The sequence below is a fragment of the Dasypus novemcinctus genome, chromosome 6, assembly GCF_030445035.2.
Source record: "Dasypus novemcinctus isolate mDasNov1 chromosome 6, mDasNov1.1.hap2, whole genome shotgun sequence".
Taxonomy (NCBI): domain Eukaryota; kingdom Metazoa; phylum Chordata; class Mammalia; order Cingulata; family Dasypodidae; genus Dasypus; species Dasypus novemcinctus.
In genome coordinates, this window is record NC_080678.1 from 37,549,364 (window position 1) to 38,007,387 (window position 458,024).

General features: G+C 46.8%; 13 protein-coding genes, 1 long non-coding RNA gene and 3 pseudogenes across 30 annotated transcripts; 8 read left to right on the forward strand and 9 right to left on the reverse strand.

The window, feature by feature from the left end:
- The first annotated feature begins 7,697 nt into the window (after positions 1–7,697).
- On the forward strand, positions 7,698–15,532 carry NFKB2 (nuclear factor kappa B subunit 2). 3 transcript variants are annotated; one of them, XM_058298594.2, is made up of 23 exons: positions 7,698–7,797; positions 8,887–9,152; positions 9,529–9,610; positions 9,720–9,760; positions 10,004–10,102; positions 10,181–10,332; positions 10,591–10,697; positions 10,795–10,953; positions 11,259–11,363; positions 11,508–11,593; positions 11,676–11,814; positions 12,020–12,148; positions 12,275–12,484; positions 12,559–12,700; positions 13,095–13,209; positions 13,304–13,517; positions 13,682–13,851; positions 13,965–14,067; positions 14,197–14,348; positions 14,483–14,597; positions 14,778–14,950; positions 15,083–15,194; positions 15,284–15,532. In XM_058298594.2, the coding sequence occupies exons 2-23, from the start codon at positions 9,132–9,134 to the stop codon at positions 15,406–15,408; spliced, it is 2,751 nt and encodes a 916-aa protein (XP_058154577.1). In that variant the 5' UTR covers positions 7,698–7,797; positions 8,887–9,131; the 3' UTR covers positions 15,409–15,532. The 3 variants fall into 3 exon arrangements, with proteins under 3 accessions (XP_058154577.1, XP_058154579.1, XP_071071819.1); XM_058298596.2 differs by having other exon boundaries at positions 15,287–15,532; XM_071215718.1 differs by lacking the exons at positions 7,698–7,797; positions 8,887–9,152; positions 9,529–9,610; positions 9,720–9,760; positions 10,004–10,102 and having other exon boundaries at positions 10,204–10,222.
- Positions 15,533–15,646: 114 nt separating this feature from the next.
- Positions 15,647–31,382, reverse strand: PSD (pleckstrin and Sec7 domain containing). 2 transcript variants are annotated; one of them, XM_058298593.2, is made up of 17 exons: positions 31,158–31,382; positions 28,209–28,945; positions 27,858–27,960; positions 27,024–27,384; positions 25,742–26,179; positions 24,430–24,624; positions 24,190–24,270; positions 23,881–23,993; positions 23,377–23,435; positions 23,166–23,255; positions 19,559–19,602; positions 17,997–18,187; positions 17,843–17,913; positions 17,575–17,732; positions 17,319–17,463; positions 16,904–17,047; positions 15,647–16,451 (listed from the first exon to the last, which is right to left on the reverse strand). In XM_058298593.2, exons 2-17 carry the CDS (start codon positions 28,860–28,862, stop codon positions 16,221–16,223), a joined length of 3,078 nt encoding a protein of 1,025 aa, XP_058154576.1. In that variant the 5' UTR covers positions 28,863–28,945; positions 31,158–31,382; the 3' UTR covers positions 15,647–16,220. The 2 variants fall into 2 exon arrangements, with proteins under 2 accessions (XP_058154576.1, XP_058154575.1); XM_058298592.2 differs by lacking the exon at positions 31,158–31,382 and adding an exon at positions 30,197–30,650.
- Positions 31,383–32,583: 1,201 nt separating this feature from the next.
- FBXL15 (F-box and leucine rich repeat protein 15) lies at positions 32,584–34,569 on the forward strand. The gene is made up of 4 exons (XM_004478861.4): positions 32,584–32,671; positions 32,839–32,992; positions 33,246–33,751; positions 34,233–34,569. Exons 1-4 carry the CDS (start codon positions 32,619–32,621, stop codon positions 34,420–34,422), a joined length of 903 nt encoding a protein of 300 aa, XP_004478918.1. The 5' UTR covers positions 32,584–32,618; the 3' UTR covers positions 34,423–34,569.
- A 105-nt stretch (positions 34,570–34,674) lies between these two features.
- On the reverse strand, positions 34,675–41,628 carry CUEDC2 (CUE domain containing 2). 2 transcript variants are annotated; one of them, XM_004478859.5, is made up of 9 exons: positions 41,504–41,628; positions 36,567–36,653; positions 36,070–36,213; positions 35,914–35,975; positions 35,710–35,840; positions 35,442–35,624; positions 35,203–35,264; positions 35,057–35,117; positions 34,675–34,972 (listed from the first exon to the last, which is right to left on the reverse strand). In XM_004478859.5, the coding sequence occupies exons 2-9, from the start codon at positions 36,638–36,640 to the stop codon at positions 34,826–34,828; spliced, it is 864 nt and encodes a 287-aa protein (XP_004478916.1). In that variant the 5' UTR covers positions 36,641–36,653; positions 41,504–41,628; the 3' UTR covers positions 34,675–34,825. The 2 variants fall into 2 exon arrangements, with proteins under 2 accessions (XP_004478916.1, XP_004478917.1); XM_004478860.5 differs by having other exon boundaries at positions 36,567–36,650; positions 41,504–41,582.
- Positions 41,629–43,743: 2,115 nt separating this feature from the next.
- LOC101411783 (uncharacterized) lies at positions 43,744–47,210 on the forward strand. The gene is made up of 3 exons (XR_189004.4): positions 43,744–43,824; positions 45,405–45,534; positions 45,784–47,210. It is a non-coding gene; the product is annotated as an uncharacterized lncRNA (long non-coding RNA).
- A 6,106-nt stretch (positions 47,211–53,316) lies between these two features.
- On the reverse strand, positions 53,317–56,903 carry C6H10orf95 (chromosome 6 C10orf95 homolog). Of its 3 annotated transcripts, XR_009186107.2 has the most exons (3): positions 56,769–56,903; positions 55,662–56,438; positions 53,317–54,425 (listed from the first exon to the last, which is right to left on the reverse strand). XR_009186107.2 is itself a non-coding variant. In XM_058298597.2 (2 exons), the coding sequence occupies exons 1-2, from the start codon at positions 56,873–56,875 to the stop codon at positions 55,766–55,768; spliced, it is 780 nt and encodes a 259-aa protein (XP_058154580.1). In that variant the 5' UTR covers positions 56,876–56,903; the 3' UTR covers positions 55,331–55,765. The 3 variants fall into 3 exon arrangements, 2 of the variants coding, with proteins under 2 accessions (XP_058154580.1, XP_058154581.1); XM_058298597.2 differs by lacking the exon at positions 53,317–54,425 and having other exon boundaries at positions 55,331–56,438; XM_058298598.2 differs by lacking the exon at positions 53,317–54,425 and having other exon boundaries at positions 55,331–56,506; positions 56,769–56,879.
- Positions 56,904–58,717: 1,814 nt separating this feature from the next.
- On the reverse strand, positions 58,718–70,552 carry LOC101421261 (queuine tRNA-ribosyltransferase catalytic subunit 1-like; annotated as a pseudogene).
- MFSD13A (major facilitator superfamily domain containing 13A) lies at positions 59,559–79,095 on the forward strand. Of its 5 annotated transcripts, none has more exons than XM_058298599.2 (10): positions 59,559–59,578; positions 72,288–72,332; positions 72,672–72,915; positions 74,176–74,258; positions 74,814–75,266; positions 75,427–75,550; positions 76,186–76,282; positions 76,821–76,992; positions 77,067–77,260; positions 78,320–79,095. In XM_058298599.2, exons 2-10 carry the CDS (start codon positions 72,328–72,330, stop codon positions 78,580–78,582), a joined length of 1,635 nt encoding a protein of 544 aa, XP_058154582.1. In that variant the 5' UTR covers positions 59,559–59,578; positions 72,288–72,327; the 3' UTR covers positions 78,583–79,095. The 5 variants fall into 5 exon arrangements, with proteins under 5 accessions (XP_058154582.1, XP_004478909.1, XP_023440529.1 ...); XM_023584761.2 differs by lacking the exon at positions 59,559–59,578 and adding an exon at positions 64,825–64,877; XM_012519786.4 differs by lacking the exon at positions 59,559–59,578 and adding an exon at positions 64,839–64,912.
- A 1,221-nt stretch (positions 79,096–80,316) lies between these two features.
- ACTR1A (actin related protein 1A) lies at positions 80,317–99,290 on the reverse strand. The gene is made up of 11 exons (XM_004478858.5): positions 99,157–99,290; positions 89,901–89,965; positions 88,933–89,008; positions 88,019–88,144; positions 87,027–87,151; positions 84,808–85,024; positions 83,955–84,047; positions 83,230–83,404; positions 83,066–83,127; positions 82,274–82,314; positions 80,317–82,100 (listed from the first exon to the last, which is right to left on the reverse strand). Exons 1-11 carry the CDS (start codon positions 99,202–99,204, stop codon positions 81,998–82,000), a joined length of 1,131 nt encoding a protein of 376 aa, XP_004478915.1. The 5' UTR covers positions 99,205–99,290; the 3' UTR covers positions 80,317–81,997.
- SUFU (SUFU negative regulator of hedgehog signaling) lies at positions 98,900–256,227 on the forward strand. 5 transcript variants are annotated; one of them, XM_058298603.2, is made up of 13 exons: positions 99,314–99,526; positions 106,517–106,651; positions 159,219–159,355; positions 217,738–217,880; positions 218,685–218,770; positions 219,035–219,107; positions 222,095–222,251; positions 224,028–224,139; positions 238,698–238,832; positions 240,656–240,794; positions 250,348–250,416; positions 252,044–252,124; positions 252,942–253,142. In XM_058298603.2, exons 1-13 carry the CDS (start codon positions 99,519–99,521, stop codon positions 253,029–253,031), a joined length of 1,365 nt encoding a protein of 454 aa, XP_058154586.1. In that variant the 5' UTR covers positions 99,314–99,518; the 3' UTR covers positions 253,032–253,142. The 5 variants fall into 5 exon arrangements, with proteins under 5 accessions (XP_058154587.1, XP_058154586.1, XP_004478906.1 ...); XM_058298601.2 differs by lacking the exon at positions 99,314–99,526 and adding an exon at positions 102,161–102,559 and having other exon boundaries at positions 222,098–222,251; XM_058298604.1 differs by lacking the exon at positions 252,044–252,124 and having other exon boundaries at positions 98,900–99,526; positions 222,098–222,251; positions 252,942–256,227.
- Positions 134,688–136,480, reverse strand: LOC139439149 (heterogeneous nuclear ribonucleoprotein R pseudogene; annotated as a pseudogene).
- Positions 256,228–264,255: 8,028 nt separating the features above from the next.
- TRIM8 (tripartite motif containing 8) lies at positions 264,256–277,567 on the forward strand. Its single transcript, XM_004478847.5, has 6 exons — positions 264,256–265,621; positions 273,946–274,041; positions 274,391–274,624; positions 275,388–275,419; positions 275,548–275,663; positions 276,013–277,567. Exons 1-6 carry the CDS (start codon positions 265,052–265,054, stop codon positions 276,618–276,620), a joined length of 1,656 nt encoding a protein of 551 aa, XP_004478904.1. The 5' UTR covers positions 264,256–265,051; the 3' UTR covers positions 276,621–277,567.
- A 9,233-nt stretch (positions 277,568–286,800) lies between these two features.
- On the reverse strand, positions 286,801–324,838 carry ARL3 (ARF like GTPase 3). The gene is made up of 6 exons (XM_004478846.4): positions 324,695–324,838; positions 317,670–317,813; positions 312,605–312,721; positions 300,063–300,113; positions 298,350–298,535; positions 286,801–289,981 (listed from the first exon to the last, which is right to left on the reverse strand). The coding sequence occupies exons 1-6, from the start codon at positions 324,695–324,697 to the stop codon at positions 289,934–289,936; spliced, it is 549 nt and encodes a 182-aa protein (XP_004478903.1). The 5' UTR covers positions 324,698–324,838; the 3' UTR covers positions 286,801–289,933.
- A 68-nt stretch (positions 324,839–324,906) lies between these two features.
- On the forward strand, positions 324,907–349,748 carry SFXN2 (sideroflexin 2). Of its 2 annotated transcripts, none has more exons than XM_004478844.5 (12): positions 324,907–325,129; positions 340,887–341,069; positions 341,288–341,458; positions 342,800–342,898; positions 343,627–343,702; positions 344,043–344,128; positions 345,400–345,460; positions 345,762–345,828; positions 346,475–346,524; positions 346,839–346,888; positions 347,351–347,398; positions 348,216–349,748. In XM_004478844.5, exons 2-12 carry the CDS (start codon positions 340,909–340,911, stop codon positions 348,313–348,315), a joined length of 969 nt encoding a protein of 322 aa, XP_004478901.2. In that variant the 5' UTR covers positions 324,907–325,129; positions 340,887–340,908; the 3' UTR covers positions 348,316–349,748. The 2 variants fall into 2 exon arrangements, 1 of the variants encoding a protein (XP_004478901.2); XR_011649012.1 differs by having other exon boundaries at positions 325,004–325,129; positions 346,633–346,888.
- Positions 338,127–339,469, reverse strand: LOC101420829 (pleckstrin homology domain-containing family A member 3 pseudogene; annotated as a pseudogene).
- A 2,795-nt stretch (positions 349,749–352,543) lies between the features above and the next one.
- Positions 352,544–424,776, forward strand: WBP1L (WW domain binding protein 1 like). 2 transcript variants are annotated; one of them, XM_004478840.5, is made up of 4 exons: positions 352,544–352,755; positions 404,071–404,173; positions 419,632–419,793; positions 421,205–424,776. In XM_004478840.5, exons 1-4 carry the CDS (start codon positions 352,666–352,668, stop codon positions 421,948–421,950), a joined length of 1,101 nt encoding a protein of 366 aa, XP_004478897.1. In that variant the 5' UTR covers positions 352,544–352,665; the 3' UTR covers positions 421,951–424,776. The 2 variants fall into 2 exon arrangements, with proteins under 2 accessions (XP_004478897.1, XP_004478898.1); XM_004478841.5 differs by lacking the exon at positions 352,544–352,755 and adding an exon at positions 381,028–381,263.
- Positions 424,777–431,817: 7,041 nt separating this feature from the next.
- On the reverse strand, positions 431,818–437,669 carry CYP17A1 (cytochrome P450 family 17 subfamily A member 1). Its single transcript, XM_004478839.4, has 8 exons — positions 437,275–437,669; positions 435,760–435,895; positions 435,293–435,522; positions 434,551–434,637; positions 433,957–434,172; positions 433,460–433,629; positions 432,811–432,914; positions 431,818–432,292 (listed from the first exon to the last, which is right to left on the reverse strand). The coding sequence occupies exons 1-8, from the start codon at positions 437,569–437,571 to the stop codon at positions 432,009–432,011; spliced, it is 1,524 nt and encodes a 507-aa protein (XP_004478896.1). The 5' UTR covers positions 437,572–437,669; the 3' UTR covers positions 431,818–432,008.
- Positions 437,670–458,024: the final 20,355 nt, after the last annotated feature.

A 458,024-nucleotide genomic window follows, 5' to 3' on the forward strand; every position in this document is an offset into this window, starting at 1 on the left:
GGGTCAAAGGGAAGATGAGTCAGAATGGAGCTGTATTTATTCAGAAGCCTTCCCTAGAATGTTCACCATGGCCCACAAGGACAAAGGACTTAATAATGGACCATCTTGCCTATAGCTGTGATCATATTTCTGGGCAGAGGGCATTTATATAAGCCCCACACTGAAGGGCAGTTTTTCCCTGCCCCATAGCCTCCACCCTTCCCAGTCACTGCAACATGAACTGGAGGACCCCTCCCCTTCTTTCCTTGTGGGTCTGGATAAGATAGATGGGGAGTATCCAAGAGCCAGGAAGTATGGCCCCTTCCAGGAGTGGACAGGCCTGAGATGCTGTGGGTGTGATACAGAGTGTGTGTATTAAACTTTCCCAAGTAAAGTATCCACAGCAACTTGGCTTGCTACTCCACAGTCGTCCTCCCAGGAGGATGGTTCCCTCGTCTTCTACCAACTGTCCTCCCTCTTAAAGAGTTAGGGGCACTCACTCTCCCCATAGGGGCCCAGCTGGCTGGATGATGGCACATCACCTTGGACTTCCCTTTTCTCATCACTTTCACTTGCATGAATGTTGCTGGGAGGTTGGATCTCTGTAAGCATCTCCCTCAGGTGTGGAAAGGGGCACCTCAGAAATGGGAACAGCTCAATGTGGAAAAGAGAGATGAGACTGGGAGCTCTTAGACTAGTTTCTTTCTTTTCCCTCTTCCCCAAGTAGCCCAGATCATGCCCAGTTTCCACACTAACCAGAGGCCTTGTCCAACCCTGAACCTGGGAAAAATTAGGAGGGTCAGGGAGCAGAGCTAGGGGCTCTGTATGTGGTGCAGAAAAATCTATCTACAGCAAGTAGACACTAGGGCTCTTGACCTCAGCTGTGGTGTCTCCGTTCTCCCATCTAAGCCCCACTAGTGTTCTGCCTTGAGAAGCTTCCATGTGTTTTCCTTTGGGAGAAAATAGTGTGGTTGCTGCAAAGAGTCTGAAGTCCAATGTACAAACAAAGGAATATGACAAGTCTGTGTCCTTCAGTTGGTCTACAAAAATTAGGAAAGAAGCTGGAGAGACTGCAAACTGACTTGTCTCCCCACTGCATAGCAAAGAAAAACATTTGCTGGAAGTCTTACTCTGTTATAAAAAGGGCAGCTGACACATGCATGACTTGTATTATTGACAGTGTTGTCTCTTAGAAGGCAGAGGAAGCTATAAGAGGAACTAATACTCAGGCCTTAATTCTTACCAACAAGGAAGAATGGTTTGGTGATGTGGAAGTGACAAACCTTGGGGGGAAAGTGATAGTATAATCCAAGGGAAATGCTGGTCTTAATCATAGCTCCTGCCAGAACTCTAGGAGAGCAGATTCCAAAAAGTCCAGAAAAGGATAGAGATGGTTCCATGATGTAAAACCATAATATAGCGAACTGCCATTTCTAGAGCACCTGTTACACGTATCAGTCTGAAGTGCATTGATCAAACAACCGTTAGGGTATTTACTCCTCTTCCAGAAGAAGAAACAGGTTCAGAGAGGTCAAGGCCCTGGGAAGTGAGGAAGTTGGGACTCAAACCCAGATCTGTCTTACTCCAAACCTCATGTTCTTCCCTATGACATTAATTTAATTCAGAAGTGGCAGTGGTGATGGTACAGAAATCCTCCCATTTTCTGTAGCTTCTAATAGAAATAAAAGGTTTAGGTTCTGCATAAGCCATTAGCTTGCACTGGCTATTTAACCTAATGAGCTCAGAGTTTAGAAGTGAACTAAAACTGGAAGGAGATGCACATAGCCAAGAATAAATGTGAATTCTCTGAGCCCATAAGATTGATATCAGGAAGGATGAATTATAGAATGAGCTTCTACAAGCACACACACACCCTCTCAAAAAAAAAAAAAAATGCTAGGAAAAGAATTAAAAGTTATTAGAACCTGTGGATTATTTACCTTTTTTTCAGGGCTCACTGCTTGGGAGACTAGTAGCCATGAGAAAGCAAAACCACTAAGACCCTGGGCTTCAGATGTGGAGGAGTTTTAGTTCAAGTAAACAATCACCTCCCTCCTTGAAATAGTCTTGTTGAGACTTTTTTTTCACTTGTTGTTTATTTTTTGTGGGGTTTTTTAGGAGGTACCAGGGACTGAACCTGGGACCTCGTATGTGGGAGGCAGGTGCTCAACCACTGAGCTGACCACATCTACTCCCCAGAAATGTTTTTAAGCGGTTTTATTGAGATATATTCACATACCATACAATCTATCTAAAGTGTACAGTCAGTGGCCTTTAGTATAATCACAATGTTGTGCATTCATCACCATAAAAAATTGTCCAACAATTTCATTACTCCAAAAAGAAAAACTCCACACCCCTAAGCAGTCACCACTCAATCCCTCTATCCTTCCCCAGTGCTACCTAGCCACTAATCTAATCTCATCTTTATAAATTGCTTTATAGTTACATTTTATATAAATGGAGTCATACAATATATAGTACCTTTGTGTCTGGTTTCTTTCACTTAGCATAATGTTTTGTTTTGTTTTCTGATATTAGCATTTGTTCAGTTTCAAAGAAAAATAGTCGTATACGCAGATTACCCATATCATATTTCACATGAGGTATTACTATGCTATATAGTCTCATATTCATTTTTTTAGCTTTCCTTCCAGTAATATACATGACCTTAGACTTTCCCTTTTTTTTTTAAAGATTTATTTATTTATTTAATTTCCCCCCCTCCCCTGGTTGTCTGTTCTCTGTGTCTATTTGCTGCGTCTTGTTTCTTTGTCCGCCTCTGTTGTCGTCAGCGGCACGGGAAGTGTGGGCGGCGCCATTCCTGGGCAGGCTGCACTTTCTTTTGCCCTGGGCGGCTCTCCTTATGGGGCTCTCCTTATGGGTCTCCTTATGGGGGATACCCTTGCGTGGCACGGCACTCCTTGCGCGCATCAGCACTGCGCATGGCCAGCTCCACACGGGTCAAGGAGGCCCGGGGTTTGAACCGCGGACCTCCCATGTGGTAGACGGACGCCCTAACCACTGGGCCAAAGTCCGTTTCCCAGACTTTCCCTTTTGACAACTATCATACCCATGTAATAGCAACTAATTAGAAGCACAATGATGTGCTTTCACCTTTTCTAGTCATTCCCAAAGATTAGCAAACAACCTTTTTACCATTTCTGCACAGGTTTACCCTCAGCTTTCCATTCCCTAACCACATTCTATTTTCTGGTGACCCATATACCCGTTATTTTTTTTAAATCCCCTATTCTGCTTTTATTGAATTTTTTTTTTAATCTTTTTTAACATATTTTTATTTATTTCTCTCCCCTTCTCCCCTTCCCCAGTTGTCTGCTCTCTGTGTCCATTCGCTGTGTGTTCTTTTGTGTCCGTTTCTATTCTTGTCAGCGGCACCTGGAATCTGTGTCTCTTTTTGTTGCATCATCTTGCTGCGTCAGCTCTCTGTGTGTGCAGCGCCACTCCTGGCCAGGCTGAACTTTCTTTCGTGCTGGGCAGCTCTCCTTATGGGGCACACTCCTTGCACACATGGGTCTTCCCTATGCGGGGGACACCCCTGTGTGGCAGGGCACTCCTTGCACACATTAGCACTACGCATGGGCCAGCTCCACACAGGTCAAGGAGGCCCAGGGTTTGAACTGTGGACCTCCTATGTGGTAGGCAGATGCCCTATCCATTGAGCCAAGTCCACTTTCCAATTCCTGTTGCTAACTCCATGAATTTACACAATGTATTTATAATAGTGCAATCATATAGTATTTGTCCTTTTGCGTCTGACTTGCTTCACTTAACATAATGTCCTCCAGGTTCATCCATGATGTCGTATGCTTCACAACTTCATTTCTTCTTACAGCTGCATAATATTTCATCATGTGTATACACCACAGTTTGTTTATCCATTCTCTGGTTGGTGGACACCTGGGTTGTTTCCATCTTTTGGCAATGGTGAATAATGCTGCTATGAACATTGGTGTGCAGATGTCTGTTCATGTCACTGCTCTCAGTTCTTCTGGGTATATATGAATACCTAGCAATGGTATTGCCAGGTCACGTGGCAGATCTATATTCAACTTATTTAGGAACTGCCAAACAGTCTGCCACAGTGGCTGTACTATTCTACATTCCCACCAACAGTAAATAAGTGTTCCTAGCCTTGAAATATTCAGTTGGCTTCTAAGACTCTTGTTTTGTTTTGTTTTGTTCTCTTCCATTTCACTAGGCATGCCTTTTCAATTTCCCTTGTTGGCTCCTCCTCATCTCCACAACCTCAGAATTAGAATGCCCCAGGGGTCATTCTTCAAATCTATTCTCTAAAATTGGCTTTAAACATCATCCATTACACTATTGTTATACTAAGTTTACATCTCTTTCCTGACCCTTCTTCTCAACTCCAGATTCATACAGCCACCTGCCCCACAATATCTCCACTTGCATGCCTGAGGCATCTTATATATAAAGAACTTAAAAGGAAAAATTCTTATAGATAGTGGTGATGGTTAGCAGAACATTGTGAAATAACACCAATAAATAGTGTTCTTGAAAATGGTTAAAGTGGGAAATGTTATGTTGTATATATGTACCACAATAAAAATTTAAATAAATATAAAAAGGGAAAAACATGTGACTTGCCATGGCTCCAGAGCAGTGGTCATACCTCTGAGCCGGGGGTGGGGGTGGGGGTGGTGTAGAAAAAAAATTCTGACTGCCCCTTACAAATCTGCTCCTCCCTAGTCTGGCTCCTATCAGTAAAGGACAACTCCCTTCTTTCAGGTTCTTATGCATCCCCTCTTTTCTCAAATCCTAAATCCAATCCCTCAACAAGTCTCATTGTGTCTATCTTTCAAATCTGTCTAGAGTCTGATCACTCCTCACCACTATCACCCAAGTCCAGGCTGCCGTCTGTTAGACTACTGGGTTCCATCCTTCATCCTATTCCCCACACCCTGCTGGCCACACGGCAGCCAAACAGGTTCTTTTAAATATGTGCCATATAACTTTCACTCCACTGCCCAGAATCCTCCAGTGGCTTTCCCTCTCATTCAGAATAAAATCCAAATTCTGATTTCATTCCATCTAAGCTTGCTATTCCTCAAATATGCCAAACACATTCACAACAGACCTTTGCATTCACTGGTCCTTCCACCTGGAATGCTCTGCCTTCAGATATCCACATTACTCACTCCCTCATTTTTTTCAAATCCTTGTTCAAATGTTACCAAAGAGGCCTTCCCTGACTGCTATATAGAAAACCTTTGTCACTCTGTTTCCATACCTGCTTGTTTTTCTCTGTAGCACTTGTCACTAACAGATATATTATACATCTCTTTGATTTTTGCCTGTCTCATCCCACTAGAACAGGGGTTCTTAACCTTTTTTGTTCCACACATCCTTTTGCCAGTCAGGTGAAAACTACGGACTCCTCAGAATGTAACAGCAGATAGTTTTATGACACTCAACGTCAGAGATCAGAGAAAATAAAGAAATTAAGTTGATTTTTTTTTTCAGTTTAAGCTCACAGAACCCCTGAAATCTTTCCACAGACTTCTTGGAGGTCCATGGACCCCTGGTTAAGAACCCCTGCACTAGAATGTAAGCTCTCAGCAAGCAGGGATGTTTTGTAGAATACGCCTTCACTGTTTATTAGTGAATGAATAGAGTGAATTTATGGTGCATATGTTCTGAACCTGGTGGTGTGCTAGGGCTGAGTGCAGAAACACAATCATTAGGTTGAAAATTTAGTGGAACAAACATAATGAATCATTTCTTAAACCCAGTTAAATGAAGCTACAGCAACAGACAATAAACTACTCTACTTTGAGTTAGTTAAAAATCTCTAGGCCCACATGAGTTGAGACTTGTTGGAGATGATTAATGGATATATGAGAGTTCATTATACTATCTTGTCTACTTTTTCTATGCTTGAAATTTTCCATAATAAAGTTTGCATTTTTTGTTTGTTTTTTTTTATCTCCAGATAAAATAGAGCTCAGAATCTTACAACAAAAGTAGGTCAACCCCTAGGGATACTTTTAGGGACATTGTGAAGACTGAAAGAAATCATGCCAATTTCAGCCAGTGATTTCTTTGAAAAGACAGTCATGATCAATGGTAACCAGCACAGTGTTCATTCAGTATACCAAGCTAAACTCATTGCATTTTTCTAAAAGCTATGAACTCACTCTTTTTTTTTTTTTAATTTTTGTTATTTTGTAGGAGGTATCCGCATTTAAACCCAGGACCTCATACATGGGGAGCAAGCAATCAACCACAGAGCCACATCAGCTCCCCAAAGAGAGGTGGTTTTTTCATTTATTTGTAGGAGGTATGGAGGCTGGGAACCCCCGCCTCCTACATGGGAAGCAGGCACTCAATCCCTTGAATTCCATCTGCTTCCCCTCATTGCAGTTTAAGGGTTAAGAATCTGTTTTACCAAGGGGATGTGATAGAGGTGGATTAAATTAGGAAAGAGCTTCTGCCTGAAATCACCTTTCTGAGCCTTAATTTTTTCATTAGTAGAGTGAAGATAATTTTGACCTCCTGGGGTTGTTAAGAGGAAGAATAAGATGTATACTAAAGTACTTAACACAGTACCTGGCACATTCCATGTGTGGGCAAGGTAAAAAGGACAGGGAAGTAACAGGAAAATAAGATCCCAAATCAAAAACCATGATAGTCTTCCTTTACTCAGTGTTAGTGTTAGTGTTAGTGCAGGCCTGCAATTCCAAGGTCAGGCAAATTACAGAAGAGATCTGAAACAGCCTGTGTTCCACTGCGAGCCTAGGGAGGATGACTCCAAAATCAGAGATTACTCATGGAGCCTCTGAATAATAAACGCTACCAACCAGAGACGTCCAGCCATGCAGTCAGTGCTTTGTGGTCCTGGCCTCGCTACCACTAGAAGGGTTCAGGAAGCTGGGAATACGTCAAAAGGCGATCTCCTGCGTCAGAAGACATTTGAACTAGACTTTGGACGCCTTTTTAATTCCAATATTTCAGATCTCTGTGATGGAGGAGGCCTGAGTCTTCCTGATAAACACCCCATCCACCTTCCCCCGCGCAGAGCTCCCGGCCTGCTGTGAATGTGCCACTTAAAGAATAAGTTATAGGGCCGGTCTGTCTCTGCCAGCGGCCATGAGGGCTAGAGACTGAAGAGACTGGGCAAGAGAGGACGAGGGTCCGGGGGATCCGTACAGTTTGCGGCTTCAGCTGCCCAAGGAGGCCGCCAGATGGCGCCGTGGGGCAGACCGCAAGATCAACTTCCTTCCTCTTCCCCTAACTTTTCCCGGCAGCCGGGCCTAGCTCAGGGAGGGGGACTTGAGGGCTAGGGCTGGCCAGCTTCCCCCGGGGGTTCCCGGCTTCAGATGTGGCCAAGCGTCAGGCGCAGTAAAAGCCTGAAGGCAGCGGGTCTCTCAGCTGTCTGGAGCAGGCCCGCGCAGGCGAGAGGACAGGGGCCTGCCCTGGCCGGGGCTAGGCCTGGTGCACGGCCAGCAAGCCTCGTCGCGGGGTAGTCGGGGAGTCAGATCTCCGGGCCCTGCGACTATCATTCCGACTCCCAGCTCCTGGCCCTGAGCGAATCTCTCGGCTCTAAGAGGCGCTCCTGAGTCGCTTCCGATTGGCTGAGTGAGTCCGGGCGTTAAACTTCCAGCCAATGAAAAAGGGCGTGGGGAGTGACGCGCATAAACGTCACGGGAATTCCCCCTCCCGGGGGCGGAAAAGGGGCTTTCCCGCCTGGAGCCCTGGTGGCTGGAGAGGTGTCGCGATCCGTCCGAGGCGGGTCGGGCCGGGAGAGAAGCCGGAACCGGAGCTGCTGCTGCGGTGAGTGGGCTTTAGACCTTTGGGTGGCCGGGACGTGGGGCAGGGCAGGAGGACGGCCTTTCACTGACCTAGCCCCTGGGCTGGAGAGCGGCAGATGCACACACCTAGAGCACGCACACACTCAAGAAGGACGGGGTCACATCGACACCCCTGAATGTACGCCGACCTGTACATACACCTGCACGTATACCGGCCTGCGCACTACGTCTTCCTTGCACTCAGACTCGCACACACATGCACCTGCAGACGTGCTCACCCGTGAACCGGTGACCCACATCCTTTCCGCACGAACTCAAATATATGCTCACCTGTGCCCTTAACATACCAGACATGCTCGGACATATGCCCACACTGAGAAGTTTACGGACTTTCACCTGTACACAGATATGCCCACTTACACACGCATGTTGACGCCATGCACACACAATATGCACCCAAGCACATGGGACGAGACACACGTGCATACCTGTCATGGAAACACACACAGGTATTACACACGGCTGTGGGAATGGGGTGCGGGTATGCAGAGATCTGGCCTCGTGGGCACCCAGAGCCAGTGCGGTGTGGAGAGGAAAGGGGAGCCTGGCCCGAGGAGGAGACACTCCCTCCCCACCCCGCGGTCCCCAGAGTCCCGTTTTCGGGGCAGAACCCCGGGGCCCCCCACTGGAAAGAGCCCCCGCCTACAGGCCATTCGGAGAGGAGGCCCCCTTACAGCAGGAATGTCCCCTCAAAAGCCCCCGGGGTGAATCAGCCGTGGCTTCCCTCTCGGCAGAAAATCCCAAGGTTGCTCCACGCCAGGCTCCGGCCTGGGAGCCTCCCCTAGCTGTGAAAGACCCTCCGGTCCCCGGCGCTGCCCTGGAGGGTGGAGGGGAGGCCCCAACCCGCATGGGGGCTTCCCTGGTTCTTGACCCCCTCTGTGTGCTAACAGGCGCCGGGGCCCACAGGCGGACGCAGGTCTCGCACCCCTCCCGCGGCGGGGGCGGGGCCAAAGCGTCATTTCCAGGCCCGCCCCCTCCGGCCCCGCCTCCCCCTGGTATTTTCGGGACTTTCCTAAGCTGCTCTAACTTTCCTGCCCCTTCCCCTGCCCAGCCCAGCCCAGCCCAGCTTCGGATCTCGCCCTCCACCGGATCTCGCCCGCCACACCCGGACGCGCGGCTGGAGGAGATCGGACCCTCCCCCAAATTTGGTGCTCCCCTCTCCTGCCCACCCCCGGCCTGATCCGCACCCGCCCCCCGGCACCCCCCCCCTCCCCGCCCCGCAAGGCGGGCACCTGAAACCCTGGGAAACAGAACTGGGCCGGAGCCACCAGCCAGAGCCGGGCTTAGTCCAGAGACATGGACAGTTGCTACGACCCAGTGAGTCACGGCGCCTGGCCCCGAAGCCAGTCAGCTGCCCCCCTCTCTGTCTGCCTGCTTGTCTGCCTACCAGGGGTCCCTCCGCTGCCTTACACCTGTCTACCGTCCTCTTATCTCAGCCTGCCAGACATCTGTCTACTGCCTCCCCAATCGGTCAGACTTCCAGATCTCAGAGTGTCTACTCTAAGACCCCTCCACACGGTGCTCTGCCTGCCTGTCTGTCAGTCTGCCTGTCTGCAAACTCTGCTTCCAAAGGAGCTTTCTCATGGGCCTGGGGAGGACGGGGAGTGTTACTGAGGGCTCGGAGCTAGGAGGTGGGAGGGCTCTGGAGGTGACCTCAGAATCGGCTCCCACCCCCAATAAATCTCCTAACCAGGGTCTGGATGGCATCATTGAATATGATGATTTCAAATTCAACCCCTCCATTGTGGAGCCCAAGGAGCCAGCCCCAGAGACGGGTCAGTAAGCCCCCTAACGTCTTTTCTTAGGGGGGTGGGGGGAGCATGTGCCCTCAGCCTGGAAGATGGGCTTGGGGATCCTGGCTCAGCAAGGTCCCTCTGTCCCCAGCTGATGGCCCCTATCTGGTGATTGTGGAGCAGCCTAAGCAGGTGAGCAGAAGGGATGGCGTGGGACTTCAGCTTTGGGGGTGAGTGGGGTCGTTGTAACTGGGTGGCCCTGGGGAGGCCCCCTGTGAGGGGAGGGGAGGGAGGGCTGGCTGCGGCTGAGCACAGTGGTGTGGTGGTGATTTAGGGCAAACGCTACCAGACATTGGTGGTCAGTGCTGGCCAGGGGTGTGGCTACTTGGAGTGGTCTCTCCTGACCACAATGTCACTCTGCCCCGGGACTTTCAGCGAGGCTTCCGATTTCGATATGGCTGTGAAGGCCCCTCCCACGGAGGACTGCCAGGTGCCTCCAGTGAGAAGGGCCGGAAGACCTACCCCACTGTCAAGGTGAGCCAGCCTGATGCTGAGGGGGGGATGGTGGACAGTATGTCCAGGGGCATTACTGATGGCCCCTGCCCCTCCCAGATCTGTAACTACGAGGGACCAGCCAAGATCGAGGTGGACCTGGTAACGCACAGCGATCCGCCTCGCGCTCATGCCCACAGCCTGGTGGGCAAGCAGTGCTCGGAACTGGGGGTCTGCGCTGTGTCTGTGGGGCCCAAGGACATGACTGCCCAGTAGGTGCCCCTACCCCTGGCCCCCACTGGTGTGCCCCCTCACTTCCTGCCCAATCTAGGCCCAAGAAGACCTCTGGGAGCTTAGCATCTGACCAAGGGGAGAGACTTAATTGGCCCAGATCCCGAGGCACAAAGTAAAAATCAGGAAAACTTCCTCAAGGAAGCAGGGCTTTGCTGACCTGAGCCCTGGCAGCGGGGAGTGTGCTTCAGGAGGAAAGAAATGCTTGCGCAAAGGCCTCTGACACCATCCTTCCCCAGATTCAACAACCTGGGTGTCCTGCATGTGACTAAGAAGAACATGATGGAGATTATGATACAAAAACTTCAGAGGCAGCGGCTCCGCTCTAGACCCCAGGGCCTTACAGGTATGGGGTGGGAGCAGGGCAAGTCATGGGAGGTAGTCATGGAAGAAGCAGGGAAGGAGGAGCAGCCCCGGGGTCACACATGTGCCTGCTTGCCCAGAAACTGAGCGGAGGGAGCTGGAACAGGAGGCCAAGGAGCTGAAGAAGGTGATGGATCTGAGTATCGTGCGGCTGCGCTTCTCTGCCTTCCTTCGAGCCAGTGATGGCTCCTTCTCTCTGCCCCTGAAGCCAGTTATCTCCCAGCCCATCCATGACAGCAGTAAGTATCCTGATGGCCAGGAGTGCCCAGGCCTGGGTGGCAGAGGGAGCATGGAGGTGGGGGCAACTTCAGGCTGTAGAGTTAGATAGACCTGGGTTTGAACCCGCCCCTACCACATTTAGCTGAATGATCTTGAGCAAAAGTCATTTTTCCCCCGTGATCATCACATCCATCTTTGGTAAATGGGGATACTCGCAGTTCCTGGCCTCTTGGGGTTGTTGAGATAATGAATACAAAGCACCTGGCTCCATAAATGGGGCATGTCTATTAGATCATTGCAATGAATCTATATCCCAACTCCATAGAGTCTCCTGGGGCCTCAAACCTGAAGATATCGCGAATGGACAAGACAGCCGGCTCTGTGCGGGGTGGAGACGAAGTTTATCTGCTATGTGACAAGGTGCAGAAAGGTGAGGCTGGAGCTCAGGCTGGGAGCTAGGGACCCTGGGCTTCAAGACTGGGGGCCAGAGCTGGGCAGGCAGGGTAGCTCAAGGACATTCCTATATCTGGAGATTCCACCAGGAGCTGTAGCCAACCTTCAGTTTTCCTTGTAGATGACATTGAAGTTCGGTTCTACGAGGATGATGAGAATGGATGGCAGGCCTTTGGGGACTTCTCTCCCACAGATGTTCATAAACAGGTACCCAGGGCCTTGGCCAGGGCTGGGGGCTGAATCTAACAAAGGCCTCACTGACACGCTGTGTGCACCCCTCCCCTGCCAGTATGCCATTGTGTTCCGGACACCCCCCTATCACAAGATGAAGATTGAGCGTCCTGTCACAGTGTTCCTGCAACTGAAACGCAAGCGCGGGGGAGATGTCTCTGACTCCAAACAGTTCACCTATTATCCGCTGGTGGAAGGTGGAGCAGGGCTGAAGATCCCAGGGGGTTGAGTGGGCCTGGGGGACTGGACCGCAGGGTCCCAAGACTTAGATCAGGGGGGCCATAAGCCAAGTCAGCAGTCAGGAGGGTTCCAGAAGGTGGTCCTAGGAGCCAGCCTGAGGGCTCTAGCTGCGCTGCAGCCCAGGGGGTGGGATTTTAACATTCTATTTCCCTCTGCCCCCAGACAAGGAGGAGGTGCAGCGGAAGCGGAGGAAGGCCTTGCCCGCCTTTTCCCAGCCCTTCGGAGGTGGTTCCCACATGGGTGGAGGCTCTGGGGGCTCAGCTGGGGGTTATGGAGGAGCTGGAGGAGGAGGTGAGGGGTTGCTGGTGGCCGGCAGGGGGCTGGGGGAAGGAGGGACGCAGGGGAGAGAAGTTAGGGGAATGAAGTGTGGGAGCCCTGGCTAGTACCCCTTCCCCACAGCCCTGCCTGTACCCACAGGTGGCAGCCTCGGCTTTTTCCCCTCCTCCTTGGCCTACAGCCCCTACCAGTCCGGCGCGGCCCCAATGGGCTGCTACCCGGGAGGCGGGGGCGGGGCGCAGATGGCCACCTCGGCGCCTGGCGGGGATGCCGGGGAGGAAGCCGTCGAGCCCAGCGCGAACCCCGAGGCCCCCGAGCGCGAACCGCAGGCCCCGGAGATGCTGCAGCGAGGTAGGGCCTCTCGAGTCGGGGAGGGGACCCTCCCGGCGCCGGTGTCCCGCGCCCACGCTCCCTGTCGCCCGCAGCCCGCGAGTACAACGCGCGCCTGTTCGGTCTGGCGCAGCGCAGCGCCCGTGCCTTGCTCGACTACGGCGTCACGGCGGACGCGCGCGCGCTGCTGGCGGGACAGCGCCACCTGCTGACGGCGCAGGACGAGAACGGAGACACGTAGGCCGACGGGAAGACTGGAAGGGGACCGGGGTGGGGGGTGCTCGGGAAGGCGGCGCCGCGTGGAAGGACGGGGGGAGGGGAGGGGCCTGCGCAGAGCCCGGGCTCTGGAGGTGGGCAGACAGGGTTTCCAGGCCGGCCTTGCTGGTGCCGTTCGAGGCACTTAATCTCTGCAAACTTCAGTTTAGTCCGCTGTGAAAGGGGAACAATAATAGTACTTACCCACCTCAAAAGGTGCTCGGAAGGGTTAAGTTCAGGTACAGCGATACTTTTGGGGACGTCCTGAATTCAACAGGCCCCAGCCAGAAAGATTATGGAGGTGTCAGGGTTTGAGGGCAGAGGACACTACCAGTGACTGGGCTAGCTAGGCGAGTCTCTCTCACCCCCTGCCCAGGCCCCTGCACCTGGCTATCATCCACGCGCAGACAAGTGTCATTGAGCAGATAGCACACGTCATCTACCACGCCCCGCACCTCGGCATCGTCAACCTCACCAACCACCTACACCAGGTGATTGGGAACCTGCTCGTGAGGGGCTAGGGGTTGAGGGGCACAGTGGATCTAGGCTGAAGTGGGCCTGGCTCACTCCTGACTTTGCCCCCAGACCCCCCTGCACCTAGCAGTGATCACTGGGCAGACGAGGGTGGTAAGCTTCCTGCTGCAGGTGGGTGCAGACCCTGCTCTGCTGGATCGGCATGGAGACTCAGTGGTGCACCTGGCACTGCGGGCGGGGGCCGGTGCCCCAGACCTGCTGCGCGTGCTGCTGCAGAGTGGGACTCCTTCCATGGCCCAGCTTCTGCACATGCCTGACTTCGAGGGTGAGTTCCCTGCCTGGTCATGGCCTGGCAGACAGGGGCGGGGGACCAGGGAGGGTATTTGATGAATACCAAGAGTGGACGTGGAAGTGTTGAGGATGGCTGGTTGGGGACAAGCTGGGGGCCATCTTGGGGTCACAGCTGCAGGCTGAGTATCATGTCCCTAGGGCTGTACCCGGTACACCTGGCAGTCCATGCTCGCAGCCCAGAGTGCCTGGATCTGCTGGTGGGGGATGGGGCTGAGGTGGAGGCTGCAGAGCGGCAGGGGGGCCGAACTGCCCTACATCTAGCCACAGAAATGGAAGAGCTGGGATTGGTCACCCATCTGGTCACCAAGGTGAGACGAGCTGGTGGGACCTGAGACTGTGGAAGGGGTGGGGCCAAGGGTGGTGAAGGCGGGCACGGAGAGGACTGACCACTTTGGACCAACCACACCCTTGCACCCCACAGCTCGGTGCCAATGTGAACGCCCGCACCTTTGCGGGAAACACACCCCTACACCTGGCAGCTGGACTGGGATCCCCAACCCTCACCCGCCTCCTTCTAAAGGCTGGTCAGTCTCACCCTCAAGGGCACATGAGCAAGGCTGGGGGGAGGAAAGGAGGGATCTTCCAGTCCCCCCACTTGGCAGTCCCTCAAGTGGGCCCCCATTGTGCCTCCCATGACTGCCTCGCTCCCACAGGTGCCGACATCCATGCAGAAAATGAAGAGCCCCTGTGCCCACTGCCCTCACCCCCCACTTCTGATAGTGACTCAGATTCTGAGGGGTCCGAGAGGGACACCCGAAGCAGCTTCCGGGGCCACACACCTCTTGACCTCACACGCAGCACCAAGGTGAGGGCATCCTGGACCAGAAGTACCAAGAACAATACACCTGGGCTTAGGGATGGGATCCAGAGTATCTGAATTTAAGGGTAGGGCTTAGGGACTGGAATAGGAGGAAGTCAAAGCTGAAGCTGCCTCCCCAGGTGAAGACCTTGCTGCTAAATGCTCAGGACACCCTGGAGCCCCCCCTGACCCCACCCAGCCCAGCAGATGAAACGTCTCCACCCGGTGCCAAACCCCAGGCCCGCCCACACAGAGGTGAGGATCTCCTCTTTCAGGAGGCAGCGCTCTCCCTCTCTGCCCCCCATCTCCATCCATTACCCCCAGGGCCCTGCCTGGCTCCTCTGTCAGAGCACCATGAGAAAGCTGGTGTCCAGATGCTGTGCCTCTGCCCATCTCTGGAGGTAGCTGATGTATCTATGTGTGTGTTCCCCTCAGGGCCAGGGCTGTCACTTGGGGATGTGGCCCTGAAGAATCTAGAGCAGCTGCTTGACGGGCCAGGGGCCCAGGGCAGCTGGGCAGAGCTGGCCGAGCGGCTGGGGCTGCGCAGTCTGGTGGACACATACCGAAAGACAGCTTCGCCCAGCGGCAGCCTCCTGCGCAGTTACGAGGTAAGCCGGGTCCCCTGCCCAAGCCCCAGAGTCCTTCCCCAATCCCAGATCCCAGGTGCTTCCTTGGCCCCGGAGCTCCTGACTCACACCCTACAGTAGTTCAGACTTCCCGCCTCTTCCCTCTCCCTTCAGCTGGCTGGCGGGGACTTGTCGGGTCTGCTGGATGCACTGTCCGACATGGGCCTGGAGGAGGGAGTGAGGCTGCTGAGGGGTCCTGAGACCCGAGACAAGCTGCCCAGCACAGGTGAAGGAGTCCGACCTGGGAGGGGGGTCTGGACCTGGCGGTGGGAAGCCACAGGCCCTAACTACCTCCTTTTGCCCTCCCTCCCCCAGCAGAGGTAAAGGAGGACAGTGCATACGGGAGCCAGTCAGTGGAACAGGAAGCAGAGAAGCTGGGCCCGCCCCCTGAGCCACCAGGAGGGCTCTGCCACGGGCACCCCCAGCCGCAGGTGCACTGAACCGCCACCCACTCCCAGCCCCCTCCCTGGGTATCTTTTGTACAGCATCCCCACCTATTTCAACTCTTATTTAACACCCCACTCCCACCCCTCAGTTGGGGCAAATAAAGGATTCTCATGGAAAGGGCCTGGCCCCTCCCCAACTTATTGCAGCCCCCAATGTGACTCGGTCCCCGGAACCAGCTGCCTACCTGGCCCCAAGCCGGGCACTGGAGGGCAGAAGGAGGCGGCTCAGCCAGCAAGTCCAGAGCAGTTTTAATGGGTGGAGGCTGTACAAGGGGCAGGGCCCCTTGAGAAGGGAAAGCAAGGCTGGGCCACCCCGGCCTGTGCCCAGGGGCCTCCGCACAGATGCCCTTCCCCCACCCCTGGGAAGAGGGAGTGGGCCTTTGGGGAGGAAGAGGGGGAAACCAGCTCAGCCCCAACTCCTGGCCTCTGTCTGAGCCAAGCCCCAGGACGGAGGGGGATTGCTGGTGTCAGGGTGGGGGTGGTCTTGGCAGAAAGCAGTAATGTCATCAGGCCGCCCCCACAAAAAAAAAGCATCAAAAGTCCAGGGACCCTGGCCTCCCCCATCCCCGCCCACCCTGTACGAAAAAGTGCAAAACATTATCACAAAATGGGGGTCTCGGAGGGGTCCTTAGCCCAGGTTTCCGAGGTCCGTGCCCCAGCCCCACCCTGCTCCGGACACCGCGTCCGGCGCGGTTGGGCTCTGGGCCGGGGGCCCTGGCGGGTGGCCCGAGGCCGGCCCGGGCTCGGGCAGGGCCACATCATGCAGGTGCCCAGCGGGCACTGCCCCCCAAACGCCCACCCCCAACTCAGGGCTTCCGCGGCCCACTGCCTGCCCCTGCCCGAGGCTCCGAGCTGTGACGCTGGGCCCGGGGACGGCTGGCGGTGTTGGGCTGCAGGGAGGGACTGGAGTGGGAAGGGGGGATTCCATCTTCCAAGTCCCCAGCCTGGGCCAGTGCTGCCTCTACTGCATCCAGCTCCTCACTGCCCGCCTTCAGCTTGACCCGAAGCAGCGCTGCGTATGTACCATAACGGGATTTCTGGGGCAGAGGGGTAGGGGCTGTGAGAGCCCGCTCTCTACCCTCTGCCCCTCCCACCGCCATCTGAGCCAGGGCGGGACCGTAGAGGAGGCTAGGAAATGGAAGGTTCTTGCCCACCTCTGAAGCCCCCAAACCCCCAACACTGTGAGATGATGCCCTAGCTGGTTGGTGGCTCTGTGGGTGCTCTCAGGGCCACCAGTTTTAACAGTTAATCTTTCTCGAGCCTTTACCACACAGTTAGGAAACGCAAGCTCATCTCACTGCATCACCCTAGTGGGGGTGGAATGTTATCCCTGTTCCACAGAAGAGGAAACTGAGGCTCAGAGAGAGTAAGCAGCCTGCCCGAGGTCACCCAGCTGGTCTTACTGCACTAGTCTGTGCCTCCCTGGGGGGACACAGAGGCACTGCTGATTGAGAAAGAAGCCACAGAGGTGCCAGGCAGGGAGGCTCACCTCGAACTCCAGGTAGGCCTCCTTCTGCCGCTGCTCTTCAGCCTCCTTGCCCCGGGTCTTCTTGCCCAAATGGGCAGCCCGATGTTCCCGCAACTCACTTGCCATGGCCTTTAGCTTGGCTTCGTGGGTCCGCACCTGCTCCTCCTGGTGGCCAGGGGGAGCAGTCAGGGTCACTCTAGTCCATAGAGTGCCCTTGAGTGAATTTTAAAAAAAGAGAGAGAGAGATGCCCCTTCCTTTGGAAAAGCAGCACTTTGTATAAGATTCACAGCCTGGCAAATGGAGTTGGGCGGAATCCCCTCCACCCCATGGCCCATGGCCTGCAGCAGTGGAATTCCCATGAGCATATCCCTTGAATGCAGCTGGCCTGCTCTGCCCCACTCCATCCCATTTGCACTTGGACGAAGCTAGGGGTACCTGGGAGAGGCGGGTGGCAGCACTGGGCAGTAGAGGGCGGCTGAACTTCTTCTGGGAGCTAACAGCAGCTGGGAAGGGGGGTGCAGAGAACATGGCGGCCACCACATTGATGCGAGTGATCCAGGACTGCATCTGCTCCAGGGTCCTGGTGGGACAACACAGCGACATGGGACCTGTGCCCAGAGTTCCTGCCTAAGGGCCAGTGAGTTGGGAGGTGGGGGAAGGGGCCTGAGGTGGGCAGGATGAGGGCACTCACGGGGCCTCGAACAGGAAGACCCGCCAGTCAGCCGTGCGCAGGTAGAAGACGTGGGGCCTCTTGCTGTAGTCGCTGGCACGAGTGGCCAGTGCGTGGTGGATGCTGATGGCATTCTTGAGCTCTGCCTCTGACAGGGCCTTCCCAGGCTGGTACTCCTCCTACGGAGGTGCCCATCTTGTCCTGGCCCCAGTCCCAGCCTGGCCCGGCCCAGCCCAGCCCACCCCGACCTGAGCCAGCTCAGCCCCAGCCCCTCAGCCTGGCCCCGCACCTTCTGCAGGTAGAGGATTGTGCCCTTGAGGATCCCGTGGAAGCTCTTCCAGCCCCGCTTGCCCCGAGGTGCTGGTGGGGAGGGAGACAGGTCAAGGGGGCCGGAGACAGGCCCTCTCCCATCCACCCCCCAGACCCCCCACCTAGCCACGTACTCTTGCGGCAGTCAGGGTCTGCGTGCACCTTTCGCACCAGGGCCCCGTGTTTGTAGACGGCGGCCCCGGGCTCAGGAGTCAGGTCCAGGAAAGGGCTGGAGCCGCTGCCGCTGCCCCCGCTGACCCTCTTGATGACCTTGGGGTTGGGGTCGGCCAACTCAGACAGAGAGCGTCTCAACTCCTCCTCGTCTCTGCAGGTGCGATCACCTCAGAGGGGGCTGGCGGTGGAGCCACAACCCCCCCAGCCCTGGCCTCTGCACACCCAGGAATGGGGAGCGGCTGCTGCTCCCAGGGGTGTGGCTCCCCTCAGCCTGAGGCTTCTGGGGTCTGTCTCCAGCCTGAGACCAGACCTCTCCAGGGGGTAGCTGTGTCTCCCACCTCTGATGTGGGCTCCTTGAGACAGCGTCTCCTCCCTCAGATTAGTGCTCTCAAGCGTAAGGCCAGGGTAAGCCCACATCTCTCTCTTCCTCCCCTCATTGGTAACCAGCCCCATCCTTTCCATTTCTGTAGACACACCCCAGCCCTCACACCCTTCTTCATTCTACTCTGACTCAGCTCCGCCAACCATACCCAGCCTTGGGCTTTGCTCGTATCTTGTTGGCTAAATGGTGGCAGAAGGAAAAAGTAGCTTCCTAATGCCCCCCACCCAGTTTGGCCTGCAGGTGCTGTCTGATACCATCGAAATTGCACCCTCTCGCCTCTCACATGGCACCTATGCTTCATCTTGTTGTCTGGCCCCCATCCCTACCAACATTGTCTCTCTCTCCCACCCTCCCTTCCAGCCGCTGCCTCCTCATGGTTTCCCCACCCCTCACTCACTTAGATGCCCCATCTCTGCCTCTCGAATACTCACTTCCCTTTTTCTCTCCCCAAATATTTCCCTCCTTCAAGACTTGTCTCAAGGCCCAGTCTTGCAAGAACATACCCTGATCTCTGTGCACCACAGTCCTGGGCCCTACCTCCTGAGGTTTCCTCTCCTGCTGAGAGCCCCCAGCTAAACTGAGCAGTGACTTGGGTCTCAACAGATGGCAGCAAATATGAGTGATCTACTGACTATTTAGATGAGGGCTCCTGCTCAGAATGGGGGCCCCAAAACTAAAACTGGACCTCCTCCCTCAGGCTGGACTCTCCCAAGACTTACTCTGGGTCTCCGTTTCTACTGGGGGCTACCAAGGGTAGACATCATGGCTCCTTGTTCTGTGACACTCTGGGCTCCCTTGGACCTAAGAGGGGGCTCTCCCTGACTGGTCAGGGCCCTATCTCCAGAGGCTTCTGCTCTCCCACTAGGGTTGCCAGGGGACCTCCCCTTTTTGTTTCAGCACCCCTCCTCCCAGGCCAGCTGACAGCGGCCACCCACCCCAACCCAGTTTGTCATAACAACCCAGCTAGAGACAAGATGCAGAACCCAAACCAGGCAGACATCTCCAAAGAAGGAAGCAATGCAGCCTCACTGCCTCTCCCAGCCTCCCTTCCCCCCCCCCCCGACCCCACAGCTCCAGGACTCACATGGCCCACCCCAGGCAGCCCCTTCCCCATCCCCACCACACAGCCCCAGGACTCACATGGCCCACTGCAACTTCTCATTCTTGATGGAGCTGTACAGGGCCTGGGGAGGGAGGAACAAATCAGGGGAGTGCGGATCAATCCCAAGGGGAAGGCCACCATGTACCCCAATGCCAGAGCTCAGAGCCTGCCCTTCCAACTTGAGAGAGGAGATAAAACTAAGGGGGAGAGCAGGGCGTAATGACAAAGAATACCGCCTCTGGAACAGAGTTCCAGGACCCAGGCCCAGCTCCACCACTTCAGCTGCATGGCTTCCGGCAAGTATCCATGGCAGGAACAAGCATCATGACATGTTTAACCAAGGTCAAACATTTAGCACAGGGCATCCTGGCACATGGTTGATGCACAGTAAGTGGCAGCTGCTATGATTATTTTTATTGTTATTAATGATAAGCTGTCCAGCCTACTCAGATCCTGGGCAGAAGCAAAGCCCTGGAGGGAATGGAAAAGAGCGGCCCAAGAAGCTCTCCTTTTCCTACCCATGTGCTTTGGCCTGTTTCCACAAGATCAACCCACACATAGCATATGGGGAAACTGAGGCGCAGGAAAGGGTACTCACCCTGTCAGCTCCTTCCTTGGCTGGAAGGACTCACTGACCTGGCTTCCAATCCGAGGATGAACTGGGACTCTTCCCCAACCCAGGGGGCTTCACCAAGCCCCCTGCCCACTCACACCCTGCAAACACTAGTCTAGAAGGCAACAGTTTTAGCTTCCAATCCCCATTCACCCCAAATTCCCTGTGAGCTCTAGAATCAGCCACTTCCCCTCTGTATAGTTTGCCTGGGGGATAAGTTGGGGACCTTGAATGTGGTCACAGGAAAGGCTGGGCTCCAGCAGTGATGTGGGGGACCCCCGTTCTTGGGAGTGGCCTAGAACAGGGGGTCCATGCCAGCACCCCGGAATGTGGGGGCGCTTCCGCCAGCCTGTCTGTGAGTGGGTGTGTCTCCAACATGTGCTTGTCAGGCTGAGTATGTGGCATGTGATGCTGTCTGCGTGTGAGCTGGGTGCAGCAGTGACGTAGGTGCCTTCACCGTGATGGACACAGCTCGTACCCCCCAGCACACCATGGTCTCTGACTCTGTCACTGCCCAACAGCCACAAGCCCAGCCAGACGCCCTGTCAGGGGTGGAGGCAGCCCCACAGCACCCCACAAACACACATACACACACACCAGCACAACCCAGGCTCGTGCACACATAGCCCTCCCAGGATCCCAGACTCTAAGCCCTCACCCCACACACATTCTGGCCAGGAGGCTGAAGTGGCCAGCAAGACTAACTAACCTACAAGCCTTGTCTCCAACCTTCCAGTTCATTTCCTGCCGCCTCTGGAGACCTACTCTGGCCCACCGCCACACCTTGGTGCATCCTGAACCCCATCAGTGAGTCCCATGTCATGCTCCCACCTAAAAGACCCTTTTGGTCCCCAAACTCGTTCGTTCGAGAGGCCCACCTTGGTCCCGAGGTACGAGCCTCTCAGTCTGTGCCGCCCACCAACCCCCCAGTCCATGCCTACTCCTGGCTGCACAGGAGCTCTGTCCCTGCTGGGATCCCCGCCCCCCACCCCCAGGCCCTGGCCCCACTGATGCCTCCCTCAGACTGCCCCTCGGTCGCCGCGCCCTCGCCAGTCCCCTCGAGCGCTCCCCCAGGCTGGCGCGGGCCGCGGCCCTAACGCCCTCACCGCCTTTTTCTTCTTGCGGCTCTGCAGGCGGCTGACCACAAGGTCGGTGTAGAGCACGGGCTTGAGGCTGCGCGAGCGCTGCGGCCAGCCGTAGCACAGGGTCTCGGCGCCGCGGTGGGTGCGCCCGTAGCGCACGGAGCACAGCGAGCGCGAGCGCAGCCGCCCGGCGCTGCTGTGGATGCTGTTGACGCCGATCATGCTGGTCCGGCCGGCGCGCTGCGGCCCCCGGCCATGCCCCCGCCCGCCCGCGGCCCCCGGACGGCCAGGATGGCCGGACGGCCCGCGGACTACTCCCCCGACAGCCGGCGGAGCCGCCCGGCCTGAGCCCGGCCCGGCTCCCACCGACGCACTGAGCGCGCAGCGGCGGCGGCGGCGCTGTCGGCTCTGCAGCTTGGCGAGAACGGGCGGTGGGCGGGGGGTGGGGGGGCGCCGACGGGGAGGGCGGGAACGGCGCAAAATGGAGGCGCCCGAAAGAAAGAGGGACCCTCGGCGCGCCGCTACGGAAAAGGGGCCTGGGGAGGACAGCGGGGGACCTTTGCGTGGGGGGTGGGCTACTCTGGGAATATTGGGGGATCGGGCGCCGGGAGTTCCGAGGCGGGGGGCTGTGGGGGTGGGCTGACCCGGTAGGGTCTGGAGCTTGCTGCCGGCTCGTCCCGGTTCGGGGTGGGGGAGTGGGGGAAAGGCTGGACCGCCTTCTCGCCGCCCTTCTCCCAGTCTGCGGCGCAGGCTGGATGCAGCCAGGGAATTGTCCCGGCCTCACCCAACTCACCGGCCCGCAGATACGCCAACACCCATATATACCCGAACTCACCCAGTTCAGAGGCATACACCCCAGCCAACCAGACGCACCACTCACAGTCACTCACAGACACTTACAAATTCAGATGTACATTTCAAAGTACACACGCTTTAACTCACATACACGCCCCTACTCACGGACATGTCATAAATCAGACACAGCCAATGGGTAGACTACACCCCAGCACCCATCCTACACCCCAACTTCGACACACACCCTAAATCATAAGTCCTAAAGCACAAACACAGCCCACCTCAAACCCCTTGATTCAGACACCCTAAATCATACACATACAACTCAAGCATCACACCCCCAACTCGCAACAGGCACGCTCGCTCACTTTCCCAAACCCACAGTCCCCACACACGCCAGCTCACAGAACGCCCGAGGACGCCCTGTGCTCCATGGTGCTTGTGGAGGCTCAGGGACCCCTTTTGTCCAACCCGCGGCGTTTCTTCAACCGAACCCAGGCCTCCCGGCTAAAACACCACTGGACCAGGGAGGCGAGTGACTCCGGGGACGCGGAGCGCCCTTTCCCCCACCCGCACTAGTCCCTGCATAGCTGACCCTTCCCACGCCGGCGCCTCGCCGCGGGGCCCGCCCGAAGGCGCCGGGAGCACGCTAGCAGTCCTAGGTCCGTGCTAATTTGCTGAAAGAACTTGGGAAAGCCTTTGGCCCCCTCGGGCCCTGCTCCCCGCTCGGCCCCTCCAGCACAGCGGTACGCACCAGGAAGGTTTCTGTGGCGGCGGAGGGGGGGGAGCTTCGCCCCCCGCACCCGCGCCACGCAGGCAGCCCCCCTCCCACGCCCGGGGAACACTGGGGGAGGGGCAATGAAGACCGCAAACGTAGTGTCCGGGGCCGCCTGGTCACGTGGTTTCGACAGCCGGTTTCCCCTCCCCCGCTGCGCGCGGCCGCGACGGCACGTGTGTGCGCAGGTTCCCAGCGAGCCTGCGCGTGAGGGCTGGGGGAGGGGGCGGCCCCGGGCTGAGTCACGCGAGCCCGGGCACCCGCGGCAGGCGGTGGGGGCCAGCCGGCTCCTCCCCTTCCCCCTCTCCTTTCTCCGACTCAGCCACCATCTGGGTCCCCCCATTCTCCGAACCAGCTCCCTACCCTGCACCCCCCCACACCTTGAGCAGCTCCCTGGGGAAGTCGCCGCCATCGTTGAGGCCTTCCAGGTTCCCGATGAAGTCCCCGCAGGTCATGCGCTTCCCGATGTTCTAAAAGAGGGCGCAGAGGCCTGTGAGCTTGGGAGACCCTGGGCTATCCCAGGCCGGGAGATCGGAGATCGTGGGCCAGGGGGATGGTCTCCGGGCTTCATCCATCCCCCCCTCCACTCACGTGGCCATGGAGATCGGTGTTGAGTAGCATGAGGGCGCAGGTCAGCGTGTGGGCGCCGTCTGGGGAAGAGTTGACACGCAACCTCAGTAACCTTCCAGGGACTCTTTCCACGCAGCCAATCTCCCCAGACTCCCCAGCCCAAGCAGATCCCTCAGCAAGGCCCTCTCCATCTTCTCCCCTCTCCCTCCCCTGCTCCCTAAGGTGCTGGTGGTAGCCCGGCAGTCAAGCGCCTCCGTATCTGTGCATTAAACGCCACTGTGAGCAAGAGCATCCCACTCAAGCCAACCACTGCCCTGCACATATATGTAATAACTGCATGGAAACACACCTGCCACATGCCTCTTCACAACACACGCTTGACCCTAGCACACGCATGGAAATAAGAGTGGTGTGCATGCATGCTCACATTCACTCCTGCACACGCTCATGCCACTATGCACTCAGGGTGCCCAGCCATCTCCCTCAGTGGACAGCAGGAACAACCCTGGGCGCCAGACCCCTCACCCTCTGAGGACAGGGAGCCAGGATTGCACTGGAAGTATCGCTGGGAAAAGTGGGCCAGCACACGCTCCCTTTCCTGGGTCTCACCCATTAAGGCCAGCTCCTTCAGAAACACCCTGAGAAGGGGAGAGAGAGAGGACGTCACTCCCTCCCCAGGTCCTCTTTGCAGGCAGCCTGGCCCTGCCCAGCCAGCTTGAGAAGGGTGGCATCAAGGCAGCTGGGGGAGACACTGGGCCTCAGAGGAGGTACAGCTGAGGCCCTGCACTCCAAGCCTAGAGAGTGGGAGCTGCCCCCAAAGGGCTCAGAACCCACCTGAGGGCTTGGTCCAGAGTCATGCCTGTGAAGACAAAGAACTTGAGGTACTCGCCAGCCACCAGTTTGCTGAAGTCATTGCTGTGGACACAGCAGAGAGACATGTGGGGTTACTAGCGGGAGTGTCATGGGGTCCGGAAGGGGTTACCCAGAGTCCTGGGAGCAGTGGATGGAGGGGGTAGGAGGTGCTGCCCCCCCCGACCCCGATGCATCCCACTCCGCCCAGTCCAGTAGAGTTACTTTTTGCCCAGGTGCCGGGCCACGTCAGCCTTCCTGAAGCCATCGAGTCGGTACAGCCTCTTGGCTAAGCGTTGCGCAGCCTCCAGGTCCGCTTTCTGCCCATTGGACAAGGTGTCCGTGCTTCCCAAAGCCAGCCGCTCCGTGCTGTCCAGCTCTGAGTCCGAGTCAGACACGAGCTGGCTCAAGGGTGGCTCGCTGCCAGGGTAGGACACCAGCTCAGGGGAGGCCAGGGCCCTGAGAGGCCAGCCAACCCTCCCTCTGCCTCCAGACCAAAATAGTGGAGAAGGGGAGAGAGGGACATGGGGAAGGCATTTTTCTTTTCTCCACAGAAGAGATTTTGCAGGTTCTCTCCGTCAGCCTACTCCATCCTTTCTACCTTCTCTGTGGAAGTCCTGCCTCAAATCTAACCCACATCCATGGTGCCTTCGTGGGTGTTCTGGCTGCATCCCCAAAGTTCCCATGAGCCTTCATTTGCTATTGGACACAGATTCTCCATCCCCTCACTGCCCCTAACTCGGAACACAATCCTCTCTTTCCGAGAATCTGGGCCAAGGTGGGAAGGATGGGCTTCGAGGGAGGAATAGTGGAGGGTCAGGCGAAGATTGGAGGGCAGTGGGGATGCCCCTAGGCTCTCCTCCTATGGCTGTCCTCCTCCCCCTTAGGAAGAAAAGCCACCTTCTCTCTGCTTCCCTTCCACCCTCCAAGAAGCATGCCCTGGGGTAGGGGGGGTTAAGGGTCACGGTGCACACCCCACCCCTTTTTCTCCCCCCTCTTCCCTTCCCACCCCAGCTGCTCTACTCTCAAAGCCACCTGTCACCCCAGAGACAGAGGCCGGAAACTCCTGGTTGCTAGGCAACCCTGTCTCCCTGGCCACCCCCTCCTGTTGCCATGGCTTCCATGACTGAGAGGGTAGCTGGTGGAGGGGGGAGCAGAAAGGTTAGACTGTGAAAGGACTTCCTGGAGAAGCGGGAGATGCCTGATGGAGGAGTCACAGGAATCCTAAACAGATTAGAGAGGTTCTGCCTGGGAAGTAAGAGCCCTCCTGGAGAGAAAGGAACGTGTTCTCTGGGGACTCTTCAACCCTAAATCATGGTTTCTCAAGTCACTGGATCTGAGACCAGAGCGAGTGCCCTTGCCTCCCAGCCAAAGGAAGTAGTCCTCCAAATGGGAAGAGCAGCATCTGCAGCCCCTACCCACCCCACTCGGGGGTAAGGGATACAAACTGCATCCCCACGTTCAGGCTCTGTCCCTTGGGGCAGCTGCTCTAGGGTCCTGAGGGCCTCAGGTCTGAGGGACCAAAGAAATCACTCACCTGCCCAGGGGTGCTGTGCCTAGCCCAAAGCTGTCCTCCGAGTGGCACGGACTAGGGGGCTCCCTCCCTGGGGCCAGCTTGGCTCTGGCCTCCGCCTCCTCCTCCCCTCTCTGTGTCCAAGGCCCATCAGCAGCAGAACTGGTACCAGAATCCGGCTCAAGAGGGGCAAGGGGGGCAGGAGCAGATGGGTCAGGCCGGGGGGCAGGAGGTTGGGGGGGCAACTCGAAGGTGAAGAAGGGGCTCTGGGTTGGGCCAGGTGAGGCCAGGGCCTCCAGTGAAGCGAGGCTGGTATAGGAGGTGCCCTTGGCCCGGTGTGACTCCAGGATGGCTTCAAACACGCAACTGAAAGAGTCAGGCCCATCAGCTGAGGGGCTGGTCCCAGGTAGAAAGGGCACAGGCGACTTGAGAGGCCCAGGGTAAGGCGTCCGGATCCCTGGCCTGCAAGGGCAGGGAGAATCTCTGATGAGGGGCACCAGCCATGGCCAGAGGGCAGATCTTGGGCATTTCATTGAATTCTCACACTAACTCTGTGAAAAGGATTATCATCCCCATTTCATCGCAAAAAGAATGAGGTTCAAAGATAGGAGACCACTTACTTGAGACTGTACAACCAGGATTCAGAACTCTGACCCTGTCTGACCCTGATGCTCAAGACTCCCTGATGCCTAACCCACCGCCCCCTTCAAAAACAGAGCTACCTTGTGCCCCCCAAGCTACTCAGTGCCCCTGGAGCACCCCAGCCTTGCCCCCAGCACCCAATCCCCTTCCCCTCCCTCCCTGCTAATCTCCCATTCTCCTCCTTCTCCCTGATCCGCTCCCCTCCTGCCATCCCATTTCTATTTCTGGCAACATCTTAGGAGAAGATGAAGCTCCAAGCTGCAATGGGGTGTGAGACGGGAGAGGAAAGCCCCCACGCTCTCCACTCTCCCACCAGCATGCAAAATCCAGACGGATGCTTCCATGTGCCCAGGCTTGAGTCTGTCCCCTGGCCTCTTGCTCTGCCCCCTTTTCTTCTACTAGAACCCCTCCTGCTTCCTCTATCCTGGCTGACCCCCAGCCTCCTGGGTTCTTACCTGGTGCCCCACCCTCTCCCCTAGTGTTCTGCTGGGCCTCAGACCTCTGTCCTGAATCTCTGCTACCCACACTGCACTGTCAGCACCGCCAGCTTAGTCCTGGCCCTCCCAGTCCCACCCTCATCTCTATTCCAGACTCTGTGTCCCCAGCTCTGCCACTGGGCCAGGGTAAAGGAGCAAGCCACCTTCCTCTCCCACTCCCCACTCACCGGGCCCCCTCTGAGGCCTCAAACACCTCGTCGTCCACATCCTCTTCCCCGCCTGCCTCATCCTCGTCCTCATTGCCACTGCCCAGGCTGGAACGAGGGCCAGGGCATGGGCTGGGATGAGGGGCTGGTGGGAGGGCAGTGCCAGGCGGGCCCTCAGAGCTGGGCTGACTCTCGATGGCCGAGTCAGCCTCCTCCCGCTCAGCCAGCACCTCATCGATGTCCGTCTCGCGGTAGCACCTCAGGGGCACCGTGTCCAGGTCCGTCTCGGAGTACTTGGCTGCTCGCCCCACAGCCACCCCAGAGCCCTGCCCTGAGCCCACCCCGGGTGGAGCTGGAGGGGCCTGCTCTGGGGGCTTAGCACCTGCAGTATGCATAGGCATCCAGGTCAGGAGGTTATCCAGGTTGACCCCCTGTCCTGATCCTGTTTTGGGGTCACCCCCGCTGCCTCATACTGGCAGGAAGTTCTTTCATTGTCTAACCACAATTCTTCCTGCTACAAACTCAGCTTGTTCTTGATGCTAGCAGAGCTCATTTCAAACCAAGTTCTCGTCAAAAAGCTTGGAGGGACCTGAAGGAGACCAGCCTCTTTTCTCCTCTGAGGGATGACCCTTGAGATCCTGCCATCCCCTCCCTCTACTCTCCGACTTCCTCTGGGTGCCCAAGCCAACCCTTCTCCCAGTCCTCCCCGTCATAACACAGGTGTGGCCTGGAGAGGCATTAGCCAACTCAGAACCCAGGCCGGGGTGGGGGAGGTCTGAAGGAAGTCTCCTACCAAGCCCAGCTGCTGTGGGGTGGGCCTTGCTGTGATCCCTTCGCCTCAATCCCGTGCCTTACCTGAGCTGGGGGGGTCCAAGGAGCCATAGAAGAATTCCCATTTGGCTCGAGCAATTCTCTGGGCATGAGAGGAGACTTCCCGGGGGGAGGACAAGTTGTCCCCCTAAGCCAAGGAAGGAGAGAGAAACCAGACATACAAATCCACAGAAACGTGGAATAGAAACAAATAGACACACAGAAACAGAGACGGAGGTGCAGAGACACAGAGACATGCACAGAAGGCAACAGAGAAACTGATTCAGCACCCATGGAAGGATTCAGAGCAAACAGCAGACAACCCAAGTGCACAGAGCTAGGCCTTGTCCCTTGTCCCTTCACTGGGGCTCTGGGGCCCAACAGGGGGTCACATACCTGGTTCAGGAGTCCAGTGTCAGTGGGTCCTTGGAACAGTGTGGCCAGGTGCTCAGGGGGACCCCCTAACCCATTGGGGAGAGAGGAGTAAAGGCCATCTGTCCCAACCTGGGATGGGACTGGAGGCCCAAGTGAGGGGCCTCGGCTGCCGGGCAGGACTGAGCCCCCTCTGGCTGGGAGCGGATCTGATGTGGACGCTTCCAGCCGCAGCTTCCGGTTAGAGCCAGGCCCAAGGGCTGGGGTGGGCCTGGGAGGAGAGACCCCACCCAGGTCCCAGCTCCGGCTCAAGCCTCCGGGAGCAGGTAGCCCATTCAGCGGCTTCACGCTGGCCTTCTCCACGAAACGGAAGATGACCACAGAGCTCTGGGCTCCTGGTGGGGGCTGCCCAGTGGGTGAGGAGGGTGCCCAGGGTGAGGGAGCAGCATGGGGTGAAGGGGGGCCACGCAGGGGTGTACAGGGTGCTGTCACACGTCCCAGTTCCCGGCTCCGGGGGCCTGGACCTGCCGCCCGCCGTAGCAGGGAGCCTGTGCTGCCATACATGCTGGCTGGGGGGCTCTGGGGCACAGGGCCTTCGGGGAGCCAGCGGCGTGGGCATCGTGGTGGGGAGATGGCACAGTCGCCTTCCGAGCAGAAGCGCATGGCACCTTGGGCCATGCTGGGGCCGGGGGTCAGGCTGGGGGGGCAGGGATGGCGAGGCCAGGCGGGAAGTGAGGGGGCAGCATGCTCTTCAGACAGGCCTGTAAGAGAGTAAGGGGAATAGGGGTGAACTGTGGGGGAGGTGGACAGGCAGGAGAGCTAGGAGAGGGCGGGGGAAGCTGGCTGGGGCCGCTGAGCACCGAGAGTCTGGTCCACACTGGGAATATGGGATCACTGACCCCACCCCAGGGTATGATCTGACCTCCTGCATGGGCTACTTCCATGGAGGCCTGAGGAGAAAAATGTCCCCCCAAGGGACCCCTGGCATCTCTCATTCTGTGCAGGACCCTGAGCATCAGGGAGAAGAGGAAGCTATTTCAGAAGTGGGGTGATCCCAGATTTTCTGTAGCATTTTGTAACTGCTTCTGGTGGGAGAGAGGTTGGTACCCCACCCGCTGGACCACAGGTGCCAGACAGTCATCACTATCATACAGCCCTGGGACCTCACAGTCCCTCTTAGGGAGGCCCTTCCCTTGGGGAGGGAGAACTCAGGCTCCCTGGAAGGAGAGGGAGGAAGAAGAAAGGGTTATGTAGGGACAATGAGGGCCTGAGAGGCACAGGGCAGAGGGGAGGGAAAAGGCCTGAACAGAGGCCCCTACCCCATGCAGCTGAATGGGAAAGGGTCTTTCTTGTCCTCCACACAGGTACAGACCTACACACTGACAATACATAGAGGCATGCGTGCACACACACACAAGCATACATAAGGACAAATACTTCTGTGTACAGTTATTCACAGGCAATACCCTCTGGCACACACAGACACAGGAATACACATATACTGCTCAAAGACACACCCTCACACACTATCATGGTCACAACAAGTATGTGTGTAATGGAAAGGCACACGCTTCTTTTACACACACAGTCATACAGATGGGAACATACAAAGAGATTCAAATATACACACAGGCCCTCACTCTGCTGCACACAGAGACACGGATATATCAGACACTTAGAGACCTGCTAGTGTACAGTCACATGCAAATACTGTTGCACACTTACATACATACTCAAGCAGGGACACACGCCCTTCCCCTCCACACCACCAGTCACAGGTGAGAGTTAAGGGGGTGCATCCTCCTCCTCTCTGCCCCCAACCCCAGTCAATGTGCATGACAGATTTTGTCCAGCCTGGGAGGGAGCCCAAAGAGGTAATGGGGCCTCTGGTGGCAATGCAGGGTAGGAGCAGAGGTCAGGAGCAGCAACCCTGCCAGGCAGGTTCCAGAAGCTCAACCGCGGCCCAGCGCGTCCCCTGGGCAGCTCGGTCTGGGAGCCACCTCAATACTCACCGCTGCTCGCAGGCAGCTGGGGCCGCGGAAAGGCAGGGGAGAGGCTGGGCCCAGCTCAGCGGTGCCGGCAGAACGGCTCCCTCTCGCTCCGGGCCCGCCCGCGTCTCAGTCCCTCCTCCTCCCCCCTACGCGCCACTCAGGCGGCGCTAATCCACCCCCCCCTCCGCTCCCCCGGGGCCCGGAGCCCCAGGGGCTGCCCCCCGCTCACAGTGGCTCTCGGCTGGACTCTCCCGCCAACCCGAGACCCGCCCCTGAAGAGTCGGGGCGGGGAGGGGGGAGGGAGCTGGAATCCCTCACGTGCCCTACCCCTCTTGTGTCCACGTTGCGCTCACCCACCGCCCCTGAACCGCACGCAGGGCCCAGCTGCACACGCGTGTCCTGCTCTAGACCCCACGCGTGTCCCTAGGCGGCTGCCACATGACCTGTTACATGCCACACGCGCTCCCGCCTCCACGAGCACGCGGCCGCGCTAAGCGCAAGGTATAGGAGTAGACGGGACCCGCCTCCCCCGCCCCCAACCCAGAGACCGTCAACTTGCTGGAGGGGAGTTCTGGGGAATACTACTTCGACCCTTCCGGCATTCTGAGTTTCGGATCCAAGAGACCCAACCCTGACCACCCACCCAGGGTGCAGTAGGAAGGATGTTAGTCAGACTTAAGGAAGAACTTCCTTGCTGCCTGAGTTAGGTGTCCCACCAGCCTGGGGGTAATAGGTTGGACGAGATGACTCCGGGACTGGAGGAAGTAAGGGGAAACAACCCTTTTCTCGCTCGTGCCCTTGGTCAGGGTAGAAGGGTGCCCTTGGCCCGGCTATTTTAAGAAAGCGCCTCTTGAGTTTCTATGGCAACTGCTCTCCTAGGAAAGGCCAGAGCAGGCAGGTAGTGACTTCAGAAGGAAGAAAGCGTCTGTTGGGGCGGTCAGGGGGCGCGGGGACGTGCGAGGCGGGGACGCGCGGGGCTCACCGCGGGGAGGGGCGGCGCGGGTTCTGCGTGGTGCTGAAGGGGACAGCGCCAGATTTGTCGCACTGCGCAAGCGCAGAAGCGCGAACAAAGCAGGGTTGGGGAGGCGCCGCTCTGCAGGAGATGGTGCGCGCCCACGTGGCTCTATCCTGGCGAGGTCAGTCCTCCCATCTTCCCCCTCCCCAGGCAGCTGAGGAAGAAGAGGAAGCAAGTCCCTCACCCATCCTGATCCTCTTCTGGTCCTTTCTTTTGCTGGCCTCTCCCTTCTCGCCAGGGTGGGGGAGCGTGGAAGGGATTCTGGGAAAACCAGCTTGCCTGGGTTTTCTATCCCCGACTCTCTTGACCCCGCACAAGGCACTTCCTCTCCAGGGCCTCGGTTTCCCTATCATTAAAATGGAGTGACAGCACATTCCTGTCCACCTTGCTAAATGTCAGAAATCCTGATGAGTTAATGAACAAGAAGCAATTTACGTTATGAAGAGTCAGGTAAAGCGGTTGCACTGAGGGATCGTGCAACTCTGATGAAGGGTAGCTCCTAGAAACGACTGTGTCGTGCCACCATAGCCCTCGGCGTTCTCCTCTCCTCTTTCCTCCCACCCCATATCAAGGAGGACGAGAAAGCACTCTGCAAGAGGTTCCCGGGAAAGGACCCTGGAAGTAGGGTCTGGGACTCAGTGGGATGACTGCCTAGAGGCTGAATCTATAGCTCTGGGACGTAACTGACACAAGGAGAGCTCAGCTCCAGGCCTCACAACTAAACCCCCAAGCCTGTAGACAAGAAGGAAAACGCCAGCGGGCTGAACTGAGCACTCATTCTCAGATCTCTGGATCTTCTTGGGGAAGGAAAGGGACCCAGTTGGGATATAGTCCTTCTTAGCCACCCTCTTCCCCCGCCTCCCTTTGTCTCTCTCCTCAGGTGTAAACTTGGGTGAAAGGGGCTGGATAGCACTATACTTCGCAATTAAACAGGAATGGGCAAGTTTGCTTGATTAAAAAAAAAATTCTAGCTTCGTCTCTTCATTCATTCATTCAACAATTAGTTCTTGAGCACCCACTGCGTGCCAGGTAGCAAGGACCTGGATAGTTTCTCCCCAGTTTTCAAAGTCGCTAAAAGCAACTAGGGGGCGGAGGAGGGACCTGGCTCCACCTCTTCTGCGTTTGGCCTTGTGTATTCCTCCATCACCACTTCACTCTGAGGTGGCCACTGGCCCAAGACGAAGTCAGAAGTCAGTCTCTTGTGTCCCTCGCGTTCCCCAGCTCAGGGCCTCAAGCCCTGTAGCCGAGAAGGCTAAGAACTATGTTTCACCTCCCGCCTGTTCCCCCTCAGACTTTCGGAAAGGGTTCTTCAGTGATACGGCACTCGATTGAATCGGTCTGTCTCTACAGCCCACGGAGGCGGGCTTTCTGCGGCCACTCCGAGGCCGGTGTGTGGAGACCTTGCTGCGCACGCGCAGTAGGCAGCCGATGGAGCCACCGATGGAGCCGTCCGGAGGGGAGCAAGAGCCCGGAGCCGTCAGGTACCGAGGAGCGGAGGGGCCGAGGGTGGGAGAGAAATTTGGGGGAGGGGAGCTAAACGGGTCTGGGGGCTGCTCCTGGGAGCAGGAACACAAGAGCAGAATGGAGGCGGACTCTCAGGTAACAGATCGACCCCGGGGCGCTGCCGCCAACGCCTCTTTACCCGCAGGCTTCTGGACCTGCCCTGGGAAGACGTGCTGCTCCCACACGTCCTAAGCCGGGTTCCCCTGCGCCAGCTGCTCCGGCTGCAGCGCGTCAGCAGGGCCTTCCGGGAGTTGGTGCAACTGCACCTGGCGGGGCTGCGCCGCTTCGACGCCGCTCAGGTGAGCTGGGGACCGGAGCCCCGCCTCCAGCCCAGCCCCCGAGTCCGCTGTCCACCCTTCCGGTTCGCTAGGGCCGTCCCGCGAGCGATTTGCGGAGCGGGACGTCCCAAGGACGGGCCCCTGGTTCAGAGGGCGGGGGGTCCTCTCCCGGGAGGGCGGGCGGCCGCCAGGGAAGAGCTCCTCAGGGGCGGACGGGAAGTACCCGTCCCGCCCCCGCGGCGGGCTGAGAGTCGGGGTGCCTCCCCGCCCACAGGTGGGTTCGCAGATCCCGCGGGCCGCCCTGGCCGGGCTGCTGCGGGACGCCGAGGGGCTGCAGGACCTGGCGCTGGCGCCGTGTCACGAGTGGCTGTCGGACGAGGACCTGGTGCCGGTGCTGGCGCGGAATCCGCAGCTGCGGAGCGTGGCGCTGGCCGGCTGCGGGCAACTGAGCCGCCGCACGCTGGCGGCGCTGGCCGAGGGCTGCCCCCGCCTGCAGCGTCTGTCGCTCGCGCACTGTGACTGGGTGGACGGGCTGGCGCTCCGCGGCCTCGCCGACCGCTGCCCGGCCCTGGAGGAGCTCGACCTCACCGCCTGCCGCCAGCTCAAGGACGAGGCCATCGTGTACCTGGCGCAGAGGCGTGGCGCCGGCCTCCGCAGCCTCTCGCTGGCCGTCAACGCCAATGTCGGGGACGCCGCCGTCCAGGAGTTGGCTCGCAACTGCCCGCAACTCGAGCACCTCGACCTCACCGGCTGCCTCCGCGTGGGAAGTGACGGCGTCAGGTGCCTGGGCACGGGGGGTACGCGGTTGGGGAAAGGGGCTGTAGTTGTCAAAAGGCAGAACTGGGGGGTTCTGGACCTTCCTGTTACCAAGGCACCCCTATTCTGAACAGAAAGGACCTCTATCTAGGATTGCCTAAGCCAGAGAGCCCACATACTTTAGAAACTTTTTTTAACCAATATTTACACATGGGTAGATTTCAGGCAGTCAGATTTCTGGCTTCTCTTTAACGGAGAAAACCTTGCAACCCTTAGCAGGGCCAACAAGCAGGTTCCCGCAAGAAATTCCCCTGTTCACTAGAGGCATTGATTGTATGACCCTAAGCCAGGCCCCCTCCTTTGTGTACGGTGGGAAAAAGTATGCCCAGCCTGGAGAGAAACGGACTATGCTGGAGCAGGTCGGAGGCAGAGTGGGCCTGGGGCCCCGCCCCCTCCGCGGGCGTGGTGGCCTCGCACCCCTAGCCTCTCCCCACTCCCTCCCCAGGACATTGGCCGAGTACTGCCCGGCGCTGCGTTCACTGAGGGTGCGGCACTGCCACCATGTGGCCGAGCCCAGCCTGAGCCGCTTGCGGAAGCGCGGCGTGGACATCGACGTGGAGCCGCCCCTGCACCAGGCCCTAGTGCTGTTGCAGGACATGGCCGGCTTTGCACCCTTTGTCAACTTGCAGGTCTGACCTGTCTCCGCCGGTTGGGACGCAGCTGGACTGTGTGGCGGGGGCCTGACTGTGAGCTGTAGGGAAACTGGACTGTGGGGGCCTCTAGTGAGGGGCCGGTGCCCTGCCTCACTCTGGAGCTTCAAATAAAGAGCTTTTTACCCCCTCTTGCCTGGCAGCTGCTGCCCTGTTGAAGACGTGGATGTTGGGGCGGGGCGGGAAGCTCAGACAGAGTACCCCACCTCCAAGGCAGAAATGACCAGAATGCACTCACACCTTCCCCGGGCCACCTTTACTGTGCCCATGAACAACTCCAAGAAATAACACTGTGGTGCAGAAGTAGAGAAGGGGCACAGAAGTCAGGGAAGCCTCTGTGTGGGGGTATAGGGCTCCGGCATCCCTCTAGCAGAGTCTGGCACATGCCTCAATGGAAGCGGTACTTTCTGGCTGGCTTGAGGTTGATGTACGTGGCCTTCATCTCCTCAGCCTCAGGGTTGCGGACGTCTTTGAATCGTTCCCCTTTGGTGCTCACTACCTGGTTGTCAATGTAGCGGATCAGCTTCTTGGGGGCCTGTCAGGTAGTCAGGCAGTGAGTGGCAGAAACCAGGAGACTGTCCCACTCACTCCATACCCCTAGCAGCCCCAGCCCTCTCACCTCTCTGGGAGCCATGGGCCGGTGAATCTTCTGATCATCTGCGCTATCCACCATCATGTACCTGTCAAAAACTGGCTGGGTGAAGCTCTCGACTCCCTGAGAACACTCTCTGGGCCCCAGCCCAACCCAGCCCAGCCTCAACTCACTTCTGCAGGATGAAGGACTTCAGCTCATCCTTTTGTGGGCCTCTGAGGCGCCTGGGCAGGTCCTGTAAAGAGGGGAGGCCTGGTCTAGGCCCTAAGGCACAGGCAAGGGAAGCAGGTGAGGGCAAGCTAGAGGGTGGGGGCTTAGCACCAAGGTGGAATACAGCTGAGGCCAAATGGTGGGGGAAGGAGGGAGCCAGGCCTGAGTCCTGGCACTGATGGGGAGGGATGGGGTTGGATACCTGGTTGGGGCTATCCCAGGCTTGGGGCCCCTCTTCCTTCCCCTCTACCAGCATCTGTACAGCTTCTTCCAAGTCCCCCCGAGCTTTAGCCAGCACCCACTCGGCCTGTCCCACTGAGCAGGTGGGAAACATCTCCAGGAGCACATCTACCCCTGGCAGCAGCTCCTCCTCAGCACTGGTTGCCTGTGAGCACAAATGTTGACAGAAAGCAGAACTTCCTCCTGTCCCACCCACTCACTTCCACATCCGTACCTTCTTCTACCAGTACCTTGTCTTGGGTTTCCCCGGCAACAGTGGGAGAAGACCTGATCTCTTCTTTGACCTTTTCAGGTCGCTGCAGGGGTTCTGAAGAGATGGGCACCTGTTCTTGGACCCCAGAGCTCTGCGGCTGCAGGTTCTCTTAAAGGGGTAGAGACAACAGCAGGTTTGCCAGAATTATGAATTACCCAAGTGCCCAGATTCCCAAACTCACCTTTGTTCCTGGCATCACTCAGCTGCCCTGAGAGCTTCTGCATCATGTCCCCTATTGTGCCCCTGAGAGGACAAGGAGGGTAGTGAGGGGATAGCTGTGCCCACCCCACACAGCCAGCCAGCCCCCCTGCTCCTCTTGGTCCCAGCCAGGCCCCACCTGGGAATGTGGGCGAAGCCAGGCACATAGGCCTCCATCATCTCAGTGAAGGCCTCCATGTCAAAGTTCTCCTCCGACAGGCCTGAGGGGCCCAGGTCCTCCAGGACCCCAAGAACATAGGAGAAGATGACCTCATCCAAGCCGCTGCAGGGAGGGGACAGGATAAGACCTGGGTAGGACACTGGATCCTCTAGCACCCCTACCTAAGACTCTTGCCCCCGGCTTCAGGGGAACCATGAGCCAGACCTCAACCCTTGAGGCCAGAGATTATCCTACCCTCTCTCAGAGCTTTTGTTTCCCACCTGTCCAACAAGGATGACAGGGACAGGATGAAGGGTAAGGCCTCCCCAGCAAATCATGATCAGCCCTCCCCCACCTCAGAAACAGGGATGAGTCCTTTCCACCCGTCTTTCCAATGGCCAGGGCCTAGAAGACTGGCTGGCAGCTCCAGCCCTGGCCTTGGCATGACCCTTCTCGGGGGAGAGCTGCCTCTCTACCTGAGGTCGGCCTCTGGGAGATGTGTCTGGACAAAGGCAAGGAGGGCTGCACTGACAATCCTCTCCAGCTCCATGCTCTCGCCTCTTCTGAAGGGAAACAAGAGAGAGGATTGCCAGGCCCTCTTCTCCCTGTCCCCACCCTTTTCACTCGGCCTGGAGGCGGCCAGCTCCTCCCTCGTAGACTGTTGTGGAACCATCTGTCGATGTTGCCCTTAGCTTCCAGCTCCCCAGCCCTCCCTCACTCCCCCAGCAGGGCCATGTCCCCCTCCCTGCCCCACTCTTTACCTCCTCCAGTCTGAGGACAGGACAGAGAACTGTCTCTCCAGAGAAGGGCTGAGTTGAGTCTGTCATTCCCCACTCTCACCCCTCCACCCTCCTCACTCCCACCTCTCACAGCAGGCCCAGACCCTTTGGCAAGAAGCCGAGGTCTTGGGGTCACATGCCTCCTGGCTGTGGAATCCCACCATCGAGGGGGCCACCTGGCCCACAAGTCTGATCACAAGGGGCCCCATTGTCCAGCCCCCCAAGGAGCAGGCCTCAGGACTGAACCTAGCTTTTCCCCCATCCAGAACGGGCCACCCACCCTCTGCACAAAGGGGCTTTTCTGGCTTTGGGGCCCAGATGGAAGGGCAAGTCTTTAATGAATTCTCTCCTCCTGACCAATCCCTGCCCTTCCAACAGCATAGGACTCTACAAAGGACTTTCACAACTTCTTCCTAAGACCAACTGAGCCCTTGCCTACCTCTCCATCCATACCACTCCCCCCCCTTGCTCACTCCATTCCTGCCCTACCAGCCTCCTTGCTGTTCCTCAGACTTGCAAGCTGCTTCCTGCCCATATCCCCCGGATACCTACATTGCTTATTCCCTTATTTCCTCCAGGGCTCTGCCCAAATATCACCTCTGCGGAGAAACCTTCCATGATTAACTTATCCAAAATAGATATTCCCTCTAGTCCTAAAGCCTTATCCTGCTTCATTTTCTACATAGCACTTTCTACAACCTAATGTTATTTTATGTTGCTCAGTAAATATTTATTGACTACCTGCTTTTGACTCACGAAAGCCTGTGTTTGGGAGGCAGGAGCATGTAGGTGGTAATAAATGGCTCCAGATCCAGAGGCCTAAATACCTGTTTGTCATCTCACTCAAGAAGCTCAGAGGCACCTTAAATACCACGTGCCCCAAACTCATGATATGTCCTCTGATCAGTGCCCACCCCCCAAATATGTACCTCCTCCTATTTCATCAACTGACACAACCATTCATTCACTCAGCTGCCAAACCTGAAACTTGGTGATTACCTGTGATTTCTCCCTCTCTCACCTCTACCTGCTATATCCAATTACCAAATCCTGTCAAGATCTATTCCCTTATTTATTTCCAATCTAGCCACTTCTCCCCATCTCCAGTCTGGCTTCTGCTTCAACATCTCCACCAAAACGTCTCATGCTAAAGTCACCAGTTGCTTTTTCAGGTTTTGGTCTATTAGGTTGAACCATATGAACTCACTGATTTTGCTTGTTTCTTATTAAAAGAAAAAAAAAATCTTATGGTTTTGCCTTCTATTTGCCGTCAGCATCATGAGGCTTGGTTTCTGAACATCACACTCTCCTGTTTCCCTTCTTCTCTGGCCATTTCTTCCCAGGTTCCTTCTCTGTTCCTCTCTCCTCTGATCTCTAAAAGTGGCAGTTTCTCTGGCTCAGAGCTGGTCCTCCCTGCTTCTCACGCTGCCTCTCCCTCTCTGGAAGATCTCATCTAGGCCCATCACTTTATGTGCCAACTCTATGTTGCCAATTCTTAGATTGTCCTCTTGTCCAGTCCCTTTCCCTAAGCTACAGGCTTGTCCATCTACCACCATGACATCTCCATGTGGGCATCATACCAGGCATCTTACATGTCCCAAACTGACATTCTCTCAAGTTCTTTACTCATCCAGTCCTCAGTAAATGCATAAATGCATGTCCATGCACCCAGCTATTTATGCCAGGAGTCTGCGAGTTATCCTCGACACCACTCTGTCCTCCCCACATCCAATCAGTTGCCAAGCTCTGTCCATTAGTTCTCAATCACACCCATTTTTCTTCATCTCAACTTCCACTGGTCCATCTCTTGCCTTAACTACTGTGAAGCACTTCTGAATGCATCTCCCCTCTACCATCTTTCCCCCCAACAACCTCTTCACACCATAGCCATGTGAATTTTATTGAAAAATCATGTCATCCTCCTGCTTACAATCCATTAGTGGCTTTTCACTACACTTAAGGCCTTACCCCTGCCTCTATTTCTCATTATGCACCGCACCCTCCCTGGGTCACTCCTCTTCATTCTGGCTTTCTTTTAGTTTGCTAGCATTCAAGCTATTTCCTGGCAAGGGGCCTTTGCAAAAACTGTTTCCTCTGCCTAGACACCCTTTCACCTCCACCCTTTCACTACCTAACTCCTTCTCACATTTCAGGTCTCAGTTCAGAATTTTCTTCAAGGGTTGCTGTTCCTGACCCTCTAAAACTTGTTTGGTGCCCCCTTACCCCTACCCACCCCAAATTACACTCTCATTGCAGACTGCACTTTCCCTTATTTAGCAGCACCTTACACAGCTATAATTAAATTATTATTTGAGCAATGTTTAAAGTTTCTTCCATTAACACCTAGTTTATTCACCAGTGTACACTCAGTGTCTACCATGATGTAGGCGTTCAGTAAACAGTTACTGCCCAGATGAAGAAACTGAAGCTCAGAGGGTTTAATGACTTGCTGTAGTCTCAAATCTTGACTGTGATGGTCAAGATTTGAATGCAGGTGTCCTAGTTCAGTGTATATTCTAGGGGCTACTTTGAGATGGGAGGTGGGGTGATATCAAGACTCTGTGTGGGTTGGGACAGGGCTACTATCTACGATTACAGTTCCCTGCCACCCTGTGTGAAAATAAGTTGCTGTGACAGCACCGGGGTCATTTACAAAAGCAGGACCGAAAAGCCCTAGCCTATCAGGGAGATGCCTGGTTTTGAGCTTGCCTCTTGCTCCAATCCCCCAGCCATGCGCCCTGGGGAGAAGCAAAACTGCTCAGCCCAGGCATACCAGACCTCATCATGCATCTCCCCCAGGAGGCCAGGTCCCTCCAGAGGCCTACATGGACCCTTAGTTATATCACTCTCAAATCCTAGGTGCTGTTAGTTACCTGGCAACATTTGCAAAGACCTATGGCTACTGCCTGACAGCCCAGTTTCCAGGGAAGAAGCCTCTCAGGAATGTGTTTGATGCCTCTGGGTTTCTAACCAAGGTCTGAGAGCCAGAGTTGTTTTGGGGAAGCCCCTTACAGTACCCAAACACAATGTCTCCCCCCTCCCCCAAGCTTTTGCTCTTTTTCCTAGAGAACACACCCCCACCTTGTTCCTGGGCAGTGTAAACTTTTACCCAGCCTTCACAGCTTGCCACATCTCTCCTTTACCCTTCCACATTCCCCCAGCCTTCCTTAGCATTTCTTTCCAGCCAAGGGGCTCCCCCTAACAGCTTTTTCCCTGTCTGGGGGAGATTTGGTCTACCCAACTGACTTCCTAAGCTGTAGCACGTCTGAGCAATCTGCCTTCTCTAGGGTAAAAGCATGAATTCCTTAGGGAGTTTCAAATTTTGGATGTAGCCCATATATACCCCATTACTTCCTGGGAACCCCAAATCAGGGACCATTGGCTGGTGGCACCCATGAAATATGGCTGTCATCCTGTTGTGAGCCCTACTTAAATGTCTCTGATGATGATAATAATAGTACTTACTGCTTATAATGCACCATTGTTCTAAGCATTTTACATATATTAACTAGTTAAACCTCAAAATAACCCTAAAATACAGATATTAATATTACCCACATCTTACCCAGGAAGAAATGAAGGTACTGAGAGGTTAAGTGACTTGCAATTAAATGGCAGATTTACATCCAGGCAGTTTGGCTGCAAAGTGCTCACTCTGTACCACCTCTCATGATACAAACGGTGCAGTCCTGGCCTATATTCTGATCTTATCTCCCTAGCGGGCCCTCCTGTCTACCTCAGAATCCTTGCTCACACCATTCTCTCTCTCAGAATGTCTTTCCCTCTGTCTCTCCAAACCTTTTCATTCTGCGTAGCTCACTGCTTGCTTGCAGCCAACCCTGCTTGCCCCATCCTCACTGCACCCACCCTTAATGCCTGTTTCCCCAACTCCCGTCCCCCTCCCACACTCCCCCCACTGGTCTGAGAGCTCGGGGAGGGCCACAGGCTTGGACCCTCCAAATGCTGGATACAGACCCACTGGACAAAGTCAGATTAGAGGAAGCAGTACCATACTGTTTCCTGAGGGTGGGGATTGTGCTCAGAGGTGGAGGGAGAGCAGAATATGGTCATGTGGGAGGAGTAAGAGTCCTGGGAACCAGTGTGGGAAGTATCCTGGGTTGCTCGGGGAAGCAGCAAGGGGTCTAGCACGGAGGTCTTGGCTGCTTCTCCCAGCCCCTATGGAGCCCTACTCCTGGGTCCCTAGGCCCGTGACGCTTGTCCCAGAGGACACTAATCTCCCTCGACTCCCAAAGTCAGGTCCTAGTGGCGCCAAGGGCATTGAGGTATCCGGCATCCAGTCAGGAGAGAGCACAAACGTACGGGGCGGGGGGCAGGAAGTGGGGCCGCCATAATGGCCGACCCCTGAAGCAGGAGCTCTCTAAACCAGCCAGCGGGGTACCCACAAAGGTCTAGAATAGTGGGCCCGAGGGTAAAGGGATGCAGTTGCGCCCTGAGGCACACATGACGAGGCAGGACAGCAAGCTGGGACGTGCACTGATGCAGGCCATGGCGAAAATCAGGGGGTCAGGCGGGTCTCAGGGGAGTACCATGGGGGAACACACGGGACGGGTACCCTGGGTCAACGCTTTCCGCGACTCTCCTAGCCCTGGGCCAGGAGCTGGAGGGGAAATCACCTGCTCCGTCGGGCGCCGCGGGCGACTTGTCCCGCGCGGTGCAGCTCTCATCCCCCAGTCCCACCAACGAGATCAAAGGCGGGGCCCAGAGCGGTTCCTTCCACAGGCGCCGCAGCGGCCATTTTTGAGAAGGGCAGTTTGCCCTAAATCGGGCGGGTCTTCCTTCCCTATTACCAGCAGTCCCTGGGCTTTGGACTGGCTCCCGCGGTAGCCATTTTTGTTGAGGGCAGAGAGAAGTTAGGCGTTGAGGCCCGGCTTGTGGGCGGAGTCGGAAAGGCTTGGGCTGTATTCCCGCCCTGTTGCTTCTCTTCTCCCAGAGGCTGAGAACATTTCGACCCCACCTGTTATCTTACTGCCCCGCCCCCAGGATCTCCGCTCTTAATGGGCTCTTTCCCTTATTGTTCTCGTGTCTCCCCCGCCATTCTACAGACCCTGTGACACCTCGTTTGGAACTGGGGGCCTCCACCCCCAAACCTGATGTTTCCCCCCAAATCCCTGTGTCTTTCACCTCAGTGGCTGTCTTTCAATCAACTTCTAGGCGCTGACTTCCTCCACCCCCGACTGCCCCCTTTGCCGGACTGCGTTACAGGGTTTGGGTTTTGGGGCCATAGAGCCTGGTTTGGGGATGTGGGCAGCTGGTACCCAGGGTGAGGATCGACCTGAGCCCGGGTCCAAAACAGCCTGCAGCCTATGGCCACCCGTGGCGCTTCCTTGCCCAAGTAAGCAGAGCTGCTCAACTAGAACAGAACAGCTCAACTCCAGGGAAGCCCAGCTTCCTCTTTCTGTTCCTGCTGTCTCAGCTTCCCGGCTCTGCCCAGTGGGGAAGCCCACAGTCACCCCTTCCCGGGAACCCTACAGTGGGTTATGAGGGAAAGAGTCCCCTTCGCGGCTGAGCTAGACCATCAACGTCAGTGATCCTTTTCTGAGTCTCTGTTGGTCTGTGCTAGTCCCCTTGTAGGGTGCTGGGGATCCACAGGCTGTCACTGCCCTCGGGGAGTTCACAGTCCAGGGGAGAAAGTTCCATCCTTCCCTCTCTCCTAGGGACTGAGGCGGTGCCAAGATGGGGAGAAAAAAGATCATTGCTTCCTCTCTTTCCAGTGCTGTTCTTTGTGGCAGGCTTCTTCCTCCCCAGCAGGGTCCTCTGGCCTCAGACAGAGCAAAAGGTTGGCTGCTCCCGGAGGGGTGGAGAGAGACTTGGCGTCATGTCCTCCATAAAAACCACTGCAGCAGACAGCCTGGAGCTTCTAGGGTTAACGAGGGGTGGGGTGACAGCACTTTGAACTCTTGCCAGGCAGGCTTCTAGGAGGGGGTTGGTGGGCAGCCTCAGCAGCCCCAGACCTCTGCCAGTTCTCCAGACTAGCCCCCCCCATCCCCCACCATTGCACAATACTGATGACTCTTCGCTCCTCATCACCCCCCACCCCCACCCCCATTCCGGGAACTTTCAGGTTTCCTCAGTTGAGCTGCCCCCAGTTCTGGCTCAAGACCCTTGCAGCCACCCCTGATGCTGTACCTTCCTCCCTCCCCTATTCCTTGGGTGGCAGCCAGATGAAGCTAGATATCAGAAAGAACCTCCTGAACTTGCAAGGAAAGAGGATGGGAAGGACCTCTTATGGGGAGCCCCTCAATTCCCTGCTTATATTCCAGAAGGCCCCAACTCTGTGCAGTAGGGGTCAGGTTCTGGGGCCAGAATACCAAGTGTGGGCTGAGGAAAAGACCACAGGCACAAGGACACTCGCACAAATCCCTGTGCTGCCTGAGTCACCTCAGCTGGCTGGACCATAAGTGCTTGGGTTTGACCCCTCAGGCCTCAGTCTCTCCCGTCCCAAGATGGGAACAGACTCCAGCTGTTTGGGCGCTGCTTGAAGCCATACAGGGTGAACAAAGGTGGAGCGAGGCCTCCTCTCCCCCCATTCCCTCAAAGAAACTTGGAGCTTCCCCTCAAAGGACGCTCCCCCTGATCCATCAGTTCCCTACTGTCCTGCCTTAGAATGAGGAACTTGTCTTGAATTAGGATAAAGGGCAGATATTTCAGACAGTAAGAGCAGAGAAAGAACCCAGAGGTGGGAGGGGCACAGTCAGAGACTGAGGTGAGGAAGGGGGGAAGGGGTCCCCATTCTGGCTTGAGGTCAGAAAGGACTCTCTGGGCAGGGTGCCCGGCCCTCCCACACCTTCCTTCTTTCTCAGAAGAGCTGGGATGGGGCGGGGGCGGGAGTTGGCTGGGGCGGGGTAGGGGCCCTATTTAAAGAGCACTCTCTGAGGGTATCATTGCAGATCCAGCCCCAGGAGCACGAGAGGGAAGACGGCGTGGGTCTGCGTGGGTAAGTGCGGACCCCTTTTTTTCTGGACTTAGGCGGGGTGGGGGTGGGGTAGGGTGGCTCCTGAGCCTGCCAGCTTCCCCTCTCCAGGGACACGGAGCTGCAGCTCTGTCTTGTGAATGCAAAGAACACCCCAGTCCTCAACTTAACGCTCCAGAAAATAAAAGTGTGTTCCAGGGAACTCTTTCTCCTCTACTTCCCTTCCCCCAGATACATCAGGCCTTCCCTTCCAGTGGATCTTGGGAATCTCCATTGGCTCAGGAAGCCCCCCAGCCCACAGAGAAATGCCCTTCTTTGTGAGTGTCCAGCTGACCCCCAGTGTCTGGCCGCTCCAGCTCAGCATCTGGTCTCCCCCCGTGGGCCTATCTGGACAGGAGATGACTCGGGACTGACACCCAGCACCCAGGGCCAGAGAGATGGAATCCCCACTACAGCCCTAGAGGAGCTCCCTATTGAAATTTAAGGAATTTCAAATTTCCTATTGAAATTAAGGAATCCCTCAGCCTTTCCCCAGTTCTGGGTCCCTCTTTTTAGCTCCAAACACAGACTCTCCCTCGGATAGGAGGAATCTTGAGATCCCAGGTTCCTTGTTTGGCCAGTCCTGAGTCTCAATTTGTTCATCCTGGGAGTGGGGGGGAAATTCATGGAAAACAAGACGGAAAGGAAGCATCAAGGCTCAGAGAACTTTGGCCTCCTGGCTCTGAGAACTGAATTCCATAGGCTGTGAGCTCTAGCGAATGCCCTAGGAACTCAGTTCTGGTGCCCGGCTGCAGACAGCATCAAAGCTGCAGGTCAGACTCTGCTTCTTCCAGACGACGGCCCGGGCAGGCTCTCCTGCTCACTGGCCAGACCTTTTAATAGCTTTGTCTTGGGCCACTCTGCTGCTCAAAGACTTTCAGTGGCCCCTCAACACTTCTTCCCCTGCCATTAAAACTTTCCATAGTATGACCTCCAGGTAGCTTTCAAGCCTGGTCTTCCTTGCTTCCTAGTCATAACCTGCCCTCCAGTGAAGCCCTACTGCTTCCTGCTCCTGCCTCCACGCTTTTACTCATGCCCCCCACCCCATCATCCTCTTGGGACACCTCCTTGCCATCGGTCTGTTGGAATCCTATACGTCCTTTAAATTCCCTCTCAGATGCCTGTTCCAAGAAGCCCTCTCAACTTCCCAACGATGTACACAATCTCCCACAAATCAGCCACACTCCTCTCCTGCGGGGCTGGGCCCCAGAGTGTCTGCGACAGTGTTCTGCACAGAGTAGCTGTTCAGTAAATGTTCCTTGCATTTTGTTGATTGTGTCTTATCTGTGAAAAGGCAATTTGGCCTAGAGGCTAAGACGGAGTCAGATTTCTCAGGTGGGTTCTCCGTGTGTGATCTTGGGCCTTGGTTTCCTCATCTGTAAATGGGAATAATAACTATACCTATGGACCTCAAGGTTTTGAGAAGACTAAAATAAAAATGAGGCTCTTCTAACCCACGTGGACACTTCTGCCTCCTGTGCACACTCGCCATTGAGTCTGCCTTTCTCCTAACGGCTCACCCTGGAGACTCTGCACCAACCGCGGTCAATCTGCCCCCTGCACAGGACCCAGAGCCCTCGGGTGGACGCCCTGGGGCTTCGGGAGGCAGAAATGGATGCTGGCATTGAGGGGGACAGACAAATGATACCTGTGCTCTGGGTTCTCTCAGACAGCGAAGGGAGAAAAACCAAGACGGTAAGGTGGTAACTTCCTGCAAAGCAGCAAATGCACCTCACTCCCAGCAGCGGGCACCAGTGGTGTAGGTTCAGCGGGTCAGGGGGCGGTTCTCTGAGCAGGTGGAGGACGGTGCCCCCGCAGTGGGATGAGCCCAGTGGAGAGGTCTGGGTTCCAGCTCAGCATGTTAACCCTAGGTTTGTCATCTTGGAAAGAGTTAACGCTGAATGAGCCTCCGTTTACTAATTGTCAAATATATTTAATTAACAGAGCTTAGAAGATAAGATCAAATGTTTCCCAAGAAGCAAGAAAGAGGTGAATATCAGAAAAAAAAAATTCCAATCTACATTCCATTTGTCAAAAATTCTTTGCCTTCAAAAATGGAAATAAAATAAAATAAAAATGAGTTGATAATCCCTGTCAAGGGCTTTAGCGCAGGACTTGGCAATGGTAAGTGCTCAGTAATTGTGTGTGGTTGTTATGATTCTTATTATATTCCCCTAAGTAGAATGTGAGCTACACAAAGGTAAGGTAAGGTCGGTTTGAGGGTGGGATGGGGCTTGGTCAGTCAGGGCTTGGTGAGACCAGATGCCAGGCTTGGATAACTGGGGTATAACTGGGGTAAAGGCCAGGAGATCTGTCAGGATCAGAGTTTGGGAGCCTAAGACCTGCCGGGAGCTGGGAGGCCTGGACTCTTACCTGCTGTGTGACCTCAGGTAAGCCTTGATTTCCAGACAGAATGTAATTTGAGCAGGTTGGACCAGATGAACAGCAAGCTCCCTGGCAGTCCAGGTGTTTTATGAGTTCTGAGCTTCTAAGGGTTAAGTTCAACGAAAAGATCAAAGAAGGCTATATCTAGGATGCAGGACTCACATCCACAGGGCCTGGAGCAGGGAGTGCCTGGGATGCTAGACTGAGCTAAGCAGTGGCACCTCCCTCCAAGAGCCGGCAATCAGCAGCACTCCTCCCTTGCTGGGACTGGGGAATAGGGGTAAATTTGCCTGGAGGCCATAGGCGTTTCCAGGACATAAGTGCCATACAGCTTGTGTCTATGAATAATGCAGATCCTCAGAGATGGGAGAAGTTGAGAGTCTTCAAGGGAATAGACCCAAGAGGAGCGAGAGCCCTGCCCCCCATGTTGGTGTGGGACTCATGATTTATTTGAAACCTGCCCTGTTTCAAAAAATGATTTGAGGGAAGTGGACTTGGCCCAGCGGTTAGGGCGTCTGCCTACCACATGGGAGGTCCGCGGTTCAAACCCCGGGCCTCCTTGACCCGTGTGGAGCTGGCCCTTGCGCAGTGCTGATGTGCGCAAGGAGTGCCCTGCCATGCAGGGGTGTCCCCCATATAGGGGAGCCCCACACGCAAGGAGTGTGCCCCATAGGGAGGGCCACCCAGCACGAAAGAAAGTGCAGCCTGCCAAGGAATGGTGCTGCACACACGGAGAGCTGACACAACAAGATGATGCAACAAAGGGAGACACAGATTCCCGGTGCCGCTGATAAGGATAGAAGCGGTCACAGAAGAACACGCAGCAAATGAACACAGAGAGCAGACAAATGCGGGGGGTGGGGGAGAAATAAATTTTAAAAAATAAATCTTTAAAAAAAATGATTTGACGGGGGTGGGGGGTATATGGGGACCTCATTTTTTTTAATGTAACATTAAGAATTAATTAATTAAAAATAAAAAAGAATTGAGAGAAAAAAATGATTTGAGTGGGAAGCAGATTTGGCTCAACTGATAGAGCATCCGCCTACCACATAGGAGGTCGAGGGTTCAAACCCAAGGCCTCCTGATCCATGTGATGAGCTAGCCCATGCTCAGTGCTGATGTGCACAAGGAGTGCCGTGCCACGCAGGGGTGTCCCCTGTGTAGGGGAACCCGACGCACAAGGAGTGCACCCCTCAAGGAGAACGACCCCACGTGAAAGAAGCGCAGCCTGCCCAGGAGTGGCACCACATACACAGAGAGCTGACACAGCAAGATGATGCAACAAAAAGAGACGCAGATTCCCGGTGCCACTGACGAGAATACAAGCGGACAAAGAACACACAGGGCATGGACACAGAGAGCAGACAACAGTGGAGGGGGGGAGAGAGGGAAGGCTAGAGAAATAAATTAAAAAATAAATCTTGGAAAAAAAAAGAGATTTGAGGAGTCTTACCAGCATGCTGACAATACTCCCAGATCAAAAAATAATAAAACCAGTGACTAGATATTGTTTATATTTGTTTAGCTGCTAAACAAATACTGTACAATATGTTGACCTAATGGCAGGAATTTACTGGCTCATGGTTACAGAGGCTGGCCAGCAATCTTTGGGGTTCCTTGGCTCTTTCATCACATGGAAATGCACATGGTGGTATCTTCCTTCTCTTCCTGTATCTGTTAACTTCCAGTTTCTGGCTGCTGCTCTATGTGACTTCTTTCTCTGTTTCACTTTCACTTTGTTCATAAAGGATTCCGGTAATCCAAATTAAAGCCCAGTCTGATTCAGTTGGCCACACTGTAACTGAAGTAACATCCTTTTTTTCCTTAATAGAACCATCTCCTCTGTCCCCCATTGTTTGCGCTCGCTGTCTGCTCTCTTTGTCCATTCACTGTGTGTTCTTCCATGTCTGCTTGTCTTTTTTCTTCTCGTCTTTCTCTTTAGGAGGCACTGGGAACCAATCCTGGGACCTCTGGTGTGCAAGAGAGGCACTTAATTGCTTGAGCCACCTCACCTCCCTGATCTGCTGTGTCTTTCACGGTCTCTGCTTTGCATCTCCCTTTGTTGTGTCATCTTGCTGCACCAGCTGTCTGCGGCATGGGCTGCCAGCTCTATGCTGCACGGGACAGCTTGCCTTCACCAGGAGGCCCAGGGAATCAAACCTGGGGCCTCCCATATGGTAGACAGGAGCCCAGTTGCTTGAGCCACATCCACTTCCCTGAAGTAACATCTTGACCTACCAAAATGCAGAGCAAGAACAAGAGCATGTCCAACTGGGGTATGTGGTTCAGCCACCACAGATAGCTAATACATTTTAAAAGTTCTTATAATAGCTTTATTGAGATCTAATTCACACACCATATAATTCACCCATTTAAAGTGTAAATTCCAGTCATTTTTTATATTCACAGATATGTGTAACCATCACCAAGTCAATTTTAGAACACTTTTTTTCACTTCCAAAAGAAACCCTGTACCCTTTAGCTAACACTCCTACCCCTCAGCCCTAAGCAACCACTAACTGACTCTCTGTCTATAGATTTCCCTCATAGTACATTTTTAGCGTGCATTCTTTTAACCCAGGGGTTCAATTTACCTTTTACTATTGTTTTTATTTTCAGTTGGAAATTATTTCAAATGCAGAGAAAAGTTGCCATCATAGTGCAAAAAAGCTCATACTTATCATTCATAAGAGTCACCAATTGTTAATCTTATAACACATTTGCTTTTTTGATCTCTTTTTTTCATTCTCTCTATACGCACATACATATATATGTGATACTTTTCTTCTGAATCATTTGAGAGTAAGCTGCAGATTTGATGCCCCTTTACCCCTAAACTTTTCAGTGTGTATTTCCTGTGAACAAGGACTTTCTTTTATATAACCGCAGCACAATTACCAAAATTGGGAAATTTAACATAGATGCACTACTATTAGCTAATCTATAACCTTTATTCAAATCTTGCTAATTATCCTAGTAATGTTTTTCGTAGCAATTTTTTTTTTTTTCAGTTACTGGGATTGGGGATTGAACCTGGGACCTTATATGCGGGAAGCCAATGCTCAACCACTGAGCCACATCGGCTGCCCCGAGTTGTTTTTTTGTTTGTTTGTTTGCTTCTTGTTTGTTTTTTTGTTTCTAGGAGGCACTGGGAACCAAAGTTGGGACCTCTCATGTTGGAAGCAGGCGCTCAACTGCTTGAGCTGCCTCCATTCCCCCGCAATGTTTACTTTGGCCCAGGATCATGCATTGCATTTAGCTTCCATGTCTTCAGTCTCCTGTGACCTTAAGTTGTTTCTCAGCCTTTCTTTCATGATACTGACATTTTTGAACAATACATGGCAGTGGAGTTGTTCCTCATTTTAGGGTTACCTGATGTTTCCTCATAATTATGCATTACCACTGAATCGATGTTGTGTTTTCTCAGTTTAACATGTCAGAAAGCACATGATGTCAATTTGTCCCATTATTGATAAGGTCACTTAGTTAAGGTGGTGTCCTCCAGTTTTTTCTCCTTTACAATTAGGTTACTATTTTTCCTTTGTAATTAATAAATATATTATTGGAACACACTTTGAAACCATATAAATGCCCTGTTTCTCATCACACTTTTATACTAGTTTTAGTATCCATTAATGATTCTCACCTGAATCAATTATTACTATGCTGGTTAGGAATGAGGATTTTCTAATTTCATTATTCCTTCTACTGTAAGGAAGAAATTTCCCTTCATGTTTATTTATTTATTTAGTTATCAGTATGGATTTATGGATTCTTAGTCAATGGGTTATAATCTGTTACTATCATTTTTTTTTTAGGAGGTACCAGGGATTAAACAAGACCTCGTACATGGGAAGCAGGTGCTCAACCCTTGAGCTACATCTGCTTCCCTATCATTTGTTTTGATGCTTAAATTATCCTTGATTTGGCCAGTAGAAGTCGCTTCAAGCTCACTCCTTTATCCTTTTGATATTTTTGAGCACTTCTTTATTTTCTGGCACAAGCTGTTCCAGGTTCATCTTGTACTTTCCCTTCAGCAGCTCTGGAATCAGCCATATTTCTACAAGGGGCCTGGTTCCTTTTGGTGGACAATGGGTATTTAGAACCAAAGTTCTGGAAACTACCTAGGCTTGTTGTTATTGGGGTGTCACTGCTCAATGGTTCAATTTTTTATTCTAAGAATTTAGATTCTAAAATTGAACACATGTATAAATGGCCAAAGATGCATATACAAGGGTATTTATCTTTTCATCACCCTCACCAATTCCAAATAAGACCCAGCCTTTGTCTCCCTTGCCCGGATTATTTCAACAGCCTCCTAACTGGTCCTCCTACTTCCAGGATGGTCTCTCTACAGTCTCTTCTCCGTACAGCAGCCAGAATTAAAACAAAACAAACAAAAAACTGATCATATTACTCTTCTGCTCATAACCCTCCACCCACTGAAACTAAAACAGCAAATTCTCAACCTGGCTTTAAGGCCCCAAAGGATTTGGCTTTATCTCTAACATCACTTGCTACAACGTCCCCCCTCGCTCACAGGACAGGGACACCCCAGCCAAAAGCAGGTCTTGGTACCTGCTTTTCTCCCCCAGGTATTCAAATGGCTTGCAGTGGTCTTCATACGGGCCTCTACTTGAGTCACCTCTTCAGGGAGCCTTCCCTAACTATCGTAATTTAAAAACAGCACCCCATCACTTTAGATTCTCTGTCATAATATTGAATATTCATCTACTTGCTTGTTGTCAGTCTACTATTCTGAAACGTAAGCTCCATGAGGGCAGGGACTTATTTGTTTTCTCCTGTAGCCCAGTGCCTAGAATACTTCCCAGGACATTGTAAGCTCTCAAATGCCTGTTGAGTGAATGAAGATAATGTTCAATCCTTGCCATCTGCCTAGATTCCTCCTCGCCCTTCTCTTGGCATGGCTAGGTTATTCTCTTTCTTTAGATTTCAGCATAAATGTCACCTCCTTAGAGAAGCCTTCCCAGACTACCCACTTCCATTTTCTGTCTCAGCCTTTGATTTCTGCTGGAGTAACTATAACAACTTCCTTTTACCTATTTGCTTGTGGGTCCATCCCCAGGGCTCCTCACTAAAATATAAACTCCGTGAGGGCAGGACTGCCATGCTCTCTCCTTCATCACTGTATCCCCAGAGCCCAAACAGTTCCTGGCAAACAATAGGCACTCAAGAAATTTGTTGGACTTTTTAAATTTAATTTTTGACATGCATAGGATTTTTAGTTCTCAGATTAGGGCATAATCAGAAAGCAGAAAATTTCCAGCCTTTATGAATCAAATCTCTTTTTCCCAGAAAACTACTGTTTTGATGTGGATGTTACTAAAAAACAGTCTGATCCCACTGATTGATAAATTATAAAATAAGGTGAATTCACAGCTTTGCCAAAAAATGTGAAATGAATAAAAAGAAAGGAAAAAATATAAGTTATCAGTGGACAGACTGGGGTTGGATGGACTTTTTAAAAAAATTTCTCTCCCCTTCCTCTCCCCCCCACTGTTGTCTGCTCTCTGTGTCCATTCACTGTGTGTTCTTTGGTGTCCACTTGCATTCTTGTCAGCGGTACTGGGAATCTGTATTTCTTTTTGTTTTGTCATTTTGCTGCGTCAGCTCTCTGTGTATGTAGCGCCACTCTTGGGCAGGCTGTGCTTTTTTCAGGTAGGTTGGCTCTCCTTGCGGGGTGCATTTCTTGTGCGTGGGGCACCCCTACACGGGGGACACCCCTGCATAGCACAGCACTCCTTTCCTGCATCAGCACTACGAGTGGGCCAGCGCAACCTACAGGCCAGGAGGCCCTGGGTTTGAACCCCGGACCTCCTATATGGTAGGTGGACGCTCTATCAGTTGAGCCAAATCTGCTTGCTTGGGTGGACTTTTTTTTTTTTTTAAGGTTTATTTTTTATTTCTTTCTCTCCCCTCCACCCCCCCAGTTGTCTGCTCTCTGTGTCCATTCGCTGTGTGTTTTTCTGTGACCGCGTCTATCCTTATTAGTGGCACTGGGAATCTGTGTTTCTTTTTGTTGTGTCATCTTGTTGTGTCACCTCTCCATTTGTGCAGCGCCATTCCTGGGCAGGCTGAACTTTCTTTCGTGCTGGGCAGCTCTCCTTACGGGGCGCACTCCTTGCATGTGGGGCTCCCCTACACGGGGGACACCCCTGTGTGGCACAGCACTCCTTGCGTGCATCAGTACTGCACATGGGCCAGCTCCACACAGGTCAAGGAGGTCTGGGGTTTGAACGCGGACCTCCCATGTGATAGGCGGTCGCCTTATCCATTGGGCCAAGTCCGCTTCCCCCTGGATGGACTTTTAGTAGCTAAAATTTTCCAAAAGCCAAAGAATATAGGGCAGCTGTTAAAGCATGAGGTTGCTCTAAGTACATTGACATGAAATTATGCCCAAGGTATAATTAGTAGAAACTGCAACAGGCACAATAGTGCAATCCCTGTACGTAATTAATACTATGTGCATGGAAAAAAATACTGGAAAAAGAATGGATTGGATCCCAGTGATCATCTGGCAGGGAAGGTTTAGAAGACTTTTAACTTCCTACATTATATAGGTCTGTACTGAAAACTTTATCATTATTTTTTTAAAGATTTATTTATTTCTCTCCCCTTCTCCCCCCACCCCCTGCCCCAGTTGTCTGTTCTCTGTGTCTATTTGCTGCGTGTTATTTGTCCACTTCTGTTGTCAGCAGCACGGGAATCTGTGTTTCTTTTTGTTGTGTCATCTTGTTGTGTCAGCTCTCCGTGTGTGCGGCACCATTCCTGGGCATGCTGAACTTTCTTTCGCGCTGGGCGGCTCTCCTTACGGGGCGCAGTCCTTGCGCGTGGGGCTCCCCTGCATGGCAGGGCACTCCTTGCGCGCATCAGCACTGTGCATGGGCCAGCTCCACACCGCTCAAGGAAGCCTGGGGTTTTAACCGCGGACCTCCCATGTGGCAGACGGATGCCCTAACCACTGGGTCAAGTCCGTTTCCCATATACTGAAAACTTTAAAAACAAAACACTAACATTTGAGCACAAGTACATGTCAGGCACTGTGCAAAACACTTTCATATGCAGGCTTTCATGGTATCTTCTCAATAACCTTTTAAGATGCATCCTAATATCATTCCCATTTGTAGATGGACAAAAATGTTCACGGGCATTAAGTAATTCACCCATGGTCACACAGCAGACCCTTCATAATATGCCACCTTTCTCTATTTATTTTTAAAGCGTTTATTGAGAAATAAGAGAAAAGGAAAGAAGTACATAGCCAAGATATGGATAGGGGTTCCTCCAGGCAAAGAGAGGGCCTGTATTTTTTATAATTAAAAACAAACAAACAAACAGGAAAGTCAGGTGAAACTAGGAGTAACAGTTCAGAATCTGGGTTTTATGTAAAAGATGCTAAGGAAATTAGGCTCTGAGCCCCCTGGAAACCAGGACAAAGAGGAAAACGTGATCAGTTATGAGACCCCTGTACTTAAAAGATAAAAGCAAACCACTGATCAGGAGAAACACCTTTCCTAAAGGCTCAGATTTGAGAGAGCTTTCCACGAAGCTCATGAACACAACAGTGTGTACTCAGGTGGCCCACTGCTTTGGTAACACCTGTATATCCAGGCAGCTGTTGACCAGCTGCAAAGGGAAATTCAGTAAAAGCGGTTTCACAGGGGGCCAACTTTCTACAACAGGGGCATCAGATCTGGTGGTCTGGTTTGACCCCATAGTTACAACTGGATGTGTTGGACACTCCTAATCAAGATGGCAGAACGAGAGACTCCAGGACACCTCCAACACACACAGAAGTTTTGAACAAGCTAGAACTTGCAGAAATATCTTTCAAAAAACTCCAAAAACATTCAAAGGGTTTCAGAAACAGGGCGACTGTGGAATCAAGAAAAAAGCCACTTGGAAATGGTAGGATCTCGTGGTGCCCCAGACCCTCACCATCTTGGTTCAGAGCCAGCCTGCACTCCCAGTGTGGATGCCTCTGTCCAGTTCAGGAGGAAGCAAAGTGCACATGTATGTCAGGAGCATGTGTGTCTGGAACACTTTATCTGGTGGTGGCCTGTGGGAGTCACCATCCCAGAACTTGCCTGTGTGTAGAAGACAGTTCACTGAGCTCTTCTTACAGAATGCTGTGGGAGAGCAGTCAAGTCATGCTGCCTGGGGCAGGGGACCGCTGGCTGTTAAGATATGAAGTGCACAGAATTCAAATATCAGAGAAGAACAAAATTTGTGGTAACCTAACAATGCTACCTTCCAGGACCTGTATTTACAATGTCCTGCAGACTTTGTTGACAACATGTGACAACAAATTATTGTCGTTTCAACCATTGTGCAAACACAAAGGCTCAAATTGTCAATCAGATTCTGGGGCTATGAGGAAACGGTTTCCTAGGCAAGAAAGGACATTTGGAACAGTGCAAACCGGGGAATTCCTAGGGCTACATAGTACAATGAAAACAAATTATATTGAAATAAAAATATCCAAATTTTTAAAAAATGGATGTGTGGCCTTACCCTCCAGCAAACCCCTAGAATATCACAAACCTTAGCCTATTAAGAATTAAAGACCGTTTGAGAGAATAGAGAGACAAGAAGTGACATTCATGCTAAATTTCAGCCCTAATCAATCTTCCAGGTATGCTAAGTTGGTTTTATGGCCCTTTTATTGATGAACAAACTGAGGTTTTAGAGAGTCTAAAATTGCATGATTAGAAAATGTCCAAGCCAGTCCGAGACCGGGTCTCAGGCCTCTCTCCCAGCCATGCCTACCACACTTCAACAATACACCTTTCGTCCTCAGAACCTGTCTCTGGGTGGGTTCTGTAGGCCAAAGAATGCTGGGGGGGGGGGGGGGGGGAGAGACAGGGACATGGACGGGGCCAGGGACAGGGACGGGGCCAGCGCGCACAATGACGGAGAGCTGGGGAAGGGGGGGGGCACACTTTCTCCAGAGGCCCATCTAACGTCACCGTCACCTCCCTTCCTCCCATTTCCTTGGACCCCAAGCAGGGAGGCAACGCTCCCCATTACACAAATGGGGGGACGCTCCACCACCAAGCATAAAAATCTCACGGCGTACAACTGACTTCATTCTTTTATTTACTTTTCATTAGTCTGGAGATCATGGGCCCTTAGCTCGGGGAGGGGATGTGGGGGAATTTCCGCTGAGGGGAAGAGAGGAAAAAAGGGAGAGCTGGGGCTTACCGCAGCTCAGGCTTCTTGAGGGAAGAAGAGGAGGAGGAAGAGGGAGTGAGGAAAGAAACCGCCCAGCCCTCCCTCCAAGCCGGTCTGAAGGGAAGGGGAACAGAACACCCAGAGCGGTATTTGAGCTCTTCTTGCCCTTCCCCCACCGTACGGCGGGGGATCCCGGAAGGAGGAGCAATGTCGGGGTCTTCGTTAAAAAGCAAAATTACCGGTGCCCTGGGCCCCGGCGCACAGGTGGAAAGGCCTCTCCGTGCCTCTCCGGCTGGCGGCGGGAGGCGCAGGGAAGGAGCCGCGGGCATGTAATTTGGCGCCCTCAGCCCAGGTCTTTCTTTCTCTTCCCGCGGCCGCGCTGCGCGGCTTCCCGGAATGGGTTACTGTCGCCGTCGCCGGAGTCACGGCCGCCCGAGTCGCCGCCGCTGCTGGCGGGCCGGCGCGCCACGCGCCTTTCCACGCGGGACTCGGGCTCGCGCACGCGCGGCGCGGCCTGCAGCAGGAACTCGCCGCGGCGGTAGGTGATGCGCACGTCGGTGTGCGGGAACGTGCCGTACACGCGCCGCAGCTCCCGGCGCACGTAGTCGGGCAGCGGGAAGCGCGGGCCCAGCGCGCGCTCCACGTGGCCCCAGCGCAGCTCCGCCTGCAGGCTGCCGCCTTCCGGCCACCGCGCCCCGCTCTCGCCGTCGGCGGGTCCCTCCGCCGAGGGGGGCTGCGGCGCCGGCCTCCTGTAGCCGACCGCGGGGAACGGCGGGCGCAGGGCCGCGGCGTAGGCCTGGGGGAAGGCCCACCAGGGCCCCGCGGCCGCCAGGGGCGTGCGGGGGCCGTAGAAGAGGTGGTATTCCCGCGGGGCCGCCCACTCACCCACGTTCAGGCTAGGGGGCGGGCTGCAGAAGTTGTAGCTCTGGATGGGAGGCAGCAGCAGAGGGGTGGGCAGGTAGGTGTAGGTGAGGGGCTGCAGCGGAGGCCAGAGGCCCTCCCCGGGCGGCAGGCAGCTGTATGAGTACATGGTCTGAACTTCAGGCGGTGGGCATTTTTACTGGGGCCACTTCCTTCTCCAGAGCTGTGGGGGCGAGTGGGGGGTGGGGATAGAGGACACATTTTTTCTTCACCACCACCACCACCAGTCCCTGGGGCTGATAACCAGGCCTCTGGTTCCTGGCAGAAGTACCTCAAGGCTTTTGGAAACTCAAAATCAGGTGTTCAGCTAGCCCCCCATACCTTTTGTTCCAGGGCTGGGCCTAAACTCCACACTCCCAGGGGGCAATAAGGATCCAAAGCCTTTTCAGCCCTGGCATGCGCTTCCCAGCTAGCTCCCAACTTACTTGTCCCCTTTAGCCCGGGGAAGCTGGTCTCCAGAGTTTGTGGGAGCCAGAAGGTTGCGGAAGGGAGCTCCTCTCCACCACTTTCTAGTAGAGCTGCTCCCCTCCATGCCCGGACAGGGCCACACCTCCCCGTTACTAGGCAAAGGGAAACACCTTGAGCTGGCCAGGATCCAGACAGCTTATGTCCACATCCCTGTGAGTTTCCGGTTCACTCTGGCCCCAACCTAGAGGCTGAGGCCTGTGTCTGTTCAGGAACTCTCCCCACAACATACACGGATGACTTCCCAACTCCCTTTCTAGTCAGCTTAGCTCCTTGTTCCCCACATCTCAGCCTCCGACCCCTTGCTGCTGGGTTGGATTATGCTAAGGTTTGAGTGAAGCTCCTACACGCTAGGCACTGAATCTAATTGCTTATGAGCATCTAACTGGTTTACGTCAGCCTGAAGGTGGAGGTACTAACATTCTCCCCACTTGACACAGGAGGAAGCTGCTTGCTTCAGAGTTGGTACAAATGTATTCAGTGACTGGGACTCATGTAGGTTAAGTAACTCACAGCTATTTATGATAAGAGCAAAATTCAACCTTGTTATCTCAAAGACTCGTATTCACAATATTTGTGTTACTGCCAATCCATCTAGGGCTTCTTTCGGACCATCACAGTCCTTGCTCTATATTGTTATATAAGCTCTTCTAATTTTTTTTTTTTTGTAAAGGACACTAACTTTTATGAAACCAAAATATGTACACATGGAAAATTTGGGGAAGAATACACAAACTGATAAAAGTAGTAGCACTTTTTGGCTGTTGAACATACACCATTACTTTTTCAACTAAAAGTTTTTCAGAGTACCAGCTTTGTAAATGCTCATGGGCCTGTTTGTTTGCTGGGTGATAATGACCAAGTGCCTTCATTGCTGTGAGCCTCAGTTTCCTCATCTATAAAATGGGAAATGCAACTATACATGCATCATAAAGTTCCAAGAATTAAATACACTTGACAAGCACTTAGACTGGTGCCAGGCACAGTGTAAGCATCCACTAATTCATCCATCTTGCGTCACTGCGTTTAGTGAGGGTGACACTAAGCCATGTGCCTGCAGAGTCAAGGTGAAGAGCATAAACTCTGGGGCCAGGCTGCCTGAGTTCATGTCTTGCATTTGCCATTTCCTCGATGGGTGACCTGAGACAAGGTACTAGGCCTCGATTTCCTCACTTGTGAAAAGGGGGAAGCCAAGAGTGTACACCTCCAGGGTGGCTGGGGGCCTTGACGCACAGTTACAAGGAATGGGCTCCCATTCCTGAGGGCACTTCCTGTGTGCCGGGCTGTGCCAGCTGGTATGCAGTGGCAGGCTGTGGCTGTGGTTACTTTTGTTATCATCCATGGGGGCGGGTTGGTATATCCACTGAAGGGGCACGCAACAGGGAGGACGAAGGAAAACAGACCACCTCTCCAAGAAGACACAGACAGTTTGGGGTGATGGACAGATTTTGGTTATAGATGAACCAGTGCTGGTAGCACAACTTTGTGAATGTAATTAACATCACTGAATTAATTGTATATTTGAACATGGGAAATCGTATGTTGTATATATGTTACCACAATAAAAGTTATTTTTTAAAAAATCATAGAACCATACAAAGAGTGAACCCTAATGTCAACTATGGACTTTAATTGATAAGGTAATTCTTGTAATCTTGCAACCAATGTACAGTCCAATGCAAAATGTTCATAATAGGGAAAATTGGAGGTGGGGGTGGGAGATATGGGAACTCGGTACTTTCTGTATAATTTTCCTGTAAACTACAACTGCTTTAAAAACTAAAGTCTGTTAAGAAGAGAGACACAGTTACTCTTACATTAGAATAAAAACAAAAAACAAAACAAAACAAAAACTTTCAATAGCTTCCCTTCCTTCCTCTCCTCCTTCCCCCGCCCCCCCACGCCAGGGTCAGGCCAGTGCGGTGCCCGCAGAGGTCAGGGCTTCCGCGGCCAGGCGGGGGAGAGGGTTCCCGGAAGATGATGTCCTTGAAGTCCAGCTCGGCTCGTACTCCCGGAAGCGCTTCCCCGCACTGCTGGCGCGCCCTGCGCAGATCAGCAGCAGCTGGTAGGCGGCGTTGCGCACGGTGAGGCGGTGCAGGGCGGCGGTGGTGCGAGAACGCCCGGCTGTGCTTCTGGCATGTGGGACAGTGCCCTCGTGGTCGATGGGGCCAAAGTCCCTCTCATGCGGCTTCTTCAGTATGCCCCGTGGGCAGCAGGGCGGAGCCAAAGCGCGCTGCCCGCGTGGGAAAGACACAGTAGAACGTGTCAACCGAGGGCCGCGCGGAGCACCAGAAGGGTGACAGCTGATGCCCATCAGGTATCGGGGCGTGTCCTTGGGCAGCTGCGAGGTACTCAATGCCACCCTCCTTCAGAACTGGCCCTGGCTCTCGCCCCCGGAGGGCTTCAAAGCAGGTGGCCCGGAGGTCCGCCTCCAGCCCACCCTGGATGATGGCGGAGAGGTTTTGCTTTGGCCGCCGATGGGCTGCAGTGCACCCGTGCAGCCAGCGGCCTGACCTGCTCCCCCTGCAACCCCGTCACAGTGCTGCTGACCACGTCGTCCAGCCTGCATGATGATGGCCGAGCCCAGCGCGTTCTGGATCTCTACCGACTTCTCCCAGCGGACGCCCTGCTCCGTCTCCTCTGCCAGGGACACTAGGGCCACCATCTGGAAGCCGCCGCTGTCCGTCAGCAGGTTGTGGGGACAGTTCATGAAGCCGTGGAGACCGCGGGCTTTCTGGATCAGCTCGGGGCCCGGCCTCAGGCCCAGATGGTAGGTGTTGCCCAGGCAGATGCCGCAGCCCAGCGCATCCAGCCGCTCCGCCGCGGTGCCTTTCCTGGCGGCCTACGTGCCCAACGGCATGAACACCGGAGGGGTCGCCGGCCCGTGCAGCAGCCGTAGCGCACCCATTCCGGCCCAGGCAGCTGCACTGGGCCACCAGCCTTAGAATCCACAGGGCTGTCTCCAGGGAAGCACAGCTCTCCTCCAAGTCTTAATAGCTATGTAAAGTACATGGTGATGTCATTCTCATTTAAAAGATAAGGAATGAGGGGCTCAGAGAGGTTAAGCTACTTTCCCAGATCACACAGCCTGTAAGTGGCACAGTGAGATTTGAACCCAGTCCAACTGATGCCAAAGCCCAGAAGCCCCTTGGGTGAAGCCAGAAAGATTGCTTCATCCAGACTGGATGAGCCCCAACAAGTGTCCCCTGCCTGAACTCTAGTCCTCACTGGCTCTCCCCCTTCCCCAGTAGGGTGGGTGGTAGTTGATGGATGATTGAACCTGATGCCCTTCCCCAAATGCTGGGCTGCTAGGTGGTCACATTTTCTCTCTCCCTTCCCTACTGACTCCAGCAGCATCACCAGCAACCCTGTCCTGTAAGTTCTTCTGGGTTCTTAGCATCCCTCAACACTTAGCCACGCCCACACTTATGCTGGTAATATCACATTTTTTTTCTTTGTTCTGGACTGAGCTGCTCTCCCAAGTATAACTCAGGCCAGTGGCCCAGTGAGAGCAGCTGCTGGGCTGGGCTCTGGATGGAAAATGGACTTAGCTAGGCTTCATCTGGTAAATACCTAACACCCCTCCCCCAGCTCCGAGAAAGGAGCCTCAACCCTCTGCCCACTCTAAGAGCTGGTCCTAGGACACAGGGCCCTCTGCTGGGGGAGGCCTTCTGTGGGAGGCAGAAGACTTGCCGTCCCCCCCATAAGTCCATGTCTTAATCCCCAGAATCTGTGAATGTGTTACATTGCAGGAGGGAATTAAGTTTGCTAATTAACTGACCTTAAAATAAGGGGGTTATCCTGGATTATCTGGGTGAGTTCAGTGTAATCACAAGGATCCTTCAATGTGGAATGTCAGAGTCATGTGATGTGAGCAAGACTCCGCATGCTGTTGCTGACCTGGAGGATGGAAGGGACCAGGAGCCAGGGAGTGCAGGCAGCCTCTAGAAGCCAGAAAAGGCAAGACAATGAGTTCTTCTTTAGAGCCTCCAGAAAGGAGGCTGACACCTTGATTTTAGCCAGTGAGACCCATTCTGAACTTCTGACCTGCAAAATTTAAGACACTAAATTTGTGGTAACTTGTAGCAGCAATAGGAATTGCATACACCTCCCTACTCCTGTTTTGAACCTTGCTTCTCCCCTAAAATCCCAGGATGTGAGGAATGTCTGAAGGCTACCCATGGATTGACCTCACCCCAAATTAGGGCTCAATGATGGACCCCATGGGACCAGCTGGCTGCTGCACCTGCTCGTGCTCCCTCCGGGGGATCCAGTCACACCTGGTGGGGGGGTGGGAAACCAAGCTCAAGTCTGAGCCTGGAAGAAAGAGCAACCTGCACTTTAGTTTTTCAGGTCTTTGGCCCCTACATGCTTGTTGAGGACTTTGCTGGTCTGGGGAAGACGTTTTCAGTGCAAAATTAGGGAGTTTTCAGGCAAAACATGAAAAATAAGGGCTTCTTGGCATTTGTTATAGGGTCCCACACCTTACCTATTCTCAGCAAGGTGGTTCAGGGGGAGTTGACTCTATTGTATCCTTTAAATTTGCACAGTGATTTAGGTCTAAACCAATTAGCACTGCCATCCATCTAGCTATAGTGATTGGTTTGGGATAGCCATGTGATTCAATTTGGGCCAAAGGGAGCCAAGCACAGGACTTAGTTTTTGTGCTGGGCAGAGGGAAGTGCTCTTTTTCTGTAGGACAGAAACCTGAAGGGATGCAGCTTGCATCGTGCAGGGAAGGGCTACTTTGAGCATGCCGACGCAGAAGAAGTGGAGCTGAGGGGCGGGAGATAACTTGGGTCCTAATGACATCATTTGAATGCTTAGACTTTAAAGTTCCAGGAGCCAATGAAATCCCTTTTTTGCTTAAGTAATTTGAATGAGAAGCCCTGCTTCTGTTTGGTTGACAGTTTTCCCAGAAGCAGGGGATAGAAAAGAGAGATGGGAAGGGAGTGGGAATCACCTGGACTTGATCCCATAGGACTGCCTGGCCAGAGGGGTTAGGATGGAGGGTGGATGCACGTGTCTCTGGCTTGGCTGACTGAGGGGGTAGGAGGGTTGGTCAAGGCTGTCCTAAAAGGAGATTGGAAGTTGGAGGAATGGTGAGTTTGGGTGGGACATTCAGGGGAACTGTTCTGCAGGCAATTTTATATTCAGGCTGGAGATGGGAGGTATTGCGGATAGTTGTGGAGGGAAAGGTATCAGGTGAATTTACCAGAGTAGCTGCTACCCTGTGCCTGTCTCTGGCCCATATCACACTGTGTCATCACAGCTGTCAACTTGTTAGGTTCCCACTTATGCCCCTTGAGGGCAACAATCTTGTTCTTTTTTTTTTCTTTTAAGATTTATTTATTTCTCTCCCCTCCCCCCCCACCCTGGTTGTCTGTTCTCTGTGTCTATTTGCTGCGTTTTCTTCTTTGTCCACTTCTGTTGTTGTCAGCGGCACGGGAGTCTGTGTTTCTTTTTGTTGCATCATCTTGTTGTGTCAGCTCTCCGTGTGTGCGGCACCATTCCTGGGCAGGCTGAACTTTGTTTCATGCTGGGCAGCTCTCCTTATGGGGTGCACTCCTTGCACGTGGGGCTCCCCTACGCGGGGGACACCCCTGCGTGGCAGGGCACTCCTTGCACGCATCAGCACTGCGCATGGGCCAGCTCCACACGGTCAAGGAGGCCCAGGGTTTGAACCGTGGACCTCCCATGTGGTCGATGGATGCCCTAACCACTGGGCCAAGTCCGCCACCCAATCTTGTTCTTGAAGCCCTTTTTATCTCATTTAGTCTATGGCCTGACATGGACTAAAAGTCTGAGTGAATAAATTAGAGGTATTGAAGATGGGAATTTAGGAGACTTTCCCTCAACTTTCCTTCTGGTTTTGAGGGCTTCCTGGAGCAGGAGGGGTTTCAGTAATTACTTGAAGTCTAGAAGAGAGTTAGTATGTGTGTATGGCTTGGTGGGGGGATAGGAGGTGAGAAGAGGGTCTGAGGGAGTGAGGTTGGGAAGAAGGAAGGAAGAGAGATGGACTGATGGAGAGCTGCATGCTGGGGGAAAGTTTCACGGGTTCACTGAGAAGTCCCCAGGAACTGGTGGAATGAGCCCTAGTCCCTGAACACTGGGGCTCATATCTTGGCCATTTGCTGTGGGTGGTTGTGGCAGTTTGAGATTATTTATGAATTCCAAAGAGAGATTATGTTTGTAAACTGGTCTGTTCCTCTGGGCGTGATCCCTTTGATTGTATTAGATTCAGCTGAAATGGCTTTGATTAAATTATGTTAAAATTAGGGCTTTGATTCAACCATGTCAGTAGGGTGTAACTCAGGTTAAGTCCCTGCCCCCTTGGTGGGCTATATAAACAGGTGCTCACTTAAGAAGATGCTCAGAAGAAGGCGCAGGAAGAAACAGAGCTCCATAGACATGGCAGAGGGAGAACTTTGATCCTGCGGCCCTGGGAATGATGAGCCATTGCCTGATAGTTTGCAGCTGAAGAGAACAGAGCAGCTGAGCTGAGGAAGCTTGGAAAGAAACAAACCCTATGCCAGCCTACAGCTGAGATCAGAAGAAGGTGGGTCCATGGAGCCTTAAGAGGAAGAAGGAAAGAGAGACCAGGCCCGCCATCTACTTCAACACATGGCAACTGACTTGGGAGAGAAAGTACCTCTTATAGTTCCTTAAGTTAGTCTCTTTAAGTCCCTGTAATTGTAAGCTGTTACCTCAAATAAATACCCTTTATAAAAACCAACAGATTTCTGGTACTTTGCATCAGCACTTCTTTGGCTGACTAATAAAGTGGTCTTTTGCCAGGTACAGTGAGGATTGTTGGGAAGGATAAAGAGGACAATGTTGGTACTGCAGGAGCTTGATGATAACCATCAACAAAGGCCTCTAAGGGACAACACTCTTATACCCATTTCTCATTTAATGTCCATGAAAGCTCTGTGAGGTATAAAAATAGAGGCTCACAAAGGATTTCCATAGCAAAGAAGTGGTGGAGCTAGAAGCCTGAGTCCCAAGTCCCCCAGAAGCCAAAGGCCATGTTCCTTGTCCTATTACCCAGTGTAGGGAAACTCAGCAGGTCTGGAGTGTATGCCCTAGAAAGCCTGTCCATGGTGGCGGGCTTACAGGCCAACTGGGGACAGCCATGGAACAGCCTTCACAGACTAGGCTGAGTGAAACAACGTGACTTGGAGGGCCTGTGCAGGGGTAGGCAAGGCAGCTGGGGAAGAGGAATGATCCCTGTTCTGGGAGTCAGGAGACCTGGGCTCCAGCTTGACTGGGCCTCCTGCTTGTTGTGTGAAGTCAGTGCATGTCTCTGTAACCTCAGTTTCCTCATCTATAAAATGGGAACAAAAGCACCTATCTCCCAGAGATGATATGAGGACTCAACAAGATAATGCCCGTAGAGCTTACCACAGTACCAGGCACAAAGTAAGAGCTCAGCACTCCTTATACTTTAATTTTACTATCATTAATATCAGCTGGTTTGGTTGAAGGGCTGCTCCTTCAGGGCCTGCTCCTGCCCTCCCTCTCCCCCTCCGTTGTCCTGTGCCCTGGTGCCCACAGCTCAAGCTGGGCCTTTCCACTCCTGAGAAGCTCACAATCTAGCATCAAGTCCCAGGTTGTGCCACATGCCACCTCCCTATCTGCCTCAACTGTGCATTCAGTCAGACCATGAGGCTTGAAGATGCTGAGTTTCCTTCATTCTCCAAATTATTAATGAGCAAGAACCGGGGAGGGAAGCGCTTAGGAAAGAGTTGATTTGAATTGAAATGACATTGTCTTCACAGAAATGAAAGAGAGGGTGAGGGGCCAGGAATCCAGGCAACCTGTCCTCTTTCTGCTAGCGTGGACAAGCTCTTTTTGGTCACTAAGGGCACACGCCCATGGCAAATATGGCGGCGGCGGCCTCAAAAGCGGTCACCTGTCCCGGCTGGGGTCCTGGAAGCAGCGCAGAGCCAATCGCCGAGCGGGGGCGGAGAAAGCGGGTAGGGAAGGGGCCGGCGGCGTGCGCGCAGGCGCACTGGCTCGCACCTGGCTCTCGGCTGCCGGAGGATTCTACAGCCTCGAAGATTTCGGTGAGAGGCTGGAGCGTCGCGGGGGGTAGAAGCAGGTGCGAGTTAAGGGGCCTGTGGGACCCCAAACGACAGGCCCGAGGGAGACGGGAGTGCAGTAAGCTCGGGGAGTTATGGGGGCTGTCTGCGGGGGATCCTGAGGTGATCCCGTTGTGGCTTGGGAGATTCCTAGGGTCAGAGTGGGAGAAGCTTGAGCTCGAGGGATGAGGGTGAAATCCTTGTGGAACCCTTGTGGGGGGGTGTGGGGTCACAGGATGCAGTGAATCAGGCTGGGATCAATTCCATACACGTAATTAAACTATACCTTGGTGGCGTAGTAGGACGTCTTGAGGAGCTTTAAAAAAAAAACAAAACGCTTAGGCTGGCCCTACCCGGAGAAGGACTGGTTTAATTTGTCTGAGGTGGTCCTCAGTGTTATTGAACAGCTCCTCAGGTGGTTTTAATGTGTAGCCAGGAGGGACACTACCTCTGTTTCAGAGCCTGCTGCTGTGTAGAAAGCTCCTGGGTTGATCCCAAAGGCCTCTGCGTTTTGGGCGGGGCGGGTGGCCCTGGGGTGGAGCTGCTGACCCTTCTGTGCTGCTGTCGTAACGGTGGGGGAGAGAGGGGGAGAAAATGGAGGGGCCCATTAGCGTTGGGGATAGAAGGTGGGTCCCCAGCAGCCCCGTGTGAGGACCTGACCCTGCTGTGGGGAGGCTGGGCTGGGAGACAAGGGGCTCTGGAGTGTGAAACAGGAAACTCAGCAAACCAGAAGTCAGCTGCTTGTTGAGGAAAGGATATGCCTACATTTACATAGAGTATTTTTTTTCTTTAAAAATTTTTTTTTCATTTTATTGCATAGAGAGTATATTACACCTTTCAAATTCATTGGGTGATGTGATATCCCTGAGGAGAGGCAGACAATGGAATTGCTTTCTCTGCTTCGTGGATGTAGGGATAAAGTCACTAGTTAGTGATAACCTTCTAACCTGACCCACAGTGCCCAACTTCAAATCACATGCATATTTGCAACTTTTCCTCGCTGCACTGTTTTACATGCAGTCTTTAGACCTGCAGGCAAACACTTGCCCTCCTTCTGATGCCCCTCATTCCTGGGGCCCAGTCTGGCTTTCTCAATTTCTTCCACCAAATCTGTCAGCCTCCCCACAATCCCTCACCATAGGTTGGCTCGGAAATCAAGGAGACGCTGCTGTTTCTATCCCTTTCTAGTTCATTCTCTTCCAGGAGCCTACACGATGCCAGAGAGTTCCCTCCAAACCTATATCTGATTCTGTCACCTTCCCACCCCCAGTGAATCCCCCTCCTCCCTCCCTACTGCCCTCAGGATAGAACCCTTTGTGTAGTTTACAAAACCCTGATCTGGCTCCTTTTTTTTTTTTTTAAAGATTTATTTATTTCTCTTACCCCAACCTCACTGTTTGTGCTCACTGTCTGCTCTCTGTGTCTGTTCCTCTTCTTTTTAGGAGGCTTTGGAAACTGAACCCAGGACCTCCCATGTGGGAGTGAGGCATCCAATGCCTTGAACTACCTCCGCTCCCTTGTTGTGTCTCCTCAGTGTGTCTCCTTGTTGTGTCAGCTCACTCGTATCAGCTCTCTGTCTTACTCATCTTCTTTAGGAAGCAGTGGAAACTGAACCTCGGACCTGCTGTGTGGTAGGCGGGCACCCAATGCTTGAGCCATGTCCACTTCCCTTTGCCTTTCTACTCTGATTTTCTTCCCATATTGTCCTGTTTGTTTGTTTGTTTTTTAGCACAGTCCTGAGCACATGCTAAAAGTTTAATAAATGTTACTTTTTGTTATCAGTATTCTGTGTACTTGTTGCCTTGCTTTACATGTATTACTCAGTGGTACACATCAAGGCTCCTCAGGTTGCCTCTTTCTTTCTGACCCCCACAGCCAAGTAGAACACAGAGGTAGGAACACAGTGGGATCTGGGGATGACGATTCTCCCACAGCAGTTGCTGCTCTTCTCTTGGGCTGGGCATGCCCATCTTGGCCTTTTAGGGGCAAACCATCAGGCAGATATTAATTGGGCATGTGGGGAGTAGGCAGAAGTTGGAGGTGGGTCTGGCCTGGCCCTACTCTGAAGGAGGGGCCAGGAAGGTATTTGGATGCCTGGTACAGGGTCCAAGGGAGGTGGAGAGGGGAGAGAACACCTGTCTAGGTGTAGTTGGGAAGACTTGTGACACTGAACTGGGCCTTGAATGGACAGGATTTGATGAGGTGGTGGTAAGCGGCATGCTAGGATGCTGAGATTTTTTTTTAGTCATTTGTTTTGAACCTTGGCTCCAGCACCTGCTAGCTATGTGACTCTCGGCTGGTTATTTAACCTTCGGAGCCTTGGTTTCTTCATCAATAAAATGGGGATAGAAATAGTAACAAAATTGTAAGGATTCATGATGATGAATATAAAAGACAGGCATACCTATATGCCAAAGAAATGGTGTCTAGTTACATCTAGGGTATTTTAAATGGATGGAACAGAATGAGCAAAGGTGTGAGGTGTCATTTAAAAAAATAATTTGCCAGATGAGAGGGGCTATGATATCCCAGGCAGTGAGAGGTATCAGTGTTGGGTGCTGGCAAGACAGTTTCAATCATGGATTTGGTGGAGGAGGACACTGACTGAAACCCTTTAACGATCATGAAACCAAGACACATGAAAAATAATGATAAGAACTACTGTGTACTGAGGGTCTTCTTTGTGCCAGGCACTATGTTCAGTGCTTTATGTGCCTTTTGCATTTCAGTCCCATAGCATCTAAAGTTGAGAAGACAGCCTCAGGGAGAGGGAGGGATTTGCTCGATGCCACACAGCTAGGACACGGGGGAAAGTGGGGGAGACAGGCTGTAGGGACTGGCAGATAGGCTCTTCCACAAAGTGCACAAGGTATCAAGGGGTAGGTGGAGTTGGTTGCAGGTTATCTTTCCCAGGTTATTCAGCTAGGCTGGGAGAGGTAGGGCTGTTGTTCTCTGCTGGGGCAGATTGGGGATGGGGAGGTTTTGGGGATTGAACCTGGGACCTCGTACATGTGAGACAGGCGCTCAACCACTGAGCTGCTCTGCTTTGTTTTCTTTCTTTTTTATATTTATTTTATTTATTCCCCCCTCCCCTCGTTTACACTTGCTGTCTGTTCTCTGTGTCCATTTGCTGTGTGCTCTCTGTGTCTGTCTTCTCTTTAGTAGACACCTGGAACTGAACCTGGGACCTCCCATGTGGGAGAGAGGCACTCAGTTGCTTGAGCCACCTCAGCTCCCTGCTTTTGTTGTGTCTCTCAGCGTCTTTTCTCTATACATCTTCTTTTTTTGCATCAGCTCGCCATGCCTGCCCATTGCACCAGCTCGCTGTCTTGCCCGTCTTCTCCAGGAGACACTGGGAACTGAACTGGGGACCTCCCATGTGGTAGGTGGGAGCCCAATCACTTGAGCCACATCCGCTTCCCTGCTCTGTTTCTTGTTAGAGAAGAATCTGGAAGAGAAACTGGTGCAGAGTGACTCCATCCCTCCTTCCTCCCCTTATCCAGGGCAGCAGTTTACCTGGACATGCTGCTTTGCTGTAGTCCAGGTTTGTGTTGGGGGTCTCTGGCCTTTCCAAACATCACACACGGTTGGTTCCTGCTCCGTGCAGGGCCTCCTCTTCTGACCTTCCTCCCATGACCCTTCTCTTCTCTTGATGTCCCTTACCTGGGGGTGGAGCTTGATTCCTATATTTCCCTGTTCCAGTTATCAATCTGTTATAACTGATTGCAAGAAAAAGCCAGTTTCTGAGCATCGCCCAGATGCTGGAGACTGTGCTCTGTCTTCCTGGACATTAGTTTAATCTCCCTGCCTGCCTGTAAATATAGACATTATTACCCTCATTTTACTGGTGGGGAAACCAGGGCTCAGACAGTGACTTGTCTGAGATTACAAGTTTAGAGGAAAATGCGGTTGGGGTTTGAACCCAGGTCCTTCTGATGGCATCTCACTGCCCTTCAGGTTTTCTTCTACTTCTGTCCCAGTGTGGGTGTAGGGAGTGACCTAGTGGAGGCTGGGGATCTTGTGTGTACTTTCTCCAACTCAGGGCAGGTCACTGGGCATTTGGGTAGGGGTTGGGGAGGCAAAGGCTTTGGACTTGAGGCAGGGGGAGTTCTTGAAAGGGGCTGGGGGTGGGGCAAAGAAAGTGACCTGAGTGAAGGATAGTAACAGAGGTGTACATTATGCTTCCCAGCCCCAAACCACCCTCAGATGATCTCTTATCTTCTCTTCACCCTGCCCTTGTGTGGTAGGTAGCAGGGCCCTCTTCATCTTAGGAAGGTCTGCGAGGTTCAGTGCTAAGCTAGTAAGGTTTATTGAGTGCTTACCACACTTTCTGTGCTAAGTGCTCTAGAATATTTTCTCATTGGCCGTTAACAACAATTTTATGAAGTAGGTAGGGTTATCGTTCCCATATTGCAGATAAAGAAGCCGAGGCACAGAACGTCTGAGACTTCCTGTTGTGTTTTCTTTCCTCTAAGGTATTTAGGAAAGCAGTGTGAGAAAACTTAGGATGATGGATGTGTTCATTATCTCAGTTGTGATTGTTGCCCAGGTGCCATCATAGGTTAAAACTTACTTGACTCTACACTTAATATGTGTAGTTTATTGTATGTCAGTTGTACCTCAATAAAACTGTAGGGAGAAAAAAAGCATTTCACACTGAACATCTTTTCAGGGGTTCAAGAGCCCCAGGGAGAGGCCACCTGGGAGATTCTTGCAGACGTAAAGGTCTGGTTTCAGGTGGTTCTAGCCAGCTTCTTCCCTTGTTTCCTCACCCTTTAGGCTTAGACGGGCAGGGTTGGCCTGGGGTGGGAGCCTATGGATCTCTTGCATGAATTGCTACCCAGCTCCCAGGGAGCCTGACTCCAGCGAGATTCCTCCTGTTCTTCTCTAAGGGCCGTTTTCTCTCTCAGTCACTCCCATAGCAGCGTAGTTAGTCCAGCTCATTCTCTCTCAGAGAAGGTGAAGGTGAAGGTGAAGACACAGGCCCTGCCCTTGGAAATCCCATGGTCAGGGTGGGGTGGGGTGGGGAGAGGCTGGTGTGTTTCATGCAGAGTGAATGGTGTGCAAGGGCAGGAGGGATCCATGAAGGCCCAAGGAATTGGAGAACTTTTCCTGGACATGGTGCTGGCTCCTGACGGATGGGTGAGATTGAAATGAGGAGATGGGGAGGGTGCTTCTCAGGGAGGTACCAGCAAGGACAAAGGCCTGGCCGGAGAAGAGGGTGCCTGGAAGACCTGAGGGAGGCCAGACTGGTCTGTCTGGGAGAGGCCAGATTGCAAAGGCCCTTGAAGACTAGGGCTGGTGGGGATGGCAAGGCCTTGGCATATTAGGCAGTGGGTGCCGTGGTGGGTCCTGGGGAGATGCTGCTGCTGCTGTGGGACTGGGATGGAAGTTGGCCCTCCAGGGCCTGATCTTGCTGGGAAACAAGTTTCAGTTCTACGTGTGGGCATGGGTGCAGGGCTTGTGCTTGTAGGTGAAGCCCACGGGCAGGCTTGGGACAGGGGTCATGGGCTCTCCAAGGACCAGCCCCTGATGGCGTGTGTTCATTTCCCAGGGCTATGTAACCAAGTTCCACAAACTAGGGGGCATAAAACAACAGACGTTTATTTTCTCACAGTTCTGGAGGCCAGAAGTCCGAAATCCAGGTGCTGGCAGGCCATGCTCCCCCTGAAAGCCCCAGGGGAGACTCCTTACTTTCCTCTTCCTTGCTTCCAGTGGCAATCTTTGACGTTCCTTGCTTGTAGTTGCATCACTCCAGTCTCTGCCTATCTTCAAATGGCTGTCTTCCCTCTGTGTCTGTCTCTGTAGCCACATTTCTTTCTTTTTTTTTTTTAAAGATTTATTTATTTATTTAATTTCCCCCCCTCCCCTGGTTGTCTGTTCTTGGTGTCTATTTGCTGCGTCTTGTTTCTTTGTCCGCTTCTGTTGTCGTCAGCGGCACGGGAAGTGTGGGCGGCGCCATTCCTGGGCAGGCTGCTTCTTTCTTTTCACGCTGGGCGGCTTTCCTCACGGGTGCACTCCTTGCACGTGGGGCTCCCCCACGCGGGGGACACCCTTGCGTGGCACGGCACTCCTTGCGCGCATCAGCACTGCGCACACTCCTTGCACGTGGGGCTCCCCCACGCGGGGGACACCCCTGCGTGGCAGGGCACTCCTTGCGCGCATCAGCACTGCGCATGGGCCAGCTCCACACGGGTCAAGGAGGCCCGGGGTTTGAACCGCGGACCTCCCATGTGGTAGACGGACGCCCTAACCACTGGGCCAAAGTCCGTTTCCCCACATTTCTTTCTTATAACGACACCACCCTAATCCAGTGTGACCTCAATTTGGTTATAACTGCAAAGACCCTATTTCCAAGCAAGGTTTCATTCACAGATTCTGGGGGTTAGGACTTGAACATTTCTTTTTGGGGGGACACGGTTCAACTTGCAACAGGGTATGTGAGAGGGGGAAGCCCCCAAAGCTTCCCTCTGGGGAAATAGACAAGCCCACGTGGGAATTATTTTTCTGAAAAGAGAACAACAGTTTTGAGTTTAAAAAAAAAAAGAGAGAGAGAGTCTTAATGCTTCCTGCTTAAGGTATGGTCATGGCCCACCGGTGGCAGTACCACCTGGAAGCCTGTTAGAGATACAGAATCCCAGATTACCTCCCCCAGAACTACTGAGCCAGAACCTGAAGCGTAATACAGTGTGAGAAATGCTGCTCTGGTAAGAATCCTGTTTTTATTTCCTTTCCCACCCATGGCTATTCTAGCCTGTTTATGTGTGGAGCTGCCTGGTTGGGAGCCAGGCACCCATGCTATCCTTTGTTCTTCTCCTTATGTACCACGTTCTCGTTTCTCTGCCCATGGGCAAGCCCTTTCTCAGCTTTTCTGGAGAGCACTAGGCTTTCTGAGCTGGTCCCTTTGTTGCACTCTTGGGCTGTGTCCAGTTTTTTGCTGTTTATAAATGTTGCTGTCACGAGCATCTCTGTATACATTCCTTTGGGGTTAGTTCCTTGAGGTGGAATTTCTGGAATCAGAGGGCACAGACAAGCAGTCATGGACTCTTACCACATTTTGCCAGATTATGGAGCAGACATTACATTCATTCCCATTCCCTCAAGTAGTGCAAAGGAACACGATTTGGTAGGCCAAAGAGTAGGACAGGTTTTGGACCCAGACAGGTTTGGGTTCAAATCTGCTACTTTATTGCTGTGTGACATTGGTCAAGTTGCTTACCATCTCTGAGTTTCTCTTATAAAATCACCATAGTGCTGCAGACTTTGTAGGGTTTTTGGGAGGATGATAATGCAGCACCATCATCCATTTGCTGAGGACTTACTGTGAATTCCCTCATTTAATCCTTATGGTTTCTCAGCAGACTACGTATGATCATCCCCTTTTGCCTTTTACAGAAGCAGAAACAGGCTTGGGTTAACTAGCTTGCTTAAGGTTATGCGGTAAGTACATTGTATGCTCAAACCTGGGTTTATCACATTCATAATGTTAAGGGCCTGCAGTGTGGGTGAAATAAGCTATCGAGTGTACAGTCCTCAGCCTGACTCCGCAGCGGTGGGGTCCCTGCCTTCTCCCCCCATGGCCTTTACTGGTTTTGGTGAGTTAACTCCCCGGGTAGTGGTGTCTAGGGCAGTATTGTTTCAGCTGTACTTCAGTGATGATTCCCAGGTTTGTTTTGTGTACACACTCTCTTAGAGGAAGTGAGTTTTAAAAGACTTGGTCTGGGGTTAGAAGCAGAGCTGGCTCTGATTCCTGCTGCTAACTGGCTCCTTCTTCCCCAGAGACAAGAATGGCGAGACTGCCTGTGGCCATGAGCCCTCCTCAGTGCTCCTGCGGCTGAGGCTGGGGCCGGCGGCCATGGGGCTGGGCCGGCTCCAGGCCTGGTTGTTGGGCCTGCCGACGGCCGTGGTCTACGGCTCCCTGGCCCTCTTCATCTCTGTCCTGCACAATGTGTTCCTGCTCTACTACGTGGACACCTTTGTCTCCGTGTACAAGATCAACAAGGCAGCCTTCTGGTTTGGAGAGGTAGGGCCAGGCTGAGGTGGCCAGCTCAGTTGGGAGCCTAGAGGACACATGGGCTGCTGGGTCCTGCCCAGGCAGGGCACAGGGCAGGCCAGCTGCCCACCCGAGACTCGGCAAGGGCAGCTGGAGGTGGAGGCCTTGATGACCCCTCCTCAGCTCTCCTGACCACTGTTCTGGGAGCCAGGCTCTGCTCCATGTAGTCACACATATAACGTATATGTGTGTGTATATGTGTATAACATGTTTATTTATTTATTTATTTTTTCTTTTAAGGTCTTTATTTTTATTTTTTTGTTTTTTTTTTAAATTATTTATTTATTTTTTAAATTACATTATGAAAAATATGAGGTCCCATTCAACCCCACCGCCCCCGCCCCCCACTCCCCCCACAGCAACACTCTCTCCCATCATCATGACACATCCATTGCACCTGGTAAGTTCATCTCTGAGCATCACTGCACCCCATAGTCAATGGTCGACATCATAGCCCAGACTCTCTCACGTTCCATCCAGTGGGCCCTGGGGGGATCTATAATGTCCCGTAATTGTCCGTGAAGCACTATCCAGGACAACTCCACGTCCCGAAAACGCCTCCACATCTCATCTCTTCCTCCCGTTCCCCACACCCAGCAGCCCCCATGGCTACCGTTCCCACACCCATTCCACATTTTCTCTGTGGACATTGGATTGGTTGTGTCCATTGCACACCTATGTCAAGTGAGGGCTTAGATTCCACATGGATACTGGATGCAATCCTCCCGCTTCCAGTTGTAGACACTCTAGGCTCCATGTTGTGGTGGTTGACCTTCTTCAACTCCATGTTAGCTGAGTGGAGTAAGTCCAATAAGTCAAAGTGTAGGAGCTGAAGTATAACATGTTTATGTATCATTAGTCATACCTGTGTTTATAGGTATAGATGCAAATGGTATGTGTATATTATAAAAAAAAAGTATGTATATATATATATAGCAGGTGTATAATATGTGTACAGTGTATAATATGATATAACGACATAATGTAACATTACACAACATAACATATATTCACATATACTAATTTATCAGCTGGGCCCTGGGTGGGTGGAGGTGGATGGGAGCAGCAGCTAGTAGAACGGGTTTTAGCAGAGGGACTGACAGGAGCAGAGGTTTGTAGGCAGGAAAGCGGGGGTTGTCTTTGAGGGGTCACGAGCAGACTAGGGTGGGGGCAAGCCCTGGAGAGGAGGCTGCCTGGAGCCCACCTGTTCTCTCTCTTCTCTGCCCGCAGACGGTGTTTCTCCTCTGGAACAGCCTCAATGACCCCCTCTTCGGCTGGCTCAGTGACCGCCAGTTCCTCAGCTCCCAGCCCCGGTCTGTGCCTTGGGGATGGCTCGTAGAGCTATGCTGGGGGTGGGAAAAGAAAAGCAAACTATCTTTAGCCATCTGTACCCCCTGTCTTGCTGGGCCCAGGCCAGGCTTTGTCCAGGTTGGAGTAGTCTTGCCTAACCCTTGCCTAACCCTTGCCTTGCTTGCCCAATGGAAGAGATCTACCCCACCTTGGCATGTGTGGCCCCTCAGGACTAGGCTCAGTACCCAAGCACCTCTGCTGTTTCCGTATGTCCCTTTACCCCATGTCTGCTTGGGTCCCATTACTGAGAAGTGGGTATCCTACCACCCTTTGGCTGTCAGGCTTGGCAGGCTAGTAGGGGAGGAGAATGAGACAGGAGAGTGTACCTGGTGGTCAGTTGTGCTCCCTAAATTAGATTGCTGGGGACTCAGGTCGCAGTGAGGCCACTGACTGGTGGGACCATCCTGGTGTGAGTCCTGCACTCTGGGTATCCATTCCCCTCTGGGGCCTGATGAGGGGTAACTGGGGCCTGCCGGGGTGGCAAGGGCACCCTCTAACCGCCCTCCTCTCTCTGGCAGGTCAGGCACCGGGCTGTCCTCGAAGGCTGTGGTGTTAGCACGGGTGCGGGCACTGGGCTGGCACGGGCCGCTGCTGGCACTGGCATTCCTGGCGTTCTGGGTACCCTGGGCTCCAGCTGGCCTGCAGTTCTTGCTGTGCCTGTGCCTCTATGATGGCTTCCTGACACTCGTGGACCTGCACCATCATGCCTTGCTGGCTGACCTGGCCCTCTCAGCCCACGACCGCACCCACCTCAACTTCTACTGCTCCCTCTTCAGTGCGGCTGGCTCCCTCTCTGTCTTTGCCTCCTATGCCTTCTGGAACAAGGAGGACTTCTCCTCCTTCCGCGCCTTTTGCGTGGCACTGGCTGCCGGCTCTGGGCTGGGTTTTGTGGGGGCCACGCAGCTACTGAGGCGGCAGATTGAGGCGGCTGGCAGGGAGCCAGGATGCCTGGCTCTGGCTGTAGATGGTGGGTGAGTGGCCAGCCCTGGTTCTCCGGGTTCCTGCTAGCACTGTTCCAAGTCTGATTTCAACGCTGGGTCCCCTCGCTGATGGGTGGCTGCTCTGGGGTAAGGGGATGGCTCTGGCCTAGCCCCAGCTCCCGGCAGCTCTCAACTCTCTTCTGCTCCATAGCCTGTGTGGAGAGGAGCCGCTTATGGGTGGTGAGGAAGCAGGCAGCATCACCTTGGGCCAGTATCTCCGGCAGCTGGCACGCCACCGGAACTTTCTGTGGTTCGTGGGCATGGACCTGGTGCAGGTATGGGAAAAAGTGTCCTCTACACCCTTCCCTGCCCCAGGCTGCCTGGGATATACCTCATGCAAGGGGGAAGGTTCCTCAAGAGCTGGGGTCTCAGTTGTGAGTCTTGTGTGAGGACTCATGGGTGATTTGACAGCAGGAACACAGGGAGGCTAGTTGGGAAACCTGGATTCCAGCACCATCTGAGCTCCTAACTCTCTGAGTGATCTGAGGCAGGTTTGTCCTTATCTGTAATGTGAGGATATGAGAGATGTCCCTTTTGGGGACTCTGACAATCTTGTAAAAAATCCAAGTGCCATCCCTAAAACACTTGCAGTATTTAAGACGCCAAGTTCAGAAATAGATTGTTTTATGTCATTAAAATTTTGTTGAGGTGTTTTCAATTAAAAAGAAAAGCTTTTGATTGTTCCAATTACTTATCCCTCCTTTTAACTTTTACAAAGCTAGGTAAGTATAGGAAATTGGTGTTAGGTTTGGTCCTAGCATGTCCCAGGTGTAGGGACATGGGCATAAAGCCCTGCTCTCCCTTCTGCTGTGAGGACAAGGGACATGTTCTCCCCTTTTAGCCTTTGGCACTGGTTCCAGGATCCCCTCATCCCCATGGCAACCTCCTCACTGCCCCTGTTGGGTTGCAGGTCTTTCACTGCCATTTCAACAGCAACTTCTTCCCCCTCTTCTTGGAGCATCTGTTGTCAGACCACATCTCTCTCTCCACGGGCTCCTTCCTGTTGGGTGAGTGGGTGCCTCGGGCAGGCTGGAAGGACAAAGGCTTGCACGCCAGAACCCTCGCCCAGTGGCAGGAATGGCCACCTCACCAGCTGGAGCCCCAACTGGCAGAGGGCAGGGATGGATCTGCTGTGGGGTCTGTACCTCCAGCCCCCAGCTCTGTTTTCCCAAGGAAGGGGTGGGAGCCTATTTGGGCCTGGGTGCGGCCAGGACTGCTCTCCTGTTGGTCCGGAAGCCACGTGGAGCTGATGCTGATTAACAGCGAGGCCCGCAGACTGGGCCTGGGTGTGAGTCTTGACTCTGCTCATTCACTGTGTGGCTTTGGGCATTTATTTGATCTCCTGGGACTTCCATTTCTCACTGTAAAGTAGGGATAATGGTACTCACCTTAAAGCAGTGTGAGGATTAAATTAGGTTATGAGGCTCTTAGAGCCTGGCACAATGTTAACCGTCAATAAATGCAAACTGGTTCTGCTTGTTAAATGCTGATCATTGTTGAAGCGGTGGCAGTGCCCCCTGACAAGGCTGGGCCCCTTCTCTCCAGGCATCTCCTATGTTGCTCCCCATCTCAACAACCTCTACTTCCTGTCCCTTTGCCGGCGCTGGGGCGTCTACGCCGTGGTCCGAGGGCTCTTCCTGCTCAAGCTGGGCCTCAGCCTGCTAATGCTGTTAGCTGGCCCAGACTGCCCTAGCCTGCTCTGCCTCTTCATTGCCAGGTATGCCCCTGCCCTCCCTTACCCTACACATCTGCGCATGCCCCCTCTACTGCCTTCTCTCTTTCTGATGGCAGTAACCGCGTCTTCACTGAGGGCACCTGTAAGCTGCTGACCCTGGTGGTCACGGACCTGGTGGACGAGGACCTGGTGCTAAACCACCGCAAGCAGGCAGCCTCAGCACTCCTCTTCGGCATGGTTGCCCTGGTGACCAAACCAGGCCAGACTTTTGCCCCGCTGCTGGGCACCTGGCTGCTCTGCTTCTACACAGGTGAGGACCAGTGGCTGGCAAGGGGCTCTTGAGGCTCCAGGGGGTACAGCTTACCTAGGGCACCAGCTAGTGAGCCGGTGCTCTTGTCCTAGGCCATGATCTCTTCCAGCAGACCCCACTGACCCCTGTGGGAGAGAATGGCAACCAGTCTAACAGAGGCTGGGCCTGGGCTAACACCCTTCCTCTGCCCCTTCCCACACAGGGAAAGGGGACCAGGTCTGAGTTCTTTTCATAGTTCATTTATTCATTCAACGAATATGTATAGAATACTTGCTTTATGCCAGGCACTGCTCTAAGTGCTAAGGAAATAATGTATGACAATGTTTTTGCTCTCCTGGAGCTAATGTTTTGTCAGAGGGAGTGGTTTGGTAAAAAAAAAAAAAAAAAAAAAGGAAGCTGTGACAGTATGTCTGAGGAAGCTACTTAAGTGCGCACAGGGAAGTCTTCTCCGAGGAGACGATGCTTAAGACGAGCCGAATGGTAAGGAGTTGCTCTAGAAAAGATCTCAGGGCATCCCAGATGGAGGGAACAACAGGTGCAAAGGCCCCAAGTATCAGAGGTGGTTAGGAAATGAGGCTGGACAAGTAAAGAGGGCTTCGTAGATCAAGGCAGAGTTTGGGTATTATTCTTGGTGCAAAAAGAAGCTATAGGGAAGGTTTTAAACAGGTGAGTGACACGGCTTGATTTGTGTATTAAAAGTTCACTCTGCTGTGTGGGAAAAGGCTTGTAGGGAGGCCAGTGGGAACAGCAGGGAGAGCATTGGGAGGCTGGGACAGAGGCGATGGAGGCTTAGACCAGGGTTGTGGCAGGGGAGCTGGAAAGGAGTGGATGGGTTTGGGCTTTGTGATAGAGTTGGGGAATGATGAAGGAACTTGAGGAATTGAGGAAGGCTTTGAGGTTTTTGACCTGAGTTGTTGGGTTGACAGTGGTGCAGTTCAGAAGTTTGGGGGATGAAATTGAGTTGTGATTTGGATATGTACATGTGGTGTTTGAGGTGTCACACGGTGGACTTTGGAGGGGAACTGGGCTAACCATATTCTCTGTGTTCTCTTGTCCTAGGCCATGATCTCTTCCAGCAGCCCCCACTGGCCCCTGTGGGGAGTGTCCAGCCCTGGCCGGAGCCCCCCGCCCCACCCCTGGTGCAGGCCCCAACGCTCCGCCAGGGCTGTTTCTACCTGCTGGTGCTGGTGCCCATCACTTGTGCTCTGCTGCAGCTGTTCACCTGGTCCCAGTTCACGCTGCAGGGCAAACGCCTGCATGTGGTCAAAGCCCAGCGCCAGAACCTGTCACAGGCCCAAACTCTGAATGTTAAGACAGTGTGAGAGGTGGGGCAAGGCCACCGTGGTGGACACTGCCCACAGCCCTGGGCAGGAGCTACTTTTGCCAGCCTGGTGTCTTGCTCCTCCACCTTCCTCCAGTGAGCCTGGAGGACAGATGCAGCATGGGAATGTTCTGGCGGAGCCAGGAGCATCACCGAGGCCCACGTTCTTGCTTGGCTGGCTAGCCTAGTTCAGGCAAGGACTGGGCTGGATGTGCTCAGGGACCTGTTTTCCCTCTATGGGGCTGGAGGAAAAAAGAGGACCAAGAAGGGACGGGCCTGTCCTGTGATCCCTACTGGGTTGCTGTGGCGGTCAGGAACCACTGTTCCCTCTTGCCCAGTCAGGGAAGCTGACTCTAAGTCCCAAAAGCACCTGCCCTGCCCCGCCCCTCCCAGCAGTGGTTTTTCTCTTGAGGGTTTGCTGCTTCAGCAGTGCTGCAGGGTTCCCCCACCCCTACGCACACTGGCCTCTAAGAGGTCCATTTCACAGACTGATTAAAGCCAGCCATTTCTATTCCTCAGGGCTTTGCTGTGCACATGAGAAGTGGCATGGTGGGGCTGGGATACTAGTAGGAAAAGCACCCTGAGAATATTTCCCCAAATGGTGGGCTACTTGCATCAGCTTGCTGAGGTACCAGTCAGAAAACAGACTGGTAACTGCGTGGGGACTTGGGAGCAAAATAACTTTCAGGCTTGGAGCCAGTCCCCTCAGGGCAATTCCCATGTATAATACCATCCCGGGATATGGTAGTTAAGGAAGAGGAGCCAGAGATTTTATGTCAGAGGTTTTCAACCTTGTAATCACCTAGAGAGCTTAAAAAAATACTGATGTCTGAGTTCCATTCCTAAAGATCAGGATTTAATAGGTCTGGGCATTGGGGTTTTTAAAAGCTCTGTAGGTGATTTTACATGCAGCTGGGATTGGGAACCATTGCTCTATGCCATTGTTTCTCGGCCTTGGCACTGGAGACATTTTGAACTGGATAATTCTTTGTTGAGGATATTAGCAGCATCTCTGGCCTCTACTCATTAGATGCCAGTAGCATTCCCCGCCCCCCAGGTATGACAGACAAACTTGACAAGTGTGTCCTGGGGGGCAAAATTGGCCCCATTTGAGAACTGCTGTAGGCCAGTGGTGTTTTGAGGATCTGCACAGCAGTTGAGAAGGTAGGTTCTGAGGCTTATTGGCTGAGTTCATATCCTAGCTAATGAAGGGCAGAACCGTGGGAAGTTCCTTAATCTTTCTGTGGCTCTATTTCCACACCTATAAAAGGAATAATAGAAATACCTACACTACTTTGTAGGGTTAGTGGGAGGATTAAATGGATTAACAAATGTAAAATCCCTGGCATTCCCCTCCCCACCAGTCCAAGTTTATAATGGAGAACTGATTAATCATCTTTGAAAGTGGGCCCCAGAAACAGCATCTCAAGCTCCCGAGATTCTTCTACACAAAGTTGTGAGACTCTTGACTTCACAGGTATCAAGAGCTGCTCCCGTCACTTGGTGCAGTGTCACCCACGGTCCTGAGTGTGTACGCTGAGGGTGGGGCCCCTCACTTCCTGACCTGGGTTTTGGCATGAACACTATGAACACCATTTTCTCTAGATCTACCTGCCAGGCTGGGGCTTAGCCAAGGTCTGGTACAACAGTGCCCTCTGGGGGACAAACAAGATTTGGGCCTCAGTTCCTCCCTCTTCCCGCCCAGCACTGGCTAGTCAGAGGTCTAGCTGACATGTCTGTCGGAACAACTTTATTTAAGTACACTGGGCCCCACCAGGTAACATGGTTTGTGCGAGGCTGCACAAGGGACAGGCTAGGGCCAAGAGAAGGAAGGTGAGCTGGTTAAGCACACTGAAGTCCGCGGGTCGCCACATTGCTTTCATACACACCTGCTGCTGCGGCCCACATCTGGCAGGGGCCTTTGGTCATAGGATGGCATGGGGGTGAATACTGCCTGGAATTTTTAATTGAGGTGGATCTTGGTGTCACAGGTAGGAGTGCCAGTAAAGACATGCTAGCCCCAGCTTTGTACCCTCTGGGCTTGAAGGCCTTTGGACCCTCCTAGCAGGCCAGTCTAGTCCCTTGGCCCACTAGATCAGAGAAGATGGGTCTGAGCCCATCAGCTTCTGGTACTCTGGTCTGGGTCCCTCCCTTTCTAGACAAGCAGGTCCAAAGTCAAGAATGGCACAAGATCAGCCCAGAGGGAGACTTCCCACCTCTACAACTTGGCCGCCCAGGTCTGTTAGAGTGGGAAAAGGCAACTTGGTTAATGCTGTTCTGGTGCTTTCTCTCTAGTCCTAAGGGGGCTGGATTTCCAACACTCCTCCTTCGTTAGGGGCCTCTGCCAAAGAAAGTGATTCTAAGTTCAGTTTCAGAAAATTTGACCAGCAACCAGCCTGCTGATTCCAGGGCAGTAAGCAAGTGGAAAAGGGAGAAAGAAAGAGGCTGGTGGGAGTGCTCTTGAGTGTAGTCTCAGAGCCAAACTGGTCCTGAGGCCTATGGATACTGTCAGTTCACCATTAGCAGGGAATGGCAGGGCCTTGTGTGCTGTGCTAAGCTTAGGTGCTGTAAACATTAGTGTGAATAGGGTAACGGGGGAGGGGGGCAGGAGACCATAAGCTACCTCTCTCCAGTCCCGTTACTGAACAAACACTTCAATAAATAAAACTGAAGATGGCATTGCAAAAAGGATGGATGAAAAGCAAGAACAGGACCTGGAGCCAATAGGCTCCTTAACTCCACTAGGGGCTGGAACATTAACTCTGCAGCCAATCAGAAGTAGCACTACTCTCCTGGTCCCCAGGTGAACTTGAGGACATCCTGCCCTCTTCCTGACCCCGGAATCTCTGTAACAGCTCCTGGAGTGTGTTTCCAGCTTCCCAAACCAAAACTGCAACAAAATCAACTCAGCCCTGGCCCCAGCCCTCAGTTCAGTCCATGATCAAGAGGCATGGAGAGCAGAATGATGAGCAAGGGGAGGCGGCAGTTGCCTTGGGCCTCAGGCCACCCTGGGGAGGTTGAGGGGGTGGGTAGCCCAGCCTGGGATGGGCAGCAGCAAGGTCTCACAGGGTTTGGGTTTACCTCCCTTTAGGTCTCCCTACGGTAGTAAACATAAGTCCCACACAGCCAGACAAAGGCCCGGCGACAAAGGAGTGGGCCCTCTGCCAGAGCTCTTTACTGTCAGGAGCCAGTTAGTGGTCAACCCCAGGCTTCAGGCCATCACCATCGTGGGCAGTTCATTGTCCTTTCTGGGCTGTGGGATCCCCCACAGCACTCGCATATGTGCGCACACTCGTACCCACGCACCCACACACGCACTTGCATACACAGGCAGCTCCTCGCAAACACTCCAACTTAAGAAAGCGAGTTTTAAAGTGGAGTTAACTTCAGAGAGAGGTGAAGATGATGTCCCAACATTAGAAGGTTTTTCTGTGGATGGATCGGGCACCGTCTTCCTCGTATTCCTTCTTGGAGACCCACATCTTCTTGAAGGTGTCCAGAGAAGCGAGGATAGAGCCCCTGAATTGGAGGGAATCCAGAGGAAGAGGGTGTGTTAGAGAGAGAGAGAGAGAGGGTATCCATGGAGCTAGCCAGTCCCCCTAGGGCTTTTCTTGGAAAAGGGGGGTAGGGTCAAGGGGTAATCACTGCCTTCACTTCCCCATTCTGTTCTTACTCCAAAAAAAGCTGCTTACCCAATCCATGTTGAGTACAGTCTCTCTTGAGGTGCTGATATCTGCAAGAACAGGTGGAAAGAGGAATGTGAACTTCCATTCCTTCTCCTTCCTCTCCCTGTCCCTCCTAATGCATGTCCTCCTCCATGCCAGTGGCTGCATTTCACACAGTGGGCCTTCAGCTCTGGCCCTGCTGCACCCTGAGGCCTCTCTCATGGGTACTGTAGCCAGCCTGACACTCATTTGGGAAGGCAGTTTTCCAACAGCCCTAAGTAGCTATAGCTCCCAGGGAAGCTGAGCCCACTGGGGACAAGATTCTGCTCTGTTGGGAGGACGGAGGGTGGAGCAGACTCCATGGCAGGAACCTCCCTCCTCCATTTAGGATCTCTCCTTTTTTCAGGCTGGTCACCTCCCTCCAGCAGCCGCAAAGAGGTTAAACTGTTCAGGGGAGCCACCTGATCAGGGGGTGCCGGGGGGCACTGGTACGGCAAAAGTCAGTCTTCTACCATTTTTACAGTTTCCATGGAAGACTAACATGCGGCCCCCAGTATTTTAATACTCATCTGGGTATTAGAACTGCCTTTCTTTTGAGTGCAAAGGGAGAATGAGAACGGGTCCTCCCTTCTGAAAGACCTAGACCTCAGGGTTAGTGTGTAGGCTGAGAAGCTGCTCCTGGGAGCCATTTGGCAGTGCCTCTGTGTGGACTGTGGCTGCCTGAAGCACTTGGGCAGAGCTGGAGGAGGACCATACTGTGGGCACTCCAGATCCCTAGAAGCCCAGGTCCACCCAGGCCAAATCCCACCATGCTCCTACCCTAATCTTCACGTCTTTCGGAGCCAATTTCTTCACTTCGCTCAGTAGTCTGTCCCCAAAACCTGCATGGGCACAAAAGGAGAACCTCAAGTTAATTCTCTGGGTGTTTGGGCCCAGAAGGTCTGGAAGCTTCCTGGAGCAGGGCACCAAGAGCGAAGACCAACCTTTAAACAGGGTGGAGCCTCCTGAGAGGACAATGTTGGAGAACAGTGTGCGCCGCAGGTCCATGTCAGACTTCTGGATGGCAAACACCAGGACCTCATGGATGCCCTCACTCTCCTCACCAATCAGATCTGGCCTAAACAGCAGCTCAGGTGCCCGGAATCGGGAAGGACCAATCTGCAGGATGGAAGGCCAGCTTCAGAGGCTGGGGCTGGGTCAAGTTCCTTTGGCAGGGTAGGAAACAGAAGAGGCTCCTCTGCCCATCTCTTAATAACCAGGTGGCTATGAAGGTGAGGTTCAGTAAAGTCCCTATGAGTCAAGGGCCTCTTGGAACAAAAGGATACAGGTAAGGACGCTGGGAAACTGGAGGGGAAGCACCTATGTTTAATCCTAGCTCTGGCATTTTCCAGCTAGGAGAACTTTGGCATTAATATCTGGATCCTCTCATTCATGGAAATTTCTTCGTATTGTGGGGGGTTTCAGGAAGAGGCAATTGCCAGAATATCACCCTGTGTGCTGTCCAGGAGCAGTTAGGAACTGCATCAAACATCCCACTTCCCAGTCCCATCCTGACCATTGAAAATACCTTGAGTAGAAGAAGCCTTGCTACTCAAGAGCTACACTGCTCCAGGCAGAGGTTTAAAAGGACTGGGACATCTGACTCCAGCCTCCTCATGGGTAGTTCTGTGAGCATAAGGGAACTGAGGGGAGAGGTCCAGCCACCTACCTCAATGGTGCTGCCATCGGGCAGGTAGTACTGTGCCTTCTCTGTCTCTAATGTCTCATCCTTCTGAGGGTTTATGGATAGGTAGCAGGCTCTCTGCAGAATCAGTCACAACAGTCAGGTTGTCAGGAAACCTGGCAAGTACTTGGTCAAAGTTCTGGGGGCATGATACACTGCTGCAGAAATCTGCCCTTCCATGGTAATTGCCCTAAAGGCCATGAGAGCTGTGGCCCAGAAGCAGGAGCAGGGAACCTCTGTCAGACTTCACTGGATGGTGTGTCAGGTGTATGTTCTTTCCAGGTCTACCTTCCTGGTGGGCACAGTCTTAAGAATCTGGCTCTCAGGATCCTGGATCTGAGGCCACAACTCAATTTTAGATATCAACTCAGGCATTTTTCTCTTCTACTCATGGAAGGACTATGGTTCTGGGTCCATAGGGTAGGTTCCCCCTACCCAGCTCAGAGATTTCCCTAGAGCCATAGTTAGCAAGAATTCATCTACTTAAAGAGAAAAAAATGTATTATGACCTCTTCAAGGATATAAAGTAACATGTAGTTTATATAAAGGTATAAAAAACAGAATGAACACCTGTGAACCCATCGCCCACCCAGTTTAAGAAATAGAAGCTGCTGTATTTCCCGCCACCAGATGGCAGCACTTCAGGAGGTGAGTAGGTCAGTGTGAAGAGCCCAAGGTGGAGCTCGCACATCTGGCAGGAGGCCTGACTGGGGGAAGGCAGTCTGACCCGTGCCCTCAGACAGGAGCTTCACTCCTCTTCACTCTCAGGTCCCCAAGGTCCTGGCTACCCTAATCCCATTCCCCATCCCATCCCTGAGGCCCATGGGTTAGCACTCACTTCTTTTATGGCCTTGACAATCTCAAATTCGGAGGATGAGTGGAAGTCATAACCCTCCTTACGTAGGTAGAGGCGAAGGAAGCGAGAGACGTCCCGGCCAGCGATGTCGATGCGCATGATAGAGTGAGGCATGGCGAAGCCCTCATAAATGGGCACAGCATGGGTGACGCCATCCCCAGAATCTAGCACCACACCCGTGGTCCTGCCTGTGGCATAACTGAAGCAAAGGGGGCAAACTATCACATACCCTTGCCTCCTCACACTGAGAAGAAACTTCTTTTTATTTATTTATTTATTTATTTTATTTTTTAAAGATTTATTTATTTATTTAATCCCCCCCTCCCCTGGTTGTCTGTTCTTGGTGTCTATTTGCTGCGTCTTGTTTCTTTGTCCGCTTCTGTTGTCGTCAGCGGCACGGGAAGTGTGGGCGGCGCCATTCCTGGGCAGGCTGCTCTTTCTTTTCACGCTGGGCGGCTTTCCTCACGGGCGCACTCCTTGCGCGTGGGGCTCCCCCACGCGGGGGACACCCTTGCGTGGCACGGCACTCCTTGCGCGCATCAGCACTGCGCATGCCCAGCTCCACACGGGCCAAGGAGGCCCGGGGTTTGAACCGCGGACCTCCCATATGGTAGACGGATGCCCTAACCACTGGGCCAAAGTCCGTTTCCCGAAACTTCTTTTTAGAGTTCAATGTCACTAAACCAAAGCACAGGTCTACCTTTTTCCAAAGGTTGCCTTAGAATGGGAAGCCTGAGCATGGCAGCAAGCCCTGGAATAACTGAATGAAAGGAGCTGAACTCCAGGCTCCCTTCCCTGCCCCTGGAACAGCAGGCTTTCTAAAATGAGGAGATTGACTGGCCTTCAACTGTATCAAGGGAGCCAGCCTAGGGGGTAGTTTTTACTTTCTAGACAAGAGGAAAATTCAAAAGCCTATAGGGGCCAGGCTGGTGAAATAAAAGAGTAAAGGAAGGGAAGTGGACTTGGTCCAGTGGATAGGGCATCCGTCTACCACATGCGAGGTCCACGGTTAACCCCGGGCCTCCTTGACCTGTGTGGAGCTGGCCCATGGGCAGTGCTGATACGCGCAAGGAGTGCGCCCCGTAAGGAGAGCCGCCCAGGGCGAAAGAAAGTGCAGCCTGCCCAGGAATGGCGCCGCACACACGGAGAGCTGCTGCAGCAAGATGACGCAAAAACAACAAAAAAGAAACACAGATTCCCATGCCGCTGACAACAACAGAAGTGGACAAAAAGAAGAACATGCAGCAAATGGACACAGAACAGGCAACTGGGATGGGGGGGAAGGGAAGGGGAGAGAAATAAGTAAATCTTAAAAAAAAAGTGAAGGAAAATAAATATTTTTTTTACTTCATAGAAAACTTGATTTTTTTCACCCATATGGAATTCTAGGTCTGTCTTTAGTTTTCTCTCTTTTGATAGAGAAAGGGGGAAAATAACCAATGTTTGATAAATAGCAACTGGTTGGCTGCTTCAGTGTTGGGAAGACAACACAGAATGGAGTGGACGGTGGTGAAGTCAAGCTCACAAACCATATCTGAAATAGCAGCTGCTTCTCAGCTCCAGCTGGTTTTTGCTCTATAGGAAAACAGGCCTGTTATGACCAGATTATCCCATTTTTAAAGAGAAGCCAGAAATTTGGGTTTTAATATGAAATATGCTCATTTTTAAATGCAGGTTCACACTTCTTTAATGGGGTCAGACAAATCCCATCTGCAGGTCACCAGGGTACAATCTCCACAGCGAACCTAACCCTGGTGTAGAGGCAGGGTGGGAGCATGACAGGAGTGACAGTGGCCTGAGAACAGGGACCATGGTGGTGTTTTGATCATGACTATGTCACCAGCCTAGCATAGCACCTAGCACACAGTAAGTATTTTAACACATGACAGGGACCTGCAGGAAGCGCCACAGCAGCATATGGCCTTCCCAAAGGGTCCAGGGAAGAACCTTCTGAGAGGACTGAGATTGGGATACAGTCTCAATGCCAGCCATATGTTCTCTTTTGGTTTTAACTTGGAAGCCTCAGTGCTCAGTTTCAGCCGCAGCCTCTCCCCCTTTCCCACCATCTTTAAACCTTCCCGAGCAGGGGGTGCTCAAGCTGCTCTGAACCAGACTAACCCAAAGAAGAGGCAGCCTGTATTCTGCCAAAGGGCTCTTTTCCTCCCCAAGTGGCCAAGCTAGCCAGCCAGTCTGCTACTCACAGGCTGAGCACAGCTTGCATGGAGATGAAAAGGGCTGGCACATTGAAGGTCTCGAAGAAAACTTCAGCAGCGCGTTCCCGGTTTTTCCGAGGGTTTAAAGGCGCCTCCGTCAGGAGCACAGGATGCTGGTGAAAGATGCCCAGACAGCAATCAGGGAAGGCCAGATTTCTAGCCCTCTTCAGTAATGGGGGAGAAGACCCTGCATAACTGGCTAGAGAACCCAGGGGCCTTTGTCAGTTTCCCTCTAAAAAAGGCAAGCTGGGCCTGCCATCTATCCCTTGCCCAAATCAATTTCTCAACTTTCCAAATTCATGCCCCTTTTAAGTCTCATTCTTTCCTCACCTCCACACCCATTCCCCTCCTTGTCCTCCAAGATTCTTATATAGGCCCCCACATATACTGGAAATCTCTGAATGCCAAGAAGGTTTAGTTAAAATTCTATATTCTGAATTACTATGATAAAAATGCTTAGTGGGTACAGAGTTTCTATTTGGGATGATGGAAAAGTTTTAGTAATGAATGGTGGTGAAGGTAGCATAACATTGTGAATGTCAATTAATACCACTGAATTGTATACTTGAACGTGGTTAAAATAGGAAGTTTTGTGTAGCAAATATGTTACTACAATAAAAATTTTAAAAAGTTAAAAAATTTCAAAATAAAAAAATTAAATTTCAATGAATATGCTTCCAAAAAAATAAAACAGAATTCCAGCTCTAATGTTTTATTCACTCTGTGATCTTGGAAATATTACTTGGCTTCTCTGTACTTCTCTTGTTTGTAAAATGGAGATAATACTACCTATAGCTCATAGAAATGGTATGAAGACTAAATTCGAATATGTCTGAAAAACACATGGCCTGGTGCCTGGCACAGAGTGAGAACTCAAATGCTCTTGGCAGTTACTGTTATCATCATCATCATCCCTGGGATAGTGGCACTGACCAACTCTGCACACCTCTGCCAGGGTGCCCTGCACATGGGAACCTCACCTCCTCCGAGAAGGTCTGCAGCTGATCCTTAGAATACACATATTGCCAGATGCGCTCCATGTCGTTCCAGTCCTTGACAATGCCATGCTCCATAGGGTAGCGGATCGAGAGCAGCCCTCGGTGCTCCTGGGGGCACAGAGCAGGAATTGGCAGCTGTAGTCAGCCTGTTAGCCAGGCCACCTGGGACCCTGATGGCCCAGGACTGTGTCGTGGCTGGATTGCCAGGAAGTACTTCAAAAGAGCTTCAGCTCTCTGAGGTCTCCCCCGTAATCCACACTCTCAGAACTAAATGTGGGTACCCATTCTTTATGTCTGTAGGCTGCTAGCCACCCTCACTACTCAAGCAGCTGGCAAAGCAGAGGGCTTCTATGTTTCCATGGGCCCTCTGGTGGCCGTAGGGCAAGAAACAGGAAGCACCCACCTCAATGCCTGGTCCCACCTGGCCCTTTAACAACTTGGCTCCCACCTCTGGGGCTCAGCACTTTGACCCAAGGTTGGCAACAGGGATTCCAAGTTGTTGTTCTGATTACTAGAGGCTGCCTGAAGGCTCTGCCAAAACTGTGCTAATTAACTCATCTCCAGGGTATCCAAGCCAGGATCTTCCCACTGAATCCCTTTTGCCAAAAAGATAACCAAGCCAGTGAATTTGATCACTGGCCAGGAATTGACAGAAGACAAAAGACAAAAGCCCCATTTTCTAGAATGGTTTCAGTGTTTCCCAAAGTAAGACTCCAGGTACTTTCTCTCCAAGACCAGAAGCTGCTATGGGGGAATAAATGGCCTAAGCCTAGGGTGAAGGAACCAAAGGGGAGATTTTACTCATGGCTATGTCCAACTGCTGGGACACTCCCCATGTGGTGAATACTGAAGATCCTCTGTTGGCTTGAGGCTTCTTTTGTAGGGTTGGGAGTTACCTCGGCTTTGGGGCCAATGAAGATATCACCTTCGAGGGCTCCTGCCATGACACGGACGTGCTTTGGTCTGCCCACACTGCAGAAGAGAATGAGGAGGACCGTCACTTTTCATTTCACAACAGAACACAGGAAAGACGTATAGATGCACATCCTTAGACTAGAAGAAAATATATTCAATTTTACTGTTATAATCTTTGAGGAGTGAGATTATAGTTGATTTTTATTTTCTTCTTTATACTCTTACGCATTTTCCAAAATTTCTACAATGAACATGTATTATTTTAAGTTATTTGTATATTATTTCATATTTTTATTATATTTATATTATTTTATAAGTTGATAAAACAAATTTTAGAGGATTCAATACCTCTAATTCTTCTTTTCCCTGAATGTATATGCAGACAAGGAGAGAGAAGGAAACAAGAATTTCTAAACAGATGGTTAACTCAAAAAATTTTAGTCTCCCTGGCCCCTCCCCCAGGACCACTACTTCTATTAGCAGAACTGTGAGATGGTAACTGTGACAGAGAATTTTCTTCGTCCTTCTCCCCTTTAAGCTCCTTCCCCAGGCACCAGTGCTGCTCTTCTCCTGCCTGCAATCTCTCTACCTTAGGAGGAGAGCTCTGAGAGACCCTTTCTCACTAAGATGGTGGGGTATGGTTTAATGTTAAACCCTGTCCTGGGTTATTGAAGAACTTTAAAGAGAGAGTTCCTTGAAGAGGCAGTTATTCAAAGGAATGATCACTAGTGGTAAACATTTTTGGTATCAGATCAAATTTGATTTAAAAATGAGGCTCCTTGCCACTGTTTCCTTTGCTTACTTTAAAAGCTAGCTCCTATCTTGCTGCTTGTTTTGAGTACCAAGGCCCATCGAAGTACAAATTCCTTCCTCTTAATAAAGGGAGGGTGATCCCAAAACAAAGCTGATAACTCTCCCAAATTTCTGATTAAGCCACAGAATAACTTACTAGTTTGGAAAGCAGTATTTGGGGATCTGATCGCCAGCAAAACCAGCTTTAATCACACCGGATCCCTGAGGAGAGAGTAGAGAGAAAGAAGTCAGAAGTCTCACAAAAACAAAAGAAGATTCTAGAACATGTACTCTTTCTATATATATATTTTTAAAAGACCTTAAATTTGTGTGTAATGTATACATTTGTATGAGCACTGAAAAATGTGACTGCACACTAAAGAGAAGGAAGTGGGACTGGAGAGGTAGTGAGGAAAACTTGCACTGTATATTCAAAGTATGGTTTGATTTTTTGGTGTTGACTTTTCTACACTGAACATGTTTTACTTTTGGAAAGAAATATAATATTAATAAAAGAAAAAGAGAAAACCTGGGGAAGAGAAGAGGGAAGTACCTAGAAATATCAAAGCAGTCAACTTTAGAAACACAATCAAGGAAGGAAAAGCATGTGCTGATTCTTGTAACACTGCGATGGGAGGTTTTTAACTTATTTTCCCAGCTCAGGCCTCAATGCTCCCTACCCTCCAGAAGCTTTATGCCAGACACCACCATGAGTGTTATCATGTTTGATGTTGACTCCCATGGAACACATGTTATCTGGTTCTTACAGCAAGGGCAGAACACCATGCTGTGTTTTACTAGTCTGTCTCCAAATGATAAAGAGCAGGGAAGCCTTAAAGCCTTGCCTAAGAATAGAAAAGATCCATGGTTATAATCCTGCATCCCCTATACTTGGTATATTGTGGAGTGCCCAGAAAAGAATCTGGCTTATCACACCAGCATCTCTAGGCCCAACAATGTAAATAGAGACTCTAGACACAGATACTAAACCGTATAGGACAGACCTTGGGGCTTGATAGTGCTTGCAGATATACCCTTCCCTTCCTTCTTAACTCCTCTACTACACCTGATCCCCTGGCCCTTCTGCCCCAAGGCCCTTCTGAGACAAGCCTTTTCCTGCTGCTTGTTGACCATTGCTGGGGTAGTGTGTGGTATTTCCAGAACCCACACAGGAAGCAGTAAACACATTAGGGGTCGCTTAAATAACCAAGGCTTCCCAGCAACACCCCTGGTTCCCTCCCTTTCTCTCTTATTCCTGCTCTACTAAAGAAGAGGAAGCGACACTGGCCATTAGGGCCTAAACCTGGCAAGACAGAGATGGGGGGGGGGGTGTGGGTAGGAAGGGGTATGGGAAAAGCAGGGTAAGCCAGTTCTCTAAGGGAGCAGGATTTTCTGCCTACAGAAGCCAGAGAAACAGAAGACAATGTGCAAACTCATAGGCCTGGTTGGTTCAGCACAGAGCTGGAAAAGGTGCAGCTGTAAATTGAGGTGGAAGCCAGGGAGGAGAACTAACCCGAGGGCTCTGGGGCAGCAGAATGGCTAGATGAGAATAGCACTGTACATGAGAATTCTGGGAACTTGCTAAATCAAGCTTCCAGGATTGCTCACTAGCTTCATCTGGGCGTGGTAGTACAGACAGAAAAACTGGATCTCCTGACACAGGTTGAAAGCAAGAAAAATAAATATGTCCTGTGTTTCTGACTCTGGATATTGTTAAGTGATGATTTTTCTGGATATTTGATATTCAGTTTACTAGCAAAAGGACTAGAGTCTAGGTAACAAAGCAGATTAAGATGTCAGATTTATTTATTCATTTCTCTGTCCTTCTCAGCAAGAATATAACAGGCTCCATTCAAATATCACCACTAAAAATAGTGTGATGGGTCCTCAAAAAGTTAAACATAGAACTACCATATGACCTGGAAATTCCACTTCAAGGTATATACTTAAAATAATTGAAAACAGGCCTTGAACAGATACTTATAAACCAATGTACACAGAAGCATTATTCACAACAGCCAAAAGATGGAAACAATCCAAGTGTCTCTCAACAGATGAATGGATAAACAAAATGCAATATGCAGTATATATATACAATGGAATGTTATTCACCCATAGACAGAATGAAGTTTGGATACATGCTACAACGTGGATGAACCTTGAAAACATTATGCTAAGTGTAATAAGCCAGGCACAAAAGAACAAATATTGTATGATTTCACTTATGTGAGATATCCAGAATAAGCAAGTTCATAGAGATAGAAAGTAGATTATAGGGTACCAGGGGCCAGAGGGAGGGGAAATAGGAAGTTATTGCTTATGGGTACAGTTTCTGTTTGGGGTAATATATATGTTACCACAATAAAAATTAAAATAAACAAAGGTGCTTTATGCCTTAAAAGTTCTACTGAAGCTTGTGTCAGTTGGCCACCCAAAGGGCCATCTAGTTCTTTGAAAGAAAATATCATTCTTGTATTCAGTGAATTCTCTCATGTCTAATTACTTCCTGGAATGGGTTTCCCTTATATTCAGTCTGAGTCAGTATTAATCCTTGCTTTGGAAAATCATATCTTCTGTAGTTAAGTGGAGTATAAGGACCACATACCAAAGAGCAAAGGTGAGCGATTAGTAGAAAACTATCTTTATTTCTCCGAATATGATTAGATAAAGCATTTAAAGCCTTAAACCTGAAATTTGGAAGCACTAACACTTAAAGGCAACAACTTCCAGTACAGTTTAAGGACTTTAATTACTGTGTAATTTACTGGGCAGTTTCAAAAATGTGACATATGGGAAGAGGACTGTTTGGCTTTGCTGCCATTAAACTTAGTCATGAGTTGACCTTGCCTTGGACTTCAATGAAAATGGACTCATTCCCTTCATACGGAACTAACATCAAATAAACCTGCTCACTACAGCATATTTATGAAGTCATTGAGTGGTATAACATTCAAGTTTAACTTTTAATAATTCAAGTTGCACTCAAAGACAAAAATAACCTGTATGCATAATTTAAGGAAAATTGGATTTTTCTTTCTCCCAGCTGATTTTATCTGTAACAGTTATTTCCTTTTGTTATAGAATTTAAACTAAGAATATAATGCATATTGTGGTGTGATATTTGTTCTAAACGTTATTTGCAGACTACTTAAATTATACCACTATGTTTTTAAATTTTAAAAATTTGAAAGAACTTTTTGAAGACCTCATGTATAGTAAAATATCCATTCAGAAATGTCATCATTTCTGACATAAAACAACCCAAAAAGCACCACCTTCCTCATGAAGAATCATCCCCAGTTGGAATTATCCTTTTCCTATGATGTCATAGCAAGTTTGTGAGATAACTATACCACAAGTAGCATGCATTTTTAAAAAAATATTTATTTATTTATTTTTTAAAGATACATAGATCACACAAAAAGCATGCATTTCATTCTGCTTTCTATTAGAATTTATGATTTACATTTTTTGTCTCTTGTGGCCCAAATTTCTTGCGGTCAGAGAGTTTTATGTATCAGCAGCATCTGGCATTTGCTGTATACTCAATGCTGGCTGATGAAAATTAGTCATCTGCAGATGACTGGCAGGTAAAACCTAAAGTATGGAACTTGAATGAGCAGCTGGAATGGCAGCAGCCCAGGGCAGAGGCGGTGCAGGAAAGGCCAAGGCAGCACTGGGGATGAGGCACAAGGTGGAACCAGACCCAGCTTGTCCCAGCAGCCCCTGAGCTGGCCTGTCAGGCTAGCAGTTGGCAGAGGAGCGGGTAGGGAGGGGAAGGCGGCTGAGCAGTCTCTCTAGCTAAACCAGGAGAGCATACACAGGGTCATGCTAACTTCTTTAATAGTATTTACAACTAGGAACTGTGTGCTGGCAAATGAGATGCCATTTGTTATTCACTATGTCAAAGCCAAGTAAACAAATGCCTGTAGTAGGTTTCTTAAAAAAGTAGGTCTCACTCAACATTTCACTTTTGAAGACTTCAAGTCTGCTTCCAGCTACCAGTGACCATTCTCCTTTTGATGGAGGCAAAAAATAGCAAACTCCTCAATAAGGTGCGTGCAGTAGATTTGGGTAATCTTTATCCCAGGGACTCCTGATTATTCTTGACTTGCTAGGAAGGAACCTAGTTGTCTACCATTTCACAATTGTGAAAAAGACACTGAGAGTGGTGGAGCCACAGATTCTAGGACATGGGCTATTAACTGGTGGCCAGTTTTGGCCCAAAGGTATATTTGGTTTGGCCCACAAAGTACTTTTTAAAAAACAGCTTTATTGAGATATGGTTGGTTCACGTACCATACAATTTACTCATTTAAAGTGTACAATTCAGGGAAATGGATGTGGCTCAACCAATTGGGCTCACAACTATCATATAGGAGTCCCAGGGTTCAATGCCTTAAAACAACAAAAAATTGTACAATTCAATGGTTTTTAGTATATTCACATAGTTGTGCAATCATTACCACAATCTAATTAAAAAAATATCCCCCCCCCCACTTTGTGGCTTTTTGTGTGCTGTCTGCTCTCTGTGTCCATTTGCTGTACGTTCTTCTGTGTCTTTATTTATTTATTTCCCCTCTCCCCCTTACGGCTTGCTTGCTGTCTACTCTCTGTGTCCATTCGCTGCGGGCTCTTCTGTGTTCTTGCTTGTCTCCCTTCTTTTTGTTGCATCACCTTGCTGAATCAGCTCTCTCTAGCGTTTGCGGGCCAGGCAGTGCTCCACAGCAGACGGGCAAGCCTACCTTCACAAGGAGGCCTCGGGACGCAAACTGAGGTCCTCCCATATGGACGGGAGCTCATCTGATTGAGCCATAGCCGCTTCCCACCATCATCTAATTTTAAAACTTTCCCATTGCCCCCCCACCAAAAAAAACCATATCCATTAGAAGTCACTCCCCAATTCCTCCCACTCTCCCAGACCTGGACAACCACTAATCTAGTCTCTGTCTCTATAGGTCACAAAGTGCTTTTAAGTTAATGGTCAACAGTTAAACATTGGAGACTGCATATGAAATTTAATATCTCTTGACTTCTCTTAAAAAAATCTGAACACTGGACCTGCCTTCCTGCAAGGAGACAACTGGCTGGAAATGAGAAGCAGTTGGCCCTTTTGTCGGACTTGCTCAAGTACACCTTCCAAATTGCCCACAGAGTCTTTGAGGCCATCCCCTCCCTTTGCTTTTTTAGTGCATTTCTGTTCTTGCTTGGCCTCTGCAGGAACCAAATTTGAGACCCCTAGTCTAGGCATTTCCAGTAATTAACTAATGATGTTTCTCTCTCTGCACAGTATCTGGTTTCTTCTTTCTTACCCTTAGAGCACCTCGTTTGGTATGAAGCACATCCATGGCTCTCAAAATATACACAACTGAGCAGTGAAGCCATCTCTAAAAATTCACCTCCTCTTCACACTTTCCATCAAATTAGGGATGGATTCTTACTGAAGTTTCCCAACCAACAGTCTGAATGTCACGTAAGTTACAGTATTAAATATATAGATTGGCAGTGGTCTTGGCCCGGTTGTTAGGGCATCTGTCTACCACATGGGAGGTCCATGGTTCAAACCTCGGGTCTCCTTGACTAGTGTGGAGCTGGCCCACGCGTAGTGTTGATGCGTGCAAGGAGTGCAGTGCCACGCAGGGGTATCCCCCGTGTAGGGGAGCCCCACGTGCAAGGAGTGCACCCCGTAAGGAGAGCCGCCCAGTGCGAAAGAAAGTGCAGCCTGCCCAGGAATGGCGCCGCACACACGGAGAGCTGACACAACAAGATGATGCAACAAAAAGAAACACAGATTCCCGTGCTGGTGACAACAACAGAAGCAGTTGGGCACCCATCTACCACATGGGAGGTACTGGGTTTGGTTCCGGTGGCTCCTAAAGAAGATGAGCAAGACAGCAAGCTGACGTGACACGCTGGTGCAGAGAGCTGACACAATGAAGAAACACAATGAGAGACACAAAAAGCAGGGAGCAGAGGTGGATCAAGTGATTAGGCATCTCCCTCCCATATGGGAGGTCCTGGATTCAGTTCCGATGCTTCCTAACAAACACACACAGAGAGCAGACAGCACAAACAACAAAGGGAATGAGAAATAGGAAAAAAAAATCAAACAGACGCAGAGAGCAGACAGCACAAACAATGGGGGGGGGGGGGGGTGAGAAATGAAAAAAAACAAAAAAACAAAAAACCACACACAACTCCATAGTCCTCATAAATTTTAATGAATAGATTTGGTGCCAGCAAAGAATGAAAGGAGTAGTCATAATTGTCTTTAAGACTGAGAAAGGCTGCAAACCTACTTTCTTTTTCCTCCTTTCACTAATCACTCTCCTTAGCCCAGAAAGAAAATTGTAGCAACATGTTAAGCAATGGAGCTGCTAAATTTGCCACACTATTCTCATAATATAAAAGTTTGCTCAAATATTTCAAAAGATTTTTCCTAACCATCTTTAATTTTGAGAAATCGGGAAGCGGATTTGGCCCAATGGATAGGGTGTCCACCTACCACATGGGCGGTCCAAGGTTCAAACCCAGGGCCTCCTGACCCGTGTGATGAGCTGGCCCACGTGCAGTGCTGATGCCTGCAAGGAGTGCTGTGCCACACAGGGGTGTCGCCTGAGTAGGAGAGCCCCATGCTCAAGGCGTGTGCCCTGTAAGGAGAGCTGCTCAGTGCGAAAAAAGTACAGCCTGCCCAGGAATGGTGCTGCACACATGGAGAGCTGATACAGCAAGATGATGCAACAAAATGAAACACAGATTCCTGGTGCCACTGACAAGAATACAAGCAGACATAGAAGAACACACAGTGAATGGACACAGAAAGCAGACAACCTTGGGGAGAGGAGGGGAAGAGAAATTTTAAAAAATCTTGAGAATTAAAAACACAAACAAAACAAACAAAAACTGAAAATGTACCACTGCTTTGATGCATTTCATATAATTACCAGAAAAGACAAAGGAAAAACTAAGAATCATCAGCTTAAGCTACTTTATTTATTTTTTAAATGAGCTCTTTTCCTTTTTTTTTTTTTTTTCAACTTTTATTTCAGGTTCTAGGGATTTTTTTTTTCTCTCCTTCTCCCTCACACCCCCCCGCCCCGAGTTGTCTGCTCTCTGTGTCTATTCACAGTGTGTTCTTCTGTGACTGCTTCTATCCTTATCAGCGGCACCGGGAATCTGTGTTTCTTTTTGTTGCATCATCTTGCTGTGTCAGCTCTCTGTGTGTGCAGCACCATTCTTGGGCAGGCTGCACTTTCTTTCACGCTGGGCGGCTCTCCTTATGGGGCACACTCCTTGCGCGTGGGGCTCCCCTAAGCGGGGGGAAACCCCTGTGTGGCAGGGCACTCCTTGAGCACATCAGCACTGCACATGGGCCAGCTCCACACAGGTCAAGGAGGACCAGGGTTTGAACCACGGACCTCCCATGTGGTAGGCAGATGCCCTATCCATTGGGCCAAGTCTGCTTCCCAGCTTAAACTACTTTAAGGAGAATGCCTGGAGATAGAACTTCTGCCCTACCATTCAAAAAGCAAAGGATCTAGTCAGATGTATGGACTGATCCTTCTGAAAATAGGAGATTGCTGCCAATTGCTAATTAATTATAACTAAGAAAAGGGCAGATGAGTACACAGAGACTGGCTGAAGATAGAAATGGTAGTGTTCTCTGGAAATCAAAATCAAAAACAAGAAGTTCAATCAACTCTGCAAAAACTAACTGGGGGTTCCCCCCATCCTTTATTTAGGGACAGCTTTGTTACTATGATAGAAATATTCAGTCATTCATCCACCTACCCACCAAACCAATGAAAAAGCATTTATTGGGTACACTGTGTGCACCAGGCACTGCCCCAAGTACTGTGGGTGTGTGTGTGGAGTGTGATGGTGAATTTTAATAAAAAATAAAAGAATGCCATTTTCCCCACAAGGATTTAATGGTCTAGTAAGGGAGACAAAGTTTTTTTAAAAAAATCCTCTCAAAAAGGGTGTCTCATTGAGCTCAACCTTATCCTTCAAGCAGAAGCCACAACTATGGAGAGAAAGAAAGTGAACAACAAAAAAACACTTTTCCTTGGAAAGAGTGAAGAACTTGGGACTGGATTTCAAACTCAGTTTGGGTTCCTCAGATCATAAACTAGGTGGTTTAAAATCATTTACTTTCTCCAAGACTGTTTCACATAGAAACTGAAGATAGTAATTCTTATCTAGAGACCAGGGTTGAAGCTTAAAGAGATGATGCAATGAAAGTACCTTGTAACATGGTCAAGGGCTGGCTCAACAGAGTCAGTTTAGGGTAGAGGGGATTGGTAGCTTTGCCTCAATGGAGGGACCTGGAAGGGGCACGGAAAGGTTATCCTGGGGGGACCATCACCTTTCAGTGGAAGACAGAAATGCAGTTGTTTTACAACTGCCCGCCCCACCCCAGTAAAAGTAGTATTCTGATTCTTTCCCATTTGTCACTACTAATGCATTTGCGTGGGATGCTAGCAAAATGAATAACGAATAAAACTATATTTAGGGCACATCTACTGTGTGACCTTGGGCTCACTTTACCTCTACACGCTTCAGTTTTCTCATCTGTAAAATAACAAACTTCCTTTCTTAACTATCCGCCCAGTTTTTGTGAAGACCCAACTCGAAAGTATGTGAAAGCTCCTTGTAAGCATTAGAACGTCTTGCAAATATGTTCATAAATAGTTTCTTCACCCAACAAATAGCGTTCCGAAGAGGAAAGCACCTCCTGATTGCTTTGTCATTTTCCTTTCTTCTCAACCTTTATTAACTTTATATTTTATAATCGCAGAAATGAATGAAACCCTATGGCCATTTCTGGTACCAGATTTTCGGGTCCCACTCAGATATACCGCGCTCGTACCGGACCGAAAGGAACTTGGCCCTTCTGGACCCGCTGGCCAGCCGCGCCTTTCTCGCCCCACCCGAAGCCAATCCCTTCAGCCCTGGTGCAGCGCCCCGCCCCTTAGAGAGGGGCAACACTATGGCGGCCAGGAAGAAAAGCAGAGGTGCGGGCCAATCACTGCATACGGTTGCCCTCATCCGGCAAGGCCCAGAGGCGGGGTCATTGGTCAAGATGGACAGCCAAAATAGCCAATAGAATTATCGGAAGCTGGGGAGAGGGCGGGCGCTGGGGGCTCACAGAGCGGTTAAGGCCCCTCGAGCCGAGGACCCAAGGACCTGGTTCGGACTACAGCTCTTCCCTTTATCCACCCCAAAGTTCTCCATCCTAAACCGCCTTGCCTGCGGACTGTGGGTGGGGGAGAACAGAGGTGGCGGCTATGAACCCCCCTGACAGGCCGGGCCAGTGACAAAGAGCCGGCGGCCCTGCCTGCAACCTAGGAAGCGGTCCGTTCTGGGAGGAAACCACAAATCCTTTTAGAGAAAGGAAAGACGCAACTCACGTTGTCGATCACGACAGGCTGGTTGGCGATCACATCGTAGGACTCCATAGCAGAGTAATCTCTCCTTCAGAGGAAAGAACTGCCTGCCGGGGTTCGCTGCTAACGCCGGTGACACGCATGCGCAGTCTAGCCGCCGGTACAGTGTGGCCAGGGAGGGGCCCTACCTCGACTGCGAAGAACTACAACCCCCAGCATGCCTTGCTCCTCGTTTGTTGGACCAACTTGCTTCGTAGACCCGCCTAGTTTAAATGACTGGGCGTTAGCGTTCCCGTCGCGCAGTGTCCTGGAGTTTGTAGTGTACATAAAGAGACGAGGACACAAATTGATGCTTTGTGTTGCAGGTTCGAAGTGGTTCGCGGTGCATGCTGAAGTATGTAGTTTTTTTAATACTTGCCTGTCTTTTGGTTTGGATTGGTCAGTAATTCGTGGATGTTTGGATTTTATAGATAAGTCATGCCTGAGCAATATAAGGTTGCCATGTTTTTACTTGGGTCTTTAAGATATTAAAAATAAAATCCTATTACCATTATTCTCTAACAGAAAGGACATATTAAAACACACACACACGGAAGAATAGTAGCTTTAAAGGAGAAAGCAGGATATTGCAGCTTTTCACTTTTGGGGGCGGGGTTGGAATAGGTGTAAACTTTGTAACAGGCTGACAATAGTCTGAAGACACATTTGGAAATACTGGTGAAAGTGATTTGCTTTTATTATTGTTATCATGGAAACGTAATACAACGCAAAGGTTCCCATTTTAACCACTTTCATGTGTACAATTCAGTGATAATAATTACATTCACGGCATTGAGCTAACATCACCCCCATCCATTCCGACACTTTTTCATCACCTCAAACAGAAACACTGTACCCATTAAACAATAATGCCTCACACACCCTCCCCCCAAAAACCGGTAATATACTTTGTCTCTATGAATCTAGGAATTTGTTTATTCTTGGTGTATCATGTAAGTGAAATCACACAATTTTATCCTTTTGTGTATGGCTCATTTCATTCAACATGATGTCTTCAAGGTTCATCTGTGTTGTAGTATGTATCAGAACGTCATTCCTTTTTATGGCTGAGTAATATGTGTATACCACATTTTGTTTATTCATTCACCTGATGATGGGCATTTAGGTTGCTTCCAGTTTTTTACTATTGTGAATAATACTGCTATGAATATTGGTGTACGAATATCCGTTTGAGACCCTGTGTTAAATTCTTTTAGATATTAAGTATAGGCGATTTTTTATTTTCCCCATTCAAGTTGGAGGGACCCTTTATTCAATAGCACTGGTAGCCAACTCCTGTCCCTTTCTCTGCACTTCTTCACAATCAACAGGAAGTTAATTCCTAATTTAAAGCCTTAGAAATTAAAGAAAAATTATCCTTGTTAATTTTAGAATCAAGGTAATGGGGGAAGAGGATTTGGCCCAATGGATAGGGCATCCGCCTACCATATGGGAAGTCCGCGGTTTAAACCCCGGGCCTCCTTGACCCGTGTGGAGCTGGCCCATGCACAGTGCTTATGCGTGCAAGGAGTGCCCTGCCATGCAGGGGTGTCCCCTGCGTAGGGGAGCCCCACGCGCAAGGAGTGCCCCTGTAAGGAGAGCCGCCCAGCGCGAAAGAAAGTGCAGCCTGTCCAGGAATGGCGCCGCACACACGGAGAGCTGATACAAGATGACCCAACAAGGGGAAACACAGATTCCCAGTCCACTGATAAGGATGGAAGTAGTCACAGAACACACAGCCGAATGGACACAGAGAGCAGACAACTGGGGGAAGGGGGAAGGGGAGAGAAATAAATAAAAAATAAATCTTTAAAAAATTAAAAAAAAAAAGGTAATGGGGAAGGGCAAGCCTATCGCAGATAAAGAATATTGTAGTGTCTCAAGGCAATCTGCCTCCCTTTACCTAAAACAAGAAAAAAAATAGCATTTATTAAATAATTTCCACATTATTTAAATTAATCCTGGCTTACCCAACACTTGTTACTTTCTGACAGAACTCTGAAATAGGAATTTATTACTTATCGACTTGATTTATTTCGGCATAGGACCCATGAATTTGGCGGTGTTAAGTGTCAGTCAAAGCACCCTCTTGGTATAAAGGTGGAGCGGACATCACCAACCCAGGGTCCACAGGATGGAGGAATAAAATATGGATTAGAGTGAATTTACTGGGATTCTACTATAGAACTATTGTGACTAATAATGGAAGAAACTGTAGCATCGATGTGGAGAAAGTGGCCACGGTAGTTACTGAGGGCAAGGAGAGAAAAGAAGAGATGAAATGTGGGGGCATTTTCGGGACTTGGAGTTGTCCTAAATGATATTGCAGGGACAGATGCTGGACATTATATATTCTGCCATAACCCACTGAATGTACTGGGGGATAGTGTAAACTACAATGTAAACTACAATCCATGTGGTGCAGCAGTGCTCCAAATGTATTCACCAAGTACAGTGAATGTGCCACAATGATGAAAGAGGTTGTTGATATGGGAGGAGTGGGGGTGTGTGGGGGTTGGGGTATGTGGGAACCTCATATTTTTTAATGTGACATTTTTTTGTGATCTGTGTATCTTTTAAAAAACAGACTAATTTTAAAAAGTGTCAGTCTTTAGATATTCAAAGACAGCAGGAAGCTTTGGATTAATAACTTGTTAAAACTAATGCCATGCTGAAGAATAAATCAATCCAGTGTCAGAATTATGGTTAAATTAAATCCTTGTTAAATAGTGTGTCAGCAGGACAGTAGCAACCCTTTTTGTCAGTGCTCTTCCCAGTGCTTTTCGTGGGACCCTAGTACTTCAGAGCGTGCTCAACATCTCTGTTTGAACCTGGGGTCTTTCTAACACTAGGGGGAGTTCAAGAGCCTTGGGACAATCTCAGCACAAGGAGGCAGAGGCGGAGCCTATTGTCAGGTCACACCTTCCCTATCTGTGACTGGCACAGACGCTAACCAATTGGTGCCTGGATAGGGCGCGCCTGCGCCCCGCCCCCTTGAGCGCCCTGAGGCATCGAGGCTCCCGCTGGCAGACTCCGCGGCGGCGGCGGCCTGGGCGGACGGTCCTCCTTGCGCAGGCGCGGAGCGTAGACCTCGCTGCAACCCGAATCGCTTCGGGGAGTCGCACCCACGGAGACTGTCCGCTGGTCCGTCAGTGCTTTCCCCCTCACCCACCCTCCCCGGTTCCCCCAGCGCCCTACGCGCCCCGATGGCGGAGCTGCGGCCTAGTGGCGCCCCCGGCCCCGCCGCGCCCCCGGCCCCTGCCCCTACTGCCCCCCCGGCCTTCCCTTCTCTCTTCCCCCCGGGACTGCACGCCATCTACGGAGAGTGCCGCCGCCTTTACCCAGACCAGCCGAATCCGCTTCAGGTTACAGCTATCGTCAAGTACTGGTATGCCCTGGGCCTTGGGGAGACGGACGGGGGTGGCAGGCGCCCGGGGCAAAGAAATTTGCGGGAGTAAGGGTAAAGCACTTGGAAGGAGGGCTTCCTGCTGCGAGGTTAGGAGTTAGGGCTCAAGTTGGGAATGGGGACAAAGCGGTTAACGGAGCCTGTGGTCAGTGAAGAGTTAACAGGGATTTGGGGAGGGTGTGAGAACTGGGGGTGTGTGACGGAGCTGCGTGGGGAACGAAATGAGAGGGGGAACTGTAAACGCGGGGAAAGGAGGGGGCGCCAGCAGGGGGTCATTAGTAGGCGAGGGGAAGCCCAGCGGGGGCTGAAGTGGAATGGGGAGGCGAGGCGGGTCCTGGGTTGCAAAAGAGAGGACTTTGGAGGAGCGAGGCTGGGGAAGATGAGGGCTCGAGACTGCCTAGGTTAGGGACGCATCTGGGGGCACAGGACTTTCCTGTGAATTAGAAGGGGAACGAGTTGAGAAAGTTGTCCTTGTGACGGGATGAGGAGGAGGTCTCCTTTGGTACTTTCTGAATGAGTTCAGACATAATATCAGTGCACAGCTGTTGCTGTTGAAGTTTGTGGGAGCAACTCTTCCTGATGAACTTTTCTTACTTACACAGTTCTTCTCTATGCTGAGTTTCCATCTGGCTCTGCAGCTGCTTTGCTTTGGGACATTGACTAGAAGAGGGTGCAGGGTCAAGGAGATCCATTGGCTCGGGACTTATGGGGACCACAGCTTCCATTTTACTGGGAAGTAAATGGTGGGAACCTGGGACCCTGGGCAGGGAGGACGGGAGATGTGCAGTAAGATGTTAAGAGGAGCTTTCTGGCTATGGGTTTCAGGATTCAGGCAGCATTTAGGCAGGATTTTCTCAGGGAAGCTGAAGAGCGTAACCATCAAGTAGCTCCTTAACAGTCAGCCTGGCTTCTATATAGATGGGCTGCCCTTGGTGTTGGAACGGGTCTTTTCCAGTATCCCATTCCTGTTTGCAAACTTTCTGCAGCCTCTGGCCGAAAATGGGGCTCTGGAAAAGAGCTTGTCCTTGTGGTCTTTCTAGATCAAATGTTGACTAAGGATTTGGTTGAATCTGGCCAGGACTATACTCACACAGGCACTGAACTAGGTGCTCCCCTTCAGCAGCTCCCTTCAAGTTCAGCAGGCCTGGAAAGACAGTTCAGGCGGCTGCTTAGGGTGTGGGCAAAGGGATACATAGACCTGAAGGAGAAAGGTAGACTAGAGTGGATGTCTTGGCTGGTTACCTCTTCCTTTGGGACTGAGTCTCTTCAGTGACTGCCTTTTGCTTCTAGAGATAGCTTTGCCAGGCTTTGCGGGTTTGAGGCCTGTTCCCTGTGTCGGTGGAAGGATGCAGGCCCTAGAGCAGTCTGCGTGATGGGCCTTGGGATCAGTTACCTGCTCGTTGGGAGGACCATGGGGAGCAGTCTGTCTGTCTGGGCAACCAGGAGGAGGTGTAGCTGGTAGTGAAGTTCCTTCTGTCAGGCGAAGTGATCTTTGGTTGCTAGTTTTTGCAGAGAGCCTGAGTGGAAAGCAATTCTTGCTTAGTCACCCATTCTCACTGTACTTCTGTATTTAAATATGTTGTGAGAAAGTGGGCCTAGCTCTGCCTGCTGTTAGTTCAGGCCTCATTTAAGTGTGAGGAGTAATCCCTGTATAGACTTGGGCAGCTGTTTTTATCTGTCACCCAGTGATCATAAAGGATGGAACTGTGTGAAAAAGGTATTGAAGAACATGCAAAGGGCTAAGACTGGTTTGGGCAACTTTTTTCCCCCCTTCCTGCTGCAAGTTTGTTAACCAGGCCAGGACTTATCTTCAGAGATGGGCTGAAGAGGGTTGTACAGCACTTTGTGAAATTAGAAATGCTGCCTAGATGCAGAAATAGAAGAAGGAAGGGCTCAGCAGCTGGTACTCCAAGAGGCCTCTTCATTTCTCATAGCAGAATGACTGACCAAGGCTGTGTGGATCTGGCAGTGGCCCAGGATACCTTGGGATTCCTCTTTCTACAGTGGAAGGATGGCTCTTTGACTAGCAGTGCTGGCCAAGAAATCCTGGTTGAAAGCTGAGACTGGTGAGAGGGAACAGAGGCAGAGAGGTGCCTGTGCCCTGGACCCACTTCAGTCCTATACCTGGCCTGCCATTTGAAGTCAGGTTCCTCTCTTCTGGAGAAAGTTGAGGGGTGCTCTGGGTCCTTGGAGAACATTTTCTATGTGCAAAATAGATTGTTTTCCCCATACTCCTCTGCCTCCAGTCAGGTCTCTGTGTAATAGAACAGAACACACTGTGCTTGGGGCCAAGGTTAATTTTGTCTGACTCTTGATCACTCCTTGCAGTTGGAATTTTGAGAAAAACCTTTCCCTTTGATGTGACACCTGGGAGATGTGGAAATGCAACGTGAGCTACAGTGGTATGGCAGAAGCTGCAAGCCTGGTGTAAACCATTTGGCCACTTGTTGCTGAATGGGAAGGACTGGGAATTTGCAGCAGGAAACTGGAGCAAATATAGGGCTTATAGTCATTCTCTTCTGTTTAGGGGTTCTATAATAGGGCCCTTCCAGGGTTCTTTGCCCTTTTCTTTCCTCCACCAAACTTTTCTAAATCCAATCAGTTGAGGGATAAGTCATATGATATGGTGAAATCAGAGCTAAGAGCAGACATGGAGATTTAGCCATTTTCCTAACCCATTTAGTTAAATTTCTAAGTTATTTGCAGCAGCTTCCCTTTAAGTTCTATAAATAACAACATTTCCTAGCAGAGAATAAGGATTTCTACAAAGGCAAATAATATTCTGGTGAAAGAGAATGAAAGCAGACCTAATGGCTTTAAATAGTGCTTCAATTGCCTGGTACTTGCTGGGATCACAAGTAATAGATCTCTTATTTGGTCATCAGCTTTCCTTCAGCATACTATCCTGGTTGCAAAGTGCTCTCCCCCAATGTCCTAGGGGCAGACAAAATTTTGCAGTCTGTGGAATGGTCAGATGCCCAAGGCAGCTCAAATGTAGAGTGTTTGTGGGCTAAGTGCAGAGTTTCTTCCGCTGGTGGTTTCCGTTTAGTCTGTTTCTCAGATCTCTGGAGGTTCCAGACCCATTCTGAAGAAAAGCAGGATTTTTTTTTTAAGCACTAATTACTCTACTAAATGGAACCCTTATTGAATTAAATCCTTAGAGTGAGATAATGACTGACTCTCTTCCACAACTGCCTAGCTGTTGGAATTGTGGGGAAAATTTAACGTGGTCCTCAGAGGCCCCAAATCATTTAATGTTGCAGTTTTACCTCTGAGCCAGCAGTCTCCAGGGATCATTTTCCAAATGTAGGCAATCACAGTTCTCTCTGCAGAGCTGAGCCAGCCTAAGTTTGGCCTTTGTCACTTGCAATGATAAAGGACCAGCTTTGGTCTGCAGGGTCTGTAGGCTTTGGGTTTGTTTAGAACAAACTGTAATTAACATAGGGCACAATATAGTCTTTCAGGAATTAGCTAGCTAAGAGGCAGGAGTGGAGCACAGCCTCTGCTTCCTGGAACAATGCCTATTGGGGATGTTCCGAATAGGCTTTCAACAGAGGCCAGTTGATTGACTGATGCACCTCTTGCCTTGAAGCTTGATGTGTTTACCAGGCACCATGGAAGAGAGATAATCCCTGGCAATCCCATTTGTGCTCAGTAATTTGAAACAGCAGGAAGCCCAAAGCAAGCAAGCATCTAGTCTATTTTATCTCTAAAAGAGGTCCTGCCTGTTTGGAGGTAGAAGGGAGCTTTTTGTGCATGTGGAGATGGGCCGCTTCCAATCCCTTGATCTCATGCCAGAGAGATGTGGCCTTCCTTTAGTCTTCTTTCACCCTAGGTTCTTCCAGGATGGGGACTTTAGGTTTGCAAGGCAGAGCCCCTTAGCTTGACATTGTCTGGTATCCAGGCTCACCTGACATACCTCTGTTTTGTCTTTTGCAGGTTGGGTGGTCCAGACCCATTGGACTATGTTAGCATGTACAGGAACGTGGGGAGTCCTTCTGCTAACATCCCTGAGCACTGGCACTACATCAGCTTTGGCCTGAGTGATCTCTATGGTGACAGCAGAGTCCATGAGTAAGTGTGTGCCGCCTGCCCACCCTCCACCTGCCCCTTCCTTAGCCTTGAACCTCGTTTCTGAGGTTCTCCTGAGCAGGGGTACTGATGTCATTATAATGTCACAATGTTCTTGTTTTCTGCCTTCTCTCTGCTCTGTCTCCACTCATGCCTCGATGGTCAAGGTCAGCATTCAAACACTGATCTTCTGGTATAGGAAAATGTTGATGATGAGCAGTTCTATCACCATTAGATCTTTCCTTTGGAGATTAGGCTTAGAGGATAGGCAGCATAGTCAAAAACTAGAACTGGGATTGATGCCCACCCCCTCCCCCGGAATTTTATCAGGAAATTTTTTTTTTTTTTTAAAGATTTATTTATTTCTTTAATTCCCCCCCTCCCCTGGTTGTCTGTTCTTGGTGTCTATTTGCTGCGTCTTGTTTCTTTGTCCGCTTCTGTTGTCGTCAGCGGCTCGGGAAGTGTGGGCGGCGCCATTCCTGGGCAGGCTGCACTTTCTTTTCACGCTGGGCGGCTTTCCTCACGGGCGCACTCCTTGCACGTGGGGCTCCCCTACGCGGGGGACACCCTTGCGTGGCAAGGCACTCCTTGCGCGCATCAGCACTGCGCATGGCCAGCTCCACATGGGTCAAGGAGGCCCGGGGTTTGAACTGCGGACCTCCCGTATGGTATGCGGACCTCCCGTATGGTAGACGGACGCCCTAACCAAAGTCCGTTTCCCTAGGAAAATTTTAAACATAGAGTAAAGTTGAATTTTCAGTGAATGTTCATTTATCCACTATTTAGACTTCTAAAAAAATTTTTTTTAAAGATTTATTTTTATTTATTTCTCTCCCCTTCCTCCCCCCCCCAGTTGTCTGTTCTCTGTGTCCATTCGCTGTGTGTTCTTCTGTGTTCGCTTGTATTCTTGTCAGCGGCACTGGGAATCTGTGTCTCTTTTTGTTGTGTCATCTTGTTGCGTCAGTTCTCCGTGTGTGCTGTGCCACTCCTGGACAAACTGGACTTTCTTTTGCACTGGGTGACTCTCCTTATGGGGCACATTCCTTGCAAGTGGGGCTCCCCTACACAGGGGACACCCCTGTGTGGTAGGGCACTCCTTGTGCGCATCAGCACTGCGCGTGGGCCAGCTCCACATGGGTCAAGGAGGCCCTGGGTTTGAACCGTGGTAGGCAGTCACTCTGTCTGTTGAGCCAAGTCCGCTTCCCTACTTAGATTTTTTTTTTCCTTGTCCCCCCCACCCTGGTTGTCTGTTTTCTGTGTCTATTTGCTGTGTCTTCTTTGTCCGCTTCTGTTGTTGTCAGTGGCATGGGAATCTGTCTTTCTTTTTGTTGCGTCATCTTGTTGTGTCAGCTCTCCGTGTGTGCGGCACCATTCCCGGGCAGGCTGCACTTTCTTTCGTGCTGGGCAGCTCTCCTCATGGGGCACACTCCTTGCGCGTGGGGCTCCCCTATGCAGGGGACACCCCTGGGTGGCATGGCACTCCTTGCGTGCATCAGCACTGCGCATAGGCCAACTCCACACGGGTCAAGGAGTCCCGGGGTTTGAACTGCAGACCTCCCATGTGGTAGATGGACGCCCTAACCACTGGGTCAAGCCGCTGCCCCCTACTTAGATTTTATCACTATCTTTTACTTGTTTTGCTTTATCACAAATCTGTCTATCCATCTCTCTATCTTACCAACTTTTAAAAAATCTGTTCTTGGACTATCCACAGACATTTTTCATCCTAATGTATCTTCTGTTGCTATGCTTTACACTTCTATTTTTTTTTAATTTTTAGGAGGTACTAGGGATTGAATCTGGGTCCTCGTACATGGGAAGCAGGCACTCAACCACTGAGCTATGCCCACTTCCCCGCTGTGTTAGTCAGCCAAAGGGATGCTGATGCAAAATATCAGAAATTAGTTGGTTTTTATAAAGGGTAATTATTTGGGGTAGGAGCTTACAGATACCAGAACATAAAGCATAAGTTACTTCCCTTACCAAAGTTTATTTTCATGTGTTGGAGCAAGATGGCTGCTGATGTCTGCGAGGGTTCATGCTTCCTGGATTCCTCCCTTCCAGGGTCTTGCCTCTCTCTGGGTTCAAGGTTTCTTTCTTCCTGGTGCTGGCTTCTCTTTCCTCTGTGAGCTCTAGCTTAAGTTTTCAGCATCAAATTCCAACATCAAAACTCCAACACCAGAAACCCTCTAACTCTGTCCTTTGCCATGCCTTTTATCTGTGAGTTCCCACCCACCAAGGGTGGGGGCTCAATGCCCTAATGGCACAAGAAGTGTACCTGATTACTTAATTAAGTAGCCTCTGAATCCAATATAATCTTATATGTGCGGAGGAAAAGATCAGTTTACAAACATAATCCAATATTTCTTTTTGGAATTCATTAATAATATCAAACTGCTATGCCCCCATATACTTTTTTTAAAAAAGATTTTTATTTATTTATTTCTTTCTTCCTGTTCCCTTATTGTTTGCAATTGCTGTCTGTTCGTCTTCGTTATTTCTTTGGGAGGCACTGGGAATTGAATCCAGGACCTCCAATATGGGAGGGGGGTACCTAATTGCTTGAGCCACCTCTGTTCCCTGTTTTGTTGTCTCTCATTATGTTTTTCTTCTTTGTGTCTCTTGTTGTGTCATCTTGCTATGTCAGCTTGCCATGCCTGCCCGTTGCTCCAGCTTGCTGTCTTGTTTTCTTCTTTAGGATGCACCAGGAACCTCTGCTCCCTGCCTTGTTGTGTCTCTCATTATGTTTTTCTTCTTGTGTCTCTTGTTGCATCATCTTTTTCTGCCAGCTTGCTGCCCAAGCACTTCTAAATCCTACCTATCACCTCTGCTTCCCTCTATAATCACTTAATTTGTGTTTAAGGACAGCAAATAAATTTTAATAGTATGAGAAGCGGATTTGGCCCAATGTATAGGGCATCCGCCTACCACATGGGAGGTCCAAGGTTCAAACCCAGGGCCTCCTGACCTGTGTGATGAGCTGGCCCACATGCAGTGCTGATGTGCTCAAGGAGTGCCGTGCCACACAGGGGCGTCCCTCGCATAGGGGAGCCCCATGCCCAAGGAGTGCACCCCATAAGGAGAGCCACCTAGTGCGAAAAAAGTGCAGCCTGCCCAGGAATGGCGCCGCACACATGGAGAGCTGATGCAGCAAGATGACGCAACGAAATGAAACATAGATTCCAGGTGCCACTGACAAGAATATAAGCAGACACAGAAGATGACACAGTGAATGGACACAGCAGACAACTGGGGGGGGCGGCGGTGGAAGGGAAGAGAAATAGATAAAAATAAATCTTTAAAAAAAATTTTAATAGTAAGTTAAACATAATCAACTTAGTATTAAATCAGCTTAAATAACAATAGAAGCAATAGGAATATTAATAAAAGCTAACCCTTATTGAGCGCTATTAACCAGGTGCTCTTCTTATTGCTTTATTTATTTTTTGTTAATTATGATTTTTTACTTTATATATTTATTTTTTGTCTTTATTTTTTTAATATTACATTAAAAAAATGAGGTCCCCATATACCCCCCACTCCCTTCACCCCACTCCTCCCCTGATAACAACAATCTCCTCCATCATCATGAGACGTTCATTGCATTTGGTGAATACATCTCTGAGTTCTTATTGCTTTATATGTGCATATATTAACTAATTTAATTTTCACAACAACCCTTTAACACTGATAGGTATAATATTAGCCCCCTTTTACAGATGAGGAAATTGAGACACAAGGAATTTCTGTAGCTAGCTTAAGGTCACACAACTTGGAAATGGTAGAGCTAGGATTCAAACGCAGGCATTCTGGGTGGAGAGTCCACTCTTAACCATTGTGCTTTGTTCCCTCTTAAATAATTATGTACTCCAAGAAGCTGCAATGTCTAATTTTTTAAAAAAATTGTTTTTCGACCTGTAATCTTTTCTTTTTTTTAAGATTTATTTATTTCCCCCCTTCCCCTCCTCCCGCCCTGCTGTTTTTGCTGTCTGTGTTCTTTTCTTCTCATTTTCTCTCCTCTAAAATTCATCAGGATTTGATCCTGGAGACCTCTGATAGGGAGAGAGGTTCCCTGTCAATTGTGCCACCTCAGTTCCTGGTTTCTGCTGCACTTTGCCTTGACTCTGCCCTTGTCTCTCTTTTGTTGCGTCATCATCTTGCTACGTGACTCACTTGCGCGGGCACTGGCTCACTGTGTTGGCACTCACACTAGCACTGGGTTGCTGCGCAGGCATGCTTTCTTTTCTTCTTTTTCACCAGAAGGCCCCAGGGATTGAACCCAGGTCATTCCCATATGATAGGCAGAAACTCTATCGCTTGAGCCATGTCCACTCCCCTCAACCTGTAATATTTTGAGGAAGAGATTTTTTCCTTCAATTTAAATACAGTCTTCCCTCTCCTCCTAAGTATGGTTAATCAAGAATTGATTTTATATCTATTGTGATATCTCTTCTGTTTTTTGCTTGTTGTGTCATCCTTTTTTTTGTCTCTTATATGGTCTCTTTTGAGTCTTGCTGTTGTCTGCTTAGCCTGGGCAGACTAAAAGAATAGCAGGGCTTTTCCTGCCCTGCCTCAGCATATGAGGCAGATTGTAGAAATGAGGATGACGATATGATGAAGATGATAAGAGCCTTTTTTTTTTTTGGCTTTGTTTTAGTTTTACTATTTTTCATGTCATTGTGGTTTTTTTGAAGATTGATTTATTTATTCCCCCACCCCACCTCACCCCACCCCAGTTGTTTGCTCTCTGTGTCCATTCGCTGTGCATTCTTCTGTGTCTGCTTGTCTTCTCTTTATTTTTTAAATTTTTTGAATTTATATATTTTTTAAAGATTTATTTTATTTATTTCTCTCCCTTTCCCTATCCCCAGTTGTCTGCTGTGTGTTCTCCTTTTTGTCCACTTCTGTTGTTGTCAGCGGCAAAGGAATCTGTGTTTCTTTTGGTTGCGTCATCTTGCCGCGTCAACTGTCTGTGTGTGTGGGCACCATTCCTGGGCAGGCTGCACTTTCTTTCGCGCTGGGTGGCTCTCCTTACAGGGCACACTCCTTGTGCGTGGGGCTCCCCTACGCAGGGGGCCACCCCTGCGTGGCATGGCACTCTGTGTACGCATCACCACTGTGCGTTGGCCAACTCCACACGGGTCAAGGAGGCCCAGGGTTTGAACCGTGGACTTCCCATGTGGTAGATGGACACCCTATCCACTGGGCAAGTCCGCTTCCCTGTCTTCTTTTTAGGCAGCACCGGGAACCAATCCTGGGACCTTCTGGAGTGGGAGAGAGGTACTCATTCTCTTGCACCACCTCAACTCTCTGGGCTGCTACGTCTCTTATTGTCTCTCCTCTGTGTCTCTTTTTGTTGTGTCATCTTGCTGCACCAGCTTTCTGCGTGGGCCAGCTTGCTGTGCGGGCCAGCACTCCTGTGCAGACCAGCTCTCCACTTGGGCAAGTTCACCGCATAGGCCAGCCTCCACATGGGCCAGCTCTCTGCTTGGGCCAACTTGTCACATGGGCCAGCTTTCCTTCACTAGGAGGCCCTGGGCCTCCCATATGGTAGATGGGAGCCCAATTGCTCGAGTCATATCCGCTTCCCATGTCATTGTGTTAAATGGTTTATAATCTAATAAGGTTCTCCTTACCTCCATTCATTTTAAAGTTGATAAAACTGAAACTCTTAAGGGGTTAAATGAATTGGGTTAAATCACTTGCCTGAGGTCACACATCTAGGTTATAAAAGAGATGGGAAAGAAGGAGCCCAAACTCTTAACTACTGGACTATATCATCTCTCTGATCACAGGCTGGACCTAACTTCCTCTTCTTTTAAACTAAGGCCCAGGCCTCATCTCCTCATTGGTCATGTGCCTGAGAGTAGTGCCTGGGCCTGCCTTTACAGTCTCCCAAACTGATCCATTGCAATGTCAGCAGAAGGTGTTCGAAACAGGGAATTAATCTTGCCTGAATGGGGACCCTGCTTTACAGTATTAATAATGGAGATAGAATAGCAAACAGATGTGGGGAGTAAAGGGACTATGCTTGACTTTAATTTATATTTTTAATAAGAACCTGCAGAGGATATTTAGAGCAGCCAGCCTGTACCTTTCTGTTGACAGATTTATTCCATTTAAAAGAATACCATTTCCTATGAGGCTTAAGATTTTTACAGTTTACCTGCCTATCAGATACTGGGTCCAAGGCTCAAAATAACAGGAGGAATATAATTGAGAAAACCCCTTTCAGGAGGGGCAACCTCTGAATTTGCAAGAGGGCCTTCATTATTGCTTTTCCTAGTGTAACAGGACCCCCTTACATGCATATCATTTTTAGAAGATAAAGCACTTTGAAATTCATGTCATTTTGACAGTAGGGAGCCCTCCATTTGGGCTTTCACCTCACCACTGAAGCCTGTTTTTTTCTGGCATTATGCCCTGCCATTAGATGGACATAGAGAGCAGACAACTGGCAGGAGGGGAAGGGGAGAGAAATAAATAAAAAAAATAAATCTTTAAAAAAAAAAGGACACGGAAAGACTATTCTTGGATATTTACGTAGCTCTGGTCTACACTGCAGAAGTTAATCGTGCCTTTGTAATTGGCCTTGTGCTGGTGTGACTGGTCACTTTTCAATCCTGGTAAGTTTCTTGAAGAAAGATTGACTTTTCCAAATGTTTCATATAGTGTGGATTCTCATTTAACTTAGGATTTGAAGCTAAGGTCAGAAAGGTGAGTGTTCTACCATCCAACTTAAGTGCTAAGAGGTGCTGAATTGGAATGATGGCAAATGTGTTTTTGGCAATGCTCTTCTACTGTCTTTTGTCTTCTCATTCATTGAAAACAGGGCAGAAGTATTGGTGCATTTATTCTGTGTATATCCATCAGGCGCCTACTTGTACCAGACACAACTTTATGGCAGATGTCTTGGGGATAAAATACCCAGACATAATTCCTGTATCAGTGAGCTCATGTTCTAGAAGGGAGATAAACATAGATGGTTAGAGTACTGAGTAATAAATGCTACAGTGCGTGATGTAGAACATGATCTGGGTGCAGAGTGGAGGGAGTGACTTTTTAGCCAGGCTGCTGGATTGGAGACTCCAGGGAAGAGGTGAAGTTGCAAGGAACCTTGTAGGTATGGGAGGGTTTGGTGGGAGATCTGCAGCCCGACAGTCCAGGGTTCCAGCATTCACTTTTAGGACTGGGAGGGACTGTAACATTTTTCTCGCACAGTGTTTCGAAAACTTCTAGTGCCACCTTCATAATTTTTGCCACCTGTAGTAGTATTTACTGTATATTTCTCTTGAAATTCTCTCTCTTTTTACTGTCATAAGTATATTAAAAAGAATCGTGAAGTCACTACCATTTGTGCAAACCAGTGCTGCTTACCATAATTTAAAGGTACTTCTGTAGAAATAAACACAATGAAAAACAAAGAGGTGTTATTAAATTCTAGCTTAATACTGTGGCCTGTAATGGAAGGTTCTGAGTCTGAGGCCAGCTCTCTGTTTAAGAGAGGTTAGCAAATATGAGAGAAGTATTCTAATACCAAATGGAAGACATGCTAACATCTTTCATGATCATGAAATTTTCAAGAGAAATGAAAAGGCAACTTCTAAAAAAAATGATGTAACTCAATATTGTCACGTGCAAGTTCCACACTAGGAAACACTGACCTAGTCCATCTCCCTTAATTGTGCAGGTGAGGAAAATACTGTAGTCTGCCTAAGGCCATACAGCAAACTAATGAAAGCTGTAGGTAGAAGTACAGTCTCCTAACATCCCACTGTTCTGTATTATATCTTTTTTTTTTTTCTTCTTGTGTTTCTTGTTGCTTCATTTTGTTGGATCAGCGTGCTGCATCTGCCTGTTGCGACAGTTTGCTGTTTTGCTCATCTTCTTTAGGAGGCAATATCTGCTCCCTGCTTTGTTGTGTCTCTTGTGTTTTTCTTCTTCTGTGTCTTGTTGTGTCATCTTGTTGTGTCAGCTCATTGCTCCTGCCTGTCACTTCAGCTCACTGTCTTCTTTAGGAGGCACCGGGAACCAAACCAGGGACCTCCCATGTGGTAAAGAGCTCAATCACTTCAGCCATGTCTGCTTCCCTGCTATATCTTTTGATTTTGACTGTGGTGGGAAGAATGCATGGGACATTGTTTCTCTTTAAAATAATAATGTAAGCAAAGTGGTTTTTTTTGTTTTGTTTTTTAGTTTTTAGTTTTTACTATATTCCAGGTTCATACTAAACTCTTTTATTTCATTTTATTTTTTTTATTCTTTATTTTCTTTTAAATGTTACATTAAAAAAATATGATGTCCCCATAGACCCCCCCACCCACCCCACTTCTCCCACATCAACAACCTCTTTCATCATTGCGGTACATCAACTGTACCTGGAGAATACATTCTGGAGCACTGCTGCACCACCTGGACAGTGGTCCACATTGTAGTCCACACTGTCCCTCAGTCCACCCAGTGGGCCACGACAGGACACACAAGGTCCAACATCTGTCCCTGCAGCATCACCTAGGACATCTCCAAATCCTGAAGATGCCCCCACACCATATCTCTTCTGTCTCCTTACCATTAGCAGCCACCGTGGCCACCCTCTCCACATCACTACTACAATTTCTTCCCTTACTAATCACGATAGTTCCCCAGCAGAACACCAGTAAGTCCACTCTAATCCATACTCTATTCCTCCATCCTGTGGACCCTGGGAGGTTATGACCAATCACCCTCTACATCAAGAGGGAGCTTAGATTCCACATGGATGATGGTTGCAATTCTCCTGCTTGCAGCTGTAGGCACTCTTGGCTCCCTGGTGTGGTGATATGAAACTCTATATAAAATTGTCATTTTGTATTATCCTCACAGTAACTCTAGGACATAGGAATTCTTTTTACTCTGTACATGTAGATATAGTAACTCAGCTTAGAGAAGTTGAGTAACTTGCCCAAGGTCACGTAGCTGGTAAATTAGAAGCCAGGTCTGGTGACCTTAAAGCCTGTTTTCTTAGCCAATATGCTGTATTCCTTTTCCATTTTAATTAGTCAACAGCATTTATTAAGTGCTTCCTGTGTACCTCTTCCTATTAGGCACTTTCCTTCTTCTCTTAGTTTGTTAAGGGTAAAGACAGGCAGAAGCCCAGGGGTCTCCTGCATTTATTCCTTTTTTTAAACACTATTATTTTTTAAATGAATATATACATCACATACAATAAATCCATATTTTAAAGTGTACAGTTCAGTTATTTTTAGTATATTCACAACATTGTACAACCATTGCTACTATCTAATTCTAGAATATTTCAGTCATCCTAAAAAGAACCCAGTATCCATCATCAGTCACTCCATATTACCCCTACCCCAAACCTGGCAATCACTAATCTATATTGCCTATTCTAGACTTTCATATAAATGGAATTATACAATGTTTGCCATTTATGATTGGCTTCTTTCACTTAGCATATTTTCAATTTTCATCCATGTTATAGCAGTATTAGTACTTTTTATTGTACTGATTCCTTTTATGGCTGAATAATATTCTCTTGTATGGATATACCAGATTTTGTTTTCCAAGTATCTTTTGATGGACACTTGGGTGGTTTCCACTTTTGGGCTAATAAGAGAGTTTCTATGTGCACATTTGTTGGCAATTCTCTTGAGTATAAATGTAGGATGGGATTTCCAGTTAATATAACTTTATGTTTAACTTTTTGAGGAGTTACCAAACTCTATTCCCAAGTGACTATATCATTTCACTTTCCCACCAGCAATTTATGAGGGTTCCAGTTTGTCCACGTTCTTGCCAAACACTTATTCTTTATCTTTTTTATTATTGCCATCCTAGTGGGTATAAAGTGGTATCTCACTGTAGTTTGGTTTTTTTTTTTTTTACTTTTTAAAATTAAAGTTAGTAGATAACAAAGAAGGTTACATTAAAAAACATAAGAGGTTCCCATATAACCCACTCCCCATCCCCATAATTTTTGTTGTATATTTTTGAAGATATATACATTACAAAAAATGCATTTATTCTTGTTCCTGGCAAGCATGCTTCAGGGGCAGGAGGGGAGCCCTACCCTGGTAGCCCTAAAAGGGGGAAAGAGCAAATTGATTGGATGAGTGCAGGGATGGCCAGTTCCACTCAAGTTCTTTCCCTGTTTGTATTCACTAAAGGGACAAGAGAGCTCTTGTTTGGATCAAAAGATTCTTAAGAGGCTGTTTCTGGAGGAGGGGAGAGATGGAACAAATTCCAGCTTAGGCAGCCACAGAAGAGAACTGAGTGCCTTTCTAGGAACCCTAAGGCAATCTCCAGTTGATTTCAGCAGAAGAGATTGTCCTGGAAGAGACTGTCCTATTGCTCTTATCGTGGAATTGGGAGGTGTGGGACAGTTGGGAGTCAGCTGCCCTGTGCTTGTTGGAAACTCTGGCCCTTCCCTTTGTGGCCAGGCAGCTGTGGACTGTAATGCGGAGCTATGTGGGTCTATGGAAGAGGTGACTTGAGCACTACTCTGGGTGAGGACTTCTCTGTTGCCCCTGATACTGCCAAGCCCCCAACTGTGCAGTCTGGTTGGAGAATGTGTTTGTGAACTTAGGCAGACTTCTCTAGTGAGATTCCACTGAGGTGGGTCATTGCTTTTTGTGTTTGACTCTTTCCAAAGACAGCCTTTTTGTGGGCTTGGCCAGAAGGCTGGCAGCCCTGCATGGCAGAACCCATCCTTCACCTCTGCTGCCATGATCAGGCTAGGCTCTACCCTGCAGATGCTGGCTTCTTGGTGGGTATGTCCAATGGGTTTGGAGTTTTCTTGCCCCCCTTGTAGGCTGCAATTGCTGACAGGCTTTCAGTGGCTGTGCTGGGTTTGTAGAGATACCAACCCCCTTTTTTTCATGTTCCTCTTAACTGGGCTGTGCACCCAAATTCGTTATTTATTAAAACACTGGATACAGATTAACTTTTCCACTTGTTGTTTAGTGTGGCCTCCAGTCCTCTGCCTGGGAAATGCAAAATTTCCCCCCTCAAAGCTTCTGGTTTGCAGGAACGCTTTAACATGCCATTTCATCCCCTCGGGTTTGCCTTTGCCCTGACATACCTGGCTTGGGAGCTTGGGCCCTCCTCAGGCTGGTCTTTTCCTTTCCTCCCAAAGCTCTTTTGAGGGTGGAAACTGGAAGTTCTCACTGAGCCATTCTCAGGTTGTGGGTCACGGATCGCAGCCCACCCTAGCTGGGCTCAACAGGGCAAAGGACACACTCTGTCAGCTCACTGAAGGACAGCCTCCCTGAAGCTGTGGCCCCTCTACCTTTCTTCTCCGAGGTGTTTGGTTTAGAATGCCTATCTGTGTGAAATGATGGAGCTTTCGGCAAGGATCTGAGCCCCCTAGGAAGAGTGTGGCGCACTTGGTCTTGGCCCTGGGTTGGGGTAGGGGTCAGCAGGAACTCTTCCTGAAGCTGAAACCACCACTCATGGTTGGGATCTAATTTTGATCTAATTTTGAAAGGTTGAGGCAAATGTCTTTTCTTTTGTAATCACAGAAAGACCTAAGGCCTTGTAGAGTTTCCCAGCAGATCTGTGTGGTGTGTGGCCTTATCCTTTATAAAGCAATTCCTTTACAGCATGGATTGTCTCTTTCTTCATGGGGTAAGCTTTAAAACTTGCCAATTCAGAGTCCCTCGGCAGTAAGGAGACAGCTGGGTAGAGCTGGCCCAGCTATGCTCACTTAAGTCCAAAAGGCCTGATTCTGGGGAGTGGCTGCCAGGCCAGAGAGTGGCTCCAGGCTGGTCAGCACTGGAGGAGTTCCTTCTCTTCCTATATAGAAAGAGGCAGAAACTTGGAAGCCTTTGCAAGTTTGGCAGCAATTTGATCCCTCAGACCCAGGATTCTACCCTGTCCAGCCTTCCTCCTGGGTGCCCACCTTCCAGACTGTGGCTTTTTCCATATTGAATGCTGGCCCCCATACCTTCCATATTCTGAGTCTGGGTTTGCCTGCATCTACTTTACCCATCATTCTGATTCAGAGGTCCTGACTCTAGACTTTGGTCATTGACTCTGGAATTTCTACATCCTGCCTCTGAGATAACCAATTCAGGTAGCTACGTTTCCTGTTGCCGTAGCTCAGGTCTAATGCCTGTATCTGAGATATATCTTGGGTGATCTTATCCTCTCTGACTTGAACCCTGAGAAATGGTCTCCTCACTTTTCCAAGGTATCTTTCCAGATTCTGATCTCCCCCCTTGAGCTCTCTGTAGCTGAAACACAAAGGTCTGGGTTGTGCAGCATACCCCATCAACAAAGTTGTGTTAAGTTCCCACTGCAGGCAGAACAATGGGTAAGAGGGGATGGGCAATGAGAAATCAACTTAACCCTGTCTTTAAGAAAAATTCACATCTGTTTGGGAAGAGATGGTGAAGTATCTGGGAAAGAAGACAACTGTTTTAGTTTGGCAAAGGGCAGCCGATGCAAAGTACCAGAGATGGATTGGCTTTTATAAAGGGGATTTATTGGGGTAGAAGCTTTAAGTTCTAAGGCTGTGAAAAATCCAAACTGAGGCACCATCAGAGATGCTTTCTTACCAAAGTCAGGTGCCTTGTGGCAAAGATGGTCACTGATCTCTGCCAAGGTCTCTGTCCTCCCCTCCAGAATCTACAGTCTCTCAGAGTCTAGCTCCCAGAGCTCAGCTGTTAACTCTCAGGCATAGGACATGTCTCTTCTTGAGCTACTTCGTGAGCCCAGCCTTTGGGAGCTTTGTGCTTAAGCGGTCCTCTAGTCCTCTCTCACATGGCAGGATCAAATACAGCCGTTTCCCTTTTCTCTGTGTCTGTTTCTCTCTCTGTTTTCATCAGACCCAGCAAGAGGGTGAAGACAACGTGAATCATGCCCCACTGACGTAGTCCAATCAAAAGCCCCAAATTGTTCTTATCAAGTAATCTAATCAAAGGCCCCTCAACCAAATTTTGTGCAATCAAATGTTATTACATCCACAGGAACAGATTAGTTTAAAAACATAATCTTTCTTTTTTGGCATTCATAAAACAGTCTCGTACTGCCACAATGACCACGAGGAATGGGGCTGGGGACAGTTTTTGACTTTGCCTCGCTTTGGGATTGTCTCCTCTCATTCCCATGATCCTAAGTGCTTTGGAAAACTTAAAATATGTAATAATAATTGCAAACACTTAGAACCTTTACTGTGTACAGAGCATTATTCCCAGTGTTTTATGTAAACTCATTTAATCTTCACAACCCTATACTTATTTTACAGAGAAGTAAACTTGAAGCACAGAGAGGTTAAAGGGCTCATTTACCCAGCCATTGAGTTTGAAGCTGGGATATAAACCCAGGCAGTCTGGCTCCAGTAGTCCTTCCCCTTTCCTTCCCCTCACTCCCTGCTCCCTACAAAAAAACATGAGAGAGAGAGAGAAAGAGAGAGATCTCCATTAAAATTAGGCAGGTAAATTCAAAGGTATCTTGGATTAACAGCATGATCATAGCTGAATAGAGTTCATCAGGCATGCGTTGTGGGGGAAATGTTGAGCTAGATGTTGAAGGCAACAAGGTAGAGAAGAAAGAATCCTGCTGAGTAATGGCAGAAGGGTGAAATTAGAGAGTAGGTGACAGAGTCCTGTGGCATCTCTCAAGTGAAGGCCTTTGTAACATTGGAGTAATTTTCAGCAAGTTGCCAGGAAAGCCTGCAACTCTTTTTTAAAAAATTTCTCTCTCCCCCCACTGCCCCCGCAGTTGTCTGCTCTCTGTTTCCATTCACTGTGTGTTCTTCTGTGACCACTTCTATCCTTATCAGCGGCACGGGGAAACTGTTTCTTTTTTTTGCGTCATCTTGTTGTGTCAGCTCTTCAAGTGTGTGATGTCATTCTTGGGCAGGCTGCACTTTCTTTTGTGCTGGGTGGCTCTCCTTACGGGGTGTACTCCCTGCGCATGGGGCTCCCCTAAGCGGGGACACCCCTGTGTGGCAGGGCACTCCTTGTGCGCATCAGCACTGCACGTGGGCCAGCTCCACACGGGTCAAGGAGGCCCAGGGTTTGAACCGCGGACCTCCCATGTGGTAGACGGACGCCCTATCCATTGGGCCAAGTCCGCTTCACCACCCTCCCCCCCACGCTTTGGATAGCATCACTCACTATGAATTGTTTACAGAAATCATCATGAGAACAGATACAGGATCACAAAAGATGTCAGAGTATGAGTGATTTTTTTTCTTCTTTCTCTGCTTTCCAACATTTTTGGTAAATGAGTTCTTAATAATTGAAAAAGCAAATTTATACCTAAAAAGTGACAATACTGGATATAACAGGAAAAGTCCAGTCCCAAATGTATGAACCCATGATATGAGAAAAAGGTATGTGCAGTCGGGTGGAGTGGGGAGGATGGGGGGAAGGAGGTTAGGAACAGAGACCAAGATATGAGTATCTGCACTGATATAAAGTCAGAGGAAAAAATATCCTCTCTGAAGGACAAATACAGCGAACAAAAATTCCTCCCATACTGGCACTCTGGCACCTCAGGTGGTTGTGAGATACTCCAGCTTGGAAGTGTTCCTCATGCCTATACCCCCCTCACCAGAGAAAATCAGACACTCCACAAATAATGGCCAAGACATGCTCTGGCTTTTGGAATGCTGGGCATATCCCTAACCACGTAAGAAGCACAATCTGGGAAGTCCATGTGAACTTTCATCCAAGACAGGAACATCATCTTTGTGCTTTTAAGAGTTACAGGTGGGAAGCAGACTTGGCTCAGTGGATAGGGCGTCTGCCTACCACATGGGAGGTCCGTGGTTCAAACCCGGGGCCTCCTGACCCATGTGGAGCTGGCCCATGTGCAGTGCTGATGCGCGCAAGGAGTGCTGTGCCACGCAGGGGTGTCAGGGGTGTCCCCCATGTAGGGGAGCCCCATGCGCAAGGAGTGCGCCCCGTAAGGAGAGCCGCCCAGCATGAAAGAAAGTGCAGCCTGCCCAGGAATGGTGCCCACACACGGAGAGCTGACACAACAAGATAATGCAACAAAAAGAAACACAGATTCCAGGTGCCGCTGATAAGGATAGAAGCAGTCACAGAAGAACACACAGCAAATGGACACCAAGAGCTGACAACTGGGGGAGGGGGGAAATAAATCAAAATCTTAAAAAAAAAAAAGTGTGTGTGTGTGTGTGTGTGTGTGTGTGTTTTTAGGAGGTACTGGGGATTGAACCCAGTACCTCATACATGGGAAGCAGGCACTCAACCCCTTAAGAGTATTTAAGTCTTCTGCTTTGTGTGAGTCTCCTCTTGATTTGGGACTTAACAGCTAGTATGGTTTTTAAATTTAGCTTGTCTGCTGCTGCTTGGCCTTCTAGATCCTGAAAACAGAGCATTTGCTTGGGAACATGGCTCCTATGCTTTATCATGTTGCATTAACTACATCCATTTTTTCCCTGCTGGACTTCTCATACATAAAAAAAGACTGTTTTAAAAGAGCAGTTTGGGTAGTAGCATATGTAATGACTGTGCTGGTTGCCTACCTCTCAGTTAATATCTACATCCTCTAAATAAAAATCACAATTTTACTGTCACGCATGATGGTGGTGGTCCTGAGAGTGGTGGTGATTTCCCCGTAGAAGAGTCAAGGTTTGGTGATCAGGGTCACCTGAAAATGAACACCAGGCACCTCCTTATTTCTTCCTTTCCTGGGTGTGTGGATACAGAAGACAGGGACTTGGCCTGCAGGTTGCCTGGCTCCTTGTGTATAAGGAACACTGGTGGTTCACAGGTGTAAGCATGAATGCCAGGAGATGAGTGAGATTCTTTTCAGATAATTGCCTGAAATAAATGGGCCATTATTTAGGACTTGTGAGGCTTTCTGTCATACATAGGAAATCAAATAATGTGATAACACTGTGTGCATTGCAGCAGAATCTGATCTGTGAATCCAGGAGAAAGGGTGGCTGGCCTGCTGTCCTCTCCTGGTACTGGGTCCACCAGGTGATGGGTTCCCATACAGCATTAATCACTGGCATCTCTTCATTTGGACTGCTATTTAGTTATTGCAGATAGTTATTGATGGGACAGAGTTCTGGGCATGAGGTACACAGGAAGGAACAGCATAAGCCAGGCCCTGGCCTTCATGGAGCCTTCAGTCTTGTGGGAGGTGGACATGATAGAACTTTGGAGCCTTAGGTCATCACTCAGGAGCGCCTCCCTGCCTCTTCTGCCATCCAGCCCTTGAGGTCTAGTGGAGGGCTCTTTACAAGCAGGAATCCTGAGGCTCAGTGATGTGGCCAGGCTTCTGTTTGGGGCTAGGCCGGTTGTGCATTTGTCAGTGAGAATGTGGCTTTTTAGCAGCTTTTCAGAGAGGTGTGGTTTGCTGTCCTGTAATCCTGGCTGGATCCCAGGCCCTCTTCTAGCACGTTAGTAACAAAGAGTAAAAGATTCTTCTCTCCCCCACCATGCTATTCAAAGCTCCTTGAATAATCCAGGACCAGTGTTGCCACAGGAAGGCCAATAAAGGAGGTGTTTTTATTTTTCCAGCCCTGACCCCCACCCTATGCAATGTCCAGGGTCCTTGGAACCTTGCCTCTGACCACCTGTGCCCCTTACTTTGGCCTCAGGCCTGTCAATAGGAGGTCAGGAGCTCAGGAGGCATGGCTATTGGGAAGGGGTAACTGCTGGAGAATGGGGCCTGGCCTAGGCTCCTGGACCAGAGGGTCAAGCTGACTGGCTGTGCTTTTTGCCTGTGATGAAAAACTCCTAAATGCTTTTGAAAAGACTTGGTTGGTTTGAGGGAAAAAATGTAGTGAAAACTGACAGGTGATACTGTGACTTGCCTTCATCCTCTCTCCTTCTTGCTTCAACTTTTCCAATGTATCGGGTTATGGACATGCTGGATTCCCACCTTCTTGGAGCCAGATTGGCAATTTTTCGTTTCCATAACTGGGGTTTTTTATATGAGAAATGGCCCAGAAGCAAGTCAGTAGCTGGTCAGGAAGGCTTTGGGGGTTAGTCCTTCACAAGACCATTGCTGCTTTGGATCCCTTAGTTTTTGTTTTTGTTTTTGTTTTTAGGAGGTACTGGGGATTGAACCCAAGACCTCATACATAGGAAGCAGGTGCTCAACCACTGAATACATCTGCTCCCCAACGAGAGTTTTTTCATTTTTTTGTTTGTCTTTAGGAGATTCTGGGGATCAAACCTGGGACCTTGTACATGGGAAGCAGACACTCAACCACTTGAGCTACATCTGCTTCCCTGGATCCCTTAGTTTTGTGCTAGCTCTGTGGCCAGGAGCATTGTCCACAGCATGAGACATGTGTCATCAGACTCTCATGAATGTCATTCCTCTGCTCAGAACCATCTAGTGACTTCCCTTCTCACTTGAATAAAAGGTCATAGCCTCCAAGGCCTCTACACTCTATTTCAGCCTACCTTTTCTGCCGCTCTCCCCCTTCCTCAGCTCTGCTCTCCCCACTCTGGCCTCTTTGTTGTTCCTCTGACATGTCAGGATCTCTTCTACCTCAGGACTTTTGCACTTGTTCTGTCTTATGCCTGGAAAATTCTTCCTTCAGATAGTCTTAATTCCTCACCAACTAGTGCTTTCCTCAGATGTCACCACTCAGGGAGACCTTCCCTGACATTTTTCTTTAAAATGGTAACACTGCAACCTCACTGTGAAGCACTTCCCTATCTCCCTTTCCTCCCTAGTTCTTCAAAACACTATCACCATTTAACTTCTTTTGCTTCTTTAGCTTATCATCTGTCTCCCTCCCACTCACTACATTGTAAGCTTCCTGAGGGCAGGGATTTCTATCTTGTTTTATCCATTGATGTTTCCCCAGTGTAGCAATAAATATTTGTAGCAATAAATAAATAAATACAAATGCAGAAGTTGGAGGCAGCCCTCATTTTTGGGGGGTTTTCTGGCTGTTGGGAAAGCATTCCACCACCCTAGCGGCAAAGAATTCTTCAAGCCCAGTACCAATTCTGAGCATTTTGCTCCCTCAGGAGGGTTGTTCAGTTTGGACCCTTATTCCCTTAAAAGGGAAGGCACTTCAGTTCATTTTCATAGAACTCAGAGCCTCCCTCTGGGAGGAGGCGTGAGCTTTTGGAAAAATGTCTCAGCCTTGCTTTTTGGGGGGATGGAGGAATATCCTCATCACCAGCCACAGTGCTTGGGGTATGGTAGGCACTTAATGCATTTCCATACGCTTTTAGTGTACATTACCTATGTGTCTGGTGTTCTGCTCAGTGCTGGGGTAAACTTGCAAGGCTTGCTTTCATAGATCTTACATTCTTATGGGGGAAACAAGTTTATATATATATATAATATATAACTTGTTTATATATATACACGTATATGTGTGTGTGTATATATATATATATGGAATTTTAGATAGTGGTGACAAGTGCTGTGGAGAAAATAAAGCAGGATTATGTGTTGGAGAGTACCTGGGTGGAGTTAGGGGTTGAGTGGAGAGGGTACATTTAGCCCATAATCAGGGATGGGTTCCTTGAGGATATTTGAGCTAAGACCTAAATGACCAGGAGGCTGTCACAATGCCCAATTCTGGGGGCATGTTTCCTATTAGTCTATGCAGTTGGTGTTCCCTGTAGCTGTGTAATGCTGGGAGCACTGGTCAGTCACATGCAAAAATCCTAGGCAGAGAGAATAGCTGGTGCAAAGGCCGGGGGCAAAACTGACCTTGAGATGTTCGGTGTTTAAGGAACAGAAAGGAGTACAATGTAGTGAATTGAAGTTATAGCCTTTGAAGGCAAGGTAAGGAGTGTGATATTCAACAAATTGTTGTTGACCAAATGAGAGGGAAACAAAGGGATGATGTGATAGGGCACAGATAGGATTTAAAGAAAGCTTTCCAGGACTGTGTGACCTCAGCACTAGTATGAAGGCAAGAGAAGAGAGTTGAATGATGATTTTATTTCCCTAAAAAGGAAACAGCAGCAAAAGTGGCTCAAAGGAAATGCCATTTAGATATTTGAATCTGGCTTTGAAAGTGACTGTGAGGGGAAGGCTCATTGCTTTTATTTTTTTTAATTTTTAAAATTTTGAAATACTTTCAATTTGCAGGACAGTTACAAAAATAATACAAACCATAGACAGAGGACTCCAGCATACTTCTAACCGCCACCCCCAGATACTCAGATCCACCAATTTTAGCATTTTGGCACATTTTCCGTATCTACCTATTTCTTTATCCATCTCTCTGTCCATCTATCAGTCGGCTTTCTGAACACTTTAGTGCAAGTTGTATATATCGTGCTCCTTGAACATTAAGTCCAGCCATGTACATTTCCTAAGAACAAGGGTATTCACTTATATAGCCTCTTGAAGTGTAGTAATCAAGTTAAAGAAATTTACTGATTTAAAGCTTATAGTCTGTACTCCAGTTTTTTCATATATGTCCGAATTATGAGCCTTTTGCCCCCCCTTGTTAGATCCCATCAGGATCATGTATAGCATTTAATTGTCATTGTCTCTTTAGTTGTTCTTTCTTTTAATTGTGGGAACATACATACAACATTAACTTTCCCATCTCGCAAGCATACTATTCAATGGAATTAATCACATTCATGATATTGTGGTATCCTCAGCACCTTCCACTACTTAAACTTTCCTGTCACCCCGCACAGAAACCCTACACCCATTATTTGTTAACTCCCCATCCTTCCTGTTCCCTGCCCCTGGCAAACTGTACTCTAATTTCTGTCTCTATGAGCTTGGATAATATTTTCTTTGTAGTTACCATGGGACTTAAATTTAGCAATCTTAGAAAGCTGACTTGGCCCAATGGATAGGGCGTCCGCCTACCACATGGGAGGTCCGCGGTTCAAACCCTGGGCTTCCTTGACCCATGTGGAACTGGCCCATGTGCAGTGCTGATGCACGCAAGGAGTGCCGGGCCACGCAGGGGTGTCCCCCGCGTAGGGGAGCCCCACGTGCAAGGAGTGCGCCCTGTAAGGAGAGCCGCCCAGCGTGAAAGAAAGTGCAGCCTGCCCAAGAATGGCACCGCACACACGGAGAGCTGACACAACAAGATGATGCAAGAAGAAATAAAATGGGGGTAAGGGGTTGCCTTTGGGTGGGGCTTTGCGGGTTTGAGGGGGCCTGGGAATGGGCAGAGGGGTAATATTGCCCAAAAAATTGGGGGGAGGGAGGGGCAACATACGAACATAGGAGAGTGTCAAGTGTTGGTTGAGAGTAAAATGCTGAGAAAACTGTATCAAAATATAATTAGGAGGGTTACCTGTTTAGGATGCTCGGAGGGGATGGTCTGACGTGGGACGGACTCCTAGGGAATGTCTGAATGCTCATTTTGCCAGGGTGGGTTGTACCATTGGGTAGAGACTCAAGTAGTGAGAGTGGGGGGGAACCACATCCTGGGGAGGACTAATGCCATCAAATAGAGGGAACTGTATCTCTCGAGAGAAAGGGTGGCTCCCAGGGCATTAGGGTAGTTGAGCAAGTCAGGCCCTGAACACTGTTGCAAGTATCTCTGGACGTGGCTCCTTGGGAAATGGAGATTGGCTGTCGCTGTGGGCCCCAAGGGGAGGGGAAAATGGATGTTGAATGGATGGAACCTAGGTAAATGTGGGAGCAAGAGAGGAGTTTCGCGAGAGTACACAAGGATGAATATAAAACATGTAATATTACACCAAAAACATATAGGGGATGACAGACTAATAATGTAAACCATAATGTAAAACTTAGGATAACTAAAACGTTTAGAAAACTGTATAGCCTAAAGTATGGACCACAATGTAAGCACAGATGTCACCTTGTTTGAAAGCTATTGTTTCGGAGTCTGTACATCAGTTTCAGTAAATATGATATGAATAAGTTAAAAGATTATCGCTGTGGAAGGGAAAAGGTTTTATGGTGGATGTGTGGGAGTACTGTATATTGTATATATGAATTACTGTGATCTAGGGCTCCTGTGAAGAGAAGCTCAATAATTAGGAAAAAAGAAAAGAAAAAGATAGAATTTTTCCAGATCAATATGTATTCTATATCTAACCTTTAAACTCATCGCTATATTCCATTTTACTAGTGAGGGAACCTAACATTATATTGGGCTTCACTTTTCAGGAAGTTTTGGATCACAGAGTGGTTCAACAATGGCAGTGGAGGAATACTGGGATGGGATGTTATGGACAGGCGATATATGGTTGACAGGGAGTTATACAGGGCATATGTCCAGGGGGCATGGAAATGTTTGGATATACTCATAGTGGAAACAATTAAAAACAACAGCTGGGGGGGTACTGGATTACTGGCCGGGGGGGGGGGGGGGGCTCTGTCGTGGTCCCTAGGAGAGCAGTGGCAGTCCCCCAGGTGCAACGGTAAGGATCAGGAAGGAATGAGGGTCCAACAGTGAGCCCCTGATACTAATGACTATGCTTGTGAGCCTATACACCTGAAAAAAGAACAAGGCCTAGAGCAGCACTGTGCCTAAGAGTTCCCTCCTGACAGCCTCTGTGTTACTCAAATGTGGCCAGTCTCAAAGCCAAACTCAGCATGTAAATGCAATGCCTCCCCCCCAGCGTGGGACATGACACCCAGGGATGAGCCTCCCTGGCACCAATGGATCACTACCAAGTACCAGCTGATGATGCAACTAGAAAAAGACCTTGAATTAAAGGTTCAACGTGGACCAGCAGAATATCCCAGTCTACGTATAATAACAGGAGTTAAAAATGCTAAATGGAAAGGACAAATGAGTTTATATGGCTATGAGTCCCTAAAAAAGAGTCTGGAGGTTGTCAGAAGGATTGCCCTTATGCACACCAGAGCAGAGTCTCAGAGACAGAGAAAGTAGATACAACCCCAGGTATTGGTCCTTTTGAGGGCTAAAGAGACCCACAGGTTCTATGGTCATGGCAGATGGGGTTCACTGCCATGTCAGTTGGCCCTTCTTTGGAACTGGTGTTTCTGCGTGATGGAGCTGGACTCAGATGGGATCTCTTTTCACAAGGCTTTCATGCTACTTTACTGGAATTGTAGTTGGTGCTGGGGCTTAAGATATATCTAGGGGATTTGAATCTCTGGACTGACAATATGATAGCCAGGCCCAGACCTCAACAGACTACAGCTCCTACACTCTGATTTATTGGACTTACTCCACTCAGCTAACATGGAGTTGAAGAATGTCAACCACCACACCATGGGAGCCTAGAGTGCCTACAACTGAAAGCAGGAGGATTGCATCCAATATCCATGTGGAATGTAAACCCCTCTTGACATAGATGTGGAATGGACACAACCAAGCTAAGGTCCACAGGAAGGAGGAATACAGTAAGGAGTAGAGTGGACTTAATGATATTCTATTCATGAACTATTGTGGTTAATAATCGAGAAAATGTGGCATTGATGTGGAAAAAGTGGCCATGGTGGCTGCTGGGTGCGGGTAAGAGGAGGAAGAGTAGAGATGTGGAGTCATTCTCGGGACTTGGAGTTGTCCTGGGTGGTGCCCCAGGGACAATTGCCGGATGTTGTATGTCCTCCCATGGCCCTCTGGATGGAACGTGGGAAAGTGTGGACTATGGTGTGGAACACGGGACATGGGGTGCAGCAATGCCTGGAGATGTACTCACCAGATGCAATGGATGTGACATGATGATGGGGGAGAGTGTTCTTGGGGGGGGGGAGTGGTGGGGTGGGGGCAGTGGGAGCGAATGGGGACCTCATTTTTTTAATGTAATATCTTTTTTAAAAAATGAATAAATTGAGTAGAATTTGAAAAAAAACAAAAAACAAAAAACAAGATGATGCAACAACAACAAAAAAAAACAGTTTCCCTGTGCTGCTGATAAGGATAGAAGTGGTCACAGAAGAACACATAGCGAATGGACACAGAGAGCAGACAACTGAGGGTGGGGAGGAAGGGGAGAGAAAAAAAAATTTAGCAACCTAAATCTATAACAATCTCATATGCTTTGGTACCAACTTAACTTCAGCAGTATGTGCAAGCTATGTTCCTATACCCCTCCATCCTACCACCTTTATGTAGTTCTCGTTACAAATTACGTGTTTGTTTATTGAGTCCAAACCACTGATTTATTATTACAATTTATGCATCTGCCTTTTGCATCATGTAATAAATAAAAAGTAGAGTTACAAACTAAAAACACGATAGTACTGGCATTTATGTTTACCCGTGTCCTTACGCTTGCCAGAGATCTTTTTTCTTCGTATGACTTCTGTCCGTTGTCTATTGTCATTTCCTTTCTACTGCAGACCACTCTTGTCAGGACGATCTAGTGGTGATGAACTCTGTTTTTGTTTATCTGGGAATGCCTTAATCTCTGCCTCATGTTTTTTTTTAATCCCCACCTACTCATCCTTGGCTCCCTCTGCTTGTTAGATTTGTTTTTGCTTGTTTGTGCTCATTTGTGTTCATTGTCTGTTCAAGGTTGTTTTGTTTTGTTTTTCTCCCTGCCCCGCTTTGTTTTGTTTTTTGCTCATTGTCTGTTTTTTCCTTTAGGAGACATTGGGAACCGAGCCCGGGACCTCCCATGTGGGAGGCAGCTGCTCAGCTGCCTCAGCCACATCCACTCCCTGCTCATTTGTCTTTTTTTAAAAACAGTCTGTGTTTTATTTTATTTCTTTGAAAGATTTATTTATTTATTCCCCCCACCTCGTTGTCTGCTGTCTGTGTCCATTCACACTGTGTTCTTCTGTGTCTGCTTGTCTTTTCTTTAGGTGGCACTGGGAACTGATCCTGGTACCTTTGGAGTGGGAGAGAGGCACTTAATCTCTTGAGCCACCTCAGCTCCTGCTCTGCTGCATTTCTTATTGTCTTTCCTCTGTGTCTCTTTTGTTGCATCATCTTGCTGTGCCCGATCTCTGCACATGTCAGCACTTTTGCATGGACAGCACTCCTGCATGGGCCAGCACTCTGTGTGGGCCAGCCCTCTGCTTGGGCCAGCTTGCCATGTGGGCCAGCTTGCCTTCACCAGGAGGCCCTGGGAACCAAGCCGTGGACCTCCTGTATAGTAGACAGGAGTCCAATCACTTGAGCCACATCTGCTTCACTTTGTTTTTGCTTGTTGTTTTTGCTCATTGTCTGCTCATTATTTTTATGTTTTTTTTTTAATTTTTAATTTTATGTATTTATCTTCCCTCCCGCTGATAGCTCCTTTGTCTGTTTGGTTGCTGTTTTTACTCTGTATCTGCTCATTGTCTGCTCATTGTTTGTCTTCTTTAGGAGGCACAGGGAACCGAACCTGGGACTTCCCATGTGGGAGGTGGGTGCTTAGCTGCTTGAGCCACATCTGCTCCCCCTCCCTCATTTTTTGAAAGAGAGTTTATCCCAATATAGAATTCTTTTGTTTGTTTTTTTTTTTTAAAGATTTATTTTTATTTATTTAATTCCCCTCCCCTCCCCCGGTTGTCTGTTTTCTGTGTCTTTTTGCTGCGTCTTGTTTCTTTGTCCGCTTCTGTTGTCGTCAGCGGCACGGGAAGTGTGGGCGGCGCCATTCCTCGGCAGGCTGCTCCCTTCTTCGCGCTGGGCGGCTCTCCTTATGGGTGCACTCCTTGCGCGTGGGGCTCCCCTACGCGGGGGACACCCCTGTGTGGCACGGCACTCCTTGCGCGCATCAGCACTGCACATGGGCCAGCTCCACACGGGTCAAGGAGGCCCGGGGCTTGAACTGCGGGCCTCCCATGTGGTAGACGGACGCCCTAACCACTGGGCCAAAGTCCGTTTCCCTCCAATATAGAATTCTTGGTTGGCAGTTTTTTGCTTTTAGCACTTTAAATATGTCATCCCACTGCTTTCTTACATCCATGGTTCCCAATAGGAAATCAGCATTTAATCTCACTGAGGTTCCCTTGTATATGATCTATTGCTTCTTATAACTTTCAGAATTCTCTTCATCTTTCACATTCAACAATTTGATTATAATATGCTGCGTCATGGGTCTATCTGGGTTAACCCTGTTTGGAGTTCATTGAGCACCCTGGGTATGTGTATTTTTAATTTCTGTTATTGTGGCCTTCAGCTCTGTTTGGCTCCTTTTCATAATACCCATCTCTGTATTGCAGGAGTTCTTAACAAGGGGTCTATGAGCTTGAATTACAATTAAAAAAACATTATTCTTGTGGGGACATGTTGGTGCGGGTGTGATATATTTATTAAATAATACACAGTGTAGTGTGGACTTAGTAAGCGGTTGGTGGAACAAAAGTTAAGAACCCCTGCTCTATTGGTATTCTCTTTGTATTCATCTAGCTTCCTGACTTCCTTTTCTTCTGTCCGTGTTTTCCTTTAGCTCATTGAGCATACTTATGGCCATTTTTAAAAAGTCTTTGTCTGGTATATTCCAGGTCTAGTACCCCTCATTGACGGTTTCTAATTCTTTAATCTTCTCCTTTGCCTGGGCCATCACTTCTTGTTTCTTTGTATGTTTTGTAACTTTTGGTTGAAACCTGGACATTTTTATATTTTACTATTTTAATGCTGGAATTTAGACTCTGAGGCATCTGTTCCTTAAGCTTGTATCTAGCTAGTGTTATGACAGAGCTTCTCTTGAATGAGGAGGAGGTAAAAAAGAAAACCCCTTTCCCAGTCTTTGCTGATTGACCTGTGGAAGTGCTCTCCTTCAGAGCTTATCCATACAGTGAATTTAAAAAATAGCTCCAGGCCAAAGTGTGGGGGCTTCCCTGATCCTTTCCGCCCTACATGCATGTACTGTTTATACTGTTCCAAGTGTCCCTTCATCCTCACCATCGCAGGCACTGCACTGTATGTCCTTCAGCCAGCAATCCCTTGCCCCAGGCAGCACAACTTGACTGCTCTCCCCCAACCTTCTACACCAGGGCAAGGTTCTGCAATGGCAAGTCCCTCAGGCCACCACCAGACAGATTGGGCCAGACATACATGCTCCCAGGATGTGTTACTCTGCTTCCTCTGGAGCAAGGTCCAGGGATCCACACTGGGAGCATGGGCCAGCTTTGTGCAGAGTAGGTGAGGGATGGGGGAGGGAGGCTACAAGGTCCTACCACTTCAAGTACCTTTTAATTGGTTTGGCATGTGCCCTGTTTCTTTAATCCTTTAACTGTTTTCTGGAGCTTTGAGAAAGATGTTTTTGCCAGTTCTTGCTGGTTGTTCCAAGTTTCTGTGGAGAAATGGAGCCCTGAAGTGCTTCACTCTGTCATCTTGAGCAGTACTTGAGGCTCATTGCTTTTTTTTTTTCAAGTACCAGGGGCTGGGAATTGAACCTGGGACCTCATATGTGGGAAGCCAGCGCTCAACCACTGAGCCACATTGGCTTCCTTGTGTTGTTTTTGTTTGTTTTGCTTGTTGTTTGTTTGTTTTTTCAGGAGGCACTGGGAACTGAACTTGGGACCTCCCATGTGGGAGGTGAGTGTTCATCTGCTTGAGCCACATCCGCTCCCTCATTGCTTCCCCCACCAGATGGCTACCTAGTCTACTTGCTAGTTGTTTTTGCTAGTTTTCTGCACTTGTTGTTTTTGCTCATTGTCTGTTCATTGCTTCTTTGTTTTTGTTTCTTCAGGAGGCACCAGGAACTGAACCTGGGACCTCCACATCCATTGCTTTATTTCTTTTTTTATTTATTAAGATTTATTTTATTTATTTCTCCTTTCCCTCACGTGTGCTCAGTGTTTGCTCCGTGTCCATTCCTTGTATGCTCATCTTTTTTTTCAGGAGGCACTGGGACCGAACCTGGGACCTCCCATGTGGAGGGAGGCATCCAAACGATTGAGCCACTACACTTCCCACCTGTTGTGTCTCTTCATTGTGTGTGTCTCTTCATTACATCATCTCATTGCATCATCTTATTCTGTCAGCTCACTGTGCCAGCCCATCACATCAGCTTGCTGTCTTGCTCGTCTTCTTTAGGAGGCACTAGGAACTGAACCTGGGACCTCCCATGTGGTAGGCCTCATCAGACCAACTGCTTGAGCCACATTTGCTTCCCACCCTTCATTGCTTTTTTTTTTTTTAATTTTTAAAATATTTATTTATTCCCCCCACTCCCATTGTTTTTTGCACTTGTCAGCTTTCTGTCCATTCGCTGTTTTCTTCTCTGTCCACTAGTCTTCTCTTTAGGCAGCACTGGGAACTGATACTGGGACCTTCTGGAGTGGGAGAGAGGCACTCAGTCTCTTGTACCACCTCAGCTACCTGGTCTGCTGTGTCTCTTATTGTCTCTCTTCTGTGTCTCTTTTTGTTGTGTCACCTTGCTGCACCAGCTTTCCAAGCCAGCACCCTGCACAGGCCAGCACTCTGCGCAGGTCAGCACTTCACATGGGCCAGCTCGCCTTCACCAGGAGGCGCTGGTAATCGAATCCTTGGCCTCCTATATGGTTCCTATATGGTAGACAGGAGCCTAATTGCTTGAGCCACATCTGTTTCCCCTTCATTGCTTTTTTTTTCATCATTCTTCATTGCTTTTGTTTTTGTTTTGCATAGATTTTTGAGTTTTATTGAAATCTTACATGAACAAGAAATTGGAAATACAGCCACATCAAAGAGCAAATTGTCACAGCTTTGACGTTTAAGCCAAACAAATTTTGTAGGGCAGATTTCAAAAAGGTGTGAAGTTATAACAATTTAAAAACACAGTCAACCTACTCGGAATGCAAAACATACAATCATAGGTTATTTTCAATACAAGAAAACATAAATTTGTTTGCTTTAATTCTTTAAAACTACTAAGACAAACATTAGAGCTTGTACTTTTATTTACAGCATATTCCATACTCCTATGTAATCTATCCCAAATCCGAAAAAATGAAATTGTCCAAAACCAAAGGTTCTCCAAAATCATGATTTAACAGTGTGCGCAGCTTGTTTTGAAGCTAAAATGAAGCCTGAAACGATAAAAGCATTGTAACTTCCAGAATAAGGGAACTCTGCAAGCCCAATAATGTCCAAGAGCATTTATGAAAAGAGGTAAAATAAAAAGACTTGAGCATATACACAATAGTGATTCTTCAGCTCAGTATAAATGGCGGCAAATTGCTACTTAAAAGATGAAACAGTTAAACTATTTTTTTTTCAAGAATGTAGATCTAGAGCCAGTCTTTATCTTGCCAATATCATTTTCAGGCCCTCACTTGTCTGTTTCCACTGTTGCCCATAAGTACCCTGATAAAATTCTTGGTTGTCCTTATTGTAACCATAGTTACCAGAATAGTCACCACTTGCTGAAGTGGCTGCTGAGCAATGGGTTGGGAACCCCAGTTCTGTTGGTTGTTGGTCTAATGATGCTTGGAATCAGTCTCGTTGTACCCATCTGCCTTTCTCTTGCCTTCTCCATTTCCCACACGATTGCCCCAACTCCATGGGAACCATGGCCTCTCTGCTCTTGTGGAGGACCCCCTCTGCCACCCCTAGAGCCTCTTGGTGGTCCCAAAGGTGTGCCCCCCTTTGAGAATAGCTAGCTCTACCTCTTGAAATTCATGCTGCCCACCCCTTTGGTGGAGGGGGAGCACCGCACCCTCCTTTTTCTCCTCCTCTTCCTCATACTAAATAGCCATCATCATATCCGTAGTAGGGATCTTCATAGCTTCCACAGTAGTCATGATAATCATAACCATAGTAATCATCATAATAATCTTCATAGCCATAGTAATCTGGAAAGTAGCCATATCCACCTCAACCCCCACCACAACCCTGACTTCTAATTGGAGGTGGCATGCAAAGAGGAGGGTGATAGTAATAATCTTCATATGGGGGGGCTTCTGGAGGCCTGTCTAGCAACTCGGCGCTCTGTCCTTTTCTTGTCTGGTGGCTTGGCTAAGACTATTTCAATTTCCTCCCCTTCTATTTCTTTCCCATTCATTTCTTCCATGGCCTTAACAGATGCTCCTCTGTCTTCAAAATGAACAAATGCATAATCTTTCAACTTCACTCTTTCAAGTTTTCCAAATTCAGAAAATGACTTCTCCAGTAGTTCTTCTGTCATTGTAGTAGACAAATTTCTCACAAATAAAACTTTCACCTTAGCCATGACCTCTGGATCTTGATCTTCCACAGGGTCAGCCCGTTCAAATAACTACATTTCCCCATACTTTTACTTTTCCACTCATCAACCAGCATCTGGCTTGTGCTGCTGACTTGTGATCCTCATATTCAAGGAAGCAGAACCCCCGATTCTTTTTTTTGTCATTGGGTTGATGATAGAGAATAACATCCACCAAACCCTCTGTTAAACCTGTGACTTTACATTCTTCCAGAATGTTTTCTTTAGTCTTATTCTCCAGAACTGATCCAACAAAAAACCTGTTGTTTGCCACAGAAATGCACACTCCAAGGTGTTTACCAGGACGAATTTCATTAGCTGTCACACAGTTTAACAATTTCCTTTGCAGCTTCCTTTCCACAGAAGGTAACAAATGCATACCCTCTGTTCTGACCAGACAGTGAAGCCATCATAAGACGTAGATCCCAAATGGGACTGGCCTTCTCAAAAAGGGGCACCAACTCATCTTCATATAAATCTCTTGGTGTCTTACCTACAAAGACCTCTGTTCCAATTCCAGGTTGCACACCAGAGCACACACTGTCTGGTGGAGGACCACCATACTTCCTCTGTCCTGTGCTTACATCCAGAATATAACCAGTCCTCTCAAGCAAGGCCTTGATCTTTGCTTCATCAGGTCCCTTTGTGGTCTCTTGCACCTTGCTTCCCTGTTTCTCCCTTTGCCTGTAGGTCTTCATAACTCTACATAAAAATGCACTTTTGTTTTGGATATGTGATAAATCACTTTCCTTGAACTGCTGTAGTACAGACAGAGCTCCTTCTTCATTAAATTCCCTGAGAGCATCAATTGCTCTTTCATCAAGATCCACATAAGCTACCAATCCAGGGCAGAGAAGGGACTGGCAGCTGGGCCCTTGAGAATCAGTGCGAGGTTCTTTGAAACGACTAGAAATGGCACGTACACCACTCCTTCCTTCCCTCATGGACCGAGACATGATCCCTCTTCATTGCTTTTTAATATTGTCTTATCTTGCTTGTTGGTGTCTCAGCCTTATTATCTCTTTGGTTGGCAATAGGAATATTATTACCATTTAGCATTTTCTCAGCTGTGACATGATGTGCCTATGTACAGAACATACAAAAGGTACAATCCTTGCCCTTGGGGATTTGATATCCTGCAAAGGTGTGTTTTGTCCCATATCCTCTTTCAGTTTTCTTGATCTTCTGGTGTGGCTGAGTTCCCAAAGTCCTGGAGGATAGTGGGTGGACAAAAGGCCCCTGGGCAGAATGCCCTGGCCTTTGGCTCAGCAAGATGCCCCCAAGCTGCACACCTGTACAGAACTCACCTTGCTTCCTAAATCAGGCTATGATCTTGACTCTACTGGTGTCTCCTCCCCTTTTTTTTTTAATTGTAAAAATTCTTTTGTATAGATGTTGCTTTAAGCCAAAGCCAAGAGTGGGAACTACCATGATAGTAAGCACCCGACTCCAGGCTTCTGCCTTGGCCCAAGTTCCTGTAGGCTGGCTTGGAATCCTGCAGGGGCTGACCTTTGGGGGTGTTTGGAAGTAGAGGGAAGAAAGTACATCAGATCTCCTTAGAGGGAGGATTGACTGCATCCTCTCACCATTCTGAAGAGAAAGGATCTGATGCTCCTGGCTTGGTGCTATGCTTAGATTTGACATCTCCCTCTGGGAAGGTCCTTGCTCTTAAAAGCCCAGGACTGAGGCAAGCCACCCAAAGTGTGGGGAGCCAGGCAAGTTTGTTTGGTTGGATTCTGAGCTGAATCAGTCCTGGGAGCTACTGTTTTTAAACTTTAGGAATGCTGTGGGAAAGCATTCCTTGGCTCTCCGCAAGGGATCTTGAGAAACATCTACTTGAGTGAGGCAAACACATTCCATGAATCTGGTTGAATGGGGTGTAGAGGAAAGAGAGCATCTATAACTCAGTTAAAACTCAAAGGCGCTGCCCTGTACTATAGCATCATCAGACTCCCAGCTCGGTGTGAGTGTGTGAGGTCTTGGACTCGTGTTTTTCTTCCTCCCTTCCTCTCTTCCTCTCTCTTCCCCTCCCCTTCCCTTCCTTTCCCTTTCCTTCCTTCTTTGAAGATAAACAAAATTGCTTTACTAAAACTGGAGGTTTTTTAAAAAAGCTTAGCTATTTCAGAATATTATCATATAAACAAATTTCAAAGATATTTTACAAAGTTTTACCACCTAGCTAATTGTGTAGTCATCAAATACCATTTCAGAATGGCTAATGAAGTATCATGGATAGTGAATTGTTCAAAATAAAAAGTGTTTGATTCATCTGGGCAAGTATTTATTTTGTAATTGTTTACTGAATTCTGTTGTAAGGGCTGTCACCCACAGCATGGTAGTTGTCAGGAAGAATCTCAGGAATGATTGAAGGACTCTGGGAGGGATCCAAGTTCAGGAAATTGGGCAAAGATGGAAAACTTGGGCAGCTCTTGAAGGGCTGAGCTGATTAAACTCCAGTGTCCTAGGATTTAGGGAAGCTGGAGGCATCTGCTGATGTTTTAAGGGAGAAGTGATAAACAGAGACTGCTTCTAGAGAGCACTAAGAAAAGGAAGGATGAATAGTAGCTAATGTGTTTGGGCACTTGCCAGGTGCTAGGCACTGTGACATCCACTGAATGCCTCCCAACTGCCTTATGAGCTAAGTATTCTTATCCCAGTTTTAGAGATGAGGAAACTGGGGCACATGGAAGTTAACTTGCCCGCAGGTCAGCTAGAAAGTGGTGGAGCTGGGCTTTGCATAAGGTCCGTCTGCCTCCACAGTCTGTAGCCTGCCGTGTTCCCTGGACTCCTCTCTAGCATCTTATTGGGATCCCGGAGTGGTATAATTTTATATAATAGCCACCCCTAAGTCCACCCTGGAAACTTCCAAGGGTCCAGGGACTCCAAGCCTAAGAATCTCTGACTTAAACCTTCCTCAGTGCCCAGCTTTCCTCTCACTGCTAGCTGGTTCATCATGCTGCCTACACCCTGCAGCCCGTAACCCTGGACTGGCAGTACCTCCTTAATCCTTACTTGCACTTCCAAATCTTGTAAAACTTTGCCTTTTGTCTCAGAGTCAGTCTAATTAGTAAACATTTATTTAGTCTCAGCATGTGCAAGTCACCAATAGTCAATTGATATGTATTGAGCACCTAGTAAGTGCCCAACAATCTGTGTTCAGTGCTTGCTACTTTGGGAGAATACAAACAAGTTAGAGGAAAGGCAGGAGTCCACAGTATAATGTGAGTGATCTCTGCTTAAAATGTTAAGGAGACCACATGAAGTACTACATTAGAGGTAACACAGAGTTCTTAGAGAGAACTGGTGTGGGAAAGTATGTAATTTCACTTAAAGACAGCAATATGATTTGAGAAGGGCTTTGACAAGAGGACTTGTGAAGATAAGGCTTGACTAGAAGGGCCTTCCAGGCTGAGCGGTCAGCAACAGTCATGGCATGAGGTGGCCATGCCGGCTGGTGGTCACAGCACAGGGATGGTGGGGTACCTGACACCCACCCTGGTGTGGGCACAACGGGCCCTAAGGAGAGAAAGGCAGGTCAGAGGCAGAAATGCTGTCTGACACCTGTGGCCAGCCTCATTTCTCTGACCTACTGTTTGGTGACCCTGCCCCCAAAAGGGAGTGAGCTTAGTCAGATATCATACATCCTTGGCTTTACACTCGGGTGTGTGTGCATGCACACAAACACACACAGCTGAATTCTAGCGATAACTCCTTTCTTTTTTTTTTTTTTTCAAGTTTGTATTTTATTTTATTTTTTTAAAAATATTTACTTATTATTATTATTTTTTAATTACATTAAAAAAAATATATGAGGTCCCATTCAACCCCACCGCCCCCGCCCCCCACTCCCCCCACAGCAACACTCTCTCCCATCATCGTGATACATCCATTGCACCTGGTAAGTTCATCTCTGAGCATCACTGCACCCCATAGTCAATGGTCCACATCATAGCCCAGACTCTCTCACGTTCCATCCAGTGGGCCCTGGGGGGATCTACAGTGTCCCGTAATTGTCCGTGAAGCGCTATCCAGGACAACTCCACGTCCCGAAAACGCCTCCACATCTCATCTCTTCCTCCCGTTCCCCACACCCAGCAGCCCCCATGGCTACCGTTCCCACACCCATTCCACATTTTCTCTGTGGACATTGGATTGGTTGTGTCCATTGCACACCTATGTCAAGTGAGGGCTTAGATTCCACATGGGTACTGGATGCACTCTTCCCGCTTCTAGTTGTAGACACTCTAGGCTCCATGTTGTGGTGGTTGACCTTCTTCAACTCCATGTTAGCTGAGTGGAGTAAGTCCAATAAGTCAAAGTGTCGGAGCTGAAGTCTGTTGAGGCTCTGGGCCTGGGTGTCATATTATCAGTCCAGAGATTCAAATCCCCTACATATATCTTAAACCCAGCACCAACTACAATTCCAATAAAGTAGCATGCAAGTCTTGTGAAAAGAGATCCCCTCTGAGTCCATTTCCATCACGCAGAAACACCAGCTCCAAAGAAGGGCCATCTGTCATGGCAGTGAACCCCTTCTGCCATGACCATAGAACCCGTGGGTCTCTTTATCCCTCAAAAGAACCAATACCTGGGGTTGTATCTACCTTATCTGTCTCTTAGACTCTGTTCAGTTGTACATAGGGGTATTCCTTCTGACAACCTCCAGACTCTTTTAGAGACTCACAGCCTTATAATCTCATTTCTCCTTTCCATTTCCCCCTTACATTAGGTCAAACCGCTTCCCAAAGTCATGTTATTATATGTAGACAGGTATATTCTGCTGTTCCGCATTGAATCTTTAATTCAAGGTCATTTTCTAGTTGCTTCTTCAGCTGGTATGTGGTAGTGATCCCTCGGTGCCAGGGAGGCTCATCCCCGGGTGTCGTGTCCCACGCTGGGGGGAATGCATCACATCTACACGCTGAGTTTGGCTGTGAGAGTGGCCACATTTGAGTAACATGAAGGCTGTCAGGAGGAAACCCCCAGGCACAATGCTACTCTAGGCCTTGTTCTTATTGCAGGTGCATAGGCTCAAAAGTGTAGCCATTAGTATCAAGAGCCCACTGTTGGGCCCTCCTTCCTTCCTGGTTCTTGCCGTTGCACCTGGAGGATTGCCGCTGCTCTCCCAGGGCCCACAACAGTGACCCCCCGGCCAGGAGCCCAGTACCCCCCCAGCTGTTGTTTTTAATTGTTTCCACTATGAGTATATATAGACATTACCATATACCCTGGGCATATGCCCTGTATAACTCCCTGTCAACCATATATATCCTGTTAATAACATCCCATATCAGTATTCCTCCGCTGCCATTGTTGAACCACTCTGTGATCCAAAACTTCCCGTAAAGTGAATCCCAACATAATGTCAGCTTCAGAAGAGTCTTAGATCACCCGATAACTCCTTTCTAAGTGGTCATGAACCAACAATTTTTTTCCCCAACAAATCAACTCTTAAAATCTCTTATACTGGGGAGTGGATGTGGCTCAAGTGGTTGGGCATCTGCTTCCCATATTGGAGGTCCTGGGTTCAATCCCTGGTACCTCCTAAAACAAACAAACGAAAAACCCAACTCTTATTGGGGAGCGGATGTAGCTCAGTGGTTGAGTGCCTGCTTCCCATATACAAGGTCCTGAGTTCAATCCCTGGCACCTCTTAAAAAAAAAATCTCTTATTCTGGGAACTCCCCCCTCCCCATTTAATAATTTATTTAACAAATAATCCACCTTGAAATCCAGTAGTATCACCGATTAGTGATAACCTTACATCTCCCAGGAAATTCTCATATTTTCATTGTCACTTAGGAGGTAACAGAACAATATGAACATATCCAGTTCCTAAAGTTCCTGCCATGACCTGATATTCTTGAATATTCAGTGTTGCTAAACAAGTTTTTTGAAATAGCATGTTAAGAAATTAGAGCTGTGCCTCATTTTGTCTGCTTCATTTTGATTTCCAAAACCCATACAATATGGTGCTACTCCTGAAAGAAACTGTTCCTATTTGGGAATATATTCTTCTACTGATGCCCAGTAATGAGGCTCGAGAGAACCATCTCAGTCTCTGGAAGTGGATGAATCCTGGTCTGCAGAGACTTTTCTGCTGCTTCTATATTGTTTAAAAGACTTAAGTTTACTTTTATAAGCAATCTTACCTGCTTGCATCTGAGATACCTTTTCTGTGTTTTGATCTCCAAATTGATTGTCTACTTGTTGAAGTAACGTTACTCTTTGTAATACTATTTCTTCATGTCTTTTAGAAAGATGAATTTCTTGTGTGAACAAGGAAGTCATTTTTTAAATTTTTAAAAATTTCTTCCCCCCCCAGTTGTCTGCTTTCTGTGTCCATTTGCTGTTTGTTCTTCTGTGACTGCTTCTATCCTTATCAGCGGCACAGGGAATCTGTGTTTCTTTTTGTTGTGTCAGCTCTCTGTGTGTGCGGTGCCGTTCTTGGGCAGGCTGAACTTTCTTTCACCTGGGCGGCTCTCCTTATGGGGCGCATTCCTTGTGCGCAGGGCTCCCCTATGCGGGGGACACTCCTGTGTGGCAGGCACTCCTTGCGGATATCAGCCCTGCGTGTGGGCCAGCTCCACACGGGTCAAGGAGGCCCAGGGTTTGAACCACGGACCTCCCATGTGGTAGGTGGACGCCTATGCGTTGGGCCAAGTCTGCTTCCCAGGACGTCATTTTTAATCAAAGCAGAGTTAAGCCTTCTTGGCTAAAAACCCTGGGCCAATACAGATGAAGGTCTAGAGAAATGCTTTGAAGGTCCTGAGGCTTAAGGTGAGTCATCTGCTTGATTGACTTTGTGTAAAAGCTGAAGGTGCCTGCTCAGCCTCGTCCCTGGGATCTCCCAGGATGGTTGGTGAGGTACCAGGCCCTCTTGGCAGACTTATTCTGGGACTCTTAAACCCAAGGAAATAACCCAAATATTGTGGGAGCTGCAGGATAAGCATACTGTATACAAAAATGTTTGCCAAACAGCAAAGAGTACAGCTTTGGGAGCAAACTATGTCTAACAAGAAGCAGTAGTCAAGTAAAGGACCATATATGATTTTTCTGTTTGGGCAATAAATGATAGTTTTACTACTTTCATAATGAGGAAAACAGATTCCAATATGAAACTTTTACTCGTATTTGTGAACCAAGAGTATAGAATTTCTTCAATGTGTAAACTTACAGATCTATACATTTTATTTTATTTCTTTAAAGATTTATTTATTTATTCTCCCCTACCCTACCCTGCTTGTTGTTTGAGGTCACTGTGTGCTCTCTGTGTCTGCCCCTCTTTTTAGGAGGCACTGGGAACGGAACCTGGGACCTCCCATGTGGGAAAGAGGCACTCAAACGCTTGAGCCACCTCAGCTCCCTAGTCTGTTGTGTCTTTCATTGTCTTTCCTTTTTGTGTCTCTTTGTTTTGTCATCCTGTTGTGTCAGCTTGTCATGCCTGCCCATCATGCCAGCTCGCCTTCTCCAGGAGACACCGGGAACTGAACCCCAGACCTCCCATCTGGTAGGCGGAAACCCATCACTTGAGCCACATCTACTTCCTGATATATTTTAGCTGTTTGAGAACTTTGACCAACGTGTCAGGTACCCCACTAATGAGTGTGGAAGCTCTAAACTATGGGACTGGTTCAGATCCTGTTACTCCCCGCAACTGTCCCCTGCCTGTGGTGCTCCAGCGGGCTGTGCTGAGCAGGTCACCCTGCTCGCCCATTGCCTCGTCAGTAAGTCTTTACTGTGCCTTCCTGTGCCAGTCATTGTCCTGGGCACCAGGGGTGCAAAGAAGGGTGAATCCGAGCCTAGTAGGGGAGACAAAGGCAGTTACAATACAGCGTGGAGGGTCCTATGGTTGTGATGTACACAGAACTAAGGAAGAGGAGATAGGTGCCCTGTTTTGGTCAGAGTCCCACCAGGAAACAGATTGGCACCGTCAAAACAGGATGACTGGAGGAGGGTTTGTTTCTGAAGGCACAGCACCATTCGGTGTCTTGTAGTAACCCCTGGCTGGTGATGGCCTGGCTGCTACACCCCTAGGGCTGCAGAAGTCAGAGGAGGGAGTGGGATTTTAGAACCTAGAAGGAGAGAGTCGTGTTAGAGTGTCCCTCTTCAGGATGACCTTTAGCAGTGACCTACCACAGAGGGACATGGTTAGCCCCAGGCAAGCTCTCAAAAGGAGGGAGCCCTGGCCTCCCCCTCTGTTGGAGTGACGGACCCGAAGGGTATTGGGAATGAAAGACAAAGAGAGATTGGGATCAGGGGTTCTGAGAGCATTGATTTCTCATGCTCATCAGACAAGTTTATTAATATCAGGGGCTTCTTTATATACCCCAAGCAACTGTGAGAACCAGCAACTATTCTAGCTAACTATTCCCATAACTTCATTAATGAAAACACAGTGCACAGTGGATAAGAGAGTAACTAAAGCCTAAGATGTTCTATTATGTTATTGAAACAAGTACACTCATAAATCTTGTTGCCCAGGTTACTTGAGATATCAAGTCTGGGTACTGCTGGAATGTTGTGTTTCACAGAGAGATTAGCCACCTGCACGTACATCTCCAGGGACAGCATGACCCAGCGGTCAGAAAGTAACTTGCTACCATGGAAACAACATGCCTTTGTTTCCCACATTTCCCCCTTTTTGTTTTAGTCAGGGTGACTGTGCCTGTCTTAGGTTGCCCTCCTCTGAGAGTCTTACCCGTCATCGACTACCAGCCAAGCGCTCTGACCATGGGGAATTATATCAGGGTTTTAGCAAGTACCAAATTATTAGCTTGTCCCATCGCATTGACATGGTGCAGTCTTTGGCATATTTCTCGTCCCAGACAAGCAACCACAATAAGCAACAAGATTAATACACAAAGTCCTATTCCTAATGCTGATAAAAAATGCTGAGACTTCCACCAATCTACTGGATTAAACTTATTAATATGAGAAATTAAATCATTAAAGATATCCTTATCTTCAGCTACATAAATCTGATTATGAGACATTTCTAATATCTTTTTCTGTAATTCTTCTATTTCTAATGACATATTACCTTTATGACCTATTAAATGATTTTTAATCTTTTCCTAATCAAATATAGAATTATTATAAGCAAGTGGAGTAATACAAAAGTTACTTTCATTCCAATCACATTTCAATCCCCTTAAGTTTAAATTATACAATTGATCTCCAATATGCAAAACAGCTGATTCTAAATTATTAACTCTACTGCTTAATTCTCCATCAATATATTCTTGACTATGCCATAAGTCACTATCATTCTTATGCCATTCATGCACGTATTGTTGAATCTGCACCATCTCATGCAAGGCCATGATAGCTATAGTGGCAGCTGCAATGACACCAATCAGTCCTAAGATGCCAACTATTATAGTCCCACAAATCGCTTCAAGCGCTTCAGGATTTCTCGAGCCATATGGAACAGCAGTTGACTCTCAGGTGACGATTGCCAAATTCGGTTCAATCGCACTGGGATCCACACTCCCCACTGCCTTCAAGCCATTGTAATGAAATCTCCATTCTGTAAAATGTTCTCAGACAAATAAGTATGCAAGGCCCCACTTTTATAAAATAGAGCATTCTCAGTTATAGTTAATTTTCCAACCACAAACACATAAGCATCTTTCACACACGCCTGAAGATGATGAATTTGATTTAAATGCAGATATTGACCATACTTACTATTATTCCCAATCCATTCTATAGTAGGAGCTATTTCTAGAAAAACTTTCCATAAGTTCTTTTGAATATGTATAGATGTAACATCACACCATGGAGTAGGTATCCATTTTCCTATATATTTCTAATCACTATTATTTTTAGTAAAGATTATTTTTGCATCATGATTTAAGGATTCATGAAATGGATATTGCATATTACTAATTTGCTGTCCTTTACTATTTAGACCATACCAAATAAATCTGTCATTATATGGAGAGGGACTCCCCATTGGGGCACTCTCCCACACTATTCCATAGGAATCATTAAAAATGACAGATCCTCTTCCTATATGGCACTCTTGCCATCCTTCTTTATCCCTCCTGTCTTTTTGTGGACAATCATAAGTAGGATTTTTAGTCATGATTAAATTGTAAGAGGGAAATAAAGTCACAATAAACTGAGTATATTCTTTTTAAAGATAATTATGGCCCAATTTTTAACATACATACAGGAAGGATGGTTACCAATGCATAAGGGTCGATAATCAAATGGTAATATGAGATTATAGATTCTTTGTCCTTCCTCATAGGGTTTAATTGACAATCAATCATCAATTGGTCCAGGGAATATATGGGTTTTATTCAGATATATATGAAAGAATGGGTCTTTCCAGATTAACACTTTAAGTAATGGGGGGTTAGGTATATAGGCCCAATAAGTGTAATTCCCAGCAGCTTCTTCATTACTTACAATCACCATCATCAGAAGTTGCAGGAGACCCCATCTCTTCATTCCAGGGTTTAATCCTCTTCGCAGGTAACCAAATTTGTTCTCCATTTTCTGAAATGACAAGAGCATAGCCTCCCCCCCATACTTTAATCCTGCCCTTTTTCCATTCATTACTTAAAATATCTTTCCAGAATATTGGTTGGTCTTTATTTCTAATGTCCACTTAGATGTTTGACATTTTCCAAAGTGACATTCCACAGGTGTCAATGAATTATAAACATTAAGAAAATTTAAAGTAAATAAAGCTTTTGCCAATTGATCTTTTGGTGTTATAATACCATCATCTCCCCCTTTTTGTTTTAAAAGCATAGTTTTTAGAGTATGATGGCTGTGTTCAACTATGGCTTGACCTGTAGGATTATAAGGAATGCTGGTAACATGTTCAATACCATATTTTAAACAGAAAGATTCAAAGGATTTACTAATGTAAGAAGGTCCATTATCAGTTTTAATTTTCAGAGGGCATCCCATTACAGCAAAAGCAGACTGGAGTTGTGAGTGAACATGATGAAAACGTTCACCACTTTGTGCAGTAGCCCACAAAAAATGAGAGCAAGTATTAATGCAAACATGGACATATTGTAGTTTACCAAATGATGGTATATGAGTAACATCCATCTGCCACAGCTGATTAGGAGCCAGGCCTCTGGGATTAGTCCCAGCCTGAAAAGGCACTGTAGTTAAGGGTCCACAGGTGGGACAGGTACAACTAATTTCTTGAGCTTGATGTTTTGTTAATTGAGGAAATTTATGTTTAAGTCCCTTGATAATATGAGTTAATATATGATATTTATTGGCATCCTGCAAACATCCTACTAATAATAAATCAGCCCTTGCATTTTGTGTAGCCAAAGGACCAGGAAGGGAAGAATGAGACCGGCTGTGAGTAATATATATGGGCTGACTTCTTTGCCAAATGAGAGCTTGAAGGCCGGCAAAAAGTTGAGATAATTCATTAGTAATAAAAATATGAGCGGTTTCAATATGAGCTACAGTTAAACACACATATTCAGAATCAGAGACAAAATTCAAGAGTTTTTGAAACGTTTGTAAAACCTTAATGACTGCTGAAAGCTCTGTGCATTGATGGTTGGGCTATGCACATAGCCCTGAAAAGCACTGCAAAAGTCTACTGTTTTGTTTTTTACAGATAGAGGAATGCAGCTGGCTTGAGTTGTTTAAGAAGACACTAAAGAAAGTTTTAGCAAGTTTTAAAACAAAGTGATAGCAACACAGCTGGACATTAACTTCTTGCAATAAACTAGCAGTGTCTGGGATAGCTGCATACTACAGTGTTGTTACTTTAATCTATGATAAGAGGTTGTTTTTGTGACACATACTCTTTTATAATAATTAAAACCATAATTAACCATATTGTACTTCTCTTTAATATTTTGCTGAAATATTGGTAACTTTATATACTCTTAAGCAATCATAGGAACATTTTACTCATACAACTTTAATTAACAGAGGGTTAAAGGAAAGAAAAAACTTGTTCATTTTATAACACTTTTAAACACCTTCTATTCGACTTATAACATGTTAAATGAACTTAACTATTTAATTTTTCTTTCAAGGTAAAAAAACAAATCGCTTATAATAAGTTTGGAATAAAAGGCTACTTTTCAGGATTTAGTTTTGAGAAAGCAGGTTTGAATGTTATGTTCTTTTAATAGAGATAAAACTTTTCCTTCTTGGAACACCGAGGAAATGATGAGGTTAAAGCACAAGAATTTATTTTGATAAAACAGACTTTCTTTATATATAGATTATTCAGGATAAAAGCTTTTACCAAAACAGATTAATGACTTGAGAGGTTTTGAGAAAGAACAAAATTTTAACTTTGCGTTAGTATACTACTTGATAGTAAACCTTTTAAAATTTTTTAGATAGACCCATCAAATTTTATTTAACTTTAATCATAAAAATTTCTTTTCTACGAACTTTCTACATTTCTAGTATTCATTTAGGTTTTGGTCCATATTTTACTCTTTCTTAATAACCAATTATTTTATCTTAGGACAAAATTATTTCCTGTTTCTTTAATAATAAAAACACATTCTATATATCTTACATACTAAGTTACCAGGCAAACTTCTTACAACGTATAATACCATCAACACTAAAGAAGCTTGTCAAAATAATAAACTTTGCTTCACTTTAAAGACTTAGTAGCATGCAATATTAGAAACAGTCCCCTAGAAGCAAGTTGTCGGGGGAGGCTGGCTGCCGATGAATTTTCCCATTATAAAGTTACCTTTTATTATTATTATTATTATTAATTCAGGTTTGTTTAATAATGACTTTTTGGAATTAGCCATTTAAACACTTTAATTTAAACAATGCTTCATAAGACCTTTTATAATTATTTATAACCATATAGACTATAATTATATTATTTTAAGACAAATTTTCCTTCACAGAACACATTTCCTTACTTAAAGTTACCACAATACATTTTACAACTTGCTACATGCATTTAAGTTCCAAGAGTTCATGAAAATTAGCCATCCTACTTTAGGACAAAACACACCTTTTAGGAAAAACTTACTAAATTTCAGTCAGCATTTTCACGAACTTTTAATCTTTAATATTCATTTAAGTTTTACATCCTTCATATTATCCTGTGAAGAAAAATAAGTTATTCATTTCAATCTAGGCAAGAACAACTTTTTATAAAAAGACTTATAGTAATTTTGTTAATCAAGACTTACAATTTTTATCATTGTAGAGATCTTATTAACATTTAAACTTAAGTATTAATATAAGCGCTTATTTAATTTTTGGCCATTTGAATAGAGCTCTTTTTAAAAAAAATTTTATTAATTTATTTTACCATCCGGAGGTATCAAAATATACACTGACATTGAACGAACAGACAGACACAAAACAATTACAACACATTAACAGAAACATACAGTTTGCAATTAACTCATAATTCTTACTTTCTTGGTATAGCTGTTTTTAAGTTCTTATTAAGATTTCTTCTGGAATCCATGTTGCCTGTAACATGCAAGCTTGTACTTGGAAACATTTTTATTAGTTATCAGCAATCAGTTAAGATAACTTGAGCAGCATAAATGTAGTTAAGCGCTAATTTAGCAGTTTAGACAGACCGTTAACACACACTTTTAGATTATTATTCTGTAAGACTATACTGAGACTTGAAGTTCAGGAGTAAACTATTGATTTAAAACTGAAAATTCCTTTTTAAACCTTGATAAAAATTTTGTACTAATTTTATTATCTTGGTTAAATAAGCCCAATCAGAATTAGCATGGAAACATGGCTTAACTCTATTAACCCCCACTAGCCCACAGCTACGTTGTCATGTAGACAGCAGGGGGTTTGCTGAGTTGCTGCCAGAAAAGTTTCCTTATCTTAGTTAACACTTTAACAGAGAGTTTTCTTACAAGCCTGATTTCACTAACAAGGACTTTGTTTAGTATCTTTGCTGGTTTTAAATCTTTCAATAGTTTAAAAGGTATTGGTTCAGGATGAAACTAGACACCCCCTTGCAAATTATTTGTATCTAGTGGTATCGCATGTAATGTTACAGGGAAAGCAGATACTAATTGTTTAACATAAGGCAAAGCATCGGCAACATCTGAAAACATTTCTAATTTAGTCTTAGTAACAGAAAGCAATTCAGTAGGTGCAGAGGATTGTACTGGATACACAGAAGATATTTCATTAGGACACTTCACTGAGCTTTTATTGATGAAAGGGTTAATATTAGGATGAGGGGAAAAACCTGATGGTTCCCCATTTTCCTCAAGCTCCTGTTTTTGTTCCAATTTACGTTCTTTCATTTCAAATTTACTTATGGGCTTAGAAAATATAGTAATTTCATCTTTCTCTCCTTTAGACTGTAAAGGATCTAAGGCTGCAGCAATTTGCTGGCACAAAGCCCACACAGATAAAGGAATGGATTCCCCTCTTTGATATACTCTTCCTAAAGCTTTCATTACACATTTCCACTATTTCAAATTTAAAACATTACGCCCCTGAGGCTGAAACCAGTAACAACGTTTCTGAACTAAGGCAAAAAGCTCAAGTAAATCAGCCTTTTTTACTGAAACTCCCGACAGTATTTAAAAGAGATTTTAGTACCTGTGAATATTCTTCCATCCATCCTGGTTGATTACCCATACCCTGATGCTAGCGGAAAACAGGATTAATTAAAATTCTTACCACTGTGTGGTCAGACTCGAGTCACCTTTTGATGGACGCCTCAACCTTTCTGGAAGGTTTTCAGTTCCGCGTTCCCGATACTGTTGTGGAAGAATCTCTGCTGCAGTCACTACTTCGGGCCCCACGGTGGGCGCCAAATGTCGGAGTGACGGACCCGAAGGGTATCGGGAATGAAAGACAAAGAGAGATTGGGATCAGGGGTTCTGAGAGCATTGATTTCTCATGCTCATCAGACAAGTTTATTAATATCAGGGGCTTCTTTATATACCCCAAGCAACTGTGAGAACCAGCAACTATTCTAGCTAACTATTCCCATAACTTCATTAATGAAAACACAGTGCACAGTGGATAAGAGAGTAACTAAAGCCTAAGATGTTCTATTATGTTATTGAAACAAGTACACTCATAAATCTTGTTGCCCAGGTTACTTGAGATATCAAGTCTGGGTACTGCTGGAATGTTGTGTTTCACAGAGATTAGCCACCTGCACGTACATCTCCAGGGACAGCATGACCCAGCAGTCAGAAAGTAACTTGCTACCATGGAAACAACATGCCTTTGTTTCCCACACCCCTCCTCCCTACCTCTGATTTTCTGTCAGGGTCCCTCTGGGCTGAATGAATCCTAGTGGAATCCAGAGGGCTTGGGACCCCTATCAATGTAGTCCACACAGGTTAGCCTTACAGGTAGCAGAGAGCAGGGTGGGTGTATTTTTCTATTGCTTCATAACAAAATTACTGCAAATTTAGCAACTTAAGACATTTATTATCTCATATTTCTGTGGGTCAGGAATCTGGGCATAGCTTAGCTGAGTCCTCTCTTTAGGGATTCACAAGGCTATGTGCTCATTCAGTCTTGACTCGGGAAGGAGTCTCTTCCAAGCTCCCTCAAGCTGGCAGAACTCCTTTCCTGTGGCTGTAGGATTCTTGGCAGCTTTTTTAGAACCAACAATGGAGAGAGGGAGACTGTAGCAAGACATGGTCTTATATAATGTAACTTAGTCTTGGGAGTGATAACCCATCACCTACCTATATTCTGTTGTTAGAAGCAGGTCAGTCCTGCCCACATTCAAGAGGAGGGGATTCCACAAACACATGAACACCAGGAGGAAGGAGTGTGGGAACCACTTAGGTCTGTCCAGCACAGTGAGGCATGGATCCCTAGGGGCAAGCAGAGGACACACAGCATAGAGAAGGTGACACCTGAGCCTTCCTGAAGATTAGCAGGTGACAAAGATGTTCTAGAAGAAGGAAACAACCTGTGCCTTGATTGTGTATTTCCTAAAAAATAAGGACATTCTTTTATATAACTACAATGCCATTATAAAGTCACAAAGCTAACACATAATATTATTATCTAATCTACTGACTTGCTTCAAATTTTACTATTGCACTAAATGATTTCCTTGGTACTGGTCCAGGATCCAGTCTGGGATTACACATTGCATTTAATTGTCGTGTCTCTTTAGACTCCTGCAAATGGTTCCTCAGTCTGTCTTTATCTTTCATGACTTTTGAAGAGTACAAGCCAGTTATTTTATAGAATGTTCTTCAAGTTGAATTTGTCTGATGTTTCTTGTGATTAGAAACAGGAAATGCATTTTTATATCAGAGAGTATTGTACCCTTCTCAGTGCATCTTACAGGAAGCACTTGATGTTAATTTGTCTCATTACAGCTGATATTAAATTTGATCACTGGGGTAAGGCAATGCCTGCCAGGTTTCTCTACTGTAAGGTTAGGACTTTTCCATTTTATTTCCCTTTTTAAAAATATTTTTAAATGAAGCTTGGATTACATAAATGTTATGTAGTAAACATAGGGGATCCCCATATGCCCCATCCTCTCCCCCTCCCACACTTTCCCCCATTAACAACATCTTTCATTAGTGTGATACATTTGTTACAATTGAACACATTGAAGTATTGCTACTAACCATGGTCTGTAGCTTACATTATGGTTTATGCTTTGCACAACACCATTTTATAGGTTTTTACAAAATGTATAATGGCCTGTATCTGTCCCTGCAATGTCATGCAGAACAATTCCAGTATCCCCAAAATGCGCCATGTTACACCTATTCTTCCCTCTCCCTCCCCTCAGAAACTCTGGTGACCAGTGCCTTTATATCAATGTTACAGATTCTCCCATTACTAGAATAATAAGTCTACTTTAGGTCCTAGTTGCACTCCCCCTTATGTTTGTTCATTCCTCAATCTTGAGGATTTGGGGATGGTGATACCCACTCTGCTTCTGAGTGAGAGGGGGCTTAGATCCCATGGGGCAGATGGATGGAACTGTCTTGCTTGCAGTTGGTAGAAACTCCATTTGTTTTTGGTAAGTATCTTATAGAAAAACATTTTGAAGCTATACTACTATTTTGTTCCTTATCAGATATTTTACCCACTAGTTTTAGCATCCATTGATATTCTTGTCAGAATCAGTTATTATATGATTGCCAAATGGTGATTTCTAATTCTACAATTCCTTCTGCATTTATTAGTTGAGATTCCACTGTAAGGAGGAGCCTTTTATTTTCTACATTTATTTATTTATTCATTTATTTATATCAATAATGGATAATGGACTCAGATAGTTACTTTAATTAGTGGGTTATAATTTGTTAACATAATTTATTTTGATGGTCAGATTGTCCTAGATTTGTCTACTCCTGCTGACATGTTCTCTTCATTCTCTGAACACTTCCTTACTTTCTGGTACAATAAGAAGTTTCAGTTCATTTTGTATTCTCCAACCCTAGAACCACCTATTTCTTCTTTAAATGGAGTATGGTATTTAAGAACAAAGATTGGGAGCTAGTTATTTTTCCTACTGGGGGGCAGGGTGTCACTGCTGTCAATGGAGACAGCTAGGAAATGTATGTATATGTATATTTATCTATAGGTGTATCTAATCTACCTCTCTATTAAATATGAGTTCATATTGATACCTCCAATTTAAAAACCATACCTATGAGGTTCATTCTAGTTTGTTTGGTTTTTTAACATATTTTTAACTCTGACATATATTTACCAATTTTTAATTTCTCTGACAATGAGAAACCTAGCTCACATTATCATGAATACATTTACACAGAAGGTAGTTTCGTAATTACTAATCATACCATTGTGAAAACAAACCTACTAATTAGAGTTCAATGTTTGTTCATTCTTCTTATTTTTGTTAGCTCTAAGGATATATGGTCAAATAACTGTGTTCCAAAGTTATTTGGGTTTTTACTTTTTTTTCCCTTCCCTTTTCAGTATGGTTTTGTTTTTCATTCAAAATACAGTTAAGTTCATTTATTTCTGTTTAATAGTCTAGCATTCCCCCTTCTCCCATTGATGTCAGACAGACTTCCATTCTGAGCCCCATCACTTGTTTGCTTCATGATTTATAGAATATTTCTTGAACTCTTTCAAGTATCTTTTCTTCATATGTTAGTAAATGATGATAACAGTTGCTGGGCTATAGGGTTGTTGGAAGCATTAAATGATTTAGCACAGGAAAAGTGCTTAGTTCAAGGCCTCAAATTTAGTAAGAGTTTGGTTAATCATTGTGGTTATTAATAGGTGGACCCCAGGAAAGCAGAGACCAGGCTCACTTGGCTTGATAGGTCCTGCTTTCCCTAACATTTAGGTCTACCTGGATGCTGGCTTTTATTTATTTTATTTATTTTTTAGATAGAAGTCACATATGAAATACATTTCATATAATTGGAATCATACAATATGTGGCCTTGTGTGTCAGTTTTTTTAACTTAGCATAATGATTTCAAGGTTCATCCATGTTGTGGCATGGAAATAAAAAAAGACCTTTTTATTGCCAAATAATACTCCCCTGTATGGATAGATCACATCTTGTTTATCCTTTCATCAATTGATGAACCTTTGGGGTGTTTCCACTTTTTGGTTACTATGAATAATGCTACTCTGAATGTTTGTATACAAGTTTTTATGGAACACAGATTTTCAGTTCCCTTGGGTATATACATAGCAATGGAATTGCTGGGTCATATGGTAGTTCTATATTTAACATTTTGAATAACAGCCAAATTGTGTTCCAAAGCAACTCCACCATTTTACATTCCCACCAGTGTTGTAGTAGCATCCTTGCTAATATTTGTCACTGTCTGTGTTTTTAGTTTTAGCCATCCTAGTTTGCATGAAATGGTATCTCATTGTGATTTTAATTTGTGTTTCTCTAATGGCTAATGGTGTTGAACATGAGATGCCAAACTTTTTGTTCAGTTCTTTCTGCTCTCCCAGCTTTGTGTTTCTTCCAGAAAGTCTCTGCTGGGTTCGTGTTCATCTCTTGCTTGGTGGTCCTTGCTTAGTGGTCCTTTTGGCTTCTTGGAGACTGGTACCATCTTAGTCAGATGCTTTGGTAGAGACCTTTGGGCAGCTGCTAATGGTTGGGCAGCTGTGTGTCTAGGATTCAAGACACATGTTCTTCCTGTTGACAGGTTTGATGTTGCTGATGAGGCTGGCACAGCCATTACGTAGGCTCACCAACCTGCCCAGACAAAGCCAGCTGCTCCCCTGGATACCTCAGTGAGCACAATTAGGGCTCTTGAACTGGAAACAATCTTGAGAGGCTATCTCATCCATCCCACTGCAACAAGTCTGGAACACAGGGCCCACCCCCACCCTGCCAGATTGTGGAGAATCTGTCATTTATCTCTTTAAAAGTTTCTATAGGGGAAAGCAGATGTGGCTCAAGTGATACTATTTCTGCCTACCATATGGGAGGACCTGGGTTCGATCCCTGGGGCCTCCTGGTGCAAAAGAAGAGAAAACATGCCTGCGCAGTGAGCCAATGCCCATGTGGTGAGCCAAGTGCCTGTGCAAGTGAGTCACACAGCAAGATGATGATGCAACAAAAGAGAGATGGAGGGGAGAGCCAAGGTGAAGCAGAACTGAGGTGGCACAGCTGACAGGGAAACTCTCTCCACATCAGAGGTCCCCAGGATTGAATCCTGGTGGATCCTAGAGGACAAAAAATGGGAAGAGAAGACAAAAAGAGAAATAGATACAAAAGATCACACAGCAAATGGACACAGACAGCAAAAACAGCAGGGCAGGGGGAAGGGGGTAGGGGGGAATAAATAAATCATTGGGGGAAAAAAAGTTTCTGTAGGAAGAAATTCCACTGGCCTCCTTTACCACCACGTAGTATTTCAGCACCTTCTCTGTTAGAAAAGTCTTTGTCTGACCTAGATCCCACCTTCTCTAGAACATGCCAATTTCCTCTCATGCTTTTTTCTCAGAAAATGTGAAAGAAGCTGTTCTGTAGGAAAGGCTCCATTCTCTGGTCAGATAAAACCACTTTGGCTGGAGAACATCTCATATGAGGAAGTCCAAATCCAGCCAGGCCCCCCAGGAGACTTTAAAGATAGAACGACCTTGTCATTTGGCTAGTGCCTGGATAGCCTATTTTGAAAAAGAAATCTTCCTACAGGCTCCAGATTGTGTGTTTGTGACTGAGGCTGTGGGTCATTCCAAACTCATGTTTCAGACTTTGGAGGTTGCGTCCAGCCAGCCTGGTGGGTGGTAATCAAACACAGGTGGAAACCGTCTGGCTGGGCCTGTACATGCCTCCCAGCCAAGGCAAGACTGGCTTGCCCACAGAGCTGCCCCAGAAAGCACCCCGTGTGGAGGCAGATGGTGTACCCATGCATGTGGATACATGGACACCCAACATGTGTATATACTAGCCCTCCTTAGAGAGTTGGTGCTGCTTAGTGCATATGATTTCTCTGTCCAGGCAAGGGTTCTCCCCATTGTGCAGTCCAAAAGGAACATGTTTCATTTCGGCTGTTTCTCAAGATTTTGTGGTTAGAAATCATGTATTTTTCTTGGCCCAAGATGAAAGCCCTGGAGAAATGGTCTAATACATTTTACAAAGCTGCCTCTAATTGGTGACTACTTGAAATCTTCCCTTTGCCCTGGTGACCCATCTTTTGTATTACCCCCACCCAGGTTTTCACACCCCTCCCAGGCGTAGCCCTACGAAGGTAGCTGTTCCAGCTTCAGTTTGCATAGCTATTCCCTTAGCCTCTCTACCCTGAATTGCCCCCTGAACAGAGCAGTTCAGGAAGGAAATAGAATAGCTCCTTACCTCCTCCAAGCATCCTCTAGCCTGGTCTCCAAAATTTCAAGTGTGGGGAAGCAGATAGAGCTCAACTGATAGAGCATCCGTTTACCATATGGAGGGTCCAGGGTTCAATCCCCAGGGCCTCCTGACCTGTGTGGTAAGCTGGCCCACACGCAGTGCTGCGGTGCGCAAGGTGTGCCCTGCCACGCAGGGGCGTCTGCGCGTAGGGGAGCCCCACTTGCAAGGAGTGTGCCCTGCGAGGAGAGCCACTCCGCATGAAAAAAGCGCAGCCTGCCCAGTAGTGGTGCCGCACACAGAGCTGATGCAGCAAGATGACACAACAAAAAAGAGACAGTTTCCCAGTGCCGCTGGATAATGCAAGCAGACGCAGAAGAGCACACAGTGAATGGATATAGAGCAGACAACGGGGGGGGGGGGGGGGGGAAGGGGAGAGAAATAAAAAATAAACTTTTAAAAACAAAACAGAGACAAAACAAAATTCCAAGTGTGAGCCCTCAGAATGGATTCCACTTCCTCGCTGCTTTCCACTTCCTTGCTGCTAGATTGGAGAAAATACAAACCTTGGAAATCACTTTTATTTATTTTTATTTTTATTTATTTATTTATTTTTTAATTTAATCCCCCCCCCCTACTTGTCTGTTCGCTGTGTCTATTTGCTGCATCTTGTTTCTTTGTCCGCTTCTGTTGTCATCAGCGGCACGGGAAGTGTGGGTGGCGCCATTCCTGGGCAGGCTGCACTTTCTTTCACGCTGGGCTGCTCTCCTTACAGGGCGCACTCCTTGCGCGTGGGGCTCCCTTACGCGGGGGACACCCCTGCGTGGCAGGGCACTCCTTGCTCGCATCAGCGCTGCGCATGGGCCAGCTCCACATGGGTCAAGGAGGCCCGGGGTTTGAACCGCGGACCTTCCGTGTGGTAGACGGACGCCCTAACCACTGGGCCAAGTCCGTTTTCCCTTTTTTTAATTTTTTTAAAGATTTATTTATTTATTTATTTCTCTCCCCTCTCCCCTACCCCGGTTGTCTGTGTCCATTTGCTGAATCTTGTTTCTTTGCTTCTGTTGTTGTCAGCGGCATGGGAATCTGTGTCTCTTTGTTGAGTCATCTTGCTGTGTCAGCTCTCCATGTGGGTGGCGCCATTCTTAGGCAGGCTGCACTTTCTTTCGCGCTGGGTGGCTCTTCATACAGGGCGCACTCCTTGCGCATGGGGCACCTACGCGGGGGACACCCCTGCGTGGCACGGCACTCCTTGCATGCATCAGCACTGCGCATGGGCCAGCTCCACACGGGTCAAGGGGCCCAGGGTTTGAACCACGGGCCTCCCATGTGGTAGACGGACGCCCAATCCACTGGGCCAAGTCCGTTTCCCGGAAATCACTTTTAAATATAATTGGGTATGACAATGATAATTTATAAAGAATGCCTTTTCTGGCCTTTAAGGAACTTAGCTTATCAGAGATGTTCTCCACCCTTTGGCAAGTATAGAAGGGCTGCACTCGTCCATTTAACAGATGGGCCTGCCAAGGCACACAAAACCAGAGCTTCTAAGACTTTGGAATCCCTTTCCATCCAGTCTCTCAGCCTAGTGTCTTCAGGTTGATGATGAGGAAGGAAAGATGCCACATGGAAACCAGGGTTGGGTATTGTGTCATCATGCCTTCATGTAGCTGGGATTGCCTGTTTCAGTAGTTTGGCTAGCAAGGAGATGTTGGCCGTTATCTTAGTTTGTATGCTGAGGAATTTACATGTGTACAGTCATTATGGATCATGTTTGTACAAGATATAATTACTAAAATTATGTCATGAACCTATTTTAACCCTCCCCGTGCTGGCAAGCCTTGTGTCTCTGGAATGCCTCCCTGGAAGCTTGCCTCATTTGAGGAGGTGGGGCACCCTACCTACTAGGCCCTGCTCAGTAATCTACATCATTTAATCCTTTCTGGCAGAAGTCCATTTTAGGGAATTCCTTGGAGACTTGGGGCTCCTGAACATTTCCTAATAGACAGAGAGGCATGTATTCCCATGTTGCCTACTGATCACAGTGATGAGTTGTGGCCAAAGAACCAGTAGTCCTTGTTACTCTGGACAACCTGGGGATGGGAAGGGAGGGAAAATTGTGCTTCCCCAAGATCTCAGTGACTGAAGGGTCCTCTAGGGGGGCCAGGTTTCAGAAAGAATGCATGCCAACTGATGAATGCATGCAGCGTGCAGGGTTTCAGGGAGAATATGGGCCTACCCAGTACCTTTGCAATCTGCCTTGGGACCCATCCGCAATGCTGAGGTTGGAGGCCAACAGCCAGCCCAGCCCAAGGCTTTGCATTCTTATGGGGCAGGTCCAGGGCTGACTGCTGGTGGGGTGAAGTGGGGTGGAGAAAGAGTCTCATCCTCATAGAAGGACATGGGGCATATAGCTTTGCAAACTAAGTAGGTGCTTATTAACAGCTTGAAGAAATATAAGCATTAATAAGGCAGGTTTTTAGTAATGAATCCTCAGTTATCCAGGAAGGAATGTTCCAGAGTTATAGTCTGGAACTTGTAATTCAGAGTGCCAGGCGGGGGGATTTGATTGACCAGGCTGATGTCATACACATGACCTGCAGCAGGCAGGAGGATGAGGCAAGAGATCTGGTTCCTTTTGGGCTTTCAGGGTACATCCACACCCCCAACCCCAGGCTCATACCCAGGGAGAGTCCTCTGATTAGGGGGTTGGGGTGCTGAGGCCACTAAAGAAAGGGAGAGAACTTTACTCCAATTACATCTCCAAAACTGGGTGCTTTTTCCTAAGGTAGTTGAACTAAAAACATTAATTTTTTATTACTTTCAGGTTTACAGGAACAGACGGACCCAGTGGTTTTGGCTTTGAGTTGACATTTCGTCTGAAGAGAGAAACAGGGGAGTCTGCCCCACCAACGTGGCCAGCAGAGCTGATGCAGGGCTTGGCCAGATATGTGTTCCAGTCAGGTAAGAGCCCCAGGAGCCAACTCTTTGGTGGTTCTTTTGCCATAAGTCTGCTTGGCTTTGGAAACTCGTAGATATATTTTGATGTCTTTGGAGTGAACTTTCCAGCGAGTACTATACCCTACCATACCATGAGAGTGGTTTGTTTTGCCTGGTATTTCCTGGCTGGAAAGTTACCTAGGCCTTGGAGGCAAAGGAGGTGTCATTGTGACCTCTGCCACTATTCTGATGCCTTGCACTCATGTTGCAGTCTGCCAGCCATACTTCTGATTCCCATGAGAAGTATGGAATCATACTTCCAGCATGGAGCTGACTGGCTCTTTCTGTGTCCGCCTCGTTTCATCTGATTGGCATGGTCCTTGTTCCCTGCCATCAGTGGTGGGACTATTTTTGTTTCTGGGGCCATAAGAACACATCACATGTCAATTGTGGCTAAGGCTTGGGTTAGGAAAGGGTGGGCAGAGAAGGAAAGAAAGGAATTTCCAGGAACTTGCTCCCACACAGTATGATGGGTAAAAGGGAAAGCTGGAACCAGGCAGGGCCTTAACAGGCAGAAATACTGTTTGGTTCATATGGTTCATATGCCCTCCAGGGTTTAGTTCTACGCTCCTGGTACCCTAATACTGTTTGGTTCATATGGTTCATATGCCCTCCAGGGTTTAGTTCTATGCTCCTGGTACCCTTCTGGAAAGAACCAATATGGAACTTGAAGTGGGGGATTTATGCTGGAAACCTTGGTCTCACAGTCTCAGCTCAGCCTGCCTGTAATTCTCTAGTGGAATGGAATGTTGGGGTGAATTTAGTGTGTTTTATGGAGAGTTTTTATATTATTTGAATGTTTCTGGATGGCTAATTAATTGCTCAGAAGCATCTCCCATATGATCTGTTTTTATTTCTTTTGTTTGGTAAGTAGCCTTAAAATGAAGGCTGAATACTGCAAGGACAGATGCAGGACATTATATATCCTGCCAAAACCCACTAAATAGACTGGGAGAGAGTGTAAACTACAATGTAAACTATAATCCATGCTGTGTAGCAGTGCTCCCAAATAAACTCATCAAATGCAATGAATGTACCACACTAATGACAGAAGTTGTTGATGTGGGAGGAGTGGGGGGGTGTAGGGTATATGGGAACCTCTTATATATATATATATATATTTTTTTTTTTTCTCTCCCCTTCCCCGCCCCCCCACCAGTTGTCTGCTCTCTGTGTCCACTCACTGTGTGTTCTTCTGTGACCGCGTCTATCCTTTCAGCGGCACTGGGAATCTGTGTTTCTTTTTGTTGTGTCATCTTGTTGTGTCAGCTCTCTGTGCGTGTGGCGCCATTCTTGGGCAGGCTGCACTTTCTTTCATGCTGGGCGGCTCTCCTTACGGGGAGCACTCCTCGCACGTGGGGCTCCCCTACGCGGGGGACACCCCTGTGTGGCAGGGCACTCCTTACGCACATTAGCACTGCACATGGGCCAACTCCACACGGGTCAAGGAGGCCCAGGGTTTGAACCTCGGACTTCCCATGTGGTAGGTGGATGCCCTATCCATTGGGCCAATTCTGCATCCCTCTTGTATTTTTTAATGTAACATTTTGTGTGATCTATGTATCTTTAAAATATATATATAATAAAAAAAAATAAAAACCATTATCATTGTAAAAAAAGTGAAGGCTGAAAAAAGAGTTTTCTAACTAAAAAAAAAGGTGAAATCTAAAACAAAACAAAAAATGAAAAATGAAGGCTGAGACACTTTTTTCCAACTCATGCTCTTCAACTGCCATAGGTAAGGGTGGAGCAGCATCTAGGTCAGAGTCTCTTAAAATGTGGTCCTCAGACCATCTGCATCAGAAGCACCTGAAGAGTTTGTTGCAAACTCATATTCTGGGCCCTCCTAGAGACCTACTGACTCAGAAGCTTTGTGATGATGTTCTTGTAGAGATTGAATTTGGGCAACCATTGATCTGATAGCTTCTCTAGGAACAGCTATTTATTTATTTTAGCCTTGAGTAGGTTATAAATCAGGGGCACAGTAGACTGTTCTAGGTGGAACCAGTTTGCTCTTGTTCCAGACCCCTGGGAGTTAATGGCTGTCCGGGCAGCTGCCACCTACCAGTATGTATCCTATGGGATAGTTCTCCTGGAGGCTATAGTGGGTGCTCTCTAAGCAGGGGTTCCCAAACCTGTCTGATAATCAGAATTCCCTGGGGATTGCCAACACACTGATTTCCAAGCCTCTTCAGCAGGATAATGGTTCAGTTGTCCAAAGGTAGGACTGGGGCTTCTGTTTCTTAACCAGCTTCCCAGGGGATTCTGATGTAGCCGAAGTGAAAAACAAGTGTTAAGAACCACTGTCAGGTAGGAATCAAACAGATGGACTTCTCAAATTAGTTCAGAAATTATAATGCAAGTCAGTTGGAAAATAGCATTTGATTTGCCAAGGGCTCATTTCACCTACACAGTAAACATCAGTTTTGCAATTCCTAATGCAATTATTGATTCAGGTGAGGATTATCAACTGATGCTAAAAACCATTGGCTGAAAGACTGTTGGGGAGCAAGATAAACACAGTATTGCAAAGAACCCTCCATAGATCACTTATTTATTACAAAGAGAAAAAGAATACCTGTGCTGGGAAGTAGATGTGGCTCACGCAGTTGGAGGCCCGCCTACCACATGGGAAGTCCTGGGTTCAGTTCCTGGTACCTCCTAAAGAAGACTAACAAGACAGGGAACTGATGCGACAGACTGGCACAATGACCTGATTCAACAGGAAGACACAATGAGAAAACACAAGGAGAGACACGACAGGAAGCGGTTGTATGTGGCCTGAGCAATTAGGTGCCTCTTTCCCATATGGGAGGTCCTAGGTTTGGTTCCCAGTGCCTCCTAAAAAGAAGAGGAGCAGACACAGAGGAGACACAAGCTCAAACAACAAGGAGGGTGGAAAGAAAGAAATAAAATAAATCTTAAAAAAAAAAGAATACCTTTGCAGTGGAGAGGTTTGGGTGGACATCACCTTAACCAAATGATCGAGTGTAGCAACACTAATAATGGAACAAATTATCATAACATACCTCCTGATGTGTTACAATGTGAAGTATAAAACATCAATTCTATAGCACCTTTCCCAAAGTGTTTTAACTTTTGAATTGAGTCATGAGTAGCTAGTCAGACAAATTCTGATTGGGGAACATTTTACAAGATAATTTTTTTTAAAGACTTATTATTTATTTGCCCCCCCCCACCTCCATTGTTTGAGCTTGCTGTCTGCTCTCTGTGTCCATTTGCTGTGTGCTCTCTGTTCTGTTTGTCTTCTCTTTAGGAGGCACCAGAAACTGAACCTGGGACCTCCCATGTGGGAGAGAGATGCTCAGTCACTTGAGCTACCTCAGCTCCCTGGTTTGTTTTGTCTCTCATTGTCTTTTCTCTTTGTGTCTCTTTGTTGCATCAGCTCACCGCACTTGCCTGTTGTTCCAGCTTGCTGTCTTGCTCCTCTTCTCCAGGAGGCACCGGAAACTGAACCCAGGACCCCCCATGTGGTAGGTGGGAGCTCAATCCTTTGAGCCACATCTGCTTCCCCCTACAAGATAATTGCTGAACCCTTTAAAAATGTCAATGCTATGAAACACATAAAAAGACAAGGGACAGGGAGTGGATGTGGCTCACACAGTTGAACACCTGCTTCCCACGTGAGTGGTCCCGGGTTTGGTTCCTGGTACCTCCTATAAACAAAAAAACGAACAACAAGCAAAACAAATGAAAAAAACAACTCAGGGGAGCCAATGTGGCTCAGTGGTTAAGCGCCAGCTTCCCACATAAGAGGTTCTGGGTTCAGTTCCTGGCCTTGGTACCTAAAAAAAACAAAGTAAAACAAAAGTCAAGGGGCAGGGATGTCTTAAAGAAAACATGACAGTTTAAATGTACTATGTGGTCCTTGATTGGACCCCTGATTTGAAAAAAGCTATAAAGATAATTTTTAGGACAATTGGAGAAATTTGAATATGGACTATATATTCAAAATGAATATTGGGAGTGATGATGGCTTTATGATTATATGGGATAATAGCCTTGTTCTTAGGAGATACAGGCTGAAATATTTATGAATAAAAACGATGATACCTACAAGTTAATTTTCAAATGTTTCAGAAAAAAACGAAAATATATGTGTCTGTGTGAAGAGAGAGAGAGAGAAAGCAACTGTGGCAAAATATTAACTGGTGAATCTAGGTGAAGGGTATATGGATATTCACTGTACTGTTCTTTTAGCTTTTCTATAGGATTGAAAATTTTCAAAATAAAAAATATGGCTGTTTCTTGAGCCATATTGACTGGTATGTGCTCTGCAGTCCGTTCGGCACTGATGGCTCCTCATACAGGATCTATAAATGACCACTACAGTTTGCGTCTGCAGGTTACTTTAGGCATTTCAGACCTGGAGCAGAAGGGCTACACTCCTGAGAGTATACATGATTTTCTGTAATATGATTATATTACTTGAATACTAGGGAAAAGTGTAGTATACCTTAAATTATTTTTGGAAAATAGCATGGAATAGTAGTTAAATTATTTACATAATGGGAAAATGATAAAGGATATGGTGCCTGATTTAAGACAGGAGATTATGGCCATGGGCCTAAATGGTGATGAGGATAAAAGCTTACATTTAGTGAGTGTGTTCCATGTGCCAGGCACTGTTCTTTATAATTGTTCGTTTTATCTGCAGAAAAGCCCTCTAAGTTAGGCACTGTTGTTAAAACAGCTTTACAATGGCAGAAAGCAAGACAACACAGAGAGGTTAAGCAGCATATCCAAGGTCACACAGCTAGTTGGTACAGAAGTGGGATTTGAACCCAGGCAGTGTAATTCTTAACACCACACTCTTAACCATGATGCCATGTTGCCATGTCTGGTCTGCTGGTTATCTCAGGCTGGACAGTGGGATTTTAGAATCATCGACATGGATAATTCTGCTGTCTTTAATGGCCTCTCTGTCCCATGATACTTCACACAATGTTAGGCAAGTAGTGGTCAAAATAATGACAATGCAGAACACTTGGAAAAGTACACACGACTATATAGCTTGAGTTTTCACAAACTGAACACACCCATGTAAACCGGGACCCAAATCCAGAAACAGACTAAGTTCTTCAGAAGCTTCCTTTCTACCTTTTGCTAGTCACTACCCTTCCCCTATCCTGTTGTTTTTATTTTTTTTAAGGTTTATTTTATTTATTTCTCCCCACCCACCTGTTGTTTTTCACTTGCTGTGTCTGTTCATCTTCCTTCTTTCTTTAGGAGGTACTGGAAGCCAAACCTGGGACCTCTGATGTGGGAGGGAAGCGCCCAATCACTTGAGCCACCTCTACTCCATGCTTTTTTGTGTATCTCATCATGTTTTTCCTCCCATGTCTCTTGTTGCATCGTCTTGTTGTGTCATCTTGTGTCAGCTCTCTGCGCCTGCCTGTTGTGCCAGCTCGCTGTCTTCTTTAGGAGGCACTGGGATCAGAACCAGCAACCTTCCATGTGGTAGGTGAGAGCCCAGTTGCCTGAGCCACAACCACTTCCCCTCTCCTGACTTTTAACAGCATCATCCTTTAATTTTTGTTCCTGTTCTTCTTCATAGCACATGTCCTCAGTACCATGAAGCATTGGTGAAAATATGCTAAGCAGGGTTCCCATTTCCACTCCTCTCCCCTGTACCATCCTCCATCCTGCACATGACTGCCTGATCAAGGGGGCAGCCTAGTACAGTGGTTAAGAGCATGGCCCCTGGACCCAGAATGCCTTCATCCAGGGCTCAGCTCTGCCAGTTGTTGCTTCTTGACCGTGGGTAATGTAACCACTCTGTGCATCCATTTGCTCATCTAGACACCAGGGATAATAATACACTCCACACTATGCGTAGAGTTACTGAGAGGATGGAATGAGTTTAGACCAGTTCCCAGGCAGTAGCCGAAGCTTATATATCTCCACTTTCCAGAGAAAGAGGTTGAGGTGTATTTGCCAGCCAAAGCAGTGCTGATGCAAAATACCAGAAATTGATTGGTTTTAATGAAAGGTATTTATTTGGGATAGAAGCTTACAGTTACCAGGCCATGAAGCATAAGTTACTTCCCTCAGTGAAGTCTTTTGCCACATGTTGGAGCAAGATGACTGCTGATGTCTGCCAGGCTTCCTGGGTTCCTCTCTTCCTGGGGCTTGCTTTTTCTTTCCTTACAACCAAGATCCTTTGTGTGCCTACTTCCTAGGGCTTCATTTCAAAATTCCAGCATCAAAACTTCAACATCAAATTTCCAACTCTCTTCTTTTGCCATGTCTTTTATCTGTGAGTCCCCACCCCCCAAGGAGTAGGGACTCAAATGCCCTACTGATGTGGCCCAGTCAACGTCCTAATCATTATTTAATCAAGTAAAAGTAAAACCTCTGAATCTAATACAATCTAATATGCCCAAAGGAAAAGACCAGTTTACAAACATAATCCAGTATTTCTTTTTTGGAATTCATAACTATATCAAACTGCTACACCTGTAAAACACTTAGAACATTGCCGGATACATAGTCACTGCTTTGTGGGTGTTACCTGCTATTATTATTATTTTTGTGGATGGTTTGAGAAGGTGGCTACTTTGATCTTTTCTTGCATGCCAGTCAAGACTCCATTTAATAGCAAACTTTGTTAAGAAATGCCTTGTTTGTCCCTGAATAAGATGTCTGTCTCAGTTGACATGATATTGTTTGATGCCATTCTCTTGTTCCCACACAGAAAATCAATAATAATGTACAAGTAAAATCACCTCGTTTTGTACATAACATTAAACAACTAAAAAACATTCAGTTCATATATGGCTCTTTAATTTCTGGAGGTGGCAGTCCCTGTAAAGTCTTATGAAAATCCAATCCTATTCTAAATTCAATAGGGCAACATGCAGTTTAGCAGGACCTTGTAGTAAATCCTTTAAAAAAATGGAGCTTTTTTTTTTTTTTAGATTTTTAAAAATTACTGTTTTGTTAGGTTAGGTTTAAGCCTTTCAGGTTTCCTCAGAGCAAGGCACACTCAACTGATGCCATAGAGAAACACCCTGTGACTTTCCAGTATCACTCTACTGTCTGAGTATTTACACACTGCAAGGGTTGCACTTATACATACCCAGAATGTGTATTTTATGTTTGGTGTGTACATAGATAGAGCGTACATGTATAGATGGCCTCATAATTGTTTGATGGTCTTGTCTGACTCATGCTGCCATTGACTTTACGTGGAGCCCTTTACACACCTGTTTTCACGTGACAGCATACTGAGCTGTATAGTCAAGTAAGTGGAATTCTTAGACCTGCTTCTCTGGATTTAAAGAGTATCCACAGTTTTACCATGCAGGCTTGGAAATAGCATCAGGGCACTGGGAAAGAGGAAGGATGAGACCTTGGTGGGTAGTGGTGATGCCCCTGCTTAGCCCCTACCTGCTGGACGGCAGTTGCCTTTTGGTAGGTTTGCACAGAGGTGGGAAGCTGAACTACAGAGAAAAAGGAGTTGAAATGAGAGGTCTGTAAAGAAGAATATCCAGAGAAAGTAAAGGCTTCAAGATGTGGGTGTGGGATAGGTTAGTGTTTAATTTAGTTGGGGTTCTTCCAGTTGCAAAAATGACAGAAACCCCGACTTAAACTGCTTTACATATATCAAGCATTGTCCTTTAATATATAAATCAAGACATGCCTGGAACCCTGGGCAGCCCAGATACTTGAGCTAATAAAGTTTCATATGGTCTACGACTCTCTGAGTGTTGGGTTTGCCCTGCAAATGGTTCTCTCCACATACCAGGAAAGATGAGCACTACCGTTCCTAATTTAAGGTACAGAAAGGTTTTTTTTTTTCCCTCCTAGCCTCCATATGGCAATCTTGGGAGAGGACCCAGATTAGTTCTTTTTTTTTTTTTGATTTATTTATCTCCCGCCCCTTCTCCCCCCCATTGTTTGCGTTTGCTGTCTGTATCTGCTCGTCTTCTCTTTAGGAGGTGCCAAGAACCACATGCCTTCCATGTGGGAGAGAGGTGCTCAATCACCTGAGCCACCTCAGCTCCCTGGTTTGTTGTATCTCTCATTGCCTTTCCTCTTTGTCTCTTTGTTGAGTCTTCTTGTGTCAGCTTGCCATGCCTGCTGGTCATGCCAGCTTACCTTCTCCAGGAGGCACCGGGAACTGAACTGGGGACCTTCCATGTAGTAGATGGGAGCCCAATTGCTTGAGCCACATCCGCTTCCCTCAGATTAGTTCTTGGGTTGTGTGACCACCTTAGTTGGTGTTGGTGGACTGGATGGAGCACCAGGATTTATGTTTACATCCTCCTCCCTCCTTATCTCCAACCCCGTGAAGCAGGTGAGCTGGCCTCTAAAGAGAAGGGTAACTATCAACAGAAAAAGAATAAGAATGCTCTGGGTAGGCAAAGGCAGTTGCTCCCACAGAGCTAGAGAGGCATCCCTTTCCTCAGTAATTGTGATATCCAGTTATAGCTTGAAAGTGAAATCATTAGAGAAGGCATGGATTGAGTGGCACCTTTTGTTCTATTGTATTGTTTCTGTTGGGATGGTTTTGGCTTAAACATTAGGGTACTTATTTTACCTTGCAAGATACCTGGAGGTAGGGTGGTTCCAGGGTTGGTTGTCACTTGTTCACCAAGGTTGTCAAGGACCTTAGTAAGTGCTTTCTAACTTTCTGCTCTGCCTTACAGCACTTTGGCTTGTAAACTGGTCCCTTCATATTCCATAAATGGCTGCCATAATCCCTAACATTCTGGAATTGCACTTGACAGCTTTTACAAGCAGTAAAAGAGACACTTCTGTCTTGTGTCTTCTTTAAAGACCAATCAAAACCTCCACAGAACTCTCATTGATTTCCCATGGCATCTCATTGATGAGTTATATCCAGGCAAGTTAGATGGCCATGTTGGTTTACCAATCAGTATTCACCTCCTGGAAATGGGCATGGACCCTGCCTCCCTGAAGGTCATGACTGAGAAAAGGCAGAGAAATAAAATTGGGGTTCCGTTAGTAAGGAGAGAAATGGTCATTATGTGGGCAAAACAGTGTCTGCCACTTGTTGCCAAGCAGCCCCAGCCTGCCTGGGATCAGAGGAACCTTGCCTATTGATCCAGATGCTAGCCCAGTACAAAAGTATTGTGTGGGAATAGAATGCTCCACTCATGAGGACAGGGCTGCTGTCACTGTTTCACCTGCTGCTATAGATTTAGTATCAATCTCAATCTCTAGCATGAATTGCTTGGAAAGTTCAGCAGTGAAATATATCAGTAACTTCACCAGTGCACTCTTGCAACTTCTTTCTTTCCTACTTTGCAGTCAGTTTCCAAGAGAGAAATACAGAAGTCTCTTACTTCCCCATCCCCTTTTAATTTTATGATCAGTTTATTCTTTCTTCTCAGATTGCACCCCTCTGCCCTAACCTCTGGGTTTCATTAGAAGGAAACCATTCCCCAGTTCAGCAGGGTTTAGTTTCTGAGCTGTACTTGAGAATTCTGCTGGAGTGTCTGTCTGCTCTCAGCTTTGCCATTGGTAGGCCTTAACCACAAATTCCAAGGCAATTTCACTTGAGTTTTTAGGAGAAACATGGCCCCCCAACCTTGTAACTGACACTGTGGAAATTCAAGTGCCTTCACTTGCTGCTGTTTAATAGCAACCTCAAGACGTGCTGAGTCGGCTGGGTTTGTGAGTCAGGCCCAAGCAGGGAGACCGGCTGGCACCATGTGAGCAGGGACCTCTCAGGAGCTTGTGGCTAGTTGAACTCTGTGGTACTGATGACTCATGCCCACAGATCTATTTATTTATTTATTTATTTACATCTTCTTTTCCCTGTTTAGGTAAGAAATACTTGCTCATTATGAAAACTGAAACATTATTGCAATACACAACAAAGAAAGTGAAAATCCTCCTTAATTTATTCCCTCCTGAGAAAACTTGGGTGTTCCTATTTCCAGGTTTTCTTTCCAATCCAAGTATGTATATGAAAATATTCTTATTTTATAAAAATGGATGATGGTTTTCATACTGTTTTTCAATTTATGTTTTTCACTTAATATCTTTTGGACATCTTTCCTTGCCAGTATGTCTGTATTGTTGGGCACTTGGGTTATTTCCACCTTTTTTTCCTACCACATGCCTACTGCAGTGAGCATCCTTGTATACATTTGTCTTTGCCTAAGTATTTCTATGGGATAAAGCCTTAGAAGTGGAATTTCAAGGGAAATTAACATTTTACATGTTGTTAATAGTCATTACTAAGAGTTTTTTTTTTTTTTTTTAAGTGTAGGAGAGTTAGATGAATGATACATTATGTTACTGTTAGGACAGTCTGAAAAAAAAAAAAAAAGACAGCCCAGTAAATGTTATAATAATTTTCAGCAAACAATAGAGCAATTGTTATCTAGGCTTATTTTTATAGCAACAGAGTACTTCTATTGAGACTTTGAGAATTGGTCACCTTTCCAGGTTACTTGGCCTGAGGGAAACCAGTTAGTACATGCTAAATAACATACATTTGGGATTAGGAACTATCAACCAGCCCTTAAACAGTGTATTATACAGTTTAGGGTTAGCACAGGAGTGCATCCATCTTGCTTTCTGTCTCTGAAGATGAAAGTGAGGGAGACAGCCTACCTCTTAAAAATCAGGAAGATTTGTCCAGATATTAACAGCAGATCAGGTTTTACATATGGAAACTCAATAAATTGTGGAGATTTCTTGAGTTTTGTCACCTCCTGCCTTTCCTAAACGTTAAAATTACATGTGTGGCTGAGTCTTTTCCTGTTGAGGCCATTTTTTAAACTTGTTTTTCGGTGTTAAAAATAAGTATATAAAACAGTAGCTCTTGAGCACCAAGCTACCCTAGGCACTCACATTCTCTTATTTAACCTCTGCAGTAGCCAGCCTGGTGAGGATGATATTGTTATAGCAATTTTATAGATATGGAAATAGGCTCCGAGAGGTGATGGGCCTGGCAGAGTGCCATGCAGTTCATGAGTGGCAGGAGAGAGCCTCTAGGGACAACATAACCAGCATTGGTTTGCATGCTGTATTAAATGGAGAGAGATGACTTGGAGAAAAGGAGATCTTATTAGTTTCATTTATTTTATTTTTTGTGTCTGCTGCATGCCATGGACTGTCAGATGCCCGGGAAGCCATGTTGAACAGACAGGATCCCTTCCTTTAGGTAGTGGATGCAGACACTGAAAAAACCAGAGAGGCCAAGAATTATTTGCTTCTGTAAGATTGCTGAAAGGGAAAGGTCATGGTGCTATAAAAGAACAAGGTGGTGGACTCATTTTAGATTGAAGAGTCAAAAAGGACAGACCTGAAGGCAACAAGTGAAGAAAAGACCTCTTTTGGCAGATGGGAATACCGTATGCAGACCCACGAGGAAGAGAAAGAGCTGCAGGATGGTTCGTGTGGCTGGAGGGAGGTGAGGGAGAGGACAGGGCCCTGGAAGAGCTGGAGGCTTAGTCCTGGTTTGGAATGTTCTGAGCCTTGTGGGCATTTTGTTCATAAGAGTCTGGATTTGATTCTAAGGGCAATCAATGGAAAGCTAAAAAGCATTTTGAAGAGGAAGGTGAAATGACAGATTTTGGGAATGAAAAGCCATCTTTAAAAATAAATTAAGATGTGCTGGGATTTGAAGTGTTTAAGGTTTTTTGCCTGTTTTTTTGAGTGGCCCTTCCCCAGAAGGGGCTGGGACTGTGGCAGCAGCTGGAGCACAGCTGGCACATTGTCATGAACTTCTCTCAGGTCTGCCAATCTACTGCTCTGGACCTCGTGCTCAGTATTTTCCTCTCTCCAGCCTGGAAAGGGAAATATTCTGCTCTTTGTGGGTGTCAGCAGCTTCAGCTGCTGTGCTCAACAGCAGACTCTGCCGTGAGGCCTTAGGGCCTTTCCTCATCCCTGCTCTGCAGGTGAGTGAAGGACATCAGGAAGATTGAGTGAGGAGCTCAGGCCATATCCCCAGGTGAGGCTTTGCTTGGCTGTAGTTCAGCTTCTCATCATTAACAGCTTACCTGTCTTTCTTCTCTCTAGATGTCCCCAGTGTGCGTGATTTTAATATCTTGGCCTCAAGTAGATTTTTCTGAAAGGAGATGCTCCATCATTACCAATGAGAGCTGTCGAGTTCTCTCAATTTCCTGGTTGGAATAAGCTGCCCATTGCCCCAGTTAGCTAACTGAAGCCAAATGGAGGGTGCCTGGTTATATTAATATCATTTTTCTTCTGCTTACGCTTTTTTATTTTCCTGACATTTTCTTTCCCTCAACCTGATTTATCCTCTTTTCTGTTTGGTATGGATCTGTAAAATATTTTCACTTTCATCTGTTAGTAATACTGACCAGCTATAAGGCAAAACAATCCCTGGTTTCTCTGCACTTTTCCAAGACTTTAGATTAATAGTTGAAAGATAAATTGTGGTCCTACTTTGCTAAAAGAAAACTAGTAAATCCCTCAGAAATGAGCTTGTGCCTGTAAATTTAAGTGGATTGCATGTAAATTGTGATCTAGCCAATATCTAAATATGGAAGGTCCACCCAAAATGGGTATTTTTAAGGAAGACTTACACCCCAAGAGCAGGGGTCATCAAACTACAGGCCAAATCTTGATGGCTGCCTGTTTTTGTAAATAAACTTTAATTAACCACAACCACACCCATTTGTTTGCATATAGTCTATGGCTTCTTTCGTGCCTGCTACAACAGCAGAGTTGAGAGGTTGGGACAGACTATATGACCCTCAAAAACCTAAATATTTAATACCTAGACTGTTACAGAAAAAGTTTGCTGACTCTTAGAGAGTATTTTCTACTTCTGAATAATGACCTAAGTGGAATGACCATCTTTAAGTCTATGTAAGATTCCTCACAGGGACCCTGTGAGATGAGTTGCCATAGCTGAGTCCTGTGCCCCAGCCCATGATGGAGGGATCACGGTACCTAGAAAGGGGAGTGAATGCATCTCCTGCTGAACTGCTACGTGATTTGAGGCAAATTCCTTTAGCTTTCCTGGGTCTGTATCTTAATTGGAGTACTGCATGTAGTTTCTTTGAGCTTCTTATTAGAAAAGGGCTATTTGATACAGGTATTATGCTAGACAATTCACCCTCAGCCTAGTTCTCTCATCTCTAGCTCCCTGTGGAGTCTTAATTGGTTGACTTTTTCAGCAGAATGTGGCCCTCTCGTTTCTAGCACCTGCATTTAAGGAATGTTCCCTTCAGGAGGCAGTGAGGGCCACTGGCCAGGCAGAGCAGAGTAGCTGGAGAGTTAGAATGGGAGGCCCAGCATCTCTGTAGAAAGTAAAGCCCTTTGGTAACCTGAAGTCAGTTGTGATAGAATGTTCAGAGAAGAGGACTGGAGAATATTGTAGAGATGAGGACCAAGAGTCCAAAGTGGAGAGTGGATGTGGCTCAAGCAGTTGAGGACCTGCCTCCACATGGGAGTTTCTGGGTTTGGTTCCTGGTACCTCCTAAAGGAAAAACAAGCAGACAGTGAGGGAAAAAAACCCACAATGAGCAGACAACAAGCTCAAACAACGAACAAACAGATGAGGGAGCCATCTAGGGTAGGGGTTAATAAAAAAAGAGTCCAAAAGACAGGTTGCCTGGGTTCAAATTCCAGCTCAGCCATTTGAGTCCTTTGGGACCTTCTCCAAGGTTTGGTTAATTCATCTATAAAATGGGGGTAATAGTAATATCTTTTAAAATATATAATATATATTTGTGTGTGTGTACAGATATATATATATATAAACTCCTAGTGCAGTGCCTGACATAATAAATGGAAGAAATTTATATTATTTATGTTGTCATTTTAAAAGCATATTGTGCAGACCCCTGCCTCACACCATATATGAAAATGAACTCAGAATAGATCATTGAACTCAAATATAAGAGCTAAGGCCAGGGAAGTGGATTTGGCTCAATTGATAGAGCGTCCACCTACCACATGTTCAGGGTAGCGTCCACCTACCATATGTTCAGGGTTCAAACCCAGGGCCTCCTAACCCATGTTGTGAACTGGCCCATGTGCGTGCTGATGTGTGCAAGGTGTGCCGTGCCACGCATGGGTGTCCCCTGCATAGGGGAGCCCCACACGCAAGGAATGCGCCCCGTGCAAAAAAAGTGCAGCTTGCCCAGGAGTGGCGCCGCACACACAGAAAGCTGATGCAGCAAGATGATGCAACAAAAAAGACACAAATTCCTGGTGCCACTGAGAATGCAAGCAGACACAGAAGAACACACACAGTGAATGGACATAGAGGGCAGGCAACGGGGAGGGGGGAGATAAATAAATAAATAATCTTAAAAAAAAAAAAGCGCTAAGGCCATAAAACTCTTACCTGAGATATAGGGGGAAATCTTCAGGACCTTGTATTTAACAATGGATTCTTAGCAATGACATCTAAAGCACAAGCAGCAAAAGAAAAAATGGATAAGTTGGACTTAATAAAAATTTAAAATGGTATATTCATCAAAGGACATCATCAAGAAAGTAAAAAGACAGCCTACAGAATGGGATAAATATTTGGAAGTCATATATCTACTAAGACTTTAAATCCAGAATATTTAAAGAACTCCAACTCAACAAAAAGACAACCCAATTAAGAAAAATATTCGAATAGACATTTCTCCAAAGAAGATGCAGCATAAGCACATGAAAAGGTAGTTGATATCATAGTCATTAGGGAAATGCAAATCAAAGTCACAGTGAAATACCACTTCACATCCTCTAGGATGGCTATTATTGAACAAATAGAAAATAACAAGTGTTGGCCAGGATGTGGAGAAAATGGAACGTTGTTGGTGGGAATGTAAAGTGCAGCCACTGTGGAAAACAGTTTGGTGGTTCCTCATAGTTAAACATAGAATTACCGTATGAGCTGGCAATAAATAGAATGTAATTGTATTTTTACTTTTTTTAAAAAAGAGAGAAAAATAAAAATTTGATTATATATGCTAAGAAGAAAATCTTGAAGAATGCGTATCAAATGTTATCAGTGCATACATCCAGGAAATGACACTGATGGAAAAGAGATTTTCATTTTTTACTTTATATACTTTATAGTTTGAATTTCTTTTAATAAGTCTGTATTCCTTGATAATTTAAATAACTATATAGGAGCGGGTGTAGCTCAGTGGTTGAACACCTGCTTCGCATGTAAGTGGTCCCAGGTTCAATCCCTGGTACCTCAAAATAAATAAATAAATAATTGAAAAAAGAAAAATTTATCTAAAATCTCAGCTACTTAGTAGAAAGTAGAGTCAGCTACTCTTTTTTTTTTTTTTTTTAATTTTTAAAATTTACTCCTCCCCCCAGTCATTTGTGCTCACTGTCTGCTCTGTGTCTATTTGCTATATGCTGTGTCTGATCATCTTCTCTTTAGGAGGCACTGGGAACTGAACCTTGGACCTCCCATGTGGGAGAGAGGTGCTCAGTTGCTTGAGCCACCTCAGCTCCCTGCTTTCTTGTGTCTCTCATTGTCTTTTTGTGTCTTCTTGTTATGTCATCTTGTTGCATCAGCTCACCATGCCTGCCTGTTGTGCCTGCTCACTGTCTTGCTCATCTTCTCCAGGAGGTACTGGGAACTGAACCTGGGACTTCCCATGTGGTAGGTGGGAGCTCAATCGCTTGAGCCACATCTGCTTCCTGAGATAGCTACTCTTAACATTTGGTTACCATCCTTCTACCTATATCTCTATGCATATAATATTTATACAATTTTACTAACTTAATATTGTGTATATTAGCATGCTTTCTTCACCCAGCATTATTTGATGGAAGTCTTTCCAGTTAAGTAAATATAGATCAATAGTGATATTTACAATGGTTGTATGGTGTTCCATGGTATGATGGTAACATAACAGGCCTCTCTAGTACAAACAGACTCCTCTTGAACTTTCAGAGAGTTTCCAGTTTTCCCCATTTTGAATAACACTATAAAGAACATCCATGAACATCTTGGCAACCATGTCCAGTTATCTCAGGATAAATTCCTGGAAGTGGGATTGCTAGATCATAAGGTCTGCACATTTTGCAGGTTGGTACATATGCTCACCTATTCTCTGTGTAGGTCATTTCTTAGGCAGCCACAGCTGCCACTGTGCGTCACCTGTCATCACAGCCACTTGGCAGCCCAGGCACCAAGGAACTACCATGTAGTCTTTCAAGTCCCCAAAATGAGTCTTCCAGCTTTTGGTATCTCCAAAGCTGGCTTTACTCTGATGTTAGGGAAGCTCTTTTAGTCTGGAGGCCTATAGGTTCTCAGCAGGCACAGAAAGCCTCCTAAATGCATTTCTGAGCTTGCTTTCACAACTCAATCTTCATTCCTCTGAGCAAGAAAATGTCCATGCAAGGAGTCTGGCCTAAGCACCAAAATGTTCTCAATGATTTATTATTTCCTCTTCCTGTATCAGATCACCCAGCCTCCATCCCTTATGTGATTGGTAGGGGAACTTTGGAAGTCCACAGGGCAGATTCATAGACAGCTGGGGATCTGGTCTTTACACATATGTTCAGAAATGAGTTCCAGCTTCATGTCATCTCTGTCCCAGTTACCCCTCCGGGTGCCACACACTATGCGTGACATGGACCAATCAGAGCATACCCAAAGAAGGGTGCCTTTCAGGATGGCAAAACCTCTCTAAAGTGTGATCTGTGAGGAATGGTGAAAAAGTGAGGAAAATGGAAATATTTTAGTATGAAGAAAATATTTTGGATGGGTTAGGGGGTGAACTATAACCCATTATAGATGTTTAAAAATATCTGAAGTTTTGCCAGATGGAAGAGGAATTTGACATTTTCTTTTTACCCAGAATAGAGAACTAGAGAGCTGTTAACTATTCCTTGGGATGTAGGGACATTTCTTAACATGAATAGGCTTTGGGAGGCAATAAGCTTGCCATCTGAAGTTGTCCTAGCAAAGTCTGGGCAGCTGCTAGCCCAGCCTTTAAAGTAGGGATTTAAGTGCCGAGAGTGGGGTTTGTGAGCTCAGTGCTTTGACTGCTGAGCCCAGAGGCCACTTGATACATCCGTGTTCTTCTAATCCAGCATTCTTCTACTATGTGCCAATCTGGCTTCCTGCAAACAGCCCTGCCTCCTTGTTCTTTGTGCTTTCTGTCACAGGCCCCTCCAGGTCTGACCCAGCTGGGACATCTCTTAAGAATATCCATAAATACCATAGCTGAGATTCTTGATGTAAACTAAGGGAGGAAGAGGCAGGTTAGTTTCATGAGCTGAAAGTTAGACTCCTGGCCCCTGGAGGAGATGAAGTATCTGCTTTGCCACTGTGGATGGATTCTGTTGCTCTGTTCCTACTGGATACTTCATGTTGTTTTTTTGTTTTGGTAAATAGTGGCTATGTTTTAGAGTGATAGAATCTTTTAAATTAATAACATCTGCTTAATTTGTATGTTACTCTCAGTATACGAAACATTATTTTTATATCTTTTATTTCGCTTGACTCTAAAAACCATCCTTCAACTAGACATTATTATCATCATATCACCATGTTTTGATACATGAAGAAACAAATGTAGAGATGTTAAGTGACTTGTCCAAGGTTACACAACAAGGGAAAATGTATCAGAGAATAAAACAAATAGAAAGGCCTTGGACTATTTTTTTTTTTTTTTAGATTTATTTATTTACTTACTTACTTGTCCCCCCTCCCTTGTTTTTGTGCTCACTGTCTGCTCTTTGTGTCCATTCGCTATGTATTTTTCTGTGTCTGCTTATCTTCTAGGCAGCACTAGAAACCGATCCCGGGACCTTCCAGAGTGGGAGAGAGGTGCTCAATCTCTGGAATCACCTCAGCTCCCTGGTCTGCTGCATCACTTATTGTCTTTCCTCTGTGTCTCTTTGTTTTGTCATCTTGCCACACCAGCACTCCGTGGGAGCCAGCACTCCGTGGGGGCCAGCTTGCTACGTGGGCTAGCTTACCTTCACCAGGAAGTCCCGGGACTCAAACCCTGGGTAGACGGGAACCTAATTGCTTGAGCCACATCTGCTTCCCTGCCTTGGACTTTAGGGTAAACATAGGATTTCACCCTGCAACATGGTGAGTGACAGAACTAAAAGAAGTCAGTGTTTTATTAATTTACCTTTTTTTTGACTGCTGGAATGAGTCCAGTCAAATACTCACTGAGTTAAAAGTTGATGAAGCAAATGGCCCATAAACATGAAAAGAAAGATGTTCAATCTCATAATAAGAGAAATGTAAGTTAAACTACCCTGATATACCACTTCTCATTTATCAGATTGACAAAAGTCCAAGTTTGATAACATTCCCTCTTGTTAGGCTATTGAAAAACAGGTGCTTCATACATTCATGGTGTTATGCAAAATGATGCTGTCTCTCTGGAAAGGGAATGTATCAATATCTATCAAAATGCAAATGAGGGAGCAGGTGTGGCTCAAGCAGTTGAGTGTCTGTCTCCTGCATGGGACATCCTGGGTTCTGGTCTCAGTGTCTTCTAAAGAAAAAAAGACCAAGCAAACAATGAGCAAAAAACAACAACTAGCACATGAGCTCAAACAATAAGCAAAAACAACGAATGAACAGAGCGAACATGAGGGAGCGGTATGGGCAGGGGGGTGAGGGGGTGGGGGGTGCAGAATGCAAATGAATTTACCCTTTGATTGAGCAATCCCAGCAATTCCACTTCTAGAAATCCCAAGTTACCAATTAAAGTATGAAGAGACACAAATAACTATTAATTGTAACAATATTTGTAGTAACTAGCTCAGTCGTCTTCTCATGGCATGTTGGTCCCATGGGAAGAAGTGGAAATGTACACATGCTTTTTCAAGCTTCTTCTTGTAACTGCTACTGTCCCATTCACCAAAGCAAGGCTGATGGTGAAGCCTAGAGTCAGAGAGGAAGGAAAATAAAGTTATAGGCAAAAGGCATGAATTCAGGGGTAGTATTTTTGTGGCTACTAATGCAATCAGTTTACCACAGGAAACTTACAGAATGGGATTCAAACAGCAAAGTTTATAGATTTTTCAAAAAATCATCGTGGTTATCAAGGATGTAAAGGATATAAGCAACAGAAAACTACAAAATATTGATAAAAGAAATCAAGAGAGAACTAAATAAATGGAAGGACATTCTGTGTTCATGGATTGGAAGACTAAATATCATTAAGATGTCAATCCTACTTAAAGCAATTTATAAATTCAATGCAATCCCAATCAAAATTCTAACAACCTTCCCTGAAGAAATGGAAAAGTCAATCAAATTTATATGGAAAGGTAAGGCACCTTGACTAGCTAAAGCCATCTCGAAAAAGAAGGAAGTTGGAAGATTCCCATTTCCAGGTCTTAAAACTTGTTACATAGCTGTAGTAATCAAAGCAGCATGGTACTGGTACAAGGATAGACATAGACAATGAAATTGAATTGAGTTCTCAGAAATCAATCCCCACTTTTATGGCCAACTGATTTTTGACAAGAGGGCAAAGACAACTCAATTGTGATAGAATAATCTCTTCAACAAATGGTGCTGGGAATACTGCATCTCCATTTGCAAAAGAACAAAGGGGGACCCCTATCTCATACCATATACAAAAACCAACTCAAAATAGATCATACACCTAAATATAAGAGCGAGGCAGAACTATGAAACTCCTAGAATAAAACATAGGGAAGCATCTTCAGGATCTTGTGTTAGGCAGTGGTTTCTTTGACTTTACACTCAAAGCACAAAGCAACAAAAGAAAAAAAATAGATATATGGACCTCATCAAAATTAGAAATTTCTCTACCTTTAAGGATTTTATCATGAAAGTAAATGACAAACTACATAATAGGAGAAAATATTTAGAAACGATATATCTAATACAGGTTTAATATCCAGAATATATGAAGAAATCCTCCAACTTAACAACAAAAAGACAGACAACCCAATTTAAAAATGGTTAAGACTTGAATAAACATCTATCCAAAGAAGATAAACAAATGGCCAAAATCCCAGTGAAAAGATGCTCAACCATTTAAGGGAATTAACCATCAGGGAAATGTAAATCAAAACCTCAATGAGAGGGAAGCGAATGTGGCTCAGGTGATAGGGCTTCTGCCTACCAAATGGGAGGACCCCCTGGATTTGATCCCTGGGGCCTCCTGGTGAAAAAGAAGAAGAGAAAGCATGACTGCATGCCAAGCCAGTGCCCACATGAGTGCCCGTATGACAAGCCAGTGCCCGTGCCAGTGCCCGCATAGTGAGCCAGTACCCATGCAGGAAGCCAAGTGCCCATGCAAGTGAGTCACACAGCAAGATGATGATGCAACAAGAGAGACAAGGGGAGAGTCAAGTGCAGCAGACTGGGAACTGAGGTGGTGCAATTACACGGAACCTTTCTCCGTATCATCGGTTCCCAGGATCAAATCCCAGTGAATCCTAGAGGAGAAAAATAAGAAGAGAAGACAAAAAGAAAAATACAGAAGATCACACAGCGAATGGACACAAACAGCAAGAACAGCAGGGTGGGAGGAGGGAAAGGAGAAAAAATAACTAATTTTTTTAAAAAACCACAATGAGAGGGAACAGATGTGGCTTAAGCAGTTGAGCACCTGCCTCCTACATGAGAGGTCCTGGGTTTGGTTTCCAGTGCCTCCTGACAAAAACAAAAACAAACAAGCAAAATAAATGAAAAAACCAACTCAGGAAAGCTGATGTAGCTCAGTGGTTGAGCACTGGCTTCCCACATACAAGGTCTGGAGTTTAATCCCTGGCCTCTGGTACGTAAACACACACACACACACACACACTCTCTCATAATGAGATACTGTTTCATAACCGTTATAAGGACTGCTGTTAATGAAAACAGAAAATAAATGTTAGAGAGGATGTGGAGAAATAGGAACGTTCATTCATTGCTGGTGGTAATGTAAAATGGTGCAACCACTGTGGAAGACAATTTGGCAGTTCCTCAGAAAGCTGTTAATAAATATAGAACTACCACTACTAGGTATAAACCCAAAAGAATTAAAAGCAGGGACCCAAACATGTATTTGCACACTGACATTCATAGCAGCATTATTCACAGTTGCCAAAAGATGGCAGCAATCCAAGTGTCTAACAACTGATGAATGGATAAATAAAATGTGGTATATACATAGGACAATGGAATATTATTCAGCCATAAAAAGGAATGAAGTCCTGATACATGTGACACATGGATGAATCTTCACGACATAATGTTGAATGAAATAAGCCAACAACAATAAGCAATCAGATGAGAGAACCCATCTCGGGGAGGTGGGGAGTACAAATTAGTTGTATATATTGTATTTCATCTCACTGATTTGAAATAAGTAAGCAAACTCAGAGTCAGAATCTAAAATATAAGTTACCAGGGGACAAGGTAGAGATAGGGATTAGGAAGTTAAGGCTTTAAATATACAAGGTTCCTCTTTGGAATAATGGAAATGTTTTGATAATAAATAGTGATGATGGTAGCCCAACATTGTGAATGTAATTAACAGAATTGAAATATATATCTGAATGTGATTAAAAGAGGAAGTGTTAGATTATATATATATGGTAACAATGAAATTTTTTTAAAAAAATCTCTATGGAGCTACACTACACAGGAAACCCTAAATTAAACCATTGACTATAGTTAATAGTACAGTTATAAAAAATGTGCTATCATCAGTTGTAATAAATGTTCCATACCAATGCAAGGGGTTAGTAATAAGATGGTATATGGGAATCCTGTACTTTATGCATGATTGTTCTTTAAACCCACAACTTCTCAAATAAAGAAAAAAATCATCCTAGTTTTCCAAATAGAATACATAGTAGGTTAGTAAGATATCTCTTAAAATATAGAAATCCAACCACTATATTGCAGATATTTCAATATACATTAGACAGTTGGGTTTGGGAATATGATTACTCTCATCATTCTATCTGTGACATAAAAGATTTGATGGTAATAATGATAATGTCAATGAGGCTAACTAGTAGAACTGTCTCATCAGATGTATCTATGCCATGTCCTCAGAGTTGTTATTTAAAATGACAGGCAGATGGGGAAACGGACTTGGCCCAGTGGTTAGGGCGTCCGTCTACCACATAGGAGGTTCGCGATTCAAACCCCGGGCCTCCTTGACCCGTGTGGAGCTGGCCTATGAGCAGTGCTGATGCACGCAAGGAGTGCCCTGCCACGCAGGGTGTCCCCCGCGTAGGGGAGCCCCCTGCGCAAGGAGTGTGCCCTTAAGGAGAGCCGCCCAGCATGAAAGAAAGTGCAGCCTGCTCAGGAATGGCGCTGCCCACACTTCCCATGCCGTTGACGACAACAGAAGCGGACTGCTATTCAGCAAATAGACAAGAGAGAACAGACAACTGGGGGGGGCGGGGGGGGAGAATTAAATAAATAAATAAATAAATAATAAAGATAAAATGGCAGGCAGATGAACCAAAGCAAAAATATTCTGGTGTTTTTTTTTTTCTTATAAACCTTTTATTTTGAAATACTTTCAAACTTACAAGACAGTTACAAAAATAATATAAACCCTATACAAAGACTCTGATATGCCCCTAAGTCCCCAGATACCCATTTCTACTGATTTTATCACATTTACTGTACACATTTGCTGAAGCATTCTTTGTATCCATCCTTCTGTCTGTCTTACTATCTATCAATACACTTTTGAATACTTGAGTGTAGGTTGTTTACATCGTGTTCCTTGAACGCTTACTACTTACTACTTCCATGTACATTTCCTAAGAACAAGGATATTCACATATGTAACCACTTTAAGTGCAGTTATCAAGTTCAAGAAATTTAATATTGATAACAAGTTTACAGTCTATATTGCTATTTTTTCATATGTCCATATAATGTCCCTTTGAGCCTTTTCTCCTCCCTTGTTAGATCCATCCAGGATCACATACTACATTTAATTGTCATTTTCTCTTTGTCATGTTTTCTTTCTTTTTTAAAAAAAATTGTGGTATCATATATATATACAACATAAACTTTCCCATCTCAACTACTCCTAAGCATATCATTCAGTGGGATTAATCAGATTCATGATATTGCAGTACCCTTACCACCTTACATTATGAGAACTTTCCCACCTCCTCTGAAAGAAATCCTGTACTCATTATGCATTAACTTCCCATTCTCCCTGCTCCATGCCCATGGCAAAACTATACTCTAATTTCTGTCTCTGTGAGCGTGCATATTCTGCAGTATTTTCTTTGTAGGTACTATGGGGCTTAAATTTAACATTTGTAAATTCTCATTTGCTTTGATACCAACTTAATAGTATATATAAACAATGTTTCTATGTCCCTCTATACCCCACCTTTATATAGTTCTTGTCATAAATTACATGTTTATTCATTGAGTCCAAAATACTGACATCATTACATTATATGTACCTGCTTTTTAGATCCTGTAAATAAAATAAGTAGTACTGGTATTTTTATTAACCCATGTTGTTACCCTCACTGGACATCAGCTTTGATCTCTTGTCTCGTTCTTTCCTTTCAACCTGCAGAAATCTTCATCATCTCTTTTTGAGCCAGTCTGGTGGTGATGAACTCCCTCAGCTTTTGTTTTCTGGTAATGTCTTAATTGCTCGCACATTTTTGAGAGACAGTTTTTAGCAGATATAGAATTCTTGGTTGACAGTTTTTGTTTTTAGCACTTTAAAAATATGTCATCATACTGCCTTCTTACCTCCATGGTTTCTGTTGAGAAATTGGCACTTTCTTATTGAGACTCTCATATTGACATGTTACTTCTCTCTTGTGGTTTTCAGAATTCTCTTTATATTTGGCATTCAACAGTCTGATTATAATATGCCATAGTGTGAGTCTATTTGGGTTTATCCTGTTTGGAGTTTGTTGAGCATCTTGGATGTGTATATTCATGTCTTTTGTTAAATTTGGGGAGTTTCTGCAGTTATTTCTTTGAACATTATCTCTGCCCCTTTCTCTCTTCTCCTTCTGGGACTCCCACAATGCATATATTGGTACACTTGATGGTTCTGCTCGGTTTTCTTCTTTCTTTCTTCTTTTTTGCTCCTCAGACTGGATTTCAAGGGTCTTACCTCCAAGCTCACTGATTCTTCCTCCAGCTCCCAATCTGCTGTAGAACCCCTCTAGGGAATTTTCAATTTCTGTTACTGTGGTCTTCAGCTCTGTTTGGTTCCTTTTCATAATTTCTCTCTCTCTATCGAGAGTCTCTTTGTGTTCATCTTTTGTTTTTTGGACGTCTTTTAGTTCTTTGTCCATGTTTTCCTTTAGCTCATTGAGCATATTTAGGACAATTTTATAAAGTCTTTGCTGTATCTTAGGTCTGGTCCTTCTCATTGATGGTTTTCATTTCTTTAATCTTCTCCTTTGCTTGGACCATTGCTTCCTATTTCATTGTATGTTTTGTGACCTTTGGTTGAAATCTGAACATTTTGATATTATACTGTTTTATTGCTGGGATTTAGAATCTAAGTCATCTGTTCCTTAAACTTATATATAGCTAGTATTGTAACAGAGCTCCTGTGAATGCGAGGAGCTAAAAAGAAAGAAAGAGAGAGAGAGAGAGAGAGAGAGGGAGGGAGGGAGGAGGAAAGGGGGGGAAGGAGGGAGAGGGGAGGGAAATATACCTTTCCCAATCTTTGCAGATTGACTTTTACAAATGCTCTCCTTCCGGGCTTATCCATACAGTGAGTTTAGAGAATAACTCAAGGCCAAAGCAGCCCCTAATCCTTTCTGCACATGTGTCTTGTCTTGGGCATGCTATGTGGCCCTAGGAATTCCCCCATTTATAGGGTTCTAAATGTCCCTTCTTCCCTAGGAAACAGTTTTCTCAGATGTCGAGCATTGCACTATTTATCCTGCAGCCAGCAATTCCTTGCCCCAGGCAGCACAACTTGACCTCTCTCCCACAGCATTCTGTGGGAGAGCTCAGTGAAATGCCTTCTACATGCAGGGCAAGTTCTGGGAGATGATGAGACCCTCAGGTCACTGCCAGACAAATTGAGTACAGATATACATGTTCCCTGTTGTGCACGAGGTTACTATGCTCCCTCTGAAAAGGAACCAGGGATGTGCACTGGGGGCATGGGCTGACTCCACACGAAGGGGTAAGGGATATGGGAAAGGCCAACCAGGGGACCATGAGATCTTACTACTTTTTAAGCATCTTTTTTTAATTTGATGCTCTCCCTGTTACTGCAGTCCTTTAATTCTTTGCTGGAACTTTTAGAAAGATGTTTCTGCCAGTTCTTGCTGGTTGTTCAAAGCTTCTGTAGAGGGACAGAACCCTGAAGCGTCTCACCCTGCCATATTGATCCCTGGTGATGTTTTCTTACCTGCATTTTTGTTTTTTATGTAGGCTAGAAAGTCATTGAGTATTCAGTAATATAAAATCACTTGTACGGGGGATCAAGTGTAGCTCAGTTTTTGAACGCCTGCTTTGTAAGTATGAGTGTTAAAGAAAAATGGCACTCACTGGGACATGGAGATTGACAATTGCTGGCAGGAAGTTTATTGGAGCTCTCCCAATGGAGGGAGTCTGAAGGAGAGACTTCAGCTACCCTGCCAGCATGGCGGGAGTCTAAAGAGAGACTTCATCCTGCCCTTGATGGTGGTGCGTATTACTTTATACAGTACATCAGTAGGCAGGGATACAGAGTACAGCCTAGGGCCAAATGGCCAGGGAGAAATGGGCCAAATTCTGCGTCCCCTAAGAAGTGCCTCTTTTCCATTCCCTCAGTTGCTGAGGCTGACGTGAAAAGAATCAATATTAGGTATTTGTTCAGAGGAGGCCATATCTTAGGGTTTTAGGATGGTGGCATTAGGAATAATAGATACTATAGTACAAGTACCCATCCATATGGTAGGAAGTTTTAGGTATGCAGTATTACCACACAGAAAATAGAAAACTGTGCCAGCAAGTGTTAGTGCCTGAGAGGCCTGAGGGAATAATATAAGAATGCAGGTGATTGGAAATGTTGAATATTTGGGTCCCACCATATACATACCACATTAATGCATAAAGGGAGAGTAATGGGGTTCAGAAGGGTTGTATGTTAGTTTAGTCTGACAGAGATTTTGGAAAAGAAAAGTGAAGAAATTCTTCGGAGTTTTTCTAGGTTTTAACCTGGTTAAATTGTATATAGGTCCCCGACAGATTCACAGGGTTTGAATCTCCTGAGCTTCAGAGTCTCATAGTTTGCTGTTCACAGAAGGTGGTAGAGCTGGCTTCAATCTGGATGAATAGGCAGCAAGGGGGCAGAAGGTTCCGGTGCCGGAAGAGTAGAGTCAGCTGATGCAGGAATGAAATGCATTTGTGTAAGGCCAACTACATTGCTTTCAAAATCTGATGACTGAGAGGGTATATTGGTAAGAGAAAAGGGCATCCATTCGTGATTTCAAAGGGGCTTAGGAAGTGTGTATTTCAAGGAAAGGTTCGAATTCTCATGAGAGGTAAGGGCAGTTCAGTCCTGCATTGTTAATTTGGTTAAGTGTTGTTTTAGGATCCTGTTCATAGGCTTAACTTTTCCGGAGGACTGAGGCCTGTAAGGAATATATAACTCCCAGGTAATTCCTAAGGCACTACAAACCCCTTTTGTGATCTGTGGGGTGAAGGTTGTCCTGTTATCTGACTGCAGAGAAGAGGGAAGGCCAAATCTGGGAATTATTTCTATTTACAGGATGTTAGTTACAACATCAGCCTGCTCTGAGGTGACTGGAAATGCTTCAACCCATCCGGAAATGTTGTTTACAAATACATTAGGAACTAAAGGAACGATGGGTTGTGTGATTTTATTAATAGTTTTAAGATCTCGTATAAGGTGATAGCTTGCATTTGGCTTTTTACTGCCAGGATGGGGGTGTTAAAGGGTGAATTAGTCGGGCACAAAAGACCAGCAGCACAGAGTTTGTCAATAGTGGGTTTAAGGCCTTATCGAGCACTGAGGGACTGGGGATACTGAGGAGTATTTGTGAAGGAGGAGGGATTTTTTAAGATTATTCTAATGGGGATGATGAGTTGCAACCGAAGAATATGTGTTCCAGACCTAGGGGCTTGCTTCTGCCTGCAGTATAGAAGGAATACCATTGGAATCAGGGAGGGGGTGGGTGAGGTGGACAAGAGGAGAAGGAAGTTGATTTGAGAGGATGGAAGAGTAGTTTGGACAATATGTCTTGACCTAAGAGAGGGGAGGGACAGGTAGGGATTTTAAGAAATTGATAGGAGAGCAAATAATTGGTTTGATAATTAAAGGAGAAGAAGGGATGCTGTCAACCCCTGCAACAGAGATTGAGGAAATGGATAAAGGTCCTGAATGTCCTAAGGGGACTGAATATGTGGCCTCTGTGTTAATTAAAAAGGAGATCAGCTTACCTCAAACCTTGATGATAACCCTTAGTTCTTACTCACTGATGGAAATGTTGGGCTATCTCAAACCAGGGACCTGTCAGTCATCCTGATTTAATCTTAGGAGGTGTGGAAAGGAGAATCCTGGCTCCTGGTTTTTAGGGTGTGCTGGAGGACCTTTCCTGGAAATGGGATTTTCAGGACAATCTGACTTCCAATGACCCTTGCGATGACATACCAGGCAAGGTCCCTGTGGGGGCCTGGGATCTGGGCAGGAAGGTGACCAATGCCCATCATTTCCATAGTTAAAAGAGGGTTCAGGGTGGCAGACTTGGCCCAGTGGTTAGGGCGTCCGCCTACCATATGGGAGGTCCACGGTTCAAACCCCGGGCCTCCTTGACCAGTGTGGGGCTGGCCATGCGCAGTGCTGATGCGCGCAAGGAGTGCCGTGCCACACAGGGGTGTCCTCTGCGTAGGGGAACCCCACATACAAGGAGTGCGCCCTTTAAGGAGAGCCGCCCAGTGTGAAAGAAAGTGCAGTCTGCCCAGGAATGGTGCCACACACATGGAGAACTGACACAGCAAGATGACGCAACAAAAAGAAACACAGTGCCACTGACAACAACAGAAGGGGACAAAGAAGATGCAGCAAATAGACACAGAGAACAGACAACCGGGGTGGGGGGGGGAAGGGAGATAAATAAATAAATAAATAAATATTTTTTTTAAAAAAAAAGGGCTCAGGAGGCGGCCACAAAGAGGGAGAGAGATTAGGTTTTTGAGACTCGAATCTGAGGGCAGCAGCTAGGAGGGAGGCTTTAGCCTGATGTCCTTTAAATTTGGCTTCCTCTTCTCTGTTGTTAAAGACCTTTAATGCCACTTTAATCAGGTCCTTCTGAGGGGCTTCAGGGCCATCCTCTAACTTTTGTAACTTCTTTCTAATGTCTGGATAAGATTGTATGATAAAGTGGGTGTAGGTACAATTGACCAGAGTTTGACTCTGGATCTAAATTGGTGTATTTAAGGAGAGACTCGGTTGATCTATTCATGAAAGCAGCTGGATTTTTATCAGGTTTCTGTGAAATTTCTTTAATTTTATGGTAATTAACTGCTTTGAGTGTGGGCAGCCAGAATTTTTGTTACCTGGTCAGGACAGATGGTTGGGGCACACAGCTTTGGGGAAGCACTGCAAAATCACCTTTGGCTTTTTCACATGAAGGGAATGCAGGCTGGCTTGATTTGCCTAAAGAGATACTAAAGAAAGCCTTAGCAAGTTTTGAAACACAGTGGTAGTAACATAACTGGATGTTATTTTTTCCAACCAACTTGCAATATTTGGGACTGCTGCAGACAGCAGTGATGTTATTTTAATTCATGATAATCTACTGTCATGTACCACCCCTGGCAGCCCTCAATGGCTACTCTTTTTCTGCAGCCATAGAACTGCTTTTTTAGGGGAAGTGGGGCAAATCAAATGAATATGAGCTAAAGCATCTACCTCTTGATTTCTAAGTGGAAAGGTTGTTTCTGTGACACATTCTGTTTTAAGAGAATAAAGCCATGATTAACAACACTATACTTTATCTAATATTATGCCAAAACATTTTTAGGTTTTCAGGAATTTTGTGTGCTCTTTAAGTATTCATATGAACATTTTACTGATAAAACTTTGATTAACAGAGGATTAAAGAATCTTTTATTTCATAACACTTTTAAGCACTTTCCATTAAACTTATATCAGATGAACTCAACTTTCTGGTATTTCACTTTTTCCTGAGGTGAAAGATATTTTTCAGGATTTGACACTGAGAAGACAGGTTTGAACATTATGTTCTTTTAAAAGTAAATAGGAGGGAAGTGTACTTGGCCCAGTGGTAGGGTGTCCATCTACCACATGGGAGGCCCGCGGTTCAAACCCCGGGCCTCCTTGACCCGTGTGGAGCTGGCCCATGCGCAGTGCTGATGCGTGCAAGGAGTGCCGTGCCATGCAGGGGTGCCCCCCATGTAGGGGAGCCCCACGCACAAGGAGTGCGCCCCGTAAGGAGAGCCGCCCAGCATGAAAGAAAGTGCAGCCTGCCCAAGAATGGTGCCACGCACACAGAGAGCTGACACAAGATGATGCAACAAAAAGAAACACAGATTCCCATGCCGCTGACAACAACAGAAGGGGACAAAGAAGACTACACAGCAAATAGACACAGAGAACAGACAACTGGGGTGGGGGGAAGGGGAGAGAAATAAATAAATAAATCTTGAAAAAATAAAAGTAATAGGATTTATTTCTTAAACTATCAAAGAAATGATAAGGTTAAAGTATAAGAATCTATTTTGATAAAAGATTCTTTTTTTGGGAAACGGACTTTGGCCCAGTGGTTAGGGCGTCCGTCTACCATATGGGAGGTCCACGGTTCAAACCCCGGGCCCCCTTGACCCGTGTGGAGCTGGCCATGCGCAGTGCTGATGCGCGCAAGGAGTGCCGTGCCACGCAAGGGTGTCCCCGCGTGGGGGGGCCCCACGCGCAAGGAGTGCACCCGTAAGGAGAGCCGCCCAGCGTGAAAAGAAAGAGCAGCCTGCCCAGGAATGGCGCCTCCCACACCTCCCGTGCCGCTGATGACAACAGAAGCGGACAAAGAAACAAGACGCAGCAAATAGACACCAAGAACAGACAACCAGGGGAGGGGGGGGGAATTAAATAAATAAATCTTTAAAAAAAAAAAAAGATTCTTTTTCTTTTGTATACTGATTAGTCAAGAGAAAAACTTTTTGCAAACTTGCTGAAACAGACCATTGATTTAGGAAATTTTGTTATTTTAACAGAAAGAACAAAGTTTTAACTTTGCATCAGTATACTATTTGATATTACACCTTTTATTTTTTTTAAGATTTATTTATTTATTTGCCCCACACCCCACCACCCCCCCAACCACCCAGTTGTCTGCTCTCTGTGTCCATTCGCTGTGTTTTCTTCTGTGGTAATCTGCGTCTCTTTTTGTTGCATCATCTTGCTGTGTCAGCTTTCCATGTGTGCACGGTGTCATTCCTGGGCAGGCCGCACTTTTTTCATGCTGGGCGGCTCTCCTTATGGGGCGCACTCCTTGCGTGTGGGGCTCCCCTACGCAGGGACACCCCAGCGTAGCACGGCACTCCTTGTGTGCATCAGCACTGTGTGTGGGCCAGCTCAAAAAAGTGGTCACAGAATAACATGCAGCGAATGGACACAGAGACCAGACAACTGGGGGGGGGGGCAGAGGGGAGAAAATAAATAAAAATAAATCTTTAAAAAAATAAAATAAAACACATTCTATAGGGAAGTGGATGTGGCTCAAGTGATAGAACTTCTGCCTACCATATAGGAGGACCCAGGTTGGATCCCTGGGGCCTCCTGGTGAAAAAGAAGAAGAGAAAGAATGCCCGCACAGCAAGCCAGTGCCCACACAAGTGCCTGCATGGTCAACCAGTGCCTGCGTGAGTGCCCATGTGGTGAGCCAGTGCCTGTGCAAGTGAGTCATGCAGCAAGATGATGACGCATCAAAAGAGAGACAAGGGGAAAGTCAAGGTGAAGCACAGCAGAAACCAGGAGGTGGCACAATTGGCAGGGAACCTCTCTCCACATCAGAGGTCTCCAGGATTGAATCCTGGTGAATCCTACAGGAGAGAAAATGAGAAGAGAAGACAACACAGACAGCAAAAACAGGGTGGGAGGAGGGGAAAGGGGGAAAAATCCTTTAAAAAAAAAAAAAACACATTCTATACACCCTACATACATAAGTTATACTAAAATGATTTTGGGAACTGTCTCAAAGCAAATTTCTTACAACATCATTAATTAACATGTATTTTATTTTAGCAGTGCAGGAAAAACCATTATTTTATGAAAACCTAAGATTCCCAATGGAATCAAAATTATCTTCTCCCTTTGCCTTGCCACACTGTACATGCAGGGCAACACCTATTGTAATGAAAGGCAAACATCAAAAACAAAGTTTTATGATATTTTCATTTTTAAATACCCCAATTTATTTTTTACTTTGGTTTTTCTAAATTATTATGTATTCTATTTCTAATCTTTAAATATGTCAATACTATTTCATTTTCCTACTAATTGAATTTGGCAGTATATTAGGCTTCATTTCTAAAGAAGTTTTGGATCACAGAGGGGTTCAACTGTGGCAGGGGAGGAGCGCTGGTGTGGGGTATCATTAATGGGGGATGCATGGGCAGGAGGGAGTTCTCCAGGGCATGTATATAGGGTATATAGATATGTTTTGATGTTCGTTGGTTTTGTCATAGTGGATAGAGTTACACATGACAACTGAGGGAGTGGTGAGTTCCCATCCTGGGGAGCTCTGTCACATTCCCCAAGGGAACAGCAACAGTCCCCCAAGTACAAGGACAAAGACCAGTGAAGAAGGATGGCTATGCTTATGAGCCTGTGTGCTTGAAATTTCAACTAGGCCTGGAGCTGCAGAGTGCCTAAGAGTTACCTCCTGAGAGCCTCCATGTTGCTCAAATGTGGCCATTCTCCAAGCCAAACTCAGCATATAAATGTATTACCTTCCCCCCAGCGTGGGACATGACTCCTGGGAATGAGCCTCCCTGGTACCAAGGGATTACTACCATCACCAGCTGTGATGCAACTAGAAAACAACCTTGAATAAAAGGAGGGAAATGGTAAAGACAAATGAGTTTATATGGCTAAGAGACTTCAAAATGAGTCATCAGCCGGGTTGTGCTTATGCACATCTCAGCAGGACCCCAGAGATAGCCAAAGTAGATACAACCCCAGGTACTGGTGCTCTGAGGACTACAGAGACACACAGGTTCTGCGGTCATGACATATGGCTCTGGAGTTCAGTGCCTTGCCAGTGGGCCCTACATTGGAATTTGTGCTCCTAAATGTGATGAAGTTGGACTCAGATATGACCTCTCTACACATGCCTCTTCTGTCACTTTTAGTGAACCTGTGGTTGGCACTGGGGTTTGTGTATGCTCAGGAGATTTGAATCTCTGGACTGTCCATATGCCAAAGCTGGGCCCAGAGCCTCAGCAGAGTTGCAGCATCTACTCTCCAGTTCATAGGACCACACCAGGGGATGAAGAGTGTCTACATCTGCAAGTGGGAGAATCACATCCATCAGCCATGTGGGAACTAAGCCTCCTCTTATAGAGATAGAGTGGACATCTCCATCCCAGAGTCCACAGGACGGAGGAATATAATATGGATTGGAGTGGACTTGCTGGTACTCTACTATACAAATGTTGTGACTCTAGCAATGGAAATAATTGTGTCATTGATGTGGAGATGGTGGCCACGGGAGTTGCTGAGGGCAGGGAGAGGGAGGAAAAGGTGTGATATGGGGCATTTTCGGGACTTGGAGTTGTCCTGAATGATATTGCAGGGACAGATACAGGGCTGGGGAGAGTGTGAACTACAATATAAACAATGGTCCATGCAGTGTGGCAGTGCTCCAGGGTGTATTCACCAAATGCAATGAATGTGCTGTACTGATGAAAGGGGATGTCGATGTGGGAGGAGCAGGGAGTGGGAGTGGGGAGTGGAGTATATGGGAACCTCTTACGTTTTTTAATGTAACATTTTGTGTAATCTGTTTATCTTTAAAAAAGACAATAATAAAAATATTAAAAAATTATCTTCTCCCTATCACCACTTTAATATGCAGATTGAGGTGGCCTCTGACAGGTTTTCCTGTAATTAGCCATTTGAATGTTTCAGTTTAAGCAATGCTTCTACAAAAGTCTTCTTTTTTTTTAAACATACTCACAGAGTATTGCATTTTTATTTTTTTGTTTACTTTTTTATCTTTTATTTTTTTAAGAGTTATTTTTCTCCCCTCCCCCCTCCCCGCCCCAGTTGTCTGTTCCCTGTGTCCATTTGCTGCGTGTTCTTCTTTTTTGTCCACTTCTGTTGTTGTCAGCAACACGGGAATCTGTGTTTCTTTTTGTTGCTTCATCTTGCTGCGTCAGCTCTCTGTGTGTTTGGCACCATTCCTGGGCAGGTTGCACTTTCTTTTGCACAGGATGGCTCTCCTTATGGGGCTCACTCCTTGCGCATGGGGCTCCCTACACAGGGGCACCCCTGCATGGCACAGCACTCCTTGCGTGCATCAGCATTATCCGTGGGCTAGCTCCACACAGGTCAAGGAGGCCTGGGGTTTGAACCGCGGACCTCCCGTGTGGTAGACGGATGCCCTATCCACTGGGCCAAGTCCACTTCCTCTACAAACTTCTTATAACTATTCATAACCACATAGAGTATAGTTACTTAAAGACAAATTCCGCCTTCACAGAACACATTCCCTTACTTAATGCTACCTTAATACCTTCTATAACTTGCCACGTGCATTCAAGTTTTGTCCTACATACTTTCATTCTGATTTTATGAAAATCAGCCATCTTATCTTAGGACAAAACAGACTTTCTTGAATAAACTAATCAAATTCAGTCAGCACTCCTACAGACTTTTCCTCCTTTCAATCATATCCTTCATTTCATTCTGTAAAGAAAAATTAAACTATTCATTTCACTTTAGGCAAGAACTATTTTTTATGAAGGGATTTGTAGTAATTTCCCTGGTCAAGACTTAAAATTTTCATCACTTTAAAGATTTAATATACATAATACAAATTTATCTTATTAGCATTCAACTTATTTATTAATATAAGCGCTTATTTAATTTTTGACCTTTTGAATAGAGCTCTTTTGGGAATTTCATTTATCAATTTAATATTACCATCTGGAGGTATTAAAATATACACTGGCACTGAACAAAGAGTTACAACACACTGAGAGAAACATAAAGCTCATTGACTTGACTCATAATTCTTACTCCTTTGGTTTGGCTATTTTCATGCTTTTCATTATTTTCTATTTTGATTTTATTGCTTTTAAGATTTTTTTTTTCTGGAATCAGTGCAAGCTTGTTTTTGTAAACACTTTCACTAATAATCAGCAACAGTAGTATTTGAGCACCATAAATGCAGTTGAGCTTTAATTTAGCAGTTTAGACAGACAGGTATTTAACAGATATATTTTGGATTATTGCTTTTCAGGAGTGCACTTAGACATAGGAGTCAGCTAAAAGCTTACTTGTAAGAGGTGAGCAGTTGTAGGTTTGTTAAGATTATTAGGGACAGCTGGGTATTGAAATTTCTGATAAAAATGAGAAGGATCAGAAGAATAGGACTGGGGAAACGGACTTTGGCCCAGTGGTTAGGGCGTCCGTCTACCACATGGGAGGTCCGCGGTTCAAGCCCCGGGCCTCCTTGACCCGTGTGGAGCTGGCCCAAGCGCAGTGCTGATGCGCGCAAGGAGTGCCGTGCTACACAGGGGTGTCCCCCGCGTAGGGGAGCCCCACGCGCAAGGAGTGCACCCATAAGGAGAGCCGCCCAGCGCAAAGGAGGGAGCAGCCTGCCGAGGAATGGCGCCGCCCACACTTCCCATGCCGCTGACGACAACAGAAGCGGACAAAAGAAAACAAGACGCAGCAAAAAGACACAGAAAACAGACAACCAGGGGAGGGGAAGGGAATTAAATAAATAAAAATAAATCTTAAAAAAAAAAAAAAAGAAAGAAGAAGAATAGGACTGGAGATGGTGCTTGATTTGGGAGAGATCAGAGAGGGAGAAGGGGATGTGAATGTGCATAATGCTTTCTACCTGGGCCACTTTCTGGAGAGGGAGGACAGGAGCTGGGGAAGGAGGCTGGAGAGCAGAGACTTGGGCTCAAGAGTGGGTGGTGGGTGGGGAGAAAGGAGCAGGTTCAAGGGGAGGTGTGGGGAATGTGGAGAGGATGGAGTAAGTCGGGGTACTGGGGAGGCATACAGTGGTGGAGGAGGGGTGTGACCAGAGGGAGCAGAGTTGGAAGAAGGGTTTTCTGTCTGTGGAAGGTGGGGAGGGTCAGGGAGGGGAGGCGAGCACTGGTGCCTGTATGAGGAGGGGAGAAAGTTGGCGCAGAGGCAGTGATGACAAGAAGGGGAGGAAGGGGAGTCAGAGGATGAGAGAGGTGGGGGTGGAGGTAATGTCTGAGGTATATATGAAGGAGGTATAGGGGGAGCCTTATTGGCTGGATCAGTGTTGAGGTTTTTGGGGGAATTGGGGAGCAGAAGGGAAGAAGAAGAAAGCTTTTGAGTAGGTTTTTTGGTGTAAAAGAAGAGCAGGATTGACAGAGGGATGGGACAGTTACAAAGATAAAGAAGGCCTGAATGCAAGGAACATCAGGCCCCTTGCCACTGCCCTGGATAAAGTTCTTTAAATCTGGGAGAACTTGGAAATCAAAAGTGCTGTTTTGGGAAGTGGACTTGGCCCAATGGATAGAGCGTCAGCCTACAATATGGTAGGTCCGCGGTTCAAACCCCAGGCCTCCTTGACCCAAGCGGAGCTGGCCCATGTGCAGTGCTGATGCACACAAGGAGTGCCCTGCTATACAGGGGTGTCCCCTGTGTAGGTGAGCCCCACGCGCAAGGAGTGCGCCCCATAAGGAGAGCCGCCCAGCGCAAAAGAAAGTGCAGCCTGCCCAGGAATGGCGCCGCGCACACAGAGGGCTGATACGACAAGATGACACAACAAAAAGAAACAGATTCCCAGTGCCGCTGATAAGGATAGAAGCGTGGTCACAGAGGAATACACAGCGAATGGACACAGAGAGCAGACAACTGGGGGAGCAGGAAGGGGAAGGGGAGAGAGATAAATGAAAAATAAATCTTTAAAAAAAAAGTGCCGTTTTCTGGCCGTTGACTTCCATTGTCCAATTCATATTGCAGCCACACAGAGGTCGGTTGAAAAGAAAATGTCTTTCCGTGTTCAGAGATTTAAGTGTTAAAGGAGACATCCCAGAGGCATGGTTTTTTGGGGGGTAAAAATTGAATTCCCCATTTTAGGTGACTTAGGCAAGATTGTGCCTTAGGCAAGACTCACTAGGACAGGGAGATTTTGAGTGAGACAGTCATCCCCAAATCAGTCAGAAATCACCCGAGGAAACAGGAAACTGCACTTGGAAGCCTGACGTCTCCCAAGCCAGACGTCTCCAGAGCCACGGGGTTTCTTCCCACGAGGATGTAGGCCTTCCATCTGCCATGGCCCCTGGGGACAGCAGTTAGGATCGCTTAGGATTTTTGGCAGGTTGTCCTAGACAGTGGAAAAAGGAGAGAGAGAGCAGGACCCTCCAGTGGAGAAATCCTTAACTCACCCAGCTATGATTTGGTGTTCAGTTTAGGCTGGGCTTTCTCGGCAGTAACACGGCAGAAATTCCTCATCAATCGATCAGTCTCAGTGTGATCCCAGACCTGGGTTTTTGGCGCCAAATATTAGAGAAAAAGGGCACTCACTGGGACATGGAGACTGACAATTGTAGGCAGGAAGTTTATTGGGAAGCTCTCCCAAAGGAGGGGGTCTGAAGAATAGACTTCAGCCACCCGGCTAGCATGGCAGGGGTCTGAGGAGAGACTTCAGCCCAGCTGGGGAGGGAGCGGGTATGACTTTATACAGTTCATCAGTAAGTGTAGAAACAGATTCAGCCTGGGGCCAAATGGCCAGGGGGTATGAGCTGGGAGGCCTTGGAATGTGGAAGGGGTTGGTGGCCCTGGGCAAGAGTGGATGAAGGCCCTTATCTGGTCCACTTTGTTATTCTTGGGAGGGATGAGCTGCCTCCTAGCCTGTAGGCAGTGGCTTGGTGGGTATGGCTGGAGGCTTTTCTTCAATTTATGTCACAAGGGTATTGATTCACTGTCTTATGACCTTTTAATCCTTGCAAACCTTGTAAGGGGGAACCTCTAACAACGTGGTACAGGGTTCAGTCCCTGGTACCTCCTTGAAAAAATGTGTTTGTGTGTATCATATGTATGGCTATATTGTGACCAAAGTGAAAGAAGGCAATTGCAATCTTTAGGGAAAAAAAAGAAAAGAAAAACAGTGAGGTTGAGAAAAGTGTGTATAGTAAACTATTACTTTATATAAGAAAACATGCTTTTTTTAATGGTTTTTAAATGGAAAGATAAACCATAACATCTTTAAAATGACAACCTGTCTGGGAAGAGAGTAGAAGAAAGATGAATAGAGGCCAGGCTTCTCTGAATATACCTTCTTTTATAGATTTGTAGATTTGGAACTGTGTAAAATATTATATAATTATCAAACAAACCTAAATTAAAATGAAAAAATTCCCAGTATTACTTTTCTGTGCTGTGTAACAAATGTAGTGGTTTAAAATAGCACACATTTAGAACCTCACAGTTTCTCTAGTTCAGTAGTCTAGGTCCAGCTTGGCTAGGTCCTCTGCTCAGCATCGCACCAGGCTGAAATCAAGGTATTGCCCGGGCTGCATTCTCATTTGGAGGCTCAGTTAGGAAAGGATCTACTTCCAGGTTCCTTCAGTTGTTGGCAGAATTCCTTTTCTTAGCACTGTAGGATTTGTGGCAGCTTCTTCAAAGCCAGCAATGGAGAAAGAGTCGCAGGTTGGGGAGAGAGGGTCCCTTTTTTAAGGACTTTCACCTGATTCAGTCAGGTCCACCCAAGATACTCTCCCTTTTAAATAACTCAAAATCAGTTATTGGGAAGTGCAGTGGACTTGGCCCAATGGATAGGTCATCCGCCTACCACATGGTAGGTCCACGGTTCAAACCCCAGGCCTCCTTGACCCGTGTGGAGCTGGCCCATGCCCAGTGCTGATGCACGCAAGGAGTGCTCTGCCACACAGGGATGTCCCCTGCGTAGTGAAGCCCCACTCACAAGGAGTGCGCCCCGTAAGGAGAGCCGCCCAGCGTGAAAGAAAGTGCAGCCTGCCCAAGAATGGCACTGCACACATGGAGAGCTGACACAACAAGATGATGCAACAAAAAGAAACACAGATTCCCAGTGCCGCTGATAAGGATAGAAGTGGTCACACAAGAACACACAGCAAATGGACACAGAGAGCAGACAACTGGGGGGGCGGGGAGGGGAAGGGGAGAGAAAAAAAATTCAATTATCAATCTATAAAATCTTTTCCCTTTTGCCATATTCTTTTGACAAGAATCAAGTCACAGTTTCTGCCCACACTCAAAGGAAGAGAATGTGAATACTGGGGTGCTAAATGCAATGCATGGGGAAGCGGACTTGGCTCAGCTGATAAGAGTGTCCGCCTACCGTATAGGAGATCCAGGGTTCACACCCAGGTTCCTTCCGACCCATGTGGTGAGCTGGTCCACACGCAGTGCTGATGCACGCAAGGAGTCCCCTGCCATGCAGGGGTGTCCCCCGCGCAATTTTGCCCACACACAAGGCCTGCACCCCACAAGGAAAGCGGCCCTGTGTGAAAAAAGCGCAGCCCACCCAGGAGTGGTGCCGCACACACGGAGAGCTGACGCAGCAAGATGACACAACAAAAAAGAGACACAGATTCCCAGGGCCGCTGGATAATGCAAGCGGACACAGAAGAACATACAGCAAATGGACACAGAGAGCAGACAAGGGGGGAAGGGGAGAGAAATAAATAAAATAAATCTTAAAAAAAAATAAAATAAAAAATAAATGCAATGCATGGGCTTTGTTTGGATAGTAATTTGAATAAACCAACTGTGAAAAGACATTTATGGAAAATCGTGTTTGAACATTAACTTGGATGTTTGATAATATTTAAAAAACTACTGTTAAATTTTTGGGTGTAATGCTGGTAATTGTGATTATGTTTTTGAAAAAAAGTCCTATCATTTAGAGATCCATGCTGAAATATTTATGGGTGAAATGATATGATATCTGGAATTTGCTTCAAAATAATCCTGTGGGAATAGGTGAGAAAGTAGTTGGGGTTACAAATGAATCAACTATGAGTTGATAGTTATTCAAGCCAAGTGGTGAGTATAATGGGGGTTCCTTATATTATTTTACTCTACTTTGGTATATGTTTCAAATTCAATTTTTTTTTTTAATAAAGCCTAACTTTTGGACCATGAGCAAATTTTTATTTTATTTTTTTAGTGTGCTTTGAAGGGTTTTGAAATACAAAGCTGTATGGTGAAATGATGGACTGGCAAACCCCACTGGTTACAGTGGAAAATAATTCCTTGGAAACCAGGTTCTCCAGTACTCAGGTCACCTCTCCACTAGGTGCTTTCCTTTCTTCTCAGGCTGTTTTGATGTGGTTGGTGGATGGGAGAAGGGTTGAGCCCTGTTGGTTTAGCTTGGTTGATTCATCAAGTTTTCTCTGCCACCAGACAGAATCTAGAATCTAGTGACTCACTCGGCAGTGACTTCTTCCTGAGAACGCTGGTGTGAAAAGCCTGAGCTAACAATCCATGCCTTCCATTGAATGCTTCCACTCTTGGTCTCGTTTGCACTTATAGTTTGGATACGGGTAGACTTTTTTTGGGGGGGTGTGGGGGGGTGGGGGAGTAATAAAGACAGCACTTGGGATAAGGATTTCTTTTTTGATCTACTCAACTCTACCTGACTCCAGAAGGCTTCTCACCTCATATTAATCAGAAATCAAATACTTTATGTACTTAGAGGCAGGGCAGACCCAGATTCTTCTCTTGAAAGGTACTAGACCACTTCTGTCCTCACTGTCCTCTCCCCTGAAGGAAAAACAAAGATGCTTATTTTGTGTGCACCTCCTTAATTATAAGTGCCAAGAACACAACTCTCCTCACTCACAAAACAAAACAAATAAAAGTATCCTGCAAAGGGACACTTTGGAATTTAGGCAAAATTAAGACTATGCTAAAGCTCCTCTACTTAGGAACATCCATAGAAATGCAGCTTTACTGCAGAGCAAAGTGTACATCAGTTCTGCCCACTCCTCACAGATGAGAATGACAGGTACGTGCAGTCATCCTGAACCTGGACTTCCTGTTGTTAGTCTATAGACCTGTTACCATTTGTCAAATGCTAGATTTTAGGTGTTTTAAGCACAGTGTTAATCCTGAGCCACAAAGCAGTAAGAATGCTGAAAGTGCTAATATGATAAAGAAGTGGGAAAAGTTTGAAATCTGTGGCAAGAAAGATGAGCATCATTACCCTGTGATTAACTTAGGCAAAGGCAAGGTGTGTGTTCAAGAACTTAAAAAGCTAAGCTGGAGAAAGTGCCACGGATGACATTTTAGTTGGGAGCCAAGGATGTTTCCCTAGATTCCCTGCTCATTCAAACCTGTACCATTGCACTCTCAGAGTGAGCGGCCAGGTGGGAGCATGATGGCTGCTAGAGCTGCAAAAGGAGATCCTGCCGCATATTAGAGGTTGTCAAGGAGGGAGGTTTTCTTTCTATTATTATTTTTTAAAAATATAGTAATACATGCATACATTTAGGAGGTTAAAAATTAATACATAAATACATTTTGGAGGCTAAAAATTCAGTCTATTTTAGCTATTTACATCAAAGTCCTCCTTGACTGTACCATCTGATCTCAGGATTCTCCCTAGAGGTAACCATTTTATCAATTTGGTGTGGGTCCTTGCATCCTTCCAGACTTTTTGCTATGTACTCTCCTTTTAGGTGCCTATAGAAATGGTTTTGTCTTACATTTTTTTTTCTCCTTCTTTAATGTAAGTGAAACTATACTACCCTTCACAATTGGAATTTTTGATTAACAGTAGACTTGGAGGTCTTTCCATGTCAATATATAAAGATTTCTCTAATTACTTTTTTTTTTAACTTCTGCCTATGATTATATAGTAAGGATAGGCCATGATTTAATAATTTCCTAGTGATGTGATGTGCATTTAGGTTGTTTCCAGTTTTTCAGTATTACACACAGTGCGTGGTTCAGTGAACATCCTTTTCCATTCCTCCTTGTGAACATGTTTTTCTCTGGGTAGACACTGAGAAGTAGGAAGATTAGTCCAAAGTGACTATACTAGTTACATGTCCCTGACAACTAAATGGATTTTCATTGTAGATTTAATTAGCAGTCTCTTCAGGAAAAAGACGGAAGGAATAGAGGCATATGCTTGATTTTAAAACTTTGAAAGACCTCTTGGAATTCTTTGGGTAAAATGTATATAAGGACTGCAAGTTTAAAACCTCCTTAATCCCTTTGATATTGTATGTCCTGCCATGGCCCACTGGGTGGACTGGGGGAGAGTGTAAACTACAATGTAAACCATTATCCATGTGGTGCAGCAGTGCTCCAAAGTGTATTCACCAAATGCTATGAATGTCCCAGGATGATGAAAGAGGTTGTTGATGTGGGAGGAGTGGGGTGATGGGGGTGGGGGTTTTATGGGGACCTCTTATATATTTTGAATGTAACATTTAAAAAAAAAATAGAGGAAAGAAAAGCAAAAGGACTTGGAACCTGACCTTTGTGTAGGTGTGGGCTCCTCTGTGCTGGTGAGGTAGGGCTTGGGTAAGAGGAGCAAGGCAGGTTTTGTCCAGGTAGAAGCCTCTGGGCAGAAGGTTCTTTCTTCCCACACAGATGGAGCTGCTTAAAGAAAAAAGAGAAAGCAGTTGCTAGAATCAGACTCAAGGCTCTCTTAAAATGGTGAGCAAGCACCATATTTTTTAGAGGTGGGTGTGACACGTAGGAGGTGAATGAAAGACTTTGACAAGTGACCGGGCCCTGCCAAAGATTATGGCAAGGTCAACCCCAGCTGAGCTCCTTCCGTAGCCTAGGTGCTCACCCTCACCTGGAGGAAAAGGAACATGGTCAGCCTTGACTTTTTTTACCAGAACTGTCCTGCCATGGGCCCCGTGTGCTGTATGGACACAAAGGGAGTTTCAGGGCTCCACAGTCTGCCTCTGGGGGACCTGCACCATTGTGGGGTAGCAAGCCTGCCCTAAAGGGTCTGTAGCCCCCAGGTATTCACTTTGGCACTCCAGCAGCCTCCTCCTGCCCCTGCTATAATCTGTGTTCTAGTTTGCTGAGCCCCTCTGCTTAAAAAAAGAATTTTCCTTACCCTTCACTATTTACCTTTATAATTGTGGCCTTGGGGGGTAGAGGAAGGACTCCGGGTAGCCAGAGGTTTTGGGGAAAATACATTGGGAAACAATTTTGAGTTTCCTTTGACTAGCCTTCTAATCCTGTGTGATTCATTTAATCAAGTGGTATAGCACATTCATTGCCCCTCATGGTGTCTTATAACCACATTTAGCCAAATTAATATTAGACAGAACTAGTTGAAGGAAGCTCCCTTTTCAAAAATGAACTTTTTTTTTTTTAAATGGGGTCCTGTGCGCCGCGGCCGAGTGGCCTGAGCCCCAGCAGCCGGGGCCTCAAAAATGAACTTTTCAAGTCATGAAACTGCCTTCAGGACCAAGGAGGAGAGGGGCTTATTCTTCTTTTTTTTTTTTTTTTAAGATTTATTTATTTATTTCTCTCCCCTTCTCCCCCTTCCCCCCATCCATCCCATCCACCCAGGTATGAAGAACTTAAAATCATTAATGACACTGAAGAGAATCTCTTGTTTGTTTATTATTATTGTATATGTTCATTTTTAAGGAAAGCCTTGTATTTTGGCCTTTGGAGGAGTCTGATATGCAACCAGCCCTCCAGGGGGGCTTTTGTGCCATCATGCCCCTAGGATTTCCTTCACTACAGAGCGTCTAGTCTGCTGTGCTTGAGTGTGGAGAAGGGCAGGGGTGCCAAGCTCTGTCTTGTACTAGGCGAGGACTCTGAGCCTCCAGAGTAGCCCAGTTTTCTTCTTGCAGGGGTTGAAATGTTAAAGGGCAGTCTCCCATGATCTGGCTCTCTTTTGCTCCCATGGGATGTGCATGCATCATTGCTTTCAACTGTTATCCACAGTTGCTAGTGTGGGTCTTGCCGCAGGACTATGCTGCAGGGCTCTGGTCTGACCTCTTAGCTTTGGCTTGGGGGTGGGGAGTAGGGTCAGACAGCCGGGAAGTAAAGACTTATACTGAGGTTCTCACAGCTTTGTTTGGCTCACATCAATCCCTGGAAGAAGGAGAGTTGCTCTTATCAAAAACAAGGTATCACAGGGCTTCCTGTTGACCAAGATGGTGATATAAGAAACATGAGGGTATCGTTTCCCCACAGAATCTTTGAACAACTAGCAAAACTTGGTAGAGCCATCTTCCTCAAAACTAAAGAAAACAGCTAAAGGATTGCAGTAACAGGGCAAGTGCCAAATTTTTAAAAAATTGCACCTTTAAAAATAGTAGTATGGCATCCTTGCTGGCCTCTCCCTGGCCCACTGTGGCGCCAACCTGTGCTCCCATTGTGGGTCTCTGTCCCTGTGCTGGAGGCAGCAGAGTAACCCCTGTGCACATACGGGAGTGCCTATATCTCATTGCCCAACCGTAGGGTGGCAGCTTGAAAGACTGAATGAGACTCCCCTTCCTAGAACTTCCTGGACTGCCCTGTTGGCAGAGGCAACTTGTGGACAATAAAGCAGTAGAAGAAAAAATTTAGTCGGAGTGGCTTGGGGTAAAAGATTACCTGCTTTAAGTCATTCAATGGAGCACCCAGGAGGGGAAGAAAGTCTTATTTCATAGATAGTAAAGGGACCATAAGCATAGGACAAGACTCAGAAGTAGGACCTTGCACTTCACATTTCCCTCAGTCTGATCTTCTTGATAGGAGGGCTAAACTCTGCACAAGAGCAACAGCCAACACTGAACTGATTTGTGAAGGCTGTGAGAGGTGTTTTTTTTCCCATGGTTTGTTTGTTTTTGCTAGCTCATGGAATTCAAGGATATCTCTGTCATTTCACTGTCTGGATACAATCTTAATAAACAGACAGCTCAGGGACTAAGTCCCAGGGTTAACATTTTAAAATATTAAAATGTACAGTGGGAGTAGATATGGTTCAAGTGGTTGAGTGCCAGCTTCCCACATGGGAAGTCCCGGGTTCAGTTTCTGGGACCTCCTAAAAACAACAACAAGCAAACAAACAAACAAAAAACAACTCAGGGGAGCCAATGCATCTCAGTGGTTGAGCTCTAGCTTCCCACTTATAAGGTCCTGGGTTCAATCCCCAGCAGCCCTGGTACCTAAAAAGAAAAAAAAAGTTTCAAGACAGAGTAAAGGAAATGATGGTTCATCCAAAGGAAAAGGATCAAAATCCAGAAACAATCAGTGAAGATCAGACTTTGGACATACTAAAGACTTTTTTAAAAAATCATCTTCAATTATAAATATATATGCAGCTAATGGCAGAGCTCCAAAATATGTGAAGCAAATATTGATGGCTTTGAAGGGAGAAATAGATGGTTCTACATTAATAGTAGAAGACTACAATGTACCACTTTCAATAATGGATAGAACATCTATCTAAACAATAGATCAACAGGAAATAGAAGACTTGAACAATACTGTGGCAGTTTGAGATGTATTTATGAATCCCAAAAAAGAGAAAGATTATGTTTGTAAACTAATCTATTCCTCTGGGTATGATACCCTTGATTGTATTAAATTCAAAAGTTTTAAGTTTACTTGATAAAATCAATTTAAGGCTTTTGATTCAACCACTTCAATAAGGTTGTGGCTCAGGTTGAGTTCCTGCCCCCTTGGTGGAAGTTATAAATGGGTACTCACTCAAGAAGAAGCTCTGTCATGTTTGATCCTGGGGTCCCAGAGAGAGATGAGCCATTCGCCTGGTAATTTGCAGCTGAAGAGAACAGAGCAGCTGAGCAGGTAAGAAGGCCCAAAAAGAAATGAGCTCCATACCAGACTGATATAGGAAGCCCTGAGAGACCAGGGAGAGATCCCTCACCATCTTGCTTCAACAAATGGCAGCTGACTTCAATGAGGTGAGAAAGTGCCTCTTAAGGTAACTTGAGTTGAAATTTCCACAGCCTTGGGACTGTAAGCTTTTATCCCAAATAAATACCCTTTATAAAAGCCAATAGATTTCTGGTACTTTGCATCAGCACCCATTTGGCAGACTAATAAAAATACCAAATACTAAGTAGATCTCACAGAAATCTAGAATATTTCACCGAAGTGCAACAGAATATACATTCTTCTCTAGCACACATAGGTCATTCTGAAAGATAGACCATATGTTAGGTAAAAAAACAAGTCTCAAATTAAAAAATGTTGGAATCATATAGTGTATCTTCTCTGACTACAATGGGATAAAGCTAGAAATCAATGACAGAGAACTGGAAAATTAACAAATATGTGAAAATTAAACAGCATATCCTTAAACAACCACGGATCAAACAAAAAATCACAAGGGAATTTAGAAAATATCTTGAGGAAAATGAAAATACAACCTACCATATCTTATGGGATGCAGCAAAGGCAGTGTTGAGGGGGAAATTTGTTCCTCTAAATGCTTACATTAAAAAAGAAGAAAGATATCAAATCAGTGGCTTAATCTCACAACTGGAGCATCTACAAGAGGAGCAAGCTAAACTCAGTGCAAGCAAAAGGAAGGAAACAACAAAGATTAAAGGAGATAAATTAAATAGAGAAAGAAAGAAAACTACAATAGAGGGAATCAGTGGAATCAGAAGTTGCTTCTTTGAAAAGATCAATAAAATCTATAAACCCTTTTAGCTAGACTGAGAAAGAAAGAGCAAGGATACAAATAACTAAAATCAGAACTGAAAGGGGGCTAAAGAAAAAAAGAGAGAGGACACAAAATCAGAAATGAAAAGGGGGACATTACTATTGACCCCATTAAAATAAAAATGATTATAAGAGGATACCTTGAACAACTGTATGCCAACAAATTAGATAGCCTAGATGAAATGGACAAATTGCTAGAGAAATACAAACTGTTAATACTTACACTGACTCAAGATGAAATAGAAGATATCAGCAAACCAAATAACTAGTAAAGAGATCGAATCAGTCATCAAAACCTCCCAACAACAAATATTGTATGGTCTCACCAATATAAACTAAATAAGAAGAATAAACATATAGAGTTAAACCCTAGAGTATAGGTTACTAGGAGATAAGATGAGGGTTGAGAAGGGGTACTGATACTTAATGTACGTAGAATTTTTAATTACTTTGACTACTGTAAAAGTGTGAAAATGGGTAGAGTTGATGGTAACACATTATAGTAAGTGTAACTAACACAACTGGTTTATAAATGAGATTGTGGCTGAAATGGGTAGCATCAGGATGTAAATGTCAGTTGAAAGAAAGCTAGAGAATAACAGTGAAACTGGAGGTAGATGCGGATTGTGGTTAATGGTACAAATACAAGAATGTTCTTCTATGAACTAGAGCAAATGTACATCACTATCACAAGGTGAAAGAATATGGTAACTTATGGACTATAGAAAGAATAATGTAACTTATGGACTATAGTTAACAGCAATATTGTAATATCCTTGGATCAATGTCAAAGAAGATACTATATCAATGCTAAAGGTCAATAATAGAGGGGTATGAAATTTTTTTCTTTTGGATTGGGGAAAATGTTCATAAATTTACTGAGGCAATGACTGTACAATTCTGTGATGAAACTGAAAGCCACTGAGTATACACTTTGGTTGGATTATACAAGACATGGGACTGTGTAACAGTGAACTGTGTGGTGGAAGATGGACTATGGATAACAGTAAAAATATTATTCTCTCATGAACTATAACAAACGTACAATACTAATACATGGTGTTAATAATATGGGGAATATGGAAAAATTATGCCAAATGTATGCTGTAGACCATAGTTAGTGGTAATAGTCTTATGACTATTATTTCATAATCTGTAAGAAATGTTCCACAACATTGTAAGATATTGGTGGAGGGGTGATGTATGGGAATTCTGCACTTTATGCATGATTGTTTCATAAGTTCACAACTTCTCTAATAAAAATATATATATTAAGAACTAAACAAAACAAAAAATACCTCCCAACAAAGGAAAGCCCAAGACCAGATGGTTTCACTGGCATTTTAACAACATTCCAAGAAGAATTAATACCAATCCTGCTCAAACTCTTCCAAAAAATTGAAAATGAAGGAACATTCTCTAATTCATTCTGTGAGATCAACATCACTTTCACATCAAAGCCAGATAAAGATACCTTCAGAAAAGAAAATTACGGACCAAAAACTCTTATGAATTTAGATGCAAAAATCCTCACCAAACCACTAGCAAGCCAAATCCAACAGTGTATTAAAAGAATTATACACCATGATCAAGTGAGTGGTTCAACATAAGAAAATTAAAGTAACACACCACATTAATAGAATGAAGGAGAAAACACCTATGATTACCTCAATTGATGCAGAAAAGGTATTTGTCAAAATCCAGCATCCTTTGTGATAAAAACGCTTAGAACACTAGGAATAGAAGGAAACTTCGTTAACCAGATCAGGCATATATAAGAAATCCACAGCTAACATTATACTTAATGGTGAAAGATTGAAAGCTTTCCCTCTCAGATTAGGAACAAGACAAGGAGGTCCACTGTCACCACTGTTATTCATCATTGTACTGGAAGTTCTAGCTAGAACAGTTTAGCAAGAAAAAGAAGTAAAAGGCATCCAGATTGGAAAGAAAGAAGTAAAACTTTCCCTATTTGCAGATGATATGATCCTATACACAGACAATCCAGAAAAGTCCACAACACAGTTCTTAGAGCTAATAAATGAATTCAGCAAAGTGGTGGGGTACAAGATCAATGCCCAAAAATCAGTTTTTTTTCTGTACACTAGAATGCACAGTCAGATGAAGAAATTTTTAAAAATCCGTTTATAATAGCAACTAAAAGAACTAAATATCTAGGATTAAATCTAACCAAGGATATAAAGGACTTGTACACAGAAAACTACTAAATATTGCTAAAAGAAATCAAAGAAGACCTAAGTAAATGAAAGGACATTCTATGTTCATGAATTTGAAGACTAAATTTTTTTAAAGATTTATTTATTTGTTTGTTTATTTATTTATTACCTCCCTGCCATGTGGCTTGCTTGCTGTCTGCTCTCTGTGCCCATTTGCTGCGTGTTCTTCTGTGTCTGCTTGTCTCCCTTTGTTGCGTCATCTTGCTGCGCCAGCTCTCTGCAGGTGTGGGCCGTCAGCTCTCTTTGGGCATGGCCCATCAGCTCTCCATGGGTGCAGGCCATCAGCTGTCTGCAGGCGTGGGGCAGCTTGCCTCCCATATTGTAGACAGGAGCCCAATTGATTGAGCCACAGCCGTTTACCTGAAGACTAAATATTTTTAAGATGTCAGTTCTACCCAAAGCAATTTACACATTCAAAGATCCCAGTCAAAATTCAAAACAACCTTGTTTACAGAAATGGAAAAGGCAATTATCAAATTTATATGGAAGGGAAAGGAGCCCCAAGTAGCCAAAACTGTTTTGAAAAGAACTAAGTTGAAGGACTCACACTTTCTGATCTTAAAACTTATTACAAAGTCACAATAATCAAAACAGCACGGCACAAGGGAAGACATATAGACCAGTGGAATCTAAGTGAGAGCTCAGAAATCAGCCCTTACATTTATGGCCAACTGGTTTTTTACAAAGGGGCAGAGACCATTCAATTATGAAATAACAGTCTCTTCAACAAATAGTGCTGGGAATACTGCATCTCCATTTGCAAAAGAACAAATGTGGATCTCTGTCTCACACCGTTATAAAAAAAATCAACTCAAAATGGACCAAAGACCCAAACAGAAGAGCAAGCCAGAACTATGAAACTTCTAGAATAAAACATAGGGGAGTGTCATTAGGACCTTGAGTCATGCAATGGTTTCTTTGACTTTATACTCAAACCACAAGCAACAAAAGGAAAAATAATTAAATGGACCTCATGAAAATTAAAAACTTCTCTACCTCAAAGGACTTTATCATGAAAGTAAAATGACAGCCTACACAGTGGGAGAAAACATTTGGAAACCATATATCCAATATAAGTTCAATATCCAGAATATATAAAGAAATCTTTCAACTTGACAACAAAAAGACAAAACAACCCAATTAAATAATGGGCAAAAGATTTGAATAGACATCTCTCCAAAGAAGATATACAAATGGCCAGAAAGTGCATGAAAAGATGCTCAACATCATTAGCCGTCAGGGAAATGCAAATCAAAACCACAGTGAGATACCATTTCACTCCTACTATGATGGCTATTATTTTTAAAAATGGAGAAACAGATGTGACTCAAGTGGTTGAGCTCTTCCTTCCTACATGGGAGGGCCAAGTTTCATTTCCTGGTGCCACCTTAAAAAAACAACAACAAGCAAACAATTGAAAAAAACTACCTCAGGGGAGCCAGTGTGGTTCAGTGGTTGAGTGCCACCCTCCCACATGCAAGGTCCAGGGTTCAATCCCTGGCCCTGGTACTAAAAAAAAAAAAAAAAGGGAAAATAGCAGCTATAGCAGCTGTTGAAGAGGATGTGGAGGTATAGAACACTTGTTCATTGTTGGAGACGATGTAAAATGGTGCAGCTGTGTGGAAAATAATTTGGTAATTCCTCAGAAAGTTAAGGATAGAATTATCATGACCCGGCAATTACTCTTGTAGGTCTATAACCAAAAGAATTGAAAGCAGAGACTCGAACAGATATTTGCATGCCGATGTTCATAGTGGCATTATTCACAGTTGCCAAAAGATAGAAGCAATCCAAGTATCCATCAACAGATGAATGGATAAACAAAGTGTAATATTCTGACAATGGATTATTATTTAACTGTAAAAAGGAATGATCTTCTCATACATGCGACAATATGGATGACCCTTGAAGACATCATAAGTAAAATGAGTCAAACACAAAAGGGCAAATATATGATCTTACTGATATGAAATAATTAGAATGATTATGGTAGCACATTGTGAATATCATTAATATCACTGAATTATACATTTGAATGTGCTTAAAAGGGAGTATTTTCAGTTGTATATATGTTACTAGAATAAAAATAAAAAACCAATGCAAACAGTGAACCCTACTGTAAACTATGAACTATAGTTAATAGTACAGTTATAATACACTCTAACAAAGGTACCACACTAATACAGAATGTTAATAGTAGGGAAAACTATGCATGAGAAGGGGCTATATGGGAAACTACTTTCTGCATGATTTTCCTGTAAATCTTCACCTTCTCTAATAAAAAATTATTTTAAATAAATTTAAAATAATTTTTTTAATTAAAAAAAAAAAAGAGGTACCAAAGGTACCAGCCTCAGTGCTGATCTTTCCCAGGGAAAGAGGGTCTCCTGCCCTTCCTTTGGTGGCTGTTAGGTAGAGGTGCAGGAGGCTCTGCATCTTAGGGTGCTGGGACAGCGAGTGCGTGCAGTGCCCTCTGTGCAATGCCTCAGGTGATCCCCTCCCCACAGTGAGGGTAGCATCTCTTGAATGTGTTCAGGCCTACAAAAATGTGATCTGTGGCAGTTACTTCAGACTTGCCTATACTCTATGACCTCTATAGGTCTTCATTTCTGAAAGTACAGTAAGAAACTAATAGATTGGGCACATATACTTCCAGCCTGGCTTAGAGCAGGAAGGAAGCCCTTGGGTTTTAGAAGTTAGGGTGAGCTTAACTGAGAGATCCAGTAGGGGCAGTGAGCAGGCTGGGCTGAGCAGAGATCAACAGGACTGATTTTGAACTTCACCTCCACCCCTAAAACCACCAGGTTGCTTCCTCTCCTTGTGGCGCCTGGACATGTGCAGACCTGTGTTTTTGCCCCCATAGAAACATTTCTGTTCAGTGGGCCTTCAGTTGACCTTAAGGGGCTCTCTTCTAATCTCAGAGGAAGACTTTTCTGGGCCCAGCTCCACTAAGAGCCCACATGGCTCAAGTGGCAGCTTGTGCCTTCTCTGAAGGAAGTTTAGGTAAGGCAGTTGCTAGATTCTCCCCGTGTGAGTTGGCTTCATCCTCAGACTTCCCAGAGATAGGAGGACTGGCTAACTGACCTTCCTGCTCAATGCCTGTGCCCCTAGGGACAGTTCTGGTACATCTGGTGCTTTGGAGATCTGCTAAGCACCCCTAGAGACCAGTTGTGTGTCTTCTGTAGGATTGTTTAGCTGTGGTTTTCAAAGTGATTTGTGAACACCAAGAAGGCAAGATGGATGGAGACTTTGAGAGACCATGACGGCTATGCCATTCAGAAGTTTGGCGCTCAAAATTAACAGACCTGAGTCTGCCAGGCTGCAGTGGGCCACCTCCCCTTTTACTGTTTTGTCTGAAACATCTCTTGCATTCCAGCAACTCATTTCTCATCTGCAAAATTCAACTGCCCCTGAAAAGTATGTAATCACCTCAGAGAGTCACAAGGGCACCTGGGAATCAAAGGGGCTCTGGATGTTGACCTCAGGGCTCCAGGCTTTAAGAAACCCACTTTCCTGAAAGGAGATCAATCCCCACGGACCAAGCATATTCATTCTGACTGCTGGAGTGGGAATGGGGCATTGCTCTCTTAGCTATTGTTTAAAACTTCCCTGGAACTGTACTTTTACAGAGTAGAAACAGTCATTCTCCAGGGTTGGCAGATGTGGCTCAACTGATAGAGCGTTCGCCTACAGTATAGGAGCTCCAGGGTTCAAACTCAGGGCCTCCTCACCCATTTGGTGAGCTGGCCCACGCACAGTGCTGCAGCATACAAGGAGTGCCATGCCACACAGGGGTGTCCCCTTTGTAGGGGTGCCCTGCAAGGAGAGTCACCCCACGCGAGAAAAACGCAGCCCACCCAGGAGTGGCGCCGCACACACAGAGAGCTGACACAGCAAGATGACACAACAAAAAGAGACACAGATTCCCGGTGCCACCGAGAATGCAAGCAGACACAGAAGAACACGCAGCGAATGGACAGAGAGAGCAGACAATGGGTTGGAGGGGGAAGGGGAGAGAAAGAAATTAAATTTTAAATAAATAAATAAAAAGAACTCTTGCAGAATGTATTTGTTTCTTAGTGTTTCAAAGGTAGCTCTAATTATTTTGAAATGATAGCTATTTTCTTCTGTAACCCATTTCCCTAGATTTTGCTAACTTGTTCTATCTGGGACAGTCTGACTTCAAACCACCACAACTAAAGCTAAATGTTTGGGAGGTAGAGATAGGGTGAGGGCCAGTTGGAGGGGCATTTAGAATCTGCACCCCAAAATCCTCTCTCCCCAGTTTTTAAACGTTATTTCCAGGGAGTTTGCTCACGGGAAACTAGGACATAGAGTAATGAAACCTTTCTTGCAAGTAAGCAAATAAGGTTAGAACTGTAACTAGCATTTTTCGGGCTACTTTTGCCACCCTGGAGTGTTATTTCCCCTCCGGTGAATTTACCAAACTGGCACCTTTCCCCTTCATTTCAGCCAAGGGAGGTTTCTCATGGTACTTGACAGCAAAGCTCAGAGGAGGGAAGGGAAGCGACTGCACAGGCCTCTCTTGGAATGGCCTCTTTCAGTCATGCAGGCAGCCCCTTGAGTGTCTGGTTTTGGTGAGAGTCCCATAGATTCCCCTCCTTTCTTGGAAAGGGAAACATCAGGAGGGAGAGCGAGGAAGGGAGAGTGAGTGTTAGGGCAGCAGAGAGGAGAGTGCCTCTAACCACAGGACTGAGCTGCTGGGCCCCTGACTATGCATTATTAGCATTTGAAAACCCCTCTGTAGGGGCCGAGAGCTTCACCTTGAAGGCACCAGGGCTGGAGGGCCCAGACCCAAGGTGGCTGCACACAGAGTGGGGCCAAGCATCCAAGGTGTAAAGACAGACCAGACTCACGAATGAGCCCTTTGTGACTTTGTCCCAGGCTTGAAAACTGTGACCAAGGCTCGCTCTTTGTTAGGAAAGGCTATTTCTTGGTCACATAAGAGCTAATAAGTCTATTGCCCTGACCAGGCAGGGCCGAGGAAGACTCTGTCCCCCACTGGAAGGTTCTGGTAGCCTCGTGCTCTCTAAACCTTTTTTTATAGGTAGTTACCCCATCTCTTCTCCCTCCTTCTTTAACTCAGTAGTGCTTTTTGTCAAATCTTGATCATGGTGCTCAGGATAGAGTATGTTGGTCCTAGAACAACAACTTGGTCTGAATTCCTTTTTTTGCCTGAGGGGTCTCCCTCTCGCAGCTGCCCTTTAAGCTCTTTCCCAAGTTAGATGTGCACTGAGTGCCCTTTATTCTTATTTCATTTAAGCAGTTTGTGTTTGCCCAATATTTATTTTTAAACAATTCTTGATCAGTAAAAGGTCCTGCCTTCCAACCTTTCCAGCCTTTTCTGTTTCCAGCCTAAGTCCCTGTCAGGTTTGGGATTCTCTGTGTACATTTCTACAGAGCAGATATCAGATAGGCTCTTTGCTCCTGGGATCCCACCTATGGTCTCTTAAAACCAGGAGCGATAGTGCCATCTACTGGGCATTTGCTGCTAGCTGCAGGTTGTGTAGTCAGTCCTGTTCTCTTCGACCTTAGAAGTATCTCCGTGGTATTCCAGTACAGGAATAATAGCATGCAGCAATGGAAAGCGCACTGAATTAGGCTCACTATTGCCTGCTTACAGACAAGGAATTGTGATTAGAAATCGTAGTTACGTTGTCCAGGGTCACAACTAGTATGGGGCCAAAACAAATTGGAATTGGGTTTTCTGGACTCCAAAACTGGTCTTACTCTCCCAGGGTTTGCCAAAGCCAGCAGGACATTTTAGGTGGTAACTGGACAAGGCATTCAATAATGTTATCTTGGGTTCTGCTGATTTTATCAGTTTTATGACTCTTTAAACCTTCACCAGCTCTTTAACTCTTGTTCATTTCAGTTTGAACAATATTAGACAAGCAACAGTATCAGCTAGACATTAACAACATTTTGTTTTCATTGTATTGATTTGAAGTCAGATTATCTTTATGGTAAGCAACTCTGGTTTTCCATTTATTTTCCTTATATAGTGTAATGATAGGACATTTCCTTTTCGCATGAGTTTATTTAGATTAAAAAAGTGAATCAATTTTAAGGAAAAAAATAAAGGGAGAAAATGGTACAATTTGTGACTCTTCCAAATTGTTTTTGCTCTCAAACAGGGAATGGAAGGAGAAAAGAGATTAAAACACACACACACACACACACACACACACACACACACACACACACACACAACAAGTACTACCTCTTTGAGATTCCTCTGCTACTTTTGCCTGAAGAGTCCAGAAGGCCTGATTCCAGCCTTCAGAACTGGCCCCTCAGCAATCTGAAGTAGCTGATCAAAAGCAGTGATCTGCTATCAGATCACACAACCCTGGACTTTGGAGGACTAGGTCCTTATAGAGCCTACCCTGGCACCAGCAAGCTGGAGCCTGTGCTGCAGTCTCCCTGCTGCCTGCCATGCCCCTGGAGGGTAGGGGTAGCCTCTGCACAAAGGGTGATATTGGCCAATGTTTACCATAATTTATCAGCCTCTTTCTCCAGCTCTTCCGTGGATGTTCTACTAGACTCCAGAGTTTCAGCATAGTTATGACGATAGCTGTGGTTTTTCATAAATGTCTTTTATCAGATTGAGGAAGTTCCTGTCTATTCCTAGTTTGCTGAGTGGTTTTAGGTTTTTTTAGTTTTTCTTTATTGAAGGTTATCATTCCTGTATAAACATGCATAAACAAAAAGTGTATAGTAAAAGTTGTAAACTTAAAAAATAAACATGCATAACACCATACAGGGGTCCCATACATAACCCCTCCACCAAACCTTGCATTGTTGTGATACATTTCTTACAAACTATGTAAGAGCATCATCAAAATATTACTATTTATGATAGTCCATATCTTATATTTGGTGTTTTTTCCCCCAGATGCTTTGCATTTCTCTTGCTGCTTTCAGAATCCTCTCTTTATCTCTGATATTTGTCATTCTGAATAATAGGTGTCTCGGGCAGGTCTTTTCAGATTTCTTCTGTTTGGGGTATGTTGTCCTTCTTGGATATTGATATTTATGTCATTTGGTCATTATTTCCTCAAATATTCTTTCTGCCCCTTTTCCATTCTCTTCTACTTCTGGGACACCAAATAATGCAATATGCATTTCACATTGTCATTCAATTTTCTGAGACTCTATTCCATTTTTTCCCATTCTCTTCTCTTTCTTTTCTCCTGTCTTTTCCAGTTCAATGTTCTGCCTTTGAAGTCATTAATTCTGTCTTTATGCAATTAAAATCTGCTTCTGTGTGCCTATAATGTATTTTTAATCTCATCCATCATGTCTTTCATTCCCATAAGGTCTGTTACTTTTCTTTGCAGGCTTTCAAATTGTTCTTTTTGTTGTCCTAGTGTCTTCTTAATATCTTTTACTTCTTTTTTTAATCTCTTATCTTTTTTTAAAAAGATACATAGATCACACAAAATCCTTTACTTCTTTAGTCATATTTTCTATAAATTCTTTGAAGTGATTTAGGAGAGTTGTGTGATTATCAGTGATTGATTGTCTTAAATCCTGTATCTCTTCAGGGTATTTGGTTTGTTTTTTGGCTGGGCCATTTCTTACTGTTACCTGGTATAGCTTGTAATTTTTTGCTCATTTCTAGCCATCTGAATATGTTGGTGAATTTACGCTGGTGGTCAATTTCTCTCTTGCCTATTGTTTTTTTGTTTGTTTTTCCCCACAGCTTTTCTTTAATATTTGGTTCAACTTATTTGCAGTCTTTAAAATTGCCCAACTTAAGTTTTCAAAATCGGGCCAGGGATTCACTAGTGGAATGCAGATTTTCTCCCAGGTGTTGGATACAGAGAGTGTGAACAGTTTTTGTCTATGCAATTTCCAGACCGGCCAGCAGATGGCGCTAGTCAATGCACTTTTCCACTTGAGGTGTTTCAGCTTCAGCTTTCCTGTGTTCCTGTGTTGAGTGTCTAGAGCTGAGATTCAAAGTGGGCTCTTCTGGCCAAATTCACAGAAGGAAAGCACCCCAGCTTCTCCCTTATCCCTTGAAACAACTGAAAGGAAGGAAGATTTCTGTTCTCCTCAGTTGGCTTTAGTGAGCCAGGGGTTTACCCCAGCTTTAATATCTTGTTACTGGGGGAGGGGAGCCCTTCCCAGCTGCCACAAGGGTTTGGTAATTCACATTTGTTGTTTTAGCTTCTTTGTCTCTCTGTCCCTCACCCTCCTGGGAGTTGTGTAGCACTGTCCTGGTCTGCTGATCCCCAAAGCAGGTCCCTTGGACAGCTTATACCTCTTTCTCTGTTGTGTTTGTGAGAACATTCAGCTCTGCCTATTAGTCTTGTCACCATCTTCCCACAATCCTTCTGAGTGTTTTTATCATGAAAAGGTGTTGAGTTTTGTCATGTGCTTTTTCTGTATTTGTTGATATGATCGTGTGGTTTTTTATCTTTATTCTGTTGACTTTTTATGTTACATTGATTGATTTCTATCTGTTAAACCAAGCTTGCATTCCTGGGATAAGTCCCATTTGGCCATGGTGTATAACTTTTTATATATTGCAGGATTTGGTTTGCTAGTATTTTGTTGAGGATTTTTGTCTCTATATACATAAGGAATATTGGTCTATGTTTTTCTTGTGATATCTTGCCTGGCTTTGATATCAAGATAATACTGGCCTCATGGAATGAGTTGGGAAGTGTTCCTTCCTCTTGTATTTTTTGGAAGTTTGTGAAGAATTGGTATTAATTCTTCTCTAAATTTTTGGTAAAATTCACCAGTGAAACTATCTTGACCTGGGCTTTTCTTTTTAGAAACTTAAAAGCTACTAACTCAATCTTTTTATTTGTTGCATGGTTTCTTATTTGTAGGGCATGCAGGTTGCTTGCAGACACACATTTCTGTAGAAGGAAAAGGAATCTGGAGAGAGTAGGTCAAGCAAGAATTGGGAAATTTGCCAGTTTCTAGTTGACTCTGCCTGGAACTTGCCTTTTTCTCTCCCCTTTATTATCCCTTGCCCCTTAGAGGAAGCAGCTAGTCTTCCTCCTTCTTAAATGATTGCTTTTGAGTTTGAGGACCAATAGCTTGAACCTGTCTCTTGGATAGAAAACATGGTTGTTTAATGTAACCTTGAACAGAAGGGAGTTAGCATTCATATCAAGGCAAGTGAGAGCAGAAGCTTTCTTAGGCCTCCCAGTGAGCCTTTGGGCTGTGTTTTTGTTTGGTTGGTTTGTTTTTGTTTTTCCTGCCTTGCCTTGTATGTTGCTAAAAAGTGAAGGGCCCTCAATTGTTAAGATTCCCAGATCATATCTGATAGACCACAAGGAGCTACCATATAGTCATTTTTAAAATAAGATAGCCTTCTAAATGCTGATATGAAATAATCTCCAGAATTTATAATTATGTAAAATGTACAAATTGATTTGCTGCCATTTGTGTTAGGGGAAAAAATGGAAGGGAACCTATGGATTTGTATAGGCTGGTCAATACAGAGTACCTGTGGTACCCTAAACAAGAATCAGGGGTGGTGGGAGACTTATTACCAATTGGTTTTGTTTTCTTCTTGTGATTATACTACCTTAAACATCAACAATAACAAAATTTAAGTAATGGGCCTGTATGAGGTGCACTAGTGGGACTATGAGGTGGTCATATGTGCACATTTCTCTCGGGCAGCCTGGGCCCAGTGTCTCTGTCCTCTTGGAAATAGCCACCCTTCCTGGCTGTAACATCTTTGCTGAAGAGGGTGAGGTGCTATCCATACCTCCATTTATTTGAAGCCTCCGGTGTTCCTCAGAATCCCTTAATCTGTCTACCTGTGGGAAACTGGTGTCAGATCTCAAAGGCCCTCCAAAGTTGGGTGTTCCCTTTGGAGCACTGTTTCAGGAGCACAAAATCCTTGTCTGTACCACCAATATGAAGGGCTTTCACTGCCTTCCAGTCTCCCTGTGGACTTCTGGCCAGGTGGCCTTACAGTAAAGTACTTTATTCTTTCTTGGCCAGCCTGGCCATGGCTGCCCCCTTCCTTGCATGAGAGAGGGCAGTGGGGAAGTGAAGCAGATGCTGGACGTCTTTGGACTTCCCAGGCCAAGTAGCATCTATAATAGTTGCCTGTCCCTTTCCCCTGGAGGCTGATGGAATTGGCAAAAAGGAGCACATTTAAGCTGTCAGCAGTATCCACAACCTCTTTGCTCTCTTCCCGTGTGAATGCTTCCCCTCCTTCATGGGGCCACCCTGGAATGCTGGGGAGCTACCCAGCCAGGGCTTCTCATTTTCCACATTGGGCTCCAGGGCCTCAAGCACTGAGGATCTCATGTCTCTCCCACAGAGAACACCTTCTGCAGTGGGGACCATGTGTCTTGGCACAGCCCTTTGGATAACAGTGAGTCAAGAATTCAGCATATGCTGCTGACAGAGGACCCACAGATGCAACCTGTGCAGACACCCTTTGGGATAGTTACCTTCCTCCAGGTGAGGCAAGGGTTGGGTGTTGGCTTGGCCTTCCATATAGGAAAAATCCTTGCAAAACAGGAAAATTTGGGTAATGGGAGTAAAGGGAGCAGGAGGTTTCCTTTGCTTTTCTCCCATTTTCTCTTCCCTCTGAGAGTTTGTCAGGTAGATTCAAATAGTCTGATTTACCTGCTGAATTGGGAGAAGAGGGAAGGGACAGGTACATATGGGTGGGAGAGAATGGCTATAGCTGAAAGAGGATTAACAGGAAGCTAGCTCTGAGCTGAACTTGCCCTTACACAGACAGGGTGTGCATCCACCCTAGCTACAGCCAAAGTCTTGCTTTTGTTCAGGATGGGATCTGGGGATCTGTATTATGGTTCCAATGGTTCCCATGAGATTTACACAAAGACTTAGCTCTGGATAAGGAAGGGAGCTTCTCTGCAGGCTGCTGGGGCCCTTTGGTCATGGTTCTAAGCTCAAAGGATCTCAAAATCTCCTCTGTTTATATTCAATGCTAGATTGGGTAGGAATGTCTCACAGGACCTTGTCTGCTTCCAGAGACATGGTCTAGGGACCCATCCTGGGATGCTCCCTGCAGCTTAGGGCTAAACTTGGTGTCTGCAGCAAGGGTGAGGGTTGGCCTTCAGTGCCCTGAGTGCCATCTCCTAGCCAGGCAGCCTCTCTCTCCTAAGAGAACCATCCGATTTGGACACACCAGCCCCTGAGCACAGATCTGCCTGTGGTTGCCCCACTTGAGTTGACCTTCTGGGAGGGTGAGGGGTGGCCATTAATGTGTGGCAGCATCTTGTCCCTGGGTCTCAGATTGTTGGTGTCTGCACTGAGGAGCTGCACGCAGCCCAGCAGTGGAACGGGCAGGGCATCCTGGAGCTGCTACGGACAGTGCCTGTGTGAGTACAACCCTGCCCTGTGTGCTGGGGCCTGGATTCCTGGGCCTGGGGTGGGAATCCCTTCCCCTGACCATGTTTGGGGCTCCCCCTTCCATTGCTCTCTTTCAGACACTCGTTTGTCACACCAGGGCTTCTTGACAGTCCCCAGCTACTAACCGTTCCCCTGTGTTTCTGGGCCTTGGGCAGCAAATCGGGCAGGCTGTAGGCCCAGCCCATCAGATGTAGCCCCTCAGTTACCATTGTGTCACCTTTCCTTGTCCACAGTGCTGGTGGCCCCTGGCTGATAACTGACATGCGGAGGGGAGAGACCATATTTGAGATCGATCCACACCTGCAAGTATGTCTTGAGTGAGGAAAACCTTTCTAGCATTTATTTGTGAGTGAGTAGAAATATAGCGTGATTTGAAACTTGTCCCCCGAATTCTGCAGCATGCATAAGGGAGCAGGGATTTCATTTCATGCCAGGAAAGTTTGTCTTAGACACATTTATTTTTACATTTAAAAAGAATGAATTTTGTTGTATGTAAATTATACATCAATAAACCTGACTTTTAAAAAATTAGATCACCAGGAACTAAAGAAAATCAGTGTAATAGATATTGTTTGACCTATATTCATTTCCTCACTTCTTTTTTCTTAAAAGAATATAGATTTTCTTTCACAGAGCTCCCCTCCCCCACCCTGTAACAGACATAGGTGATATTGACCCCACCACCCAGCTCCAGGGGTGAGTGCAAATTAGAGTAATGATCAATGATCCCATCCCCCCCTTTGAACATGTTTTCCATTGTGGGCAGTCAGACTCCGAACTCCCCTGGATAGACTGGTGCTCCTTGATATGTAAAAGGAGTATGTATACACAAGCCTGCAGTTGCACACTTGCTGTGGCCTGCCTGCACAGAGTTTCAGGGTCATCTTTGCTTTTTAGTAGAAGCATCCTTTTTGCATGCAGATGATTTTTTTTTATTCCCCCCACCCCCACCCCCACCCCCTTGCAGCTTGCTTGCTGTCTGCTCTCTGTGTCCATTTGCTGTGCATTCTTCTGTGTCTGTTTGTCTCCCTTTGTTGGGTCATCTTGATGCGCCAGCTCTCCACGGGTACGCAGGCCAGCCTGCCTTCACAAGGAGGCCCTGGGATGTGAACCCAGGGCCTCCCATATGGAAGACAGGAGCCCAATGGATTGAGCCACAGCCGCTTCCCCAAGTAGATGAATTTTGAAAGCTATATAGAGCACAACTGGCTTTCCTCTGGGCTGTTTGTGAATCAGGAACAACAGACAGCTAATAAAGTGCCTGACATGTGTCTGCCTTCTACTTCCTGCTCCCACCGCCACCACCACCAATTGCAGGCCTTTTCTCCGAACTTTCATTCTTGAAAAATCTGTAGGCTGCAGGCAGCTGCCAGGGGTCATGTGTCCCTAGAGCAGGGGAGAGGTAGCAAACAGACATGTAGCCAGCAGTTCCTGGGATCTGCATTACAGATCTATGAGTTCTTGGGTGTAAATGCTACTCATTCACAGATGATGCTCCTCCATTTTCCTAGTGCCTTTAACACTGAAGTTCTCAAATTGCTGCTAGCACCGCCTGTTATCTCTGCTTTCAACTTGGTTTCCTTGTGGCTTCTGCTTATGTGAGAACCAGGAACCATGAAGCCTATGTTTCCCTAAGCCCTTGTTTGCAGCCACACTGGGATCCAGCATGGGGCACTGTGGACTGTTGTTTGGCCCCTTGTTGTAAGTGCCAAGTATTAAGAAAGAACCTGATCATTTGCGCTAATAAAGGATAAGCAGACTGTCCTTTCTCTTCATGCCAAGAAAAATTCTCCCTAAGACCAGCCAACAGGACCCAGAGCACCTACTGATCTTTAAAAGCAAGCAGGGGAACTGTGGGGAGAAAACCCAGCTTTCTTTCCTGATGGCTCTGTGCACCAAGGATGAACTCCTCTGTTCTCATTTGTGACTTTCTGGGGCCTCTTCACAACCAGTTCATTTTAGAGCTGACTCACATTCCTGTGATCTAAGCTCTGCCACCAACCAGCTGTATGCCTCAAGCAACTCCCTTAACTTCTCTGGGTCTTAACGATTTTCTCTTTACTTACAAAGTACAGAGGCTGGCCTAGTTGAGCTGAAAGGTATCCTCAGCTCTTTACTTGGTGAGGGACCCCAGAGCAGCCAGTGGAAAGGGAAAAGTGCAGGGTATATCCAAGCAAACTGGAGCTGCTTCCCTGCAGGCAGCTTCTCAGACCCTGTCAGTCCCCAGCTGAGCCTAGGCTCATGGTAGTACTGGAAAGGAAGGGATTGTGGTTGAAGGAGAGGAGGCACCTGAGGTGGGGCCACCTGCTGACTGGTCTTAAGTGACTTTGCACTTCTCCCAGGTAGGCTTCCTGGCTGACCAACAGGCCAGTTTGGTGCCTGTGGAGTGTCTGGCAGGGAAGTGCAGGCACTGACTGAGGTGTTCCCTCACAAGCAGCTGTCTTTGGCCCACATGGCTGTTTATGAGCAAGGTTGCTAGAGCCTTCCAAATGATCTTTAGTCCAAAGCCCAGCATCACAAAACTGTGTTTCACCAGAGAATCCCAGGGATGTTTTGGGTACAACTCTACCTTGAGGCAATTTGGAGAGCCATGTTTGGACTCAGGCAGTGCCAAAGCCAGCATAAAGGTTGAGTCTCCAGTGGGATCCGCAGATGATCACTGCCCTCTAGCACCCATTTCAGTCTGAGAAATGGAAAAGAAACTCCATCCAGAGTCCTTTGCCAAATAGGCTAGCTTATATGGCTTAGGGAAGGCCGGCCTGCTCTCTGGGGGTGCTGTACTATGTGACCCCACTCTCTGGCTATTAGAAGAGGAAATTAAGGTGTGGAGTCAAAGAGAAGTTTGTGTGAATCATGGCCCTCCAGCAAGTGGCAGGCTTTCCCTCTGTCCTCTATAGCAGTGGTCAGGGAGGTAGGGCACTCTTTCCAGAGCATCAGGGAGGGGAGGAAGGATTGTGCCTTTCCTCAGGGAAGTAGTTCCTGTCTCTCCTTCATCAGCTCCACAGGCCAGCATAGAGGGGGCAGAGTTGGGGCTCTGCCACTGGTGTGAAGTGCGTTGCACTGGAAGATTGATAGGAGGGCATACTTCCCTTGGGATTTTCATTCTTTCTGGCTCCCCCTAAGCCCTCATTCTCCTGGAGAAGTCCAGTGGCCAGCAGAGAGTGCCATTCATTGGTTACCAGGGTAGGGCAAGGTCAGAGACCCTGCTCTCCCAGCACCTGTCCCAAGATCAGCACCTACTCCTTTGGCCACCAGTTCGCTGAAGGAACTCTGGCTCTTTGGTTCTTTTCAAGCAGGAGAGAGTTGACAAAGGCATTGAGACAGACGGCTCCAACCTGAGCGGTGTCAGTGCCAAGTGTGCCTGGGACGACCTGAGCCGGCCTCCCGAGGACGACGAGGACAGTAGGAGCATCTGCCTAGGCACACAGCCCCGGCGGCTCTCTGGCAAAGGTGGGAGCCCTCACCGAACCTTCCCCCATCCTTTTCCCCAGGCCTGGTTTTCAGGCTCACTAGGATAGGTCTCTTAAAAAAACAACCCTGTCAATAGTTTATTTCCTGATCAATTTAAACAGCAAGTGAAATCTTCCAGCAGGGTGGGATTAAGGGACCTCCAGTGGTCCATTTCTGGTTGTGTTTCCTTTGTGTATTCCAAAAGTACCACCAGCAGTGACCACTGTGTTTTAGACTTGCCCCTTGCAAGCTGAAGTTAGGGAGGTGAATGGAAGCTATAGAACAGTTACAGGAAGGGGCCATAGTCTACCCAAGTGCAAGAGAACAAGCATTGGCTACCCACAGAATTGACACAGGGCCTAGCTCTGTCCTGAAAGCCATGTCAGATCCAAGGATCACTCTGGCCTCTGGCCTCAGCCCCCTCAGGCCTTGGATGAGAGAAACCTGAGTTATGAGGCCAACTTGCAAATGACCCCCACCCCACTGTCCTGCAGATACAGCGTAAGGTGCTGTGGGCAGGGCACCCTGTGCCCTCTGCATTCCTGGTGGGGCCTTGGGGAAGGAGGCTGTAGTTCTCCTGTTAGAAGCTCACCATGCTAGCATCCCTGGCTAACTCCAAAGGGAATCAGCCATTTATATATAAATATGTGTACTGATTTTTTTCCTACTCCCTTTCCCTATTCCTTGACCTTTTCTTTTTCTTTTTTCAAGAATAAGGTACTTACAGCCCTTAATAAAATACCTACATTTTTTTTTTATAACACTGGTAAAGTTTTTCTCTTTCTTAAAGAAAACTTAAACTGCTAGTGCAAATTTTTGATCCCTTTCTTCTTCTTGTTTGTTCGAGTGGTGTGCTGAGCCCAATGGGAAGGTCAAAGAGTCACTTTTTGTAAAAGAAGGGACTTTAATCTTGTTAAAATTTCAACTATAATTGGCTATTTTTTTAATAGCCAATAAAATAATTGTATAATTTTTTTAAATTATGAAAGGCCACTGTAATAAGTCAAACAGCTAGAAAAGTTAATAAGCATCTCCTTCCCCCTCTAAACCCTCCCTTTGAGTAACCAATGTTAATTTGCATGTGTGTGTATGTGTGCGCGTGTGATGGGCTGTTTGCTGAGGTGGATCTTAGATGAAAATCTCTCTACATGGGACCAGGTTAGTAAACATCACCACTAACGACCAACAAAAGCAACTTGCAAAGAAATAATTCCACCAAGGGATTCCTCTCTTGCCTTCTTACCCTAGCCAGGTCCATGGAGAGGCACTGACCCACTCATGCCAGGGCTCTTCAGCAACTACCAGCACCCATCTCAGTGTGTAGAATTCCTCTAGGGCCTGGGGCAGTGGCAGAGGCCTTGTCAGTCAGGCACTGTCTGGAGGTATTTTGTTTTTAGTTTTTTTTGTCGTTGTTTTTGTTTCTTTCTTTATCTGGTGTTATTTAAAGGGTAAGCCTAGGGTCTGTGACATAGGATGGACAGGACTGCAGAGGAGAGGCCTGTCTTGGAGGACTTTTCCAAAATCCAGAGGCCACCCCTTATCTTTTGTAAGAATGGCATTTTTCAGTCCGAATGTCTCTTGAGAGCGCGGCGCCCTGTCTGCCCCTCTCACAAGGTCTGCACTCACTCGGATCTGATATCGGGGTTCCTAGAACAGGCTCAGGATTGGCCAGCCTAGGGCTTTCCCTTGCATGTCTGCAGAGCCAGGTTTCAAGGGCAGGGTTGGGGAATGCTGGGAGCCCAAAGGGCCAATAACAACCTAGTGGTGTCATTGCAGACACGGAGCAGATCCGAGAGACCCTGAGGAGAGGACTCGAGATCAACAGCAAACCTGTCCTTCCTCCAATCAACTCTCAGCGGCAGAACGGCTTCACCCATGACCGGGCCCCGTAAGTTTCCCACCCACAGAGGGACTTAGTACAGCTGCCTGGCAGCAGTGGTCAGGGATTCTGTGGAGGGGCTTGTCAACCCCAGGGCTGGGACAAGGGGGCAGTTTTGTCTTCAAGGGCCTGTCCCTATGGCTTACATGAGAGAGAACAGTGCCCACAGCCAAGGCCTAGGAGCTCTGGGCTTGAATGCAGGCCTGGTCTGGGACACACAAATCTGTGGGTCATAGAAAAGGGCCTCAGAGGGGACCCAGCGGACTTGGGATTGTAAACATCAGTAAATATTTACATGGGCTTTGTGAACAGACGAGAGGCCAGGTTGGAGCAAAATCTGACTTGGGGCCTCTCAGCCTTGTGGGAGCCCATTGTGCTGAGCACGGTTCCCCTCCTTATCTCGGCCTCAGCCAGAGTTGCCCTTCCTTCCTTCCTGGAGCCTGGTCTCCGGCTGATAGCTGCAACCCCAGGGGCCTCCCTGTCTGGCCAGCCCCATGTTGGTTGCCTGCTGCTGAGGCCCCTCTTCCTGCCTCTCTTCCCTGGGGCCCAGAGGAGGGAAGGGAAGTCCTTTGCAGGCCTCTGCTGCCTGCCCTGGGGCCCCTGTAGCTCTTGCAAGGGACTGTGGCCATCCAGCCATCAGATCCTCTTCCTGCCGACCTTCCCTCCTCTGATAGGGGACAAGTGGTGGGCAGGGCTGGAGCTGCATGACTCCCTCTGCCCTTAGTCCCAGGGAAGCTCTAGGGAAGAGCTGCTGGCAGGCAGTGCCTGGGAGCTGGCAGCCCAGAGCAGGAACCCTGTCTGCCAGGGAGGAAATTATTGTGCCCTGGGCAAAAGGGGAGGCAGACTAATCCCACAAGGCCAGCGTAATCGGTCCCTCTTCTAAGAAGTCTTTATTATACACTTGCTGTGTGGCAAGCCCAGGACCCGAGGTGGGGAGTGCATCTGGGGTGCAGGCCTTTCCTTTGGAGGAACATGAGCTGAAACAATGAACTTGAGTGATGTGAGTCTGGCTGTGGATGCGTTTATTTGTTCGAAATGGCTTCTTTTTTGGATTCTAAGCTCTAGTTGCTCATTCATGATCCCCAGAAGTGGTAGTGGTTTGGTGCATTACAAAAAAGAGAAGTCAGCATGATTGGAGTAGTTAAGAAGGGCTTCTTGGAGGAGAAAGAAAATGGTCTGGACCTCAAAGTCACCCTAGAATTTTAACCAGCAAGGGAAAGAACTGGAAGGGATAGAACAAGAGACCTGGCTGGGTAAAGTTAAGGCTACAACCTGCGAGTAGATTGTGAAATAGGGCAGCATGTGAAGGCTTATTTGGTGACTCTGCCATCCAGAAATCATGAAAATTGGGCTCTTTGGCAAGAGCCTTAAGAAGTCTCTACCCCCACCTCAGTGACTTTCAATTGTAGCCAGTAGGTTTCTGTGGCCAGCTGCCATGATGTAACTGGCTCAAGGCACCATGGTCCTCCCCTGGCCACAGAAGATGGCCAGGTTGGGGCAGGGGGCGTTTGACAGCCATATTCCTTCCCTTGCCCTGTGCTTGGCTTCTCACTTGGGGCCCCTTTGGCACTGGCAGGAAGCCAAAAGGTTCTGATAGGCTTTATGGCTTGAGCAGATGCCTGTAACTCATAGACAGTGTCAGTCCAGGTAGCCCTTCCTCCTCTGGAAAGCCAGGGTCTCTGGGTAATAGGACAGGAGCTCCTGCAGAGATGCATTCCTCCTGCCCTGTCATGTATCTGGGACAGGCCTAAGGTCTCACTGCTTGTCTTGGGTGTACTTCTGGCTGCTGAGTCCCCAGGTATTGAGCAAGGGCATAAGGCTCTGAGTTCCTGTTTACATATACACAGCCTACCCCCTGACCGGGTAGGGGGCAGCAGATTTGGTCAGTGGGCTATCTGTAGTCACAAGGCAGAGAAGCTGCTGCCTCCACCCTTTGGCCTGAGTTGCTGAGACACAGAGGGAAGGCTGGAGAATAAACCAAAGGTGCCAGCCTTCTGGGGTCTCCCTTCCCTGCAGCTCATGTGTACCCAGTCAGGTCTCTAAAGTGCCGGAATCTATGGTTCGAGGGTATCAGAATGTCTCCTCTGAAGTTCTTGGTGCTGGTTACAGATTTTGTAGCAATTGGTTGAGAAAGGATTCCTCTTCCTTTGCCAAGAATATTTTCCAACACACTCAAGTCGCTTAAGACTCCAGCTCCCTGTTATCTCAGGATCGATGATAATGGACTCAGCTCAGATTAGCAAGCACAATCGTAATATCTGTGCTGCCCACTCTGGGACCTGACCCCGTTTCAGATAAACCACATGGATTGCAACTGAAAACACCGACCCCAAATGGGCTGGCACCAGCATTTGCTCCTTTCCCTGTGGAGGAGCAGCTGGCGTGCGCCTTATTTTGTCTATGTGCCTGATTTTCCTTTCATCAGGATTTCTGGGCTGGAGAGCTCAGATGCCTGCGTCCTCACAGCTCTACAGGGTATGAGGAGGCTACAGAGGGTCAGAACAGTCCATCCAAACTGGGCGTTAGCGTCTGGGTTCTGACCTGTTTGGGGGAGTCAAGCACTCTTGTCATAACTCAGTAGTGACCAACACTTACATAGTGCCTACTGTGTGCCTAGTAATGTTCTGCATGTTTTATACATATATTAATTTAATTCATTAGCCATTCTATGAAGCAGATAATCTTATTATCCCCCTTTTATAGGTGATGAAACTGAGGTATAGGTAGGCTAATAAGTAGCTTATCCAGGTTGGTAGGGGAGCTTGGGCTTTCTTAATTAGCCATTAAAATGGGTGTGATCTTCCTTACTACTTTCACTGGGACCTCTGGAACAAGACCATGTCTCTGAGTTAGTGACCCTCATTGGTGGGCCTCATCCAACTGTCGCATGGCACTGAGGACAAGGCTAAAGCCCCAAGTTGGGAGCTTCCTGTGCTTATTTAACTCTTAGTCACAGCATGCCATCACTTCAGTGATTCCAAATCCCAGAAATAACAAGCTGTGTCATAATTGGCTCATTTATACCAGAATTACTTTTTGACACAAGGCCCATTTTCTTCATGTTTAGAAACAAAAGCAGTCTTATCTCTAGCCCCTCTACCACCTTGAGGCCAGGGATTGATTTCGTTCTTTATTGAGGCCTTACTTCCTGCTTTCCAGAAAGACAGGCCCCTCTGGGTAACCTGCTTCTCTCCCACTCTCCCTCACCAATCCTCCTCCCACTGCCTTCCCGGAGAGTCCATGGCCCTCTTTGGGACTTCTTCCAGCATTTCACAACCCTCGCATTCCAGCTGTGAAATTTGTATCTGGCTTTTCCCAAGATAATCAGTTGAGAAAAGCCTCCTTGGGCTTGCTGGCACCTCTGTTCCCACTGCCTGCTTGGGTGAGTTTGGAAAGCACGGGGAGCAACTGCTCTGTGCCCCTGAGGACAGCATTGCTTCAAGACTGCCACCTTTCAACTTTTGTAGGGACCTGGGGAAAAAGTGACTGGGCATCCTCTCTGTCTGAGGTCACCTGGTTAAAAATGGGCTGTTCTTTGGGCCCTGGTCTTAGCTCCCATTTCTCCGCCGTGATTTGGGGGTTGCACGTGGCCAGGTACTTTGCATGGGGATGTTTCCATTTCTAAAAACTGCTGTTCACAGAGCCAACAATCCACATCAGTATTCCAGGGCCTCCTCATCGCTCTGCCACAGACTCACTGACTGACTTGAGGGGGCTCTCTGGGTTGGGTGCCCTCCCAGAGTGGGCAGGGGCTCACGTGTGTTTGCACACATGTGTTAAAAGGGGAAGGTTCCTGACTGAGAGAGAAGCACTTTGTGGTTGAAGGCATCATTAAAAAGCAAACTAGCCTCATTACTGAGCCAAGTTTTTTAGTCTTCTGGAACTGCACCAGCAACCTTTAAGGCATTTTCTTTGCCTTGATTTCCTGGAGAATTGATTTTGTAGCATGAATTCTCATGTTCTGATATTCTTATCTGCCCCCTCTCCCCCTCCTCCCCCCACAGTGTGCCACATATATTTCTCTCCACTGCATACTCTTCTGAAGGTCTCGGCTCCATCTCTTTAGCCATTTGTGGTGGTGGTGGGGGGTGCGCTTTGCTGCTTCTCTTCCCATCTTGCATAGTTTGTGACCTAGCCAGAGAATCGTCCTTTAAAGAAAAGTTGTTTTGTTTTCCTCAGCTTATGAGTTGCATGAGTTAGAAGAAAATACCTAGTTTACATATAACCTACTAGTGAATTTGAGTAAGGAAGGTGATTTTCCCTCTGGGAAAAGAGCTGGGCTGTTGGCTCCGCTCTCATGCAGCGCAGTCTCTGGTAGCCTGGCCCTTGTGGGTCTGTCAGTGTAGCCCAAGTATGTCTCATTGGCGTCCCCACTCCAACACTGGGGAAGTACAGTTGTTTTCACCAGAGGGAATGCCCAGAGAGAAATAGTCCTCCTCTTAGGCTCTACAAGGTTGATGGGAGGAAGGGCCCAGGCTGAGAGGCCTACTTTGCTGGGATCCACATTTGTTGGGCTAAGTACCTGTGCGGGCCTTCTCAGAAATACACATTTGAAAGTGAAGAACCAGGGACTTTATGTGCTTTCCCATAAGTACACATTGGAAAGGGCAGATCAAGGGGTTCCTCAGCACATCTGGCACAGGTAAATTTCTGTTTTAACCCTATTCTCTGTTCTAGTTTCCCAAAAAGATTAACCCATGACCTCTGTTAACACCCCAACTTCAAAGTTCTTGACTGGAGCTTTGAATTCTCAGTCCAAACACTACATCCCCCTTCCCTGGTTGCACAATCGGGAATATTTTTATCATCCATCCTTGATCCTCAATGTCACCAACACTTCAGCAGTGAGTCACTTCTCCAGGGAAGAGAAAAGGAAAGCTCAAAGGTGAGAGCTGCAGAGGGGAAATGACTCAGTATCTCAAAAAAGAGAAAACCAAGGGCTCCAGCAAATACACTCATTTAGGAAAGTAGGGGTCCTAATCTCCCCCACAACCCCCAAGTCAGACAGTGAGTCCAGAGGATGGAGGACCCTGGTGCCTGGAGGAGTTATTAAGGAATCCTTTAACCTTAATGCAAGCTTTACTTGCCCTGTCTTCTTCAGCCATATGCTGTCCCATCATTCCTTCATCATATTCCATTCTGGGGAATTTCATAGTGAAAATACTGCATTGTATCATTTGGTTATTGGTGTTTGCCAATACCCTTTTGTGACCTTTTACTCCTGGTATTGTCCCTATTAGGAAATTTGTTAGAATGACCAGGTGATACAACTTTGCCCAATACTAGGAAACTTGATGACTCCAAGGACCTGGTCCCAGAAGATTCAGTCTGGTACTGGGTAATTAACTGCTTGGTCCCTGGCCGACTGCATTTATGGTGTGCTTTACAGTAATTGTAGAGATGAGCTGGTCCCCCTCTTTCCCTACCCACACCCAGAAAGAGGACCTGTAAGTGGCTCTTTCTCTGAAAGTTCTGAGCTTTTGCCAGCAATCAGAAAGCAAAGAGAATAATCTCCCAGACTAGAGGCAGAAGCCGGAGGTGGGGCTGGGCTCAGCAGACCAGATGCACTTCACCTCCAAGTTGTCGCCAACCCTGATGTCTCCAAGTGTCCCCAAGGAGAAGGCCCTGAGTTTTTGGCCACTGCAGACCTCATGACTCTCACAGGACTGGGGTTGTAGCAAAAAGGAGTTTTGATGATTCTGCTCCTCCCCTTTGCATTCCTGCTGTGGATAACAGAATATAAGCAGGACTTTTAGGCTAAAATGGAAAGATTAACACTTTTCAGTCTGAAGAGACCAGGGTGGGGTGTGGGGTATATGGGAACCTCTTATATATATATACATATATATATATATATTTTTTTAAAGATTATTTATTTCTCTCCCCTTACCCCACCCCCACCCCAGTTGTCTGCTCTCTGTGTCTATTTGCTGCATCGTCTTTGTCCGCTTCTGTTGTTGTCAGCGGCATGGGAATCTGTGTTATTTTTTTGTTGCATCATCTTGCTGTGTCAGCTCTCTGTGTGTGCAGCACCATTCCTGGACAGGCTGCACTTTCTTTCGTGCTGGGCGGCTCTCCTTACCGGGCGCACTCCTTGCACGTGGGGCTCCCCTACGCGGGGACAACCCTGCGTGGCAGGGCACTTCTTGTGCGCATCAGCACTGCGCATGGGCCAGCTCCACACAGGTCAAGGAGGCCTGGGGTTTGAACCGCGGACCTCCCATGTGGTAGACGGACGCCCTAACCACTGGGCCAAGTCCGCTTCCCTATATATATATGTTTTTTATCCCCCCTTGTGACTTTTCGCATGCTGTCTGCTCTCTATGTCCATTTGCTGTGCGTTCTTCTGTCTGTATTTATTTATGTAATTTCCCCTCCCCCCTTGCTCGTTGCTTGCTGTCTGCTTCATGTCCATTCGCTGTGCGCTCTTCTGTGTTTGTTTTTTTTGGCTTGTCTCCCTTTTTCTTTGTTGCTGAGTTGCACCAAGCTCCATGGAGCTTGCGGGCCGGGCGGTGCTCCACAGTGTGCGGGCAAGCCTGCCTTCATAAGGAGGCCCCAGGATGCGAACCCAGGGCCTCCCATATGGTAGACGGGAGCCCAACTGATTGTGCCACAGCCATTTCCCCCTCTTATATTTTTTAATGGAACAGTTTTTGTCATCTATGTATCTTTAAAAAAAGACAATAAAAAAATTATAAACAACAACAACAAAAAAATCAGCGTAGGGAAGAAACATGGATAAGTTTCTGCCAGGCCATTAAGCACAGGTAGGGTGAACAGGGCCATGCATGTAAACTATAGTGTACTAGACATCAGGAATCTACTAAATCCTGAAAAAGGAGAGGGTGTTTTAGGCTAAGTAAAAAGTCACCTTACCCTATGAAGAAGGAAGTATAAATATAGAATGTGTTATGTAAAGAAGTGTTAACAAAGAAATAAATGGAAAGATTTAGATCAGTTTCTGAATTACATAGAGACTTCAGTTGATGTGCCTCTAAGCCATCTTGTAAACCATCCCTTACTGCTGTCAATACAGGAAGAATCCTGGGCCAGATGGGTTCTTGTGGCTGAGCATTATTTATTGAGCATCACCATGTGCCTTGACCCTGTGCTGTGGGCTGCTATTGTCCCCATTTTACACATGAGAAAACAGAGGCTTAGTAGGTTATATAACCTATCCATGTTCAAACTGCTAGGAATAAGTGTCAGAACAGGGATTGAAACTCTGGATGTTTAATTCCAGGTTGTTTGCCTTTTCACCCCTGTACACTGTCTATGAAAGAGAACTAAAAGTGGAGGAGGTGTCTGCCAAGTCACAGGGGTAACTGGAAGGAGGGCTTTGGAAGTGTACGTATCAGTACACAGAGTAAAGCTGGCATTTTAGTCTGCCTAGGAACAAAGGAGGGTGGCAGGTCAAAGGAGACCATTTGGGTAAGAGAAGCATATTAAACAATAAAGTGAAATCTGATGGAGGATATGCTCTATCAGAATGAATGAGGAAGACATATGAGTAACAGGAAACAGGCACCAATGTGAAAAAGATGGCAGGGAAGCAGCAAGCATGGAGGACACTAGACCAGACTGGAGTGGGTTGGAAGAATATGCTGGAGAGGTGTCTTTAAGAAGATAACCTTGATAAATACTTGATGTATTTATCAAGTTTGGGGAGAATTTGTAGATGATTGATATTTAATTTATGATTGAATTGGTGATAAACACATTGAAAATTAAATATTAATAACTGTAAATAAAAATAACTGTGAAGTAAATAATAACTGTAAACTATACTGTTATTAAATCCAAGGAAAATAGAAAATTACTCCAGAAAGGAAAAGTAATCATTGTATACTACATGGCTCAGCTGTATTTTTTTTTAAAGATTTATATTTTTTTTATTTCTCTCCCCTTCCCCACACCGCCCTCAGTTGTCTGCTGTCTGTGTCCATTTGCTGTGTATTCTTCTGTGCCTGCTTGTATTCTTGTCAGCAGCACCCAGAATCTGTGTCTCGTTTTGTTGTGTCATCTTGTTGCATCAGCTCTCCATGTGTGCCACACCATTCCTGGGCAGGCTGCGCTTTTTTCACGCTGGGCGGCTCTCCTTACAGGGCGCATTCCTTCCGCGTGAGGCTCCCCTACACAGGGGACACCCCTGCATGGCACGGCACTCCTTGTACACATCAGCACTGCGCACGGGCCAGCTTATCACAAGGCCTTGGGTTTGAACCCTGGACCACCCATGTGGTAGTTAGACACCCTATCCATTGGACCAAATCAGCTTCCCTGGCTCAGCTGTAAATAGCATTGACATAGTCATGATAATGAAAACCCACTTAATACTGACCCAAATTTATGATACAATTATCTTGGAAGGACAGAGAGGCAGAAGGTGGGATGGGAGAGAGCTAAAAGCTCATATTTCCTAATGAGAAGTCAATAGATAAAACCTAAAACTGAAATACTGAGATGTAACAATAAAATATATTAGAAATATCAATGAAAGTACCAAAAGAATCAGCTGAAAAAGGTGAAAGTAGCTATCTCTGAAGAAGGGGGCATAGGAACACTACTGGCTATTGTAATGAGCCTTGTAGAACTATTTGACTCTTTAAAGTTTAAAAAATGTCAAAGCTCTTACCCTGGCAATTTTCCCTGCCTGGTGAAAAGAAAGGATGATGCACTCCAGGTTAAAAAAAAAAAGTAATGGCACCAAGGCAAGCACTGGGTCATAAAGAGGAACTTTAACTTCTACAGCATCAGGGTAAGAGTTGACGGTGAGTAGTGGATAATTGTCTGGCAGACCTCAGGGAAAGCGTCTGTCAGAGTAAAGGAAATGATGAGAGGAGCACTGCTGTGGACCTAATTCTCCCTAGCCCTTGGTTGATGAAGTAGAAATGACAGGACCTCTTAAGAAAGCCTCTTAGGCAGGGCAGACAGAGTTCACATGGGAAAACCCTAGGCTCTGTCAGAGCAGCATCTGGTCAAGCAGTCCCCAGAGGGGGTACCCACAGCCTTTTAGGGGTTTTTGTTAGGTGTTACATGAAAGGGGGCTTCTTTGGCTAAGGCTGGAAAATGCTGGTTTACACAAAACGAAAGCAGTTTTTTTTCTCTATATAGTCCTTCTATATAGTAACATTCTGTAACTCAGTAATCTGAGATGTGGCACATTGCATTCCACAGCCCTTGCCATACCTGCTTTGGTAGAAGCTTCTTTTAGATTAAAATTCTCATTAAATACCCTTTCAGAAGCCCTGCCCTGTCTTCTAAGAAGGCAGTTCTTTTAAGAGTTCAGGGGAAAAGAAAGATGTGTCTTCATGGCCTGGAACCCAGAAGAAAAGACCACTCAAACAGGATGGGAGGTTCTTAAGGAGAAATACTGTGGTTACATTTTAACTGGCATAAAGAAGACCTGAGTTTTTGTCTCTGCTCTTTATTTGCTCATTGTTTGATCTTGAACTAGTTATTTAAGTCTTCACATTTCAATTTCCTCATTATATAATGGGAAATATAGTGCCTGTTTATAGGGTTGTGGTGAAAATGAAAGGAAGCAAAATATATAAAAGGTGTAGCAGAGGACCTGACACCATGGACTCTCTTCCATAAAAGGCATCTCAATATTATTGTGAAGGCCCCCTGAAAACAATAAGGAGGTATAATACCTCCAGGGTCCAGGTATATAGAGAATCCTTCATACAACTCAGATATTTAGAAAAATTTGAACAAAAGCTGGAAAGGGACATATGTTTTACCAATGCAGTCTTTAAGTAGAGGAACATGGTCAAGAAAAGTTGAAACTCAAGATCAACAACTGAGTCTTGTAAAAAAAAAAAGAAGTGCTATGGCCAGCAAAAAGGATTTTTATTTTTTGTATTTCTCTTTGGAATAAGAAGGAGACCTGGGCTTCATTGTTTGCACAAGTAGAGTGACATTGATTTAATCAGTGACAGGGAAAGCAGAATTTACTCAATATCTGTTGAATGATCACCGGGCTAGGAAAGTTCAAACAGGCATTGATAAGAGCAATTGAAGCAATGATTGCAAATCTCCTAGTCCACAGACATTTTACCTCCACAGTACCGAAATTGGCAGATGAGATTCCTGAAGCTGCTGTCAGTGATCTTTGAGGGAAAGGGAAAGAAGTGTTAGCTGACTGGAAGTACTCAGAAGTTTCAAGATGCAAAAAACAACTTGCACTCTCCAGACTAATGAACTCAGTGTTACTCTCAGGGAAAATTCTGGACAAGATTATTTAGTAAGTAGGCTGTGAACTCTCTTAAAGAGAAACAGTGAACTTGAGAGTCAGCATGGATTCACAGAGAGTCAGACATGCCATGATCCTCATTGGTGTTTTAAAAAAAGTTACTTGGCCTGGTAGGCAGAGGAGGTATGCTGTAGACCTGGTGTAGGTGGGGGGGTGGAACAAGATGTTTTGAGAGTAGCATCTGACATTGTTGTGGACAGGTAAGACAGAGAAATGTCCACAGAGTATCCAGAAAGGAGAAGGACTTGGTGATAGGGTGTTTGGGTTGATTTATAATTGGTTAAATGATCATACCTAAAGAGTAATGATGTCACTCTCTCACAACGTCTGCTTCACCCTGTCCTGCTCACTGTTTAAGCAAACCCTGGGATGAGAACATAGATGGTAAGTTTATCTGTATTGTTAGTGATACAAAGTCAGAAGGGAATGCCAAAATGATGGATGCCAGAATCAGGTTTCAGAAATACCCGGACTGCCTGGAACATTAGCCAGATAATGCAGAGTTGTACTTTTAATTCCAAATAGTCAACAGTACAAATACAAGATGGCAGAGAAGAGGTCTAAGCACAGCTCATGGGAGAGAGCCTGAGAGGGAGATTTCATTGCCAGAGTACAGTATAAGTTGGTAGTGTGATAAGGTTACAAAGAAAAAGCAATTTGATGACAGTTTTAATAGAAATAAAGTGTCCCAAAGAAGAAAGGCCATAGTCCTTCTGATCCGTGCTGGTTAGACTACATACTGTATTTACTTCTGCACATGGCTCTTCACTTCCAGAGCATAACACTCGAGTGAATCCAACCGAGAGGGGCTTGGCTGGATGAAAGATTTCAGAACCCTACTTAATCTGTTGAAAGTTGGAACTACAGATACTGGAAAAGAGAAACTGTTGATGGAAAGTGAGAGCAGCTCAGGGACTGGAAAGGCTGTCATGGGAAGATGGTTTAAAGTACTCTGGGCGACTTCAGGACCCGTGGGTGAGAATGATGCAGGAAGGCAGATTGTGCACTGCAGAGGAGGGCCCTGCCAGCACCTCCCTCAGTGAAACAAAGGCCACAAGGATTTTTGTTGGCCTGTAGTTAGGTCTTTCCAGAGCCACAGTGGTTGACCAAAGCTTGCAGTGACTTCTCAAGGAGTCCAGAGCCTGTCCAAGCACCATCTCAGAGGTCCCCTTTCTCAAGCTCGGTAAGGACATTTGCTCAGCAGAGGGAACTGATCTGGTTAGAGGCAGTTGGATTCTCTGCCCAGAGTAAAGGCAAACAAGTTTCTATTAAGCTATTGGTGTTCTTGCAGAAGGACAGGTAGACTTCTAGAGGTAGTGGGCATCAACTCATTAGTTCATTCCTCAGAAATACTTTTGAACATCTCCTACATCCCCGGCACTATTAGATGCCTCACATGGATAATCTTATTTACTCCTGATAATGACGTTATTAGGAGGGTATTGTTATTAACCCCCATCAAGAGGATACTGAAGGTTAAAAAGGTGGTCACTTGCCCAAGGTCACACAGGACTCAAACCCAGGTCTCTCTGACCCCAGAACCCATGTTCTTAGCCACACTGCCTCCCGCAGCAATAGCTCATCCTTCTTCCCCAGGCCCCATCCCTCTAGTCGACCCCAGTGGGTGTGGGCCACAGGAGCCCCTCTCCCTCCCAGTCCCTAACGCTCTGTCTTCCCCTCCACTGGGAACTCAGGGAGAAAACAGTCCAGCTGAAAAATTAGGCCACGCTGGTGAGCACACCACTTATTTTTTTATAACTAAGATTAAGCTGACAACCATGCAAAACATTGCAAACCTGTGTCAGCTGCAGATTTAATACCTCACCCAGCCCACACAAATAATTCATGCTTCTGCATCGATGTCCAGAAAAAACAAATCAGCAAAAAGCTGGGCTCCTGCGTGTGTGGAGCAGCCGCGTTTCCATTGAAGCAGCATGCTGGAAATACCCAAACTCCAGGACTGCAGATCTAGCATTTTGCGATTTTTTTTTTTTTCTCTTAAAAGATTAAAGTATGTTTTCAAATGATTGAAAGTTGGTGGGAGGTGTAAAATGTGGGTACTTGTCACATTAATTCTTCAGATGATTAAGTTCTATTCCATTTCTTTAAAGCTGTTTGCAGTTGGGTTTGATGTCCTCGTTCTGGGTGAGTGTGTTGTAGCAGTTACCAAGGTGACTTTAGCTGACTTTCAACAATTTATTTTTCCCTCCAGCTTGAGACGCCTCTAGCCCTGTGTGCTGTTGATTCTTCTCTGCCAGCCCCTCCATCCCACCCCCAGTTCCTGTTCATCAGCATTTTTGTCTGTGTCGGAGAGGCTGTGTCGGAGAGGCCTCTAGCAGGCTTCCTGGGCTCAGAGACCCCGCCTGGGCAGGCCAGGTCCCAGCTCCTTTCGGGAGCTCAGGGGTACCGGAACCCAGTGTCAGATGGAGTGGGGAAGTAAGTGATTGTGAGAGTCACGTTCTGGCTCTCCCAGTTAGTCTCTCTGTGACCTCAGGCTTGTCACCTCACCTCTCTGAGTTTCCATTTCCTCACTGTAAAAGGGGAATTCATAATAGAACCTACCCCCAATGTTTACTGTGAGTGAATCTATGGACTTAGCACAGGGCCTGGCACAGAGTAAGGGCCCAACCAATGAGGGCTGCTGTTATTTTGGGAGTTCCGCTCTTGTTTGGGCTCTGAGGGCCCCCCCCAGGTCACATGATCAGGTGGTGCCTGGCCTAGGTACAGTGCAATGTTGCCCTCCTCAGGGGAGGGGTAGCAGCTAGGATGTGAGGGAGAGAGCACTCGGCACAAGCCCTGGGCCCCTCTGTTGGCCTGCCACAAACCTGCTCTGTGGCCTTGTAAAGATGGCAGTTAAACAGCCTCCCTCAGGAACTGAAATTCCATGGCCCTCTGGGCCATGGCATGTGTCTCTTTCACAAGTCTTATGAGAGGATTTGTCAGAGGCGAAGCTTGGAGAAAGGAGGGCAGTTTCAGAGTTGGCTTTGGGAAGCCAGAGGAGGGACGGCTTTGGGAAAGAGCAGTCCAGTCTGAGTGTGGGTCCTCCCTCCGGGGTAGAATGCCAGCTGGCAGGAGTGGTCCTCGTTACCTCGGGTGCGTTTTTAAACCTCTGCCCCTGCAGGCCCTGTGCGGTCCCCTGGCTCCCTCCATCCTCTTGCTTGCTGACCTCACCCTTCCCCTGGAGAGGTGCTTTCTTTGCCTGTTGGGGTGCCTCATCAACATTAGGCCCCAGCACTCAGCCTCCAGCATGTGTGGAGGTTGGGCCTGCCCCCCAGCGGCTGTTGTGCCCAGACATCCTGGGTGGCTCCAGCCGCTTGAATGATGAATAACTAGAGCTTCTCACCCAGCCTTTTGAAGGACACTTGGGGAATTGTTCTGAAATTGACAAGCCAAAGCCAGGATCCGGCTTTTTCAATGTGATCAGTGGGTATCCCTCACTTCTGGCCCAGGCGTATTTGAGAGGTTGTCAGTGGGGGCAGCGGAATTTGAAAGAGCAGATCTTAGTTTGCAAAGGGACCCTGTGGCCCATCTGTGGGACAAGCTGTTGGTGGGAAGCAGGGCAGGAGGACAGTGCGAGGCAGCAGGGACAGCGCACTGCGGCCGAGGCCACAGGCAGGAGGAATCTGGTGCAGGGCTCCTGGGGCCTTGCAGCCCAGCAGGGTGGGGGCCCAGCTCTGCAGCTCAGCCCAGCCCTGATCCTGGCTCGGAAAAGCCCAGTTTCCACCCCCTCAATGAGGATTGTATCATTTCCTGGCTAGATGAAGGGTGTGTATGTCGCTACAGCGCCAGCCATTAGCACGCTGGAATATGTGTGCTCAGAGCCTGCTCTTGATGTCCCAGCCTTTTCAGGGTCAGCTGGAAGGAAGCTCTTGGCACTGATTCTCATGTGCTCTGTCACCCCAGCCTTTGGAGAACTAGGGCTGTCACGGGCTCCCAGAAACTCCTTCCGATGTCATAGAGTAAAACAAGCCATTGCAACCTAAGCTACAATATAATGTGTTGGCCGAAGATGCAGGCTATAGAGCCTGACTTACCTGGGACCAAATCCCAGCTCCTTCCACTCACTGGCTGTGCGATTTTGAGTTATTTAGCCTCCCTGATTCCTTGTTCATTATCTGTAACATGGAGATGACAGTAGCCTTGTGAGCAGTAGCCAGTCTGTGTGAGTGGTGGCTGTTGTGATTGTCATCATTATCACAGTCACCACTATTGCCATTACTATTCAGGAGCCCAGCCTAAGGGACTCCTATCTTGCTACTCCCTATAGGTTTTACCTTGTGCTGAACTTGTTCCTGTGCTTGCTTGGCAGGAGCCGCAAAGACAGCCTGGAAAGCGACAGCTCCACGGCCATTATTCCCCACGAGCTGATCCGCACGCGGCAGCTGGAGAGTGTACATCTGAAATTCAACCAGGAGTCTGGAGCCCTCATTCCGCTCTGCCTAAGGTGAGCTGAGACCACCCCATTACTCAGCTCAGCCCAGCAGCACCCGTCTTGGCCTCCAGGGGGCACATGAAAGTCCCCTCCTCCCCAAACACTCCCTCCCCCAGCATCATCCAGAGTCCTTCAAGAGCCACCAGGCCTATTCTTGCCATCTCGCCACATGCCTAGGCAGTGTCTGGGCTTGGAGGCAGGAAGGAGGAGAATTTTCCTATACAAGCTTCTGGCCAACTTAGGTGGTGAGAATTCTGCCAGCAGTGGGGGCCAGCCAGCCCTGTGTCTTCTCTGCCTTTCCTGTGCAGCCCAGAGCACTACAGCCCCAGTGGGCCCAGGACTGTGGCCAAGAAGCCCCATTGGTCTCTAGTCTGATTCCTTGGTTGACAGACCTTTCTCATTTGTAAGCTTTTGAAGCCTGGGAATCCACAGGGAATAAGTGCTAAAGAGCTCTCCTTTGTCCAGAGGATTGTCCCTCAGCCCTGCTCCCCTTAGGGAGGTTCAGTGCCCAAGGGAGTCTCCAATATCCCTAGCCATCCACAAGCCCAGTGTCCAGGGATGGCAGGGTCACTAGCAGCACTGGGTTTTGGGGGCAGGGGTTCTGGTGGGTTGGCTCAATTTTGTCCTGCTTGCGGCTTTTCTCATACAAAACACTGAGTTCTCCATACCCAGTGGCCAGCACAGCAGACTCCTTGAGGGACCTGAAAGCCCTTCTGCCGCTGACAACAGTGCCAGAAACCCAGCTCTGTGGCCAGCATTCTGCTCTGCACTCCTGGGATGCTGCATGGGCTGAATCTGTTGTAGCTGGCTCCCTCACAGCCCTGCGGGGTTCCACCCTCACTTTTGTATCAGGGGAGGCAATAAGAAGAACTTTAAACTTAGAGAACCAGAACAAGGAAGAAGGGGGTTGTAGTGTTTTTTACCCTCTCCACTGTCCCTAGAGTCTGAAAGGAGTTTGGATAGAAACCAGCCTTGGTCAGCCACCCTGGGCAGCAGGGCAAAGGTAGCAAATCGTCAGAGTGAGCAAGCCCTGGCAGGGCCTACCACCAGGACCCCAGCCATTTCTTCCCAGGCTACTCTCTTGCCCAGCTCCAGGTCTTTAGGCTGGTGAAGGGTTAATCTGAGGCAGCCTGAGAAAGCAAAGAGCCTGTTTTGATTCCTTTGCCCACGGCTTTCTCTGCCCTACTGGTTGCCCCTGCCTGCCCTTCCCCTAGGGGTATTTCCAGATTGGATATTAACAGTAACTTCTTGTCACTTCCTCAGAGTGACCCCACTTGGCTTCGCTTTTTATTTTTAAACATAAGGGTGGCTTTGGGGCTAGCCACTTAGATCTGTGGGAAGGCCCAGGTGCAGGTGGAAGAGTCTGCCCCGGACACAGGCATCATGCAGTCGAGGGCACTATGCCATTATCCCAGGGGCTCAGGAAATCTGCGTAGGCACCCCTTCCTCCAACCCCCACCAAGGGGTATCCATGCAGCTCAGTTCTGGACTGCTCCTTCCCTCTCCGGCCTTGGTTTACTTACCAGAATGTGAGGGAAGTGAGCTCTGCTACCTCTGCAGTCCCTTGGAACTCTGATGGAGTGTGGTCTCTGCTAGCTTTGAGTATGTCGGAAGCATGTTCGGAACACATTAAAGAATTTGTGAGAGAGGCTTCTCCTTGAAGGCATAGAAATAAATCTGTTTGGTTATGTCCCCTGTTAGTGGGCACATGGGCAGTCAGGGGCCTTTGACAAGCACCAACATAGCCCCCACACCCCCAGAGCCTTAGCCTGGCCTGCTGCTCTTGGGGCTCTTTCCAGACCCAGCACCTCACTGTCTCCCTGTTTCCACCCCAGGGGCAGGCTCCTGCATGGACGGCACTTTACATATAAAAGTATCACCGGTGACATGGCCATCACGTTTGTCTCCACGGGGGTGGAAGGCGCCTTTGCCACTGAGGAGCACCCTTACGCAGCTCACGGACCCTGGTTACAAGTGAGAAGGCTTTTTCTTCCCTACCTTCTTTGCACTGGCTCTTGTCTTGCTAGTCCCCTCCCTCTCCTCCCTTGGCAGCTCTTGGTGGCTCCCCTTCCTGCGGGCCTGGCTGCAAGAAGCCTCTTGGAGTCAAGGCTTTTTTTTTCCTTCACAGACACATTTAGGACATTCACACACACACAAATGGTCTTTAACCTCAGAATTCTTCTGTAAAGGTATTAGTAATCATTTACCTATATTAATTTGTTGATAAAACTCTTTCCTTTTCCTCAATATATTTATTTCAAAATCATGTGTATTTAAATTGGCACGACCTTTTTGGAGAGTAATTTGAGAATTCCTTGCTCGAACAGATTGATGGGTATACCTGTAGGCTCATTTCTCTGCCTTTTTATTCCCTCTTTAAACCTTAAACTTGAACTGTAGCTATTTTTTCATGTATTCATTTAAAAAACATATGCGAAGGGGTCTACTATCTAATAGAGGAAAAGAGCCATTTAAGCAGTTCCAGTGCAATCTACCACCACAGACAGTAAGGCAGACATCTACACATGGCACACTGCAACAAAAAGAAGCAAACGGCCAGTTCTTTTGACAGAAAAGCTTCAAAGAAGTGAAACTCAAGCTGAGTCTTGAAAGAATAAGTGCTCCCCATGTAAAGGAGGGGAGAAGGGCATCCCACCCAGAGGTGGCAGAAGCACCGTGGCTACAGCACACAATACAGGAGGGGAGAGTACAGCAGAAGCAGCATGAGACGAGGCTGGAGAGGTAGAAGGTGGATCCTGCTGTCTGTCCCAGCAGCTCCAAGAACACTTCGTGACCAGCTTCCCCTGTCACCTAAGAACACTAGTCATATCTCTCCAGGCCCTGTCCATGGGGAAGTTCTGTTTGCCATTGAAATCCAAGTTTGAGTGATACAGGGTTTTCTGTACCCTGGGTAAACCAAGGCAAGGAAACTAAGAGTGAAGCAGACCAGAGGATGTGTGGAAGCCACTCTTACGTGGCCACATATGGCAATCCTGCCAGAATTCTTAGAAAGCAGGCATGCAGACCTGGACCTGGGGCTGGGATAGGCAGCTCTCAGCAGCCAGAGTGTGCCCCCTGCCTCCTCCCCACCCCCGCCACTCCATCCTGCACCTAATGGCTCATCCATTCCTCTTGATGGAAACCCAGCTTGCCTGAGCAGAAACCTGCTGGTTTGTCCAGAACACTTTGTCTCTCCTTTGCTTTTCTGGCTGGAGCACAGCTTCAGAGCAACTGCCAAGGGGGGTGCTGGGGCCTGAGAGCCACAGTCCTCCTTCCAGCCCCCACCTTTTCCCAGGTCCCTAATGGGTACTTGGCGTGGTCCAGCACACTCCTAGATACACTGGAGGAGCAGTATCCTTTTTCACTTCCATCCATTTGTTGGGAGTGAGGGAAGGAAACATTTTATCTCAACTCTCACAGAATTATCAAGAAAGGGAATCTTGACCCTAATCCGAAAGGTGACCACATCTTGTTTGTGGTGTGGTTGAGAGAGGGGTGAGATACAATAGGGAGGGGAGGGGAATCATGCTGTTTTTGGAGTTTAACCCAGTCTGGGCGGATGGTCTGTGAAGTATTTATACCCTTAATATGGCATTCTTCTTGTCTGTGTAAGTGTATGTGTGTTTGCAAAATTTTCTCCCCCATCAGACCAGCCCCCTCCTACCACCACCAAAATACTAACTCTTAATTAAAACAAAGAGTAAAAAGGGCCACCAACCACATTCCCCAGACTAAGTGGACTAGAAGTAGAAGCTAGTGCTTTAGGGATATTGTGTTCTATAAATTATCTTGCCTTTTTCCACTATTGTTATTACATTGTTTCATAACAAAATTACTTTGAACCATAAAGTTATAAATACATTTTAAAAGTCCCACTTGGTAACATTAGATTTCTGCCCATGTGGTGTTGGTAGTTACTGTAGCAAAAGCTCTGAAGTGTAACATTTGAAATTAGCCCAGCACAAGTAGAGAGGGCCTCCCGCCCCCCCCCCCCCCCCAGCTAGGCCCCAGCCTGCCTCTGCTGCCTTTTCTGAGAGCAGGAGGGGAGCAGACCTCCCTCCTGGGCAGAACTGGTGATGAGGAGGGAGGTGGGGACCGCGAAGAAGTTGAGAGTTGTCATTCCCAGGCAGTGACAGCATGCTGACCGGTCCCCTGACAGGTCCTGGCAGAAGGGTCCTCAGCACTGATGTGTAACGAAGGTTTAAGCACATTTTCTTGGGCAAGAAGGGGCAGGGTTTTTTCCAAACTCCAGCAGTTCCGCCATCTCCCTTTTGGACCTTCTTCCCTCCCCAGGAGCAAGGGAGCCAGGGAAGTTTAGGGCGGGGCACTTCCCTGCCCTGGGGAGGGAGGGTGGTCAGCATCTCCAGTTTTCGCAGACCAGGAACCTGGACCCCCACCTACCAGGCCCTGCTGCAGACTCGGCAGATTTCACCTTGCCCCTTAATTCCCCCCAAAGTCTGCTGCTGGGTCCAACCACATACTGAAGGGAGAAGGGGAAAGCCCTTGCTCCCCCCCACCCCGCCCCAGGCTGCCAGCATCCCTGTTCCCAGGTCCACAACCCCCTCACTTCCTTGGCAGCCCCTCAGTGAGCTTGCGCACTCAGCACTCCCTGACTCCCCAGCACATGGCCCCCTCCCTGGGCTGTTGCCTGGGGAACCGGGCGCAGCGGTGGGAACGAGCCGCTGGCCTCGGCGTGTTTCAATAAAGTTGCTGTGCTGGGAGCTGCTTAATCAAAGGCCTGTGTTATGGGCTCATTAGTGTGGCCCACAAGAGGGGCTAGCTCCCAGGGAGTCCTGGGAAGGCTGGCTGAGGCCCCACTTCCCCAGGCGCGCACCCTCACTCACTGAGGGGTTTCTCAGGCCCTTTCCATGGAGCCCTGGGAAATCCTCCGACCCTGCCCAGCCACATTCTCAGCTGCTCAGTCAACACCCACACCAATCTTCCCTCCCCCCAAAGCAGTCAGCATTTCCTCCGTCTGACTGCTAGCCTGCCTTTCCTTTCAGGGTCTTGCCGCTGTGGTCACAGGCAGCTCCCTAGCTTGTGGGAATCTGGGCTTGTAATTACTTGTGGCTCTCTAGGTCTCCCTGTGAGGTTGCCTGTCTCCTCAGGAATGACAGGACCTCCTGGAGGCCTGGGGTTAGGCTGGTAGCTACCAGTGAGGGCCCACTCCTGAAGCAGGGAGACCCCAACACAGAGAGCCCTGCCCTCTCCTCTGCAGGTCTGTCTTGCTCACCTTCCCCAGGTTCATGGGTATCTCCCTGATCCTCATGTGCCTGACCTGCCGGGGGCCAAAAATAGGAAGGAGCTGAACATAGCAGACCCAGGACGTGAAGAGGCCTAGGTTTCTCTTTCCTTGGCTGCGGCCTGAACTCTCCCTGGTGGTCGCAGCTGCATCGGGAGGGGCTGGGATGACTTCCTTCATCAGCCTTCAGCAGCTTTGGAAGCCCTCACTCTCAGCCTTGGCACGTTGTTCCGGCCATCCGCCCAGGCCTGTTACCTCTTGGGGAGAAGGCTCAGCAAAGATAACCCTCATGAGGGAAGAGTGACAAAGGAGAGGCTTGAGAGAGAAGGTGACAAGTTATGGAATCTGGGCACCATTCTGGAGTTTGTGGAATAGCCCCAGCCAGGCCTCAGACCCACCTGTCCTGGGCCTGCCTCACTCCCCAGCCTCTCCAGGCCCACAAAAGTTAAGGTTGCAGCACCCAGAAAGGCAGGGCTGTCCTCAGCACTGGGTTGAGCACAGTGGGATGTTCCCTGCTTTATGGAGGAGCTGGAGCAGCAGGAATCCAGCTCCAGTTCCACAGGCTTTTCAGTTTTCTGAGGTCAACACCTTGACTCCATCTGTACTACAATTTGCTGTTTTCATCCAACTCTGGAGCCTTGCAGTAGGGTCTTCATACCCTGGGTGGGAGGCCTGCCAAGGGCCTCTTCTGCACCACCCTCCCCCAGCTGTCCCTCATTCCCTCATCCGGTGACTCTAACAAGCCTCCCTCCCTGGAGTCTGTCAACACGGGCTGTTAGTCCTCTGAGCGGGAGCCCAGCCCAGCGCTGAGTCGTTCATCTGTCCCCAGCCAAGGGTGATTTGAAGGGGGAGAGGGCTTGGCCCCAGAGGTCACACAAGGGTCACATCACCAAATATGAGAATATTTTTTTTAATCCTGCTCTGCTTTCTCAGCTGCATGGTGTCTGACAGCTCACCCAGGTGGTGCCGCCATTCCCAGCCATTCCCTACTGCCCTGGTGGGGAGCCCCAGGCTCGGGAGAAGACGCCGAGCAGCTGTTCCTAGTGGGCTCTGCTGCTCTGGGCTAGGCCCAGGGCATCACTGCAGGCTCTCGTCCTAGCCTGGGCGCTGACTCGCCACTCCTCCAGACAAGGCCCCCACTTTCTCCTGTCCCCAGCCACCCAGCTGGATGTTGTGAGGAAGATGCCTTGAGAATCCCTGGCCCAGGCCCTGGGCACCTCCTCTTTAGTGGCTCTACTATATTTTTTCTTCCACTGGTGAACCTGTCCACAAGCTGTTCTCCCTGGAGACCACCCTGGCCTAGGGCACTCCCATGAAGGCTTAAACCCCAGCAGTGTGCCTGGGGAAGTACAGCACCCTTCCTGTCAGGAGAAGACCCTGATGCCCTGCTGTGTCCTCACCTGCCAACGCAAAGCACAAGGCATCTAAGCCTGTTTCCACCTACCCAAGCCAACTTCTCACCACCCAGTGAGACTAGGACATGGGTGAGGACTCACTGTGCCACCACCGCAGCCTGGCACCCGCGACACATGCCTCTGCCTCTGAGCCTGGGGTGTCTCCCAGGCTTTTTCTGGCTTTTGTCTGGCCTGTTGGGGGAAGGGACGCAAACTGAACTGCTTCCTCATCCCTGCCTTCTCCACTGCATCTTGGGTGCCAGAGCAGCTCCTTGGCAGTCCCCACCACCCAAACAAAACATTTCCTATCCTGAGAGAAGGAAAGGGAGGGAAAAAGAAAGCCAAACTTGTTGGGAAGCAAGAACAACGTGTCAACACGAAGAGCAAACAAGGCCCCAGACAAAGTGAGGCTTGTCATACCCAAGGGAAGGAGTGGCATTATCAGCCGCTGTTTGCAGACTAGAAATATCACTGACCACAGACATTTGAATCAGCGTCAGATCAGCAGCAGCTGGGCCCCTGCCGGCAGCACAGCCAGGCCTGCCCAGGGCAGGCACTGACGAAAGATCACTTTTCAGGTTCCTTTCTGGAACTTGCTGGGACCTGGGGAATGGGAGGTTGTTGACCATCCTTCCTCACAACCAAGCAGCCAGGCTGTCATAAAGCCCTAGTGTGAGCAGCCTACTGAAGTAAGCTGTAAGCTGCTGGCCTAGATTCTGAGCCCCCTCCCTGCCAAAAGAGGGCTGGACAGGGAACTATTGCTCCCATCCCACAACTCAGCCAATTAGATGGTGGTGGAGCTCTAGCCACCAACTTGCCTCTGTTGGTTACGCCTGGGCCCAAAACCCCTTCCCCTGTGCCTGAGTTTTTCCCAGCATTCCCCATGTCATGAACTCCTGGGGTACCTTTTCAATATCCAGATGCCTTGGCCAACTATATTCTGATTCCCATGGTCTATGTGGAGCTTAGCATCTCCATATTTTAAAAAGCTTTCCAGGTGATTTTGCTACTGGTTGAGGGGTCTTCCCTCTCTCCCTAGAAGGTCTCCTCTTTCCAAGGACTATTTGTATACAATAAATGGGAAAAACATAAGTGTTTTAGGCCTGGCTCTTGGTGAGTGCTTTTATCAATGAGTGCTGCTATCAGCAGCAGCATTTCTACTGCTGTTTTCTGGGCTAAAGTAAGTATTGCCTTCACCAACTATGCATTCCCCAAGCTGGCCTGGAACTTTGTCTCACTGTCCCCATTTGGAAAACATCCATGGGCATGGTTTCCCTTCCTTTCCGGCTGGTGAACCTGGATTTTGAGCAGCTGCATGTCTCTAAGGCTCAGGGTTCAAGCTGTGCAAAGACCCTCTTGAGCTGCACAGGTGGCCAGGAGACCTGTGGCTGATTGGGGTTGATACTGCTGCTTTTCCAGGTAGAAGCCAAGGTCACTTCCACTTGCCCCATCAGAGAAGAGGGGTCAGCTCCAAATATGCAGACTTCTAGACTTGGAGTACCTTCCCCACATAGGAAGAGTATACACTGCCAAGAAGTCAGACTACTGTTTTAAAGTCCAGCAGACTTGTCTCCTCTCGGCACCTCCTCATCTGCGAAGTGAAGATGATAGTTACCCTCTTGCAGGACCTCCATGAAGATCCAATGAGATGGTATAGGTCAAGCACATCTCAGTGACTGGCACGTGGGGAGGCACTGCTCCTGCTTTTGGTGGTGTTATCATAGCTGTTATCACTATCATAACTGTTCACATTAATATCTGTGGCAGAGACAGGCAGCTCCACGGGGGCCCAGTGAGTTCCAAGAGCTCCAAGCCCAGCATTGCACAGGCTTTTCCCACAGTTTCATCACAACAGCCAGTCTGTTACCCGTGAGAGAGCCCAGGAGCTGCTCCATCATAGCTATCTCCAGTGTCCTGTTGATAAGATCTATTAACATTCTCAGCTCCAGGTCTGAAATACACAAAGAACAGGGCCTGTTTGTTCAATCCAAGCTTCTAAGGTTTAACTCCCGAAGGAAATTAAATTAGGTGCCCGGAGCTATGATAGTCTGATAGTCTGCCCTGTTTCTTTGTAGGGGATGTCACCCTTAATATCATGCAGATCTCATGTATAGTTTTTCCCCTTTAATTCTTTTTAAATTAATGTGAGGTTTCCAGTAGGAACCAGCAAGTCACCCCAAGTGAAAATTGAGAAGGCAAAGAGGTGTAAAAAGTAGGAGCAACTGTGGTCTGTCCCCATTTTTGGTCTTGCCATCCCCTCCCCCAACTGATTACAGAATAAGTCCATACATAGATGGTCCTGAGCTTGGTTGCTCTACTAAAAGTGACCATTGCTCACCCTCTCCCCAGCACCAAGTCCAGACGCTTGTCAGGGGGGCCGACTTAGGACTGAACTCAGTATTGGTGGAGTTACCAACTCTCTTTGGAGTCTCACTGGGTGGCCACACTCCCTGTAAACTCTTTCCTCCTCTGCCCTCTCACTCCCCACCCCATATCACCCCCAGCACTAGTTCCAGTCCTAGACCTATTTACCTTCTCTAGCAGAAAGCCCCTCCCTCCAAATTATTTGTGGGTTAGAAATCAGCCCAGCCTGGCCCGTACTGAACCCATTGTAATATAATTGGGTTTTGGTATGCTTATTTTCATGCTAGCATTTGCAGAGGTGGCAACAAGCCCTGGAAATGCCAAAAATATGAATGTGACTTTTGTGCTACTCAAGCAGACTGGTGATAACTGGCAGAGAAACTTGGGACTTCTGGGGAGGGGGGGGAAGGCGGGCGGGTGGGAGGGGAGAGCCTGGAATGAGAGAGCAAGAAGAGCAAAGGCTCGGGCTGTGGGGTGGGGTCAGGATGTTGGGAAGGCTCAGTGTAGTCTGAGGTTGCAGGGGCTGGCCAGGCCCAGTGTGGGGAAGTTGGAGATTGAACAAAGGCAGGGTGGGGCAACAGCAGGCGTCACTTACTTGGGCTGACCTTGCCTCTTTCCTTCTGTCTCGGCACATCCCTTTCTCCGTCCTCGCTTGAGGCCTGTACTCCTGGAACAGAAACCTTGATGAGATGTGGGCCAGTGGTCAGAGCTGTTTTGGTTCCTGCTTGTGGCCTTTGAGCCTAAAAGGAGAGGTCTTTTGGCTCTGCTTGTCCAGATGGGCAATGTGCTATCTTCATGCCTGTGTCTGCTGGGCTCCACCTGGGCCCTGCCTAGCAGAAGCACCCAGAAAATGCTTAGGAAATGAATGGATGGATGGGCAGATAGATGGAAGAATGAATAAATAAATAAATAACTGTTCTGGGAGTAAGCAGTCAGGAATCGGAAGCAGTACTTTAGGTTCGAACTTTGGAGTCCAGGCACAGGCTGTGTGATAGTGGGCAAAGTGCATAAGCTAGCTGTGTGTCAGTTGTCTCATTTGTTAGGAGATAAAAATATATGAGCAACTGGCACAGTTCCTGGGATGGTGGTGGTTTTTCTGCTTACTTGGATATAGTGTTCTTGTTCCTTGCTCCCACCCCACCCCACCCCACCCCATCGCCTCCTTCCTTTGGAGTCCTCCATCCTGTGAAGTTGCTGGCAATCCTGCTTCCTTTCTCTGCCATTTCACTACCTCACAAGCTTGACAATGTTCCCACTGTTGAAGTTTTCATTGTTTCCCATACAGCTTTTCAGAGTGGATGCCTCCAGGGGAAACCCAGTGGGTATTTTCTCAAGTTCATGATTCCCATCCTTCTGCCAGGGATGGTTTCACCCTGTTCTTTGCCCTGTCCTGGTTGTTGGCATTTCACACCAGATATGCTGCCTTGAGTATGAGGGCCTTCCATCCTCTGTGCCCCACCCAGGGTGTAAGGGCCTGCTGGAGGAGGCAAAGTCAAGACAAGTAGAGGCAGCCAGGGCAGTGCAGGAGGGTCTGCTGTGCAGGCTATGGACAAGCACAGGGAGAAAAGGGGGCAGAAGAAGAGGTCAGATTGGAAGAGGAAAGATCCTCAGCCAGGACCCAGGAGAGTGCCGGTATGGTGTGAGCTTGGCTTGACCTCCTCTCTCTGGCAGAAGAACACATTGGAAAAATGGCCCATCAGATTGAGGAAGGCCTGATTTTAGAGGTTCTAAGAGTCCAGAAGAACTTGGACATTTCCACTGGCTGAGGAAACTGTAAAGGCTGAGGATGGTGGTTGTACCAGCTGAATAGTGGGGCCTGACTGTCCTAGACATCAAAGCACGAGGTGACAAGGCATCAGACTCCAGCAGCAAAGTGGGAGAGCTGGAGGTAACCTAGAAAAGAGGTATCCCAGAGGAAATCTTAAAGAACTCCATGGCTCAATGGGACAGGCAGGCAGGGACTTGGGGGTTTCCAACCTGAGAGAATATGGACACTGTGGAGGAAAATGGAGTTAAGAGTTTCTTTTCCATCTGTAAAATGAGGGAGGTTGGCCCACAGGCTTCAGATTCTCCAGCTCAGACATTCTTGGATGTACCTTTCAGGGCATTTCCAGATTCCAGACAGGGCTTATATTCTAAATCCAAACAGATTCCTTTTGTCCTACCAGGGGGTGGGGGTGGGGGTACTTGTGACATGTGAGCCTGTTTGGTCAAGGAGGTGACAGCTCTTTTCTGCCCCTCGGCTTCTCTGTTTTTTCCCCACCCATTTCTGTATCCCCCATGTCCTCTGGCCCCCTTTCTTCTCTGCTCCAGTCACTCTGATATTACAGACAGGTTGTGGTGGGACATATTGAGGGTGGGGTGGGGAGAGGAATGTTTCAGGGCAGGACCTCAAACACTCTAGCCCTAGAACAGATCTCAGCAGGCTCATACCTCTTCTCTGGCCAGAAGAAAGGTCCATAGCTTGGCAGTTGATGAAAAGACCATATATGAAAAAATAAAAGATTGCCTTGTGCCTTCTTCCCAGATTCTGTTGACTGAAGAGTTTGTAGAGAAAATGTTGGAGGACTTAGAAGATTTGACTTCTCCAGAGGAAGTAAGCCGGTTTGATTCCCTCTAACAGCAGGTTCCAGTCTCCAGGAACATGCGCGTGTCTGTGTGTGTGCGCGCGTATGCACGTGCTTGCTTGTGTCTGTGTGCTTGCACCTGTGGGCTCCTCTCAGAGGTATGTGGGGCTGGAAAGGAGACCGGAGTCCTGAATGGTTCATTGCTTTTCTGTTTCCCTGAACCACCACCCCACCCCCAGCCCTTGTAAGGACAGACACCCAGCAAATTGTCTGAATTGCCAGCTCCTGAGTACCTCATTGGAGAGGCAGCCAGGACCTTCAGGCTAGTACGAGTTCTTCCCTAGCCCCTGCTATTTCCTGGCAGATTCTGAACAGACAGCCCATGTCTGCTGCCAGAGAACATTCCACTGGGGAGTCCTGGTGGGCAGCAAGGGACTTCTGCTCTTGCCTTGGGCCACCCAGGCACCACTCTCCCTTCCTCCCTCCTCCAGCCATAAGCTCTCCCCTCTTAGCCTCTTTCAGCCCTAGCCCAGAGCCTGAGGAGCTGGCAGGTCAGGTGGGGGCTTGTGCCTTCCCTGGCTGCCCCTCTGGGGTATAGGAACAGAGCCCATAATCCCCTTTGTTTTTCTTCCTTGTTCCCAGTATCCTCATTTGCAGGGACTTACCTCATCCTGGAAAGTCCCTTCCCCTCCCCCTGTCTCCTACTAACCAGCACTCCTGTGGGACCTGAGCCTTCCTGGCCTCAATGCCTGGTGGGTTAGTGGAACATTAGCAAGCTGGCCCTACCTCTGGAGAGCTCTTTTGGGCCCTCCCCCGCCTGTGGCAGGGATATACCCTTTCCTTGCCCTTTCTGCCAGGAAGTATGCTTGGGGGCAAGCTCCTTCACCTCCCAGGAGCCAGGCTTTCAAGCCAAAGGAAGGCCAGGCAAGAGCTAGTTTCAGCCAGGGCTAGAGCTTCCAGCTGCCCAGATTCCATGGCCACTTTAGCCAGGACATAGAGGCCTCTGATGTTCAAGAGGCTATGAGAGTGAGTGCACAGAGTGGGGCTGTCCTGTTCAGGTCTCCAGGTGAACAGGAACTCCTCAGAAGCAGAGGTCACCTCTAATAGGATAGTGTCTTCTCTGTCCTTTTTTTTTTTTTTTTTCGTTATCTTCTCTGTCCTTTGGGAGGCAGTTCGATAAATCAATTCATTCATAAATCCAGCAGCCACTGAGCCCCCAGTCTGTGCCAGCCCTTGTGCCAGCCACTCAACCCCCTCAAGTCACCAGCCCCTGAGGCCCAGTTCCCCAGAGCCAGCTGCCCAGAAGCTCTTCCGGAGAGGCCCTGTTGCACTGGCATGGCTCTGTGCCAGGCTGCTGCTTTGCACTTGTGTTGAAGGGGGTGGGAGGGGACAGTCCAGGCAAGAGGGACAGGAGCCAGGGGGAGCTTAGGAAAGTAGGTCACTAAAAATGACTTTTTTTTCCTATCCAGAGGCTGTCCCCACACCCTGCCTCACTTTCCATTTTGGTCCTGGCATGGACAGTCCCCATCAGAGGGAGGGAGACAGGGAGCCAGCCAGGAAGCGTCAGGTCTACTTCCAGCCCAGCTCCCGGCAGGCTGAGAGCTCTGCTCTCTCTCTTCCACCCTGGCCCTGACTTCTTGTCTTGTCCTTGGATAGTGGGAGACAAAAGGCAAGCCCTATTTCCGAGCTTCAGCGTCAGTCCAAGTTAGTGAGCATCCACTGAACACCAGCTGTGTGGTAGGTAAGGCAAGGTCCTTCCATATAGAGGAGTAAGATATGGCTGCCTCCTCACCTTCTCTCCACCAGAAGTTCCCAGGCTATCGGGAGTAAGCAAATCAGTGATTCCTGGAGATAATAGGAAGACCTTGGGCCACTCTCAGGCATATAACTCTGGGAGATGGATGCAAATGAACAGGGTGGGGATTTACCCCTCCTGAGGATTCACCAGGCCCAAGAAATCTCCAGCCCCACTCCTGCTCCTCCACTCCCACCCAGGCAGCAAGAGTGGGTCTGACTTTGGGTTGAGCCAGGGCCTCCTTCCCTTTGGACTCAATGGCAAAGGCTAGAGAGGGTAAGTTCCAGGGTCTTCCCACACCAGCCTCTAAAAGAGAGACCAGTGTGGGGAGAAGACCAGAGTTCTAGTCCTTAAGCTACTTCCCTGTAGCATCTGTACTCTCCTCCTAACCCTCGTCCTCCAGACCCAGGGCCTCAGGGAGCAGATTCCTTACATGCTTGTGGCCAGAGGCAGAACCAAGGAAGTGAGCAGGAGGGAGGTCAGCACAGTCAAGAAAAGTTAGAAAACATGCCTCCTCCAACCCTGGCTAAATATTGTCAGGGCAAGAGGAAAGCAGGGGCCGCCAAACTCCAGCAGCTTAACCCTAGCCGCCCACCCGGGTCTAGCATTTGAAGCCTGGCCTCCAGTGGCCTAGCTTGCCCCAGCACCCCTAGGACAGGGCCTGGTTGAGGGTCCTTGGCTCTCTAGGCAGTCTCTGGAAAGAAGGCTTGGGTTCTGCTAACCATGTGCACTCTGGGTGTTTGTTTTCTCCCTCCACAGTTCAAACTTCCCAAAGAATACAGTTGGCCTGAAAAGAAGCTGAAAGTCTCCATCCTACCGGACGTGGTGTTCGACAGCCCACTGCACTAGCCTGGGCTAGGCCCTGCAAGGGCCAAAGGGGAGCCCAGCCGCTGCCCAGTGACTTCCAGTGTAACAAGTGCGTAAAAGAGAGTCCCACAAATAAAAGAAGCGTGAGGATTACTGCGCAGCCACGGCACCTGCCGTCTTGGTGGGATGCTAAGCATAGGCCCCACATCACCTCCAGCTCAGGGGCCTTACCCCACTAGCCAGCCATGCCCATGGGACGAGGCTCTCGCACCACTGGGCCAGTGAGTGGGTAAATGCAAACTCTCCTCTCCTGCTGCCGCAACAGGTTCTAGTTTGAGAACTGACTCTGGACCTTTGATGTGCCCCTGGGTTGAGACAAGCCTCAATTCACCTACCCCTTGCCGCACAGCCTGGCAGGAGGGAGGTGGAGACCCACTGATGCAAAGGTCATGTGTGGGTGCACCGCCCGGCTCAACTTGAAACCTTTGGTAGTCAAGCTCCTCTGATCACAGAACAATACCCCCGACCCTGTTTCGTTTCTTTCTCATTTTATTTTTTAGAAACCGGATGGTATTTTATTGCTCTGCAAAGATGTCCAGAAGCCATGTATATAATGTTTTTTAAACAGAACTTTTTCCCAGATGAACTCTGTCATCCTCTCAAACAAGGGCCCCCTCTGCCACCACAGGAGAAGGTCCCTGGTGTTCGCCTGCCAGCCCAGGGCCCTGGAGGAGTCCGCTGTACACAGAGGCTTTTCTTCCCAGCTGGGCCTGGCAGAGCCTGGGGCAGGGCTCCTCCACGCAGCCTTGAGACACACTCCTCCATGCAGCCTTGAGCCCAGCTTAGCTGGGGCCAGGAAGGGGTTCTGCTGTTTCCCAAGTGCACTGGGCTCCCACAAGGTTCAAGGACCATCAGGGTCTCTAAAACTTGGTGACCTGAACCTCATCTTCCAGGCCTTTTCCACCTACCCAGACCCACCTGAGAGAGAGAGAGAGACCCAGCACCTCATAGACCATCCCTTCCTGCTGTTCAGGACTTAGGTCTCCAGCTCCTTGTCCACCCCTGTCCCGTTTCCTCATTTCCTGGGCCTCCCAGCCTCCAGGCTGCAGGCCTCTGGACTATTAAAAACTGAAAAACCAACCTCTCAACATCGCTTTCACTTTGATTTTGCCAGCACTGCCTCTGTCCCATTCTCCCTGCATCCATTCATTTCTCATCTTTCATTCCTCTTCCTTGTCCTGTCTCCTTTCTTACATCCCCGGCCTCTGGTAGGCCTTGCTCCTTGCTCCCAGTACTGCAGATCGTACAGGCTTCCTCTCGGAAGCCTACCTACAGTATTGGGGTTCCTCTTGGGTTATCTCCCACTCCCGGCCTGGAACTAGCAAGCCCCTTTCCTGCCCTTTTACTCCACCCCCCTAGCCCCTGGCTTCAGGGAATGCTACTTCAAGATTATTCTTCAGGCCTCTCCTGTTTGTCAGGAGGTCTCATCGCCCCATCTACCCCTGCCACACACAAACAAACTCCTCCACGAGGAGTGCCACAGGAGGCCTGTGAGGGTGCGGGACCCCTCTGACAAGGGAGCAAGCCAAAGTGCTGCCTCCAGGGGAAGAGCTGGACCTCTAAGGGCTTGACCCCTGCCCTGGTCCCACACACCTGTCCAGTAGTTCTACCCAGGTGCAGAGCTTCAAGTCATTATCTGGAGCTTTGGGAGAGACTAGCTCCACGCGCCCCTCCCACCCGCAGCCAAGATAGGAGCCTCTCTGGACCTGATGTCAGTAGCAGCTGGGCCTTCTACTGCCCCAGGACTTTTACAGAAGGGCATTTCCTGCCTTTTGTTCACTACAGCTGCCCTCACTTTGAAGCTCTTGTATCTGACATTTCATGGGCACAGAGGTGCCTTTAGCTTGCCTCCTTTTCTTGCCATCCTGACCTTCCTCTCCCCGAATCTTCTCTTTCCGGGACCTGCCTGTGGGTTCTCTATTGCAACTTGCCCTGCCCTCCATTGGGCTGGGGGGTGGGGTTGGGATATTTTCTGAGCTTTGTCAGCAGCTCACCCCAGGCTGGCATTGCCTTTGTGGTCTGTTGTCAGCACTGCCAGCACGGTGGCCATGTGCCTGGGGCGTGGGGCAGGCAAAAGGGAAGCAGGTGAGCTCTGAAACCATGCTCGGGGGCTGCCGGCCCCATGTCGGGAACCGCGTGAACATCCGCGGCCCTCCTGGAACCAGGCCTCTGTCTGGTCTCCCTGCAGTGTGGGGCAGTGGCAGGCAAGAGCCATCTCTGACCTGGCCTCCTTTCCCTGGGGTGGGGGTGCCCTCCCAGGGGCTTCTGGGGGAGAGGTCTCTCCGTCGAGCTTCTGGCTGGTGAGAAGGAACCCTCACTGAAGACGAACAAAGCTGAGCATGTACCACACCCAGCACAGCCCTCGCATGTGGTGGGGTGCTCAGTAAGTGCACCCCCTTTTCCCTCCCTGCAGTTCCATGAGAGCCCCTGTCCTCATCGTGGGTGAAGAGGTAAGGAGCCTCCCTTCCTCCCTCCCTGCCTCTTCTGCCTTCTCCACAGACCTCTTAGAGACTGGCCCAGTCTTAGCCCGTCCCTCCAGGTCCCTGGTGTTGGAGCTTCTGAGAGGAAGAAGCACCCCCCTTGCTGTTTGCCTGCTAGATAAGGTCCGATGTGGGCTGTAAGAAGAGGCTGCCTGCAAGGCCTCAGGTCTGGCAGGGGGAGCCAGCACCTCTTCCTGTCCTTATCCAGAGGAATTGCTCCAGGGCAGGGGCTGGGGAAGCCTCGGGGAGAGTCTACAAGGGCTAGAGAATTTTTAAAAATAGACACAGGGTCTTGGGCCTGAGTTTTGAGACTGAGCTGAGAGCAGGGAAAAACCTGAAGGTTGGTGCCCCTATGGGGCAGCCTGAGAGAGAATTTCCTTGATTGTATTTTTTTATCTAGTTGTCTTCTGACTCTGGCTTCCAGGACCTTGATGCCAGGGGAGGTGTCCGTGTCCCTGTTATAAGTCAGGAGCTCTGTAGAAAGACCCCTCCTTTTGTACAAGTACCTTTATGCTGCAACGAGCAGACTTTTGTAAAATTTTTATATTAGTTTCTAATGTCAGTGGCGACTCAGTTCCTGGGGGCTGTAGCCAGCCTGGGACTTATGTAAGAATTTCTGGGTGACTCACTTAGATGTCGTTTCCTTCTTGCCCCCTCTTCCTCTGTGTAATCTAAGTGCATTAAACATACTTGCAGAAGTGCCTGGGTCATGGACTCTTTTTCTGGTTTCCTGGAGTAGGGGAGTGAAAAGCCTTGGGGCCTTGGCAAAGGGGGCAGGTTGGAGTCAACCACTTTGGAAAAGCAGGGATGGGGGAAGGCCTTGAGGACTGTTGTTGGAAGTGGAGGGGGTGCCAAGGAGCAGGATCACGCAGCTGGTGACTGTTCAGTCATGCAGAATGACTTTGCAGGGGCAGGCCCTCCCTCCCTGGTTTTGAATTCCTCTAAGGTCAAGGCGGGCAGGAATGAGGAACACAGTATGGGGAGATGAGTGGGTGGGCAAAGACTCTCTCTCTGCCACTTCATTCCTCCTCTATCCCCCTCTCACCAAAAAGCCCTTTCCCCTTGAGAAGAGGGCCCCCAGTGGGTGAGGAAGCTAGGCCTTGCTCACCTCCAGTTTTGAGGTCCTCCTCCCACAGCCACAGGCAAGAGACCACCACTTCCCTCACCAGGCATCTAAATTTGGCCTTCTAACCTGGGGCCTCAGAATGAGTACCACCCATTGGTGACCAGCCCACCCTTCCTATCAACTCCTCAGGGACTGACCTGGGTGAGGAGAGGGTCGTAGCTGCCTTCCCTGGACTCCCCAGCTCCTACCTCTCCAGTGGGGGAAAAGGCAACGCTCTGGCACCTTAGAGAAAGGCAGACTGGGGTCTGTACCAGACAGTTCCCGGAACCTGTGGCACTGCCCTTGGCCCTCACATTCTTTCCCTTCCTGCTAGGACTGGTTTTTTAACTGTCCTGGGCAGTGGCGGGGCCTTTTCTCCTGCTCCTCTGGATTGGACTAGAGCACCCAGGAATTTCTGCTGATGCTGGTGGCAAGGATCCTGGGGCATCATAGGAGGGGGAGGGATCTCAGATCCTGCCAAGGGACTCCACTCCCTCCCCCTGTCCTTTTTGAGACCTTTCCCAGGAGAAGCACAGCACCCTCCTTTCCCTGTGACCTCCCTCTGAACTCTGGCTGGCAAGTGACTGGCCCCTGGAGCAGTGGGCGGGTCCCAACTGGGGCCCCTCAGTCTCTGGCAGTCAGAGCAAAGGAGGGTCGGAGCTAGGCTGACAACCCCAGAGCGGCCCAGGCCATGTTCCTTTTCCTTTTTCCCTGGAGATTGGTGATGCAGGGTACTTATCTCTTCCTCCTCATCTGACTCTAGCCAAGAAGGACCCAGGGTCAGGGTGAAGTTCTTGCCTCACAAAGTGCAGAATAGCACGATCCTGTGCTTAGGAGGTTCAGGGAGATATGACTAAGCTGGGGTTGTCTGTGGAAAGAAAAGGGCTTCTGGACTCTGAGCAGAGACCCCATCCATTGGTTTGGGTTGAAGAGAAATCTGCCATGTGATCTTTAGTGTCTGCGCCCAAAGTTTATACATTCCTCCAGGTGTCTGCTCTGCCCCTTCTGGGTGGGGAGCCCAGCAGCCCTGGGGAGAGAATCACACGGTTTCCAGGGCCATGGGGCTGGGGAAGCCTGTGAGGTTTGCCAAACTGGCCTGACCAGAAGGAGAATTTGAGCTGAAAGTGACTCAACCCAGCCTGCCAGGCACTGAGGCAGCTTGCGATTGCAGAGTAGGGAGGAGGTGGGGAGGCCAGGATGGCGATGAAGGGATTGGTTTGCTGGGCAGGAGATGGGAAAAAAGTATCCCAGGACTGCAGAGGTAGGCCAGGATATAGTCTGGGAGGGACAACCATCTGCAGGCCACGTGCATGGAGGATATGGGGGACTGACCCAGTCCCCTTCTCCTCTTTAGTGCCAGGAAATCTTTGGAAGACAGCTAAGGACAGAGTGGAGCAAGGGTCAACTTGATGACTGGTGGGTATCCATGGCATGTGAGCACAGCTCTCTGTGATTTACAGGGTAAGGCTGTCTTTCAGGGGGTCATGATGAGAGAAGTGGCCTTACTAGGGCAGAGAACCTGTTCTTTGTTTTTCCATTTTTACCTATCTCCACCTCCCACCCCATCTTAGCATCCTAAGAGCTCTGAAAGGATGGAGGATAGGGCTTCTGGCTTGCAACCTTTACAAGACAGAAGAAAGCCAACTGTGCATTTTTGCACCTCAAGAATAACACTGGGATTGGTAAGAACTCAAAAATAACATTCCTTCATTTGTTCTTTCAGCAAATGTGTGCCTAGGCACTCTGCTATGTGCTGGGGGCCTGGATATAGGCCCTGCCTTAAGGAGCTCCTGGTCAAGTGAGAGAAAATGGACAAAGAAATAGACTATTACAAGGAAGAGGCTCAAAGAAGGAGGCAGTAGCTGCTTCTGTCCTACCCCAGTTCCATCACTTATTCTCTGTGTGACATTAGACAGATTAACTAACCCCTCCGTGCCTCAGTTTGTCTGCAAATGGATTCTTGCCCCATAGAGGTTTTGTGAGGATTATGAGACAAAACACATGAGGCGCCTGGCACATAGTGATTGCTCAACTACTGTTAACCTTTTTTAAAGGGCTATGCTAGGCCTTGTACACAGAAAAGGTGCCAACCCAGTCTGGGGAGATTAAAAAGGCTTCTTGAAGGAAGTGAAATCTAAGACAAAACCTGAAGGATGCCCAAGGATGAGCTGGGAAAATGAAGAGAGCTTTACTTTCAAAAGCTCTCCAGGCAAAGATAACAACAAGGGCAAAAGCCCCAAAACTTTTTTAAGAACTTTAGAGTTCTGATTGCCTGGAGTATATGGTTGAAGTCATCAAGCTTTCAGTTTAGGGCCATTCCCCCTAACTACTGAAGGGAGTACATTTTGGAAAGGATCAAGACTGGAAGAAAGGAGATCAGTAGGACCTGGATTGGGGTAGCAGTACGGATGGGGAGAAGGGGATTCATCATTGATCCAATGTATATTTATTGAGCACCTACTATGTACTGGATCCCATTCTAGGCACTGGGGAAACAGCATTAAAGAAAATCCCACTTTTCATGGATCTTACATTTTAACAATGGGCAATAAATTTTTTTAAAGTATAAAACATAATACTTAGAAATACATGCTATGAAGAAAATATAAATCAGAGGAGGGGGTACAGTGAGGGATGTGTGTGTGTGTATACATTTTTTCTTGTATGTACATTTTTAAAGTGGTCAGAGAAGACCTCACTGCACAGGTGACATTAGAACCAAGAAGCTCAATAAGAGGAAGAAGTGAGCTATAGGGATATCTGGGGGTCCAGGCAAAGTGAAAAGCAAGTGCCAATATTGGGGATAGGGTACGGCACACCAGGAGTGTCTGTGGAACAACAGACAACAGACAAGCCAGAATGGCTAGAGGAGAATGAGAGAGGGGGAGTGATAGCAGATGAAGTCAGAGAGTTTTAAACGGGCCAGATTGTGTAGGGCCTAGTAGGCAACTGTAAAGCTGACTTTTATTCTGGTAGAGGTGGGAAGCCATTGGAAGATTTTGAGCAGTGGCATAATCTAATTTACATTTTTAAAGGATTATTTTGGTGACTGTGTTAAGAATTGTATCTAGAAGGTAAGGGTAAAAGCACGGAAACCAGGCAAGAGATTTTGGTGACATCATGGAGATGTTAAGGAGTAGTTAAGGGAAGCAGATGTGGCTCAACTGATAGAGTTTCCGCCTACCATATGGAAGGTCCAGGGTTCAGTACTCAGGGCCTTCTGGCCCATGTGGTGAGCTGGTCCACATGCAGTGCTACCTTGCGCAAGGAGTGCTATTCCATGCCGGGGTTCCCCCACAGAGGGGAGCCCCACGCACAAGGAGTGCGCCCCGCAAGGAGAACCGCCCCACGTGAAAAAAGTGCAGCCCAGCCAGGAGTGGCACAGCACATGGAGAGCTGCCGCAGCAAGATAATGCAACAAAGAGACACACATTCCTGGTGCCGCCTGACAAGAATGCAAGTGGACACAGAAGAACACAAAGCGAATGGACACAGCAGACAATGGGGGGAAAGGGAGGAGAAATAAATGAAATAAATCTTAAAAAAAAAAAAAAAAAAAGTCAAGGTGTTCCAAAGGGTTGGAAATGTGTTTGTTGAGAACCAGAAGACTGCAGCAGGAGCAGGTTGGGGGACATAAATTTTAGTTTGGGGCATATTAAGTTTGAGATGCTTATTGTCCTCTGAATGAAGATGTCAAGTGATGAATCTAGAGGTTTAAGAGAAGGATCTATAGGACCTGATGACTGATTGGATAGATAAGTAGGGTGAGGGACAGGGAGATGTCAAGGTTACCTCCCAGATCCTTGGCTTCGTAACTAGGTAGCTGATATGTCTGCCAACTGAGACGGGAAATGCATGAGGAGGAATAGTTTGGAATATAAAGAGAATTAGGGGTTAAATTTCTACTGTATTGAATTCATGGTGCTTGTGGGACATCTGGGTGGAGAGGAGTGTTGGCTATATGGGTCTGCAACCAGGAGGGTGGGGATGTAAATTGACAGAGAAGTCATCACCATAAAGACAGTAATAAAATCTGGGGAGTTAATGAGCTCCTCCAGGGAGCAGGTGTAGATTAGTAAGAGAAGAGGATGATGGGCAGGACTCTTAGGAATACCAACAGTTGTGAGATGGAAATTGAAGTGTGTGGTTAGAAATATGAGAAGAAAACTGGAAGAGTGTGATGTCTTACATGTCAGAGGGGAGCTGTCAAAAATGGTGAGGAATGAGAGGAACCCTTTAGATTTATCCTGGAGGTCATTGGTGAATAGGCCAGAGAAAGACCTGCCAACACTCCCAGCTAAGCCTTGTTTGTTTGCACCATCCTTAGAGCATGGGCTTGAGGACTAGGGCTTGGAAACCATTTTCTCCTTTTTTGTTCATTCGTTGATTTCATTCATCCCCATGTGTAAGGGATGTCAAGGACACAGGCTCAGTCCTTGAAGGTCCTACATTAGCCCTCTCATCAGGAATAAGGAGACAGAGGTCCTGAAGCACAGAGCCCTCTGTGGTGATGGAAAGATCAATAATCCAGTGATCAGACTGAACTGGATTTGAATCTCAGCTCTATCAATTTAGAACATAATCACTGATGACTCTCAAATCTGTTATCTCCAGTACAAACCTCTTCCTCCCCCCCTCCCTTAGCACTGATCCTGTATATATAATTGCCTCCTCAACACTTCCACTGGGATATCTGAGCCAACTCAGACAACATAGCTAGACAGAAGTACTGAATATTGTCCCCCCACCCAACCTCTGCCAAATCCAGCCCTCTCCAAAATTCCCCCTTCTTGGTAAATGGCACCATCATCTATCCACTATTAAGGGCAAAATCCTAGTGAATCATTTAAAACATTCTGGGGGCATAGATATTATATACACATGATTTTTAAAATTTTAAAGTTCAAAAGGATATACTATATGCAGTGAGAAGCACATCTTGATCTCTACCCCACTACTAGCATTGTGTTGGTTCCTTTCCACCCCATATCTAATCCATCAGTAAATCCTGTTGGTGCTACTTCCAAAATATATATCAAATCCGACAGTTTCCCACAACCAGCTCCACGTTCAAACTTCTTACCACGACTTGCCTATGCTGCTGGCCCCTACTTGTCTCCCTCCTTCCCGACACGGCCTTCTCTCTGCCCTGGAACATGCCTCATCTTTTGCTTCTGCATTTATTTTTCCTTCCGACTGGAACACTTCTTCTAGGTTCTCACCTGCCTGATTCCTCCTCTGCATTAAGGTCTCAGCTCAAATATCACTTTTTCGAGAGCCTTTGTTTGATCCCTTACTCTCTATCCCAGAAATGATCCTACTTATTGTTATTGTCTTTATTTCTATTTGGTACAAGTTCTCGACTGAACCCCCAGAGCCTGGAAAAATGCCTGGCACATAAAGGTTTTTGTTAAATATTGACTGACTGACCTCGGGCAGATTACTTAAATTCTTTATGCCTCAGTTTCTTCATCAATCAAAGGGGTAATGCCTATCTTGCATGACAGTTTAAGCGTCAGGCACATGGGGAAAAATATTAAGGACATGGGGAGATTGCCCCACTGTGAACCTTTGCAATTCCCTGTTCAGTTCCTTTAGGCAGGTAAGCAGACCGAATGACAAACCCTCCCTTCTCAAGTAGAAAGGGCTGAGGGTGAAAAGGCAAGGGAAGAAGTGGACCCACTACGCATCAGGGAGCATCGCCCTTTTAAGAGGCGCGAGTCCCCTCCCTCGCTCAATGTTTAATGTACCGAAGTTAGTGCAGGTCTGAAGCCTTGCGGATTTGCCCCGCCTTAAAGAGGCGGGGCCTCAGCTTGGGGCCCAATACGGGAGCAGCCTCCGGAACAGCCCCGACTCCTGACAGAGAAAAGGGGAGGAGCCTGGCTCCCCAGCAGCTGTAGCAGCACTTCCGGACAGGAAGCCCCGCCCCCGCCCTTCCCCTCCCCCGCCCGTTTATCTCTAGTGCGGGCTGGGCCCAACCAGCGGGTGCTGATTAAAGGCGGCGCCAGCGCGAGGCCGCTTTCTCCTTGCAAGACCCCTCCCCGTATCCCCGCCCCCTTCCCGAATAGCGGGACCGGCCTTGATGTAGGCACACCCCCCCCCCCCCCCCGTTCTATCTGTCCCAGCCCCGGAGCCCGGCTCGCCGCAGCCCCCTGCCCGTCCGCGTCCCCACCCTGCCGGCCGCACTCAGCTCCCAGTCCATTATATTCCCCGCGGCTGCGGACTCAAGGGCCACACCGTGGCCGGAGGATGCTGGGACCCGGGTGCGCCCCCCGAGCTGGTCGCACAGGCCAGAGTTCCTCCCCCGCCCGTCCTCCTCCCGCAGCAGCGAGGCCGCGGCAAGGGCGCCCCTCCCTCCCGCGGAGGCGGCGGGGGCCGACTGGAGGACAGCAGGGACGCACCTCCTCACACACACGCACGCACACACACGCGCGCGCGCACACGCACGCCGAGCCCCGGCGGCGAGCGCCCCCCGCCCCCCGCGCGCCCCTCCTGTGGGGAGGAGAGCGGGAGCCCGAGCGAGCCGAGGCAGGAAAAGGCAGCCGCGGACTGCCCGGCCCGCCGATCATTTTTATTATCGAGATTATTATTAAAAGGGGGCGGGGAGCTCAGGCTTCAGGGGAGGGGGCTAGAGACGCAGCTATTTTTATTAAACAGATTATTCCTGAAATAATGATACGCGCAAGATGGCTGAAGGTGGCTGTGATGAGTGTCGGGGTTGGGTTTTTTCTTCCTTTTTTTTTTTTTTTTAATCTGAGGCTAAAGCTCTGAGGCGACAGCCGCTGCGGAGACCCTGCCCGAGTGCCCTCCCCTCAGTTAAGAAGCAGCAGGCGGACCGACAGACCCACCGACGGAGCGACGGGCGCAGGCCCGCCCCGGACGCGTCGCCCGGGCGGCAGCCGGGGGCCGGGGGCGCTCGCCTTTCTGCCGACTTCTCTGAATTCTATTCTTTTTTGTTTTGTTTTCTTTCTGTTATTATTTTTTTGAAAAGGACCGGGGTGGGTGGAGCAGAGGAGGAGAGAGATCGGGACTTGGCATTTTCTCCCCTCTCTTCTCTTTTGCCGGATGCCGCCAGCCCGCTCCTAAAAAAAAAAAAAAAATCCACCAAAAAAAAAAAAAAACCAACAACAACCCAAAAAGCAAAAAAGCAAAAAAAAAAAAACCAACAAAACAACGCTGCAAGACCCTCGGGCGAGCGCACCCAGCTCCCCGGCCGCCGCCGCCCGGAGCCCAAGATGGCTGGGCGCTGAGGGAGGCGCCCGGCCCGGCCCCGGCGCCGCAGGCTGGCTCCGACCGCAGCCCCGAGCCTGCCAGGCCGGAGCAGAGGCCGAGAAGAAAAGAAAGTGGGGGGGAGGGGGCCGGGGCGGCGGAGGGGAGGGCCGGGGGAGGGGAGGCCGGGAGCCGAGCCTCCTGTTCATTAGCAGTTGAGAAAAATTCCTTTCTAGTTTGATCAATCCTTGTTTTCCTCGGCAGAGCTGAGGCGCCCGCCCAGCGCGGGGACGGAGCGTGGGGTCTCTCCGCGGCGGGGGCGCCCGGCCCGGGCCTCGGGGGAGCGCAGAAGTAGCGCTGAGGGGGGTCAGGCCGGAGCACCTCGGGGGCGCCTTCCTCCCTCCCGCTCTGGTTTTTTTTTTTTTTTTTTTTTTTCCCTCCCCACTTCTCTCCCTCCCCCTTCCGTTTCTATTTGTGAAGGGAGGAGGAAGGCAGAGGCGGGCTGGTGTCTCTGGCCGGGGACTGGAATTTCATCTGAATGACTGCCCCTGCGCGCACGCAGCGCCCCGGAGTCGGCCCGCCTGCGCCCCGCGCCCCGCACCCGCGGACTGCCGGCCCTCCGGGGAGCGCCCGCGCCCCGGCCCCGCCGGCTCGCCTCGGCCGCCCCGTCTGGGTCTAGCCAGCCTCGGCGCGGCCGCCCTCGCTTCCCCGGCCCCTCGGACCTCGGAGGCGGCGCGGGAGGCGAGCCGGGAAGGGAGCCCCGTCGCCGCCGCCGTCGCTAGAGGAAGTGTGCGGGCGCCCGGGCTCGGTCCGCCGTGGGGCGCGCCCCGATGTCAGCTGCGGGGCCGAGCGCAGGCCGCCGGCCGCCGCTGCCCTAGCCGCGCCGCGGGGGAGGCGGCCTCTTATATGGAACTTGGACCCCAGCTCTCCCCACCCGGGCTGGTGCCCCGGCCGCGGCCCTGGCGCAGTCCGCCGCCTCCCGCTAGGCGCTCGGGAGGAGGAGGAGACGCAGCCGGCTGCGCGCGCGGCGAGAGGACCGAGGCTCCCTCCTCTGGGGGGCGGGCGCACGGAAGGCGCTGGTGACTGAGCGACTGTCGGGGCCGGCTGGAGCCGGAGCTCCGGGCTCGGTGGACCTACAGCTGCACCGGACGGACTCCCAGGGCTGCGGAGTTGGGGAGGCCTGCCCGGGGCTCCTGCCCGCCGCCGCCATGGCGGAGAATTGGAAGAACTGCTTCGAGGAGGAGCTTATCTGCCCCATCTGCCTGCATGTCTTCGTGGAGCCGGTCCAGCTGCCGTGCAAACACAACTTCTGCCGGGGCTGCATCGGTGAGGCGTGGGCCAAGGACAGCGGCCTGGTGCGCTGTCCTGAGTGCAACCAGGCCTACAACCAGAAGCCCGGCCTGGAGAAGAACCTGAAGCTCACCAACATCGTGGAGAAGTTCAACGCCCTGCACGTGGAGAAGCCGCCGGCGGCGCTGCACTGCGTGTTCTGCCGCCGCGGCCCCCCACTGCCCGCGCAGAAGGTCTGCCTGCGCTGCGAGGCGCCCTGCTGCCAGTCCCACGTGCAGACGCACCTGCAGCAGCCCTCCACCGCCCGCGGGCACCTCCTGGTGGAGGCGGACGACGTGCGGGCCTGGAGCTGCCCGCAGCACAACGCCTACCGCCTCTACCACTGCGAGGCCGAGCAGGTGGCCGTGTGCCAGTACTGCTGCTACTACAGCGGCGCGCATCAGGGACACTCGGTGTGCGACGTGGAGATCCGGAGGAATGAGATCCGGGCAAGTACCCTACATACAGACACACACACACATACTCCCTCCTGCCTGTGTCCACTCGTCGGAACAGAGCCACCTTTGTGACATCAGGCCAGAGGTCCCCTTCCAAACTCTCCTACTTTGAAAGTTTGGGGACAAGGTCCTGGGAAGAAGGGTCCCCTATTTCTACTGGATGCATTCCTGCACCTGTGCTTAGAGGGTCCATCTTGAGTCATTTGTAGAATTGGGGTGTGGGGCGGTCAGGGGTAGAGTTTGGGTGTTGCTGTTCTGTGTTGCGCAGTTCCCTCCCCTAGCGTAGTTTCTGTAGGCCCTACGGGAAGTCACCGAGGCAGTGACCCCGGTCCTGCTTCTCCAGCTGCTGTTTATGTAATGAGTGTCCTGGTGCCGCTGCTGTGGCTGACATGATCCATGATGCTGGCATACCAATGAGGAAGTAAACAAAAGCAGCCATGTTAGTTTCAAGTGCTGTTGGAAACACATGCAGGGGGGCTTCTGGAGGGAGAGCTGAACTTGGGGTATCTGTCCCATGAGGCCTGGCCAGCCGCCTGAGTCTCAGAGGTGAGGATGGTTTTCCACTGGCCCGCTCCCTGCGAAACCCTGCCCTCTGTGTGCCTGTGCCTATAGCAGGCATCTGCGGGAACAAACCCGAAAGTATATGTCTTCCATCACCCTGAGCCCTTTTCTGCCAACCCAGCCCTCGATCACAGCCCTCCCACATTTGGGGAGGGGAAGTGGAAGACAGAAAAAGAATCCTGTGGGTTTAAGGTTGAGCCGCCTTGAAATCTGGTTTCAGGCAGCTGGCTCCCCTGGGCTGCCCGGCTGGTGATTACGGAACCACATCCCCTCCCATTGTATACACCCTGCAGCAGTGGCCAATGTCAGAACCTCCTTCCCCCTCAGGCCTCTGGGCCTGGCTTTGGGAGCTGGACTGAGGCAATACTTCCATCCCAGTCAGTGGAGGGGGGCTCCTCCTAGGTCCCTCCCCGGTCCCCAGGCTTTCAGGGTTGAGTCATACCAGAAGGAAGAGGTTGGCCTGGGACTGTGAGCAATCTCGGAAGCCCCAGCTCAGGGCCTGGGTGTGATCCCGTGGGGGTGGGCACAGGCTTTGGTAGTTCTGGGAGTGTTTCTGGGTGGGGGCTCCCAGAGGCTAGTTGAGGCCAGTGGGGAGTTTGGGTATGAGGAAGCTCAGATCAGGGGATGGTTGTAGATGGGGGTTGTTTCCTGCGGGGTGGGGGTGGGGGGGACGACCAGTCAGAATGAGTCACATACACATACAACCAACAAAAGGCAGGAGGGCCACCACAGCTGAGGGCGGGGATAACAAATAAAATTTGCTGTATAATTAGTTTCCAATCGGATGGGCTAGCTCTGGGATTTTGTGCCAGGACAGGCCTCTGGTTTCTTAAAGGAAGTGTGGGGGAAGGAGTGAGGAGCCACCCTACACACACACACACAAGCACAGGCTGGAAAGAGGCCTAGGGGACGTGGATGAGCCCCTGGTGTCCACCCCCCACTCAGGGCGGGCAGAGCCCTGACTTTTCCCAGTTGGGGGAAGCTGCTGCTATTAATAAAGATAGAAGGGCTGGGGGAGGAGGCTGGGAAAAGTGCGGAGGCAGGAGAAAGGCGGGCTGTCCTTTGCTCTGTCCTGGGACTGGCAGCAGAAAGTGGGGGGAGGGGAAAAAAAGGGGCTGTGTCTGAGAGGTCGTGAAGCAGGGCTGCAGCACTGGGTGGTGAGCATATATGTGTCTGCATCCACGGTTGTGATCTTGGCTGTATCTGAGTGTTGGGGTGTGTCTTTAATTGGGGTGGGAGAGAATATCTAATTGCACCTGACTTGGTACTAGGAGGGTATCTTTAGGTGTGTTTGTCACACTGTTCGAGAGTCTCTTGAGGCTGTCTGCTTTACCTTCAAATGCACCTGTCTCTGCCTGAATAACTGGGGGTGGTGGGTAGCAAGTGCATGCAGAGTATAGCCTGGAGTTCCCACCAGCAGGCCCCAGGATCCTCAGGCTCTTGGAAGGGACCGGATGGAGGCAGGCACCACACTTTGTCAGCACTCTGGGTGTGTGTTCCGGTCTGGTGTGGGCAGGTTCACGAGCAAGTGGCACCGGGTCAGATGTGCCATTCTGTACGCTCAGCATCTGTGCTTGGCAGCCTGCGTCTCAGCCCCCTCCAGGCTCCTCCAACCCAGGCTCTCTGGATTCTCCCTGGCACCCCAGGGCCCTGGCATTGGAAACCCTTCAGTGGCCCAGGCCATTCAGGTGTGAATGTGACTTACTGAATGTGGATGAAGGAAGCCCCACCCCCGAGGGAAGAGGGTGGGCAGTGGGAATGGAGGGACCCTCTATCTACCCTCTCCAGCAGCTCTAGCCAGCAGGGGAGGCGCCTTTCCCGTGCAGGAGGGAGTCCGTCTTAAAGGGCCTCTGCTGGTGCCATGGAGGAGGGCAACTGAATTCTCCAGGGTAGGAGCAGAAACATGGAGAACTGGCACATGCCTTAAAATTCAGCTCTGTTTCTCATGCTTTCTCTTCTGCCCTCCCAGGGGCTGCTGAAATGCCCTCTCTTCTAGAAAGAGGAAATCCCTACCAACCCCTCCCTGGTGGCCCCCCTGGCATGAGCACAGGGGCCTGCTGCCTGGAGCGGGGGCCCAGGAGGGCGGCAAGCAGGGCTTCCACCCAGCCTTTTGATGGACGGCGGTCAGCGTCAGCCCTGCACGGGCTGTTGCCCCGCTCTGCCCTTGGGAAGCCGGTGTGGGCCGTATTGCCTGGAGGGGGGAGTGTCCACTGGGGTGGCTGGGGTGTCCACTGGACTGGCCCCAGAGACCAGTCTAGACCTACATGTGTGGCTGTGGACAGCTAAGGGCCTAACACTGGGACATCCAGGTGGGCCCGGGCCTGGCAGCCCCCAGCCCCCAGGTTTCAGGGGCTCGTCTGAGCCAGGGGGAACTGGTAGGAACAGGGATAGCCCCCATCTCATGACCTCCCTCAATATGGAAAGAGACCCAGAGAAGCCTAGCTCTGTGTGGGGGGGCGTGCATAGTTGTCTGTCTGTGTCATTACTAGGGCAGCAGGTCCAGGCCTCTCTGGAGACGTTGTCAGGACCCCGTTTCTTGCTTTCAGAGAGATTCAGAGTAGAGAAGAGGTGTTCTCTGGGGAGGGGAGCCCGCTGCCTGGGCCACTTGGGGGTTTGCAGTGCATGGGGTGAGGGGAGGGTACCCTGCTCACATTGCTCCTTGTTGGACAGGGGTCACTGGGAGCCTGGAGGGAATCCTGAGTCTCTGCCCCCATTGTTTGTCTCTGGGAGGGCTGTGGGAGGGCGGGCTGCCCTGCCCCACTGTGCTGGGGGAGGGGGCTGCAGCAGAGGGTGTGAGGAGCCAGGCTCTGCAGAACCCACTGCCCTGCATCGCCCCAGCAGACCATACCCCTGAGGGCGGGGGCGGGAGGCTGCGTGCACGTGAGGGTCATGTGGCTGCCCCTTCTGTGACCACCCTGAGTCTGTGTGGAAGGTGGGCCGGCCTGGCCTTGGCTGTCAGGCACCGAGAGGAGCCTCAGGCAGGGACCCAGCCCCCACCTCCACCCCAGGATCCTGCTGACTCAGCCACACGCCTGTCAGCACACCCTACTGATTCCTCTGCCTCCTGCCGCTCTGGGTGGCAGTGTGTCCATGTTTGTCTGCAGGTGTGTATGTGTATGTGTGTAGCTGGAGTGTCTGGGTTGTGTATCTCACATGCATATCCCTGGGAAGGTACCATGTGAGTGATTTAATTATGTGGTTGTCTCCTGTGTGGTGGTGTGGTCAAGAAGGCTTGCATGCACACGCATGTGTATGCACTTTACTGAGAGAGAAGAGGGTGCCTGCCTGTCGTGCTTGCTGTGTACCTGTGAACTGAAGTTGAGTGTGCATGCAGGGCCGTTGTCCGCTTGGCTGTGCTAGTGTGTGAGTCTGCCCACACAACGGTGGTTTGGTGATGGTGAGTCTGGGCCAAGGGGCGTGCGACTCTCATCTGCTGGGGGGTGTTGGGGGCAGGTGGGATTCTCCTCAGGGGGAGCTCACTGCTTGTGGAGGGTATTGGAGGTAGGTGCTCAGCTGGATCTTGCGATGTGGTGTGGGGCAGTCTGGGTGGGCCTTGGAAGAGGGGGGAGCTCCGCTTGGGCTGCTGCCCTAGGCTTAGCAGGCAGGCCTGGCCAGCCTCATCACTGGCTCCGAGAAAGCCTTCCTTCTCGGCTGGCCTGGCATTCAAACCCAGACAAAAGGGGGCTTTCTCTCTCGCCTCTTTGTTCTGCTGCCCCAGAGCGCTGCTCTCTGCATGGCAAAAGCTAATTCTGCTCTACAGCTGGGAAACCCTCTCTGGGGTCTGCTGAGGCTGCCTCCAAGATGCCGCCTCTTCCCTTTCCCAGGCTCTCCCCCGCCACCCTGCATTACCCCATAGCCCTTTTCTATCTGGCCTGGTTTCTCCAGCCAGGGGGTCAACGTGGTAGCCCAAGGCAGGGGCTGAGGCATGGAAAGGTGTCCTTGGACAGGCAGATGCTTTTCTGAGAGAAAGAGCACATTGTGGGCCCCGGGGAGAGGCGAGGCTCATGTGTTCTTGGGAAAAGGGCTTAGGTGGGGGAGCTGGGAGGGAGGTGAAGGGTTGGCAGCTGGGAGCAGGCCAGGATGGGGTGCTCTGAGCATGGGCTGCAGGCCCGGCCTGGTTTGAGAGTCATCTGGGCAAGGACCTGAGCAGGAAGAGGTGCTCCAGCAGCCCAGCCCCTTCTTGTCTCCCCACCCCCGACCAGAGGCTGCTGGAGCCAGCCCTGGCCTTGTCTCAAAACCTAGGGCCTGTCTCTCCCCCAGTCTGCGGGGTCCTCTTCCCTCCTGACCTTGCTTCTCAAGAATGGCATGATGGTTTTCTTATTATCCATTAACTTTCATACAGCCTGGAGACCCGTGGCCTCATGCACCTGCCCAGTCACTCCTGGCATCAGGAATGCCGGTTGGGCCTGGCCAGTCAGGCTCCAGGGGGATGTGAGGCTCTCCTGCGGCCAGAATGTGAGGGGCTTACAATTCCTGCCTCTCCGGATTGGGAGGGGGATCAGAGAGCAGCTCAAGGCAGAGTCTGGAATGTGGGGCAACAGGTATGAGGAGCAGGATGCTCTGGGGCCTTGGGGGGGTGGGAATGGAGTTCCCCCCAGTCTCCTTGAAGCATCGGCCCTCACAGGCCTAGGAGCAGACCATGGGCCCCAAGAGGCAGGGCAGGGTGAGCAGGTGCTGTCTGGGCCAGGGCCTGCTGAGGCGGGGCAGATTGGGCTCCACCTTGTCCCTCGCCGTCCACCCCCATCGGAGGCTGGTCCCTGAGCCTGGGACTCCAAGTGCTCTCAGTCCAGGCCGTGGTTCCCTGCTCCATCCCGCATACTTGGGGTGTGCCACAGTCTGGGGGACTCCCCGAAGGCTGGAGCAACTTGGTAAGGTGCCCCCCACCCCCCAGCTCTGATTGGAGCTAGGAAGTCTGGCCCCACTTTAACTGTAGGCTTTTCCCAGATGGGAAATGGGAACTCGCAGCTCTTAGCAGTTCCCTGGGGAGGATAAGTATCCCCCATCTCCCCTTCAGTTTCCCTGTGCCTGTGGTAGCAGGGACCCCTGCCCCTGTCATTCCTGCAGATGCTGTCTATGGCGGGAGCAAGATCACCTACCCCTGTGGGCAGGCTCTGCAAGGGTGAGCTGCCAGCATGGGCCCCTTCGCAGTCCTCCCTGGCTGGGGACCCTGGCGAGCTTCCTTCCCCTTCCTGCCTTCCCTGCCCCCAGCCCCTGCAGCAGAGACAGGAGCCTGAGGCCTCTGAACTGGGGAAGGAGAAATGAAACCCCTCTGCGCAGTAGGGAGCGTGGGCCCCTGCCCCCCTGCCTTTGCTAGGCCAGACCAGGATCCCACCCCAGAAGGTCCTGGAACCCTGAAGCTAAAGGAAGACCCAGCAGGGTCCCAGCATCCACGTGCCACCAGGGTAGGCTCTGAGAGAGGCTTAGAAGAGGAAGCGGGGTCAGCCGGAGCTCCCTGGGGACCTGTCCAGGGCCTGGACAGTGGGTCTCCCACTGTCCTGGAAAGGGGGAGACCCCAGTCTCAGTCTTCCTCAGATAGGAGGGAGACCGGGCCGAGGACCTGGGGTTGCCCCTTTCCTCTCCCCCACCCAAACTGTCTTTATTTTCAGGCTTTGACCCTCAGGCTGGCAGCAGCTCCCAGTGCGTGGTGGGTCGGGGCTGGGGCTGGGGGTCCTGTTGGAAGGGCAAGGTGCTGCTGCAGGCAGGATCTCCTGGTCTGGTTCTTAGAGTTCCTGTCCTGGGTGACCTCACAGGGTCAAACTTGAGGGTCACTCGGAGACCCCCACAGAGGAAGGAAGAGACCACTTTTTGCTGAGAACATACTGTGAGCTAGGCTCTATGCAATCCGCTTCCCAAACTTTGTTGTATTATACACCTATAGGGTGCTCAGGACTTTGGGTGGCCTGTTTTCAAGACGCCTTGAGATCAGACCATGGCAGGGGAGACAATTACCTGACTCCAGAGCAGCGCCGTCGGATGGAACTTTCTGTGGTGATGGCAACATTTTGTATCTGTGGTATCCAGCATTATAGTCACTTGCTTATGTGGCTATTGAGCACTGGAAATGAGGCTGGCATAAATGAGGAACTGATGTTTAATTTAATTTATTTTATTATTTTTAAAGATTTATTTTATTTATTTCTCTCCCCCTGCCCCCATTGTGTGCTCTCTGTGTCCATTTGCTGTGTGTCCTTCTGAGTCTGCTTGCATTCTCGGCAGCACCTGGAATCTGTGTCTCTTTTTGTTGTGTCATCTTGCTGTGTCAGCTCTCCCTGTGTGTGGTGCCATTGCTGGGCAGGCTGCACTCTTTTCACGTGGGGCGGCTCTCCTTACAAGGTGCATTCCTTGCACATGGGGCTCCCCTACACAGGGGACACCCCTGCGTGGCATGGCACTCCCTGTGCACATCAGCACTCTGTGTGGGCTAGCTCATCTCACGAGTCAGGAGGCTCTGGGTTTGAACCCTGGACCTCCTACATGGTAGGCGGACGCTCTATCAGTTGAGCCACATCTGCTTCCCAACTTAATTTATTTTTAACTTAAATTTCAATAGCCACGTGTGGTCAGTGGCCACCATATATTGTACAGTGCAGCTCCTAGGGGAGGGCAGCATGTGCCAGCCCCACTCTGTGGTCCGCTAGGGAGGGACCTGCACAGACTCAGAGCAGGGGCCAGGGAGGGCTTCCCAGAGGAGTGGGGACTTAAGTTGGGCCTTGAAGGATAGACAAGGGGAAGGAAGAAGCACTGTGGGCTGCAGAAAAACGTGAACAGAGTCCAGGGAGTTAAAACAGACACTGAATGTCGGGGACAGGATATCAGCCCCCCTGGCTGGGAGAGTCAGGTTGTCAGAGAGTCTTCATTGCCATGCTAAAGTATTTGAAAGGAGGTAGAGGAGAGACCTTGTTTGAAGAGGTGTGTCTGGTGAGGGAGGCTGATGGGATGGGTGGAGCAGCGGGGCCAGGCAAGGAGGAGGATGGGATTAATTGCCACGAAGCGCAGCTTGTTCCAGCACCGTCTAGCAGACTGACCTCGGGTCTGAGGAGAACCAGGATCTCCCTTCTGCCTGGAGCCACCTGAGGGCCTGAGCAAGTTATCAAGAACTCCAGAGGCCTAGCTCTCAGTGTCAAGCTCGAGGAAGGGGGTGGCTGGCTTGATGCCCCTAGTGTTGGGCAGGTAGAGGGTAAGATCTTGGGACAAGGAACCAGAGGGCATCTGTGACCTTGGCAGATGGTTTGACCCTCTGCATCCCAGGGTGCTCATCTCTAAGAGAAGCAGCATGGCTTGGAAAAGATCACACTCTGCTGCCAGATCACCTGGGTTTGTGTCCCAGTTTGCCACCTACTAGCTGTGTGACTTGGGACAAATTACGTAGCCTCTCTAGGCCTCAGTCTCCTCTTCTGTAAACTGAGGGTATTAATAGTACTTACCTCACAGCATTACTGGAATGATTAGATAAGTCAATACAGGAAAAGTGCTTAGGACAGAGGTTGGCCTGACCCTACCCTCAGAAAGCTCATGGTTTAAGTATGTGTGGGAAGCTATTCCAGGCTTCCTGTTACTGGGGTCAGAGGCTGGCCAGACAGCTGTCAACAGGCTCTGGGACTGCATGGGGGTCGGAAGGGGCCGGGTGGCAATTTTAGGCAAAGGACCTGTAGGATAAGCCTGTTCTGTAGAGGGAGGGGGGTTCTCACCCACTTGTGGGAAAGGATCGATCCACAGCCCCCTCTCTGACGCCCCCTACCCCACTGTCCCTGCAGAAGATGCTGATGAAGCAACAGGACCGGCTGGAGGAGCGAGAGCAGGACATCGAGGACCAGATGTACAAACTCGAGTCAGACAAGCGCCTGGTAGAGGTAGCTAAGCCCAAGCCAGTGGGGGGTGTAGGGGGAGGCTTGGGTGCAGGGCCTTGGACTAGCTCTTTACTTAAAGATCTGTTGTATGGTCGGCTCTGTGCCAGAACCCCTTGGTCAGTCTTTCAGTGAACTGTCAGTGGAGGAGCCCCCACAGGTGCCAGGGGTGGGGCACAGAGCCCTGTGCTACCCAGTGGGGAATTGGCAGGTCAGACCTTGTCCTTGGGACCCTGGAGCAGCCTGGGGACTTGGGGTCCCAGATGCTGCTATCCAGGATGTGAGATGGGCAGGAGCGGCAGCCAGAGGGCCCCAGCGCTCACCCGCCCACTCACTCTTGCCCCTGTACCCGCAGGAGAAGGTGAGCCAACTGAAGGAGGAGGTGCGGCTGCAGTACGAGAAGCTGCACCAGCTGCTGGATGAGGACCTGCGGCAGACGGTGGAGGTCCTGGACAAGGCTCAGGCCAAGTTCTGCAGTGAGAACGCGGCGCAGGCGCTGCACCTCAGCGAGCGCATGCAGGAGGCCAAGAAGCTGCTTGGCTCCCTGCAGCTGCTCTTTGACAAGACAGAGGACGTCAGCTTCATGAAGGTGGGCTGGGTCTGGGACCGGGCTGGGGGACCCAGGGCTGTTTTCAGGTTGGGGCCTGCAGTTTTCTGCTTCCCCACACACACACACAACTTCCTACCACTAGTATGCTCACATGCCCTTGGCTTTGGAGCTAGCCTGCACGGATTCCAATCCCACCCCTACTCTTTCTAGCTTTGTTACTTGGGAAAGTCATATAGTCTCCATAGGCCTTATGGGGATGTTAATACAGATCTACCATCCTTTATCTACAATTCCAAATTTTAAAAATCTCTAAAACCTGAAAGAAAAAAAACAAACTGTCAACTCATAGAGTAGCAAACACTGGCCTGAACTTGGGCAACTTGGCATGACTGTTCAAACATTTTGCTGCAGAAATGCTGATGAATTGGATTATGTTGGATTCGTTTAAGTCCTGTTGGGGGTGATACACAATTTATGGTACAGGCACCATATTTTCCTTCAAAAATCAAAAAAATTCCAAAACTCATCTGACTCCAAAGATTTCAGATATAGATTGTGGAACGTACCCCTTAGGATAAAACGATGGATGCACAGAAAGCACTTCTAGCAATGTCTGTCTTAGGAAGTGCTCAATAAATGCTAGCTATTTTTACCTCCTACAAATGGTGACCCCGCCTTGCCGCATTCTGGCCAGAATCAGAGACTCAGCAACGCCTGGCTAGAGGGAGGATGGTGGCAGCTTCCTTCTTCCCATCCTTCCTTGCTGCCATGTCCTCTGACTGACCCTGTTCTCTCCCCTCAGAATACCAAGTCTGTGAAAATCCTCATGGACAGGTGAGCACATGGTCCTGGCCCGCGGGGGAGACCTCCCGGGCGGGCAGGGCGGCCGGCCCAGCGGGGGAGGAGGGCGGGCTCACTGGTGATGCCTCCTCACAGCAGATGCCCCGTCCACTGCCCCCCAGGACCCAGACCTGCACGGGTAGCAGCCTTTCTCCCCCTAAGATTGGCCACCTGAACTCCAAGCTCTTCCTGAATGAGGTTGCCAAGAAGGAGAAGCAACTGCGGAAGATGCTAGAAGGTGAGGGTGGGGTCCTCAATAGAAGGGAAAGAGCCCTTTAGGGAGGGGTCAGTGCCAGAGTCTCCCCTCCCACAGAAAGTGTGGCCCAGTTAGATAGAATTTATTTATATCCTGACTTTGCCATTTCTAGCTGTGGGGCCTGGGACAAGCGACGTTACCTCCCTTAACCTCAGCTTCTTCAGCTGTCAAATGGGAACAATATCATCATCTACCTCTTACGGAAGAGTGAACGATGGCGGAGATGATGTACTGTGCTTGGTTCTACCGATGTAAAAGCTTCCCAGGGGAGAGGAGGCCTGGGTTGCCTGGGGTGGGAACTTTGGCAACTTTTGCCCCAACCTCTCCACAGGCCCCTTCAGCACACCGGTGCCCTTCCTGCAGAGCGTCCCCCTGTACCCTTGTGGCGTGAACAGCTCTGGGGCGGAGAAGCGCAAGCACTCAACAGCCTTCCCTGAGGCCAGTTTCCTAGAGACGTCGTCGGGCCCTGTGGGCGGCCAGTACGGGGCGGCGGGCACAGCCAGCGGCGAGGGCCAGTCTGGGCAGCCCCTGGGGCCCTGCAGCTCCACGCAGCACTTGGTGGCCCTGCCGGGCGGCGCCCAACCAGTACACTCAAGTCCTGTGTTCCCCCCGTCGCAGTATCCCAACGGCACTGCCGCCCAGCAGCCCATGCTCCCCCAGTATGGCGGCCGCAAGATTCTCGTCTGTTCTGTGGACAACTGTTACTGTTCTTCCGTGGCCAACCATGGTGGCCACCAGCCCTATCCCCGATCCGGCCACTTCCCCTGGACAGTGCCCTCGCAGGAGTACTCACACCCGCTTCCACCCACACCCTCAGTCCCCCAGTCCCTCCCCGGCCTAGCGGTCAGAGACTGGCTCGATGCCTCCCAGCAGCCTGGTCACCAGGATTTCTACAGGGTGTATGGGCAGCCGTCCACCAAACACTACGTGACGAGCTAACGCCACATGGGGCGCTGAGGAATCTCCCCCCCCAGCCTCCAGTGGCTTGGGAATTATGCATCCAGAGACCTACCCTCTTACCTTACCTCTTCCCCCTCTTTTCCTCCCTCCATTCCCCCAGGTCTTTTCCTTTTGGGTTTTGTTTTGTTTTGGGTTTTGTTTTTGAAAAAAAATTTTTTTTTATTATGAATCTCCTGGACACAGAGGTGACAGCGGGAGCTGGTCTGGGCTGGGGCCACAGGTGGCCCTAGAGTTGGGAAGGTGTCTGCCTCAAGGCGCTGAGCTCTCTCTCTCTGTCTCCTTTTTTCTTCCACTCCTTCCCCTTCAAGCCCCCTTGGCTGGAACCAGCCTCAGCGTCCCCTAGAGCCTTGGGGGCCTCCTCACCCCACCCTGGGAGGAAGGACCAGTGCCCACTGGCCTGTTTCTCCTTGTTTTTCTTCTGTTTCTTTTGGGCAGTTTGATCACTGAGTAAGGATTGGTAGATTGTGGGACCTTTTTTTTTTAAACCAAGAATGATTTCTTCTGCTTCCTTCTCATAATCTTCCCAGATGGAGTTCAAAGGCCACTTCTCAAGCAGCTTTTGGCATCTTCAGCCTCAGAGTGGGATCTTTTAAAGACAGGAACCCCATGTCCAGGAAAGGGGAAAAGGAACTTTGCCAATGATAGTGACCACAGCAAAAGCAATTAATAATATTAATAATAATAAAGAGAAATAAATAATGAAATGAAAAAGAAACCCACCGGCACAGCCCTTGTTGAGGTCAGTGGGGGAGGAAGGGCTGCCCGAGTTGGTTCTTTGCCTGGATTTTGACACAGCAACTTCCTGTAGTGAGCACTTTGTATGAATCGTGGACTTCCTGTTCTCAAGGTGCAGGTATTTATTCTGTAATCTGTCTAGAGCACACACCGAAATCCAACCTTCTAATAAACATGATGGCGCAGTCCCACTCCCTGCCTTGCCTCTTAGACCCCACTCTCTAGATCGGGGGCCTTCAGGAGTTGGTGTGGGGAGGGATCCTCTAGGGACAGAAGTCCCTGCCCTCCTCGCCTTGATTCTGCCCCCTGGAGTCTGGCCAGCTCCAGGCCTGTGTGTAAATTCACCAAGGCCTCCACTTCATCTGACTATTTGCTGAGGGCCTGCCAGGCCTGGTCCCATACTGCAGGGGACCCAGCTTTCTTTGATGTCCTGCTAGTGTGCCCTTACCAAAGGCAGACCAAGGAGAAACACCTAAGAGTCTCACACAATTTACCTCCTCCAGTCCACAGATATTTATTGACACCAAATGCCAGGCACCACAGGGCGAAGGGCATGCAGGTGGAACAGACTCTGGCCTCTTGGAATTTAGTCTAGCCAGGCCTTGTTCTGATGGGTAGAAGGGCATCTTTTGATGGCATGGGGCTCTGGACCCTGCCCCTGAATGGAAGGAAGGGCAGCCAGGGGGAAGTGGTCTCTCCCAGGCTGCATCAGCACTTTGATGCTGGGAAGAGTCGCTTAGCAAGATGAGAAAGACATCACACCCCCAAGCCCTTTGGGAGAGTTTTTCAAGGTCTCAAGCAAGTCTTGGGGACTTTTTTAAAGGACTGATTCCTGAGGCTCAGCTTGGACTCGGAGTTGGGGCATTGCCTTTAAAAAGGCTCTTGCGTTGCCTACTGATTTGCATGTTTCTGCCTCTTCTTCCACACTAGGAGGAGGGGCGACCTTGGCTGGGCACCTGCGCGTGGGCAGAACCAGGGCGCGAAGGCCTCCCAGCCTGGGAAGCTTAGAGTCTTGGCCCTGCTAATTGCTTCTTCTTGGAGGGGTAGAAGGTGACGCAGGGTGGAGTGGATCCTTGCTTCCTTGCTCCCCCTGCCCCACTTTTGCAGGGACCCAGAGCCAGGAATTCTATTCCCCTGCACCTGTTTGGGACTAAAGGCAAGGGCAGATGGCTGGAGAACAGTGCTCCTCCAGCCCAGGGCGGAAGGGTGCCTGGGAGCAGACAGTAACTCCACTCACATCTGTTCCTGTCTTGCTGTCCTTGTCGCTGGTCATCTGGAGTCCTTGGACATCTCCCTGTGCCAGGAGTTGGGGGTCAAGACAAAGCTGCCCAATTTCTTGCCTCCTTGGCCTAGCTTTGTTTTAGCTGATGGGGGTGGGAGGAGAAGGAAGGGGTCCTTTCTCCAGATACATCAAATACATCAATGAGACTGAGCTATGGAGGGGAGATCGTGGTGGGGGATGGGATGGACGGGAACCCCACCTTCCCAGCTTTGAAAGTCTACCCCAGACAGCGCCTGCACTCAGGCACACAGCTGGAGGCGAAGCAGCCGGCTGCCTGCAGGGTGGCCTGGGGGTGCCAAAGACAGCCGGGGAAGCAGGGAGATGCTAACCCCATCCAGCTGTCTTCAGCCACCCAGCTGTCCCTGGCTCTGTAGGAGCAGCTGTCACCCACCTCCCAAAAGAGTCAGAGGCAGAGAAAGCCCAGAAAGAGCTGGGGGTGTCCCAGGACACAGGGCAGCCCCCAGAAGCGGGTCAGCGGCCTTACCACCCTGAACTGGTGTGCAACCCAGAACCTCCCGGCACCCACAGGGTAAGCGCCCTGCGCCTCGCACCTGCCAACCGACTCAGAGCCTCGGGCGTGCCCTGCGCCCCCTGCCCCTGAGAGGACTCACTCCTCCCCAGTGCGGCAGGGCTGGGTGTCCGACCCGCGTCTCCCCCACCCCACCGGCCCGGGGCGGCGGCCCCTGCGGCCCAGATGTGAGGAGCCCGCGGAAAGGGGGCGACCGCCGGGGGGTTTCCTCCGCCTGGCACCCCCGCCTGGAGTCTTTCATGTCGCTGCCCTCCCCCCAGCCCCGGCCCCGGAGCCGAGCAGCTGGGCCGCCTCCCCGCCCCCTCCCGCAGCCTCGCTCCCAGCTGTCTGTGGGGTGGGGCCGGGCAGCTGGGAAACAGCTGCAAGACGGGGTAGGGGGGGGGGGGTCGTGGGGCGCTCAGCTGCCCCCCCAGCAACTGCCGGAAACAGCCTCCTCGCGGAGGAGAGGGTGCAGGGGGGTCGGGGGGAGGGCGAGGCCCGGGCGAGCGGCGAAGGTCGGCTCCTCCGCCCCCTCCCCCAGCGCATCTGGCCGCGGCAGCTGAGCGCCGGGCAGACCCCAGATCAAAGCCCCTCCCAGCTTCAAAGGGCGCCCTGGGGGCGGGGGCAGGACCGGGGTGGGGGCAGCCGGGAACATCCTGGACGTGGGACTCCGCTGAGTCAGCGCCCCAGGCCCCGCGCGCTGGAAGCCAAAACCCCACGTTCAAACCTCACTCTGGGTTCTCACAGGCCCTGCTCACATCCACCCACCCAGGCTCTCTTCTCGTCTCCGGGCCTCTTTCTCAGATACCTTCCTCTCCTGCTCCTTCCGAGCGTGGGGGAGGACCCACTAAGCCAGGACCACACCCCCGGCCTCCAGGGGATTCCCTACCCCAGCCCGCCTCTTGTGAATTGCGCGTGGGGAGGGGGGAGGGGGGTGGGGGGGTCCTTGGGCAGCCCTCCCCAACCTAGCCTGAAAAAGGAAAGGGGCTGTGGTTAGCCTTCTTGGGGGGCTGGGGTGAAGGGAGGTGGAACAATCATTCCTGGGTTTTCCTGGACAGACCCCACCATAATTTTTGCTCCTTTTCTAAAGGGAGCAGCTTCCTCTGTATGTCTGGGGAAACTTTTGGTGGAGGTGCTTTATAAAGAGTGCTCGCTGGAACCCAGGATCCTGGTAATGGTTTCAGAACCCTCTGGGCTCTGTTTCTTCCAGTTCGGGGGCCAAGGGATGGAATTGAGGGCACACTTGGATCGCACCCGCCCTACACTCTGTGTAGAAGTGCTGGGGCAAGAGCCTGGGATTCAGGCTCTCCCGAGGTTAAGATTGCAGAAACAGCTTTGGAGCTGCGGGGAAAGGGGAACGATCAGAAGGAAGGTTCAGAGGCAGTTAGAGAAGCGAGAAGTTATGGGCCTGGACGGTGGAGTGGGGCTGCTGGCTTCGAGAACATGAGCTACTTCCTTCAGCTTTCTCCCCTCAACACTCTACCCTTTCCACTAGCAACCCAAAGACTTTCTTCCCTTCCAGAGCAGGATGTATCTAGGCTCTGCCTGAGTCCCTCCAGTAATTGAGAACTCACAACCTCAAGACACCCACTTCAACAGTGAAAGTTCTTCTATCAAAGAAATAGAAATCTGATGGGTAGAGTTTCGGGCTCTACCATGTTGTCCATGGTGTATGGGAAACACACCCCCCCCCCCAAAAGTGAGGGAAGCCTTCAAGATTCCAGGGCTGCTTTCCTGAATTCCCCTGTCCCTAGCATTTATGATACAGGAACCTGCAATTGACTTATCTCAGAGTTCTGTACTGGGGGTGTTTGGATGTTTGCTCCATGGAAGACCAGTTTTCTTTAATTGCTGTGTGGTTAATTCTCTCGATTGCAGCAAGCTGGGATATTTACAGCTTCTCCTTGCACTAGATCTTCAATAATCGAGTCTTTCTGGAGAGAGAACCCATCTGCTCCATGCCATAGGTTATTTTTCATTATTTATATTGAGGTAAGAAAAGTATGATGCGGGGGTGGTATGTGGGTTGGTTTTCAACAGCTTATAGAATGGGGGCTTAGAGGTGGCACAGATATCATCTAAAAATTGCAGGTTCGAAGTGGAGTGGGGGGATGTCCAAGAACTGAGTACTAGGGGTAGTGCAGGCTTCTGGTCCACCTGGAAAAAATGACATTGAGTCATTCAACATATGGATAGCCTGGCTGACTGGTTGTGAATTGGCTGTTATCATCAGATGCTCTCCATGTGCTTGCCTGCTGCAGGGCACATAGCAGGGAGGGGCACAAATGCAAAGGGGCAGCTTGTGGCCTACCAGTTAGGGACTGCCTATCCCCCTCCTGCCAGCTGCAGCTCCCTGGGCTCCACCCACCAAAACATATACTCACAGTCAACTCTCCAGCAGCCCAAGTGTTGCCATGTCACAGTGGCTTTGTCCTTGCTGAGCCCCGTGCCTGATTGTCTACCTAGAGGGCTCCCCTCACCTCTGTTGCAGCCCTGGCCTTTCCAGAGGGTGTTCTGAGGACTGAGATGATGCCTGTGAAGTGCCAAGGCTGGTGCTGGCATAGTTGGCTCATCCCAATGCTCATGCTCCTTTGGGCCAACTATACACCCGCGCCCTTAGCTCTCTTATTTGGCATTGCAACTAATTGTGGTTTACACGTCAGTTACTCCACCTAGCCTGTGAGTCCCTTGAGAACAGGAAATATTAGTCATCTATGATTTTCCAGAGCCTAGCACAGTGTCTGGTTCATTCACTCATTTAACAAATGGTTATTGAGATCCTCCTAATGCCAGGCACTGTTCCAGTGTTGGGCAGCCATCAGTGAACAAAACAAAGCTTCTGCCCTCTTAGAGCTTATACCCTAATGGGGAAGAGACAGATGATGAACGATAAACAAACATGTGAGTCAGTGACAAGTACTACAAAAAAATAATAAAGCACGGTGAGCAGGATAGGGGCTATCAGCCAGGAGTGACAGGGCATGGCAATTTTCGTATAGGTAGGTCACAGAAAGCCTTACTGAGAAGGTGACATTGAGAAGAAACCACGAGAATGCCAGGGAGCAAGATGTGGGGATATCTGGGGGAAGAATGTTCTAGACAGCAGAAACATCAAGTGTACAGGCCTGAGGCAGAAGATGCTTGTTTCAGGGACAGCAAGGAGGTGAGTATGGCTGGGGGCACAGAGTAGGCGAATCATGAGGTCAGTGAGGGAGTGAAACAGGGGCTAGGATACCGGCCCATTTTGAGTACTGTGCCTCTGTCGAGAGATGTTTGCTGAATGAATGAATGAATGTCAAATGCCAAGGATAGACAGGACCCTAAGAGGGCATTCTGTGGGCTGAAGGGTGCCAGGCCATCTTCTTGGGGAGACAGAGAAGTATAAAAGAGGGGACAGACACCCCAGGGGGAGATTGCTGAGAGCACAGGTGTGGAAACAAAATCGTGGGCTTCAGCGAGGAGAAGCTGCTGGGGAGCACGGGGTCTCTGTGAAAGTTCATGGTCGATAAGCCTGGAAAAGAAGTGTGGGGTCAGATCCCGGGGGGCTTAGAGTGACGGGATGAGCAGTTTGGGCTTGAGTGTCCGTGGCAGCAGGGCCTCTGAGGGGAGGAGCTGCCAGGTGGGGGGAAGAGGCAGAGGGCAGTGCAGGTGAGAGAGGAGCAGAGGCGCAGGTGCAGACTGCCCCCGTCCGAGGGGCGGGAAGGACTGCGGTGAGGCCTCCAGGTCCCGCTGCTCGGGTGAGCGATGGGCGCCTAGCTCGGGCCTTCTCTTCCCTGCCAGCCTGCCACGGCCCCCCGACTCAGCAGAAATCCCCGCTCCAGGGAGGAGGCGGCGCAGCGCCAGAAGCTGCTGAGGGAGCACTGGCAGCAAGATGCCATTGTACGTCCGCAATCAAGATATTTCAGAGGAAATCAAAAGCACCAACTGGGGAAATGATGTGTGCACACTTGTGCTTTCTCTCTCTCTCAAACCCGCGCAAACTTCTGCCTCCAAAATGGGTCAAGTGAAGGCTGTGGGCGTGGGTTGGGGAGGGAGGCCTGGGGAGGAGAGGGGGCCCAGGAGCAGCCTGCGTCCGCGTGCCAGCTCACCCTCCTGGCAAAGGGGGTGGCAGCAGCTGCGGGGGGGGCAGGACAAGAGGGTAAATACACACCTCCCCATGCGTGTGGATAATGCGCACAGCTGCCCTGCCTGCCTCGTGTTCATTAGGCTCAACTGTTCCAGGAGCGGTGGCAGGCGGCGGGAGGGGGTGATGTGCCCATTCACACACCAGCCTGGGACGCCTGCCTGCAGCTGTGCAGACCCCCCTCCCCGCCGCCATCAGCCGCACTGCCTCTGAATGCCCCTTCTTCCCTCTTTCTCTCCCGGTCCACCGCTCTGCCAGATCTGGAGGTCTCAGGGTGGGAAAGGGGCCTGGGAAGGGAGTCCTCAGGCTGAGCGGGGGAAGATGGGCTGTTACTTACAAATCAAAGCTCTTTCTCCCCTTCTCTCCAAATGCCATCTGTAGCCTCCCGGCAGGAAAACTGCTTTGGCCCTGTCATCTGGAGGCCCGAGGGAAGCCCCCCCCTTCATATACAAAAGCCCCGGATCAGGCTTGCCCTGTGCCCCCAGACAGTGTGGCGGCAGCAGGATTCTGCAGCAAGGAAGGTGAGGGCAGCAGGAAGCTGGATTCCAACCCCCCAGGGCATGGGGCAGGGGAGGGGCACAGAGGGTGGGATGGGGGTGCTGGCTGTTGTAATAGGCGGGGCCACCACCCACCGCTGTGCAGCTTGTACCCTACACCAGGGCACCTGGCTGAAGGGCCCTTAGTTAATGCCAAACCTTGCACCCTGGTGTGGGGTATTCTCTCCCTTTAGCAGCCAAGACCCTTGGGGCTTCTGGCCCTTTACTCCAACACTCCCTCGCCTCCATTTTGGCCCAGGGAACTGGATCCAGGGGTGCTGCCGAGCCCTGGGTGATCCCAGGCCAGAGCCCAAACCGCAGCAGCCCCCCAACCTCTTTGGCCACCTCTGCTGGTGGCCTCCAGGGCCGCAGCCAACTCTGGGGCTCTGGGGATGGAAGAGGGTGGTGTCAAAGAGTATCTACATTTCCTAGCGCCCCAGTCCCTAACTGCTCCCAGCAGTTAAAGGGCCTGCTTTTTCGGCAGGATGGCAAGGGACTTTTCAGTGAGTCATCAGGAATCCCAGCGAAGCCATTTCTTAGCTGTGTGATTCTAGCAGATGACAGCCTCTGTGAGCCTTGTTTTCCTCATCTGGGAAATAGGGATGGCAATGGCCATCTTGCAGGGTTAACCAAAGATTAAGTCACTAAAAGGAGTAGTAAGTACTTTGCTTAGCTACGTGTTAATTCTACCCCAAACCCTTGTACCCGTCAGCTTCAGTATCCAAGCAGGGGCCCCTCTAAACTCCTCGGTCCTTTGAATCAGCTTGCTCTCTGAAGTTCTGCCATTAATATTTCATTTCTTTAGCAAAGGCTTTTTGCCCCCTGGGACTATGCAATTCACTCTGGGGAAAGAAACTTCTCCATGTTCCTTTCTGAAGGAGGATTCCTTAGTTCCTTTCCTGAGAGCAGAGCCTTAGAAGCCCAAAGGGAAAGAGATACCGAGTGTGAACCTGCTGTCAGACGGGCCTGGGTTCTAGTTCTGACTCTGCTCCCTTCTTTCTGTGTGATCCTGGAGTTAAATTAAATTGATCCTCCTCAGGATTAAATAAGATAATAACTGTGAAGTGCCTGGTACAAGCGGGTGCCCCCTTCAAATTGTGCCCTGGCCTGGTTGTCGGCTGCACCGCCACATGTGTGTGTGTGCACTGCTTCTGGACACACACAGACCCCCCCGCCAGAGCGCTGGACCAGCAGATTCAAGGCAGGGAGCAGGAGCGCTCTCCCTCCTCCCTGCTCTGCTCCTGGTGGCTTCAGCTTCTCTGTGTTCTGCAGTGTTGGAAAAGGAAATTACTGAACAGATTGCAATTAAGGGGGACGAGGGGGGAGAAAGAGACAGAGGCCCTAACATGCAGCTTGACTGAGCGCTAAACTGTGTTTTTGCCCGGAGCCAATCAGGAGCCTCTGACAAAAGCCTGTTCCCACTAACAAATCTAATTGCAGGAGGTGTGGCTGGGACGGCCCTGGGAGCCCTAAGAAGAGGGGACTGCCAGCACCTCCTGGAAGGCTGTGGGCCGCTTGTTGCCTCCAAAGTTACTGAGCCACTTGGGAGGTGGGGGCAGAGACCTTGGGGGCCTGAGCTGGCGTGGGCTCCAGAATTTCTGCCAGTTACTATAAAAAGCTATGCGTTGTTGATACATAATCTCATCGAATCCCTGACAACTCCGGGAGCTGGTTGATTATTACCTCATTTTAGAGAGGAAGCTGAGGCACAGAGTGTTCCTACTGTGTGCTAGTCATAGTCGTGGGCCAGGGTACATTAGCTCTCATTAAAATCTCCCCACTTTAGCCCTGTTTTATAGATGAGGAGCAGGGCTCAGAGAAGGTGACTTGCCCGTGAACACGCAGCTGGCTTACAGATGAGCAAGGACTGAACCCAGGGTCTCTCTGACTCCTGAGACCACCCTTCAAAAGTTGTACTGCACTGTCCTTACATTGAGCAGGGAGTCCTGGGTAGGGCTGCCAGATTTAGTGGAACAAAAACAAAACCCGTAAAAAACCAGGACGCCAGCTAACTGGAATTTCAGATAAACAGCAAATTATTTTTATGTCCCAAATATTGCACGGGATGGACTTACCCTAAAATGTATTTGTTGTTCATCTGAAATTCAAGTTTGGGTGTCCTGTAATTTTTTGGGCCCCCTAGTCTAGGTCTTCCTCCCTGCGCCCCCGCCTCCAGCTCCCCTCCAGTTCTGCCAAGAGCTTGCACTTCAAAGGCGGGGTGCTGATGTGTCTCTAGACTGCTGAACTGAGGCCGCTGCAGGGGAAGGCAGGGGGTGGGGGAAGCGGTGGTGTAGGTAGCGAGGGCGGCTATTGCAGGGCCCACTGGAATGAGTAGCCAAGCCACGCTCTTCTGCTCCAGAGGGCAGGGCCCTGGACTGGTGCCAGCTCTGCCATCTCCTTGGGCAGGTCTCTCCCTTATCGGAGCCCCCTCTGTAAACCAGGATTAGGTGCGGGTCATTGCAAGTAGCCCTTCCAGCCCTAACTTCTGGTGTTTGTGGGGCTGGGCCAGTGCAAAGGATTAATAGAAAATCCACGGTTGTGCTGCTGTGAGGACAGAACGCACCCGGAACTTGGGGCAGGGAACCCCAGGGGAGTGGAGCTGGTCAGAAGAGACCCAGGATACGGAGGTGTGTGCTGGAGGAGGCTGGGGCCGGAGGGCCCGGGAAAGGAGCCATTTGCCATCTTGGTCCCCGTCCTGGGAGGCTCCAGCCGCTGCTGCATCGAGACCCAGGCTCGGCACTCAGTGGCTGGGCTGGGGCAAATTCCTGCCTGCGGCAAGTGCCACTGTTTCCTCAGCGGCAACGTGGGCTAAAGATGCCCGTGAAGTGGTGGCATGTAGGCGGGCTTTCAGAAAGGGGAACTAATATTGCTGTGGTTGGTATTAATACATCCTCCCAAAAGAAAGCACCTTGAGGAAAGCTAACCCTTGACAGGACAAACTCTCATCTTCACCAAAGAACACAACACATTCCAAGTTGCCCTCATTTCAGCTAAATTTTATTTGCTGGATTTTTGACAGACATTTAAATTATACATTGAGTTTTCCACATGACCAAACACCATGTCCTTTCCTTTGATTAACATTTTCAAACGGGACTATAAAAAAAGAACCTTTCCATGGATCAGACTGAACCCTGAAACCACATGGAGTGCAGAGCTAAAAATAAAAGGAACTAAGAACTGGTCCCTGAGAAGGAAAGAAAAATCAAAGCAAACTCTGGCGGGAACCAAAGGACGAATCCTGGTGAGGGTGACATGGCGTCACCCTCCAGGCCAGGCTGGATAAGAGTGACGGGCAGTGAGGGTGGGGCAGAGTGGCACAAAAATTGCCACCACTGTAGCCCACAGGGAAATAAAGAAATTTGTCAAAGCCAGGGGTAAGAGAGGGGGCGGGGGGTGGGAGGGGACAGACGGACGACACTGTCCTCAGCAGCTATGGGGGCCACAGACATCTTTAACCCTGGCCCACATTTCCAACTGCTAGCATAATCGCTGACTTTCAGCTGTGCACTGACATGTTCCCCAGCTCAGCCCACATCAATGACACCCTTGTTTCCATAGTAACCAAGGGAGAGTGAAGGGAAAAGGGTGTGCTGCACTGGGCGCAGGGAATCCAGCCAAAAGGAGCCGCACAGGGTCGGGAGGAGCCAGCAGGGAGGAGGGGAGGGGAAGGGCTCAAGTTTTTCCCACAACTGGTTTGAGCACACAGCACCCACCCCTGTTGCACGCCTTGCCTGCCCTCTCGGCCCCAACCCTCTCCCCCGCACATTCAGATGCAATGGTGCGCAGAGCACAACTCTTACCAACATTTGACTTACTGGACATGGAGGATGGGAAAAGAGGTATCCTCTTTCTAGCTTCAAATTCTGTCTTCTGGTCATGGCCACAGGGGGTGGCGGTGGGACTGGGGAAAAGGGAAGGGACTTTAAAAGGATTTGAGTTTTGCACATGGAGCTTTCAAACTCTGTATTTCCCAGACTTCTCTCATCCACCCCATGAGCCCCGCGAAGGGGTCAACAGGACTCAAAGGGAAGGTGAAAGCTGGTGACATCTGCAATGTCCCTGTGTCTTTAGTTGAACAACAAGCCTGAACATGTACTGAGGTTATCAGAGGAGGGCAAGAGGCTTCTACCCACAAGCAGAGGGCTCTTCAAAAACAGTTCCCTAAGTTGGTGGTAAAAGAACAAGAATATTTTACAAAACATCCTCTGCCAGAGTCAAAGTTCCATATCGCAGTGTTCCAAAATTGCACACCCCAAAGCAGGCATTTTGCCCCTCAGATAACATCCTTGGTGCACTGTTTGGAGGGGGAAATCAATTTTAAGAGCCACATTTGCAGCCTGGTAGAAGGGAGTTTGTTTCTGAATCCTTGTAATTCTGTTTTGACTCTGTTCAAAGCTAGCGAGGAGCCTGGGTGATTCAGAGACGCCAGTGGAGGTGGCTGCGGGGAGCAGCTAGCTCAGTGGTTTGAAAAACATCACCTTCCTTTGTTTTGCAAGTCCTTACAGGTTTGTCCAAAGCAAACCCAGGGCACCTTTTCATGTCTGGCTTTGTTAATGACTTTCACTCCAGACTGCCTTTAGAACTGGCCATGCTTCTGTCCAGATAAAGCTGGTACTGAGAGCCAGGGCTAGAGGGGCCCCATCAGGCAGCTCACCTGCCTTGCTGGGTTTGGGAAGGCTCACCTCCCACAATAAGAAGGTAGCTTGCCTCCTGCAGCCCACCAGGCAATGCACAGGCTCTTCCTCATTTTGCAAAAGCCCCTGAACTCAGGTAGCAGAACAAAGTTTAATTCAGGAGCCAGGCGACACTCTGGCCTGCTTTCCCATGTTTGAAGCTGGAGATTTCTTAAGGCTCAAGGAAACAAGCTATTTTTGCAATACCGGGCAGAAGTCACCTGCCATCCCTCTCCCATCCATCAGCATTTTGCTGGAGAGAGGGCAGAGGCGGCCAGCAGTGGGGGTGACCCTGGCTTCCCTGGGCGTGCCCCATGGAGTCATGCACCCATGTTCTTCCCAGCAGCAAACCTCTCCACCACGACCATCCCACACCACAAAGTTGCTGTCTCTGTAAAAATTGATCTCTTCTAAAAATCGATCTGCCTGGCTTTCACAGTGGAGGTTCATGGCAACGCTGCGTTTATTTTTAAAATCTGATAGCAGCAGCCTATTGTGATCATTTAAACACAGAATTCTTTGAGCTTTAGAAATCCCTTCTATAGGATGGCGGTGGAGAAGCCAGTTAATCTGAGAGTCGCCGGCTCACTGCTCCACTGAACTGGAGAAAGCCTGTTTACGCCAGCCTGAGCCTTCCATGTGAGGGCTTTTTAAGGACCTTGTAATTTTTCTGGAATTAAACCTCCCACCTCTCCTTACATTCCAGATGTCATTACAGTCAAAAGTCATAAGAATTTGCTTCCCTGTGGGCTGGCTAGGGGGCTGGGGCCAGGGTATGTTTCTGTAGTGACTTGTTTGCAAGAAAGGATTTTTTTCCCCCTGTCCAAAGGGTGAGGATTACATACACAGTCTCTACCTGCATGACAAGATGGTTTAATCATCTGCCATGCCTCCCTTCCCCCACCAGCAGCTTCTGTTGGACAGACTAAAGCCCTGGCTCACTTGGTAAAAACATAAAAATCACTGACCAGCACCAGCAAACGCTATCTGTGGTTTTAAAACCACAGGGAAATGTAAGGGACAGGTCAGTAAATAAATGAACTCAGCGTAAGTTGCTTCTTCCTCTTTTCCTTTTTTTTTTAAAAAAAAAAAAGAAGAAGAAAGCCCACTGGAATTGTCTAAACTGCAATGCAATCTCTTGTTCATTTAAAAGATCTCATTTTCTAATCATGTGCTTTGAGACATTTAATACTATTTCAATTATGCAGAGGAAATAATGTAATTCCTTTATTTGAAAAATGATACTGAACCTCAGAGATCAGTTAAACCTACTGCTGGAATGGGGATTCTTTTTTAAACTGTGCCGTTCTCTCTCTTCAAACAGCTGTAGCTGTACACAGATGGAAAAACATTTGGTCAGAAAGCAGCAAATTAGTGTTTTTCAGGACAGAATTCAACTCCTGCAGCTCCTGCAGCTCCATTCAGCTAGATTTTATTTCTTCTTTGCATTGACATTTTTGCAGACCCAGTTCATGCCGTCCTTTGAGGGAAATGGGCAGAGAAAGGCAGTGTTAGTCACAGGAGAGGCACCACCCACGCCAGCCTGGGAAGGGGCTGGGGTCCTGGGTCCTCCCTCCTGGGCCACCAGCTCTAGCAAGATGGCTCGCCTTGGGCCCACCTGGATGCCCCAGGACATGACCTCCCCCGGAGGAGGGCGATGGGACGGGGGTGCCCAGTGTCTGAACTTGAGACGGGTCCTCAGGAACTCCCTCTGGAAAAATAAACACATCTGCCTGGAACCGAGGCCCGAGTGAGGAGCTATCAGGAAAGATTCCAGCCATTTTTGGCTTTTTCTAAAAGCTGACCTTTGCTAGGGCATTAAATTCAATAAGCCACCCTTCTCGTGCCCTGGTGTGTTTACAGTGTGACAGTGTACACTTGGGTTCAATTAAATTTCTTTTTGGAAAAATAAACCAACTGCAGGGTGCATTACTAGACACACACTGGGGCGACATGCATCGATTTCTTTTCGTGCAACACGACAGATCCGTTTAAGAGGGCCTGGCCTGATTCTTGAGGCTTTAAGCACTACCAAACGGGGAAGCCGGGAGAAGGTTCCCTTAAAGGCACAGTGACCTTGAAAGTGTCCTCTCCTAGAGGGCCGGAGGGGAACAGAGGTAAAAGCCACACAATGCTTACAGCCACCTGGCAGGTGGCCTGATTTCTCCTGGATGCCAGCGCTGTCAGATGACCTCCTTTTCAACCTCCTTCGGAGCCACACCTACATGCTCTCCCTTTCCCCAGAGTCTGTCCGACCTTCAGGGGTATGACGCAGAGTCCTCGTTGAGGTACCAGCTGCATGTGCACATATCAGGGCATGCACGACTCGCAGAGCCCCGCATTTCCTGTGACCATGGAGCTAGCTGCAGAACCAGAACAGCTGAGACAGCTTAAAGTAATAAATATCAGCTGACACCCTCGGCCATTCGGAACATTAATCCCACAAACAATAAATCACTGCAAAGCAACCGGCAGGCATCCTATCTCCCGCCTAATCTGACCAGAACCTGAATTTACGGTGAAGTAAACTCCACTGGCTGCCACCAGAGCACTTGGGCAGGGGAACCAGATAATCTGACGGCGGGCCCAGAGCGGCCCTTCTGGCATTTGCCAAGTAGTTGGCTCTGGCTGAGAGCCCAAAGGGAGAGAGCACCTGGTGGCAGGGCAGAAAGGGGCGAGGACTGCTGAGGTGGGAGCAAGGTGGACCCCAAACGCACCTCCAATTACAACTGGGGCATTTACAGCCTCTGAAAAGCTGAGGCCAATTCTAAGACCACTTCATGAAAAGGAATAAGTTAAAGGGAAGCATGTTTAATTTTAGTAGCTAATTGGTTTCCAGGAAAAAATGATCACCTGTCAGGAGTCAAAAAAGAATTTTACAAATAAAAGAGGGATGAGTAAGATAAGCATCTTCTCTTTGCCTGAGAAGCTGAATAGCTCAGCACTTGTGTCGCATTTCCATCTTCAGGCACCCGCACAAGCACTATCAAAGGTGCATGCCTCAATATTTTCTCCTTTTATAAAGACTCGCAGTATTTTATCAAACCATCTTCTCAGAGAAATCAAGAACAATGTTTCCATACTATATGAATAGCATTTTCCCTTGCTTTATGACTATGGAGGGGGGTGTCTTTTATTACATTTAACTAAAGATAAATGCAGGCGAAGAGACAGGAAAAATATTTACTCAGCTGCAAGAACCCAAAGCAGAAGGTGGAGGGTGAGGGGAAGCTCCATCCTGGTATCTGTTATGAGGCAGAAGGGGGTTTAAATGGTGGAGCCCCGCTGCGGGACAGTGTCGTCCAGATGTCTGTGAGGGCCAGCGGTGACAAAGCCCTATGAGCCACAGTCCCGCCAACAGAGGGCGCTCAGAGGTCTGAACCCACAGCAGACATGCCAGCCCCGGCCTGGACGGCAGCCTCTGGCAACCCGAAGTGTGGCAACCTGAAGGGTAGACACACAGGAAGACTGAAAAGGGGCAAAGCCATGTGGTGCCCTAGGCCCGGGGAGGCCCCTCTGATCTGAAGGTGGGAGGTGGGACATGTGGGGTAACAGCCAACGGTGATAATACATCTTAAATCAAATCAGGGACAAGCTTTGTCAAGTTACCAACTGGAAAGGCAAGGCAATACTGTGTCCGAGATCCCTGCGGGGAGGGATCACGTCAGGCTTGCCGGAGGTTGTAGTTACAGAACCCAGCATGGCCTCTGGTCTACAGCAGACACTTAATTTCACATCTGTTAAATTAATAAGAACAGCTAACATTTGAGGGTTTACTATGTGTCTGGCACAATTTTAAGTATTTTGCATATGTTTTTTAAAACCTTACAACAATCCCATGATAAAGGCACTACTATTATTTCCATTTACAGATGAGGAAATGAAGGCACAGAAAAGTTAAGAAACTTTCCTAGGGCCACCTACCTATACATGGCCGAGGCAGGATATGAGCCCAGACACTCTAGCTCCAGCGTCATTTTACCATTTCTTAATGACTGTGGGGCAGCTGCTGGGAGACAAGCTCTGCCGCAAGCTCAGGGGGGTGTTGGGAATCACCATGAAGTTAGGAAAGGGGCAATTCCAGTTTTTTTCTTCATTATATGACTTCTAGCTGAACATAAGGGACTGAGGTTGGAGCAGCCCCCCAGCCAAGTACCCTGCATAGTTTTGCTTTGGCTCCAAAGGTGCCAGAAGCTGTTTCTGGCCATTCGGCTTTCAAGATCCCTGGGCTGCCAGGTGTCTGCGCATGTGGCAGCCGAGGTATTTACCCGAGTGCATCATCCAAGCATGTCAATTCTCTACCAAGCCCACCACCTCTAGGGGAAACTACATTTAGGGGCAACACAGTTGCAGGAGGAGGAAGCTTTTGCTTCTTATGTATAAACTAATGTGCCAAACCACTCTTGCTTTAATTTGGTAAGGCTTTTTTTTTTTAAACAGATGGCTGAGAAAAGGTGATTGCTTACTTGCAGTAGGTTACTGCTCTTGCCTCCACCAGAAGGAAATGATCTCATAGGTTTGTTTAATGGTTGGACCTTTATTGTTCAGAACTGGTTTGGCCAATTTTCTGTGCATTTGATCTTCATCATGAGGATGACAATCTTCTGGTATAAACAGTCCTCCCGTTCTGCCCCCACGCCTGCACCTCCCCCGACCAATCTTGCTGAAACTGAATTTGAATTGATTAGTTTCAATTCAATAATAGAGACTAGAGAGAGACAGCAAACCTCAAATACTGAGCTTTATTTGGCCTCATGGAAAGGGAACAAATTTTACAATGTCACAATATCATTCCCTATTCCAACTCCTGGGAAAAATCTAAAGCTGCCTCTAACCATATGGGTGGGAACCCACTTACAGACCTCCTTTCCAGGGGAAGAGTGATTACTTACTGTACTGCTCTTTTTAATATGATCTCCCTCCAATGAATCCATTACTGCTCTATGGCTGGAAGAAAGCAGTGGCAGCCATGGTTGGGTGGGCCCCATTTTGAAGCCATCATGACTGCACGGTCACATCAGTAATTGCTTTAAGATGACGAGGCACTCAGACTCTTGCCGAGCAATGTGGCTTGTCCCATTGTGCCATTAGGCCCCTAGGGTCAAGGAGCAGCTGGATGCAGCATATATAAAATAATGCTTGCTATTAATATTTTTTTCTGGCCACAAAGGGCACTACACCAGAGAGGGAGCAAAATCATTTATCCTGATCTTTCTTTCTTAGTCTACAGAAGCTTTTGGAAATTTAAAAATAAACCTGAGGTCTGACATGCAGATAAGTAGTGCCATGTACACTTGGAATCAGTAACAACTGATGCCAGGCCTAGCAAGAAATGGTAGATGTAATTTTTTAAAGTACTGAAATTCTGTTCGAATTTTAAGGGAGAAGTCCCTTAGATCAAGGAAAAAGAAACAAAACAAACTGCAGGCTGGTGAATGTTTAGTGTTCATCCACAAGGCCGGCTCTGAAGGGCAGCTCGCATGTCAGTGTTCAGACTGCTAATGAGCTGTTCTTTCTATGGAAGTGAGGCATATGAAAGAAAACTGTGAACTGGACCATCGCTCCTGTTTGGGGGAGGGAGGGAGGAAATGTGGGATAGACGTAAATAGAAAAGGTGAGCACAAGGCAGTGGCGTGGAGGGTAATACCCGGGAGAAATTTCTTTTAGCTCACAGCTATTCACGCAGGCAAGTCTCTGTAATGACTAGGCTAGAGACCAGGTCAAAACTGCTGATCTCTGCTGTGAAAGGAAATTCATACCAGGTGTAATTTTAATTAAACACACACACACACAATGTTTTAGAGGGGAAAGGTCTTCAAACATCTGAGACCACAACAGTAAGGAGAGTTGTGGACTGGGGTTCAAATTCAGGTCTGTAGGTAGAAGAGGGACTGACTTCTCTGCTCACTATTTTCTAGGCACCCAAGGGAAAAGAAAAAAACAAGAGTCCCAATGCTAAACGTTATCTGCTAGGAGAAGCCCAGGCAACCCTGGGGAGACTTTCTTCACGTTTATAAAGGCATCTGGCTGAGGGAGTTTTAAGTTATCCTTCCAGACATTTTTCATTCCTCCTCTTTTTGCCTTCATCTACTTGACATAACTGGGTCTATTCTGATCACTCCCCTGGACTCTGGGCCTCACAGCAGGACACTTTCCAAGACTGATATTCTCCTTCGGCTTCTCGTGTCCTTTACCTATTCTCTGCTCTTGACAGTTGCCGACGAAAACGTGCTTTAATTATACCATGGGCCTGCCTCTGATCACCATCAATCAGGCAAAGAAAGACCTGTTCCAAATTCTCTCGAAGCCCACAGAAGTCAATATCCACATCTAGAGCAGGGGCTGTTGGACAATACATGGTATTTGCCTACAGAACCTTAAGAACAAGGGGGAAATCCCCTGGAAGAATCACTACCTCCCATAGTGTCCAATCATGCACTTAAGCCACTCGCCTATTGAACACGGGGCCGCGCCCCTGCTTGCCCACTCGAGGACGCCTGCTGTTTACCACTTTGATTAAACACACGCACGCACAATATAAACAGAGATGCTGTTTTCAAATACTTGAAACTGTAACTGAGATTCCAGGACTTTTTTTTTTTTAACTTTGTATATTTTCTTTCATGGTCTTTAGAGCTGTGGGGCCAGATGCTACCTGGCCCATATGATGTCTAATCATTTTGGTACCTTTGCCTATGACTGATCAACTTTTAGGGGAAAAAAAGATGAAATAGGAATTTAAGGAACTTTACTAATTATCACAGTATCCATCATGCCTGAAAGTGAACCAAAAATAATGAGATATTATGGACATTTTTCTGGTGAAATTTTTCATGTTTTAGGAATACTTTATACCTTAATTAATAAGAATCCTTAAAGTCTTGCACTTCACCTAGGTAAGGCAAGAAAGGAATTCCATTTCAGTGATTCTTTTTAAGGTGAAAACCAAGAAACTGGCTGAGAGTACAAGAGTTTAGGTGAGAAGCATTACCTGCAGGAGGGGCATGGTCAATTAGTGCCTTACAATGAAAAGCATTTCCAGAGAAAAACTCCATGACCTTTCTCCAGTCCCCAAAGGTTACCATTAAAGGACAATAGACAGCAGATTCCCTTCTTAATTAACATTTTTATTAAATAACCCATTTCAAATAATGGTTAAATTCTCTAAATTTATATCATTCTATTAACCATAACCTAATCTCATTAACCTTGAAATCCCAGTCTTAACTACCCAATTCTATACACGATGGTACTATCTACTAAACTAATTAATTGACCTTCAAACTATTTCTCCTCCATATAAAATCATCTTTTTTTTTTGCTCATAATTCTTTGTTGAATCTCTCCTGATATCATTTCCTGTGAAGTTAGTTGTTGAAGGTCCCTGATCTGAGAACTTTCTTATGAAAATCAAACCAGACTTACTATTCTTATTTTATTCAAATTGGTTGATTTCAAAGCTCTCTAACTGCCTGATCGCTCACTGCCTCTTTTTTGGCCTAAAGATCCTATGACTTGAAAAGCACTGCATTTCTATGGTGGCAACTTGCCCAGTTCATAGAGCTCTATCCTTGTCATCTCAGTGGGGTGGGGTGGGGGTTGGGAAGAAAATGATATGAGCTCCCTCAACTAGCCGGGGCTTCGCTGAAGCAATGCCCTTGACTTTAATGCCACCTTTCTAAATACTGATTCTAGATAACTCTAGTCCTTTTCTATATCCCTAAGACTGGCTGTAGAAACAACAGCCTCACTGTTAATTCCTGTTTAGCATTTTCTTCCTTTCAACATTTTGGCCAAGTGAAAAAAGATTACAGAGCTGTCAATTTCTATTTTCTTATGAATATGCACCCAAATTGTGTTTATTTTCTTTAGCTTCACATTTTATAGCCCCCAGCCTCAAGATGTTGTCTATATTCTACGTCTGTGTTCAAGCCATTTGGAGAGGCAGAGTTCTCTTGCTGAAGTGGTTTGTAGAAACCCCTCCTGGGCCTCATCCTTAAACAAAATAACCTTAGGTTTCATCAATACCATCATATATACCATTGGAGGGAAATACTTTGGGCAAAACTTAATAATTTTTTAAAACTGGCTATAACCAGAGAAGGCTAAATAAAATTATCATAGTTTACTTATTCAGCAACATCCTGGGTTGCAGTATGCTTGCTGGACTGATTTGTAATTTAAACTGGAACATGCAGTAACTCAAAGCCTGATAGATATATAATCACATATGTAATTGTGATTGTATAGGGGAGACTCTATAAGAACATAACTATTTTTAGTAGTTAGTTCCTCTGTGAAATGGTATTAGAAGGGAGGAAAAAGAACTTTTCACTTTTTAACTTTATATACTTTTCTATGACTAACAGTGATAATATAAGACTTATATATAAGAATCTGGAAAGGACGAAGAGAAGGAAATAAATAAGGCTTAAAACAAAAACAATAGCAACCAAAAACCCAAACCCCCACAACTCTCCCAAACCTAAACATCATGGAGACCCACAGAGCTCCAGAATCCATTTTGTGGATGTAGACACGGTATTCTCTTAACTAGTTACGGGTCCCATAACACACACTAGTGCACAAAGTGCACCCTCCTGAGGGTGCAGGCATTGAAGATCTGGAGGAGGATGCTTGTCCTGTGCTGACTGGTCTGCCCTTAGATCTGGAGGCCAAGCACGAAGGGAGACCTAGGTGGCTTGTGTAACAAAAAAAGAAGTAAACCAGATGGAACAACTGAGAGAGATCTACGAAGTGATTATTTGCTTGAGATAAAAGCTGTCAGGCAGTTTTAAGACAAATCAGTGTCAAATGTCTTAGGAAGGAGAGAAGAAGAATATTAGAAGGGAAATGGAAAGAGACTACAGGACAATGATGAAGAATCAAGTCTCAGGCTCATATTGCACTGTGCCAAGTTCAGAAAAAAGCAAACTAGTCATGCCATTAGAGACACGTGCCATATGGCAATGAGGGAAGATATAATTTCTTTAGACATTGTTAATCCCCCACAGCATCTTACAGCAGTACTGTCTGGTTCTCACAGCACTGTCACATCCCTGGCAGGTATACCAGATGTCTAAAATGAGGCATGTGATACAGGTTTAGGGCTATGGAATAAAGTAGCCTAGAGAAATGACTTCATAATGTCAAATGATTTGAGGCTGCCTGGTAGGAAGACTGAAATTGTTTATCATTCTTTGAGGATATGGCCTCTCAGGTATCTGGGATACAAACATCTTCTTACTTAAATTAATATCAAATGGGGTGAGGTGGGGTTTGGGTGGTGGCTCTTCTTCCAGTACACAGTACATCAGTACAAAGCAGGGGTTTTGTGTCAGCAGAAACCTTCTGTTGGGAAATCAACCCAAAGTAGCAGGAAACAGACACTAACCCTTAGGGAAAGGGAGATAACCAATAGAAAAAACAAAAATACTTCCAAGATAACTAGTGTCCAGGATTATGGACAGCTCCTCACCTTGACAGTACAAGTATTTAGCTCCCGCAATATTAGATACAACACAAAAGTCCAACTCAATCACCAAAGAATCCTAGAGTTAGAAAGGATTTTGAGGACTGTTCCAACCTCTTACCCAACAGGGAAAGTTCATTGCCTGTGTGGGATGGTTTATCCATGGCTTTCCTGGAACAGTCTATAATATCAGATTGATTGTTAAGGAGACAAGAACCAAACTCCTCCATGGCCTTCACATCCTGGAATAGTTTATCTGCCAATCAAAGGCTATTTGTTTGGTATCTTTTTCTATTAGATCAGCACAACCAATGAGACAGACCACCTAGGTTGGCTGCTATGTTGCCATGTGACCAAGCTTTCCTCGTAATCTCACCTGCACGCCCTCTCCCGTGAGAGCTGAGCAAGACTGGATCTGCCAGACTCGGTCGCGAATAGTATGCAAGTTCAGTCCTTCTGCAATTTCAGAAGCAGGGGCTGCCGTGAGCAAATCCTGCTTATTAGCAAAGATGAGCACTGGCACACAACTTAGCTTTTCTTCCTCCAGTAATTCAGCTAGTTCCTGGATCATTTTAGAACATTTGGGGAAGGGTGGAGAGGAAAGGATGAAAATCTATATTTAACTATGTATCTAGAATTAGGAAAAACAAAACAGTTAAATTAATTGACTAGCAACTTTCAAGGGCAGTGGTTGGTTCTCAGACTTCATGCTGTGGAAAAATCCCTTGGTAGATTCCTGATGCTAACTTTGAAAAGGCTGAGCTAGGGACCAGGAATCTGCATTTTAACAAGCTCCCTAGATAATTCTGCTATAGTAATTCACAGGTCACACTTTGAGAAACACTGTTCAAAGGAGAATACAAGTAACTGGTTAAAGATTCAAAATTTACTCAAGGTTTATAACCTTTAAATAATTTTCAAGGCATAGATATAAATGCATAATTTTAAACGAATATGACAATTGCTTTAGAGATTGATTCTGTTTTAACAATCTCTGCCTACAAAACATGCATACACATACATTACATTTTGTCAAACTTACATCCTAAAATACCTGTATTATTTCATTTGGCAAGGTCCCTGGTTTTTAGGGTACAGGTTGGGATTTAAATTGTATGTTGATTCTATCTGAAAGAAGAACCTGAGAGAGTATAAATACTTACCTAAATGAGAAGTCCCACTTCTCGCTCATTAAACCCACATTTTTGCTAGGTCAAATGCTTGGACTCTCAAAGAGAACTGGATGGTGCAAGGGTCAGATGATAATATATGATACCTTTCACCTCCATTCTGTGTTTAGCATTGGTTCACACAAGTGATGAAACAGAAATCATTAGGGTATGGAAGATAGATGGGAGTCTGAAGAGTTCTTAACCTAATTTCCAGGAAAAAAGGAACACAAACATGAGGACTGCTACCTTTGGAAGGCCACCTGTGGTAGTTTAGGACATAGGCCAAGGACTCCGTAATGAGATCTAAACATGCTTCTCCAGAGAGGTCCATTCTACTCCTTGCTTCTTCTCTCAGTGTACCATGGTCTGGGTAAAATGGTCTATGCCCATTGCTTCTCTATTTAAAAATTGTGAACACTGTAGATCACCACATGGTGGAATCCTGTTGGCATGTACTCTGCACTTGAAGCCATATTTGGGTCAAGGTATACCTTATCTTCTGGCTTGAAAACAAGAGTAGCTTAGTCTTGGCCTACAACATTTCATCCCATCCCCTTGAATTTGTCAAAGTTACCACTGGATCAATTAAATTTATACTGAAAAATGTAAATAGAGATGAAAAGGGAATTGTTCCTTTGCGATCATTTCTAGGCAGCCTGGGATGAAAGCCTGAAGAGCTTTTAGGCATGGTGCTAAGTTCCATTTGCTTATATCTTATTTAATTTAATTAAAGCTAAGACGTTTTAATCAAAAAATTGTTTAAAGGACTCTTATCTAATTTCTTTTAAGACAACTGGTATTTTTGCCTGCTTGCCAGGCGGTTAAGTAAAAATACATCCCTCACTCTCACACATTTACAAGGTAGATTAATGAATATCCAGTTATCTGGGAACTATCTCGACAGAAGAATTATTTACCTGACCCGTCTCTTCAAATCTTTTTCTGTCTGCACTGTCGATTACATATATCTGTAAAGGAAAAGAAGGTTACTTCAATACACAGATCCAGAAAAAGACAGGGCTACTTCAATGAAAGGAGCAGGTGATCTCACATCAGCAGATTTCAGATTAGTGCAGCATACAGAAATTGTGCTGGCAACTCTAAGCTCATCTATGGAAGCAAAATAGATAAACAAATAAATAAATGAATGAATGAAATGGGGATATCTAGAAAACACTTCCAGCAAAATTCCAAAGACTAGGAAGTTAGAAAAGCCAAGGTAGGATAAAAACAGTATATGTAATGGCACTTGATGTGTCATGAAACATTTTTACTAGGTTTATTCTTTTATTCTTCACTAAACTCTATGAGATAGATTTCACTATTTTCCCATTTTGTACATAAATAAACAAAAGCCCAAAAAAGTAACTTGACAAGTTACATCTGATAAATGGGATTCAAACTCAGGCATACCTGACAGGAAAGTCCAGAGTGCCCTTAATCACTCTGCTCTGCTGCTTCCCAAATTGTCAGAATGGAAGGGATGTTGTTTAGAGGCATTTATAGGCCTATAGTAGATTCCTCGAACATTATCACTCTGAAAGCACATGAGCATCATCAACTATAAACTGACATCAGGCTCTGAGCCAGAAAACACAGTGATCCCCTTTCCACTCCTACCAACACCGGCTGCTTAGAGGTTAAGATCAAATATTGGAAATAGCAAGGGCTTAGGCTTTGCCAGAAGAGAAGCCCAGAAATCCACTGTAAATTACAAATCCCAAGCTTTCTCCTCCATCCCTGAATTTTATTTACTGTATAAATACCACCCTATAATAATAAAAAGAGACAGAAGGTTAAGAGAAAAAAAAAAAAAAATCACCTAGAGCTACAGCACCCAAACACATGAACTGTTTTAATTTCTTATGGAAAGTTCCCTCCTAGTCCTTCACATGAAAATTTTAAAAAGAAAATTAGGGATACAGTTTTATAGTGTGAATTTTAAAAAAATTTCATGATGTATTAAGTGTTTTTTCTAGTTGCTAATCTTAAAAATTACCAAATTTTCAAACTTCCTTTAAAGAATTTAAAATTGTTATTTAACGGTATAATGGGAAAACTTTCTTTTTAAAAGAGCACCTTCAACTTAAAATGAAAACAAAAACAATCCTCAACTTTCATCTTACATGTGTTAAGTTAGTAACCTAGATACACTGCAATGAAAAAAGACATTTCTGTGAGCTAGTCAAATTACATTGTACTTTGAAAACTGGCTCTCTTCAGAAACAAAAACCAATTAAAATTCCTTTGCTCAATGCTCTATCATTTAGAGTCACTAGGGCTAACTATCATACCAGAAACCAAGATTTGCCTTTAGTCTAAAAAATACCCTATCCCCCTTCCTGTGTTTCTTGTGTTTCTTTCAGGGAGAATCATAGGAGAGGAAGGATGAATGTATCTGGTCTGAGTAATTTTCTGTGGCTTTATCATTATGTTGTTACTATTACTCTGACTCCATGTCAAAACAGGAATTAATGGTCTCTGCACTTCAGACATACAAAATCCGATGCTGACTGCCTGATAAGTCATTATGCTGAGTACAGTGGCAGCCAAGTTTTCTAACAGTAGGGCTAAAGTTTTAAATGTAGAGGGCATAATAGGAAAACAGAAGTAGTAAGGGAGGAGAATGCAATGGGAGCATGAACCTCAACATAAAAGAATTATTAATTAATTAGCATTATTTGGAGGTCCACAGTAGATTAGGATGATCTTCTCTCAAGCAACAGTCCCAGAAGATGTGAGGCAAGAAGGATGAGCTCAGATCGATAACTGAGAGAGTGCTTTGGGTGCAGAAGGCAGCCTGGAGGCTGCAATCTGGCCACTAAACAAGAAAGGAAATACAGAGTAGGACAAAGATGTGCTAGGAGCAAAGGGTTTGAGTAAGAAGGTAAGGGTAGAAAAGAGGAGGCTATATCAAGGCTGCAAATATAATTAAAGATACAGTTAGGGGAAGCAGACTTGGCCCAATGGTTAGGGCGACCGCCTACCACATGGAAGGTCTGCCGGTCAAACCCTGGGCCTCCTTGATCGGTGTGGAGCTGGCCCATGTGCAGTGATGATGTGTGCAAGGAGTGCCGTGCCATGCAGGGGTGTCCCCCGTGTAGAGGATTCCCACGCGCAAGGAGTGCGCCCTGTAAGGAGAGCCACCCAGCGTGAAAGAAAGCACAGCCTGCCCAGGAATGGCACCGCACACATGGAGAGCTGACACAGCAAGATGACGCAACCAAAAGAAACACAGATTCCCGGTGCTGCTGAGAAGGAGAGAAGTGGTCACAGAGGAACACACAGTGGATGGACACAGAGAGCAGACAGCACGGCGGGGGCAGGGGGGATAAATAAAAAATAAATCTTAAAAAAAAAAAGATACAGTTAGGAAATTGATGATGAAAAACAATTTGGAGTGAGGATGCAGATAAACTGGATTCTTTGTGCATTGCTGGTGGGAAAGTAAAATGGTACAGCCACTGTGGAAAACAGCTTGGTGGTTCCTTAAGACAGTTGAACATAAAATTCCCACATGACCTGGTGTATTGGTTTCTAGACTGCTAAAACAAATACATACAATAAGTTGGCTTAACAACAAGAAATTACTGGCTCACAGTTTCAGAGGCTAGAGGGCTTGCTTCCTCCTGTGGTTGGGATATTCTTGCTGGCCAGCAATCTTTGGAGGTCCTTGGTTTTTCTGTCACATGGAAATGCCCATGGTGGTGCCTTCTCTTGTCTCTTCTGGGTTCTACCAACTTCCAGCTGCTGGCTGTTTCCTGTGGCTTCCTTCTGCATCCAGTTTGCTTTGTTCATAAGGACTTCAGTCATATTGGATTAAGGCCCACCATCATTCAGTTTGGCTATACCTTATTGAGTAACATCTTTAAAGGATGTTACAGGATCTACAGGACCAGGGGTTGGGACCTGAACATGGCTTTTGTGGGGGCATGATTCAATCCCCAATACCTGGCAATCCCACTTTTAGGTATAAACCCAAAATAATTGAAAATAGGAACACAAACAGACACTTGCACACCAATATTTATAGCAGCAATATTCACAACAGCCAAAAGTGGAAGCAACCCAATTGCCCAGCGACAGATGAATGATTAAATAAAATGTGGCATATATCGACAATGAAATAGTATTCAGTCATAAAAAGGAATGATGTTCTAATATTTGCTGCAACATGGATGAACCCTAAAAACATTATGCTAAGTGAAATAAGCCCAACACAAAAGGATAAACATTGTATGATTCCACTAAACAGAAATATCTAGGATAAGTAAATTCATAGAGACAGAAAGTAGATTACAGGTTACTAGATGCTGGAGGAAGGAAGAAATGGGGAGTTTTTACTTAATGGGTACAGAGTTAAAATTTGGGATGATGAAAATGTTTTGGTAATGGATGGTGGTGATGGCTGCACAACATTGATTAATGCCTCTGAATTGTACATTTAAAAATGGTTGACATGACAACTTTGTTAAAATTATTATGTTATCACAATAAATATTAAAAGAGAAGAAAAGAAAAACACAGACAGTTGGGAAAGGATGAGGAAAAAAGAAAAGAAGACCAGCCAAACACCAGAACATTCAGAGGCTGAGGGTCAATGGAAGAAAGCTTTAATTTTTACTAGTAATTACTTGCTATTTATTGCTTCGGTATGAAATTCCACAGGAAACATTTCCATTAAAAGATTCAAAAGGAGGATTTTCCTAAACTATTCAAAATTTTCTTCTAAAGTGACATTTTTCTAAAGTAACCTTTAAAATTTTTGAAAATTACTACACAATAATTCCAGGAGGAAGTCTTTAAAACAATTGTTCCATTTATTACTTAAGGAAAAGGCTTTAACAGTTTGAGATTATTTTTGTGAGTCCCCAAAAGAGAAAGATTATGTTTGTAAACTAATCTAGTCTAATGGGCATGATACCCTTTGATTATACTGGATTCAGTTGAGGGGCCCTTGATTAAATCACCTGTTAAGATTAAGGCATGACTCAGGTTGAGTCCCCACCCTTTGGAGTGCTGATATAAATAGACAATCACTTAAGAAGACACAAGGGAAGAGAGTACTCTGTCATTTTTGATCCTGGGTCCCTGGGAAGAGAGATGAGCCATTTGCCTGACAGTTTGTGGCTGATCTTGCGAAGAAGGCCGAGACTGATACAGGAAGCCCTGAGGGAGGAGCCCTACCCAGGACATCCTACTTCCACATGTGGCAACTGACTCTGGTGAGAAAGCAAATTTGAGTTGGGCTCTTTAGGGTCTTGTAAGTTTTTACACCCAATAAATACCCTTTATGAAAGCCAACACATTTCTGGTACTTTGCATGAGCACCCCTTTGGCAGACTAATATACAGACCAAGTGAAAAAGTCATAAGCACAGACTAGTCTCTAGTGATCCTGCACATCTGTTTTTCTGCAGTAGTACACTCTCCTTCTGGTCACCCCTTTCCCCAGGCTTCCCCAGTTTTTGTACAAGTATCTGTTTTTGTCTTCTTCTGGACAAGAGCAATTTTCAGGAAAGGATAGCCTTTTATCTTTTTTAAAAATTTAAATCTAACTTAATCATATTAAAAGTTTTAAAAATTAAAAAGAATCCCCAGTCAATCAAAAATTTTCTGGTCTTTAGCCATAAAGTACCAGATAAAGTTCAGCATTTATTGTACTTTGGATTTATTTCAAAACAGAATGGGCCTTAATAAATCAAGTATTAAAATCTGTTCTAAAATAAGGTTATAATCATGGTGCTCAGAATGATGCTTTAAGCAAAGCCAATTCACATCTTCCTGAGCAACTGCTTTGAAATTCTTATTTAGTTGTGGGAGGGAGAAGTAGGGAAAACGATTTTTTTCCTTGATGGAAGTTCAGCCAACTCTTGCTTATCCAGGGAATGATTATTCAGTGTATGAATGGAGGGCTCTTTTGTTTTCTCCCCTTGTTGCTTCTGCTCCTCCTCCCCCCCTGCTGCCACCTTTTGGCCATTTTCTTGCTCCTAAGCTTTTCTCCACCAGAGGGTAGACAGAGACAAGAAGAGATGACACTAAAAAAGTGTGTCGTTTTATTGATCGCTTGAGTGAAAGTTTGGGAGGGGACTGAAACTAATGACAAATGTTTCTAGATGACTTGTAGATTTCACCTATTTGTGCTCTTTCTATCCCCTAGTAGTACTGATGCTCAAGAGTGAGCGTGCAATGTGAGGGGATACACGAGATGGTTATCTTAAGTTGGGGTGCTTGAGATCTGGCTCTTTTGATGTCTTATACTTTGGAAATGGAAAGATGACAAAGTTACTTTGTTTAAATAATATTAAATTTAAAAACAAACTTATAATAATAAAGTAAATGGAGTTTAGCCATAACATGTATATACCTTGTATAAAAAGAGTACTATGGACATTTATCTGTTAAAAAGGCTATTACCACTTTCTGGCCTAAAGAGAAACAAAAGAAGCCCCTTCCTCTCCCTTCTACCACACCTCAAGTTTTATTTCTTAGTCAGCTCCCCCGAATAAAGCTGAAGTCGGATGTTCTCAATGTCATCTTCCCTGAGAATAATCTTGCACTTTTATTTTTTAAATTATTATACTAGACTCCCTGTTCTCACGTATATCTAATTTTGACATTCCTTAATCTTTTTTAAAAAAGATTTATTTATTTATTTCCCCCCCCACCCCCCGCCCCATTGTCTGCTCTCTGTGTTTATTCGCTGTGTGTTCTTCTATGTCTGCTTATATTCTCATTAGGTGGCTCTGGGACCCAATCCTGGGACCTTCCAGAGTGGGAGAGAGGGGATCATTCTCTTGTGCCACCTCAGGTCCCTGATCTACAGTGTCTCTTATTGTCTCTCCTCTGTGTCTCTCATTTTTTTTTTTAAGATTTATTTCTCTCCTCTTCCCCCCTCACCCCAGTTGTCTGTTCTCTGTGTCTCTTTGCTGCATCTTCTTTGCCCACTTCTGTTGTTGTCAGCGGCATGGGAATCTGTGTTTCTTTTTGTTGCATCATCTTGTTGTGTCAGCTCTCCGTGTGTGTCACGCCATTCCTGGGCAGGCTGCACTTTCTTTCATGCTGGGCGGCTCTCCTTATGGGGCGCACTCCTTGCGCGAGGGGCTCCCCTACACAGGGGACACCCCTGTGTGGCATGACACTCCTTGCACGCATCAGCACTGTGCATGGGCCAGGTCCACATGGGTCAAGGAGGCCCGGGGTTTGAACCGTGGACCTCCCATGTGGTAGACAGACGCCCTAACCACTGGGCCAAGTCCGCCGCCTGTGTCTCTTTTTGTTGCGTCATCTTGCTGCGCCAGCTCTCCATGTGGGCCAGCACTCCTGCGCGGGGTAGTACTCTGTGCAGGCCAGCACTCGTGCGGGCCAGCTTGCCACACAGGCCAGCTTGCCTTCACCAGGAGGCTGCAGGAATTGAACCCTGGACCTCCAATATGGTAGACAGGAGCCCAATTGCTCGAGCCACATCTGCTTTCCAATTTTGCACTTTTAGGAGTTGTCTTAACTCTTTTAAATGACTAGGGATCATTTAATGCTCTAAAGCAGGGGTTGGCAAACTTTTTCTATAAAGGGTCAAGTAGTAAATATTTTATGCTTTGTGGCCCATACTATCTCTTTTGTAACTATTCAACTCTGCCGTTGTAGTGTGAAAGCAACCATGGACAATACATAAACAAATGGACATGCGTGTGTGCCAAAAGAACTTAATTTATGGACACTGAAATTTGAATTTCATATACTTTCCATTTATCATGTAATGTTCCTTTATTTTTTTTTTTTGAGATACCAGGGCTGGGGACTGAACCCATATATGGGAAGCCACTGAGCCACGTTGGCTTCCCTGAGTTGGTTTTCTCATTTGCTTGCTTGGTTTTGTTTTTTGGAAGCACTGGGGACAGAACCTAGGAACTCCCATGTGGGAAGCAGGTGCTCAATCACTTGAACCACATCTGCTACCTCATACTCTTTTTGTATTCATTTTTTTTCAACCATTTAAAAGTGTAAAAATTGGGAAGTGGATGTGGCTCAGGTGACTGGGCTCCTACCTACCACACACAAGGTCACTGGTTCAGATCCCAGTGCCTCCTAAAGAAGACAGTGAGCTGGCTGGCACCATGGGCAGGCATAGCAAGCTGACACAATAATAGACACAAGAAGAAAAGAACATAACGGGAGACACAACAAAGCAGGGAGCAGAGTTTCCCATTGCCTCCTAAAGAAGACAGTGAGTTGACACGATAGGCAGGTGCACAGAGTTGACACAATAAGATGATGCAACAAGAGATGTGGCAAGGAAAAACAGAATGAGAGACACAACAAAGCAGAGAGCAAAAGTGGCTCAAGCGATTAGAGACCTCCCTTCCACAGTGGAGGTCCTGGGTTAGGCTTCTGGTGCCCCCTAAAGAAACAAGATGAACAGATTCAGCAAGTGAAAACCAACAAGGAGGTGGAGAGAAATAAATAATAAAATAAATCTTGAAAAAAAAAAAGTGTTTTTTAGGCTCATAAGCAATATAAAACAGGTGGCAATGTGCAGTGCTGATGCACACAAGGAGTGCTGTGCCATGCAGGGGTGTCCCGTGCGTAGGGGAGCCCCACGCGCAAGGAGTGCGCCCTGTAAGGAGAGCGCCCTGTAAGGAGAGCTGTCCAGCGCGGAAGAAAGTACCCAGGAATGGTGCCGCACACACGGAGAGCTGACACAGCAAGATGACACAACAAAAAGAAACACAGATTCCCATGCTGCTGACAACAACAGAAGCAGACAAAGAAGATGACGCAGCAAATAGACACAGAGAACAGACAACCGGGGTGGGGGTGGGGAAAGGGGAGAGAAATAAATAAATAAATAAATCTTAAAAAAGGAGAGAGAACAGGTGGCTGAAAGATAATGCCATGTGTAAATAGAAATACTCCATTTTCTACTTTCTATAGGATCTAAAGGCAAATGCATAAAATGTAATGATAAATCAAGGGTTATGGACATTTAACGTATAAATATGTAGTTTGTGACAAGAACTACATAAGGGTGGAGGAATGGAGGGGTATAGGAACATGGTTTACATATACTATTGATGTTAAGCTGGTATCAAAGCAAGCAATATTGTTATAGATTTTGGATGTTAAATTTAAGCCCCTTGGTAACCACAAAGAACATATCAGAAGAATATCCATATTCATAGATACAGAAAGTAGAGTACAGGTTCACTGGCAGCCAACTCTAGAAAACTAGCCTTTGGGAAGAAAACATTGCCTTGATGACACCTTAATTTGGATTTTCTCTTAGCCTTAAAACCATAAACTAGGGAAATGGATGTGGCTCAACCAACTGGACTCCCATCTACCATCTAGGAGGTCCAGGGTTCAATGCCCAGGGACTCCTGGTGAGGGCAAGCTGGCCCACATGGAATGCTGGACCACACGGGAATGGGGTCTGCGCAGGAGTGCTGGCAAACACAGAGAGCTGGTGCAGCAAGATGATGCAACAAGAGACACAGAGGAGAGAAAATAAGAAGACATAGCAGAACAGGGATATAAGGTGGCACAAGAGAGTAACTGCCTCCCTCCCATTCCAGAAGGTCTCAGGATTGGTTCCTGGAGCCACCTAATGAGAATACAAGCAGACACAGAAAAACACACAGAGAATGGACACAGAGAGCAGACAGTGAGGGGAACAGGGGGAATGGGGGGGTATGGAGAAATAAATAAATCTTTAAAACAAACAAACAAAATACCAAACCATAAGCTAATAAATTCCCTTTGTTTAAGCGGACCCATTGCATGGGATTTGCCACCAAAATCTTTTTTTTTAAATTTTTAAAAAAGATTTGTTTTATTTCTCTCCTCATTCCCCCTGTGTCGGCTCTCTGTGCCTATTTGCTGTGTGTTCTTCTGTGTCCGCTTGCATTCTTGTCATGCGGCACCAGAAAACTGTCGCTTTTTTTGTTGCATCATCTTGTTGCATCAGCTCTCCATGTGTGCAGCACCACTCCTGGGTAGGCTGCGCTTTTCTTGTACAGGGTGGCTCTCCTTGCAGGGCACACTCCTTGCGTGTGGGGCACCCCTACATGGGGGACACCTGTGTGGCATGGCACTCCTTGTGCGTGGCAGCAATGCACATGGGTCAGCTTACCACACGGGTCAGGAGGCCCTGGATACTGAACCCTGGACCTCCTATATAGTAGGCAGATGCTCTATCAGTTGAGCCACACTGCTTCTCTGCCACCAAAATCTTTAACCTGGCCAGAACATGTACATGGTGGGCCTGTGCAATGCACATCACAGCACCTTAACTGTGTTTGTTAATTTAATTAGAGTACAGTTTTATATTTTGATTAGTCTCCATTGAAGAATCATGGTGAATTGCATTAATTCACAATTTTATTTCTCATAAACCCTCATTATATATTATACATATATATTATAACACAATCACTATGGCTATTGTGCATAGAACAGGTTTCAGGGAGGCAAGGGTAGAAGAAAGAAGGCTGGGAAACGGACTTGGCCCAGTGGTTAGGGCGTCCGTCTACCACATGGGAGGTCCGCGGTTCAAACCCTGGGCCTCCTTGACCCGTGTGGAGCTGGCCCATGCGCAGTGCTGATGCGCGCAAGGAGTGCCCTGCCACGCAGGGGTGTCCCCCCGCGTAGGGAAGCCCCACGCGCAAGGAGTGCGCCCCGCAAGGAGAGCCGCCCAGCGTGAAAGAAAGTGCAGCCTGCCCAGGAATGGCGCCACCCACACTTCCCATGCCGCTGACGACAACAGAAGCGGACAAAGAAACAAGACACAGCAAATAGACACAGAGAACAGACAACCGGGGGAGGGGAGGGAATTAAATTAAAAAATAAATCTTTAAAAAAAAGAAAGAAGGCTAGTTACTATGATACTGCAAAAATCACTGCATGGTGGCTGTGGAGGTAGAGAGAAGAGGTCAGAATCTAGAAAGAATTTGACAGTAGAGTGACAGGATTTGTTGATGGATCAGATATAGGGAGTCAGAAGAAAAGAAGTCAAGGATAATGCCAGAGTTTTTGGATAAATGGAATTACCATTATTGAGAAGACTGTTAGAGGAGTGAGTTTGGGCAGGGGTAGATGTAGCTAAGAATTTGATTTTGGCCAGAATGAGGTACTTACTGGACACTGAAACAGATATGTCAAATAGGCAGCTAAATACAAAACTAAATACAAAACTGGAATTTAGAGGAGGGTCCCAGGTTGGAAATATTAGTTTGAGACTCAGCAGCATGTAGGTGGTAATTAAATCTTGAGATTGGATGAGGTCTCTTGAGCAGTGACTTAGGGAAGGAAAGCATAAAGAATGAACTCTGGAGTACTCCAATATTTGGAGGTTGGGGAGATAAGAAAGAATATACAGCAATGGAAACTAAGGAGTAGTCAGTGAGAAAGAAGGAAAACAAGATAGAACGGTATTCTGGAAACAAAGGTAAGACAATATTTCAAGGTAAACTTGATGTAGTGGAAGTATTGTTAAGATTTTTTATTTGTTTTTAAACAAGAGAAATTACAGGATGTATATATGATAGGAATGATTCAGTCAGAGAGATGGATAGGAAGCAGTAATCAACAGAGAGTGAAGCTATTTGAAATGCAAGAAGTTTGAGGAGAGCAAACGGAGTGAACTATTGTTGAAGGGAGCCAGGGAGCAAATGGGCCAAGGAATGTAGGAGGACTGCCAGGCTGAGGAAGGTGGGCAGTATTGAAAATGAGACTTGTCACTTTGGTTTAGTTTATGTTTTCCTCAAGCCACATTCAGCTCCACAGGTTCAACCACAGAGTAGACAGAAAGTTGGTTTAGATTAGGTTTATCTAGGCAAGTGCGACAAAGGGAGAGAAAGGTAAGGGAGTGGATGATGTCTACAAGGGAGTGATTATAATGATGGATCACGAAATCTAGTCTGGTTAAGGAGGGAAGTGAGGACATAAGATATGGGGCAGTGGAAAGGAGTTAGGATTGAAGGATTATAGGTGATGAGGGGGGAGGACTATTGGAGTCAGCAGACTAAAGGGAATGAGGCTGGAAAGATAGGAGGTGGGAGCTGGAGAGTGAGAGGCTTGAAACTGTGATCCTAGAGCGGATGAAACTATTGGACATAATAAGGTGTAAGGCAGGGGTTCTTAACCATTCTTTTTTTTTTTTTTTGGTGGTGATTGTTCTGAACCATTTTTGAGTGATGAATCCTTTGGCAGCCTAGAGACCTATGGACTCCTTCTTGTAATGTTCTAAAATGTATAAAATAAAATGCATAGTATTACAGACTAATTATACTGAAATATAGTTATTGAAATTTTTTAAAAAACAAAATTGTGAAATAGGAATATATATGCTTCTTTTACATATAACACGTTAAATAACAAGATCTAGTGGTTGGTCTGATGATAATTTTGAAGTATTAAGTAGTGAGAAGTCTAAACAATACTTTGAGATATCTACAATAACTGCAAATGTGACATATAAATATCTGTAATTTCTACAGATAACAGAGTCATAGATGTGGCTGACATTACTGCATTCTATTGCTGGTAGTCATAAGTGAAGTAAATGCAAACTTTCAGTTAGAGGTTAGTGAAAAGAATATGCAATTTCCCTCACGGTTCTAAGGTATGATCACGAAAGTGGCTGAGATAAAGTAGAGGACAAGATCATTGGAGGAGGAGAGGTGAAGGAACTGAGAGGCTGGGGTAGCAGAGAAATCGCTATGTAGATATTGAAATCTCCAAGAATTCTGAGACAGTCCTACAAAAAGTGACAGCGAGCTGGGAGCTAAACTTTCAGCATCTGCCTGAATGAGCGCTGTCTGAGCCAGAGAGTCCAAGTCCATGAAGCAACTGCTTCTTCTGTTGGGTAGTTATAATTATGGGGAAATTCTTCCTTATTTGAGTTAAACTCTACCTCCCTAAACTTCCAATACTGCCCCCTACTTGGTCTCTAGAACTATTCATGATGACGCCAATCCTTCTGACTTAGGATAGTTCTTGGGCAACTGAAGACAGTTCCAAGCATTCCCTCTTCCAGGCAGAATGTCGTCAGGCCTTTCAACCATTCCCTGTATGTCATGGTTTCCAGGACTTTTATTATTTCAGTTCGTCGTTTTGGGATACACTCTGATTAGCTGACTTCCCTCGAGTTACACAATCAATGGCACAATCTTCTGACTTCCCTTCTGCTGTTCAAATCACTATGGTAATTAATAAATACTTTATTTGGCCAAAGTGTGAGGGTGGGCACAACTCTGTTACTGAGCAACAACAAAACATCTTACACAAATTATGCAGACTTTTCCTCTTCTCAACCTTCGCGATCGGCAGCCTTCTACTGGCCCACTAAGTTTACGGTGATTAATGTCATAGCAATGTCATTATTGACAAGAGCACTACAGTATTCACATTCCTACCACATGGCAGAAGAGATTCTGAATTAGTATATCAAAAGGAATACTTACAAGAATATCGGTATTCTCAAAATAATTCCTCCAGTACGGTCTAATTTTCCTCTGTCCACCAATATCCCAGACATTCAATTTAAAACCCTGTGATTGTACACTTTTGATGTTAAAACCCTAAAAGAGACAGAAGCCAAAACACTTAACTTTATTTTGCTTTGAAACAATAATTCTGACAAAATTACGTTCAATAGTTACGTTATTTGTAATTCTGAAGTATTCTGCCAGATGCAACAATGATAATACTGAAATGGTTTGCTCTGATAGAAAAGAGAGAACACGTATTTGGGCATACTTCAGCCCCTTCAGGAGGTTGTGGAGTCAGGGCCAACAACGCCATGTCTAGCACTCTGCTTTCTGGGATGAGTATGTATATACATAAATGCTGAGAAGGATTCAGAAGGAAAGTAGCTCTTATAATACACACAGACCATATTCCCTGAAGAGCCCCCAGGATGGTAAAATTGAAATAGGACATTTCCTGTAACTAACAAAAAATCAGAAGCTGAATCTGAAGACTCAGGAGAACAGAACAAATCTTGAGTTTAAAAAGAGGCAAAAATTGTAAACCTAGAGAAATGGTTTTGAAGAGCAGCTCAAAATAAATTTCCTACTATGCATTAATCAAGAAAATGAGGGCACTGAATTTAGGACACAATGGGGAGGTTGGATTTGCAACTGGAATATCAGCTGAGTGGGGTATGTGAGGCCTGTGGGAACAGCATGTTCAAGTCCCAAAGTGAAGTCCTCAATTACAGGTAGTGAAGGAAACATTTCAACAAACCAGAGGGCATTTGAAACTGTTCACTAACAGGTATTTCTCATGCACTTGAAAAGAAAGTATTCATTTTCAGGACAGTTACTCAAGGTGGAACTTTGAAGAAAGAAAGCCAATCAGGAGCAGGCCTAATTGCGAGCTGGGAGTTAGTATGGAGAGAAACAAATTAATGAAACCTTTGGGATTTGTGGAACACATTTCATGATCAAGAATTTAAAAAAAAATCTTCTTGTAAAAACGATACAGTTAAATCAGGATTTGAAAAATCCAGTTGTACCTTGCTACCACAGAAGCAGCACTTCATCCAGAATAACTGGCGTTAAGTGGAACTAGAGTTGCTTCTATACACATTTGTCTCATTTGTCAGCTTGCCAACACACTGTCCAGCAAGGTGCAGAGCAATGGGTAAAGGAACACTGCCTCCCAATTTCCTCTGGGGATAAATGGTCCTTAGAGGGTAATGGGGGATGAGGCTGACCACCACTCCTCTAAAGGGTCAATGATTGAATGAGCTAGAAGTTTAAGAACTTTAAAGGAAAAGGGTTTAAGCTTATTGTGAAAGGCAGCTGCATTTTGACTCATTCATGTGTATTTAAAAATTCTAAGCTGAATCCTGATACAAAATGTCAAACCCAGTAACATCCAATCCTTTCTGGAATGAGGCAGGGAATAAATAAGAGTAAATCCAGGAATCTTGTCATATGTATCAACTGCCTTAAAATTCTATACGTCATCAGACCCAACAAACCTATTAGGAAATTATTCTAAGGAAATAACAATAAATGAGTGCAAACATTTAGAGAGGTGTATTGCATCAATGTTCACATACATAACACAGAACAGTGTTCATTATACAGTATCTGAAAAAGATGATACAAAACAGTATATTCTTTATGAGTCATTTTAAAGAAATACCCTGACTAAAAGAAAAAAAATAAATAAACACCCATCATAAATACATGTAGAGAAAAAAAAAAGACTGCATAGATATATACCTAAATGTTAACAGTGGTTGTAAGACTGGGCATAGTGGATGATTTTTAGTTTCATAATTTTACTTTATCTAAACTGTCTAAATTTACTACATTGAACATTTCTTTCTTTTCCTAATAAAACCAAAAACACAATTAAAGTTTGTTTGTTGTTGTTTTTTTTAAAGATTTATTTTTTATTTATTTCTCTCTCTTTACCCCCCTCGGTTGTCTCCTCTCTGTGTCCACTTGCTGTGTGTTCTTTTGTATCCGCTTGCATTCTTGTCAGTGGCACCGGGAATCTGTCTCTTTTTGTTGCGTCATCTTGCTGCGTCAGCTCTCCATGCGTGCGGTGCCACTCTTGGGTAGGCTGTGCTTTTTTTTGTGCAGGGTGGCTCTCCTTGCAGGGCGTACTCCTTGTGTGTGGGGCTCCCCTAGGCGGGGTACACCTCTGCGTGGCACGGCACTCCTTGCGTTCATCAGCACCGCACATGGGCCAGCTCACCACATGGATCAGGAGGCCCTGGGTTTGAACCCTGGACTCCCATATGGTAGGTGAATGCTCTGTCAGTTGAGCCAAATCTGCTTCCCTAAAGTTTGTTTTTAGGCAGATGGAGTTCAGTGCCATGTCAGTTGGCCCTTCTTTGGAGTTTGTGTTTCTGTGTGATGGAGCTGGACTCAGATGTGATCTTTTTTCACAAGCCTCTCCTGTTACTTTTACCAGAACTGTAGTGGCTGCTGGGGTTTAATATATACCCAGGAGATCTGAATCTCTGGACTGACCATATGATTGCCAGGCCCTGAGCCTCAACAATCTTCAGCTCCTACACTCTGGTTTGTTGGACTTACCCCACTCAGCTAACATGGAGTTGAAGAAGGTCAACCACCACACCATGGAGCCAAGAGTGCCTACAACTGAAAGCAGGAGGATTGCATCCAGCATTCACGTGGAATCTAAGCCCCTCTTGATACAGATGTGGAGTGGACACAACCATTCCAAGGTCCACAAGATGGAGGAATAGAATATGGATGAGAGTGGACTTACTGATATTCTGTTCATGAACTATTGTGATTAATAATCGAAGAAAATGTGGCATTGGTGTGGAGAAAGTGGCCATGGTGGCTGCTGGGTGTGGGGAATGGGAGGAAGAGATGAGATGTGGAGGCATTTTCAGGACTTGGAGTTGTCCTGGGTGATGCTGCAGGGACAGTTACCAGACATTGTATGTCCTTCCATGGCCCACTGGATGGAACGTGGGAAGAGTGTGGGCTATGATGTGGACCACTGACCATGAGGTGCAGCAGTGCTCTGAGATGTATTCACCAAATGCAATGAATGTCTCATGATGATGGAGGAGATTGTTGTATGGGGGAAGGAGTGGGGTGAGGAGGGTGCGGGGGTATATGGGGACCTAATATTTTTTGAATGTAATATTAAAAAAATAAAGACCAAAAAAAAAAAAAGATTAATAAATATTTTAAATAGTGAAAGGAAAAAAAAAGTTTGTTTTTAAGGCATAAATGTAGAACCTTGACATAACATAGTAGCAGGGTTACCTGTAATATACCAAATGATGCCCGAAGGTTAGCTAGTTTTTTAGAGTATTAGCAGTGGAACATTAGGTTCATGCCCAAGTTTGCAGTATGGAAATCTTCATTTTAGTGGCACTCTAGAGAGATATTAGCCTACTGCTAATACTCTAAAAAACTAGCTATTCTTTTTCTGGCAGAAATCCTGACACACTAATATGTGTTTTCAGCCCTTGTAGGCTAGACTACTATAATTTGTTCCTCTTTGGGCTATACATTAAATTTGTTCAGAAGCTGTAAAATTGTTCATTTGGTAGCACTTGAAATGACTTCTGCAAAGAGCTGTGAATCAGTGAAACTCACAAATCACGAAGACACATACCAGCAGCAGCCACTCACATCTGACACCAAGGTCTTAGCACAGGATGGTAATGGAAAATGCTAAATAACCCTGGTTTAGCTAAAACCTCTACTGCTCAAACACTCTAAGCCTATTAAGACCAACAGGGCTGTCCCTAGTTAGAAAGCTCAGGAGCTTGGCAAAAGGTCAAACTTTCTCATACAGGGAATGAGGGCTAAAGGAGCACACTAGGGTTCTTCCCATCAGGACTTGTCTTTGAATTTCCATACTGTGAGCACCACCACCGCCTTATCTTACGTTTTGCTTCCTTAGCCTTAGGAAAGAGGAAGGTTGATGATTCCAGGTTTAAAAATATAGGTAATTGTTTTTAATCTAAAAAACTGATATATATTTGTATTTGTTAAGTGTGGCAAATACACACTAACAATGTCTATTCTTAGAATACTCTTAGTGTCCTCCTTTGTGCTCTGTATTTTCTACATGTATTAATAACATACTCAGTGAAGATAAAGCTATTTTTAAAAGTAATATGGGGGGGAGTGGATTTGGCTCAACTAATAAGAGTGTCTCCATCTACCATATGGGAGGTCCAGGGTTCAAACCCAGGGCCTTCTGACCCAAGTGGTGAGGTGGCCCACGCACAGTGCTGATGTGCACAAGGAATGCCGTGCCACGGAGGGGTGTCCCCCACATAGGGGAACCCCACGCACAATGAGTGCACCCCACAAGTAGAGCCGCCCAGCGCAAAAGAAGTGCAGCCTGCCCAGGAGTGGTGCTGCACACACGGAGAGCTGACACAGCAAGATGACGCAACAGAAGGAGATGCAGATTTCCAGTGCCACTGACAAGAACGCAAACAGATGCAGAACACACAGTGAATGGACAGAGAAAACAGACAACAGTGGGAGGGGAGGGAAAGGGAGAGAAAAAAAAATCTTAAAAAAAGTAATATGGGGAAGAGGATGTGGCCAAATAGTTAAGCACCCACATGGGAGGTCTCAGGTTCAGTTCCTGGTGCCTCCTAAAGAAGATAAATAATAAGCATACAACGAGCAAAAACAAAAGAGCAGGGACTGGATGTGGTTCAAGCAGTTGAGTACCTGCCTCCCACATGGGAGGTCCTGGGTTTGGTTCCAGAGCCTCCTAAAGAAAAAACAAAACAGAAAACGAGCAAAAACAATGAGCAAGCAGACGAGGGAGCCATTGGGGGGGGGGGGGGGGGTGTAATATGAGTAATTACTTAGATCTGAGGGAATCAGTTATCTTGAAATATTTTTGAAATTTTAGATTAGTTCTGAATTGCACAGACTTCTCTTGGAAACAAAACCTGGAAGTGGACAAAACTTATTTCCCATTTTGTTATTCATATTGTTATTATCCTCTTCCTTGTGTCGTACAAAAATCTGTGGTCAAGACAGTGCTCACCTGTGTAGGTGTGATGTGGCTGATGTCTTCGGATGCAAGCTGTTTCAGAAGAGTAGTCTTTCCAGCATTATCCAAGCCCAGGAGAAGGATTCTTACCTCCTGGTCTGGTGCACTTTTCAATTTGCGCAAAATGGAGAGTAAGCCCTTGAATAGCCATAAAGAAGGGAGATTACTTTTAATGGCCCTGACTTTGACATTACTGACATCAGAACACCTCCTCCTCTTTCACAAAAGTTCTTAGTTATGGATAGCTTATATTATTATTGTATATTCTAATGCCATTCATTCCATTTGTTTCCTTCTAAGTTTTATCAGAGTACTTCAGTGAATTCAGCAGCTTAATAAATAGCATGGCTTATTCCTGTGTCTCTTATTAATCCAGTTGAGCAGTCACACCAGATATCCTAGGAGTATGAACTGCTTTCCGACCTGAGTCCCAATAGCCCTCCATAGACACTCATCTAAGCACACTCCTCATATCAGGTCAGGGGTAATTAATTGATTTTCGTACTTTTCTCCTTTACTAGAGTGATGTTTGTCATTGGTAAGGACTACGATTTCTCTGTCTCCCATAATACCTGGTACTTTTTTTAGTCCCTACATACTAGCTCTTGAATTCAAAAAAGTTATCTATCCAAGTTAAAGCAAGATCTTAAGGTGCTATACAAAAAGATGGCCTAAAATTATAACTGCACTAAGACTTTAAGTATTTTAGTTCATGTTTAAGACTTCTTTGTTCAAAATATCCTATTGAAACCTAACTGTCACAAGACCTTAGTAGGATAGGTGCATGGTATAGATACTCTAATTTTTCAGATTAAGGATCAGAAAATTCCTCCTTAACAGAGAGGTTAGGGAATTGCAAAAGTGACTCATAAAGCAAAAAAAAATTTAACAGGGTATTTTTGACTAGTAATTTAATATTTTTTGTTTATTGGTTTTAATTATAATTATTATTAGGGATGGAAATAAACTATGTTGTTTTTTTAGCTGAGAACCTAAATTTTTTACATGACAGTTATTTGTTCTGTTCTGTAGTCGACAATCTTGTCCTAATGAAGCATGGTTATAACAAGAATCAAGAATCTAGAGTTTAAAGATATAATCTAATCTCACAGCCCAATCAGAAATGCCTTCGAGCTGAGCCTTAGAATTACATAAAATGGTTATATTTGTTATCCACATTGTACTGGACAAAAATTCAAACCTGGTTGTTCACTGAGATCAAATAATACTTCTGATAAATAATTCTCAACAACTGGGTCTTTGGACAATGATATGCAAATATGCATAATTATTAAGAATTCCCTTCTGCCTCAGGAACTCTTTATCAGTTTGCTACTGTCAGTAGACAGACTTGCTACAGATCACTTTAACCTTTCTATTCCTCAATTTTTTTTCATTAATAAAATAAGGTTTCATCTAAGATAGAAAGACAAATTCTATGCTGAAAGATTTGGGGAGGAGTGGCTGAACAGATTTGGAACAAACAAAAAGTAGGCAGGACATGTTTGCTTTTGTTTTTATCTCCTCTGGCTTTGAACACTTTAACACTATTCCTTCTCAAAACTATATTTATGAGAAGCCCCCTTCCCCTTAGTTTCTATTAGCTATAGCTATATTGCAATCACTCTTATTTATAATACCACTTTTGAGAAGAGTTAAAATTAGAATTCTAAAATCCACAGGGGACTGGTGATATAAAAAGACAGAGAACAGGGAAAATACACTGAACTACTGATCCTGAGATCCTGATTAGATTTGAAAAGAAAGGGTCTCATTATTTCTTACAATAAATTCTAAAACAACTGGAACTTATCACATTAGTACATTAACTGACAGAACAGGTAAATTTTCTTCTTATGTATTATCTACTAGCATAGAAACTGTGATGGAAGATCTGTTTTCTATAAAATATTTTCAAAATTCAAAAGTAATGTTTTGGGTTTTCCCTCATCTGTGTCTCTTCTAAAAATAAAACACCAAATAAAAACACTGTATTCTGCAGGCTAAGACATTTTACACACTCATTATATTTGAAATCGAATAATTACAGAAAACATAATTTCTATGGAAACAATAACTTCACATGCTTCATCTTTAAGTGAAATTATAGAGAAATGGAAAATTCAGCTAATATTTTCTTCCAGCAAAATGATAAATTGCATCTCAAGCATGGTCTAGGGAAAACAAATGCAAATACAATACAGTATCGTATTAATCCAACTACTGCAGATGGGAGATCACAGGATTATCAGGGTTTGCTAAATAGGGAAGAGGATATTTATAGATATCAGGATTCTGCCTGAAAGGTACAAAGTAAGCTGATTTAGGAGCCTGGATGAAAGAAAGGAGAGGAAGTCTATTCTATGCTTTTATCCATATATGCCCATATTTTATTTTAAATGCCAAATGAAGGAAGACAGTTACTGGAAGTTAAATTTATTATGGGGCTGAGTTTTACAGAATGATAAAAAGGAAATTAGTTTTTAAAGTCTACTTTTGGCCGAAATAGTTATTCATTCATTCAATTATCATAAAATACCCAAAATGTGCCCCAAGTATAACAGTGAGCAAACAGACATGATCTCTGAATATTCTGCATCCTCAGAATTTACATACCCACAACATTAAATAAAGGCAATTTAAAAAACAAGACCTTCCATTAGTTGAAAATTGTATGCCACCAGCATGTGTTGGACACAACAGTTATCTGTACCCTGGTAGACAGAAATGGTCTGACTCAGCCACAAAACATTTAAATAAATTTTTCTACAGGCAAATCATGAAATAGATGTGCTACTAGTCTACTACAGACACTTTATAGTCCTTAAAATAAATTAAAACTCACCTACTGGCAGAGGCATAACGCACTTACTTAAAACAATACAAACTAGACCACTCGAAGAAAGTGGGGTGGTAGGGGGAGGAATGTGTTGATTTATGGAAAATATATGTGTCCAGTAGGAGTAGCTAAAAATTAAATATTAGAATTACTGGTGGCGGACTTGGCCCAGTAGTTAGGGCATCCGCCTACCACATGGGAGGTCCGCGGTTCAAACCCTGGGGCCTCCTTGACCTGTGTGCGGCTGGCCCATGCGCAGTGCTGATGAGCGCAAGGAGTGCCCTGCCATGCAGGGTTGTCCCCCCGTACGGGAGCCCCACACGCAAGGAGTGTGCCCCGTAAGGAAAGCCACCCAGCGTGAAAGAAAGTGCAGCCTGCCCAGGAATGGTGCCCCACACACGGAGAGCTGACACAACAAGATGACGCAACAAAAAGAAACACAGATTCCCATGCCACTGACAACAACAGAAGCGGACAAAGAAAAACATGCAGCAAATAGACACAGAGAACAGACAAACTGGGGTGGAGGGGGAGGGGAGATAAATAAGTAAGTAAATAAATAAATAAAAGAAAAAAAAAAAGAATTACTAAGCCAACTTTCAAGTATATACACTCTCCATAACTGGCTTCAATGGAAGAGATTTCAATTTATTTTTGTCTCTTCAAACAAACAAACAAACAAGAACAATCAGTCCTGCCCAGTGAGAATTTATTAATCTCCTGGAATTCCTATAGCTTTAAAAGGGAGAAACTCATTCAAATGTTTTCTTTCACATGAACTCTATACTAAATAAAGGCAAGGAATATTCCTGAGGAAGAAAATATGGATATCTTCTCAGAAGACTGAGTTCCCACTCTGCCAGAGTCCTAAGGAGTTTCACAGACTTTATATTGAACTTTCCTTTATATGTAACCCTGGCCACAGTTTCATCTGAAAAATAGGAACAACAATACTTATATCTCAAGAAAGACGTAAGGATAAGTGAGATAATATATGTAAAATATGGCATATAGTAAGCACTCAAAACGGTATTTATTTTTTTCTATTTTTCACTGGCCATTTTCTGATCAGGAAATGTAATTACTTGTGAATATATCTCAATAAATCCTCTCTGAAAAAAAAAAGTAATGTAATTATTGTTGAGGACAATCTTTAAGTGTTGATGTGTTTGATAGTTAAAATTACTATATCCATATGTGTAGAAAGTACTCCATAAACGGTTACTGAGTGGAGTTATGCTTTAAAGAAACAGTGATTAGTTATGTGCTAAAATTACTGTTACAGTGTTTCATCAAGAAACACTTACAAGACAGGAGTAAAACATGATTCTAAGTGTCCAGGGAAACCAATAAAAAAAGTATATATTAGTAGGGAAGCAGCTGTGGCTCAACTGATAGAGCATCCACCTACCATATGGAGTGACCAGGGTTGGATACCCAGGGCCTCCTGATCCGTGTTGTGAGCTGGCCCATGTTCAGTGCTGCTGCACGCATTGAGTGCTGTGCCATGCAGGGATGTCCCCTGTGTAGGAGAGCCCCACGCACAAGGAGTTTACCCTGCAAGGAGAGCCGCCCTGCGTGAAAAAAAGCGCAGCCTGCCCAGGAGTGGCACCGCACACACGGAGAGCTGACGCAGCAAGATGACGTAACAACCACAACAAAATTTACAGTTTCCTGGTGCCGCCTGAGAAGGCGGCAAGTGGACACAGAAAAACACACAGCGAATGGACACAGAGAACAGACAATAGGGGGGAAGGGAAGAGAAATAAAATAAATATTTTAAAAAAAGTATGTATTAGTCATAACTGAAGGCTTAAGCAATAAAAAAAACTGGGACTCACTCTTCAGTATATAGTTAAAAATGGGGGCTCATGGTATACCAGATGTGACCCACTTAAAATCAGACCATTGACCTTTAAATTCAGTGTTCCAGTTCTAATAATAGCTCACATTTTGGAGATAGGGAAAAAAATCTATTTGGGAAATTAGATAAAGAATCCAGAATTTGTCCTAATTTCTTATTGTTCAATTTAGGAAAGATAAAAACAAAATCTGTCTTGATCATTGAATACAACAGATGTATACAACAGTGTGGTATAAGCTATCAATTTATTGTATATATTTAATTTGCACCTGGAAACTTGAGCATTAGTTAACATATTGTGGCCTGTAATTATAAATCAAACAATCATAAAATTACACAGTCCACTTAATTGGTAGACAGGGATTGATAGATAAGCAAACTGGGAAAAGTTAGCCAACTCTCATGTATTTCTCATCTATGATGGCAAACCTGATTCTCTGCTGGTTTGGCATGTCTTTTCATTTCAATTCTAATCATTTTCTGTATAAATATTTATATTTGTACTCACTTGTTGAGAAAAACTTAGCCTTTTAATGGACAGCTCATGTATAAATGATTAATAAAAAGATAGTTTAAGAAAACACTTGTAAAATCTGTTTAGCCTGAGGTTAATAAAACTGCAGCTTAGCAAGTGTGAAAAGTGATTGGCAACTTTAGATCAAATAATTCTACTTCTTTAAAAACCTGTAAACTCAATTGAGATTTTTTTTTCCTAGCAAAATTTACTCACTGAATGGGGGATGGGGAATTAATACATAATTGGTTTAGAGTTGATATTTGGGGCGATGGAAAAGTTTTGATAATGGGTGGTGGTGATGGTGGCACAATATAATGTAATTAATACTACTGAACTGTATTCTTGAAATTGGTTAAAATGGGAAATTTAATGTTGATTAAAAAAACTAAACAAAAAAAACACACAGCGCTGTAAAACACGAAAAATGAACCCTAACGTAAACTATGGACTGTAGTTGATAATAATTATATTGTTTCATTAATTGTAACAAATGTATCACACTAATACAAAATATTAATAATAGGGAAAACATGGAGCGCATGGGAACTCCGTACTATCTGAATTTTTCTATAAACTTCCAACTGCTGGAAAAAGAAATTACTGGATAATCTGACCAAAGATACATGTGGTTATTCCTATGGACATCTGGCCTTTTCTTACTCCTTAAATCAATAGAAATAGTTCAACATTTTTATAAGTAAAAAAGGGACTGGGCGTTGGGGTGGGGAAATAAATCATAAACGAGCTCTGGCTCTTTGCAGTTGATAAGTCAACCAACTTGCTCTAAATGCTTCAAGATCAATTCTTCTACTGACTACCGCTAAAACTACTCATTCCATTCTAATCCTTTCCAACTAAGGGCACAGAAATCAACAAGACACGGTGTGTCAACGATCAAATCTGTCACACATTATACTTTACAATCTGAGAAAGCTTTAATTACGGCTTGACTCAAATTGCCTCAAATTGATGGTCACTTCCCAGTTTTCGTTTCTCCTTCGTTTTCGTTTGGAGACCTCAAACCGGGATTGAACCTTTGGTCCTGGTATGATCATAGGCAAAAGTAGGTTGCAACAGATTCCGAAGAAACACAAGGGCTGGGCGTTAATCTGCATCCGCTAACATGAATTAACTACTGAACGGGAAATCGGTCGCAGAATCCTCAGCAACTAAATTAAAAACTCGAGATGGCAGAAGCGCGCCCGCCACGCAAGACATCCAGGCGGCTGAAGGTCCACCGGGCATCTCTTCCAAGAGACACCCCTTTGTGCTCTGGCACTCACACTCCCCAGGGGCCCGCACCCCGCGAGGAAGGGGAGAGCTAGGCTACCATCTCCCCTGGCAGAGCCGGGCAGCCTCAGAAAAAAGCAGCCCGGACCCTTCTCGCGGCTTCGGGCCCGGCCGCAGGACGACCCCCCTTCCCTGCAGCGCCGGGAGGCCGATTCCCCGGAAGACCTCAGTCTGCGCAGAGGCTGCGCGCCTCGCTCCTCGGTCCGCTCCCATCCCTGTCCCCAGAGGACTGACGGAGCCCGGGCGACTTACGGGGCCGGCCACGCACCCAGCCAGCCCCTTCCCGGCACCTCGGACCCGCCGCAAGTCCCGCCTTCCTCCCCAGGCCCAGGCCGACCTCCAGGGCCCGCCCTCGGGTTTTACTGCCGCCCCCCAAAAGCGGCCCAGAACCAGAAAGCGGGCAAGTCGCCGACCCATTCCCCGCTCGGCTGTGAGCGCAGCGGCCCGCCCGGGCCTGGGTCTAGGGGGTAGACCCGCCGGGTCCGGGGACTCGGGCCCCCCACACTCACCATTCTCCCGCCGAATCCCTCCTCCTCCTGCTCCTCCTCCCCCTCCTCCTGCCTCCCCGTTACCAAGGGCAACTGCTGCGGCACCGCCCCCGACGTCCCTCGCACGCACTGCGGAGGAGCAAAGCCGCGGTATAGGGGCGGAGTCCAGCCCCGTTTTCCCAAAAGTGCGCAAGCGCGCCACTGTGCTCGCCCACTACGCAGGCGTGCTGCGAGAGCGGCCTGAGCCCGCGCAGGCTTGTGGGAAGCTGGGGAGTGGTGAAACTCGCCCACGTGGCCGGAGCGGGCCGCGGGGCCTGTAATTGGTAGGGAGGGAAGGCGGTGGGGGCGGGGCTAGGGGGCGGATCCCGGGCGGCAGCCTGTGAACCCGGGCTCCGCTACCTCCCTACGCGTGCTGTTCCTAGCGGCGGTTGTCTCAGGCATACCTCCCGAGAGCAGGTAAGGGTCCTTGGGGAGGAGGCCGCCGTCACATCTACCTCCAGTCCCCACCTCCCGGGAGGAAACTTGAATTTCTGTCCTGACTTTGCCCAGGCGGCTGCAGCGCGGGCTGAACTCAACCTGCAGATGCCATGTGGCGCTGAGTGGCCTGGGGCTGACGGTGGGCTTCTCTTCGTGTGTTAGGGCGAGGGGCCGGGGCGTTCTGGGCTGTGCGACCTTTGCACCCCACTGTCATCGTCTGGGATGGGGAGGTCTTGGTGAAGGAAGGGGAGGATACTACCAATCGGATGGCAAGAATCAGGGTGAGGACTGGCCCCGGGCTCTGACAGCCGGAGTGAAAGGCATTTTGGAACGGGCCTTGTGTTTTGTTTTTTTAATTGATTTAAAAAAACACACATTTTAAGATAATTTCAAACATGCAGGATAGGTGCAAAAACAATATACATCCATACAGAGAACTCCACCATACCCCCACCCTACCAGATACCAGATCCACCAATTTTAACGTTGTGCCACTTTGCCAGTATCATTCTGTTTTCTGACATTTCAGTCAGATTGCATACATCATACTCCTTGAACACACAGTACTTCCATTTACATTTCCTACGAACAAGGACTTTCATTTATGTCATCACCTTAAATGCAGTTATCAAGTTCAAGAAATTTAATGTAGATGTAATACTTACATTCTATATTCCAATTTTTTCTTATGCCCCAATAATGTCCTTTTGAGCCTTTTCTCCTCCATTCTTAGATCCCATGCAGTATCATTGCAGTTGTCATCTTTTTACTTCCTCTTTCTTAAGTTGAAACAATGTATATATGACATAAACTTGCCCATCTCAGCCACTCCTAAGTATACCGTTCAGTGGGACTAATCATATCACAACGTTGCAGTAACTCCCCCCTCCCATCCATTTCTAGAACTTGCCCTTCACCCCAAACAGAAACTCTCTATTCATTTTGCATTAACTCCCCATTGCCCCTGCTCTCAGCCCTGGTAAACTTTACTCTACTTTCTGTCTCTATGAGTTTGCATATTTTCCAATACTTTTTTGTGGTTACTATGGGGCTTAAAACATCCTAAATCTATAATAATCTCATTTGCTTTGTATCAACTTAACTTAAATAGTATCCATAAACTATGCTCCTATACCTATCTGTTCCCCACCTTTGTAATGCTTGCCACAAATTACATATATTTTTAAAAGATTTATTTTATTTCTCTCCCCTTCCCCCCCCCCCACCCCAGTTGTCTGTTCTCTGTGTCTATTTGCTGCATGTTCTTCCTTTTGTCTGCTTCTGTTGTCAGCGGCACAGGAAGTTTTGTTGCGTCATCTTTCTATGTCAGCTCTCCGTGTGTGCAGCACCATTCCTGGGCAGACTGCACTTTCTTTCGTGCAGGGCAGCTCTCCTTACGGGGCGCACTCCTTGCGCATGGGGCTCCCTTACGCAGGGGGCACCCCTGCGTGGCATGGGACTCCTTGCGCGCATCAGCACTGCACGTGGGCCAGCTCCACACAGGTCAAGGAGGCCCAGGGTTTGAACTGTGGACCTCCCATGTGGTAGATGGATGCCCTATCCACTGGGCCAAGTCCACGTCCCAAATTACATATTAATACATCATGTGTCCAAAACCATTGATTTATCATTACATGTTATGCATTTGCTTTTTAGAGCTTGTAGGAAGTAAAAGGTGGAGTTACAAATAAAAAATGCAATAGTACCGGTATTTATATTTACCCATGTCAGTATCTTTACCAGAGATCTTTATTTCTTCATGTGGCTTCATTCAATTGTCTAGTGTCCTTTACTTTCAACCTGCAGTTCTCCCTTTAGCATTTCTTATAGGTTGTCTAGTGCTGACAAACTCCCTCAGTTTTGTTTATCTGGGAATGTCTTAATTCCTCCCTCAATCTTTTTTTTTTTAATTTTTAAAATATATTTTTTTATTTATTTTTAAAAGATACTTAGATAAAGTGTTACATTAAAAAATATACTCCCTCAATCTTGAAAGACAATTTTGCCAGATGCAGAATTCCTGGTTGGTAATTTTTTTCTTTCAACACTTTAAATGTCACCCCACTGCCTTCTGACCTCCATGGTCTCTGATGTGAAATCAGTGTTTAATCTTATTGAGGCTCCTTTGCATATGACATGTTGCTTCTCTCCTGTGGCTTTCAGAATTCTCTGTCTTTGGCATTTGACAGTTTGATTACAACATGGTGTGGTGTGGGTCCATTTGGGTTTATCCTGTTTGGACTTCCTTGAGCATTTTGAATGTGTATATTCATGTCTTTCATTAAACTTGGAAAGTTTTCAGCCATTATTTCTTTGAATAGTGTCTCTGCCCCTTTCTCTCTCTCTTCTTCCGGGACTCATATTGGTGTCCCACAGGTTCCTCAGGCTGTGTTCACTTTTCATTCTTTCCTCTTTCTACTCCTCAGACTAATTGATTTCAGTTGTCCCATCTTCAGATTTGCTGATTCTTTCTTCTGCCAGCTCCAATCTGCTGTGGAACCCCTCTAAGTATATTTTAAAATTTATGTAATTGTGATCTTCAGCTCTGTTTGGTTCCTTTTCATAATTTCCTTCTCTTTGTGTTCATCTGTTTTCCTGATTTTCTTTAGTTCTTTATCCATGTTTTCCTTTAGTTCGTTGAGCATGTTTAGGACCATTTTTTAAAAAGTCCCAGGCCTGATCCTCCTCATTGATAGTTTCTAATGCTTTAATCTTCTTCTTTGCCTGGGTGTTGCTTCCTGTATCTTTGTATGTTTTGTAATCTTTTGTTGAAACTTGGACAAATTTGACATTTTAGTGTGTTATTGCTGAAATTTAGGCAAGGTGTCTTTTCCATAAGCCTGTATCCAGTTGGTATTATGACAGAGCTTTCCTTGAATGCCAGGAACTAACAACAATGACAACAGTTACAAAAAAAGGAGAAGATAAAAAAGAAAACCTTTTTCCCAGTCTTTGCAGGTTGACCTGTGTGAGTGCTTTCCTTTGGGGCTTATCCATAATAGAGTTTGCAAAGGGTAGGGTCCTTTTCGTGGGCATATGTGATTGGCCCTAGGATTTCTCCAGGCAGCTCGAAATACCCCTTCTTCTGTAGGAAGCAGTCTCCTCAGGATCCTGGGCACTGCACTGAATGTCCTACAACCAGCAATCCCTTGCCCCAGGCAGCAAGACTTGACTTGGAGAAATAGGAGAGCTCCCTTCTACATGCTGGTCAAGTTCTGGGAAGGTGAGCCCTCAGGCCCCCAGGAGACAAGTTGGGCTAGACATATGTGCTCCCAGTATGTGCACAGGGGTTACTCTGCTCCCTCCTGAGCAGGGACCCACACTGGAAGTGCCACCTGCTCTGCAGTCTAACCAGTGAGGGGTGGGAGAGGGGCTAGCCAGGGTACCAGGTGATCCTACCACTTTTAAGTGACCTTTTTCGTGATTCAGTGCTCGCCCTGTTACTGAAGTCCTGATGTTTCTGCCAGTTCTTGCTAGTTCAAAGTTTCAGTGGGGGACTGAGCCCTGAGGTGTCTAACTCTGCCATCTTCTCTGGAGAAAATGGTTTTTGCTAAGCTACATTGGACCAGGTTGTGGTAGTCTGCAGTCTTGGAGGAGGCAAAGAGGGCTTGGGCCTGGACGCCAAGCCAGGGAAGTGTGGTTGGGGTTCTGGGTGAATTGGGCAGTGCTTCCTCTCATCCCTTGCCAATGCAGAGGTCAATAGAAGAATTATCGCATATGTGCCAGGCCCTGTTACAGGTGCTGGAGATATAGCAGTGGGCAAAATCTGCCTTCCTGGTGAAATGCTTTTCATACAAGATTTCATTTCATTCTCTCTGCAACCCTAGAAGTTGTTTATTTGAAGCCATAGAATCTGGACTTGAACTCAATTCTGACTCTTTTTTTTTTTTGGTGGGGGGGTACAGGGGCTGGCGATTGAACCCAGGACCTCATATGTGGGAAGCAGGTGCTCAACCACTGAGCCACATCCCCTCCCCTGTACTGGTTTTTTCATTTGTTTGCGTGTATTTTTTTTTAAGGTTTATTTTATTTATTTCTCTCCCCTTCCTGCCCCGCCCCCCATTGTCTGTTCTCTGTGTCCATTTGCTGTGTTTTCTTCCACATCCTCTTGTATTTTCAGACTGCACTGAGAAACTGTATCTCTTTTTTGTTGAGTCGTCTTGCTGCATCAGCTCTCCGTGGGTGCAGTGCCACTCCTGGGCAGGCTGCACTTTTTTTCACGTGGGGCACACTTCTTGCGCGTGGGGCTCTCATACATGGGAAAGCCCCAGTGTGGCATGGCACTTGTGTGCCACAGCACTGCGTGTGGGCCAGCTCACCACACAGGTCAGGAGGCCCTGGGTTTCAACCCTGGACCCTCCATATGGTAGGCAGATGCTCTATCCGTTGAGCCATGTTTGCATCCCTGTTGTTTTGTTTTTATTTTTATGAGGTTCTGGGAACAGAACCTGGGACCTCCCATGTGGGAAGCAGGCGCTCAATTGCTTGAGCCACATCTACTCCCCCTCAGTTCTGATCCTTGAACACTACTTTGTCCAGGTAGGAGGAACAGTGTGGTTTATATCTGTGACCTTTTAAAGAACTGATAAAGTCTCTGTGTGGATGCATAGATTTAGAAGTTTGCAGATGTGTGTGTGCCTATTACCTATCTCATAAGGTTCTTAGGATTATATGGCTTATTATATAGCAAATGCATAGAACAGTGCATGGCACAGTGGAAGTACCACATAGGGGCTGCTATTATTAATAGTTTCATCTAGGTTATTGGGTCCTGCTCCTCTTCCTACCAGCAGCCTTTTCAGCTTGACTAAGATCATCGGAGTGAAGGCAGATTGTCCCTGAATGGTCCTTAGCTGTTTAGGCAGTCAACTAAAGTATTTTTTAAATATCTGCTACTTGCATACCTTATTCAGTCCCTTGGAGTAAAATCAGTTTAGAACTTTGACTAAGGGGTACAAGATGAATGGTTAATTCAGAGCGTGCACCCAATAATCTACACATCTCTAGTCTGGCTGCTCTTTTTTGAAAAAGGCAAGGTAAGTTTCTCTAAGTTGTATTTTTTGCCTTGGAGTAATGTGACTGTACGTGGGCATATATGTGGACCTGCCGGTTTAATTATTAGTCTCATTCTCCAGCTTGCTGTGGGCAGCTTGACACCAGCCCTCACCTATTTCAGTGGTTTTTGTGTCTAACCTTCTTGAGTCTTGGGCTGCCTTATTCTTCCCCTGGTGTGAGTTTGCTTTTCTCCCTACTTGGGGCTCCAAACAGGGAATTCTTTTTTTTTTTTTAAGATTTATTATTTATTTATTTCTCTCCCCTTCCCCGCCACTCCTCCCCACCCCCCAGTTGTCTGCTCTCTTGTGTCCATTCACTATGTGTTCCTCTGTGTCCCCTTGTGCTCTTGTCGGTGGCACCGGGAATCTTTGTCTCTTTTTGTTGGGTCATCTTTTTTTTTTTTTTTAAGATTTATTTATTTATTTATTTATTTAATTTCCCCCCTCCCCCGGTTGTCTGTTCTCGGTGTCTATTTGCTGCTCTTGTTTCTTTGTCCACTTCTGTTGTCCTCAGCAGCACTGGAAGTGTGGGCGGCGCCATTCCTGGGCAGGCTGCACTTTCTTTCACGCTGGGCGGCTCTCCTAACGGGCACACTCCTTGCGCGTGGGGCTCCCCTACGCAGGGGACACCCCTGCGTGGCAGGGCACTCCTGGCGTGCATCAGCACTGCGCATGGGCCAGCTCCACACGGTCAAGGAGGCCCGGGGTTTGAACCGCGGACCTCCCATGTGGTAGACGGACGCCCTAACCACTGGGCCAAGTCCATTTCCCTTGTTGGGTCATCTTGCTGCATCAGCTCTCTGTGCGGCACCACTCCTGGGCAGGCTGCGCTTTTTTCGCACAGGGCGGTTCTCCTTGTGAGGTGCACTCCTTGCGCGTGGGGCTACCCTAAGTGGGGGACACCCCTGTGTGGCACAGCACTCCTTGCCTGCATCAGCACTGCACGTGGGCCGGCTCATCACATGGGTCAGGAGGCTCTGGGTTTGAACCCTGGACCTCCCATTTGGTAGGCGGACACTCTATCTGTTGAGCCAAATCCGCTCCCCAAACTGGGAATTCTTGGGCAGAAAAGATTATCTGCACTTTCCCCCCCCCCCTCTCAGGAGGATGCCCCAGAGGCAGTTTCTCTTAGCCTGTTATCTTAGCTCTGATACTGTTTTCCAGAGAAAAAGGTGAGCATTTCTTCAGGTGAGGTAGTAGGTTATTTCATTCCCCTCCCCCCTTTTCTTTAAGGAGAAGACAGGTAGGCTGAGGTGGAAAGAGAACCCGTCTAGAACCTGAAGCCAAGCTTTGTGTTGTTATGGTTCTATTGCCCGCAGGCATTTAGTGTGGGGATGTGTGCCCTGCAAATGCTCACTGCACTGGCTGAATCGATGTGAACCTTTCTGGGCTTCCTCTTTTGCGAACTGGGGGAATTGGTCCTGGATCCAGTTTTAATTTCCTAGGCTGCTTAAGCAAATGCCATGAAATGGGTCTGGTTAAACAATGGGAATTTATTAGCTCACTGTTTTGAGACTAAAACAAAGTCCAAGTCAAGGCATCATCAAGCCAGTGCTTTCTCCCTGAAGACTGTGGCATCCTGGGGCCAGCTGCTGGCAGTTCTTGGTTGGTCCTTAATTTGTCACATGGCAGCCTCTCCTGGCCTCTCTCTTTTCTTCCAGGTTTCACTGACTTCAGCTTCTTACTCCCTGTGGCTTTTCCTCTGTCTGAATTTCATTCTACTTATGAAGGACTCCAGTAATAGTTAAGACCCATCTTAAATGGGCTGGGCCACACCTTAACTCATCAAAAGATCCTACTTAAGATGGGTTCACAGGAATGAATTAAATTTAAGAATATGTTTTTCTGGGGCACAAACAACTTTAAACCACCACTGATCCATAATGTCTTTGAGCTGTTAACATTCATTGACTCTAGAAGGAAAATGAGCTACCGAGAAGATCACCTGTTTGATTTCCACCTGCCCCCCTTGTTCCAGTAGTGATGACCATATTCCTTCAGAAGTGGGGCCACTCTGGACATGAGGGTGCCCTTTTTAGGGAGGACTGTGTATGACTCATGTGGGAGGAGGGAGAGCAAGTGGAAGAAAAGTTAGAGACCAGATAGAACTCAGTATAGCTGGGTAGACGTTTTACAACTTCGTGAAAGCAAGCCTTCTCTTCTGTAGCCAAGGTAGGTTCTTAGTATGACTTAAAAGAGGGGAAGGGGACTTGGCCCAGTGGTTAGGGCGTCCGTCTACACATGGGAGGTCCGTGGTTCAAACCCCGGGCCTCCTTGCCCCGTGTGGAGCTGGCCCATGCGCAGTGCTGATGCGCGCCAGGAGTGCCCTGCCACGCAGGGGTGTCCCCCGCGTAGGGGAGCCTCACGCCCAAGAAGTGTGCCCCGTAAGGAGAGCCGCCCAGCGCAAAAGGAATTGCAGTCTGCCCAGGAATGGCACCCACACATGGAGAGTGACACACATGACACACATGACACAACAAGATGACACAACAAAAAGAAACACAGATTCCTGGTGCTGCTGATAAGGATAGAAGTGGTCACAGAAGAACACACAGCGAATGGACAGAGAGAGCAGACAACTGGAGGGGGGTGGGGGAAGGGAGAGAAATAACTAAAAATAAAAGAGGGGACATGGTTGATGACAAGAGGCCTCAGAAAAAGTTGGGCAGGTGGTAAATATTTCTTGAGGGCATATGGGAGATAGAGCAATGAACAGTGTTGACATGGTCCTGATGTTCAGGAACCTTCCAGTCTATTGTGGGGGAGGTTTTACACAAATAACAAAGTGACAATTACGAAAGTACTGCAAAGAAGTTCAGGGTGCTGTGGGAGCATATAATAAGGACTTGAGTTTGCCTCCTGAAGAGGTAATGTTTAAACTGAGATGAGAAAGAGTAATCTAGTCTGAAGAGGGTTGGGGTAGGGAGTCCAGGGGGTGAGAAGGGAATGTACCAAACAGAATGCTGCGGGGTTTTTTTACCCCTTGTGTGTTTCACATGTGGCAGGGACTGGACCGTTCCTATGCTGACTTTCGTAAAAAGACAAAGGTTCTTGCATAATTTAGCCAATGATTATCCCTTCATGATAGAAGTGCTTCTATTATAAAAAGCGGAGGACTTTCCAGCGTTGAGTTGGAGGGTGGGGAGAGAGGTCAGAGAAGGCTTGGCCCTGCGAGTAATGAGCTGAGCGGGGGAAGCAATGAGCAGGGGAAGCGCAGCATTTTGCTGGGCTGGGGCCAGCAGGGCCAGCCTGGGGCTCTGGAAGCCTGACCTGCGGGCCAGGCCGACTTCATTTAGCTGTAGGTCAAGTCAGGGAACGGGGATGCTTTCTCTCCTCCCATCCCTGGGAATACCTTTGGTCTTCGAACCAGCCCTCTGGACGCTGAGTCAGCCAGCCTGTCCCGGGAGGACAGAGCCGGGGTCCTTGTGGGGGACATGGGGTGGGAGAGACGGAAGTCTGCGTGCTGGCCGTGGCCACTTGCTGCCTGGCTTCTGGCTCCAGTGGGGTCACGGCCAGGCAGCGGCGCCGTGGACGCTGGGCTGGGGGCCTCTCCTCTCCTGGCTCTTACCGCGCAGCAGACGCCTTTACCCGGCATATCAGCTTGCTGAAGTCTCTCCCACCCCAACAGAAATTTAGAAGTTGACCGCCACTCTCCCTTTACCCTATTGTTGACTACTCTGTTACCTCTCTGATTTGTTTTCATCTTCTTTTTGGGCTACTTTTTTTTTTTATTATTGTGGTAAAATATATATAATCCCAAATTTTCCATTTTAACCATTTTTAGGTGTACACTTCAGTGGAATTAATGACACAATGTTGTGCTACCATCTCTGGGCATGCTTTTTTTGGCTTGCCTCTTAAATTTAGTGGTTTTCAGGGTTTGTCCTCAGCTCTCTGTTCCTCCCATTTGTGTACATTCGTACCAGAAAACCTGATCTTAAAGGACCTTGGTGCTGCTGACTCAGTTTTTTATTTCTATTCTAGCCGTCTCTGCTTTCTTTCAGACCTGAATACCCACCTTCCAACTCACTGCACCTCTTATTCAACTAATACTTGAATGCCCTCCTTGTGCCAGGCACTGTGCTAAGCCCTGGGGTTACAGTGGTGAGCAAAATGAGCATGAGCTCTGACTTCAGGGAGCTATGGCCCAGTGAGGGAGGTGGGCATTAATTAAGACAAAGCCAGAGGGTAATGACAGACTGTCACAGCCCTGAGGGAGAAGGAACAGAGAAGGTTTATGGCTGAGCACCCTCAGGTTGTAGAGAGGGGGAAGGTGTGCTTCAGAGAATTATTCCCTGAGGACGTAAGATTTGGGGCAAGATCTGAAGGATGAGTGTGTGTTATTTAGTGGAGAGGGGAGGGATTGGTATTTGCGAAGGACCTTAGACAGGAGGCAGCCTTTTGCACTTGAGAAAATCAGTCCCGTGGCACTTGAAACTCATCATGTGGGACATTAAACTCATTGTTTTCCCCTTAATACCTATTTTGCTCTATTGTCTACTTCAGCACATTATTGGCCAAGTCGAAAACCCCAAGTTCCCATCTAGATGTATGTGTTGGTTTGGCTAGGTTGAGCAACACATCCCAGGATTCTCTCTCTCGTATATTTTCAGTTAGAGTGGGCTGGGGGGGGGGGTGGGGGGGGGCGGGGGGGGCAGAGGCAGCAGCCATTTTAACACACACACATACACACACCTCTCCACAATTACTCAATCAAGTCTAGGTGCTGCTGTGAAAGGATTTTGCAAATGTAATTAAGGTCCCTAATTAGTTGGCTCTGAGTTAATCAAAGGGAGCTTGCCCTGGGTGGGCCTAATTCAATCAGATGGAAGCCCTTTAAAAGTGGACCTAGGCCCTCCCTGAGGTCAGAGACTTCCAAGCCAGAACTGGGCCTGCTTTGCTTTCCTCTTCCCCAGGATCTTGCTTTCTTGATTGCCTGCCCTGTGGATTTCAGGCTTGCTTAACCAATGAACTAATTCCGTGTAATCAATTGATTTATATATATGTATCAATATTATATACACATATATATATGTATAAAGGAGATGTATATGTGTGTGTGTATATATACACACACACATATACACACACATACATACACACACACATATATATATATTTACTACTGGTTCTGCTTCTCTGGTTGAACCCTGACTGATAAGAGTGTTCCTCCTTTACCCAATCACATAGCACATCTTAAGATTCTGCTTCCTTTTATTATTTATTTATTTATTTATTTTTAAGAAGAGTCTTTTTTAAAATTTATTTCTCTCCCCTCCCCCCCCAGTTGTCTCCTCTCTGTGTCCATTCGCTCTGTGTTCTTCTGTGACCGCTTCTATCCTTATCAGCGGCATGGGAATCTGTGTTTCTTTTTGTTGCGTCATCTTGTGTCAGCTCTCCGTGTGTGCGGCGCCATTCCTGGGCAGGCTGCACCTTCTTTCGTGCTGGGTGGCTCTCCTTGCAGGGCACACTCCTTGCGCGTGGGCCAGCTCCACACGGGTCAAGGAAGCCTGGGGTTTGAACCGCGGACCTCCCATGTGGTAGGTAGACGCCCTATCCATTGGGCCAAGTCTGCTTCCCTCGGCTTCCTTTTAAAAAGATATATATATTTAAATTATATCATTCATACATGAACATGCATAAACAGTAAATGTATAGTAAAAGTTGTGAACTTACAAAACAAATACGTGTATCATACAGGGCTCCCATACATCACCCACCAATGATACCTTACATTGTTGTGAAACATTTGTTGCAAGCTATGAAAGAACATCATCAAAATATTACTACTAACTATAGCCCATATCTTACATTTGGTATATTTTTTCCCCCAACCCATCTGATTATCAACACCCTGTATTAGTATTATATATTTGTTATAGTACATGAGAGAATGTTCTTGTATTTATTCTGTTAACCACAGTCCATCATCCACCACGGGATTCTGTGTGTTATACAGTGCTATGCTTGTTCAATCCATTCAAAGTGTATACTTACTGGCTCTCATTTTCATTACAGAGTTGTGAAGTCACCCTCTGTCAATTTTTTAAAAAATTAATTTTATTTTTTTTTAGGTATGGGTGCCAGGGATTGAACCTGGAACCTCATATGGGAAGCCGGCGCTCAACTACTGAGCCACATTGGAGTCCCTGAGTTGTTTCTTTTGTTTGTTTGCTTGTTTTTTTTTTTTTTTTTTTTTTTTTTTTAATTTTTTAATTTTTTATTGACTTTGTAATAATATTACATTAAAAATATATATGTGAGGTCCCATTCAACCCCACCCCCCCACCCCCCCTCTCCCCCCCCCCAACAACACTTTGTTTGTTTTTTTGTTATTAGGAGGCACTGGGGATTGAACCTGGGACCTCCCATCTGTGAAGCAGGCGCTCAACTGCTTGAGCCATATCCATTCCTACCTCAGTCAATTTTGGAATGTTTTCATTACTCCAAAAGGAAAAATCCTATACCCCCTTATACCCCTGTATTTTTGTCCCTTAGAATTGATATATCTTCTTTACCCTTGTTACAAAATATTACAATATTACTGTCACCTATCATCCGTAAGTTACATTATTTGTAATTTTTCTGTGTATTACCACATACTTAATACTCTGTAAAAGAACATCATATTTATACTATTAACCACGATCTTTATCTACCACTGAAATCACTGTTAATACATTCTCTAGATTATTCTCTAGCTTCCTTTCAATTGACATTTATGTCCACAGACTTTTTTTTAAGGGATTGAACCCGGGACCTTGTATGTGGGAAGCTGGTGCTTAACCACTGAGCTACCTTGGCTCCCCTGCATTGGTTTTATTTATTTATTTATTTTGAATGCAGAAATCACATATTTATTAATCATCTGATTAACTTTAAAACAGCAAACCAGTTTGTTTTAAAGTGTTCCTCATCCAAGAATTTGGACATCATTCCAAAGAGAATTCAAAAATCAATTTACAAGGCAAACACTGACAACAGATATGGGCAGGCACTACCAAAAAATGTATTTGTTTTTTCATTAAATTACGCCATTTTCTACAGCGATGAAGAGCAATCATTTTAACAAAATTCCTATTTTTATAAATATTCATAAATAAAAAATGTCTCTAGATAGTCTAAAGAGCTGAAATACCTTACAATATCAGCTTAATGACTATTTTAGGGAAAAAAAGCACTAAAATCCTCTTCCACTGAAAGTCATTTATCTGGTACAATTGAATAAGGTCACTACAACATTAAACTCTGTCAGTCCTTCACAGCTTTTTAGAAAAATATCTACATTTGTCCTTACAGAGTCAAAATGTTACACTATCATTTGTTTAAAAAAAAAAAAAGAAAAGAAGTGAAAGAAAGATGCACACTCACACTGTGAAGTTATTAAGAAAATACTCTTGCAAATGAATTATATAAAATTAAAATATATGTCAAAGGTATATGGGTGGTTTCATTGTTTTGTTTTTTTTTTTAAAGATTTATTTTTATTTATTTAATTCCCCTCCCCTCCCCCGGTTGTCTGTTTTCTGTGTCTTTTTGCTGCATCTTGTTTCTTTGTCCGCTCTGTTGTAGTCAGCGGCATGGGAAGTGTGGGCGGCGCCATTCCTCGGCAGGCTGCTCCCTCCTTCGCGCTGGGCGGCTCTCCTTATGGGTGCACTCCTTGTGCGTGGGGCTCCCCTACGCGGGGGACACCCCTGTGTAGCACGGCACTCCTTGTGCGTATCAGCACTGCGCTTGGGCCAGCTCCACGCTTGGGCCAGCTCCACACGGGTCAAGGAGACCCGGGGCTTGAACCGCGGACCTCCCATGTGGTAGACCGACGCCCTAACCACTGGGCCAAAGTCCGTTTCCCTCATTGTTTTGTTTTTGTTTTTACAATAGTCTATAAAGTGCAGAGAAATCCTAAGTAATGGAAAAAACTATTCCCTATAACAATAGTTTAATTACAGCAGCTTTTGCATAGCAATACTTGGAGGAAGTTGGACACTTCAGGTTTCTCAGGAAGAGAAGGATGGAAGAGGATCTTCTGATTCAGATTTTTTTTTGGCCATAAATCTGCTTTCTTCAGGAATGGTTACAGATGCCAAATCTCCATTAAGTGTATTCCTTGAACAGTGAACGAGTCTATCTGGGTCTTCAAGGGGAATATCATTACAAGAATCTGTATCTGAGTAGGTTCTTCAGCGTCGTCGGGCTAATCGGTGTTGTGTAGATCCTGGTTCTTTCGTAGAGTGGATACTCCTCTCTGAGTTGCGAGAACCAGGGTGGCTGACAGAACGCTTCATCATTTGAACAGGGGAAGGTGATGCAGGAGAAACTAAGGGATCCGGATGGGGCAGTTGAAACATCTCGGGTTTAAACTTGGCATTTGCTATCTTCACACAGTCCTCAAGTGTTGTGATGAAGGTATTACAGGTGGCACTAAGCAAAGAGGGGGCTTCACTCGTGTTCTCCACACTGGAAGATGAATGACTCTTACCGTGGTGAACAAGCTCTTGGGTTGTATGAACTTGCTGCATTAGGAGGTCACAGTAGAGGCGGAGTTCAGACACTTTGGTTTTCAGAGATTCACTGGTTTCACTTATTTCTTTTTCTTTCTTAGTCCTAGTATCAGTCAAACAGGCTTTGGCGCTCCCCAGAGCAACCAGCCACCTCTGTCTTTCAGCCGCAGTCACCGCTTTCATGTAGAAGTGCTGCTCTCCCGGAATGATTAATTCCATCTTGTGTTGTCTGCTGAATGGACTTTAATTTCACAAACTGCCATCTTTATACTTCCTTTACAGACATCATCCTGTGAATCATAGTAGGACAGGATTCCGTTATCTAAGACAGAAAACCAGCGAGGCTGCCAACCTGTGAGCTAGTTGGTCCGCTTGTGCAGAGCCCCCTCCGTGCTTCAGAGCCCCGCGCCGCGCGTCCTGACGCGGCTCCGGCCGCGGCGATGGGGAAGGCGCGGAGCCCAGGCCAGCCTTCCAGGCCCGCACCCCGCCGCCCTCAGCCGCGCGCGCCGCGCACCTGCGGCGGCCCCGAGGCCCGGACGGCGGGCGCCGCGCGGAGCTCGGGGTCTGCGACGTGCGAGCTCCGGCATCTCCGGACGAGTCGCAGCGGTAGCGGCGGTGACTACCACGCGGCCGAAGCCGGCCTCCCTCTCGCGCGTCCGCAGCCCCGGTTCTGCCTCGCGCACCCCAGCGTTCCCTCCTCCTCGCCGGCCTGCCTTCCCCCGGGCTCCCCGTTTGTTCTCCCCTGCATTGGTTTTAGAAGGCATCGGGGACCTTCTATATGGGAAGCAGGCACTCAGTTAGTTGAGCCATGTACCCTCCCCCGCAGACTCAGTATGTAGTGCTACCATCCATTACCAAAACTTTCCCATCACCCCAAATAGAAATTCCAAACCCATTAAGCAGTAACTCTCCCCTTTGCTCCACACCTCCCCTGGTAACCTGCAATCTACTTTATCATTGTATGAGTTTGCATATTTTAGTTGTTTCATATGAATGAGATCATAGCAATATTTGTCCTTTAGTGTCTGGCTCATTTCACGCAGCAGGATTTCTTCAAGGTTTATCCATGCCATAGTAAGTATCAGAACTTCATTCCTTTTAACAGCTGAATAATATTCTGTTGTGTATGTGTGTGTATATATGTACACTCACCACGTCTTGGTCATCCATTCATCCATTGATAGAACTTGGGTTGCTTCCACCTTTTGGCTTTTGTGAATAATGCTTCTATGAACATTATTCATAATGTTCAAGTAACTATCTGAGTCCTTGAGAAGCCCTAGCTTTTCAAACCATGGATTCCAAAGCCTAGTTAACGGCAAGAGCTTTGAAACGAGTCAGGCTGAATGAAAATCCTGGCTCTGCCATTTGCTAATGTTTGTGTGACTTGGTAAAGTTATTTATCTGTACCTCAGTACTCTCATCCATACAGTGGGATTAAAGTATCTACCTTGTAGGATTGTTGTGAAGACAAACTGAGAAAATACATGTCAAGCACTAAGCCAAGTGTCCAGCGTGTAGTAACAGCTCAATAACTGTACCTGTTACCATCAAGTGCCCACACATACGTACTGTGTGATTTCATGCTGGCACTCTATGCCCAGGGTACCGTTCCTCCGTCTGGCTAACTTTTACTCATTCTTTTATGCATTTATTTCATGTCCTCACAGAGTGTGTTCAGAATCCCTAATCCATTTTAGATAAGATGACACATAATTTATTATCCAAATTGGAACAGCTTTGAAAGTGAACGTAGGTCCTGTTAATAATTACCCCAAAAGGCAACAGTCCTGGGCAAACTGGGAGATGTGGTCCCCCCCAGGTGTAGCTACCTCTTCTCTGGCTCTCCGCAGCGCCCAGTGTGTGTCAACAGCTGCGTTTCCACTCTGCTGTACTTGTTGATTACTTGTCTGTTTACCTCCTCTGTGGTGCCTCGAGGGCAGGCACGGTGCCAGGGCCTGGGCTCTCCCAGGGGGTGGGCACGGCTGACACACGCACGTCCTTGCTGAAACAATGCAGGTGATCATGCCATGTTCACTCCCACCTTTGCCCGCCATGGTTTCTGCCTGTAATGGGTGCCAGTGGCTGGTGAAGACTGGCAGAGACTGTGAGAGGTACCCAGGACCTCCGGGGCAGGCTTTGAATTTGGGGACAAGCCTCATTCTTCCTCTGTTCCTTAAGTCCACAGTTTTGCCTGAGCAAGATGAAGGCCGACCTGTCTGGGTTTAACATCGACGCTCCCCGTTGGGACCAATGCACTTTCCTGGGGCGGGTGAAGCACTTCTTCAATATCACGGACCCCCGCACTGTCCTGGTAGCAGAGCAGGAGCTGGACTGGGCCAAGGCGATGGTGGAGAAGAGCAGGTGAGCAGTTGGGGGAAGGGGCTAGAGGTACAGGGGCGACACAGATAGGGTTCCCTAAGGACAAGCTGGAAACTGGGGGTGAGAGGCAGATTTAGATCCCAGGAATGGGGGAGAAATAAGAGCAGGATGAAGGGGGGGGCTGTGCCAAGAGGCATGGACAGGACTGGGCAGGAACTCTGCCTGGATGGTGTCTCTCTTCTTCCTGCTCTTGCTGGCAGGATGGGGATCGTGCCCCCGGGCACCCAAATGGAGCAGCTGCTGTATGCCAAGAAGCTGTATGACTCAGCCTTCCACCCCGACACTGGGGACAAGATGAACGTCATTGGGCGGATGTCCTTCCAGGTCCCTGGGGGAATGATCATCACTGGCTTCATGCTCCAGTTCTACAGGTGGGACATGGGAGCAGGGCAGCGGGAGGTGACGCTGCCTGGACCTGGTAGGCAGGGAGCCATGCGAGGATGAGAACAGGTCTAGCCATCTTTATGCGTCACTTGCCAGATACCAGGTAACTATACTAAACTCTTTGCATGTATTAACCTGATTTAATCCCCTCAACAACCCTACAAATGGGTACTTTTATCACTATTTTATAGATGAATTGGGGCTCTAGAGAGGTTAAGTAACTTGCCCAAATACACACAGCTAGGAAATGTTGATGCCTGGATTTTATCCCAGGCAGTCGTCTCTAGAACTCCCAACTGATAAGCTATTCTAGTTCCCTCTTTTAAAAGTACAACTAATTCAATGTGTATTTATGGGAAGCAGACTTGGCCCAATGGATAGGGCATCTGCCTACCACATGGGAGGTCTGTGGTTCAAACCCCGGGCCTCCTTGACCCATGTGGAGCTGGCCCATGTGCAGTGCTGATGCGTGCAAGGAGTGCTGTGCCATGCAAGGGTGCCCCCCGCATAGGGGAGTCCCACGTGCAAGAAGTGCACCCCTTAAGGAGAGCCACCCAGCACGAAAGAAAGTGCAGCTTGCCCAGGAATGACGTCGCAGTCGCACACACAGAGAGCTGACACAAAAAGATCATGCAACAAAAAGAAACACAGATTCCTGGTGCTGTTGATAAGGATAGAAGTGGTCACAGAAGAACACACAGCGAATGGGGACAGGGGGGAGAAATAAATAAAAGATAAATCTTAAAAAAAAAAGTGTATTTATAATGTAACATCAACATAAGAAAAGAAACAAAAACAGGAGGAACCTTCTTGGTTCAGTTGGGGAGAGAATAAACTTTATGTGTATCCGCTGGATCTATAATTCTTCACCCTTCTTCCCCACCGCATGCATTGTTTATTCTGTCAGTCTTTCCTGAGCCAGGGTTTAGGCCAGGTGTTGGGATTAGGAAGACTTAGTGGCTCCCTGGAGGGAGCACCAGTTTCGTCGAGGAGACCAAGAAGTGAAGGGTTACAATACAGCTTAGTAAAAGGTACAATGAAGGAAGAATATGGAGTTGTGGGAGCAGGGAACATGGAGTGACTAACTCTATCTCACGAGGGGCAGGAGAAGGGTGGGGAAGGTTCCACAGAGGAAGTGATCTCCCAAAAGAGCGGGATTTTGCCTAACACGGAGGGGAAGGGCATTCTAAGCAGAAGGGCCAGGTTGTGCGAAAGCCCAGGTGCGTACAATGGCGTGGGAACAGTTAATGCAGATAATATGGTGTGGCCGGTGCACCCCAACCCCCTCTTCCATCCTTCTCTTCCCCTCTGGCCTTCCGTGCTGGTAGGACAATGCCGGCGGTGATCTTCTGGCAGTGGGTGAACCAGTCCTTCAATGCCTTAGTCAACTATACCAACAGGAATGCCGCTTCTCCAACGTCGGTCAGGTAGGGGCCCTGAGCCCCGGGCTGTCGGTACCCTCCGTGTGGGTCTGGAGTAGGTGCTGTCCTCTTGCACCCCAGGAGCAGACCTTCTGAAGGATTCCCAGCCTTCAGTCCTCCCTGGGTGACCACCTGCACTGTGCAGGTGACCAAGTCTCCCCTTTCCTGGGCGTGGAGGTATTTACTCCAGCTGACTAGGAGAGCATCTTCTTCCTAGATCAGTTCAAAGTTTGTCCTTGTGTTATGTGCCGGGCATGGCCGTAGGTGCTGGGGACATATTATTGAGTAAGACAGGTGTGGTCCCTGCTTTTAGGGAATTAGGGTCTAAAAAGAAAACACACCTAGTAATTTCAGATTGTGATTGGTGCCATAAAGGAAATAAACAGGGTGACAAGATAGAGATGGGGGTCTGTATAGAGATGACATTTCAGCTGAATTATGAAGGATGAGGATTTATCCATGCCTGAGCCCATGGAAGAATTCCCCAGATTGGGAGCAGCAAAGTACAAAGGTTCTGAGGCAGGAAAAGCTGTGGCATGTTTGAAGTCTGAAAGAAGCCCAGGGGGCTGGAGCATCGTGAGTGAAGGGGAGAGGGCCACGTGCGTAGCCTGGGGGCAGAGGCCCTGACATTTTCAGGTTTGGAGCCTCATTTCCAGACTTTCTCTCGCTCAAGCCCATGGTCTTGGCCTCAGCTAGCAGGGCTTCCCCTCCCAAGCATGTCTCTCCTCCACTAGGCAGATGGCCCTTTCCTACTTCACAGCCACAACCACTGCGGTGGCCACTGCTGTGGGCATGAACATGTTGACAAAGGTACGGTCTGGGGCTGCTGTGGGAATGGGTGGCCACTAGGGGGCAGCAAAGTCAGGGGGAAAACCGCTTTCCCCAGGGGGTGTCTCCTCCGTCAGAGTTAGGTATGGCCAGAGCCAGGCCCAGTGGTGGGAAATGCAGCAGGGTTGTCCCAGTGTTGGTCCTTCTCAGGCTCTGAGCGGAAATTGGGTTCTCAGAGTGGGTGTCTGGGTGTGTGGTAGTAGCAAGGTCTAATTTTCTTTCTTCCTTGTTTTTTATAAACCTTCTAAAAAAGTCTCCCTACCCCCTTTCATCCCTCCTCCCAGTCAGCCTGAAAACTCCCATGGTTCTCTTTCCCCAACAGAGAGCTCCACCCCTGGTGGGCCGCTGGGTCCCCTTTGCCGCGGTGGCTGCAGCTAACTGTGTCAACATCCCAATGATGCGGCAGCAGTGAGTATAGGGATGGACCCCTTTTCTCCTCCTAACCGTGAGGATACAGGGAAAGGCAAGAAACCAAGACCATGGGGGGCTTCTTGGGGCTGCGGTGGGTGTGCGGAGGGCTGCTGGCCTGAGTCTCGGAAGGGTCGCCCAGGATGGGCTGTTCTGCAGTGATGGCCTCGGGGATGGTGGGTGACTTAGGGTTATCTGTGTATGTTGTGGGAGTCAATTCCTGGAGGATTGGGATGGGAGAGACGGGGTGGGCCTGTGGGGCTTTGTGCTGGACCACGTGCTTTCAGCTGACACTGTGTTTAAGTTGTGAATCCCGCCCACGTCCAAAGCCCGGGGACTGGCTCCTAGACCAAAAGACAGCAGAATGCTGTGTCTAAAGACAGACCCAAACCAGAAGCCAGAGGTGTAGATAGGTGTTTTCCAGGCACCTGGCTTTAAGTTTTTCAGCAGGAAAGGTAAAAGTAGAAACTTGTTGTGTCGTACAGTTTTTGTGTCTTGACTAGGGAAAGCATAGGTGTTCCTTTGTTGGGAGGACTTAATGAGGCAATATGCATAAAGCTCTCAAAACAGTGCCTAGAATGAAACAAATGCTTCATAAGTGCTAGCTGTTACTGCCACTAATTGTTATCCTTGCCTTCGGCATCACTAATACCTACAAGCCTCTTTGCTGGGGACTGTTCGCTAATGGAAATGTCTACAGTAGCCACTGAAGAAAGAACAGAACCAGAATAGTCAGGCACACACATCGCTTTTCTCCTCTTTTCCCTCCTCTCTTCCAGTGGCTCTTTTTCAACAAACGAACGAGTCCCAACTACCTACCTGGTCTTGGGCTGAGTGCTGTTTGAGGACTGGCCTTGGAACTATAGCTCTTTGTAGAGCGGGCACTCTGTGTCAGTGCTGGACTAAGCACTTTGCAAACATTAGCTCACCAAGGCCTGTGAAGTGGGTGCCATGGTTATCCCCATTTTGCAGATGAAGAAAACCAAGGCTTTAGAGGGGTTAAGTAACTTGCCCAAGGCCACACACACTCTGCAGTGTCAGGATTCAGCCGTAGCAGTCTGGGCCCACAGCCTGCTCTCCCAGCCACTGCCCTGGGTCACTTCTGAGTGACTGCTTCTGCTCACTGGAATGCAGAAGGAAGGTCAAGGACCACGCTGTGGGAGGCAGCTTTCTAGAGCTTAAGCTCCCCGGCCTTGGTCCCCCGGCATGTCAGATGACTGCAGGCTTCCAGCACTCCTTTCCCAAGTTCATCAACTCCTGTCTGTCTTTAGGGAACTCATCCAGGGCATCTGCGTGACGGACAGCAATCACAATGAGATTGGTCATTCCCGGGTGAGCAGAGGCCTCCCTCTGGGATGGGAGGAAGGCATTCCCTCTCAAATCCTGTCCCTTGCTTAGTGGTCAGAGCAGGCCTGGGCTCCAGATAGGATTGAGCCTTCTCCCTGACTCCATCCTCATTCCTCACCAGTTTTCCCACAGGAAGAGGGTCAGGTGAGGTCACTCCATCCCTGGCCATCCTTCTCTTCCCCTTGACCAGCTCACACCTGGCCATGACCCTCACCCAGCCCTCTGGGGCAGCCCCGTATATTCTAGATAAGGTCATCCCTGATAATTTGCTCTCTTCTGCCTTCAGAGAGCTGCAGCCATAGGCATCACCGAAGTGGTTATTTCTCGGATCACCATGGCAGCCCCTGGCATGAGTAAGAAGAAGCCTTTTCATCCTGGGGACAGTGGAGAGTATGATGGGGCCGTTGGCACACAGCTTTCTGGTGGGAGGTGGAACCCTAGCCTATACAGTCATGCTTCTCAGGCTGGCTTGCTTGAGGACAGAAAACTGCAGGAGAACCACACTATAGTTCCTGCAACATCAACTAATCAGCGATTTGGGGGAGAAAGTTATTTTCATTCAACAAATCTTCACTAAGCACCTGCTATGCCCTGGTCACAGTATTGGGTGCTAGGAAGACAGTGGTAGAGACAAATTCCTTGAATTCCCTGGTAGAGCTTCCAACAGGGATAAATTCCAGAGTAGGATATAAACATTGTTTGAATGAGCCTTCAGAGATATTTTGAGTTTTGAGAAGGCCTCTTTGGACCTAGAGATATATCTGCTGTGCTCTGACAGGTGTGTGGGGGTGAAGTTTGGGGAGTGTTGTTCTGCTGGGCCGTGGGGGAGGGGGGCTGAGGGTGACCATGCCTACACAGGCTGCCGTTCTTCCACATGAAGAGCATTTCCTTGTGCTCTTGGAGAAGGAGGGGAAATCACTCAGTCTCTGGTTGACTTCAGAAGGGGGCTCCGGGTGCCTTCCTGCCTTCCCCCAAGGCTTCTCCCCTGGTCTCTTCCAGTCTTACTGCCAATCCTTATGGAGAGACTGGAAAAGCTTCACTTCATGAAGGTCAGTGGCATTCTCTCTTCTGTCACCTTTCCAGCCCAGCCTCTCCCAACCACACCTGTGCCTGGGAGCTCCTGACCCTCCCATCCTTCTCTCTACCTCACCTACTAGAGCCCAGATGGGACCGCACAGCGGGTCTTCTGACCTTGTCTTCAGAGAGCAAGGCGAGCAGGAGGAGAGTTCCCTCCTTTCAGGGCCAGGAGTTCCCTGCCTGTGGTTTCTTCTCTTCTAGCTGGCTGAGGACTGGCAGGGGGGGGGTTGGCAACTGTCAGGGATCTAAGTCCCTTTGAGTTTCTCTTTTGTTTGTTTTTATGCAGAAAGTCAAGGTCCTGCATGCCCCGTTGCAGGTCATGCTCTGTGGGTGCTTGTGAGTATCTTCTTTTAGTGGTTTGAGTTCTCTGGTGGCTAGGGAAGCTGAGACCTGCTTTCCCTGTAGCCTGTGTTAAAGAACATGCACTTCTTTACCTAAAAGTGGCTGAGCACAGCATCCCTGTGGTCCATCTAGAGATCTCTCACTCCACCTTTCTCAGTGCACCAGGCTGAGTTAGGTTCCATACACATGTCAGCATGGAAAGTGGGGTGCCTTACTTTGGGGGCAGGTTTAGAGAAGAGACAAGAATGATGCGACCTTGGCTAGGGCTGCCAAGACTACCAGCCTAACAGGGAAGAGATGTCACAAGGGTTGGAGGGAGAGTTGCTCTGGGACCAGCTGGGAAGGCAAGCCAGGTGAATGCACATCTGCTCCTTCCTTTGGGGAGTGCAGGGTTGGGGGTGGGGGGGGCCTGTGTGAGGACGTCCCCCTAATCCTTTGGTTTCTTCTTCCTTACAGCCTCATCTTCATGGTGCCAGTGGCATGTGGGCTCTTCCCACAGAAATGGTATCAGCTGTCTGTTCCTCACTTTGTTTTACTGAATGCTCTGCCACCACTCCCCCGACTGCCTGCTGCCCTAATGGAGGGAAGCGGGCACAGGAAGGGCAGAATTTATCCAAGGCCAGGTGTCCATCAGCCGAAACTTGGGGTCTCTTAACCCTGGGTGAATGACAAGCCAAAACAGATCTTCGGGGGCAGGAAAAGCTGGGAGGAGGGATGAAACCTCCCTACCCAGTGGAGCAGGGGGCTTCCTTGGAGAGAAGGTAGGGAGGCAATAAGAATCTTTTCTGGCTGGCTGGGTCTGATTTTTAAAATCGAACAAGGTGATAAGTACTTATTCTAGCTCATATTTGCCAGAGGCTCAACTACTTGGACCTCTCCAGTTCTCTTGCATTTCCTGGGTGGGTGGTAGGGGAGGGGGAGAGGATGGAAAAGGGAAGGGAAGCATCAGACTCTGGGTGGGGGTGGGTGGGGTGTGGGGGGCTGGTTCCAGGAGACCAGTGTAGCCAGAAGAGCCACCCAGAAGACACCAGTCTCCCCATGTCAGTACTCTTAGTTCAGCAGTTATGTGCTAGACACCCCCTGTGTGCAAACCACTGTGCTTGTAATCTTGCAGAGAGCAAGGAGTATAAACTGAGAACTTTGAGCTCCAGGGAGAATGGGTAAAAGTAACATTATGTGGGGGTCCAGAAGCCATTAATAATTCTGACTGGAAAAATCAGGAAGGGCTTTCCAGGTGCAGAATTTGAGTTGGACTTATCTAGGGGTGATTTGCTGCTTGTCCCAGGTGGTGTGCTCATACCCCCTTCTCCTCTCTTTTCAGTGAATTGCCAGTTTCCTATCTGGAACCAGAGCTCCAAGACACCATCAAGGCCAAGTATGGAGAGCTTGTGCCTTATGTCTATTTCAACAAGGGTCTCTAAATACCCTCCCCCTTCCCAGCAAGGACCAGTCTATATCCACACTCACCAGCCCCGCCTCAGCCACTGTGCACATCTGTGCCCTTGTTCTTCTTTGCCAACAATGCCTGAAGGCCAGGGTAGACTTGGGGTGGGAGGGAGGGTGCCTCATGGCTTATTGGACTCAGGAGATAAAAGTGAACAAGGGAACAAAGACAAAAGTTTTCTATCTGCTCCTTACCTCCTACCCCATTCCTTGGAAACCAGGACTTAGAGACCCTCTCTGGAAGAAGTTGTGGTGCCTGGGGAGAGACACTTGGAGAAATTAGGCAGCCTTTGGGATTCTGGGGGCCAACCAGGTTTGGGAAAAAGTCCCTGAGATGCGGGGAAACTCCTACTCCTCTCTCCCTTCCCCTTCTTCTTCATTTTCCCATGCAGTGTAAGCTTTTACCCATGACTCTCTAGTCTAACTCAGGGAGAGATGGGGGAGAAGAGTCTGTGCCACCTTGAGACTCTTCTCCACCTTTCCCTATTCTTTCCCCCTTTGCCCCCTGGTCTGAAAGCTTCTTTGGGGGTGCTGCTAAATTTGAGTTTATTAGGCAGCCAGGAGTGACTAGTGCTAAAAAAGGACACATTGTCAGGCAGCAGAGTTGCATGGTTCTTTAAGCCCTATCTGATTATGTTGTCTTGCTTTTAAATCATGCCTGGATCTCTTCTTGGGATCTTCTTGATGGTAGTGGAAGTCCTCTTCCACTAGGGCTTCAGACCTCTCTTTTAAAAGATAAATCCACTAATTGTAACTGAAAAAGATGTTTGTGGGCCTTAACCACACAGTTTAATGGGTATAATTTCCTGGCTGCCTGCCTTCCTCAGCCCATTGGTTTAGACACCAAATTATGATGTATGTACTGAATAGGAAAGGGAACTTTTATTTGGACAGTAAGAGGAAATGAACCAGGAACAAAGAGCCTTAAAGGACACAAAGCATGGCCACTTCCCTTCTTCCCCTCCAACTTGGCTGCCCTTTGATTTCTCAAGCCCCTTGGGGAAGTGCTTTGGCTTACCTGGGGTCAACGTGTGTATCAATTTTGTCTGGTGAAATTTGCTGACTCTATTTAGAGGATATTGCTATGAATTGAATAAATTTCTTCAAAGAGTACAGTGAACCATCTGCAAGCCAAGTTAATAAAGTCTCCCGCCCCTTGGGTGGAAAGCAGAATCTGGTCGTACTTGGATATTAGGGAACCTGCCATTTCTCTAATTCAAGGGGAGAAATTCCACCTGTCTGCCGGAAACTACAGAGCCCTTCCAGAAGGGGAGCAGTATTGCCTGAGAGTAGGGGCTGGCAAACCATGGCTCAAGGGGCCAAATCTGACTTGCCATTGTATCCATGAGCGCTAAGAATGGTTTTTATACTTTTAAAGGATCTTACAAATAAAGAATATGTGGCATGCAAAGCCTAAGGTATTTACTATCCGGTTCTTTACTAAAAAAGTTTCCCTTGCCCTAGGGCAGTGACTTTCAAGAACGTACATCAGAATCACAGAGGATTTGTTAAAACAGTTTGTGGGCCCCATGCCCAGAGTTCGAATTCTTTAAGTCTGGAATGGGCCTGAGAATTTGTATTTCTAAAAATTTCCTGGTGATATTGATTCTTTTGGTTTGGGGGCCACTTTGAGGACAGTTTACTCTAGAGGGAATTGGCCTCCTCCCTAAGCCAAAATATTGGCTGGAATTTAATTTTTTCTCCTATTACTATTTTAAAAATTGAGATATAGTTCATCTACCATGAAATTTACTAATAGGTAAAAAACGTATCAAAGTTTACAATTCAGTGGATTTTATTATATTCACAAAGTTGTACAAGCACCACCACTAATTCCAGAACATTTTCATCTTCCCCCCAAAAAGAAACTGTACCCATTAGCAGTTATTCTCCATACCCTCTTCCCCCAATCCCTGATGACCCCTAATCTACCTTCTGGCTCTATAGATTTGCCTATTCTGGACAGTTCATAAAAATGGAATCATACAATGTGGGGCCATCTATGTCTGGCTTCTTTCCCTTAGCACAATATTTTCAAGGTTTATCCATGTTGTATCATGTGCAATTTGATTTTAGCTGATGTCTGAGCAGGAAAATCTGTCTTTGAGCTAGCTGCCTTAGGAAAGGAGATCTGGCTCTAGTTTTTGCCCTTTCCTGAAAGCAAATAGGAAAAATTTTACCAGAGCTTGCCAGAGTTCAGGAGCAATTCCTCATTGATATTCTTTCCTTCCCAGCTCTTCAGGCCTCCTGGCATTCCTTACCTCTTCATAGACACTAGCTCATTTGGAAAAGTCCAGAGGTCATGTAGTGGCTGCAGTGCTCAGAGATACTGTGAAATGTTTTTGTTCAAACTGCATCCCAGCCTCATTTATGTAACGAATCTCTTTGAGTTGGTTCTTCTGGATGTTGAAAGAAAGCAGTTAGAATAATTAAAATGGCTTGATGTGGGAAGTACTAATCTAGACTGCACAGGGTTTTGTATTTGTCCTGTCCAGTTACTCAGCTGAAGCTCTCAGGTAGGGGAGAAGTGGAAGGTGTGGCAAAACCTCGTGTTTGCCATATTTAATTGGGATTTTCTAATGATGATGATACCTGGCCTTTTATATGGAGGATTTAAAACTCCTGGAGGCCCTGTGCTGTGAAAATAATTTGGCTAATGCTAGTCCTCAGTTTTTGCCATTTAACCCCTGTAGGGAGCCTGACTTGTGGGATAAGGGATGGATGAATTTCTAAGAAACTTGAGATTGCCATCTTTTGCAGTGCTTGGGAAAGCAGGATCAAGACAGAGGCAGAACTGTGGACGTTCTTAAGCTGGACCAAAACTGATTTCTTCACTTTTTTTTTTGCCATAATTTAAGCCAAGCGCAGTTCCCTCATGGCTCAGCTATGGGTTAGACTGGACCAGGCTGTAAACCATTTTGGTTGATTTTTGAGGAGATTGGCTACTACAGGTGTCTGTGTTCTTTGCCATCAGGTCTTCATTTCTTCATTTATTTTGCCAACATGGATTGAGTTTATGGTTGAGCTCTATACTGGATGTTGTAGGGATTAAAACAAAAAACAAAAAACAAAAAGACCTGGTATGCCACTTAAAGAGTTCCAAATTAACGGGAGGAATGGGGGGCAGATATAGCTTGGATACGCTGTGTGTTATGTGTCATGTAAACCCAGAAGAAACAAGGGATGGGAGCTAGGAGTTTGTGAACAAGGAACTGTGTGTGTAAATAGTGTTAAGTGTGCTCGTTATATACCATAGGCTATTGAGGATCTCTAAAGTGTGAGTGAAATGTGTGGGAAAATGTAGTGGTGGAAGGTAAGATAAAGAAAAGTAGGTGGGGACCAGGTCATAAAGGACCATATTGAGAAGTTTGGACTATGTATCCTGAGGTAGTTAGAGTGTCTTAAGAGGGGAAGCTGTGACATGATAATGTTTGGTTTTACATGGTACAACACTATTGCTGTGGTATGTGGAAGGAATTTGAGAGGAAGGAATTGGCAATGGGGAGGACACAGGAGGCCATCTGTATTTAGCTGGATGATGAGAACATGGATTAAAGCAATGGGAGATAGGGGTGGATTTTAGGGTTATTTCTGAGATAGAGTCAACAGAATTTTGTCCCTGAAACTGAGAGCCGTGCCTCAGTTAAAGGTACTGTCTCAGAGAGAATTCAAATTGACTTAAGCTGCTGCTTGGGCAGTTGGAGATCAGGAGAGCGACCCTGGTCCTGGGGTTGTCCTTCAGTACAAAGACATCAAAAACATTTTAGATTTCATTTGTTTTCCCCTTTAAGAGTTCCCGGTTACCTTCTAGAAATTACATTTTCCAATATTATTTACAATTACTGTCTTCCTCTTCTTTAGTTGCTCCGCTACTTCCGCCACACTCAAGATGCCGGCACCCTATCAGACTTTTCAGTACAGTACGCACTCTAGTGGCCCCGCCCCCAACAAGTGCCATTTCCGCCACACTACGTGGGGGTGGGGCGCATTTTACTTGGTTTCGCAGCGTTCAAGATGGCACAGTTTCCCCCTACTTTTCATTGGCTGGGTCGCTCCGGTCTTCCACCTGCGAGGGGAGGCCTTCGATTTGATTGACAGCTACTTTGACCAATGGGCGACGGACAGGAGGCAATGAAGCTCTGGAACTGGAGAGACTCTCCAGGGTCTGGGAGGGTGTTTTGGTTGGGGCGGGGTGAAGCACGGCCGGAAGCGGGAGGGGAGAGTGCAACAGGAAAAGAAGGGAAGAAGGAAGAAGAGGGAAGAGGAGAGGGAGGAGGAGGAGGAGGGTGGTGGCGGCGCCGTGGCGGAGGAGCAGGAGCAGGAGAGGGATGGAGAGGAGAAGGCTCCTGGGTGGCATGGCGCTCCTGCTCCTCCAGGCGCTGCCCAGCCCCCTGTTAGCCAGGGCTGAGCCCCCGCAGGTAAGGGGGAGGGAGCGTCCCGGCCCGGCTGGGGTCCTGGGGGCGTCGAGGCCTGACTGGAGGGGGCTGACGATGGCGTTCGCTACCTGACCTGAGGGGTGTGACGGAATGTTGTTGCCAAGAGTGGAGGGGGTCCCGAGAGGGGCGCCCGTACTTAATGTTGAAGGGATCTAAGGGGGCGTCAGTATTTAGCTAAGGGACGTCTGTGACGGTTTTGGTGTTGGGAGGTGGCAGAGGCATGGTGCCAAGCGAATGAGGAGCCTTTGAGAAGGTAGTTAGGCCAGGTGGGCTTGGGTGGTTGCGACTGGATAGAGGTGCCAAGCTGGGGCGTATGGGGCGCATTCGTTTACTCTTGTGGGGCAAGTTTCGAAGGCAGTGCTGCCATGTGTACGTTTCTGTATGTAGGGCTATACAGGCTATGAGCTGGACTGAGAGGGAAGAGGGGCTGAAAGGGTATTTATTTCAAGCTGGACAGGGGAAAGTTCTGAGGGCATTTTGGCCTCATTTTTAACCGGGTATGTCATGGTATGGCGCCTTTGAAGTCAGGACTCTTGGGCTGCAGGTGGGATGAAGTAGACTGGGACCCCTCAGGAGGGAGGGGTACACTTAGGCTATAACCAGCTCTTGCTGTTAGGCTGGCTGGCCTGGGAGAGCAAGTCACAGATGTTGATCTGGGCCAGCTCAGGGCATTTGAGCAAAGGGTGGTGCTGATGCCAATATGGGTAGTAAGTAGAGCACCCCAGCTTTTCTTGCTGGGTGGCTTGCTTTCTATCCAGGCAAAGAAGCTTGCTTGTGCTGATTCCAGCCCCGGCTGGCATTTCGAAACCCTAATGGGAGCGTTATTCCTCGTGCCAAGTTGGGTGGGGTGCAGTAGGGGGGGAGTCACCCCTCCTTCCCTTGCATTTGGCAAGACTTTACCATTTTGTTTTCTTCTCTTTCTGTTCCCTTCCCTGTCTTTTCAGAAAGGCATACACACAGCACAGTTGCAGAGCCTATAGAGCTTAGTGCTTGAACTGGGTGTTGTGACCAAAAGTAGAAACAGAGTGCCAGCAAAAATACTTCTCTTTTCCCTAGAAGTTTATGACTGCCTTTTCAACTATTCATCCTGTTTTGCCCATTAGTAGCCTCTATTTTTAAAAAATTAATTACTTTTTTTAATGAGGTGAAATTTGCATAACAAAGAATTAACTATTTTAAAGTGACTAATTCAGTGGCGTTTCATACATTCACAGTCTTGTGCAGCCACCACCTCTCTAGTTCCAAAACATTTTCATCACCCAAAAGGAAACTCCATAACCATTAAGCAGTTGCTTCTCATTCCTCCCTTCCCCTGGTCCCTAGCAAACACCAGTCTGTGTTCTATCTCAGTGAATTTACCTATACTGGGTATTTCATATAACGGAATCCTACAATATGTGACCTTTTGTGCCTGGCTTATTTCACTTAGCACTGTGTTTTTGAGGTTCATCCATGTTGTAGTATATTTCAGAGCTTCTTCATATTTGTGACTGAATAATACTCTTGTTGTTATACCACAGTTTGTTTATACATTCAATCATTGAAATATTCTCTGTTTTTCCTTAGAATATGTTTATGTGTATCAGAAATAACATGTGAAAGGAATAGAGCTCATTTTCTGGTCCAGAATATTCCTTTTTCTAGGGCCGAAAGCCTTCACTTTTAGGCTTTGTTGGGGTTCTTTGTTTTCCCAGTTTTGTTTTTTGTTTTTTAATCATAAATTGGCAGGAGAAATAAATTTTCCTATCTTTTAGAAAAGTTATCCTTAGGACTGGTAGTGTTAAGAAGTATAGATGTTGACAGAACGAAGTATGGAATGAACTATTGCCTTTCCTTCACACGAATAGTTCTGTAAGTTATCTCTAAAAGGCTGTCCCCAGTAACCAGTAACTATGTGCTTAGGAATGTGGGAGCTTTTGGAGGTGGGTTGGCTTTCCAAACAGCACTGTGGGTACCCTGGGCTTGTGGACTGGTGGGAACTGGACCCACCTGCTCAGCAGGAGGAAGGATGGAAAGTGGAGGTTCTTCCAGGGCATAGACATCTGGGAGGTGGTGAGAGGTGCTGAAAGGGGATCTGCAATGTCATTCCCTAATTGCAATTTTGTCAATCACAGGTTGCTTTCTTATCATTTACCTAGTGCTTCCAATACTTATTTTGGGGACAGGGTGTTTTTTGTACTTTGTTCTAGTTGGATGGATGCTAGCACTGACCAACAGCTGTAATGTGGTTACAGTTTCTACAGAGAAGGGAAAGTTTTAGTAAACTTCTTGACCCCTCTACATATCCTTACCCCCTACCCCCTCATATACCTCCATCCCCCACTTTTTACCCATGTCTCTTTTTGCAATCAGGTAGTAGTATCTATAGTGGAAGTTGTGTTTTGAATTTTAACCTTTGGAATGGAAGTTACTATATAATAATTAACTCTGACTCCACCACAATTTAGTCAATTTGGATTTCTTTTTTTGGCTTGAAGAGCTCAGCAAGCAAAAACAAAAAAACATCCAGAGACTGTTTTGGCATAGGATGTACTTCAGGTACTCACTGTCCTTATTTCAACAAGTGGCTTCTAGCTAACTGTAAATTGAGTAGAACTTGCTGTACTCATTCCAATAGCAAAAATGGTATGGGTACTTCATTGCATTTTACCCCCGAAATGGCCCTATCAAATGCAATCTTTGTTTGCATGCATATTTAATATCAGAAATTTATGAAATTAGATGACTTGTTTTCCATGTTAGCTCTGCATTGAAGTAGCCATTTCTTGCCATCCAGGCCCAGGAAAGCAGATCAGCTTCATTCACTTGTGATTAGGAACTTAGACTTAACTCTCCTGTAGGTCACTGTGACTCAACATATGATTTCTTGAATCTATAGAGAATAAAAAAGTAGGAGAGTTTGCAGAAAGTCAGGCCTTGGCATTTGTCTCCTTCAGTTAAATTATTATTTTTAAAATTATTTTTAATTTTTAAAGGAGCTTTAGATTACATAAATGTTACATAAAAAATATAGGGGATTCTCATATGCCCCACCCCTTCTTCCTCCCACTTTCCCACAGTAACAACATTCTTCATTAGTGTGGTACATTTGTTACAATTGTTGAACACATTTTTTTTTAAGATTTATTATTTTATTTATTTTCCCCCACCTTGTTCCCCCTGTTCCCCCTATTGTCAACTCTCTGTGTCCATTTGCTGTGTATTCTTCTATGTCTGCTTGTGTTCTCATTAGGTGGCTCTGGGAACCGATCCTGGGACCTTCCGGAGTGGGAGAGAGGTGATTACTTTCTTGTACCACCTCAGCTCCCTGTTCTGCTATGTTTTCTATTTTCTCTCCTCTGAGTCTCTTGTCGCGTCATTCTGTTGCACCAGCTCTCTGTGTCAGCCTGTACTTCTGCGCTGGGTGGCATTCCCACGCAGGGTGGCACTCCTGCGTGGGGCCGCTTTCCCACGTGGGCCAGCTCGCTGCATGGGCCAGCTTGCTGCGTGGGTCAGCTTGCCCTTACCAGGAGACCCTGGGCATTGAACCCTGGACCTCCTATATGGTAGATGGGAGCCCAGCTGGTTGAGCCACATCCGTTTCCCAATGAACGCATACTGAAGCATTGTTGCTAATCGTGGACTGTAGTTTACATTATAGTTTACACTCTGTCCCACGTAATTTTGTAGGTTATGACAGAATATATAATAGCCTGTATCCATCATTTCAATGTCATGCAGGACAATTCCAATTTCCTCAAAATGCTCCCATATTACACCTGTTCTTCTCTTTCCCTCCTCTCAGAACTTCTGGTGGCTATTGCCTTTATATCAATGATAAAAGTTCTTCCATTGCTAGAATAATAATAAGTCTATGAGAGAATAATAAGTCTACTGTTCATTCCCCAGTCTTGAGGATTTTTGGGATGGTGATGCTCACTCTGTATCTAATTGAGAGGGGGGTTTATAGCCCATGGGGCAGGTGAATGGAACCATCTTGTTTGTATTTGCAGACACTCTTGTGTTCCTTGGGATGGGCATTGTCCATCATCACCTCCTTGTTGGCTGTCCTGGGTCAGTCCAGTGAACTGGAGAGTAGGTGTTGCAACTCTCCTGAGATTCAGGGCTCAACTGGCACATGGAGGGACCAGATTTTAGTCTCTGGGGCATATATTTAACAAGTATAGTGCTAATTATAGGTTCAGATAAGAGGAGTAAATTATGATTGAGATACATAGAGTTCCTTCCTTTCTGTTGTTATTTAAATTTTTATCCAAAACAAAACAAAACTGACTATATTACTTAAAATGAAATTTCAGTTGACGTATCTTTTTCTATGAGGTGACTCAGCCAATGGGCACAAATCTTTAGAGACACAGTCCTTACCTTTCCTCGGTCGATCTTAAAGCTTCAAGTTGGATGGGGACTCTCCACTTCTACCTTATTTTCAGAGTATACCCTTTGACACCCCTCCCCTTTGCTCACCCTCATTGCCTCAGTGTTCAGTCCAAAAGCCCTCCTTCACTCCCATTTCTTGTGAATGGCATTTTCAGTGTGATGGCCATCATTCCTTCTTTTGGAATAGTAAGGTGAGACTTCTACTCTAATCCCTTTTACCTCATTTTCTTAGTCATTTTATGTACCAGTGAGCATTTGTCTAAAATCAGCACACTGAACTTATATAAATCTTTTCTTTGGAATTCAGCAAACATTTATTGAAGTATCAACTCTCTGCAGCAGGTTAATGCCAGGCACTGGGAACCCTGAAATGAGTAACAGGATCCCTATCCTCAAATAACTGGTCATCTTGTGAGACAGACAGATAACATACACAATGGATTGTAATCTAGAGGGAAAAGTGGTGTAATGGCAGTGCGAACAAAGGACAGCGGAGCAACTGATACTGCTAGGGTGATAAGTTGAGGATTTAGGAAAGCTTCATAAGAAGAGCCATTGGACTAGCCTTTGGAGGTTGCTAAGATGAGTAGGCTATATATGGATCAGTAAGAGAACAAGTGTTTTCCTGTGGAAGAGTGAAATTGGAGGATGTGTTTGGAAGTGGCACTTAGTCTGTGGCTGAAGCTTTGTGTGTGGGTGTGTAGAGGAGTCAGAAGGTAGATGGAGCTTGAAAGAAAGGCTGAGGTCAGATTGTAAGGAGGCTTTTTTTTTTTTTAAAGATTTATTTATTTTATTTATTTCTCTCCTCTCCGCCCGCCGCCCCAGTTGTCTGTTCTCTGTGTCTATTTGCTGTGTCCTCTTCTTTGTCCGCTTCTCTTGTTGTCAGCGGCATGGGAATCTGTATTTCTTTTTGTTGCTTCATCTTGTGTCAGCTCTCTGTGTGCGCGGCGCCATTCCTGGCACTTTCTTTCGTGCTGGGCGGCTCTCCTTATGGGGCGCACTCCTTGCGCATGGGGCTCCCCTACGCGGGGGACATCCCTGCTTGGCAGGGCACTCCTTGCACGCATCAGCGCTGCGTGTGGACCAGCTCCACATGGGTCAAGGAGGCCCAGGGTTTGAACCACAGACCTCCCATGTGGTAGACGGACGCCCTAACCACTGGGCCAAGTCTGCTTCCCAGTAAGGAGGCTTTTGATCCACTGGTTTAAGGCAGTGCCGTCAGAGTACTTTCTGTGATGTTGGAAATGATCTATATCTGCTCTGTCCAATTCAGTAGCTACTAGCCAGATGTGGCCATTGAGCACTTGAAAGGTGGCTAATATAACTGTGGAGCTGAATTTTTATATTTAATTTTTTTGTATCAACTTTATTGAGGTATAATTTCCCTACCATAAATTTCCCTTTCTTAAAGTGGAATTGTTGGATCAAATGTTGAGGAACTGCCAAACTGTTTTCCAAAGTGGCATGATATTTGATTTAATTCATTTAAGTAAAGTGGCTATTTGTGGCTAATATGTACTGGGTAGCTTTCCAGCTGTAGGATAGGGTGCAGTCTAACAGTGGTAAGGTCATGGTCTTTTTTTTTTTTAGGTTGTGGTCTCTTGGAGCACACCACTTGAGTTCCAAACCTGCCTATTTCATGTACTGTCTTTGAACAAGTTACTTACCCTTTTCATGCTTCCATTTCCTCATGTATAAAATGGGAATAATAAGAGTATGTTCCTCAAGGAATTGGTAGGTTAAAAGACCTAATATATATGTAAAGCTCTTGGAATATGCTTAATGATTATTGAATTTAATAATACTTATCTACTATTATTATTGGTCATCCTTAGAATGCATTTTTGGTTGGTAAATTAGGGTCAACTGCAAACTAAGTTAGAAACCAAGGTCTGGGAGTTTGACAGTGACTTGCTTAATTCTTGTTCTATATCTGAGATTAGGTTTGTCCCTGTTGTCTTTCGGCTACATAAATAATTTTTCATAGTGAACCTGTGTTTGGAGCAGTGGTTCTCGACCTGGAATAATTTTGTGCCTCCCTACTCCCAACCCGGGCATTTACCAGTGTGTGGAGACATTGTTTGGTTGTCATACCTGGGGAGGGCTATTGGCTGGCTTCCAGTGTGATGAGGTCAGGGAGCTCAATAATCTGCAGTGCACGGGACTGCCCTCCCCTCCCCAAACGAAGGATTGTCAGTAGTTCTGAGGTTCAGAAACCCTGTGCTATAGATTTGGGGGGTGTGGACCATGGCGGGGGCTGGGTGGGGCATTTTCCTTGTTTCACTAAGTTAAAAAAAAATTGCCCGTTATAGTACCAGATGTAGAAGTAACAGCATTACATAATCAAGTTTTGTCTTTGTTACCCAAAATATATCATAAATTCAATACATATGCTTGCAATTTCAGGGTAATTTATTACAACTTTTAACATAAAGATCTCAAAATATGCGATTCTTCTGTTCTTGCCATTGTCTCATCCCTTTTCTTTCCAGTTGTGCGTTTGATTTCCTGCATTCTCAGTTCCCAAAAGATCCAGCATTGAAATCATTCATTCGTATTATTCTCTGCCTTTGTTAATGGTATTATAGGATGATACACAGCCACAATAAGTAAAATAATTTAATTTCACTCTAAATTTTTAAATTGCAATGTGATATAGAGTTGGAGGTCGGCCTTCCTGTGAACAGAGAATATAGTATTGTAAACTGTATGAAATCACCTCTGACAAGTTTTAGGGGGGCATTTTAAAGCTTTGCTATCCTGATTCTCGATTATTCTCAAATTTGTTGACATGTGTTACCAGTCAACTCTGCTTTGTCAGCCAACGTGAAACATTTTGAAAAAAATACGTTTTTTAGTCTGCAGTTGAGTCAGCAGGTGATTCTCCCTTATTCACCCAATCTTGAACTTTCTTTCTGCTTGCTTTGGTGTGCCCCGTGGTTTCATTTTATGAACATGATTTGTTTTCCCCCAGTGAAAGCCTGATGGCCAGTTACTTTCTTCTCAGTGTTCTCCATGGTCCCATAACCAATCTGAACTGAGTCATGTTCTTTGAACTTTTTCCTTTCCCTCTTCCAAGTCTTGGCTCGACTCGTTTTTGGTCACATGAAGGTTGGCTTGTTCGCACGCTCACTTAGCCTGCGGAAGCCATTAGGTGTTCTCAGGGTCTGCCCTGAGGGAAGCTGACTGCCCGGGACCTCAGGGTGACTGTCTAGAAGAGAGCCCCCTCTTCTAGGCCCCCAGGATGCAGCTCATCATCCTGGGGACCAGCAGGCAACTCTTTACGGAGGCCATGGGTATCTTGGTGGCTTTGGATTCAAATTCCAGCTGCCTTTTGACTACCTGACCATCCATGCGCCTGAGAGGGCCTCTTCCATTCCTTCCTTGAGTTGTTAGGACTAATGCTAGAGAGGCCATCAGGAGCCAAGTGATACAATGATGTGGATTCTGTGGGTTCATCCAGGCATGGGCACTACTGGGGCACTGCTCCCACTATAACTGCACAAGTAAGAGCAGCCACAGAATGACAAGTAACAACAGTGGTGGTGGGTCTCAGTGACCTGTCTCTTTGATGGCGTGCAATACACAGGCTGAGGTCTGGCTTGTGGGTACCTCCCTTTCGGACCATCCTTTGCAGCTCCACTAGGTGGAGCAAAGTATGGCCTAAAAACTGCATGCCAGCTATGTACAGCAGACGAGGCATAGAAAGATTGAGAGGTGATGAGTTTTGGAGGTTTTTTTTGCTTATTATTATTATTGGAATAATGAAAGTGCTCTGAGAATGGTTGGGGTGATAACTGCACAAATATGTGATTACACTGAATACCATTGATTGTACCCTTTGGATACATTTATGCTTTATTAATATGTATCAATAAAATTGAAAAAAAAAATAAATGCATGCCATGTGTAAACCACAAAGAAATACAAATAAATCCAGAAGACTGTGATCTAGAAGGTCAAGAATGGGGAAACAAATCTCATCCTATTGAATTCTGTGTTTTCTTGAGGCAATTCTGGGCTTTCCTAATATGGGAATTAAAATAAGTCATCCTCTCTGGCTTGAAGATCACCAGCTTTGCATGGACCAGGTGTTTGGGATACGCCCTCTTAACTGTTTTGATTTCACTTTCCATAGCTTTGATTTATTTACATTTGACTTTCTCCCTTCCAAAGTCTCTTCTGTGGAAAACTGATTAACTGTGTCATCTACTGCTCTTAGTGCCACCATTGTTCTCATAGTGCCAGGCTAAGTTTTGATTCAAGAATTACTTGGGAGCAGGTATAGCTGAGTGGTTCAGCAACTGCTTCTCCTGTATGAGGTACTGGGTTCAATCCCTAGTACCTCCTAAAATATATATATATATATATATAAAAGAATTACTTGTTTTGGAGGAGGTAAAAATAAGATGTTGCAAGAATGCCTGTGGCATGGAATGGAAAGTGGATCCTTGAATGAAGAATTATAAAATCTATTTTAATTTTTGAATATTGAGCAAGACGAATCTTATGTTGTAATACTGTTTATTACATTTTTTCCTTTTTTAACTAGTGAAGTTGTAGGTTTACAGAAAAATGCAGAAATATCCCCCCCTTACATTTTTCCTTATTATTAACACTTTGCATTAGAATGGTACTTTTATTACTACTGATGGAACAGTATTATTATAATTATACTATTAACTGTAGTTCATGAGTTTATATTCACTCTGTGTTGTATAGTTCTAAGTTTTTAAAAAAGATTATTCTGGTAGCATACATAGACCCTAAAATTTCCCATTTTAACCACTTTTTTTGAAATAGAAGAACATTCTGGTATTTCTATTATTTTTTCTTTTCTTTTTTAAATTTTAAAAATTCCACCTCCCCCTCCCCCTCTCCTGCCCCTGCCCTGCTGTTCTTGCTGTCTGTGTCCATTTGCTGTGTGATCTTCTGTATCTGTTTCTCTTTTTTGTCTTCTCTTCTCGTCTTTCTTCTCTAGGATTCACCGGGATTTGAGCTTGGGGACCTCTGATGTGGAGAGAGGTTCCTTGTCAATTGTGCCACCTCAGTTCCTGGTCTCTGCTGTGCTTCATCTTGACTCTCCCTTCATCTCTCTTTTGTTGCGTCTTCTTGCTGCGTGACTCATTTACACAGGCACTCGGCTTGCTGCACAGGCGTTTGGCTCGCCATGTGGTCACTTGGCTCACCACATGTACACTCGGCTCACCACACGGGCACTCAGCTCGCCATGCAGACACTGGCTTGCTGCACGGGCGCTGGCTTACCGCACAGGCACATTTTCTCTTCTTTTTCACCAGGAGGCCGCAGGTATTGAGTCCTCCCATATGGTAGGTGGAGGCCTTATCACTTGAGCTGTATCCGCTTCCCTAACCACTTTCAAATATACAACTCGTGGTGTTAATTACATTCACAATGTTGAGCTATAAATGGAATAATTTATAGGTAATATTTTGCAATATGCTCTTTTTTAAAAAAACTTATCGTGTAGTTCTTTCCATATCAGTATATATATCCTGTTTATTTTTAAGTGCCCACATGGAAATTTATTTAACTACTCCTCCATGGATGAACATATATTGTTTCTAAGTTTTTGCCATTTCACACTTTGCTATGGTAAATATTGTTTTATTTATTTCTGTGCAGTTGGATTGGGAATTACAGGTTTATAAGGTACGGGCATTTAAAATTTAGTGTAGACTGTGCCAAGTTGCTCTCCAAAGTGTTTGTCATCAGTTTACATTTCCATGAATAGGGTCTGAAAGGGCTCATTTCCCCTCCCAGAAGTAAGCAAACTTTCTTTACCTGCACCCTCTGTTTATCCTTGGAGATGTGCCCTCTGGCTTTTAACATGGGCATCTTGGGAACTTTTTTTTTTTTTAATATATTGACCCTACACTCTTTTTCTTTTTTTAAAGATTTATTTATTTATCTCTGCCCCCCCCCCCCACTCCTCATTGTTTTGTGCTTGCTGTCTGCTTTCTGTGTCTATTTGCTGTTCTTCTGTGTCTGCTTGTCTTCTTTTTAGGTGGCACTAGGAACTGATCCTGGGACCTTCCCAAGTAGAAGAGAGGCACAATCTCTTGCGCCACCTCAGCTCCTTGGTCTGCTGCATCTCTTTTTTTTTTTTTTTTTCTTTTAAGATTTAAAAAAAAAATTTCTCTCCCCTTACCTGCCTGCTCCCCCAGTTGTCTGCTTTCTGTGTCCATTTGCTATGCATTCTTCTGTGTCTGCTTGTATTCTTGTCAGCAGCACCAGGAATCTGTTTCTCTTTTTGTTGTGTCATCTTGCTGCGTCAGCTCTCTGTGTGTGGGGTGCCATTCCTGGGCAGGCTGCACTTTTTTCGCACTGGGCGGCTCTCCTTACGGGGCGCACTTCTTGCGTGGGGGGCTCCCCTACGCGGGGGATACCCCTGCATGGCACAGCACTCCTTGCATGCATCAGCACTGTGCGTGGGCCACCTCATCACATGGGTCAGGAGGCCCTGGGTTTGAACCCTGGACCTCCCATGTGATGGATGCCCTATCCGTTGAGTCAAATTCGCTTCCTTGCTGCATCTCTTAATTGTTTCTCCTCTATGTCTCTTTTTGTTGCATCATCTTGCTGTGCCAGCTCTCTGCTCGGGCCAACACTCCTGTGTGGGCCAGCATACCATGCAGGCCAGCACTCCACACGGGTCAGCTCTCCTCATGGGCCACCATGTTGTACGGGCCAGCTTTTCTTCACCAGGAGGCCCTGGGAATCAAACCCTGGACCTCCCATTTGGTAGACAGGAGCCCAGTTGCTTGAGCCACATCTCCTTTCCCTTGGGAACATTTTGATTTTCTTCCTAAGCTAGTCTGCTTAGCTTCCAGTTTCCCTCCTGTCTGCAAACCATTGCTTCCTTTGCTGTGGAGCAGGATTCATCCTAGGCCAGTGAGCCTGTGACTGGAGAGGGAAGGGTTTGTGGTCTCCTGGAAGGTGTTAGGCAGGTGGCCTGGAGTTGTTGGTCAGCTTGGGCACAAGTCTAATTGTGTGACTGACCAACTACCCTTCCGTTGTGTTTATCTCAGAAGTAGGGACACTTGGAAGTAGCAGGGCATGACAGTTAAGATGCAGACTCTGGAACCGGACTCCCTGTGTCTGAAATTATTTGGTAGCAAATCTCACTGTCCGCATAGGCATGGGCTAGTTAGTTAACTGAGTTTCCTCATCTGTAAAATAGGGATAATAGTACCTACATTATAGCGCTATTGGGAGGGCTAATTGAGTCAATACTTAGAAAGTACTTGGGGGGAAGCAGACTTGGCCCAATGGATAAGGCGTCCGCCTACCACATGGGAGGTCCGCGGTTCAAACCCCAGGCCTCCTTGACCGGTGTGGAGCTGGCCTACGCGCGATGCACATGGAGTACCCTGCCACGCAGGGGTGTGCCCCACGTAGGGGAGCCCTATGTGCAAGGAGTGCGCCCCAGAAGGAGAGCCACCCAGCGCAAAAGGAAATGCAGCCTGCCTAAGAATGGCGCCGCACATACGGAGAGCTGATGCAGCAAGATGATGCAACAAAAAGAAACACAGATTCCCAGTGCTGCTGATAAGGATACAAGCGGTCACGGAAGAACACGCAGTGAATGGACACAGCAGACAACTTGGGGGGGATGGGAGAGAAATAAATGTAAAAATCTTTAAAAAAAAAAAAGTACTTGGGTATGGTATATGGATAGATCTCAACAAAATTGCTTCAAAAATATCTTTAAATAAAGAAAAGTACTTGGAACAGTCATTGGCACCCAGTAAACACTTGGTAAATGTTATCTTTATTTTATTTTTTTTTAGCGAGCTTTGGGGAAGCTTTGAGGCTTCACTATCCCCTGACTGACCTAAGATCTGTTTCCAGTAGGGACAGTTTTTGGTTAACTCCTGGTGCAAAAGGTACCTGAATCACTTTCTGTCTCATTAGTCTTGATGATCAGATGTAAGATGCTTTTGCAGCAATTGTTTTTTAATGATAAAGTGTGAAATGACCTATTCTTAGAGCAGGTGAAGTAGCATATACATTGGCACTCCTATTTGCACATCATTGTGCTCTCTTGAGTGAGGGAAAGAGCGGTGGGGTTGCCACCAGAACAGAAGTGCACGCATAGTTGTTCCGATGTGGGAGTGTTGCTCGTCGTCCATGCTGATCGCAGTGTGAAACCACATTCAAATCTGCCTGCTCTCAGCACATGGTGTACTCTCCTGAGGTGAGGGGGCTTCCTGGGGCTTCTTGACACCTGTCTCCAACCTCCCTTTGGTACTTCCTGATCTGGGGTAAGGATGGTCTCTGAGGCTTTTTTTAAAGTTGTAGCTCTATTGAGATATAGTTCACATACTATAAAATTCAACATTTTAAAGTATACAGGGCAGTGTTTTGGTGGGATTTTTGTTTTGTTTTTTAGTATATTCACAAGGTGGTACAGTCATTACCACTATCTATCTAATTCCAGAACCTTACTATCACCCCAGAGAGAAACCCCACACCTGTTAACAGTCATTCCCCACCCCCTCCTCCCCCCAGGCCCTGGCAACCACTAATCTGCTTTCTGCCTCTGGATTTGCCTATTCTGGACATTTCACATAAATGGATTAATGTATTATGTGACCTTTTTTGACTGGCTTCTTTCATTTAGCATAATATTTTCAAGGTTCATCCATGTTGTAGCATGTATCAGTACTTTATTCTTTTTTATGACTGACTAATATTCCATTATATAGATGTACCTTAATTTATCCATTTTCAGTTGGCGGACATTTGGGCTGTTTCAACTTTTTTTGGCTATTATGAATAATGCTGTGAATATCATGTACAAGTTTTTGTGTGGGCATACGTTTTAAATTCTCCTGGATATATATCTAGGAATAGAATTGCTGGGTCCTCTGGTAACTTTTTTTTTTTTTTTTAAAGATTTATTTTTTATTTATTTCTCTCCCCTTCCCCCCCACCCAATAGTCTGCTTTCTTTGTCCATTCTCTGTGTGTTCTTCTGTGCCCGCCTGTATTCTTGTCAGCAGCACCTGGAATCCGTGTCTCTCTTTGTTGTGTCATCTTGCCGCATCAGCTCTCCGGGCTTGCGGTGCCATTCCTGGGCAGGCTGTACTTTTTTCTCACTGGGTGACTTTCCTTACAGGGTGCACAGCCCCACAGGGCATGTGGGGCTCCTCTACACAGGGGACACCCCTGCGTGGCAGGGCACTCCTTGCACACATCAGCACTGCGTATCGGCCAGCTCATCACATGAGTTATGAGGCCCTGGGTTTGAACCTTAGACCTCCCATGTGGTAGGCGGATGCCCTATCCATTGGGCCAAATCCACTTTCCTCTGCTAACTTTATGTTTTACGTTTTGAGCAACTGCCAGACCGTTTTTCCAAAGCAGCTACACCAATTTACATTCCTGCAATGTGATGTTGACCATCTTTTCATGTGCTTATTGGCCATTTTTATATCTTCTTGGGAGAAATGTCTGTTCAATCCTTTGCTAATTTTTAATTGGGTTGTCTTTTTTGTTGAGTTGTAAGAGCTTTTTGTATATTTAAGTCCCTTATTAGATACATGATTTGTAAATATTTTCTCCATTCTGTGGATTTTCTTTTTATTCTCATTATCCTTTCAAGCAAAATGTTTTTAATTTTTTATAAAAAGTTCTGTTTATTTGTGTGTGTTGCTTATACTTTCGATATTCTTTAGTTTTCTTTTTTTCTCCCCCTTCCCCCCAACCCTGCTGTTTTTGCTGTTTGTGTCATTCCCTGTGTGATCTTCTGTGTCTCTTTCTCTTTTTGTCTTCTCTTCTCGTTTTCTCCTCTAGGATTCACTGGGATTCGATCCTGGGGACCTCCGATGTGGAGAGAGGTTCCCTGTCACTTTTGTCACCTCAGTTCCTGGTTTCCACTACATCTCTCCTTGACTCTCCCCTTCATCTCTCTTTTTGTTGCATCATTATCTTGCTGCATGGCTTGCTGCATGGGCCTGAGTCACCATGTGGACATGGCTTTACCAGGAAACCCCAGGAACTGAACCTGGGTCCTTCCATGTGGTAGACAGAAGCCCAATCACTTGGGCCATATCTGCTTCCTCTTTAGTTCTTTGAAGGACTCTGTGAAGCTTAATATTACTTTGGAGCAAGAATGACCATTATTTAGAATAGGGTCTGTTTTACTTGCATAGCTGCCAAAGCAATGGGTTGGCTTAAAAACAGGGATTTATTGGCTCACGCTTTTGAGTCTTGGGGAAGTCCAAAATCAAGGTGTTATCAAGGCAGTGCTTTCTCCCAGAAGACTGGTGTTCTGGGGCTGGCTGCTGGCGATCGATGGGCCTTGGTTTTTCTGTCATATGGCAGTGCACATGGCAGCCTCTCCTGGCTTGTCCCTTCTCTTCTGGGTTCCGCTGATGCTCAGCTTCTGGCTGTTCTCTCTGGCTTTCTCTCTCTCTGACCTTTCCTATAGGCCTTCGGTAATAGGGTTAAGACCGATTCTGATTCAATCAGGCCATACCTTAACTGAAGTAACGTCATCGGAAGGTCCTATTTACAAGAGTTTACACCCACAGGAATGGATTAAGTTTAAGAACATATTTTTTTCTGGGATACATAGCTTCAAGTTACCACAGGGTCCTTTTAATGTTTTTATTATGGAAAGTTTTAAACATATGCAGAAATTAAGAGAATAGTATAATGAACACCCATGTACTCATCACCTAACTTAATTTTTTAAAAAGATTTATTTTTTTATTTATTTCTCTCCCCGCCCCCCAGTTGTCTGTTCTCTCTGTCCATTCGTTGTGTGTTCCTCTGTGACTGCTTCTGTCCTTATCAGCGGCATCGGGAATCTGTGTTTCTTTTCGTTGCGTCATCTTGTTGTGTCAGCTCTCCGTGTGTGCGGCATCATTCTTGGGCAGGCTGCACTTTCCTTCGCCCTGGGCAGCTCCAACGTGGGGTCCGCTACGCAGGGGACACCCCTGCGTGGCACGGCACTCCTTGTGCGCATCAGCACTGTGCATGGGCCAGCTCCACACGGGTCAAGGAGGCCCAGGGTTTGAACCGCGGACATCCATGTGGTAGGCGGATGCCCTATCCATTGGGCCAAGTCTGCTTTCCCCATTGCCCAACTTTAGCATTTTATTAACTCTTGGCCAATCTTGTTTCAAATCTATACTGATGTTCACTTGCAGTCATCCCCAGTGAAATTATTTTTTAGCAAATTTCAGACTTCATATCATTTCAACCATGAATACTTCAATTTGAATCTCTAAACGATAAGGATTCTGTTCTTTAACATAACCATCATACCACATCGCACCTTAAGAAATTGACAATGATTCCTTAAAATTATAGCATAGCATTTTAAAAAGTATATATATCTTTTTTACTAGAGAAGTTGTATGTTTACAGAAAAGTCATGCAGAAAATAGAGTTCCCATATACCCCCCTCACACGCAGTTTTCCCTATTAATATTTTGCACACTTAACCAAAGTGTGGTACCTGTGTTACACTTGAGAGTGTATTATTATAATTGTACTATTAACTATAGTCCATAGTTGATGGTAGAATTCACTGTTCATGTTGTATATTCCTATGATTTAAAAAAAATTTTTAATAACATGTACAGCCAAAAAATTCCCTTTTTGCCACATTCAAAATATAATTCAGTGGTTAATGACAGTCACAATGTTGTGCTACCTTCATCACCATCAGTTACCAAAACTTATCCATCACCCCAAAGAGAAACTGTGCTGATTAGGCATCAGTTCCCCATTACCTACTTTGGGCCCCTAGTGACTTGTGTTCTAGTTTCTGCGTCTATGAATTTGCTTATTCTAATTATTTCATATTAGTGAGACCATACAATATTTGTCCTTTTATGTCTAGCTTATTTCACACAACATAATGTCTTTAAGGTTCATCCTTGTTACATGTATCAGAATTTCATTCCTTTTTGACACCAAATAATATTCCATTGTACATATATACCACATTTATTTATCCATTCATCTGTTGATGGACACTTGGGTTGCTTCCATCTTTTGCCAATTGTGAGTAATGTCACTATGACCATCAGTGTGCAAATAATTTCTCTTTGAGTCCCTGCTTTCAGTTCTTTTGGGAATATACCTAGAATTGGAATTGCCAGGTTATATGGTAATTCTATACTTTTTTTTCTAAAGATTTATTTAGTTTGTTTATTTCTCCCTCACCGCCTTGTTGTTTGTGTACACTGTCTATTCTCTGTGTCTGTTCGTTGTGTGTTCTCTGTGTCTGCTCATCTTCTTTTTAGGAAGCACTGGGAACTGAACCTGAGACCTCCCATGTGGGAGGGAGGTGCCTAATTGTTTGAGCCACATCTGCTCCCTCTTCGTTGTGTCTCCTCATTGTGTCATTTCATGGCATCATCTTGTTGTGTCAGCTCACCGCGCCAGCCTGTCACATCAGCTCACTGTCTTGCTCGTCTTCTTTAGGAGCCACTGGGAACCAAACCCAAGACTTCACATGTAGTAGCCAGGCACCCAACTGCTTGAGCCACATCTGCTTCCCTCTATTCTTTCTGAGAAACTGCCATATTGTTTTCTATCCTGGAAAGCGTTTTACATTTCTACCAGTAATGAACAAGTATTCCTATTTCTCCACCTTTTTGTCAACACTTGTTATTTTCCATTTTTTTCATTAGTAGCCATCCTAGTGGGTGTGAAATGATATTTCATTGTGGTTTTGATTTGTATTTCTAATGATGAGCATCTTTTCATCTGATATTTGGCCATTTGTATGACTTCTTTGGAGAAATGTCTATTCAAGTCTTTTGCCCATTTTTCAGTTTGGTGGTTTGTCTTTTGTTGTTGAATTGTAAGATTTCTTCAAGTTTTAGATATTAAACACCAGATATGTGGTTTCCAGATTCTTTTCTCCCATTGTATAGATCCCATCTTTTAAGATGAAATCTTTTGATGCACAACAGTTTTTAATTTTGATGAAATTCCATTTATCTGTTTTTCCTTTTGTTGCTCATGCTTTGGAGATAAAGCCTAAGAAGCCTTTACCTAATGCAAGGTACTGAAGTTGCTTCCCTATGTTTTCTTTTAGGAGCTTTATAGTTTGGGTTCTTATATTTAGGTCTTCGATCCATTTTGAGTTGACGTGTGAGCCCTCCAACTTCGTTCTTCTTTTTCAAGATAGTTTTGGCTTTTCAGGGGCCTTACCCTTCCATATAATTTGATGACTTGCTTTTCCATTTCTGCAAAGAAGGCTATTGGAATTTTGATTGGGATTGCATTGAATCAGTAAATTGCTTTGGGTAGAATTGACATCTTAACAGATCTTTAGTCTGCTAATCCATGAACACAGAATGTCCCAACATTTGTTTATGTCTCCTTTGGTTTTTTTAAAAAGCAGTATTTTGTAATTTTCTGTATAGAGTCCTTTACATCCTTTGTTAAATTCCTAGATATTTGAGTCATTTAGTTGCTATAAGATAGCTTGCTTTTGAGAATTTAAGTAATATCCAGAGGTATAATACTCTTATGAAATTCAGCTAATTTTGACAAGTCTTCTGTTTTCATAAGTAATTAACCCTCAGTAAGAGTTTCACTAAAAGTTACCCTAGCAAAATCCTCAATCTAATGAGTGTCGAATGTGCTCTTCCCCACTCCCCCCACCTTTACCATTACTCATTTTTACTTGAACAGCTTAAATGGTAGTTTGAATTATGCCAAACCTTTTTTTTTTTCCTTCAAAACCTTCTTTGCCATTATGTTTGACACAACCATTTTCAACCTCTGCCTGGTGTATAAAGTGAAAGATTAACATCGGACTTTTGCTCTCAATTTCTAGAGTAGAGAGAATTTTGGGAAAATCCTATTCTTATCTGAGATTGCTCAAATGTTCAGAGAAATGTGGGAAAATCAGGAGACCCTGTCAACATATTTTCTCCTCTTTCAGCTCTCCAGGGGTATGAGCCGTGTGTCCTTGCCCCGTGCCTAGCTGACTTATGCCTGCCCTTAAGGTACAGTATTGGGGATTTCATACCAGAGGAGCAACACTGCTGAAGGAGAAGTGGAGCATAGAATTTAGATATTGAAAAACACTGTAGAGAAATGTTGCTGTGAACAGTTGTTCACTAAGAAAGGGAGTTTATGCTACTTGTAGTGTAGGATGTGGAATTCTTCAGAGGCTTAACTGTAAAGTGCATTGATTGTGAGTCTCCAAAATGATACTAGACTTCTTTGACCTCATGGACCTTTTTTTTTTTTTTCTTTTCTTCACAGAAACAGCTGGTCTCAGAGCAGTCTCTGGGCAATGCTGACGGAAGAAACAAAGGTTCAGAGAGGTAAATGATTGGCTCAGGGTCATGAGATTAAGTACTAGCATGACTAGTTCTAGACTGCCAGAGCTCTGATAGTCTAATTTAAAGGAAAATCTCCTGTGGGCATTACTCACTGGGGTTCTGTGGGAAGAACTCTGCCCCTTCAGTCAGAAACCCTAGATTTAATCCTAGGTCACTTTACATATATAGACTTGCAGTGTATTATCTCTCAAGTGGAGAATATATTACTTGCCTAACTGTGTCACCAATGATATAAGGAACAACTAGAGTAGATGCAAAAGAGATTTAGACTCCTCGAGTTCTCTGCAAAGATGATAATTTATTACTGTCTTTCCCTTTTTGCTTTACTCTTTCTGCAGTATTGAGCAGATCTTGCCCAGAATGTGGGTCTTGAGCAAAGTGAAAGACTTTGGAAAAGCTTTGTTTCTTGTGATTTTATAAAGGAACGACAAAGTTGCTATAAGTGCAATGATATTGGCACCTGCTAGTTTTGTGGGTTTTTTTTTTTTTTTGTCTTTTTATAAAAGTTATGTTTTTTGTATCAGTGTTACAAATTAGTCAACATAAGATAACTACAATAGCAATAAATCCACTTTAGTCAAGGTTACATTCCCTCTAGTTTTGTTCATTCCTCAAACTTGAGGGATTTGAGACAATGTCTAACTCTGATTGCTTTAGGCTGAAAAGAGACGTAAATATTATGGGGCAGAGAAATGGAATTGCTTTGCTTGCAGTTGAAGATACTCTGCTTTTGAGATGGAGCTGGCTCGTCCACCATCATTTTATTTATTGTCCAGAGTAGGCCGGAAAAACTGGAACATGGAGTTTACTGCAAACCTGCTGTGTTTCTGGGCTCAACTGGCATAGGAAAAATCTGGAGGCTTTAAGTTTCTGAGAAATAAACTTAAGTAAATTGAAAATTATAGGTTCAAATAAAAGAAGAATCATGATTGGGATTTATAAATGAGTATACCTACGTTATCTTGGGGAAATAGCTTTTCATATATTCCCTGATAGAGTCTGCCACGGGGGTGTTGATTTCATATAGCCTGGTGGCTTGCCAGTGGATGTCCCTAGGGCCCTCAGGAGCACTTTTGTTTGAGGCTTTGTTTACTGTGGCAATTTGTGAAATCTGGGTGAGAACTGTGTAAAGTAACCTTCAGAATGACCTCCTGACTCTCTTTGAAATCTCTTAGCCATAAAAACTCTGTTTTATTTTAATATTTCCCCTTTTGATCAGGGTCTTTCCCTGAATGCTTCTCTGACTAATGCTTGCAGGGAGGCCCATTCCTGGCACTCACATCCCACGTGGGGTTGGGGAGGAGTAGTGAGTTTATCTGCAGAGTTTGGCTTAGAGAGAGGCCGCACTTGAGCAGCAAGGTTTTCAGGAGGTAACTCTCAGGGATTAATTATATGCTAGTTTCTTTCCATGGAGGGACAGTAGCTTCTTCTAAATTTCCTTCCTGCTGAGATGAAGGCGTGTAGCTTTCACCTTTTTTCCACCTTCTCTCTGCCTACTTTTTCTGCTTTTCCTAGTGCTTTCCTTGTGATTTGGACCCTGGCTCAAGGTGTTTTTGATTCAGGATTACTTAACTGCTATCATCTTGTGTTGCCTCATTCTCTGTGACCTGAAAATACAGGGTTCATTCAGGCTGTGGCCTGTGGTTGGACACCAGCTGACAAAAGGACCAGCATCCCTTGCACCTGGTGTGATACTTTCTCCAGTTTCACCACCTTTAGTCATCACCCCACACTTGGGGTGTGGACATGTATCAGAAATTTCCCTATTCCATACAACTTATGGGAGGGATAAATTGTCTTAATGTTTTGTTCTGGTGTTTTTAACCATGAAATCCTAGACCTGGAGTAGATTTGGGTATCGAGTAGCCTAAGGAAGGAGGAGGTAGTATTTGGTTTATGTAAGATCCAGGGAAGTCTTGGTGCCAAAAGCTGTGTTTCCAGTTAGACCTTATTAAGTTTCACAATCCATTATGCAAAAAAGGCAACTTCTGGGTGTTGCTAAAGGAGTTATCCACTGAGTGGGAGGCAGAACCAGGAGCAGCTACATCCTAATCCCCATAATGGGAAAACTTTTGTGGGGGTTAAGTCACACTCTAACTTGAGGAAGGAAATTTTTCTTTTGAGACTGGTGAAGTGCTTTAAATGTCTCGGCTGAGAAATTAGAGATGCACACAGAGGACTTCCAATCCTGAATCAAACCTCATGAATTTGGGGTAATATCCAGGTGTTATCCTGATCTCTTAGCTGTTTGTCAGTTTTCTGTCGCCAGGCATACATCACCAGCACTCATGTGTAAGGGATTCAGCTATATTAGCTTCGTGTATTAATGACCGTCTCTTTAGTCATTAAGTCCTCATTTCTTCCTCCACTAACAGTCTTTTCTTGAGGGCTGTATAACGCATTGCTGGGTACACAAGGGATATAATAGTGACAGTCATTGATCCTATCCCTGAGTTGCTTTTACTTTAGAAGAGAAGATAGGCCTGAAAATAACTAAAACATAAAGTGTAAACTAAGTCTTTGCTGAGTTTTTAGCACATTTAGGAAGTGAGTGGGTTTTCTTGTAAAAGCACAACCAAGATGATCTCTTTCTGGACAGTGTGAATGATTGCCCTGGGGACCTTGCACTCAGATGACCGGGAGCTGCTTGCTGGGTCTCAGAGTCAAGGTCCCTTTAATAAAACTAACTTGATGTCAGCCACCATTTCACTTGCATTCCCACTTAAAGTGGACCATGTCTCTCGCCCAAAGTTTAAATAAAAGTGAAAGGTGAAATCAGATTTGGTGGAGACCATTAAGTTTTTTTTTAAAGGAGTTCTCTTTCCAAGTTACATCTGGGTGCACATCATGTAGCTGAGTGACCTACATCCCTCTTTCTGTACTTATTCTGAGCTTTGGTTCAGAGAGCTATTTGTGAGGAGACATGCAGGTATCTGGGGACAACCCTGAGCTGTACCTCACTGATTTTTATATAGTTCTTGACTACTTGCCAGTTTGGTTTGGGTTGAACTGTTTCCAGGGTAAGAAAAACGAACCTAGCATTTTGGTACAAAAACAACAAGGCTGTTATTATACTTGATGAAGCTAAGTTGTAGATCCAGCGAGAGTCCATTAACCATTGGTGACAGTCCACTGTCAGTGATGAGATTCACAGGCCCCTGAGTACTCTGGGAATGACAGTAAAGGCTCATCCATGAAGGGAATAAATATCTGTGGGAGTGGTTGATTGTCAGCCACAAAAGGCTATTCTTGTTGGGGGGGAGGAAGAAAAGCAAGAGGTAGAAACTTAGGAAGCCCTTGTAGGCTTGAGGGAAGCTGTTGTGAATGGGTTTCAGTTTCTGCTACTTGTACCTCCCTTTCTCTATTGCAAAGACTGAGGCTGTACCATTGACATGGGTATCTTCCTCCGTATGCTACCCCCACACCCCACATGGGACAAAATCAGTCCCAAGATGATCATATTTTAGTATAAAATAAAATCAGACAAGCATAAGGAGAGCCTAAAACACTTAGTAAAATGGGAATTCCTGTGTTTGGTTTTCATGGAGCTAACTCAGTCATCAAAAAGGAAAAAAAAAAGTGTTAATCTAAGAGGTACACATGAGTATCAGGCCTTTGCATTCCAGCTGCAGCTGATCTTTGTCGTACCTACTTCTACCTTTCTTGTGTGCCCCATCTTTGTTTCCATGCTTTTGCCCATGCTTGGCCCTGCATAGTGTGCTCATCTTCCCCCTGAACCCTACATGTTGTTTAAGTACCCATCTCTTTTTCCTTCCTTTTTTAAAATTTCTCTCCCCTTTCCCCCTCTCCACCCCCCCCCCCACCGTGTCCATATGCTGTGTGTTCTTCCTTGTCCACTTGTATTCTTGTCAGTGGCACCAGGAATCTGTGTCTCTTTTTGTTGCGTCATCTTCCTGTGTCAGCTTTCGGTGTGTGCGGCGCCACTCCTGGGCAGGCTGCGCTTTTTTCGCATGGTGCAGCTCTCCTTGAGGGGCACACTCCTTGCGTGTGGGGCTCCCCTCTGCAGGGTACACTCCTGTGTGGCAGGGCATTCCTTGCACGCATCAGCACTGCACATGGGCTAGCTTATCACATGGGTCAGGAGGCCCTGGGTTTAAACCCTGGACCTCCTATGTGGTAGGTGGACAGTCTGTCAGTTGAACCACATCTGCTTCCCCCCATCTCTTAATTAAACTTTCTTTGGCCATTCCATCCCTTAACACCATCCCTTCTTTGAGCTGTTTGTTGAGTTTACTGCTTCTACTACCCCTCACCACCACCCCCCCCCTCCATTTATAGAGTCCCTGTGTTTGTTTCTGCATGTGTTTGTCTTTTCTCCCAATCCGGATAATTAGCTCCTTCAGGGCAAGGCTAATTCATCCATTTGTCATCCCAGTGGTACATCCTGGGTGGATAGATATGACTATGACTATCAGGTCACAAATGAGGGGAAATGACAGTTATTAATTAATATCAAAATACTATTTTCATGTGTGGTCTAGCCATTTTGGAGCCACACAGGCCTGGTTGAAATGCTGACGCCATTGCCTTCCAGATGTGTGATCTTGAATGAGTTCATTAACTTCACTGAAGCTCAAGCTTTTTCATATATACATTAAGAGCTATTATGTTTAACATTAGATAGACCTGATATGTTAGGGTTCCCTCCTCTCTGAAATACATCATTTGATATTTAGCAAGTGACTAAATACTGCTGTTGCCCAGCCATCTTCCCCAGAAGACTCAATAGTGAGAAAGCAACCACAGGTTTTTATGGGTATCTTATAGAAGAAAAAAGTCCTGTGACTTGCGGAGCTCCTTTTCCTGCACAGAAACTGAGAGGTGTGTTTTTCTAGCCTTGACAGGCCTGCTACATGCCTGCATTTGCCCAGCCCCAGGACACAGGTAAGCTAGTATTCTTAGTTTCTGGCAGCCAAGCCATCCCTCAGCATCAGATGCCTTTCTGCTTGGCAAAGTTAGGTCCATCATCTTTCTGGGTTTGGAATTCTTCCCATGGCATTCCCCAAAATAATTATTTTAGGATTCTTTTATTGATGCCCAACTTCATGTTTGTGACATGCAGATGTTTCAGTGTGTCTTTTATTGGCACATTAGTTTGGGGTTTGAGTTAGTATTCACTACTGCTTTTTTTAGTCAGAAAACCAGAGAATTTAAGCTGTTTGAAAGTCTCTTATCTCTGATATTCTGTGTCTGCCTAGCAGCCCCTACGCAAAGCTCTTGGAAGGAAAATGGCCTTAGGTCTGGAGATTATCTCCTACCCTAGGAGCCTGTCAGTTGCTCTCCTATTCTGACAAAACCCTCTTTCTTTATCTCCCTTGATAATGAAATTAGATACCCCAGGCCCTCAGCTCTTGTCTCCTTCAGCCAGAGTCGGCTGGATGGACATGGCAGTGGGAACAGTGAGCCAGGTTGCTTGAGCTCCAAGGCCTGAGCCAATCTTCTGTTCAGCTTGCTCCTTGGAAGGAGACCGATTGTGTGCGTTGGGGACAGATGAGAACTTTTGGGCTTTTCCATTTTCCCATTACTTCACAGAACTCTGCTGTCCGAGGTGGCTCAGAATGGAAGTCCTGGAACCCAAACGCCCTCACTCCACACTGCACTGTCCGACCCAGTGTAAGTGGCCGTCTTGGAAGCAGAATTCTGGAGCACTGTCTGTTCAGTGTTCACCTGATTCACGCTTATGCTTTTTGCTTTTTGTTTTTTCCTTCTTGTTAACTTCTGGTCTAATACCCCAACTCCTGTATTGCAAGAGCCAGAAACTTCATTCAAATCCTTGCTCTCCCACTGCTAGCAGTGTGACCTCGGGCAAACCATATAATCTCCATAAACCTCTGTTTTTGCAACTAAAGAATAAGGATAATAATATGTACATCATGGGGTGGTTGTGGCCTTAAATGAGACATTGGTAGTCAGAATTCCTATCAGAGTCTGGCTGTTGTTAGTGCTGAACAAATATCTGCCTCCCTCCCCTCCCAGAATTTAAGGATTGTGAATGCATAGACTGCCCAGAAAAAATGTTGCCAAAAGACACAAACAAATTGACAATAGTGCGAGCAAGTGAATTCCACTCTAGCCATGAACATACATGCTGTTGCAGCCTGTCTTCTCAAATAACAGTTAATCAGAACCCAGAGGGTAATGTACTCAGCATTACTGTCTTAGGGAGAAAGGGCTGGCTCAGTGAAGGATGTCTCTGACATGCTGGGGGCCACAAACAGTCCCTCAACATTTATTTTTTTAAATTTTTATTATTTTTTAGGGGGAGGTACCAGGGATTGAATTTAGGACCTCATACATGGGAAGCAGGTGCTCAACTGTTAAGCCACATTTGATCATTAACAAGAGATGTTTTTTTGTTTTGTTTGTTTTTGGGAGGTACCAGGGATCGAACAGGGACCACCTGAGCTACATCTGTTCCCTTGTCTCAACATTTTGATAGCATAATCCTGCTTAATTTTGGTTAGTGTGACTCTTGCCCTATTTTTTTTTTTTTTAAGTTGGCGAATCCAGCGTTGAATTTAATTCGGCATGGTCAGGCAGATGACTAAAATTATCTGAAGAAGGTTTGCCTTCTCTTCGGCCCATCGTGTATGAGCCAGGATCACTTACATAAAAGAACCCATTTTGTTAGGTTAGCAGAAATTGCCAGTGATCATCTTGCCTCTTAAATCTTAAAGCTGAGTTCATTTGTCACTAGATTGTGGTAATATTTGCAGGGAATAGCAAAATGTGAACTTGCCTTCTTGGGAAAGAGGTATGTTTTTTGTTTGCCAACTCAGCCTCCTTTTCACCTCACCCTCCCAAATCTCAGTGCCCAGTAGAGGTTGGTTAGTAAAGGTGGGGGTGGAAGAAGTTTAGTGAGAGAGAAGCTGTTATCAGCCAGCACTTTGTCAGAGTACATGGTACTGCATGCTTTGGGTTAAATACTACCTGGCACATTCCTAGCAATTTATAATCTCATAAGAAGATAAAAGCAGACAAATGCTGAGTAGAAACACTATCTTCGATAACATCCAAAAAAGGAAGATTCATTTGGAGGGGATCAGGAAATCTATGGAACAGTTTTGTTTTTGTTTAAGTAATTTTTAAAAATTTTATTTTATTTTATTTGCTTATTCCCCTCTCCCTTGCTGTTTTTGCTTGCTGTCTGCTCTCTGTGTCGATTTGCTATGCATTCTTCTGTGTCTGCTTGTCTCTCTTTGTTGCGTCATCTTGCTGTGCCATCTCTCTGCAGTGCATGGGTTGCTGTCAGCTCTCCATGGGCCAGGTCAGCTTGCCTTCACAAGGAGGCCCTGGGACACGAACTGAGGGCTTCCCATATGGTAGATGGGAGCCCCACTGATTGAGCCATAGCCGCTTCCCTACGGTGCAGTTTTGATGCCTTTTTAAAAAAATTTCTAGTAATAATGTGATGTGGTTATTCCTTCTCTTAAAGGGTCATGACTGTTGAATATTATTTAGAAAAGTAGGGTATTTCCATAGCCCACCAGAGCAAAAACTTTTGAGTATTTTAGTGGTGTTTGTTTCCACAGTGCCCAAGACAGTGCTGGCACACTGTAGGCATTCAGTAGGTGTGGATTGAATGAATGAGTACACACCTGTACTATGGTACTCTCTCCAGAGAACCACAGGCACAGTCTGTCTTCTTAGGAGGGTCCAGACCAAAGTTGCCCATATGGGCTGGAAGGAGAGAGGCTGAGGATGCCCTTTCCCTCCAGTTTGATTCCCAGAGTTAATAGTGCTACACACATTTTGTGATGGTAGGTGGTTGCCAGGGAACAGGAAATGAAAGGAGCGGGGATTCAAAGCAGCCTCGTGACTCTTCCATGGGCAGCTGTGTCTTAATGTTCAGCCTTGACTATCTGGCAGTTTGGCCTAGTTGTGAGGGTGTTTGCAAGGCATGGAACAGTCTGTCTGGTCGTGTCTTGAGGGTACATATTTGCTGAAGAGTTGCCTCCAAGTCCCTAAACACCTGCTGCAGAACCCATTTCTCTCCATACCTCATCCCTTTTCTCTCCTCCAGAGCAGTGAGGCTGTAATCTGCTCTTTTCACAAGTCTTGAGGAAATGGCTCAGCTCAGCTGGCTTGGCACATTCATTTCCTTGTCAGAAAAGTCGACGTGACCTTAACCATCAGTGGGGGACCTGCAGCGAGCACATTGTGTGGCTGGCTGAATTCACTAATGATTGAGAAGTACTTTTGGCAGCTCACTGTGTTGTAAGTATTGTGTACTGCTAATTTATTGTCCTGGTTGGTAGTTATAGATACTAATTTGCACGAATCATTTCTGACTTATATGGGTCATGGCCAGCACAGTGCCATCTCCATGGAGGCCGTTGATAAATATCACTGAAAGAAAATTGTTGCAGAAAATAAAAAGAAAGATGAGCTATATTTGCTCTGAGTCATGGAAAATATAATTATTTTTCAGGCTGAGAAGTTACTAGAAAGTAACTTTGGATTTAATAAAGTTGCTGTGAAGATTGTTCTCCCCAAGAGTCTGCACGTACAAATCCAAACATGGACCTTTTGTCCTTTGCCAGCTTCGTCTTAGGTAGAAGTTTCAGGCCTGGGGAGAGCTGCCCTGACCTGCTGTGAAGGGAGGGTGGCCAGAGGAGAGTTGGCTCACCGAGCTGAGAAAAGTCAGATCAGGACGCCAATCCCAGGACCTTTGTTCCTTGTGCAAAAATTGCTGGAAAGAACCATGTTTTCGGTAACCTGAACTTAGAGAAGAAAGCACAGCAAACCTAAAGTGGTGAACTTTTCAGAAGCAGGGATTGGTTTAAATATAGATGATCTGCTTTACTGGCAGCTCGGAGGCTGTGGTGGGACTTGCTGTACCTTTTGTAAGACAAGTGAGGAAAGATGTTGGCACCTGTACATGCACAGTTTGTTTATGAAATATAAACTCTCCTGTGTAAGCGAGGGCTTGGGAGGTCAGTGTCCAAGGTGTCCTACCTTAGCTGGGGAAAAGGTGCCTCTCCAAGTCCTCACTGCAAATGACCTCAGTCCCCAGAGAAAGTTGGGGAAACCAGGCTTAATTAACTGAGCCTTGACTCCCGCAGGGGCCGGGGTGGGGAGAATGCTCCTAGCCACAAGGAAGTGGAAAATTTTCTGTGAAACTGGCAGTCACCGGACCTGATTTTCTTTCCCAAGGAGGAGAAACAATATCTCAGGAGCTATAGAGTTCGGTTCCTATTCAGAGAAACGGCAGCTCTTTTCCACTTTAGAGGCTTGATTTATGTACACCCCAGCCTGCTTAGAGCTGAGGGGAGCTAATGGCGGCAGGCAGCACCACTCCCCACCCCATCCTTCTCCCAGTGCAGACTCAAGTGCTCGGTGGGCTAGGTCCAGGGCTGGGCAGCAGGGGTTTGCTGCACAAACTCCTAAGTATTCCACAGCAGCTGTCTGAAGTTTTTTCTGCTGTGCCTGAACTGATGTCATTTCCCCTTGGCAGGCAGCTTCGGTTGCCGCGTCTGAGATATGTCACGAGAAGGTGGGGGTGGGTCAGAGCCAGGAAGGGGGAGTAGTGAGGAGAGCAGGAGGGAGAGTGCCTGCTTGGTCCCAGGACTCTATTTACTTTCTTCTCTTTGCGAAGGAAGACCGGTTAACTGGGACTGGTGAGCACGCGGGCCGGCCAGGGAAAATGCTTTTTACCAGACCTTAACTTTTGAAAGCCCTTTGTTCCAAATCTTAGTGTGGACGATGCTCTTGCAGGATGCCTTTCCTTTTGGGTCTTAGACAGGTAATTGACTCGGTTATATGTGGATCGGGCTCGGGAAGGGCAGAAGGGTGTGAGCTTGTTTATTGTACTACTGTTTTGTGTGGAGGCAGTATTTTAGAAAACGTCTCTCAGTTATAGCAGGCCAGCTCCCACGCAGACATTTCATCTTCCCTCCCTGTTTGCTCTTAATTTTCAGAGCCACCATATTCCTCACCCGCTTCCCTCCCCCCCATCCCTGGGGTCTCTCTGGGGCTATCCACTTTTAATTTACCATTAGATAACATAAAACTGTTTCTGAAGCATTATGGAGGAAACAGGTTGGAGATGGGAGAGAGGAGGAGGAGAGACTGAATGGGGTTCTTAATCAAAACCCCTTTTATTCCTTCGCCTTCATTTCAGTTTGGCTAGTTAGAGATTTCATCATAGTCCTCTGGTTCTGAAGGGTTCTGGGTTGGGGGGAGGGGGCATGCTTCTTTTTAAATGGAAGGACTCCCAAAGGCTTTCTCCTTCCAAGTATGTGGTCAGGGTTGTGTGGCTAAGGGACATCCTGTCTGTCTCGGGGACGGGACATTTTGGCTTTCCTCTCTGATTTTCCAAAGCAAACAGACCTCTCTGGCAGAGACGTGATTGCTTTGTGAGCTCCTGTTTGAACTGAGAGCACTAAATTATAGCCGATAACCTAGCAGAATGAGAAAACAGTAGCAACCCACCAACTGCTGTCTGCAGAGAACACAGCCATTGCCAACTGTTTGTTCCAGGACTTCTGAGAGTAGGACACCCTCACCCCTCTGGTCTGAGAGGCATGTCTGTTTAGGAATGTGTAACTGTAACCAGCCTCCCAGCTCTAAAAGGGGGAGGAAGATGGGGACAGACACTCATACCCTCTGCTGCCTGTTCCTGGGTGAGGGAAAGCCGCAGATGGGAGCAAACCAGGAGCCTTAGAGGAGCTGCAAGGAAATCTCCCATGGGTTGCCTGAAATTCTTTAAAACTAAGCTTCTCTGAAAAGCTCCAAACACTTCATTAGTGCTCTTGTTCTTCAGAGTGCTTCTTTGAATAGCTGATAGGCAGAGAGTAGTGGTCCCATGTTGAGATCCTGTCCCCTCCAAGAAAAATGGTTCTTTTCACCTATGGGCAGAGCCAGCCTTGGTGCGGATTTGGAGCAGTGCTGTAAATAGGAGGGAGAAACGTTGCCTGCTATGTCAGCAGGCGGGGAAGAGCAGGGGACACGGCCCCATCGAGTGGAAAGGGCAGGGCTGGGGAGACCTGCATTCCTACCCTGGCTCTCCCTCAGTCTCAGCAGGCTGCTTACCTGCTCTGAACCCCAACTTTGAAATGGAGATAATATCTACTTGAAGAGTTTGGGGGAGGATTTCAAGAAAGGCACATGGCAGAGAGGAGGATTTGGTTAAAAAAAAAAAAGTTTCTTTTATCTACTCCTTCCTAAAGGATGCCAGACTGCAGGGGTACAGGACCCTGGAAGCAAGAGGACTAGTCATTTTACAGAGAGGTGGAGGGTGTAGTGGACATGAGTAAGATCTCACTCCTGTCTTCTGGTGGATACCACTGTGTGTTGACAGAGTCGTGAGGCTATCTCCTACCATACTAAAGTACTATTAATCTTATTATTGAATTTAATTTATTATGCTATTAACTTTAGCATACTATTTATTAATGCATTGTGTTGTACAGTTGTATGGGTTTGTGTGTATGTATATGGTAACTTATAAACAACCTAAACTTTTCCTCCTGGAATATGCAATTCAGTGGTGTTAATTATCTGAACAACAGTGTGCCTCTGTCCCCATTTTCCATTGCCAAAACTTTTCCATCACTCCAAAGAGAAACCCCACACCAATTAAATCTTAAATCTCCTCCCCTACTTGGCCCCTGGAAACCTGTATTCTAGTTTCTGACATCATGCATATGCTTATTCTGCTTATTTCATACAAGTGCGATCAAATGGTATTTGTCCCTTAGTGTCTGGCTTATTTCACTCAGCGTGTCTTAAAGTTCATCCATGTTGTAGCATGCATGAGAACTTTATTCCTTTTTACAGCTAATATTCTATTGTGTATATTATCATCTTATTTTAGTAGTGCAAGAGGTGACAAGAAGGATAGGGCTTAAGTCTAATAATCTCCACTCAATTAAGGGAGAATTAGGTTGTGGATAGTAGTAAAGTAAAACCCTCAAGAAAGTGAAGGGTTGGGAAGGGTGTTGTGGAGCATCTTAGAGAAACAAGAGCAAGTGAATTTTTAGCTCTTGTTTCTGATTACTTGTTTCCTTATAGAAAGCTGAGTTAGAGGACTTCCTGAAGGCTCCTTTGACCCTAGACTTCTGTGACTCAGAGTTTGCCTGTACATTCTGAATGTTTTTGATTATGTAATTTCGTATATTTCTAGCATTTCTGTGTCTGACAGTGTTAACTGTATTCTTTATTGGAGCAATGTAAAAGCCAACCTTCTAAAGATTACTTGGTAATAATTCTGTTAGGAAGAAAATGACACAGAAATGTGTATACTGTTGGTCTTTATCATACAAAATATATATGTACTTTCATATATTATTTCCTCTTAATCTATATAACAGCCCTCTGTTTTAAGTGGTCACATCACCCTGTTTTTATGGAGATGCATGCTGATGCTAACAGAAGTGAAGCCACTTGACCAAAGTTGTTCAGCTAGTTAGGGAAATCATAACTGAAGGTTTTGTTTTGTTTCATTTTTCCACCTGGAAGTTTTGTCTCTAAAGCACAGATTTTTCTCACTACCTAGACTTCATTGCCCAGTGTCAGTGAGAATGGAGTAGGATTAATTCTCATTGGTACATATTTTCTGAATGTTGTTTCTAGCCTGCCCAAGTAAAGACAGTGCTTACTTCTTTGTAGGCCCATTTACATTTTACTCTGGGACCAATATCAAGCTTGTAGCACCTACTGAATTAGTACCACTGTGTGGAGATTTTGAACACTTAATGAATATGTGCCATGCAAAGGATGCAAAGATAAAGCATGGGCCTTACTTTCAAGTAGCTCACTCTCTAATGCACTAGTTCTCAAAATGCATAAAAATCACCTGGGAGTGGGGCTTATTAAAATGTAGGTTCTCTAGGCCTGGGGCCCATATATTTCCATTAAGTTCCCCAGATGACTCTGACCCAGGTTGTTTCAAGCCACATTTTGAGAGACTCTGATTCTCTGGGTTTAGTAGCATGGAAATAATTACATGACAGTGTGCTTAGACTACAACATATTATGCCCAGGAACTAGCATAGCAGAGGGTGAGAAAGTATCTAAACCAGGCTGGGGGACGGAAGTGGACATGAAGGCTTTCCTGAGAAGGCGATATCTGATCTGAGTCTTGAAGGATGAGTAGGAGTTTACCAGACATATGAGCTGGGGAAAAGTGTTCCAGAGAGATCAGGTTGGGAGTGTTGTTTTTGTTTTCTCCTGCAGATGAGAAGGGAAACTGTCATCTATGAGTCATGGTAAAGAGATGCCAGAGACAAGCCACAGACCTTGGCTTACCTGGTATTGGTATCCTTTATGGACACAGAGAAGGAGGAAAGTATTAGGTCCCTTCAGTCTAATAAGGAGCATGGCCTGAATTATTGTCTTTAAAGGGCAAATAGGCTATAGGATATATTAGTTCTTTCATGTAAAGGACAGTTAGATAGCTCACTGGAAGTTACAGTGTTGACTAAAGAACAGTCTTTTTGTGCCTAGAGGAACTAAAGTCAGAAAGAAAAGAATGTTACCTGCTAAACTTTTTTGAGTGGGAGACTATGTACCAAATTTTAGATACAACACACAATTAAACAAGTAATCTCTTTTATTATCTGGTGAGATCAGAGAATATGTTTTCTGATTAAGAGGGAATCCATCATGTATACCTAACAGGTGGATTACTGATTTTTCAGAAAACAAAATTGGAGCAGAATGTTCTTAGTCTGCTTATTTGAATGAAGTCTATTTCTTGTTCAGCTTAGAAGGTAGTGATTTTGTAATGCTGGAGGGGTCTCACAACATTCTTTCATCCCAAAAGTACCATGCACCTATCCCACATGTTTGTCATACAGAGATAAAGAAATGCTATAACCTGTCCTCAAGGAGTTTACAGTCAGGTAGGGAAAGTAGGGTGAGTGTGCAGGTAATTGGAACATTCTGCAGACAGGTATGAGTGATATTAGAGAGGAACGGAATGCTGTAGGAGTTCAGAGGATGAAGAGACACCTTCTGCAGGTGATACTTTACGCTGTCCAGTGGTATCAGTTGTTTAATTGTAGATGTATGGAAGGATCAGTTGATAGCAGGCTCTAGTCAGTAGAATGCAGGCTAGATTCATCGAGACAGTAATTTATACTTTGTACTTCTGAAATGTTGCCTTTCTCTGCGGGAGGGGCTGACTGTCCCCCAAATTGTCCATACCGATAAGGTGGGATGATCCCTGATAACTAGAAATGAGCAAATAGTTGCCAACAAAACCAGGGTGGATCTGGGATCCTCTCAGGTAGTTTGCCTTTGCCCATGTTGGAATTTGTCATGGAAGGAGGCACAGGGGGCCTACTCTTGGCTCAAGATGCTGTTTATATTCTTAAAAGGGAGCACAGAACCTACAGAGCCTGGATTGACCAGAATGTTGAATGCTGGTTACTCCCTGGGCATGGTAAGTGGTCTAAGGGACTCACAAGGAGAACACTGAAAATCGCTAAAGCTGCAAGACAGGGGGAGCAGATGTGGCTCAAGCAGTTGAGCACCTGCTTCCCACACGGGAGGGCCAGGGTTTGGTTCCAGATGGCCTAAAATAAAAACAGGCAGACAACAAGCAAAACAGAAACAAAAACAAAAAACAATGAGCAAACAACAAGCAGACAAGGCAGCCAAAAAAGAAAGAAAAACAAAAAAAGCTGCAAGAAAGGAACTGTGATTGGGGAGAAAGCAGAGAGGATTTGCTGACTTCTAATTTAACCTGTAAACTGCTGAATATTAGCCAACATTTACATGGGGCATTTATTATTTCATCACATCAGCCACCCATGAGGTAAGAGGTTTTATCTCCATTCTACAGTGAGGAAAGCAAAACTCAAGAAGTTATCTGCTCAAGATCACATAGCTAATGTGTAGCAGTGGTGGGACTGGAGTCCAGGAGTCTTTTGAGTATTGTCCTGCTCTTGCATGTTCCTTTGGTATGGTGCCTGCACAAAAATTCTGCTGCCAGATCCCTCCCCTTCTCCTTGCATGCTCTGTGCTTTTCAAAGGACAAAGGACTATGGGTTAACCCAGACGCCATTCATTACCCTTTTGTGCTAACCTCTTTATGCCTGCTTCAGGACAAATTAAGCAAGATTCTGCTTGGAACTGAACTGGCTGTATAATACAGCAAACACCAAGGTGACGCTTGTACTACCAAAAGTTTTCAGAACTAATTTGTAAAAATCTTGTATGTGATAGCTCCACAGAGCACCTCAGTTCCCTACCATGACTTAAATGAGAAAGGGTAGTTCATACACACATACCCAGTTCATTTTAGATGAAGTTTTTTTTTTAATCTTCAAAATAAAATTTGTTCAACCTGTAATAAGAACACTGAATCTGCATATTGGGTACAAGTTTATATTTAAAAACAGCAGAGTGAAGAAAGTATTTCCTAACTCATTCTATGAGACCGGCATTACCCTACCAAAGCCAGGTAAAGACAGCACAAGAAAAGAAAATTACAGACCAATATCCCTTTGAATATAGATGCAGAAATCCTTAACAAAATATTAGCAAACTGAATTCAACAGTATATTAAAAGGAGTATACATGTAGAATTTATTCCAGAAATGCAAGAATGGTTCAACATAAGAAAAGCGATCAATATAATACACCAAAATAATAAAATGATGAGAAAAAAAAAAACATGATCATCTCAGATGATGCAGAAAAAGGATTTGACAAAATCCAATATCCTTTCATGATAAAAAACATTCAGAAAACTGAGACGGGAACTTTTTCAACATGATAAAAGACATTCATGGAAAACCCAGAACAAATGTCATCCTCAATGGTGAAAGACTGAAAGCTTGCCTCCTATGATCAGGAACAAGACAAGGATGCTTGCTTGTCACCATTGTTCTTCAACATTGTACTGGAAGTTCTAGCCTGAGCAATATGGCCAAAGAAATAAACTTCTGGAAAGGCAGGAGTAAAATTAGCTCTATTTGCAGATGACATGATCCTATATATAGACATTCCAAAGAATCTATAAGAAAGCTACTAGAACTAATAAATGAATTCAGAAAAGTTCCAGAATACAGGATAAACACACAGAAGTCACTTGGGTTTCTATACACTAGTAATGAACAATCTGAAAAAGAAATTAAGAAAACAATTCCCTTTATAATAGCATCTATAAAGTAAAACCCCAAGGGGGTGAAATACTTTACACTGAAAATTACAAAACATTGCTGAAAGAAATGAAGACCTAAAAAAAATGGAAAGACATCCCACATTTATGGATTGGAAGACTGAATATTGTTGAGATGTCAATACTGCCTAAAGCAATCTACAGATTCAATGCCGTCCCTATCAAAATCTCAGTAGCATTTTTTGCAGAAATGGAAAAGCTGATCCTCAGATTCCTGTGGAATTACAGGGTGTCCCGAATAGCCAAAACAACCTTGAAAAATAACGAAGTTGGAGGACTCACATTTCCTAATCTGAAAATAAATGGCAAAGCTACAGTAATTAAAACACTGTGCTTCTGGTGTAATGTTAGACATATAGACCAGTGGAATAGAATTGACAGTACAGAGATAAATTCACAAACCTAAGGCCAGTTGATTTTCGACAAGGGTGCAGGTCCATTCATTAGGGAAAGAATAGTTTCTTCAACAGATGGTGCTGGGACAACTGAAAATCCACATACAAAGAATGAAAATAATTCAAAATGGACCAAAGACCTAAATATAAGAGTTAATACAATAAAACTCTTACTTACAAGAAAAAGTAGGGAAGTATTTTCAGGACCTTGTAGTAGGCACTGGGTTTTTAGATTTTGCACAAAAAACACAAGTAACAAAAGAAAAAAATAGATAGAATGGACTTCATCAAAATTAAATACTTTTGTGCATCAAAGGACATTATTAAGATAGTGAAAAATAATAGACAAACAATAAAATAAAGTGAAAAGACAACCAACAGCATGGGAGAAAATATTTGGAAACTGTGTATCAGATAAAGTTTTAATTTCTGAAAAGTATAAAGAACTCCTACAACTCAACACCAAAAAGACAAAAATAAATAAATCAGTCATGGATTTGAATAGACATTTCTCCAAAGAAGATATTAAAATAACCAATAAGCACATGAAAAGATGTTTGACATCATAAGCCATTAGAGAAATGCAAATTAAAACCTCAATGAGGGCGGCGGACTTGGCCCAGTGGTTAGGGCGTCCGCCTACTACATGGGAGGTCCGTGGTTCAAACCCCGGGCCTCCTTGACCTGTGTGGAGCTGGCCCATGAGCAGCACTGATGTGCACAAGGAATGCCCTGCCACGCAGGGGTGTCCCCCGCAAAGGGGAGCCCCATGCGCAAGGAGTGCGCCCCATAAGGAGAACCGCCCAGCGCGAAAGAAAGTACAGCCTGCCCAAGAATGGCGCCGCACACACGGAGAGCTGATACAACAAGATGATGCAACAAAAAGAAACACAGATTCCCATGCCACTGACAACAGAAGCGGACAAAGAAGATGACGCAAGAACAGACAACCAGGGTGGGAGGGGAGGGGAGGGGAGATAAATAAATCTTTAAAAAAAAAACATCTCAATGAGATGCCACTTCACACACATTAGGATGGCTGTTATTAAAAAAACTAAAAATAACGTGTTGGCAAGCATGTGAAGAAATACATTGTTGGTGGGAATATAAAATGATGCAGCAACTGTAGAAAACAGTTTGGCATTTCCTCAAAAGTTAAAGAATTACCAATGACCCACCAATCCCTATCCTAGGTATATACTCAAAAAAATTGAAAGCAGGGACATGGATGGATATTTGTACACCAGTTATTCATCATGGCATTGTTAACAATACCAAAAAAGTGGAAGCAACCCAAGTGCCCATGAACAGATGAATTGATAAGCAAAATGTGGGATATCTATAGAATGTGATAGCATTCAGCTGTAAAAAGAAGTGAAGTACTGGTACATGCTACAAAATAGATGAACTATGAAGCCATTATGTTGCGTGAAAAAAGCCAGACACAAAAGGACAAATATTGTATGATTTCTCTTATATGAAGCACTTAGAATAAGCAAATTTATAGAGACAAAGCAGAATATTATTTACCAGAGATGGGGAGAGGGGGGAAATAAGGAATTGTTGAATGAGTATGAGTTGTGGTTTGGGTTGATGAAAATAGTCTGGACATGGTGGTGAAAGTTACACAGTATTGTTAGCATACTGAATGTCAAAGAATTGTCCACTTAAAAAGATTGAAATGATTTTTTATGTTACATGTATTTTACCACAATTAAAAATGAATTATTTTAAATAGTCAGTAGAACACATCAGTACTAATAAAATTTATGGTATTGGTGGAACATCCCAATCACCAGGAAGATTAAGGAAGATGATGAGATCAATCTATATTCTGCCTCAGATGCCTTGAAAAGGTCCCAGAGATTCCCGGGTGCACATGCTTTATTTAATAAAATGTGAGCATAAAAGTTAGGGGTCACCTGGAGCAAAAGTAACAGATCTTCAGTGGGAGAATCTTCAGTCTCCTCTCTCTAAAGAAGCTGCTCTTTTAGAGGAGCTTTACTTGTTTTTCATCACAGCGCTGTTATCACAGCAGAGAGCAGTAGACTGGACAATAACTTAGTGGAAAAGAGGAATGCATCTGCTGATTTTGAAACTTTAATCCAGGTTGGAGCCAAAGAAAACAGTCACTTCCTCCAGTGATATCCCATGAGCTTGATCCACCCCCTCCCGCCCCTTTTCCTTGACAAGGTAAATTTTAGTCCAGGAGAACAGAATAATTTTGGCCTATTATAAAAAATGTGCTAAACAATTTCTTCTCATGACCTAATTCCCTAGCACTTAGATACTACTTTCTTGTCTCTTCCTTGGCATTTCTTGACTCTGTTGCTAATTTGTAGCAACACTGAGTTGAAACAGCCCCAAATGTTGATCTGTTGTAGCCATTGCTATGTCCCTCTATAGCCATTGCTTCTCTATGGAGGGCTCAACTAGACTTGAACCCTGGACCTCAAGTGGCTTCTCTTGCAGGTTGCTGGAAGTGATGATTTGATCCTGGCAGGTGACTTTCTTGACCTGTTTTGTTCTTTCAACTGAAAGGGAGAAGAGCGGCAGTGACAGAAAGCTATAGGCATCTCAGGAGAGGAGGAGACATTCTTTGAGAATGGCTGGAGTATGGTGGGGTAACATCTTTTCCTGAAAGTGGCTTAGGGTTTATTGGTACAGTGTTGCACACAAGACATCGGTTCTCTTGGGCATTGCATCAAGAAGGTCTGGGCATTTATTGTTCGGTTCTCTTGCTTTGCATACATGCTTTCAGGAGCTCCCACTGAACTCTGACCCATGTTCTCAGTTTTGGTTTCAAATACTGCCCGACCTGTCATGTGGTTTTTGTTGAGTATGGAAGTCCCTGGTTCCCCACCAGGCAGTGGTATGAATACCTGTCATCACACCCCTCTGGGTGTGGCTCCAGAGTGTGATGGGGGGCCCAGGGTAGGCTCGGGCAGGCTGCCAGCAGAAACAACGTACAGCCACTCCTCCAGCTTGATGTGAGCTTCCACATTCATGGGCTAGGCTCAGTTGTGCTGGGTTACTATGACCATGTCATGCCAGAAAGCCATGACTAGATCTCTCATGGTTATGCTAAAATTGTATCACCACAGGCATGGCTTAACCCTTAGAGGATCACCTCATGCAGCCACTAGCATCACGTAGCTAAGGGGCACAGGAGCATGTTGGGGAGGATTAGCTCCTGGGGTTACTTGACTCATCAGCACTAAGTTCAGTACTTTTGGAAGGTTTTTGCAGGTCTTATCTTTGCTAGGATGGGAACACTGTGAGATTGACATCAGTCTTGTCCTCCAGGAAGGTACAGAGTGGTTGGGGATCCCATAAGGCAATCAGAGAATAAGACTGGATGAAACACAGACCTACACTAAATTGTGTGGTACAATTTGACTAGAACAGTCATTCTAAACCGAGGGCAATTTTACCTCTCCAGGGGACATTTGACAGTGTCTGGACACTAATGGTTGTAAAGGTTGGGGCAGGGGTTGCTACTGGCATCTAGTGGGTAGAGGCCAGGAATGCCGCTAAACGTCCTACAATGCACAGGACTGCCCCCCATAGCAAGGAATTGTCTGGCCCCAAATGTCAGTAGTGTCGAAGTTTAACAACCCTGGGCTAGAAACTACCAATATATAGCAGTCTGCTCTGTTTAGGAAGCATGAGTCACAGGCCTGGGGGAAGGAGGATGGGGTTGTTGTTAGAGGACTAGGTATACTTTTTCCTGTTGCATTCTGAGGAATATGTGTCAATTACCTGCTCACAAATTTAGAATCTTGACATTTTGATCTCTTAAATGACCCTTAATTAGCAGGTATAGGTATAGAGTCAATTCTTTGTGGGCCAGTAAATAAGACCAGACCCTCCAGAGCTTAAATTTTCTCTTAATCTGATTAATCTGGATTAACATCCTCTAGAAGGGTAGGATCTCAGCAGTGCCCAAATGACTTGATAATAACCTAAAGAACAATTAGGCTGCAATTATTTTAATAAAAGGCCATATTTCCAGCAAGGTTCCTATTGCTACGGTTTGGGTTTATTGTAATCTAGCTCTGATAAAGCATATCGAATCATTCCTTTTCTAACTCATCTGAAGTCTGGTTTGATCTTTTAAGTGCAAGAGTTCAGAAAATTCTTGTATTTTTTTTTTTAAAGTTATTCAGGATCTTTTGGAGGGATAGACTCTCGATTCCAAAGACTTCTTTTATCTTGCATCAGTTTGCAGTGAGACCATTTTTCCTGTGACCCTTTGTCTGAGGTAGAAGTAAACAGTTTCGTTGAACAGTGCTGAACTTTTTACTGGCAATAAATCTCCCAGTTGCTGGTCTCTAGACAGACAGCCACACAAGGCAAGTCTCATTGTCTCCTTTGCTTCCAACAGAAGCCTGCTGCAGTGGGATGGAAATGTTGAGGAAAAATAGGGTTAAATTTGAAATTATGCATAAATTGAGGAATGTTTCTGAGATCCCCACGTGCACTCTTTACTGTCAAATGAAATTGTGGTGAATCTCTTAAAGCACACCAGCAACAAGGCAACTTCTTCCTTTACTATTTCTGATTCCTTTGAAACCATACTCCACCCCCCCCACCCCCACCCCCACCCCGGCAAAGAAGTGAGTCTTATTTGACCAAGTGCCATTTTCAGGATACAGTAAAGACATTGATGAAAGTCGTGGAAAGAATACTCAATCAAAAGTCAGAAGATCAGGGTTCTGGGAATTCTGATTCTGCCATTTGCAACCTGAGGCTAAGTGTCAGTTTCTTCATCCTTAAATGGGGGTAATAGCATCTCTTCTGACCTCCAGTGTGCTGGCAGACTCCAGTGAGAAGGTGGCTGTTAAAGAACCTTGAAAACCTTGAGAGATCTACATAATGTATACTATATAAGTTAATATATAGCTCTTTGCAGTGTTACAGTGATCATTGTTCCAAATAGTGACCCTGAGGCTTTGCCAAATTACAAATCCTCAAAGAAAACAAATTCTGTTGATTAGACTGTGCTTATTAAAGCACAAAACAAACAAATCTTTTAGGAAGGGTTTTGGCAGAAGAATTTAAACATGACTTTTTTTTTTAACCTAACAGTTTAGTTATTTCAAAGTGCCTCAAAGGCAAAGTCCATATCTTATCTGTTGTTTTTGTGCCTGTGAGATTGAAAGTTTAGGATGCCCCCTAAATTTTAAATTCTTTTTTCCACTACAATTTGGGCTCTAGATCCAAAGAAAAACTTTTTTTCTGGCTGTGTGACTTCTCTGAATATCAGTCTCCTAGTTTCCTATAAAAGGGGAGTGAGGAACACAGGTAAAAACGCCTCTCCTGATGCTTGCTACACATGGTCACTGAACAGCCCTCGCTTATCCTCTCCATCTCTTGAGGGCTGTGGCAGATTTTCCTGATTATCAAGAGGTGTTCCCCCCATGCAGTGACAAGGGGCCCCTCTTCTTTGTCCAGGTACCTGTTTTACATGTTAATTCCTTTTTTTTTTTTTTTTAAGTTAAAAAACTAAGGTACCATGCAGACATAAAACTCACCAATGGGTCCACTGTGACCTGGGAGCCACCACTGGGCAATCTCTACTTTCAAGCATGAAAGGCAGTGTTTTAATGTGGGAAGGAAAGGACCTGCCCTCCTGCTGTGCCACCTGCTATTCACCTGCTCCTCTGCACACTGTGTGCGTTTTCAACCTTCAGCTTTCTGCACCAGCTCTTGCTAAAGATGCCACACTTCATGGACTTATGTGGCAGAAGAGCCAGTGATGAGGAATTGCTGGGGACGCCTCAAGGCAGGATTACCTTTCCTTCTAACTGTCAAGGGATAAAAGGATGGCACAGTGTTCAGCCAGGCCGCGTGGGTGGGCATGCACTAGGACACTGACCTAAAAAGTAGACCTTAGTGAAACCATGGGAGATGTTGTAACTTCCCATCTTTGCTCTGGGATTTTCCTACCAAGGTCAAGTGGCTTTTTCTGAGTTTGTTATTCAGGTTCCTAATGGCAACACAGGAAATTGATTTTAATATATTTGCTGGCTGCTCTGTTTGGGGGCTATTTAATGAGGATAAAGTTGTAATGCTGCTTTGGCTATAGCAGTCTGGTGTAGATGAGAGTGTACCTGACTAACGTGCCACATCTTTTTAAAACTAATGCTCTTGATGTATTTGGGGGAGGGGGGGCGTTGTTTGTTTTTTATGGAATGAAGCAAGTTAGTATAAATGATGTACCTTGGTTCTAAGTGGGCACTCATGGGAATAACTGTTGGGATGTGTTTGAGAAAATTCTAGAAAAAGAATATTCTGTTTTTAAAGGGCAAAAACTGTATTTATAGATCTTTAACTGTATTATAGATCTAAGGCAGTGGTTCTCAAACTTGAGTATGTATGAGAATAACAGGGGAGCTTTTTAGTCTCTGAATAAATCTTTAAAAAAAAAACCAGGTTCTCTGGAGACCTGGTTCTGGGTACTCCGGAACCCAGGGCCCTAGAGTCCAGGGTCCTCCTGAGTGTAAACTGCACTATCAGATCTGACGAGTGAGGCTGGATCTTATCAGATAAGATTTACTACCTTTGGTACGGAACCTGCCCATCTAGCCCAGGCTGTTTGTCGGTTTGGAAACTTACAGAGCTCAACTAAGAATATATATAAATATATTCCTACTACCCTAGTGCATACAAAGCAGAATCTTGGTTAAGTTCTTAGTGATGGCCTGCCCTTTATCAGAGAGGATGAAATTGAACTCCATTAGCTAGTAAAGCTTAAGAACTAACTGCCGTGTATAGTATGACAGCTCTTCAAACACCCTTAAAAACCAATAGTAGAAGAGAGGAAGAAAAAAAAAAGAAAAGGGGGAAAATTTTTTTTAAAGAAAATAAAAAGAAAAATATATATAAGTGAATCACAAAGCTTTAAAGGATAGTTTTCATGGCCACCCATAAATCTTTTTCTAAGAACCTGAGGTTCTGAAAGCACTACGTTTTCCGAATTTGAAGAATTCTACCTAGGGTAGAATAAAAATAGCTGATTCTAAGGTGATGTTGCTTTCCTTTCCCCAGCTAATCATTTCAAATTTGTCTTGTTTATGAAGACTTTGTTATCCTTTGGTTACAGAACCTTACCAAAATCAGAACTCCACTGCAATAGAGATGTAGTGCTAGAATTTAGTCTGCTTTCAGGAAAGCTATTCCTGGTTCAAGAATGGAAAGGAAAGTTGATTTTGTTGCCTGTTCTGCAGTAGCAGCTGACAACTTGGATGGGGCCAAAGAAGGGGCCCAAGTTGAAGAGTTAATAAGAGAGTGATAACGATATTTTGGCATTTATTCACGGCTACTAAATGATCCACACCAAAAACCTAAGGGAGAAACTAACTGAAGCCAACAATGAATTTACAAGCTGTGGTACTTGGGTATTATGTTAACTGTTGTATAAAGCATATGAGGTCTGATCTCTGCTGAATTCTCAACTCTCCTCTCCTACTACTTTCCCTGAGGTTTACTGTGCTCAAGCCACACTAACCTTTTATCTGAATTCTAATTTCACTTGAATATTATCGTTAGAATGTATTTAAGATCTTTTTTCTTTGTTCTGCATTTTCATACAATGTGTCTAAATGTGGGCTTATTATTGTTTTTCTGAAAATAACATGTCTCTCATCAATTCTGGAAAATCTTTCAATTATCCCTTTGAATATTGCCTCTCCCCTCATTTTCTTCTTCTCCTTTCAAACTCCTTATTTCATATTTTCCATTTCCATGTTTTCTCTTAATTGTAGAAGCATTTTGCAAGGCAATTTTGTCAGATATGAGAAATCTGAAATCTGGTTTACTTATTCCCTCTTCAACTGTGTCTCACCTTATATAAAATTCATCCATTGAATTTTTTATTTTAATAACTGGTTTTCTTATAAGTTTTATTTATCTCCAAATCTGCTTGATTGCTCTCTTTTTTAGTAGCATCTCGTTCTTGTTTAAAATTTTTTTTAGCTTTAATCATTTTAAACATGTTTATGGTTTATTTGAGCATTTTGTTAAATTTTTTTTGGTGGGGCGAGGATCTTATCCGCGTTTGTTGACTTTCCTGTCTTGTTTATGATGAATTATTTCTGCATAAGTTTCTGTATTTTAGATTGTGAGTTCCTTTTCCACTTTACTTGTGGGAAACCTTCATACAGAGTCTTATATTTGCTTCTTAGATATTGCAGGGAGATTTCCATCCTGAGACAACTTTCTTTGTTAAGTTTTTGGCTTGGGGATTCTCATGCCATGAAGGTAGTACAATTCAGATCCCAAGTCTAATGATTACAAATTATTAGAGAGGGGATATTCCCCCTCCCCCTCAATTCAGAACTTTCTTACTGTTACTCTGTGCCACTGGTCTTATTTTTTCCTTGTGTGTTGTCTCCCTTTGAGGAAATCAGCTATACACCATGGCTCACTTCCAATTCCTATTTCAGGTGGGCCCAAGGACAACAACACCCCTCCTTCCAGGGCATCTGGAGCCCGACCTCATTTTACTTGTGGTTTTGGCCCTTGGCCCATCATTTTTGGCCCTCAGGAATTTTCCTTACTTTCTTGCAAGCTCAGCTGTATAATTAAAAGGATATTGTTTTATGGCCAGTATTTCTAGGGGTTTTTTAATAGAAGAATTTTAAAGTTACTTAACCCAGCTATATTGCTAGAAGCAAAAGTTCACCCCTCACAATCTCTTGCTCATTGCTGTAGTACTCAGCACAGCATCTGACACTGAGGATGTGGGGTGGATATCCAATATATATTTGTGGTTTTTTTGTTTTTGTTTTTTTGAATTTTTAAAAATTTAACCCCCCCCCTTTTTCAGAGATACATAGGTCACAAAAAATATTACATTAAAAAATATAAGAGGTTCCCATATACCCCACACCCATCCCACCCCATTCCTCCCACATCAACAACCTCTTTCATCATCGTGGCACATTCGTTGCATTTGGTGAATACATTTTGGAGCACTGCTGCACCACATGGATTATGGTTTACATTGTAGTTTACACTCTCCCCCAGTACACTCAGTGAGTTATTGCAGGATATATAATGTCCAGCATCTATACCTGCAATATCATTTAGGACATCTCCAAGTCCTGAAAATGCCCCCACATCACATCTCTTCTTCCCTCTCCCTGCCTTCAACAACTACCGTGGCCACTGTCCCCACATTAATTATACAATTTCTTCAATTGCCAGAATCACAATAGTTCTATATTAGAATACCATCCACTCTCATCCATATTTTATTCCTCCATCCTGTGGACCCTGGGATGGTGATGTCCACTCCACCTCTGTATCAAGAGGGGACTTAGATCCCACCTGATTGATGAATGCGATTCTCCTGCTTTCAGTTGTAGGCACTCTTGGTTCCCTGGTGTGGTGATTGACCATCTTCACCTCCGTGTTAGCTGACCTGGGTAAGTCCAACGAACCAGATAGTAGGAGTTGCAACTCTGCTGAGGCTCAGGGTATATTTGTTAAGTGATGCCAGGAGATGGACATTTCCATTATAATGCTCCAAACTTCATTCATATCCAGCCTCCAAGGTAGTTAATATCCTGTCTTTAGCAAACTGTGAAGGATTTCAAATTTTCTGTTTTTTACTCTTAAAACTTTAAAACTGTGATGTTTTTCTCAGGACATAAGATGCTGTTGCCATTAGGCAGTTGCTAGCAGGGTTTTCCAACTCCATAATATTGGCAAATTAAAACCAGGCCTGGAGAACCATTGCTGCCCAGTGTCTTTTTATGCTGGCAGTTAGAAAGTTCTTGCACTGATTAAATTGACCTTTACAGTGGCTCAGCTAAGAATAGCAACTATAAGACATGGAAACAGTTAAGGAAAATGTTGTTAGGCCCTCAGTTTATGCTGTCACCAAAGAGATAGTGTTTTTGCCTGTGTGCGGAAGACATACTGGTCATCCTTTTCCACTGTAAAAACGTTCTTTCCAGTTTGGGGTTTGTCTTGCTAGTTTCTTCTTTGTGCCTGTGCTTTTTGTTTGGTTACCATGTGTGCCCTAAGTCTTGAAGCCATTTACTCTAGTACCAGGGCTGAAGGCATATAACCTATTGCCAACAAGGACCCCGACGGTCACAGCCACAGTCATTGCTCAAGGGAAAAAGCCTCTAGGAGCATAAGAGTATGTGTTATTCACAAAAGTTGCTTTTTGACAGTTCCTAAGTTTCTGGTGTTTTGTTTGGGCCGTGGAATGTTGTGCAAATGAACACATTGCCAGGAAGAAGCTATTTTAAAATGCAAAGTTGATCTTTTCACCTCTGTATTAGTCAGCCAAAGGGGTGCTGATGCAAAATACCAGAAATTGGTTGGTTTTTATAAAGGTTTAGGAGCTTACAGATACCAGGCCATAAGCATAAGTTACTTCCTTCACATGTCTATTTTCACATGTTGGAGCAAGATGTTTGCCGACATCTGCAAGGGTTCAGGCTTTCTGGGTTTCTCTCTTCCAGGGCCTTGCTTCTCTCTGGGTTCAGGATTCCTTTATTCCAACGGCTTGCTTCTTCCTGGGCTCAGGGTTCCCCTCTTCCTGGGGCTTGCTTCTATTTCCTCTGTGAGCTTACTTCCCAGGGCTCCAGCTTAAGGCTTCAGCATCAAACTCTAACATCAAAACTCCAACATCAAAAACCCTCAGCTCTGTCCTTTGCCATGCCATGCCCTTGGTGGGTAGGGACTCTATGTCCTAACGACATGGCCCAGTCAAAGCCCTAATCCCATAACTTAATCATGCCCTGGTATAGACCAGATTACAAACATAATCCAATATCTATTTTTGGAATTGATAACCTTATCAAACTGCTACAACCTCCCTACACAGTCTGGTCCCTGCTTGCCTAACTTTTTCCTACTTCTCCATCTCCTTTCAGTCAAAGGGCTTTACTTGTACCATTTCTTCACCTGGAATGTTCTTCCTGTCCCTTTTCCTTAAGTTTTACTATTAATAACTTTCTAACCATTCTCTTGATTTCAGTTCACTTACCTTCCTCACAGAAGCTTGCCTATCTATTATAAGTTCTTACTGAATCATGCAATTTTTTTCTCCCTCTAACCTTTTGTATTGAGGATTTACTTGTGTGATTATTTTACCAGTCTTTCATTATAGTTAAGCTCCATGAGGGCAGTGATTGTGTTTCTACTTATCTTCCCTTTGCATTCCCCACCCCTTGCTTAGTTCTGGTGTGCAAAGGCACTCTAAATATTGAAGGAAGGAAGGGTTCCTCATAGGATGAGACACTCTTCTCTTCAGAAAGTCAATATGTCAAAATCCTGTTTGAGCAATGGAGTCCCAACACTCACTGCTGTAGTAGATGCAGGGACATATTCCCAAAGTTTAAGAGCTCCCATAGGGCAGGGTCTTTCTCTTTTTCCTGAAGGTAAATTGTTGGGGTTTTTTTGGTGTAAGCTTTTTTGGTGGATTTATTTACTTAGCTGAAGTGTAAAAAGCAGCTAAAGAAGTGTACATTTATTTGTTTGTTTGTTTGTTTGTTTACCAGGGATTGAACCCAGGACCTTGTACATGAGAAGCAGGTGCTCAACCGCTGAGCTACACCCACTCCCCTGAAGAAGTCTTACTTTAACGAGGGAGGCTGTAGCTTATAAAGAGTCAGACAAACTAGATGGTACTAATTCCTGGCTATGTGCCCTTCCGCAGATTTTTTTGCCTGCCTACTACTGCTGGTTCAGGACTTGGCCTGAACAACATAGTATGTATAAAGTGTTTGAAAAAGCTTAGAAAGGAAAGCATAGAATAATCATTCAGTGTGCTGAGAATTTTTCATACTTGAACTTTACATTGTATTCTCTCTAGTTTCTTTTTTTATTTTTTGTTATATATTTTTTATATTCTTTAAATTTAAAAAATTTTTATTAATTTTTTTCTTTCACCTCCTTTTTATATTCTTCTTTGTGTGTCTAGAGCAGCCCATATGGCCAGAGTCACCTTTACTGTTCTGACGTCATTCTCATTAAAGGCAAGGTGCTGTTTGGATGGTCTGTCATGCCCAACAGTAATGGTTCACAGAATAATATTGATATTAAGACCTTAGAGGGGTAAAGTAACTTACCCAAGATCACACAGTTGATAAGTATAAGAGCTGGGCTTGGAACCCAGATCCGGCTGACCCAGCCATTTCTGCCAGGCAGTTCCTGAGCCACTGAGAGGTCTTTGAGAGTCCTCCAGGTGACCCACGATTAGGCTCCTCATACAAGGAAGAGCACCAAGCAGCACCACCACACCACTGTTTTTTGCTGTCAATTTGAATGAGAGGAGACATAGATTTCAGATCTTGTGTTGGCTTGAGGCTGCTGTGACAGAAGGAGAGGGGAGGTAAGATAATAAAGCTGTAGGGTTGAAGGAGACTTTAGAAATCATCTTAACTAGCCCTAGGGCAGCCGCTGTGGCAGAGCTGGACCCAAACGTAAGGCTCAGGGGCTTTTCTCTCCCACCAGCAGGTCTCTCTGAAGGAGCTCACCTCTGACAATTCCAAGCACCAAGACCATCCCAGGCAGCTTGGGGACTCTGTATTTGGGGGAAAGGAGAACAGTGCTGTAGCTACACTGGATTAGAAAATGTTTGAGGAACACTGGATTTAATGATGTTACTACAGTTCTGCTCTCCCTGGAAAAGTGGGGGCAAAACAAGGAAGAAGTGTGGGTCCAGTTTATACTGTGCCTGCTTCCTTGGCAGTGGGAGGGCTGAAGGGGAAGCTGACACCTGGAGGTCATGAGGATGCCGCTTGTTTAAATTTCAGACACATTCCACTCCACGCCTTACTTAGGAACAGTTGGCTGCCCTCTGTTTAGAACCTGGACCTCATGTGGTGAGATTTTCCCAAGGCAGAAGTATCACTGGATTCTTTCATGTGTTAGTGTGTAGGCGGCACAGCCTCTTTTAGAAACTATGTGGACACTTGGAACTGTGCTCTTGCCAGTTGGTGCTAAAAGAATGGCATTGGCAGGGCCTGTTAAACTTAGGAGAAACTTTTTGATGTCCTTATGAAAGCAGTGTTTTGCTCTGAAATCAGAGAGCATGTGTGTTAGCAAAAGCTGCAAGTGGAGATGTGCTTCTCCACATGCGTCAGGCATCAGAGGAGACTAATGACTGGACAGCCAGCCACCAGCTGGGGGTTTCATTTTGCTTATGGTGGGCAGGGAATGGTGAAGATAGAAGGAACTTTGTTTTCATTATTGCCAGAGTTTATAGATGCTTTTCCTGTGTTTCCTTCTTCCTAAACTCCTTTCTGCTAGGGTGTGTAAGATTTAAAGGCCAGGAGACACCTGAGGATCTTGGTAGAAACTTGCACTAAGTTTCTGGACCTGCTTTTCAGTCCTGCTGCTTTCCCTCTCGCCCTCTCCCCATGGCTTCAGGTGACTTCACTGCTGCTGCCTGGCCTCTAGCCCTGTGGACAGCCCCTGAAGGACTTTGTTTATCCCCTTGGCCAAGTAGACAGTGTAGTAAAGCAAGGCCTGGAGAGGAGGAGCCAGCCATGTGACTTCAGTTTCCACTGGCAGCCTTCCGCCCGGATGTACTGTGACTGGGTCAGCCTGAGCAGCAGCAGATACAATACTGTGGTTTTTGTTTCCTTGCTGAGCAGGGTTTTTTCCTTCTCAACTCTGAGCTGCTTGAGGGATAAGGACAGTGTCTTACTCATCCGTGAATCCTCGTACCCAACACAGTGCCTGGCAAAAAGACAGTGCCCATTAAATGAATGTGTTACTTCTTAAGGAATAAAGGATGTTGAAAGCCAGTTTTAGCAGATGACTTAGAGTTTTCATCACATTCACAGTGGCCCACAGTACATTTGGGGCTGAGGTTAAGGTTGGCTGCTGGGGGGTATTTCATATCTTGAATGGGAAATAGGAAAGTTTTTCTTACCTCCTCCTCCATGGGTGCTTTGAATAGAATTTGGCAACTGCAAGATGGTTACTCGGCAATGTAGATGTCTCAAACAAGGGACAAGGAGGAATCCTGGATCTGTCAAGGTTCTTTTAAGAGATCATTTGGGGAAGTGGATGTGGATCAAGTGATAAGGCCTCTGCCTACCATATGGGAGGGTCCAGCTTTGATCCCTGGGGCCTCCTGGTGAAAAAGAAAAGAAGGCGTGCTTGCGTGGTGAGCCAGCGCCCATGTGGTGAGCCAAGTGCCCGTGCAGTGAGCTGAATGCCCATATGGTAAGCTCAATGCCCTCGTGGTGAGCTGAGTGCCTGCACAGTGAGCCAGTGCCCACATGGCGAACCGAGTGCCTGCGCAGTGAGCCAGTGCCTGTGCAAATGAGTCATGTAGCAAGAGGATGACACAACAAAAGAGAGATGAAGGGGCGTGTCAAGGTGAAGTACAACAGAGAACAAGAACTGAGGAGGCACAGTTGACAAGGAACCTCTCCACATCAGAGTTCCTCAGGATTGAATCCTGGTGAATCCTAAAGGAGAAAGGTGAGAAGAGAAGACAGAAAGAGAAATAGATACAGAAGATCACACAGTGAATAGACACAGACAGCAAAAACAGCAGAGCAGGGGAGGAGAAGAGGAAGAAAAAAAAACTGTTACCTGGATAGTAAAAAAGATCATTTGATAGCACAAACTGACCTTGCAAATGGGAATTAGACTAGGGCCAGTCACCTGACCAAGCCACCACCTTTTTTCTTATGAGTGAAGACTGGGAAGCAGACGTGGTTCAACTGAGCATCCGTCTACCATATGAAAGGTCCAGGGTTCGATCCCAAGGGCCTCCTGACCCGTGTAGTAAGCTGGCCCACACACAGTGCTGCTGCACACAAGGGGCGCCCCCATGTAGGGGTGCCCCATGTGCAAGGAATGTGCCCCACAAGGAGAGCTGCCCCGCGTAAAAAAGTGCAGCCCACCCAGGAATGGCACCACACACATGGAGAGCTGACGCAGCAAGATGATGCGACAAAAAAGAGATGCAGTTTCCCAGTTCTGACGGATAATGCGAGTGGACACAGAAGAACACACAGCAAATGGACACGGAGAGCAGACAATGGGGGGAAGAGGAGAGAAATAAATAAAAAATCTTTAAAAAAAAAAAAGAGTGAAGACTTTCAGTAGCAGATTTTTTAGTTCTCTTTTGAATCACACTGTAATTCACCCTGGAGATCATGTCTTTCAAAGGTAGGATGGAATGACTGACTAGAAACTAATCCTAGAACATGTATGTATTAATTATTTCTGGAAGTTTCACAGAAAAGCTGGCTTTATTTAAAACATACTTGGAAGCGGATTTGGCTCAACAGAGCTTCCACCTACCATATAGGAGGTATAGGGTTCAACACCCAGGGCCTCCTGGCCTGTGTGGAGCTGGCCCATGCAGAGTGCTGCTGCGCTCAGGGAGTGTTGTGGTGGGTGCCCCTGCAAAGGAGTGCCGGCCCCGTGCAGGAGTGTCCCCACACAAGGAGTGACGCCTCGTGCAGGAATGCAGCCCACCCAGGAGGGGTGCTGCCCACATGGAGAGCTGACGCAGCAAGATGACACAACAACAACAACAGAAAGACACAGAGAAGAGAAAATATGAGACACAACAAACTAGGGAGCTGAGGTGACGCACACAGAAGAACGTACAATGAATGGACACAGAGCAAACAACGGGGGGGGGGGAGAAATTAAAAAAAATAAATAAAACACTGCTAATTACAGGAGAATTGTTACCTTCTTACTGACTGAGTTTAACACTGAACACAAAGTATTTCTGCTTGGACATGAAGGCAAGACAGCCCTTTCCTGACTGAGAAGAACTTCACTGTTTGCCAGTTTGCTTTATGTGCTGAATCCCCTAATAAACACATGTGTTAATAAACACATTTTTTCCTTAACTCTTTGTTGTGTGGTTCTTTTAAATTTTTTTTTTTTTAAAGGAATAATCTTTGGTGCAAACTGCTTTTGAGGGCAGGAGGACCCACAACCAGGGGGAGGGAGATGAAAAGAAAAATGGAGTTAAAAGCTGTAATTTAACATACTAAAGTGCCTTTTGATTTTTTCAGGATAAGGAAACCTGTGTGGGTACCAACAATCAAAGCTACATATGTGACACGGGACACTGCTGTGGACAGTCTCAGTGCTGCAACTACTACTATGAACTCTGGTGTAAGTCCTTGCCCAGGGGTTTCTTGGTATCTCAGGGTCCCAGTTACTGCCTTTGCTCCTGGGGAACCTGTGGGTCAGTCCTTCTCTGATTCTTTTGGAGGCGGTATGGGTGAGTATAATCTTTTTACAGGTTTCAGAAGTGGTTCCTTTGTAATGGAGAAGCTCTGGTGTTTTTTGGATTCTATGAATTTAAGAGCAGAGAATATGTTCTAAGCTTTTTTTTTTTTTTAATGAGAGCAGTTGTAGGTTTACAGAACTGAGCCTTCATAAGTGGCTGTGGTCACCAGATCTGCTGCAGAAGCTCCTTTCTGCCTTTTCCATTGTAAGCCAAGTAGTCCCAACAACTTAGATCGTTCCTTGGGCCAGCCCAGAAACCCAGGCTTGTCTGTTTTGCAAAGAGAGGTTCCTGCAGCTCATCTGCTGTGAGTGCTAGGCTGAGCTCTGTGGATGGCTTTAGGGATTTCCAGAATTCCCAGTAGAGCAATGATGAGCTGGCTCTGTCTTTTTGAGGGTCCCTCTTAAAAGGATAGTCTTTACCTAGGTCCCTGCCTTTGGAGCCTGCCTGCAGAGAGGGAGCCTTGCATTTTAGCACCTTTTGTTTCTTCTCCAGTTCTCACTCCATAGCATCTGGAAGCTTCTCTAGTGTACCTAGCCTGTTACTGTCTGCTAAATGTCATATAGAGTCAGTCCTCGTCTTGCCATTCGTTTGGCTGAGGCTGAATCCACTTGTGTCTTCCAGGGTCATACAAGAGTAGTGACATTGTATGGGTCTTCAGGGGGTGACCCAGAGTTGAAGCGTTCACTAACACCCTGTGTATTTGATCTTGGAACTCAGATGAGAGTGTGGGATGCTGGAATCTGACTTGAGGTTATCCCAACAAAAATGGAGGGCGAGGGCAGAGGGGCCACAGGTGACCAGCATTGCAGTGGTTCTCAGAGCCATCTGTTCAGAGTAGAAACTGGAGACTGTTTCCCTAGATAATTTCAGGCCCCCACCACTCTTTCCATCTAGACACAAACTAGGCTTGTTTGTTAAACCGTGTCCTTACTTCCACCATCACCCCTGACCTTTTCCGCTTTTCCTTCTGAGCTTCCCATTTCCCCCACATCAGAGACATGGTAAGAAAGCAGCTAGAAGAGCTATTGTTTGGCATGGAAGGACAAATTAGACTTGGCTGGGAAATATCTCTCAAATGTAACCGTATCTTGCATTTCAGCCAGCAGGAGTGGTTCCTACAAACGGGACCGCTCCCTTACCCTGGCCCTAGCCCTTCCCTTTCGAGGACTGGCCAGTTTGCCTTTCTGAGCAATTCCGGAAGTCAGGTGCAGGAGGGGACAGGGCTCAACATGTCCCCACCATATATATATATAATGTGTCACAAAGAAGGACACAGAGTTGTTGTTGCTATTTTAAAAGAGGTAGAGCTGAGGGACTCAATGAAGAGTACAAATTGCCAAGCAGGTGCATGGCCTGTGTTTAAATGTTTTAAAATGCAGATAACCACAGGGTTCAAATTCTCCCTCCCACCCCTTGTTAAAACAAAAATCTAGGCCAGGCTGCCAAAAAGCCAGAGAGCTGCAGTTTGTTTTTCTGGGGCCCAGCCTGAGCAGCATCAGTTTCGGAAAGGAACAGAGATGCCAGTGGCCCCATCTCAGATTGACAGAACCTCCTGGGGCATTGGCGGAGCCACTAGAATTGGGTCATCAGAGATGGGCCAAGGGTTGGGGCAGGGCCAGGGAGACCCAGATGGCAGTGAGGCTAGGCGTCTTCACCTAAAGGCTTAAAGAAAGCTGGAGGGAGCTTTAAGCCACACGAGTGGCTAATTATGGCTCCAGTTGTGTTCAGGTGGGGAAAGGAGACGAGGAGGCCAGGCAGACCAGAGGTGGGCAGGAGGAAGACTCCCCATTATATGAAGTGACACACGCTAAGAGTTCTAGGGGAACTGAGACTTATAAATGCAAAACTTTCTTCTTAACTGTGCCCAAAGTGGCTTCTTGGTCAGGGGATGCCAGTATGTATTCTACCCCTCTCAGGAACTCCTTTGGTTTTCTTCCATGTTGGGGGTCGTCGCCTCTCCGTGATGTGTATAGGAGGGATGTTGAGTATTGGATGAGCCCCTGAAGTTTTCAATGAACTTTTGTTGCCTTGAATTCTGTTCTCTCTAATGGCCTCTTGACTTTGCCTGAAATGAGGTTTGGTTTGTTTGTTTTTTCCTTCTGGACGAAAAAATTTTCAGCGAGGAAATCCTTGGCAGATTCTTGGTCAGACAAGGTGCTGCTTTAACTATAGCTGCCTGCAGGGAAAGTTCCAGGAAAAAAAATGCCATTTCCACCAACTCTTTCACCTCCACTAAGCTGAATTTTCCTGTGTGTACTCTCTCACTCTCACCCACACACATACCCACACCACTTGACTTTCAGCTGGCCAGCAACCTTCCCCCAATGTCTTTTTAAATCATTGGAACCTAAGCCAAGAGGCATTACTGGGCCTGCATCAGACAAGAACCGAAGATCCTCCTTTTACAGAACAATGGTTAGGGGCCATATAAGGACCTGACCATCAATAAAAGTAGCCCAGGTATTTTTGTGGCACCTGTACTTTAAGTCATCATTCAATCATTTATTCATTCAGCAAACCCTTATTCCATAGGTTCTTAAACTGGTGAGCATCAGAGTTTTCTGGAGTGTCTGGTTCAATAGGTCTGAGGTGGACCCCAGAATATGTGATTCTAACACGTTCCTAGGTGATGCTACAGCCTCTTTTGTGCTAAAAATTGTGGAGGAGACATAATCCTTACCGACAAGAAGGTAATCTAGCAGAAGAGTTAAGACAAAATGTACAGCTATCAATGTGACGTTGAGAGTGCAATCTGTGGCTAGTACTGCCCTGAATATTCAAAGGGAGAGTTTGCTTTTGGCTGAATAGGATTCAGAGAAGGGTGCATAGAAAAGGGCTAGGATTTAAACACATGGAGAAGGATAGAAGTACTTACAGGAGGAAGAATACCATAGGTCATGGGAAAGAACAGAGTATACAGGAGGTTGTGAACCATTCCCCTGGGGCAGCAGTTTGGCTGGGAAGAAATGGGAGCTGAGGATGCTAATCTACAGTGAGCTCTCCTGTGTGCCAGACCCTACATAAGGCCTTCCCCGTGCCTCATCTCCTTTCACTTCAAGAACAGCCCTGCCTGGTATGCATACCATCCCCGTTTCCTGGGGCTGGGGCCTTAAGTGACTGCCCTGTTGGTTACAGCTGGTTATAGTCAGCTGGCCTCCCTCCAAAGCCACTCTGTTCCCACACTCCAAGGAAAGGCCTCCTAAGGCCAGGTTGGAAGGGTGGTGGGCCCAGGTCATGGAGGGTTTCCAGTGCCAGGTTAAACACCTTCTTTGTGCATTGTTTAATTTTCACCTGAGAATGCCCTTCAGCGAACAGATAAAGGAGAAAATCAAGATCCAGGAAGGCCAGGAATGTGCTCAAGGCCAAAAAGCCTGGACCCAGGTCTTTTCCACTCTCCAGGCTGCATTTTTCCAGGGAGAGGTCAAAGTTTGGAATTTCTGCCCTGGGATAATTTGGAGGAGCTTTACTCAGGCATCAGTTTTCTCGGGTGTGGGCTTTAGTAGGGAGAGGGAGAGTGTTTCTAGACAGTGGAATTTCCCTGAGGTGACCCTAAACACACAGTTAGCAAATCCAGTTAGCGCTGTACAGCTTGTTTTTCATCTGATAGGTTTTCTGTTTGTTTGCTTTTTCTTTCAGGGAAGGACCATTGCAAATTGGCCAGCGGGTTGGTTTCCAGCTCTCTAGCAATCCAGGCCACTGGACAGAGACAGGCTGATCAGGAGCAAGTGGGCTATACCAGCTGACAAAGCACCCCATTCCTAGTAGGGGCTTAGTAAATATGAGTTAACTGGCTTTCCAGTGAATTTAGCCAAGAATAGAAACCAGAATTGGATATTTAGACTTGTTTTTAACCTGTTTCTTTATGGAATACTTTTTGGGCGTTGAAAGGGAAATTTAAAGGAAACCCTTCCCCCTGTGGTTATGCCTTTAACAACAATAGTCACAATAAGCTAGAAAACTTCTTATACAGCAGGCATTATGCTGAGTACATATTTTCACTCGTTTAGTCCTTATAATGACCAAATAAGGTAGAGGCTATTATGCTCCCCCATTTTATAGATGAGGGAAGTAAAGAACGGAGAATTAAAGTAAAACAAAATGCCCAAGGTCACAGAGCCAGAAAATGGTTGAGCCCAGGCTGTTCGCCTTTTCTGTCTGTGGTCATGCTTTTAAGAAAGTGGTCTAATGTTTCACGTGACATTGCAAATTCCCCCAATTCTTTATTTCTCAAAATCAGACCTTTTCCACTGTGCCAGTGGCAGGAGAGCCTGCCGAGAGCAAGCTCTAAAGGGTCATCTACCACTCTTCAAAACTAGAGCCTCAGCTTCCACCAGGGAGTTTACCCACCATCCTCTGGGGTAGAAGGATTTACAGCGTGCATTGGCTTCTTAATGGGGAATTTCCTGCCAGTTGGGGAATGGTATTCTCCCAAGTTCATAGTGAACTCTGGAGCACATGACTCAGTTCCTACATTGGACTGTGATTGTTTAAAAAAAAAATAAACCAATTTTCCATTTAGCATGACAACGCTCCCCACAGTGAGGTCACAACTTTCAGCATTGTCATTGAGGAATATAGTCTCTGGGTAGGTGGTAGGGAAGAAGGTACTTGGGTCTTTCTCTGTGTGTCTTTCTCATTAGGTTTTCCTTTTTTAAACTTTCTTACTTGTTTGTGAAATCTAGCTAGAAGATTAAAATTGTGCACAACTCCAAAGAGACTAGTCTTGATATTCCCCCCCTTTAAAGTGACTAGAATGACTCGCAACAGAGTCAGTTTTTTGTAGGCCAGATGAGAATGCCTTCTACCCTACTCCCCCTGTTAACTCCATCAAGTGGGCCAGCTTGCTAGGGGCCTTTGCCACACCTATACTATTAACCCATCATGCTGCCAGACTTGTTCTCCTGAAGTAGTTTTCCCAGATTTTGATCCATACAAATAATCCTTTGTAGTCCTATATTTAAAATGAAGAAATTGGAATTCAGTTTTACATTTGTAGAAGATCACGCAGCTGGTACATGACTAGGAACACTTTTCCTTCCCAGTATAGCACATGAAAAGAAAGAGATAGGCTGGTGGAATTTCAGTAAGCATGTCCTTTTCCTGGTGCTATGTGAGGTATGACTGAGGTAACTTGCCCAAGGGTGTGTGTCTCAGCTATCTCATTCCCCAGTGTCCTTCTGTGCACGTAATCTTTCTTTTTAAAAAATTAAAAAAAAAAACAACCCTCTTTTTATACTTCTAGTTCAGTGGGTCTTAACCTTTTTCTGGATCAAGGATTGCTTTGAGTCTCTGATCACACTTTAAATATTGTCCCCAAGGAAATGTACTCAGAAACATAGTTAACTAATTATAGGATAACTTAGGTGTTATTTAGGCACTTTCTATTTTTTTAATAGCCTATAGCTTATATTTGGTGTATTTTCCTCACAAACCATCCTATTACTAACACCATGTATTAGTTTAGTATATCTATTATAGTTCATGAGAGAACGTTTTCATATTTAGACTGTTAAACGCAGTCCATGGTTCACCACTGGGTTTAGCTGTATTATGTGGTCCCCTTAGGCGCTTTCTTAAAGACTTTCCTAAAGTCTGCTTTAAAATACCCAAATAATGACCATAGAGTTTGTCTACTTCTTCCACTAACTACCCAAGAAAACTAAGCATTTTAGGAAGAGAAATTGACGTTTACTTTACTTACAGACAGTATTGCTTGTAAGTAGTCCCATGCATATAAGAGTTTTGGCCTGATTTCGCTAGAGTGAAGCTCATCAGTTGACACAGAACTTCCAGCTAACATCTTAGTGCCACATTCGTAAATATGAATAAAACTGGTAAGTATCTGTGGATGTTTGAGGAGAGCAGCTTCTAACAGAGAATCACAGAGACTACAACAGAAAAAAAAGGAACTTGATTGACGTAAGCTGATTTATTTCACATTAGCTAAATATCCAACAAACCAGCAGTTATCACTACTTTTTCCCCCCTAATCTTTGACTTCTTAAAGTCACTTTTTTTTTTTTTTAAAGATTTATTTATTTATTTAATCTCCCCCCCTCCCCTGGTTGTCTGTTCTTGGTGTCTATTTTGCTGCGTCTTGTTTCTTTGTCCGCTTCTGTTGTCGTCAGCGGCACGGGAAGTGTGGGCGGCACCATTCCTGGGCAGGCTGCTCTTTCTTTTCACGCTGGGCGGCTTTCCTCACGGGCGCACTCCTTGCGCGTGGGGCTCCCCTACGCGGGGGACACCCTTGCGTGGCTCGGCACTCCTTGCGCGCATCAGCACTGCGCATGGCCAGCTCCACACGGGTCAAGGAGGCCCGGGGTTTGAACCGCGGACCTCCCATATGGTAGACGGACGCCCTAACCACTGGGCCAAAGTCCGTTTCCCTTAAAGTCACTTTAACAACCAGATATTAGTAGCAAAGTTGAAGATTTGCTTCCTTTTTCATACATGCTCTGGATGGGATCTTTCTTGTAGTCATTCAATCAAACTGTTAGTTTGGGGATCTCACCTAGGTTGAATGTTGAAAATAATTCTTCAAGGCTTACTGAGCTTCACTGCATGTTCAAAGGCTAGAGTAGGCATTTCTGGCAGAGTTCTGTGTCTCAGGGGATCATTACCTGTCTGTTTTTCCTTTCTGTTTTTCACTGCAAGATTTCTTAAAGGGTAGTTAGTTATGTCCTTTTCCTTGTTCCTGGCTTCATCTTTAATCATCTACAACCCACTGTCATAACCAGTGACTTCCTTTATTGTCAAATCCAGATCTTGGTTATCATCTGTCCTAGCTTCCTTGACCTTACTGCCTTGGGCCGAAGGCGAGACTGACTCTGCTCTCCAGCTGCTCTCCAGTTGCTCTCCAGTTTGGCTCCTTGGGTGTGGTACAGCACAATCTCATTTCTCCTCCTGCTTTTCTGACCTCTTCCTTTTATCTTCCTGATTTCTTCCTTCCATTTTGAATTGAGCAGTCCCCAAGGTTTTGCTTTGTTCTCTACCTTTGATGGTCCTTTTTCAGTTTGAGAAAAATTTCTTCAATTTGCTTTAATCCATTCACCATTTATTGAGCATGATCATAATGTTCAAAGTACTGGGGTGAATGCAAAATGAATTAGATACATTTTCTACACTAAAGTAACTTACAGTACATATGAATTTTTTACTCTTTCCTGGTGTATCTTGTCACCAAATTCAATTGACTTATTTTGCAAATGCCTCTTATACTTTTTGTTTTCTCTCCATTCCCACTGCTCCTATCCCAGTGCTTAGTCTCTCTTATTTGTGCTGAGCTCATGCCTATTATATTTTAGGTACTCCATAAATGTATTTTAAATGAATGATTGAACCAATCAATCTATGTGGATTATTGTAAAGCTTCCAAAATGGTATCCTTTATTTCTTCTATTTCATTGAGCATAACCCTGTCAGGTTGATCTTTCTTAAAAATAACTTTCCTCTTATCAAGTTTTGTTGTAGGTGCCTCCTATAATTAGAATAAAAAGATATTTTCCTTTTACCTATCTAAATAACTAGAATGGAAAAAAATGATGTTATCAAGGCCCCAAGGGGTGTGCACCCCGTCTTTGCATCTCCTCCTGTTTCCCCCTGGCTCACTTTACTCCAGCCACACTGGCTACTTGGCTCTTTCTCCAAGCACTCCAGCTATGCTTCTGCCTCAGGGCCTCTGCAGTTGCTGTTCCCTCTGCCTGGAATGTGCCTCCCCCAGATGGCCTTATGTCTGGCTCCCTCCTTCCTTTAGGTCTTGACTCCAACATCACCACTTCGTGAGCCTATTCATGGCTTTCCTGTCTAAAATTTCAGCCTCTCCCTTGTCACCCTTATCTGCCTTCTCTTCTTTATTTCTCCTCCTTAACTATATAGTGTACGCTGTCTTTTGCTTACCTATCTTTTTGTTTGTTTGCCTCTCCCACCAGAACATAAACTCTATGAGGGCAGCACAGGGGACTTTTGTCTTCTTTTTTTTTTTAAGATTTATTTATTTTTCTCCCCTCCTTCTGTTGTTTGTTCTCTGTGTCTGTTTGCTGTGTATTCTTCTGTGTCTGCTTGTATTCTCATTAAGTGTCTCCAGGAACCAATCCTGGGACCTTCCAGAATGAGAGAGAGGTGATCATTCTCTTGCACCACCTCAGCACCCTGGTCTCCTGTGTCTCTTATTTTCTCTCCTGTGTGTCTTTTTTTGTTGCATCATCTTGCTGCACCAGCTCTCCATGTGGGCCAGCACTCCTGAGCAGGGCAGCACTCAGTGCACGCCAGCTCTCCACATGGCCAGCTTGCCTTCACTAGGAGGCCCTGGGTATTGAACCCTGGATCTCCTATGTAGACAGGAGCCCAATTGCTTGAGCCACATCCACTTCCCATTTTTGTCTTCTTTTATTCACTGCTCTATCCCCAGGACCTACATAAGGCCTTGCACATCGGTGCTCAATAATATTGTTGAATGTTTGAAGTGAATATAATTGATACAAGTACTGTTTTATAATACTGATGGGAATGTTAGTTGATATAATTTCCTACAGAGCAATCTGGCAGTATGCATAAAGAATCTGTTACTTTTTTTTTTTTTTAAGATTTATTTTTATTTATTTAATTTCCCTCCCCTCCCCCGGTTGTCTGTTCTCTGTGTCTTTTTTTTTTTTTTTTTAAGATTTATTTTTATTTATTTAATTCCCCTCCCCTCCCCCGGTTGTCTGTTTTCTGTGTCTTTTTGCTGCGTCTTGTTGTCTTGTTTCTTTGTCCGCTTCTGTTGTCATCAGCGGCACGGGAAGTGTGGGCGGCGCCATTCCTCGGCAGGCTGCTCCCTCCTTCGCGCTGGGCGGCTCTCCTTACGGGTGCACTCCTTGCGCGTGGGGCTCCCCTATGCGCGGGACACCCCTTAGTGGCACGGCACTCCTTGCGCGCATCAGCACTGCACATGGGCCAGCTCCACACGGGTCAAGGAGGCCCGGGGCTTGAACCGCGGACCTCCCATGTGGTAGACGGACGCCCTAACCACGGGGCCAAAGTCCGTTTCCCGAATCTGTTACTTTTTATATATCCTTTCCCTAGTAGTTCCACTTCTAGAAATCTGATGTAAGGAAATAATTTTAAAAAACATGTAAAACTTAGAACATAGATACTCATCTAAATATTTTTTAAATATAAAAAAAAAATCATAAAAATCTATGTTTTATAAGTTTACAACTTCTGTCATAAAAATATATTTAAAAGATAATAATAGGGTGGGTTGGGGGGAAAATACACCAAATATAAGATAATGACTGTAATTAGTAGTAAGATTTTTATAATATTTTATAATTTGTAACAGATATTTCATGACAATGAAGGTGTTGGTGGAGGGTTAATGTATGGGACCCCTGTGTGATGTTATGCATGTTTGCTTTATAAGTTCTCATCTTTTACTATTGTTTATGTATGTTCATGTATAAATGGTATAAAAATAATATTAGGGTGGGTTGGTAGAAAATACTTTGGTTTAGTAGTAATATTTTCAGGGTGCTCTTTAATCATTAGTTAAAAATGTTTAAGAACAATGCAAAGTATTGGTGGTAGGGTGAGGTATGAGAGTTCTGTATGATGTTATGTATGTTTGTTTTGTAAGTTCACAACTATTACTATACACTTACTGTTTATGTTCATGTATGAGTGATATACTTCAATAAATTTTGTTAAAAATTATAAATCTAGAAGTCTAGCATTGAGGATTGGTTAAGCAAATCATGATGCAGTCATTTAAAGTGACATTTGTAAAGTTCTTAACATAGAAAAATGTACTCAATTATTATTATTATTTTTTTAGGAGGTACCAGGGAATTGAACCTGGGACCTTGTACATGTGAAGTTGGCATTCAACCCACTAAGCTGTACCCATTCCATTCCATAATTTTTTTAAAAAATTTCATGTAAAGTACCGGGACCAGGAATTGAACCCTGGACCTTACATGTGGGAAGCTGATGCTCAACAACTGAGCCACATCGACTCCCCTGAGTTGGTTTTTTCACTTGTTTGCTTTTTTTTGTTTTTAGGAGGAACCAAACCCAGGACCCCCTTGTGGGAAGCAGGCACCCAACCACTTGAACCGCATCTGCTCCCTCAATTTTTTTTTTTTTAATTTATTGTTTCTCTCCCTGTCCCCCCTTTGTCTCCTCTGTGTCCATTTGCTGTGTGTTCTTCTTGTCCGCTTGCATTGTCAGGTGGCACTGGGAAACTGCGTCTCTTTTGGTTGCATCATCTTGCTGTGTCAGCTCTCCGTGTGTGTGGCTCCACTCCTGGGCGGGCTGTGCTTTTTTGATGCGGGGCGGCTCTCCTTACTGGGTGCACTCCTTTCACATGGGTCACCCCTATGCGGGGGCGCCCCTTTGGCATGGCACTCCTTGTGCACGCAGCTTTCTGCGTGGTCCAGCTCACCACACAGGTCAGGAGGCCCTGGGTATCGAACCCTGGACCCTCCATATTTTAGGTGGATGCTCTATCAGTTGAGCCACATCTGCTTCCCTCAATTATTTTTTAACAATTGCACTAATTAAATGGTAGAAAATACATGAAAGTGTTAATTTTAATAAAATAGAGCTGATTTTTATATCTGTGCTTTCTAAATTAAGCAGGCAATACTTTTATTATTTAGGGGAAAAATATAAAAACCTTCAAGATATCCCCATTGCCAACTATATAGAATGTACTCTTCCTACTTTGGGTCCAGACTAAATTTATACTTTCTTTGTCCAAAAGGAATAATCTCATAACGCATATGTATGGTATGTGTATAATATATTCATATGCATTTGTGTGAGTATACATATTATATATGTTGTACATGTATAAGTGTGTTACACATATACACTGGTTAACACACCTCTGCTCATGTTCTTGTCCTAAAGGGCACTAAGTTCCATCCGTCTAAATCTTTATTCAGGGAAGCGGACTTGGCCCAGTGGTTTAGGGCGTCTGTCTACCACATGGGAGGTCCGTGGTTCAAACCCCGGGCCTCCTTGACCCGTGTGGAGCTGGCCCACACGCAGTGCTGATGCACTCAAAGAGTGCGTGCCACACAGGGGTGTCCCCGCACAGGGGAGCCCCATGCACAAGGAGTGCACCCCGTAAGGAGAGCCACCCAATGCCAAAGAAAGTGCAGCCTGCCCGGGAATGGTGCCGCACACACAGAGAGCTGACACAACAAGATGAGGCAACAAAAAGAAACCCAAATTCCCGTGCCGCTGACAACAACAGAAGCGGACAAAGAACACGCAGCACATAGACACAGAGAACAGACAACTGGGGCAGGGGGCAAGGGGTAGAGAAGGGGAGAGAAATAAATAAATGTTTAAAAAATAAATAAATCTTTGTTCAGCCTTTAATACATAGCTAAAATTCAGTTTTCTCCTGAAATATTCTCTGCAGATCTCTGGGTTTATACTGTTTATAATTTATACCCTACAGTTAATATCCCATATGTATTAGTCAGCCAAGAGGGTGCTGATGCAAAATACCAGAAATCTGCTGGCCGTTATAAAGGGTATTTAGTTTGAGGTAGGAGCTTACAGATACCAGGCCATAAAGCATAAGTTACTTCCCTCGCCAAAGTCTATTTTCACATGTTGGAGCAAGACGACTGCTAGTGTCTGCGAGGGTTCAGGCTTCTTGGGTTCCTGTCTTCCCAGGTTTTAATTCTTTCTGGGCTCAGGGTTCCTCTCTTTCCAGAACTTGCTTCTTCCTGGGCTCAGGGTTCCTTTCTTTCTGGGGCTTGCTTCTCTTTCCTCTGTGTGCTTACTTCCTTGGGCTCCAGTTTAAGGCTTCAGCATCAAGCTCCAACATCAAAAACCCTCAGCATCAAAGAGCTTCAACTCTGTCCTTTGCCATGCCTTTTATCTGTGAGTCCCCACCCCTAATGACATGGCCCAATCAAAGCCTTAATCACAACTTAATCATGCCCAGGTACAGGCCAGATTACAAACATAATCCAATATCTGTTTGTGGAATTCGGAACTATATCAAACTGCTACATCATATTTCTTAATTCTCTTTGTCTTTGAATTGCTACTTCTCTACTCACATATCACCTATCTGGAAGATTTTCTTTGCTGTTCTCTGACTGTTAAATTTTCACTCATTCTTCCCCTCTGCAACTTCTTATTCTGAAAAAATTCCACTCTAGCCTGAAGATAGCTGCTTGAGGTAGGAAGAGATAGTAAAGACTCTAGTTCAGTGTCTCATATTCCAGATGAGTGTGTTTTGCCCAAGAACAATTGTATAATTAGTGACCGAGTTAGGACTAGAACATGGGTTTCCTGATTCTTAATCCAGTGCTATTTCCATTTGCCTCTTATTGGCCCATAACCAGGAATATAAATGATATTACCTTATAGAGTACACATTTTTTGTAAGCAGAAAGCACATATTTTTTCTTTAGTATGTATGCCCTTATATTTTCTTCTGTATACAATCAGCCTCCTTTTCTACCATGCCCCCTCGGCCCCTTGGTCTTGAAGCTCCAGTCATATTGAAGTAGAGCTCCACACACTCTGCTTCTCTGCTTTCATATGTGCTGTTCCGTTGATGTGTTACTTTCTTCCTTCCCTTTTCTTTTTGTCTAACTATATGTGAACTGAGTTGACTCCTGCTGGAGTGGCCTTAAACTAGCCACCTTCTTCTGAATTAGGGGCCATCTTTTGCTGTATTTTTATAGGATCTTGTTCATAGTTCATATATCATAGTGTGGATCTTTTGAAAGTTCTTTGGTGGTTGTTTACAATTATATTCTCTTCTACTTAATTGTGAGCTCAATGAGGCCAGGAATTTTGCAGAAACAGCAAGGGGAGAAACAGAGAGCCCTCCATTCATACACTGAATATTCGTTCCCTGGATAAGCAAGAGTTGGCTGAACTTCCATCAAGGAAAAAAATCTTTTTCCCTAGTTCTCTCTCCTACAACCAAGTAAGAATTTCAAAGCAATTGCCCAGGAAGATGTGAATTGGCTTTGCTTAATGCATCAGTCTGAGCACCATGATTATAACCTTATTTTAGGACAGATTTTATAACTTGATTTATTAAGGTCCATACCGTTTTGAAATAAATCAAAAGTACAATAAATCCCTAACTTTATCTGGTTCTTTATGGCTAAAGACCAGAAAATTTTTGATTGACTGTTTGGGGTTTCTCTTTAATTTTTAAAAATTTAATACGACTAGGTTAATCAAGAGGTAGGTTTAGGGAAGCGGATTTGGCCCAACGGATAGGACATCCACCTACCACATGGGAAGTCCAAGGTTCAAACCCAGGGCTTCCTGACCCATGTGATAAGCTGGCCCACGTGCAGTACTGATGTGTGCAAGGAATGCTGTGCCACGCAGGGATGTCCCCCGTGTAGGGGAGCCCCGCGTGCAAGGAGTGCGCCCCATAAGGAGAGCCACCCAGGACGAAAAAGTGCAGCCTGCCCAGGAATGGCACCGTACACACAGAGAGCTGACGCGGCAAGATGATGCAACAAAAAGATACAGATTCCTGGTGCCGCTGACAAGAATACAAGCGGACACAGAAGAACACACAGCAAATGAACACAGAAAGTAGATAACTGAGGTGGTGGGCAGGGAAGGGGAGAGAAACAAAAAAAAAGAGAGAGCTAGGTTTAAATTTTAAAAAGATAAAAGGCTATCCTTTCCTGAAAATAGCTCTTGTCCAGAAGAAAACAAAAACAGATACTTGCTTGAAGAAACTGGGGAACCCTGGGGAAGGAGGTGAGCAGAAAGAGAGTATACTGCTACAGGGTAAACAGATATGTGGGTTCACTAGAGACTTAAGACTTTTTCACTTGGTCTGTATATTAGTCTGCCAAAGGGTGATGCAAAGTACCAGAAATCTTTTGGCTTTTTTAAAAGGTATTTATTTAGGGTAAAAGCTTACAGTTACAAGGCCCTAAAGAGTCCAAATCAAGGCTGCTTTCTCACCAAAGTCCCTTGCCATGTGTTGAAGCAAATTGCAGAAGATCTCGGTGGATCTCTCTTGGGGCTTTTGGTTACTCAGCTGCTCTCTTCTCTTTGGCTGCAAACTATCAGGGAAATGGCTCGTCTCTCTTCCTGGCGCTTTAGTTATTTGAGCTTTCTCCTTTCTGTCACAAGGCAGGACCAAAATGACCTCTTCCGTGTCTTCTTCCATGAGTATCCATTTATATCAGTCCACAAAGGGAGCAGAGTCTCAACCCTGAGTTATGCTCTGCTGACATGGTCATATCAAAGGCCCTAAATTGATTTTACCAAGTAAATTTAAATCCTTTGAATTTAATACGAACGAAGGGTACCACACCTGGAGGAACAGGCCAGTTTACAAATATAATCTCTTTTGGGGATTCATAAATAATCTCAAACTACCACAGGGGTTTTATATTGGGATTTGCTGAGATTCTTTGAGCATGATCCAAGAGACAATTCAGTGGGGCTTAAGGACAAATAATCTACCCGGAGAAGAGAGGGCTTGGTGCCATCTGCCCTGTTCCTCCACCCTTCCTGGAGCAGGGAGGAAGAAGCAAAGCTGCTAATGGCCTGGAAGCTCATGCAACTGCAGAGCAAAGGGACAGTGGGAGGTGGAATTGTACTGGCTTATGTCAGGAATAGAGGAAGTCATTTACACTCTCTAGGGGAGAGTCAAACCTGAAGCAATTAGAACTTTCCACCTTTAACTTTAGTGATTCTTGTATTAGAGACACATTCATGGGAGAGAAAAGCCACTGATCCTTTTGGTAACATCAGGAGAACTTTAAGAATTCTTTTATCAGGAGACTATTCCAAGACCCCTTGCAATTGCTAATCTCCTGCATTAAGGGGATTTTGAGGGGTTCTTTCTGTGTTGGCTGCACAAAGTGAGCCTGGTAGCTGTCCTGAAGAGCTCTAGCAGAGCTGTGAAGGGTGGGGGGAGGAGAGTGGCACCACGAAAGCTTGAGGTGTTTTTTTTCAAAGATGTCTTAGAGGGGAAGAATATGCTATACTAAAAAGTAAGCATATTTAATGCCCACAAAACCTAAAACATAGGAGGACCAATGGGGCTCAGGAGTTACCTTGGCACTCCTGCCTCCCCCAAGGACCCTGCAGGCTCCCTGGAATAAGAGACCTCCTTTGCTCTTATCACTTTTCCATTCCTTGTCCCTCTCCCATCCCATGCACAAACGCTTGTGAAAACTGGGCACGCGTTCTAAATGTACTCTCTGGGCGAGTTACACGAGAGTCCTCGCCCCCGTGTGTGGTAGTGGGGCCCTCCTTGCCCTCCTGGTTATGGGAGCCCCCACTCCGGCTAGCACTCACTGTGTGCGCATGCCTCTCTGTCTCGCCTCCCCCACCTCAGGGTTCTGGCTGGTGTGGACCATCATCATCATCCTGAGCTGCTGCTGCGTCTGCCACCACCGCCGAGCCAAGCACCGCCTTCAGGCCCAGCAGCGGCAACATGAAATCAACCTGATCGCCTACCGGGAAGCCCACAACTACTCAGCGCTGCCATTTTATTTCAGTACGTACACCAAAAGCCGCCATACCCCATCCTCAGGACTCCAGGCGCACAGAAACAGTGTCCAGACTGCACTGGTGCTCAAGGTCCCTGTGGGCCTAGGGGGTTGCTTCCCCTTGCCCAGCACAGAGCAGGGTCTCACAAGTACAGGGATGAGGGGGCGCTCACCTTTAGCACAGAGGAACAAGTGCTATGGCTGCAGCTCCCTGAGTCCCTCAGCAGCTGGGTTCTGGCCAGGTCTCTCCTCCTCAAGGAGATTTTCTTTAAGGCAAGTAGTCAGATGACATATAATACAAGTGAATCCAGATTTGGAGTTCAGGGGCCTGAATTCTTTCCATTTTGTTTACTGCTACATATGATACACCTAAGCATAGGCTGCTTTGGAAGGGGCAGCAGGTGTGGAGGGTGGTGTTAGAATTCCCCAAGAATCAAGAAACTTGGTGACTCATTGAAAAGTGCTCATCAGACTTATACTTAACCCTGAGCCTTATGGGATGTGGGTAGAGAACAGTCTGAGCAGAAAACATGAGACTATGTGCATGTGTCCTCTCAAATGGTAAATGGAGGCCCAGCAGTGCAATTTGTCCAAAGCCATTCTGCAGTGTGTTTTACAAAATGAAATTTTGGTCATAATTGTTGGAATTCCATATCTAGAAGGATTTGAGTGCTTAGCACAGTGCCTGGCATATAGTAAGTGCTCAATAAATGCTAGCAATGTTATTATATCATAAATAGATCATCTGTGCCTTGAGGCATTCATTGCATTCAAAAGATAACTCACCTGCCATGTTCTTAATAAGTCTTGATAACAGAGGCCCCTTGCCCCTGGTTGGTACACCCGCTTTCAATCTGAGTCAGGGTGGGGCTCGTTTTGTCTTTCCAAACCATCTCCAGCCAGCCTGGAGAGAGAGACAGATTTCTGACCTCCCAGGAAAAGGCCTTCCTAGTCCATCTGAAAGGGGTGGAGGGAAAGGAAAAAGTGGTCAGGAAGTCTTAAGTTAGGACCCTTGCCCCTCAGCCCTATGGGATGTAGAGAACAGTCTGAGCAAAAAACATGATGAGACTATGTGCATGTGGAAACTGGTCTGTTCCAGGCAGAAGCTATTTCTTGGCCATCCACCATATTTGCCTGACCCTCTGCCTTAACTCCTAGACAGGAAGTCCTTGTCTCTAAAGCAGTTTAGGGGCTCTCAGATTTCCAGAAGCTAGATTAGGTCACTCCCAATCTGTCCCTCTTTCACTGCAAAATTGTTCACAGCCCACTCCCCTGCCCACAACCAAGAGCTGTGTAGTCCTCACTTGGTGGGTATGTTGGGGTGGGAAGAGACAGGGCATATGTTCAGTGTGAGCTTTGCAGTCTGTCCTGGAACAATTGCCAGTACAGTAATTTCTCCTCCCTACCTCCCCATTTTAGGGTTTTTGCCAAACTATTTACTACCTCCTTATGAGGAAGTGGTGAATCGACCTCCAACTCCTCCCCCACCATACAGTGCCTTCCAGCTACAGCAGCAGCAGCAGCTGCCTCCACAGTGTGGCCCTGCAAGCGGCAGCCCCCCGGGCGCCGATCCCACCCGGGGCCCCCAGGGGGCACAGAACAGCCCCTTGTCTGGGCCCAGCAGAAGCAGCACAAGACCCCCGAGCATCATCGCTGACCCTGAGCCCTCTGACATGCCAGCTGACCGAGCAGCCACCAAAGCCCCTGGAATGGAGCCCAGCGGCTCCGTGGCCGGCCTGGGGGAGCTGGACCCAGGGTCCTTTCTAGACAGGGATCCAGAATGTAAGGAGGAGCTGCTGAAAGATTACAGCTCTGAGCATGGCAGCACACTACCTGACAGCAAAGACAAGACACCTGGCAGGCATCGCCGCTTCACGGGTGACTCGGGCATTGAGGTGTGTGTGTGTAACCGGGGTCACCATGACGACGACCTCAAAGAGTTCAGCACCCTCATCGACGACGCTCTGGATGGGCCCCTGGACTTCTGCGACAGCTGCCACGTGCGGCCACCTGGCGACGAGGAGGAAGGGCTCTGCCAGCCTTCCGAGGAGCAGGCCCGAGAGCCTGGGCACCCCCACCCCCCACGACCACCCGCGTGCCTGCTGCTGAACACCATCAATGAGCAGGACTCCCCAAACTCCCAGAGCAGCAGCTCTCCCAGCTAGAACAGGCACCGTCTGCACCCAGGAACTTGGCGAAGCAACCAGGGTAGAGGAGAGCCATGAGAGAAGCATTAAATGACTTTCAGAGAAAGTGGTGCAGCCACTTCATTCTTTTTTTTCCCCTCTCCTGCATTTTCCTACATCTCCAGGTACAGTTTGGGGTGTGGATGCCTCTCCCCCCACAAAAGCTCAGTGTTGTGGAGGGCTGAGAAGTTGGTTCTGTGACTCATGCCTCACACCCCACCCCCACCCTTTTTTCTCCCTTTCATATCGTATCTCAGCAACCTGCTTGGGTCTGAGAGATGTGTGTTTTAAAAGCCCCCAAGGAAGGGGCTGGGACTGTGTCCTGAGATGATTCTTGGTGATGGAATGGATGTTTTCTCCAGTTTTAGTTGAAGAGAACTTTGCCGTGTCTCGGTCCGGGCAAGGCAACAGGTCTCAGCCCCTGTCTCAGAAGGAAGCCACAGAGGCCCAGAGATTATCATTCTTGCCAGTGTCTGCAGAGCTGGACCTGGGGTGATCCTCTGGGAGGTGGAAAGCTGCTTGCAGTTGTGCGGGAGGTTTACAGGGGCTTCTTGGTCTCTCATATTTGGTGGTGCACCCTTGAGGGGCCTCTTCCCAGCAGGCTCCAGCTCTGCAGACTGGTTCAGGTGTGGAGGATCACATACTGCCTTCTCTTTGGCTTTTCTTTTGAAAACAGCAAAAGCAAGTTCAAAACAAGACCTTACCAGGGGGCAGGCAAGAATTCTGTACTGGAAAAGGGGAGATTGGGATTCTTACCCAAGTTGGCCTTCAAAGAACCTGGCTTCAGTTGAGCCAGAGATGCTTTGCGTGAAGGCTCAGGCGGGGGCTCTCTTTGGAACGTCTGTGGGTGAGCAGAAGGCCCTAAACCATGGGGGAGTGGGGGTTGCGGCTTCTGCATCTCCGCCCTTTTGTTTGGGTCCACAGGTGCCCAGTCCCTCCCCCATCCCAAGCACACGGCCTTCCGGCCTTCATGCTTCACTGTTTTATGTGAACAAACCGACAGAGGAGGCTGTGGGTCCCAAGAAAGGGCAACCCGGTAGCCTGACTCTCACAGTGTTTTCTCTTTGATTATGAATAAGTTTTGTTGTTGTTGTTGTTTTTGAACTGACCACTTGGAAGAAATACCTTGGTTATCTGTGGTTTTCGTGCCCTTTCCCTGTCCTCCCCCTCCTTTTTTTAATTGGGCAATTCATTTTTCTGTAGCTGTGTAAAGAATCTAAGTGGCCAGGTAGGAGGGTGGAGGCAGCCGCCCCAAAGAGCCACAGGATCCTTATCACTGTAGTCTGGCTTCAGATGACCAGTTGAGCTTTGCTAGGAATAATCCAAATGGAGAAAGCAAATGGCTGAAACTAACATTTCCTGTCCAAGCCCTGTTGATAGAAGCATTGGTCCCTTCTCCACTCTCGCACAATGATACTCAGTCTAGTCATTGACGTTTTAGTAAGAAAGGGAAAAATACATACAAAAGTAGACAAATCCAAGGCTGTGAGGCGAACAAGTGTCTGCATTTAGATTCCACAAAACCAAAATCCACATTGAACAAAGTGAAGTGCGAATACAGTGACTTTTTGGATAACCTGTTTGTCCATTGTGTGTGAGCCCCAAACCCTGTTTTCCTGTGAATATACTTTGAAGCAGCCATTCTGCTCACGTTAGCCACAACGTTTGGAGCAATTATGGCCCTCTCAAGGTAATTTATTTTTCGCATTTACTGTTTACTGAGCAAATGTCTGACTGTGTACTTGGGTGTATTCAGCAGCATTGTCAACGGCAGTACCCTGTGTTTGCCAGAGATCCTGTGCTCTAAGTAGAGGTTTTACTCTACCCATCACTGCAATTTGCACACTTCTCCGTGGACACTCAGAGGCCTGTGCCCTGCTCCCTGTGAATAGCAACGTGCTCTGAACATGTCTGCCTCCCTTGGCTGCTCCTGGCCCTCAGTATCAGCCCCTAGCTGGTGTCCCCAGGCACTTGGGACAGAAGGCAAAGGTGGAATTTCAGATAGAAGATTGATTGGATCTTCACTGACAAGCTCGGACTAGCTGTTGCACAGATGTCGGTCCTGTCCAGAATTGCCAGGAGGGCTTGGCAGGTGCCACGGGGCTTACCTCCGTCTGCTGAGGTCCAACGTGCAAGCTGGTATATGGCCGGAGTGGGGTGAGAGAGCGTCAGCAGGCTGCAGATGCCTTTCCTTCCACCTTTTTTTTCCCCCCTTAACCCCAAACAACTCACTGAAGTGTCTCAAAGGAGCAAGAGTTTTACCAAAATGAATCCTCCTTCAGTTAACTGATCAAATGGATGAACTCTGGCCCTCTCAAAGTTTTCTCCCCCAGTGAAAGAAGGGAACTTCTGAATGTTAACTGTTGGGTTCACTGCAGTCTTACCCTAGAGGCATGAGAAGGAGAAAATGCAACTGTTGGAACTGAGCTTGATACCAGTGGTCACAGCGTGGCCTCTGCGATAGGAGGTTACCCTGCTTAGCAAGAGAGATGGAAATAGGAGTTGAAGGGAAAGTTAGGGAGCCAGGGAGATTTCATTGAGTCTGGTTTTCCAGTTGAATGAGAAGGAAGGGATTGGTCAAGGGTTTGGTGCTACAGTGGGAAGATTTGCAAATGCTAACACATTCCTGTGTGAGACACATTACCATTTGTCAATTATTGTGAATATTTGTATTTTAAGCAATAAGATTCAGCTGGTCAGAATTTTCTGGGCAGTCTCGGTGACGCATTTCCTGTGCTGTGATTGTTCTGAAGACAGGGTGACTCTAACCACTGTGAGAAGCCCAAATAAAAATCAATCCCCAAATCCTCCTGTTCTCTTTTCTTGCAGCACTACGTTCCTTTTTCCTTCTTCCTCAGACTTTAGGGTGTTGCACCCCAACCTGCAAGTGCTTTTTCCTTTTCTGCACCAAGAGTGAGAGAAATCGCAGTTGAGGGCAGGATCCTCAGCCAAGCAGAAACCGCAGGGCTCAAGGGCAAGTTGGAAAATACTGCTGCTGAGTCTACACTTTGTTCTGAGGAAATTTCCCTCAAACCCTCTGTCTGTCAAGGGTATATTTCTAATGTTTGGAATACTTTGCAAATTCCCACAAACAAGTTAAAATCAGACCCAAAAAAGCAGAAACAAGTATTGTCAGATACCCCATAGCTAGAACATGACTTTTAAAAGGAAGCAAGCACTCCCAAGATATCTGTTTTGTTGATTGGACAGAATGTGGGTGGCTGCTTAGCCTTGGGATTTAATATACAAAATAATGTATTGAGCCCTTCACCTTGTGCCCAGCGCTGTGCTGGATGCTAAGTGTAATGCAAAAGAAATACGTAAGATAAGGTGCCTGCCCTCTAGAAGTTATAGGTAGGAAGACAAGTGAAATAGTTAACGGTATAAGTAAGAGATTCAGATGATGTGAGTGAGTGGTGCAGACTTGAAGAAGCTTGAAGAGTAGTGGGAGGTAGTTTGAGGTCTTGAATGCCAGGCAAGGACCCCACTGTGGTGGGGAAGCCACCACAGTGCCATCATCATCTGCTATTGTGGGCCAGTGAGTCCTCCCAACAACGGAATGTTCCTCTTCATTTTACCCTGTGCTTAAGAGCATCCTCTTAGAAGGTAGAAGTGCCTCTTAGCTCAAAGTCCCAGCTCGAAGACTATGGGATGGAACAGCCTACTACCTCCACCCAGGACACCCCTACCAAGCATGTTTCCTCTTTGGAACACCTACAGGTGGGCAAAGCAAGATGTTGTGCATCCTGTTAACCCTCTTCTCCCAGAAGGGGTCCCTGCCTCCTCAGGGGAGCGCACACTGCGGGGCGGGAAGGTGGGTGCTGGCAGCGAGCCTTGTTCTCCTTAGCCCCTGGGCTTGCCTAGCAGGCAGCAGTATTTTTCTGAGAGTCCAGTGTAAGGCAGACTGCCCCTCTCTCCCATCTTCAGTCCTGGCCAAAGGACACTGCCCAGGCCCCACTGTGATTCTGCCCACTTCCAAACTGGTGAGCTCCTCCAGGCCACCCCAGCAGAGCCACGCTAGCATCTAGGGAGAGTTCTGTTTTGATACCTCGGGAAAGGCCTGGAGGAGGACATCATTCCTGCCTTCTTTCCTTTTAATCTCTCAGTGGCAAGAAAAACAAAATGATGCAACGTCTGTGGGCTGGTTGGCAGAAGGCTGTGCACATAGCCTTGATATCCAGGCCTACAGGGCCCCTCTGAATGTACCCCTGACTGCCGGGTCGCCTAGTTCCTCATTTCCCTAATGAGGTTTGACATCGGCTGTCTGTTGCCTCAGTGACTAGGTTCAGGTGGAGAAAGAACAGAGTAGCTTTGGTGGACCAGAATTTCAGGAAACTTCCCAATCTCCTGTTTCCTCTTTCAGCCAAGACGGGGGGAAATCTGGATTTGATCCAAAAGAAGGAACAGGAAGTGGGTTTGGCTGAAGGTTGTCTGGCTTCTTGTTAAACCTGCTGGGAAGGGCTGTGGGTCTTGGGAGGTATTTGAGATGTAGGCTTCCAGCCTGGAGGCAAGTGACTGACCTTATTGAGCATTTATTGAGCACCTACCACAAGCCAGGCATTGGGAATGCAAATATGACTTAGACTTGGCTCCTCTTCAGAAGAGCTAACAGTCCAGGATAGAACAGCAGCGCATAAATAGTTTTAGTACCATGTGGTATTTGGCTTTAGTACCCCCAAAGCCGAGAGGTATGTGTGCATAGGATGCTATGGAAGAAGAATTAGCCCAAACCTGAGTTTCAGGCAGGCAGGCTTCCTGGAGGAGGTAATTCTAAACTGAGCTTGCCAGGTGAAAGATGCAAAGGGAATTCTAGGCAAACATTCATTCAGCAGAGCAATGAGTGCATACTATGTGCCAGATACTGAAAAGCACAAAAAAGCATGGGAGTCCTACAACAGGAAAGTGCATGTGTTGTGTCTAAAATTGCAAGCAATTTAATCTTTCTAGATACTTACATTCTGGGAAGTGACAGGAAGTGAAGCCGGAGAGGTAAGCTGGTAATAAAAATATTTTAATTTAATTTGTCTTTATTCTATTTATTGACACCTTACACCTGCTGGGTCTAAGCATCTCACCTACATTCTCTTAGCCTCAAAACAGGCCTTGAAGTTGTGGACTGTCATTATCCCTGTTATTAATAGGATTGAGGTATTCAGAGAGTTAACTAATTTGTCCAGGACCACAGTACTAAGTGGTCGAGCCAGGATTTGAACCCAGACCCATTGACCCCAAAGCCCATGCACTTAACTAGCAGGCCATGCTGTGTTGTAATGTTGGTGCCCACAAGCCATTTGAAGAAATTTAGACTTCTTTTCAAAGGCGATGTGATAAGGATCTAGAGAAAGGTGTACTGCGCAGGGGTTGACATGGTGAAAGATGAACCCGACACCATTTCCTCAAGAGCTATTTTATCCCCTTTTCCCGTGTCCCCCACGCCCAGCCAGGCTTCACCTCCAAGAAGCCCTCCGGACTAACATGGCCTCATGCCTGGCATAGGCAGAGCTGCCACGAGTTCTCAGACAACTGTTAACGGGGCAGATGCAGGCCCCTGTAAACATGGTAAAATTCTCAGGAGTGAGAGCTATTTGGATCTTCTTTGTATCTTTTCCTTGAAGGAATGTTTTGCTCTTGCTCAGAGGAAATCAAAGTAAAGCTTTCAGTGGTTTGTGAGGCAAGAAGGATTTTTTTCTTTAATCTGAAATTCCTTCTCTGCGTAAGTGTGCCCCTCACTATAATTTAATATTCCTTCCACTTTATGTTTTCTCACCATGATGTATCAAGAAACCCAATCCCACTGGAAAATGTTACAAAACACTCTGTGTTGGAGCCATGGAAAGAGTTTGTCTTTGGGATCCCCACCCACTTCCCAGCTGTCCGCCTGCCCTGGCTCCAAGGAGCGGGAGGAGTGGGGCAGCAGGCCAGGGGCTGTTGGGGGGGGGGGGGCGGGGCGCTGGGCCATCTGGGGCTTGGGTGGGTTTCTGAAGGGCCTGCCCTGGAAGTGGACCTGTCTGCACATATCAGCTCACCTCCCTCCCCACCTCAGCTGGTTGCCTTTGGGAGGTTTGTGTAGAACTTAGAGAAAGAGTTATTTTATTCGGAGTGTGTATTTAGTCCTCACAGCAACACTCTGAGATAGATACTACTGTTCCTACAACACATCAGCCCCCCATATTCCAGATGAGAAAACTGAGGTTAAGAAGGCCAGGTAAGTTGCCCGAGGTCACCAGGTCTGTAAATGACATCACCAGGAGAACTGGGCTCCGGAGCATACCCACTGCCCACTGCGAGTCCCCAGCTCACTCAGCCCCTGGTGCCTTTCATCCTCACCAGAGCCTCACGAGGGGCAGCGCAGGTGGTGAGGGCCCCGCTCACCAGCGAGGAGGTCCGCAAAGCGCCAGGAAGCGGGGGAGCCGGGGACCAGAAGCCGACTGCTGTGGCTCGCCCGCTGTCTCCACCTCACCTGCCACCTCTGATTGGATTCCTCTCCCCCAGGGATGGGAGATAGGAGCGGGGCTGATGGGAGCTCCTCGCTCTGGGACCACCCCCCCCACCAAGGTTACTAGGGAAGGGCTTACCCTCCCCATGGAGGGAGTCCTGGGAACCACTGTTCTAAAGTCCTGGAGGGCCAGCTCTTGCCACTTACAAGAGTCGGTTATTACATTTTCAGGAGTTTTGTGAGCTGGTTATTAAATGGAGCCATTATTAAAAATTATATTAATTTACAGTTTAAATTATATTAAAGGTAATAGATACACAGAACATCATTTCCTCCTTATTTTACAATGTGATACTATTATCTGGGCTCTCTTTTTTATTTTTTTTTCCTCTCCCCTTCCCCCCGCTCCCCGCCCCAGTTGTCTGTTCTCTGTGTCTATTTTGCTGCGTGTTCTTCTTTTGTCCGCTTCTGTTGTCAGCAGCATGGGAATCTGTGTCTCTTTTTGTTGCATCACCTTGTTGCGTAAGCTCTCCATGTGTGCTGCGCCATTCTTGGGCAGGCTGAACTTTCTTTTGCGCTGGGTGGTTCTCCTTACGGGGCACACTCCTTGCCTGTGGGGCTCCCCTACACGGGGGCACGGCACCCCTGCGTGGCAGGGCACTCCTTGCGCGCATCAGCACTGCACGTAGGCCAGCTCCACACGGGTCAAGGAGGCCTGGGGTTTGAACCGCAGACCTCCCATGTGGTAGACGGACGCCCTAACCACTGGGCCAAGTCCGCTTCCCTGTCTGGGCTCTTGATGTTATTTACATCTATATATTTAGGTGGTAGAAATACTACTTAGTGATATTTACTGTATAATGTGATAAAGAGTATATAATGCTACTGCCCATCTCTTCCAACTCCTTATTCAGTGACATCACTTTGGTAGCTCGAAGTCAGTCATGCTTGGAGTATCTATACCACAGGAATTGGCAAACACTACAAATCAGAGCTGTTCCCCCCCTAGAGAAGCTGGTTGGGGAACATTTATTTACCACCACATTACTGATCAGGAGCAGTCTGAGGCTGGGGAGGTGACGGTAGGATCTTGACAAAGACTTTCCAGCATTGCCAAATATCTGGTTGCCTTCTCAGTAAAGAGATAGAGCTTATTTATTTATCAGTGGGCCAACTAGCCAAGGGATTTAGAGCATTTGAGTCAGTCGTGTGTGTCAAACCTACTTCTCAGGTGCCCGTGGGCAGGATAAAGAACATGAGAGGACCCGCCCTTGAACCCCAGAGATATCCAGAGGCTGGATGGTGTCCTTGGGGTGCCACACCCTTTTCAAGCCCAGGCAGATGCTGAGATGCACATGGGGTTCAGTGACAAGGAACAGGAGGCGAGGGCTGAAAGGGACAACCACGGTGGACTGGGAGTGCGAGACGTGCATCCTGGAGGAGGGAGGAGGGCACGCACGCTGCGGCTGGAGGATGGGAGGATCCGGATCAATGGGGAAAAGGCCTTCCAGGCAGGGGAAGAACAGAGTTGCCCAGGAGTCAGAGTTTATGAGGTCATTTCCTGAAAGGCCACTCAGCTTTGTTGTTTACCAGGCCAGACCCCCAGAGAGCCCTTCGACATAATTGCAGGGGACAGGTGGAAAATCATGACTGGCACCTCATCCTGTATCACTGGAGTCTGGGATTCTGGTCCCAGCCTGCTTCTGAGTAGCTGTGTGATGTGGGAATTCCCTCTGTTTCCCTTCTTCAAAAGGGTTACGTTCCAATTTCCCTGCAAGTCATTGTTCTGATCTATTGTTGGAGGGTAGATATTTTCCATCCTGGTTAAATTCACCCACAGCTTCTACAGAGGACAGGGCCTACTGTTTATCTGTTCATTACTGGTCTGCAAAATGCCTGTCAAATTTTGAGCAAATTTGAAATAGCTCCTGTCCAGCCAATCCTGCTGCCCTCTGCTTAGAGCTCAGAGTAGCTCAGCTCTAGTGCAGCAGCTGGTTGATGGGGTCAGAGGCGCCTGTGAGGGGGAAGGGGGCAGCCTCCAGTTTAACCCTTTGCTATCAGTTCAGCAGCTGTTGATGGGGCCTGGGGTCAGCCACAACTCCCCATAAACTTTTCCCATGGGCTTTTTGCAAGGCCCCAGGGTCACTGGCCTGGATGGAGCTGGAGAAGTAGTAGGGAATGGCCCACCACCATTGGATTAACAAAGCTCTTTGGAAAGAAGAAGGTACTGCTGTAATTGAAAACCTGTCCCGCCCTCCTTATAGGGTCTCCCCTAATTTCTTCTCTCTCAAACTTGGCCAGACAGGGTCCAAGAGCCTTCCCTGCAGTGAAAGGAAAATGACTGGGCTGTTGATCTCATCCTGGTTTGGCTGGCGCCAGGGAGCTCTTTTAGGCTAAAGGGCAAAGGTCAGTTTCTCCCAGGGCATCTTGGGACATCCTTCACTTGCAGGCTGGCCAGTGGCCAAGGTTTAAAGATGCTGGGCTCCATTTTCCAATGAAGCACCACAGACTTCCTGGGGTTTTTGAGTGGGCAGAGGGCCAGAGTCCAGGCGCTTCGACAGAAGGCAGCTGTAGAAACCCCTTGCCTCCTTGAGTGGCAGTGTTTACCCCACAGATAAATGAGGGAAACAGAGACATGCCAGTCTCTGAGACTAAGACAGAGCAGTGGGTAATGGTGGGTTGAGCTTGCGGGTTTTATACACTCTCCCAAAGCCAAATCTTTGAGGCACATGGAGCAATGCTTGTCTGTATCAAAGAAAAAAATCTATTGCTCTTTTTTCGAAATGCAAACTCAACCTGACCACTTACCACCTGCACTGCTGTCGCCAAAGTGCAAGCCACCATGACCTCCTTTGCCTGGGCTAGCTCAGCAGCCTCCTAGCCCTCCTTCCTGCTCCCTCTCCTCCGTCTGCAGAAGGGTAATCTTTTAAAAATATAAGTCGGATCACTCCACTTCTCTGTTTAAAACCTTCCAGTGACTTCCTCTTACTCTTGGAATAAAAACCTAAACTCCCTGCAGTTTTCCAAGGCCTCGTGGGATCTGGCCCCAGCCTCCCACTCTCATTGAATCCATTCTCCCCTTCGGCTCTCGCCACGCTGAACTCCTCTCTCACCTTGAGAACTTCTCATCTGCTGTTCCCTCAGCATGGAACACTCTTGTCCCAGGTCTTCATGCCTTCCCTGGCCTCCTGTCTAAAGTGACCACTCCCCACCTCTGCCATTCCCTGATCACATCACACAGTATAATTGTCAAAGTATTTATGAGGCTTTGGCATTCTTATTTATTTGTCAGCCCTCACTAGAACTTAAGCTTCAGGAGACCTGAGCGCTTGACTATCCTGATGTATAGTAGGTGCTCGATTTGTTGAAAGAATGAGTGAACAAAATAATAAATGAATGAGCTGCTCAGGAACCTTCTGGAAAAACTTTAGTTTTTGCACCTCATTGTTAGTACAGCAGACTGAAAATGAAGGCAGAGTGGACTGGGAGGAGGAGGAATGGTGGGGGCGGGGGTAAGGGTGGGGGGGTGGAGTTGACCCCTCTAATTCTCTGTCAAGGGGCATAGAGTATGAGTGGATTCAGTGGGTGCTAGGTACGGCCCCTAGGGGCTACCTTCAACGTGGGCATCCCTCCAGGCCTGGCGCACCTTGATCTTCACTTTGAAGGGCTCAATCAGAAAGACTATACTGGGGTTGCCATCCAGGCAGGGCAGCTGCCCATCTTCCGGCACCTCCAGGTCGAACCTCTGCAGCATCCAGGCCAAGGAGAGGAAGATCTCCTGGCGGGCCAAGTTCTCTCCGACGCAGGAACGGGGTCCCGCTCCAAAGGGCAAGTAGCTCATGGTTGGTGAGATGAGCTGGCTCCCCGTTGGGTCCAAGAAGCGCTCTGTGGGCATGAAGAGGCATCAGCCAGGGCAGGAGTAAGGACAGGTGGGCCTTTGTCCTGACGGAGGGGGAGACATGACTCTGCCCAGGGATCCCCAGTCTGAGCAAGTAGACTTATTTGGGAGAACAGCCTGACTTGGGGGAACCCTAGCCTGAGGAGAGATACAGCCCTGTTCTCAGGCAGCTCTTAATCACACAAGAGTAATATTCAGGAAGGATGGAAAGAAGGCAGTAATAAAAGGCGAAACTGCCACCATCTAAGGGAGAGGGGACAGACTCCATGAGGTGAAAAATGCCTAGAGCACTTAAAGCAGTAAATTTACAATTGGCGGGAGGAGGAAGAGGTGAGAATCCCAGTTGTGGAGAGTTTGGGGTAGGATGGGGTATCAGGAGGTCCATATGATTGGGGCCAAGGGCTTTCTAGTAGCAAGCTGGGCAGAGGGGACAGAGTGTGGGAGTGGTGGAGCCAAGTCCAGGTTGGCTGAGTGTCCCAGGGAGCAGGGAAGGACAGGCACTCACCGGGCATGAATCGGTCCGGCCAGAGCCACTCTTTCTCACTGTGATGCAGTGCCCACAAATTGACGACAACACATGTGCCCTTGTCAATGGCAAACTCTCCGATGCTGCCCCAGAGAGAGGAAAAGGAGGGACTGTAGCCTTGTCCTCCTTTCTGCTTCGCCCCAAGCCTCCACACTCCCCACCCGCGGGAGAGAAAAAGCCCTTCACTCCCCCATCCACACCCTCTCATCTTTTCCTCTGCCTCTGCCAGATGGACTGAGTCCAGACCTTTTCCTGCCCTATCGTCCTGACAAAGCACTTATGTATTAACGTTTGTGTATGTGGAAATTTGTGTCTTGACATGTGGGTTGCATTTTGAGCTGCTGTGTATATTTGCACGCTATAGCTACTGAACTGGGGAGAGCACAGAGCACCCCGGTTTTTCATCCCAGACCACATGTCTCCAGGGCAGCAGGCAGCCTCTAAGGGAGGCCAGGTAGATCTGTGGATTAGTCAGTGGGTGGTAGATACTTTGATCCATAGGATCATGGGTGGAATGATTGATAGTAGTCAATGGTTCACTATAAGTTGACCAGTAGGCTGGCAGCTGGGCTGGTAAGCAGCGTTGCATGCATCAAAGAGTTGGATGTCATTGAGGGGAAAGGCATACCTGGAGTCACTGCTTGTCTTGTGGGGTATAAGTAGGGGGGCCACAGGCCGGATGCGAAGCACTTCTCGGATGGTGGCTTCCAATAGCACAAGGCGGTTCCGGTCGCTGATATTTGGTGTGTGGCTAAAACCTATGTTCTGGTCAATCTCCTCCTGGATCTTTTTCTTCAGCTGAGGGCCAGAGAAGGTGGATGTGACCAGTATGCTTAAGCCTGGGAGAAGCGTGGACTCAGAACAATGCTATTGTCACATCTCTAAGACCCTGACCCAGACACTTCCCAGTGGTGGCCCTGCAACCCAGGCCCTGCCTCCAGAAGATGGGACAGCTCCAGCCCGGAGCCAGAGCCAGCAACAACTCTGGGAAAGGGACAGGGCAGCCCAGGCTTTCTGCATAGAAGTCCCGAGGTTTTGGTATTGCTTCTCCCTCTCTCTGGGGCCCAGAGGTGGGGCTGGCTGAGGTCAGGGTGGATAGGAAGATGGGAGTGGGGAGAAGCCTACCTGAGGATTGTGCAGCAAGAAGGCCACAGTCCACTTCATCACAGAGGTGGTAGTCTCCACACCAGCCCCAAATATGTCTCCCACCGTGGCAAGAATGTGTTTATCAGAAAGCAGCTTTGGATCCTGGTCTGGGCTACTATTGTTATTTTCTGAGTTCATCTTTGCTTGGATCAGCACATCCAGCAGGTTGGTGATAGAGTCACTGCTGAATTTCTTCTGGGTTGGGCAAGGTTGGGAGACAGTGATAAGGAAGTAGCCCCATCTCCAACACTCCTGCTGTACTTCTATCCCAGATTAGAGACACAAAGGCATCTTCTACCTTGGAAGTGAGTAAGTGGAATGGGGCTGGGTGGAACCAATGAACTTTCAGAGATAGGAGGCTTTTCAAGGCCACTTTCAATTTTGGGGGTGGGTGAGTCCCTTCTAGGATGTTTTTCAATTGCTCACTTCTCCACCCCACTCATTAATTTTAACGACCTACTATGGGCCAGACTCTCTGCTAGGCACTGGAGATCCTACAGCGTCCAGAGTGAACCTTGACCCTGCTCTCATGGAGCTCTCAACCTAACATACTCCCTTTGCTCCATCACCTACCTTGTAATTTTGGAGGATTCTATTTAGCAGTTCATTTCGTGTGTTAACAGAGTTCTTCAAAATTCCCAGGTTTTTGTTGGGGAAAATCTAGGGAATGGAAAGAAATATCAAGTCCATCCTTCTACTCTTTTGCTTCTCTGGATACCAGAATCCCATCTGGAGGCAGATTCTCACTTTCTGTCTCTGGAGAGCTACCATTCCAGCCCTGACCTTCAGCCAAAATGGAAGGCAAGATGGGGACACAGAATGGGCTTCTCAAGGAGAATTAGAACAATTCCAAAGAGCAAAGCAGTCTCTACTTTTCCTTCCCCATTCAATCAAGCATTAAGCACTGATTGACTCTGGCAGGTGCTGAGTCTCTAAAAGTAAGACAGACTTAAATCTTAAGCCCTGGACAAGTTTCTTAATCTTGCCAAGACTGTTTTCTCATATGCACAATGGCAAAATAAAACCTACCTCCCAGGGGAATTCAATGAGTACTGCATGTAGAATGCTTAATACTGGCATGTGGTAATTACTAAATAAATGAAAGCCATTGTTATGGATATGAAAAGCATGATTAAAGAGATACATCTAGAAAAAGAAATTTTCAAAAAAAGATAAATCTGCTTATGTAGAGAAGTGACAGAGGTTTTAAGAGATCAGAGGAGGTAGAGGTCCCTGGCAGAGGCAATCAGGAAAAAGATGGGGACACTTTCAGAGTTTGCTGAGATCTGAAGGCGAGACTGGCTCTCATCCTCACCGTCAACCAAGGGAAGATGTCCACCAAATCGTCCTTGCCCAGAGACTCTAGGATGCCATTATTGAAATTCTTCATGATTATCATCTCTTGGTCCCCAGACTTGTAAGAGGTGTTGAAGCAGACCATGCAGATGATGTTGGTCACCGCCGTGAAGACAGGAAGGTCCAAATCCATGCTCTTTCCATTCTGGGTGGCCAGGAAATCACACAACAGGCTGATTTCCCGACATACTGAGGGGAGAGAGGGGCATGAGCGTGGGAATTTAAAACAGCACTCTCACCAGTTTACTTACCAGTTCCATCTTAGCCAGGACAGGAGACAGCAGATGGCCACAAGATGGCAGTGGTCGCCAGGAAAACACTGAACCGAACCAGCCCCAACCCGTCCCCGGGTTCTTCCCACCGGCAAGAGAAAGGACGGGGGGGGGGGGGCCTGGGACAGACCCCAGGGGCCAGCCAGGCACTCACTGATCTTCTCTAGCTTCTGGTCGCCATCCTTGAACAGGGCAAAGGTGGCCTGCACCAGCTTCCGATGCAGCTGCCAAAGGGGACCACTGTCTGCGAAGGCAATGCCCTTTTGGTTGGACAAGACGTTCAGAGACACCTTTGGAGTGGAGGCAAGGCCATAGGAATCAGACACCACCCACCCTGCCCTGGCCCAGGGCCCCTGTACCCCTTTTCCTTCCTGAGGGAGAAGGCAGGCATCTGCCATGCTGACCCCATATGAGCCCACCCTAGCTCTATTCCACCATGACTGTAAGGTCTTGGTAGGACAAGGCCTAAGGATCCCCTACTCCCAATCCCATCCAAGCGACAGTATAGTAAAAAGAAAGTAGGAGCCCTGCATTAGAACACAGGAGTACTGGGGAACAGTTCTTTCAAGGGTAACCTTTGGGCTTCTCTTTTCTCATCAGTTTACGACCAGGGGAGGGCAGGTGTGGATGGAATAAGCCTCTGAATTGCACCTGTCCCGGGGCAGAGAGCAGGCCAGCCTGCAGATGTTGAGGACTGCCCAGACTTGGCCTTTTCCTGGATCCTCTGAGGTGCTAAAGGCCCACACTTTTGTCTCATCTTTGCCTATCACAAGGCCACATCTGGAGAGTGTGGATGTCCCGTCTGCTCAGTCTGGTCTTGGGCCAGGTCGCCTCCTCCCAGAGGTACCCCCAAAAGCGTAAGGATGCAAAGCCTTCCGTCTTCCATCCTCTCTGTCCTGGTGAGAATCGCTCAGCAGAGAGGGGAGTGAGATTGTTAGCCCGAGACCTGGCTGACTGGTCCAAGGGAAAAATCGAGTGTATCCTTGGTGAGGTCAAAGATGAGAGGCTGAGGAGCCTGCCTGGAGTTCAGGAGAGCACTGAGCAGCAGGGTGCTGGGCTGGGGACATTGGCATCACCCCAGCTTCTGGATGATCAGTGCCTCCACCCCACTGGAGCATCACAACCAGCTCAGTAGGGCCATCAGCATCCCCAAAATGGTACCGCAGGCAGCCCCTTATAAGCTGGAGCAGCTGGGGAGAACTCCAGGGAAATGGCCATCCCAGCACCTTCAGAGGACAGTAATCCAACCCCCATTTCCCTGTCAGAGAGTAATGGCTATTTATTGAGCGCTTACTCTGCTGGGCATTGGGCCAAGTGCTTTATATGCACTATTTCGTTTAATTAGAAAGTCTGGGCCCAGAGAGATTATCGTCCATTTCAGGGGTAAAACAACTGGAGTGAGGACTCCCTGACCCTCTCAGGCTGCTGCCCTCACTCCAGCCCACCTCCCGGGCGGCCTGGAAAAGGAGGCCTTCCTTTCATTCTTCCTGCCCACTTTAGAGGCTGCCTGGGGTCTGAGGGACCGCTTTCCTCCCATGCCTCTGCCCATCTGTCTTTGGAAGAATTACTGGTTGTTGGGTCTGGAAGGGTCATTCCAGCCACGGAATGCCTGAAAAACTGAACACCACCAAGGGGCGGCGAGGGAGGGGGAAGGATGGATATTACTTACCACGTAGGGCCGCCCGGAGAACTCCCTGCCCTTCTTGACAAGCACCTCCTTGGCCAGCTGGTACTGGCCGACAACCACTGTGGTCTTGCTACCCAGACGAAAGGAATAGATGGGGCCATATTTTTCCTGCAGCTTGAATAAGTTGACATGCAGATGGCCATGTCTGGGCAAGAATGGCAGGCTGCCCACCAGGGGCAGGGCCGGGAGGCTCTTGGGGTACTTGGTCCCAGGGCGCCTTCTCTTGGGCCAAAGGAAATAGGCGAGGGTGAGCAGCACGACAGTCAAGAGCACCCACATGATGGCTGGGTGCCGATGGACAGGGCAGACAGCTCTGGGGTGGGAGAGCTGCAACCATGCCAAGGTGCTAAGAGGCTTTTTTAAGGGCTGCCCTGATCTTCACCTTGACTTTGTGTTATCTCTTGGCTTGTATAAGTTTATCCTGGAGCAGAGCCAGGCCTGAGCCCTCTGCCAGGTGTGGGGGAGTGGAAGTCTCAAGGACTGGCTCGACTCCAGGGCAAAACCCCAGAGGAGTGGCTGGACCAGGGGAGGACAGCTGATCCCCCTCCCCGCCGAAGTTCCCCTTCCCTCCACACCCCCCGAGTGTACCAGAAGCAAAGGGTACCCGGGTCAGGAATCAAGGATTAGGCTTTTTCATGTTTTAAAATCAAAGGATAGATAACAGAATCAGGAGTTCCAAGTTTTCAGGGACTGTCGAGAATATCTTATCCAGTCTTGTCATTTAACAGCTGAGGAAAGTGAGGCCTTCAAATGTCAGCGTTGTATAAGGCCACACAAGATAGTGCAAGAAGACCAAGTGTCCTAACTCCTGGTTTGCTGCTTTTTCCAGAGGTAGTGAAGCCCAAGGGTTGAGAGCATGGGTCCTAGAGTCCGATAGGTTTGAGTTCGAATTCTAGCTTGGCCACTTTCTAGCTATTTGATCTTGGATGAGCTACTTTACTGTTTATTTTTTTTTTATCGTGGTAAAATATATATTGCATAAAAGTTTCCATTTTAACCTTTTAAAAATATATTATTGCGGTAACATAAATATAACAAAATTTGGCATTTTAACCATTTTTAAGTGTACAAGTCATTGGTATTAATTACATTTACAAAGTTGTACTTTTACCATTACCATTGATTAGCAAAATTTTTCATCACCTCAAAGAGTCATGCCGTACCCTTTAAGCAATAACTCTCCTTTCCCCTATCCCCGAGCCCCCGGTTGCCTGTAATTTGCTTTCTGGACACTTGGGTCTCTTAAGTACCCCCCCACCCCATTCAGTGTACTTTTTATTGCAGTTTGGTTTCTGACCTGCCACATTATTAGAACTGCTGTTAATAAGGTTGGCAAGACCTTCCTATTGCCAAATCTACTGACTTGTCTTTCCGCCCTCTCCACTGACATTATTGATCATTCTCATCTTTAAATCCTCGACTTGTAACATCACACAACTCCGGATTCTTAGTAATTCTTTCGTTCTTCCTCTTCTTCCCTCGGCCATCTCATGTATGTCAAGGTTCCTTAGTAGTTTGTCCTTGGCCCTTCTCCATCTACTTCTCCCTGTTTGATCTCACCCTTCTCAAGGTTTCAACTATCACCAATATTCAACATTTAACTAATAGGCATTTCTCTTGCCTCTCATGAAGTTTACAAATGGATGACTCCTGTAGAAGAAGAGATGTCAAGCACTGCCTCTCAAAATTCATCTGACTTCACCCAGTTTCTGTATTTGTGCCTAGTGACCCTGATTGGTCCAATGGAATTTGGTCCAAGGGAAAATTCATCCTCAGACTGAGCTAAGCTAATAAGATTCTTCTTTTGAGAACTTGATCTTGCATCCCATGAGAGATGGAGATAGTAGTCTCAGATGCTGACTTAGTCTTAGTCACAAGGCAGTTTGGTTGTACATTTCACTTTTCATCCTTTGATATTGGTGATACATCCATCATCTAGATTACTAAAAATTCTTGGTTTATTTTCATTTTTTATATGTTTAATTAGCTTGTAAAAAATAAAGCTACCGTTTCAAAATAAAAACAAAAATCCCCAAACATATATGCTTGCCATTTGTCATCTTTGTAGGTTTGATCCATTTGGGTCTTGCTTTTAACTTGTTAGGTGGAACCAGAGCAGTGTTTAATCTAGAGCCCATTTTGCCTCACTACTAAGGCAAAAGCCTTCTGAATAATCTACACAATGCACTGTGTGTATTTAGGTTTACCACAATGCCTGGTGGGAAAAGGAACAATTCCTGGTCCTGTGGAAGCTTCATGTATTGTATTCTCTAATAATTTCAGATGGTTCTTTCCGCAGCTTTAGGTTATTTCCTCACATGCATCCCCTGTTCCGTACTCAGCTGAAGATTCAAGGGCACTGCTCTGCAGATATCCAGAGCTTCCTCTCCGTAAGAGCTCTCCTCTGCCCTGCAAACTCTACCTTGCCTTTACTGACCCAGATTCCTAGTGTGGACTCTTCCACTCAGGGAGACCACCAGGCTCTGCTTAGATTTCCCTTCCCTGTACCACAGCTTGGCAATTCTCTCCAGGCAGCAAGCTGAGAGAATCATAGGACATCTCTTTAGTTTCCCATCTCAGGGATCACTGTCCTTCATTGCCTGGTGTTCAATGTCTTGAAAACTGTTATTTCATGTATTTTGTCTGGTTTTTCCGTTGTTTCAGGTGGGAAGAGTAAATTCAATTCTTGTAACTACAATTTGGCCAAAAGCCAGCGCCTTCCCAGAACATACAGGGATTACATTTATCCTAGCAACTTTCAAACATGTCTCTCAGCACATTTCCAAAGTTATTCTCCATGGTTAGTAAGAGCCTCCTCAATGGGGCAGTGTTGCAGTTGGCTTTGGCCCTAATAATGGTGATTTGGTTTCCCCATCACACAACTACCCATATGGGCTCTGCACATACCTGCATTTTCTAAGTTTATAGTCTGGTTAGATTGTGAACAACTGATTCTGTCTACATTTTGGGGAAGGAAGTTTGACTTCTACCAAAGACCTCACAGGTAGGGGGTGGATTTTCCAGTTCAGTTTTTGTTTTATGTTCTGCTTCTCTGGATTGCATAGATAAGAGTCCAACTCCAGCTCCATGCATTAGGCTCCAAATTCCCACTCCTTTTCAGGGATTAAAATCCCAATATCTGCCCTCACATTGTCCTTTCATCAATAACTTCTTAACTAGCTTGCAGCTTGACCCTTACCAATTCTCCACAGAAAACCTGAATGAACTTTCTAAAATGCAAATCAGACTGTGATTCCCCATTGCCTGCTCCATTGCTTTCCATCCTTTTCTAGGTCATGGCACATATTTTTAAAATGATAATTTTGGTATGGCACATTGAAGTAAAGTGACAAAAGCTCGTGGGAACTGGTGGTCAGCCCAGCATTCTAGCCACCCCAGCCCTCACTGAGCCTCCCCAAGGGATGAAGAGATCAAAATCTCAGCAGGTATGCACCCATGAGCTGCTCATGAAGCCTTAGTAAAATAGATACACTAAGTAAGTATCTATTGCATGGAGTTATTTTGAGCATTAAATAAAATAATATATGTAAAGTATAATGCTAGCCTAAAAAAATTCTTTGAGACCTAGATTACATTTCTGGCTAAATAGGATGGATTAGGGCGGCAGACTTGGCCCAGTGGATAGGGCGTCCGTCTACCACATGGGAGATCCATGGTTCAAACCCTGGGCCTCCTTGACCTGTGTGGAGCTGGCCCATGCGCAGTGCTGATGTGCGCAAGGAGTGCCCTGCCACGCAGGGGTGTCCCCCCTGTAGGGGAGCCCCACGCGCAAGTAGTGCACCCCATAAGGAGAGCCACCCAGCGCGAAAGAAAGTGCAGCCTGCCCAGGAATGGCGTCGCCCACACGGAGAGCTGACACAAGATGACGCAACAAAAAGAAACACAGATTCCCATGCTGCTGACAACAACAGAAACAGACAAAGACGACGCAGCAAATAGACACAGGGAACAGACAACCAGGGTGGGGGGGGGAAGGGGAGAGAAATAAATAAATAAATAAACCTTTAAAAAAAAAATAGGATGGATTAAAAATATGCATTTACCTTCATTTATCTTTCTTTCTTCTCTCAAATCTATAAAGTAACAGTTGGATATAAAAAATAATATGGGTTCAAGAATTGGGAGAAGAGACCACTAAGACAGGAGATGGCAACACATTTTTGGAAAATGGAATGTAGACGGAGGTGTGATAAATGACTTAGGAAAGCAGAGAAAGCTGGAACTGAGTGTCAGCAAATTAAGCAATGAGAAGTTAAGTTCATTCAAACTGCAGGATTCCAGAAAAACTTAGGAATAGGAGGCAGAAGTCCCCTTGAGAGTCAGGGAAAAGATTAGCGCTTAACACCTATGGACTTAAAATCCTTATCAAAATTCCAACTGCCTTTTTTTAAGAAGTGGACAAGCTGATCCAAAAATTCATATGGAATTTCAAGGGAGCCAAATAACCAAAATAATCTTGAAAAAGGAGAACAAAACTGGATTTTCACACTTTCCAATTTCAAAACTTGCTACAAAAAGTCAGTAATCAAATTACTGTGGCACTGGTGTAAGGACCAACATATAGATCAATGGAATAGAATTGAGAGATAAGAAATAAAAACCCTCATATTTATGATCATTGATTTTTTTCTTTGGAAGGTACCGGATTGAACCCAGGGCCTCATACATGGGAAGTAGGCACTCAGCCACTGAGTGACATCTCTCTCCATTGGTTGTTGATTTTTTTTTTTTAATCTCACCTCCCCTTTGCGGCTTTTTGCATGCTGTCTGCTCTTTGTGTCGTTTCACTGTTCTCTCTTTTGTGTTCTCGCTCGTCTCCCTTCTTTGTTGGGTCACCTTGCTGAGTCTGCTCTCTGCAGTGTTTGCGGGCCTAGCAGTGCTCCACAGCGTGAGGGCGAGCTTATCTTCACAAGGAGGCCCCAGGGCCTTCCATATGGTAGATGGGAGCCAAACTGATTGAGCCATAGCTGCTTCCCTGGTTATTGGTTTTTAAAAAATTTCTCTCCCCTTCCCCCGCCCCCTGCCTGGGCATGCTGCACTTTCTTTGGCGCTGGGCGGCTCTCCTTACGGGGCGCACTTCTTGCGTGTGGGGCTCCCCTACCCCTGCGTGGCACAACACCCTTTGCGTGCATCAGCACTGCGCGTGGACCAGCTCCACATGTGTCAAGGAGGACTGGGGTTTGAACCGCGGACCTCCCATGTGGTAGGCGAATGCTCTATGCATTGGGCTTCCCCTGGTTATTGATTTTTGACACAGGTGCCAAAACAATTCCATGGGGAAAGAATAGTCTTTTCATCCATGGTGTCAGGACAACTGACTAACCACATGAAAATGAAAAATTTGGGCCCCTACCTCACATCATGTACAAAATTTAACTCAAAATGAATCAAAGATCAAAATGTAAGAGCTAAAAAAAAAACTCTTAGAAAAAAATGTAGATATACGTTTTCATGATCTTAGATTACACAATAGTTTCTTATAGATGATAGCCAACGTATAAGTAACCAAAGAAAAAGCAGATAAATTGCACTTCATCAAAATTAAAAACTTTTGTATTTCAAAGGACACCATAAAGAGAAGAGAGTTCTAGTTGACCAAGAAGGCAGAATAAGATGTTCCAGGTTTTGTCCCCCTACAGAATCTTTGAACAACTAGCAAAAACTGGTGGAGTCATCTTCCTGAAAGCTCCAGAAAATAGTTAAAGATTTTCAGTAACTGGGTGAGCAACATATTGAGAAAATGCAACTTTAAAATGGTTGCAGAAGTTCATCGTACTTGTATCAGGCCACATTTCCATTGTGGGTGTCTGGCCTTGTTCTGGAGGAGGCAGAGTAACCTCTATACATCCTGAGGTGACTATATGTCTGTACCAATCTATCTGATAGCAGCATGAATGACTAAACCAGAACATTCATTGCTGGCTTGCCATCTCATAACATGCCCTACAAATAGAAGCAGCTTGTAGACAGCTAAAGCAGTATAAGAAACAGTCAGATCAAGACAGCATGGACAAAGGATTACCAGCTTCAAGACATATAACTGAATACCCAGGAAAGGGGTAAACTTTATTTCATAGGGAGAAGAGGGGGCTTTCAGGTCCTTGCAAATGGGGAATTCCTAAAGCCACAAGTAAGTACATGCTCAGGACAAGATGCATGCACAGAAAAGACAGAAAGGACCCCATGCTTTACCTCAGATCTTCTTGGTAGGAAAGCTAAATTTTGAAGGAGAGCATCAGTCAACACAAAGCCAGTTTGCAAAGACTATGAAAGACATTTTATGCATTGGGCTGTTTGTTTTTGTTAGGTCCTGGCAATCGAAGAAATCTCTGTAATATCACTAGCTGGATACAAATACAAGGAACAGATCAGCTCAGAATTAACATATTAAAATACTAAAATGTACACTGAGCAACAAAATATTACGAGACAAAGAAAGAAAGAGGAAATGATGAACATCCAAAGGAACAAGGTAAAATTTTAGAAACCATCAATGAAAAGACCAGACTTTGTACACATCAGACAAAGATTTTTAATAAATGATCTTCAGTATGCTCAAGGGTGGAAGTGGATGTGACTCAAGAATTTGGGTGCCTGTCTACTATATGGGAGGTCCCAAGTTTGGTTCCCGGTGCCTCCTACAGAAGACAGGAAAGACAGCAGCTGGCACGATAGGCTGGCACAGCAAGTTGACACAACAAGGATACACAAAGAATAAACAAAATGAGAAACACAATAAAGCAGGAATTGGAGGTGACTCAAGCAATCAAACACCTCTCTCCCACATGGGAGGTCCTGGATTCAGTTCTAGCACCTCCTAAAGAGAAGATGGGCACACAACAAATGGATACAGTGAGCAGACAGCAAGCATAAACCACGGGGTGGGGGGAGGTAAATAAATAAAATAAATCTTTAAAAATATATATGCTCAAGGGGAAGTGGATAGAGCTCAAATGGTGAAGTGCCTGCTTCCCATGTAGAGGTCCTGGGTTCAATCCCTAGTACCTCCTATTAAAAAAAAACCTACTGGATTTTTGGGGAGCAGATGTGGCCTAAGTGGTTGAGCATGTGCTTCCCCCATGAGAGTTCCTGGGTTCAGTTCCTGGTGCCTTCCAAAAACAAAAAAGCAAACAACAAGCAAACAAATGAAAAAAACAACTCAGAGGAACTGATGTGGCTCAGTTGAGCACTGGCTTCTCACATACAAGGTCCCAGGTTCAATCTCTGGCCTTGGTACATTAAAAAAAAAAAAAAAAAAGTTCAAAGAGCTCAAAGAAAATGCAGAAAAAGAACTAAAAGATAATGGAAAAATGTAAGTGAACAAAATGAGAACCTTGATAAAGAGATAGAAATTATAAAAAGGAACCAAACAGATTATACTGGAGTTGAAAATCACAATAACTGAAATAAGAAATTTCCTAGAGGGAGAAAATGTGGCTCAAGCAGTTGGGTGCCAGCTTCCCACATGGGAGGTCCTGGATTTGGTTCCCGGTGCCTCCTAAAGAAGATGAGCAAACACGATGAGCTGATGCAACAAGCTGACGCAATGAGCTGACTAAATGAGCTGATGAATGAGCAGATACAATGAGCAACAAAATGAGCAGAGAGCAAATGTGACTCAAGCGTTTGGACATCTTCCTCCCATATGGAAAGTCCCAGGCTCACTTCCCACTACCTCCTAAAGAAGAGGAGCAGACAAGCTGACACAACAAGGAGACACAACCAGTAGAGACAATGAACAGACATCAAGCACAGACTCAGTGAGCAAACAGATGAGGGAGCCATCCGAGGAGGGGGGTTAGTGGAAATTCCCTAGAGGAGTTGGCAGAAGAAAGAATCAGTGAACTTGAAGATATGATAATTGTAATTATTCAGACATAGAAAGAAAGGAGTAAAAAGAAAAAAGGAAGAAGAAAAGTGAACAAAGCCAGAGGAACTTGTGAGACATCATCAAGCATACCAATATGTGCAATATGGGAGTCCCAGAAGAGAAGAGAGAGAGAAAAGGGCATAAGGAATATCAAAGAAATAATGACAGAACACTTCCCAAATTTAATGAAATATACACATTCAAGAATCCCAATGAATCCCAAACAGGATAAACTCAAAGAGAATCATGCCCAGACACATTATAATCAAACTGTTGAGTGGCAAAGTAAAGTAAGAATTCTGAAAGCTGCAAGAAAAAAGCAATGTGTTTTGTACAAGGGAGCCCCAATAAGAGTAAGTGCTGATTTCTCATAAGAAACTAGGGAAACAATAAGGCAGTGAGTTGAAATATTTGAAGTGATGAAAGAAAACAATCGCCAACCAAAAATTTTATGTCTGGCAAGACGTTCTTTTAAAATGGGGGAGAGATTAAGACATTCCCAGATAAAAGCTGAGGGAGCACATCACCACTAGACCTGCCCTACAAGTTCTGCTAAAGGGAGTTCTGCAGGTTGAAAGGAAAGGACACTAGGAAATAGATGAAAGTTGCATAAAGAAATAAAAATCAAAGCAAACAAGGGATTTCCGGGAAGATGGTGGACTAGAATGAAATGGGATTCTCTTCTCCCCCAGAAAAATAGCTAAAGGACAGGTTGAAACAGCCTAGAAAAATATCTTCTAGGGTTTAGGACACCAGGCCAAGGCTGGACACCACACAGAGGAGAGAGGGACAAAGGAGAGAAATCGCAATGACCAAACTGTAAGGTGAAACCAGCGGCTGCTGCTGCCAGCACCATCCCCCACACTAAAGACACTTTAGAATTCCTTGGCCTCTGGGCCTGTGACTACAAAGGGGGCTCCAGGGATCTACCACCCCAGGAAAGGGGAGAGAGAGGGACACAACCTAAGGCTGACTCAACTTCTGACCCACAAATTTGGTCTGTTGTGTCCCACAAGCCCTTCCAGGCCAGGCAAACACTGATTTGCCCTGGGAGCTGGGAAAGGACTGGAGAAATCCAGTCCTCACAACCTTTCTCTCTCTCTCTTCTAGCCATCTCCCTCTCTTCTAGCTGGAACCAATTGTTGAGGACGCCCCCTGAAAGAGGAGAGAGGGTCACAGCCTAAGGTTGACTCAGCTTTTGACTCACAAATTTGGTCTTCTGTGTCCCAGGAGCCCTTCCAGGCAGGGTGGAGCTGCTCCATTCTTTGCCTGGGACCCAGCAAGCAGCTAAATGTGCAACCCTCCCAATCTCCTCCTCTACTAACAGGGACTGATTGTTGAGGACTCAGAGGGGAGTGGAAATATATCCAACCCTAGAAAAGGGTGAGGGGGTGCAGAGAAGGCTGTAGAACTGAATTAGAAAAAGTTTGAATTACAAGGCTCCTAGCATCCAGACAGGAAGGTCTATCACATTGATCCCACCTATGTTCCAACAAATACACTCCAGCCAGGCATTGAACTGAGAGCTGCCAAAGAGAACCATCTGCTGGCAGACCAAGGAAGTGCTCACAAGAAAATTAAAAAGAAGTAGGAGAGGCTTTTTCCAGTCTGTATAGCCTCCCTTTTAGGAAGTGACTCTACCACCAACCACTGGGTTCAGTGCTCAGTTTTGAGGAACCAGCAGGACAATCCTAACAATCCAGGTTGAGTCAAGAATCAAAGAGCAGTGGGAATACACAGCCTCCTGCCACTAAATCCTACAAAAGAGAAAACAATTGAACATTTAGTAAATTACATACTAATCAGATGCCTAGATATCAGCAAAAAATTATGAGCCATACTAAGAAAATAGAAGACATGGGCCATGAAAAGGAATATATCAAAGCCCCAAAAGAGATGCAGAATTTGAGAGAACTAATCAGTGAGATGTGCACAAATTTCCAAAATCAAATTAATGGGTTGAAAGACAAATTTCCAAAATCAAATTAATGGGTTGAAAGCGAACTTGGCCAATGGATAGAGCGTCTGCCTACCACATGGGAGGTCCACGGTTCAAACCCCGGGCCTCCTTGACCCATGTGGAGCTGGCCCATGTGCAGTGCTGATGCATGCCACACAGGGGTGTTCCCTGCATAGGGGAGCCCCACGTGCAAGGAGTGCGCCCCGTAAGGAGAGCCACCTAGTGCGAAAGAAAGTGCAGCCTGTTCAGGAATGGCACTGCACACATGGAGAGCTGATACAATAAGATGACACAACAAAAAGAAACACAGATTCCCGGTGCCGCTGATAAGGATAGAAGTGGTCACAGAAGAACATACAGTAAATGGACACAGAGAACAGACAACTGGGAGGAGGGGAAAGGGGAGAGAAATAAATAAATAAATAAATATATCTTAAAAAAAAAAGAAGACATAGAGCTAGTGCAAAGAATCTGAAATCATGAACAGAAAAGTAACAGAGTTCATGGCAATGCAAGACAACACGTGAGATCATAAACACATTTGAGGTATACAACAGCAGACTCCAAATGATGAAAGAAAGAATAAGTGATACCAAAGACAGAACTGCTAAAACTGAAGACAGAAAGGAATGAAAAAACCAAATCAGAGGAACTGATATGGCTCAGTTGAGCACTGAGAGTTCCAGAAGGGGAAGAGAAGGGAAAAGGGGCAGAAAGAATATTTGAGGAAATCATAGCTGAAAATTTCCCACCTCTCACAAAAGAAATGTACAAGGGATGTCCAGTAAGACTTAGTGCAGATTTCTCTTCAGAAACCATGGAGGCAAGAAGACAATGTGGTATGATACAATTAGGATACCAAAAGAGAAAAACTGCCAGCCAAGAATTCTTTATACAGTCAACTGGTTTTTTTTTTCAACGATTTATTTATTTATTTATTTTCCCCCCTTCCCATCCTCCTGCCCTGCTGTTTTTTTCTCTTCTCATTTTCTCTCCGCTAGGATTCACTGGGATTCAATCCTAGAGACCTCTGATGGAGAGAGAATTTCCCTGTCAAATGCACCACCTCAGTTCCTGGTTTCTGCTGCACTTCACTTTGACTATACCCTTGTCTCTCTTTCGATGCATCATCATCTTGCTGCATGACTCACTTGTGCGGGCACTGGCTCACCACACGGGCACTCATGCAGGCACTGGCTCACCATGCAGGCACTTGCATGGGCACTGACTTGCCATGTGGGCACACTTTCTATTCTTCTTTTTCACCAGGAGACCCCAGGGATCAAATCCAGGTCTTCCCATATGGTAGCTGGAAGCTCTACTACTTGAGCCACATCCGCTTCCCTCAACTGGTTTTTGACAAACCTACCAAGTTAATGTTAATGGGGCAAAACAGTCTCTTCAACAAATGGTGCAGAGAGATAGGACACTTATTCGCTATTGGTAAAAATGCAGAATGGTACAGCCCCTGTGTAAGACTTCTGGCAGTTTCTAAAGAAGTTGAATATAGATTTGCTATGGGACCCTGCAATACCACTACTGGGTATATACCCACAAGAACTGAGAGCAGAGACACAAACAGACATCTGCACACTGATGTTCATAGTGAAATTATTCACGATTGCTAAAAGTTAGGAAACAACCCAGGTGTCCGTCAACAGAGGAATGCATAAACAAATTCTGGTCTATTCATATGATGGAATATTGTGCAACTGTAAGAAGAAATGAAGTCATAAAGCATATGACAACATGGATGACCCTGGAGAACATTAGGTTGAGTGAAGCAAGTCAGACACAAAAGGACAAATACTGTATGATGGCATTACTATGAACCAAATATATTGTGTAACATATTGTATGATTTAAAAAAAAGTATAGGTATCCACTTCATTTAATTGAGAAATGTATGTTTTTATCCAATTGTGTTTTCTTTTTAGCTTTTAATCATTTAAGATTTCAATTATTAAATGTACAAAAAAAGTTAAAAAAAGACCCCCCCCCAAAGAAAAGATCTTTGGTAATGGTAAACATATGTGTATTTATACACACCAGAACTATTATACTCTACTTTTCACTTTCCACAAATTTATAACAAGTAATAATAAACCTATGGCTTTGGACACACAATGTATGAAGATGTAATTTATAACAAATACAAGGCCAGATGGAGCTATCACAAGAAAAGGAAATTATAGGCCAGTATGCCTTATAAATATACATATAAAAATCCTCAACCAAATACCAGCAAACCAAATCCAACTGTACATCAAAAGATTACATGATCAAGTGGGATCCAGGAATGCTAGGGAGAGTCAACATAAGAAAATCAATCAATGTAATAGAACACATTAATAGAATGAAAGAAAAAAAAACAAAAACAAAATGTGATCTCTCAAATGACACAGAAAAGGCATTTGACTAAATCCAGCACAATTTCTTGAGGAAAACACTTTAAAAACTAGGGATAGAAGGAAACATGATAAAAAGCCATTGTCTTAGTTTTCTCATCTGTTATGTCTGGGTCCAGGGTCCAGATTTGAGCAACTAACAGGGACAATTCTAAAGACCCATTACAGGTTGAACCAAGAATCAAAGAACAGCAGTAACAAACAGCCTCCTGCCACTAAAACTCTATGAAAGAGACAGAAATCACGCATCTGAATAAACTCACCATCCTAATCAGATGCCTAGACATCAGTAAAAAATTACAAGTCATACCAAAAAAATGGAAGAAATGGCCCAAGAAAAGGAATATATCAAAGCCCCAGAAGAGATGCAGGATTTGAGACAACTAATCAATGAGATGCGCACAAATTTCCAAAATCAAATTAATGAATTGAAAGACATTATGGCTAGAGAAATACAGGACTTCAAGAAGACACTGAGAGAGCACAAAGAAAAATTAGAAAACCTGAATAAAAAAGAACAGAGCTCCTGGGAACAAAAGACATGAAAGGTAAGATAAAAAATGTATTAGAGGGAAGCGGACATGGCTCTACTGATAGAGCGTCCATCTACCATATGGAGGGAACAGAGTTCCATCCCCAGGGCCTCCTGACCCGTGTGGTGAGCTGGCCCACTTGCAGTGCTGCCGTGTACAAACAGTGCTGTGCCATGGAGGGACACCCCCACATAGGGGTGCCCCACGCATAAGGAGTGTGACCCGCAAGGAGAGCCACCCAGCATGAAGAAAGTGCAGCCCACTGAGGAGTGGTGCCACACACATGGAGAGCTGATGCAGCAAGATTACACAACACAAAGAGATGCAGTTTCCCACTGTTGCTGGATAATGCAAGTGGACACAGAAGAACAGACAGCGAATGGACACAGAGAGCAGACAACAGGGGGAAGGAGAGAGAAATAAAATAAATAAATCTTAAAAAAATGTATTAGAGGCATACAACAGCAGACTCAAAATGATAGAATAAGTGACACCAAAGACAGAACAGCTAAAACTGATGACAGAAAAGAATGGAAAAAATAGAACAGGGGCTCAGGAAGTTGAATGATAACATGAAATGCAACAACGTATGTGTCATGGAAGTTCCAGAAGGAGACGAGAAGGGAAAATGGGCAGAAAGAGCATTTGAGGAAATAATAGCTGCAAATTTCCCAACTCTCATGAAAGAAATGAACTTACATGTCCAAGAAGTGAAGCATAAATGCAAACAGACCTATTTCAAAACACATACCATACAGAGCCAACATCAAAGATAAAGAGAAAATTCTAAGAGCAGCAAGAGAGAAGAAAATGATCACATACAAGGGACACCCAGCAAGAGAGCAGATTTCTAATCAGAAACCATGGAGGCAAGAAGACAGTGGTATGATACAATTAGGATACTGAAAGAGAAAAACAGCCAGCCAAGAATTCTTTATCTAGTAAAATTGTCCTTCAGATAAGAAGGTGTATCTGAAACATTACAAACAAACAGAAACTAAGAAAGTTTGTAAAAGAGAATCCATACTTGTAGGAAATATTAAAGGAAGCATTACAGCTTGATAGAAAAAGACAGGAGAGAGAGGTTTGGAGGAGAGTATAAAAGAAAGGAAAGCAGAAAGAAAGATATGACTTATGAAAAGTAAAGAATAAATTGCTCGAAGTAAATAATGCATTTACAGTAATATCATTGAATGTGAATGGATTAAACTCCCCTATCAAAAGATATAGGTTGACAGAATGGGTTAAAAAACATGAGTCATTCATGTGCTGCTTACAAGAGACTCAACTCAGACCCAGGGATACAAACTGGCTGGAAGTGAAAGGATGGAAAAAGATACTCCACACAAATAGTAACCAAAAAAGAGCAGGGGTAACTATACTAATATCGACAAAACAGACTTTAAATGCAAAAAAGTTAAAAGAAATACAGAAGGCCATTATATATTAATAAAAGGGATAATCCATCAGGAAGATATAACAGTCATAAATATCTATGTACTTAGCTACAGTGCCCCAAAGCATATTAGGCAAACTCTGGCAAAACTGAAGAAAGAAATAGACATCTCTACAATAGTTGGAGATTTTAACACACCACTCACATCATTAGATAGAACAAGGAAACAGAGAACTTGGACAAGATGATAAACGAGCTAAACCTAACAGATATACACAGAATGTTGGACCCAAACTCAACAGATTATACATTCTTCTCATGTGCCCATGGATCTTTCTCCAGATAGACCACATGTTAGGTCACAATGCAGCGCTCAATAAATATAAAAAGATTGAAATTATATAAAGCACCTTCTCAGACCATATGGTATAAAACTGGAAATCAATAATAGACAGGAAAGAGGTCAATTTGCAAATATGTGGAGGCTAAACTACACATTCCTAAATAATCAGGGAAGCAGATTTGGCCCAACGGATAGGGCATCCGCCTACCACGTGGGAGGTCCAAGGTTCAAACCCAGGACCTCCTGACCCATGTGATGAGCTGGCCCATGTTCAGTGCTGATGTGCACAAGGAGTGCCATGTCACGCAGGGATGTCCCCTACGTAGGGGAGCTCCAAACGCAAGGAGTGTGCCCTGTAAGGAGAGCCGCCCAGAAGAAAAAAAAAAAGTTCAGCCTGCCCAAGAATAGCACCGCACACATGGAGAGCTGACACAGCAAAATGACGCAGCAAAAAGAGACACAGATTCTGGGTGCCACTGACAAATACAAGCAGACACAGAAGAGCACACAGCGAATGGACACAGAGAGCAGACAACTGGGGGGGAGGGGCAGGGAAGGGGAGAGAAATAAATAAATAATAAATCTTAAAAAAACAATCAGTGGGTCAAAGAAGAAATTGCAAGTGAAATCAGTAAATACATTGAAACAGATGAAAACAAGAATGCAACTTACCAAAACTTATGGGATACAGCGAAGGCAGTCTTGAGAGGGAAATTTATAGCCCTAAATGCCTATATTAAAAAAGAAGAAATATCCCAAATCAAAGGTCTAACTGAACAATTGGAGAAGAACAACAAACCATTTACAAAGCAAGCAGAGGGAAAGAAATAATAAAGATTAGAGCAGAAATAAGTGAAATTGAGAGCAACAACAAAAAAAGAAGAGAGAAAATTAATACAACCAAAAGCTGGTTCTTTGAGAGGATCAATAAAATTGACAAACCCCTAGCTAGATTAAAAAAGAAAAAAGAGAGAAGATGTAAATAAATAAAATCAGAAATGAAAGGGGTGAAGTTACAACTGACCCCACAGAAATTAAAAAAGAATCATAAGAAGATATTATGAGGTGCTGTATGCCAACAAACTAGGCAACATAGACCAAATAGATAAATTCCTAGAAATACACAAACAACCTATACTAATGCTACAAGAAATACAAGACCTTACCAAACCAGTCACATTTAAAGAGATTGGATTAGACATCAAAAATCTCCCAACAAAGGAAAGTCCAGGAGTGGCTCGACTGATAGAGCATCTATCTACCATATGGAGGGTCCAGGGTTCCATCCCCAGGGCCTCTTGATTCATATGGTAAGCTGGTCCACGAGCGGTGCTGCTGCGTGCAAGGAGTGCCGTGCCATGTAGGGGCGCCCCCACATAGGGGTGCCCCACACACAAGGTGTGCACCCCGCAAGGACAGCCACCCTATGTGAAAAAAAGCACAGCCCGCCCAGGAGTGGCACCGCACACACGGAGAGCTGATGAAGAGCAAGATGACACAACAAAAAGACTCAGTTTCCCAGTGCCGCCTGATAAAGCAAGTGGACACAGAAGAACACACAGCAAGTGGACCCAGACAGCAGACAATGGGGGGGAAGGAAAGAGAAATAAATAAAATAAGTCTTTAAAAACAGGGAAGCGGATTTGGTCCAATGGATAAGGCATCTGCCTACCACATGGGAGGTCCAAGTTTCAAAACCAGGGTCTCCTGACCTGTGTCCCAAGAATGGCGCCTCACACATGAAGAGCTGACGCAGCAAGATGACACAACGAAACGAGACCCAGATTCCAGGTGCCGCTGAAAAGAATACAAGTGTGTACAGGAGAGCACACAGTGAATGGACACAGAGAGCAGACAACTGGGGGAGGGGGGAAGGTGAGAGAAATTAAATAATAATAATATAAATAAAAAAATAAAAGGAAAGTCCAGGACCAGAGGCTTCACAGGTGAATTCTACCAAGCATTTCAAGAAGAATTAATACCAATTCTGTTTTTGTTGTTGTTGTTGTTGTTGTTCTAAAGATTTATTTTTTATTTATTTCTCTCCCTTTTCCCCCCACCCCCAGTTGTCTGCTCTCTGTGTCCATTCACTGTGTGTTCTTCTGTGACTGCTTCTATCCTTATCAACCGCACCAGGCATCTGTGTTTCTTTTTGTTGCGTCATCTTGTTGTGTCAGCTCTCCGTGTGTGCGGCACCATTCTTGGGCAGGCTGCACTTTCTTTCATGCTGGGCAGCTCTCCTTACGGGGCACACTTCTTGCGTGTGGGGCTCCCCTACGCGGGGGACACCTCTGCATGGCAGGGCACTCCTTGTGCGCATCAGCACTGCGCATGGGCCAGCTCCACATGGGTCATGGAGGTCTGGGGTTTGAACCACGGGCCTCCCATGTGGTAGGCGGAGACCCTACCCATTGGGCCAAGTCCACTTCCCAATACCAATTCTGTTTAAACGCTTCCATGAAACTGAAGAGGAGGGAAAATTATCCAATACATTTTATGAAGCCAACATCACTTTAATACCAAAGCCAGATACACTAAAAGAAAAGAAAATTACAGACTAAACTCTCTAATGAACATAGATGCAAAAATTCTCAACAAAATACATGTAAATCAAATTCAACAGCATATCAAGATGACCAAGTGGGATTTATTCCTGTTATGCAAGGATTGTTCAACAAAAGAAAATCAATCAACATAATATACCACATTAACAAATTAAAGGGGAAAAAACACATGATCATCTCAACTGATGCAGAAAAGACCTTAGACAAAATCCAGCATCCTTTCTTGATAAAAACACTTTGAAAGAAGGAAAATTTATCAATATGGTAAGGGCATATATAAAAAATCTAGTTAATGTTGTACTCAATGGGGAAAGGTTGAAAACTTTTCCTCAAGAACAGGAACAAGACAAGGATGTCCATTGTCACCACTGTTATTCAACATTGTGCTAGAAGTTCTAGCTAGAGCAATTAGACAAGGGGAAAAAGAGGCAACCAAATAGGAAAAGAGGACGTAAAACTCTCACTATTTGTGGATAACAGGAGCCTATATTTAGAAAATTCTGAAATGTTTATGACAAAGCTATTTGAGCTAATAAACGAGTTTAGCAAAGTGGCAGGATACAAGATCCACATACAAAAATCAGTAATGTTTCTGTACACTAGTATCAAACTATCTGAGGAGGAAATGAGGGGGAAAATTCCATTTACGATAACAACAAGAAGACTCAAATACCTAGGAATCCATTTAACCAAAGAAGTAGAAGGACCTATATGCAGAAAACTACAAAAAATGCTAAATGAAATCAATGAAGAACTAAACAAATGGAAAGACGTTCTGTGCTCATGGATTGGAAGAATAAATATCGTGAAGATGTCAATCCTACCCAAACTGATTTAGAGATTCAATGAAATACCAATTAATATTCCAACAGCCTACTTTACAGAAATAGAAAGGGCAATTACCAAGTTCATTTGGAAGGGCAAGTACACCTGAATAGCCGAAAGCATTCTAAAACAGAAGAGCGACATGGAAGGAATTTCACTGCGTGACCTTGAAACATTACAAAGCTACAGTGGTCAAAACAGCATGGTGTTGGCATAAAGAGAGACACATCAATCAATGGAATAGAATTGAAAGTCCAGAAATAAACTCTCACCTCTACAGTCAACTGGTTTTTGTTTTTGCTTTAAGATTATTATTTTACTTTAAAAAAAAAAATTTCTCTCTCCCTTCCCCCACATGGTTCTCTTATCTGTCTGCTCATTGTTTGCTCACCTTCTCCAGGAGGCACCAGAAAATGAACCTGGGACCTCCCACATGGGAGGCAACTGCCCTGTGTCCTGAGCCACATCTGCTCCCAGCGGGTTGCAGCATCTGCTGGCTTGTGGCATCTGCTTGTTTAGGCATCTGTTCCTTGCAGTGAGTGCAATGTCTGGCTTGTCATTGCAGCAGGTGCAGCATCTGCTTGCCTTCTTTAGGAGGCACTGGGACCCAAACCTGGGACCTCCCATGTGGTAGGCAGGCACCCAACTGGTTGAGCCACTTCCGCTTCCTGCCAACTGTTTTTTTTTTTAATCCCCTGCCCTGTTCCCCCGTTGTCTGTTCTCTGTGTCCATTCTCTGTGTGTTCTTTGGTGTCTGCTTGTATTCTCATTAGGTGTCTCTGGGAACTGATCCTGGGACCTTCCAGAGCGAGAGAGAGGTGATTACTCTCTTGTACCTCCTCATCTTCCTGTTCTACTACGTCTTCTTATTTTCTCTCCTCTGTGTCTCCTATTGTGTCATCTTGCTGTGCCAGCTCTCTGTATCGTCTGGTACTCCTGCATGGGGCTGCATTCCTACATGGGTTGGCACTCTGCGTGGGCCAGCTCTCAGCATGGGTCAGCTTGCCCTCACCGGGAGGCCCTGGGCATTGAACCCTGGACCTCCTATATGGTAGACAGGAGCCCAGTTGGTTGAGCCACATCTATTTCCCCCAATTGGTTTATGACAAACCTACCAAGTTCATGTTGACAAGACAGAATAACCTCTTCAACAAATGGTACTGAGAGAACTGGATTTCCATAATCAAAAGAATGAAAGAGGACTCTTATCTCACTCCCTATACAAGAATCAACTCAAAATGAATCAAAGACCTAAATATAAAAGCCAGGACCATAAGACCAGTAGAAGAAAATGTAGGGAAACATCGTCAAGATCTCGGTGGTTTCTTGGACCTTACACCCAAATCACACGAAATAAAATTTAAAAAATGAATAAATGGGACCTCCTCACAATTAAACAGTTTTGCACCTCACAGGACTTTGTCAAAAGGGTAAAAAGGCAGCCAATTCAACAGGAGAAAATATTTGGAAATCACACGTTTAATAAGCATTTAATATCCATGGTACATAAAGAGATGCTACAACTCAACAATAAAAAGACCAACGACTTGATTAACAAATGGGCAAAAGACTTGAATAGTCATTTCTCCAAAGAAGAAATACAAATGGCAAAAACAACAACAACAACAGTAAGTGTTGGAGAGGATGTGGAGAGATAGGAACACTTATTCACTGTTGGTGGGAATGTAGAATGGTACAGCCAGTAGGGAGGACTCTTTGGCAGTTCTTAAAGAAGTTGAATATAGATTTGCTTCATGACCTGGCAATACCACTAATGGGTATATACCCAGAAGAACTAAGAGCAGTGACATGAACAGACATCTGCACACCAGTGTTCATAGTGGTATTATTCATGATTGCCATGACCATTTTTCTTTAAAGCTAAACAAATATATGCTAATTATACAAAATGTTTTTTTAAATTCATTTTTAAAAAATATTACATTCAAAAAATATGAGGTCCCCATTCACCCTCCATCCCCCCACACCCCACCACTCCCGCCACATCAACACTCTCCCCCATCATCATGACACATCCATTGCATTTGGTTAGTACATCTCTGGGCATTGCTGCACCTCATGGTCAATGGTCCACATCATAGCCCACACTCTTTCATGTTCCATCCAGTGGGCCATGGGAGGACCTACAATGTCCGGTAATTGTCCCTGCAGCACCACCCAGGACAACACCAAGTCCCGAAATATACAAAATGTTAATATCAGATAAAAAAGCATTATGCTAAGTGACAGAAACCAGATACAAAGTACTACATATTTGTATGATTCCGCTTATATAAAATGTAAATATAAATCAAATTATGAAGATGAAATTAGATTAGTGGTTATGTAGAGCTGAAGAAGGAATGCTAAGGGATGTGGAGGTTTTTTTTGGAGTAATAATATTATTCTAAAATTTTTTGTGGTGATGAATGCACAACATTGTGATTGTACTAAAAGCCACTGATTATACAGTTGGATAGATCATATTGTATGTGAATATATCTCAATATAACAGCTTAATAATTAAGTGAATAAAAAAATAAAAAAAATAATAATTAAGTAAATAATTGTGTAAGAATAGCCAGAAATAGCAGCTATGTACAGCAGGGGAAATAGAGAAAGATTGAGAGGTAAAGAATTTTCTTGTTAGTTTGCTTGTCTGTTTTTGTTTATTATTATTATTATTTATTATTGAAATAATGAAAATTCTCAAATAATGATTGGTGCAATGAATGCACAACTATGTGATTATACTAAATACCATTGTTTGTACACTGGGATGAATTGCAAGCTTCATTAATATGTATCAATAA

What these genes read in the sequence shown, in the direction of transcription:
- NFKB2 (XM_058298594.2), top strand. Translation starts at nt 9,132, where the DNA reads ATGGACAGTTGCTACGACCCA. An exon ending in CCAGCCCATCCATGACAGCA is followed by an intron (nt 10,954 to 11,258) that starts GTAAGTATCCTG and finishes CCAACTCCATAG; the next exon opens with AGTCTCCTGGGGCCTCAAAC. An exon ending in AGACAAGCTGCCCAGCACAG is followed by an intron (nt 15,195 to 15,283) that starts GTGAAGGAGTCC and finishes TCCCTCCCCCAG; the next exon opens with CAGAGGTAAAGGAGGACAGT.
- PSD (XM_058298593.2), bottom strand. Translation starts at nt 28,862, where the DNA reads ATGGCCCAAGGTGCCATGCGCTTCTGCTCGGAAGGCGACTGTGCCATC. An exon ending in GGCACAGCACCCCTGGGCAG is followed by an intron (nt 24,625 to 25,741) that starts GTGAGTGATTTC and finishes CTACCCTGGCAG; the next exon opens with CGAGCCACCCTTGAGCCAGC. An exon ending in ACTCTGGACCAAGCCCTCAG is followed by an intron (nt 23,994 to 24,189) that starts GTGGGTTCTGAG and finishes TCCCCTTCTCAG; the next exon opens with GGTGTTTCTGAAGGAGCTGG.
- FBXL15 (XM_004478861.4), top strand. Translation starts at nt 32,619, where the DNA reads ATGGAGCCACCGATGGAGCCGTCCGGAGGGGAGCAAGAGCCCGGAGCC. An exon ending in CAAGAGCCCGGAGCCGTCAG is followed by an intron (nt 32,672 to 32,838) that starts GTACCGAGGAGC and finishes CTTTACCCGCAG; the next exon opens with GCTTCTGGACCTGCCCTGGG. An exon ending in GCCGCTTCGACGCCGCTCAG is followed by an intron (nt 32,993 to 33,245) that starts GTGAGCTGGGGA and finishes CCCCGCCCACAG; the next exon opens with GTGGGTTCGCAGATCCCGCG.
- CUEDC2 (XM_004478859.5), bottom strand. Translation starts at nt 36,640, where the DNA reads ATGGAGCTGGAGAGGATTGTCAGTGCAGCCCTCCTTGCCTTTGTCCAG. An exon ending in CCTGGGATAGCCCCAACCAG is followed by an intron (nt 35,265 to 35,441) that starts GTATCCAACCCC and finishes CCCTCTTTACAG; the next exon opens with GACCTGCCCAGGCGCCTCAG. An exon ending in GGCCCATGGCTCCCAGAGAG is followed by an intron (nt 34,973 to 35,056) that starts GTGAGAGGGCTG and finishes ACTACCTGACAG; the next exon opens with GCCCCCAAGAAGCTGATCCG.
- C6H10orf95 (XM_058298597.2), bottom strand. Translation starts at nt 56,875, where the DNA reads ATGGAGGGGAGCAGCTCTACTAGAAAGTGGTGGAGAGGAGCTCCCTTC. An exon ending in CCCCGGGCTAAAGGGGACAA is followed by an intron (nt 56,439 to 56,768) that starts GTAAGTTGGGAG and finishes GTACTCATACAG; the next exon opens with CTGCCTGCCGCCCGGGGAGG.
- MFSD13A (XM_058298599.2), top strand. An exon ending in TTCCTCAGCTCCCAGCCCCG is followed by an intron (nt 74,259 to 74,813) that starts GTCTGTGCCTTG and finishes TCTCTCTGGCAG; the next exon opens with GTCAGGCACCGGGCTGTCCT. An exon ending in GCTCTGGCTGTAGATGGTGG is followed by an intron (nt 75,267 to 75,426) that starts GTGAGTGGCCAG and finishes TCTGCTCCATAG; the next exon opens with CCTGTGTGGAGAGGAGCCGC.
- ACTR1A (XM_004478858.5), bottom strand. Translation starts at nt 99,204, where the DNA reads ATGGAGTCCTACGATGTGATCGCCAACCAGCCTGTCGTGATCGACAAC. An exon ending in TTGTCAAGGCCATAAAAGAA is followed by an intron (nt 84,048 to 84,807) that starts GTGAGTGCTAAC and finishes CTGATTCTGCAG; the next exon opens with AGAGCCTGCTACCTATCCAT. An exon ending in AGGCTCCACCCTGTTTAAAG is followed by an intron (nt 83,128 to 83,229) that starts GTTGGTCTTCGC and finishes GTGCCCATGCAG; the next exon opens with GTTTTGGGGACAGACTACTG.
- SUFU (XM_058298601.2), top strand. Translation starts at nt 102,378, where the DNA reads ATGGCGGAGCTGCGGCCTAGTGGCGCCCCCGGCCCCGCCGCGCCCCCG. An exon ending in CTCATTCCGCTCTGCCTAAG is followed by an intron (nt 238,833 to 240,655) that starts GTGAGCTGAGAC and finishes TTTCCACCCCAG; the next exon opens with GGGCAGGCTCCTGCATGGAC. An exon ending in CTCACGGACCCTGGTTACAA is followed by an intron (nt 240,795 to 250,347) that starts GTGAGAAGGCTT and finishes CCTTCTTCCCAG; the next exon opens with ATTCTGTTGACTGAAGAGTT.
- TRIM8 (XM_004478847.5), top strand. Translation starts at nt 265,052, where the DNA reads ATGGCGGAGAATTGGAAGAACTGCTTCGAGGAGGAGCTTATCTGCCCC. An exon ending in CAGACAAGCGCCTGGTAGAG is followed by an intron (nt 274,042 to 274,390) that starts GTAGCTAAGCCC and finishes CTGTACCCGCAG; the next exon opens with GAGAAGGTGAGCCAACTGAA. An exon ending in GTGAAAATCCTCATGGACAG is followed by an intron (nt 275,420 to 275,547) that starts GTGAGCACATGG and finishes ACTGCCCCCCAG; the next exon opens with GACCCAGACCTGCACGGGTA.
- ARL3 (XM_004478846.4), bottom strand. An exon ending in GCCACATCACACCTACACAG is followed by an intron (nt 312,722 to 317,669) that starts GTGAGCACTGTC and finishes TGTCTCTTTTAG; the next exon opens with GGTTTTAACATCAAAAGTGT. An exon ending in TTGAGAATACCGATATTCTT is followed by an intron (nt 300,114 to 312,604) that starts GTAAGTATTCCT and finishes TTTCCTTTACAG; the next exon opens with ATATATGTAATCGACAGTGC.
- SFXN2 (XM_004478844.5), top strand. Translation starts at nt 340,909, where the DNA reads ATGAAGGCCGACCTGTCTGGGTTTAACATCGACGCTCCCCGTTGGGAC. An exon ending in AAAAGCTTCACTTCATGAAG is followed by an intron (nt 346,525 to 346,838) that starts GTCAGTGGCATT and finishes GTTTTTATGCAG; the next exon opens with AAAGTCAAGGTCCTGCATGC. An exon ending in GTCATGCTCTGTGGGTGCTT is followed by an intron (nt 346,889 to 347,350) that starts GTGAGTATCTTC and finishes TCTTCCTTACAG; the next exon opens with CCTCATCTTCATGGTGCCAG.
- WBP1L (XM_004478840.5), top strand. Translation starts at nt 352,666, where the DNA reads ATGGAGAGGAGAAGGCTCCTGGGTGGCATGGCGCTCCTGCTCCTCCAG. An exon ending in CCAGGGCTGAGCCCCCGCAG is followed by an intron (nt 352,756 to 404,070) that starts GTAAGGGGGAGG and finishes TGATTTTTTCAG; the next exon opens with GATAAGGAAACCTGTGTGGG. An exon ending in CTACTACTATGAACTCTGGT is followed by an intron (nt 404,174 to 419,631) that starts GTAAGTCCTTGC and finishes CCCCCACCTCAG; the next exon opens with GGTTCTGGCTGGTGTGGACC.
- CYP17A1 (XM_004478839.4), bottom strand. Translation starts at nt 437,571, where the DNA reads ATGTGGGTGCTCTTGACTGTCGTGCTGCTCACCCTCGCCTATTTCCTT. An exon ending in GAATCCTCCAAAATTACAAG is followed by an intron (nt 434,173 to 434,550) that starts GTAGGTGATGGA and finishes TGCCCAACCCAG; the next exon opens with AAGAAATTCAGCAGTGACTC. An exon ending in AAGACAAGCAGTGACTCCAG is followed by an intron (nt 432,915 to 433,459) that starts GTATGCCTTTCC and finishes TCTCTGGGGCAG; the next exon opens with CATCGGAGAGTTTGCCATTG.